The sequence below is a fragment of the Papio anubis genome, chromosome 14, assembly GCF_008728515.1.
Source record: "Papio anubis isolate 15944 chromosome 14, Panubis1.0, whole genome shotgun sequence".
In the NCBI taxonomy this organism is placed as follows: domain Eukaryota; kingdom Metazoa; phylum Chordata; class Mammalia; order Primates; family Cercopithecidae; genus Papio; species Papio anubis.
Genome location: NC_044989.1, coordinates 61478647 through 62055362, shown reverse-complemented (window position 1 = coordinate 62055362; position 576716 = coordinate 61478647). Strand labels below are relative to the sequence as shown.

Below are 576716 nucleotides of genomic sequence, written 5' to 3'. Positions count from 1 at the left end.
ACACCTGGAATCCCAGCACTTTGGGAGGGTAAGGCAGAAGGATCACTTGAGCTCAGGAGTTCAAGACCAGCCTGGGCAACATAACAAGACATTGTCTCTACAAAAAAATAAAAACATTATCTAGGTGTGGTGTGTGTCACTGTGGTTCAGCCCCCATCTCTAGAGGCTGAGGTGAGAGGATCCTTCAGCTCAGGAGGTTGAGACTGCAGTGAGCTGTGATCGTGCCACTGCACTCCAGCCCGAGTGACAGAGCCAGAACCTGTCTCAAAAATAAAATAAAATAAACACAAAAATATTTACTGGGCCCAGCTGGGACCCAAGACGGTGGAGGTGGAATTTTTCCACCCTACACAATTTTAAACAATAAAATAAGCTTGACCATCTGGTTTCCACGTTCGTAGCAGAAGAGAAGAAGAAAACTAGATGTGGGAAGGAGGATACTTCCACCATGGACAAACATACTGACGCTGCTAAAAATTAATAACCAACAACCTAATCATGGCCGAGCAGTGCAAATCTAGAAACAATCCTAAGGCCAAAAAAATGGAACTGTTTTAGGCAAAGTGCTAAAATCCCTATCCTGTATTACTGTTTTTAATTAAATTAATATTAATGTCTTCTTTTTGGAGGTTGTAGGGGGACAAGGTTTTGCTCTGTCACCCAGACTGGAGTGTAGTGGTGTGATCCCAGTTCACTGCAGCCTTGACCTCCCAGGCTCAGATGATCCCCCCATTTCAGCCTCCCAAGCAGCTGAGACCACAGACATGCTACCATGCCTGGCTTTTTTAGTGGTAGAGAATGGGGTCTTGCTATTTTGCCCAGGTTGGTCTCAAACTCCTGGGCTCCAGCAATCCTTGCACCTCAGCCTTCCAAAATGCTGTGAGGTGTGAGCCACCACACTTGGCTTTTTTTTTTTTTTTTTTTTTTTGAGACAGCGTCTCACTCTATCACCAGGCTGGAGTACAGTGGCTTGATCATGACTCACTGCAGCCTCAACCTCCTAGGCTCAAGCAATCCTCCCACCTCAGCTTCCTGAGTAGCTGGGACCACAGGCATGCATCACCATGCCTGGCCAATTTTTGTATTTTTTGTAGAGACAGGGTCCCACTATGTTGCCTAGGCTGATGTTGAACTCCTGACCTCAAGGGATTCTCCTGCCTCAGCCTCCCAAAGTGCTGGGATTACAGGCCTAAGCCACCATGCCCAGCCAAAAGTTTTTAGTGTTTGATGAAGTCTGTTTAGTGATTTGAATAGTGTCCCCATAAGGTTCATGTCCATCCTGAACCTCAGAATAGTGACCTTAGTTGGAAATAGGGCATTTGCAGGTATAATTAAGGTAAGGATTGAAATGAGATAATTGGTCTGGGCACAGTGGCTCATGCCTGTAATCCCAGCACTTTAGGAAGCCAGGGCAGGAGGATTGCTTAAGACCAGGAGTTCAAGACCAGCCTGGGCAACATAGCCAGACTCTGTCTCTACAAAAAATTTAAATAAAAAGAGAGGGGCTGCTCTGCCCATGGAGTAGCCATTCTTTTATTCCTTTACTTTCTTTTTTTTTTTTTTTTTTTTTGAGTGAGTCTTGCTCTGTCACCAGCTGGAGTGCTGTGGCGGATCTCAGCTCTGCAAGCTCCGCCTCACGGGTTCCGCCATTCTCCTGCCTCAGCTCGGGTAGCTGGGACTACAGGCGCCAGCCACCTGCGCCCGGCTAGTTTTTGTATTTTGAAGTAGAGGCGGGTTTCACCCGTGTTCTCCAGGATGGTCGATCTCCTGACCTGCATTGATCCAGCCGGTCTGAGGCCTCCCAAAGTGCTGGGATTACAGGCTTGAGCCACGCCCGGCCTCCTTTACTTTCTTAATAAATTGCTGCTTGGCTTTCGCTCAGAGGCGGGCGAGGTCTTTCTCAGGAAACTGACCCTCAGGCAAGGGAGTGAAGCTCACCAGATCACCACATCCAGATTGTGAGACACCAAACCCCTCACTCATCATAATTGCTTCCTTACCTCTCCCCAGCAACAGTTCCTTTCCACAATTAGCTATATCCATACCCTTCTCTGTAAACCTCCCAATTTTAGTCAGTTGGGAGATGGAGTTGAGACTGATCCCCTATTCTCAGCTGTAGCACCCAAATAAAAGCCTTCTTCCCTGGCAATAACTCATCTCAATGATGGGCTATCTGTGCTTTAAGAAATGAGACATAGACCAAACCCCTGACATTTCAGTAACACTTATGAGAGTCAGAAAAGAACACACAGAAACACAGGGCAAAGGATCATGTGAATGTTGCCAGAAAGGGGTCCTGATCCAGACCCCAAGAGAGGGTTATTGGATCTCATCTGAGAAAGAATTCAGGGCAAGTCCACAGAGTAAAGTGAAAGCAAGTTTATTACAGAAGTAAAGGAACAAAAGAATGCCTACTCCATAGGCAGAGCAGCAGGATGGGCTGCTTGACTGAGTATACTTACAGTTATTTCTTGACTATATGCTAAACAAGGGGTAGATTATTCATGCATTTTCTGGGAAAGGGGTGGGGAGTTTCCAGGACTGAGAGTTTCTCCCTTTTATTAGACCATATAGGGTAACTTCCTGAAGTTGCCATGGCATTTGTAAACTGTCATGGTGCTGGTGGGAGTGTCTTTTAGCACGTTAGTGTATTATAATTAGCATATAATGAGCAGTGAAAATGACCAGAGATCGCTTTCATGGCTATCTTGGTTTTGGTGGGTTTGGCTGGCTTCTTTACTGCATTCCATTTTATCAGTGAGGTCTTTGTGTCCTGTACCTTGCAAAACCAATCCTGATGATTCCTGGCTCACCTATTCAAGATGGACTCACTCTGGTTCTAATGCCTGTAACATGAAGACAGAGGCAGAGATTGCAATTGTGCTGTCACAAGCCAAGGAACACCAGGAGCAACCAGAAGCTGGAAGAAGCAAGGAAAGATTCTGCCCTGGAGCCTTCAAAGGGGATGTGGCCTTGCCCACACCTTGATTTTGGACTTCTGGCCTCTGTAACTCTGAGAGAGCACATATCTGTTGCTTTAAGACACCCTGTGTTTTAGAATAATTTGTTGCAGTAGCCCTAGGAAACTACTACAGTTCAATTTATCTTTTTTCTTTTATAATTCTTGCTTTTTGCATTTTATTTAAGAAACTTTTGCCTTATACAAAGTCACTAGGATGATTTATTTTCTCTTGAAGTTTTGCCGATTTTTTTTTTTTTTTTTTTTTTTTTTAGATACTGTCTCTCTCTGTTGCCCAGGCTGGAGTGCGGTGGAGCAATCATGGCTCACTGCAGGCTCAAACTCCTGGGTTCAAGCAATCCTTCTACCTCAGCCTCCCAAGTAGCTGGGACTACAAGCACATGCCACCACTCCCGTATAATTTTTGTATTTTTTGTAGAGACAGGGCTTCACCATGTTGACCAGGCTAGTCTTGAACTCGCGAACTCAAGTGATCCACCTGCCTTAGCTTCCCAAAGTACTGGGATTACAAGTGTGCACCACCAGCCCTGCCTAAACCAGTAGTTTTTAACTAAGCATAATGTTATGCCTAAGGAGATATTAGGCGATATATGGAGAAATTTTTAGTTTTCACAACTGGGGGTTGCTACTGGCATCTAGTGGGTAGAGGCCACAGATGCTGCTCAACATCCTACAATGCACGGGACAGCCTTTCTCAACAAAGAAAAGAACCATCTATCCCAAAATGTCACTTGTGCTGCTGCTGAGAAATCTTACATTGAATATACAGATCATTTGGAAGAGAAATGATGTCTTAAATATATGAAGCCTTTTGATACATATGTATGGTGAAAATCTCTGTTTAGTTCTTTAATTTCTCTCAGCAGTATTTTGTAGGTTTCAGTATACAAGCCTTGCACATTTTATGTTAAGTATATCCCTGTCAACCATGATCACTATCTAGTCCCAGAACATTTTTTTCATTTTTAATTTGTATTTATTTATTTATTTTTGCTGTACTTCATGCCAAACAGAACATTTTCATTATCCCCAAAGCTGCTGGATGTTGGGAGCTGAAAGCCTGAGGGTCATGACCAACTCAACATTGCACTGGAGGCTATATGATCAAACAGCATACTGTTTATCATGAATGCAGGATGTGGGAAAACTCACACCTGCGCCTGCTGCCAGAAGGTATGCTGAGGGCAATCACTCCCTGGTGCTGTGCTCCTTGAGGTTATCTACTGGAACATCTGGAGCCTACTGTTCAAAGAAAGCAATCATGCAGGCCTGCACTAAATCAAGCAGCTGACCTACATCCACCTCCTCCTCCCTATTTCTTTTACTCAATAAATACGAAGGGCTATAGACGCTCAGGGCCCTTGTTCACTAGAAGCAAGGAGCCCCTGACCATACAACTTTTAGAAACAGATCTTTTTTGGCGGGCTTGGTGGCAAACTGCCATTTCCCAGCACTTTAGGAGGCCGAAGTGAGGTGGATCCGAGGTCAGGAGATCAGAACCATCCTGTAAGTAGAAGCAAGGAGCCCCCTGACCACTTCTTTTAAAACAGATCTTTTTGTCTTTGTCTTTATTCCTGCATTCGTCCTCCTTTGTTCAGTCCACAAGGGTCCATGGCAATGTGGTGCCCAAACAGGGACATGAACCCTGGACCCTCAGATCAAAAGCCTGAGGGTTGTGACCAACTGCCTTCCAAACAAAGTCACTCCTCATACCCATTCCCTCCTCCTTCTGGCAACCAATAATCTGCTTTTTGTTGCTATAGATTTGCCTATTCTGGATATTTTTATTTTTTATTTATTTATGTATTTATTTATTGAGACAAGGTCTCACTTTGTCACCCAAGCTGGACTGCAGTGGTACAATCATGGCTCACTGCAGCCTCGACTTCCTGGGCTCAGGTGATTCTCCCACCGCAGCCTCCCAAGAAGCTGGGACTACAGGTACATGCTACCACAGCTAATCTTTTCTATTTTTTTGTAGAGACAGGGTTTTGCCATGTTGCCCAGGCTGGTCTTGAACTCCTGGGCTCAAGTGATCCTCCTGCCTTGACCTCCCACAGTGCTGGGATTACAGGCACGAGTCACCACACACAGCCTGAGTATTTTATATAAATGGAATCTTATAATATGTGGCCTTCTGTGTCTGGTCGCTTTCATTTAGCATAATGTTTTCAAGGTTTATCCATGTTGTAGTATACATTAGTACTTCATTCCTTTTATGGCTGAATAACATCCCATTGTGTGTGTGTGTGTGTGTCACACACCACATTTTGTTTACCCGTGCATTAGGTACTTTACATTTGGGTTGTTTCCACCTTTTGGCTATTGTGAATGGTGCTGCTATAAATACTCATCTGTAAGTTTTTGTTTGGACAGCTGTTTTCAATTCTTTGGGGTATATACCAGGAGTGGAATTGCTAGGTCATATGGTAATTCTATTTTTAACTTTTTGAGGAACTGGTTGTGCCATTTATTTCTTGTACTTTCATATAAGCAATGTACAAAAGTTCCACCTTTTCCACATCCTCACCAACATTTGCTAATTTTCATTTCATTTTGCTTTGTTTTAAATTATGGTCATCCTATTTGGTATAAAGTGGTACCTTGTTGTTGTGGGTTTTGGTTTGCATTTGCCTAATGACTAATAATGTTGAACATCTTTTCATTGCTTCTTGGCCATTTGTATACTTTTTTTGGAAAAATGTCTATTCAAATCCTTTGCCCATTTTTTTCACCCACAAAAGATATCAAATAACTTTGCCAATTTTTATTAATTTTATCTTATTTTATTTTATTTTTTTTATTTTGAGACAGGGTCTCACTGTGGTGCCCAGGCTGGAGTGCAATGATGTCATCTTAGCTCACTGCAACCTCTGCCTCTTGTATTCAAGCAATTCTCATGCCTCAACCTCCCGAGTAGTTGGGATTACAGGTGTGTGCCACCACACCCAGCTAATTTTTGTATTTTTTGTAGAGAGGTTTCACCATGTTGGCCAGGCTGGTCTCAAACTCCTGGCCTCAAGTGTTCCACCCGCCTCAGCCTCCCAAAATGCTGGGACTACAGGAGTGAGCCACCATGCCTGGCCCCATTTTAAAATTGAGTTGTTTGGCCAGCTGCGGGGGCTCACGTCTATAATCCCAGCACTTTGGGAGGCCAAGGCGGGCAGATCATGAGGTCAGGAGTTTGAGACCAGCCTGGCCAATATGGTGAAGCCCTGTCTCTACTAAAAATACAAAAATTAGCTGGGCATGGTGGTGCACACCTATAGTCCCAGCTACTCGAAAGTTGGTTCTTTGGAGTCCCTTGCAATTCCAGATGATTTTTAGAATTAGCTTTCTATTTTGTAAAAAAGGTCATTGGGGCTGGGTGTGGTGGCTCACGCCTATAATCCCAGCACTTTGGGAGGCTGAGGCAGGCGGATCACAAGGTCAGGAGATGGAGACCATCCTGGCGAACATAGTGAAACCCCGTCTCTACTGAAAATACAAAAAAATTAGCCGGGCGTGGTGGTGGGCGCCTGTAGTCTCCGCTTCTCGGGAGACTGAGGCAGGAGAATGGCGTGGACCCGGGAGGCGACAGACCTTGCAGTAAGCAGAGATCGCGCCACTGCACTCTAGCCTAGGCAACAGAGTGAGACTCCGTCTCAAAAAAAAAGCCATTGAGATTTAATAGGGATTACATAGATTCTGTAGATTTCTTTGGGTAGTATTGTCATGTTAATATTAAGTCTTCCAATCCAAGAATACGAGGTGTCTTTCTATTTGTGTCTACTTTACTTTCTCTAAGCAATGTATTGTAGTTTTCAATGTACAAGTCTTGAACATATATTAAATTTGTAACTAAATAGTTCATGTTTTTATGCTATTGTATGTATTTTTTCCGTTTTAACTTCTTACTGTTTATTGCTAGTATGTAGAAATACAATAGCTTATTGGATTAGCCAGTGTGGTGGCACACACCTGTAATCCCAGCTACTCAGAAGGCTGAGGCAGGAGAATTGCTTGAACCCAGGAGGCGGAGGTTGCAGTGAGCCAAGATTGCACCACTACACTACAGCTGGGTGACAGAGCGAGACTCCATCTAAAAAAAAAAAAAGCTTACTGGTCTTATAACCTGTGAACTTACTAAACCCATTTATTCTAGTATTCAACTACTTCTGGGCTCAAGGAATCCTCCCAAATCGGCCTCCCAAAGTGCTGAGATTACAGGCATGAGCCACCATGCCTGGCTTGTTTCTCCTTAATTTTTTATTTTTTGCCTTACTAGACTGTGTAGTACCTCTAGCACAATATTCAATAGAAATGGTTAGAGTGGGCATTCTTGCATTGTTCTTCATCTTAGGGGAAAAGCATTCACTCTCACACCATTAAGTATGATGTTAGCTGTAGGTTTATCATCTGTGATAAACCTTTATCAGGTTGAGAAGGCTCTCTCCTATTTTTAGCTTAAGTTGATTGGCAAAAATTTGTTTATAATACTATCTTATGATCATTTTAACGTCTACAGAATGTGTGATGATGTCTTCTCTACTTCCTGATATGTTTTCTTACTCTCCATCTCCCTCCCTGTCTCTCCCCTGATGAATTTGACTAGAGGTTTATCAATTTTATTGATCCCCTCAAAGAACCAACTTTTTATTTTACTTTTTTAAATTAATTAATCAATTTATTTATTTTGAGAAGAGTCTCCCTCTGTCACCCAGGCTGGAGAGCAGTGGCATGATCTCTGCTTACTGCAACCTCAGCCTCCTGGGTTCCAGCAATTCTCCTGCCTCAGTCTCCCAAGTAGCTGGGATTACAGGCACACACCACCACGCCTGACTAATTTTTTTATTTTTAGTGGAGACAGGGTTTCACCATGTTGACCAGGCTGATCTTGAACTCCTGACAAGTGATCCACCCATCTTGGCCTCCCAAAGTGCTGGGATTACAGGTGTGAGCCACCGCGCCAGCCAGAACCAACTTTTTAAATTGAAACAGGGTTTTTTCTATGTTGTCCAGGTTGGTGTCGAATTGCTCACCTCAAGTGATGCTCCTGCCTCAGCCAAAAAGTGCTGGGATTTCAGGTGTGAGCCACTGCACTAGCCCAGAAAACACTTTGTATGACTTTCTTACTTTTAAATTTATGGCGACTTAGCCCAGGCACTGTGGCTCATGCCTATAATCCCAGCACTTTGGGAGGCCAAGGAGGGTAGATCATGTGAGGTCAGGAGTTCGAGACCAGCCTGGCCAACATGGTGAAACCCCATCTCTACTAAAAATACAAAAATTAGCATGGTGGCGCATGCCTGTAGTTCCAGCTACTCAGGAGGTTGAGGCAGGAGAATCACTTGAGCCCGGGAAGCAGAGGTTACAGTGAGCTGAGATCACACCACTGCAGTTCAGCCTGGGCGACAGAGTGAGACCCTTTCTCTAAATGAATAAATAAATAAATTTATGTAGACTTGTATTATGGCCCAGAAGATGGCTAGAAATATAATTCACCAGCCAGGCGCGGTGACTCACGCCTGTAATCCCAGCACTTTGGGAGGCTGAGGTGGGTGGATCACTTGAGGTCAGGAGTTCAAGATTAGCCTTGCCAACATGGTGAAACCCCATCTCCACTAAAAATACAAAAATTAGCCAGATATGCTGGCATATGCCTGTAATCCCAGCTACTGGGGAGGCTGAGGCAGGAGAACCACTTGAACCTGGGAGGCAGAGGTTGCAGTGAGCTGAGATCGCGCCATTGCACTCCAGCCTGGGCGAAAAAGCAAGACTCCATCTCAAAAAAAAAAAAGAAAAGAAAAGAAAAGAAATATAATTCATCTACTGAGAGAAAATGCAGTCATTATTATGTTAATACATGGACTCAGGTCTCAGCAACAATGTTTCTCACCATAGATCCATATATTGGAGTTTGGATTTTATACATCAGTCTGATGAGCTGAGTGAATGTGAGTTCCCTCCTGAGAGAACAAGCTGTCTCTTTTATTTGTTTTGAAACGGAGTATCGATCCGTCGCCCAGTCTGGAGTGCAGTGGCACAATCTCGGCTCACTGCAACCTCCGCCTCCCGGGTTCAAGCGATTCTCCTGCCTCAGCCTCCTGAGTAGCTGGGATTACAGGCGCCCGCCACCATGCCCGGCTAATTTTTGTATTTTTAGTAGAGACGGGGTCTCACCACGTTGGCCAGCCTTGTCTTGAACTCCTGACCTCGTGATCCACCCACTTCAGCCTCCCAAAGTGCTGGGATTACAGGCGTGAGCCACTGCGCCCAGCCACAAGCTGTCTCTTCATGTTCTCTACAAACAATGGCAAAGATCTTAATTGGAAATCGAATCTTCTAATCTTCCAGGTATTTTCAAATATCCATATGTTTGTATCTATATATTTGTTTTAGCTTTAGAACATGAATGAAGATCCTAGGTCTCTGAATAAATTGTCCTTTCTTGGTTACTTTGTTTCCTGGGTTACTTTGTTTACCATCTGAAAATTAAAAATTAACTCAAGGAAATGTAACTTACTATTTTATACAGGAATGTATTTTGAGGGGAAGTGTGGTCCATATTGCTCAATATCGTGGAATTTAACAGTTTCAATGGCTGCTTAATGTGTAGAATTTGAGCCTTATTAACCACAAATCTGGAGGCACAAGACTAAATTAACTGTTGCAATTTATAACATTTCAATGATAGTCCAACCCTTCTTATCTTGCGTTTTTCAACTAAACATTCTTGGCATACCATGGTAAGTTTTATTTAAAAAGAGAAAAAGAAGCATTACTAAGTTCGGCCTTATATTTAAAGCAGGGAAATGAAAGAAATATCCTTTGTTTCACCAACAAGTCTATGACAAGGTAGGCAGCCAGTCTACTCAAAAGAAAAAATTTTTGTGGAATTCCTCAAAAGCTTTAAAAATAAAATCTACACACTTGTTAGTAATTCCCTTCACATTCAGTGATGTCACCTTGTAGACATTATTCAAAGAGAAAAGAAGAACTAACATAATAATAAATATAATTTAAGAATTTTTTGGTGAGAGTTAATGAAGTTAGGAAGCAAACTCCCACAAACAGAATACTTCAGAGTTTCTCTGATTTAACTTTTCCCTGCTCCAAGGGAAATAAGAAAGAGATCACCGGCCGGGCGCGGTGGCTCAAGCCTGTAATCCCAGCACTTTGGGAGGCCGAGACGGGTGGATCACGAGGTCAGGAGATCGAGACCATCCTGGCTAACACGGTGAAACCCCGTCTCTACTAAGAAATACAAAAAAATAGCCGGGCGAGGTGGCGGGTGCCTGTAGTCCCAGCTACTCGGGAGGCTGAGGCCGGAGAATGGCGTGAACCCAGGAGGCGGAGCTTGCAGTGAGCTGAGATCCGGCCACTGCACTCTAGCCTGGGCTACAGAGCCAGACTCCGTCTCAAAAAAAAAAAAAAAAAAAAAAAAGAAAGAGATCACCTACATAAGATGTAAGAGAGAAACATAGAGTTAAGAACATTGGATGAAGAGTCAGAAAACATGAATGTTAGTCTGGGCTTTGTTACTAACTTACTGGGTGACGTGGAGTTAAACCCCTTAGCCTTTCTGCTCTGGAATTCCTCATCTTTAAAGTTAGGAGATTTAGCCAGGCACGGTGGCTCACACCTGTAATCCCAGCACTTTGGGAAGCCAGGGTGGACAGATCACTTGAGATCAGGAGTTGGAGATCAGCCTGGGCAACATGGTGAAACTCATCTCTACTAAAAATACAAAACTTAGCCGGGCATGGTGGAGCACGCCTGTAGTCCCAGCTACTCAGGAGGCTGAGGCGTGAGAATCACTTGAATCCAGGAGGCAGAGTTTGCAGTGAGTCAAGATTTGTGCCACTGCACTCCAGCCTGGGCGACAAAGTGAGACTCTGCCTTAATAAAAAATAAAAATAAAATAAAGTTAGGAGATTGCATTAAGAAACTCCAGGCTTCCTGTGGACTTCTCCCATCAGCTTCCTTGTGTCCCAAGGCTGTCTGCTCACTTTGTTCTCTCTCTGGCATCTCTTTTACTGGCAATTCTTCTTCCTATTGTGACATACATGCAGGAGTTTCTCCAGTGAACTGTCTTTGATCCCTTTTCTCACTAATCCTTTACTGAATTTCACTTATACTCTCTGAGGTGGACACTGGGGCATCACCCAGACTCCTGCTTCAGCACTGAAGCTTTCCTCACCTCAGCTGCTGGGAAGGTTGGAGGATGACAGCTCTAAGCTGAGTTCTTTCAGGAAATTGCCCCCTGCAGATACAATCACCTCAGCCACGGCCAGTCACAGCCCCTCCTGGGGACAGCCCACATGCAGCCATCCTTCAGTGTAGGATGACAGGGGCCAGCTCCCTTGCTTCAGGGTGGTGTAGGGGCAAAGGGAATTTCTCCCTCTGGCTCTGAAAGTTTGAGTCTTTTCAAACTTATTTTTATTATTTTTAAAAATCTTTTGTAGCCATGGGTTCTTTGTATGTTGCCAGGCTGGTCTCAAACTCCTGGGCTCAAATGATCCTCCTGCCTTGGCCTCCCAAAGTGCTAAGATTACAAGCATGAGCCACCACACCCAGCCTTTTATCTATCTATTTATTTATTTATTTATTTACTTATTTGAGACAGGGTCTCACTCTGTCACCCAGGCTGGAGTGCAGTGGTGTGGTCTCAGCTCACTGCAGCCTCTGCCTCCTGGCTCAAGTGATCTTCCCACCTCAGCCCCCCAAGCATCTGGGACTCCAGGCCTGTGCCACCACACCCGGCTAAGATTTATATTTTTGATAGAGAAGGGGTTTCACCATGTTGGCCAGGCTGGTCTTGAACTCCTGAGCTCAAGTGATCTACTCGTCTCAACCAAAGTGCTGGGATTACAGGTGTGAGCCACCGTGCCTGGCTATTTTTTAAATTTTTTAGTTTGAGTCTTAAAATCTACTGAAATAAACTGGTAGCAGACAGATTAACAGGAGAAAAGGCATACAAATGTATCATATGCACAGGAGCCACACAAAATGTGAAACTGAAAGAAGGACCAAATGACTGATGTTTTTATACTAGACAGAAAGGACGAGAGGCTTGGAGCTCCTGGTGGGAGGTGGTGACAGGTTTATTGGGGGAAGAAGGGAGGAAACTCATGGGTGAACAAAGGCTGTCTTGTTATATGGATGAATTCTCTCGAGTAGCAGCCCTCAGAGAGAATAGATGTACCTGTGGTAAAGTTTTGCTGTCAGAACTTTAAAAACGCCAGAGATTTAGTCTCCTTTTCCTGTGAGTTAATCTTTCCTAGATCCTGATAAGGGCACCTCAGAGAGAGCCTTTGTTTGCATCTCTTGCTTACTTCACTAATATAGATATCCTCTAGAGGTGCAAATCTCTCCCCCAAAAGGACAACTTTACAGACCTATTCCTGTGTCTGCAGCCCCTCTGAAGAGTCACCTTGAAATATGCCAAAGAAGTATATTTGGGGATGGCATACTTTGATTTCCCACAGTGGGATAACCCTGAAGGGTCACAGCTGCTCCAGAATGACCCTGGTGTTTGCTATGACTGCATTGCCTCCTTCTGCCCAGTTCTACAGGTAGTTGTTTGTTTGTTTGTTTGTTTGTTTTTGAGATGGAGTCTCACTCTGTCGCCCAGGCTGGAGTGCAGTGACGTGATCTCGGCTCACTGCAACCTCTGTATCCCAGGTTCAAGCTATTCTCCTGCCTCAGCCTCCCGAGTAACTGGGACTACAGGTGTGTGCCACCACACCCAGCTAATTTTTCTATTTTCAGTAGAGACAGGGTTACACCATGTTGACCAGGCTGGTCTCGAACTCCTGACCTCAGGTGATCCACCCTCCTCGGTCTCCCAAAGTGAGGTGTTGACTCTAAGAACATTCCTCAATAAACCACCTGCACAAAAACCTTCATCTCAGAGTCTGTTTCCTGGAGAACCCAACCTAAGCCAGGGCCAGGAGTGGTTTGTGGAAACAGACTCTACAGTAGGATTTGGAACTGGATTACCCATCTGCCAGCTGGCAATGAAGACCCCATTGCTGGTGGTAGGAGTCGCACTGCCAGCTCCTGGCATGCAGTGCAGTTGTTAAACTTTCACTAGCGGTGATCTTGGGTGGAATACTCCTGGAAGAGAATGCACCAGCCACTGCAATAGCTAAGGTTTTGAGAAACTGGAAAAAGTGCTAACCATAAAGGACAATGGAACCAGATGGCTCTTTCTGAGGATCCTTGATGCATTTTTAAAAGACATCAAAAGAGGGAAGGTGATGAATCACCAACTGAAGGCCCAGTGTGAAAACAAAGAGAGGCTCCTTGGCAGCTTATCCAGGGACTCTCATCTCCAGAGGGCAGAAAAAGCTTGAGTTGGGGCCCTGAACTTACTTCTAAGGGTGGCAGAACTCCAGAGAAATTTGAATTCTTAGTCTCAGCAAGTCTGTTACATCAAGACTAGGAAGAAGTAAAATCCTGAGACTTGGGACAGAGATATTTGGATTGATACACTTAAAAACCTTGAGACTATAGATCCCTCTAAACCACGTGGGCCTGCAGAAATGGCCCACTGCTCCTGTTAAGGGTGAGTGTTCCCTACTTGCTTAAAATAGTGCAGAAATATATAAGTCCTAGACAAGACATCAAGAGGTGTCAGGCATCCCGGCGAGACGCATTGGCTCAAGCCTGTAATCAGCACTTTGGGAGGCGAGATGGGGCGGATCCGAGGTCAGGAGATGAGACCATCCTGGCTAACACGGTGAAACCCCGTCTCTACTAAAAATACAAAAAACCTTGAGGCGAGGTGGCCCGGGCTGTAGTGTTGGCTGGGAGGCTGAGGCAGAGGCCGGCGTAAACCTGGGAGCAGAGCTTGTAGTAGGCTGAGATCGGCCACTACACTCCAGCCTGGGTGACAGAAGGCGAGACTCTGTCTCAAAAAAAAAAAGGCATCCTGCTTGGTGGCATGAACAGCAAACAGTGTGGTATTAAAAATATCAGTGCTAGCCAGGCATGGTGGTGGCTCACATCTATAATCCCAGCAGGGAGGCGGCGGGGTGGGATACTTGAGGTCAGGAGTTTGGGCCGGCTGGCCCATGGTGAAACCCATCTCTACTAAAAATACAAAAACTAGCCAGCGTGGTGGCGCACCCCTGTAATCCCAGCTACTCAGAAAGCTGAGGCAGGAGAATCGCTTGAACCCCAGGAGGCAGAAGTTGCAGTGAGCCCAGATCGCGCCACTACACTCCAGCCTCCAGCATGGGTGACAGAGTGAGACTCCATCTCAAAAAAAAAAAAAAAAAAAAAAAAAAATCTTGGAAGGATATGCAAAGATTAATGAATTGCTGCCCCAGATAGGACACCTACGGGACAAGGTAGCCGATAAACTAACTTCCTGCTGTATACCTGTTTGAATCTTTGATTTGTATACTATCTGCAAAGGGCTGCCACTGTATAATGCAAAGTGGACTCTTCATATTCTAATCTGCAAATGGCACCCCTGGAGTTGTGCTGTATGTGTCAGGTGCGGCTGTATATTTCAATTCTGGTATGCGTGTTTTACATACTCAAAAAAGTTTAGGAAATTATATATCTACTCTTTGCTCTTCGGTTTGGACAGAATAGCTATTCTCTGAAACCATCTCAGTTAAAATATCTTAGGATTTCAACAAATCTCTGTCTGAATTGTTATTTACATCTCTGTTACCAGCCATTGATTTTACATGAGATTTTTATTATTATTTTAAAAGATTCACCACTTTTTTCAGGAAATTTCTTCAGTGCTGAAATGACCAGCAGCTTTTTCCCCTTAAGAACTCCGCATGGCAATCATTAAAAAGTCAGGAAACAACAGGTGCTGGAGAGGATGTGGAGAAATAGAAACACTTTACACTGTTGGTGGGATTGTAAACTAGTTCAACCATTATGGAAAACAGTATGGCGATTCCTCAAGGATCTAGAACTAGAAGTACCATATGACCCAGCCATCCCATTACTGGGTATATACCCAAAGGATTATAAATCATGCTGCTATACAGACACATACACACGTATGTTCATTGCAGCACTATTCACAATAGCAAAGACTTGGAATCAACCCAAAAGTCCATCAGTGACAGACTGGATTAAGAAAATGTGGCACATATACACCATGGAATACTATGCAGTCATAAAAAAGGATGACTTTGTGTCCTTTGTAGGGACATGGATGCAGCTGGAAACCATCATTCTCAGCAAATTATCGCAAGAACAGAAAACCAAACACCGCATGTTCTCACTCATAGGTGGGAATTGAACAATGAGATCACTTGGACTCTGGAAGGGGAACATCACACCCTGGGGCCTATTATGGGGAGCGGGGAGTGGGGAGTGGGGAGGGATTGCACTGGGAGTTATACCTGATGTAAATGACGAGTTGATGGGTGCTGACAAGTTGATGGGTGCAGCACACCAACATGGCACAAGTATATATACGTAACAAACCTGCACGTTATGCATATGTACCCTAGAACTTAAAGTATAATAATAATAATAAATTAAAAATAAAAAAAATAAAAAATAAAAACTCCGCAGGGAGATTGGAGTAGGGGCAACACTAAAACCAGCCCAAGGGCTTTAACCCCTGCAGTTGACCTTCTCCTGGGCATTGTTATCAGTTATTTGACTGGGCGAGATGGCTCAAGCCTGTAATCCCAGCGCTTTGGGATACCATAGTGAGACCCTGTGTATATTTTATTTATTTAAAATTGTTAAAAAAAAAAAAAAAAAAAAAGGCCTACACAGTGGCTCACACCTGTAATCCCAGCACTTTGGGAGGCCAAGGTGGGTGGATCACCTGAGGTCAGGAGTTTGAGACCAGCCTGGCCAACATTGTGAAATCCCGTCTCTACTAAAAATACAAAAATTAGCCAGGTGTGGTGGCAGGCACCTGTAATCCCAGCTACTCAGGAGGCTGAGGCAGGAGAGTCGCTTCAACCCGGGAGGCGGAGGTTGCAGTGAGCCGAGATTGCACCATTGCTCTCCAGCCTGAGTGACAGAGCGAGACTCCGTCTCAAAAAAATAAATAAATAAAATTAAGTGTTAATGCTGCCTATGTGGAGCTTGTTATGGATTACTTTTATTTCTTCGTGCTTGCCTGCATTTTCCAAAATTACTACAATTAACATGTTTTCTTTTATAATTAAAAAAAAAATAGGCTGGGCGCGGTGGCTCAAGGCTGTAATCCCAGCACTTTGGGAGGCCGAGACGGGTGGATCATGAGGTCAGGAGATCGAGACCATCCTGGCTAACACAGTGAAACCCCGTCTCTACTGAAAAATACAAAAAAAAAAAAAAAAAACGGGGGGGGAGGGGGGGGGCGCCTGTACTCCCAGCTACTCGGGAGGCGGAGGCAGGAGAATGGCGGGGACCCGGGAGGCGGAGCTTGCAGTGAGCTGACCACTGCACCCGACCCTGGGAGACAGAGCGAGACTCCGTCTCAAAAAAAAAAAAAAAAAAAAAAAAATGTTACCGTCACGCAAAATTCAATTTGGAGAGTTCTAGAAGCACATCAATTTGCTCCTCATTAGTCTCCTGTAGTACTTTGAGGATATATATGAATTAAATGGGAAACATCAATCATGGGTTACCTAGAACATTCTTCCAACCTGATTATGTACTAGAAGGAGGCAGGTAGGAATAGAGGGGTGGCAGATGGCAAAGGGGGCACAAAACAGTTGCAATGACTTTGTTACCTTTGTTAATTTTTTCTTGGAGGAAGAGTCATTTAATGATTTTCTAGCTAAATGAGCTATTTTACATTTGTAGAGATGACAAACTTCACTCTTCAGCAGGATCATATACCTTCTTTGATATTCATAAAGGCTTTGAAGTCCAAAATACACACTGTTTAGCAATCTTAGTCTAGACTAGAGAATAATAGCTCTCCCCTAAATAATATATACATATCTTTTAAAATTAGTCTTGGACAGGAGGAAATTTTAAAAATAGATGATATGTGTCAGAATCAAGTTCTGTAACTCAGTTCCTTCCTTATAAAACATGTATGGGTTTCATTGAAGGATTATTCTAGACACGTTTGTGTACAGCATAAATACTAGTTAAATGTAAAAAAAAATTAATAATGAAAAAGTGAGTCCTAAGAAGACCAGCAGATGGTATAAATAATTTATTTAATCAAAACTGCCGATATGTATATTGCAAAAGATACTTTCCCTGAAGTTTCTCCGATGAAATCTTTTGAATATTTAGGCCAAAATTCCCAATTAAAGCATTATTAAAGAAGACTTAACTTAGTTATAAGCACAAAAATTTAAAATGCAGGAGAGATTGATCTCATGGATGACAACTCAAAGCTAGATTGTAAACTGTATGCCTAGAAACCCAAAAGACAAGGTGTAATGAGAGACAGCTAATCTAGACGCTCCACGCAGCACTCGTCCACAAACATCTCTGACACGGGAGGTGATGGACACCGACATCAGAAATTTAGGAACAATGTCTTCAAAACTACGTGGGTGTGTACCTGCTCCAGTAATTTCCTCCTAAGAGCAACATGAAACCGCCTCTCTCTTCAAATATAACTGGAATGTTGGTCTCAACATTTAATCTCTCTTGGACTAAGGCTCTAAGACGCTAAGTCAGCAGTCCCCAACCTTTTTGGCACCAGGGACAGCTTTCACGGAAGACAATTTTTCCTGGATGAGGCGGGAAGTGGTTTCGGTATGAAACTGTTGTCACGCGTTAAATTCTTAAAAGGAACGCACAGAGATCCCTCACGTACACAGTTCACGATAGGGTTAGCGCTCCTGTGAGAATTGAATGCCACGCTGATCTGACAGAAAGAGGAGCTCAGGTGGTGATGCTCACTCACCCAGCACTTGCCCACCTCTCACCTCCTGCTGTGCAGCCGGTTCCTAACAGACTACTCACGGGTACTGGTCTGCAGTGGTGGTTGGGGACCCCTGAACTAAGTGATCAAATACCTGTTGGCTGCCCTGGATCTGAAATAGGATATTTTCCCCCATTCTCCACCATCTGATTAAATGGACAGCAGGAAACGTTTGTCCTCCCTTGCTTTTGTATGGGCTCTTACGAAGACAGCTCCCATCACGACGGGGTGTGGTGCCAAAGAAGGACTAGACTCTGTAGTGGCATGGCCTTGAATTCCACTGCAAGAGACTTTTCTCAAGGGTAGTCATGCAGATTCTTTTATTGTTGTTTTTCCTTTGAGACAGGGTCTCGCTGTGTTGCCCAGGCTGGAATACAGTGGTGTGATTAGAGCTCACTGCAGCCTCAAACTCCTGTGCTCAAGCAACCCTTCCACCTTAGCCTTCCAAGTAGCGAGGACTACAGACACATGCCACCATGTGGGACTAATTTTTTGTAGAGACAGAGTCTCACTATGTTGCCCAGGCTGATCTCCAACTCCTGGACTCAAGTCATCCTCCTACCTCAGCCTCCCAAAGTGCTGGGATTACAGACATGAGCCACCACACCTGGCCTCATGAGGGTTCTTGACTATCAGTAACAAGTAGTGCAGAGGCAGAAGTCTGTGAAGCCAAACCTCTCATCTAATACCTCCAGAGCAGTGGTTCCTAACTTAGGACCCTCCAAAGGAGGGTCAGGGCCACAGACTTATCATCCTGAGTTAGAATCCAGACATGTGCAAGGTCTAGATCAAACTTCACCAAAGTATTAATAATGCTTTTTCCAGAAGGTGAGCTTCTAGGAAATTATCTATTTTATGCTCACTATTACATCTCTAGGGCTTAGTCCAGGGTCTTATAGGTAGTAGGTGCTAAATAAATAGTTGTTGAATGAATGAATACTTTTCTATAATGTTTAACTTTTTTAACTGAACATTATTACTTTTGAAATCATAAAGATCTTCTGGAATTCTCATACTCAAAAAGGTAAAGAATCACTCTTACAGAGAATTTTTTTCCACTGGATGAAAACCTAATTATTTTTTCTTCCACAGTCTTTATTTGAATGAATTTAATTTTTGAGTGCAAGTATTACTCAATATATATAAGTCTGACAAAACCCACCTAACTTAAAGAGTGTGTAAATCAGATAACTGATTCAATTTTATAAATCACCAATGCCTGGACTGGGCATGATGGCTCACACCTGTCATCCCAGCACTTTTTGAGGCCCAGGTGGGAGAATCTCTTGAGCCCAGGTGTTCAAGACCAGCCTGGGAAACATGGAGAAAACCCTGTCTCTACAAAAAAATAGAAAAGTTAGCCAGGCGTGGTGGCGCACGCCTGTAGTTCCAGCTATTCCCGAGACTGAAGCAGGAGGATCGCTTGAGCCTGGGTGGTGGAGGATGCAGTGAATAAGCCATGATCGCGCCACTGCACTCCAGCCTAGGCAACAGAGCAAGACCTTGTCTCAAAAAATATATATTAAAGAAATAAAAAATAAAAAATAAATTACCTGTGACTCATTTCAGAGACTTTCCAGGTGTCTCTGCCACCTGTTTCAGTAAACACACTCCACTAGTAGTGCACTGTTTACTTTCCTGTGGACGCCTTACGTACAGCTCATTTTAAAACATCACCTCGAACGTTCTTGGTCCCTTCCCCCACGTTGTTCAGGAAGCAATAATGAAAGTCAGCAGCTTTTTCTCAAGTAAGATACACACTGTGCTACCTGTGTTCCCTGCAAGCAATCTTTAGCTTGCATACCAGCTAGGCCAAATATTAATTGGAAGACACTTTGGGAGGAGAGATGTAAAACAAATTTTTCTTTAAAATCATGTTATAGGCCAGGCACGGTGGCTCACACCTGTAAATCCCAGCACTTTGGGAGGCTGAGGCGGGCAGATCACGAGGTCAGGAGATGGAGACCATCCCGGGCAACATGGTGAAACCCTGTCTCAACTAAAAATACAAAGATTAGCTGGGTGTGGTGGTGCACACCTGTAATCCCAGCTACTTGGGAGACTGAGGCAGGCGAATGGCATGAACCCGGGAGGCGGAGGTTGCAGTGAGCAGAGATCACACCACTGCACTCCAGCCTGACAACAGAGTGAGACTCTGTCTCAAAAAATATATATATATTTTATAAATATTGGTTGGAGGCTACAGCCACCCCCACAAATTTGGATTCACACATATAGTTTCAACTACTCTAATTTTGGTATATAGATATAGTAGGCATTCAACAGGTATTTGTTAGATGAATGGATATTATGGATATTGATAGTGCTTTTTTTTTTTGAGACAGAGTCTCGCTCGGTTGCCCAGGCTGGAGTACAGTGGCATGACCTTGGCTCACTGCAAGTTCCGCCTTCCGGTTTGACACCATTCTCCTGCCTCAGCCTCCCAAGTAACTGGGACTACAGGTGCCTGCCACCATGCCCACCTAATTTTTTGTATTTTTAATAGAGACAGGGTTTCACCGTGTTAGCCAGGATGGACTAGATCTCCTCACCTCGTGATCCGCCTGCCTTGGCCTCCCAAAGTTATGGGATTAGAGGTGTGAGCCACCTCGGCCCTTTTTCTTTGTTTAGACATAGTCTCACTCTGTCGCCCAGGCTGGAGTGCAGTAATGTGACCTCGGCTCACTGCAAACTCTGCCTCCCAGGTTCAGGTGATTCTCCTGCCTCGGTCTCCTGAGTAGCTGGGATTACAAGTGCACACCACCACACCTGGCTAATTTTTGTATTTTTATAGAGACAGGGTTTTACCATGTTGGCTGGTCTCGAACTCCTGGCCTTAGGTGATTCACCCACCTCAGCCTCCCAAAGTGCTGGGATTACAGGTGTTAGGATAGTGCTTCTTAGCAAGAGGAATTTGTAGACTGAGACCAGTCTCCCTCCCCATCTGACCCAGGAGGCACCTACTCCATTCCTAGCACCTGACAGTTGTTCGTACCTGCAGGTACTCACAAGTTGGGTAGTGGTAACTCAGGAGATGCCTGTACTGGTGTCTTTTTTTTTTGAGACAGACTCTCCCTCTGCTGGCTAGGCTGGAGTGCAGTGGCACGATCTTGGCTCACTACAACCTCCGCCTCCTGGGCTCAAGCAATTATCCTGCCTCAGCCTCCCGAGTAGCTGGGATTATAGGTGTGTGCCACCATGCCCAGTTAATTTTTGTATTTTTAGTAGAAACAGGGTTTCACCATGTTGGCCAAGCTGGTCTTGAACTCCTGACCTCAGGCAATCCACCTGCCTCGGCCTCCCAAAGTGCTGGGATTACAGGTGTGAGCCACCGTGCCTGGCCACCTGTACTGATGTCTTAGACAAAGATCTTCTGGTTGAAAGAACTTCAGGGAACCCTTATTATAAAAGCACCAGCCTGGTGGTGTTCATACCTTCAAGTGGGGCAGTTCTCAGAAAAGGAAGTCGTGGGCTGGAAACATAAACTGTGTCCATTAATATTTGGTGTTTTAGAACTTATAGACCATTTTACTTTAGACTCTTTTGGTTGTAAGGAATTGAGGTTCACTGCAGTTAGCTAACATAAAGAAGTTTTATTATAAGGCATAATAATGAGACTCTCAGATTAATCCAAGAGGAGCTGTCCCTGAGCTTCCTGTGGCTGGAGTAGTGGGTGGTGTTGGGCTAAAAGTTGCCGAGGGACTTTCAACTGCAGGGCGCCTCCTGATGCTCTTCTATTAATACGCCGTGAATACACATCTACATCATTCTCCCCTACTCCTCACCCTGACTCCACTTCAAACTGGTGGAAGCTATTGCACCAGGCACAGGGCAAAGGTCATTGGTTAGCCTGAAGATTGACAACATGCCCTGGTGAGTCAGCTGTGATCTAAAAGGACAGGGTGCTCACCAGAAATGATCATCATTACTGCTCAGCAAAAAGTACCATGGGAGGTTGGGCGCGGTGCCCACGCCTCTGTAATCCCTAACTTTGGCCATGCCAAGGCGGAGTGATCACTTGAGGCCGAGACCAGCCTGCCAACGCAGGAAACCCCCATCTCTACTAAAAATACAAAATTAGCCAGTCAAGGTATGACACTTGTAATGCTAGCTACTCGAGGCTAAGGCAATTCAGAATTTCTTTTTTTTTGAGACGAGTCTCCGGCCTGTCGCCCCAGGCTGGAGTGTGCAGTGGCGCTGATCTCGCTCATTGCAAGCTCCACCTCCCGGCTCACCATTCTCCTCAGCCTCTGCCTCCAGTATGGGACTACAGGCGCCCGCCACTACGCCCGGCTAGTTTTTTGTATTTTTAGTAGAGACGGGGTTTCACCATGTTAGCCAGGATGGTCTCGATCTCCTGACCTCGTGATCCACCCGCCTCGGCCTCCCAAAGTGCTGGGATTACAGGCTTGAGCCACCGCGCCCGGCCAGAATTTCTTGAACCCAGGAGGCAGAGGTTGCAGTAAGCCAAGATGGCACCACTGCACTCTAGCCTGGGCAACAGAGAAAGACTCCATCTCAAAAAAAAAAAGTACTGTGGGAGACTATTAAATATGTTTAGTATATTTTGGCATCTCTTTTAAAAGCTGAGTTCAGGCTGGGTATGGTGGCACGTGCCTATAATCCCAGATACTCATGAAGCTGGGGTGGGAGGATAGCTTGAGCCCAGGATGTCCAGGCTGCAGTGAACTGTGATAGTGTTACTGTTCTCCAGCCTGGGTGACAGAGCAAGACCCTGTCGATAAAAAAGAGAAAGTAGGGGAAAGAGAGCAAGAAAAAGAGAAAGAAAGAAAAAGAAAAGGAAGAAGGGAAGGAAGGACGGAAGAAAAGAAAGAAGGAAGGAAGGAAGGAAGCTGGGTGCTATTGCAGGATACTATGGTTGACCTGAATAAATAATAAGTTTGGGCACAGGGAGGGAGGCAGGGGGTGGAGAAAAAGTGAGGAGGGGCCTCATCTCAGATCATCAACAACTCCCGACCAGAAGGCTGGCTTCTTTGCCCTCTTCATTCAACTAGCTTTGCCACTGGGCACGGTGGCTCATGCCTGTAATCCCAACACATTGAAAGGTCAAAGCAAGAAGATTGCTTGTGGCCGGTCGTGGTGTCTCACACCTGTAATCCCAGCACACTGGGAGGTCGAGGCGGGCAAATGCCCTGAGGTTGGGACTTCGCCACCAGCCTGACCAACACAGAGAAACCCCGTCTCTACTAAAAATACAAAATTAGCCTGACATGGTGGCGCATGTCTGTAATCCCAGCTACTCAGGAGGCTGAGGCAGGAGAATCGCTTGAACCTGGGAGGCAGAGGTTGTGGTGAGCTGAGTCCACACAATTGCACTCCAGCCTGGGCAACAAGAGTGAAGTTCCGTCTAAAAAAAAAAAAAGATTGCTTGAGCCCACGTGTTGGAGACCAGCCTGGGAAACATGGTGAGCTCTCATCTCTACCAAAAAAAAAAAAAAAAATTAGCGGAGTGTGGTGGCATGCACCTGCAGTCCCAGCTACTCAGGAGGCTGAGATGGGAGGACTGCTTGAGCACAGGAGGTCAAGGCTGCAGTGAGCCATGATTGCACCACTACACTTCAGACTGGGCAAGAGTCTACAAAACAAAAACAAAACTAGCCTTCCCTTTTCTGTGAGTCTTTAATTTATTTTTTATTTTTATTTTTTGAGATGAAGTCTCACTCTGTCACCCAGGCTGGAGTGGAGTAGCACAATGTCAATTCACTGCAACCTCCACCTCCCTGGTTCAAGTGATTCTGCTGCCTCAGCCTCCCAAGTAGTGGGGATTACAGGTGTGTGCCACCACACCTGGCTAATTTTTGTATTTTAGTAGAGACAGGATTTCACCACATTGGCCAGACTGGTCTCAAACTCCTGACCTCAGGTGATCCACCCGCCTCAGCTTCCCAAACTGCTGGGATTACAGGTGTGAGCCACTGTGCCACCTGGCCAAAATGACTTTTTTTTTTTTTTTTTTTTTTGAGACGGAGTCTCGCTCTGTTGCTCAGGCTGGAATGCAGTGGCGTGATCTCAGCTCACTGCAACCTCCACCTCACAGGTTCAAGCAATTTTTGTGCCTCTGCCTCCTGAGTAGCTGGGATTACAGGCATGTGCCACCGCGCCTGACTAATTTTTGTATTTTCAGGAGAGACGGGATTTCACCATGTTGGCCAGGCTGGTCTCGAACTCCTGACCTCAACTGATCCAGCCCCCTCGACCTCCCAAAGTGCTGGGATTACAGGCATGAGCCACCACGCTTGGCCAGTCACTGATCTTGAATGACAAGAATTTCATTTCATTGGAGTTAGGGAAGAGAACAAACTGTAGAGGCTCTTAAAGTCTCTTCCAAGGACAATAGAATGCACTTATGATCAGATATTAGCAGGTGTACAAAATTAACATTGGAAGAGCTGGAGAAGCAGGTTCTAGGTGGAGCTTCTAGGAACAATCCTCAACCCCAGAATCCCACAGCTTTTTCTGTGGGGGAACATCATAGCTGCCCTACAGGAAGCTGCTGACCAGGCGCACATTGCCGCCTCTTCTACAATCCATGCCGATAATCAGATGACTCCTCCACCCAATTTTACTCAATTCTGAATTCAAATCTCAAATGGGAGCATCTGCTTGGCAGAATCTACGTTCTATTTTTCATCTAACTGAAAGGAGCTCTGGGAAATGTCTGGTTAGTGTTCCAGTTTTGGCCATAGAGCAAGACATACTAGAAGAAGGTTGCAATGAATATTGACTAAGCCAATCAACAGTGCCTATGGGGAGAACATTTCCAAGGATGCTGATGTGAGAAAAAGAGTATGGCTGCTTCAGTAAGGCTGGAGCATAATAACTTGATGAGAGAAATGGAGGTATCTAGACTCAACATGGATGAACCTTGAAAACCTGATGCTAAGTGAAAGAAGCCATCACAAAGGACCACATAGTGTGTGATTCCTTTCATATGAAATGTTCAGAATAGGCAAATCTATAGTGACAGAAAGTAGATTAATGGTTTCCTAGGGCTGAGGGAATGATGAGTAGGTTGGTGGACAGTGGATAAGGGTTTCTCTTTGGGATAATAAAATGTTATAAAATTGATGGTGGTAATGGATGCATAACTGTAAATATTCTAAAAGCTATTGAATTGTATGCTTTATTTTTTATTCTATTTATTTATTTATCTGAGACAGGGTCCTGCTCTGTCACCCAGGCTGGAGAGCAGTGGTGCAGTCTCAGCTCACTGCAGCCTCAATCTCCCAGACTCAAGGGATCTTCCCACTTCAGCTTCCTGAGTAGCTGGGACTACAGGCACATGCCACCAGGTCTGGCTAATTTTTTTTATTTATTTTTAATAGGGACAAAGTTTCACCATCTCACCCAAGCGGTCTCAAACTCCTGGGCTGTCAAAGTGCTAGAATTACAGGAATGAGCCAGTGCACCTGGCCAAATTGCATACTTTATTATTTTATTTTATTTTATTTTATTTTATTTTACTTTATTTTATTTTATTTTATTACTTTTTGAGACAGAGTCTCACTCTGTCACCCAGGCTGGAATGCAGTGGCATGGTCTTGCAACCTCTACCTCCCAGCTTCAAGGGATTCTCCTGCCTCAGCTTCCTGAGTAACTAGGATTATAGGTGTATGCCACCACGCCCAGCTAATTCTTTTTTTTTTTTTTTTTTTAGATGGAGTTTTACCCTTGTCGCCCAGGCTGGAGTGCAATGGCACGATCTCAGCTCACTGAAATCTCCACCTCCAGGGTTCAAGTGATTCTCCTGCCTCAGCCTCCCAAGTAGCTGGGATTACAGGTGCCTGCCACCATGCCCAGCTAATTTTTGTATTTTTAGTAGAGACGGGATCTCACCATGTTGGCCATGCTGGTTTCAAGCTCCTAACCTCAGGTGATCCACCCGTCTCAGCCTCCCAAAGTGCTGGGATGACAGGCATGAGCCACCGAGCCCCGCCAAATTGCATACTTTAAATGGGTGAACTGTATGGTATGTTAATTATATTTTGGGAGTTTTTAATTTTTATTTTATTTTATTTTATTTTGGTGTGTGTGTGTGTGTGAGAGAGAGAGAGGAAGTCTCACTCTGTCGCACAGGCTGGAGTGCAGTGGCACGATCTCAGCTCACTGCAACCTCTGCCTCCTAGGTTCAAGCAATTCTCCCACCTCAGCCTCCAGAGTAGGTGGGATTACAGGCACGCGCCACCACACTCAGCCAATTTTTATATTTTTTAGTAGAGACAGGGTTTCACCAGGTTGGCCAGATTGGGCTTGAACTCCTGACCTCAAGTGATCTGCCCACCTTGGCCTCCCAAATGCCGAGATTACAGGCGTGAGCCACTGTGCCTGGCCTGTATTTTGTTTTTGTTTTTGTTTTGAGACAAGGTCTCATTCTGTTGCCCAGGTTGGAGTGTAGTGGCATGATCACAGCTCACTGTAGCCTCGACCTCCTGGACTCAATCAGTCCTCATCTTCCTGCATAGCTAAGACTACAGACACATGTCACTACACCTGGTTAATTTTTGTAATTTTTTTGTAAACATCAATTTTCGCCATGTTGCCCAGGCTGGTCTCCAGCTCCTGAGCTCAAGTGATCCACCTGCCTGGGCTGCCCAAAATGCCCACCATACCTGGCCTGAATTATACTTCAAAAAGTTGTTAAAAATAATAAATAAATAAGGACTCTGCTGCTTGGGCAACATAGTGAGACCTCATCTCTACAAAAAATAAGCAAAATTAGCTGGGCATGGTGGCACATACCTCTAGTCCCAGCTACTTGGGAAACTGAAATGGGAGGATCGCTTCAGCCCAGGAGGTCAAGGCTGCAGTGAGCTATAATCACACCACTGCACTCCAGCCTGGGCAACAGAGTGAGACCCTGTCTCAAAAACAAACAAACAAACAAACAAAACAGACTCCGATGTTCCTGAAGGGAACAACCCAGTGATTGAAGGTACAATTTATTGAGATAAGGACTTCTATTTCCAGTAACACAGCAAGCTATGTAACCAACACTGACCCTCTTGTTGAAAACAACTAATTAGTGGTTTAAATATCGAAAGCATCTTTTAAAAAAAGCAGTTTGCAATATAGTAAGGAAAACATCATGCCAAAATCTAAGAGAAGGCATGAACCCTAAGTGGAGTATTGAAGCTACTTTCCAAACTTGGCAAACTTGAACTTCAGTTTTCACGGAAGACAAAGTTCAGGACCCATCCAAGATGGGAGACTATTAGGAGATGCTGCCCTCATAAAGACTGGACCATGGCCGGGCGCGGCAGCTCGCGCCTGTAATCCCAGCACTTTGGGAGGCTGAGGCGGGTGGATCACCTGAGGTCAGGAGTTTGAAACCATCCTGGCATGCCTGGCCAACATGGTGAAATCCCTATCTCTACTAAAAATACAAAAATTAGCTGGGCATGGTGGCAGGCACCTGTAATCCCAGCTATTTGGGAGGCTGAGGCAGGAGAATCACTTAAACCTGGCAGGTGGAGGTTTCAGTGAGCCGAGACCACACCATTGCACTCCCGTTCCAGACTGGGTAGCAAGAGTGAGACTCTGTCTCAAGAAAAAAAAAAAAAAAGACTGAACCCAAAGTAAATCATCCCCACCCCTGCCCACAGTGGACAGTAAGGAAAGTTGCTGAGCTGAGCAGTAGGAGGAACTGTCCCAAAAGTTGTAACTGCAAAACGTTCCTAGTGTAGATTTGCATACCAAATTTAAATTACTTGGGTAATTCTACAGCCCTCAAGCTAGGGATTAAGTTTAAAGCAGAAAGTGGTGAATGATGCTGCGTGCCTTTTTTTTTTTTTTTTTTTTTAGATGAAATCTTCCTCTGTAGCCCAGGCTGGAGTGCAGTGGCGAGATCTTGGCTCACTGCAACCTCAGCCTCCAGAGTTCAAGCAATTCTCCTGCTTCAGCCTCCCAAATAGCCAGGATTACAGGTGCACACCACCACACCAGGCTAATTTTTGTGTTGTATTTTTAGTAGAGATGGGGTTTCACCATGTTGGTCAGGCTGGTCTTGAACTCCTGACCTCAGGTGATACACCTGCCTCGTCCTCCCAAAGTGCTGGGATTACCGGCGTGAGCCACCACGCCTGGCCAGATGCTGTATGACTTCTGGCAATAGGTCAGAAAAGGCCAGGGAGCTTCCAGCTGGTTCTATTGGAAAGCTTACTTTCAGGAGACTCCATCTCAGATCAGCAGCCTTTCTGTGAGAAGCGCAAACCACATGTGGGTGCTCCAGTTACAGACCCAGCTGAGCCTAGTGTCTGAGACAGTCTGGTCCAGGCACTGGATACATAATGGAGAAGTCTCCAGATGACTTCATCCCCCAGCCAAATGACTCATTCTCTGTGTTCGACTCTTCTCCTCTGAGGACTCAAACACTGTGGAGCAGTGACAAACCCTCACTATTGTTCTCTATTCATGTAAGTTAAATAAAATAGGTATTGCTTTATACTACTAATTTTGAGGTGGTTTGTGATGCACCAATCATAATGTTATTACCTGGAAATGGGGCATTGCTGTAAGAAACGCCTAAAACATGTGGCTTTAGCTTTGGGACTAGGTGGCAGGTGGAAGCTGGAAGAACTGTGCTATAAGAAGCCCTCAAGCCACATGGAGAAGCTGTAAGTAGGTTCTCTGGTCAACAGTTCCAGCTGAGGTCAGCCTGTGTGCAGATGAGTCATGAAGCTTTCAGACGATCACAACTCCCAGCCAGTCAAGTCACCTCCAGCATTTGAGTCTTTCCAGCTGAGGCCCCAGACATGACACCATGGAGCGGAGGCAAGGTATCTCCACTGTGCCCTGCACAAATGCCTAACCCACAGGGTTTGAGTATAAAAAGAGAGTTTTTTTTGTTTTGTTTTTTGTTTTGTTTTTTGAGATGGAGTCTCGCTCTGTTGCCCAGGCTGGAGTGCAGTGGCCGGATCTCAGCTCACTGCAAGCTCTGCCTCCCGGGTTTACGCCATTCTCCTGCCTCAGCCTCCCGAGTAGCTGGGACTACAGGCGCCCGCCACCTCGCCCGGCTAGTTTTTTGTATTTTTAGTAGAGACGGGGTTTCACCATGTTAGCCAGGATGGTCTCGATCTCCTGACCTTGTGATCCGCCCGTCTTGGCCTCCCAAAGTGCTGGGACTACAGGCTTGAGCCACCGCGCCCGGCCTGAGAGTTATTTTTTTTACACCACTAAATTTGAAGTCATTTCATATACAGCAATAGAAACCAGAATAGGAATCATGACACATTGAAAGAACCAAAAAAAGTTGGTATGGCAGATAAAAGTATGCTACTACTGTATACTTGAGGTAACAACCATCTCTGTGGTTTTCTACCATCAGAAATCAAAATTAAGATAAAGAAGGAAAAAAACAAGATCATCTGAGACAGGTATGGTTGGGAAAATTATGAAGATAAGGCTTACACCTCTGTATAATCCCTAAACCAAGCAGACTACATAACTGGCTTTCTGTCTTTCGTATGCACTGTAGAGGTCAATACAGAGGTCTCTGGTCCTTCCCAGGTTTGCTTTATGTCAGGCTTCCTTACACAGCAGGGCCCAATCAGGACAACTCTCGCTTCACCTTGAACAACAATCCAGGAGACATTGAGACTGGCCCTCCACGTGTCCTGTTATGCTTTATTTCATTTTATTTTATTTTATTTTATTTTATTTTACTTTATTTTATCTATTTATTTTTTTGAGACAAGGTCTTGCTCTGTCGCCCAGGCTGGAGTGAAGTGGTGCAACCTAGGCTCACTGCAACCTCCGCCTCCCAGGTTCAAGCAATTCTCATCTTCAGCCCCCCGCAGTAACTGGGATTACAGGCACACACCACCACGCCTGGCTAATTTTTGTATTTTTGTAGAGATGGGGTTTCACTATGTTGCCCAGGCTGCTTTTGAACTCCTGGACCCAACCGATCTGCCTGTCCTGGGCCCCCAAAGAGCTGGGATTACAGGCACAAATCATAGCACCTGCCCTGTTATGCTTCTTGTGAAAGCCAGGCAACTGCTGCAAACCCCGGGACCCGCTGTTTCATCCCACCTACAGCAAAACCATCTCTCTTCTAGCGGCCCTAATGGTTTGATCATTGGAAATGAAGAAGTAGGACATTTTATTTAGTTTTATGTTGGCCCAAATGTGATTCCCCTATCTCCTGAGCCTTCTCCCACATGGGCATCAATTTCAAGGACACACTGCCATGGCCCCCTCTGCCCTATGTTATTGCGTAACTATTAATTTGAAATCAGGAGGCATTAGATCTTTAGGTCATTTGCACAGGGTTTTAACTTTGGAATGCACTCCGGGTGCAGGACAAATGCCTGCTGACCCTGTGTTTATTTTTTCAGCTGGTGATTGAAGTTCTGGTCCAGTTATAATAGATGGGAATGCCAATGTCTTGTCCATTTTCAGCTTTAGTGAAAATCTTGCATTGCATAGGGGTCATATTTCTACTCTCAGCATGTAAAATAAAAGTAATTTTCATGTCTGTGTTTCCAAAGTAAATATCATTGTGTTTACCACCCCCACCTCCACCCCATAGAACTATTTAAAAATGAAAAGACATGAATATGGAAAAATAATAGTCCAAGCTTCTTGGGGAATGTTATTTATATTACAGGCATTTTGTAATTATAAAGTCTTTTTTAAAAATATTCTATTTTATAATCTGTCACCACTGTTCCGCCTATAGTATCTAATACTTCCCTTACTGAATAACAGTACTTTTTCTATGTATTTTTTCAATCATTTAATAAATATTGATTGAGTGCCTATTGTCAACCAGATACTGGGGATACAAGAGTGATTGAGATATGCTTGAGCCTGAGAGGTCAAGGCTGCAGTGCATCGTCATCACACCACCGCACTCCAGCCTGGGCAACAGAGCAAGACCCTATCTCAAATTTAAAAAAAAGAATAGTGATCAAGATAAATAAAAAGAGGTTCTTGCTTTCCTTGCACCTATATTAAATTTTTTTTTTTTTTTTTTTTTTTTTGAGACGGAGTCTCGCTCTGTCGCCCAGGCTGGAATGCAGTGGCCGGATCTCAGCTCACTGCAAGCTCCGCCTCCCGGGTTTACGCCATTCTCCTGCCTCAGCCTCCCGGGTAGCTGGGACTACAGGCGCCGCCACCTCGCCCGGCTAGTTTTTTGTATTTTTTAGTAGAGACGGGGTTTCACCGTGTTAGCCAGGATGGTCTCGATCTCCTGACCTCGTGATCCGCCCGTCTCGGCCTCCCAAAGTGCTGGGATTACAGGCTTGAGCCACCGCGCCCGGCCGCACCTATATTAAATTTTAGGGACACAGATAATAAACAAGTAAATAAATTGATACGGAAATGTCACGCTGAGAGAAACGCTTTGAGAAAAATAAGCAGAAGTAATGAGCAACTAAGAGAGGTCACTTCAGGCTGAGTGTTTGATTTGTGCCTAGACATGAATTAATTAATTTTTAGAGACAGGGTCTTGCTACGTTGTCCAGGCTAGAGTGCAGTCACTATTCACAGGAGCAATCATAGCACTCTACAGCCTTGAACTCCTGGGCTCATGCAGTTCTCTTCCTCTACCTTCCAAGTAGCTGGGATTACAAGGTGCATGCCACCATGCCTGACCCAGATCTTTATTTATTTATTAATATTGTGTATGTGTGTGTGTGTAGATGGGGTCTTGCTATGTTGCCCAGGCTGGTCTTGAATTCAGGCATCAAGTGATCCTCCCCTGAGCTTCCCAAAGTGCTGAGACTACAAGTGTAAGCCCCTGTGCTTGGCCCTCATATGTTAATTTATAAAAGTGACTGGTGACAACATGGGGGAGAGGCTAGTGCCACCAAAAGAAGAATTTATTACTAACAGTTCCTGAGAGAAGGGGACATGCCGCCATGCAGAGTCACATGGGGAAGCACTAGGTTTGGTCGGGAGAGAGAAATAGAAAGGAGGGGAGAGCCTTTATCTAATGTTCTAGGGAAAGGCAAGGCAGGGAAGGCTAAACAGCATTGTTTAGTTTGAATAATGTCAATGAGCTCTGAGCTATAGGGATGGTCTCTAGTTGTCTAGAACCTGGCCCTGGGCTGGTTTAGGGAGTGGAAAATATTAGTCTGGTGTGTGAGAGTTAGAGAAAGAAAGTAGCTGGAGATTTGGATTGGTTGAAGGGTTTGTTTGTTAGAGAGAGGGTCTTGCTGTGTCATCCAGGCTGGTCTTGAATCCCTGGTTTCAAGTGATCTCAAGTAATCCTCCTGCCTCAGCCTCCCAAAGTGTTAGTATCACAGGTGTGAGCCCCCACACCTGGCCTGGGTAGAGGGTTTGTTATGTGATTTTTTTTTTTTTTTTTGCATCTGTGAAAGTGGATTACAGAGGAGAAGATGTAAACCACTTTGTTTGGCCCTGCGATTAATGGATGCCAAATAGATAAAAACGCAATCTAAGAAAACACAGAACAGTATTATGGGAAGGCCTTTCTGAGGAGCAACATTTAAGAAAAGACCTAGAAGCTATAAAGAGCCAGCCATGCAAAGAGCCTGGAATAGGAGATACAAGTAGAGGGAACAGCAATTGCAGAAGCCCTAGCACAGAATGGAGCTGGAGTGGTGGGCAAAGGACAGATCACACAGGCCTTATGGGCTTCCCAGCTACAAAGATTTTTGCCAAGGGAGTGACATAATCAGGTTTGTATTTTTCTTCTTCTTCCTTTTTTTTTTTCTTTCAGAGACAGGGTCTTGCTTTGTTACCCAGGTTGGAGTGCGTGGCCCAATCTTGGCTCACTGCAACCTCCACCTCCTGGGCTCAGGTGATCCTCGCACCTCACCCTCCCAAGCAGCTGGGACTACAGGTGTGAGCCACAACACCCGGCTAATTTTTGTATTTTTTGTAGAGAGAAGGTTTCACTATATTGCCCAGGCTGGTCTCAAACTCCTGAACTCCAGCAGTCCACCTGCCAGTCCACCTGCCTCAGCTCCCCCCAAAATGCTGCGATTACAGGCGTGAGCCACCATGCCTAGCCCAGGTTTATATTTCTATTTTTTCTCTTTTTTACCTGAGACTTAATCAGGTATGTATTTTTAAAGTATCATAGCTTACTTTGGCTGAGAGAGTAGATGGAGGTAGGGTTGGAGGGTAAGACTGGAAGCTGGAGAACGGTTAGAAGACTGTTACAGTTCATGAAAAGTAGTTGCTTCTCTTGTGCCATCAGCAAAATGTAGGTTTTGAGTGGTTTTTTTTTCCAGGCAATGGTCACAGACTTGCATTAATTCACATCCATTGTAACATAGTTGGCTAATAGGTAATGAACAATTTTTTTTTTAACAAATGTTATATCCTTCTGTTGACATCTTTGGTTCTGTGTTCCACCAGCTGAATGAAACACCGCCTTCAAACTTTGAAAGCGCAATAAATGCATCAATTCAATGCAACAAATATTTTTGAGCTCCTGACATGTGTAACCTGTGTTAAGATTTGGATATTCGGGCCGGGCACAGTGGCTCACGCCTGTAATCCCAGCACTTTGGGAGGCCGAGGTGAGTGCATCACCTGAGGTCAGAAGTTTGAGACCAGCCTAACCAACATGGCGAAACCCTGTCTCTACTAAAAATACAAAAATTAGCTGGACATGGTGGTGTGTGCCTGTAGTCGCAGCTACTCAGGAGGCTGAGGCAGAATTGCTTGAACACGGGAAGCAGAGGTTGCAGTGAGCTGAGATTGCACCGCTGCCCTCCAGCCTGGGCAACAGAGCGAGACTCTATCTCAAAAAAAAAAAAAAAAGATTTGGATATTCAAAAATAAGTGATACTTGGTTCCAGCTCTCTAGGAAATCACAGTCTGAGAACCAGCAAGCAGCCTGCCAAGGGTGAGCAGATCAGTTCCAAGATGGTCCTTTGCTTTCCCCGTGGACGTGGAATAACCCTGCAGAGCCCTGGGAGTAGAATGGTTCCATAGACCCTACAGGGGCTGCAGAGAGAAGAAAAATCAGAAAGATTCAATGTCAGACATGAAAAGAGAATTTTTATCTTCAACTTCATTTAAGCCCTGCAGCCCTACCCCAGGAGTTAGGGCCCTGGTAACTGATTAGCTAGTGGGATATTTTTTTTACTTCCTGAGAGCTGGAATGGAGAAGTCAGTTTAAAAAAAAAAAAAAAAAGAGGTCCTCTGGCTTCAAGGAGGGTTTAGAGTCAGTTCATTCATTAAAAAATGGCTTCTATACCAGATGCAGTGGCTCACACCTGTAATCCTAGCACTTTGGGAGGCCAAGCCGAAAGAATTGCTTGAGGCCAGGAGATAGAGACTAGCCTAGGCAACATAGCAAGACCCCATCTCTACCAAAAAGCAAAATATTTCCCACAATGGAATACCACTCCCCTTTCCTTGTCAAATGAAAACAACTTCCACAAATCATGACATTTAAAATTACTTTAAATGGCTGGACACAATGTAATGCCTATAATCCCAGCACTTTGGGAGGTTGAAGTGGGAGGATCGCTTGAGCCCAGGAGTTCAAGACCAGTCTGGGCAACATAATGGGGCCCTCTCTGCAAAAATTTTGAAAATTAGCCAAGCGTGGTGGCATGCACCTGCAGTCTCAGCTACTTGGGAGACTAAGGTGGGAGGATTGCTTGAGCCCAGGAGTTACAGGCTGCATTGGGCTAGGATGGTGCCACTGCACTCCAACCTGGGTGATAGAGCCAGACCCTGTTTAAAAAAAAAAAAAAAAAAAAGATTCCATTTAATTGCTCTGAGGGCACTAGTATTTTTTAAAGGTGCTTTCTAGATGATTCTAATGCACAGTCAAGATTGGAAACTACTGGTCTTGCTAGCCCCTTAAAGAGCTGCACTTGGAGCCATGGAGCAAACCATAGAGTCAAAATATAGCAACTTGTTTCCACAGATTAGATAGGGTTTCCTAACCATGCACTCCCATAGTTGCCTTTACTTTTCCTTCATAGAATTTAAAGAGTTTGGCCGGGCACAGTGGCTCACGCCTGTAATCCCAACACTTCGGGAGGCAGAGGCAGGCGGATCACTTGAGGTCAGGAGTTCAAGGCCAGCCTGGCCAACATAGTGAAACCTCATCTTTACTAAAAATATAAAAATTAACCAGGTGTGGTGGCGGGCGCCTGTAGTCCCAGCTACTTGGGAGGCTGAGACAGGAGAATCACTTGAACCCAGGAGGTGAAGGTTGCAGTGAGCCAAGATCATGCAACTGCACTCCAGCCTGAGTAACAGAGCAAGACTCCATCTCAATAAAAAATAAAAATAAAATAAAAAGAGTCCTTGGTGGGGCATGGTGGATCACGCCTGTAATCCCAGCACTTTGGGAGGCCAAGGCAGGAGGATCGCTTGAATCCGGGAGTTTGAGACCAATCTGGGCAACATAGTGAGACTCCATCTCAAAAAGAAAAGTCTGTAATTGTGTGTGTGTGTGTGTGTGTGTGTGTGTGTGTGTAAGGTTGCTTACTAATGTAATTCTCCCCATTCGAGTAGAAGCTTCACAACCACTAGGCACCTGAGTACTAATGCATAGCACTGTGGTTAAGAACACAACTTCTAGGGTCAGTCTGTGTTTGGAATCCCAATTTCATCACTTGCTAGCTGTGAGACCTTGGATAAATTTTGTAACCATTATAGGGAGGGGAACATCACACACCGGGGCCTGTCGGCGGGTGGGGGGCAAGGGGAGGGAGAGCAATAGGAAAAATACCTAATGCATGCAGGGCTTAAAACCTAGATTACAGGTTGATAGATGCAGCAAACCACGATGGCATATGTATACCTATGTAACAAACCTGCACATTCGGCACATGTATCCCAGAACTTAAACTAGAAATAAAAAATAAAAGGTCATAAAAAAATTTGTAACCATCTGTTTCTCAGTTTCCTCAACTGCAAAATGGAGATTGTTGCAAAATTAGAGTGGTTATGAGAATTATATGAGATGTGATGATTCTAAAATATGTCTGCAAATTCCTCAGTGCTGGCCGGGTGCGGTGGCTCATGCCTGTAATCCCAGCACTTTGGGAGGCCAAGGCGGGTGGATCATGAGGTCAGGACATCCAGACTAGCCTGGCCAACATGGTGAAACTCCATCTCTACTAAAAATACAAAAATTAGCCAGGCATAGTGGCAGATGCCTATAGTCCCAGCTACTCAGGAAGCTGAGGCAGGAGAATCGCTTGAACCCAGGAGGCGGAGGTTGCAGTGAGCCAAGATTATGCCACTGCACTCCAGCCTGGGCAATGGAGTGAGACTCCATTAAAAAAAAAAAAAAATTCTTCAGTGCTTTTCCCCCCAAAATATGGACCTGAATATCCCTTGAATATGAGTGGACTTAGTGACTAATAAAGAGAATATTACAGATGTGATCATGTCTTTGAGATTAGGATATAAAAGCCACTGTGGCTTTGGAATACTTGCTGTGGGGAAGTCAGCTGCCCTGCTGTGAAGACAGTCAATCAGCCTATGGAGAGGCTCATGTGGTGAGGAACTGAGGCCTCCTGCCAATAGCCCTTTGAGGGGGGCCCTCTTAGAAGTGTACCCTCCAGGCTGGGTGCAGTGGCTCATGCCTGTAATCCCAGCACTTTGGGAGGCTGAGGCAGGCAGATAACCTGAGGTCGGGAGTTCAAGACCAGCCTGACCAACATGGAGAAATCCTGTCTCTACTAAAAATACAAAATTAGCCAGGTGTGGTGGCACATGCCTGTAATCCCAGCTATTCAGGAGGCTGAGGCAGGAGAACCACTTGAATCTGGGAGGCAGAGGTTTTGGTGAGCCAAGATCGCCCCATTGCACTCTAGCCTAGGCAACAAGAGCAAAACTCCATCTCAAAAAAAAAAAAAGTTGGGGGGACTCTCCAGTCCCAGTCAGGCATTCAGATGACAGCAATCCCTGCTGACATCCTGACAGCAACCTCCTGAGAGACCCTGAACCAGAACCAACCTGCTAAAGCACTCCAGAATTCCTTACACATAGAAGCTTAGGTCATAAATGCTTGTTGTTAAGTCATTACATTTTAGGGTAATTTGTTGCTCAGAAATCGATAACTAATACAAGATGATAATGTAAAAGTACTTAAAACATAAACAGAAAGCACTCAGTAAATGTTGATCAACTGTTGTTACTGCAGTGTTCCACTTTGTATCCTTAGCACCTAATACTTGACACCCAGTAGGAGCCCAATATACAGCATGCAAGAAAGAATAAATGAATATACACACAAAGTAAGAGGGAAGGATTGAGGCAATGGTCCATGGTAGTTGTTTCTGAAGTTATTTGAGCAAGGACATTTTCTTTTTTTTTTTTTTTTGAGACAGAATCTCCCTCTGTTGCCCAGGCTGGAGTGCAGTGGCGTAATCTTGGCTCCCTGCAACCTCCGCCTTCTGGGTTCAAGTGATTCTTCTGCCTCAGCCTCCCGAGTAGCTGGGATTACAGGCATGCGCCACCACACACAGGTGCGTGCCACCACACCTGGCTAATTTTTTATTCTTTAGGAGAGACAGGATTTCACCATATTGGCCAGGCTGGTCTCAAACTCCTGACCTCGTGATCTGCCCGCCTTGGCCTCCCAAAGTGCTGGGATTACAGGCGTGAGCCACCGTGCCCGGCCAAGCAAGGACATTTTCAAACAAAATCTTACCTCTTGTTATTGGCCAGAGTTGACTCAAGAAAAGAAAACTGGGTATTTCAAATGGATAGAATTTAATACTAGGAATTGGTTACATAGACAATGGAAGTCCTAGGAAGCCAAATAGAGAAGTGTGAGGAAATTTAGAGATTAGGGACAAGCACAGTGGCTCACGGCTGTAATCCCAGCACTTTGGGAGGCTGGCGTGGGAAGATTGCCTGAGCCCAGAACCTTGAGACCAACCTGGGCAATACAGTGAGACTCCATCTGTATATAAAAAGAAATTTTTTTGGCCAGGTGTGGTGGCTCACGCCAGTAATCCCAGTACTTTGGGAGGCCGAGGAAGGTGGATCACTTGAGGTCAGGAGTTTAAGACCTGCCTGGCCAACATGGCAAAACCCCGTCTCTACTAAAACTATAAAAATTAGCTGGGCGTGGTGGCACACACCTGTAGTCCCAGCTAATTGGGAGGCTGAGGCATGAGAATCACTTGAACCCGGGAGGCAGAGGTTGCAGTGCGCAGAGATTGCACTGCTGCACTCCAGCCTGGGCAACATGGAGAGATTCTGTCTCGAAAACAAAAGAAAAAAGAAAGAAAGAAAGAAAGAAAAATTAATTAAAAAAAAAAAATATATAGGAGGGCCAGGCGCAGTGGCTCACACCTGTAATCCCAGCATTTTGGGAGGCCAAGGCGAGCAGATCACCTGAGGTCAGAAGTTCAAGACCAGCCTGACCAACATAGAGAAACCCCCATCTCTACTAAAAATACAAAATTAGTCTGGTATGGTGGCACATGCCCGTAATCCTAGCTACTCAAGAGGCTGAGGCAGGAGAATCGCTTGAACCCGGGAGGCGGAGGTTGCAGTGAGCCAAGATCGCACCACTGCACACTAGCCTGGGCAACAAGAGTGACACTTCATCTCAAAAAACAAAAAACAAAAAAAGGAAACCTATAGATTAGCTATAGCAAGATCCTGAATTATTCCTAGAGCAGGAGGGGCAATGAGAAGAGGTTGAACTGCCAGAGTATAGACGCTGGCCAAGCTGGCCCAGAAGAGGGTTGTTGGGCCAGAGCCATGAAAGAGAAGCCATCTGAGGCAGAGACAGAAACATCTTGCCTTCTTCCTTTCTCTTACCTTTCCTTTTCCACCAGTGCATCCCACTGGGCAAAACTCCCTAGAAGCCAGCTAGCAAGGGAGCCTGGGAGATGAGTGAAACATGTGAAATATGAAATAGAGGAGAGCAGGAGAAGGGTGAGGAGTGGGTCTTAGTGGAAAATATATGTACATAATTAATGTATGTAATTAGATACATATGTCCATGTATATGCGTATATGGATATAGAAATATGCAGATAGAGAAAATGATAAAGCAGATGTGGAAAATGACCAGCACACACCAATAACAAAAACAGATAAAAGCATTATTTATTTTATAAGTTTAAATGGAAAGCATTTATACTTTTGGTACATATGACAAGAGCACTTGTCAATATATTAGTAGTCTCCAGCATGAATTTAATATGTTGCATATTTGAATGTGTATATTGTTTTTATTTAGTTTTGGTTTTTTTGTTTGTTTTTGAAACAGAGCCTCACTCTGGCACCCAGGCTGGAGTGCAGTAGCGTGATCTTGGCTCACTGCAACCTTCACCTCCCAGGCCCAAGCAATTCTTGTGCATCAGCCTCCCAAGTAGCTGGGTTTACAGGTGTGCACCACCACCTCCGGCTAATTTTTGTAGTTTTTAGTAAAGATGGGGTTTCACCACATTGGCCAGGCTGGTCTCAAACTCCTGACCTCAAGTGATTTGCCTGCTTCAGCCTTTGTTTTTATTTTTAATTTGTAAATGAAATCTTTCATTTGGGTAACTGTAAATCTATGTGATCAAACAAAACATCTTATTTTATTTCTTTTTTGAGGCTAGTTAAGTGAAGCAGTGGGGATAAACACTTTTACTCTCAAAAGATGTTTTATGGGTTATTTATTTATTTATTTATTTTTTGAGACAAGAGTCTTACTCTACCAGGCTAGAGTGCAGTGGTGTTCTCTCAGGTTACTGCAACTTCCTCCTGCTGGGCTCAAGTGATCCTCCCACATCAGCCTCCCAAGTAGCTGAGAATACAAGTGTGTGCTGCCACACTCAGCTGATTTTTGTATTTTTTGTAGAGACGGGGATCTTATCATGTTGGCCAGGCTGATCTTGAACTCTTGAACTCGAGCCATCTGCCCGCCTAGGCTTCCCAAAGTCCTGGGATTATAGGTGTGAGCCACTGCATCCAATCCAAAAATGTTATTTTTCTTTTGCCATAAATGACTATACTAAGATCCTTGGCTGGGCCCGGTGGCTCACACCTGTAATCCCAGCACTTTGGGAGGCCAAGGTGGGCAGATTGCCTGAGGTCAGGAGTTTGAGACCAGCCTGGCCAACATAGTGAAACCCCATCTCTACTAAAAATATAAAAATTATCCGGGCGTGGTGGCCGGTGCCTGTCGTCTCAGCTACTTGGGAGGCTGAGACAGGAGAATCACTTGAACCTAGGAGGTGGAGGTTGCAGTGGGCCGAGACCACTCCATTACACTCCAGCCTAGGCAACAGGAGCAAAACTCTGTCTCAAAAAAAAAAAAAAAAAAAAAAAAAAAGTCCTTGATGAAATTTTAAGAAACTCTTGATTAAAATAATATTATTGTATACATTTTAAATTTCTGTTTTTTAAAATACTACTGTGATTGTGTAAGAGAACAACCTTGCTTTTTAGGCACTACATACTAAAGTGGTTAGGGGTAAAGGGGCATTATTTACTATACATGTCAAATTGTTCAGAAAAGAATTATATATACATATATGAAGAGAGAGAAAAAAACAATACAGCAAATATGGTCAATATTAATTTTGGGGGAATCTGGGTGAAGAGAATTTTTTTTTTTCTTTTTCTGAGACTGGGTCTCACTCTGTCACCCAGGCTGGAGCATGGTGGCATGATCATGGCTCATTGCAGGCTCAACCTCCCAGGCTCTAGTTACCCTCCCACCTTAGCCTCTCAGGTAGCTGGGACCACAGGTCCATGCTACCATGCTCAGCAAACTTTTTATATTTTATAGAGATAAGAACTCCCTATGTTGTCCAGGCTGGTCTCAAACTCCTGGGTTCAAGCGATCCTCCCACCCCAGCCTCCCAAAGTTCTGGGGTTACAGGTGTGAGCCACCACACCTGGCTGGTGATTATTTATAGTATTCTTGCAACATTGATCAAAGTCTGAAATTCTTTCAAAATTAAAAGTTAGGCCGGACTTGGTAGCTCATACCTTTAATCCCAGCACTTTAGAAGGCTAAAGCAGGTGGATCACTTGAGGTCAGGAGTTCAAGACCAGCCTGGATAACATGGCAAAACCCTCTCTCTTGCAAAAATTAGCTGCACATGGTGGTGTGTCCCTGTAATCCCAGCTACTCGGGAGGCTGATGTGGGAGAATTGCTTCAGGCTACAGTGAAACTCCGTCTCAAAAAAAAAAAAAAAAAAGGATGATGAGGTTTCTCTATGTTGGCAAAGCTGTTGAATTCCTGGCCTCAAGTGATCTGCCCACCTCAGCTTCCCAAAGTGCTGGGATTATAGTTGTGAGTTACCATGCCTGGCCAAATCTAAATTTCTTTCTTTTTTTTTTTTTTTGAGACGGAGTCTTGCTCTGTCACCCAGGCTGGAGTGCAGTGGCGCGATCTCGGCTCACTGCAAGCTCCGCCTCCCAGGTTCGTTATTTTTAGAATAAACTAAAAATTTATCTCTCATCCATGTCTCCAATCACCAATAACTCATCACCAATAACTAGCCTTTATTACTTGTTCTTATGTAACTTTCCAGAGTTTCTTTATGCCTGTGCTTATCAGCAAATACATATTCTTTTTATTTTTTATTTTATTTTTGTTTAGAGATAGGGTCTTGCTCTGTCATCCAGGTTGAAGTGCAATGGGGCAATCATAGCTTACTGAAGCCTTGAACTTCTGGGCTCAAGCAATCCTCCTGCCTTACCCTAGGAGTACAGGCACACACCACCACACCTGGCTAATATTTTGTTTGTTTGTTTGTTTAGAGATGGGGGTCTCCCTATGTCAGGCTTAATTTTATTTCTTTAAATCCCCACATAAGGACATGTTTAAGGTCTGCCTTTTTTTTTTTTTTGGGGGGGGGGATGGAATCTGGCTCTGTCGCCCAGGCTAGAGCGCAGTGGTGCAATCTAGGCTCACTGCAACTTCTGCCTCCCAGGACCAAGTGATTCTCCTGCCTCAGCCTCCCAAGGAGATGGGATTACAGGTGCGTGCCACCACGCCTGGCTAATTTTTGTATTTTTAGTTGAGACAGGGGTTTCACCATGTTGGCCAGGCTGGTCTCAAACTCCTGACCTCAAGTGATCCACCTGCCTCAGCCTCCCAAAGTGCTGGGATTTATAGGCGTGAACCACTAAGCCCAGCCTAATTTTTTTTTTTTTTTTTTTAATAGAGACAGCATCTTACCATGTGGGCCAGGTTGGTCTTGAACTCTTGCCTCAAGCAATCCTCCCACCTCTGCCCCTCAAAGTGCTAGGATTACAGGTGTGAGCCACCTCGTCCAGGCTGCTTCTCTTTTTTCAGGCTAAATAACATTCCATTGCATGCACATACCACATTTTGTTTATCCATTCATCCACAGATGGACATTTGGTTTGCTTCCATTTCTTTCTTGACTATTGTGAATAGGCAAGAACTTGACAACTCTATGAGGTTAGGTAAAAACTAAACCTGAGAGAATTAAAGTAATACTCAAGAGTACACACAGCTGGTCATCATCAGATCTAGGATTAGATTCCAGAAGTTGTGTCTCTTCTTCTCTGCTATATCACCTCCTAGTTAATCACAGGTGCTCTACTTTTCAGTACTATCTACATGAGGGGCCCTCTCTCACATGATGTTAGTAAACAGATAAATAGGTACAGTTGCCATGGAGGGCAATTTGGCAATGTTTGTCAAAATGATATATGTACATCTGCAATTATAGTGCACTTAATACTGAACTGTACATATAAAAATGGTTAAGATAGTAAATTTTGTGATACATGTTTTTTTACCACAATGTAAAACAAATCATTTTTTAAATGACGTATAGACATACCCTTTGACTCAACATTGTAACTAGATATCTATCCTATTAATATATACATGTGTGGAAAACGATGTGTCTTCAAGAATATTAATTGCAATATTTTTGTATTAACAAATGGTTAGACTCACATGTTCATCAGAAGGAGGCCAGTGAAATAAATTATGCTCCACTATACAATGGAATACCGGTCACTCCTTTAAAAGGAAGATATTTACACTGACAGGGAAAATTGCCTTGATATATTGGAAAGTGTAAAAGGCAAGCAATTGTGTAAAATACAAGTGGGAGGTAGTGGGTAGGAGGAGAGGGGAAGAAAAATTATATATATATTTGCTTGTATATTGATAGGCTATCTCTGAAAAGAAACCCAAGAAATTCATAACATTAGGCTGAGCCCAGTGGCTCACACCTTTAATCCCAGCAATAGCTTTGGAAGGCTAAGGCAGGAGGGTTGCTTGGGCCCAGGAATTTGGGGCTGTGCTCTGTGACCATGCCTGTGAATAGCCACTGCATTCCAGCCTGGGCAACACAGTGAAACCCTGTCTCTAAAAAACAAACAAAAAGTTTTACTTGTTTTTTTATTTTATTTTAACCTTCCAAATTCTTGAAGGCGCCCTATTTTAACCTTCCAAATGCTTAAAGTTATTTGTGACCACCACCCGCCCCCATGCCACCCCCACCACCCCGACCCCTGGCTCCCAGCCTTCCCTTTTACCGGCGGAACAGCACCAACCTTTAACCTTCTCTCATATACCACTATAGCACCTGTTCAATCATTCTGACATCTCTGAGCTCTCCAAATCTTTCTTAAAATGTAGATTTACAATTGGTTCATGATATTTTAGTAAGGATTAGACATATCAAATACTGTAGAAGGATTACTGATTGACTACATTTACACGTGTCCTCCCATTAACACTTTCTCATGTTAGCTTTTCCAAGAATACTTTTTTTTTTCTCTCTGAGACAAGGTCTCACTCTGTCACCCAGGATGGAGTGCAGTGGCACAATCTCAGCTCACTGCAACCTCCACCTCCTCAAGCTCAAGTGATCCTCCCACTTCAGCCTCCCAAGTATTTGGGAATACAGGTACACGCCACTACACCCGGCTAATATTTTGTATTTTTATTAGAGACAGGGTTTCACCACATTGCCCGGGCTGATCTTGAACTCCTAGGCTCAAGTCATCTACCCGCCTTGGCCCCACAAAATGATAGGATAAGCCACCATGCCTGGCCAATATCTCTGTTCTGAACCATCTTTATGGGAACGAAATAATGTGGCTGATGTCAATTAAGGTGTGGCCCACATCCCAGAGTTGATATGGCTTGTTTGTTTCTAATTTTTTTCTTTTTAGATGGAGTCTCCCTCTGTTGCCCAGGCTGGAGTGCACTGGTGTGATCCTCTTGCCTCAGCCTCCTGAGTAGCTGGGATTACAGGCACCCACCACCAAGCCTGGCTATTTCTTTTTCTTTTTTTTTTTTTTTTTTTTGTATTTTAAGTAGAGGTAGGGGTTTCACCATGTTGGCCAGGGTAGTCTTGAACTCCTGGCCTCAAGTGATCCACCTGCCTCGGCCTTCCAAAGTGTTAGGATTATAGGCGTGAGCCATCGCGCCCGGCCAGTTGTTTCTAATTGGAAAAATACGGAACGCTTCATGAATTTGCATGTCATCCTTGTGCAGGGGCCATGCTAATCTTCTTTGCATCATTCCAATTTTAGTACATGTGCTGCCAAAGCGAGCACCAGAGCTGATGTTTTTTACGACAAAAAGAGATCCATGGATTGCAGACCCACCCATCTGTGGCATGGGGAATGCTGCCAGGATACCCTCCTTTAACAGAACCCAAAGGTGAAGAGGTGAGAGACGAACAGTGGCCCCACGTCACTGGGGAATGACAGACCAATTTAGTCAATTTGGCAGAATATTCAGTCAATCCATATATCTGATACACTAATGATCTGCAATGCATACTGAACACCATGTCTAAGACCAGAGTTTTCAAACTACAGTACTGCCTAACTAAAAAGGGGTTTTCTCTGCCAGTCTATTAATTTACTGAGTGTTCAAGACTTTAGTTATAAAGATGAGGGATGGAGGCAGCCCCACCCATCAGCAGCCAATCAAGAGACATTTTTCTGAGAACAAAGGTGAAAGAAGGTCAATGGAGGAGCCGGTACCCAGTTCCAGATTCTAGAGGTCACAACCACTTTCAATTGTTTCCTCCCAGAAGCCCTTGTTTTCTGACCCCTGGACGGCCTTGCTGTTTTACCAACAGATAGAAACCTAGGTGGATTGAATTAATTTTGCTAGCATCAATCCATCGATCACAGGCTTGTTAAATATTAATGCATCAGGCCAAAATGACCTCAGGTTCTCCAAGAGGTATCCAGGTAACATAATTCAACTGCATTAGCAACTAGATCTAACCTAAATACAAACACACACACACAGACACATAGACACACACACACACACACACACACACACACACACACACAGAGAGAGAGAGAGAGAGAGAGAGAGCTACATTGCCGGAGGATTAATCGTGTTAGGGTAATAAGATTATTTTATCCTATTTTTCAAAATACTGCTTTTGAATTTTTTTTTTAAATGGGGTTTTAGTAAATATAGATCACCTCTAAGTATTGTGTGATTAATTTGTATCTTAAAACTCCATGAAGAAGAAACAACTATTCTATAAAGGATTTTTTTTTAATTTCAGTGCATCAATGTAACATGTAGCCATTAAGATATCAGTAGACTGGTGAGTGACCCAGAAAATATTCAGGACATATTGTAAAATGAAAAAACAGTGGGTACCATACAATGCCATTAAATATATAATATTTTCTTCTTCTTTTTTTCGAGGTGAAATTTCGCTCTTGTCACCCAGGCTGGAGTGCAATGGCTCACTCTCAGCTCACTGCTACCTTCGCCTCCCAGGTTCAACTTATTCTCCTGCCTCAGCCTCCCTGGTAACTGGGATTACAGGCACTTGCCACCACACCCAGCTAATTTTTGTATGTTTAGTAGAGACGGAGTTTCACCATGTTGGCCAGGCTGGTCTCAAACTCCTGACATCAGGTGATTTACCCACCTCAGCCTCCCAAAGTGCTGGGATTACAGGCATGAACCACCATGCCCAGTCCCATCTCTTCTATTTTAAAGAGCTTGGGCAACATGGTGAAAACCTGTCTCTACCAAAATACAAAAATAGCTGGGTGTGATGGTGTATGCCTGTAGTCCCAGCTACTTGGGGAGGTGAGGCAGGAGGATCGCTTGAGCCCAGGAGGTCAGCACTGCAGTGAGACAAAATCTCGCCACTGCACTCCAGCCTAGGTGACAGAGTGAGAACCTGTGTCAAAAAAAATAAAATAAAAAATTAGCTGGGCATGGTGGCACATGCCTATAGTCCCAGCTACTCGGGAGGCTGAAGTTAGGAGGACTGCTTAAACCCAGGAGGTTGTGGCTGCAGAGAGCCATGATCGTGCCACTGCACTTCAGCCCAGGTAACAGAACAAGATCCTATCTCAAAAAAACAAATAAAAATAAAATGGGGTACTCCTGTTCAAGGTTACTTCTTCAGAACTAAGTCCCCTCCTTATTCACTCACCCCCACGTCCACAACATGCCTTTTTCCTATCTTCCTGTCTGCATCTAAATAAGAATGCCAGATTCAGCAACCCTATATCAATTGCAATATTTGAGACATAAGTATATTGAAATAATTATTTGGTTTTTGTATATTTGTCGTGTTGTTGTTTGAGACAGAGTCTCACTATTTTGCCCAGGCTGGAGTGCAGTAGCATGATCTCAGCTCACTGCAGCTTCTACCTCCCAGGTTCGAGCAATATTTGTGCCTCAGCCTCACAAGTAGCTGGGATTACAGGCGTGCACCACCAAACCCAACTAATTTTTGTATTTTTAGTAGAGACAAGGTTTCACCATGTTGGCCAGGCTGGTCTTAAACTCCTGACCTCAAGTGATCCACCCGTCTCGCCTCCCAAAGTGCTGGGATTACAGGCATGAGCCACTGCACCAGCCTAAAAAATTTATTTGTTATTTACCTGGAATTCAAATATAACCAAGTGTCTTGTATTTTAGGCAACCCTATATATGTAGATTCTCAGCTGTCTTTCATTCTAAGAAAATACCAAAATTCATTTTCATTCCCACCTCCAACTATTCATCACTCAGCCACCCAGAAGATATCTATCATGCCTGCCATACTGTATCTCCTGTTGCCCTTGACAGCCCTGTTCGGGCCTGGAGTGATCTGGCCTCCTTTTCTCCCCACCACCTTCACAGCTGATTGGAGGCTGGCCTAGGGGATTACTAGAACCTCCATCTCAGAACTCAGCGCCTATTCACTAGTCAGCCAAATTCCAGCTGCCCCTGAGTTGCAGCAGCGTCAGTGCACTAGGAGACCCCTGGTCATAGGAGATTCCACACCATCACCCTTGGTTACCCTCCAAAAGTGTCAAATGCAGCCTCTGCCTAACAGTGCCAGCGCTCCTCCCCATAGCCTTGATGCTCACAGCCCCCTGGGAAAGGAACCTAGTCCCGGGCTCACTGCCACTGTCAGTGAGGTGGGGAATGTGTAATATCTCAGGAAGAACTGGGGCATGGTAGATATTCCTGGAACACTGAGGTTCATCTCGATTATATATAACTGTACTATACTTGTTTTCCACATCTGTCTCTCCTAGACTATATATTCCTTGAGAGCAAGAGCTATAACTTCTATGTCCACATGCTGAGAATGAGCACAAAGCCTGGGTAGTTTTACCACGAATGGATGAATGAATGAACCAACAAACAAACGGCCTACAATAAGGGATAACTAAGCAAACTGTGGTGCCTCAGCTATGTGGGACACTACATACCTATCTTTTTAAAGTATATGTAGTATCTTAATACATATAAATTTTGGTCGGGCACCGTAGCTCATGCCTGTAATCCCAACACTTTGGGAGGTAGAGGTGGTGGATCATCTGAGGTCAGGAGTTCGAGACCAGCCTGGCCAACATGGTGAAATCCTGTCTACTAATAATACAAAAATTAGCTGGCCGGGCATGGTGGCTTACGCCTGTAATCCCAGCACTTTGGGAGGCTGAGGCAGGCAGATCAGGAGGTCAGGAGATCGAGACCATCCTGCCCAAAACCCCATCTCTACCAAAAATACAAAAATTAGCTGGGTGTAGTGGTATACCCCTGTAGTCCCAGCTACTCAGGAGGCTGAGGCAGGAGAATCGCTTGAACCCGGGAGGCGGAGGTTGCAGTAAGCCAAGATGGTGCCACTGCACTCCAGCCTGGTGATAGAGTGAGACTCCGTCTCAAAAAAAAAAAAAAAAATTAGCTGGGTGTGGTAACACATGCCTATAATCCCAGCTACTCGGGAGGCTGAGGCAGGAGAATCACTTGAACCTGGGAGGCGGAGGTTGCAGTTAGCCGAGATTGCACCATTGCACTCCAGCCTGGGCAACAAGAGCGAAACTCCATCTCCAAAAAATAAATAAATAAATAACGAGTAGATAAAATAAAATCTGTGGTCAGACCACAATCAAGACTGGCAGAAAATTTGGAGTCGTAAATAATTTAGAGACTACCACTCAGCACAAGATTTTTCTACAAATTTGCTCAATTTCAAAAGATATATTTTTGTGCAGCTAAGAATCCAGAGGGACTTTAGCCTCTGAAGCACTGGAATAAGTAAACCTGCAGGCCTCAGAATTTGAGCTCCTTTTAGAATTGGCTCAGCACAGGTCATCAGAACCTCCTGAGACTATGTCACGGCGCATCCTTAACCTTTAAATTTAAAAAAAAAAAAAAAAAAAATTCCGGGTGCGGTGGCTCACGCCTGTAATCCCAGCACTTTGGGAGGCCGAGGTGGGTGGATCACCTGAGGTCAGGAGTTCGAGACCAGCCTGGCCAACATGGCAAAATCCTGTCTCTACTAAAAATACAAAAATTAGCCAGATGTGGTGGTGCACTCCTGTAGTCCCAGCCACTCAGGAGGCTGAGGCAGGAGAATTGCTTGAACCTGGGAGGTGGCAGTTGTAGTAAGCTGAGATCACACCATTGCACTCCAGCCTGGGTGACAAAGTGAGACTCTGTCTCAAAAAATAAATAAATAAATAAATAAAATAAATAGACTCAAGCTAAAAGATTTTCCTTTTCAGAGGGCACTGTTTGCTGTCATGCTCTTCACACTGTAATGTGACAGAAATCCTATCTATTCAACACAAATCGAGAGGAATATCTAGCCATGACACAGTTTGAGCAATAAAGACCGAAAGTATGTCTTTCATTCCCCCAGATAATCCCTGTTGTCTTTTTGCATTTCATGTTTGAATTCAGACTGTATTTAAGTGCTAGCCTAGTTCACAAAACTGTAACCCCATAGATCTAGGTGAATATCTCCCCAAACTGTTTTCATTGTGATCCTTCCCTAAAACCTTTGTTAGCTCCTGGTTGCCCAATCCAAATTCGTCAACCATCACATTCCCACAGGAGATAATTTCAATCTGCCCTTCCAATCTTTTATTAATCTCTTCTGCTTTAACTGCATTTGCCTCTGGTGTTTTACTCGTGTAAATGCCTAATTCAAGTCCTCCTTCCCTTGCAAACTCCTCAGGTCCTAACAGAAGACTTTGGGAGCTCTCCTTCAAATTTCTCTGAATAGCTTTTACTCTGCACTTTTATTTGGCCCTTACCATTTTTCTGGCTTGTATTGTTAATATCCTTTACATGTGTTCGTCTGGCATTTGGTATTAGCAAGTAGAAAATGTCATTGCTGAAGGTAGAACGAACCAGCTAGCTGATCTTCACAAGACAGGTCAACGTCCCACCCGGCAGGGTCAGAAATTCAATTTGGTACATTCCCATTACCTGAGTGGCATCTTACAATTTCCAGAAATAACACCATGCTCAGACTTAAGGGACTGAATCATGTTAACCAAAACCTCCCAAGGATGATTTACAAACCAGAATATGTTCTTATTTTGCAGTGGGAGTAGCCATTTATATACGCTACTATCCTTCTAATGAAAACCAAATTGCAGGTAAAGACGTTTCTAGTAAGCAGAGACAAGAAGGTAGAAAGGAATTGGCTCCATAACCATGTGCCCGTGATCTATTGCTGCTGTAACAAATTACTATAACCTTAGTGGCTAACAACAAACAAATTTACTTTTTTCTTCTTCTTGTTTTCCTCAGACCTCGCAAGCCTGGATAAATTTACTCTCATATAGTCATGTAGGTTAGAAGTCTGATTTTAGTCTCACTGGACTAAAATCAAGATGTTGGTAGGGCTGTGTTCCTTTCTGGAGGCTCTCAGCTTCTTTCTTTCCCAGCTTCTCAGGCCCTCACACTCCCTAGCTCATGGTCTCTTCCCCTATCTTCAAAGCTAGCCTTGAGTCCTTCTTATTATACATCACATCTCTCCGATCTGCACTGTAACTTAATTCGCCCACTTTTAAAAACCCTTGTTATGGCCAGGTGTGGTGGCTCACACCTGTAATCCCAGTACTGTGGGAGGCGGAGGCGGGTGGATTACTTGAGTTCAGGAGTTCAAGACCAGCCTGGCCAACATGGTGAAACCCAATCTCTACTAAAAATAGAAAAATTTGCTGGGTGTGGTGGCACACACCTGTAGTCCAAGCTACTTGGGAAGCTGAGGCAAGAGAATCACTTGAACCCGAGAGGCGGAGGTTGCAGTGAGCCAAGATCATGCCACTGAACTCCAGCCTGGGCAACAGAACAAGACCCTATCTTAAAACAAACAAACAAAACCCTTGTTATTAAATTATTCTTACTGGAATGATATAGGATAATCCCCTCCCCATCTTGAATTCATATATATATGTGTATATATATAGATATATGTATATATGAATCCGCACATATATGAATCATATACATATGAATCCACAGACACATACTTGCCTTTATTTATTAATTTTAATTTTTTTTGTTTTAGAGATGAGTCTCATTATGTTGCCCAGGTTAGTCTCAAACTCCTGGGCTCAAGGGATCCTCCTGCTTCAGCCTCTCAAGTAGCTGGAACTACAGGCTTAAGCCCACTGCTCTTACTTATTATTTTGCTTTGTTTTTGTTTTTTGAGACAGAGTCTCACCTTGTTACCCAGACTGGAGTGCAATCGTGCAATCTCAGCTCACTGCAACCTCCACCTCCTGGGTTCAAGCGTTTCTTGTGCCTCAGCCTCCAGAGCAGCTGGGATTGCAGGTGCACACACCACCGCGCCCGGCTAATTTTTTTGTATTTTCAGTAGAGACGGGGTTTCCCCAAGTTGGCCAGGCTGGTCTTGAGCTCCTGACCTCAGATGATCCACTCGCCTCTGCCTCCCAAAGTGCTGGGATTACGGGCATAAGCCACCGTGCCCAGCCTTTGTTTATATATATATTTGGCGGGTTGAGGGGGGTTGCGGAAAGGCAGGGTCTGGCTCTGTTGTCTAGACTGGAGTGTAATGGCACCATCATAGTTGACTGCAGCCTCGATTTCCTGGGCTCTCAAGCATTCCTTCCACCTCAACCTTCAGAATAGCTGGGACTACAGGCACACACTCAGCTAATTGTTAAAAATTTTGAGGCCGGGCGCGGTGGCTCAAGCCTGTAATCCCAGCACTTTGGGAGGCCGAGACGGGTGGATCACGAGGTCAGGAGATCGAGACCACCCTGGCTAACACGGTGAAACCCCGTCTCTACTAAAAAATACAAAAAACTAGCCGGGCGAGGTGGCGGGCACCTGTAGTCCCAGCTACAAGGGAGGCTGAGACAGGAGAATGGCGGGAACCCGGGAGGCGGAGCTTGCAGTGAGCTGAGATCCGGCCACAGCACTCCAGCCTGGGCTACAGAGGGAGACTCCGTCTCAAAAAAAAAAAAAAAAAAAAAAAAAAAAAATTTTGGTAGAGACAAGATTTTGCTGTGTTGCCCAGGCTGGTCTTGAACTTCCTGAGCTCAAGTGATCCTCCCCACTCAGCCTCCCAAAGTGCCAGGATGAGCCACCACACCCAGCCGTTAATATTTATTTTTATTGCATGTATTTATGATGTACAACATGATGTTTCGATATACATATACATAATAAAAAAGATTACAGTAGTCAAGCTGATGAACATATTCGTCATCTCACATACCTACCGTTTTGTGTGTGTGTGTGTGTGGTAAGGTCACCTAAAATCTATCGCTTACCAGCCTTCCAGTATACAATATTATTTACTACAGTCTTCATGCTGTATATTAGATCTCTAGATTTATCATCCCATATAACTGCAGCTTTGTACCCTTTGAACCATATCTCCCCATTAAGACCACTAAGGTTCTTAATCCCGTCTGTAAAATCTCTTTACCATTGTTAGATATGAGTTCTAAATATCTCTTCGAAGAATTGATATGTCAGTATTTTCAATTATTTGCTTTCTACTTTTAAACTTAACTTCCTCATAAAGCAACCTTTTTGGATTACCTGCTCCACCTTGACTCATTCTGATTACCTGCTCCGCCCTGACTCATTCTCCACCCTGACTCGTTCCAATTTCCTCTTCTGCCATAACCATTTTTCCCACCAATCCACTTACCCCGTCACTCTCTTTAAATTAGCCAGTCGGAATTAGTTTAGCCTGTGCTGTCTAACCCTAGCCAATAGGGGAACAACACAGCAGCAGGGGCCACCACGTGCATCAGGGATAAGAACCCCTTCCTCTCCCTTGTCCAAGTGTGCGCTCACCATTGCTCCATCTGTAAGGGTGCACCCTTCTGTAGAAGTACATTGCCTTGCTGAGAATTAAAAATAAAATTTTATATTCGAGTGCTATTTCTTTTGTGGCACTGAAACTTTATTTATAATACCATGTAAGGTAGCATATCTACATATTCTAGGAACCTCTTTGGGAGGCCATTATTCTGCCTATTACAATCAAATTTCCAAAAAGGTATTTATAGGAAATGAATATATTGAGTATGAATATTAGCACATATGTAAAATAGAAAATATTACTTTTATTCCCAAATTTGGGCTCCCATCCAACTAAAGTGACAGGAATTTAGTAATCACTGTCGAGGGCACCTTATGTGGTACCTGGGGTACCAGGAGAAGAGCTCACATTTCTAGCTTGTAATGCCCAAAACTCCCAGCCTCAGGCCACGTGGTCCCTACCACTCAATAGTACTCTACTCCGTGGGGTGTAGGCTTTTTTGCCCAAGCAGAACACCATGAGGTCCTAAACACCCCAATCCGCTCTAAAGTCTTTACCCCTCCCTGGGCCCCCAAAATAATAATAAAGTTCATGAGATCCAAGACCCTTCCTTGTCTTCCCCACTCCCACTCCATTCGTCTCCCAGGCAGATACCTCTCTCTTTCTTCCCTCCCTTTCTCCACTGGTTTTACACTTCCGCAAAAGAGCAGAAGAGCACTTGGCTTTAAGCGGCTATTGGCTTTCCCTCTTACAAAATTCCTAGGAAGGGAATTACAAAAGACCTGGACACAAGGGACCCGTGTAGAGTGGGGTAAGTGGGGTTGTGTGGGGGCTGAGAAATACTGTAATGAGCAAAACACACTGCTCCAGTTAATAAATTAACATCACAAAAAACTATCCTGTCACATAAATATAGCCTACAATTTTATCTTTTTCTACCAGGATCTATTTTTGTTTTTTACATTTTTAATAGAGACGAGGTTTCGCCATGTTGGCCAGGATGGTCTCAAACTCCTGGCCTCAAGTCATCCACCTGCCTTAGCCTCCCAAAGTACTGAGATTACAGGTGTGAGCCACCAGACCCAGCCATGATCTATTTCCATTTCAATGACTTCTTTCCTCTTCTGTACAAACAGAACTGGTAAATTCTGACTCTTGCATAGTCTTTTTTTTTTTTTTTTTTTTTTTAAGGTTCTATATAAACCTTGAAACTTCTGTTTACATTTGTCATATACCTGTGGATTTTTTTTTTCTTTTTTGGGGGGTGGGGAATGGCGGATAAGGCAGGCTCTCCGTTTGTTGCCCAGGCTAGAGGGCAGTGGCTCACTGCGGCCTCAGACCTCCTGGGCTTAAGCCATCTGCCTGCCTCAGCCTCCCAAAGTGCTGGGATTACAGATATCAGCCACTGTGCCCAGCCCTTGTGAATGTTTCTAATACTAAGTTTTATCTATACTAGCTAATTTAACCTGGCTGCTCTCTTAAGAGATTTGTGGACACACCTTAATCTATTAGTGAGATATTTACAAAATAATAGATTAGGCTAGGATGGATTCTTTCTGTCTGAAGATAACAAAACCATATTTTTGTATGTGTATGTATGTTTGGTGCACTTATTTTTATTATTACTTTTTATTGTTTTTTGAGGCAGCGTGTCCCTCTGTCGCCCAAGCTGGAGTCAATGGTGTGATCTCTGCTCACTGCAACCTCTGCCTCCCAAGCTCAAGTGATTCTCATGCCTCAACCTCCCAAGTAGCTGGGATCACAGGCATGCACCACCAGGCCTGGCTAATTTTTTGTATTTTTAGCAGAGACAGAGTTTCACCATGTTGGCCAGCCTGGTATTGAGCTCCTGGCCTCAGGTGATCTGCCTGCCTTGGCCTCTAAAAGTGCTGGGATTACAGGTATGAACCACGGTGACCGGCCCTTTGTGCACTTATTTTTAATTATTATTTTTAGTATTATTATTGTGGCAAAATGTACATAAAATAGTTTGCCATTTTAAAGTGTACAACTTAGTGGCTTTAAATACAGTGTTGTCCAACCATCACTATCTAGTTCCAGAAATTTTTTTATCACCCCAACTGGAATCCTGGTACTCATTTTTTTGTTGCTTATTTTTATTTATTTATTCATTTTAAGAGATGAGGTCCTGCTCTGTCAACCAGGCTGGAGTGCAGAGGCACTATCATAGCTCACTGCAGCCTCAAACTCATTGGCTCAAGCAATCCTCCCGCCTCAGCCTCCCAAGTAGCTGGAATTACAGGTGTGCACCACAATGCTCAGCTATTTTTTAAGCAGTCATTCCTTGATGTCCCCCTCAATCTTGTCTTTGTAGAGTTTCTCTATTAATTTTTTCACCCAACATAATACATTCACAATCTAAAATACATAAGGCCAGGCACGATGGCTCACGCCTGTAATCCCAACACTGTGGAAGGCCAAGGAGGGTGGATCACTTGAGGTCAGGAGTTCAAGACAAGTCTGGCCAACATGGTAAAACCCTGCCTCTACAAAAAATACAAACTTTAGGTGGGCGTGGTGCGCATGCCTGTAATCCTAGCTACTGGGGAGGCTGAGGCCTGAGAATTGCTTGAACCTGGGAGGCAGAGGTTGGAGTGAGCCGAGATCATGCCACTGCACTCCCGCCTGGGCAACAGAGCAAGACTCCGTCTCAAAAAATAAAACTAAAACAAAATACACAAATTTCCAACCAGGCCTGTAATCCCCAGCACTTTGGGAGGCCGAGATGTTCAGATTGCTTGAGCTCAGGAGTTTGAGACCAGCCTTGCCAACATGGTAAGACCCTGTGTCTACTAAAATACAAAAATTAGCCCAGACTGGTGGCAGGTGCCTGTAGTCCCAGCTACTCAGGAGGCTGAGGCAGGAGAATTGCTTGAACTCAGGAAGAAGAGGTTGCAGTGAGCCAAGATCGTGCCACTGCACTCCAGCCTGGGTGATAGAGGGTGATTCCATCTGAAAAAAGAAAAAAAAAAAAAGATTTCCCACTATTTCCCACTCTACCTTGTTTCTTTGGAGTGTGCTTCCGCAGTTCCTTTATGCAGATGTAAGCAAAGTTCTCCTCATTTTTACACAGAAAATACCATCTTAAAAACTTTTGAACTTTGCTTCTTTTTTCACTTAAAAATACATCCTTGGCCAGGTACAGTGGCTCAAGCTTGTAATCCCAGCATTTTGGGAAACTGAGACGGGGGGATTGCTTAAACCTGGGAGTTTGAGATCAGCCCATACAACATGGCAAGACCCTGTCTCTACAAAAGCAAGAAAAATTATCCAGGTTTGGTGGTGCACACCTGTAATCCTATTTACTCAGGAGACTGAGGTGGGAGGATCACTTGAGCCTAAGAGGTGGAGGTTGCAGTGAGCTCTGACTGTGCCACTGAACTCCAGTCTGGGTGGCAGAACAAGACCCTATCTCTAAAAAGTATATAAGGTAACCATAAGTCCTGTTTTGTCTGGGAAAGACCCTGTTATGTGTTACCTGCTTTTTAAATGTTTGGATGAGAAATTGTATGATCACTCTTTTTTTTGTTTCTTTGTTTCTTTATTTTACTTTAAGTTCTGGGATACAAGTACAGAATGTACAGGTTTGTTACATAGGTGTACATGTGCCATGGTGGTTTGCTGCACCTGTCAAGCCATCCTCTAGGTTTAAAGCCCTGCATGCATTAGGTATTTGTCTTAATGCTCTCCCTCCCCTTGCTCCCTACCCTCCAACCTGTGTGTGATGTTCCCCTCCCTGTGACCATGTGTTCTCATTGCTCAACTCCCACTTGTTTACTGACTTTTTTTTTTTTTTTTTTTTTTTTTTTGAGACGGAGTCTCGCTCTGTCACCCAGGCTGGAGTGCAGTGGCCGGATCTCAGCTCACTGCAAGCTCCGCCTCCCGGAGTTCCAGCCATTCTCCTGCCTCAGCCTCCCAGTATGGGACTACGAAGCCTGCCACCTCCTTGACTAAGTTTTTGTATTTTTAGTAGAGACGGGGTTTCACTGTGTTAGCCAGGATGGTCTCGATCTCCTGACCTCATGATCCGCCCGTCTCGACCTCCCAAAGTGCTGGGATTACAGGCTTGAGCCACCGCGCCCGGCCTTACTGACTTTTTAATAATCACCATTCTAACTGGCATGAGATGGCATCTCATTGTGGTTTTGATTTGCATTTCTCTAATGACCAGTGATGATGAACTTTTTTTCACATGTTTGTGGCTGCATAAATGTCTTCTTTTGAGAAGTGTCTCTTCATATCCTTCACCTACTTTTTGATAAGGTTGTTTGTTTTTTTCTTGTAAATTTGTTTAAGTTCCTTGTAGAGTCTAGATATTGGACCTTTGTCAGATAGGTAGATTGCAAAAATTTATCCCATTCTATAGGTTGCCTGTTCACTCTGATGATAGTTTCTTTGTTGTGCAGAACCTCTTTAGACTGCTTTGTCAATTTTAGCTTCTGTTGCAATTGCTTTTGATGTTTTAATCATGAAGTCTTTGCCCATGCCTGTGTCCTGAATGGTATTGCCTAGGTTTTCTTCTAGGGTTTTTATGGTTTTGGGTTTTACATTTAAGTCTTTAATCCATCTTGAGTTAATTTTTGTATAAAGTGTAAGGAAGAGGTCCAGTTTCTGTTTTCTGCATATGGCTAGCCAATTTTCACAGCACCATTTCTTAAACAGGGACTCTTTCCCCCATTGCTTGTTTTTGTTAGGTTTGTCAAAGATCAGATGGTTGCAGATATGTGGTGTTATTTCTGAGGTCTGTGTTTTTTTCCATTGGTCTATATATCTGTTTTGGTATCAGTACCATGCTGTTTTGGTTACTGTAGCCTTGTAGTATAGTTTGAAGTCAGGTAACATGATGCCTCCAGCTTTGTTCTTTTTGCTTAGAATTGTCTTGGCTATACAGGTTCTTTTTTGGTTCCATATGAAATTTAAAGTAGTTTTTTCTAATTCTGCAAGGAAAGTCAATGGTAGCTTGATGGGAATAGCATTGAATCTATAAATTACTTTAGGCAGTATGGCTATTTTTTTATCTTTAGTAGAGAAGGAGTTTCACCATCTTGGCCAGGCTGGTCTCAAACTTGTGACCTCATAATACACCCACCTCGGCCTCCCAAAGTACTGGGATTACAGACATGAGCCACTGCACCCAGCCTGAAAATTCTTTTCTTTAGGAATCTTGAATATTGGCCCCCACTCTCTTCTGGCTTGTAGGGTTTCTGCAGAGAGATCTGCTGTTAGTCTGATGGGCTTCCCTTTGTAGGTAACCTGACTTTTCTGGCTGCCCTTAACATTTTTTCCTTCATTTCAACCTTGGAGAATCTGACTATTGCGTGTCTTGGGGTTGCTCTTCTTCAGGAGTATCTTAGTGATGTTTCTGTATTTCCTGAATTTGAATGTTGGCCTGTCTTGCCAGGCTGGGGAAGTTCTCCTGGATAATATCCTGAAGTGTGTTTTCCAACTTGGCTCCATTCTTCCCTTGACTTTCAGGTACCCCAGTCAATCGTATGTTTGGTTTTTTCACATAGTTCCATATTGCTTGGAGGCTTTGTTCATTCCTTTTCATTCTTTTTTCTCTAATCTTGTCTTCACACCTTATTTCAGTAAGGTGAGCTTCAATCTCTGATATCCTTTCTTCCACTTGATCAAGTCGGCTATTGATATTTGTGTATGCTTCATGAAGTTCTCATGCTGTGTCTTCCAGCTCCATAAGGTCATTTATGTTCTTCTCTAAACTGGTTATTCTAGTTAGCAGTTCCTGTAACCTTTTATCAAGGTTCTTAGCTTCCTTGCATTGGGTTAGAATATGCTCCTTTAGCTCAGAGGAGTTTGTTATTACCAACCTTCTGATGCCTACTTCTATCAATTTGTCAATCTCATTCTTGGTCCAGTTTTGTGCCCTTGCTAGAGAGGAGAGGAGTTGCGATCATTTGGAGAAGAGGCATTCTGGTTTTTGGAATTTTCAGCGTTTTGGGGCTGGTTTTTCCTCATCTTCGTGGATTTATCTACCTTTGATCTTTGAGGCTGATGACCTTTGGATGGGGTTTTCGTGTGAGGGTCTTTTTTGTTGATGTTGGTGTTGTGCTTTCTGTTTGTTAGTTTTTCTTCTAATAGTCAGGCCCCTGTTCTGCAGGTCTGCTACAGTTTGCTAGAGGTCCAGTCCAGACCCTGTTCACCTGGGTGTCACCACTGGAGGCTGCAGAACAGCAAAGATTGCTGACTGCACCTTCCTCCAGAAGTATTTTCTTCTGGAGGGGCACTGGCCTGAGGCCAGATGGAGCTTTCCTGTATGAAATGTCTGTCAACCCCTGTTGGGAGGTGTCTCCCAGTCAGGAGGCACTGGGGTCAGGGACCCACTTGAGGAGGCAGTCTGTCCCAGTCTGTCCCTTAGCAGAGCTGGTGCCTTGTGTTTTTTTGTTTTGTTTTGTTTTTGTGACAGAGTCTCACTCTGTCACCCAGGCTACAGTGCAATCAGCACAATCTTAGGCTCACTGCATACCTCTGGGCCGGTCGCTGGTGGTTCAAGCAATTCTCCTAATCTCAGCACTCCTGGGAGGCCTAGACGTGCGGATTACGAGGTCAGGTGATCGCCACCATGCCTGGCTAACTTTTTGAAACTACGTCTCTACTAAAAAAAATAGTAGAGACTAGCCGGTTTTGCGATGTTGGCCAGCGCCTGTAGTCTCTAGCTACTCGGGAGGCTGACCCCAGGTGATCCGCCTGCCTCGGCCTCCCAAAGTAATGGAATTACAGGTGTGCGCCACTGCACCCAGGCAATTATATGATCACTGTATATGGGATCTGTAGTCCACTTTTTTTTTTTTTTTTGAGACAGGGTTACACTCTGTTGCCTGGGCTGGAGTGCAATGGTCTCAAGCGATCCTCCTGCCTTTGTCTCCACATTTTTATTGAATTACAGGCATGAGTTATAGGACAGGTTTTAGAAGTTGTAGTCCACAGTTGACATAGTTACATAAATATTTCAAATGTGATTATTAGAAGCCATCTATGGGTCTCAGGTTACAGTGAAATATGTAATAATGTACAAGTGGTCTCTAGCCTATTGTTAATCTTGAAAATTAACTGGAATGTGTTATCTATCCACCTCACAGAAGTGCTCAGAAATAAATAATAAATTATCAATTATATTTGAAGGTGCTACTTTGTTTTGGAAAACAAGTTGGCTACAACAATTTATTTTTTGTTTTTTTAGAGATAAGGTCTCACATTCACAGGCCAGTGTGCAGGGGCATGTGGAATGAGTATAACTCACTGCAGCCTGGAACTTCTGAGCTCAAACCATTCTCCTGCCTCAGCCTCTGGAGTAGCTGGTACTAGAGCATGCACCATCATGCTCAGCCTCAATTATTTCCATTGGTATGCAAAGGATATAGATTTCATTAAGTTGGACTAAGTGATCTTCCTTGAATGGATTATCCAAGGCATCCACCCAATAAAAAACCATGATTGCTCTTTGTACATAAAATAAACATTTAAAAACTACAACAACAAAAAACATATGTTTCATAAAGGACTGTTATCCAAGCTATACAAAGAACCCTGAAAACTCAACAATCAGAAAATGAACAACTGGATTTTAAAAGTGGGCAAAAACGCCAGCCGGGCGCGGTGGCTCAAGCCTGTAATCCTAGCACTTTGGGAGGTCGAGACGGGCGGATCACGAGGTCAGGAGATCGAGACCATCCTGGCTAACACGGTGAAACCCCGTCTCTACTAAAAATACAAAAAATTAGCCAGGCGAGGTGGCGGGCGCCTGTAGTCCCAGCTACACGGGAGGCTGAGGCAGGAGAATGGCGTAAACCTGGGAGGCGGAGCTTGCAGTGAGCTGAGATCCGGCCACTGCACTCCAGCCTGGGCGACAGAGTGGGACTCCGTCTCAAAAAAAAAAAAAAAAAAGTGGACAAAAAAACCTGAACAAACATCTTACCTAGGAAGAAATACAGATGACAAGTAAGCATATTAAAAGATGTCCAGGCCGGGCGCGGTGGCTCACGCCTGTAATCCCAGCACTTTGGGAGGCCAAAGCAGGTGGATCACGAGGTCAGAAGTTCGAGACCAGCCTGATCAACATGGTGAAACCCTGTCTCTATTAAAAATACAAAAATTAACCAGGCGTGGTGGCAGGCGCCTGTAATCCCAGCTACTCAGGAGGCCGAGGCAGGAGAATCGCGTGAACCCAGGAGGCAGAGGTTGCAGTGAGCAGAGATCGCGCCACTGCCCTCCAGCCTGGGCGACAGAGTGAGACTCCCTCTCAAAAATAAATAAATAAATAAATAAATAAATAAATAAAATAAAGATGTCCAATATCCTAAGTCATTAGGGTATTGCAAATTAAAACAAGATACCTCCACACACCTATTAGCATGGCCAAAATCCAGAACACTGACAGCACCAAATACTACCACGGAAGTGAAACAAAAGCTCTCATTCACTGCTGGTGGGATGCAAAATGGCACAGCCTCTTCGGAAGAGAGTTGGCAGTTTCTCACAAAATGAACATACTCTGTCCTGAGTTACCAGGAGTAAAAATAAATAAATAAATAAATAAATAACTCTAACCATATGATCCACCAATCACACTCCTCTATATTTACCCAAATTAATTGAGAACTTATGTCTATATGAAAACTTGTTTATATTTTTAGCAGCTTTATTCATAATTGCCAAAACTCGGAAGTAATCAAGATGCCCTGAAGTAAATGAATGGATAAATAAACTGTGGTACATCAGACAATGGAACATTATTCAGCACTGAAAGGAAATGAGCTATTGAGCCATGAAAAGCCAGAGAGGAACTTTAAATGCATACTCCCAAGTGAAAGAAGCCAATGCCAAAAGCCTACATACTGTATAATTTCAGGTATATGACATTCTGGAGAATGCAAAACTATGGAGACAGTAAAACGATTAGTGGTTGCAGAAGCCGGGCGCGGTGGCTCATGCCTGTAATACCAGCACTTTGGGAGGCTGGGGCGGGCGGATCACAAGGTCAGGAGATCGAGACCATCTTGGCTAACAAGGCGAAACCCTATCTCTACTAAAAATGCAAAAAAAATCAGGCATGGTGGCAGACACCTGTGGTCCCAGCTACTCCGGAGGCTGAGGCAGGAGAATGGCGTGAACCCGGGAGGCAGAGCTTGCAGTGAGCTGAGATCGCGCCACTGCACTCCAGCCTGGGCGACGGAACGAGACTCCGTCTCAAAAATAAATAAATAAATACATACATAAATAAAAAGGATTAGTGGTTGCCAAGGGCTAAGCGGAAGGAGGGTTGAATAGGCAGAGCACAGGGGATCATTAGGGCAGTGAACTACTCTGAATGATGCTACGATGATGGACAAATGTCGTTTCTTTGTTTTTGGCTTTGGGTTTTTTTTTGAGACAGAGTCTCGCTCTGTTGCCCAGGCTGGAGGGCACTAGTGTGATCTCAGCTCACTGCAACCTCAAGCTTCCAGGTTCAAGCAATTCTCCTGTCTCAGACTCCCAAGTAGCTGGGACTACAGGCATACACCACCACACCTGGCTAATTTTTGTATTTTTAGTAGAGATGGGGTTTCACCATATTGATCTGACTAGTCTCAAACTCCTGACCTCAGGTGATCCACCCACCTTGGCCTCCCAAAGTGCTGGGATTACAGGCGTGAGCCACTGTGCCCGGCCAAATGTGTTTATTATATGTTTGTCCAAACGTATGAATGCACAACACCAAGAGTGAACCCTAATGTAAAGTACAGACTTTGGATGACAATGATATGTCAATGTAAGTTCATCAATTGTAACAAATATACCACTATGCTGGGGGATGTTGATACTGGGGAAGGTTGTGCATGTTTGGGGATAGAGGTTATAATATTAATAGGAACTCTGTACTTTTTGCTGTGAACCAAAAATTGCTCTAAAAAATAAAAGTTTATGGCCGAGTGTGGTGGCTCACACCTGCAATCGCAACACTTTGGGAGGCTGAGAAGGGTGGATCCCTTGAGGACAGGAGTTTGAGACCAGCCTGGCCAACATGGCAAAACCCTGTCTCTACTAAAACCACAAAAATTAGCCAGGCATGGTGGCACATTCCTGCAACCCCAGTTACTTGGGAGGCTGAGGCAGGAGAATCACTTGAACCCAGGAGACAAAGGTTGCAGTGATCTGAGATCGTGCCATTGCACTCCAACCTGGGCAATAGAGACTCTGCTTTTTTTGTTTTGTTTTGTTTAAAAAAAAAAAAAAAGAAGGCCAGACTGGCCAACATGGTGAGAAAACCCCATCTCCACTAAAAATACAAAAATTAGCTGGGCATAGTGGCACACCCCTGTAATCCCAGCTACTCAGGAAGCTGAGGCAGGAGAATCACTTGAATTCAGGAGGGGGAGGTTGCAGTGAACCGAGATTGTGCCACTGCACTCCAGCCCGGGCAACAGAGCAAGACTCTGTATCATAAATAAATAAATAAATAAATAAATAAATAAATAAATGTGTGTTTTATTATTATTTTTTGAGACAGGGTCTTGGTCTGTTGCCCAAGCTGGAGTGCAGTGGCACAATCAGGGCTCACTGCAGCCTCGAACCCCTGGGTTCAAGTGACCCTCCTGCCTCAGCCACCTGAGTATCTGGGACTACAGTTGTGCCACCATGCCTGGCTAGTTTTCAATTTTCTTTTTTTTTGTAGAAACAGGGTATTCCTATGTTAACCAGGCTGGAGAATTAGAACTAAAATTAAAAATTTTATTTTTAAAAAGAGAGAGAGCACGTTGCTAAGAGCCATCCCACCCAAGAGATAATAAATGTTGGGTGAATAAAGGAAACTCAAAACCATGCTTTGTGATTCTACTTTGTAGAATGACAGAGAGAAATAATTGGGTTGTGTAAATATGCTTAGCACATTAATGGAAGGGTATAAAAACACTTCCCAACAGAGGCTTCTTCTGGGGAGTGGGTTAGAGAATCAGCAGTGGGCAACTTTTACTTCCTTTGCTGTATAGATTAAAATTTTAATATGAGCATGTAGTTCTCCCATTTTTTCCATGATTCCTTGCTTTAATTATTTAAGTGATACATTGATATATTTTCTTTGCAAAATATTCTTTTTCCCTTCTTTCCTTTTTCTGAGACAGAGTCTCGCCCTGTTGCCCAGGCTGGAGTGCTGTGGTGCGATCACAGCTCACTGCAGACTTGATCTCCTGGGATCAGGAGGTCCTCATGCCTCAGCCTCCCAAGTAGCTTGGACGACTGCAGGCGTGTGCCACCATGCCTGGCTAAATTTTTAGTTTTGTTTGTTGTACAGATGAGGTCTTGCTATGTTGCCCACGGCAACTCCTGGGCTCAAGTGACCCTCCTGCCGCCGCCTCCCAAAGTGCTGGGATTACAGGCGTGAGCCACCATGCCCGCCTCTGCAAAACATTCTAACAATTCAGATAAGATTAAGTTGTCCTTGACCTCCCTCCACCCAGTCCCACTCCCTTCCCAGGAGATGACCACTGCTGGCCGTTTATTTGTGTCTTTCTTTCATCATTGTTAAAAAGTGTATGTGAATCCCTTTGAGCTGCTTGAATCTGTGTTTATTATTAGTTGTAAAAGTCCCCAGTGACCACAGAAATGCTTCTTATGGGGAAAGGGAAGTTTTAAAATAGGGGAGCAACAATATTTGTCATAAACTTGCCCAGAGGCAGGGAAAACCCCAGGTCTTTTTTAGATCTCAAAGAGTAGGAGAAGGATGGCTTAATGTGACTGTTTAGAGGCTGGGAGTGGACAAAGAAAGGAAGCCCAGAACAATAGGGTCCTTCCATGTCTGCCCTTCTGGAGGTGGGGCTGCGGCAGTAAGTGTGGAATTAGTGTAAATCACTATAATTTAGGGATTAGGAAGTCACCAGAGTTAAACTTTTAAATCTTTACTTTGAACTCTTTTATTTTATTTTTACTTTTTTTTTTCTTTTGAGATGGGGTCTCGCTCTGTCACCCAGGCTGGAGTGCACTGGTGAGATCACAGCTCACTGCAGCCTTGACCTCCTAGGCTCCGGCAGTCCTCTTGCCTCAGCCTCCCAAGTAGCTACAAAGGTGTGTCACCATGCCCTTGCTGCCTGCTGGGCTGGTCTCTAGTTCTGGGCTCAAGGGATCCTCCCGCCTTGGCCTCCCAAAGTGCTAGGATTACAGGCATGAGCTACCATGCCCAGCCTCACCTCTTTACCTCATCCCAATTTTTTGTATTATATATGTATGTATGTATTTATTTATTTATTATTTTTACTTTTTTTTTTTTGAGACAGAGTCTCGCTCTTGTTGCCCAGGCTGGAGTGCAATGGTGTGATCTTGGCTCACTGCAATCCTGGCCTCTGGGTTCAAACAATCCTCCTGCCTCAGCCTCCCAAGTAGCTGGAATTACAGGCATGCACCACCATGCCTAGCTAATTTTTTTTTTTTTTAAAGTAGAGATTTGTTTCATCTTATTGGTCAGGGTTGAGTTTCTAAACCCCATTCCAGGTGTAATCGACCTGCCCTCAGCCACCCAAAGTGTGCTGGGATTACAGGAGCGTGAGCCACCTGTCCAGCCTGGCTTCTTTAATTTTTGCCCATAGGAGGGATACTGTAAGAGTGGGAAAGTCTGAATGTCGATGCTTTTATTTTATTTTATTTTATTTTATTTTTATTTCCTATTTTATTTTTTATTTATTTATTTTTTATTCTTATTTTCTTTGTGACTGAGTCCACTGTGGTCACCAGGCTGGAGTGCAATGGCACAATCTTGGCTCACTACAACCTCTGCTTTCCAGGTTCAAGCGAGCTCCTCCTGCCCCTCAGCTTCCTGAGTAGCTGGACTACAGGCCCCTGCGGCCCCCATGCTGCACTGACCACTTTAGACATTTTCAGTAAAGACTGGGTTTCACCATGCTTCGGCCAGGATGGTCTCGGAGCACTTTTTTTTTTTTTTTTTTTGAGATCTGAGTCCCCGCCTGTCACCCAGGCTGGAGTGCAGTGCCTGATCTCAGCTCACTGCAAGCCCACTTCCCGGCTTTACGCATTCTGCCTCTCCTCCTGAGTAGCTGGGACTATGGCGCCACACCCTCAAGCTAAGGTTTTTTGTATTTTTTAGTGGGAGACGGGTTTCTAAATTTATGTTAGCCAGGATGGTCTCAAGGTTCTTGACCTCAGACTGGGTCTGCCTCGGCCTCCCAAAGTGCTGGGATTACAGGCTTGAGCCACTGCACCTGGCCTATTTATTTATTTATTGAGATAGAATCTTGCTTTGTCACCCAGGCTGGAGTGGAGTGGTGAGATCTTGGCTCACTGCAGCCTCCGACTCCCAGGTTCAAGCAATTCTCCTGCCTCAGCCTCCCAAGTAGCTGGAACTACAGGCGCGCACCACCATTTCTGGCTAATTTTTTTTGTTTTTAATTTTGCATTTTTAGTAGAGACAGGGTTTTGCCATGTTGACCAGGCTGGTCTTGAACTCCTGGCCTCAAGTGATCCACCCCCCCACCCTTGGCCTCCCAACATGCTAGGCTTACAGGCATGAGCTACCACACCTGATCTACCGATACTTTTTTTTTTTTTGAGATGTAGTCTTGCTCTGTTGCCCAGGCTGGAGTGCAATGGCATGATCTCGGCTCACTGCAATCTCTGTCTTCCCGGTTCAAGCGATTCTCCTGCCTCAGCCTCCTGAGTAGCTGGGATTACAGGCGCATGCCACCATGCCCAGCTAATTTTTGTATTTTTAGTAGAAACGGGGTTTCGGCACGTTGGTCAGGCTGGTCTCGAACTCCTGACCTCATGATCCACCTGCTTCGGCCTCCCAAAGTCCTGGGATTACAGGCATGAGCCACCATGCCCGGCCTCAGATGTTTCTTTAGATCCAAACTTTCTAATGTACTGGAGCTAGAAAGGAGCACTGAAGATGGTGGCATTTAAGTTATTTTGCTGCTTAACAATTGCTATAGGGTGAATGTTATAGAATATTTTTTTGTCTGTTCCTTTGTAGAGACAGGGTATCACTATGTTCCTCAGGCTGATCTTGAACACCTAGCCTCAAGTGATCCTCCCACTCCGGGCTCCTCAAGTCCTGGGATTACGAGTGTAAACCACCACACCTGGTCTGTTATAGAATCTTTTCACTAAGAAAGTTGCTTTAGGCCGGGCGCGGTGGCTCAAGCCTGTAATCCCAGCACTTTGGGTGGCTGAGACGGGCGGATCACGAGGTCAGGAGATTGAGACCATCCTGACCAATGTGGTGAAACCCCGTCTCTACTAAAAAAAAAAAAAAAAACAAAAAAACAGCCGGGGGGGGGGGGGGGGCCCCTTTAGCCCCAGCTACTCGGGAGGCTGGGGCAGGAGAATGGCGTAAACCCGGGAGGCGGAGCTTGGGGCGAGCCGAGATCGCGCCACTGCATTCCAGCCTGGGCCACAGAGCTAGACTCCATCTCAAAAAAAAAAAAAAAGAAAAGAAAAGAAAGTTGCTTTATGCCAGGCGCAGTGGCCCATGCCAGTAATCCCAGCACCTCGGGAGGCCAAGGTGGGCAGATTGCTCAAGCCCAGGAGTTCAAGACCAGCCTGGGCAACATAGCAAAACCCTGCCATTGCAAAAAAAATACAAAAATTAGCTGGGTATGGTGTTGCACATCTGTAGTCCAAGCTACTGGGAAGGCTGAGGTGGGAGGATAGCTTGAGCTGAGGAGGCTGAGGCTGCAGGGGACTGTGATGGTGCCACTGCATTCCAGCCTGGGTGACGGCAAGACCCTGTCTCAAAAAAAAAAAAAAAAAAAAAAGCTTCTTTTTATGTCATTTTTAGATTACCAGTCTATTTTTACAAGATATTAATTCATTCCTTTAATTATACAAAAAAAAAGCCGGGCACGGTGGCTCACGCCTGTAATTCCTGCACTTTGGGAGGCCGAGGCGGGCGGATCACGAGGTCAGGAGATCGAGACCATCCTGGCCAACACGGTGAAACCCCGTCTCTACTAAAAATACAAAAAATTAGCCGGGCGAGGTGGCGGGCGCCTGTAGTCCCAGCTACTCGGGAGGCTGAGGCAGGAGAATGGCGTGAACCCGGGAGGCCGAGCTTGCAGCAAGCGCCACTGCGCTCCAGCCTGGGCTACAGTGAGACTCCACCTCAAAAAAAAAAAAAAATAATAATAATAATAATAAATAATACTGAGTTTTACCCACCTCAGGCCAGATATATCTAGAGAATTGGGAAATTCCTAATCCGGGCCTCTGATTAAATGGCAAAAGCCAAAGACTGGGACTCTCATCCCGCCACTGAACGGTGTGTGATTGCTCCCTTAATTGCATGATGCTTCATTTGCCTCATCTGTAAAATGAAATTGTTGGTACAAACAATTTCTAAGGTGCTAAGATTCAAAAATCTATTAGTTGAATCCATCTAGTTAATGTAAGACTGTCAGACTGAATCATACACTCAAAATGAAGTGAAGAGTTGGATCAATTGTATAGATCGTTCTAGAATTAAAAAAAAAATTAATAGACCTCTATTAGATATATTTCAGGCCACATGGTTTCGTCTATTTTATTTTTCTGGGGCTGTAAGACCAGAACACTACCTGACAGATCCAGGTAACTTTCTTGTTCTCAGCTCCATTTCACCTATACAGGCCCCTCAGAGATTCAAGCACTTATACCTAACAATGCCAGGCTCCAAATACACTGAAAAAACTAAGACATTCTTTCAGCCCCAGTCCCAACCAGATCCTACATGTAGTGTCTACCACCGTTTAGCTAACCAGCCCTTTGCAAATTGAAAAGTGCCAATGAGTCACCTGGAGACCTTTTTAAAATGCACATTCTGATTCAGTAGATCTAGGGTGAGGCTCAAGATTCTACATTTCTAACAAGTTCCTGGTGGATGGTCTCTGTTTCACACTTAAAGTGGCAAGGGGGCTAAACAACTAGCAGCTCACTGTCTTCTTTTTCAAATGCACGCTATTTTTGATTTAAAAAAAAAACACTCTTTAACTGATAAAGCTAATGCTGCTTTCAAATAACACTTGTGAAATACAGTCAGAATTAAGGTCCTTCCTAAAATAAATGTGTTGGATGTGGAGGCATTACACTTTGCTAAAGGTTAGGAAACTTAGAAGTGTGTTTCTTTTTCTTTAAATCTGTAGACAGATACCTTATACAGTAGCAAAGACTCATTAACATGTATAAATATCTTGCTCTAAAAAAGGACTCAACACAGTAGAGTGTAAGGATTCATAATATAACCTATGCAAAACCCTTTAGCCCCCATGCCTGTACTTACAAAAGGCTTAAACAAAAGGTATATAACCAAGTAAGGCAAAAGATATAAAGAGGCATTTCATAGAAGAGACTTGAATGGTCAATAAACATATGAAAAAATGCACACAACTTTATTAGTAATCACATAACTGAAAATTTAAACCAAAACAGCACTTTATAACCTTTACATAGTCAGAAAGGAAAAATATATATATAATAACACATGCTGGTAAGGATATGTTATACACTGCTGGTGGGATTTAAGTTGGTGCAATTTATTTATATTTATTTATTTACTATTTTTTCTTTGATAATTTATTATTTTTTATTTTTGACATTTGTTATTTTTAACTTTGTCGTCCAGGCTAAAGTGCAGTGGTGCAATCACAGCTCGCTGCAACCACTACCTCTAGGGCTCAATTGATCCTCCCACCTCAATTTCCTGAGTAGCTGAGACTATAGCATATGCCACAATGCCTGGCTAATTTTTTTTTTGAGACGGAGTTTTGCTCCTATTGCCAGGCTAGAGTGCAATGACACAATCTCAGTTCACCACAACCTCCGCCTCCCAGGTTCAAGCGATTCTCCTGCCTCAGCCTCCTGAGTAGCTGGGATTACAGGCATATGCCACCACACCAGGCTAATTTTGTATTTTTAGTAGAGACGGGGGTTTCTCCATGTTGGTCAGGCTGGTCTTGAACTCCCGACCTCAGGTGATCCGCCTGCCTCGGCCTCCTAAAGTGCTGGGATTACAGGCATGAACCACCGTGCCCGGCCGCCTGGCTAATTTTTGTATCTTTTTGTAGAGATGGGGTTTTGCTATGTTGCCCAGGCTGATCTGGAATTTCTGGCCTCAAGTGATCCACCCCCCTCAGCCTCCCAGATTTAGCCAAGGACTGGGATTTGCAAAGAGCTGGGATTACAGGCATTAGTCACTGCACCCGGCCCATAACTATATTTTGATAGTTACATAATAATCTATTATATCATATCAAGCAGATAATTTACTTAGCTGTATTCATACTATTGACAATTAGATTGTTTCCTCTTTTATTATTCTGCTTTTCCAGTTTTCCTTCTCTTTTGGGTAATTTCCATATGAAAAACTTCTAACAGAATAATTATAAGGTCAAAGGGTTGGAACGTGTATACAAGTCTTCAGACATGCACATAAAATAATTTCTGCAGCCAAAAGTGTATCTCCACTCAGATGTATTTCCATCACTTCAAATTCAGACTTTCTAAAATAGAAGTAGCCACTGCACTCCAGCCTAGGCAACAGAGTGAGACCCTGTGTCAAAAATAAAATAAAATAGAACAGCTCCCTGTTATCACCCTTTCTAAACTGTTTTCCTTCTCCTCTTAATTCTGTTACAGGCAATAGAAATATCTGGAACCCAGGTTGGCCAAATTCCTGCTCCTAATTCCTAGAAATATCCTCCTAGAAGAAAGACTGTCCCAGAGGAGACAGATCTCCCTCGAGGGCCTATATGTTCTGTGAAGTGCTTTTGGAAACTCTACTAATATCTTTAAGCATTTATTCAGCAGGAGATGAACCACTACGCCTAATTTTTGTATTTTTTTGTAGAGACAGGGTCTCACTATGTTGCCCAGGCTGGTCTCAAACTCATGAGCTCAAGTGATCCGTCCACCTTGACCTCCCAAAGTGCTGAGAGTACAGGCATGAGCCACCGCGCCCATCCTTGTCTCTAATTTTTTAAAAAAGGAGGAAAAAATCAACAATCTGGCTGTAAGGAGAGGTTGGATTCGGTGGTTGTTTAGAAGCCCGGCCCTGGGAGGCAAACTACCTGGGCTCAAACCCTAGCTCTGTGGCCCTGGTGCTAGGTGAGTTACTGATCTTCTTTGTGCGTCATCTCCTTATCTGTAAAATAGAGATGATAATTATATACACACACACAGACACGTATGTGTATAAACCTTAGCATTTTTCAAGCCTCTCTAAGCAAGATCTTACTCCTCCATGATTCAATTCCCATATATACCACATGAATTCCAAATCTCTGACTCTATGGCACCCTGTTGAAGTTCAGACCTGTTTGTTTCTTTTCTTTCTTTCTATTTTCACGTTGAAGGCCATGTTAGTTATTATCCTCACCTATCAATTGACATTTCTTTCCTACTGTCCCAAGGTAGGCACTTTGTCATCATTCTTCACTTCAACCTCTGCCCATATCATACCAGTTTTTTGCGTTACCTATCTCAGCTACTGGCACCATTAATCCCATCATCCAAACCAGAATGGGAGCATCACCTTTGATTCCTTATCTTCATCTCTACTACCAAACCCATTTGTAAGTTCTCTCATCGCTCATCCAAACATTTCCCGGATCTCTGCTGTCATCTCCAACCCTGTCACCACTAATATATGTTAGATCCTCAAACCCTGACTATTGGGATCACCTTCCTTTTTTTTCTTTTTCTTTTTGAGACAGGATTTTGCTCTGTCACCCAGGCTAGAGTGGCACAATCACAGCTCACTGCAGCCTTGACCTCCTGGGCTCAATAAATCCTCCCACCTCAGCCTCCAGAGTACCTGGAACCACAGGTGTGCACCACCATCCTTGGGTAATTTTTAAATTTTTTGTAGAGATGGAGTCTCACTTTGTCTCCAGGCTGGTCTCAAACCCCTGGCCTCAAGTGATCCTCCCTCGCAAACTCCTCCTCCCAAAGTGCTGAGACTACAGGTATGAGCCACTGTGCCCAGCCTACCTTTGAATTATTCTTCCCATCTTCAATCTCTCTTTCTCTGTTCTTCCCCCTCTATCCTGTTCTGTAGCCAATAATCTTTCTAGAATGAAATCCAATCATGTTCCTTCCCTAGAAATCCTAAATGGCTCCCTGTTGTTTTCAAGATAAAAAGTATACAGATGAAGGTATTTAACATTTTAATAAACAATACTGGCTGGGCGCAGTGGTTCACCCCTATAATCCCAACATTTTGGGAAGCCGAGGTGGGCAGATCGCCTGAGTTCAAGACCAGCCTGACCAACATGGAGAAATTCGGTTCTCTACTAAAAATACAAAAAAGAAAAAAAGAAAAAATTAGCCGGGCATTTGTGGCGCATACCTGTTATCCCAGCTACTCAGGAGGCTGAGGCAGAAGAGTCGCTTGCACCCGGGAGGCGGAGATTGCAGTGAGCCGAGTTCACACTATTGCACTCCAGCCTAGGCAACAAGAGCGAAACTCCATTTCAAATAAATAAATAAACAAACAAACAATACTAATAACTAAGAATTAGTCAGCACTTACTGTGGGTCAGGCAGCATTCAAGACGCTTTTTTTTTTTTCTTGAGACAGAGTCTCGCTCTGTCACCAGGCTGGAGTGCAATGGCTAGATCTCGGCTCACTGCAACCTCCGCCTCCTGGGTTCAAGCTATTCTCCTGCCTCAGCCTCCCAAGTACCTAGGACTACAGGCACGTACCACCATGCCCTGCTGATTTTTGTTGTTGTTTTTTGTTTGTTTGTTTTGTTTTGTGTTTTTGAGACGGAGTCTCGCTCTGTCGCCCAGGCTGGAGTGCGGTGGCGCCATCTCGGCTCACTTCTAGCTCCGCCTCCCGGGTTCACGTCATTCTCCTGCCTCAGCCTCCTGAGTAGCCGGGACTACAGGCGCCCGCCACCACGCCCAACTAATCTTTTCTATTTTTTAGTAGAGATGGGGTTTCACCATGTTAGCCAGGATGGTCTCCATCTCCTCACCTCGTGATCCGCCCGCCCGGCCTCCCAAAGTGCTGGGATTACAGGCCTGAACCACCGCGCCTGGCCTCAAGATGCTTTTTATTTATTAACTTGTCCTCACAACAACCCTATAAAGTAGCATTATTATCATTATGTGCTTGGCCCATAGTAGATACTCTCAATGAATACTATTAAATGAGTGCATTCCTCTTTTAGAGTTGGGAAATGTGGCCTAGGATATTAAGTTACCCAAGATTTCATAGCTAGTAAATGGTAAAGAAGTTACACAGGACAGTCTGTCTCCAGGGCCTACAAACATTTTCCATGAAACCTCAAGGCTCTTTAAAATCATATCACACCATAACCTACTTTTCTTCTTTCTTTGTTTCTTTCTTTTTTTTTTTTTTTTTTTTTTTTTGTGAGACAGAATCTCACTCTCACCCAGGCTAGAGTGCAGTGGTATCATCACAGCTCACTGCAGCCTTGACCTCAACCTCCTGGTCTCAAGTGATTCTCCTGCCTCAGCCTCCCAAGTAGCTGGGACTACAGGCGCACGCCACTGCTCCTGGCTAATTTTTTTTTCTTTTTTTTTTTTTTTAAGATGGAGTCTTACTCAGTCACCCAGGCTGGAATGCAGTGGTGTGATCTCAACTCACTGCAACCTCCGCCTCCCGGGTTTGAGCGATTCTCCTGCCTCGGCCTCCTGAGTAGCTGGGATTACAGGCATGCACCACCACACCTGGCTAATTTTTGTATTTTTGTAGAGATGGGGTTTCACTATGTTGCCCAGACTGGTCTTGAACTCCTGACCTCAGGTGATCCGCCCGCCTTAGCTTCCCAAAGTGCTGGGGTTACAGGCGTGAGCCCACTCATTTGGCCCTAACCTACTGTTCTGGCCTCATGTCTGGATACTTTTGTCCATTTTCTATCCTAGTGACTGTTCTCTGAATTTACCAGTCTAGTTCATACTTGTTCATCTTTATTCTGGCTCTCAGGCTTGGAATGCCTTTCTCTCCTTCCCTCTTGGTTAGGTAACCTCTTCTCAATCTTCAGTTTACAGGCTGGAGTGCAGTCGCTTGATCTCGGCTTACTACAACCTCTGCCTCTTGGGTTCAAGCAACTCTTCTGCCTCAGCCTCCCAAGTAGCTGGAACTACAGGCGCATGCCACCACACCCAGCTAATTTTTGTATTTTTGTAGAGACGGGGTTTCACCATGTTGGTCAGACTGGTCTCGAGCTCCTGACCGCAAGTGATCTGCACCCCCTCGGCCTCCCAAAATGCTGGGATTACGGGCGAGAGCCACCACGCCCGGCCTGTTTTTATTTTTACTTTTGTTATTTTTTTAAGAAGGAGTCTCGCTCTGTCGCCCAGGCTGGAGTGCAGTGGTACAATCTTGGCTCGCTGCAACCTCCGCCTCCCGGGTTCAAGCGATTATCTTGCCTCAGTCTCCTGAGGAGCTGAGATTACAGGCATGTGCCACCACTCCTGACTAATTTTTGTATATTTAGTAGAGATGGGGTTTCACCATATTGGCCAGGCTGGTCTTGAACTCCCGACCTCAGGTGATCTGCCCACATTGGCCTCCCAAAGTGCTGGGATTACAGGTGTGAGCTACCGTGCCCAGCCTGTTTTATTATTATTATTATTATTATTATTATTATTATTATTATTGTTATTATTATTTTGAGACCCACTTTCACTCTTGTTGCCCAGGCTGAAGTGCAATGGTGCAATCTCGGCTCACTGCAACTCCACCTCCCCGGTTCAAGTGATTCTCTTGCCTCAGCCTCCCGAGTAGCTGGGATTACAGGTGTGCACCACCACACCCAGCTAATTTTTGTATTTTTAGTAGAGATGGGGTTTCACCATATTGGCCAGGCCAGTCTCAAACTCCTGACCTCAAGTGACCCACCCGCCTCGGCCTCCCAAAGTGCTGGGATTACAGGTGTGAGCTACCAGGCTCGGCCATCAACCTTTTTATGAAGCCTATGAGAAGCGTCCTCTACCCTGAGGTAGAACTACTCATTCCCTCTTCTTTGCTCCCATAGCACTTTATTTATGCCTTTAATTACAGACACTCTAACGCTATATCATGATTTATTTAGGTGTCTGCTTCTCACCAGGTTGTGCTCTCCTTCAGGGCAAGAGCTAAGTTTCATTCATGTTTGTATCCCCAGCCTGGCATGTAATCAGGATTCAATAAATATTTGCTAAGTGAACGAATAAATGGATGTCTGTGATGTGACTTTGCAAAAGATAGAGGAAACATTTATTTGAAAGAATTTTTTTTTTTTTTTGAGACGGAGTTTTGCTCTTGTTGCCCAGGTTGGAGTGCAATGGCGAGATCTCGGCTCACTGCAACCTCTGCCTCCCAGGTTCAAGTGATTCTCCTGCCTCAGCCCCCTAGTCACTGGGATTACAGGTGCCCACCATCATGCCCAGCTAATTTTTGTTACTTTTAATAGAGACTTTTAGTAGAGACGGGGTTTTGCCATGTTGGCCGGACTGGTCTCGAACTCCTGACCTCAGGTGATCCACCACCTCCCAAAGTGCTGGAATTATAGGCATGAGCCACCGCGCCCAGCCAAAAGGACATTTTTTATAATCACCTTTGTATAGAAGCTAAGGTCATAAGATTAAATCTTAACTTAGCAAAGGCCTTTGGCAGGAGACTAGTTCAATATCAACAAGGTATCTTGCTTTCCAACATTACTTATTACACAGGTGTCAAGGAATAGTTACAAAGACAAATCTTAAGTGCATTTAAATGGAGGAAACAGTTAGTGAATATGAATAGTTTGCTAATATGAGCAATCTAGGGAATGAAACCTAGGGAACTTAAAGGCCAGAAAGGCCTTAAATATTTTCATTTATCGGCTGGGCACGGTGGCTCATGCCTGTAATTCCAGCACTTTGGGAGTCCAAGGCAGGTGGATCACCTGAGGTGGAATTCAAGACCAGCCTGGCCAACATAGTGAAACCCCATCTCTACTAAAAATACAAAAATTAGCCGGGCATGGTGTCATGCACCTGTAGTCCCAGCTACTCAGAAGGCTGAAGCAGGAGAATCACTTGAACTAGGGAGGCGGAGGTTACAGTGAGCTGAAATCATGCCACTGTCCTCCAGTCTGGGCAACAGAGTGAGAATTCGTCTCAAAAAAAAAAAAAAAATTAATTTATCTTTTAAATTTTGGACAAAGGAGTTGAGAATAGAGGGAAAATATTGAGAATAGAGGGAAAAGATCATCAAGGTCCTCATTGGAGATCATGTATCATCTCTTCTTTGACTATAAGACGTTGATAATTGCAAGTTCAGTTTCTGAGCCCTGTCATATGGTAGGTTCTTTGGATCCTTGGGTCTCTGGAAATTGTTCCTTCTTGCCGATTGGTCTTACTAATTATGAGCTTCGAGAGAGATGCATCTGACTCATCAACAAATCTAGAAAGTGAACCCATCTTCTCCATTGTCATCCTGGCATAATACTTGACAATTATTCCAATATTATTTTCAGTGACTTGATTAAGTCTTTCTACCTTTTCCCTCCACACCTTTCCCTGCATAACCAAAAACATCAGTTGAAAAATTATCAAGAATCTTTTCTTACTTCCATTCCACAAATATGGCCCAAAGCATCAACTCCATGGTGACAAAAAAAAAAAAAAGCTTGCAAAGAACTATATGCTAGAAACTTCTAGCTATTTGTCACTGCTTATTCAGTAAACTTTATCTTCTTGCCAAAGAGGAGCCAGGATAACAAGAAAAACAGCTGGATCTTGAATACAGGAGCATCACAGAAGTGCTTGGGTATAGTATGGGAGCCTTTGTGCTGACCCGATCAAACTGCTAAGTTATAAACTGACCGTTTAAAGACTAGTGAACCAGAGAGGTTCAAGATTCTGAGCAAGAATGATTAATTGCGCAGAGCCCAAGAGGACGGGGGTGGAGAGAGTGTGATCCACAGCATAGGTAGAAAAAATAGCCTTAATAGGTGGAAAGGAAGGGTGTTATTTTGGAGGCAGGAAGTTGGGGGAGTTCCTTTCAAAGACTTCTGTTTTCTGTAAAGTTGGAGGTGAGGTCATTCTTGGAGGGAGGGGTGGGTGGGTCAGAGGTTTGTGCAGATTTGAAATGGCTGTTGTGGATAATGGGAAGCACTGGCTTAGCCTGGGCCCCTTTACAGGTGAAAAGGCAAAGGAATGAGCAAGGTGATAGACCAAGAGCTACAGGATGGAGAAGGAAGAGATAAAGGCAGAAGGGACTTCAAAGGGAGAAAGGAGAAGGGCCCAAACACTCGAGTACAGAGAGCAATTGAGGAAAGGGCTGAGTGGGAGAAAGTTTGGGAAAAGGATGGGATGTCCAAATTCTGCTTGTCATTTTAAGTTCAACAAACAGTATCAGCTTAAAACAAAATTAAATATAATGCAATTTTTTTTGGTTTTGTTTTGTTTTTGGAGACAGGGTCTCCCACTGTTGCCCAGGCTGGAGTACAGTGGCATAATCACTGCTCACTGCAGCCTTGACCTTCCCAGGCTCAGGTGGTCCTCCCACCTCAGCCTCCTAAGTAGCTGGGAATACAGGCCTACCTATGCCACCATGCTCGGCTAATTTTCGTATTTTTCGTTTTCTGTGGGGTTTTTGTTGTTGTTGTTGCTGTTGTTGTTTTTCTGAGACAGAGTCTTGCTCTGTCGCCCAGCCTGGAGTGCAGTGGCACAATCTCGGCTCACTGCAACCTCTGCCTCCCAGGTTCAAGCGATTCTCCTGCCTCAGCCTTCTGAGTAGCTAGGACTGCAGGTGTGTGCCACCATGCCCAGCTAATTTTTGTATTTTTAATAGAGACGGGGTTTCGCCATGTTGGCCAGGCTGGTCTCAAACTCCTGACCTCAAGTGATCTGCCTGCCTCAGCCTCCCAAAGTGTTGGGATTACAGATGTGAGCCACCATGCCTGACCCAGTTTTTGTATTTTTTGTAGAGACAGGGTCTTATTATGTGTATATATGTAAATATATGTGTGTATAATATATGTAAATATATGTATATATAATATACATATATGACATATATAGGCATATACATATATAATATATGTAGGTAAATATAATATATACATATGTATATATTATATATAATATATATACATAAATTAAAATATTTTTACGAGATGGAGTCTTGTTATATTGCCCTCCAACTCCTGGCCTAAAGCAGTCTTCCTGCCTCAGACTCCCAAGTAGGTGGGACACCAACTACTGTAGTATTGTACTCTTAATATAATATAAAAAGATAAGACAGAAAACTTACTTTAGTTCTGGGACTGTACACCACCATACCCAACATTCTTTTTCTTCTTGGACTTCTGAGTTAGGCAACTGCTTAGGTTTCTCTAACCACAAGTTGATATAAAAATTTTTTGTCTGTAACCCTAGCACTTTGTGAGGGTGAGGGGTGAGGAGTGCTTCAGGCTAGGAGTTCAAGACCAGCCTGGGCAACAGACTGAGACCCCATTTCTTTCTTTCTTATTCTTTTTTTTTTTTTTTTTGAGACAGCATCTTGTTTTGACACCCAGACTGGAGTGCAGTGGCACAGTTATGCCTCACTGCAGCCTCGAAGTCTTAGGCTCAGGCGATCCTCTGCTTCAGTCTCCTGAGTAGCTGGGATTACAGGCATGAGCCGCCGTGCTTGGCCTAATTTTCTTTGTTTTGTAGAGATGGAGGTCTTGCTATGTTTCCCAGGCTGGTCTCGAACTCCTGGGCTCAAGCAATCATACCTCGGCCTCCCAAAGTGCTAGGATTACAGGTGTGAGCCTGTACAGTGCTGGGATTACAGGTGTGAGCCACTGCTGACTATCATGCTGCTTTTTAACAACAACAACAACAACAAATATATATATAATATATGTACATATGTATATTATATATTTATATATGTATATATATTTTGATTTATATTTATATATACACATACATATATACACATACATAAGTGTACATACATTATATATGTATATATGCACATACATAAGTGTACATACATTATATATGTATACACATATATGTTACATGTGTATATACACACATAATATGTATGTCTATACATGCATATATGTGTACATATACGTACATATGTATATATTATATATACCTACATATATATTATGTTGTACATATATTATATGTATAATACATATATATGTGTATTTTATGTATAACATATTATATGTGTGTATATATACACACATAACATATGTGTATATATACATATATACATATATAGTGTATATACACACTTATGTATGTGTATATATGTATGTATATATAAATATAAATCAAAATATATATACTATATTAATATATAATATAATATACATATATATATTTGTTGTTGTTGTTGTTGTTGTTGTTAAAAAGCAGCATGATAGTCAGCAGTGGCTCACACCTGTAATCCCAGCACTGTACAGACTCACACCTGTAATCCCAGCACTCTGGGAGACCAAGGCACGAGTGCTTGAGCCCAGGAGTTCGAGACCAGCCTGGGAAACATAGCAAGACCTCCATCTCTACAAAACAAGAAAATTAGGTAAAACGCGACGTATGCCTGTAATCCCAACAGGAGACTGAAGCAGAGAATTAGCCTGAGCCTAAGACTTCGAGGCTGCAGTGAGGCATAACTGTGCCACTGCGCAGTCTGGGTGTCAAAGGCAAGATGCTGTCTCCAAGGCCAAAGAAGTAGGGTCTCGGTCTGTTTGCCCGGGCTGATTAGCGATACTGGCCTGAAGCTCTCACCCTCACCAGGCCCCCAGACAAAAACATATCCTTTGTGTAGAAAAACTAACAGCTAACTCAGAGAATCCAGAAAAATGCTGGTATGTTGTGTGATCCCAAGGCTTCATGAAGACCCTGTCTTATCTTTATATTATTAAATGCCGACCGTTGAGTGTCCTGATGTTACTGTCCAGAAGAATCTCTTTTTTTTTTTGAGGCGGGTCGCTCACGCCCAGGCTGGAGTGCAGTGGCGGATCTCAGCTCACACTGCAAGCTCCGCCTCCCGGGTTCCGCGCCATTCTCCTGCCTCAGCCTCCCGGTAGCTGGGACTACGAAGCCAGCCACTGCGCCCGGCTAGTTTTTGTATTTTTTTTTTTAGTAGAGGCGGGGTTTCACCGTGTTAGCCGAGATGGTCTCGATCTCCTGACCTTGTGATCCGCCCGTCTCGGCCTCCCAAAGTGCTGGGATTACAGGCTTGAGCCACCGCGCCCGGCAACTCCATCTCTTAAAAATAATTTTTTAAGATTTAATTGGGCTGGGCACGGTGGCTCACGCTTGTAATCCCTGCACTTTGGGAGGCTGAGGTGGGCAGATCTCTCGAGGTCAGGAGTTCAAGACCAACCTTCAACATGGTGAAACCCCACCTCTACTAAAAATACAAAAATTAGCTGGGCATAGTGGTATGGTGGTGGGCACCTGTAATCCCAGCTACTCGAGAGGCTGAGTCAAGAGAATTGCTTGAACTTGGGAGGTAGAGGTTGCAGTGAGCCAAGATCACGCCGTTGCACTCCAGCTTGGGCAACAAGAGCAAAACTTCGTCTCAAAAAAAGAAAGAAAGAAAGAAAAAGATTTAATTGGCAGGGCATGGTGGCTCACGCCTGTAATCCCAGCATTCTGGGAGGCCAAGATGGGTGGATCACAAGGTCAGGAGATTGAGACCATCCTGGCCATCATGATGAAACCCCGTCTCTACTAAAAATACAAAAGTTAGCTGGGCATGGTGTCACGTGCCTGTAATCCCAGCTACTTAGGAGTCTGAGACACTTAAACCTGGGAGGCAGAGGTTGCAGTGAGCCGAGATCAAGCCATTGCACTCCAGCCTGGTGACAGAGCGAGACTCCGCCTCAAAAAAAAAAAAAAAAAAGACAAGTAAAGCAAGAGAAGGAGGCAAAGAATATGAACAGAAGAGGAAACATAGCCACAAGAGAGGAAATCCAAGTGATCAGCAAATATATGAAAACAGTAGTCAGGAAAATAAAAATAAAAATAACAACCCATGCTGGAGGGAGAATTATGGAAATGGGTATTTTAATTTTTTTTTCAGAGTTTCGCTCTTGTCACCCAGGCTGGAGTGCAGTGGTGCGATCTCAGCTCACTGCAACCTCCACCTCCTGGGTTCAAGTGATTCTCCTGCCTCAGCCTCCCAAGTAGCTGGAATTACACCTGCTCACCACCACACCCAGCTATTTTTTGTATTTTTTAGTAGAGACGGAGCTTCACCACGTTGGTCAGGCTGGTCTTGAACTCCTGACCTCAGGTAATCCACCTGCCTCAGCCTACCAAAGTGCTGGGATTACAGGCGTGAGCCACCTTGACCAGCCCGGGCACTGTAAAATTTGTTGAGCGTGCGTGTGTGTGCATGCATGTGTGTGCGTGTATGTGTGTATTACTAGAGCCTTCTAAAAGTAATCTAACAATATCTATAAAATAGAAAAGTTAGTAAGATTAAAATAAAAGTACACATATGCTTTGTCTTTTGATGTTGTTTTGAGACAGGGTCTCCTTTGTTGCCCAGGCTGGAGTGCAGTGGTGAGATTATAGCTCTCTATAGCCTCAAACTTTTGGGCTCACACGATCTTCCTGCCTCAGCTTCCCAAGTAGTCAGCATTACAAGTGTGTGGCTCCCACATCTGGCTAATTTTTAAAATTTTTTTGTACAGATGGAGTCTCACTAGTTGCCCAGGCTAGCCGCAAACTCCTGGCCTCAAGCGATCCTCACACCTGCCCCTCCCAAAGCCACCATGCTCCGCATATCTTTTAACCTTTAAAAACTTTTCATCAGGTACGGTGGCTCATGCCTGTAATCCCAGCACTTTGGGAGGCCAAGGCGGGCAGATCTCCTGAGGTCGGGAGTTTGAGACCAGCCTGACCAACATGGTGAAACCCCCTGTCTACTAAAAATACAAAAAAATTAGCCAGACGTGGTGGCACATGCCTGTAATTCCAGCTACTCTGGAGGCTGAGGCAGGAGAATCGCTTGAACCAGGAGGCGGAGGTTGCAGTGAGCCGAGACTGTGCCATTGCACTCCACCCTGGGCTACAAGAGCAAAACTCTGTCTCAAAAAAAAGTTTAAATCTATGGAAAAGTTGCAATAATAATACACTGAATAACCATATACCTTTCACAGATAGTCACCAGTTAACATTGTGTTACATTTACTTTCTCTCTCTATATAGATATATAAACACACACACACATATAATACATAAATATGCCTATATAAAAAGTACTTTTAGGCCGGGCGCGGTGGCTCAAGCCTGTAATCCCAGCACTTTGGGAGGCCGAGACGGGCGGATCACGAGGTCAGGAGATCGAGACCATCCTGGCTAACCCGGTGAAACCCCGTCTCTACTAAAAAATACAAAAAACTAGCCGGGCGAGGTGGCGGTCGCCTGTAGTCCCAGCTACTTGGGAGGCTGAGGCAGGAGAATGGCCGGAACCCGGGAGGCGGAGCTTGCAGTGAGCCGAGATCCGGCCACTGCACTCCAGCCTTGGCGACAGAGCGAGACTCCGTCTCAAAAAAAATAAAATAAAATAAAATAAAAAGTACTTTTAACATACAAACAAGAAAATGTGGCCGGGCGCGGTGGCTCAAGCCTGTAATCCCAGCACTTTGGGAGGCCGAGACGGGCAGATCACGAGGTCAGGAGTTCGAGACCATCCTGGCTAACACGGTGAAACCCCGTCTCTACTAAAAAATACAAAAAACTAGCCGGGCGAGGTGGTGGGCGCCTGTAGTCCCAGCTACTCGGGAGGCTGAGGCAGGAGAATGGCGTAAAAACCCGGGAGGCGGAGCTTGCAATGAACTGAGATCCGGCCACTGCACTCCAGCCTGGGCGACACAGCGAGACTCCGTCTCAAAAAATAAATAAATAAAAAATAAATAAATAAATAAATAAATAAACAAGAAAATGCTTAAACAAAGATATTTTATGATGAGGTCTAGGTCTGTCAGTGTCAACTAAAAAATTAAATGTAATCAAGTTGTATGCTCTGCGCAAAACAAACTATTAAGACAAGTGGTTTTATTTTTGCAGTAGGAATTAGGCAGATGGGATGACATTCTAGTCAGAGGAAGCAGCATTCATTCATTCCAACATTTACAGTGCTTACCATGTACCAGTTAGTGTTCTAGGACCTGGAGATATAACAGTGAACAAGACAGAAAAGTCTGTGCCCTCCTAGGGGAACAGATAACAGATAAGTAAACAGGGAAGCAGGATAAGGGGTGAGAGGAGGTCTGGAGTGGTGTGTGTCATTTTAGATAAGGTGGTCAATGGAAGGACTCTCTGAAGAGACAGCATTTGAGCTTTAGCAGATGTTTGAGTGAAGTAAGGGAGGAACCATGGAAGGAGGAACAGCGAGTGGAAAGGCCCTGAGGTTGGCAGTGGGTCCAGAAATGAGAGAGTGGGAGAGCAATTCATCAGGAGATTAAATCAGAGAGCCATTCAGAAGAGGTCATGGAGAGCCTGGGACTCATCATCATGGGACTCTGATGCAATCAGCGAGGAAATAAGCGTAGAGCTACAAGAGCAGCCTCAGAACCAATATTTAGCAGTCTGGGAAAAGAGAAGGATCCAGAAAAGAAAACCAATGTAGGAGGAAAGCCAGGCATGAATGATGCTCTGGAAGGGAAGTGAGATTTGTGTTTTAAAATAGAGGTTAAGCCTATAATCCCAGGACTTTGGGAGGCTGAGCCAAGAGGAATGATTGAGGCCAGGAGTTTAAGGTCAGCCTTAAACTTTTGTGAGACTCTGTCTCTACAAAAAAAAAATTTTTAAACTTAGCGGGGCATGGTGACCCACACCTGCAGTCCCAGCTACTTGAGAGGCTGATGTGAATGGACTGCTTGAGCCCAGGAGATCGAGGCTATGTGAGCTACGATCATGCCGCTGTACTCCAGCAGGGGTGACCAAGCAGACCTTGTCTCTAAAGACTAAAAAAGGAAAAATTGGGCTGGGCACGGTGACTCACGCCTGTAATCCCAACACTTTGGGAGGCTGAGGTGGGTGGATCACGAGGTCAGGAGTTTGAGACCAGCCTGGCCAACATGGCAAAACCCCGTCTCTACTAAAAATACAAAAATTAGCCAGGCGTGGTGGCACGCGCCTGTAATCCCAGTTACTCAGGAGGCTGAGGCAGGAGAATCGCTTGAACCTGGGAGGCAGAGGTTGCAGTGAGCCGAGATCGTGCCATTGCACTCCAGGCTGGGCGACAAGAGCAAGACTCCATCTCAAAAAAAAAAAAAAGAGAAGAAAAGAAAAGAAAAGAAAAAATTGGCCAGGTGTGGTGGCTCACGCCTGTAATCCCGGCACTTTGGGAGACCAAGGCAGGTGGATCACTCAAGCCCAGGAGTTTGAGACCAGCCTGCCCAACATGCAGAAACCCCATCTCTACTAAAAATACAAAAATTAGCTGGGCGTGGTGGCACGCACCTGTAATCCCAGCTACTCGGGAGGCTGAGACAGGAGAATCGCTTGAACCCGGGAGGCGGAAGTTGCAGTGAGCTGAGACTATGCCACTGTACTCCAGCCTGAGAGCAGAGTGAGACTCCATCTGGGAAAAAAAAAAAAATTAGCCAGGCATGATGGTGCCTGTAGTCCCAGAAGGCTGAGGCAGGAGAATCACTTGAGCCCAGGAGGTGGAGGTTACAGTGAGCCAAGATTATGCCACTGCACTCTAACCTGGGTGACAGAGTGAGACTCTCTCAAAAAAAAAAAAAAAAGAGGAAAAATTAAAACAAAAAAAAATTAAGAGAAATTTCTACCCCACAACTGAATACATGTATGGGGTGTCTTTTTCATTTCAGATTTTAATTTTAATTATAACTACTGTACTGTCCAGACCCAGGCCGGAGGTTTTTTGTTTTTGTTTTTGTTTTTTTATTTTGAGACAGGGTCTCACTGTGTGTCCTAGGTTGGAGGGCACTGGCGCAATCTCAGCTCACTGCAACTTCCACCTCCTGCTCTCAAGCTGTCCTCCCACCTCAGCCTTCCGAGTAGCTGGGATTACAGACCTATGCCACCATGCCCAGATAATTTTTGTATTTATTTTATTTATGTATTCATTTATTTATTTATTTTTGTAGAGACAGGGAAGTAACAGAGTACAGCTTAAAATAAACCATTACATCTGTAGTCTTAACGATTTGTAATTAGAACTACTAGTTACAATTTGTAAAAAGGAAAAAAATAAGAATATAGGAAAAGAATACTATAATGATGCATATTTGTTTTGTCTTTTGTTTTTTCCAGACAGAGTCTTGCTCTGTCACCCAGGCTGGAGTGCAGTGGCATGATCTCAGCTCACTGTAGCCTCTACCTCCCAGGTTCAAGTGATTCTATTCTCCCTGCCTCAGCCTCCTGAGTAGCTGGGGCTACAGGCATGAGCCACTACACCCAGCTAATTTTTTAATTTTTTGTAGAGACAGGGTTTTGCCATGTTGGCCAGGCTAATCTCAAACTCCTGACCTCAACTGATGCACCCGTCTCGGCCTCCCAAAGTGCTGGGATTACAGGCGTGAGCCACTATCTGCTCCCCCATCTCCATTTTTCATCATATTTTCTAATTACTAGTATCAAAATGGTCTTAAAGAGTGTATTATCTTGCATCTTATTGGACCCAGCAATATTTTTCATTTATCTGGAGGTATTTCAATTAATTCTATTAATTTGAATCAATTTTAAACAATCTAGCTATATAATCAGTTTTGAATAATGATATTATTGCCTTCTCCGTTTTACTTTACTTTTTTAAATTTAATTTAATTTTTTCTTTTTTTGGAAAAAGTAGAGGCCAGGCACGGTGGCTCACACCTGTGATCCCAGAACTTTGGGAGGCCAAGGCGGGCGGATCACGAGGTCAGGAGGTCGAGACCATTCTGGCTAACAGGGCGAAACCCCGTCTCTACTAAAAATACAAAAAATTAGCCGGGCCTGATGGCGGGCGCCTTAGTCCCAGCTGCTCGCCTATAGTCCCAGCTACTCGGGAGGCTGAGGCCGGGGAATGGCGTGAACCCGGGAGGCGGAGCTTGCAGTGAGCCGAGATAACAACATTGCACTCCAGCCTGGGTGACAGAGCGAGACTCCGCCTCAAAAAATAAATAAATAAAATAAAATAAAATAATAAAAAAAATAGAGACGGGGTTTCACCACGTTGCCCAGACTGGTCTCTTAACTCCTGAGCTGAAGCGATCTCGCCTCAGCCTCCCAAAGTGTCAGAATGACAGGCGTGAGCCACAGCACCCAGCCTGGGTTGTTTGGTTTTGTTTTGCACCATTGGTTTTGATCGCAACATTGCACCTGGGGGATTAGAGCAACACTTCGTCTCAAAAAAATAAAATAAAGTGAGAATTGAAGATAAACAAAATTACTGTAGCCAAGATTATGAAGAAAGTGTTGCAGGCAGAGGCAACTGCCTACCCAAACAACAGGCTTCCTACCTTTGGAGAGCCACAAGGCCTGCATGGCTGACCCCTAGGAATGAGGGGACTAACATCTGCAGTTTGAAGTCTGACTTGACAAAACTTATTAATGTGGGTGGGCTTGATAAGAACAATGCGTTTCCACTGAAGGGTTTTAGGTAGGATAAATTATTGATTAGATTTGGATTTCTTAAAATCTTTCTGAGCCTGGCGTTTTGACTCGTGCCTGTAATCCCAGCAATTCGGGAGGCTAAGGAGAGAGGATCCCTTGATTTCAAGAGCTTGAAACCATCCTGGGCAATATAGTGAGATCCCATCTCTATAAAAAAAAAAAAAAAAAATTCACCAGGTCTGGTGGCATGTGCCTTGTAGTCCTAGATACTTAGGAGACTGAGGTGGGAGAACCTGGGAGTTTGAGGCTGCAGTTGATCCATGATGGTGCCGTTGCACTCCAGCCTGGGCAATAGAGCAAGACCCTGTCTCAAAAGAAAAGAAGAAAGAAAAGAGGTTTTCTAGTTGCTCTAGAAAGGTTAGGAGACTTTTGTAATAGTTTCAGATAATGATGGTGAATAGATAAACCCCAAACAGTTCATCACCAATTGTCTTCAAGCAGTCTATAATACAAATTTACTTAGTTGGCACATTCCTTTATATTTCCCTGAGACTATATCCTCTTTACTTTAGATCTAGGAATTTTTGCTTTAGATCTAGGAATTCACAGATTTCTTCAGCTACAGATTATTAACTATTTTTAGGATGATTACATCCAGTTACCTGTAGATATCATTATGCTGTAGAGGACAATCCGATCTCAAAGCCCTGGAGAGACTTCTCCATCATACACATGCAGTTAGACCACACAGTCTTCATTCCACCCCTACCCCAACTGCTGCAACATGGCTCACTGCTCAAACATCACATAGTTACTCTACTTAGGAGAAGCATTTAAGAACTTTACCAAAAAATATGCAAGTATGTGATTCTGACAGGGAGCAAAAGCAAATATGGAAACTGGGAAATACCAGAATAAAGTTAGTTTTTATCTTTGTTTTTTATTTATTTATTTTTTATTCCTGGGATGAAGACTAACATAGTTTTTGTTTTGTTTTGTTTTTTGTTTTTAATTTTTTTTGAGACAGAGTCTCACTCTGTCGCCCAGGCTGGAGTGCAGTGGCGCCATCTCGGCTCACTGCAACCTCCACCTCCCAGGTTCAAGCAATTCTCCTGCCTCAGCCTCCCAAGTAGCTGGGATTACAGGCGCCCACCACCATGCCTGGCTAATTTTTGGGTTTCGCCATGTTGGCCAGGCTGGTCTTGAACTCCTGACCTCAAGTGATCTGCCCACCTTGGCCTCCCAAAGTGCCGGCCAAGAAGACTGACATAGTTTTTGTCTTAATTAGTATCATTACAACAGTAACTCCTTGCCTGCTTTAAGCCTCTAGAAATCAATTTGGGTGACAGTTCAGAAAGCGGTGCTCTTGGAATTATCACACCATTAGGGAGTTTCTAGTCCATCAATAGCTATCTAATATAGTTGGCCAAAGTTAAGAGAATTAAAATGATAGGCCAGGCTCGATGGCTCACGCAGGTAATCCTAACGCTTTGGAAGATTGGGGAGGGAGGATTGCTTGAGGCCAGGAGTTTGAGACTATCCTGGGCAACATAGGGAGACCTCATCTCTACAAAAATAAATAAATGAAATGATGTAACAACAGATTTTGTTATCTTACCAAAATAAAAATAACAGTACGAATACACAACTTAAAACTCTGGATTTACTTTTAGTCTGTTCTTCATCTTGTAAAGAATTTAGGCCAGGCGCGGTGGCTTACGCCTGTAATCCCAACACTTTGGGGGGCTGAAGCAGGTGGATCACGAGGTCAGGAGTTTGAGACCAGCCTGGCCAACACGGTGAAACCCCATCTCTACTAAAAATACAAAACTTAGCCAGGCATGGTGGCACATGCCTGTAGTACCAGCTACTGGGGAGGCTGAGGGTAACAAAGTGAGACTCCATCTCAAAAAAAAAAAAAAATAGAATTTAACAGTATTGCTGATACAGGTGCTGAGTAATAAAGTTCTGAATCTCTGATTAGAAGGTTATGACTTTAAAGGAAAAATACTTTTTTTTTCTTCCTGTGACATTCTAAAAAAGGGAAAGAGGCCGGGCGCGGTGGCTCAAGGCTGTAATCCCAGCACTTTGGGAGGCCGAGACGGGCGGATCACGAGGTCAGGAGATCGAGACCATCCTGGCTAACACAGTGAAACCCCGTCTCTACTTAAAAAAATACAAAAAACTAGCTGGGCCAGGTGGCAGGCACCTGTAGTCCCAGCTACTTGGGAGGCTGAGGCAGGAGAATGGCGTAAACCCGGGAGGTGGAGCTTGCAGTGAGCTGAGATCCGACCATTGCACTCCAGCCTGGGCGACAGAGCGAGACTCCGTCTCAGAAAAATAAAAATAAAAAATAAAAAAGGGAAAGAAGCCATTGTTTTATAATATAATTAGTGCTGTAGATATCAAATGTGGTGCTTCAAGCTGTGTAAATCTGAATCAATAAAAATTCTAAAGACAATGATCAAGATTTTAAATGTCTTCTTAAAACACATTTCCTCAACAGAGGGACTGTAAACACCAACTGAAAATGAATCTTAAATACTAGGATCTCCTTTCAGAGTGACTTGTTGAGAATGATAAGCACTCCCAATGACAAAATTATTCTTTGACCTTGAGGGATAGTTATTTGGTAATCTCTTTTTTAATTTTTTTTTTTTTTTTTTTTAGACAGTCTCACTATCACCCAGGCAGGAATGCAGTGGCACAATCATGGCTCACCACAGCCTCAACCTCCTGGACTCAGGAGGTGATCCTCCCACCTCAGCCTCCTGAATAGCTAGGACTACAGGCACCCACCACCATGGGTGTAGTTTTGTATTTTTGTAGAGACAAGGTTTTGCCATGTTGCCCAGGCTGGTCTCGAACTGCTGGGCTCAAGCAATGCACCTGCCTCAGCCTCCCAAAGTGCTGAGATTACAGGCATGAGCCACCTTGCCTCATCTATTTGGTAATTATATAGAACTTCATTTTCTTGTTTTGTTTGTTTGTTTTTTATTTTGCTCCTTTCTTTTACAGGTTCTTAGATTTTTTGTTGTTGTTGTTTTGAACCAAGGAAAACACTGTGCATATTGGTCAAGTGACAAATATAATATTTTGTTAATATCTGAGTAGTTTATCATGGTTATTATTTATCAGTCAAATAAAAGCCAAATCATGAAAGCAGCATGTCTTTGGAATGCCTGAGAGTGCCTGGTACCATGGACATAGACATAGACCACCAAAAAACACTTAGTGACTGATAAATAGTGTTAATAACAGTACTTAATATTGGGTGCTTACTAAGTAGTAGTCAGTTTCATATAAGCAATACCAGTATTACATGTGTTAACTAAGAATCCTCGCAACAGTACTATGGAATAGGTCATGTTGTTATCCTCATTTTACAGATGGGGAGGCTGGGCCAAAAGAGGGTGGATAATTTGCACAAGGTCATAGAGCAAGGAATACAGGAGTTGGGACTCAAAATCACATACTGACCTCCAGAGGTTTTGTTTGTTTGTTTGAGATGGAGTCTTGCTCTGTTGTCCAGGCTGGAGTGCAGTGGTGCAATCTCAGCTCACTGCAACCTCCGCCTCCCGGGTTCAAGCGATTCTCCTGCCTCAGCCTCCCAAGTAGCTGGGATTACCAGCACCTGCCACCACGCCCGGACACTTTTTTGTATTTTTAGTAGAGACAGGGTTTCACCATGTTAGCCAAGATGGTCTCGATCTCCTGACCTCATGATCCGCCCACCTCGGCCTCCCAAAGTGCTGGGATTACAGGCATAAGCCATCTTGCCCGGCCTGATCTCCAGAGTTTTAAATCGCGATGCTGCTGCTGCTTCTTGAAGTGTTATCTTGCCCAACCTGGGTGACACAGGGAGACCCTGTCTCTACAAAAAATAAAAAATAAATTAGCCAGATGTGGCAGCACATGCCTGTGGTCGCAGCTACTCAGGAGGCTGAGGTGGGAGGATAGCTGGAGCCCAGGAGATCAAGGCTGCAGTGAGCTCTGATCCAGCCACTACACTCCAGGCTGAGCAATAGAGAACTACTCTGTCTCCAAAAAAAAAAAAAAAAAAAAAAAAAATGTTATCTCACTATGTTGCTCAGGCTGTTCTCAAATTCCTGGGCTAAAGTGATCCTCCCACCTCAGCCTCCTGAGTACCTGGGAGGATTTTTAATGTTCTCACCACAAAGAAACAATAAGTATTTGAGGTGAGAGATATGCTAATTACCCTGATATTATCATTATACAATGTATATATGTATCAAAACATCACACTGTTCTCCATAAATATGTATAATCATGTGTCAATTAAAAATAAAATAAAATTGGCCGGTCATGGTGGCTCACGCCTGTAATCCCAGCACTTTGGGAGGCTGAGGCTGGTGGATTACCTGAGGTCAGGAGTTCAAGACCAGCCTGGCCAACATGGTGAAATCCCATCTCTACTAAAAATACAAAAATTAGGCATGGTGGCGCACGCCTGTAATCCAGGCTACTCAGGAGACTGAGGCAGGAGAATTGCTTGAACCCGGGAGGCAGAGGTCGCAGTGAGCCAAGATTGCGCCATTGCACTCCAGCCTGAGCAACAGAGTGAGACTCTGTCTCAGGGAAAAAAAAAAAAAATTTAAATTTAAATATCATAGTTTAAAATTGTTTCCGTCTTTGGTTCTTCTTGTAACTTTCAATATTTTCAAGAAAGCACAAGCCAAGAGCAGTGGCTCACACCTGCAATTCAGCACTGTGGGAGGCTGAGGTGGGAGGACTGAGACCAGGAGACTGAGACCAGCCTGGGATACAAAGGGAGACCCCTATGTCTACAAAAATTAAAAATTAGCTGGGTGTGGTGGCTTGTACCTGTGGTCCTAGCTACTTGGGAGGGTGAGGCACGAGGATCCCTTGACACCAGGAGGTCAAGACTGCAGTAAGCCACCATGTTTATGCCACTGCACTCCAACCAGGGCAACAGAGCAAGACTCTGCCTCAAAAAAATAATAACGGCCAGACGTGGTGGTGCATGCATGTAGTTCCAGTTTTTGAGAAGCTGAGGTGGGAGGATCACTTGCTCCCAGGAGCTCAAGGTTATAGTGAATTGTGATTGAGCCACTGCACTCCAGCACAAGACCTTGTCTCTAAACAACAACTAAAATAATAATAATCATAATGATACTCCTTTCCCAGTTTACTACCAAGAGTTATGCAAATGGAAGATGAATTAGTCTTCATGATTTTGTTTCTTTTCTGTGTATATGATTAATCATGACCTTGTTTGAAGATGTTTTGACAGGATATTGAATTTCAAAATTTAAGATTTTGCCATCACTTCTTTGATTGTGGAAATAATTAAGTAAAAGTTGAAGAATGAATCAAAGCATTCATTATGTAGGCTAAATGTGTTTATTATGTTAACTGTTAAGATTATTACTGGTTTTCACTAATGGGTTATTGATTAACTATAAGGACCTCCTCCACCATACCTGGCACATCTTTTTGTGGGTTAGTTAGCCCTATAACTTCAGGAATCACAGTTCAATATTTTATGAGTTACAAGATTTGCAGAGGGAATCTGAAAAGCATACAGAATTTTTCTGTACAGAAAGTACAGAACACTTCTTCTGACATTTCTGACATATCTAAGTGACAAGATTTCTCAAAACATACATACTATATACTTTTATATTGCACGCCAGGCACGTGACTCATGCCTGTAATCCCAGCACTTTGGGAAGTCCCAGGCAGGTGGATCACTTGAGGCCAGGAGATTGAGACCAGCCTGGCCAACATAGTGAAACCCAGTCTCTACTAAAAATAGAAAAAATTTGCCAGGCGTGGTGGTACATGCCTGTAATCCCAGCTACTTGGGAAGCTGAGGCATGAGAATGGCTTGAACCCAGGAGACAGGGGTTGCAGTGAGCCAAGATCGCACCACTGCACTCCAGCCAGAGTGACAGAGTGAGACTCTGTCTCCAAATATATATATATGTATGTATTTTAATATATGTACTTGTAAATATATGTACTTTTCTGTATTTATAATATATAATATATTTTAAAATATATTTTTAAAATATATATACTTTTATATTGAATTGTACAAGGGATCTCTACATAACAGAATTCTAAGTGGCTGGTTGTATAGATTTTTCTCTTTGTACAAATTGTGTGAAATAGGATCCATTTAAGCATTTAGTTTATAATAAAAGTCTTTTTTCCTCCAAAGATGGAGCCTTGCACTATTCCCCAGGCTAGGGTACAGTGACACAATCTTGGCTCACTGTAACCTCCTCCTCCCGGGTTCAAGTGATTCTCCTGCCTCAGCCTCCTGAGTAGCTGGGACTACAGGCACGTGCCACTATGCCCGGCTAATTTTTGTATTTTTAGTAGAGACAGGGTTTCACCATGTTGGCCAGGTTGGTCTTGAACTCCTGACCTCAAGTGATCTGCCTGCCTCGGCCTCCCAAAGTGTTAGGATTACAGGCGTGAGTCACCCTACCTAACCTGGAAAAAATATTTTAAAGTTGTTTTTCTTTTAGAGACAGGGTTTTGCTCTGTTGCCCAGGCTGGAGAGCAATGATGTGATCATAGCTCATTGTAACCTCGAATTCCTAGGCTCAAACGATCCTTCTGCCTCAGCCTCCCAAGTAGCCAGGAGTACAGGTGCACACCACCATGGCTGGCTAATTTTTTTATGTTCGGGTAGAGATGGGGGTCTCACTATGTTGCCAGGCTGGTCTTGAACTCCTGGGTTCAAGTGATCCTCCTTCCTTGGCCTCTGAAAGGGCTGGGATTACAGGCATGAACCACTGCATCCATTTGTTTTATTTATTTATTTATTTATTTATTTATTTATTTATTTATTTATTTATTTTGGAGACAGAGAGTCTTGCTCTGTTGCCCAGGCTGGAGTGCAGTGATTTCTGCTCACTGCAACCTCTGCTTCCTGGGTTCAAGCGATTCTCCTGCCTCAGCCTCCCAAGTAGCTAGGACTACAGGCGTGCACCACCATGCCTGGCTAATTTTTGTATTTTTAGCAAAGACGGGTTTTCCATGTTGGCCAAGCTGGTCTTGAACTCCTGGCCTCAAGTGATCTGCCCACCTCAGCCTCCCAAAGTGCTTGGATTACAGACGTGAGTCATCATACCCGGTCAGTTTTATTTTTAAGAGAAGAATTTATCAGATGTCTTGCATGTAGCCATAAGTTTCATTCATTCAGTAATTCAACAAATATTTATTGAACACCTTATCTATATAGGTAGGCCCTGTAGCTAACTCAGTAGAATACAAAGACATAAATTGCAGAATTTCTGCTCTTCAAAAGTTTATCACTCAACTGGGGAGGGAAGGGCTGGGCTGGGTGGCTCATGCCTGTAATCCCAGCACTTTGGGAGGCCGAGGCAGGTGGATCACAAGATCAGGAGATTGAGACCATCCTGGCTAACACAGTGAAACCCCATCTCTACTAAAAATACAAAAAATTAGCCAGGCAAGGTAGCGGGCGTCTGTAGTCCCTGTTACTTGTGGGGCTGAGGCAGGAGAATCGTTTGAAGCCGGGAGGTGGAGGTTGCAGTGAGCCGATATCGTGCCACTGCACTCCAGCCTGAGCGACAGAGTGAGACTCAATCTAAAAAAAGAAAAAAAACCCAAAAAACTGGGAGGGAAGATGCACAGCCAATGAACCACCAAGTTCTGACAATTCTGATTCCTTAACATTTCTTCAATCTTTCCACTTCCTGCCATCCTCAAGGCTGCTCCATTACTTCAATCCAGCCCCAGCTCTCCCTTGGTTTTCCGTAATAGTCACTATAACATATCTCCTTGTCCTCAGTCTTATTTGCTTCAAATCTGTTCTTCAGAATGTTTTTTTTTTTTTTTCGTTTCCCCCTTAACATGAGACAGGGTGTTGCTCTGTCACCCAGGCTGGAGTGCAGTGGTATGGTTGCAAACTGCACCCTGGACCTCCCAGACTCAAGCAATCTTCCCACCTCAGCCTCCCAATTAGCCAGGACTACAGCTGCACACCACCACACCCGGCCCAGAATGTTCTTTCTAAAATGCTAATCTAAAGCTCTTTAATAAATCACCATTGTCCTCAGGATGAAGTCTAAGTTGTCCAACTGACTGAAAGTATTCTTGCTTCTCCTTTTTGTCGCATCTCTGAATGTCCCCAGCCATTCTGAATTCCTTTTAGAGTCCCCAGTTCACCTTGCTTGCCTTCCCTCATGCTGTTCACCCTGCTTGGAGTGTTATCTGAAGAAATATATTCATTACTTCATTTATTTCCTCAAAACATCTTTTATTAAAGGCATCTTCATGTTAGGTCCTATGCACCACCCTGGAACTTCTCCATGTAGTCAGGAGATGGATGTTTAAGTAGGCCATTGCACTGCAGCAGGCAAGTCCCAGGATGGATGTAGGCACAGTAACAGTGAGGGTCATGGATGAATCAAGTCCAGGTAATCAGCAAAGACACTGGAGGGATGGGGTGAAGAACATTCTGGATTGAGGGAGTTGAATGCATAAAGGCCCAGAGCTGGAGAGCATGTTACTCTGGGAAACAGCAATCAGTGTGGCCTAAGTGGACAGCACGAGCAGGACTGAGGGAGCCAGTGCCCAGTCACCAAGCACCTTGTCTGATTTGTTAGGGAGTTGGGGTTTCTTTTCTTTTAAGGTAATGAGTAGCCACTGAAGGATTTTTTTTATATTTATTTATTTATTTATTTATTTATTTATTTATTTATTTTTTGAGACAGAGTTTCGTTCTGTCTCTACGCTGGAGTGCAGTGGGGTGATCTCGGCTCACTGCAACCTCTGCCTCCCGGTTCAAGTGATTCTCCTGCCTCAGCCTCCCGAATAGCTGGGACTACAGGCACGTGCCACCACACCAGCTAAGTTTTTGTATTTTTAGTAGAGGCCAGGATGGTCTCAATCTCTCGGCCAGGATGGTCTCAATCTCTTGACCTCGTGATCTGCCCGCCTTGGCCTCCTGAAGTGCTGGGATTACAGGCGTGAGCCACCACGCCTGACCGGGATTATTTTTTAAGATGGGGTCTCTGTTGCCCAGGCTGGAGTGCAGTGGCACAATCATAGCTCACTGCAGCCTCCTGGGATTCTGGGGCTCAAGTGATCCTCCTGCCTCAGCCTCTCCAGTAGCTGGCTACAGGCACACCATTACACCCAGCTAATTTTTGTATTTTTTGTAGAAATGGGGGTCTTGCTATGCTGCCCAGGCTGGTCTTGAACTCTTGGCCTCAAGTGATCCATCCACCTCAGCCTCCAAAAGTGCTGGGATTACAGGCATGAGCCACCATGCCTGGAAGAAGGATTTTTTTTTTTTTTTTTTTTTGGCAGGGGGTAGTGGGAGGGAGGGATGAAGAGCTGGGGAAGAGAAGAGAAAATGGCATGGTCACATTCATTTTCTTAAAATGAACACTCTAACAGCAGTGCTAGAAAAAGTGGCGATTTGTCACAAATTGTTTAAATAAAAAAACAGTCTTAAATTATTTTTAAAAATCACTTTTAAAATTTCAGACCCATCTTATGAAGCTTGGGCAATTGACTAGCATGCTACAGAATTTTAATTGCATAAATGCATACTAGTTTAAAATTATCATATTTTAATGGACCCAAAAGTATGAGTTCTTGGAGGGCAGGGGCTCTGCCTGACTTATTTCCTACCCTATCCTCACCACCTACAACAGAGCATGGCACGGAGTGGATTATCAATACGTATTTTTAACCAAGTGATTCTGAACTCTCTTCAAAGACTTCTTTCAAGATTATTCAGTGAAAAAACTCCCTGGTGGCTAGGCATGGTGGCTCATGCCTGTAATCCCAGCACTTTGGGAGGTCAAGGTGGAAGGATCCTTTAAGCTCAGAAGTTGAAGACCAACCTGGGTAATACAATGAGACCTCATCTCTACACATAATTTTTTAAATTAGCCAGGCGTGGTGGTGCACATTTGTGGTCCTAGCTACTTGGGAGGCTGAGGCTGGAAGATGGCTTGAGCCCAGATGGTCAAGGCTGCAGTGTGTCATGATCATACCACTGCACTCCAGCCTGGGAGACCAAGCAAGACCCTGTCCCACTACCCACCACCCAACAACAAAAACAAAAACAAATAACAAAAAACAAAAAAACAAAAAAAACACAACAGGCCAGGTGTGGTGGCTCATGCCTGTAATCCCAGCACTCTGGGAAGCCAAGGTGGGTGGATCAATTGAGGTCAGGAGTTTTGAGACCAGCCTGGCCAAGGCCGATGAATCACTTGAGGTCAGGAGTTCAAGACCAGCCTGGCCAACATGGTGAGACCCTGTCTCTACCAAAAATTAAAACACTTGGCTGGGTGTGGTGGTTCAAACCTGTAATCCCAGCACTTTGGGAGGCCGAGGCAGGTGGATCACCTGAGGTCAGGAGTTCGAGACCAGCCTGTCCAACATGGCGAAACCCCATCTCTACTAAAAATACAAAAATTAGCCAGGTGTGGTGGCATGTGCCTGTAATCCCAGCTACTGAAGAAGCTGAGGCAGGAGAATCGCTGGAACCCTGGGGGCAGAGACTACAGTGAGCCAAGATTGTGCCACTGCATTCCAGCCTGGGCAACAGAGCAAGACTCCATCTCAAAAAAAAAAAAGAAAATTAGCCAGGTGTGGTGGTGAACACCTGCAATCCCAGCTACTTGGGAGGCTGAGGCATGAGAATCCCTTGAACCCAGGAGGCAAAGAATGTGGTGAGCCAAGATCATGCTACTGCACTCCAGCTGGGAGACAGAGTGAGACCTTGTCTCAAAGAATAAATAAATAAATAATAATTCCCAGGTATTTAACAACAAAAAATCCAACAATACAACTAAATGAACCCCCCACTTGTTAAGGATAAAACTTTAAAATTTAAACAATTAAATTTTAACAAATCTAAACATTAAATTTATAAAACAATGTGTGATTACTTTATTATAGATCCAATTATTGGAAAAACATTACTATTGTTCGGTCCTTTTCTGCCTACGGAAATAATCATTGTCTTCCCAGCCCCAGCACAGCACATAAAACATGGTGGGACTCAAAAAAATATTATTTAAGTGAATAATTGACTGAATTAGTATGGAAAATGCTTCCTTAAACTTCCTTAAGCTTCACATTCACAAAATTCCCAGTAGAAAAAAAAGTCTACACTTCTCTTTATATGCTTTCATCTTTAAGAAGAAAAGAATACACAGAAGTTAAGTATTATCATTGAGCCAGAAAAGATCTTAGGAACCTTCTAGTGGTTTGATCATAAAAGGCAAAGAGCTCTAATAAGGGCAGAACTGGGAGGAGAATCCAGATCTTCTGATTCCAAACATTTTTCTCTGTCCCATTTTACTACTACAATTTTTTTTTAATGTGGCAACATTTATAAAAATATTGTTTGGTCCTGTGAAATTCACTTTTTCTGGTACAGCTCAAACCTCTCTCTCCACATTGTGGAGTTATTGCACAGTCATATGTCTCCTGTAGGAGCAGAATTTGAAATATAGATGTGGAATTCATAAATAAAGGTGTTCTTGTCCTCTGAGTAAATCTTGTGTGTTTTTCTGTATGTCAGTTATTTCCACAGTATAAGTTGTTTGGTTGCAGCCTTCAACAACCAATGAAGTTATGTCATGCATAAGACCTTGCGCATTTCATGTTTGCTGGGGCCAATAAAAGCAAATTCTCTCATGCTCTCCTACCGAGAACCTCATTATGATGTCCGGCTGGTTGCCTTTTTAGATCTGCATGTGATTCTACTTCTTTCTCTAGATTCCAGGACAGGCAGAGTTTGTCTTGGAAGCTCCGTTTACTCTGTCCTCCTTACTGGCTCTCTTTTTGACCCTTTAGGTCCTTTAGGGGTCCTCTTTTCCTCCCCTAGCTACCCTTCCCCTAACCCCCACCCTCACCTGGCAATGTATCTTTCTTTTTTTTTTTTTTTTTTTGAGACGGAGTCTCGCTCTGTCCCCCAGGCTGGAGCATAGTGGCTGGATCTCAGCTCACTGCAAGCTCCGCCTCCCGGGTTTACGCCATTCTCCTGGCTCAGCCTCCCGAGTAGCTGGGACTACAGGCGCCCGCCACCTCGCCCGGCTAGTTTTTTGTATTTTTTTTTTAGTAGAGACGGGGTTTCACCGGGTTAGCCAGGATGGTCTCGATCTCCTGACCTCGTGATCCGCCCGTCTCGGCCTCCCAAAGTGCTGGGATTACAGGCTTGAGCCACCGCGCCCGGCCGGCAATGTATCTTTCACTTGCAAATTTTTCAGTCCCACTCAAGCTTAAATGTCTGAAAGCACTCTTCTCACCCACACCATTCATCCGTGAGAAAAACTATAAGGGAGAAAAAACACTGGCTTCATCCTCAGTTTTGCTTCCCTAAAGGAAGAGACCAGAAGATAATTCTTCTAGGAGTTGCCCCTGATGGCCTTAGGGCTGCCTACAGTCCTCTGGGTCCTCTCTGGAGAGAACTGCTTTGGAATGTGAAAAGACCATGGCAGAAAGGAAAGGGAAGGCTTGTTCTTCCTTTCTTGGTTCCAGTCCATGGAAGGGCACTCACATCACTCACAACAAGGATTCAGCCAGAGCGTCCAGATAGCTGTGCTGAGCTCTGTAACAGGATAATAGGAAGGTGGAAGCCCCAACAGGCCACATTCCACATTTTCAATGAGGTGTTAGGAACAAGTAAACTCTTTTGATGGAAAGGTGATGAAGAGTTGTTTAAACGTCCAACGACCCCTTGCTGGTCTTTCCCAGGCTTACTTATTTCAAGGACTACCTTTTGTCTCTTTGTATCTTTCTCTAGCATCAGAGCTGACCCTACTAGAAAATAAGATTGTACACGACTGGGTGAAGAATTCCATTGACCTGCCTCCAGTCTTTTCTAGCCATGGAGTGGAAGCATGAACTTACAAAACAGGCCATTGTGGACCACCCTGGATTTTGAAAATGCTGGAAAGAGTCAGTGGATGGAAGCTCTCTAAACCTTTGGACTAATCTGTGTACAGCATTGATTTCTTGGCCTCCTGGAAATCTGAGAAGTTTGCATGTGATGGGGAGGTTTGTATCCTGGTAAGAGAGGAAGGGAGGAAGACGCTGAAACTGTTTATACTGCTGTCATTCACAAAATCTTCTTACTTCTTCTCCATAGCTTCCTTGAGTTGAGCCCACTGGCCTATCACAACCATGATGCTTCTGCCTGGAGGAATGCAAATACCACCTGGGTAATTAAGTCTGTGATCTTAATTATCTCCCACTTAATTGCCTCTGAAGGACAACCCTGCGCTGTTTTCTATTTCCTCAGCCTGGCATGTCTGCTTGTTTTGACTCAGCCTTCTGGATAGCATATGGCTTCCACTAAGCCTGAGCCGCCCAGCCTGCAATTACACAGCCCCTCCAGCCGCAGAGGTGGCCCAGTTGTTTCAGTGTTGCCATTCTGCCCCAGCCTCAGCTTCATGCACACTTGCCCATCTTACATGCTCATTTTGTGCTCTCGTTTTCTCAAATTCACTGTCAAACTCTTTTTTTTTTTTTTTTTTGAGAAGGAGTCTGTCACCCAGGCTGGAGTATGGTGGTGCAATCTCGGTTCACTGCAACCTCCGCCTCCCTGGTTCAAGTGATTCTCCTGCCTCAGCCTCCCAAGTAGCTGGGACTACAGGCCCGTGCCACCACGCCCGGCTAATTTTTTTTAGTAGAGACAGGGTTTGGGGTTTCACCATGTTAGCCAGGATGGTCTCGATCTCCAGACCTCGTGATCCACCCGCCTGGGCCTCCCAAAGTGCTGGGATTACAGGCATGAGCCACCACGCCCGGCCCACTGTCAAACTCTTGTTGGGGAATTCTGTTCTTACATCATAAAGAGAAAGAAGCGCTGCTTGTCATGGTGTAAACACAATCTGGAAAGAAAAGACTATGTAGGACATTAGCAATTATATTTAGGTTCTATAGAAAACTTATAGTTAAATTATTAGGCAAATTACTTTCTTTTTTTTTTTTTTTTTTTTGGGCAGATCTCGCTGTGTCATAATGAGCTGCAGGTTACTGGCGGGATCTCCAGCTCATTGAAACTCCGCCTCCCGGGTTTTTAAGCCATTCTCCTGCCTCAGCCTCCCGGTAGCTGGGACTACGGCCCTACCTACGCCCGGCTAGTTTTTGTATTTTTTAGTAGAGACAGGGTTTCACCGTGTTAGCCAGGGATGGTCTCGAACTCCTGACCTCGTGATCCGCCCGTCTCGGCCTCCCAAAGTGCTGGGATTACAGGCTTGAGCCACCGCGCCCGGCCTAGGCAAATTACTTTCAATGTGTTCTTTGGTATAATTTGATATACATAGGAAAGACTTATGAAATATTTTCAAATACTTCAGCCTTCAATCTCAGAGTAGGTTTAAAAATAATTAAAATATATTAAAATACTTTTATTAAGGGTCCAATGAACTGGATTTTGGTAGGCAAAGAAAAATGTCATGAGCCCGGGCATGGTGGCTCACACCTGTAATCCCACTACTTTGGGAGGCCGAGGCGGGCAGATTGGTGAGCTCAGGAGTTCGAGACCAGTCTGGACAATATGGTCTCTAACAAGAAGTTGTTTGAGACTAGCCTGGGCAACATAGTGAAACCCCATCTCCACAAGAAATACAAAAATTAGCCGGGCATGGTGATGCATATCTGTAGTCCCAACTACTTGGGAGGCTGAGGTGGGAGGATTACCTGAGCCCAGGGAGGTTGAGGCTGCAGTAAGCCATGTTCGTACCACTGCACTCCAGCCTGAGTGATAATGCGAGACACTGTCTCCAAACAAACAAACAAAAAAACCCAAAAAACAAAAAGGCCGGGCACCAGCGGCTCATGCCTGTAATCCCAGCACTTTGGAGGCCAAGGTGGGCGGAACACCTGAGGTCAAGAGTTCAAAACGAGCCTGGCCAACATGGTGAAACCCTGTCTCCTCCAAAAATACAAAACCTAGCCGGGCATGGCTGGGCGCAGTGGCTCACGCCTGTAATCCCAACACTTTGGGAGGCCGAGGTGGGCAGATCACGAGGTCAGGAGATCGAGACCATCCTAGCTAACACGGTGAAACTCTGTCTCTACTAAAAATACAAAAAAATTAGCCGGGCATGGTGGCAGGTGCCTGTAGTCCCAGCTACTCGGGAGGCTGAGGCAGGAAAATGGTGTGAACCCGGGAGGCGGAGCTTGCAGTGAGCTGAGGTCACTCCACTGCACTCCAGCCTGGGCAACAGAGGGAGATGCCATCTCAAAAATAAATAAATAAATAATAAAAACTAGCCAGGCATGGTGGCGCACGCCTGTAATCCCAGCTACCTGGGAGACTAAGGGCAGGAGAACGGCTTGAACCTGGGAGGCAGAGGTTACAGTGAACCGAGACCATGCCATTGTACTATAGCCTGGGCAACAGAGCAAGTCTCTGCCTCAAAAACAAACAAACAAACAAACAAAAAAGGTGTCATGAAATACTTATCTGGATAAATCAGGAAAATATTTTAGTTTAAATTTATAAAATCATACATTCTCTGGATTCATAGTGTTATGGCATAAGCAAGATTTCACTGTAAACAAGATTTTTAAAATCTCACTTTTAATTTTATTAGACATTCAAACATTTAGAAATTTTAAATGACTTTGGCCCTATTTCTGAGTTATTTATGACTCTCTCTCTCTCTATATATATATATATACACACAAAGCATCTGGCAAGTAGTAGATACTGATAAATGGTAAATTCAGTTGTTTTCTTACAAGCAACAACAACTACTACTTGATATCCAGCAGATTATTGTATTCATCTAGAAAAGAGTAAGTATCCAAGATTCAGAGCCTAGTTTTAAAAAAAGCCCCTTTGACAACCTTCACAATGTTTTTTGGGGAAGTGTTTAGTGAGAAGAGAATTTTCCTTGATTTCTTCAATTCCAAGAGCCCTCCTTTTTTCTTTTTTAATATTACCAAGTGAAAAGAAAGAGGGAAGCTGGGCATGGTGGCTCACACCTGTAATTCCATCACTTTGGGAAGCTGAGGTGAGTGGATCACTTGAGGCCAGAAGTTCTAGACCAGCCTAGGTAACATGGCGAAACCCTGTCTCTACCAAAAATACAAAAATTAGCCAGGCGTGGTGGTGGGTGCTTGTAATCCCAGCTACTCTGGAGGCTAAGGCACGAGAATCAGGACCTTGAACCCAGGAGGCAGAGGTTGTATTGAGCCAAGATCATGCCACTGCACTCCAGCCTGGGTGACAGAATAAGACTCTGTATTTAAAAAAAAAAAAAAGAAGAAGAAGAAGAAAAAAAAAAAGAAGGAGAAAAGAAAAGAAAAAGAAAAAGGAGAAGAGGAATGAATGTATTCATAAACAAAAAATGTTTTACATACCCATGGAATTGAATAAATATTATAAAAAGTGCTGGTAAATAAGGATATTATGATCTTATGCTTATACAAATGCTCCTGGACTTAAATGATGGGTTACATTTCAACTTAGGAGCTGAAAATTTTACTTTTTTGAAACAGAGTTTCACTCTGTTGTCCAGGCTGTAGTGCAGTGGTGCAATCTCGGCTGGCTGCAACCTCCCACTCCCGGATTCAAACGATTCTCCTGCCTCAGCCTCCTGAGTAGCTGGGATTACAGGCATGTGCCACCACGCCTAGCTCATTTTTGTATTTTCAGTAGAGACGGGTTTTTACCATGTTGGCCAGGCTGGTCTTGAACTCCTAACCTTATGATCCACCCACATCAGCCTCCCAAAATGCAGGGATTACAGGTGTGAGCCACCGCACCCGGCCAACTAAGTTGAAAATGTATTTAACACACACAACCAGGCTGGGCGCGGTGGCTCACGTCTATAATCTCAGCACTTTGGGAGGCTGAGGTGGACAGATCACCTGAGTTCAGGAGTTCAAGACAAGCCTGCCCAACACGGTGAAAACCTGTCTCTACTAAAAATACAAAAAATTAGCCGGGCATGGTTGCAGGCGCCTGTAATCCCAGCTACTTGGGAGGCTAAGACAGGAGAATCGCTCGAACCCAGGAGACAGAGGTTACAGTGGGCCAAGACCCCACCATTGCAATCCAGCCTGGGCTACAAGAGCAAAACTCTGTCTCAAAAAAAAAAAAAGAAATACACATAATCTACCAAACATCATAGCTTAGGCTGGCCTACAGTAAAGGCACTCAGAACACTTACAATAGCCTATAGTTGGGCAAGATCATCTAACACAAAGCCTATTTTATAATAAAGTGTTGGATATATCAGCCGGCTGCGGTGGCTCACGCCTGTAATCCCAACACTTTGGGAGGCCGAGGCAGGTGGATCACGAGGTCAGGAGTTCAAGACCAGCATGACTAATATGGTGAAACCCTGTCTCTACTAAACATACAAAAATTAGCCGGGCAGTAGTGGCGCATGCCTGTAATTCCAGCTACTCAGGAGACTGAGGCAGGAGAGTCGCTTGAACCCAGTAGGTGGAGGTTTCAGTGAGCCAAGATCATGCCATTGCACTCCAGCCTGGGTGACAGAGCAAGACTCTGTCTGAAAAAAAAAATAAAAAACAGTGTGGAATATGTCATGTAATTTATCGAATACTGTATGGGGACTCAAAGTACAGTTTCTACTGAATGGAAATTACTTCTATACCCCATCATAGAGGTGAAAAATTGTGTCACACCATGCAAAGTTAGGGTCAGGGATCCTTTTTACATATATATCATTTTACTTTTTTTTTTAGCTAACTGGCATACACTTTCATCTACAGGGGATTCAACTGCTGAAATTACGACTGTAATGGCTCATATATTTATGTAATTTTTTCATTTCACTTTTCATGTTAAAAGTGTTTTAAATATTGAAAATCTTCAGATTCTAGTAATGTTACGAATAAAGAGTTGTACTGCCAAATCATGCTATACCACTCTTAAGAAAATATTTCATGAACTGTGGCAATTTTCAGTGCCTGGGCAAATGTTATACCAGTTATTGAAATAAATTTTTTACTTTTGCATTTCCCTAGGTAAAGATAATAGGATTGAGCACGATGACTCATGCCTGTAATCCCAGCACTTTGGGAGGCCCAAGCAGGTGAACTGCTTGAGCCCAGGAGTTCGAGGCCAGTCTGGGCAACATGGCAAAACCCTGTCTCTACAAAAAATACAAAAATTAGCCGGGTGTAATTGCATGCACCTGTAGTCCCAGCTACTTGGGAGGCTGATGGGGGAGGATTGCTTGAGCATGGGAGGTTGAGGCTGCAGTAAACTGTGGTTGTGTCACAGCACTCCCAGCCTGGTCGATAGAGTGAGAGCCCCATCTCAAAAAAAGAAAAAGAAAAAAAGACAATAGAATAGTTAAATAAATATTAAATAAATAAGTAGTAGTGAACAGAATTTCTTTTACTCAATATTCTGGAATTTATATTTGAATAGAAAGGAAGGGAAGGAAATAAAAACTAAAAGTTTATTCCTTCTAGGAAACTACTTCACATTTCATTCATTCAATTAAGTTATTAATTATTTTCTGGGATATCCTTGAATTCTTTTCATTTTATTTTCAAATACCTTAACTTTCTGTATTTATTTCCTCATCTTAAAATGGCAATAATAATGACTACGTCATTGGACTGTTGTGAAAATTAAATGAATAGATATCATAACATGTTTAGAAAAGTTCCTGGCACAGGACGGGCATGGTGGGTCACACCTGTAATCCCAGCACTTTGGGAGGCCAAGGTGGGTGTACCACGAGGTCAGGAGATCAAGACCATCCTGGCTAACGCGGTGAAATCCTGTCTCTACTAAAAAAATACAAAAAATTAGCCAGGTGTGGTGGCAGGTATCTGTAGTCCCATCTACTCGGGAGGCTGAGGCAGGAGAAAAGCGTGAACCCAGGAGGCAGAACTTGCAGTGAGCCAAGATCGCGCCACTGCACTCCAGCCTGGGTGAGAGAGAGAGATTCCATCTCAAAAAAAAAAAAAAGAAGAAGAAGAAAAGAAAAAAAAGAAAGTTCCTGGCACATAATAAGTGCTCAGTAAATGTTAGCTATTATAATTACCTTCACCTCCTCATCTGTCTGGGCTTATAGTCTATCTGCTGTTTGATCTGACATTCTCAATAAGCACGTAGAAACCAGCTTGAAATGGTTTAAACATAATACCACCTGAAAGCAGGGGAAGTACTGAGAATTTGCTATTAATGCATTTACTATGATGATTTGATCTCTTCAGAGAGGAATTCCTTCAGCTCTAAAAACACATTTTAAAACATCTCCCAGGGCTGGGCACTGGGGCTCATGCCTATAATCCCAGCACTTTGGGAGGCCAAGGCTGGAGGATTGCTTGAACTCAGAAGTTTGAGACCAGCCTCAGCAACACGGTGAGACCCTGTTGCTACAGAAAATAAAACAAATTAGCTGGGTGCAGTGGTGCACACCTGCAGTCTCAGCTACTCAGGAGGCTGAAGCAGGAGGACCACTTGGAGCCAGGGAGGTTGAGGCTTCAGTGAATTGTGATTATGCCACTGTACTCCAGCCTGGGTGACAGAACGAGCCCCTGCCTCAAAAATAAATATATAAAAATAAAAATAAAAGAAGCACTGACCTTGTTGAGGTACAGTGTACTTGCTCATGTACTCGTTTTCTCTCGCTCTCTCTTCTCCCCTTTATTGGGCTAGGATAATTTAAAATATTTATAAATAGATCAGGGTTTCTCAATCTCTGCATATTGACATGTAGGCTTCTCATTCTTTGATATAGGGGGCTATCCTGTGCATTGCAATATGTTTCACAGCACTCCTGGCCTCTGCCACTAGATGTCTATGGCACCCCCTCCCCAACCAGTTGCAAGAACCAAAAGTGTTTCCATGTTAGCTGTTATTATACTTCTGATATACTTCACCTTCTGATCTACCTGTAGTGTGCTCTGATTCTGACATTAGCTGACAGTGTTGTTTTGATAGACAACACTTAATTGCTAAATGTCTTGGGCGGGGGGGAACTGCCCTCACTTTGAGAACTACTGAAATAGATTCACTGACTTTGCTGTAGATTCTTCATTTTTTTCTAGTCAGAGCACCTGATAAGACAGGGTTTTTTCTGATTTTTCTCTTTTTTTCTTTTATTTTTCACATTTTTCCATGACTCCCTATACCATTTTTCTTTTTTTTAAAGACAGTCTTGCTCTGCTGCACAGGCTGGAGTGCAGTGGCTTGATCATAGCTCATCGTAGCCTGACTCCTGAGCTCAGGGGATCCCCCCGCCTCAGCCTCTTGAGTAGCTAAGACACAGGTATGCGTCATCATGCCTGGATTAATTTTTTTAGTTTTGTAGAGCCAAAGTCTTATTTATGTTGCCCAGGCTTGTCTTGAACTCCTGGCCTCAAGTGATTCTCCCATAATAGTCTCCCAAAGCACTGATATTACAGGTGTGTGCCACCACATCTGGCTAATTTTTTTGTATTTTTGTAGAGATGGGATTTCACCATGTTGGCCAGGCTGGTCTCAAACTCCGACCTCAGGTAATCTGCCCACCTCAGCCTCCCAAAGTCCTGGGATCACAGGCCTGAGCCACCTCACCCAGCTCATTTTTTTTTTTTTAATTTATTTTATTATTATTATTTTTTGAGACAGAGTCTCACTCCGTCACCGAGCCGCAGTGCAGCGGCATGATCTCAGCTTACTGCAACCTCTGACTCCCTGGTTCAAGCGATTCTCCTTCCTCAGCGTCCCGAGTAGCTGGGATTACAGGCACGCACCACAACGCCCAGCTAATTTTTGTATTTTTAGTAGAGACAGGGTTTCACCATGTTGGCCAGGATGGTCTTGAACTCCTGACCTCGTGAGCCACCCGCCTTGGCCTCCCAAAGTGCTGGGATTACAGGCCTGAGCCACCACCATGCCTGGCCCATAATGAGATGTTTTTGTGCAAGAAAGAAATGGCGTATCTTTTCAACCCACAGGTACCAACTTTAGTTTACCTACTCTATTTTGCTTCTTATATATTGCAATGGACTGAATGTTTGTGTCCCCTGAAAACTATTATGTTGAAATCCTAAACCCTAATGTGATGGTATTAGGAGATATGGCCTTTGGGAGATCAGTAGATCATGAGGGTGGGGTCCTCATGAATGAGATTAGCGCTCTTTTATAAAAGAGACCCCAGAAAGCTCTCTAGCCATTTTTTTCCCCTTCACAAGAAAGTACAGGAAGAAGTCACCGGTCTGCAACCCTGAAAAGGGCCTTTGCCAGAACCTAAACCATGCTGACACTCTGGCCTCACACTTCCAGCCTCCAGAATTGTGAGAAATCAATGTTGTTTAAGCCACCCAGACTATGGGACTTTGTTACAGCAGCCTAAACTGACAGTTGCAGCAGACATATAACCCCATGTCATTATTTTTATTTTTGGCCTAGAAGTACTTCAAACAAAACAGCTATAGCTTCCTCCGTCCTGTCTGAGAATGGTCCAAGTTAAGTGATATACTTCTCTCATTTCTCCATGAGTAAGAGAATCTTGGGATCCATTGTTGAATGTCACCTCGTAGAATAACTGTACAGATTTCTCAGACTATCAAACTGTATCTCCTAGATTTAGCAGCCTTGTCACATACTTTTTCACTATGTTCTCAAAAGGCAGCAACTCACCTGCAGGCAACTGCTGATTCTGCTCCTGATTGACTTGAGGCTTCACAGACTGTACGTAGATTATTCACTGACAGAATACTCATAATTTTCTATAAACATTCTCCACACTAAATTGAGCTTGATAGAAATAGGGGTGCAACCCAGACTTTATCTTCCCAGGTCAAGTTTTTCTTGAAATGAGTATCCTGTCTGGGCAAGGTGGCTCAGGCCTATAATCCCAGCACTTTGTGAGGCTGAAGCAGGAGGATCGCTTGCCTACAGGAGTTTGAGATCAGCCTGGGTGGCATGGGAAAACCCCTTTTCTACAAAGAAAAAAAAAAAAATACACACACACATATATATACACATAAAACTAGCTAGGCATGTTGGCATGTGTCTATAGTCCCAGCTACTCAGATGGCTGAGTCAGGGAGGATCCTTTCAGCCTGGGAGAGACACAGTGAGACACTTTTTCCAAAAAAAAAAAAAAAAAAAGAGAGATCCGTTCTCTCTCTCACCCTGTTTTAGCATCATACACAATCATACTTTTGCCGGCGTTAGATTGGTAATTTTTTTTTGAGACAGGGTCTCGCTCTGTCACCCAGGCTGGAGTGTACAGTGGCATAATGGCACTCATCACAGCTCACGCAGCCTCAAACTCTCGGGCTCAAGTGATCCTTTCACCTCAGCCTCCTGAGTAGCTGAGATTACAGGCGCATGCCACTATGCCCAGCTAATTAATGTATTTTTGGTAGAGACCACGTTTTGCCATGTTGCCCAGGCTGGTCTTGAACTTCTGGGCTCAAGTGATCCTCCCACCTTGGCCTCCCAAAATGCTGGGATTACAGGCCTATGGTAAAATTGATTTTGTTATATGTCCTTCCAGGGTTTTTTTGTTGTTTGTTTTGAGGAGTCCCATTCTGTTGCCCAGGCTAAACTGCAGTAGCGTGATCTTGGCTCACTGCAGCCTCTGCCTCCCAGGTTCCAGCCATTCTCCTGCCTTAACCTCCCGAGTAGCTGGGATTACAAGTACCCATCACCACGCCAGGTTAATTTTTGTATCTTCAGTAGAGAGGGGTTTCACCATGTTGGCCAGGCTGGTCTCGAACTCCTGACCTCAAGTGACCTGCCGAGCTCCGCCTCCCAAAGTGCTGGGATTACAGGCATGAACCACCATGCTTGGCCTATCCTTGTGTTTAAAGTGGCAGTTTCCAAGATCCTCTCCATGACCATGTTAAGTGAGGATTTACTGTATTTGCATATACTGTATTTGTAAACTTCCCGTTACACTTCAGTCTCTAGATTGCTTATAATAGCTTATATGATGTAAACTTTAAATCATCTCCATTGCTTATAATGCCTTATACAATGTAAATGCTATATAAATATACTGCGTTGCGTTTTATTTTGTATTATTTTTATTGTATTATTTTTAAAATATTTTCCACCCAGGGCTGGTTGAAATTGAGGATGGGGAACCCACGGATAGAGGGCCAACTGTACATCACATATCATACATAGTACTTTATATATGTATGTATATATGTATATAAAATGGCTTGATATTATTCATTTATGTAATGAATAAAAACTTAGGTCTGAAAATCATCCAAAATCATTCTGGTGCATCTAAACATTGAGTTGTTGGGTTTTTCTTTATTGGAGGGGGAGTTAGAATAAGTGGTGCTTTGAAGTTAGTCATAGTCCATCGTGAACGAACATTTGCTAAAGAAAATTGTATTACTTCAATAAACCATTTATCTACCTCTTGGTGGCACAAAGGGCCTAGTAAATTTTGGTGGGCTATTTGCTCTTAAGCAAAGAACAATCTGTAAAGCTGATTTGGAGGACGCTTGGGAACAAACAAGAGACGCAACCACGTGAAAGACAACGTGCATGTGACTTTCACAGAAAATACTATTTGGTGATGATTTAGTACGTGAAGTGCCGCTAGGGTGAAAGGAAAATCTGAGTGTTGCAGATCAAGGGCACCAGGTGGGACGCAGTTGGCATGCAAGCTCACCCAGCCAAAACATGCGCTGTCAAACCAATCACCTGGGATTACAATGTTTTGGTTTTCAGGAAAGGTTGGTTGTCGAAGCGGCCAAATTCCAGCCTGGGGAGGCACAGTTTAAATTTTAAGACTTTCCCAAGAAGTATTTCGATATATTTTCCGAGACCCTGAGAAGATCACGAGGCGCCAAGAATGCACGCCCTGCGCCTCACCCCAACCTCTCTCTCAGCTACCTGGCCCAACCTAGGCCTCTAAAATGGATTAGAGGTCTGGGGCCTACAATTGGCCTCGGAAGTGTTCCTTTCCCTCCTTTCTCCACCCCTCCGAGAGTTCAAAACAACTGGGTGTGCCATCCCTTTTCCGAACGCATCCCCCATCTGAGGGGCGGATCCTAATTCCCGCGGGCTCAGGCCCCCGCAGGTTGGCGGGAGCCGGTGGGGGCGGGCCGGCCGAGTCGGCGGAAAGCAGATCGAACACCGCCGCGCGCCGCGATCAAACTCGCGCCGCCACTAGCTCACGAGCTGCGCCCCACCCTCTCCGTCACCGAAGGCGCCCAGCCAATGAGCGGGCGGGAAAGGCCGGGCCTGCGAACTAGGCACTGGGAGGGTGAGGGCCGCAGGGGGAAGGGAAGTCGAGAGCTCGAGGGCGGGCTGCACTTGATTGACAGCTCGTTCGAACGAATCCTCCACGCGGCTTTCCTTCGCTCTCTTTTCTACTCAGCCCTGCTCTTCGTCCCACCTCCTCCTCCTCCACCCCTCTCCTCTTGCCTTTCGACCCTCCCCACTTCCCCTCCCCCACTCTGCGGGCAAATCGCTGCTGAAAAGAGGCGGGGGCCGAAGCGGCGGGCTCGTGTGGAGCCTTGAGGTGGGATTGACTGGCGCTCAGGCCAATGAGAGATAGGCTCATGGCGCGGCTGTAGCTGGAACTGACCAATAGGAGGGCGGGCTGGGGGCGGAGGCCCAGGTTCCAAACGCTCCGCGGCGCCATGGGCTGAAAACTCAACCGAGATGGAATCTCCCAGTCTGAACCGGTTTCAACCGGTTCCGAGTTTGAGGCACTAGGAGGAGGGGGAGAAGCGGCTGCAGCGGCCGCGGCAGGAGCAGCGGGAGCTACAGCATCAGCAAGAGCAACAGTAGCTACAGCCCCGGCGGCGGTGCCTGTTCCAGTCTTTGCTGCTGCAGTCCGTGCAACCACCCAGAGGGGGAGGGGGGAACCACCAGTCGCTGAGGAGCAAGAGAAGGGGGGAAAGTTTAGGCGAGCCTGGGGGGGGCTCAGCGCCGGAGCCGCGTGAGAGAGGGAGCCGTGTTTTGGTAGGGGGGAGTCGGACTGCAACTGGCAGCAGAGCGTCCCCCCGGCCGTGTGGACTCTACACCCCCTACTCCTGCCGCTTCTGCTGCTGCCTGTGGCTGGAGGGTCCCCCTGGGGCTGAATCTTTGGGACTTGACCCGGTTCCCTCCCCCTTCCCTCACTCCCCAGCCGGGCGGGAGCATTTATTCCCCAGATTAATTCCCCTTCTTTTTGGGGGGCGGGTGGGTGTGTGTGTTGGGGGGAAGCGTCCCTGAAATAGTAAATATTATTGAGCTCTTTTTGCCCTTTTCCTCTCCGTTTTTTAAATTTCCTTTTTTAAGGTGGGAAAACTGTGAAACCCACCTTGGTTCGTCCCCTCTCCCCCTCCCCACCTTCCCTGGCCCTAATCCCCCGACAAGGAAGGAAGGAGCAGTTGGTTCAATCTCTGGGTAAGTCGACTGTGTCTTTGGGGCCGAGGGTCGGGCGGCGGCGCGGCCGGGCGGGAGGAGGCCAGCGTGGGGCGCGGCGGTCGCGGGAAGCGAGCCCAGGAGGCGGCGGGCGGGCCGGGGGCGCGCCGGGCCCACAGCGGAGCCTGCGATTGAATGGAGCCGCTTTTGCCGCTGGGGGATGGAGGCGGGGAGGCGGCCGCGGGAGGGGAGCGCTTGCTGGGTCATTCGCGTGTGCGGGTGGCGGTGGAGGAAGGCGAGGAGCGTGATAGTGAAGCGGGGCCCCGCGCGGGGTGGAAGGGCTTCCCCAGCCCCACGGGCTGGGGAGAAGTTGGGGTGATTTCAGGAACATCTCTGTAAATTATTAGGAGTGGAAGTTTCCAGAAATATTTAGTGCAGCAGCATTGAAACGTCCGCCTGCATCACGTGGCCCCCTCGGTGGAGAGCTTGGGATGGGGGAGGGAGGGGCTGCCGACTCCCTGTTCCTCCAGCAAGGAAACTCGAAAGCTCTCCGGTTTTTTGCAGAGTGGCATGTGAAGTAGGAAAGATGAATTTTTCAGGGGCCTGCACATGGGATTCCGTCTTGTAGTTCCTTTTCAGGGGTTTGAGTGTGATAAGTTGGTTAAACCATTTACTGCTGGCCTCGTACAGTGGAGGATGCCCTGATTCTCCTTCATTCCGATGTCTGAGTTTGGGTTGGGTGGGAGGAAGTGGTGTAGTAGAGGAAGCATTCAGTACTGGCTCAGCCCGGACCTCCTCTGATCACGCCGAGGCCATGCTGCATAGAGAAAGGGGCGTTGAACTTAAGGCGCCTGGTCTAAATGCCTCCTCCGAGTATGGGCGGGGTGAGTGCGTGCTCCCGTGTGCTATAGTTAGAAGGGCTGCAAATCGGTTCGGGTGGGAAGCCAGGGGAGGGCGGGCCCTAGTGAGGTGTGTTTCTCCTGAATGAAGCAGGCGGTTGCCCACACACCTTAGGAGCAGTCAGTCTTTCGCCTTGTAGCGACTTGTTTTTTTTTTTCACCTAGTGTGAAGTTATTAAGCAACGGTTATGATTTCCTGGGTTTTGGATAGGAACTGGCATTGGGGGTCACTTGTAGAGTCACAACATTATCCATTAAGCTGGATAATCCCTAGTGTATGTTATCCAGTGAGTGGATTTTAGGATTGAAGAGCCCAATGGGAATGAGCGTTCGTGGTTACACCTCTCCCTCTTTGACTTGTTTGCTGTCTGATTGTATATCTTAAGTGTGGGACGCTGCTGTTAGTGGAAAGAATGTTTTGGAAGCGGCTTGATTTGGGGGACTAAATGTGCTTGGCATTGACCACAAAGCCGCCATTTCTGTACTATGTACAGTTCAAGAATAGGTAGGTCATTTCGAAGACAGCCGCTAGTTCTAAGGATGGCAAACTACTGTATTTAAATCCTTCTATTCTAAATCTCGTTTTTCACATCAGTCTAGTTCGGAGAATTCTATAAGGACAGTGTATTTGAAAGTGAAACTTGGAAGAGTCATTTTCTTAATCCTTTTTTGTTTTGGCATTAAACTATTGTAGGAGTAAATAGGTGAAAAGTTTGTTCAATAATTAACCGAAATATTTGAAAACTTCTGATACGTAGATCTTGATGCTTTGTGGACATTGCTTTTAAGCCTCAAATAATTAAGATTGTTCTGATCTTTTAAATTTTATAGTAGTTGAAGGTGGAGAGTTTACACATTCATTTGTGGAATATATATTTCCTCTCAGTTTTTAGATCTTAAAGGTTTTTTTGTGGTGTGTAACAAGTATCCTGCTGTTTTAAAAAGTTTGTTTAATGCCTACTACAAAATATTTTGAAGTCTCATCAGTTTTGTCAATAATGGACCAATTCTTGAACTCCTAATTTCTTGAGTTTCACATTATTTTTACATCATGTCAGTCATAGGTGACTCATTTTTTGGAGTTCTAATCTGTTGTAACAGACGTTATATTTAAATAAGACATTTGCATTAAAATTGAAATTGCTGCCATTATTGTTATGGACATTTTTAAGCTGTTATAAAATAGCCAGGAATTAACGCCTTTTTTTCCCAAACCCTGCCAAGCTAGTTTGTCCAAATACAGTGTAAAGAAATTAGCTACTCATTTTCTGGTCCACGAAAGTTCCTAAAATGGGAAGAAGCGGAGATCTGACCTTGTTAGTTCTAAATACACTAAACCGGGGGTGCCATGGATGGCTTTCAGGATGTCCTGAGTCCTCTACAATTGTATACAAAATCATGAGTTTTTAAAAACTAGGTTAGAGCTATTGGTTCCTCAGAGTCTCAGGCATCTTAGACCCCAAAAAAGGTTAAGGACTACTGACTTAACCAGTTAGGTTTGAGTGGCATTGGCTTTGAAGAAAAGCAGAGGAAAGATATTTTTTATAATTCTGGGCAACAAAAAGTTGGATGTGTGCCAGCATCTTAGAGTAGAATCCTCTTAAAAGGATAGCGTTGCATATGAACTAGTAGGTTTTAACCAGTACATATTTTGGCGAAGTAGCTCATTTTTCTCTTAGAATTCTTTTTTATTTGGGAATGGGCAGGCTTTTACAGCTTTTAACTTGCCAGTGAATCTTGTTAGGCATATTGCCCGTAAAGTTTTTTTTCCTAGATTATATATTCAGTAAATATGTTTGTAGATGTAATTTCAATCCCCCAATTCATTGAGGGTTGAAACAATTTGAATGGTTTGAGTGTAGAAACTAAGTTATTTCTGTAGAGGCTAAGGGCATTTATACCAAGATATGTTAGACTTGTGGTTCCTGCTAACCATTGCTGTAGACGATAGGAATTACTGTATATCCACATTTTGATTTTTAACGTCGTTCTTTTTTTGTTTGTTTGTTTTTTGAGATGGAGTCTCAATTCTGTTGCCCAGGCTGGAATGGGGTGACGCATCTTGGCTCACTGCAACCTCCATCTCCTGGGTTCAAGCAGTTCTCCTGCCTCAGCCTCCTGAGTAGCTGGGATTACAGGCGCCTGCCTCCACGCCTGACTAATTTTTCTATTTTTAGTAGAGATGGGGTTTTGCCATTGTTGGCCAGGCTGGTCTGGAACTCTTGACCTCAAGTGATCCGCCCACCTCGGCCTCCCAAAGTGCTGGGATTACAGGTGTGAGCCACTGCGCTCAGCCCATTCTGTCTTTATAGAATTATTTTTATAAAGTTAAGATAATGTGAAGTGAGCTTTTACTGAGTTATCCAGAAGACCCTAGTTGGGAAGAAAAGAAAAACACATTTACTTGAACTTAATCCTACTTGCTTAAGAAGTTTGGACATCAAGATACTGAACTGTATCATGTTTTAGGACCATAAAATCCTAATAGTGGATGCATTTAAATAATAGGTTAGCATACTTTATAAATGTTAGTAGAATAGGAGAGTCTTTCTGGTGTATAAACAAAACACTAGAAAAGTTGAATGGACCATAATAATTTATGTAATTATCAAATAGCTAAGTAATTTCAGCTTATGTTACTTGCTTTTACTCTCTGTTTTTTGTAATTAAAGTCTCTAAAGTATTCATTAAAATATTTGTAATAACATGGTTGAAGTAAAATAACTTGTAGGAAGTTTTTGATAATTCCAAAACTTCATAGGCAGCTTCAATGTTTTTTCTTTATTTTCAGTAATCTATGCCAGCAATTATGACAATGTTAGCAGACCATGCAGCTCGTCAGCTGCTCGATTTCAGCCAAAAACTGGATATCAACTTATTAGATAATGTGGTGAATTGCTTATACCATGGAGAAGGAGCCCAGGTAAAGTAGCCAACGAAAACTTTATAACATTTTGACAGTGTAACAGAGTTGTTGGGTTTAGAATAAAATTTTAAATTATCACCTTTAAAAAAGATATTCCATAGTTTGTGTTAATTTGGAATTCTATATTAACCATAATGAGAATTGGTTTGGAGAAAAAAATTGCATAATGTTTGATATGGTTACATTGGGTTGTTTTGGAATACTATTCTTATACTTATTCTGTCCTTAAGAGCCGAATGTTATTAAATACTTTGTAGGTATTAAAGGTTCTCTGTACTTTTATATATACTTAATATGTTTGGAGCTAATATGATTCTTCTACTTTTAAAACATTTACAGAAGTACTTCACAGACATGTTTGTTTAGTTAAAAACAGGAATACCAAGTATTTTTATGTTAGTTGAATTTCGTACACTTTTCTAAGTGGTACTGTTAATGTAGGGAATTGTGTTGAACATAAACCATGCTTTGATCAGTTTAAGTTTTTTGCTTTTTTGAACCCAACGAAAAGGTGAAACAGAAATGTGTGTAAAATTTTAAATTGTATGTGTCACAAGAAAAAACTTGATTTTTTACCTGTGGGGCCAAACTTTTTTTTTGTTTTTTTTTTTTGAGACAGAGTCTTGCTCTGTGTCCCAGGCAGGAGTGCAGTGGCATGATCTCGGCTCACTGCAACCCCTGCCTCCTGGGTTCAAGTGATTGTCTTGCCTCAGCCTCCCTGGTAGCTGGGATTACAGACGCACGCCACTATGCCTGGCTAATTTTTGTATTTTTAGTAGAGACGGGGTTTCACCATGTTGGCCAGGCTGCTGGTCTTGGAACTCCTGACCTCAGGTGATCCACCTGCCTCGGCCTCCCAAAGTGCTGGGATTACAGGCATGAGCCACCTTACGCCAGCCCAAACATGTTTTTGAATGAGTAAAAAGTTCTGCAGTTGGGTCAGAAATCTTTTTTTTGTTTGTTTGTTTTTTTTTTTAAGATGGAGTCTCGTACTGTCACCAGGCTTGAGTGCAGTGGCACAATCTTGGTTCACTGCAACCTCCGCTTCCCAGATTCAAGCAATTCTCCTGCCTCGGCCTCCCGAGTAGCTGGGACTACCGGCGCACTACCACACCCAGCTAATTTTTTGTATTTTGGTAGAGATAGGTTTCATATTGGCCAGGATGGTCTCCATCTCCTGACCTCGTGATCCGCCTGCCTTGCCCTCCCAAAGTGTGGGGATTACAGGCATGAGCCACCACGCCTGTCCAGAAATCTTTTAAGGTAGTTTTGTTGCCCGAACAGTAGATTTCTGGTTAGATGAATGTTCAGCTAATAGATATGAGGTTACTTATATTGTCAAGATATTTGTATTTGCATAATTAAGAAACTGAGTGCCATTACACTTTTTGAAAACATGTAAGATGCATATAGTACTATCTTTTATAGGTAGTCCAAAAAGCATCATGTATAAATGTTTCCATTCCCTTGTGAAATCTAACAATACTGCTTTCACTATAGTGGAAACTTGAAAAAGGGCTGTGGAAGCTCTAAAAGCAGAAAACATTACTCTGCAGTGATTCTGTAAGCTTGTTAGTCCGGGTTTATACTCTTAGGGCGTTTTGATCAGTACTTTATCTCCAAAAGCATTCTTGAAAAAATTATCCGTCAGTATTTATTATCCTTGTCATTTAGTTGTTACTCATGCTGTACATTCAATATGAAGCTTTAAGCTTCATTTCTTCTAGCATGGATGCATAGAAAACAGCTGCTTTTGGAGGAAGCTATGAAAGTAAGGTTGGGTTCAATTTTGAATATAATATTGGAAGCACAGGTCTGTAGCCATTGGGGAAAAAGGCATTTAATTTTTTCCACATAGATTCAGCTACTAATACTATTTAATCTTTGCACTAAGCTAGTTCACTACATCTAAAGGTATGATAAATAAACCAACAGAGCAGTGTTCTTCATGGCTTATAACAGAATTAGTGGTAATTTTTATAATTGAGAATATATTACAGTAATACTGCTTTTAATAATGTTTCATAGTATTAAGAAATTTAATGGTTTGTTTTAAAATTGACTTCTTAATAAAAAGTAGATTAAGAAAAGTGTTTCTGGCCGGGTGCGGTGGCTCAAGCCTGTAATCCCAGCACTTTGGGAGGCCGAGATGGGCGGATCACAAGGTCAGGAGATCGAGACCATCCTGGCTAACCCGGTGAAACCCCGTCTCTATTAAAAAATACAAAAAACTAGCCGGGCGAGGTGGCAGGCGCCTGTAGTCCCAGCTACTCGGGAGGCTGAGGCAGGAGAATGGCGTAAACCCGGGAGGCGGAGCTTGCAGTGAGCTGAGATCCGGCCACTGCACTCCAGCCTGGGCGACACAGGGAGACTCCGTCTCAAAAAAAAAAAAAGTGTTTCTAAATTTTTTTTTTTGTTTATAAGGACAATAGGTTAGCTTTCCTTTTTTTGTTTATAAGGACAATAGGTTAACTTTCCCAAAGTAAAAGGATTTTGTCTGCAGTAGTTAATAGATCATGTGACAATCAGTTGCGTAAAAATAACTAGCAAACATATTGTATTATAAATGAAGATTTAGAGCTTAAAGCTGGTTAAGGAGTCCTTTTGGTCTCTAAAAGTCCTGTGTTGTTAGTTCAGTCTACTTTTTGTTTACCACCTCCTTGGGGGTCTTATTTCAAAGGAAAAGGAGTAGTAGCAGAGAGCTGCTGTGGTGGAAAACATGTTTTTAGTGTTAGATGTCTTAATTTGTTTCCTGGAAGCTCTCTCTAGTCATTGCTTAAGTCCCATGTACAAATGTGACCTGCCCTACAAGAGATTGGAGGGTTAGTAATGATGAGGTTTATAAAGCACCTATTACAGTGCTTGGTAGGTAGAAGGCACTCTGTTTAAAGGTTACATTTAGCAGTATAATGAAAATGATTTAGCATATGTGATACTCATTGCTTGAAATTAAAAAAAAAAATTTTGCTACTCATAAAATATCATGCACTAATAATGACAAGAAAAATTTATTATACGAATTAAGCTTTTAAAGTCAACTGGGAAGAAAGCTGTAGGTAGCCTTTTTTTTTTTTTTTTTTTAAAGGAATGTGTAACTTGGGGAGGAGAAGAAATTGTTTATAAGGGTGACTTTTAATCTGTAGACAACTTTTGCATACATGATTAGTATAGTAGGCTATTTAGCACTGTTACATTAGGACTACTCTCTGTTGCAAGTATTTTTCTATTTTTAGCCAAGTAGACACCTAGAAAAAAGATACAGAAAGAGTTGGATGTTGTCTCCAATATTGTGTTCTGTTAAAGATCTTGAACTCTATTGCTTAGCAACTAAAACGCTTTCACCACTCAGTAGCACAAGGGAGATGCTAGGTTTTCTCTCTCTTTAGTTTGCTTTTGTGTCTTTTTTTTTAAACCCCTACTGGGGTTTTAAGTTTATAAAGAACATTATGTAAGAATGGTGGGATTAGAATACATTAGAATGCAAATACTAGAAGTAACATCGGAGAGTAAAATTACAACTAACAGGAAAGAACACGATTTATGTAGAGATTGAAGTGAGTGGTGATAGTGTGGGAAGTATTTGATTCTGTGTAGAATGCTTATCACTTCAAAGCATCTGACAAAATGGCAACTTGACCAAGTAACTTTTACTGTGTGAGGATCTTTGATACAACTTTTCCTCTAGTTAGATAAAGTTATCTAGCTAGATATTCTCAGGGAGAAGATCAAAACACTGCTAAAATGTGCTTTGGCCCTAGATAACTCAGATCATTATTCTTTCTGCCTTCTATAATTTCTCATATGACACATTATACCCATCAGTCCTTTAATGAAATCAAATAAAAATGTGTATAATTGTATTTTAAAATATACACATTAACTCTTCTAACCACAGACTCACAATGGAAGCAGGCATCTGATCTTTTCAGGTGACCACAGTGGTTCTGGTGGGTTTCTGGGTAGAGAACAACCATATAAGTTATTGAGTGTGTAGCGGTGTGTTTTGCTGATTGTGTATGGGATAGTCGTGAATGTGGTATTATGTTTACTACCTGAGGAAAAGATCGTGGTTAAAATAAAGCATCAACGCCAGGATAAGCATATGATTTCTCTCTCTCTCTCTTTCTTTTTTTTAATGAGACAGAATCTTACTCTGTAGCCCAGGCTGGAGTGCAGTGGTGTGATCTCAGCTCAGCACAACCTCTGCCTTCTGGGTCCTGGTTCAAGCAGTTCTCCTGCCTAGCCTCCCGAGTAACTGGGATTACAGGCACGCCCCATCATACCCAGCTAATTTTTGAATTTTTAGTAGAGATGGGGTTTCACCGTGTTGGCCAGGCTGGTCTTGAACTCCTGACCTTGTGATCCTCCCACTCGGCTTCCCAAAGTGCTAGGATTACAGGTCTGAGCCATGGTGCCCTACCAAGCATACCATTTTTTTAAAAAGACTAGAATAAAAGTCAGGCTAAAGATTATAAGGTATCTTTGTCGGAAATGGTTGTAAGAGTGCTTCCTACCCTGTTTTTGATGCTTTGTTGTTTATAACCACATAATTAAACCCATGATAAAGTAAAGTATAAGAGAAAGGTAATTGACAGATTTTAAAGTCATCAAACCTTTTTCTTGCTCTGTCATACAGGCTGGAGCACAATGGCATGATCACAGCTCACTGCAGCCTTGACCTCCCAGGCTCAATCTTCCCACCTCAGCCTCCTGAGTAGCTGGGACCATAAGTGCATGTCCCACCACACCTGGCTCATTATTTTTTCTTTGTTTCCCAAGCTGATCTTGAACTCCTGGGATTACAGACATGAGCCACCACACCTGGCCCAAACTTTTTGCTTACAACTTTTAATAGAAATAGGTAATAGGAAGGATCTAATTGAGTTATTAAAAAAACCTTTAAAGATATAAAAATGAAAAGGATTAAGCCATTGCTTTTTGTCAGTAGAATTAAAAGGTGTTTGGTAAAAATACATTAATGTTGTATGAAAAACTTATTGAAATGAAAAAACTATATAAAATGTTGACATGGCTGGATCTTAAAAACTGTCAAATGGAAAAAACTAATTGCAGAAAAGTTTCTTTTGTTTTGTTTTGTTTTGTTTTGGAAAGGGAGTCTCAGTCACCCAGGTTGGAGTGCACTGGGACAATCGTGGCTCACTGCAACCTCCGCTCCCGGGTTCAAGCGATTCTCCTGCCTCAGCCTCCCGAGTAGCTGGGACTATAGGCGCACGCCACCATGCCCAGCTAATTTTTGTGTTTTTAGTAGAGATGGGGTTTCACCATATTGGTCAGGCTGGTCTCGAACTCCTGACCTCGTGATCCGCCCACCTCGGCCTCCCAAAGTGCAGGGATTACAGGCGTGAGCCACTGTGCCCAGCCTGAAAGATTTTTTAAGTATAAACATAAAATTTGGTAGCCATACAACTGTATTCATGAAATTTACACATATGCCATGAAAATGAGGACAGGAAAAGACAGACCAAGTTTATGAAAGCCATTACTTTTTAAAGAAGGAACAAAGGTGTACTCCCAGCAGTTTGGGAGGCTGAGGCGGGCAGATCACGAGGTGAGGAGTTTGAGACCAGCCTGGCCAACAGGGTGAAACCCTGTCTCTACTGAAAATACAAAAATTAGCCAGGCGTGGTGGCACGTGCCTGTAGTCCCAGCTACTCGAGAGGCTGAGGCAGGAGAATTGCTTGAACCCTGGAGGTGGAGGTTGCAGTGAGTTGAGATCCTGCCACTGCACTCCATCCTCGGTGACAGAGTGAGACTTCAAGTAAAAAAAAAAAAAAAAAAGAGATAGTAAAAAGAAGGAGCAAAGGAAGGAAATGGCACTAGGGAAAGGCACAAAGATGACTTTCATAAACTTTAGTTATTTTATGTTCAAAGAAAAACTGATACAAGCACAAGGTGATGGCTACATAGATTAGTATTTCTGGGTTTGCATGTTAAAAATATGAAAATAAAAACGGAAATAGTTTCCAAAACAAATGTTTTATATATGAAATTAGTGAAATTTCAAAATGGAGAAAGGATGGTTACAATAAATTTTAAGAGCCCTTTTTAAAGAGCTCAAAGGGTATGTAAGTATTTGGGATTTGTGGTCTTACTTAGACCTAGTTTTCAGTAGTCTTTCTATGAAATGTATTTTTGTAGTTAGAGAGCTCTTGGTAACTCTTGTAAAGCGGAGTGTCCTGCTACATTACATAACTTACCTAAGTAGATGTGATTTTTTTGTTTTTCTAGAGGCAGAGTCTCTGCTCTGTCACCAGGCTGAAGTGCAGTGGCACCATGATAGCTCAGTGCAGCCTTGATTTCCAGGGCTCAAGTGATCCTCCCACCTCAGCCTCCTGAGTAGCTAGGACTACAGGTGCAAGCCACCATGCGCAGCTTTTTTTTTTTTTTTTTTTTTTTTCATTTTTGGAGAGTCATGGCCTCATTACCTTGCCTGTCTCCTAGGCTGGCCAGCTGGTCTTGAACTCCTGACCTCAAGTGATCCTCCTGCCTCAGTCTCCCAAAGTATTGAGAGTACAGGCATGAACCACTGCAACCGGCCTAGATAAGAATTTTTATGTTGTTTTTGGTTGATTTAAATGCTGATAACTCATTTGCTTCAGAATAGATCTTTGGTTGAAATCCAGTGCAGTTTTGAGACTAAAAAATAAACCAGATTTACTCCCAAAAATGTTACTCTGTTTCAAAAAAGTAAAATATTTGCACCTTTAAAGATTAGGAGTTGGCTGGGCATGGTGGCTCACTCCTGTAATTGCAGCACTTTGGGAGGCCGAGGCAGGCGGATCACCTGAGGTCAGGAGTTCAAGACCAGCCTGGCCAACATGGTGAAACCCCAGCTCTACTAAAAATACAAAAATTAGCTGGCTGTGGTGGCACCCGCCTGTAATCCCAGCTACTCAGGAGGCTGAGGTAGGAGAATCGCTTGAACTCAGGAGGCAGAGGCTGCAGTGAGCTGAGATCGTACCACTGCAGTCCAGCCTGGGCGATAGAGCAAGACCGTCTCAAAAAAAAAAAAAAAAGATTAGGAGTCATATTTAAACAATTTTATTTCTATTTCTGTAAAGTCTAAATTTTGAATATTTCTGAACATTGATGATAGAATCTCTGTCCAATTAGAATTTGTGCCTTGCTCAGTAGTTTTCATTTTAATGAATGCTTCAAAAGAACACATTAGCTTAATTTTTGTTTTATAATATTTTAGCAAAGAATGGCTCAAGAAGTACTGACACATTTAAAGGAGCATCCTGATGCTTGGACAAGAGTCGACACAATTTTGGAATTTTCTCAGAATATGAATACGAAAGTAAGCAAGTGGTGGTTTTAAAATCTGTTATTTCTTTTCTTCCAGTCATAAACTTTGAGGAAGGTATCTCATTTTTAGTATTAGCATTTGTTATCTCAAATCATTTTATATTGTTAATTTGTTTCAAAATTTAGTCTGAAGCATATAATTAATTCTTGCAAATAGTCCTAAGAATTATGAATGAAGTTTTGTAATGGGACTAGTATGCAAGGTGGCTTTTTTGGTTGTCTGATTTTGTTTTTTTCTTTTTAGAATATGTATACAGGTCTAAGTAGCATAAATTCTGAATGTTATTCAGAGATGAAACATAACATTAAGGAATTATTTTGGGCAAGTAATCAATATAATACAGGCCAGGCACTTCTGACACCAAGTTGTGTGGACAGCTTAAAACCCTACTCCATGGCATTGGGCTTCTAATGGGACAGCACTCAGTTTTTATTTACAATGGAAAATGTTATAATTCGGGTCCTTTTTTAAGTTTGAACAGAAGGGTTGATCAAAATGTGTTTTGTCTGTTTTAGGCTTGATGATTCACGCTTCTCTTTAAACTGCCTTAAAGTAATAAAATACTATGGCATTCTGTTTAATACACGAAAGGTTTCCACTTGATATACATTGTGTTAAAACAGAAGATAGCCATATTCACATCTGTTTCTGAAACCAGACTTTGTTAATTAACAGTTTTAAAATATTAATTAGTTTTGACAGCTTGTAAATTTTAGGTCAAAAATACAGTCCAGAACTTCCTCAAAGTGCTAACCTTAAGTAACATAACAGTGTTTGCCTGTTTGCTTGCCTGGTAAATTTTGCTTTTTATACTGACAGACATTACTAATGTTTAAGTTGATTTATCAACAGTATTTTTAAAAACTCAAATTTGTCTTGTGAAAAATGAGATGATTAGAGGAACAGAAAGAAAGCAACAGGTAAAGAATTCTTCAATTTACATAAATTACAAATGATTTGGTGCTAAATTTATGCACTATGACATTTGGCTTTTATGCAATCATTTTTTTTTCTTTAAAGATGTTAACACTACCTGATATTAATCATAATGTTCCATTATGTTGATTGCTTGTAATAGGAAGAAAAAGGGTGTCTTCCTGTGCAACTGACACAGCTAGGCTTTGACGGCAGGCCTCCACAAGGTCTACCCTTTTGATTCCCTTTAACTGAATTCTGTTCATCAATTGTTTTTGTTTCATGGGCGGTGGGAGGGGAAAGGGGAATTCGATGCATAAAATAAGTATTTCTAAGGGCTCAGTAGAAATTTCTACCATAGGGATCATTTCATGCATTTATCTTTTCATTTAGTCTTTGCTGTTATCTGTCCCTCATCTTCATAACTCAGCAGTGGATTTCTCAAGTTCTGAGATGTAATGCAAAAGTATAATTCTTTGGAATGTTTGTATCATAGTGATTGATCATTTGCTTTCAGATTTGACTGTCACTTCAGATTTTGAGCAAAAATACTAAAAAAAAAAAAAGTTATTTGAAGAGACATGACCTCTGTTGCCCAGGCTGGAGTGGAGTGGTGTGATTATAGCTCACCGTAACCTCAAACTCCTGGGCTTAAGTGACATTCTGCCTAGCTTTCTGAGTAGCTAGGGCTACAGGTGCATGCCACCATGCCTCGCTAACTTACCAATTTTTTTTTATAGAGGCGGGGTCTCCCTGTGTTGCTCAGGCTGATCTTGAGCTCCTGGCCCTCCCACCTTGGCCTCCCCAAAGTGTTGGGATTACAGGCGAGGGCCACTTTGCCTGGCGCCAAATAACATTTTTTCAAAGGAATGTAAGTTTTCTTTGTTTCAGTTTCATAGGCCAAGTCTTTATGTCTGGGAGAGATTGGATTTTAGGATATTATGGTAACAGATGTATTCCTCTGACCTAACCTGGGCAAAGCTTTTATTGGGCTCCCTGCTTCAACTTGGCAGAAAGATGAATTGTATCTTCATCAAGCTTATGCTACCTTTATACAGTTGTAGAAAATAACTACAGGTTAGTAAATAGTAACTTTAGGTGACAGTGTCTTTCCAATAAATATGTAAACAAAAAGTTTGGTTAAATAAGATGAAGTTATCTGTAAGATTTTTATTTCTAACTATATGGTGGGTTTTGTTTCTTAGTGTTTTAAAGGCTTTTTAATTGATTTTTGGCAAGAGGATACATTGTAAGCAGTGCGTTACTTTGACTTACTGAGTCTTGACAATCTGATTTTGTGCCTATAAAATTGTTTAGGGTAGTATGTTTTAAAAGCTAATTAAGAACTTCAGGCATTTGGAAAATTCTCTTTTTTGCTTATTTACATATTTCTCAGACCTAGACATAATAAATAGATGTGTTTTTAAAAATGAACAGGTTAGAAAAATCGCTATTTACTGCTGATTATGAAACATTGTAATAGCATCAAATTTGTAATTTTAGAATTTTGCTTTGGCCTTGTTTTGATTTTGAAAGTTTTTAAGGAATGTTTGCAAATGTAGTACTTTAGTTGAAATGGCAAAATTTTCCTGAAAAGTGTGAAATGTTAAAATGAAAGAAAACAGCAAAAACATTCACTGTTTGAGCACAATGTAGTTTGGGACAGTCTATATTGTGCTTTGGATAAAATGAGCATTCACATGATCCCTTTGGTTGAAATACTAATGCTCCTATTTTATTGTGTAATGACTAACCATTTTAAAGATGAACTCTTATTCTCAGCCAAAACTTGCAATCTGAGGTTATATGTCTATATATGAATGAGTTTACCTTTCAGGTATTATAGCTGATTCTTCCCTAATTCTCTCAGTTGAAATGTACCACAACAGTTTTGTCCCTTTTCTTCCTCCTGCCTATCCACACTAATTGGTCATAGTAATTCAGGTAGTAACTCTTGGAGCTTTATAAATTATTATAAATATTGTTGACTATTTAGAGTGAGTAATCAGCAGGAGGGACAAAATGGCTTGAAAGTGGTATCTGTTTTTTAATTTTTTATACTTTAGTTATAACTTTCAGTATTTAGGAAGAAATACCTGAAAGGTAGATACAGATTGCAACATGCATTTGTGATTATTTTGACTGTGCACAAAAGTTTATCTTTAAATTAGTAGAAATAGCAACTATAAGGGTGGGGTTAAAATATAAAATAAACCCATGGGTTGTCTTGCTGCTCCTTAAGTAACACACCAGTGATGCTTGTAAACACTTTTTATAGAAAGTATCTGTGACAATACTTTAATATTTGGCCAAAAGCTTGTAACTCCTAGAGGATGGTAGGAAGCTTGATAGCATCCAAACTGCTAAATTCTTAGGAGCCTGTTCGTGTTAAAGTACGTGAGCCTATGAGCAGTCATTTATGCTGTGAATTCGTATCTGGCTGCTACTTTTCCTTCGACAGATAAGCCTATTTGGCTGCTAAAGGGCTTTTTATTTGGTTCTTCCTCCTGGTGTGAGCATGTATAAACAGCAGGACGTTATATAGAGTAGTAAACAATAAAATGAGGAAAATGCATGAAAACTCAGTATATGGGTGAATAGATACTTGTTTAATATATGTAATTAAACTTGGTAGCATAATGTTTTTGAAACTTTAGATGTAAATGTGTGAATGTCTGTCCATTTGTGAATCCTGAGAGTTGCCAGTCCTATATAGCAATATATTCACATGCTTCTATTCTCCAATTTTCAGTATTATGGACTACAAATTTTGGAAAATGTGATAAAAACAAGGTGGAAGATTCTTCCAAGGAACCAGTGTGAAGGTAGGAAAATATATTAAAGAATTATAAATTCAGAATTTTGTTATTCCTGGCATTTTTATTATAGTTGTTTGAGGGGGCATATAATGAATATTTAGTATATTTTGCTCTAATGGAGCTTATTGCTTTTATCATGAAGCAAAGCAGGTTCTGTTTGTATTGGTGGGTACAGGAAGGCCACTTATAGGTTATCTTTTGGGAGAAAGAGGAGACTGGACTGTTAAATTCTTGACTATAAATATTCTAGTTAAAAATATGGACTATGGCACAATGGCTCACGCCTGTAATCCCAGCACTTCAGGAGGCCGAGGTAAGTGGATCACTTGAGCCCAGGAGTTCCAGACCAGCCTAGGCAGCATAACAAGACCTCGTCTGGACAAAAATTTTAAAAATTTTCTGGGTATGGTGGTACATGCCTGTGGTCCCAGGTATGTAGGAGTGTTGCTTGAGCTCAAAAGGTCGAGACTGCGGTGAGCTGCAGTGGGCCGTGATCCTGCCACTGCACTCCAGCCTGGATGACAAGAGTAAGACCCTGTCTCCAAAAAAACAAACACACAAATATAATATGGGCCGGGCACAGTGGCTGAAGCCTGTAATCCCAGGACTTTGTGAGGCTGAGGTGGGAGGGTCATTTAAGGCCAGAAGTTTGAGACTATCCTGGGTAACATAGTGAGACCCTGTGTTTACGAAAAATTTAAAAATTAGCCAGGTGTTGTGGTGCAGGTGGTGGGGAGCAGGGGTATCGGTGGGGTAAGGTAGGAGGATCCCTTGAGCCAGGAGGTTGAGACTGCAGTGAGCCATCATTGTGCCACTGTACTCTAGCCTGGGCAACGAGCGAAACTCCGTCTCAAAAAAAAAAAATATATATATATATATATATATATGGTTAACCCAGGGATGGAAAAGCCAAGTACTAAAAATCACAAAGCTTTTTTTTTTTTTTACCTTTTTGTGGTTCTGGGAATGCCTTGTTAGAGGTTGGCTTCTGAAAGGAAGAAAGATCAGAAAATGAAGGTGTAGTGATACCTGTTAATTAATTTAACTTTTCTGTCTGTGGTACCTTGAGGAATGTAGTAATATTTTGAGAAACCTGAGGTAAGGTTAGTTTCTTATGATTCTTTGATACAGCTAATTTCAGTTACGATACACTGCATTTTTACCTACTCTTATTTCTTTGTTTATCTCTGAACAATAGAAATTTTTTTTTCTTGGCTTTATTATGGGGCACATGATACTTCTAGTAGCAGCAGTTTCATTTAAAATATGTCTCATTTCTTTGATTACTTGTCTGTAAGTATTTCCTTCACCTGCATTCTCTTATCATTATGGTAGAATAGTGACGTGGATTTACTTATTTAATCTGACTTAAACCTTGACAAAGTTTGAGCACATTTAGAGTTGGATATGATGAAATTTTAATGCCAGTATCTTTTTTTAAGAATATTAAGGATAATCAATGGCAATATCTTTAATACATCATAAATCATAGATTAAGAGTGATAGTGCAGGAGCAAATAGTGTGCCTGCCCTAAAAGAGGTTCTCATTTTTTAAAATGTTTAATTATGGTTTGAAACTATTTTAGATCATGTTCTGTGATGGACTGAGAAATTAATAAGCACAATTTGACTATGTGGTCCAAGTAAGTCCTAAATACTTTATCTCTATTCTTCAGGGATCTTTAGTGTAGTCATTCCTTGTTTCTTTACTACTATTTATTGTTTTACTCATGTGTTACAAGCCCCAGATTTAATTTCGGCCATGGTCTGCCATACCACCAAAAGGTGTTCCACTTCTGTTCCATTTTACTGTTGTATAATTTTAAATCCTCATTTTGTTCTTAACTCTGCATCTCTGTTTTTTATCACATTTGATTGTTCTGGAAGATCTTTTCCAGGTTTGAAATATATATGATTATACTAGTTTATCAACATCATAGTTACATTTGTTATAGAAAAAAGTAATTTAAAAAATTTTTCTTTCTTCCTTTATTTTTTGCTGAGACAGGTTCTAAGTCTTTTCCCCAGGCTGGAGTACATTGGCAGGCACCATCTCTGCAACTTCAAATAGCTGGGGTCAAGCAGTCCTCCCACCTCAGCTTCCCAAGTAGCTGGGAACACAGGCATGCCCTACTAAATTTTTTTTTTTTCCCCCAATGTTTTGTAGGGATGGGGTCTCGCTGTATTGCCCATGCTGCTGGCTGTTAGGCTTGAGCAATCCTCCCACCTTGGCTTGCCAGAGTGCTGGGATTGTAAGCATGAGCCACCACACCTAGTCAACATGATTAGCTTTTTAATTTTAACTGGGAGGCTTCTGTAACCTGAAGATTTATTTCACAAAATACACTATAACTTCTGAACATTAATTTTCCTTCATCTTTAAGTAACTTTGGTATTGGAAATTACATAAATTAGTTTTAAAATATTTTATTTCCTTTGTCCGTAAGTATCCTGTGTTTTAAAGGTGGTATTCTTGCTTGTTAGCTATAGCTATATACCCTTTGTCCAACTACCATAGCATATATATTTGTTTACCTGGGGTACATATTGTGCATTTCCTTTGTACCAATTACTACTAAATATTAAGGTTATAAAAATACTTGTACATCAAAGTGCTGTATGTCATAGTTACAATTAGGAAAGACAAAACACATATAAAAGAGGAATCATAAATCAGCAGTAAATTAGGTGTATATAATGAGTGCTTCACAAGCTAAAGGAACAGAATGACGTCTAAGTCCGGCCTTTTAAGCCAAGTTTCATTCACATGATTGGAAAGAAGTGCCTGGTGTATTTTAAAGGAAGGAAAGGTTTCACTGCATAAGAGTATACAAAAACTAGATTCCTGCGTTTTTTTGTTTGTTTGTTTGTTTTTCTGATCTAGAATTTCTTATATCTGCTTTTAGGTTCTTTTCCACAGCATATGTTAATTTTTATTTATTTGTTTGTTTTTTATTTTTGAGACGGAGTCTCACTCTGTCGCCCAGGCTAGAGTGTAGTGGCACGATCTCAGCTCACTGCAAGCTCTGCCTCCCGGGTTCACGCCATTCTCCTGCCTTGGCCTCCTGAGTAGCTGGGGCTATAGGCGCCTGCCATCACACCCGGCTAATTTTTTTTTTTTTTTTTTTTTTTTAAGTAGTAGTAGAGACGGGGTTTCACCATGTTAGCCAGGGTGGTCTCGATCTCCTGACCTTGTGATCCTCCCGCCTCGGCCTCCCAAAGTGCTGAGATGACAGGCGTGAGCCACCACACCTGGCCAACATGTTCTTTTAAATTAATAGCATTTTCAATTTAGGCCTCTTGTGTAAATACTGTCAGGAAAATCTCATGATTCTTGAGTCGGTTAGGTGTCTCTTGCTGTGTTATACTTTACTGTATCCTGTACCAGTGGGTCACAGGAGAATAAAATTTTAAAGAGCAAAAGATAGGTCTGGCACAGTGGCTAACGCCTGTAATCCCAGCATTTTGGGAGGCCAAGGGAGGCAAATCACGTGGTCAGGAGTTCAAGACCAGCCTTACCAACATGGAGAAACCCCATCTCTACTAAAAATACAAAAATTAGCCGGGCTTAGTGGCGCATGCCTGTAATTCCAGCTGCTCAGGAGGCTGAGGCAGGAGAATTGCTTGAACCTGGGAGGCAGAAGTTGCAGTGAGCTGAGATCACACCTTTGCATTCCAGCCTGGGCAGCAGAGCAAGACTTCGTCTCAAAAAAAAAGAGCAAAAGATAGACATAATTAGAAAGTAAGGATGTTTAAAAGAACATTTAATTTTCCATAAGATATTTTTATAGCAAGAGAAAGGGAGAGATAATAAAACATTTAAATAGGTTGAGATTTGTGTTATGTAAAATTTATTACGTTTCTCTGGATTTTCATTTAGCTTTAGGCCATTAAGTATGTGTCTGTTTGTGTGTGTTTTATGTGTTTTGTCCTTCGCACCCCACATTACACTTGGCTGTTTTAGTCACTTTTTTCCCCATCCTCCGAACTGTAAGCTCCTTGATAGTGGAGCTCAGAGTGTCTTTTTTTCTTTGGTTGGTTGTTTTTGTTTTGTTTTTTGTTTTAGACGGAGTCCGTCGCCCAGGCTGGAGTGCGGTGGCGTGATATTGGCTCACTGCAAGCTCCGCCTCCCGGGTTCATGCCATTCTCCTGCTTCAGCCTCCTGAGTAGCTGGGACTACAGGCGCCCACCACCACACCTGGCTAATTTTTTGTTTTTTGTTTGGTTTTTTTGTTTTTAGTAGTAGAGACGAGCTTTCACCGTGTTAGCTAGGGTGATATCGATCTCCTTACCTTGTGATCCACCCGCGTTGGCCTCCCAAAGTCCTGGGATTACAGGCGTGAGCCACTGTGCCTGGCTTTTTCTTTGTATTTTAAAGATGTAGGGATTCACTCTGTTCCTCAGGCTGCAGTACAGTGGTGCAATCATGGTTCACTGCAGCCTGGGCTCCAGTGATCTTGCCTCAGGCTTTTTTTCTTTTTCTTCTTTTTTTTTTTTTTTTTGAGACGGAGTCTCACTCTGTTACCCAGGCTGGAGTGCAGTGGTGCAGTCTTGGCTCACTTCACCCTCTGCCTCCTGGATTCAAGTGATTCTCCTGCATCAGCTTTCTAAGTAGCTGGGATTACAGGTGCACACCACCATGCATGGCTAATTTTTGTATTTTTTTTAGTAAGGACGGGATTTTGCCATGTTGACCAGGCTGGTGTCAAACTCCCGACTTCAGGTGATCCTCAGCCTCCCAGAGTGCTGGGATTATAGGTGTGAGCCATTGTACCCTGCCCTCTTGCCTCAGCCTTGACTGTGGGTCCACACCACCATGCCCAGCTAATTAAATTTTTTTTTTTTTTTTTTTAAAGAGACAGAGTCTCACTGTGAAGCCCAGGCTGGTTTTTTATTTATTTATTTATTTATTTATTTATTTATTTATTTATCTATTTATTGAGACGGAGCCTCGCTTTGTTGTCCAAGCTGGAGTGCAGTGACACGATCTCGGGTCACTGCAAGCTCCGCTTCCCAGGTTCATGCCATTCTCCTGCCTCTGCCTCCCAAGTAGCTGGGACTACAAGCGCCCGCCACCGCACCCGGCTAATTTTTTTTGTATTTTTAGTAGAGCCGGGGTTTCACCGTGTTAGCCAGGATGGTCTCGATCTCCTGACCCCGTGATCCGCCCGCCTCGGCCTCCCAAAGTGCTGAGATTACAGGCTTGAGCCACTGCACCTGGCCCCAGGCTGGTTTTAAACTCCTGGGCTTAAAGCAGTCTTCCTACTTTGCTGTCCCAAATTGCCACCATGCCTGGCTGGGAAATTTTAATAGGTGAAATGGAAGAATTTCCTAATAAAGAGTGGTTGCTATTTATGGTAGTCTTTTATTTATGCATCTGTTTTGAGACAAGATCTCACTGTGTCACCCATGCTGGAGTACAGTGGCACAATCATAGCACACTGCGGCCTCAAACTCCTGAGCTCAGGCAGTTACCCCTGCCTTAGCCTGCCAAAATAGCTAGGACTACAGGCATGCGCCACCACACCCAGCTAAGTTTTTCTAATTTTTATAGAGACACAGTTTGCCCATGTTGTCCAGGCTGGTCTTGAACTCCTGGCCTCAAGTGATGCTGCAACCTCAGCCTCCCAAAGTGCTGGGGTTACAGTTATATCACCACCCCTAGCCATCACTGAAGTCTTAAAGGTCCTCTAGGACTACCAGTGGTGGTGATTCTCTGTCAGAGTCATGATCCAGATAATTCCCCATTGCTTTTTAAAGGAGGCATTTAGGCTGGGTGTGGTGGCTCACACCTGTAATCCCAGCACTTTGGGAGACTGAGGCAGACAGATCACCTGAGATCAGTAGTTCGAGACAAGCCTGGCCAACGTGGTAAAACTCTGTCTCTACTAAAAATACCAAAATTAGCTGAGTGTGGTAATGGGCGCATTTAATCCCAGCTAATTGGGAGGCTGAGGCATGAGAATTGCTTGAACCTGGGAGGTGGAGGTTGCAGTGAGCCAAGACAGCACCACTGTACTCCAACCTGGGCAACAAGAGTGAAACTCTGAAATAAATAAGTAAATAAATTAATTTAAAATGGCATTTAGATAATTCAAATCATAAAAAAGAGAAAGTCTCCTTTGTCTGTTCTTGGTGGGGGAAAAGATGATGCTATATAAAGGTATTTCTGTACTTTTTATTTAAACCAAGAGATTGTCTTAATCAGTTAATGTGTGTGGCTTATAGATCATTTCATTGATTGATAAAAACTTGCTTACAGGCGGGGCGTGGTGGCTCATGCCTGTAAACCCAGCACTTTGGGAGGCCGAGGCAGGTAGATCACCTGAGGTCCGGAGTTCAAGACCAGCCTGACCAACATGGAGAAACCCTGTCTCCAAATACAAAATTAGCCAGGTGTGGTGGCGCATGCCTGTAATCCCAGCTATTGGGGAAGCTGAGGCAGGAGAATTGCTTGAACCTGGAAGACGGAGGTCGCAATGAGCTGAGATTGTACCATTGCACTATGGCCTGGGCACCAAGAGCGAAACTCCGTCTCAAAAAAAAAACCCCACACTTGCACACATTGAATAGAGAAGAAGCGAATTTATGGAAAAAATAGTCCAAAGTGGAAAGATCATAATTACAAGGTTTGATTTTGTTTTGCTTCGTTTTGGTTTTTTCAAGGCGGAGTTTCGCTCTTGTTGCCCAGGCTGGAGTGCAGTGGCTCAATCTCCACTCACTGTAACCTCCGCCTCCTGGGTTCAAGTGATTCTCCTGCTTCGCCTCCCAAGTAGCTGGAATTACAGGCACGCGCCACCCCGCAAGTTTGGATTTTTGTTGTTTTTGTTTTAATTTATTTTGAGACAGAGTCTCGCTCTGTCGCCCAGGCTGGAGTGCAGTGTCATGATCTTGGCTCATTGCAACCTCTGGCTCTAGGGTTCAAGCGATTCTTGTGCCTCAGCCTCTTGAGTAGCTGGGGTTACAAGCATGCACCACCACACCAGCATAATTTTTGTTTTTGCAATAGAGATGGAGTTTCATCATGTTGGCCTGGCTGGTCTCAAACTCCGACCTCAGGTGATCCGCCCACTTCAGCCTCCCACAGTGCCGAGACTGTAGTTCGAGACCAGCCTGGTCAACAGGATGAAACCCCATCTCTACTAAAGATACAAAAATTAGCCAAGTATGGTGGTGAATTGCTTAAACTGGGGAGGCAGAGACTGCAGTAAGCCTAGATCACACCACTGCCCTCCAGCCTGGCTGACAGAGCGAGACCCTATCTCAAACAAAAAAAGATGTTCTGTAAGTTTTCTTACAGAACCTTTATAGTTTTAGCGCTTGCATTAAGATCTGTGATTTGGCTGGCACAGTAGCTCACAATTGTAATCCCAACACTGGGAGGCCAAGGCAGGCGGAAACAATACAAGCAAATTAGCCAGGTGTGGTGGCATGTACCTGTAGTCCTGACTGCTGGGAAGCTGAGGTGGGAGGAATGCTTGAGTTCAGGAGGTGGAGGTTGCAGTGAGCCGAGATCATGCCACTGCATCCAGCCTGGGCGACAGAGACCCTGTCTGAAAAAAGCATCCTGTGATTCATTTTACTCAATTTTTGTATATGAGGTGAGGTAAGGGTCAAGGTTTGTTTGTTTGTTTGTTTATTTGCGACAATCATGCTCTGTCGCCCGGCCAGAGTGCAGTGGCGCGATCTTGGCTCACTGCAAATTCCACCTCCTGGATTACAGGCACACACTACCACACCCAGCTAAGTTTTGCATTTTTAGTAGAGATGGGGTTTCCCCGTGTTGGCCAGGCTGGTCTTGAACTCGTGACTTCAAGTGATCCGCCCGTCTCAGCCTCCCAAAGTGCTGGGATTACGTGAGCTACCACACCCAGCTCCCCAACTTTGTTTCCAAAAGTTTTGACTATTGTTGGTTCTTTGCTGTTCCATAATAATTTTAGAGTGAAATCTGGCAGATTTCAACAAAAACTGTCCTGAAATTTTCATTGAGATTGCTATGAATCTATGGATGCATTTGGAGAGAATGAACATCTTTAATGTCAATTCCTGATTATTTCTTGTTAACATAGGGAACTGTCATTGTTCACTTATCTCTGGAACATGTAATTTAATCCAGCTAATGAAAGCCCAGTTTAAACTCACTTTCCCTTCCTGTTGTGAGAAAACACCTCAATTCTGCAAAAGCTCTTGGAATTTAATATTTCTGCTGCTTTTCCCTATGCATGTGGTGTTTAGTCGTTTCATAGTTCCTTGACTATGGGATTCAGAGCAGAAACCCTATTTCCTAATTTTCTTGAGAAATTTTCAGAACTAGGTGATAATGTAAGTTTCTAGTAAGTTGATAGTGTTGCTCAGAGGTGATTGTTTCATTTGTGATTTTGAAAAGAAAACGTAAATTTTTAGACTTAAGCCCTTGCATCTAAAACAAATTCATGAGAAATCCCACAGAATACAATGTTAGAGACGAGCAAAAATAATCAGTCTAATCTCAGAGAGTTGACAGGCATTCCAGATCATTTTTGTCAGTATTCAACCATGGTAGGATAATGTAAGAAATATACTTAAGGCCAGGTGCGGTGTCTCACGCCTGTAATCCCAGCACTTTGGGAGGCCTAGGCGGGCAATTGTCTGAGGTCAGGAGTTCGAGACCAGTCTGGCCAACATGGTGAAACCTCATCTCTACTAAAAGTACAGAAAAATTAGCTGGGCGTGGTGGTGCATTCTTGTAATCCCAGCTACTCTGAAGGCTGAGGCAGGAGAATTGCTTGAACCTGGGAGGTGGAGGTTGCAGTGAGCCGAGATTGCGCCATTGCACTCCAGCCTGGGCAACAGGAGCAAAACTCTGTCTCAGAAAAGAAAAGAAAGCAGTATTTCCAGGTACATTGTATATGATTGACAGGAATAATATTTCCATTTCTGATTAATGTAACAATTTGCCCCATCCCAAGTATTTTTGATTACAGGCCTCCATAAAAGGCCTATACTTGATACCTAACAGTGTTTAATCCCTAGCTTACATCCATGTAACTTTTTTTTTTTTTAGATAGGGTCTCACTCTGTCGCCCAAGCTAGAGTGCAGTGGCGGGATCCTGGCTTACTCTAGCTTCAGCTTCCAGGGCTCAAGCAGTCCTCCTGTGTCAGTCTCCTGCATAACTGGGAGTACGTGCGCATGAATCATACCCGGCTCACTGTTTCTATTTTTTGTAGAGATGGGATCTCACTATGTTGCCTTGGCTGGTCCTGAGCTCCTGGGGTCAAGCGATCCTTCTGCCTCAGCCTCCCAAAGTGTTTAGATTACAGTCAAGAACTGCTGTACCCGACCTGCTTTCACTTTTTGGCTCTCATGAGTGATGCTCCTGTAAATTTTAATAAAATTTTAATCTTTTAGATTTTTTGCTCACTATGTTTGAGGTCATAAACATCCATTTAAGAATGGTGGATGTTCATATAGATCCATTTCTCTTAACATTATCAAAGCAGGTTAAATTCTAGATTATCTGTGGGAACCCTAAGAACTCCTGCTTTAGAATTATTGTTAGCTGTTTGTCTTCCATCTGGCATTGTTCTCAACTATTAATATTTCATTGAGAGAACAGTAGTAACAATATCCTGTATACTCTTGTATAAGTAAAGAGAGCAGATCACTATCTTATTGAACATCTTTCCAAAGATCGATTTTGTGGTTTTTGTTTGTTTTTGAGATTGAAATCGGTTGAAGGGATTCTTGTGCCTCAACCTCCCAAGTAGCTGGTAGTATAGATGCGCACCACCCACCATGCCTGGCTATTTTTTTGTGTTTTAGTAGAGACAGGTTTCACCATGTTGGCCAGGCTGGTCTCAAACTCCTGGCCTCAAGCGATCCACCCACCTCGGCCTCCCACAGTGCTAGGATTACAGGTGTGAGCCACCACATCCAGCCAATTTTGATGTTTTCATGGAGTGATACTTGTAATAAACATTTCAATTACATATAGCATTGATGTAGAAATGTATCAAATTTACGTTTTTTTAGCTTATGGAATAAACAAATGTTTAAACTGAAATTGATTCGAAACTGGATTGAACTTTTTCTTTTTCCTGTTTGTAATTTACATTTTTAATAGTGTGTTGAAAGCCTTAAACTATTTTCTGTGGTGCAGGTTGACTGCCTGTTATTGGAAATGCTTGGTATGAGAAGTGTTCCAGTCTTCAGGCTTTTTCAGATTTTGGAATATTTGCATTATGCCTACTAGTTAAGCATCCCAAATCTGAAATACCCTAATGAGCATTTGATTATGGTTTTTTTTTTTTTTTTTTTTTTTTTTGAGATGGAGTTTCGCTCTTGTTGCCCAGGCTGGAGTGCGATGGCATAATCTCAACTCACTGCAACTGCTGCCTCCTGGGTTGAAGCTCCCAAGTAGTTGGGATTACAGGCATGTGGCACCACACCTGGCTAATTTGGTAGTTTTAGTAGAGACAGGGTTTCTTCATGTTGGTCAGGCTGGTCTCAAACTCCAGACCTTAGGTGATCCACCCACCTTGTGTTGAGATTACAGGCGAGAGCCACCTCACTCGACTTGAGCATTTCCTTTTAGTGCCATGTTGGTGCTTTAAAACTTGCAGGTTTGCGGTCGGGCGTGGTGGCTCACACCTATAATCCCAGCACTTTGGGAGGCCGAGGTGGGTGGGTTGCCTGAGGTCAGGAGTTGGAGAACAACCTGGACAACATAGTGAAACCTTGTCTTCAAAACAAAACAAAAATTAGCTGGGTGTGGTGGCGGGCACCTGTAATCCCAGGTACTCTGGGAGGCTGAGCCAGGAGAATCGCTTAAACTCGGGAGGTGGAGATTGCAGTGAGCTGAGATTGCACCATTGCACTCCAGCCTGGCCCACAAGAGTGAAACTCCATCTCAGTCAGTCAATCAAAAGAGTTTTTCTAGGAATGCATCTTTGTCTTAGTAAGTCAGATCCTTATTTGGTTGAAAATGTTTACTGCATGACTATCACTGACTATGTAAGATGCTGATGTACAACTGTATGACTTGAAGGTTGAGTTTTGCTTCTATGGGAATATGACACCATTTGAATTGTTTTCAATATTTTAAAGAGTTTTAGTGAATTCTGTTCATATAAAAATCAGGTTCAATAATGCGTGCTTTTTACACTATCATTGAGTATCCAGTGTTTACAAGGTGTTTTTGAGGGATAAGATTATTATTGCTGTGTAAATTAGATGGTGTGTACCTTCTAAGTTAGCATGAGATTTATTTAAATCTCATCTTTTTAGCTTGCTGAAGTTGATACTATGCAGTTGCAAGTTTATATTGACCATTTAATATTGCTCTGTTTTTTTTGAAATGGGACTGTTAAACACATTTTTCTTTATATTGAGACAATAGAGCTGGAATATTAAAGATGTATGCATTAACCCTTGCATTTGGAACATTTACATGTCATAAGCTGCCTTTCAGTGAGTGGTTAGGCATTTCTACAGGTGTGTATTATATTTTGAATAAATTTTATATGGCTTTCCAAGAAACAATTAGAGCATTTGACCCACCAACTTTGTTTTTTATTTTTATTTTTTTGAGACAGAGCCTCCCACAGTAGAGACGGGGTTTCACTATGTTGGCCAGGCTGGTCTTAAATTCCACCTCAGGTGATCCACCTGCCTTGGCCTCCCGCAGTGCTGGAATTACAGGTGTGAGCCACTATGCCCAACCTGTCCTACCAGCTTTGGATGTGAATTTTTTTCATTTATATTGAGAAGAATAGGGTCTTGGGGCACTATGATTGTACGAGTGCTAAGTCAGTGTTTGAATCCATTGAAGATCCTGACGGCAACATCAGGACTTATCAAAGACACACAACTTCAATGAGAACCTTTCTTTGAAATTAATTAATTAATGATATGGAGTCTTGATCTGTCACTCAGGCTGGAGTGCAGTGGCACAATTTCAGCTTACTAGGAATGCATCTTTCTCTTCTCTTTCTCCATCCCCCAGGTTTAAGCACTTCTCCTGCCTCAGCCTCCCGAGTAGCTGGGACTGCAGGCGTGAGCCACCATGCCGAGCTAATTTTTGTATTTTTAGCAGAGACGAGGTTTTGCCATGTTGGCCAGGCTGGTCTCGAACTCCTGGCCTTGTGATCTGCCCACCTCAGCCTCCCAAAGTGCTGGGATTACAGGCTTGAGCCACTGTGCCCGCCTGCCTTTTTTGATTTTTTTAAAGAGACAGAGACCCCCTCTGTTGCCCAGGCTGAAGTGCAGTGGCACAATCATAGCTCATTGTAACTTCAGTCTCCTGGATGATGGGTAGAATTCTGCCACAGCCCAACTAGCTAGGAGTATAGGACGAACCACTGTGCCCAGCTAGTTGTTTTATTTTTTTGTGGAAATGGGGCCTTGCCGTGTTGCCCAAGCTGCTCTCAAACTCGTTTCCTCAAACCCTCCTCCCATGCCATCCTTCCAGAGCTCTGGGATTACAGGTGTGAGCCATCATGCGTGACTTGATTTTGATTTTTAGATCATTTTCTTCCTTGTTTTTTTTTTTTTTTTTTTTTTAAATGGAGTCTTCCTCTGTCACCCAAGCTAGAGTGCAGTGGCGCGATCTTGGCTCACTGCAACCTTTGCCTCTTGGGTTCAAGCGATTCTCCTGCCTCAGTCTCCCCAAGTAGATGGGACTACAGGCACGTGCCACCACGCCCAGCTAATTTTTTTTTTTGTTTTTATTTTTTGTATTTCTAGTAGAGACGAGGTTTCACCATGTTGGCCAGGCTGGTCTCAAACTCTTGACCTCAGGTGATCTGCCCGTTTCAGTCTCCCACAGTGCTGGGATTACAGGTGTGAGCCACCACGCCCAGCCTTCTTCACCTTTTATATCAAACTTTTTAAGGAAGAGCTTAGAAAGCCAATTTAAAGAAATTGAAATGTGTTATGTAAATGTCTATTTTGCAACTGAGACACACCAATTTATTTAGCACAAAAAGTCAGAGACCAGTAATGGGTCATTTTCTGTCAAATCTCAAGCTGAGCTGTTTAAGTGCAGTTTACAATTGGATTGATTGATTGGTTGGTTGGGTGTTTTTTGTTTTTTTTTGAGATGGAGTCTTGCTCTGTCGCCCAGACTGGAGTGCAGTGACACGATCTTGGCTCAGTGTAACCTCTAGCTCCCGGGTTCAAGCGTTTGTCCTGCCTCAGCTTCCCAAGTAGCAGGGATTACAGGCGTGAGCCACTGTTCCTGGCCTACAATTGGAATTTTTTGTTGTTTTTGAGACGGAGTCTCGCTCTGTCATCCAGGCTTGATTGCAGTGGTGCGATCTCAGCTCACTGCATTGTCCACTTCCTGGGTTCAAACGATTCTCATACCTCAGCTTCCTGAGTAGCTGGGATTACAGGCGCATGCCACCATGGCTGGCCAATTTTGTTGTATTTTTATTAGAGACAGGGTTTCACCATGTTGGCCAGGCTGGTCTAGAACTCCTGACCTCAAGTGATCTGCCTCCCTTGGCCTTCCAGAGTGTTGGGATTACAGGCGTGAGCTACTGCGCCCGGCTGGAATGCTATTCTTAATTGAGCTGCTTTTATTTATTTATTTATTTATTTATTTATTTATTTATTTGGCAAGCCTTGAGGAAGGGATTTGGGGAATGAACAATGGTACTTGATCAAATAATCCTTGCACTAGGCAATCAGAGCTTCTAGGACCACTGTACCTGGCCATGGGGGTTTTATTGATGATAATCTGTAAGGAACAAAAGGGTAGGTACTATCGAAATTATTGATTAGATGTAGGGAGCATTAAGGACATATGGAAAGTAGTTTGAAGTGAAATATTACTATAAGAGAATTGGCCAGGCGCAGTGGCTCATACCTGTAATCCCAGCACTTCGGGGTGCCGAGGTGGGCGGATCACCTGAAGTCAGGAGTTCGAGACAGCCTGGCCAAAATGGTGAAACCCCATCTCTACTGAAAATACCCAAAAAAGCCAGGTGCAGTGGCTCACGCTTGTAATCCTAGCACTTTGGGATACTGAGGCAGGATAATCGCTTAAACCCGGAAGGCAGAGGTTGCAGTGAGCTGAGGTCGCGCCACTGCATTCCAGTCTGGGGGACAGAGTGAGGCTCTGACTCCAAAAAAACAAATACAAAAAAAGTAGCTGGATGTAGTGGCACACACCTGTAGTCCAGGCTACTCAGGAGGCTGAGGCAGGAGAATCGCTTGAACCCAGAAGGCAGCCGTGTCAGTGAGCTGAGATCATGCCACTGCACTCCAGCCTGGATGACAGACGGAGACTCCGTCTCAAAAAAAAAAAAGTGAGAATGTTGCATAGATTACCCAAGTTAATTCTTATAATTTAGTGTTCATTTAAAAGGAAAATTGATTTCCTACTTTTTGTTTTTAAAAGTAGTATTAGGCCAGGTATGGTGAGTCAGGCCTGTAATCCTAACATAAAATGTGGCCAAGGTAGGAGGATTGCTTGAGGTGTGGAGTTCAAGGCCAGCCCCAGCAACAGTGAGACCAGGAAGAATTAGCCAGGCGCATGGTGCTAAGCACCTGTGGTCCCAGCTACTCAGCTATTTGAGGCAGGAGGATCGCTTGAGCCCAGGAGTTCAAGGCTGCAGTGAGCTGTGATGGCACCACTGCATTCTAGTGTGGGCAACAGAGCAAGGCCCTGTCTCTAAAACAAAATGTAAAAAATGTATTTTCCATTTCCCTATTCATTTTATGTATTTGTAGCATAAATGTTACTGCGCCTATTGACACTTGACAGCATTAGATTTCTATTACATGTGTTATGTTGCTTTACTGTATTAGTAATATTTTTTCGTAATTAGGAAAATCTTTCCATAATTACTTTTAACAGAATTTTTTTATTTGGGGTATTGTGGGAAATGGCTAGTTTTGTCATCGTTAATAAAAATTATGTAATTAAGTGCCAGTGAAGAACCATAGTTTGAAAGTGAATTTAATACATTAACTCATAGTTATGCAATCTCACAAGCATTTTGCTGCCTTCAAGTTGTCTGTTTCCAGCTAATTCTAATGACTAAATTTTGTATTTTCCTTCTCAACAAAAATTTCACTGAGTTCTATATATATGTTAGATGAGACTTGGAACATACAGCTCTACAACCTTAAACTGCTTTTCCAAAAATCTGAAAGCTATGAAAACAAAAAATCTTCATAATTTAACTGATTTGGTGACAAAGCCTAAATTGAACAGATGTGGGAGTATTTATAATTGTTAATTTTACATAGGTGTACCACACTACTTTTCCTTTAAAAATGTTCTAAGAATTTAATATTCTGCAACACTCTTGAACCCTGTGATTTTGGAGAATGGAACCTATAGTAGATGCTCAGCAAATTCTACATGATGAAAATTAAAATCAAGGATATGAGTATGAGTATCATGTCTTAACTGTTTAAAGAGTAGGTTTTAGTATGGAGAGATCCATAAGAGCATTTGAAATGAAAGCTTTTTCCTAAACTTCCCTCTTTTTTAAAAAAAAATTGTATGTGTGAAGTTAATGTTGTATTTCTAATATGAGCTTAATGTTGCAATTAATGTGTAGTGGAAAATAATAACACTTACATTGATTTTTGAGACAAGAGCTTGCTCTGTTGCCCAGGCTGGAGTGCAGTGGCACAATCTCAGCTCGTTGCAGCCTCCACCTCTAGGCCTCAAGCGATCCACCCACTTCATCCTCCCAAAGTGCTAGGATTATAAGAGTAAGCCACTGTGCCCAAGCCATCAATAAATTTTTATGGGTTAGAAGTGTGGTGGCTCATACCTGTAATCCCAGCAGTCTGGGAGGCTGAAGCAGGCAGATACTTGAGGTCAGGAGTTTCAGATCAGCCTGGCCAACATGGTGAAAACATGTCTTTACAAAAATACAAAAAGTAGCTGGGTGTGCCAGGCGCGGTGGCTCACGCCTGTAATCCCAGCACTTCAGGAGGCCGAGGCGGGGTGATCACGAGGTCAGGAGATCGAGACCATCCTGGCTAACACGGTGAAACCCCATCTCTACTAAAAATACAAAAAATTAGCCAGGCGTGATGGCAGGCACCTGTAGTCCCAGCTACTCGGGAGGCTGAGGCAGGAGAGTGGCGTGAACCCGGGAGGCAGAGCTTTCAGTGAGCCGAGATCTTGCCACTGCACTCCAGCCTGGGCGACAGAGCGAGACAGTCTCAAAAAAAAAAAAAAAAAGGTAGCTGGGTGTGGTGATGCATGCCTATAATCCCAGCTGCTCAGGATGCTGAGACAGGACAATCGCTTGAACCTAGGAGGTGGAGGTGGAGGCGGAGGTTGCAGTGAGCCAGGAACATGCCTCTGTAATCCAGCCTGGGCAACAGAGCAAGACTGTCTCCAAAAAAAGAAAGAAAGGGCCGGGTGCAGTAGCTCATGCCTGTAATCCCAGCAATTTGGGAGGCTGAGGAGGGCGGATCACTTGAGGTCAGGAGTTCAAGATCAGCTTGGCCAACATGGTGAAACCCTGTCTCTTATTAAGAATACAAAAATTGCCGGGCGCGGTGGCTCAAGCCTGTAATCCCAGCACTTTGGGAGGCCGAGATGGGCGGATCACGAGGTCAGGAGATCGAGACCATCCTGGCTAACACGGTGAAACCCCGTCTCTACTAAAAATACAAAAAACTAGCCGGGCGAGGTGGCAGGCGCCTGTAGTCCCAGCTACTCGGGAGGCTGAGGCAGGAGAATGGCGTGAACCCGGGAGGCGGAGCTTGCAGTGAGCTGAGATCCGGCCACTGTACTCCAGCCTGGGCGGCAGAGCAAGACTCCGTCTCAAAAAAAAAAAAAAAAAAGAATACAAAAATTAGTCAGGTGTGGTGGCGGATGCCTGTACTTGGGAGCCTGAGGCAGGAGAATCACTTGAACCTGGGAGGCGGAGGTTGCAGTGAGCCAAGATTGTGCCACTGCACTCCAGCGTGGGTGACATAGCAGGACTCCATCTCGAAAAAAAGACACGTGAAACCAAATGATGATGAGAGAAACTGAAATAACAGTTTGTTACAGGCTGGGCGTGTTGGCTTGCTCCTGTAATTTCAGCACAGAGGGAGGCCCAGGCAGGAGGATCACGAGCCTACGAGTTTAAAACCAACCTGGGCAACAATGCCAGATCCCATCTTTAAAAGTATGAATAGCACATTGAATTCATTGGATTTTTTTTTTTTTTTCTACGAGTCTCACTCTTTTGCCCAGGTTGGAGTGCAATGACGTGATCTCTGCTCATTGCAACCTCTGCCTCCTGGATTCAAGCGATTCTCCTGCCTCAGCCTCCTGAGTAGCTGGGGTTATACAGGTGCCCGCAACCACGCCCAGTTAATTTTTGTATTTTTAGTAGAGACAGGGTTTCACCATGTTGGTCAGGCTGGCCCTAAACTCCTGACCTCAAGTGGTTCACCCACCTCAGCCTCCCAAAGAATTGCTGGGATTACAAGCGTGAGCCACTACACCTGGCCAGAATTTTTTTGTAATGCCAATACTGGTGATGGGATTAGAGTATATTAACTGATTTTACTTAGTCCCTCCATTCCCACATTAATTAGTTCTCAAAATTTATTTGCATGCTACAAAAGAGCTCAACAATTTTCTTATTATGTGCAATTTTTTTAATAGGAATAAAAAAATACGTTGTTGGCCTCATTATCAAGACGTCATCTGACCCAACTTGTGTAGAGGTAAGAGTTTATTTTGGAGATTATTGGGAGAGCATAAAATCATTTAGATATTGAGTCTTTGACTACAACCTAATTCTGTCAAGACACATAGTCACACACGCACAGTCAGTCATTTGCAGTAGACTGTAATCATTTGTTTCTTAGGAGGATTGTCTATGGTTATATTCTTATTTATTATACTTAGGCTCTCACTGAATCTTTTATTTTTCCTTAGAAAGAAAAGGTGTATATCGGAAAATTAAATATGATCCTTGTTCAGGTAAGCTTTAACTTAACTGTTTTCCTCAGAAGAATTATGCTTACTATTTGAACAAAATGTTTGACCTACTTAGAAAATAAAGTATACTAATATTTGCAGAAGTAGTTATGGTATTCTTACAGTATTAGGTGACCTACTGTCTAGTATTTGAATGTTAAAATTTGCTGTGGCAGGGATCATCAAATAACGTTAAAGCCATCATTTATGTGGCTGCGGTGTGGACTGGACTTTATGTTGAATTCTTTTCTTTTTATTTTCTTTTTTTATTTTTTATTTTTTTTTGGAGACTGTCTCACTCTGTTGCCCAGGCTGGAGTGCAGTGGTACTATCTCAGTTCACTGCTGTCTCCGCCTCCTGAATGGCTGGAATTACAGGTGCCTACCGCCATGTTTGGCTAATTTTTTGTATTTTTAGTAGAGACAGGGTTTCACCGTGTTGTCCAGGCTGGTCTCAAACTCTTGACCTCAGGTGATCCACCCACCTCGACCTCCCAAAGTGCTGGGATTATAGGTGTGAGCCAGCACCTAGTCGGATTGTTTTTTAATTTTGTGATATGCCTGTGCATGTTCCTTTGCACGTTATCTCTCTCAGTCCTTTGATTTCCTTGTCCTTCTAATTGATTTCCATGCTTAGTCCTTAAACTATCTATGTAGACTACATTTATAATTTTTGTATTTATCTGTTTTCTGTAGTAATATAATTTTTTTTTCAGAGAACTCTGGTATGTGTTGGAGGAAAAAACAGTAATTTCTATTTAAATAAGATTTAGAAACATCCAAGTTTCCAAAAATTTTAGTGTATTCAGTAATTAACTCCAGCTTTTATTATACTTTAGAGCTTTCTGTCAGCCCGTCTCTGATTGGGGAGAGGGAGGAGAGAATATAAAGAAGGTTAACATGTATTTTTATAATCTGAGAAATCCCTTGTGTGTGATATAAAGAGTCCAGACTTGCATACAAATATAATGCAGTTGATGAGGCTTTTGGTTAAAAGTTTTTTCAGGCCTGGATTGCAGTGCCTCCTTTCTTCTAAATTCATATATCCAAACCCTACTACATTTCAAGGCTCAAATTTCATCCAATAATAAACTGTGTTAACCTGTCACTTTTTACCACCAGTCGTTAGTTAGATCCTTGAATCTCCTAGGATAATTTCTTTTTTTCTTTTTTGAAATGGAGTGTCATTCTGTCGCCCATGCTGGAGTGCAGTGGCGCCATCTTGGTTCCCTGCAACCTCTGCCTCCCAGGTTCAAGCAATTCTCCTGCCTTGGCCTCCTGAGTAGCTGAGACTACAGACCTGCGCCACCACCCCCGGCTAATTTTTGTACTTTTAGTAGAGTCAGGGTTTCACCATGTTGGCCAGGCTGTTCTTTTCTTTCTTTCTTTTCTTTTTCTTTTTTTTTTTTTTTGAGACGGAATCTCGCCCTGTTGCCCGGGCTGGAGTGCAGTGGCCTGATCTTGGCTCACTGCAACCTCCGCCTGCCTCAGTCTCCTGAGTAGCTGGGATTACAGGCGCCCGTCACCATGCCTCACTAATTTTTGTATTTTTAGTAGAGACAGGGTTTCACCGTGTTGTCCAGGCTGGTCTCGAACTCCTGACCTCGTGATCCTCCCACCTCAGCCTCCCAAAGTGCTGGGATTACAGACATGAGCCACTACGCCCTGCCTGACCAGGCTGTTCTCAAACTCCTGGCCTCAAGTGATCTGCCCACCTTGGCTCCCCACAAAGTACTGGGATTACAGGCGTGAGCAACCGCGCCCGGCCTCCTAGAATAATTTCTACGTATCTCTCAGGCAGATACCGAGACAGACCCATTAGACAGATTGGAGCTTTCATTAGCATAATTGAAAAGGGTCCTACGGTGATTAAGATAAAAGACTTTATCTGTGTTTTGTTTTCTACCCAGTGTGGGGAAGAGGGTGGCACATTTCTTCCTTTAATAAAGGAGGAGAAAATGAAAAGTGGTTTATCCTTACTCCTGCTTTTATCCATTACATAGTTTCTTTGAAGGTTGTTTTATTTGCCTTTGAGAAATGAAGTGCTGTTAACATTTCGTGTCTTATTTTAGATACTGAAACAAGAATGGCCCAAACATTGGCCAACTTTTATCAGTGATATTGTTGGAGCAAGTAGGACCAGCGAAAGTCTCTGTCAAAATAATATGGTGATTCTTAAACTCTTGAGCGAAGAAGTATTTGATTTCTCTAGTGGACAGATAACCCAAGTCAAATCTAAGCATTTAAAAGACAGGCAAGTAATAATTATGTTTTAGAAGTTTAAAGTAATTTCTCAAACAATTTCAAGCAATTTGGACGTAAATTGTAGATATTTTAAGGAACTGGGATCAGTAATACGTTAAATTGCTTGTAGTGGTTTTCAACTACAAATTAAAAAATAGTCCTAGACAGGGCCTAATAATTTGCCTCTGGAGGTTGAAAAGTGAATTGTTCAAGATACACTTTAGGAATTGTTTTGTATGGTAACTAGTTAATAGGTTCTAAGCAAATGATTTGTGCCCAAACATACATATTAGTTATTTTATTTTGTTTTGAGACAAATCTTGCTCTGTTGCCTGGGGTGTAGTGCAGCGGTGCAATCTTGGCTCACTGCAAACCCCGCCTCCTGGGTTGAGGTGATTTTCTTGCCTCAGTCTCCCAAATAGCTGCAACTGCAGGTGGGTGCCACAGCGCCTGGCCTCAAATCAGTTATTATCTCTGCTTCTTGTCATTTCCCCAATTATTATCAATAGTGTTCTTTTTAAAACAAAATAAAACAAAAAACTAGACTTGCCTCTAATAGTAAGCAACCAGTATGAACTATAGGTACACTTCCATTAAGTTTTAAACATTTGTTGTAGTCATTAGGAACACGGGAACATTTTTCTCCCAGTTTGGTGTATAAGCTCATTTAGGATTTCCGCTGTATGTAATGCCATTTGTCTTATTTTGGAGAGTTTTCAGTATCTTATTTAAAGATACTAGCTTGATTGTATCTATCACCATTAAATCTACAGTCACCATTTAATCTACATTAAATCACTAGAGTGAATGTAGATTTAATACCTGGGTAACTTTTAATGAAGTTATTGGTATTTTAAATGTGTTTAAATAAACGATACAATTTTGCTGAGGGAGAGCATATAAATCGAACATAGTCACATCTTTAATTACCAGATTGCTGAAGTTTGGATCTTTTTTTTCCCCTTGGGTTGCCCAGGCTGGTCTCAAACTCTTGAGCTCAAGCAATCCTTCCGTCATGGCATCCCAAAGTTCTGCGATTACAGACCTGAGCCACTGTACTGGACCTAAATCATTTTTATTATTATAAATAACTGATATTTATTTCTGTGTCCTCTAAACCTGATATTTTTGTGGGTTTTGTTTTTTTTTAGCATGTGCAATGAATTCTCACAGATATTTCAACTGTGTCAGTTTGTAATGGTAAGTGCTTTAAATTTCATGTTTAAAAATAACAATAATAGGAAAGCAATTATTTACAAGTGTGTTTTATTTTAGGAAAATTCTCAAAATGCTCCACTTGTACATGCAACCTTGGAAACGTTGCTCAGATTTCTGAACTGGATTCCCCTGGGATATATTTTTGAGACCAAGTTAATCAGCACATTAATTTATAAGGTACAGTGAATACATTTCAGTTATTTGTCACTGTATAGCTGCATATGTTCTTTTCACATGTAAAGCTCTCATCTCTGCATTCTAAACCATTTTCAACCTTGTTTCTAACATGAGGAAACTGCTCAGAAGAAATTTCCCATGTTTACACCTACTAAATTATTTAAAGTGAGTCTCAAGTCTGATTCTGCCACTTATACCATGTAATTTTATGAATTCATTTTGAACAATATTTGATTATATTGCCATCTTTTAGTTGAGTATATAAGTTACAGTGAGGTAAGTCAAGTGCTATTTCTGAAAAATGAAAAGTTCATCTTTTAACTGATAATTTAAAATTATACCATGTTATGTCGTCTTTAAGTTCTACAATGGTTTAGCCTGGGCAACATGGTGAACCCCCGTCTCTACTGAAAATACAAAACTTAGCCAGGCGTGGTGTGGTGCATGCCTGTAGTCCCAAACATTGGCCCAACCTACTTGGGAGGCTGTGGCAGGAGAATCTCAAACCCAGGAGGCAGAAGGTGCAGTGAGCCAAGATCATGCCACTGCACTCAAGCCTGGGCAACAGAGCAAGACCCTGTCTCAAAATAAATAAATAGTCGGGCGTGGTGACTCACACCTGTAATTCCAGCATTTTGGGAGGTCGAGACGGGTGGATCACGAGGTCAGGAGATCGAGAGCATCCTGGCTAACACGGTGAAATCCCGTCTCTACTAAAAAAAAAAAAAAAAATACAAAACATTAGACGGGCATGGTGGCGGACGCCTATATTCCCAGCTACTCGGGAGGACGAGGCAGGAGAACGTGAACCCGGGAGGCAGAGCTGGCAGTGAGGTGACAGAGCGAGACTCCGTCTCAAAAAAAAAAAAAAAGTGTATATATACACATATATAATAAATAAAGTTCTACAGTGGTTTATCCAGAGATAATCACTGTTAACGGTTGTATTATATTTTCAGTTGTTTTCTTGACTGATGTAATGAATAAATTAAGTATCTAATTGGAACATTATAACTTAACCTCTTCAACTTCGTAGAGTTTGGTAACATAATAATGGATTTATGGTATTTGAATGATGAGTTTATTGCTTAAGTTATGTAAAAACCTTTCTATTGTCAACAGTCCTATAGAGAACATTCTCAGACATAAGATATTATGCAATTGTTGAAACATTTACTTTCTTTAAATATTTTAATGTTTAATTAACAGATTATTAAGGTTTTAATGCCCCCTGAATTCCCAACCCCAGACGATAGCTGTTTATCTTCTCAACAATAGAATATGTAAGCCAATTTTCCCATATTCTTATTACTCTTAGATATATTGACCATTTCCCAAAATCCTAAGCAATCACAAGTTTTAGGTCCTGTGTAATTACACAGAAAGTATAACATTCCTAAAAGTCATATCACAGATTCTAGGAAAGTTGTTATGGAGCCTTGTTATTTTAGATGTCTAAGGACACATCAAAAGAAAACAGTTTAGGCCAGGCGTGGGTGGCTCATGCCTGTAATCCCAGCACTTTGGGAGGCCGAGGTGAGTAGATCACGAGGTCAGGAGATCAAGACCAGCCTGGCCCAACATGGCGAAACCCTATCTCTATTAAAAATACAAAAATTAGCCGGGTATGGTGGCATGCGCCTGTAGTCCTGGCTACTCGGGAGGCTGAAGCAGGAGAATCACTTGAACCCAGGAGGTGGAGATTGCAGTGAGCCGAGATCAAGCCCCTGCATTCCAGCCTGGGCGACAGAGCGAGACTCTGTCTCAAAAAAAAAAGTAATTTGCTCCTAAAGCATTTACTGTATATTGGGTAGGCAATAAAATTTCCTCTCAGTATATCTGCAAGATAAAATATGTTCATTCACTTGGCTGTTTTTGACATCTACGCCTATACTTAATTGTTAAAGCTTTTTCCTTTTAATTGTGAATTTTAAGTAAAGTGTGTGTCAGGCCAATTAATTTTATGGTTCCCTCCCCCCTTTTAAATAGTTCCTGAATGTTCCAATGTTTCGAAATGTCTCTCTGAAGTGCCTCACTGAGATTGCTGGTGTGAGTGTAAGCCAATATGAAGAACAATTTGTAACGCTATTTACTCTGACAATGATGCAACTAAAGCAGGTAATACAATACTATCTTGAAAATTGACTGGATAATTTTAGTGCTTTAGAAAATACTGAATTCCAAATGAGTTATTTTAGAACAACGTATCATAGATCAGCCATAATCTTATCTTATATTTATTACATAAAATTTGTAGTAAGCTACAAATTGTTAATGATGTTTCCAAAAATTTCTTAAAACTCAGGTTTGGGGTGTGTTGTGGTAATTTATTTTTGCACAGTTTTGGAGCTCGGTCTTTTGGGAGATATCTGACCAGACAATGGGAAACCTGGGAGTTGTTCCTAACATTGTGTCTGAAGGAATTCTTTTCAGCCCTAGTTTGATTGGTTATCTATTAAATGATCTAGAAAGTTATTTATAATACTGTGTTCATGGCCAGGTGTGGTGATTAACACTGTAATCCCAGAACTTTGGGAGGCCAGAGTGGGAGGACCAGTTGATGCCAGGAGTTCGAGACCAGCCTGGATAACATAACCAGACCATCTCTACAAAAGATTTAAAAAATAGCTAGCTGTGGTGTTGCATACCTGTAGTTCCAGCTACTCTGGAGGCTGAGGCAATAGAATCGCTTGAGCCCATGAGTTCAAAGTTAAAATGAGCTATGGTCACACTACTGCACTCCAGCCTGGATGACAGGACAAGTCCCTGTCTCTTAGAAAACAAGGAAAGATAGATTACTGTGTGTGTTTGTGATCTGAATGAATTAATTCATTATTTTTACATTTTCAGTGTCAGTGAGAAAGGGATTAAGTCCAATACTAGAAAAAATGTAAAGGCTGTGATAGCCTTACTAGTTGCAATGTAATTTATTTGAGAAGAGTCAAAATCTAGGTCTTAGAGATCTAAGAATAGGTATACCGGACCTAGGAGTTCTATATGTGCTTTAATATTAGCAAAAGGGTGTTGGGATCTTAGGGCTTAAAAATAATAGTGTTGGCTGGGTGCAGTAGCTTACACTTTTAATCCCAGCACTTTGGGAGGCTAAGTTGGAAGGATTGCTTGAGCCAGGAGTTCAAGACCAGCCTGGACAACATAACAAGATACGGTCTCTACAAAAACTTTTTAAAAAATTAGCTGGGTGTGATGGCACATGCCTGTGGTTCCAGCTATTTGGGAGGTGCTGAGACTGATTGAGCCTAGGAGGTGGAGGCTGCAATATGCTGTGATCATACTACTGCACTCTAGCGTGGACAGAGTGAGACCTTGTCTCAAAAATAATAATAATAAAATATAAATGTCTTTTGTTGTTTTATGAAATGCAAACTGATCATCCCTTTTTAAATTTGCAGATGCTTCCTTTAAATACCAATATTCGACTTGCGTACTCAAATGGAAAAGATGATGAACAGAACTTCATTCAAAATCTCAGTTTGTTTCTCTGCACCTTTCTTAAGGAACATGATCAACTTATAGAAAAAAGATTAAATCTCAGGGAAACTCTTATGGAGGTAAGCTGTGTGGAGCCTTTGCTTCTAAAATTCTGCTCTACCTACTAATAACTCTTAAAAGTGCCTTTTTTCTAAAATGTATGTACCTTTTGAGATTTCTTATTACTTAATACTTGACCTGTGCATGATACATATTCTTAATTCTGAATTACAGTCATAAGCCCAGTTTTCTGATTTTATGTTCTCCATAAAGCCTAGGACTAAACATTTATAATCAAAATTAAATTACTAATTATTATATCATTTCTAAGGTTAAAATTCCAAAGACTTTATTTTAAAATTTCACTTTTAATTCAAATAACATACATTTGTTCATTTAAAGATACACAATTCAGCGTGTAATCCCAGCACTTTGGGAGGCAGAGGCAGGTGGATCACTTGAGGCAGGAGTTCGAGACCAGCCTGGCCTACATGGTGAAACTCCCATCTCTATTAAAAATACAAAAAAATTAGCTGGGCGTGGTGTCACGTGCCTGTAATCCCAGCTACTCAGGAGGCTGAGGCACGAGAATTCCTTGAGCCCAGGAGACTGAGGTTGCAGTGAGCCAAGATCACAGTACTGCACTCCAGCGTGGGTGACAGAGCAAGATTCTGTCTGAGGGAAGAAAATACATACATATATATATATATAACATAAATATACACACACACTCTTCAGTGGTGTATTAGTATATATACAATGTTATACCACCATTAATACCTAGATCCAAAACATTTTCATCACTCAAAGATGACCCTTTACCTATAAAACAGTCACTTTCTCCTTTGTTCTCTCCCCAACTTCTGGCAACCATTATTTTGGTTTCTGTCTCTGTAGATGTATCTATTCTGATTATACCATATAAAGGGAATCATACATGTGACCTTTTTGTGTCTGGTTTCTTTTATTTGGCATTGTGTTTTCAATGTTCTTCCATGTTGTAACCTGTATCAATACCTCACTTTTTATCATGGCTGAGTAATATTTTCATTGTAAGAATATTCCGTATTTTGTTTGTTCTCTCCTCTGTAATGGTACATTTGTGTTGTTGATACCACTTGCCTATTGGCACTCAAGGCCTTTTAAATAAATGTCATTCCGTTAGGAGACATGATAAAAATACGTATTGATCAACAACTATGTGAGAGATTTTTGATGTGCTTTAGGGCATGTCAGAAGAAGCAGAGTTACTCCAGAGTTTACTGTCTGTTTGATAAGTATTGAAATCTGAGTTGTGATGAATAAAACATGAATTTTTATTTTCCCTTAAGGTGTAACAAGTGAAAAGCAATTTGAAGTTGGTAATGTTTAAGAATTATTTAAATAGTTTTGGTCTTCTCTGTAGGCCCTTCATTATATGTTGTTGGTATCTGAAGTAGAAGAAACTGAAATCTTTAAAATTTGTCTTGAATACTGGAATCATTTGGCTGCTGAACTCTATAGAGAGAGTCCATTCTCTACATCTGCCTCTCCGTTGCTATCTGGAAGTCAACATTTTGATGTTCCTCCCAGGAGACAGCTATATTTGCCCATGTTATTCAAGGTAACAGAGTGGTTGGTTGAGTGTTCTTCCTGTTGCTTGCTGTGGTTTTGAGGTCTGAATGCAAATACTTCTAATCTATCTAAATAAATTAGCTACGAAAAGAGAGCCCAACAACTTCTCCATGAGTGTGGAAAACTAGAACATGAAAGGAATTGAGTCTAGAACCTTGGTTCTCAAGAGTGTGATCCTTCTCTCAGTATCAACGTCGCTTGTGATTTTGTTAGGCAAAATTCATTGGCCACCTGCCAATCTACTGAACCAGAGTCTAGAAGTAAGACACAGGAAACTCCTGTAACAAAAGTTGGCTTTAAAAAAAGTCACATTAAAACACATTTAAATAATTGTAAAGCCATTTTTGTAGAATTACAGTGAAAAATTTTCTTCTTTTGGAGACAGGGTCTTGCTCTGTGGCTCAGGTTGGAGTGCAGTGGCATGGTCATAGCTCACTACAATCTTGAAATCCTAGGCTGAAGCAATTCTCTTGCATCAGCATCCCAAGTAACTGGTTGCAGGCACGCGCCACCATCCCCAGCTAATTTTAAATTTTTTAGTTTTACTTTATTTATATTTACATAGTTTTTTCTGTTGTGCTTTAAGCCCCGTATTTTTATTGTTTTAGAGATTGGGTGTCGCTGTGTTGCTCAGGCTCCTCTCAAATTCCTGGCCACAACAGGTCTAGAAAGAACTGCCTCCGAAATAGTTAGAATTATAGGCATGAATCCCTACACATGGCTGGCCTGTGGGTTTTTTTGGTTTTGTTTTTAACTAAGCTTCTACACTAATGATTTCAGTGATCTAATGATTTTTTTCTTGATTGATTTATTGTTGAATATAGGTCCGTTTATTAATGGTTAGTCGAATGGCTAAACCAGAGGAAGTATTGGTTGTAGAGAATGATCAAGGAGAAGTTGTGAGAGAATTCATGAAGGATACAGATTCCATAAATTTGTATAAGAATATGAGGGAAACATTAGGTAAGTTAATAAATACTGTTAATCTTTACCTTTATAAATTTATTCTGGGGTAGAAATATATTTTAGAAAATGTACTGTAGTTTCTAAATATTTTCTAAACATGTTATTCATTGGTAAAACTCTTTGCTCATTATTTGCATTTGAAACAATTTTTTTTTTGTAGTTTATCTTACTCATCTGGATTATGTAGATACAGAAAGAATAATGACAGAGAAGCTTCACAATCAAGTGAATGGTACAGAGTGGTCGTGGAAAAATTTGAATACATTGTGTTGGGCAATAGGCTCCATTAGTGGAGCAATGCATGAAGAGGATGAAAAACGATTTCTTGTTACTGTTATAAAGGTATGCAAGGGATAGGTATGAATTAGAATTGCTAAATAAGTATTATGTTGTTACAATAAATGATATAAATCTGTCTTATTTACAGGATCTATTAGGATTATGTGAACAGAAAAGAGGCAAAGATAATAAAGCTATTATTGCATCAAATATCATGTACATAGTAGGTCAATATCCACGATTTTTGAGAGCTCACTGGAAATTTTTGAAGACTGTAGTTAACAAGCTGTTCGAATTCATGCATGGTAAATCTCTTTCTTTACTATATTTTGTTTTTATTTTTATTGAACAAAATAAATGAATGTTTTTGTCTTGTTAGAGACCCATGATGGAGTCCAGGACATGGCTTGTGATACTTTCATTAAAATAGCCCAAAAATGCCGCAGGCATTTTGTTCAGGTTCAGGTTGGAGAAGTGATGCCATTTATTGATGAAATTTTGAACAACATTAACACTATTATTTGTGATCTTCAGCCTCAACAGGTATGTTAAGCACTGCGCATATGTTATTTTTAGAAAGTAACACCTGTATCAATCTGTATGTATCAGTGGAAATAGGAAGGCAACTGTTGGATCCAATAGAAGTGTTTCTGATTAAACTTTCTTTTTTTCTTGAGAACAGGGTATTACTCTGTTGCCCAGGCTCAAGTGCAATGGCATGATTACGACTCACTGCAGCCTTGAACTCCCAGGCTCAGGTGATCCTCCCACCTCAGCCTCGTGGGTAGCTGGGACTACAGGCGTGCACCGCCTTCACACCCAGCTGGCCTTTTTCTCCCCCCTTGGTAGAGATGGGGTTTTGCCAAGTTGCCCAGGCTTGTCTTGAACTCCTAGCTTCAAGTGATACGCTAGCCTCAGCCTCCCAAAATTATTTTATATGTGTGAGCCACGATGCCCGGCCTCATTAAATTTTCATAGTGAGACAGATTCTTGTTTTTGTTTTTGGGGTGTGTGTGACGGAGTCTCCCTCTATCATAGAGTCCAGGCTGGAGTGCAGTGGCACAATCTCTGCTCACTGCAGCCTCCTGGGGTTAAGTGATTCTCCTCCTCAGTGGCTGGGATTAACAGGTGCGTGCCACCACGCCCAGTTGACTTTTGCCTTTTTAGTAGAGACGGGGTTTCTCCATGTTGGTCAGGCTAGTCTCAAATTCCTGACCTTGTGATCCGCCCGCCTCGGCCTCCCAAAGTATTGGGATTACAGGCATGAGCCACCACCATGCCTGGTTTGGGTTTTGTTTGTTTGTTTGTTTGTTTTGTTTTGAGATGGAGTCTACCTCTGTCACCCAGGTTGGAGTGCTGTGGTATAATCTCGGCTCACTGCAACCTCTGCCTCCCAGGTTCAAGCAATTCAAGCCTCCCAAGTAACTGGAATTATAGGCACTTGCCACCATGCCTGGCTAATTTCTTTGTATTTGTAGAAGAGATGGTGTTTCATCACGTTGGTCAGGCTGGTCTGCAACTCCTGAACTCAAGTGATTGGCCTGCCTCAGCTTCTCAAAGTACTGGGATTACAGGAGTGATCCACCGCACCTGGGCCAAAATCAGTTTCAAGATATTTGAGTTGCTTGTGTGTGAATTGCTTGTGTGTGGTTTTCCTTATTAGGATGTATAAGAACATAAAAGTTAAAATGTCTGCTTTTTAAAATAGGTTCATACGTTTTATGAAGCTGTGGGGTACATGATTGGTGCACAAACAGATCAAACAGTACAAGAACACTTGATAGAAAAGTACATGTTACTCCCTAATCAAGTGTGGGATAGTATAATCCAGCAGGCAACCAAAGTAAGTATTCTACTTTTTCTTAAAGTTTTCATGGGATTTAAGAAGACTGTGTTCCTTACAAATATATTGAATTCAAGCCTTTAAACATGTATGTGTGATCCGTAAGTGCTTTTATGTGTGGCTTTGTACATTTTATTATCTGGGCCAGGCGTGGTGGCTCATGCCTGTAATCCTAGCGCTTTGGGAGGCTGAGGCGGGCGGATCACCTGAGGCCAGAAGTTCGAGATCAGCCTAGCCAGCATGGCGAAACCCCATCTCTACTAAAAATACAGAAATTAGCCGGGCTTGGTGGCACATGCCTGTAATCCCAGCTACTCAGGAGGCTGAGGCAGGAGAATCACTTGAACCCAAGAGGTAGAGGTTGCAGTGAGCCGAGATCGAGCCACTGTACTCTAGCCTAGTCGACAGAGCAAGACTCCATCTCAAAAAAAAACAGAAAATCTGGGCCGGGTGCGGTGGCTCACGCCTGTAATCCCAGCACTTTGGGAGGCCGAGTCAGGCAGATCACAAGGTCAGGAGCTCCAGACCATCCTGGCTAACACAGTGAAACTCCGTCTCTACTAAAAGTACAAAAATTAGCTGGGCGTGGCACCGGGCACCTGTAAGTCCCAGCTGTGCTCAGGAGGCTGAGACAGAATGGCGTGAACCCAGGAGGCAGAGCTTGCAGTGAGTCAAGATCACGCCACTGCACTCCAGCCTGGGCGAATAAACGAGACTCCGTCTCAAAAAATATTTTACTTCATTCTTAGGTAGATATGGACAAAAAGGCCTTTGTGTTCGTTTTTACCATTTGGGATTATAAATATGATTTAGGGTAAGGGAAGTGTAATGGCTTTTGTTTCAGTAATTATGTGGATAATTTTTTTTTTTTTGAGATGGAGTTTCACTCTTGGTGCCCAGGCTGTAGTGCAATGGCATGATCTCGGCTCACTGCAGCCTCTGCCTCCCAGGCTCAAGCAATTCTCCTGCCTCAGCCTTCCAAGTAGCTGGGATTACAAACAAGCGCCACCATGCCTGGCTGATTTTGTATTTTTAGTAGAGAGAGGGTTTCTCCATGTTGGTCAGGCTGGTCTTGAACTCCCGACCTCAGGGTGATGTGCCTGACTCAGCCTCCCAAAGTGCTGGGATTATAGGTGTGAGCCACCTCACCTGGCCATTATGTGGATAATTCTTACATGATAAATGGAATTTGCTTTTTTTCCTCCAAGAATGTGGATATACTGAAAGATCCTGAAACAGTCAAGCAGCTTGGTAGCATTTTGAAGACAAATGTGAGAGCCTGCAAAGCTGTTGGACACCCCTTTGTAATTCAGCTTGGAAGAATTTATTTAGATATGCTTAATGTATACAAGTGCCTCAGTGAAAATATTTCTGCAGCTATCCAAGCTAATGGTAGGTGATTCTGATTTCTTATACGATGCAGTATAAACACTTCTCTTCTACTGCCTCAAGTCAAACATTTGATATTTTTCACAGATTTAAATCAGACCTCCCATTTCCCAGATGACCCTAGACATATTTAAAATAGTTATGTGTACCTTTCCCTTTTAAAATTAGTCTTAAAGCTTATTTTCCCAATAAATCTTGTGTAGTTTTGGCTTTAAACTTTTTAATGGTAAAATGGAATTGCATCTAATGTACACCTGACTACCGCTGTATAATTTTAGTGGTAAAATTAGATTCCATTTGATTCTATTTTGTAGGTGAAATGGTTACAAAGCAACCATTGATTAGAAGTATGCGAACTGTAAAAAGGGAAACTTTAAAGTTAATATCTGGTTGGGTGAGCCGATCGAATGATCCACAAATGGTAAGTGAGAGATGCTTTGCTTTTGGTTTTTAGTGTTGATGCTGTGTTTTATGGAGTGTGCTATACTCTATTATGTGCATTTTGCTAATTTAAAGCATATCAACTTTGTAGTTATTTTATGGCATTTTATTTATTGTAGTCCTTAATGTTAATATACTGTATTCCATCTTCAAAAGAAACTGCTGTTAATCAATAGCGAAGGGTGGTGATATGTAACAAGATAGCTAAGAAAATTGGGTCATTTTATGTTTCCATAGATAGGTCAGGAGGATTTAGTTAATGGAGTATGGGTGCAGTTTTTGCATTCCTCTTGATTTTTGGAACAATTACTAGAGCTACAAAGTTGTCATTACTTTACCTCTTTGGCAAAGTGATTGCTTCCCAGATTAAAGGCTTGAAAGTCTTTTTTACACTCTTTTTCTTAAATGATTTGCAGAAAAGGAAATCATTTTCAGTAATAAAAACCAGCTGCATATGCCTCAACTTGTAAAATTGTGAATTACTTTTAGGTGTTAACTGTATGGTTTCATTCTTTTTATTCACTTGAGCCTTGGGAGATTCCAAAAAATTCTATTCTTGAGACTACTACTAGTTGGAATAGTGGTTTTTTTTGTTTTTCTTTAACAAGTGTGCTAGTTATTTTAATAATTTTGGAATTTCAGTATTGTTTCTTGTTAAGGAAATACTTTTCAGTAAACTTGTTCTGAATATAATTCTCATGGAATACTTAAGTTGGCTAACTGAAATATCGAAAGGTTCTGAACATGTGTATTATGTGATCAGAACTGTATTTAAAATGTGAAAGCAGAATGTAAGATGTATTGAAGGAATTGTGATGCTTGTAGTTTACAAGAAGCTTGGGCACATGTCAGGAGCACAGTGGGAATAATACAAACGGGTATCATATTTTATAAGTAACATTAATGATAAAGTTTGGGATATTTGTTCACATGAAACATTACATTTATTTTTCTTGTCTTGGCTTGTCACGGTGACTCATGCCTGTAATCCCAGCATTTTGGGAGGCCGAGGTCGGTGGATCCCTTGAGGTCAGGAGGCTGAGGCAGGAGAATCGCTTGAACCCAGGAAGGTGGTGGCAGTGAGCCTAGATCGCACCATTGCACTCCAGTCTGGGCAACAAGTGCGAAACCTTCATCTCAAAAAAAAAAAAAAAAAAAAAGAACAAGAAGTTCCTCATTAAGTATAACTGAGTTTACTTAGAACCATGAAAATCCTACTGGGCATCGTAGCATGCACCTGTAATCCCAACCACTAGGGAGGCTGAGGCAAGAGAATCGCCCCAGCTCTTCAAGTCCAGTTTAGGCAACACGGCAATATTCAGTTTCAAAAAAATAATAGAAATCCATAGTCTTTCTTATTTTCTGAGAGTAATTGATTGATGTTATTTCTGCTTGTGAAAATACAGTTAGCATTCATTAGATTAAAACATTATTCTGAGTTGGGCAGATCATGAGGTCAGGAGATGGAGACCACTCTGGCTAACCTCGTGAAACACCCTGTCTCCCCTAAAAATACAAAAAAATTAGCTGGGCATGGTGGCAGGTGCCTGTAGTCCCAGCTACTCGATAGGCTGAGGCAGGAAAATGGCATGAACCTGGGAGGTGGAGCTTGCAGTGAGCTGAGATGGCACCACTGCACTCCAGCCTGGGCGACAGAGCGAGACTCCCTCTTAAAAAAAAAAAAAAAAAAAAGACATTATTGAGGGCTCGCTTGCTGCCGTCTTACATATACAGTATACATTGAATCCTGATTGTGCCACACTAACTTGGAGCCACCAATTGAATTTTGAGCCTCACTTTCCTTATTATAAGAGTTTTGTAGCTGGGCATGATGCTATACCTGTAGTCCCAGCTACTCAGGAGACTGAGGCACAAGAATTGCTTAAACCTGGGAGGTGGAGGTTGCAGTGAGCAGAGATTTGCCACTGCACTCTGGTCTGAGTGACAGTGAGACTGTCTCAAAAAAAAAAAAAGTTTTGAATGACACTGTTTCCATGAGACTTCCCAACCCCTTGTGATTTCCTGCTTTCTTTTGCTAAAAACTGTTTTAACGTAGGAAAACCTAATAGAAACACAAGATTTTCCTATTTTCAGTAGATAATCATGCTACATCTTACAGACACGAATAACCTTGTTGTTTAAAATAGTCACCATGTACCTAGATTAAAACATAACTTTTTTTTTCCCTCCTCAACAGGTAGCTGAAAATTTTGTTCCCCCTCTGTTGGATGCAGTTCTCATTGATTATCAGAGAAATGTCCCAGCTGCTAGAGAACCAGAAGTGCTTAGTACTATGGCCATAATTGTCAACAAGTTAGGGGGACATATAACAGCTGAAATACCTCAAATATTTGATGCTGTTTTTGAATGCACATTGAATATGATAAATAAGGTGTGTAATATTTCAGTTATGTACGGGGAAAATTCTAGCAGATAGCCTTAATTCTTGAAAGCTAAAGTATATCTATGGATATAACATAATTTTAATGCCATGGAGCTTAAATATTTATACTTGTATATTAGGGAAATACTTTTTTGGTTTTCAAGAACTTCCCAGGAGTTTGAAACCAACCTGGGCAATATAGTGAGACTTCATCTCTACAAAAAGTTAAAAAATTAACCAGTCATGGTGGCATGTGCCTGTAGTCCCAGCTACTGAAGTGGCTGAGCGACAGTGAGACTGAAGTGGGAGGATTACTTGAGCCTGGGAATTGCGCTGAGATCATGCTACTGCACTCTAACATGGGCAACAGAGTGAGACCATTTCTTAAAAAAGAAGAATTTACTACACAGAATCTTGATTGGTAAAAAGTAAATGTGGAAAATAGATTTTAACATTCACATGGTATGTAGCATTTATTGAAACCTCATAGCAGGTCGGGGCATCCTTTTATGAACGTAGTTTGTTTGAATACATGAGAAAGTCTGCATGATTCAATTATAAAAGTGTAGTATATGCTTATAAGAAACCGAAAAATGTATTAATCAACAAGAGAAAATAGGCTGGGCATGGTGGCTCACACCTGTCATCCCAGCACTTCAGAAGGCCAAGGCAGGCAGATGATGTGAGGTCAGAAGTTCAAGACCAGTCTGGCCAACATGGCATTAAAAATACAAGGCCGGGCGCGGTGGCTCAAGCCTGTAATCCCAGCACTTTGGGAGGCCGAGACGGGCGACGCCAGGTCAGGAGATCGAGACCATCCTGGCTAAATACAGTGAAACCGGCTCTACTAAAAAATACAAAAAAACTAGCCGGGCGGCGGCGAGCCTGTAGTCCCAGAAGCAATCTCGGGAGGCTGAGGCAGGAGAATGGCGCGGAACCTCGGGAGGTGGAGCTTGCAGTGAGCCGAGATCGCCCACTGCACTCCAGCCTGGGCCAGTGGCAGCACCACCCAAAAAAAAAAATACAAAATGGCTGGTGGCGCGGTGGCCCATGCCTGTAATCCCAACAGTTGGGAGGCCGAGGCCGGTGGATTGCCTGAGATCAGGAGTTCAAGACCGCCCTGATCAACATGGTGAAACCCCGTCTCTACTAAAAAACAAAAATTAGCTACTCGGGAGGCTGAGGCAGGAGAATCGCTTGAACCCAGGAGGCGGAAGTTGCGGTGAGCCGAAATTGCACCACTGCACTCCAGCCTGGGTGACAGAGCAAGACTCTGTCTCCAAAAAAAAAAAAAGAGATAAAAGAAATGGTTAAGTGGACACATTCACACGGTAACTTAAGTTTTTTCGTAATCTGTAGTGGTGGTTTCAAATTAAAAACAAAAGTGATAGTAGTAGTGTTACGGTAATAATGGTTTTGATGAGTTCTCTATTAATAAGGATAGCTTTCTCTTTCAATTTGATAACTCATGTGCGTAACAGGGAACAGTTTCATTTTCCATGGGAGGTGGATTGTATTTTGTTTGGGTTTACCTTTCAGGAGGCATTGTACCTTCTATGGTTTATTGAAAACTCCAAACATTTTTACTGGATTAAGCCTTGCTTTTCCCCTCCTGCTAGCACAGCGAAGACACTGAAACATTATTTTGTTTCCACCACTTATTTTTAGGACTTTGAAGAATATCCTGAACACAGAACGAACTTTTTCTTACTACTTCAGGCTGTCAATTCTCATTGTTTCCCAGCATTCCTTGCTATTCCACCTACACAGTTTAAACTTGTTTTGGATTCTATCATTTGGGCCTTCAAACATACTATGAGGAATGTCGCAGATACGGGTAAATAAATTTAAAAGATGTTCTTTTATTCATTTGCCTGTCAATCCAAAAATACAAATATAGATAGTTATATACTTGTACGTATTACTTGTTCAGAGTTTTGAATGCATGAATTACATATATGAACATCTGAGAAAATCCTATAAGCAGTTTAATCAACTGTTCCACTGCACTCCAGGTGAGTCCATAGGCAGAATTGAGTTATGGGAGAGGGGCCTAGTAATAATTGGTTTATGTAATACCAACTTCTACTGAGTAGTGATGTTGTAGAAGTTCACACAGAATCAGCTAAGCTTTCAGAAATGGTGAAAGGGTGGTAATGGTCGTAACTTAGATTATAATTTTTCTCCATAGGCTTTTTTTTTTAATATTCACAAATTTTTTTTTTTTTTATTTCAATAGTTTTGGGGCAACAGGTGATTACATGAATAAATTCTTTAATGGTGATTTCTGAGATTTTGGTGCACCCATCAGCCGAGCAGTATGAACTCTACCTTATGTGTAGTCTTATCCCTCACCCCCTCCCACCCTTCCCCACAAGTCCCCAAAGTCCATTATATGATCTTTATGCCTTTACATCTTCATAGTTTAGCTCTCACATAACTTAGATTATAATTTATAAGTAAGCCAGCATTGGATATAGTTGTACTCCATTATCAATTTAAGAAACCTTAGGCAAGTAATTATTAGTCATCATCCCCCAAAAAAGGGAGAATAGGATTAGATTCAGAATACTTTGATAAGAGCTAAATACTATCATGAGTGCTGTCAGTTTGTAGTAACTTTCCATTGGTATTCTATGTCTTTTAGGCTTACAGATACTTTTTACACTCTTACAAAATGTTGCACAAGAAGAAGCTGCAGCTCAGAGTTTTTATCAAACTTATTTTTGTGATATTCTCCAGCATATCTTTTCTGTTGTGACAGACACTTCACATACTGCTGGTAAGAATTTAATACGTTTAAGATTTAAATGTTAAGTGCCGGCCGGGCACGATGGCGCATGCCTGTAATGTCAGCACTTTGGGAGGTCGAGGCGGGGAGATCATGAGGTCAGGAGTTCGAGAACAGCCTGGCCACCATGGTGAAACCATCTATAAAAAAAATTAGCCGGGCATGGTGGCGTGCGATTGCAATCCCACCTACTCGGGAGGCTGAGGCAGGAGAATGGCTTGGATCCGGGAGGCAGAGGTTGCAGTGAACTAAGATTGCACCACTGCACTCCAGCCTGGGTGACAGAGCGAGACTCTGCTCAAAAAAAAAAAAAACACTAAGATCTATGGTTATATTACATTTTGGAGTTAATAATTTTCTTCTTATCAACAGGTTTAACAATGCATGCATCAATTCTTGCATATATGTTTAATTTGGTTGAAGAAGGAAAAATAAGTACATCATTAAATCCTGGAAATCCAGTTAACAACCAAATCTTTCTTCAGGAATATGTGGCTAATCTCCTTAAGTCGGCCTTCCCTCACCTACAAGAGTAAATATGCCTTTTAATAAACGTAGAATGTTCCTGGTCGGGCACAGTGGCTCACACCTATAATCCCAGCACTCTGGGAAGCCTACGGTGGGAGGATTGCTTGGGCCCAAGAGTTGGAGACCAATCTAGACAACAAAACAAGATCCCGTCTCTACAAATAATGAGTCAGATGTGGTGGTGTGCATCTGTAGGGCCAGCTACTTGAGAGGCTGAGGCGAGAGGGTTGTTTGCATCCTGGAGTTTAAGACTACAGTGAGCTGTGACCACGCCACTGCACACCAGCCCGGGTGACAGAGCGAGACCGTGCCTCTTTAAAAAAGCAAAAAAAAAAAAAAAAAAAAAGGCCACGCACAGTGGCTCATGCCTGTGGTCCCAGCACTTTGGGAGGCTGAGGTGGGTGAATCACAAGGTCAGGAGTTCAAGACCAGCCTGGCCAAGATGGTGAAACCCGTCTCTACTAAAAATACAAAAAAATTAGTCGGGCATGGTGGCGGGTGCCTGTAATCCCAGCTACTTGGGAGGCTGAGGGAGAGAATTGCTTGAACCCAGGAGGCAGAGGTTGCAGTGAGCTGAGAGCGCACCACTGCACCCCAGTGTGGGCAACAGAGCAAGACTTTGTCTCAAAAAAAAAAAAGTAAAAATAGGCCAGGCGCGGTGGCTCCCGCCTGTAATCCCAGCACTTTGGGAGGCCGAAATGGGCGGATCACGAGGTCAGAATATCGAGACCATCCTGGCTAACACAGTGAAACCCCATCTCTACTAAAAATACAAAAAAATTAGCCAGGCATAGTGGCGGGTTCCTGTAGTCCCAGCTACTCAGGAAGCTGAGGCAGGAGAATGGCGCGAACCTGGGAGGCGGAGCTTGCAGTGAGCTGAGATCCTGCCACTGCACTCCAACCTGGGCGACTGAGCAAGACTCCGTCTCCAAAAATAAAATAAAATAAAAATAAAAAGGCTAGGCACGGTATCTCACACCTGTAATCCAGGCACTTTGGGAGGCCTAGGTGGGCAGATCACCTGAGGTCAGGAGTTCAGGATTAGCCTGACCAATATGGAGAAACCCTGTCTCTATGAAAAATACAATTTAGCTGGGCATGGTGGTGCATGCCTGTAATCCCAGCTACTCGGGAGGCTGAGGCAGGAGAATAGCTTCAACCTGGGAGGCAGAGGTTACGGTGAGCCACGATTGTGGCATTGTACTCCAACCTGATAAATGAGCAAAACTCTGTCTCAAAAATAAAAATAAAAATAAATTCTTGATTTAAAAATCCATTATTGGGAGGCTGAGGCAGGAGAATGGCTTGAACCCAGGAGGCAGAGATTACAGTGAGCCGAGATCGCGCCACTGTACTCCAGCCTGGTGACAGAGCAAGACTGTCTCAGAAAAAAAAAAAAGTTATTTAATAATTGTGTTTTGATTTGCAGTGCTCAAGTAAAGCTCTTTGTGACAGGGCTTTTCAGCTTAAATCAAGATATTCCTGCTTTCAAGGAACATTTAAGAGATTTCCTAGTTCAAATAAAGGTATGTATTTATTTGCTCTTGCAGAAATATTAGGGGTAAATGTGACCACTTAATTGTTACATTGTAGAATTTTTATCACTTGATTTGACATGCCAAATGAATGAGGTTTCAAGAGAATACCTTTATACAGTCTCTCTAATCAAAAAACCTGAGACTGGTAATAGAGTGAAAAACTAAAGTCCAATAAGGATAGATGGGTTTGAGATGTTATTTGGATAAACTTGTTACTAATGTAATTAATTTTAGGTTACTAATGTAATTAATTCTTAAATATATAATGGAATATTGGGTAAGAAAAACAATGGTAGTTCTTTTTATAATTTTATACCAATTTTGTTAGTTGAGAGAACCATGAAAGTTACTAGATAGAATGTCTTCTGTTATACAGTGCTTTATTCATACTTTTGGGAAGGGTTTTTCTTTGAACATCTTGCTTTAAAGAAATGTGGAAGTACTGTGAAATCCTAAGTAGCTGATGAATAGTTTATCCATGATTGTTGAATAAGAATTAGTCTCGTAAGCTCTTAAATATTTTCTCCAAAATACAAAGGTTTTATTTTCTTTAACTGTAAAAATATTTTTTTAAAAACTAATGAAAATTGGCCGGGCGCGGTGGCTCAAGCCTGTAATCCCAGCACTTTGGGAGGCCGAGGCGGGTGGATCGCGAGGTCAGGAGATCGAGACTATCCTGGCTAACATGGTGAAACCCCGTCTCTACTAAAAATACAAAAAACTAGCCGGGCGAGGTGGCGGGCGCCTGTAGTCTCAGCTACTTGGGAGGCTGAGGCAGGAGAATGGCGTGAACCCGGGAGGCGGAGCTTGCAGTGAGCCGAGATCACGCCACTGCACTCCAGCCTGGGAGCACAGCGAGACTCCGTCTCAAAAAAAAAAAAATGAAAATTACCTAGGCTTGGCGCAGTTGCTCATGCGTGTAATCCCAGCACTTTGGGAGGCCAAGGTGGGTGGATCACCTGAGATCAGGAGTTTGAGACTAGTGTGGCTGACAAGGTGAAACCCCTGTCTCTACTAATTATACAAAAATTAGCTGGGCATGGTGGTGCACAGCTGTAATCGCAGCTACTTGAGAGGCTGAGGCAAGAGAATTGCTTGAACCCAGGAGGCAAAGGTTGCAGTGAGCCGAGATTGCATCATTGTACTCCAACCTGGGTGACAAGAGTGAAACTCCATCTCAAAAAAAAAAAAAGACCAGGCCCAGTGGCTCACGCCTGTAATCCCAGCACTTTGGGAGGCCGAGGCGGACGGATCATGAGGTCAGGAGATCGAGACCATCCTGGCTAACACAGTGAAATCTCTACTAAAAATACAAAAAATTAGCTAGGTGTGGTGGTGGGCACCTGTAGTCCCAGGTACTCGGGAGGCTGAGGCAGGAGAATGGTGTGAACCCGGGAGGTGGAGGTTGCAGTGAGCTGAGATCACGCCACTGAACTCCAGCTTGGGCGACAGAGCGAGACTCCATCTCAGAAAAAAAAAAAAAAGTTACCTGATAGCTACGAAGACAATAATAATATAACTAAACTTGATTTAATGACAGTCATTAGCCTTAGGAGAAACATCTTTCTTGATATCTTGGCATATGAAGAATTTTTAGCTGGGCGCGATGGCTCACACCTGTAATCCCAGCACTGTGGGAGGCCGAGGCAGATGGATCAATTGAGGTCAGGAGTTGAAGATCAGCCCAGCCAACATGGTGAAACCTCATCTCTACTAAAAACACAAAAATTAGCCAGGTCTGGTGGCGGGCACCTGTAATCCCAGCTACTCAGGAGGCTGAGGTTTCAGTGAGCTGAGATCGTAACACTGCACTCCAGCCTGGGCAACAAGACTGCCTCTCAAAAGAGAAAAAAAGTGTCTGGGTGCAGTGGCTCATGCCTTCTAATCCCAGCACTTTGGGATTGCCTGAGTTCAGGAGTTTGAGATCAACCTGGGCAACATGGTGAAACCCTGTCTCTACTAAAAATGCAAAAGATGAGCCAGATGTGGTGGCACACACCTGTAATCCCAGCTACTGGGGAGGCTGAGGCAGGAGAATCGCTTGTGCCTTGGAGGCAGAGGTTGAGATAATGTGCTGGGGGGCTATAAAACAAGACTTACCACAAAAAGAACAAAAATTTGTGTGAATACATAGTAGGTGTATATACTTAGGGGATGGGACGCATGAGATTCTTTGGTAGAAGCATACAACACATAATCACATTGAAGAATATTTACTGTATGGTATCACAGTATGAATTTTTTTTTTCTTTATTTTTGAGACAGTCTCGCTCTTATCACCCAGGCTGGAGAGCAGTGGCGTGATCTTGGCTTACTGTAACCTCCGCCACACAGGTTCAAGCGATTCTCCTGCCTCAGCCTCCCAAGTAGCTGGGATTACAGGCGCCTGCCACCACGCCTGCCTAATTTTAGTAATGACAGGGTTTCACCATGTTGGCCAGGGTGGTCTCGAACTCCTGACTTCAAGTGATCTTCCTGTCTCTGCCTCCCAGAGTGTTGGGATTACAGGTGCCTGAGCCACCATGCCTGGGGCCCATGATTCTTTTGTAACCTTTTTCCCCCCAGCTAACAGGTTTGGTTCATTCAGCTATGTACTATACTGTATCACTATCCTATAATTTAAAACCCAGCCAGTTTATGGATAATTATATTCCTTCTCTAAAAAGAAAATTACTCATCTGTGATTTCTGTCTTTGCAAGTTGAAGTTTATTGTGTTGACATTTCAACTATCTGTCTTCACAGGAATTTGCAGGTGAAGACACTTCTGATTTGTTTTTGGAAGAAAGAGAAATAGCCCTACGACAGGCTGATGAAGAGAAACATAAACGTCAAATGTCTGTCCCTGGCATCTTTAATCCACATGAGATTCCAGAAGAAATGTGTGATTAAAATCCAAATTCATGCTGTTTTTTTTCTCCGCAACTCTTGTTGGCAGAGGAAAACAGCATGTGGGTATTTGTCGACCAAAATGATGCCAATTTGTAAATTAAAATGTCACCTAGTGGCCCTTTTTCTTATGTGTTTTTTTGTATAAGAAATTTTCTGTGAAATATCCTTCCATTGTTTAAGCTTTTGTTTTGGTCATCTTTATTTAGTTTGCATGAAGTTGAAAATTAAGGCATTTTTAAAAATTTTACTTCATGCCCATTTTTGTGGCTGGGCTGGGGGGAGGAGGCAAATTCGATTTGAACATATACTTGTAATTCTAATGCAAAATTATACAATTTTTCCTGTAAACAATACCAATTTTTAATTAGGGAGCATTTTCTTTCTAGTCTATTTCAGTCTAGAAGAAAAGATAATGAGTAAAACAAATTGCGTTGTTTAAAGGATTATAGTGCTGCATTGTCTGAAGTTAGCACCTCTTGGACTGAATTGTTTGTCTAGACTACATGTATTACAAAGTCTCTTTGGCAAGATTGCAGCAAGATCATGTGCATATCATCCCATTGTAAAGCGACTTCAAAAATATGGGAACACAGTTAGTTATTTTTACACAGTTCTTTTTGTTTTTGTGTGTGTGTGCTGTCGCTTGTCGACAACAGCTTTTTGTTTTCCTCAATGAGGAGTGTTGCTCATTTGTGAGCCTTCATTAACTCGAAGTGAAATGGTTAAAAATATTTATCCTGTTAGAATAGGCTGCATCTTTTTAACAACTCATTAAAAAACAAAACAAAACAACTCTGGCTTTTGAGATGACTTATACTAATTTACATTGTTTACCAAGCTGTAGTGCTTTAAGAACACTACTTAAAAAGCAAAATAAACTTGGTTTACATTTATTTTTCCTTTATTGACTCAGATTTATTCCTATATTAATGATAGTGGGTATTTGTGTTTAAGCATCAAGTAACATTTTAAATGAAGTTGGACCCCTTGATTTACAAATAAGATTTCTAAGGTTATTGTTACTAGTAACTGCAGCAGGTGTGTAAAATGAACATGTTCCTAAGACACCTTTTGTTCCCAAGAAACAAATTCCTCCGGTGGCATTTTGACTCATTTTATCTTTATTTGAGATTAGAGGGTACTTCTTGTCTAAACTCTAGTTAGCCTCTAAGTGTAACAAAGAATAAAACATTAGCCTTAGAATGAGAACATAGATGTAACCTGGTACAAATATCAGTTGTATTCTTATAAATGTAAGTAAGTAAGCTAAGTAGCCATAAGCCTTCTAAAAAGGGTGAGTAGAACTAGGTTTGGTAGCTCACACCTAGTAATCCCAACCCTTTGGGAGGCCAAGGTGGGTGGGTCACGTGAGACCAAGAGTTCCAGACCAGCCTGGCCAACATGGTGAAACCCTGTCTCTACTCCCGGTAGGAGCCCAATGTACAGCATGCAAGAAAGAATAAATGAATGTACACACAAAGTAAGAGGGAAGGATTGAGGCAATGGTCCATGGTAGTTGTTTCTGAAGTTACTTGAGCAAGGACATTTTCTTTTTCTTTTCTTTTTTTTTTTTTGAGACGGAATCTCCCTCTGTCACCCAGGCTGGAGTGCAGTGGCATAATCTCGGCTCACTGCAACCTCTGCCTTCTGGGTTCAAGTGATTCTTCTGCCTCAGCCTCCCAAGTAGCTGGGATTACAGGCATGTGCCACCACACACAGGTGTGTGCCACCACGCCCGGCTAATTTTTATTCTTCAGTAGAGACAGGATTTCACCATATTGGCCAGGCTGGTCTCAAACTCCTGACCTCATGATCCGCCCGCCTCAGCCTCCCAAAGTGCTGGGATTACAGGCGTAAGCCACCGTGCCTGGCCTTCCCTATACATTTTATATAATGTGTGTGTAAATGGACAACTAAGGATTATCAGACATCTGAGGGCAGTCTCAATACGGATTTTAAAATGGAAATAGAAAAAAAGGCAAGTTGGAAACAGACAACACAGGCAAAAGTGAACAAGCAAAAACAAAAAACTATCACCAATACCCTTAAAAAAGTTGAGAGGTTTTTGCAAGCAAGAAAAACAATACCACAGTAAACGTACATCAAGAGAACAAAATTTTGGAAATTAGAGAACAGCAGAAATAAAGAGTTGGAGAGGCCAGGCACAGTGGCTCACGCCTGTGATCCCAGCACTTTGGGAGGCCAAGGTGGGCAGATCATGAGGTCAGGAGATCGAGACTATCCTGGCTGACACGGTGAAACCCTGTCTCCACTAAAAATACAAGAAAGTTAGTGGGCATGGTGGCGGGCACCTGTAGTCCCAGCTACTTGGGAGGCTGAGGCAGGAGAATGAGGCATGAACCCAGGAGGCGGAGCTTGCAGTGAGCCGAGATTGTGCCACTGCACTCCAGCCTGGGCGACAGAGCGAGACTCCGTCTCAAAAAAAGAAAAAGAAAAAAATTGAAATCTGCCAAAAATAGAGGGAAAAGAGACAAAGATGCAAAATGCAAACTTTTAAAAATTTGAGGACCACTTCATAAGCCAACATGAGTTCCAAATAGAAGAAAATGGAGTGTATGGAAAAAAGGATTCAAGAGAATTTCCCCAAACAAGGATATCAATTTGCTCATAACAAATCACCAAATATCCATCTCATAAGACACAAATAGACCCCCCAGCTGTCCAGATGTGGTGACACACACTTGTCCTCCCAGCTACCCAGGAGGCTGAGGCAGAAGGATCCCTTGAGTCAGGGAAGTGGTGGAACACACATGTAGTCCCAGCTACTTGGGAGGCTGAGGCAGGAGGATCACCTCAAAGCATACCATTCAAAGCATGCTGAGCCTATGTATTATCACTGCACTGCAGCCTGGGCAACACAGTGAGACCTCTGTGGGGTGCAGTGGCTCACAAGTGTAATCCTAGCACTTGGGGAGGTGGGAGGATTGCTGGAGCTCAGGAGTTCAAGACCAGTCTGGGCAACATAGGAAGACCCTGTCTTTTTTTTAAATTTAGGCCAAGCCTGGTGGCTGAGACCTGTAATCCCATCACTTTGGGAGGCTGAGGTGGGTGGATCACTTGAGACCAAGAGTTCAAGACCAGCCTCGGCAACATAGTAAGACCCCTGTCTCTACTAAAAATGTAAATATTAGCCCAATGTGATGGCACACATCTGTAGTCCCAGCTACTTGGGAGGCTGAGGCAGAATTGCTTGAACCCAGGATACAGGAGATTGCAGTGAGCTGAGGTCACACCACTACACTCCAGCCTGGGAGACAGAGCAAGGCTCTGTCTCAAAAACACATTTTTTTTTTTTTTTTTTTTTTTGAGATGGAATCTTGCCCTGTCGCCCAGGCTGGAGTGCAGTGGCGCGATCTCGGCTCACTGCAATCTTCGCCTCCCAGGTTCACACCATTCTCCTGCCTCAGCCTCCCAAGTAGCTAGGACTACAGGTGCCCACCACCATGCCCAGATAATTTTTTAAATTTTTAGTAGAAACGGTTTCACCGTATTAGCCAGGATAGTCTCGATAGCCTGACCTCGTGATCTGCCCACCTTGGCCTCCCAAAGTGCTGGGATTACAGGTGTGAGCCACCATGTCCGGCTTCTTTTTTGAGATGGAGTCTCTCACTGTTGCCCAGGCCGGAGTGCAGTGGTGCGATCTTGGCTCATTGCAACCTCCACCTCCAAGCAATTCTCCTGTCTCAGCCTCCCGAGTAGCTGAGATTACAGGCGCCCACTACCACACCCAGCCAATTTTTTTTTGTATTTTTACCTAGAGATGGGCTTTCACTATGTTGGTCAGGCTGGTCTCGAACTCCTGACCTTATGATCCGCCCACCTCGGCCTCCCAAAGTGCTGGGGTTACAGGTGTGAGCCATGGTGCCTGGCCATAAATAATTCTTGTGAATGCAGTAGCTTGAAGAAATTTGTACCAAACTTGTATCAGAATCAGAGGGAGAAATAAAAGGTGGAAGCTGAAGAAACCTTATGCTCACATGAAGGAAACATTTAGGCTTTGACTAAGAAAAATATGCAGAGAAAGAGCAAAAGACATAGAATGAGACTGTGAAGCATAAAAGTGAAATTAAGATGGGCCGGGCGCGGTGGCTCAAGCCTGTAATCCCAGCACTTTGGGAGGCCGAGACGGGCGGATCACGAGGTCAGGAGATCGAGACCATCCTGGCTAACACGGTGAAACCCCGTCTCTACTAAAAAATACAAAAAAACTAGCCGGGCGAGGTGGCGGGCACCTGTAATCCCAGCTACTTGGGAGGCTGAGGCAGGAGAATCGTTTGAACCCAAGAGGTGGAGGTTGCAGTGAGCGGAGATTGTACCACTGCACTCCAGCCTGGGTGACAGTATGACACTCTGTCTCAAAATAAATAAATACATAAATAAATAAAAAGATGAAAGGCACAGGAATGGAGAGATGGAAGGAGACAAAATAGGCTGACTGTATGGTACATTCCAGGGTGAATGTTATTTTGTGATAAAGTGCCTCCTGTTCATTTGAGTTGTGGCAAATAATTTAACTGTCGTAACTGGTCCTCAAAATGTTGATCAACAGTTATACACACTTACTAAACTTTCCGTTGTTTCATACCCATAATGAATGCTTCCTTATTTTTATCTTGCAGTGGCTGGTGCCAGGGCAAGATCGCCTAAGGAGGCCAGGTGAAATAAAACTGAAATCTTGTTCCATGAGTCAAAGAGGAAATTTGACATATATCAGTCTGTCTTCAGCATCAACCAGAGTAATTTTCAGAACCTAGTCTTCCAGAATGAATTCAGGGTCAGAATTGTTGCTAGGCACTCCAACTTGATATAAAATAGTAAAATTTTATTTCATATTCTACCTTATTCTCAAGTTACCAGATAGCTCTAAAGTCAATGAATTTATGGAAAATAGGTAAAATGAATTGATTAGTTCAGAATATTGCTACTGGATAATTCTTCATATTTAATCATAGACATTAAAGAAAGCACGTAGGAGGGCATCTAACCCCACCTTCCTTCTGAGACATTCCAGCTAACTGGACCATCATGTATGTGTAGCTAATACATTCATCATTTGGCACTGCGTAACACAGGGACAAGGAGTGATCTGGCTCACTGGAGTACTTCAAATTGATGAGGTTTCTGGGACAAACTTTTCTTTTTTCTTTTTTTGAGACAGGCTTTTGCTCTGTGGCCCAGACTGGAGTGAAGTAGCATGATCACTCAGCCTCAAACTTTGGGGCTCAAGTGATCCTCCCACCTCAGTCCCCCAAGTAGCTGGGACTACAGGTGTGTGCCACCATGCCCAGTTATTTTTTGTAGTTTTTTTGGTCTTGCCATATTGTTCAGGCTGGTCTTGAACTCCTTGGCTCAAGTGATCCGCTTGCCTTGGCCTCCCAAAATGCTGAGATTACAGGTGCGAGTCACTGTGTTCAGCCTAAAACTGTATAATTTCAATTTTGTTTTTGGCCAGGTGTGGTGACTCACGCCTGTAATCCCAACACTTTGGGAGGCCGAGGCGAATGGATCAGGAGTGGTCAGGAGTTCAAGATCAGCCTGGCCAAGATGGTGAAACCCCATCTCTAGTAAAAATACGAAAAAAAATTAGCCAGGCGTGGTGGTGGGTTCCTGTAATCCCAGTTACCTGGGAGGCTGAGGCAGAGAATCGCTTGAACCCGGGAGGCGGAGCTTGCAGTGAGCCGAGATCGTGCCACTGCACTCTAGCCTGGGCAATAGAGCGAGACTTCGTCTCAAAAATAATAATAATAATAATTTCAATTTTTATTATGCTACCATCACATAATCAAGAGTATTTGAAAAGAAAGTACAAGGATAATAGTTTGGATGAGAGGCTCTGCATTAAAAAAAAAAAAAGGCTAGGCAAGGTGGCTCACATCTGTAATCCCAGCATTTTGGGAGGCCCAGGCAGGCGGATCACCTGAGGTCAGGAGTACGAGACCAGCCTGACCAACATGGTGAAACCCTGTCTCTACTATAAATACAAAAATTAGCCAGGCGTGGGGATGGGTGCCTGTAATCCCGGCTACCAGGGAGGCTGAGGCAGGAGAATCGTTTGAATCCGGGAGGCAGAAGTTGCAAGGAGCCAAGATCCAGCTGCTGCACCCTAGCCTGGGCAACAAGAACAAAACTCCATCTCGGAAAAAAAAAAAAAAGAAAAATTGTTGTTCAACATTGAAATCCAGAAAAAAAAAGGCCAAGCACAATGGCTCACACCTGTAATCCCAGCACTTTGGGAGGTCAACGCAGGCAGATCACTTGAGGTCAGGAGTTTGAGAGCAGCCTGGCCAACATGGTGAAACCCTGTCTCAACTAAAAATACCAAAAAATTAGCTGGGTGTAGTGGTGCGCACCTGTAACCCCAGTTACTCAGCCGAGATCTTGCCACTGCACTCCAGCTTGGGTGACAGAGCAAGACTCCATCTCAAAAAAAAAAAAAGTAAGACAATTTTCCATACAGGATGAATAAGATGAAATTCCACAAAAATCAAATTAGTAAATATTAAAATATATCCAGTACAGCCAAGATATAAGAAAATGGGAACTCTGCTGATAGTATAAAATGATACAAAATTAATGCATTTATTAACTGGTAAATATTTAATGACTGAATACCTTGTGCTCAGGATATAATGAAGAATGAAACAAAGGTCCAGCTCCCATGGAGATTACATTGTAGTGGAAGAGGAAGACAGATAACAAACAAATATGTTCATAATAGGTATGGAGATTGACTACGGGGGTGATATTTTACACAGGGTGGCCAAGGAAGGCTTCTCTGTAAGGTAACATTTGAGCGGGAAGTTGGGAAGCAAGCCATATAATTATCTAGGAAAAGTGCATTCAGGTAGAGGGATCAGTGAGTGCAAAGTTCCTAAGATGGAACATACTTGGTGCATTAGAGCAGGATTTCTCAACCTCAGCACAAATGGCATTTTGGGCAGGTTAATATTTTTTTTCTTTTTTGAGATAGAATCTCCCTCTGTCCCCCAAGCTGGAGTGCAATGGCACAATCTTGGCTCACTCTAATATCCACCTTCCAAGTTCAAGCAATTCTCCTGCCTCAGCCTCCCAAGTGGCTGGGACTACAGGCATACACCACCAGGTCTGGCTAATTTTTGTATTTTTAGTAGAAACCGGGTTTCACCATATTGCTCAGGCTGGTCTCAAAGTCCTGACCTCAGGTAATCCACCCGCCTCGGCCTCCAATAGTGCTAGGATTACAGATGTAAGTCACTGCACCCAATTTTTTCCTTTTTTCTTATAGACAGGGTCTCCCTCTGTTGCCCAGGCTGAGGTGCTGTAGTGCAATCATGGCTCACTGCAGCCTGAAACTCCTGGGCTCAAGCCATCTTCCTGCCTCAGCCTCTTGAGTAGCTGGGATTGCTGGCACAAGCTACTGTGCTTGGCTCTGGGCAGGATAATTCTTTGTTGTGGGGGCTGTCCTGTGCATTGTAAGATGTTTAGCAGCATCCCTGGACTCTCTCCACTGGATGCCAGTAGCACCTCCTTTCTCTTGTTGTGACAACCAAAAATGTCTCCAGATATTGACTAATGTCTCCCAAGGAGAAAATGCTTCTCACTCAAAATCACTGTTTAGAGGAACAGCAAGAGGGTTAGCAGGGCCACAGTGGTATGTGAAGAGGAAACAGTGGAAAACACAGATCAGAGAGGCAATAGAGGCAGGGCCCAGTTGCTTACCCCTGTAATCCCAGAACTTTGGGAGGCTGAGGCAGGAAGATTACTTGAGCCTGGAGACTGAGGCTGCAGTAAGTAAGCTATGATTGCACCACTGCACTGCAATCTGGGTAACAGAGAGAAACCCTATCTCAAAAAAAAAAAAAAAAGAAAAGAAAAGAAAAGAAAAGAAAAGAGGTAATAGAAAGTCAAATCACATAGGGATTTAAAGGTCATAGCAAGGACTATGCATTTTATTCTGAATAAAAGGAGAAGCATGGCTGGGTGTGGTGGCTCATGCCTGTGATCACAGCACTTTGGGAGGCTGAGGTGGGTGAATCACCTGAAGTCACGAGTTTAAGACCAGCCTGGTCAACATGGCAAAAAATACATAAATTAGCTGGTGGCACACACCTGTAGTCCCAGCTACTAGGGAAGGTGAGGCAGAAGAATCGCTTGAACCCAGGAGGCAGAGGTTGCAGTAAGCCGAGATCGTGCCACTGCACTCCAGCCTGGGCGACAGAGCAAGATTCCATCTCAGAGACAGAGAGAAAAAAAGAGAAGCTACTGAAGTTTTGACCAGAGAAATGACATTATTCAATGTGTAATCCGGGTATGAAGTGATTGTGGCTTGCACTGGGTGAAAGTGGTCAGATTCTTGATATAGTCTGAAAGCTGAGCCAACAGGATTTGCATTGTTAATGGAATGTGAGGAAAAGATTTCTGACCCAAGCAACTGGTTAAAGCTGCCCTTTACTGAAAAGGGGTAGGTTGGGAAAGGAGCAGATTTGGCAGAGATAATCAAAAGTTCAAATATGGACCTGTTAAGTTTGAAGTAGTCATTAGATAAGTGAACAGTTCAAGTCAACATTTAGATCCAGTGGAGAAGCTGGGTTGGAGAAATGAGTTTATTAGCCAGACAGTATTTCAAACTATGGAACTTGATGTGATCATCTAGGAAGTTAATGAGACTCAGTTGGGCACGGGGCCCTGGGCACCTCAGTGCTTAGAAGTCAGTAAGATGAAAAGAAGCCAACAAAGAAGAGAGAGAACAAATATCCAAGACACAAAGGATCCATGTGAAGACCGTCATTCTAACAATTCCTTTTTTTTTTTTTTTTTGAGACTGAGTCTTTCTCTGTCGTCCAGCCTGAAGTGCAGTGGCTCGATCTCAGCTCACTGCAACCTCCGCCTACCAGGTTCAAGCGATTCTCCTGCCTCAGCCTCCCAAGTAGCTGGGACTACAGGCACGCGACACCATGCCTGCCTAATTTTTGCATATTTAGTAGAGACGGGGTTTCACCATATTGGCCAGACTGGTTTCGAACTCTTGATCTCATGATCTGCTCACCTCCTCGGCCTCCCAAAGTGATGGGATTTCAGGCGTGAGCCACAGCACCTGGCCAGTTTTAAAAACTGTTTCTAAGACAGTAAATAAAACAGTACACAGAGATGTCTGTTTTAGAAAGTTTATTGTTGGTGTTGCTTAAGAGGGGAAACTTGAAACAATTTAAGGTCTCAACTGAGTCCAATTTAAAGAAATTATTGTGAAACTGGGTGAGGTGACTCACACCTGTAATCCCAGCACGTTGGGAGGCTGAGGCAGGTGGATCACCTGAGGTCAGGAGTTCAAGACCAGTCTGGCCAACATGGTGAATCTCATCTCTACTAAAAATAAAAAAACTAGCCAGTTGTGGTAGCATGCTCCTGTAATCCCAGCTACTCGGGAAGCTGAGAAGGAGAATCACTTGAGCAGAGGTTGCAGTGAGCCAAGATCGAGTCACTGCACTCCAGCCTGGGTGATAGAGGAAAAAAAAAAAGAGAGAGGCCGGGCCCGGTGGCTCACACCTGTAATCCCAGCACTTTGAGAGGTCAAGGCGGGCAGATCATGAGGTCAGGAGTTCGAGACCATACTGGGCAACATGGTGAAACCCTGTCTCTATTAAAAATACAAAAATTAGCAGGGCGTGGTGGCACGTGCCTGTAATTCCAGCTCTTGCGAGGCTGAGGCAGGAGAATCGCTTGAACCCGAGGGGCAGAGATTACAGCAAGCTGAGTTCAAGCCATTGCACTCCATCCTGGGCAACAGAGTGAGACTCCGTCTCAAAAAAAAAAAAAGACATGAATTAAGATGTTAACTGTGCCTATGATTGGGAATGAGATAATGGTCAGTATTTAGTTTCTTCATATTTTTCTATAGTTTTTACTATAAGCATGTTTTACTTTTATAAGGAGAAAAGTGGTTACAATAATAAACAACTGCAAAATACTGCAGGTATGTTAAAGGAACAATTGTACAAATATAGGGAAAGATTTGGCTTTCCAGCAAAACATGTGAAAAATACCTAAATATTTTAATTAACTATAGTTTAGAATGGCTAAATATTATGATGTGGCTACATTAAAGTGTGTTGCCCAGAGAGATAATATGCTACTCTGTGCTGTCAGACCATACTTTGAGATATTATATTTTAATTAAATATTGCTTATTCTCTAGACAAGACTTAATTTCTCAGTCAGGATCACATACAGACCTGAAGCTATTTTACATGAGGAAGAAGTAAAAGAACTCTGGATGTTCTGAGCCAAAGAAAAATCTCAAGGGAAATCGGACTTCTGCTTTCAAACATAGGAAGAAATTACTTGAGGAAATAGGATTAAACTTGACTATTGTGTTTCTCCTGGGTCAGACAAGGACCATTTGCATTAGAATTACCTAGAGCACTTATTAAAATAGTTTATTTGCACCAGGCCTACATAGTCACAATATTTGGGAAACAGGCAAAGAATAAGCTTTTTTTATGAGACATAGTCTCCCTCTGTTGCTAAGGCTGAAGTGCAGTGGTGCGATCTCAGCTCACTGCAACTGTCGCCTCCCAGGTTCAAGCAATTCTCGTGCTTCAGCCTCCGAGTAGTTGAGGCTACAGGATGCACACCACCGTTTTTTTTTTTTTTAAAACGGAGTCTCTCTCTGTCACCCAGGCTGGAGTGCAGTGGCACAATCTTGGCTCACTGCAACCTCCACCTCCAGGGTTCAAACAACTATCCTGCCTCAGCCTCCTAAGTAGCTGGGATTACAGGTATGTGCCACCATACCCGGCTAGTTTTTGTATTTTTTGTAGAGATAGGGTTTCGCCATGTTGGCCAGGCTGGTCTTGAACGCCTGACCTCAAGTGATTTGCTCACCTCGGCCTCCCAAACTGGTGGGATTACAGGTGTGAGCCACTGCACCCAGCCTAGAATATGTTCTTGTTTTCTTTTTTAAAAACACACAAGGCCCTCCAAGGTATTATCATGACAATCAAAGTTTCAGAAAACAGAAATTCCAAGGAGGCAATTTTTTAAATCTCCAAATAGTAGCTTACATGCTTACATTAAATTATTTGCTTATTATGAGTCAAACACTGTTCTACACACTTCATCTATATTAACCCATTTAATCCTCACAACAATCCTGACGTAAGTACTATCATTAATCTCCATTTTATAGTTGAGGAAACTGAGGCACATAAAGATTAAGTAACTTGCTTAAGGTCATTTAGTGGTAGTTACAGAAAAAGATCCTTCAGATGCAATGAATCTCCCCTAGTCTGTAAGTCCCTGTCTCTACTAAAAATACAAAAATTAGCCCGGCATGGTGGTGGGTGCCTATAATCCCAGTTACTTGGGAGGCTGAGGCAGGAGAATTGCTTGAACCTGGGAGGCGGAGGTTACAGTGAGCCGAGATTACATCACTTCACTCCAGCTCGGGCGACGGAGTGAAACTCCATCTCGAAAAAAAAAAAAAAGACAGTTTTGCTACGTTGGCTACCCTGATCTCAAACACCTAGCCTCAAGTGAGCCTCCTACCTGGGTCTCCCAAAGTTCTGGGATTACAGGTGTGTGCCTGGCCAACCAAGCACATTCTATGATACAGCACCTTCTCTTCCTTTAGTCAAATTTTATTTTATTTTATTTATTTATTTTTGGTAATTTATTTTTTTTTTTTTTTCTTTTTTGGAGCCCAGGTCTTGCTCTATCGCCCAGGCTGGAGTGCAGTGGCGGATCTCAGCTCACTGCAAGCTCCGCCTCGGGATTTCACGCCTTCCTGCTCGCTCCCAATGCTGGACCTGGCGCCCACCACCACCTCCTGGCTAGTTTTTGTAATTTTTAGTAAACAGAGAGTCACCGTGTTACCCAGGATGGTCTTGATCTCCTGACCTGGGCAGAATCCATGTCTCGGCCTCCCAAAGTGCTGGGATTACAGGCTTGAGCCACCGCGCCCGGCCTCAAATTTTAGATATTAAGAGTCCCTAATAGCCGGGTGTGGTGTGGCAGGATGCAGTCTGAGTGGTTCAAAAAAGGCATGGTGGTAGCACATGGATATAATCCCACCATTTTGGGAGGTCGGCCTAGGCAACACAGTCCTCATATTTACAAAAAACGGTGCACATCTGTAGTCCAGGCAGAGGTAAGAGGTGGTCAAGAAGGCTGTAGTGAGCTGTGATGGTACCACCGCACTCCAGCCTGGGTGACAGAGACCCTGGTTCACAAAGACTCCTTCAAAGCTGTCTTTGGTCCTTTTCTTTTCACTGTATTTGCTCTCCTTGTATGATCTTACAGCTTTGTTTACCACTTTTGGCATGTACTGTAGATAAACTCAGTTAACACCCACTGCCAGCTTCCTTTACCATACAGGCTAAAAAGCAGAATATGAATTTTCAAGCATTCCTTGAGGCTAAGGATAGCTTTGTGATAAGAATTTGGGTGGCCAGGCATGGTGAAGCTGATGGCGCCGGGGAAGGCCAAAGCCCGGGGCGGATCACAAGGTCAGAGATGAGACCTTCTGGCCCCAACACGTGAAACCCCGTCTCCACTAAAAATGCAAAAAAATTAGCCAAGCGTGAGTGGCTGAGCCTGTAGTCCTAGCTACTGGGAGGCTGAGGCAGGGGAAGGAATGCAAGTGAACCTGGGAGGCCCGGGCTTTGCAGTGAGCTGAGATTGTGCCACTGCACTCCAGCCTGGAGTGAGCAGAGCAAGACTCCCTCTCAAAAAAAAAAAAAAAAAAAAAAACAAATAAGGAATTTGGGTAAATGAGGCTAGGAGTGGTGGCTGCACTGTAATCTCAGCACTTTGGGAGGCTGGCGGCTGGCAGATCCGCGAGGTCCAGGAGTTGAACCAGCCCTGGCCAGCATGGTGAAACCCGTCTCTACTAAAATACAAAAATTAGCCGGGCGTGGTGGTGGAGTCCTATAATCCCAGCTACTCGGGAAGGCTGAGGCAGAGGCAAGCAAACCAGGAGGCATAGGTTGCAGTAGGCTGAGGGTGTGTCACTGTACTCAGCCTAGAAGCACGACAGTGAGACTCCGTCTCAAAAAATATAATAATAATGTAATAACAATAATAATTTTGGGTAAATGAGACCCAAGTAGGCCAGCTGTAGGGATTTCTGGAAGCTTTTGCTTTCCTGATAGAGGATAGTTGAGGGACTGTGGCTCTCTCCTTTTCCTTCATATCGGAACTTCTAGAAGTAATTAACTACAAAAGGTGTAGCAGTTATCTTTCCCCATAAAAAGAAAGACAAGGCCCGGTAGCTTGGTGGCTCAGCCTGTAATCCCAGCACTTTGGGAGGCAGAGGCAGAGTAGGATCAGGTCAGGAGAATTAGAGACCATCCTGGCGGCCAGTGAAACCCCGTCTCTACTAAAATACAACTGGCGGAGTGGCTGGCCTGTAGTCCCAGCTACTTTCGGAGGCTAGAGGCAGGAAGAATGGCATAGACCCAGGGAGGCCCAGGCTTGCAGTGAGCCAAGATCCAAGCCACTGCACTCCAGCCTGAAGCAGAAACAAAGACTGTCTCAAAAAAAAAAAAGAAAGAAAAAGACAGTGGCTGGGCTGGTGGCTCCTTCAGCATAATCCCAGCACTTGGGGAGGCAAAGCGGGAGGCTGATCACGAGGTCAGGAGTTCAGAGACCAGCCCTGTATGGTAAAGCCCCATGCATCTCTACTAAAAATACAAAAAATTAACTGGTCAGCGTTAGGCCTGTAGTCAGCTACTGGGAGGCTGAGGCAGGAGAATCCTTGAACCTGGGAGGCAGAGAGGAGTTGCAGTGAAACCAAGATCATGCCACAGCACTCCAGCCTGGAGCAGAGGCTAGAGAGCCGAGCAGCATGCTGGCTCACGCCTGTAATCAGCACTTGGGAAGAGGCCAGGCCGGGTGGATCCACTTGAGGTCAGGAGATTGAGACCATGGTGAAACCTGTCCTGTACCAAAATACAAAACAGCAGTGATGGCCGGACGCATGTAAAATCCCAGCTACCGGGAGGCTGAGAGCAGGAATGAACCCGGGAGGGAGCTTGCAGTGAGGCGTGAGGTCGCCCACCGCTTGCCTCAGCCTGAGGCGACAGAAGCTGAGACTCTGTCTCCAAAAAAAAGAAAAAGAAAGAGACCCAGTACACAAGTATACTAGGACTGTTTTCATTTATCTTTCCAGTCCAGATCTTTTCTGGACCTTTTTTTTGGAGACAATTTCTCTCTATGCGCCCAGGCAATCTTGACGGCTCACTATCCACCTCTACCTCAACTCCTAATTAGCTAAGGACTACAAGCGCCAGCCACTAAAGCCAACTAATTTTGCATTTTAATAGAGGCGAGGTTTTCACCGTGTGCATTTACTAGGATGGTCGTCTCCTGGCCTCATGAACCACCATACGTCGATCTCCCAAAGTGCTGGGATTACTGGCGACCACACCAGCGCCAGCCTTTTAACTTTTTTGAGGGCTGGGGTGCGGCACATTTGCGCCAAGGCTGGAGTGCAATGGCGCGATCTGGACTCATTGCAAACTCCGCCTCAGGTTCAAGTGATTCCCCTGCCTCAGCCTCCTGAATAGCTGGGATTACAGGTGCACGTCATCACACCCGGCTAATTCTTGTATTTTCGTATTTTTAGTAGAGACGGTGTTTCACCATGTTGGTCAGGCTTGTCCCAACTGCTGACCTCGTGATCCACCCACCTTGGCCCTTGGCCTACCAAAATGATGGGATTACAGGTGTGGGCCACCGCGCCCGACCTTCTCTGACCTTTAAATTCAAAAACAGCTGCCTACTCAACAATTCCTTTTAGTAATCTCACAGGTACTTCAAATTGAACACTTTCAAGATAATGCTTCTCATCTTAACTTCATCTCCCTTTGGTGCTCCTTCAAGTGATCTCTATCTTTGCTAAAGGCACTAGTTTATGGGCACTTAGTCAATGGGCATATTAACTCACCTGTGCAAATCACAAATCTGGAGACAGCCCTGATACCGTTTTTTGCCTCTCTTCATACTCATCAACCATGTCTTTTTCCTTTCTCCCCTAAAACATCCTTAGAGTTGACTCTCTTTTCTCCATTTCTTTCCTATTATCCTAGTCCAAGCTATCGTTATCTTTTTGGATTAATATTCTTCGCCCTCCAGTTTTCTACTTTTTTTTTTTTTCAGACGGAGTCTTGCTCTGTCGCCCAGGCTGGAGGGCAGTGGCGCAATCTCGGCTCACTGCAAGCTCCGCCTCCTGGGTTCAGGCTATTCTCCTGCCTCAGCCTCCCCAGTAGGTGGGACTTCAGGTGCCAGCCACCACACCCGGCTTATTTTTTGTATTTTTAGTGGAGACGGGGTTTCACCTTGTTAGCCAGGATGGTCTCGATCTCCTGACCTCATGATCCACCCACCCAGGCCTCCCAAAGTGCTGGGATTACAGGCATGAGCCACTGCGCTGGGCCCAGTTTTCTACTTTCAAGTCATGCTCTACAGATTGGTCACAATATTTTAAAATACAAAGCTGGCTGGGCACAGTGGCTCATGCCTGTAATCCCAGCACTTTGGGAGGCTGAGGCGGATGCATCACCTGAGGTCAGGAGTTCAAAACCAGTCTGGTCAACATGGTGAAACCCCATCTATACCAAAAATACACAAAAAATTAGCCAGGCATGATGGTGTGTGCCTGCAATCCCAGCTACTCGCGAGGCTGAGGCTGAGGCAGGAGAATCGCTTCAATCTGGGAGCAAAGGTTGCAGTAAGCTGAGCTTGTGCCACTGCATTCCAGCCTGGAGGACAGAGCGAAACTCAGTCTCAATAATAATAACAACATACAAAATAAAATACAAATCTGATTTTGCTGCTTCCAGACTTCAAAGTTTCCCATTGCTTGTATGATGTAGGCAAAAATCTTGGCAAGATTTTTGTGCTCTGCAACATCTGGCTCAGGTCTTTTCCATCAACCACATTGTAGTCATGATGGCTGTTCCAAGCGTGACAGGCTGGGGCTGGTGTCATGGGCAGGAATTTACCAAGATGGTCATAGGTAAAGGAGGGCAGATGTATTAGTGAAAGTATGAAGATACACTGCAAGGGTGCAACGGTCAGCACAGCAAAGAAGGGGCTGTCTGCAAAGAGGCAGGGGCTGAAGGGAAGTTTTATAAGGTCTTGCTGGAGGGTGCTATATGCGGAATGAGGTTATGCCACTGGGGCTATGTGTGGAGCAAGGTAGTTGTGCTAGTGGGTTGTTTGGGATTAGTAGTCTCTGAGACAAATTGTTCTCCCAGACCTGGCCCCAGTCCCCTTCCTCATTGTTGCTTATTTACCAGGACTCCACAACCCACCCCAAGAACAGTGACAAATCTTTGGCACTGGGGTGGAGATCTCATCTTCCAATTACTTTCTGCTGACCCTGGGCATAGGACTGGCCCTACCTATTATTGTTGGTCTGTTAGGAGACCCTGTGAATCACTGTTCCTGATTGTGGGACTTAGGATATTGCATTTTGCCGGAGGGAGTCATCAGAGAAGGAGAGCATGTCAAAGTGAAACTGGCATTCAGTTGAATCCAGGGGAGATTTGGAAAGGTAGCAGGCATCACTGGGGAGAGACTAATATCCCATTTGCAGCATCACTTGAAGGTAAAACTGTTGTTGAATTCCAGAAGATAGTTTTGTTTCTTAAGCCAGTTACCGAAAAGGCAAAGAAAAATTTTTTGCAGTGTGACTGTTTTACCTTACTGGAAGCCCATTTAGATAACCTGGAAATTAAACTCAATGAAAAAGTGTTTGAATTTAATTAGACACAGCATAGGGAACCAATTTTAGAGTTGTTTTTTTTTTTTTTTTTTTGAGATGGAGTCTTACACTGTCACCAGGCTGGAGTGTAGTGAATCTCAGCTCATGTAGCCCTCACCTCTGGATTCAAGTGACTTTCCTGCCTCAGTCTCCCAAGTAGCTGGAATTACAGGCAAGGGTGCAACGGTCAGCACAGCAAATTTTTGTATTTTTAGTAGAGATGGGGTTTCACCATGTTGGCCAGGATGGTCTCGATTTCTTGACCTCGTGATCTGCCCGCCTTGGCCTCCCAAAGTGCTGGGATTACAGGCATGAGCCACCACGCCCGGTGATTATTATGCCTTAATTACATACAACATCCCTTTTATAAATTTCCTTTCATGAATTTTCTCATGACTTAGATAATCTACAACATTCTTGGACTTTTACTTGTCCTAAACATCCTTCTTTTAAAACAACGAGTCATTTCACTTTAGAACAAGAATTTACCATATGAGATCCTTTCTCATATAAAATCTCTTTTAAATAACCTTCCTTACCAAAAATACCTCTTTACCTTTACAACCTTTCTTTGGTAGGAGGGATGGAGTCTTGCTCTGTCTCCCAGGCTGGAGTGCAGTGGCGCGATCTCGGCTCACTGCAACCTCCGCTTCCCAGATTAAAGCGATTCTCCTGCCTCAGCCTCCTGAGTAGCTGGGATTACAAGTACGCACCACCACACCCGGCTAACTTTTTGTATTTTTAGTAGAGAGGGTTTCACCATGTTAGCCAGGATGGTCTCTATCTCCTGCCCTTGTGATCCACCTGCCTTGGCTTCCCAAAGTGCTAGGATTATAGATGTGAGCTACTGCACCCAGCCACCTTTACAACCTTTATAGTGTAGAAGTTCCCCCTTCTTAAAAAATTGCTTGGTTAGATTTCTTGCCACGGCTTGTTTGAATAAATGTGGGCTTGTTTGAATAAGTATTTTAAACCCCTGAGTTAGGGCTATCGAGGTTGAAGTTATTGGTTAAAGATTTAGGTGGCTTTCCTGGGATAAATAGGGCTGTTAGAGGGAAAGATGAATTCAGAGCATGGGTAAATATTAAACAGGCACCCATCTTTGCCCCAGAGGGATGTGGGGTATTTAGACATTACCAGGGACTGGTGGGAGAATGGTAACTGATCCCTTAAGTAATGTAAAGGGGTGTGAATTTGTTTTTTGGAGGGAGGGGTGCCATCTGCCCCAAACCCAACAGGATTTGGAGGAGAGTTGCTCAGAGCAGATAAGTACAGAGTAGGCAGTTCTTGAACCCAAAGGGAAATTTATAACTTTACTTGCTATTTTCAGAGTTGCCCTTGGCTTTGTCCTGCTGATGATGATGTCTGATTTGCAAGCCAGCTGGAGCAGAGCCTCTTCAGCTCAATGCCATTGAGGGTTGGGATTCTGTCCTGGGGGCCCTTTGGCTCTCAGGGAAGTCCCATTTTCAGTGGCTGAGCTTGTGCACATGGGGCTTTTTCCCATTTATTCCATTGGGGCAGTTTGGCTTCCTTCCAGTGGCCTGTCTTCCTGCACCAATGGCAATTACCTAGAGGAGTGTCTTTAAGGCACCCTGGAGGGGGTCAGGGAGTTCTAGAGCAGCTAACAGTTGAGCCTGCCTCTTGTCCCTGTGGGGTTTTTTTTTTTTTTTTTTTTTTTGAGACGAAGTCTTGCTCTGCTGCCAGGATGCAATGCAGTGGCACCATCTCAGCTCACTACAACCTCAGACTCCCTGATTCCAACGATTCTCCTGCCTCAGCCTCCTGAGTAGCTGGGATTAGAGGCACGCACCACCACGCCCAGCTAATTTTTGTATTTTTAGTAGATACGGGGTTTCACCATGTTGGCCAGGATGGTCTCCATCTCCTGACCTCGTGATCCGCCTGCCTCGGCCTCCCAAAGTGCTGGGATTACAGGCGTGAGCCACTGTGCCAGGCTTTCTTTTTTTTGAGACGGAGTTTCACTCTGTCGCCAGACAAGTGCAATGGCACAATATAGGTTCACTGCAACCTCTGCCTCCCAGACTCAGGTGATCCTCCCACTTCGGCCTCCCCTGTAGCTGGGAAACCACCACCACACTCAGCTAATTTTTGTACTTTTTTTTTTTTAAAATTTGAGATGGAGTTTCACTTTGTCACTCCAGGCTGGAGTGTAATAGTGCTGACCCCAGCTCACTGCACTCCGCCTCCTGTCTGCTTATTCTCCTGTCTCAGTTTTCCCAGTGGCTGGGATTACAGGCACCTGCCACCATGCCCAGCTAATTTTTGTATTTTTTTTTTTTTGAGACGGAGTCTCGGCCTGTCGCCCAGGCTGGAGTGCAGTGGCCGGATCTCAGCTCACTGCAAGCTCCGCCTCCCAGATTTACGCCATTCTCCTGCCTCAGCCTCCTGAGTAGCTGGGACTACAGGAGCCTGCCACCTCGCCCGGCTAGTTTTTTGTATTTTTTTTAGTAGAGACAGGGTTTCACCGTGTTAGCCAGGATGGTCTCGATCTCCTGACCTTGTGATCCACCCGTCTCGGCCTCCCAAAGTGCTGGGATTACAGGCTTGAGCCACCGCGCCCGGCCTTTTTTTTTTGTTTGTCTTTGAGAGAGACTCTCACTCTGTCACCCAGGCTGAAGTGGAGTGGCGTGATCTTGGCTCACTGCAACCTCCAGCTCCTGGGTTCAAGCGATTCTCCTGCCTCAGCCTCCTGAGTAGCTGAGATTACAGGCACCCACCACAACATCTGGCTAATTTTTGTATTTTTAGTAGAGGTTTTACCGTGTTGGCTAGGCTGGTCTAGAACTCCTGACCTCAGGTGACCCACCCGCCTTGGCCACCCAAACTGCTGGGATTACAGGTGTGAGCCACCGTGCCCAGCCTAATTTTTGTATTTTTAGTAGAGGCAGGGTTTCACCATGTTGGCCAGGCTGGTCTTGAACTCCTGGAGTCAAGCAATCCACCTACCTTGGCCTCCCAAAGTGCTGGGATCACAGGCACAAACCACTGTGTCCAGGCTGTCCCTGTGCTTTTCTTTCTCCTTAGCCTTGTCCTCCTTATTCTGCTCTCATTTATATAAGAATGAGGAGCCAATTTGAGGATTTCTTGCATAGGGGCTATGCTGTATTACCACCACCACCAATAAAAAAAATTTCTTTTTCAGAGGATGAATGTCAAATTTATCCCGCCTTTTTTTTTTGAGACAGAGTTTCGCTCTCATCACCCAGGCTGGAGTGCAATGGTGCAATCTTGGCTCACTCCAACTTCCATTTCCCAGGTTCAGTCGATTTATCTTGGCTCACGCCAACTTCCACCTCCCAGGTTCAATTGATTTTCCTGCCTCAGCCTCCTAAGTAGCTGAGATTACAGGCGCCCATCACCATGCCCAGCTAATTTTTGTATTTGTAGTAGAGACGGGGTTTCATCATGTTGGCTAGACTGGTCTCGAACTCCTAACCTAAAGTGATCCACCTGCCTCAGTCTCCCAAAGTGCTGGGATGACAGGCATGAGCCACCATGCCTGGCTAGCCAATATTTTATTTATTTATTTAGAGACAGAGTCTCACTCTGTCTTTGCACAGGTTGTAGTGCAGTGGCGCAATCTCAGCTCACTGCAACCTCCGCCTCCCAGGTTCAGGTGATTCTTCTGTCTTAGCCTCTCGAGTAGCTGGGACTACAGGTGAGCACCACCACGTCCTGCTAATTTACGTATTTTTAGTAGAGACGGGGTTTTACCATGTTGGCCAGGCTGGTCTCGCACTCCTGACCTCAGGCGATCTGCCCATCTGGGCCTCCCAAAGTTCTGGGATTATAGGTGTGAGCCACTGAGGCTGACCTAGAGATGCACTTTTTTTTTTTTTCTTTTTGAGATGGAGTCTCGCTCTGTCGCCCAGGCTGGAGTGCAGTGGCCGGATCTCAGCTCACTGCAAGCTCCACCTCCCGGGTTTACGCCATTCTCCTGCCTCAGCCTCCCGAGTAGCTGGGACTACAGGCACCCGCCACCTCGCCCGGCTAGTTTTTTGTATTTTTTAGTAGAGACGGGGTTTCACCGTGTTAGCCAGGATGGTCTGGATCTCCTGACCTCGTGATCTGCCCGTCTCGGCCTCCCAAAGTGCTGGGATTACAGGCGTGAGCCACTGTCCCTGGCCAGAGATGCACTTTTCAAAGGGGTGTTCCACCTATTGGAAAGGATCTCCTGGTGCTAGGGCCTCACACTGGATGAACACTGGGTGAGTGGTCCCAGGTTAGTCCAGGTATGAATTATGCTATGTGCTTAATCTAGGTATGAGGGGAAAAGGTTGAGGGACGACTCACAATCCTGGTGCTGTTTGGGATCACCTGGCTTAAGACATCCGGAACAGGATGGCTGGCTGTCTTCACGGGAGAACTAGGGGGTGAGATCCCCAAAATGTGTATAGGCTTGCCCTGGTTGAGGTTCCGCTGCCAATTGAGCTACCAGCAGTGATTGGGGACTTTTGACCAGAAAAGATGAGAGCCTTCTTCCCTTCTGGGCAAGGCAGGCAACCTTGTTCAAACCCTGGCCTTCAGGCTACAACAGGGAGTGGCCCTAGCCAGTTGCCATCAATTGCCAGAGAGATACTGGAGTTCGTCCACCGGAAGCAAACTCTGAACCTCTCACCTGATTGGGCCGTGGTGGTCAGATGTCTTTCCACCGGGATCTTCTGATCTGCTGGGGAGTGGCTCTGGCCGGGGACCTTCAATTGTCCCTCATGGATTCTGTCCACCAAGAAGCTGGAATTGGAGGAATAGGAGAGAAGGGAGTAGTCCCCAATCACTCCCCATATGGCCACCAAAATGTCACGAGTGCGACTGGCTAGGGCTGGTGTCATGGGCAGGAAAATAATGTACCAAGACAGTCGTAAATGTATTAGAGAAAGTATAAAGAAGCCGGGTGCAGTGGCCCACACCTGTAATTCCAGTACTTTGGGAGGCTGAGGTGGGCGGATTACGAGATCAGGAGATTGAGACCATCCTGGCCAACATGGTGAAACCCAGCCTTTACTAAAATATAAAAAATTAGCTGTGCGTGGTGGCGGGCACCTGTAGTCCCAGTTACTCAGGAGGCTGAGGCAGGGGAATCGCTTGAACCCAGGAGGTGGAGCTTGCAGTGAGCCGAGATTGCGCCACTGCACTCCAGCCTGGTGAGAGAGCAACACTCCGTCTCCAAAAAAAAAAAAAAAAAAAGATATGTTGCAAGGGTGCAAGGGGCATCACAGCAGAGAAAGGTCTGCAAAGAGGCAAGGGCTGGAGGCAAGTTTTAGAGGGTTGTGCTGGACGGGGCTACATGTGGAGTGAGGTTATGCTGCTGCGGCTATGTGTGGAGCAAGGTAGCTGTGCCAGTGGGTTGTCTGTGGTTAGTGGTCTCTCAGAACAATTGTTTTCCCCCACCTGGGTCCCCTTCCTTCTTGTTGGTTATCATGACTACATACTTGCTTAGTTTTGTTCCTAGAAACAGCCAAGTTATTTTATGTCTCAGAGGTTTTGCATATGCTGTTCCCTATTTTTGCATGCTACCTGTATTAATTTTTTTTTTTCTGTTTTTGAGATGGAGTTTCGTTCTTGTTGCCCAGGGTGGTACAATGGCGCAATCTCGGCTCACTGCAACCTCTGCCTCCCGGGTTCAAGCGATTCTGCTGTCTCAGCCTCCTGAATAGCTGGGATTACAGGCATGTGCCACCATGCCCAGCTAATTTTGTATTTTTAGTAGAGACGGGGTTTCTCCGTGTTGGTCAGGCTGGTCTCGAACTCCCGACCTCAGGTGATCCGCCTGCCTCGGCCTCCCAAAGTGCTGGGATTACAGCGTGAGCCACTATGCCTGGTGTTACCTCTATTAATTTTCTATTGCTGTTAAATTACCGTAACTCTAGAGGCTTAGGACAACCCACTTACAGGTGGGTTTTTTTTTTTTTTGAGATGGAGTTTTCCTCTCGTTGCCCAGGCTGGAGTGCAATGGTGCGATCTCAGTTCACTGCAACCTCCGCCTCTCGGGTTCAAGCGATTCTCCTGCCTCAGCCTCCCGAGTAGCTGGAATTACAGGCATGCGCCACCACGCCCGGCTAATTTTTGTATTTTTAGTAGAGATGGGGTTTCTCTATGTTAGTCAGGCTAGTCTCGAACTCCTGACCTCAGGTGATCCACCCGCCTCGGCCTCCCAAAGCGCTGGGATTATAAGCTTGAGCCCCTGCGTCCGGGCGAACAACCCACTTATAGTTCTGTAAGCAAGCAGTACAATGAGTCTCAGCGGGCTAAAAATAAGATGTCAGCAGTGCTGTGTTCCTTTCTGGAGGTTAAAGGGGAGAATCTATTTTCTTGTCTTTTCCAGCTTCTGGAGACCCACCCACATTTCTTGAGTCCTAGTCCCCCTTCCTCCACCTTCAAAGCCAGCAACATTGCATCTTTGGTGTTGTGTAGTCATAGCTCGTCCGAAAAAAGCTGGAAAAGGTACTCTGTTTTCAGGGCTCCGTGTAATTAATTGGCCTCACCTGAAAAATCCAGGCTACTCTTCCCCATCTCAAGGTTCTTATTGTATTTACACTGGCAAAGTCCCTTTGGCTATGTGAGGTACCCAGATTCTGGGGATTTGGACATGGACATGTGGTGCGCGGAGGAGGAGTTATTATGCTTACCACACTACTCTAATGACTGCATTGGGCTGCAAAAATCCAACCTTGGCTTTTGGGTTTTATTTTTGTTAGATAGTCAAAAGCTTTACACAGCAATAAGAAGGCAGTTGATAGCACTGGTAAGCCGATTAACAATGCCAACAGGGACCCAGGACTTTTCTTACCATTTTGCCATCTTCAATGCCTTGACATTTGCTACTCCAGACAGCACACGTATTCAAGGCAGACAGAAGAGGGAAGGGGGGCTGGGCACAGTAGCTCATGCCTGTTATCCCAGCAATTTGGGAAGGCATGGCAGACGGATCACCTGAGGTCAGAAGTTCGAGACCAGCCTGACCAACATGGAGAAACCCCATCTCTACCAAAAATACAAAATTAGCCAGGCATAGTGGCGCATGCCTGTGGTCCTGGCTACTTGGGAGGCTGAGGGAGGAGAATCGCTTGGACCCAGGAGGCAGAGGTTGCAGTGAGCCAAGATTGCACCACCGCACTCCAGCCTGGGCAACAGAGCGACATACCATCTCAGAAAAAAGAGTAGAAAGGTAAGTTGGAGAAGACTCAAGTAGTTTATTCTAGATGCAACAGGAAATTATTGAAGAGTTTTAATCAGCAAAGTGATGTAATCCAATTTGTTTAAATATAATAATTCTAGCAATAACTAGACAGCAATTTGCTAAGCTTATGTACAAACTGCTGTACAAACGACGCACTTGACTGGGTGCTGTGGAAAGTATACAATAGCATACCTGCCTTCTAATAATGGCCCTAAGTTGTACAAAATAGTACCTGGAGTGTGGATGTGAGGGAGAAGAGTATACTCCACAGTAATTCTGGTCTTTTTCCCCAAACGTCAGATACAATAAAGACACAAAGGTTAAAGGCCTATGTTCAGGCCGGGCGTGGTGGCTCACACGTGTAATCCCAGCACTTTGGGAGGCCGAGGCAGGCAGATCACTTGAAGGCAGGAGTTCGAGACCAGCCTGACCAACACGATGAAACCTCGCCTCTACTAAAAATACAAAAACTAGCCAGATGTGGTAGCGGGCACCTGTAATCCCAGCTACTGGGGAGGCTGAGACAGGAGAATCACTTGAGCCCAGGAGGTGGAGGTTGCATTGAGTGGAGATCATCAGGCTGGGCAACAGAGCTAGACTTTGTCTTTAAAAAAAAAAAAAGCCTATGTTCAATAATAGCAACCAGTACACTAAGAATGACAAATCATTTCCATGGAAATAGTAATTTTCCAAAGTTGTTTATGTGGGGCTGGTTTTCAGACAAGTTCTTAGGAACATACTACAAATTGTAGAATTAGAAATTTCATATAGTACATTATTTTTATTCAGAGGTTAGTTCTACCACTAGATGATGACATATAAACAAAATACTGAAAACAGTCAACTTTAAGCTATCAAAGATAGTATGATTATTGCTGATTATGGTTTTGAAAATTCAAATTTACAAGAAATGATGGGATATTTATAAAATGTAAGACATTCTGCTTCATTGTTCTTTTAGAATGCACACTCTTCAAGAACATTAAAAGGTCCCTGTTGATACATATACTAAGTCAGCATGGCAGAGTGAAGAGTCGAGAGTTAGGAGGCAGTAAAAACCTTGTTTCTACTGGCTTCTGTGCCTTATCTTTTTTTTTTTTTTTTGAGATGGAGTATCGCTGTTGCCCAGGCTGGAGTGCAGTGGTACATCTCGGCTCACCACAACCTCCGCCTCCCAGGTTTAAGCAATTCTCTTGCCTCAGCCTCCTGAGCTGGGACTACAGGCGCACACCACCATGCCTGGCTAATTTTTGTATTTTTAGTAGAAATGGGGTTTCACTATGTTGGCCAGGCTGCTTGTGAACTCCTGACCTCATGATCTGCCTGCCACAACCTCCCAAAGTGCTGGTATTACAGGCATGAACCACCACCTCTGTCTTATCTGTTAATCAATTGAAGTAGATACGGGGTTGGTAAATTGCAGCCCAAAGGCTACTTCTGGTCTACTATATGTTTTGTGTGGCTTGTGGGCTAAGAATGGTTTTAACATTTTAAATGGTTGAAAAAAATTAAAGAAAAATATTATTTTATGACACATGAAAATTATACAAATTTCAAAGTCCATAAATAAGGTTTTATTGAAACATAGCCATTTATTCCCCTATTATCTACATCTGCTTTTGTGCTAACAGAGTAGTTGTGATAAGAGACCCATATTATCTACGAAGTATAAAATCTTTACTATTTGCACTTTATACAAAAAGTCTGTTGAGGCTGAGCATGGTGGCTCAACCCTGTAATCCCAGCACTTTGGAAGGCCAAGGCAGGCAGATCACCTGAGCTCCAGAGTTCGAGGCCAGTCAGGGAAACATGGTGAAAACCAATTTCTACAAAAAATACAAAAATTACATGGGTGTGGTGGCGTGCTGAAGCAGAAGTGTTTGAGCCCAAGAGGTGGAGGTTACAGTGAGCCAAGATCATGCCACTGCACTCCAGACTTGGCAACAGAGCGAGACTTTGCCTCAAAAAAAAAAAAAAAAAAAAGTTTATTCAGCTCTGATGTAGATGATTGAAGAGCAATGACCATTTATGACAACAATTCTCTAAATTCTCAAAGCATGTTAAGCATCATGTATGTTTTTAAAGAAACAAAACCGGCCAGGCGTGGTGGCTCACGCCTGTAATCCCAGTACTTTGGGAGGCCGAGGTGGGCGGATCACGAGGTCAGGAGATCGAGACCATCCTGGCTAACACGGTGAAACCCCGTCTCTACTAAAAATACAAAAAATTAGCCGGGTGTGGTGGTGGGCGCCTGTAGTACTAACTACTTGGGAGGCTGAGGCAGGAGAATGGCGTGAAACCGGGAGACAGAGCTTGCAGCGAGCAGAGATTGCGGCACTGCACTCCGGCCTGGGGGACAGAGCAAGACTCCGTCTCAAAAAAAAAAGAAAGAAACAAAACCTAAGAAGCAAGAGATTTTTTTTTTTTTTTTGAGAGTCTTGCTCTGTCCCCCATGCTGGAGTGCAGTGGCACAATCTAGACTCACTGTAAACTCCGCCTCCTGGGTTCACGCCATTCTCCTGCCTCTGCCTCCCAAGTAGCTGGGACTACAGGTGTCCACCCCCACACCCGGCTAATTTTTTGTATTTTTAGTAGACACAGGGTTTCACCGTGTTAGCTAGGATGGTCTCGATCTCCTGACCTCGTGATCCGCCCACCTTGGCCTCCCAAAGTGCTGGGATTACAGGCATGAGTCACAGCGCCCAGCCGCAAGAGATTCTTAAAAAAAAATTCTGTAAGGATCAGAGTGTGTCTTTAACACCTCATATTACTATGCATCTACAATAGTTGTTCTGCATGTTCTTTTTTTTTTTTTTGAGACGGAGTCTCGCTCTGTCGCCCAGGTTGGAGTGCAGTGGCTGGATCTCAGCTCACTGCAAGCTCCACCTCCCGGGTTTTATGCCATTCTCCTGCCTCATCCTCCCAAGTAGCTGGGACCACAGGCGCCCACCACCTCGCCCGGCTAGTTTTTTGTATTTTTCAGTAGAGACAGGGTTTCACCGTATTAGCCAGGATGGTCTCGATCTCCTGACCTAGTGATCCGCCCGTCTCAGCCTCCCAAAGTGCTGGGATTACAGGCTTGAGCCACCGTGCCCGGCCTCAAGTTCTCCATGTTCTTTTGAGACAGGGTCTCACTCTATCTCCCAGGCTGGAGTGCAGTGGCCCAATCATGGCTCACCCCAGCCTCAACCTCCTGGGCTCAGGTGATCCTCCCACCTCGGCATCTTAAGTATTTAATGGCGAAAACTGCAACTACTGGCTCAGCGCTGTGGTTCATGCCTGTAATCCCAAGCACTTCGGGATGCCGAGGCGGGTGGATCACGAGGTCAGGAGATCGAGACCAACCTGGCTAACACGGCGAAACCCTGTCGCTACTAAAAATACAAAAAATTAGCTGGGCGTGGTAGCGCACACTTGTAATCCCAGCTACTCAGGAGGGTAAGGCAGGGTAATTGCTTGAGCCCAGGAGGTGGAGGTTGCAGTGAGCCAACATCATGCTACTGCACTCCAGCCCGGGCAACAGAGCAAGACTCTATCTCAAAAACAAAAAATTAAAAAAAAAAACTGCAATTACTTTTGCACCAATTTAAACAGCTGGGACTACAGGTGTGTACCACCATGCGTGGCTAATTTGTAAAATTTTTTTGTAGAGACCAGGTTTCACCATGTTGCCCAGGTTTTCTCAAACCCTTGGGCTCAAGCAATCCTCTAGCCTCAGCCTCCCGAAGTGCTAGGATTACAGGCCTGAGCCACCGTGCCTCGCCTGTCCTGTATGTTTTTTTTTTTTTTTGAGACAGAATTTTGCTCTTGTTGCCCGGGCTGGAGTGCAACGGCACGATCTCGGGTTACCACAACCTCCGCCTCCCGGGTTCAAGCGATTCCCCTGCCTCAGCCTCCCGAGCAGCTGGGATTACAGTCATGTGCCACCACGCCCAGCTAATTTTGTATTTTTAGTAGAGACGGGGTTTCTCCATATTGGTCAGGCTTGTCTTAAACTTCTGACCTCAGGTGATCGGCCCGCCTCGACCTCCCGAAGGGCTGGGATTACAGGCATGAGCCACTTCGCCCTGTAGTCCCAGCTACTCGGGAGGCTGAGGCAGAAGAATCGCTTGAACCTGGGAGGTAGAGGTTGCGGTGAGCTGAGACCACGCCACTGCACTCCAGCCTGGGTGACAGAGTGAGATTTCGTCAAAAAAAAAAAAAAAAAGAAAAAAAAAAGAAAAATCTCTATCAAGCCAGGTGCAGCGGCTCTTGCCTGTAATCCCAGCACTTTTGGAGGCCAAGACGGGTAGATCACTTGAAGCCAGGAGTTCAAGACCCGCCTGGCTAACACGGTGAAACCCCGTCTCTACTAAAAATACAAAAAATTAGCCGAGCATGGTGGCCGGCACCTGTAGTCCCAGCTACTCGGGAGAATGAGGCAGGAGAATGGCGTGAACCCAGGAGGCAGAGGTTGCAGTGAGCTGAGATCGTGCCACTGCACTCTAGCTTGGGTGACAGAGGGAGACTCCGTCTTAAAGAAAAAAAAAAAAAAAGAAAAAAAGAGTATCTGTATCAGTTAGAAATGTGTTTTGTTACAAGTAACGAAAATCTGAAAAATGGCTTAAAGAAAAAGAACTTTTTTGACGAGTCTTGCTCTGTCATCCAGGCTGGAGTGCAATGGCAACCGCAGCTCACTGCAACCTCCGTCTCCCGGGTTCCAGCGATTCTCCTGCCTCAGCCTCCCAAGTGGTTGGGATTACACGCGCCCTCTACCACGTCCGGCTAATTTTTTTTTTTTTTTTTGAGACGGAGTCTCGCTCTGTCCCCCAGGCTGGAGTGCAGTGGTGTGATCCTGGCTCACCGCAACCTCTGCCTCCCAGGTTCAAGTGATTCTCCTGTCTCAGCCTCCTGAGTAGCTGGGACTATAGGCGTGCGCCACCAAGCCCAGCTAATTTTTGTAGTTTTAGTAGAGACAAGGTTTCACTATGTTGGCCAGGCTGGTCTTGAACTCCTGACCTTGTGATCTGCCCACCTCGGCCTCCCAAAGTGCTGGGATTATAGGTGTGAGCCACTATGCCCAGCCTAATTTTTGTATTTTTAGTAGAAACAGGTTTCATTAAGTTGGCCAGGCCAGTCTCTAACTCCTGACCTCAAGTGATCTGCCCTCCTTGACCTCTCAAAGTTCTGGGAATACAGGTGTGAACCACCACACTCAGCCAAGAAAAATAAGTTTTATTTTTCTCACATAAGCAGTCTGGGCATAGACTGCTGTTCAGATGCATCAGGGATCCACACGTTATGATTCTGTTTTATCATTTTTTTTTTTTCTTTTTTTTGAGATGGATTTTTTTTTGCTCGTTGCCCAGGCTGGAATGCAATGGCAGAATCTCGGCTCACTGCAAAAAAACACAAACAAACAAACAAACAAAAACCCTCCACTCCCTGGGTTCAAGTAATTCTGTAGCCTCAGCCTCCCGAGTAGCTGGGATTACAGGCGCCCATCACCACACCTGGATAATTTTTTGCATTTTTAGTACAGATAGGGTTTCACCATGTTGGTCAGGCTGGTCTTGAACTCCTGACCTCAGGTGATCCACCTGCCTCAGCCTCCCAAAGTGCTGGGATTACAGGCGTGAGCCACTGTGCCTGGCCTGTTTAATCAAATTTTTTAAACAATGAAACTGCAAATGGGATAAAATTGTTAAAAAAATTACAAGATGGCGCCGGGCGCGGTGGCTCACGCCTGTAATCCCAGCACTTTGGGAGGCCGAGGCGGGCGGATCACAAGGTCAGGAGATCGAGACCACAGTGAAACCCCGTCTCTACTAAAAATACAAAAAATTAGCCGGGCGCGGTGGTGGGCGCCTGTAGTCCCAGCTACTCAGGAGGCTGAGGCAGGAGAATGGCGTGAACCCGGGAGGCGGAGCTTGCAGTGAGCCGAGATCGCGCCACTGCACTCCAGCCTGGGCGACAGCGTGAGACTCCGTCTCAAAAAAAAAAAAAAAAAAAAAATTACAAGATGGGTATTACTTTGTGTATCGAGACCACGTTTCAGGCAGAAATAAGGTTTAAACGGTATGTTAGCTGAATTTGTCCCTTATTGTATCAGGAAAGGGGAATTCTTCCCAAAGAACCCATCCTGCAGATTTCTGCTTACATTTCTTTTTTTTCCAGAGAGGGTCTCACTGTTACCCAGGCTAGACTGCAGTGGTATGATCACAGCTCACTGCAGTCTCAATCTCCTAGGCTCTAGTGATCCTCCCACCACAGCCTCCCCAGTAGCTGGGATTACAGGTGTGCACCACGCTAATATTCTTATTTATTGGAGATGGAGTTTTACCATGCTGCCCAGGCTGATGTAGAACTCCTGGGCTCAAGCAATCCATCTGCCTTGGATTCCCAAAGTGTTGTGATTGTAGTCGTGAGCCACCACTACCAGATAAAAACATTTTTTTTTTTTTTTTGAGACGGAGTTTCACTCTTGTTGCTCAGGCTGGAGTGCAATGGCGCGATCTTGGCTCACTGCAACCTCTGACTCCTGGGTTCAAGCGATTCTCCTGCCTCAGCCTCCTGAGTAGCTGGGATTACAGGCATGTGCCACTACGCCTGGCTAATTTTGTATTTTTAGTAGAGATGAGCTTTCTCCATGTCGGTCAGGCGGGTCTCGAACCCCCGACCTCAGGTGATTGGCTCACCTTGGCTTCCAAAAGTGCTGGAATTACAGGCGTGAGCCAACGCACCCGGCTAATTTTTAAATTTTTGTAGACAGAGGGCTCCCATTGTTGCTCAGGATTGTTGCTTACCTTTCATCAGGAAGAGCTCAAATAATGTATGGCCAGCCCTAGAGAAGTCAGATCACCATGATGGTTGGTTTCAACCGCTACCTGAAAAAATGGGAGACCAGCAAGTTGGCTCACATCTGTAATCCCAACATTTTGGACCGGAGGATCAATTGAGGCCAGGAGTTTGAGACCAGCCTGGACAACAGAGCAAGACCCTATCCCTACTAAAAATAAAAAAACAATTAGCTACGTGTGGTGGAGAGCGCCCGTAGTCCCAGCTACTAGGGAGGTGGGAGGATCCCTTGAGCCCAGAAAATGGAGGCTGTAGTGAACTATGATCGCAACACTGCACTCTAACCTGGGCAACAGAGTGAGACTCTGTCTCAAAAAAAAAAAAAAAAAAAAAACCCAAATAAATAAAAATATTTGGGGTTGTGTTGGGAGGGAAAAAAAGGATAGGTGGGAATGTATGTTGAGTGGACAATGAATGTCAACCTCAGGATCCAAATTAAGTCTGCAAAGACCCAACTCTGTGAGAAAGACAAGGAAGACGGAAGATGATGGCAGAATAGATCTACAATCCTAAGGATCACCTGCTAGTAAGAAACAACTTAAAACAGGTTGGGCAGAATGTTTACAGTATCAACTTCAAGCAGCTGAAAGGTAAAGCATTTGGAACCAGGTGGTTCTGGCATGGAGAGATGGGCGCGCCATAACCTCCACAACAGCTATCAACAGAATTACTACGGGGCCTTGATAGACACCTGGTTATCATTCAGAGATTATGCACACAATCTTACGGACTTTGCAGTCAGATGTCTATGTAAACACGTTGGACACAAAAATTAGCAAGCAAGGTGTAATTGCGGGCGGGAGGAAAATTCCCTTACAAACTTCAGTTGACTGACCCCTTCACCTGTTCTTTATCTTAATATCCTCGTTATTCGCTCTCAGCTGAGAAGCATTACTTGCTATTTCAGGTGGAGCTGATGGGCACATCGTGAGGGGCCCTCTTCCGTAAAAATGAGGCGATGTCGGGCAAACACTCTTTACTCCGCCATTTCTAGTTACGTCAAGGATCTTACTGCTCCAGGACGGAGGACCTCCAAGGTAATCAGGGTAGCGATAATCACCGATACAGTTAAGTGGGGCCCTGGGATGATGCACTCTCAGACCCCGTGGGGAGTGGCCCTTGCGCCCAAAAGAGAGCAACGGAGTAGCCCCGGCCCGGCACTCCAGTTGACTCCCTGCTTCCCCCACCCCAAAAGCCTGAGCGCGGAAGAGGGGGGACACCAAAGAAACCCGCACCAATTCCCTGACCCGGCCCTGGGGAAAAATGGCGAAGCCCAGGGGCGGGGGACAGGACGGCACGAGTGACCCGGCGCTCGCCGGGCCTCGGAGCCCGTGGAGTGTGTCGCGGTGGGCGACGCCGCGCAACTGCTACCCGTTCGTTGCCTCCGCCATCTTCTCTTACTCACCCGGACTCCCCCCGCGGCCGCGCTGGCTTCGCGTTTCCCTTCCGGCCGCTGACAGAGATCCGGGCTGGGCGGGGTGGGCGAGCGCGCGGAGGGGGTGGACCGAGGGCGGGGAGGCCGGACGGAAGAGGAAAGGGAGGGCGGCGAGCCAGTCACGGCGGGGTGTGGAGCGTGCGGCGTGTATGCGGAGGGAGAGGTGGGGGGCGGAGGAGAGGCGAGGGAGGGAGGGAGGGAGGCGGAGGAATGAGAGCGCGCGGCGCCTCTCGGCCGCTCCTAAGCCCGGGCGGAAAGAGCCGAGCGCAGCCCGAGCGCTCTGTTAAAATGGCGGCGGCGTCGGCGGTGGCCGCGGCGTCTGGTCGGTGAAGTGACTCTGCTGCTTCTCTCCCCACCCGCCCCCTCCCTCCCTCTCCCCTTCCCCCGTCCTTCCCCTCCTTCCCCGCCGCCGGCGCCTCCGCGCCCCTCCGGCCTGCGCACCTCCCCTCGCTCCCCTCCTTTCCCCCGCCCGCTGCGGGGACCGCCGGCCCCCTCCCCCATTCTCTTGCTCCCCGCCCCGTCCCCGCCGCCGCCCGCCCTCGTCGCCTCCCCGCCCCGCCGGCCGGCCAGCCCCCTCCTCCGCCTCTCTCCCCTCCCCCCCGCCGGTCGGGATCAGTCAGTGTGATCCGAAGCGGGGGAGGGGGGGGGCGGCGGCCGAACGATGTGCGAGAACTGCGCAGACCTGGTGGAGGTGTTAAATGAAAGTAAGTAGCCGCGGTAGCGGCCTGTCGGGGTGCACGGTTTGGGGTCCTCGCGCAGCTCTCTGGCTTCCCCGGGCTGCCGCGGCCTGCGGGAGGCGACGGCCGGGCTGGGCGGCGTGCGGGCCTAGCGCCCTGGGAAGGTGCGCGGTGGCGCGGCCGCCGCGGCGCCTCGGGCCCAACCCGGCCGGGTTACCTGGGCGCCCGAGAGGCGGCCGCCGCGGAGCTCCGGCCCGGCCGGGCCCGGGTGCTCTGGGCTCTCGGAAAGTTTCCTCATTACAGGTGTCAATTAATGAAGGCAGTAATGAGACCCTTGCCGTCTTCACCCCTTTCGCCCCCTTCGCCCTGCCAGGAAGGTGCGGGGAGGTGGGGTCGGAGGACGAGGCTTTCCTCCGCAGTCCAAGCCCTCCGGCGGCCCTCTTTGATTTCCAGCGTGCTGCCAAGGCCTCTCTTACCTGTTAATTTTCATTAAGCTCCCCGGGAGCAGGGTGGTGGTTTTTCCCTCCCTTGCGGGTGTGTGGGTGTCTTAAACACTTCAGCCAGACCTTAAATAGCTGAAAACGAACTGTGATAGTGATGACTGGAACCTTCATACCTATTTTAAAAATAAATTTGTTAATGATGCTTCTTAGTGTAGCATTCACCGCTTTAATGGTAAATTCTGTTAGGCAGAGCACTGTGCTACACATACCATCCCGGGATAGTTATGGCCTGTCTCTCCTGGAAGGAAAGGCCTTTTACCTGATACTTTACTTTCTATTAAAGAGGGTACGTTGATCTTTTCTGGCCTTTTTATTTTATTTTCGACCCTTGCAAGATGGTATTTCAGCTTATAGAAGATATATGGCAAATCACCTACTTCTGGGCCTAAAGGCCTGGTTGGCAAAGGTGAATTAGATGGATCAATTTACAAAAAGTTGGTTGTTGAAAAATGCTCACTTATGAACAGTTTATGTGGGTTTTGGATTTGTATTCTGTTTGTGATATTTCCACAGATAGACTTTCAGACTATCTAATTTTGTAATACAATTCACTCAATTGATTTATAAAATATACCATGGTGTTTGTGTTTGAATTTTACTTTGTGTTTGAATGTCACTTGAATGACCAAAGACAACAATAAAAGTGGAAGGGTTCTAACTTAATTTCAACTCCGTATTTACTTCCTGATAGATGGAATAGGCTTTTGCACATATTCCAACTATTGGTTCTGGTATTTGTGTCACCCTAAATTATCCTAGAATTTTAAGATTATTTGTGTGTATTTTGAGATGTTTTTATTTCTGGTGCAGGTGGTTTACGATATGATAAACTTAAATCTTCAATACTTACTGTATTTTATATATCAGATACAAGTTGTGTGATTGTTTGTTATGCTGAACTTGGAAAGTTAATAGCTTTGCAGTGTAATATGAGGAACAAGTACTTAATTTCGTTGGTGATTTTAAATATATATATATTTTTCCCCCGAGACAGAGTTTTGCTCTTGTTGCCCAGGCTGGAGGGCAATGGCAGGATCTTGGCTCACTGCAACCTCTGCCTCCCAGGTTGAGGCGATTCTCCTGCCTAAGCCTCCCGTGTAGCTGGGAATACAGGTTCCCCCCACCATGCCCGGCTGATTTTCATATTTTTAGTAGAGATGGGATTTCACCATGTTGGTCAGGCTGGTCTCGAACTCCTGACCTTGTTATCTGCCTGCCTCGGCCTCCCAAAGTGCTAGGAATACCGGCGTGAGCCACTGAGCCTGGCTGATTTTAAAATATCTTAAACTTGGAAAATTTTAAACAAAACATCTGAAGAAAGTAAAGTTTATTTTTTGAAAACAGGTGGCATCTTGATCATAATGAAAGCTCTTATTTAAGATTATCTGGGAAACCCCTAGAACTTTGGTTAGAAGCACTGAAAAATGCAATGCATTTATGGAGAGTTAGCAATGTGGAGAATTGAGACAGAATTTAGCTTTTATTACCTTTAAGCAAATACAGTTAGTTCAACCAGGTTCACAAAATCTGGTCATGTGCACCCTCTAAGAAACCTGTTTTAATGAATAAGTAAGGATTTTCTATTTGTGTGTAAGCCAGTGCACTCTAAAAATACATAATTTCTTAATATTGCCTTTGAGGCTCAATATAAAAATTTAACTCTTAATAATCTCACAGTGATGCTTCCTTTTTAAAAAAATTTACAGCCGGGGGCAGTGGCTCTTGCCTGTAATCCCAGCAATTTTCGAGGCCGAGATTGGCGGATCACCTGAGGTTGGGAGTCAAGACCAGCCTACTAACATGGAGAAACTCCGTCTCTACTAAAAATATAGAATTAGCCTGGCATAGTGGCACATGCCTGTAATCCCAGCTACTCGGGAGGCTGAGGCAGGAGAATCGGTTGAACCCGGGAGGCAGAGTTCGCGCCATTGCACTCCAGCCTGGGCAACAAGAGCGAAACTCTCTCAAAAAAAATTTTTTCTACTTCAACAATTTTATGTGTAGTTTATACCACACTATTACAAGTTGTTTTTTTCCCTGTAGTTCTTTACTTATCCATGGCTATGATGGAGCATGATAATGAACATGAGTGGTTGGAGCTTGATAAAACTTGTTGAAGTAGATTATATGTGTTTCTTGTGATCTCATTTGCAGTAATTACCTATAAAGTCTGCCCTTTTCCCCCCTGTAACTTGTACAAAGATGAACATCAGTTCAACCTTGATCTAGAAATTCAGAGTTGGCCAGGTGACTCTGAATACAGCTCACGCCTGTATTCCCAACACTTTGGGAGACCGAGGTGGGCGGATCACAAGGTCAGGAGCTTGAGACCAGCCTGGCCAATATGGTGAAACCCCATCTCTACTAAAAATGCACAAATTAGCTGGGTATGGTGGTAGGCGCAGGTAGTCCCAGTTGCTTGGGAGGCTGAGGCTGGAGAATTGCTTGAATCCCAGTAGGCAGAGGTTGCAGTGAGCCGCGATCGTGCCACTGCACTCCAGCCTGGGCGACAGAGCAAGACTCCATCTCAAAAAAAAAAAACAAATTCACAGTTACAGTCCTCCCAAAATGTGCTCAGAATTTATCTTTAAATATAACACCCTGTAACAGTTTAGCCAGCTAAGAGAAGCAATAAAATTGTGCATATTTTTGGGTGGTGTGTTTCCAGGTTATGTTGAAAAATATGTAATTAGTGTTAAACCAACCTCACAAAACAGATGTGGTGATGCGCCCCTGTAATCCCACTAGGCAGGAGGCTGAGGCAGGAGGATTGTTTGAGGCTGGGAGTTTGAGACCAGCCTAGACAACATAGTAAGACTGCTTTTTTTTTTTTTTTTTTTTTTTTTTTGAGACAGAATCTTGTTCTGTCACCCAGTCTGGAGTGCAGTGGCATGGTTTCGGCTCACTAGAACCTCTGTCTCCCTGGGTTCAGCAGTTCTCCTGCCTCGGCCTCCCAAGTGGCTGGGATTACAGGCACAAGTCACCATGCCCAGCTAATTTTTGTATTTAGTAGAAATGGGGTTTCACCATATTGGCCAGGCTGGTCTTGAACTCCTGACCTTGTGATCCACCCGTGTTGGCCTCCCAAAGTGCTAGGATTAACAGGCATGAGCCGCCGCGCCCGGTGAAGACAGCTTTCCTTAATAAACAAACCAAAAGCCCTATTTCTTGTGAAATTTACACTGATCACCCTTAGAGAAGGCTACCTGGACAAGCAAGAGTGTAATAATTTTTTTTTTTTTTTGACATGGAGTCTAGCTCTCACCCAGGCTGGAGTGCAGTGTCGGCTCGCTGCAACCTCCACCTCCCGGGTTCAAGTGATTCTTCTGCCTCAGCCTCCTGAGTAACTGAGACTACAGGCACCCGCCACCTCGCCCAGCTGAGTTTTGTATTTTTAGTAGAGATGGGATTTTGCCATGTTGGCCAGGCTTGTCTCGAACTCCTGACCTCAGGCGATCTGCCTGCCTGGGCCTCCCAAAGTGCTGCAATTACAGGAGTGAGCCAACGTGCCTGGCCTAAAAATTTTGTTTAAAAAAGTTTTAGTTGATAAGTAATTTTTACATATTCATGGGGTACATAGTGATGTTTCAGTACATAAAAAGTATAGTGATCAGTTGAAGACAATTGGTATATCCATCATCTCAAACATTTAGCATTTGCATTAGGAACATTGAATGTTCTCCTAGCTATTTTCAGCTGTATCATATATTACTGTTTTTTTCAGACAGGGTTTCTCTCCCGTTGCCCAGGCTGAAGGGCAGTGGTATGCTCTTGGGTCACTACAGCCTCCGCTTCCTGGGCTTAAGCAGTCCTCCTGCCACATCCTCCCAAGTAGCTGGGGCTACAGGTGTGTGCCACCAAGCCCAGCTGATTTTCGTGTTTTTAGTAGAGATGAGGTTTCACCATGTTGGCCAGGCTGCTGTTGAACTCCTGAACTCAAGTGATCTGCCCGCCTTGGCTTCCCAAAGTGGATTAGAGGCATGAGCCACCATGCCCGGCTTGTGTAATATATTATTGTTAACCGTAGTCATTCTGTAGTGGTATAGAACACTAGAACTTAATCCTCCTATCTCATTGTAATTTTGTATCCTTTAACAAATCTCTCCCTATCTCTCCCCTCCCTCTACCATTCCCAGCAAATTTTGTGTGTGTTTTTGTTTATTAATAGAGACAGGGTCTCGCATTGTTGCCCAGGCTGGTCTCAAACTCCTGGCCTTAAGCCGTTCTCCTGCCTAAGCCTCCCAAAGTACTGGGATTACAGGCATGAGCCACCATGCCTGGCTAGATAATTGTGTTTCAAATGAAAGGGTAGACATAGTGTGGGTAGTACAGCTTTATATCAGATATGCAGTCTTTTTGATAAGAGTAACGACTTCATGTGGAATGTTTAAAGTTTGGCAGAATGCAATATCGTTAAAATAAAAATTAGTAACAAAGATTGTGAACAGTTCCTTTTGTCATCAGTTTTTGGTGAGAGTATTAGTATTATTAGTTATACCTCTAGTCCTGAGAATCTGAAGCTGTAAAGTTTCACTATGGAAACATGCAGAGGCATACAGATACAGAATTGTGCTTACAGGTTGAGGACCCATTGAAGTGTGTTCCTGGAAGCAGACTAAGGATCCTATCATAAGTACCGTGCTCCCCCCCTCCCCCCCTCCCCCGCTGCACCCACCCTTTTAAAATATAATCTTGACCCATATCATAAAAGTTGAAACTACATTTCAAAATCATGTTTGACTTTAGTGTTAGAATGACCAGTCCCAACGATACTAAAATATTGGACTTGCCATTTTCTTTTAATGCTTCATTTTTAAAACATTAAAAAAGCTTGGATGTATTGAGTAAATTTTGCTGTTATCATTTTGTGGGCTTGCATTCTGTTTAGGATAAATTTTAAATTTCTATTCCTCTGCTTCTGCTTGTTCTGTTGAGTTTGTATGATAACTGCTTTTGTAGTTACTTTTGTGAATCAGTTTACAAAGGCCAAAGCATTTCTAGATCTTGGTGAGGAGTTGGAGGCCTAAAGTTACATACTTTAAGCCATCACCATAGCAAACTCACTAGTAAATTGAGGTTATTTACCTCATAAGGTAAATTTCTCTGAAAGCAGAGTGAAAATTATATCGTACATCTTTTTTTTTTTTTTTTTTTTTTTTTTTGAGATGGAGTCTCACTCTGTCGCCCAGGCTGGAGTGCTGTGGCACGATGAGCCACCGTACCTGGTGTATGTCATTGTTTTAAACCATTTATATGTTGTAGATTTTACTCTCTATATTCGTTTAGTGGGTTATAGTTTACCAAATTGTCCAAAATGGATAATTCATGTGAGATAGGCAAGAGCAGTATTGTATCCCAATACCAATTGGTGAAAAAGTTGAACTTCACAAAGGATAAGTAGTTTGCCAAGATCACTTGTCAACCTGCATAGTCAAATTTGAGATGGAACTCAGCTACTCTATCTGTATTTGCAGAATAATTCTGTTGTGTTTATTTTGTTGTTGGTGGTGGTTTTGAGACGGAGTCTTACTCTGTTGCCCAGGCTGCAGTGCAGTGGCTCCACCTCAGCTCATTGCAACTTCCGCCTCCTTGGTTCAGCTACTCTGCCTCAGCCTCTCGAGTAGCTGGGATTAGAGGCGCCTGCCACCACGCCCAGCTAATGTTTGTATTTTTAGTAGAGATGGGTTTTCACCAGTTTGGCCAGGCTGGTCTCGAACTCAGACCTCAGGTGATCCACCCGCCTCAGCCTTTCAGTATGTTTTATTATTAAAGCAGATTATTTTATTGAGGAGTTTGTGTTGGGTACTTAAGTACTTTGCATGCTGCTGATTTAATCAGTTCTTTGAGGGAGGTACTCTATCCTTTTCAGATGAGAGAACCAAGATTTATAGAGTTTATGTGACTTGCTTAGGGTCACATGTGACTGTGTTTGGTGGAACCACAGGACTTAATCCCAGATTAGGCTAACAGTTCTTTTTTTTTTTTTTTTGAAAAGGCGTTTCACTCTTGTTGCCCATGCTGGAGTGCAATGGCATAATCTAGGCTCGCTGTAACCTCCACCTCCTGGGTTCAAGCGATTCTCCTGCCTCAGCCTCCTGAGTAGCTGGGATTACAGGCATGCACCACCATGCCTGGCTAATTTTTGTAATTTTAGTCGATGTGGGGTTTCACCATGTTGGCCAGGCTGGTCTTGAATTCCTAACCCCAGGTGATCCTCCTCCCTTGGCCTCCGAAAGTGTTGGGTTTACAGGCGTGAGCCATCCTGCATGGCCTAAAAGTTCTTGCTAGTTACATTGTATAAATTTTATGATGATCTGTCTGAATCATCACTGTTCAGTTGGCAAAGTAAAAATATCATGTTTTATGTATCTTCAAAAATTCAGACAGACAAATTTCTGTGGTAATTGTAGTAGGAATTCAAAAGTGGTAATAAATACAGCTGAATAAGAATCTTTTTCATTGAAAAAAAATTTTAATTTTTTGATTTTTAATTTTTTAAGAGATAGCGTATCACCCGTGCTGGGGTGCAGTGGCTCAATTATAGCTCACTGCAGCCTTAAGCTTTTGGGCTCAAGTGATCCTCCTGCCTCGGCCTCCCAAGGTATTGGAGTACACTGTATCCGACTGAGAATCTTTCTTAATACTGTTATTCTGCAGTGAGCCGTTGAATAAAACTACATGTTTCCAGGACTTTTTAGATACTCTAAGTATATGGGTACTAAAGCAATTAATAACATACCTTTTTCAGTAGACATTTAATCTAAAGTTAGAATTTTTTTTCCCCCCTGTTTAGAGATGGGGTCTTACTCTGTCATCCAGGCTGGAGTGCAGTGATGTGATTCTTGTACACTGTAACCTCGACCTCCTGGGCTCAAGCAAGTTTCCTGCCTCACCCTCCTGAGTAGTCGGGAACTATAGGTATATGCCAGCACACGTGGCTGCCTTTTTTTTTTTTTTTGAGACAGAGTTTCCCTCTGTCTCCCAGGCTGGAGTGCAGTGGTACAGTCTCGGCTCACTGCAACCTCTGCCTTGGGGACTCAAGCAGTTCTTGTGCCTCAGCCTCCCAAGTAGCTGGGATTATAGGCATGTGTCATCATGCCGGGGTAATTTTTCTATGTTTAGTAGAGATGGGGTTTTGCCATGTTGGTCAGGCTGGTCTCAAAACTGCTGGCCTCAAGTGATCCGCCTGCCTCAGCCTCCCAGAGTGCTGGGATTACAGGTGTGAGCCACTCTGTCCAGTCCTCCTGAATTGATATATTTTTTTTTTTGAGTCTCACTCTGTGGCCCAGGCTGGAGTGCAGTAGCATGATCTTGGCTCACTCAACCTCCACTTCCTGGGTTCGAGTGATTCTCCTGCCTCAGCCTCCTGAGTAGCTGGGATTACAGGTGTGTACCACCATGCCCAGCTAATATTTGTGGTTTTTGTAGAAATGGGGTTTCACTATGTTACCTAGGCTGTTCTCAAACTCCTAGCCTCAAGTGATTCACCCACCTTGGCCTCCCAAAGAGCTGGCATTACAGGCATGAGCCATCACACCTGGCTGATTTTTTTTTTTCTTTTCTTTTTTTTTCCTGAGCTGGAGTCTTGCTCTGTCACCCCAGGCTGGAGTGCAGTGGCGCGATCTTGGCTCACTGCAACCTCCACCTCCTAGGTTCAAGTGATTTTCCTGCCTCAACCTCCCGGGTAGCTGGGATTACAGGCACCCACCACCACGCCTAGCCAATTTTTGTTGTGTTTAGTAGAGACGAGGTTTCACCATGTTGGCCAGGCTGGTCTTGAACTCCTGACCTTGTGATCTACCCTCCTTGGCCCCCCAAAATGCTGGGACTACAGGTGTGAGCCACTGCATCTGGCTGAAAACATGTTTTTATATAAGATTTCATTTTGTATGAAATTTAATGTATCTGTTTCCAGTTCTCCCATATTATGAATAATGCTGAAAATGTACATCTTTCTACTTAAATCTTTTAACTACATCCGTGGTTCTTTTAGATACCTAGAAGTGACTTTACTATGTCAAAAAATATAAACATTTTTCATTATTTGCATACTCTTTGCTTGCGAGAAAGGATATATTGATCTTTTAGTCATGCCTGTATAAGGACACTTTCACCTGTGTTGAATATTATCCTTTAGAAAGTGTTATTTTAGCAGGGCATGGTGATGTGTGCCTCTAGTATTCCCAGCTACTCAGGAGGTTGACGTGGGAGGATCACTTGAGCCCTGGAATTCAAGGCCAGCCTGGGCAACATAGCAAGACTTCATCTCTTAAAAAGAAAGTTATTTTGGCAGAAAATGTAATAAGCAATTACTAGTAAATTTAACCATTCGTATTTTTATTTAATGAATTGTATGTGTTCTTTTTCTGTGTTTCAGATTTCAGTGTTTTGGGTTTTTATTTTTATTTTTTTGAGACGGAATTTCGCTCTTGTTCCCTAGGCTGGAGTGCAATGGTTTGATCTTAGCTGGCTGCAACCTCTGCCTCCCAGGTTCAAGTGATTCTCCTGCCTCAGACTCCCGAGTAGCTGGGATTACAGATGCCTGCCACCACATCTGGCTAATTCTTTTGTATTTTTAGTAGAGACCGGGTTTCATTCTGTTGGCCAGGCAGATCTTGAACTTCTGAGCTCAAGTGATCCACCTGACTCAGCCTCCCGAAATGCTGGGATTACAGGTGTGAGCTGCCGTGCCCGGCCCCTCTTACCTTCTTTCAAAATTCAAAGCTCACTTTTTTTATAACTTGTAAGTTTTCTTGATAAGAATGAAACAACAAAAAGCTCACCTTTACCAGTTTTTTTTTTTTTTTGAGATAGAGTCTTGTCCTGTTGCCAGGCTGGAGTGCAGTGGCGCAATCTTTGCTCACTGCAACCTCCGCCTCCTAAGTTCAAGCGATTATCCTGCCTCAGTCTCCAGAGTAGCTGGGACTGCAGGCGTGCGTCACCACGCCCAGCTAATTTTTATATTTTTAGTAGAGATGAAGTTTCTCCATGTTGGCCAGGATGGTCTCCATCTGACCTCGTGATCCACCTGTCTCGGCCTCCTGAAGTGGTGGGATTACAGGCATGAGCCACCACGCCTGGCCTACTACCTGTTTTATAAATCGGAATTCTATGTAAGATTTCTTTTGAGGAGAAAAGGGTATACTGTAGTCCCCCCTTATCCAAGTGGGATGTGTTCTGAGACCTGCCGTGGATACCTGAAACCACAGATGGTGCTGTATCCTATATACTGTTTTTTTCCCTCATTATTTTGAGAACTTTAACCTTTTCACTTCAAATAAGCTTTTCTTTGGCATATCTGAATTACTAGTATCGCTGCTCTTGCACTCTAGGGCCATTATTGGGTAAAGTAAGGGGTACTTGAATACAATCATTGTGTACTACCACAGTGGATCTGATAACCAGATGATTCACGTCCTAGATGGGACAGCACAGGATTTCATCATGCCAGTCGGAATGGCAGACAATTTAAAACTTATAAATTGTTTATTTCTGGAATTTTCCATTTATTCTTGGACCATGGTTGATTGTGGGTAACTATGGAAAGCAAAGCCAAAGATAAGAGGGGGACTGTTGTAGTTTCTTAATAAGCTTGAAAACTGTTAGTAATACTATGTGGGTGCTCAAAAAAAGCCAACATAACATAAAACTGTTTTCAAGTATCTTTGTTTTTTTGAGGTGGAGTCTCACTCTGCCGCTCAGCTTGGAGTGCAGTGGTGCGATCTCGGCTCACTGCAAGCTCTGCTTCCCAGGTTCACACCATTCTCCTAACTCAGCCTCCCGAGTAGCTGGAACTATAGGTGTCTGCCACCACACCTATCTAATTTTTTTGTATTTTTAGTGGAGACAGGGTTTCACTGTGTTAGCCAGGATGGTTTCGATCTCCTGGCCTCGTGATCTGCCCGCCTTGGCCTCCCAAAGTGCTGGGATTACAGGCGTGAGCACGCCCGGCTTTTTTTTTTGAGACGAGAGTCTTGCTCTGTCGCTCAGGCTGGAGTACAGTGGCTTAATCTCAGCTCACTGAAGCCTTCACCTCCTGGGTTCAAGCGATTCTCCTGCCTCAGCCTCCTGAGTAGCTGGGATTACAGATGCCTGCCACCACGCTCGGCCAGTTCTTTTGTATTTTTAGTAGAGATAGGGTTTCACCGTGTTGGCCAGGCTGGTTTCGAACTCTTGACCTCAAGTGATCCATCCGTCTTGGCCTCCCTAAGTGCTAGGATTATGGGTGTGAGCTACTGTGCCCGGCCTGTTTTCAAGTATCTTAAGAATTGTGCCCAAATTTTAGGAGGTGGTGTCATGCTTATGAAGTTGGAATACTGTGATGAATTACATTTAGTACAGTGATGATCATACACTTCTGTAGCTATTTGAACACTGAAATTTCTTAGTGTTTTCCTTGAAGGTACTTCCTTTGTAAGAGTCATGAGAAATAGAATGATTTATCTAAGGTCACACAGCTAAGAAGTAGCAGGGGTAGGACTAGAATTTAGTTGTTCTTTCTTTTTCTCAGTGTACTTTTCATTAACCAAGCTATCTTTATTTTTATTTTTAAATTTTTATTTATTTATTTATTATTTATTTTTTTGAGACGGAGTCTCGCTCTGTCGCCCAGGCTGGAGTGCAGTGGCGCAATCTCGGCTCACTGCAAGCTCCGCCTCCCGGGTTCACGCCATTCTCCTGCCTCAGCCTCCTGAGTAGCTGCGACTACAGGCGCCCGCCACCGCGCCCGGCTAATTTTTTCTATTTTTAGTAGAGACGGGGTTTCACCGAAGTCTCGATCTCCTGACCTTGTGATCCGCCCGTCTCGGCCTCCCAAAGTGCTGGGATTACAGGCGTGAACCACCGTGCCTGGCCTGTATATACCTTCTTATGCTTTCAAGTTTTGACTTAAATGATTCTTTTTCAGAGAAGTCTTTCCCGAACACCCTGTCTGAAGTAGCTCTGGTTCTTTTTGTTCATAGGATTTACCACAATTTAGAATTATGTATTTATGTAACTAATTTTTTTATTCTATGAGACTATCAGTTCTGTGATTGCGACTGTTATTACTGTTTTACAGTGCCTGCATGTGGTAGGATCAATGTTTATTTAAGGTATCTGAAAAATCTTAAGATCACTGTGGGTTGATAATAGAAGGGAAAACAAGAGTAGGCTAGATGTGGTGGTTTTTTTTTTTCAGTTTTCTTGGATATATCAAGTACTGTCAGTCCATTTTTTTTTTTTTTTTTTGAGACGGAGTCTTGCTCTGTCCCCCAGGTTGGAGTGCAGTGACCGGATCTCAGCTCACTGCAAGCTCCGCCTCCCGGGTTTACGCCATTCTCCTGCCTCAGCCTCCTGAGTAGCTGGGACTATAGGCGCCTGCCACCTGGCCTGGCTAGTTTTTTGTATTTTTTAGTAGAGACGGGGTTTCACCATGTAGACCAGGATGGTCTTGATCTCCTGACCTAGTGATCCGCCTGTCTTGACCTCCCAAAGTGCTGGGATTACAGGCTTGAGCCACCACGCCCGGCCTACTGTCAGTCCTTGATTTTGTGATGTCTTGTTTGCCACCTCCTTCATAAAATGGTACTTTTTGTTGCTGCTGCTCTTTGTTTTTGGAGACAGGGTCTCAGTCTGTTGCTCAGGCTGGAGTGCAGTGGCGTGATCCTAGCTCACTGCAGCCTTGACCTCCTGGGCTCAAGAGAGCCTCCTAAGTAGCTGGCACTACGAGTGCTCATGATGACACCTGCCTTGCTTGCTTATTTATTTGAGAATGGGTTTTACTATATTTCCCAGGCAGGTCTCGAACTTCTGGTCTCAAGTGATTCTCCCACCTCAGCCTCCCAAAGTGCTGGGATTGCAGGCATGAGGCGCCACACACACTGCTTTATTAGTTTGTGTTTTTAGCACCTGTGGGTTAAATTTAAGGTTGAGAATTATTATTCTTTTTGAATTAGTTGGGATTCTGTCTCAAGGACCAGAAAAAACAGCTTCTTTGGCAGAAACAGAAAGGGTTTTTTTTTTTTTTTTTTTAAAGATGGAGTTGTGCTCTTGTTGCCCAGGCTGGAGTGCAGTGGCCGGACCTTGGCTCACTGCAAGCTCCGCCTCCCGGGTTCACGCCATTCTCCTGCCTCAGCCTCTGAGTAGCTGGGACTACAGGCGCCTGCCACCTTGCCCGGCTAGTTTTTTTGTATTTTTTAGTAGAGGCGGGGTTTCACTGTGTTCGCCAGGATGGTCTCGATCTCCTGACCTTGTGATCCGCCCGTCTCGGCCTCCCAAAGTGCTGGGATTACAGGCTTGAGCCACCGCGCCCAGCCTTGTATTTTCAATAGAGACGGGGTTTCTCCATGTTGGTCAGGCTAGTCTCAAACTCCCAACCTCAGGTGATCTGCCCACCTCAGCCTCCCAAAGTGCTGGGATTACAGGCTGAGTCACCGCGCCCAGCCGAGAAAGGGTTTTTCTTTAAAAGCTGTAAGTAGGCAGTCTAGGTGTATATTCAGGTGTGCTTTACTTTTAATCATTGGGTTTATAACATCATCAGGACTTTATTTCTCTGTGTGGCTTGCTGTGCTTCCTTGGTTTTGACCTCAGTTTGGCCCTTCCTATGGTAACAGAAATGTCTACTGCACCCTATTTATTTATTTGACAGGGTCTTGCTCTGTTGCCCAGTCTGGAGTGCAGTGGCATGATCATGGCTCACTGTAGTGTTGACCTCGCAAGCTCAAGAGATCGTCCCACCTCAGCCACCTGAGTAGTTGGAACTACAAGCCTGCGCCATCAGACCTGGCTAATTTTTGTAGAGACAGGGTTTCACCATGTTACCCAGGCTGGCCTTGAACTCCTGGGCTCAAGTTATCCTTCTGCTCCAGCCTCCTAAAGTGCTGGGGTTACAGGTGTGAGCAGTCACCCTTGCTCTGTTTATTTTTTTCAGACAGGGTCTTCCTCTGTTTCCCAGGCTGGAGTGCACTGGCTCAGTCATGGCTCACTGCAGCCTCAACCTCCCGGGCAGGCCCAAGCTATCCTCCTGCCTCAGCTTCCATAGTAGCTGGGACTGCGTGCCTGTGCCACCACACCCAGATAATTTTCGTTTTGGTGTTTATTTTTATTATTATTTTTTACTGTGTTAATAAATTGAGATGGGATCCCACTGTGTTGCCCACGCTGGTCGTGAACTCCTGGGCTCAAACTATCTTCCTGCCTCAGCCACCCAAAATGTTGGGATTATAGGCGTGAACTACCATGCCTAGTCATTTTTTTGTATTTTTAGTAGACATGGGATTTCACCATGTTTCCCAGGCTGGTCTCCAACTCCTGGGCTCAAGTGATCTCCCTACTTTGGCTTCCTAAAGTGCTGGGATTGTAGGTGTGAGCCACTGTGCCCAGCACTGCTGTGCCATTTTTATGCCACATCTTCATACCACAGTGTTTGGACATCACATACTTAAACTATGCAGAGAAAAAGAATGAATCTTTTCTGGAACTTACTGTACAAGAACAAGAAAGCTTCTTTTTCCAAAATCTCCCCGACAAATGTCATTTCATATATTATTGGCTCTATTCCTGAAATAGAGTTCAAAGAGGATGGACTTTGATTGGTTTAAACTAATCAGGACCTATTCTTGAAGCTGATCTCACCCAAATCTCGTAATTAAGAGTGTGCTTCTGGAAAAGAAATCTGGCACATTGTTACCATGAAAGAGGTGAAATTGGCCAGGCGCGGTGGCTCAAGCCTGTAATCCCAGCACTTTGGGAGGCCGAGACGGGCGGATCACGAGGTCAGGAGATCGAGACCATCCTGGCTAACACGGTGAAACCCCGTCTCTACTAAAAAAATACAAAAAACTAGCCGGGCGAAGTGGCGGGCGCCTGTGGTCCCAGCTACTCGGGAGGCTGAGGCAGGAGAATGGCGTGAACCCGGGAGGCGGAGCTTGCAGTGAGCTGAGATCCGGCCACCGCACTCCAGCCTGGGCGACAGAGCCAGACTCAGTCTCCAAAAAAAAAAAAAGAAAGAGGTGAAATTGCTTCTGGGCAGTAAGCCCACAGATGTCTAATACACTGAAAACCATTTCTTAATATTGTATTTACGGAATTGTCTCACCTTAACTCTGTTTAAATATTTGTTTTTTTAAAAAACATATAACACTTGTGTAAAACATTCTGCTGCATGCTGGTAACTATAGAAATACATTTAGCTGTGTATTTTCCCTTAAGGAAGGTTCCAGAGTACAGATGAGGCAGTAGAATGGTACTTGAGTGAGTGATCTTTGGAACTTAGTAGGCCTGAGTTCAAATCCTGCTTCTGTCATTTATTCAGTCTCCGACTTTGGCTGAGTTCCCTTACCTCTTAGTGCCTTGTTTCTTATTTGGAAATGAGGATGTTACTAGTACATATCTCATAAGGATTTTGTGAGGAGTGAATAAGGTAATGCGTATCAACATTTAACACAGTGCTAACATAAGAAACATGCAAAACAACAGTATGTAAAAATGGTGAATTTTATGAAATAGCTATAGTTGAAGTGCAGTGGGAAGAGTTTAGTTTTGGGAAGATTGGATAAAACTTTGTGGACTTCATATAATTTAAGTTGCTCTAAGTGGTAAATAAGCATATAATTTTTCGAGATAGGGGTCTTGGTATGTTGCCTGGGCTGGTCTTGAACTTCCAGGCTCAAATGATCCTCCTCACTCAGATTCACGTTAGCTGGGATTACAGGCACACACCACTGCACCTGGCCATCTTTGAGTGATTAAAAAACAAAAACAAAAAAATCCTGTAATCCCAGCACTTTGGGAGGCTGAGGCTGGTGGCTTGCCTGAGCTCAGGAGTTCAAGACCAGCCTGGGCAACATGGTGAAATTCCGTCTCTATTAAAATTATAAAAACTAGTTGGGCATGGTAGTGCACACCTGTAATCCCAGCTACCCAGGAGGCTGAGGCATGAGAATTGCTTGAACCGGGGGGAGGAGGAGGTTGCAGTGAGCTGAGATTGTACCACTGCACTCCAGGTTGGGTGACAGAGGGAGACTGTCTCAAAAACAAAAGGCTGGGGTGTGGTGGCTCACGCCTGTAATCCCAGCATTTTGGGAGGCTGAGGCAGGCATATCACCAGAGGTCAGGAGTTCAATACCAGACTAGCCAACATGGTGAAACCCTGTCTCTACTAAAAATACAAAAATTAGCCTAGCATTGTGGTGTGTGCCTATAATCCCAGCTGCTTGTGAGGCTGAGGGGGAGAATCGCTTGAACTCAAGAGGTAGAGGTTGCAGTGAGCTGAGATGGCACCATCACACTCCATCCAGTCTGGGCGACTGATGACACTCCAATTTAAATAAACAACAACAACAAAACCCACTGTATTTGCTGGGTGTGGTGGCTATGCGTGTAATCCCAGCACTTTGGGAGGCCTAGGTGGGCGGATCACCTGAGGCCAGGAGTTCGAGACCAGCCTGGCCAACTTGGTGAAACTCCATGTCTACTAAAAATACGAAAATTAGGCTAGGCTCGGTGGCTCATGCCTGTAATCCCAGCACTTTGGGAAGCTGAAGTGGGTGGATCACGAGGTCAGGAGATCAAGACTATCCTGGCTAACACAGTGAAATCTGTGTTAGCTCTACTAAAAAATACAAAAAATTAGCTGGGTGTGGTGGCAGGCTGCCTGTAGTCCCAGCTACTCAGGAGGCTGAGGCAGGAGAATGACGTGAACCCGGGAAGCGGAGCTTGCAGTGAGCCGAGATTGCGCCACTGCACTCCAGCGTGGGCGACAGAGCGAGACTCAGTCTCAAAATAAGTAAATAAATAAATACAAAAATTAGGTGGATGTGGTGGTGGGCCCCTGTAATCTTGGCTACTCGAGGAGGCTGAGGCAGGAGAATCACCCGAACTTGGGAGGCTTAGGTTGAAGTGAGCAGAGGTTGTGTCACTGCACTCTAGTCTGGGCGACAGAGGGAGACTCCATCTGAAAACAAAACACTATATTGACGCAGTCACCAGTGACCTGTTGTTTATGAAAGTAAATGGAGAGGTTTTCTCTCTAACTCCATGGATCCAGTGCTTTCCCTTTAAAAAACAAACAAACAAAAAACAACTGGCCGGGCTCAGTGGCTCATGCCTGTAATCCCAGCACTTTGGAAGGCCAAGGTGGGTGAATCACTTGCGGTCAGGAGTTCAATACCAGCCTGGCCAACATGGCGAAACCCTGTCTCTACTAAAAACAAAAACTATCTGGGCATGGTGGCACACACCTGTAATCCCAGCTACTCGGGAAGCTGAGGCAGGAGAGTCACCTGAACCTGGGAGGCGGAGGTTTCAGGGAGCCGAGATCACACCCCTGCACTCCAGCTTGGATGACAGAGGGAGACTCCTTCTCGAAAAACCCCAAACCCTTTCTTTTCCTGCCTATAATTTAATCACCGTAGAAAGCTGTAGAAAATACTGAAGAAATACAAACCTTGTAATTTTATTGTTAAAATTTTGGTTTATGTAAATCCAGCTATTTTCTGTAAATATGTATAAACTGAGTTTATACTTATCTACTCTTTTTTATGAGCATTTTCTCATACCTTTAAGTATCTGAACAGAATTTAATGGCAACCTACTTTTAGTCTTCTAAATGTGACACATATTTAACTAGTGTTTTCCTGTTTAAAAAAATATGAAAATATTTTTAAGCACAGAAATCTGGGTCATGTCCCAGGTCGAGATGTAAATTTGGTGTTTTTTCTTCCTTTTTTTTTCCCCCCGGAGATGGAGTGTCACTCTGTTGCTTGGGCTGGAGTGCAGTGGTGTGGTGCGATCTCGTCTCAGTGCAACCTCCGCCTCCTTGGTTCAAGTGATTCTCCTGCCTCAGCCTCCTGAGTAGCTGGGATTAGAGGCACGCACCACCAGGCCTGGCTAATTTGTGTATTTTTAGTAGAGATGGGGTTTCACCATATTGGCCAGGCTGGTCTTGAACTCCTGACCTCAAGTGATTCACCCACCTGTGCTTCCCAAAGTGCTAGGATTACAGGCACGAGTCACGGCACCTGGCCTGTTTTCTTTTTTTGAGACAGGATCTTACTCTGTCATCTATGCTGGGGTACAGTGGTGCGATCATGGCTCACTGCAACCTCTACCTTCCAGACTTAAGTGGTCCTCCCATCTCAGCCTCCTGAGCAGCTGGGATTATAGGCACGGACCACCACACTTGGCTAATGTTTTTGGTATTTTTAGTATAGATGGGGTTTCACCGTGTTGCCTAGGCTGGTCTCAAACTCATGGGCTCTAGCGATCCACCTGCTTCGGCCTCTCTAAGTGCTGGGATTATAGGCATGAGCCACAGCGCCCAGCCTAGATGTGATTATTTTTTTTTTTTTTTTTTTTTGAGACGGAGTCTCACTGTGTCTCCCAGGCTGGAGTGCAGTGGCGCGATCTCGGCTCACTGCAAGCTCCGCCCCCCGGGTTCACGCCATTCTCCCGCCTCAGCCTCCCAAGTAGCTGGGACTACAGGCGCCCGCTACCACGCCCGGCTAGTTTTTTGTATTTTTAGTAGAGACGGGGTTTCACCATGTTAGCCAGGATAGTCTCGATCTCCTGACCTCGTGATCCACCCGCCTCGGCCTCCCAAAGTGCTGGGATTACAGGCTCTAGATGTGATTATTTAAGGGTTTTGATTATCAGTTGCCCTCTAGAAAGGTTGTATTTATTGTCTAAAAGCTTTATTATGATAGTGCCTTTTTTTTAAATATTAGTTACTCTATTTTTAAGAATCTATGTGATAGGGTGTCCTAACACGATAGGATATCTTAAACTACTGTGTTTGTTCCTGCAAGGTTGTGGGTGTTTTTTTTGGAGGGGGGAGGGTGTAGGTGGTGGGACACAGTGTCTTGGTGTGTCTCTAAGGGCTGGAGTGTAGTGGCATGATCAAAACTGACTGTAGCCTTGACCTCTGAGGCTCAAGTGATCCTCCTATGTCAGCCTCCTGACTGCAGGTCTGTGCTGCCAAGTCCTGCTAATTCTTTTCTTTTCTCTTTTTGGGTGGAGACAGGGCCTCATTGTGTTTCCCAGGCTGGTCTTGAACTCCTGGGTTCAAGTAATCCTCCTGTCTCGGCCTTCCAAAGTGCTGGGGATTACAGGCCAGTGCAGTGGCTGACGCCTATAATCCCAGCACTTTGGCGGGTGGATCACCTGAGGTCAGGAGTTCGAGACCAGCCTGACCAACATGGTGAAACCCTGTATCTACCCAAAATACAAAAATTAGCAGGGTGTGGTGATGCATGCCTGTAATCCCAGCTACTCGGGAGGCTGAGGCATGAGAATCTCTTGAACCCAGGAGGTCGAGGTTGCAATGAGCTGAGATTGTGCCACTACACTCCAGCCTGGGTGACCGAGTGAGATTGTGTCTCGGGGGGGAAAAAAAAAGTGCTGGGAATTACAGGCATGAGCCACTTCACTTGGCATAGTTCTTGAGTTTGTTTGTTTTTTGTTTTGAGACAGTCTTGCTCTGTCACCCAGGCTGGAGTGCAGTGGAGCGATCTGCAAGCTTCGCCTCCCGGATTCATGCCATTCTCCTGCCTCAGCCTCCCGAGTAGCTGGGACTACAGGTGCCCGCTACCACGCCTGGCTAATTTTTTGTATTTTTAGTAGAGACGGGGTTTCACCGTGTTAGCCAGGATGGTCTCGATCTCCTGACCTTGTGATCCTCCCACCTCAGCCTCCCAAAGTGCTGGGATTACAGGTGTGAGCTACCATGCCAGGGTGGTTCTTGAGTTTTAATGGCAAGTAGTCTTTTGTTATTTAGAAAGGTCGTTCCCACTTAAGATTAGATACTCAGTTAAGTCTTTTTCTAGCTTTTATGGATTTGTTTAATTTTTTATTCATTTGGAATTTATTTTGGTGTAAAGTATGACGTAGGATCTAACATTAATTTTTCTCAACTATGACTTAGTGATTTTAGCAAATTTGAATAATTTCTCTTTTCCATTGATTTGAAATGCCATGTCTGTCTTTTTTTAGTTTTTATTTTTTATTTATTTTGAGACGGAGTTTCGCTCTTGTTGCCCAGGCTGGAGTGCAATGGCATGATCTCGGCTCACCACAGCCTCCACCTCCCGGGTTCATGCGATTCTCCTGCCTCAGCCTCCCGAGTAGCTGGGATTACAGGCATGTGCCACCATGCCCAGCTAATTTTGTATTTTTAGTAGAGATAGGGTTTCTCTATGTTGGTCAGTCTGGTCGCGAACTCCTAGCCTTAGGCCCACCTCGGCCTCCGAAAGTGCTGGGATTATAGGCGTGAGCCACCGCGCCTAGTGCCATGTCTGTCTTGTACAGAATTTATGAGTATATTCTTGGAGGCCTATTTTTAAGCTCTTTATTATTTCATCATCTGGTTTTAATTTAGTCACCTTATAATTTATCTTTGTACCTGGTACTGTTAAACCAAATAGGTTGTGAAAAGTTGGTCATTTCTTTTTTTTTTTTTTTTTTTTTTTTTTAGGTGGAGCCTTGTACTGTCACCTGGGCTGGAGTGCAGTGGCATGATCTTGGCTCACTGCAACCTCCATCTCCCAGATTCAAGTGATTCTCCTGTCTCAGCCTCTTGAGTAGCTGGGATTACAGGTGCCCACCACCACGTGCAGTCAAGTTTTTTACATTTTAATAGAGATGGTGTTTCACCATGTTGACCAGGCTGGTCTTGAACTCCTGACCTTGTGATCTACCTGTCTTCGCCTCCCAAAGTGCTGGGATTACAGGTGTGAGCCACTGTGACTGGCCAAGTTATTCATTTCTCAGGATGAAACTTTAGAATCCTTTTTTTTTTTTTTTTGCATCTCCTCCATTTCTATTGGAATTTTTATTGAAATTGGATGTTTATAAGTGGGGTAAGAGTTGACATCTTACGGTGTCTTTCCCAAAAGGAAAAGGAAATAGTGTATCTTCCCATTTTTACATAATTTTTGTTTCTTCTTGACGTTTTGTATTTTTCCCCTTTATGTAGGTTCTGCTTTTTTCTTTTTACATGTATCCTGGATATTTTTGTTGTTCCCAATTAAAATGGGATTTTGCATATCTTTATCATTTATTTTACTTTATTATTTATTTGTTTGGTATTTTTAGTAGAGACGGGGTTTCACCACGTTGGCTTGGCTGGTCTAGAACTCCTGCCCTCAAATGATCCACCCACCTCGGCCTCCCATACTTTATTATTATTATTTTTAAGCTATAGTGAACTGTTGGGTTGGTGCGAAAGTAATTGGGGTTTTGCCACTTTTAAAGCGCAATTACTTTTGTACCAATCTAGTAAATTCACATACTTTACTGTCACCCGACCCCGATTCAGAGTTGTGCAGCCATCACCACAAACAAGTCTAGAACACTTGATCACCTCAAAAGGATTCCTCCACCTTTGAGCAATCGGTCACCCTAAGCTCCTTCCCATTTCTGTAGCACGAAGCAACAACCAATATGCATTCTTAATATATTTGCCTATTCTGAACCTTTCGTGTATATGGAATACTAATATATGTTTTTTGTGACTGTCTTCTTTAACTTAGCATAATGCTTTCCACGTTTGTCCATGTTGTAGCATCTGCCGGTACTTTAATCCTTTTTTTAAAGAATTTTTAAATTTAAATTTTAATTTAATTTAATTTTTTTATTTTTTATTTTTTGAGACGGAGTCTTGCTTTGTCGCCCAGGCTGGAGTGCAGTGGCGTGAACTCGGCTCACCGCAACCTCTGCCTCCCGGGTTCAAGTGATTCTTCTGTCTCAGCCTTCTGAGTGACTGGGACTACAGATGCCCACCAACATGCCCAGCTAATTTTTGTATTTTTAGTAGAGATGAGGTTTCATCATATTGGCCAGGCTGGTCTCAAAACTCCTGACCTCATGCTCCACCCGCCTCAGCCTCCCAAAGTGCTGGGATAATAGATGTGAGCCACTGCGCCTGGCCAATACACTTGATTCTTTTGCATGAGGCTGTTCGGTTGTCCCAGCTTCATTTTTGGCAAAATCTATCCTTTGTTGCATGGTCTTGGCATCCTTGTTTGAAAATCATTTGCCTGTACATATATAGGTTTTTTTTCTGTACTCTGTATTCTGTGTCATTGATCTGTGTGTCTATTCTTATGTCAGTACTACACTGTCTTGATTACTGTAGCTTTGTAGTAAGATTGGAAATCAGAAAGTGTAAACCTTTTTTTTTGTTTGTTTGAGAGGGAGTCTCGCTCTGTCGCTCAGGCTGGAGTGCAGTGGCTGGATCTTGGCTCACTCCAAGCTCTGCCTCCCGGGTTTACGCCATTCTCCTGCCTCAGCCTCCCGAGTAGCTGGGACTACAGGCGCCCGCCACCTCGCCCAGCTAGTTTTTTTTTTTTTTTTTTGTATTTTTTTGTTGAGACGGGGGTTTACCGTGTTTACTAAGATGGTCCTTTTTTCCCTGACCTCGTGATCCACCCATCTTGGCCTCCCAAAGTGCTGGGATTACAGGCTTGAGCCACTGCGCCCAGCCAACCTTTTTTTTTTTTTCCAAAATTATGTTGGCTTTTCAGGGTCTCTTGAGTTTCCTTATGAATTTTAGGATCAACTTGTCAACTTCTACAAGGGATGCCAGCTGGAATTCTGGTAGACATTGTAGTGAATCTGTGTATCAAATTGAGGATTATTACTATCTTGACAATATTAGGTCTCCTGATCCATGAACGTGGGATATCTTTCTATTTATTTAAGTTGTCTATAATGCTTTAAACAACGTTTTGTAGTTTCCCACTTTTTTTTTTAGAGGGAGTCTCACTGTCATCCAGGCTAGAGTAGAGTGGCATGACTTCAGTTCACTGCAACTTCTGCCTTCCAGGCTTGAGCACTCCTCTCATCTCAGCCTCCCGAGTAGCTGGGACTGTGGCATGTGCCACCACACATGTATCTTTTGTAGAGATACGCTTTCACCATGTTGCTCAGTGTGGTCTTGAACTCCTGGGTTCAAGCAATCCTCCTCCTTCAGCCTCCCAAGTAGCTGGGATTATAGATACATGCTACCACACTCAGCTAATTTTCATATTTTTTGTAGAGTTGGGCTTTCAGCATGTTGCCCAGGCTAGTTTTGAACTCCAAGAATTAAGCAGTGTACCTGCCTTGGCCTTCCAAAGTGCTGGGATTACAGGCATGAACCCCTGCACCTGGTCTGCACTTTTTCTTTTTTTTCTTTCTTTTTTGAGATGGAGTTTTGCTCTTGTTGCCCAGGCTGGAGTGCAGTGGCACGATCTTGGCTCACCACAACCTCCACCTCCCAGGTTCAAGCGATTCTCCTGCCTCAGCCTCCAGAGTAGCTGGGATGATAACAGGCATGCGCCACCACACCTGGCTAATTTTTATATTTTTAGTAGAGACGGGTTTCTCCGTGTTGGCCAGGCTGGTCTCGAACTTCCAACCTCAGGTGATCCGCCCGCCTCGACCTCCCAAAGTGCTGAGATTACAGGCATGAGCCATTGTGCCTGGCCTCTGGCCTGAACTTTTTATTATTCAATACATTTTGGGCAAAGAAGAAGAATCTTATTCTTTCTGATGCTATTGTCAAATTGTTTTTCTACATTTCACATCTGGATTATTCATTGCTAATGTATAGAAATATGGTTGATTTGGTACATTGATCTTGTATCTTGCAACCTTGTTGAACTCATTTATAAATTGTTTAGTGGATCTCTTAGGACTTTTTTATATAATATGTCATCTCTGGATGGAAACAGTTTATTCTTTCCATTTGGGATGACTTTTACTTCATATACTTATTATAAAAAATATATCTTCATTTGGCTCTATCAATGGTTATCAAAGTATGATCTGTGAGCCATGGAGATCCCAGAGAGCCTGTCAAAGAGTCGTCAAGATAAGACATTATTTGCATTTTTTCCCCCCTCCTTGAGACAGGGCCTCACTCACTCTGCCAGAGTGCAGTGCTATTATCAGCTCACTACAGACTTGAACCCCTCGGCTCAGGTGATCCTCCTGGGACTGCAGGCATGTGCCACCACACCAGGCTAAATTTTTTTATTTCTGTAGAGACATCTCACTGCATTGCCCAACCTGGTGTTGAACTCCTGGCCTGAAGCAGTCCTCCCGCCTTGGCTTCCCACAGTACTGGGATTATAGACATGGGCCTTCATGCCTGGCCAGTTTGTGTTTTTCATTGTGTTGACATTTGTATTGATAGTTCAAAAGTGTCATGGATAAAACTGCTGGCCACTTTGTATGAAGAAAGACAGTGGCATTAAGTAGATATTGTATTCTTCACTCCCAAACATTTGTTATTTAAAATAAATTTTGACTTGATGTTTGATAAAGCAGCAAAATTATTTTAAATTTCACAGATCTTGGCTTTTGCCTGTAATCCCAGTACTTTGGGAGGCCAAGGCAGGCGGATCACCTGAGGTCAGGGGTTCGAGAACAGCCTGGCCAACATGGTGAAATCTTGTCTCTACTAAAAATACAAAAATTAGCTGGTTGTGGTGGCGTGCGCCTGTAATCCCAGCTACTCGGGAGACTGAGGCAGGAGAATGGCTTGATTCCGGTAGGCGGCGGTTGCAGCGAGCTGATATCGCACCACTGCCCTCCAGCCTAGGCAACAGAGAGAGACTGTGTCTCAAAAACCAAAACTAAAAAAATAAATTTCACAGATCTTGTATTCATGTCTTTTTATATTCTGTGATGAAATGAGTTCATATACAGCATTTCTTTCCTTACCGTAGTAAGATGATTCCTTTGAGAAAATGGGCAAGTGGTTTGAGTTGTGAGCTGAGCTGGCTGCTTTTTTCCATGAAATATCCACTTGAAAGAGTGATGGACTCATCATGCAAGGCTATCCAGATTTTTTATATTTAACAAGTATTTTCTTGAAAAAAAAACCAAGCATGTCACTTCAAGGAAGACTGATAATATTAATTGCCAATGATAAAATTTGAGCTTTGATAGAAAAATTGAAGTTTCAGAAAACTTGAACCTGACACCATGAACTTGAAAGGTGCCCAATACTTAACAGATTTTTCTGATGAGATCAATGGGACTACGTATGTTTTCTTTTTCTTTTCTTTCTTTCTTTTTTTTTTTTTTTTGGAGACAGTCTCACTCTGTTGCCCAGGCTGGAGCGCAGTGGTGCGATCTCCGCTCACTGCAACCTCTGCCTTCTGGCTTCAAATGATTCGGGTGCCTCAGACTCCCGAGTAGCTGGGACTACAGGTGCATGCCACGATGCCTGGCTGATTTTTGTATTTTTGGCAGAGACAGGATTTCACCATGTTGGCTAGGCTAGTCTCGAACTCCTGACCTCAGGTGATCTGCTTGCCTTGGCCTCCCAAAATGCTGGGATTACAGGCGTGAGCCACCACGCCCGGCCTGATGTTATTTTCTGATACTATGTAATGAAATGTGTCAACATTGGAAAGATGATCAGCATAACTTAGTGGACCAGTATTTTCCAGATCACTAATATATTATGTTATAAAATTATGCACCGGCAAAGTATCTACTCAGAGGATAAAGCAGATTGGTGGAATTTTTTTTTTTTTTTTTTTTGAGATGGAGTCTTGCTCTGTTGCCCAGGCTGCAGGGCAGTTTCACGATCTCGGCTCATTGCAACCTCTGCATCTTGGGTTCTAGGGCTTCTCTCACCTCAGCCTCCTGAGTAGCTGAGATTACAGACATATACTACCACACCTGGCTAATTTTTGTATTTTTTGTAGAGATGGGACTTCACCATGTTGGCCAGGCTGGTCTTGAGCTCCTGACTTTAAGTAATCCACCCGTCTTAGCTTCCCAAAAGGCTGGAATTACAGGAGTGAGCTACCACACCCGACCTTCATCACTGGATTTTAATGTAACAGACAGTACTTATGTGATTTCAGTTTTCATATTACAACTCATTCTAAGAAATTACCGTTTATTGAGTTTTGGTGTAATATTGAAGAAGAAAATACTTAGACAAAGCTATGAAAATATTCCTACTTTCAACTTTAGATCATTTCAGGATGGATTTTCTTCATATACTTCAATCAGGACAATATATGTCTGACGGAGTACAGAGCACTTAGAAGGATACAGCCATCTTCTATTCAGCTACACCCTAGATTTTAAAAAATGTATAACAGTTCCACTTGTCTCACTGGTGTTTTTTGGTGGAAAATATTTATGTGATGAAGTTATTTATTTATTTATTTATTTATTTATTTATTTTTTTTTTGAGATGGAGTCTCGCTCTGTCACCCAGGCTGGAGTGCAGTGGCCGGATCTCAGCTCACTGCAAGCTCCTCCTCTCGGGTTCACGCCATTCTCCTGCCTCAGCCTCCCGAGTAGCTGGGACTACAGGCAACCGCCACTTCGCCCGGCTAGTTTTTTGTATTTTTTAGTAGAGACGGGGTTTCACCGTGTTAGCCAGGATGGTCTTGATCTCCTGACCTTGTGATCTGCCCGTCTCGGCCTCCCACAGTGCTGGGATTACAGGCTTGAGCCACCGCGCCCGGCCGTGATGAAGTTATTTATAAATGAATGAATAAATATGTAGACATTTCTAAGTTTTAGTTTTAGTTTTTTTTTTTTTTTTTTTTTTTTTTTAATTTGAGACGGAGTCTCACTCTGTCACCCAGACTGGAGTGCAGTGGTGCGATCCTGGCTTACTGCAATCTCTGCCTTCCTGGGTTCAGGTGATTCTCCTGCCTCAGCCTCCCGAGTGGCTGGGATTACAGGCGCCCACCAAATTAGAGGCTAATTTTTTTTTTTCCCCCAAGAAGGAGTCTCCCTGTGTCGCCCAGGCTGGAGTGCAGTGGCACAATCTCGGCTCACTGCAACCTCCACCTCTCAGGTTCAAGCGATGCTCCTGCCACAGGCTCCTGAGTAGCTGGGATTACAGGTGCACACCACCACTCTGGGCTAATTTTTTGTATTTTTTAAAATAGAGACGGAGTTTCACCATGTTGGTCAGGCTGGTCCTGAACTCCTGACCTCGTGATCCACCTGTCTTGGCCTCCCAAAGTGCTGGGATTACAGGCGTGAGTCATTGTGCCTGGCCTGTAAGACATTATTATTATTATTATTATTATTATTATTTTTTTTTTTTTTTTTTTGAGACGGAGTCCCGCTGTGTCGCCCAGGGTGGAGTGCAGTGGCCGGATCTCAGCTCACTGCAAGCTCCGCCTCCCGGGTTTTTACGCCATTCTCCTGCCTCAGCCTCCCGAGTAGCCGGGACTACAGGCGCCCGCCACCTCGCCCGGCTAGTTTTTTTTTTTTGTATTTTTTAGTAGAGACGGGGTTTCACCGTGTTAGCCAGGATGGTCTCGAACTCCTGACCTCGTGATCCGCCCGTCTCGGCCTCCCAAAGTGCTGGGATTACAGGCTTGAGCCACCGCGCCCGGCCAAGACATTATTATTTTATACAGTTTATGTTAATTTAGATTTACCCACATTTACTCTTTCTGTTGCTCTTCTTTTTTGTGTCTCTTGACTTTCATCTGGGATCATTTTTCTCTTAGCATTTTTTTTTTTTTTGAGACGGAGTCTTGCTCCGTCGCCCAGGTTGGAGTGCAGTGGCATGATCTCCGCTCACTGCAAGCTCCGCCTCCCAGGTGCACACCATTCTCCTGCCTCAGCCTCCCGAGTAACTGGGACTACAGGCGCCCACCACCATGCCTGGCTAATTTTTTTGTATTTTTAGTAGAGACAGGGTTTCACCTTGTTAGCCAGGATGGTCTCGATCTCCTGACCTTGTGATCCACCTGCCTCAGCCTCCCAAAGGATTACAGGCATGAGCCACTGTGCCTGGGCAACATTTTTTTTTTTTTTAAATGTGGTTCTGTTGACATTATTTTCTCTTAGCCTTTTTTTTTTTTTTTAAAGTGGTTCTGCTGTTGACAATTTGTTTTCAATGTTTGCTTGTTTTCTAAAGTTCATTTTTAGACTAACACTGAAGTAGGATAATGAATTACAAGTTGGCAGTTACTATTGCTTCTTCAAACCAATCATTCTATTGTTCCCTGGCTTTCATTGTTTATACGGAGAAGTCAGCCATCAGTTTTACTGTTACTTCTTTGAAGATAAGTTTTCTTCTCATCTGCTCAATTTTTTTTTTTTTTTTTTTTTTTAGTTTTAAGGAGCAGAGTTTAATAGGCAAGAAAGGAAAGATAAGGCAGAAGGAAGAGGCTCCCCTGTACAGAGACAGAGGGAGGGGGTGCTCCAAAGCCAAAAGAGGAGGTCTCTAAGTGTGGTGGACACCAGCCAGGTATATATGCAGAGGCTGGAGGAGGCGATGTCTGATTTGCATAGGGCTCAGGGGATTTATTTGACTAGGCGTGTCATTCACGTAGCCAGAGAGAAAGCTGGCCCTCCCACCCTAGCCTTTTAATATGCATCATTTGCTCAGTTTTAAGATTTTCTTTGTTTTTTGTCTTCGGTAGTTAACTATGACAAGTCTGCATCTGATTTTGTATTTATTGGGATTCATAGTGCTTCTTGACTGTGAGTTTTTTCAAAATTTATTTTAGAAGTACTTAGCCATTATTTTTTCTAGTGTAGTCCCTGTCTCTGTCTTTCATCACCTTTTGATCTTCCTTCTCTCTTTTGCTGTCTTCTATATTTTTCATCCTTTTGGCTTTTGTGTCTTCATACTTCAGTCTGGATATTTTCTTTGACCCATCTTCCTTTGTTGATTCCTCAGTCATGTTTAATCTGGTATTAAAGCCAGCTATCAATTTTAATTTCTGTTGCTGTATATTTTAATTCTTAGGCTTTTGAATTTTTTTCTTTTTAATAGACTTTATTTTTGAGACAAGGTTTTGCCCTGTCACCCAGGCTGGAGTGCAGTGGCAGAATCTTGTTGCCTTGACCTTCTGGGCCCAAGTAATCCTCCCACCTCAGCCTCCTGAGTAGCTGGGACTACAGACATGCACCACCATACCTACAATTTTATTTATATTTTTAGCAATTAAGTCTCCGTGTGTTGCCCAGGCTCAAGCAGTCCTGCTTTTGCCTCCCAGAGTGCTAGGATTAGAGGCATGAGCCACCTTGCCTGGTCAGCATTATTTTTTTAGAGCAGTTTTTAGTTCACACCAAACTTGAACAGAAGGTGCAGATATTTACTGTATGCCACCTGACTCCCCACACATGAAGCCTCCTCCATTATCAGTATCTGATACCAGAGTGGTACATTTGTTACAATTGGTGAATCTACATTAACATATCATTATGACTCAAAGTCCACAGTCCACTTTAGGGTTCACTGTTGGGTTTAGACAAATGTGTAATAATATATCCACCAGTACAGTGTCGTGCAAAGTAGTTTCACTACCCTGAAATCCTGTGTGCTCTGCCTGTTCATTCCTTCCTCCCCACTAACCACTGGCAACTGCTGATCTTTTTACTGTCTCTATAGTTCTGCCTTTCCTAGTACATCATATAGTTGGAATCATACAGTATGTTGCCATTTAACATTGATTTCTTTCACTTAGTAATAGGAATTTAAATTTTCTTTATGTGTTTTCATGGCTTGATAGTTTTTTTTTTTTTTTTTTGGAGACAATCTCGCTGTGTTGCCCAGGCCAGAATGCACTGGCATTCCCAGGTTCATGCCATTCTCCTGCCTCAGCCTCCCGAGTAGCTGGGACTATAGGCGCCCGTTACCACGCCCGGCTAATTTTTTGTATTTTTAGTAGAGATGGGGTTTCACCGTGTTAGCCAGGATGGTCTTGATCTCCTGGACCTCAGGATCTCCCAGCTCGGCCTCCTCCCAGCAAGTTGATTACAGGCGTGATCGGCCAGCCTGGCCTTAGCTTTTTAAACACTTATTGGCAGGAAGATAGCTTTTTCTTCTTTTTTGAGACAGAGTCTCGCCATTTGTTGCCCAGGGCTGGAGGCAGTGCTGATCTCAGCTCACTGTAAGTCTACCGAAGCCTACACCCATTCTCCTGCCTCAGCCTCCCGAGTAGCTGGGACTACAGGAGTCCTCACCTCGGCCCCGCTAGTTTTTTGTATTTTTTAGTAGAGACGGGGTTTCACGGTGTTAGCCAGGATGGTCTTGATCTCCTGACCTCATGATCCGCCCACCTCGGCCTCCCAAAGTGCTGGGATTACAGGCTTGAGCCACCGCGCCCGGCGAAGATAGCTTTTTAAAAAGACATTTATTTTAATTGACATATAATAATTGTACATGTTTATGGGATATGTAGTGATTTTTTTATGCAAGATTTTATCATATAGTGATATATTGATACATAGTGATCAGATCAGGGTAATTAGTGTATTCATCTCAAACATTTATCCTTTTTTGCATTGGGAACCTTCTGTGTCCTTTTTGTAGCTATTTGAATCTGTATAATGTATTATTGTTAACTGTAGTCATTCCATAGTTATATAGAACACTGGAACTTATTCCTTCTATCTAGCTGTAATTTTGTATCCTTTCACAAATCTCTCCCTATCCCTCCCTTTCCCGTGTCCTTTCAACCTTCTTGTATCCTGTTATACTTTTTACTTACATGAGATGAACCTTTTTTTAGCTTCCACTTATGAGTAGGAACCTGTGGTGGTTAACTTTCTGCTTCTGGCTTATTTCACATAAGATAATGTCCTCTAGTTCGATGTATGTTGCTGCAAATGACAGGATTTCATTATTTTTTTATGGCTGTATAATATTCCTGTGTGTGTGTGTGTGTGTGTGTGTATACACACACATTTTGTTCATCTATTGTTGAACACCTAGGTTGATTCTGTATCTTGGCTGCTGTGAATAGTGCTGCAGTATTCGTGGGAATGCAGACGTCTCTGATACAATATTTTCCTTTCCTTTGGATAAATGCCCATCAGTGGGATTGTTCGATCGTATGGTAGTTGTGTTTGTAGTTTTTTGAGGAGCCTTGATACTGTTCTCCATAGTGGCTCTGCTAGTTTACGTTTCCACTAACAGTGTATAAGAGTTCCCTTTGCATTTGCTATGCAATTTTCTATGCAATTTGCTATGCATTTTCTATGCAATTGCTAGCATTGGTTATTTTTTGTGTTTTTGATAATAGCTATCCTAACTGGGGTAAGATACTTCATTGTGGTTTTGATTTGCATTTCCCTGATGGTTAGTGATGTTGAACTTTTTTTTCCTATATTTGTTGGACATTTGTATATAATCTTTGAGAAATGTCTATTCAGATTGCGTTTGCATTTTTAATTGGATTTTTTTTTTTTTTTTTGCTGTTGAGGTGTTTGATTTCCTTGTAAATTCTTGATGTTAATCCTCTCAGATGAGTGATTTACATACATTTCTCCCATTCTGTAGGTTGTCTTTTTACTGTTTTGTTGCCTTTGCTATACAGAAGCTTTGTAGTTTGACATAATTCCATTGTTTGTTGGCTGTGCTTTTGAAGTCTTTATTCATAAAATCTTTTCCCAGACTGATATCCTGAAGCATTTCCCGTTTTGTTCCAGTAGTTTTATAGTTTTGTTAGTTCTTTGAGCCATTTTGAGTTGATTTTTTATGTAGAGGAGTGAGGGTATAGTTTCATTGTTCTGCATATGGATGTCCAGTTTTCCTAGCACCATTCATTGGAGAGACTGTCCTTTCCCCAGTGAGCATTCTTGGCACCTTTGTCAAAAATCAGTTGACTGTAGATATGTGTATTAATTTCTGGGCACTCTATTCTGTTCCATTGGTTTATGTATCTGTTTTTATGTCAGTACCATGCTGTTTTGGTTACTATAGCTTTCAGTATATTTTGAGGTCTTTTTTTTTTTCTTCCTTTTCTTTTTTTTTTTTTTTTTTTTTTGAGACGGAGTCTCGCTCTGTCGCCCAGGCTGGAGTGCGGTGGCCGGATCTCAGCTCACTGCAAGCTCCACCTCCCGGGTTCACGCCATTCTCCTGCCTCAGCCTCCCGAGTAGCTGGGACTACAGGCGCCTGCCACCTCGCCCGGCTAGTTTTTTGTATTTTTTAGTAGAGACGGGGTTTCACCGTGTTAGCCAGGATGGTCTCGATCTCCTGACCTCGTGATCCACCCGTCTCGGCCTCCCGAAGTGCTGGGATTACAGGCTTGAGCCACCGCGCCCGGCCTTTCTTTTTTTTTTAATGCAGTCTCTCTCTGTTGCCCAGGCTGTAGTTCAGTGGTACCATCACAGCTCACTGCTGCCTTGACTTCCTGAGCACAGTTGATTCTCCCACCTCACCCTCTCAAGTAGCTGGGACTATAGGCATGCATCAAGATGCCTGGTTAATTTTTCTTTTCTTTTCTTTTTTTTTTTTGCACTTACACATTTCTGTGCCTGTCGAGTGGTGGAAGGAGCAGCCCTAGTCTGGGCAGCTGGGTGGCCGAGCAGAAGTCACAGGGACATAGGGGGCACCTCTAGCCCCAGAGAGGGAGACTGGGGCTTTGGTTACTGTGTGGCCCTTGGCTCCAGAGGAGGCCTCTTGACATGTCTTCCCCCAACCAGCTCTAGTCTCTCTGCATCCACCTTTTCAGGAAGGGCAGGAACTCCAGAAAGCTCCAAAACTTACTGTCTTTCTCATTACAGGGGCTGGGAGGTGGGGGGCAGAAGGTGTAAGAGGTTTAACGTACCTGGGTGACTTTAATTCCAAAGGGCAGAGCCTCGGTGTGGTGGACCCACCTGTGGTCCCAGTGCTTTGGGAGGCTGAGGCAGGAGGATCACTTGAGCCTAGGAGTTTGAGGCTACAGTGAGCGATGATCGCAAGTACACTCTAGCCTGGGCCACTGAGTGAGACTCCGCCTCAAAAAAAAAAGAATTTTTTTTTTTTTGAGTCAGAGTCTCACTCTGTGGCCCAGGCTGGAGTGCGGTGTTGTGATCTTAGCTCACTGCAAGCTCTGCCTCCCAGATTCACGCCATTCTCCTGCCTCAGCCTCCCGAGTAGCTGGGACTGCAGGCACCTGCCACCACGCCTGGCTAATTTTTTGTATTTTTAGTAGAGACAGGATTTCACCATGTTAGCCAGGATGGTCTCGATTTCCTGACCTCGTGATCCGCCCGTCTCAGCCTCCCATAGTGCTGGGATTACAGGTGTGAGCCACTGCACCCGAAAAAAAATTTTTTTAAGTTAAAAAAGTAGGCCGCGTGTGGTGGCTCACACCTGTAATCCCAGCACTTTGGGAGGCCAAAGCAGGCGGATGGCGAAACTCCGTCTCTACTAAAATACAAAAATTAGCTGGACATGGTGGCGGGCGCCTTTAATCCCAGCTACTTGGGAGGCTGAGGCAGGAGAATGGCTTGAACCCAGGAGGAAGAGGAGGTTGCAGTGAGCAGAGATTGCGCCACTGTACTCCAGCCTGGACAAGAGCAAAACTCCATCTCAGGAAAAAAAAAAAAAAGGAAAAAAATTAAAGGGAACTTTTTCAAGAAAAATGGAGGGGAAAGGGCTTGAAGAGGAATCCCCTCTGCAGCAGAGCAAGTTCCTTCCATGGAGGAACAAGAAGCTGCAATCACTATTTGCAGCTGGGCACAGCTGCCGTGACATTTCAAACAGCAGCCATTGACCTGCTTCCTCCTGATGTCCTGTCTAGGCACATCCTCCAGCAGGGCCACCAGGGAGGCAGGGATGGCAGCCCTTGCAACTTCGCTTTGACCTCAAGGAATTTGAGAAATTGAGGTGTGGGATGGCAGAGTGGTGGTGTTTGGAGGCCAGGAGGGAGAGGCTGATGCCTGCAACCCTGCAAGACTCAAGGAGCCCACCCTGATGCCCTAGATGAGTGCTGGGGAGGGACGGCCATGCTGCTGGCTTCCTGTGCAGCACTCAGGTGCCTCAGTGAGCCCTCAGAACCCGGGAGGAGGAGGTTGCAAAGCAACAGCCTGATGCCCAGGGCCTTGCAGCTTGTCTTGGGGAGCCCATACTGTCCCTCCTGGGGTCCCTGCACTAGGCTAGAATGCCCCTGTCCTCCCACAGCCTCTGCTCCCTGTACCCTGTTGGCCCAGCATCAGTCACTGTCCTAATGGCACAGGGCAGCAATCCACAGAATCCACGCCCAGACACCTCTCTGGGCCACGCATCATGAGGTCTTCACCCAGTTGTGTATGACCCTCATAGTGACAGGGTATGGCTGAGCAGGTCTCCAGGCCCACCCTCTGCCCGTAGCCTCCAGCGTCCGTGCGGTGAGACACACATGCAAGGGTCACAGGTCAGCAAGTCTGTTCTTTCAGACTCAGAAACATGCCAAGGTCAGGTGTGGGCCACTTGTGCTCCATGGGGGCTGCCATGCTGCCTTCTTGGAGCACCCAGGTGTCCCCCTCAGATACTGTAACCTGAGTACCCAGAGCTGCTTGTGGTGAAGGCTGACTGCGGGTGCTCACTGACCACCTGCTCAGCACATGGCTGGATGGTGCTGGGCACTGGGCCTTCCAAGAAACAGAAACGGCCCCTTCCCTCCCAGTGCTCACATACAGCAGGGGAGACAGGATGGCTGGACAGGATGGTGCCACGTGTGAGTGCTGCAGGCAGATCTCCATGGAGGGAGCCAGGGACCGGCTGGAAGGGTGACATCAGAGCTGTGCACATACCTGAGCATTCTTGCTAGCACAAGGCATGAGGGTCAAGTAGCTCTACACAGCTGAGGCACAGCAGGAGGAGGGGGCACATAACCTAGCTAATTTTTTGTAGAGACATGGTTTTACCATGTTACCCAGGCTGGTTTCGAACTCCTGGGCTCAAGTAATCATCCCAGCTCAGCCTCCCAAATTGTTGGGATTACTGTTTTTAGGTCTTTCACTGCCTTTGTTAAATTTATTCCTATTTGACTTTTTTCCTAGCTATTGTAAATGAAATTGCCTTCTTGATTTCTTTTCAGATAGTGTATTGTTTGTATATGGAAACATCACTGATTTTTTAAAAATAGTAATTTTGTATCCTACAACTTTACTGAATTTATTAGCTCGCAGGTGTTTGTTTTTAGTGGAGCATAGGTTTTACTATATATAAGGTCATGTCATCTGCAACTGTAAACACAGGGACAGTTTGACTTCTTCATTTCCAGTTTGGATGCCCAGAACTACTTTGTCTTGCTCTGGCTGGGACTTCCAGTAGTATGTTGGGTAAGAGTGGTAGGGGTACGCATCCTTGTCTAGGTTCAGTTACTGGAGGAAAAGCTTTTATCTTTCTCTCATTGAGTAAGATGATAGCTGTGGTTTTGTCATATATGGCCTTTATTATGTTGGTATACTTTCCTTTTATACCTAATTTATTGAGAGTTTTTTTTTTTGGTTGTTGTTTTTTGTTTTTTTGGAGATGGAGTCTCACTCTTGTCGCCCAGGCTGGAGTGCAGTGGTGTGATCTTGGCTCACTGCAACCTCTGCCTCCCAGGTTCAAGCAGTTCTTCTGCTTCAACCTCCTGAGTAGCTAGGATTACAGCGCCCGGCTAATTTTTATAGTTTAGGTAGAGATGGGATTTTACCATGTTGGCCAGGCTGGTCTCGAACTCCTGACCTTGTGATCTGCCTGCCTCAACCTGCCAAAGTGCTGGGATTACAGGTGTGAGCCGCTGCGCCCGGCAGGTAATTTCTTGTCGGTTCAATCTTAGTAGATTGTATGTGTTCAGGAATTTGTTCCTTTCCTCTAGGTTTTTAAATTTATTGCTGTGTAGTTGGTCAGCAGTCTCTAATGATCCTTTGTACTTCTGTGGTATCCGTAATGATGTTTCCTTTTTTGTTTCTGATTTCTTTTATTTGGGTCTTGTCTCTTTTTTTCCTTATTCTAGCTAAAGGTTTGTTGATTTTGTTTATCTTTTTAGATGACCTGCTTTTTTTCTGATCTTTGATCTTCTGTCATTTGTTTTAGTCTCAATTTTTATTTCAACTCTGATCTTGTCTTTCCTTCTACTAATTTTGGATTTGTTCTTTTTGGTTCCTTGAAATGCATCATTGGTTGGTTGAAATGTTTCCAGGTTCTTGGCATAGGCATTTATTGCTATAAACTTCCCTCTTAGCAATGCACTGCTTTTGCTGTATCCCACAGGCTTTGGTGTGTTGTGTTTCCGTTTTCATTTGTTTCAAGACATTATTTTATTTCCATCTTAATTTCTTCATTGACCCAGTGGTCATTCAGGAGCATGTTGTTTAATTCCATGTATTTGTATAGTTTCCAGCGTTTCTCTTGTATTGATTTCTATTTTTATTCCATTGTGGTCTAAGAAGATAGTTGACATGATTTTTTTCAGTTATTTTAAAATTTGGTTGAGACTTGTTTTATGTCCTAAAATATGGTCAGTTCTGAAGAATGTTTCATTTGCTGCTATAAGAGTGTGTATTCTGCTGCTATTAGGTGAAATGTTCTCTAAATACCTGTTGGTCTCATTTAGTCTATGATGCAGTTGAAAACTGTTTCTTTGTTTATATTCTGTCTAGATGATCTGTCCAATGCTGTTGAAGTCCCCAACTATTGGGGTCTGTCTCTCTCTCGTTAGATCTAATAATTATGTTGTATATCTGGGTCCTCTGGTGTTGGTTGCGTATGCATTTACAATTCTTATATCCCCTTACTGAATTGATCCCTTTATTATAGTGTCCTTCTTTGTCTCATTTTACAACTTTTGACTTGAAGTCTGTTTTGTCTGATACATGTAAAGCTACTCCAGCTCACTTTTGGTTTCTGTTTACATGGAATGTCTTTTTCTGTCCTTTAACTTTTAGTCTGTGTGTGACTTTATTTTGTTGGGACAGAGTTTTGTTCTGTTGCACGGGCTGGCCCACTCTTGACTCACTGCAACCTCTTCCTCCCAGGTTCAAGCAATTCTCGTACCTCCCAAGGTACGAGTAGCTGAATTAGCTACTCAGATTCCCAAGTAGCTGAGATTACAGGCATGAGTCACTGCGCCCAGCCAATTTTTTTGTATTTTTAGTACAGACGGGGTTTTGTCATGTTGGCCAGGCTCTGTGGGTGACTTTAAAGATGATGTTAGTATCTTGTTGACAGCATATTGTTGAATTTTTTGTTGTTGTTATTCTGTCTATAACTTCTATTTTTTATTTTTTTGAGATGGAGTCTCACTTTGTCACCCAACCTGGAGTGCAGTAGAGTGATCTTGGTTTACTGCAACCTCCGCCTCCCAGGTTCAAGCGATTCTCCTGCCTCAGCCTCCCTAGTGGCTGGGATTACAGGTGCATGCCACCGTGTCTGGCTAATTTTTGTATTTTAGTAGAGACGAGATTTTATATATTGGCCAGGCTGGTCTCGAACTCCTGACCTCAAGTGATCTGCCCGTTGTGGACTCCCAAAGTGCTGGGATTACAGGCATGAGGCACCGCGCATGGCCAATGTATAACTTTTAAATGGAGAAATTTAAATCATTTATGCTCAAGGGTATTATTTATAGGTGAGGACTTACTCCTGCCGTTTTATTGTTTTCTAGTTATTACATTATGTATCCTTTGTTCCTTGCTTGTTCTTCCAGATGTGAAATTCTTGAGCATTTCTTATAAGGCAATCTACTGATGACGTATTGCCTCAGTTTTTCCTTGTTGGTGAAGGTTTATTTCTCTTGCGTTTCTGCAGGACAGCTTTGCTGGGTATGATCTTGATTTGCTGGGGTTTTTTTGTTTTTCTTTTAGTACTTTGAATCTGTTAGTCCCATTCATTCCTTGCCTGAAAGGATTATACTGAAGAATCTGTTAGTCTAAGGGAGATACTTTTACGTGAGACTTGATGCTTTTCTTTTGCTGCTTTTAGAGTTCTTTTTTTTTGTTGTTTGCTTTTTTGAAACAAAGTCTCAGTCTGTTGCCCAGGCTAGGTAGAGTACAGTGGCACAATTAAAGCTCATTGCGGCCTTGACTTCCTGGGCTCAGGTGATTCGCCCACCTCAGCCTCCTGAGTAGCTGGGACTATAAGCATGCACCACCAAGCCCCGCTAATTTTTATATTTTTTGTAGAGATGGGGTCTCACCACATTGCCCAGGCTGGTTTTGAACTCCTGGCTTTAAGCAATCCTTCTGCCTTGGCCTCCCAAAGTGCTGAGATTATACGTGTGAGATGCTGTGCCTGGCCTCTCTGTTGAATTTCTCGTTAAACTCATGAATTATTTTCCTTATTTAATTAAAGTTCTTACCTGTATTCTCTTGTACCTCCTGAGTTTCCTTAAGATTGTTATTTTGAGTTCTTTTTCTGTCATTTTGTATATTTCTTTATGATTGGTGTCTATTACTGGAAAATTACTGTTTTCCTTCGAAGATGTCATGTTTCTTTTTTCTCTGTTGATTTCTACATTGTTTCTACACATTGTTGGAAACGTCCTCCCTTCCAATTTTATGGAGTAAATGTTATAGGGAAAGACTTAATTTATATTAGTGGATCTTGGATCAGTGAAGTGTGTTGACCTTGGTTCTATGTGGACACAGTAATGTAGTCTCCATGTAATTTCTTCATCTATAATCTGTACTACTGACATTTGAGAGTTTCTTAGCAGCCTAGGATGAGGGAGTGTGTGGTGACTGTAGTGCAGCTTTGCCAGGGGGGTTGGCTCATTGGGCTGTTCTCAAATCAGGGACACATGTATGCATATGGTGAGTTGGCCAACTTGGGGTCTGGCTTGCTGGGGTTGAGGCCACAGGACTGTTACTCTGGCCAGGAGCACAGGCATGTGGTTGCTCAGTTGGCTTGATGTTGTGCCTGCCAGGAGTGGCCCATGGTATGGTTTCTCAGGTCTGGGACACAGGTGCACAACTGCTCAGCCAGCCTGAGTGTAACTGCCAGGGGTTGCCCATTGGGCTGTTTCTTTGGACTGGGATGTGGACTCTTTGCTGCCTGGTTAGCCTGGGGGGATGCCCATCGGGGCGACCTGCGGTAATGTGTCTGAGGCTGTTATTGGGGGCACAGGGTCATTGGGGAGGCCAGAGGGATGTCTACATGGGGCAGAGGTGCTAGGAGCCTTTTTCTTAGGCACTGAGTAAGGGTGCATGGCTGCTTCACTAACATTGGGGTGTATCACATGCTCTTTGGCTTGGGGGCCTCCCCTACTTTGGAGAGAGCTTATAGTGTCTTGGTTGGCTTATGGGCAGGTTTGTCCTGGATGGGACTGTCAGACTGTTCCTTTGGCTTGAAGTGTGGTCTGGTTGTGGGAGTTGGTTTTCCCTGCTGTGTGGGACCAAAGTTGCAGCTATAGTTGTGGCATTCATTCACATGTGTGGCCTTGGTGTAATGAAGATGGAGCTGAAGTGCTGCAGAGGTACAGTGGCTACTGGCCCCCAGAAAGGGTGCACTCCAGGTATGGCTCTGGTTTCAAGATGGTGTCACACTGCCACAGCTTGTTTCACTGGGGGTAGGTGGGGGTCAGGGAGCGCATTCCTTGTGCTCCTGATTTGGGCAGTGCAGCTGTGTGGATTTCTAGCAGTTTTTTAAATTAGGCCCAGGGTTTGCAAGGACTGTGGGATTCTACTTTTTATTTTATTTATTTTTTTTGAGATGGAGTCTCACTCTGTTGCCCAGGCTGGAGTGCAGTGGTGCGATCTTGGCTCAGTGCAACCTCTGCCTCCTGGGTTCACACGATTCTCCTGCCTCAGCCTCCTGAGTAGCTGAGATTACAGGCACCAACGACCACGCCTGGCTAATTTTTATATTTTTAGTAGAGATGGGGTTTTACCTTCTTGGCCAGGGTGGTCTTGAACTCATGACCTCAAGTGATCATCAGACTGCCTTGGCTTCTCGAAGTGCTGGGATTACAGGCATGAGCCACTGCACCTGGCCAGATTCGCCTCTTTTAAGGATTGCAGGTGTTTGTGGTGGTAATGGGAGTGCTGGTGAGGGATCTTCTGCTTGCCTTTTCCCTGCATCAGGAAGTTCCTGCTGACTGCAAGCAGATCCCATCTGGGCAAGGGGAGATGGGACTGCAGAGGCTGGATGCTTCCATACTGCCTTCCTGGACTTGGTCACCAACTGGTGTGTCTCCATTCCCCAACTGCACTCAGATGGTCTCTCTGACACGCCTGTCAGATCTTAGCTGTTTATTTGTTAACCTTTGTCCTTTCTTGTGTGTAGGATGAATGCCAGGTGTCTCTAGTCAGTCTCCCTGATTATTTTTTAATATTCTTCATAACTTTGCTGAAATTCTTCAGCTTATCATCTAATATCTTGAATATATTACCTATTATAACTAATACCTTAATCTTCTGTTTTAGTGTCTTATTTTCACCCTTGTTTCTGGCTATGTGGTGTGTGGTCTTGTTTTTCAGTTCTCTGGTCATTGTAGAAAATTTTAGATATCTAGAGTCATGTGCAGAAGTGGGAAAGTTTATGGGCAGTGAACACTTATGTACCCATCACCCAGTCAACATTTACCAACTCATGGGTAGTTTTTTTTTCACCTGTGCCTTACCGCTTTTCTCTCTCCCACCCACTGGATTAGTTTGAAGTAAATCCAGGTGTTATATATTTTCTGTATATATTTAAATATATTAAAATAACCATTTAACATTTTTAAATTTTATTTTTGAAGATGGGGTCTTGCTGTGTTGCCCAGGCTGGCCTAGAACTCTTGAGCTCAAACAATCCTCTCACCTAAGCCTCCTGAATAGTTGGAACTAGAGACACACACACGCACACACACACACACACACACCACTGTGCCCAGCTTTGTTTATGTATTTACGAGACAAGGTCTCACTCTGTCGCCTAGGCTGGAGTGCAGTGGCGTGATCTTGGCTCATTGCAGCCTTGACTTCCTGGGGCTCAAGCTGTCTGCCCACCTCAGCATCCCTATAGGTACGGGATACTACGCCCAGCTAATTTTTGTCTTTTTCTTTTTTTTGTAGAGATGGGGCTTTGTCATGTTGTCCAGGCTAGTCTTGAACGCCTGAATTCAAGCCATCTGCCCACCTTGGCAGCTCAAAGTGCTAGGATTACAAGAAAATGTCACCACATTCCATGTCTTTTTTTTTTAATTGAAAAACGGTGGGGTCTTGCTACGTTGCCCAGGCTAGTCTCAAACACCTGGGCCCAAGCATATCCTGCGTTGGCCTCCCAAAGTGCTGTGATTACAGGCGTGAGCTGCTGCCCCTGGCCATGGCCTGTTTTTTGTTATTTTAAATTGACATGTAATTCTTATACATATTTATAGGGTACAGCATGCTATTTCAGTACCTTTATATGGTGTGTGATGATCAAACTGGGGTAATTACTGTTATCTCAAACATTTATCATTCTTTGTGTTGGGAACATTCAAAATTCTCTGCTATTTATTTATCTATTTTTTTTTGAGATGGAGTCTTGCTCTTGGTGCCCAGGCTGGAGTGCAATGGTGCGATTTCAGCTCACTGCAACCTCCGCCTCCCAGGTTCCAGTGAGTCTCCTGCCTCAGTCTCCTAAGTAGCTGGGATTACAGGCGCCCACCACCATGCCTGGCTAAGGTTTTGCATTTTTAGTAGAGATGAAGTTTCACCATGTTGGCCAGACTGGTCTCGAACTTCTAACCTCAGGTGTTCCACCTGCCTTGGCCTCCCAGAGTGCTGGGATTACAGGTGTGAGCCACCACGCCTGGCCTCTGCTAGCTATTTAAAAATATCAAATAAGTTATTAACTATAGTAATCCTAAAGCCAGGGTTAGTGACTCGTATATAATCCCGGTGCTTTGGGTGGCTGAGGCAGAAGGACCACTTGAGGCCAGAAGTTAAAGACCAGTGTGGGCAGCACAGCAAGACTCTGTCTCTAAAAAAGTTTAATAATTAGTTGGATGTGGTGCAATGCGCCTGTAGTCTCAGCTACTTGGGAGGCTGAGGCAAGGGGATTGTTAGAGCCCAGGAGGTCCAGGCTGCAGTGACCTGATCTGTGATTGTGCCACTGCACTCCAGCCTGAGTGACAGCTAAATCTCTTCTCTAAACAAACAAAAACCTGATAAAGCTCCGAAGAACAACAACAACCAAAAGTCATCCTGCAGTACTATAAAACAGTACAGTGTATTCCTCCTGGCTAGGTATAATTCTCTGTTGATTAACCAGTCTTTCCCTACATTCCTCTTCTCTACCCTTTCTAGTATCTAGTTGTGTAAATTAGTTTTCTTTTTGTTTTGTTTCATTTCTTTTCTATTTTTCTTTTTTTAAAGAGTAAGGGTCTTGTTGCCCAGGCTTCAGTGTAGGGGCGCACGATCATAGCTCACTATGAGCCTCAAACTCCTGGGCTCAAGTCATCCTCTCTTCTCAGCCTCCCAAGTAGCTGAGATTACAGGCTTGCACTACCATGCCCAGTTAATTATTTTATTTTTTGTAGTGAAGGGGTTGCCCAGGGTGGTCTTGAACTCCTGGCCTCAAGGGATCTCTTGCCTCGGTCTCCCAAAGAGTAATTTCTTAATATGAAATAGTTGGCATTCAAGTTCCCTTATATTCTCAGTTTTAAAAAATTCTAACTTTTCCTTCACAATTTGAATCAAGATTCACATGAGACCTATTAGAATTGCTGATTTTAAAAAATTAAATCAGCTAAATTGTTATCTAATTTATATACAATAAGGTTAGTCTATTGTAAGGGTATGTTTTTATTCATTTTGACAAATGTATAGACTCATGTAAGAACCACCACAATTGAACGTTTCCATCACCCAATTATTCCTCATGCCTCTTTGTAATCAGCCCCACCACCAAGTCTGCATTGTCGTAACTGCTGATGTGCTTTGTCACATGAGCTTTATTTTTAAATTTATTTTATTATTACTGTTTTTTGAGGCAGTCTTCCTCTGCCACCCAGACTGGAGTGCAATGGCACGATCCTGGCTCATTGCAACCTCTACCTCCTGGGTTCAAGTGATTCTCCTGCCTCAGCCTCCCGAGTAGCTGGGATTACAGGCATGTGCTAACGTGCCTGGCTAATTTTTGTATTTTTTTTGATGGAGTCTTGCTCTATCGCCCAGGCTGGAGTGCAGTGGCACGATCTTGGCTCACTGCAAGCTCCGCCTCCCGGGTTCATGCCATTCTCCTGCCTCAGCCTCCAGAGTAGCTGGGAATACAGGCGCTCGCCACCATGCCCAGCTAATATTTTGTATTTTTAGTAGAGATGGGGTTCACCATGTTAGCCAGGATGGTCTTGATCTCCTGACCTCGTAATCTACCCGCCTCAGCCCCCCAAATTGCTGGGATTACAGGCGTGAGCCACCGCGCCCAGCCTAATTTTTGTATTTTTACAAATACAAAATTTTAGTGGAGATGGGGTTTTACCATGTTGGCCAAACTGGTCTTGAACTCCTGACCTCAGGTGATCTGCCTGCCTCGGCCTCCCAAAGTGCTGGGATTACAGGCATGAGCCACTGTGCCCAGCTGGAAATAAACGTTATGTACTACTTACATCTGGTTGATACTCTTTTTACTTAGCATACGGTTAGATGTCATCCATGTTGCTTATTGGTGCATGAGTAGTCGGTTTCTTTTTATTGTTGAATAGAATTCCATATGTTGGCATATATACGATAACTTTTTTTGAGGTAGTCTTGCTCTGTTACCTGTCATATGTGGTGCCATTACGGCTCACTGCAGTCTTGACTGCTTGCTCTTAAGCAACCCATTCACCTCAGCCTCCTGGATAGCTGGGACTACAGGCGCATGCTACCACACCCAGCTAATTTTAAAATTTGCTTTGTAGAGATAGTGTCTTATACCATTGCCCAGGCTGGTCTAGAACTCCTAGCCTTAAGCAGTCCTCCTGCCTTGGCCTCCCAAAGTGCATCCTTTTTATTTATTTATTTATTTTTAAACTCAATCCACTCTAATGGAAATTTGGTTTGTTTCTAGTGTGAGTAAAATTATTATTTTGTTTTGCTCTTTGTGTTTTGTTTGTTGGCTACCTGTCTGAACTAATTCTGTGAATTCTGGCTGCCCTGTAGTTCGTAGCCACTGATGTCTCTGTTGGTTATTATTACTGTTTTAATACATAATTCTTTTCTCTCTTTATTTTCAAGCCTCACTTCCTAGGAGTTACCTCTGAATTGGCATAGCATATTTTTTTCCTAAGTCTGTTTTAATTTCTAGGTTCCCCTCTTTCTGCCTTTTTATTTGTTACAGAAGCTGCTCATTCCATGGCTTATTTAGTGCATAAGACTTCCCATCTGGATTTTGCAGATTTTATCCTTGTGCAATTATTTAATATGCTTTGTCATTTCTATTTCCATACTTTTATTATTAGATCTAGAGGCTTGATCAGATTCAGGTTAAATTTCTTGGCAAGACTGTTTCATAGGTTGTGTTGTGTTCTTCCATGGGGTTGGAGTGTCACTTAATGTCATAGTTATGCTTGTTTTGTAATTCAAGCAGCCATTGCCTAGGGCTTTTATTACATTAACAGTTACAAAACTAATCCTGTCACTTTTTTCTTTGATTAGGTGGACTATCTGTATCAGGAGAAACTTGCTTTTATTACCTGTTTCATTACTTTCATTTACTATGAGTCAGGATAAATGGCTGATTTTTCCCTTTGTTAACCAGTTTTCAGTGAGTGATTTAATATTTGCATTTTTTTTTTTTGAGAATCATTAGGAAATCATGTACTCAAATAACATTTTTGCCTTTATTCATTTAATATTTGGGAGGGTTTTTTCTTTTTTCTTTTGAGACAAAGTTTTGCTCTTGTTGCTCAGGCTGGAGTGCAGTGGCGTGATCACGGCTCACTGCAACCTCTGCTTCCTGGGTTCAAGCGATTCTTCTGCCTCAGCCTCCCAAGTAGCTGGGACTACAGGCACAGCATGTGCCGCCATGCCTGGCCAGTTTCTTTTGTATTCTTAGTAGAGACGGGGTTACACTATGTTGGCCAGGCTGGTCTCAAACTCGTGACCTCAGATGAGCCACTTGCCTCAGTCTCCCAAAGTGCTGGGATTACAGGCATCAGTCACTATGCCTGGCCACCAAAAACTCTTTAGATTTGCCCTTTTGAGTATTTTCTAGATCCCGTAGGCATACTTCATTTTTAGAAATTCCTTTTTCTTTTGTCTCCTCTGACTTGTGTGTTTTCAAATAGCCTGTGTTTGAACTCAGTAATTCTTACTTCTCTGTCATCAATTCTGCTGCAAAAGACTGATGCATTCTTTAGTATGCCAATTGCATTTTTCAGCTCCAGAATTTCTGCTGGAGTCTTTTTACATGTTTTAATCTTCATTAAAGTTATCTGCTAGCATTCTGTGTTCCTTCTGTGTTATCTTGAATTTCTTTGAGTTTCCTCAACACGGCTGTTTTGAATTCCCTGTCTGAAAGGTCACATATCTGTTTCTCCAGGATTGGTCCCTGAAGCCTTATTTAGTTTATTTGGTGAGGTTATGTTTTCCTGGATGGTGTTGATGCTAGTAGATGTTCTTGAGTATCTGGGTGTTGAAGAGTTAGGTATTTTTTGTAGGCTTCACTGTCTGGCCTTATTTGAAGCTGTTCTTGGGAAGGCTTTCTAGATATTTGAAAGAACTTGGGTATTGTGATCTAAGCTGTATCTGCTTTAGGGGTACCCCAAGCCCAGTAATTCTGTGGTTCTTGCAGACTCATACAGGTACCACCTTGATGGTCTTGGACAAGATCTGGGTAATTCTGTGGATTACCGGGCTGAGACTCTTGTTCTCTTCCCTTACTTTCTCCCAAACACACAGTCTCTCTGTTATGAGCCACGTAAAGCTGGGGTTGGAGTGAGTGACACAAGCACCCCTGTGACCACCGTGACTGTGCTGGGTCAGTCTTGAAATTAGGATTGTGCTGGGTCTTACCCAAGGCCTGCTGTAACTGCACTCTGGCTACCTCCCTTGTTTGCTCAAGGCCCTGGTGCTGTGCAGTCAGCAGTTGGCAAAGCCAGCCAGACCTGCATTCTTCCTTCAGGGCAGCAAGGTGTCTAGACCCCAGGTGGGTCCAGAGGTTTGTTGTCTGGGAGTTAAGGGACTAGAGCAATATTCTTGTATTGTGGCTGAGCTGGCATTCATACCACAAGACGAGGTACTTCACACTCTTCCTTCCTTTTTCTAAAAGCAGAGGAACTTCACCTCATAGCCACTGCCACCCCCAGGCCACAAGGAGTACTGCCAGGCTATCACCGATGTTCCCCTAAGGCCCAGTGTCTCTGAAGTCAGCTTGTCGTGAATGCTCTGTCACCTGGGACTCACCCTTCAGGGCAGTGGGCTCCCCTGTGGCCCAGGGCAGGTCCAGAAATACCATTTGAGTCAGGTCTTAGAATTAGGGATACCCAAGAATCCACTGGTGCTCTACCCCGCTGTGTTTGTGCTAGTACCTAAGCTGTAAGACAAAATCCCCTTTACTCTTTCCCTCTGCTTTTCTCAAGTAGAAGGAGTTTTGCCCCATAGCCACCACTGCTGGTAATGTGCTGAATCTCACTGAGGGCATCAAGTCTCAGAGGCTTACCTGAGGCCCTCAGTGTAGTACTTGGATATCGCTACTGGTTATTCAGGGCCCAAGGGCTCTTCAGTTAGGTGATGAATGCTGTTAGGTCCTGTCTTCTGGCCCAGGGTGTGTGTAGAAATGTCTGGGAGCTAGGGCCCTGAATGGGGACCTCATGACTCTGAGCGGTGCCCTGTCTTGCTGTGGCTGAGCTGATATCCAAGGTGCAAGGCAGAGGGAAGGCATCTTTCTTGGAGCCCTGAGCTGTGCAGCCTGTCTAGGAGAAGGGGTGATGGCCAGCACTCCATTGGCAGCCCCACCTGGTGTCTCAGTATGTCTCATTCCCTGCTTCCCATCCCCCTTCCCACCACCTCTACTGTTTTGGGGCCCAGTTGATTCATTACTGGGAATCGGATAAGAGTTGTAGTCCTTACGGCTTAGACTGCCGAAAAGTTTACTTGGAAACATGGAGTGCTGTAGCCCTCCGTGGTGAGGCTGATGGGAACTCAAGTTGGGACCCCTGGGATCGGCAATTGCCCTCTGCCTTAGGGTTGGTTTAAATGCTCCCTCCCTGGGTTCGTGTCACCTGAGTTTGGTCTGGTTTTCCTTTCTGCTTTAACAGGACAGCACTGAGTTCAATGGCTTGCAATTGCTGTGTTCTCCCTCCCCCAGCACTGAGAGGCTCTAGGCACTAGGCCTTTGCTACTGGATGGGGGAACAGGAAGTGTGTGTAGTTGCTAATTGAGGTCTGTTGTTTCTCTCTGCGTTGCCTCTTTCAGTGATATGCAGTTAAAACCAAGTACTGTGAATACTCACCTGATTTTTGTTTTTTATGAAGGTATTTTTTCTGTGTAGATCTTAATTTGATATCTTTGTTGGTGGGGGCATGGGCATGATCAGTGGAGCTATTCTTGCTCTGCCTCCCACCTGTTTTCAGTCTAAAAAATCAGTGGCAGCCAGGCGCAGTGGCTCACACCTGTAATCCCAGGAGGCTGAGGCGGGTGGATCACGAGGTCAGGGGTTTGAGACCAGCTTGGCCAACATGGTGAAACCCCGTCTCTACTAAAAATACAAAAATTAGCCTGGCATGGTGGTATGCACCTGTAATCCCAGCTACTCAGCAGGAGAATCACTTGAACCTGGGACGTAGAGGTTGCAGTGAGTCTAGATCGCACCATTGCACTCTACCCTGGGGGATAGAGTGAGACTCCCTCTCAAAATAAATTCAGTGGCTTCCATTAAACTGCAGTTTGGATTTCCCTAACTCCTTTAAAGAATAATTGCAAAAATTTTTAATTGTGGTAAAAAAGTATAGAACATAAAATTTAGGGTTTTTTTTTCCCCCCCCAATAGAGAAGGGGTCTTGCCATGTTCAGGCTGATGTTGAATTTTTGGGCTCAAGCGATCCTCTTGCCTTGGCCTGCCAAAGTGTTGGGATTACAGACATGAACCTAAAATGTCTTTTCTTAATCATTTTTATGTATATCGTTGAGTAGTGTTAGAAATGTTAACATTCTTGGGCAACAAATCTCTATAACTTTTTCATGTGACAAAACTGAAATCCATTTCTGGGCAACCACCCTTCTCCTTTGTTTCTGTGAATTTGGCTACTTTAAATACCTCATACCACTTGAATTGTACAAGTACAGTCATGCACCCAGTAATGATGTTTTGGTCAATGATGGACCTAGTGTAGGACAGTGGTCCTAAGGTTATAATACTGTATTTTTACTCTACATTTTCTATGCTTAAATGTGTTTAGATAAACAAATACTTACCATCGTGTTATAGTGGCCTAGAGTATTCATTCTAGTTACATGCCATACAGGTTTGTAGCCTAGGAGCAATGGGATATTTGTACACCATATAGTAGAGGCATGTAGCGTAGTAGCCTATGTCATCTAGGTTTGTGTAAGTATAATCTGTGATGTTTGTGCAACTATGCAGTCACATGTTTTTCAGAATGTATCATTGTCTTTAATCATCAAGCAGTGCATAACTGTTTATATCTTTTCATGCTGACTTGTTTCACTTCGTTTAATGTCCTTAAGGTTCATCTGTATTGTACTGTATAACAGGATTTTCTTTTTAAGGATGAATGGTACTTCATTGTATGTACATACCACTTTTTGTTTATCCATTCATCCGTTGGTAGACGTTGGGGTTGCTTTGAACTCTTTGCTGTTGTAGATAATGCTGCTATGAACATAAGGGTGCAAAGATCTCTTGGAGATGATGCTTTCAATTCATTTCAGTATATATGCTCACCAGTGGGGTTGCTGGATCATATGGTAATTGTTTCTAATTTTTCAAGGAACTGTCCTACTGTTTTCCACAGCAGCTGCAACATTTTATATTCCCAGCAAGAGTACACAATGGTTCCAGTTCCACATAACTTGTGAACACTTATTTATTTTTGTTGTTTTTTAAGAGACAGTATTTTGCCCTGTCGCTCATGCTGGAGTGCAGTGGCATGATCATATCTCATTATAGTGTTGAACTCCTGGGCTTAAGCCATTCTCCCACCTTATCCTTAGTGTCCTGAGTAGCTAGAACTATAGGCGTGTGCCACCATGCCTGGCTAATTTTTTTAAAAATATATATTTTTTTAGAGATGGTGCCTTGCTGTGTTGCCCGGCCTGGTCTTGAATTCCTGGCCTCAAGCAGTCTTCCTGCGTCGACCTACCAAAGCACTAGGATCGGAGGTGTGAGCTGCTGGGCCTCACTGGGGATTTTGATAGGGATTGCTTTTAATTCATAAATCAATTTAGGTAGTGTCGATATTTAACAATATGATGTCTTCCAACCCATGAATGTGGGATTTCTTTCCATTTATTTGCATCTTCTTTAATTCCTTTTAGCAACATTTTGTAGTTTTCAGTGTTAACAAGTCTTTTGCCTCCTTGTTCTTTTTTTTCTTTTTGATGCTGACTCAAATGTAATTTTAAAAATACTTCCTTTTTAAATTGTTCATTGTTAGTGTATTAGAAATGCATCTGACTTGTAATCCCAGCACTTTGGGAGACTGAGGTGGGTGGATTACTTATGATCAGGAGTTTGAAATCGGCCTGGCCATCATGGTGAAACCCCGTCTCTACAAAATACAAAAACTAGCCAGGCATGGTGGGGTGCCTGTAATCCCAGCTACTCAGGAGGCTGAGGCAGGTGAATCGCTTGAACCAGGGAGGCAGCGGTTGCAGTGAGCCAAGATTGTGTCACTGCACTCCAGCCTGGGCAAAAGAGTGAGACTGTCTCAAAAAACCAAAAATTTAAAAAGACAAAAGTGTATCTGCTTTTTGTGTTTTGAATTTGTATCCTGTAACTTTGTTGAATTCATTTATTAGTTTTTTGTTTGTCTTTGAGAGGAGGTCTCACTCTGTTACCCAGGTTGGAATGCTGAAATCCAAACTGCAGTTTAATGGGAGCCACTGATTTTTTTCGGCTCGCTGCAGCCTTAACCTTCCAGGTTCAAGTAATCCTTCCGCCTCAGCCTCCTGAGTAGCTGGGACCAGAGGTGTGCATCACCGTGCCTTGTTAATTGTTTATATTTTTGGTAGAGATGGGGTTTCACTATGCTGCTCAGGCTAGTCTTGACCTCCTAAGCTCAAACAATCTGCCCGCCTTGGCCTTCTAAAGTGCTAGGATTACAGGCTGTTAGTTCTAACAGTTCTTTTTGTGTAATCCTTAGGGTTTTCTGTTGGTTCGTGTTATCTGCGGACAGAGGTGACTTGAATTCTTTCCATTTTTTTTCCTCACTGAATTGCTCTGACTAGAATTTCCAATACTGTGTTGAATAGAAGTTATGAAAGTGGCCACCTTATCTTGGTCCTGATCTTAGAGGAAGAGCTTTCGGGCTTTCACCATTGAGTATGATGATAGCTGTGTGTTTGGAGAACTCTAGTCTGATGAAATGTCCTTCCCTTGCCTTTCTGGTTCTGGGTTGGATGGAATGAGATGGAAAGTTTTTGTTGTTTAGCAGTTAGGCTGCCAGGCGGGCCTCTGGTGAGGGTGGTTTTCTGACCACACAAACTTTTTTCAGAATGTGTGCCCTGTGTGTTTTTTGTTAGAGAGGGATATGATGGTTGTAGCCACTCTTCCCTGTGTTTTTAAGCACTGTTAAGGCTGGGGAAGGAAAACTGACAGAGCGTACTGTGATCCCTTCTTCACCTTGCTGAAATCATACGATGCCAGAGGTTGTTTTTAGTGGTTGCTTCATCTTAGGCCCCCACTTTATCTTATTCTGTCCTAGTTGCTAGGCTTTGTTGCCTGAGTTGTCTTCTCTCTGATGGTAAGTAGTGTCTACGGCTTCCAGGGCTTCAGATGTGATCTAGGTCCCAAAAGCCTGGTCTTGGGTGTAGGTGTTACTACCTTGTGACTGTTCCACATATATTTTGGCCTGACGCCTTTTCCTTTTCTCCTTGGCCGAGGTAATTTTTTTTAAACCCCTTCTTGGTTAATCAGTATTACCAGAGAGGAATCTTCCAACCTCCTAGTTCAGCTTACCAGCATTTTTGGAGCTGAGTTGAGGAAGTGTGCTGTAAGTCTTAACATTGTGTATGTAGTCTGATTAAGTAGAAGGGGTGTGTGTGTGTTTTAAATGTAAACTAACCTCATATGTATTTGGTACAGGAAAGATATTAGTATAGTGGGACATCTTACTGCTTCATAGGGGATTTCTCCTCCTTACATTAATGTGATGCAGAAATCCAGGCAAGATTTCTGGGGATTAAAGAGAAGACACTAGCAACATATAAAGAAACAGTGAAAAAGCTGATAAGCCTCAAAAATGCTTTCTTGTACATACATAATAATTGCTTTAGTGGCTTCAAAGACCCTTATGTTTTCTACTTTGTAAAGCTGTGTGGACCAGCCGAAGAAGGTAAAAGGCATTAAAATGATGGAATTATGAGAATGATTATGTTCAATTTTTATTATTTTGGGAAATGGTCTTTTAATGAGAACTGAATGCTCTCAAGCTTCCTTATATCAAAAGAGAGGAAGGCTGTGTGAAGGAAGCTATGACTTCAAGGAAGGTATGCTCTGTGGCTACTGCTGATACACCTGAGAGGAGTGCCATGAGACTGGTTCTTGGAATACTAAGCTGGAGGCTAGAATCAGTGCTACTGCTTTCAGATACAGCAAGCTGACAAGTCCTTGGTCTCTCCTCCTGCCTTCTTCTAGTACCCTATAGGCACTGGAGGAACAAGATCTTAACAGGAAGACAGCTGGAAATGAAAAATGTAGCTTGCATGGTCCCAGCCTCAGCATCACAACAGAAGGGTGGTTTTGGAGATGAGAGATAATCCCAGAATAAGTGGCGAAGTCTCACCGCCCCCCTCACCCCTTACATCTGTCAAAAATCTGTTCTTAAGCTCAGATGAGTTATTAATTAAAAGTAGACTTATTTTCTTTGGAAGCAAAAGAATGATTATCTGAAATGTTTACATTTGTAACTCTTGACTTTATTTTGAACTATTGGCTTTAATACTGGTTTAGCATTATTCATAATTTTAAAATTTCTTTTTTATTTCAGTATCAGATGTAGAAGGTGGTGATGGACTGCAGCTCAGAAAGGAACATACTCTCAAAATATTTACTTATATCAATTCCTGGACACAGAGGTATGCATCTTTAGGTATTTTGAAGACTAATTTTTGTGAGTTGTGTTATAAGTTGCCATTTTTATTGTCACATTTTCTTTTTAGGATGTTGGGTTAGATACCATTAGTTACTAAATGACAGTTTATCAGTATTTATTAAATCTTTACTCATGAGGTCGATCATGATTCTGTTTTTAAAACATGGGCATAAATAAGTTTCTTTCTTTGACCCTTCCTTATTTAGGGATATGAGAGTGACAGAAATTCTGAAAAATAACTGTTTTGAGAGATTAAATAATTTTTATGGTATAGCTAAAGGCTTGTAACAATCTTAATCCTTAGAAAAGTCATTGTGATAGGGGATACTTTTAAGCCACTTGCTGTTTCTTTTCTGTAATTATGTATATCAGACCAGTTTCTAAATAATACATTTATTGAGACTATAGGAAATAAAATTTTAGGAAAACAAATGTTAATATAATCGAAGTTTATAACAAGGATTCCTGTTCCTCAGTGTGATTTTAACTAGTCTTTGCTAATAATTTTTCCCCTTGAATAAACAAATGAAAATAAACATTATTTTAACTTCTGTGCCTACCTAGTTTAAACTTAGTCCTTCTAAAACATTTTAATGGATAAGAATATTTGAAGCATTGTGTGCCAGTGAACATGTTAAATGCAGTGATACATAAATGAATGTTCTGAGGTATACAGTCTAGCTAAACATAGAGTTTAGCTGAATAGTTTAGCTTCAAATAACATTTGCTCTACGGTAATATCCTTTTGCTTCTTTCAGTAAAGTTGGCAGATACCCTTGTTGCAAAAGAGTTTGTGGATTTTATGTAAACATTCTGTACCATCATTATTGGCATTTCTTTTTCAGTCTCACTGAATTTCAGTAAATTTAGCAGTGGTTACTGTTGCATTATGGATGGAATGGATGAATATTACATAATACTAATATGTTTATGATTGAAGGTGAACTTTAATAGTCCACAGTGATTTGCTGAGAAATGTTGCATCTGAGTCATAATCTTGAGTTTTAATTATTGTAACTACAGCTAGGGTGGCAACATGTTATACTAGGAAAAAAAATCTACACTTCTGATTTCAGGATCTTTAAGTTTGCCACTGAATAAAATGAAATCCAGAAAAACAAAATCATTTTCCTAAAATCTCATCACCAGTTATTGGTGGAGATGGGGTGGGAGTTATATTTTCTCATTCCTAATAGACTTGTATTCTAGCTTATTTTTAATCCCTGTATTATGAAATTTTAACCAAGAGTCTGTGGATGGCAATGAAATTATAAAGGAGGTTTTCATATGTGCAGTTTTAGGCAGTAATTCTCAGATCTTATTAGAATATCAAAGTGTTTGCCTCCAAACCATAGAGAGCCTGTGGTTTATCTCGTGTTGCCCTAGAATGTAGTGATTAAGAAAAGTGTGGCCTGGCAGGTTGTGGCGGCCCATGCCTCTCTCTTTGAGAGGCTGTGAGGCGGAGGATCACTTGAGCCTAGGAGTTCGAGACCTGCCTGGGCTACAGGGCGAGACCCCATCTCGGTTTAAAAAAAAAAAAAAAAAAAGTGGCCTTGGCTCTAGATAGACAAGGATTCTAGTCCTGCTTCATCACCTGTGAACGAGTGATTATGACAAATTAGTTAAGTTGTATAAACTCTCACTTCCTCATTGGTGGAAATAGAATAATAATAATAAAGCTACTACTGTCTTAATGACATTGTAAGGAAACAAAGTGCTTAGCTCTGTATTTGCTAAAAGGACTTAATAAACACCGATTTTAATTAAATTTGTTAAAATTTGTTCTGGAAAATGAAATACAAATTAAAAGATGTAAAGCTAAGCTGGAGAACATTGAATAATTTGTAATTTTGTTCACTTGTCAATAAGTATGAATAGTTGTTAGCTCGTAGTAACAAAAGTGGAATGTTATACTCTTAATTGTTCGTGCTGATAGAAGGGAGAACAGGTAAAAATAAATGTTAGATCACAGTGCTTTGTAGTGAAAATTTTTGTCTATTCTCATCTCCCTCTCTTCCTCCCCTAAATTATTTTCTTGAGCTTCAGAAAATATTGTTGCCTAGATTAAGATTGTGGTTCTCATTAGGGGATAAACAGGTACTAATAAAGCATGTATAATCTCCAAAAGGCATTATTAACTTGGGGGCCGTGGACCAGGTGAGTCCATAAGTGAACCTTAGCGTGCTGATAAACCCATGATATTTCATACAACATGTTATTTATAAGTTTCCTGAAGAAAAAAAGCTTTCATAAGATTATCAGTGGTCATAAATTGTTTTTGTAGTGTATTAACTACAATATAGATAATGGAGAACGTTCACTTCAAAAATAGTATGGTAGGCCAGGTGTGGTTGCTTCTGTGTGTAATCCCAGCACTTTGAGAGGCCAACATGAGTGGATCACCTGAGGTCAGGAGTTCAAGACCAGCCTGACCAACATGGTGAAACCCCATCTCTAATAAAAATACAAAATTAGTCAGGGGTGGTGGTGTGTACCAGTAATCCCAGCTACTCGGGAGGCTGAGGCATCAGAATCATTTGAACCCAGAGACGGAGGTTGCAGTGAGCCGAGATTTGTGCCACTGCATTCCAGCCGGGGCAGTAGAGTGAGACTCCATCTCAAAAAAAAAAAAAAAAAAAGTATGTTAACAATAATTTAATATTTACAAGCATTATAAAGATTTTTGGCCCAGGGTAATGGCTCATGCCTGTAATCCCAGCACTTAGGGAGGCCCAGGGAGGTGGATCACTTGAGTTCAGGAGTTCAAGACCAGCCTGATCAACATAATGAAACCCCGTCTCTACTGAAAATACAAAAATTAGCCAGGTGTGGTGGTGCTCATGTGTAACCCCAGCTACTCGGGAGCCTGAGGCAGGAGAATCATTTGAACTTGGGAGGCAGAGGTTGCAGTGAGCTGAGATCACGCCACTGTACTCCAGCCTGGGGGATAGAGCAAGACTGTGTCGCAAAAAAGATTTTAGTATTTTATACTATTTTTTCTCTTATTTAAATGATACAGTCATTGTAGGGAAAGAAAAGAAACTTTGATAAACTAGAGAATCAAAGTTAAATACAAAAACATGCCACGATTCAGAGTAACAACTTGTAACTTTTTGTGTATATCCATGGTGTGAGAGATTGCGAACAGTACAGTTTTAAATTTTACAAAAATGTGGTTTTACTATATGTATACTTTATGGTCTGATATTTCAGGTACAGTTAACCGTGGTCAGTCTCTGTGATCAAGTGTTATCTGTGTCATCATTTTTAAGTGCTGTTTAACAGTCATATAGCTGTCTCTACTTTGGCTATAACATGACGGAGGTCCTGCAGCCAATTAAGCCAACTGAGTTCCCTTCCTATCCTGCCCCAGTGTGCAGTCGCTGCAAACAGCAGCTTCCTTAGTAGTGTATGCAGCCTGTTTGTTGTATGGGTTGCTCTAAGGGACCTTGGAGACAGGCCTTTCAGATGTATGTTCATGTTTCTGGCCTTGCGCTATCCCAATGTAGGCTCCAAACAGGCATGCGAGGTGCCTTTGGAAAGCCCCAGGGCACTGTGTCCAGGGTTCACGCTGGCCAAGTTATGTCCACCTGCACTAAGCTGCAGAACAAGGAGCATGTGATTGAGGCCCTGCGCAGGGCCAAGTTCAGGTTCCCCAGCTGGAAAATCAACATCTCAAAGAAGTGGGGCTTCACCAAGTTCAATGCCGATGAATTTGAAGACATGGTGGCTGAGAAGCTGCTCATCCTAGATGGCTGTGGGTTCAAGTACATCCCCAGTCATGGCCCTCTGGACAAGTGGCTGGCCCTGCACTCATGAGGGCTTCCACTGTGCTGCGGCCTCTTAATACTCACCAATACATTCTACTTGCTGTCCCCCCCCCCCCAAAAAAAAAAGATTAGGGAGGTTAATAACACATGTTTGTTTACCAGATTATCATCATTTTGTTAATTTAATGATTGGGAATGGAATAGGAGGAAAACTAACTCAGAAAATGGGAAGAGAAAGGAATAGGAGAATAAATTGAAGACTAAATTAGGGAAAGGGCATATACACATCTGCAAAGGAATATCATGTATGACAGAAGCTCCGCTACCACAGAGCATAATTCCTCATGTTGTAAGTGTTTTTTTTTTTTGTTTGTTTGTTTTTTTGCTTGTTTTAAGCTTACTACAAAATGGAGTTAGGTTTATATCTTGGAAATTCCATATTCCTTAGCAGGTATTTAAAGCTCTTTATTATCTCCTACCTATCAACTCTTTAACTTTATTTCAGGAATTTCTTCTGTATAAGAACTCTGGATGCCATCCAGGGTGAAGTTCTCTGTCAGGTTTCCAGGCTAAAAGTAGTACATTTTATACTTGTCATTTGTGCTTAGTCTTTGAAGCTTTTATTTTTATGTTTTCATTGTTTTAATAAATTTTATTTTTTAGAATAGTTTTAGAAGCCATTGCTTTTAAATAGGTTAAATGTATGTGGTTCACTCTTTTTGTTTTTTTTTTTTTGACACGGAGTCTCGCTGTTGCCCAGGCTGGAGTACAGTGGTGTGATCTCGGCTCAGTGCAAGCTCTCGGCCTCCCAAAGTGCTGGGATTACAGGCATGAGCCACCACGCCTGGCCAGCGTACGCATATGTGGTTCACTCTTTAAGGCTCTGCCTTTTATTTTGGCATCAAGAAATTTGTTTGACCAATGGACTATTGATACCACTGTTTAAAGTAGTGCTTTTCATAAATTAGCTGATACATAAAACAGTTTTTGGTGAGGTTGAATACTGTAGAGTAATAGTCCTTTCATGCTTTCAGCAGAATCCTTTCATGCTTTCAGCAGAACTAGGCTAGGGAAATGATATTAGACCCATTGGAATATTTGTTGCTAGATGGAATTCTAAAACCTAACCTGCAAAGAATTTTATTTTGACATGTAGATTCCTCATGAATGTTGACTTAGTATTAATTTTAAAATTAAAGCTACATATTTTATATGAGGCATTTAGAAATTTTTATCATTGCATTTCAAAAACATAAGCGCATTTTATTTAGGTGGGCAGCATATAATTCTACTTAGATACTTTTAGCAGGCAGGAATGAGACTGAGAAGAAAATAAGATAAGCTCAGATGGTGGAAGGATATGTATGATATTGGTGTACCAACATAAGTAATACAGAGTTAAAAAAAAAATTAGTTGGCAGGGAAATGCCTATAATAAAAAAATCCCTGTGTCCCCTGACTCCTCACCCTCCTTTCTGTCTTCACCTTTTTCAGATGTTGGTGGTTTTTTTTGAGACAATCTCGCTCTGTCCCCCAGGTTGGAGTGCAGTGGCATGATCTCAGCTCACTGCAAGCTCCGCCTCCCGGGTTCACACCATTCTCCTGCCTCAGCCTCCTAAGTAGCTGGGACTACAGGTGCCTGCCACCACGCCCACTTAATTTTTTGTATTTTTAGTAGAGACGGGGTTTCACCGTGTTAGCCAGGACGGTCTTGATCTCCTGACCTTGGGATCTGGCCGCCTTGGCCTCCCAAAGTGCTGGGATTACAGGCGTGAGCCACCACACCAGGCTGGTTTTGATATTAACCTCTATACAGTATTCTGAAATACTCTTCTTATATTGCTGTTGCTACATCAATTTTAGGTGTAACCTATTAACTTCCATTTATGATATATAAGGATTTCATTCTTTTACCCTCTCCAATTCTCTCAGTATAGTTACATCTGTTCTTAGAGTAGTTCTAAAAATAAAAATGTTGCTCAGCAATGAGCCAAAAAAGTTCCCTAGTTCATTTTATATCTTGCATGTTCTCTCTTTCTTGGTTTACTTTTTTCATTCAGTTAATTTTCTGTGTGTGGATCACTTTATTCTTCTCAAACGCTCGTAAACTATGCATCATTAGGTGATCTATTATCCCCCTACCCCTGGTCATAGCCCTAGAGTATTGATTACTTTCTAGAATTACTAAACTACCTTCCCTTCACATCTCATCCTTATAATTCATTTTGCTTGTCTCTGAGGGAGGAGAACTTTAGGGTCTGGAGGCAGGGAATCTGAGGCCAATTCACGCTGACTTCCTAGAATTAAATGAAAAGGAAAACCCTAAGATTCCATGCGTGAGTAGCAAAAGGACCAGAGGCTACCCGCTTTGCAACCCCCCCACACTTTTCTGTGTGGCAGGTGAAAAATTGAAATTACCATTGATTGGTCCCCTCCTGCAACTAATTACGCTGGTGGCAGGCCAAGTCTTCATCTGCATAGGAGTATAGCTTTGTAACTTCAGCCTCTGACTGGTGTTTGGCATAGGGTGTAACTTTGTAACTTCAGACTGATCATGGGCCACTACTTCATTTAGGTAGGGTGTACACCAGGTAAGCAATAGGAAACCTCTAGAGGGTGTTTAAACCCCAGAAAATTCTGTAACTGGGTCCTTGACTCCCTTGCTCTGACTGTTCCTACCCTGTGGAGTATACTGTCATTTTCAGTAAATCTCTGCTTTTGTTGCTTTATTCTTTGCTCACTTTGTTTGTGCTTTTGTCCTATTCTTTGCTCAAAGCGCCAAGAACCTGGGTACCCTCCTCTGGTAACATCTCCTTTCTTGGATCTCCAAGTTTCCTGGATTCCATTTTGTCATCTTTTTAGTTTACTTCCTTGTTGTGGAGGACATCTTTTCTGAGAGAGGATACATGGGGAGACAAATGTTTATTAGACCTTCCAGACCTGAAATGTCTCTCCTACCCTTATACTTACTGATAGGTCTTATTGGATACAGAATTATAGGTAGAAAATTGCTTGCAGAATTTCGGTAATATTGATCCATTGTATTCTAGGTTCCAGTATTGCTTTGGAGAAGCAGTAGCCCTTTTTATTTCTGTGCTTTTCCTTGATACTCTTTTGTTTTTTAAAATTATTTATTTATTTTTGTAGAGATGGAGTCTCACTCTGTAGCCCAGGCTGGAGTGCTGGAGTGCAGTGACGTGATCTTGGCTCACTGCAGCCTCCGCCTCCTGGGTCCAAGCAGTTCTCCTGCCTTAGCCTCCCCAATAGCTGGGACTACAGGCGCACGCTGCCACGCCTGGCTAATTTCTTTTGTATTTTAGTAGAGACGGGATTTCACCATGTTGTCTGGGCTGGTCTCGAACTCTTGAGCTCAGGCAGTCCACCCACCTTGGCCTCCCAAAGTGCTAGGATTACAGGCGTGAGCCACTGCACTTGGCCTCTTTTATTTTTTTTATTTTTTTACTTTTTAAATTTTTTTGAGACAGAGTCTCGCTCTGTTGCCAGGCTGGAGTGCAATGGCGTGATCTTGGCTCGCTGCAACTTCTGCCTTCCAGGTTCAAGCAATTCTCCTGCCTCAGCCTCCTGAGTATCTTGAACTACAGGCACGTACCACCACACCCAGCTAACTTTTGTATTTTTAGTAGAGTCGGGGTTTCACCATGGATGGTCTCTATCTCCTGACCTGGTGATCCGCCTGCCTCAGCCTCCCAAAGTGCTGGGTTTACAGGCATGAGCCACCACGCCCGGCCTCCTTCATACTCTTCATCACCCTCCCTGAAAGCTTTTAGGATCTGTATCCCTCCTCAGCTTCAGCAATGTTCTGTCTGTTTTGGTGGGGCTTTTGGTTGTGAAAATTTTATTTCATAATTTCCTTAATTCTGTATTTATTGCTCTCACTTCCTGGAACTATATTAGTGAGATATTGTACCCTTCTTGATTACTTCCTTTTCATATTCACCCTTTTTTTTTTTTTTTTTGAGATGGGATTGCTGTGTTGCTAAGGTTGGAGTGCAGTAGCGTGATTATGGCTCACTGTGGCCTCAACTTCCTGGGCTCAAGTGATTTTCTCACCTCAGCCTCCCAAGTAGCTGGGACCACAGGCATATGCCATTATACTCAGCTAATATATTTTTTTACTGTAGAGAGGTGGTCTCGTGATGTTGCCCAGGTTGGTCTTGAACTCCTGGGTTCAAGCAGTCATCCCACCTTAGCCTCCTAAAGTGCTGGGATTATAGGTGTGAGCCACTGCACCAAGTCTTTTCTCTCCATTATTCATATTTTTTTTCTATTTTGTGGGAGATTTCATTTTTGCCTTTTGCGGACCTTTTGTTGAATTTTACAAATTGCTATAATTTTAATCGGTTTTTAAATTGTAAATGATGTATATGCAAAAAGGTATATGACATGTATTTGTGTACATTACAGTGCTCTGAATTTTGTTATTATTTTGGCTCACTGGCCAAAAAAATGCTCTGTTTTGTAATCTGAATTTATATTTTCATAACATTTCATTCTTATTTCAGTAATGTAATATCTTATATCTCTCAGGATATAAATTACAGCTAAAGTCTTTTTTTTCTTTTTGTGTTTTATCTATTTCCGCTAAATTTCTTTTCCTTTCTTTTTTCTTTTCTTTTTTTTTCCTTTTTTTTTGAGACAGTTTCACTCTTGTTGCCTAGGCTGGAGTGCAATAGCGTGATCTTGGCTCACTGCAACCTCTGCCTCCTGGGTTCAGGTGGTTCTCCTGCCTCAGCCTCCCTAGTAGCTGGGATTACAGGCATGTACCACCATGCCCAGCAGATTTTGTATTTTTAGTAGAGACAGGGTTTCTCCATGTTGGTCAGGCTGGTCTCAAGCTTCTGACCTCAGGTGATCTGCCCACCTCGTCTCCCAAAGTGTTGAGATTACAGGCATGAGCCACCGCGTCACCCTTACTGTTTGTTTTTATCTGCCTTTGGTGATCCAAAGGCAGATAAAATTTTTCTTGCAAATCTTATTATTGTTATTCTTTCTTGGTTATGAGAGGAGTACTAAACAGTGAATTTGAAGGTCTCTGTGGTCAGGGCATCTCAGATGTTGGCCACCACTGTATGATGGTTAAATGGTGAGTAGGCTTTCTTGTTGGGGCTAAATGGGCTTTTTCTATTCCAAACCCTACCACAAATACACTAAACTAAGAACACTCTAGGACAGAAAGCATGGGACGAAAGATGACAACTATCAGCGTAGTTTGGATGACAGAAAAGGGACAAATAGTAACTCAGAGTGAAAGAAATAAACTTGGAAAGAGCTACAAAAAGACATTTAAAAGAAGTATCTTTCAATCTTTGGCTTTGCGATATGTTAGTCTGGTGGTTGGGGTACCAGATAGGAAAGGTACTTGAGGAGGTTTACCATTTAAGTCATATATTTCACTTATCTTGCTTTCAGTTTTTTTCCCTTTCTTTTCTTTTTTTTTTTTTTTTTCCAGACAGCGTCTCGATCTGTCACTGGGCTGGAGTGCAGTGGCATAGTCTAGCTCACTGCAGCCTTGACCTGTGGGGCTGATTTTTCTTTTTCTTTGTAAATCTCTTTCATAGCTAGTTAGAAGTTTATTCCTTTCGAGTGGCAGGAGCCGAAGCAGCAGTGCAGGTTGTCCCCGTTTCCCCTCCCCCTTCCCTTCTCTAGTTGCCTTCCCCGGCCCCCTACACTCCAGTCCCGGTCCCGCCATGTCCCAGAAAGAAGAAGAGAACCCTGCGGAGGAGATCGGCAAGGAGAAGCGGGACATGCAGGAGAAAGAAGGTATTCTCCCTGAGAGAGCTGAAGAGGCAAAGCTAAAGGCCAAATACCCAAGCCTAGGACAAAAGCCTGGAGGCTCCGACTTCCTCATGAAGAGACTCCAGAAAGGGCAAAAGTAATTTGACTCAGGAGGCTACAACATGGCCAAAGCCGAGATGAAGAATAAGCAGCTGCCCCGTACAGGACCAGATAAGAACCTGGTGACTGGTGACCACATCCCCACCCCACAGGATCTGCCCCAGAGAAAGTCCTCGCTCATCACCAGCAAGCTTGCGGGTGGCCAAGTTGAACGATGCTGCCTGGGGCTCCGGCAGATCCTGAGACGCTGCCCCCCTCCCCACCCGCCCCACACCTGAGTCCTGTGCTGGCTCCTGCCCCTTCTTGCTTTTGCAGCCAGGGGTCAGGAGGTGGCTCGGGTGCAGGCTGGAGAGGCAGCAGCCCTTGCACGTTGGTGTCCCTGGCACGTGGAGCCCCTTGGGCTGAGCACCAAGACCTTGAACCTTTTTTGTTTTACCTTTTTTCCAAATAACAATTGGGAGAAATCTCAATGAAATTCTGGGGGTGGGGGTGGGAGATACGGAGGAATATGAATTAGGGCTTGGAGTTAGTAAAAAACACATTCCAGACTATCCTTCTTAACCACGTGGCTGGTGTGGGGTAGGTGTGAGGGGAAGGAAGTGGAGTGGACTAATGAAGAGGAGTTCTAGTTGAGCTCTGTAGATAAATGTCTTGTTTCAGTGTGGTTAGAGACCTGGTGTCAGATGAAAGAAACTCCATCTGTACAGACAGATGCAAACAGCTCCTCTGGTTCTGCAGAGCTAGTTGAGAACTCAACGTTAATCATTTTAAAAAGTACTGTCCTTGAAATAGATTTGCTGTGGGGAGCGGTGAGTGTGGGAGAAAGGAGCCATAAGCATGGGGAACCCCACAGAGCCCAAAGGACTTTTTCAGTATTTGAAATAAACAAAACAAAAACCCATGAAAACACCCCCCCAAAAAAAGAACTTTATTTCTTTCACTCTGAATTACTTACTATTTTTCCCTTTTCTGTCACTCAAAGTGTGTTAGCTGTCATCTTCTGTTTCATTATTTCTATTTTTGTAGAGTGTTCTTTAGTATATTTGTAGTAGGATTTGGAATAGAGAACAAGTAAGTTTATGTGTAAAATCAAGCTGGTTTTCGTGAAGCTTGTAGCTAAAAAAAATTCAAGCTGGTTTTGACTGAAAGTGATGTTTTTATTTAAAACACCTTTCTGCCTTGCATTTTGGATACAATGTACAGCAAGGGTCCCCAGCCCCTGGGCCACACACTGGTACCCAATTAGGAACCAGGCCACACAGCAGGAGGTGAAGGGCAGATGAGTGAGTGAAGCTTCATCTGTATTTACAGCCATTCTCCATTGCTCACATTACCACCTGAACTCCACCTCCTGTCAGATCAGTGGCAGCATCAGATTCTCACAGGAGCGTGAATCCTGTTGTGAACTGTGCATGTGAGGGATCTAGGTTGCACACTCCTCATGAGAATATAATGCTTGATGATCTATCGCTGTTTCCTATCACCCCCAGATGGTACCATCTAGTTGTAGGAAAACAAGCTCAGGGCTCCCACTAATGCTACATTATGGTGAGTTGTATAATTATTTCATTATATATTACAGTGTGATACTATAACATGCACAATAAATGTAATGTGCTTGAATCATCCCAAAGTCCTCTGGGTCCTGGGAGAAATTATCTTCCACAAAACGGGTCCCTGGTGCCAAAAAGGTTGGAAACCATTGATATACAGAGGGAAATGCTGTATTGAGAATTCACATGCCTAGACTTCTCAGAATTGAGTGTAATAGAATGAAAAATATTATTTGCGTAATATACAGTTTTTTAAAAAATACATACATTTGTGTACGTGTGTGTTCCCTCATGAGACTCACAACTCCTTTTGAACTTGTTTATTTTGGGTCTGGAAGGACCCAGACCCAGTTTCTTTTGTTACTTTGTTGACGTAATTTTTGTCTTTGAAGATCATCAGGTTTAGGTCCATTACCAAGCAGTTTAATGCTCATTGTCTAACATTTTTATTTTATTTTTATTTTTGTTTTGTTTTTATTTTATTTTATTTTTTAATTTAATTTAATTTTTTAAATTTTATTTATTTTAGAGATGGAGTCTCGCTCTGTTGCCCAGGCTGGAGTGCAGTGGCAGTCTTGGCTCACTGCAACCTCCGCTTCCTGGGTTCAAGCAATTCTCCTGTCTCTGCCTCCCAAGTAGCTGGAATTGCACCCGCCACCACACCTGGCTAATTTTTGTATTTTTAGTAGAGACGGGGTTTCACGATGTTGGCCAGGCTGGTATCAAACTCCTGACCTCAAGTGATCCACCTGCCTTGGCCTCCCAAAGTGCTGGCATTACAGACAAGAGCCACTGCACCTGGCCCTAACACTTATTTTAAAAGTAAATTTGGCTGAATCTTTGGCTTTCTCCATCCAAATCTGACTTCAAGATCGTTTTCTGGGATTTCAGATTCCATTTTTAGTAAATGATCTGCCTGCCTCAGCCTCCCAAAGTGCTTACAGGCGTGAGCCACCACACCTGGCCTGACCTCTTTGAACCTGATTTTTCTAAGTTTTTTATGTTTTTTCAGACAGTCTGCCTCTATCACCCAGGCTGGAGTACAGTGGTGCAATCTTGGCTCACTGCAACTTCCGCCTCCCAGGTTCAGACAATTCTTGTGCCTCAGCCTCCTGAGTAGGTGGGATTACAGGTGTTTGTCACCACGCCCAGCTAATTTTCGTATTTTTAGTAGAGACGAGGTTTTGCTATATTGGCCAGGCTGGTCTCGAACTCCTGGCCTCTAGTGATATGCCCACTTTGGCTTCCCAAAGTGCTGGGATTACAGGCTGAGACAGTGCACCTGCCTGACACTCAAGTTTATATGACCTCTCACTTTGGTTTTGTATGTGTTTTGAGAGAGAGAGTCTCACTCTGTCGCCCGGGCTGGAGTGCAGGGGTGCTATCTCGGCTCGCTGCAACCTCCGCCCCCCAAGTTCAAGTGACTTTCCTGCCTCAGCCTCCTTAGTATCTAGGATTACAGGTAGACTACCATGCCCATCTAATTTTTTATTTTTAGTAGAGATGAGATTTCACCGTGTTGGCCAGGCTGGTCTCAAACTCCTGACCTTAAGTGATCTGTCTGCCTCAGCCTCCCAAAGTGCTGGGATTACAGGCGTGAGCCACCACACCCAGCCTGACCTCTTACTTTAAACCTGATTTTTCCTAAACATCGGAGGAAGAAGCTGTTAATCAGAAGAATTGGAGGAGAAACGTGTTTATTTTTCTTCTTGTGGGAGTTGTGATATTATAGAATTGTAAAGCTGGAGAGGTCTTAGAGGTAAAAATAAAAACCCTTTCATTTTGCCGCAGATAAAAAAGATGTGATGCATTATTTATATATATTTATATAATTATATATTTCTGTGTGACAGAAATGCTCCAAAAGTAGTACTGTATCTTAAAACAGCAGTAAACATTTATTATCCTCAAAGTTTCAATGGGACAGGAATTTGGGACTCTTTGAGCTGTTCGGTTCTGGGTTGAGTTTCTCATAATGTTTTAGTCAGGATGTTGGCCCGGTGATAGTCATGTAAAGGCTCATGCGGGGCTGGAGGATATACTTCCAAGTTGGCTTGCTTTAGTTAGTGATCAGGTTAGTGCTGTTTTTTTTTTTTTTATTTTTTGAGACAGAATCTTGCTTTGTCACCCAGACTGGAGTGCAGTGGCACGATCTCTTGCCTCAGCATCCCGAGTAGCTGGGATTACAGGTGCCCACCACCACGCCTGGCTAATTTTTATATTTTTAGTAGAGATGGGGTTTCACCATGTTGGCCAGGCTGATCTCAAACTCCTGACTTCAGGTGTTCCACCCACCTCGGCCTCCCAAAGTGCTGGGATTACAGGCGTGAACCACCTCACCCGGCCTCAGTGCTGGTTGTTAATGGGGAGGTCTTGGTACTTCCTCTTGTGAACTCCTAAAGGGCTGCTTGAGTGTTTTTCCATGATAGGTGGCTTTCCCTAGAGTAAGTGATCCAAAAGAGAGCAAGGCAGAAGTGACAGTGTCTTTTATGACCTAGTCTCAGATGTCACACATTGTCACTTCTACCACATTCTATTCACTAGAAGTGAGTTCCATCTACACAGAAGAGTATCAAGTAATTTGTGGCTGTACTTCAAATTCACGCTTGGAGAAATAAAATTATTTCCACTTGATCATACAGGGCATTGGTGATCTATTCAGACTACAATATAGATGTTTTGATGCTATTACTAGGTGCAGATTATAGATTATAGTTGCTTAGCTGTCATCTGTCATTGGATACAAGTATTAGAACCAGGTACTTGTGTGTGTATAAATTACCTATTGATTCACCAGACCATTCCCTGCCTTTTTTTGATACATGATTTCGCTCTGTCACTCAGGCATGATCAGGGCTCACTGCTGTCTCAGCCGCCTGGGCTCAAGCGTCTCGAATAGCTGGGACTGCAGGCACAAGCCACGATGCCTAGCTAATTCTTTTATTTTTTGTAGAGATAGGCCTCATTATGTTGCCCTGGCTTGTCTTGAGCTCCTGGACTTAAGTGATTCTCCCACCTTGGTCTCCCAGAGTGTTGGGATTACAGGTGTGAGCCACCCCACCTGGCTGAGATCCTTTTAATTATCTACATATGCCAGGCATTGTGCTACTAACTGAACATGTCTAAGGAGAACTGGATTTGTTTGTAATACTTTTTTTTTTGAGACTGTGTTTTGGTCTTGTTGCCCAGGCTGGAGTGCAGTGGTGTAATCTTGGCTCACTACAACCTCCGCCTCCTGGGTTCAAGTGATTCTCCTACCTAAGCCTCCCAAGTAACTGGGATTACAGGTGCCCACAACCATACCCGGCTAATTTTTTTTTTTTTTTTTTTAGTAGAGACAGGGTTTCATCATGTTGATCAGGCTGGTTTCGAACTCCTGACCTCAAATGATCCACCTGCCTGGACCTTCCAAAGTGCTGGGATTACAGGCGTGAGCCACCGCGCCTGGCCGATCCTGTTTTTTATATATATGTATATTTTACAGGAGCTGGGGAGAGAAAGAGAGTGTGTGTGTGTGTTTTGTGCCTAAACACTTTTGATTTACCAGATAGTGTCAGAGCACCCCTCCCAAATAGCCTTCAAGGACATTAACTTAAAAATGTGGCTGTTTTATTAGTTGACAACAAAATTCCTTATATTAAATAGCTGGCTTTATTAGTAAGATATTTTGTTATAGCCAGTTTCCTAATAACTTGCTCAACATATATTGAGTGCTTGATACTGGAGAAACAAAATGCCACAATTCTTGTTTTTAAATAGTTCCTTGTGTAGAAGGACAGACAAATCCATACATAAAACTGAAGATAATAGCTGTAAACCTAACATATGATGACTTTATACTAAGATACCAGTTGTTGTTGCGATGCTATCTTTATGTTATTAAGGTGTACCACAGCAGGAAGGAAAAAATAAAAGCAAGTCTAGAAATAACTTAGTATTTCCTTACTTATTATTTTTTATTAAAAAATATAACTGCTGCTCTACTACTAATTTATTCATTTTTTTTTTCTCTTATAGGCAATGTCTATGCTGCTTCAAGGAATATAAGCATTTGGAGATTTTTAATCAAGTAGTGTGTGCACTTATTAACTTAGTGATTGCCCAAGTTCAAGTGCTCCGGGACCAGCTTTGTAAACATTGTACTACTATTAACATAGACTCCACGTGGCAAGATGAGAGTAATCAAGCAGAGGAACCACTGAATATAGATAGAGAGTGTAATGAAGGAAGTTCAGAAAGACAAAAATCAATAGAAAAAAAATCAAACTCTACAAGAATTTGTAATCTGACTGAGGAGGAATCTTCAAAGAGTTCTGATCCTTTTAGTTTATGGAGTACAGATGAGAAGGAAAAACTCTTACTATGTGTGGCAAAAATTTTTCAAATTCAGTTTCCCTTATATACCGCTTACAAGCATAATACTCACCCTACTATTGAGGTATGTAAAAATAGCTGTTGTGAATTTTAAGTAATACCAAGACTTAACTTGGCAGTCTGTTTCTCATTGATAAGTACGAAGACAGTTTTTGCTGGCAGAAAATCATTATTGTCACCAGAATTATTTAATGTTTCTCCAGAACATTTTTTTTTAGCAATTTGTGCTGTAAATTTGCTCAATATAGTTCATCCTGTCAAGGAAAGATGTATACATTGAACTCAGAAAGTAAACTGGTAGTGATCTAAACATTTTACTGGTATAGATCTATGCTTATTTTATGACTCTTAATAAAAGTTGGCCGGGTGCGGTGGCTCAAGCCTGTAATCTCAGCACTCTGGGAGGCCGAGACGGGCGGATCGCGAGGTCGAGATCGAGACCATCCTGGCTAACCTGGTGAAACCCCGTCTCTACTGAAAAATACAAAAAACTAGCCGGGCGAGGTGGCAGGTGCCTGTAGTCCCAGCTCCTCGGGAGGCTGAGGCAGGAGAATGGCGTAAAGCCGAGAGGCGGAGCTTGCAGTGAACTGAGATCCAGCCACTGCACTCCAGCCTGGGCGACAGAGCAAGACTCCACCTCAAAAAATAAATAAATAAAAATAAAAATAAATAAATAATAGTTGAGGGAAAGGAAACACGTGGAATTTTAAATTTCATTCTTAGAAACAGTCTACAGACCAGAATTTGCTTTCATCAAGAGAAAAGCTTAGCAAATTATCTGTAATTAGTAGTTTCAAATAATAGTATTTTCTTTTGTAAGTTAAGATGCAGCCTTTGAGATGTCACAGTATAATTCTGCCATATTCTATTGTGCTGCTTTCTGTTACTTGAAGCAGTTCACAAGGGCATCCCAGATTTAAAGGGGTATTGAAGTAGACTCCATTTCTGGGGGGAGGAGAGGTGTAAAATTTCATTTTATATCTTATACATTCTGTTTCCTGTGCATCCTGGGAAATGAAGAGTTATGGCCATTAGAGAATCTACTATATTTTTTTGTTGTTGGTTTTAATCTGCCTCTTTTCTCTAGCTTACTTGTTCTGTAACCTTTATACTTTTCTTTCTTTGTGTGGAAAGTAGTAGTCTTTTACTGGGATATTTTCAGGTCGAATGGAGACTTGCTTGAAAACATAGCCTGAGGGCAGATATTTTCCCTGTTAGAATTCTTTGTAAGAATATTTTAAATCAGGCATGCTTGGTTTCTCAAGTCACCCACTTGGCCTTCTTCCAAGTTATAGTTTCGGTCCTTCTTTCTTTCCTTTCTTCCCTTACTGTTCTAAAAAGTTGTTTTTTTTTTGTTGTTGTTTTTGTTTTTGAGATAGTCTTGCTCTGTAGCCCAGGCTGGAGTGCAGTGGCGCGATCTCTGCTCACAGCAAGCTCCACCTCCTCGGTTCACACCATTCTCCTGCCTCAGCCTCCTGAGTAGCTGGGACTACAGGCGCCTGCCACCATGCCTGGCTAATTTTTTTCTTTGTATTTTTTAGTAGAGATGGGGTTTCACCCTTTTAGCCAGGATGGTCTCGATCTCCTGGCCTCATGATCCGCCCACCTCGGCCTCCCAAAGTGCTGGGATTACAGGCGTGAGTCACTGCGCCCGGCCTCTAAAGCTTTTTGATAAACTTTCATTCACTCCTGCTCTAGGTGGGGGGAAAAAAAGAGTATTTAAAATCAGATTGTGCTCTGTCTTCTAAAAATCTTAGCCTGTGATCATCCAGTATAGAAACTGTTAATCTCTTACATGATATAAAATATATTAAATATTCTGAAAAAGTCATCTCAGTCTTTTTTCAACAAAAGAGAGTCCCATCAGGCAAACTTGAAACATTTAATCTACATAAACACCGTCTACATGGTGCTTTAGTATCTTAACTTAGTAATTGAAAGATGCTGAAAATAGTTTTCGTTAGGGACTTAGATATGTGAAATTCACAGAGACTTTTTCCAACTAAATATCTTAATGATATAGAACTATAAGCAATACTGAATCTGCTGCTTCTAAAATAAACTTGCTTATCAGTGTTCTTTCTTATTTTCAAAAATGGTAATCTCTAAATGTAGGCATAATTACACTCCTGTACTTTGTTTTAAAGTGCTTTGTTATTACTCTTGAGTATTTTATGTTACTCCTGGGTTGAAAGCAATGGTTTTGTGAGGTCTTTGAGGAAAATTCTAACCAAAAATACCCATAGATATAGTAAAAGAGTAACCTCCTTATACCAAATTCTATAATTTATTAGATATGTGCTTTTAAAATTTTCTTTTCGTAATAGTTGTTTCCCAGGTTTCTGTTATGTTAATAATGATCTGTTACCAGTGCTCTAAAATTTCTAGTTTCTGTCCTAATGACGATTTAATTAAATGTGGTAAGTTGGGTCAACTGTTTCAGATGGTCCTAGATCAAACACTTGGTAGCATACATGTTATAAAATTATATATATGTATAAATTTGTGTGTATATACACACAATTATTTTAAAGCAAATTATTATATTTTTTATTTTTTTATTTTTATTTTTTGAGACGGAGTCTCGCTCTGTCACCCAGGCTGGAGTGCAGTGGCGCCATCTCAGCTCACTGCAAGCTCCGCCTCCTGGGTTCACGCCATTCTCCTGCCTCAGCCTCCCGAGTAGCTGGGACTACAGGCGCCCGCCACCTCGCCCGGCTAGTTTTTTGTATTTTTCAGTAGAGACGGGGATTCACCGTGTTAGCCAGGATGGTCTCGATCTCCTGACCTCGTGATCCGCCCGTCTCGGCCTCCCAAAGTGCTGGGATTACAGGCTTGAGCCACCGCGCCCGGCTAAAGCAAATTATTATAAAATGTAATAAAGCTTACTAGAGGTTTTTATCCCACTTTTCTTTGAGGAAATAGTCCATCCAGTCTTTTTTTTTACTGCTGTGCTGTCCTTTCTGAAGCCTTTGATTTTGATTTTTAGTTAATATTTTTTAAAGAGGCACAACTTGACCAAAATTCTTAGAAGGACAAGATTCAAAACTCATGTGTTAGTATTTTGATAGCTGTGTCTTTAGAAACCTACTCAACGCTTTTATTTTATAGAAGAAGCAACTGGCCTACAGAGGCTAAAAGATTTGATTGGGCATATTGCTGAGAAGAGTCCTAGAATCCGGGTCTTACTCTACTGCACTACTTCTAAATCATTTTGAACGAATTACTGTATTCTAAGTAATACGGAAATTTGGAGACCCTCCTTCTGTCTCTTCCTTCCTCTCTTTCCTATTGTCCCTATCAAAGCTGATAATATTGTGAAAGGTTCGGTAATTGGACATAAGTAATATTAATTCAGAATAAAAAGGGGGAACGGCCTAGTTTTTTTTTTTCCCCCTTAAAAGACAGGGTCTTGCTCTGTCTCCCAGGCTGGAGTGCGGTGGTGTGATCACAGGTCACTGTAACCTTGAATTCCTGGGCTCAAACGATCCACCCACCTCAGCCTCCTGAGTAACTTGGACACTAGGCACTCACCACAGTGCCTGGCTAAGTTTATTTTTATTTTATTATTATTACTTTAAGAGATGGAGTTTATCTGTGTTTATAGGGTTTATCGAGACCAGGCTGGTCTCGAACTCTTGGCCTCAGGTGATCCTCCTGCCTTGGCCTCCAAAGTGCTGGGATTACAGACTTGAGCCACGGTGCCTTGCCATGCTAGTTGCATTCTTTATCCTGAATAATTATGTGTAATTCTGTGAAATGAGATATTGCCCTAGTGTTGTAAGTTTTTTCTAAGTATAGGGAAAAAGATTATGAAAATGATAGAAAGGGCCAGGTACAGTGGCTCACACCTGTAATCCCAGCATTTTTGGAAGCCAAGGCAAGAGGACCACTTGAAGCCGGAAGTTCAAGTCTAGGCTGCGCAACATAGCAAGAGCTCATCTCTACAAAAGAAAAGAAAAAAAATTAACTGGGCATAGTGGTACATGCCTGTATTCCCAGCTACTTGGGAGGCTGAGGCAAAAGGATCACTTGAGCCAGGAGTTCAAGGCTGCAGTGAGCTATGATCATGCCTCTACATGACAGAGTGGGACCCTATCTTTAAAAAAGTAGAAAGGAGAGAAACCACTGCATTTATGTTAAATATACATATGGTATAATCAGACAGGTTATATACTTGAGGCGTTTATTTTTTAATTTTTTTTTTTTTTGAGATGGAGTCTCGCTCGGTCGCCAGGCTAGAGTGCAATGGCGCAATCTCAGCTCACTGCAACCTCTGCCTCCTGGGTTCAAGCGATACTCCTGCCTTACCCTCCCAAGTAGCTGGGACTACAGGCGCGCACCACAACGCCCAGCTAATTTTTGTATTTTTAGTAGAGGTGAGGTTTCACCATGTTGGCCAGGATGGTCTCGATCTCTTGACCTTGTGACTCGCCAGCCTTGGCCTCCCAAAGTGCTGGAATTACAGCCATGAGCTACCGCACCTGGCCTTATTTTTAAATTTTTGAATCAGGGTCTTCCTCTGTCACCCAGGCTGGAGGAGTATACTGGCACAATTATGATTCACTGTAGCCTTGAATTCCCGGGCTTAAGTAATCCTTCAGCTTCAGTATCCTAAGTAGCTGGGAGTACAGGTGCATGCCTCTATGCCTAGCTAGTTTTTTTTTTTGTTTGTTTGTTTGTTTTTTTTTGAGACGGAGTCTCGCTCTGTCGCCCAGGCTGGAGTGCAGTGGCCGGATCTCAGCTCACTGCAAGCTCCGCCTCCCGGGTTTACGCCATTCTCCTGCCTCAGCCTCCCGAGTAGCTGGGACTACAGGCGCCCGCCACCTCGCCCGGCTAGTTTTTTGTATTTTTTAGTAGAGACGGGGTTTCACGATGTTAGCCAGGATGGTCTCGATCTCCTGACCTCATGATCCGCCCGTCTCGGCCTCCCAAAGTGCTGGGATTACAGGCTTGAGCCACCGCGCCCGGCCCCTAGCTAGTTTTTTAATTTTTTTGAGGAGACAGGGTCTCACTCTGTTGCCTGGGCTGGTTTCGAACTCCTGGCTTTGGGCAGTCCTCCTGCCTCAGCCTCCCAAAGTGCTGGGATTATGAGCATGAGCCACCCACGACCAGCCAGTTTAGTATCTTTTAGAATAATTCCAATGTTGTACAGTTATCACTACTAATTCCAACATCACTGACTGCCTTTTAAGTGAAAATTTTATTTGAGACATTGAGTTCTTCTTGGTTTGATCATGGAGCAACATTTGCTGAATTTACATAGAATTGCCTTTCCTTTATAGTTACTCTTTTATTTCTCTCTGTTTTCTCTTTTAAAATAACCAAATAGGCCAGGCACGATGGCTCAAGCCTGTAATCCCAGCACTTTGGGAGGCTGAGGTGGGCGGATCACGAGGTCAGGAGATCGAGACCATCCTGGCTAACATGGTGAAACCCCGTCTCTACTAAAAATACAAAAAACTAGCCAGGCGTGGTGGCGGGTGCCTATAGTCCCAGCTACTCGGGAGGCTGAGGCAGGAGAATGTAAACCCGGGAGGCGGAGCTTGCAGTGAGCTGAGATCCGGCCACTGCACTCCAGCCTGGGCGACAGAGAGACTCCGCCTCAAAAATAAATAAAAATAAAGTAAAATAACCAAATTTCTCTGCTATAAATAGGATGAGATCAACTCATGTAGTAAATGGAGGTGTTTGAGGAAAAAAACCCAAGACTTTAAAAATCATTGATAAGTTTATTAAGGCCTTTCTCAGGGATTACCTAAAATAAGAACTTTTGAAAAATACTGCCTTTTTTTTTTTTTTTTTTTGGGAGACAGAGTCTTGCACTGTCGCTGAGGCTGGAGCGCAGTGGCGTGATCTCAGCTCACTGCAACCTCCGCCTCCCAGGTACAAGCAATTCACCTGCCTCAGCCTCCCAAGTAGCTGGGATTACAGGTGCTCGCCACCCGCCTGGCTAGTTTTTTTGTATTTTTAGTAGAGACGGGGTTTCACTATGTTGGGCAGGGTGATCTCCACCTCCTGACCTCGTGATCCACCTGCCTCAGCCTTCCAAAGTCCTGGGATTACAGTTGTGAGCCACTGCGTCCAGGGCCGTTAATTCATTTTTTAATGAGACTTTCTAGTGGTGTTAGTGTTTTTTTAACCTATAGATCTGTGTTAATTTTTTATATACTACTAAAAAATGCGATTATAACTATTTTAGGATGCTAGCTTTATGTATTCAGATTAGAAATAGAGTGGTAAAACAGTTCCCCTGAATCACCAAAATAGATGTAATCAAACCTGAGTAACACGCTGCATATCAGGACAGAACTCTGTTAGATTTTTTTTTTTTTGAAACAGAGTTTTGATCCTGTTGCCCAGACTGGAGTGTGGTGGCATGATATCAGCTCACTGCAACCTCCACCTCCCAGGATTCAAGTGATTCTCCTGCTTCAGCCTCCTGAGTAGCTGGGATTACAGGCGCACGCCGCCACACCCTGCTAATTTTTGTAGTTTTAGTAGAGACCATGTTAGGCTGGTCTTGAACTCCTGACCTCGTGATCCACCTGCCTAGGCCTCTAAAAGTGCTGGGATTACAAGCATGAGCCACTGCGCCGACCGCTAGATTTTTTAACTGTGTCCATTATAGGCACTAGAAATCTTGACTCTTAAAATTATAGCATGGTTCACCTGGTCCATGATTCTGTATTTAACAGTACCACAGGAGGTCGTAAATTCTGGACTTTTTGAAGACCATGAAAAAGTTTGTTGAGACTAACATAAAACTTCGCTTCTGGCCCCGGTTGTCATAGCTAGGAGTGGATTTAGGAAGTTTAGTACACTTACTTTGAGAATTGATTTCTCTAAGGGCATTTTTTGTTTATTTTGAAATGTTCTGAGTTCTGTATGATTGCTTTCAGTCAGTGGTTTTCAGACTTCATTTCAGCAGTGTAACTTAAATATCTAAAATAGGTGATGGCAATGAATGGGTTTCTTTGGTAGCTTTTTTCCAATGAAAGTTTCTAACTAGCTTTCTGATCATAAAAGCAGTATTTTCTCTCTCCCTCCCCTTTCTCCCTCCCCTTTCTCCCTCCCCTTTCTCCCTCCTTCTCCCACTGTCCCCTCCTTCCCCCACTGTCCCCTCCTTCCCCCACTTTCCCCTCCTTCCCCCACCTTTCCCCCCTTTCTCCCCCCTTTTCCCCCCTTTTCCCCCCTTCTCTCCCTCTCCTCCCTCTCTTTGTTCTCCCCCACCTCTCTCCTCTGTGGCATGAACATGGCTCATTGCAGCCTAGACCTCCCAAGTTCATGCAATCCTCTCACCTCAGCCTCCTGAGTATCTGGGAGGACAGATACGCACCACCATGCCTGGCTAATATTTTAAAATTTTTAATAGAGATTGAGTCTCGCCCATGTGTACCAGGCTAGTCTTGAACTCCTGGGTTCAAGCAGTCCTCCCGCCTCAGCCTCCCAAAGTGCTGGGATTACAGGTGCGAGCCACCGTGCCCAACCTAAAAGCAATCTTTTTGAGATGGAGTCTCACTCTGTCGCTCAAGCTAGAGTGCAGTGGTGCGATCTCAGCTCACTGCAGCCCCGTCTCCTGGGTTCAAGTGATTCTTGTGCCTCAGCCTCCTGAACAGCTGGGATTACAGGTGTGCGCCACCACCCCTGGTTAGTTTTTCTTTCTTTTTTTTTTTTTTTTTTGAGACGGAGGCTTGCTCGGTCGTCCAGGCTGGAGTTCAGTGGTGCGATCTCAGCTTACTTCATTCTCCGCCTCCCGTGTTCAAGCAGTTCCACTGCCTCAGCCTCCTGAGGAGCTGGGACTACTGGTGTGTGCCACCACACCCAGCTAATTTTTGTAATTTTAATAGAGATGGGGTTTTACCATGTTGGCCAGGATGGTCTCAATCTCCTGACCTCGTGATCCGCCCACCTTGGCCTCCCAAAGTGCTGGGATTACAGGTGTGAACCATTGCACACTTTAGTAGAGATGCGGTTTTACCATGTTGGCCAGGCTGGTCTTGAACTCCTGACCTCAAGTGATTCGCTGGCTTCAGCCTCCCAAAGTGTTGGGATTCTAAATGTGAGCCATTGAGCCTGGTCAAAAGCAGTCTTTTCAGTGTGATGTTGGCTATGCTTGTCTTGATCTGCTGACCTCATGTTATTCGCTGACTCTAGAGTGCGGTGGCGCAATCTCGGCTCACTGCAAGCTCCACCTCCTGGGTTCACGCCATTCTCCTGTCTTAGCCTCCCGAGTAGCTGGGACTACAGGTGCCCACCACCACGCCCAGCTAATTTTTTGTATTTTTAGCAGAGACAGGGTTTCACCGTGTTAGCCAGGATGGTCTCGATCTCCTGACCTCGTGATCCGCCCGCTTCGGCCTCCCAGAGTGCTGAGATTACAGGCTTGAGCCACTGCGCCTGGCCTTTTTTTTTTTTGGAGATGGAGCCTCATTTTGTCTCCCAGACTGGAGTGCAGTGGTGTGACTGCGGCTCACTGCAACCTCTGCCTCCTGGGTTCAAGCAATTCTCCTTCCTCAGCCTCCCAAGTAGCTGGGATTACACGTGTCTACCACCACACCTGGCTAATTTTTGTATTTTTAGTAGAGACAGGGTTTCAGTATGTTTGCCAGTTCTGGTCTAGAACTCCTGATCTCGAGTGATCTGCCCACCTCGGCCTCCCAAAGTGCTGGGATTACATGCGTGAGCCGCCATGCCTGGCCTCTGTGTGAAAAATTAAATACAGAATATACAAAATACAGACTCTGAAAGGCCTTTGAACTTGTCTTTTTTCTTTTCTCTTCTCTAAAAAACACATAAGTTCAGATATTTCCAAATCTAAAAATTATGAAGATCAGATCATCATAAATTTTCTTCTTTCAGAAATGTAACATAGGTGTTTTGTCTGTACATAAGATTTTGCCTTATTTTCAGACAGCCTTTTAAAGGTATAACCATAAAAATCACTTGATTATATAGTTTATTTTCAGTAGATTTACAGAGTTGTGCAACTATCATCACATTCTAATTTGAGAGTATTTCCATCATCCCCCAAAGATCACTCATGCCTGTTTCACCTTATTGTAAAGAGTTAGGGCTAGGTGAGGTGTCTCATGCCTGTAATCCCAGCACTTTGGGAGGCCAAGGCGGGCGGATCACGAACAAGGTCAGGAGATCGAGACCATCCTGGCTAACATGGTGAAACCCCCATCGCTACCAAAAATACAAAAAATTAGCGGGGCATGGTGGTGGGCGCCTGTAGTCCCACCTATTCTGGAGGCTGAGGCAGGAGAATGGCGTGAACTTGGGAGGCGGAGCTTGCAGTGATCTGAGATCTCAGTACTGCACTTGAGCCTGGGCGACAGTGCGAGACTCTGTCTCAAAAAAAAAAAAAAAAAGTAGCTGGAATGGTTATGCTACCATCAAATTGATGGATGTCAGTTGTTACTAATTATGGGTTAATGAGCATTGTTATGCATTTATTTTCCAGTACTACTATGATTAGTTCCTTAGGACAAAAAGCTAGAATTGCTGGGTTAAAGGAATGTATATTTTAAATATTGATGAATATTGCCAAATTGCCTTCCAAAAAGTTCATATGAACTTATACTCACCAACAATGGATAACTTTGCTTTTAGGCAGTTTAAATCTTATGCATGGAAAGCACATTGTATAACTCTTCAGTGTACCTCTAGGGAATTCCAGAGCACAGTTTCAAAAACTATGAAAAAATTTGTTGAGAAACTTTCCAAAACTCAGAAACCACTTAACTGTAATGTATTTTTATCAGAAGTACCTTGAGTTTTATTTTAAACTTTTTTTTTTGGTTTGTTTTGGAGACAGTTTTGCTCTGTCACCCAGGCTGGAGTGCAATGGCGTGATTTCGGCTCACTGCAACCTCTGCCTCCCAGGTTCAAGCCCTTCTTGTGCCCTCAGTCTCCTGAGTATTATAGGTGCCTGCCACCACACTGGTAATTTTTTTATTTTTAGTAGAGACGGTTTTACCATGTTGGTCGGGCTGATCTCGAATTCCTGACCTCAGGTGATCCACCCACCTCAGCCTCCAAAAGTGCTGAGATTTTAAACATTTATGTTTTTAAGGTAAGATTACTTAATGTTTAATAAGGCAAAATAGTGTGTAGTATGTACTGTGGAAAGGTTTCTATTTAAAGGAGGACTAAAATATACCTTAGAGCTGAATAATATTAGCTTCAGTTAGGAGTATCACTGTTTATCAGGAGTAATTGCAGAATAATCTGTTTATTCAGTTTTTATAAAATCAATCTTATAGAATTGTGTTTTTTAAAGATTAGTAGTTGTAACCTAATTTTATTTGCTTTTTTTTTAAAATTAGGATATATCAACTCAAGAAAGTAACATATTAGGGGCATTCTGTGATATGAATGTAAGTGTTTACCTTTTTTATTCTTTTATGGAAAATATTATTTTTCTTTTTTTAACAAAGCCTCATCCTTATGTTTTATTATTTATGTATGTCTTTTGAGTTTCTCATCAGTATCTTTCCAGTATTGCTAATAAGATAATAATTATTCGTGTGTTTTCAAATAATGACATATTTTATTTTCCCAGGATGTAGAAGTACCATTGCATTTGCTTCGTTATGTATGTTTGTTTTGTGGGAAAAATGGCCTTTCTCTCATGAAGGATTGCTTTGAATATGGAACTCCTGAAACTTTGCCATTTCTTATAGCACATGCGTTTATTACAGTTGTGTCTAATGTAAGTATTGTTTTGAATTGATCTTAATTTGGGAGCAATGTCTAGCATATCAGTAACATGAATTTTATGCTCTGAAAAGGTTTTGAATGATTTGCATGTATAATTTTTTTTTTTTGGTTTTGACAAAATGAGTACAGAAACATTTTAACAGTCTTTATTATTAAGATTAGAGTTTGAATAAAATTTAAAGTTACTGTTTTAAAGCTAAAAGGAGTCATGGCTATAACTATCTATTTAATCTAAAATAGATAGGTGACGGTGCAGAAAACTTTTGCTTTTTTATGTTTTAACTTTTTGTTTTGTTTTGTTTTGAGACAGGGTCTCACTCTGTTGCCTAGGCTGCAGCTTCTACCTCCTGGGCTCAGGTGACCCTCCCACCTCACCCTCCTGAGTAGCTGGGACTAGAGGTGTGCACCACCATGCCTGGCTGAATTTTTGTACTTTTTTTTAGAGAGGGTTTCACCATGTTGCCCAGGCCATTTTAAACTTGCTCTGCCTGGGATTCAGTCCTGGGAAATATTTGACTTTTTAGTTTATTGCTTACTTTAAATTATGCTTGCCTAGGTTACTATTGTAGTATGCCTGAATTCTCTCTATATTACACATGAAGATGTAACATTTCTTCTTGCCTTTGAAAATAGGGTAATTCTTCTGCATCCTGTGAATGTCAGTTTACTGTGAAGCACAGTGGATATGGAAAGAAAGATACTTTTATTTTTTTTTCAGACAGAGTCTCGCTCTGTCCCCCAGGCTGGAGTGCAGTGGTGCACTCTCAGCTCACTGCACCCTCTGCCTCCTGGGTTCAAGCGATTCTTCTGCCTCAGCCTCCCGAGTAGCTGGGACTATAGGCGTGAGGTACCATGCCTGGCTAATTTTTGTATTTTTAGTACATGTTGGCCAGGCTGGTCTCAAACTCCTGACCTCATGATCCACCCACCTTGGCCTCCCAAAGTGCTGGGATTACAGGCATGAGCCACCACGCCCGGCCTGGAAAGAAAGATATTTAAATACTCATATATTAAAATTCATCCTTTAATAACCTATTCTGGTCATCATTTAAAAAATTGGTAAAGCAAAAGTTCAGTGTACCTTTACCAAACCCTGAAATCTTGTGTAATGGAATTACCTTAATTAATAGCTAATATCAGCTGTTTAAATTATCTATAAAATAAAAATATTGAGTGAAAAGGTACTCAACCAAACATTTTGTTGCATTGCTTCCAATGCTATGTGCTTTGCAGTGATGTCGTACATTGGAAACAACACTGACATTACTAAAATTGGTAATAAATGATTATTGTGAAGGTCATTTTTAGTTAAAAAATTCCATGCATTCTGATAGGTTGAAAATATTACATACAGTAGTAGTATATAGCATGTAGGTTAATAATGTAGCTTTTTTTTTGAGACGGAGTCTTGCTCTGTTGCCCAGGCTGGAGTGCAGTCGCATGATCTTGGCCCACTGTAAGCTCCGCTTCCCGGGTTCATGCCATTCTTCTGCCTCAGCCTCCCGAGTAGCTGGGACTACAGGCGGCCACCACTGCACCTGGCTAATTTTTTGTATTTATTTTTTTAGTAGAGACAAGGTTTCACTGTATTAGCCAGGATGGTCTTGATCTGCTGACATTGTGATCTGCCCACCTCGGCCTCCCAAAGTGCTGGGATTACAGGCGTGAGCCCCTGCGCCCTACCTTTTTTTAGACAGAGTCTGGCTCTGTTGCCCAGGCTGGAGTGCAGTGGCATGATCTGGCTCACTGCAACCTCCGTCTCCCGGATTTAAGCGATTCTCCTGCTTCAGCCTCCCGAATAGCTGGGACTACAGGTGCATGCCACTATGCCTGGTTAATTTTTATATTTTTAATAGAGATGGGGTTTCACCATGTCGTCTAGGCTGGTCTCAAACTCCTAACCTCAGGTGATCCTCCTACCTCAGCCTCCCAAAGTGCTGGGATTACATGCGTGAGCCACTGTGTGTGATCTAAGCCTTAATTTTTTTCATTTGCAAAATGGCAATGATGATGGTATCCATCTACCTTAGAGGATTGTTGTGAGGTTTAAAATGAGAAAGAAAGATTTTAAGCTCATAATGTAGCACTTGACATATAAAGTATGTAGTAACTGGTAGCTTTTACTAACTTCGGCTGTTATTAAATACTTAAGTGATCCTGTTATTCTGATTGAACTTACTTGTTTGATAGGAAGTTTTATGTACTTTGGCATTCTCTGAGAGAAAATATCTCAATTTAGTTAAGTGAAATGCTGTGATAACATTTTTAGTTTACACTGGTAATTTTGGAGAGGGCATATAATTTTGAAACACCAAATTATCAAAGGGTTTACTTAATCAGGAATATTACATAAACCTGAATTAAACTGTTTCTTGAATTTATTTGTACTAATTTTTGGTTAACAGTCTAGTATGGAAGGCTTGTTAAAGAGTTTATTACTGTATGTTTATAAGTTATTGTTTACAGGATTTTTTTTTTCCATTATCTGTTTTTTTGAGACAGAGTCTCACTCTGTCACCCAGGCTAGAGTTCAGTGTCACGATCTTGGCTCACTGCAGCGTCCACCTCCCGAGTTCAAGCGATTGTCCTGCCTCAGTCTCCCTAGTGGCTGGGATAACTAGTGCATGATACCACACCCGGCTAATTTTTGTGTTTTTGGTAGACACAGGGTTTCGCCATGTTGTCCAGGCTGGTCTCAAAATCCTGTCCTTCCATGATCTGCCCACCTCGGCCTCCCAAAGTGCTGGGATTACAGGCTTGAGCCACTGCACCTGGCCTTTGTTTTGGTTTTGTTTTTGTTTTGAGAGAGAGGTCTGCTGTGCGGTAGCATAATAGCAGCTCACTGCAGCGTTAACCTCCCAGGCTCAAGCAAACCTCCTGTGTCAGCCTCCCAAGTACCTGCAACTAAAGGTGCATGCCACCATGCCTGGCTAAATTAAAAATTGTTTTTGTAGAGATGGAGTTATACTGTTGCCCAACCTGTATAGTTACCCTTTACTAAATAGCAAGGTTTAGGCTTAGATTCTGTTTTGTCTTTCTCTTCAGCTCTTTTATGACTGCTAATTAGTGGGCTGTTGACAATTTGCATAGTTTTCTTTATCTTGCAACTCAACTGAGGCCATCAAAGCAAAGTTGTACTATTTAAATTAATAATGTATTTTTTGAACACCATAATACTATAATACTATATAATCTGTGTTTGTTAATTTTCTGAGAATAATAACTCAATGGAGTTAAGCTTTAATTGGCATCTTTTCCTTATAAAAAAATAGATTGGCTCTCTGCAAGTTAATTTTTCATATAGTTAATATTTTAGTGTACATTAACAGTTTAGAGTTCTTTTTGTAATCAAGCTTACTACAGAAGTTGTGCTTTATTTATTTATTTCATAGTAATTTCCTCTAGTGGGTCATTGTATAAACCCTAATCATTTTTATATGTTCATTCCTTTTCTTGCGAAGTGGGCAACTTGTTTAGCCATGGTGTTTTGGCTTCAATAGGGTGAGGTCTCTATTTGGGAATCTCTGAATTTCACAGGAAGGAGTAGAACTATATTTAGCAATGAAAAAAAATAGTATTAGATTTTAGGGCAATCCTTTGTAAAGAAAAGAAAATAACTCATAAATAACTTATGGCAAGACAGATAAGGGCTGACATTACTGAATAACTCTTTTTCTCAGTTTATTATAGTAAATTACACATTCAGAAGAGAACATGTTTATAGCATTTCCTGGGATTCAGGAAATGATCCCATTCTGTTTATTTTCTAGGATGATTTCCTCCTCACTTAAAGAAAAAAAAAATCTGTATATTTATTTTGAGACTGGCTAATTTTTGTGTTTTTGGTAGAGACAGTGTTTCACCATGTTCCCCAGGCTGGTCTTGAACTCCTGGGCTCAAACGATCTGCCTGCCTCGGCCTCCTAAAGTGCTGGGATTACAGGTGTGTGCCGCTGCACCTGGCTGATTTCCTCACTCTTACTGAGGAAAAGTAACTTTGTCAGATGGTGTTTTTTTTTTTGTTTTTTTTGAAACGGAGTCTCACTCTGTTGCCAGGCTGGATTGCAGTGGCATGATCTCTGCTTACCGCAGCCTCCGCCTCCTGGGTTCAAGCAATTCTCCTGCCTCAGCTTCCTGAGTAGCTGGAACTACAGGCATGCACCACCACGTCCAGCTAATTTTTGTATTTTTAGTAGAGATGGGGTTTCGCCATGTTGGCCAGGATGGTCTCGATCTCTTGACCTTGTGATGCCTCCACCTCAGCCTCCCAGAGTGCTGGGATTACAGGTGTGAGCCACCGCGTCTGACTTGTGAGTTATTTTTTAAAACCTGAATCTAGAATCCTGAAATTGCATCTCAGGAAAACTCACTCTGCTCTGGGTTTGAATTATCAACAAAGAAAGGAAATTCTTACCTTATCAGATTAAGGTTCAAATCTGATAATAACATCAAGCCCAAACATTTATTTCAATCTCAAAAACTTTAACAGATTCTTAACTACAACTTCAGCAATTTTTTTTTTTTTTTTTTTTTGAGACGGAGTCTCGCTGTGTTTCCAGGTTGAGAGTGCAGTGGCCTGGATCTCAGCTCATTGCAAGCCCGGCCCCGGTTTTACTTACTCCTCCTGCCTCAGCCTCCCCGAAAGCTGGGACTACAGGCTTCACCACACCCCGCTAGTTGTATTTTTAGTAGAGACGGGTTTCACCGTGTTAGGCCAGGGATGGTCTCCCAACTCGACTCGGATCCGCCCGCCCTGCCTCCCAAAGTGCTGGGATTACAGGTTTGAGCCATCACAAACAAAGTTTTTTTTTGAGATGGAGTCTCGCCTGTTGCCCAGGCTGGAGTGCAGTGGCCCGATTCGTGCCTCTACTGTAGCTCCTCGGCCTGGTTCACGCTTATCTGCCTCAGCCTCCCGAGTAGCTGGGACTACAGGCTTCCCGCCATGTCTTCTGGCTAGTTTTTTGTATTTCTTAATAGAGACGGGGTTTCACCGTGTTAGCCAGGATGGTCTCATCTCCCGGACCTCGTGATCCCGCCCCATCTCGCCTCCCAGTGTTGGGATTACAGGCTTGAGCCAATCACCTGCCTTTTACTCAGCAATTCTTAACTAGCTCTGAGTTTTAGGAGATATCTCAGTTTGCACAAATATTATTCCACCTATTATATGGATCGTTCTTTAATAACAGCTGCACCCACAAGAAAACAATGAAGATCTTTATATAGTTTTCTTACTTTGCAAATGCAGTTTACTAACATTTAACACAGCTTGGAGAAATAGAACACAGAGACACACAAGTTTCTCCACTGAGACCCACATGAAAGTTAATTCTGCTTTTGTTGAGTTACATTTGGTTTTAGCTTACAGTATCGTTCCTCAGTCCTCAGCTCTTTGCCTGAGTTTGTCATCTCATAGATTACACCTTTTATTTATAAAGAATCCAATAGAGACAAGGGATTTATTTTGTTATGGAGGAGAAATAAGTGCAAATGAGGCTTAACAAAAGAACGTCACACAAAATATGCTTTAGACAAATTATTAAGTAGGAGATGTGGGTCAAAGGTACAAGCTTGTAGGGCTTAAGTAACATAGAGGGGGACACAATAACAATTTCTGAATGCTCAGTGTCCTAAGACTGCTTTTTAGAAATATATTAGCAAAGACTGTTTAATATCAGAAGCTAGGGTAGGATTACATATTTTTTTATATCTGTCTACTAGATAGGAGAATAGGAAATTAAGTTTTCATGATGCCACTTTGTCAGAACTAGGTTTGATGCAGAATGCTGTTTTTCTGCAGTTAGAGGGAGCAAGGAACTTTTTTTTTCTTTTTTTTCCCTATTTGAGAGTTTTAACCTAGAGGTTAGGAGGGCTGCTAGAATTCCGTTAGCACTAAGCAGGGATTGGGGAGATGCAAACCTGAAAAGCTCAAAACTTACAGTAAAATATGATAAAGGACACACTGTAGGATTAATGGCATATGGAATTTGGTTTTTATGATGGGATCTATAGTAGTGTTAAAGAATGCTGATTTTTATAACGATATAATCCTAGATTTGAATTGTACCTCTGTTGCATAGTATGTAATTTTGTTTTCATTAGTTTTATAAGCCTTACTTTTCTCATTTATCACAATGGGAATATTAAGGACTTAGTAAATGGTAGCTCTTTTTTGTATTAAAATTTTTTCTTGTATTTACATTTTTTTCATTTGGTATTTTTTATTGAAATTTTTACTCACTTGTGTCTGTGTATTCTAAAATAAAAGATATACCTATGTCCTCTGATGTATCTTGTATAAAATAGGATTTTTTAACCTTTTGTTAAAATTTGAAAAATAACATTCATACAGAAACGTACACAAAGTGATAACATGTGGCTCAGTGATTTATCAAAGCAAATACTTGTTTAACCATCACTCAAACCAAGAAACAGAACATTGTCAACTCCCCAGAAGCCTACCTTATGAGTCCTTCTGGCCATTAACTATTCCATCTCTTCTTCTTTAAAAATAAACACAATTCATACTTTAATGCTGATCATTCTCCTGCTGTTTTTTTTTTTAAGTTTTATCACCTAATCTTACATCCCTGAACACTATAATTTGGTTTTGTCTGTTTTCACCATGCAGTCAGAATCACATACTGTGCATTCTTTCATGCCTGGTTACTTTTTTTTAATGCTGAAATTTATATTGCATGTGTTTCTAGTATGTTCATTTTTATTGTTGAATAATCTTTTAAAATATACCAGTTTATTTTACTGGTGATGGACATTTAGGTTATTACAGTTCATATGGGTGTCAGCATTCTTTCATGTGTGTTTTGGTGCACATGTGTGTGCATTTAATTTGGATATATATTTAGTGGAATTTATCAGTAGGGTGTGTGTGTGTATGTATATAATAGATACAATTTTTGTTGTGTTTTTGAGATGGACTGTCGCTCTGTTGCCCAGTAGTGCAGTGGCATGATCTTGGCTCCCTGCAGTCTCTACCTCCTGGGTTCAAGCCATTCTCTTGCCTCAGCTTCCCAAGTAGCTGGGATTACAGGGACCTGCCACCAAGCCTGGCTAAATTTTTTGTACTTTTAGTAGAGAAGGGGTTTCACTATGTTGGCCAGCTTGGTCTCGAACTCCTGACCTCAGAGTGATCCGACTGCTTCAGCCTCCAAAGTGCTGGGATTATAGGTGTGAGCCACTGCACCTGACCTGTTATATATTTGTAATGACTAATGAGAATGAGCATGTTTTCATAGGCATATTAGTTATTTGGATTTTTTTTTTTTTTTTTGCGAAGTACCTGTTTAAATCTTTTCCCATTTGCAAAGTTGGATTGTCTTTTTCTTGCTGATGTTTAGGAGTTCCTTATGTGTTTTAGATAGAAGTCTTTTTAGGTAGAAGTCTTTTGTTTGATATATGTATTGCCAATATCTTCCACTCTCATGTTGCTTTTCACTGTTGTGTTTAAGAAATATTATGCATCAAGCTTCATATTGTATAATTTGTCAGTGTTTTTCTTTATGGTTAAGGTTTTCATTTTTGATTGAAAAAGTCATTTTTTACTCTAAGGCCGTGAAGATACTTACAAAGTTTTTTTTGCTCACTGCAACCTCCGCCTTTTGGGTTCAAGTGATTCTCCTGCCTCAGCCTCCTAAGTAGCTGAGACTACAGACATTTGCCACCACGCCCAGCTAATTTTTTGTATTTTTAGTATATGTGGGGTTTCACCATGTTGGCCAGGATGGTATCGATATCCTGACCTTGTGATCCGCCTGCCTCGGCCCCTCAAAGTGCTGGGATTACAGGTGTGAGCCACCATGCCTGGCCAAAGTTTTTGTTTCTTTGAAAAGTTCTTTTATTTTTTCTTGCTTCCTTGATCAGGAAACAAGTATCATTGCTTTACTTTTCATATTTTGATCTATTCAACTGCAGTACGTTTATATTTATAGTTTCGGGAAGGGATTAAGATTCATTTTCCTTTTCATAGAGATATCCAGTGTTCCTAACAGTGTCACAAAGACAGTCATTTCTTTGTTCTGTAGTACTACTTTTGTTGCACAGGTTAGTCTTGAACTCCTGGCCTGAAGTGATCCTTCCATCTCGGCCTCCAAAAGTATTGGTTACGGGTGACTCATGCCTCATCACTACACTGAGCCAAATCAGATGTCTTTATGTGCATGGGTTTGGGCTCTCTGGCACAGTACACTATTTTGTTTCCTTAATTTTGTGCTGTTTTGCCCATTGCCTTAATTATTGAAACTTTACAAGAAGTCTTGCTCTCTGGGAAAGCAAGTGCTACTTCCCTGTCGTATTTCTCTCCCCTCCGCTCCCCTCCCCTCCGCTCCCCTCTGTTCCCCTCTCCTCTCCTCTGTTTTTGAGACAGTCTTACTTTGTCACCTAGGCTGGAGTGCAGTGGGACGATCTTGGCTCACTGCAACCTCCGTCTCCTGGGGTTCAAGTGATTCTCCTGTCTCAGCATCCCAAGTAGCTGGGATCACACGTGTGCGTCACCACTCCCAGCTCATTTTTTTTTTTTTTTGTATTTTCGGTAGAGACAGAGTTTCACCATGCTGGCCAAACTGGTCTTGAACTCCTGACCTCAGGTGGTCTGCCCACCTCGGCCTCCTAGAGTGCTGGGATTACAGGCGTGAGCCACTGCACCCAACCTCTCCTTGTTGTGTTTCTTAGAGAGTTTTGGCTCTTCTTGGACTTTGTGCTTTAAATGAGTTTTGTAAGTTCTGCACATAAACCTTTTTGGATTGCACTGAATCTATAGATGAATTTCGGGAGAACTATTATCTTCACGACAAATATGGCATATGTCTCCTTATTTACATGTTCTTTAATTGTTTTCCAGCTTTTTCTGTAGAGGTCTCATATCTGGTTAGATTATTTCTGGACACATGATATTTTTGATACTGTTGTTAAGGGAATCTTTTTGAAAACTGTGTTATTTGTTGCTGGTGTGTAAGAAAAAAGCATAGGGTGTTGCATGTGTGTATATATAGGTGTGTACATACTCGTTTATATTAACCTAAGCAGCAGTTTTGCTCAACTCTTCAGTTTCAGTGTTTGATAATTATTTTGAGTTTTCCAGTTATATTATCTCAGAGTATTATTTTAAATTCTTCCTTTCTAGTCCTTTGCCTTTTATTTAGTTTCTTACCTTATTACACTGTCTAGGGCCTTCAGTTCAAGTGGAATTAGGGCTTCCTTGTCTTGTTCCTAGTCTCAGAAGGCAGAGTTTTTAACTTTTCACCATTAATGTAGTATTTACTACAGGATTTTTTTTTTTTTTTTTTTGAGACGGAGTCTCACTGTGTCTCCCAGGCTGGAGTGCAGTGGCGCGATCTCGGCTCACTGCAAGCTCCGCCCCCCGGGTTCACGCCATTCTCCCGCCTCAGCCTCCCAAGTAGCTGGGACTACAGGCGCCCGCTACCGCGCCCGGCTAGTTTTTTGTATTTTTAGTAGAGACGGGGTTTCACCATGTTAGCCAGGATAGTCTCGATCTCCTGACCTTGTGATCCACCCGCCTCGGCCTCCCAAAGTGCTGGGATTACAGGCTTGAGCCACCGCGCCCGGCCTACTACAGGATTTTTATAGACGTCTTTTATTTGATTACAGTGAATCCCTACATTCTGTATTCCCAAATTCATTAAAAAAAAATTTTTTTTTTGTTTCGAGACAAGGTCTCGCTCGGTCGTCCATGGTGGAGTACAGTGATGCGATCTTGGCTCACTCAGACTTCCACCTCCTGGGTTCAAGTGAATCTCGCACCTCAACCTCCCAGAGTGTTGAAACTACAGATATGTGACACCATGCCTGGCTTATTTTTGTATTTTTTTGGTAGAGACGGGGTTTCAGCCGTGTTGGCCAGGCTGGTCTTGAACTCCTGACCTCAAGTGATACACCTGCAGTGGTCTCCCACCAGAGTGCTGGGATTATAGGCATTAGCCACCGCGCCTGTCCAGATTTGTATTTAATTTGTATCTCCTGCCTGTGTCAAGACTAAGTATCAGAGTTTTTTGTTTGATGGTTGGGTTAGGATTTTTATTCTTACTATTTTTGAAAATAAAACTATTATAATGTATTCACATTTGATTTATAAATGTTAAAATATAGTGCAGAAAAAATAAGGAAATATATTTATTATAACTTTTATTATAATTTCGTTAAGTTGTAAGTTACTTATAGTAAGAGCTTATTTCAGTAAGTACTTGATACTGTAATCAGTGTGTGACTGTAAAATATATTTGTTTCAGATGGATATTGAAGTGACTAGAAAGTATGGGTAATTTGAAATTTTTTAGGAAGGAATGAGATGATTAGTTAAAAACTAATATGATTTATTAAAAAACCAATGCAGTGTCTTGTATTGGGGATGCTACCATACAAAGAGGTATAGATAATTATTTGGTAAGAAAATATTACTTTGAGAGATGGTTTTTTTCTTTTCAGCAAGAAGCTAAGATTAATTTTTTAGATAAGACTTTATGTAAAATAAGATATAGGTAAAATTTCCTGATACATGTGTAATTCTGTTTTGTACTATACTCTTTTCATAATTGATAATATATGTAATTTTGGAGGCATCAAAATATTAAATGATCCTGGTTTTTGTTCTATTTTGTTATTTGAGACGGAGTCTTGCTCCGTTGCCCAGGCTGGAGTGCAGTGGTGCAATCTAGGCTCACCACATCCTCTTCCCCACCAGGGTTCAAGCGATTCCCTTGCCTCAGCCTCTCAGTTAGCTGGGACTACAGGTGTGTGCCACCATGCTCAGCTAATTTTTGTGTTTTTAGTAGAGACGGGATTTTACTGTGTTGGCCAGACTAGTCTCAAACTCCTGACTTCGTGATCTGCCCGCCTCAGCCTCCCAAAGTGCTGGGATTACAGGCGTGAGCCACTGCGCCTGGCCAGTGCTCTTGTTTTTCATTAGTGAAAGACATATGTATTTCACGTATTTGTTAGGCATTAATGTTGTTTTTATGTTTCTTATATAGATTAGAATATGGCTACATATTCCTGCTGTCATGCAGCACATTATACCTTTTAGGACCTATGTTATTAGGTAAGTTTATAAAGTCTCTTTCCCCTGATTATCAATGTAATATATTTAAACAATTTATAATACAGAATTATATTGTTTGAAAGTCCCCTATAGTCATATCCTCTAGAGAAAATTTCAAGTAACAGTTTGGAATATAGTGTTTTTTATGCACATATATGGGTTTATATTTAATGTTTACTTTTTAGCAAATTATGTTGGACTTGTTTTTACATGAGTATGTAAAAATAAATAAATTAATAATGGTTATTCCACTGTATTTAGTCAGTCAACAAATACACAGTAAGTGTCTGTTACATTCTAGGCACTGAGGATATAGCAGAGAAGAAAACAAATTGCAAAAATCTCTGCTTTTGTGCAGTCTGTTTACAAAAGAAGTAGATGATAATACTACATCAGAAAGTGATAAGTATGATAAGATAAATAGCAAATGTGGATTGAGAGTTCTAGAGGGTGGGTTACAGTTTAAATATGGGGACAGGGAAGGTCTCATCGAACGGGAGGTGACATTTGAATTTTATAAGTCTCAACCTAAAAAGGAAGCCTAAGAAGATGGAGAAAGGGTTGTACTGATTAGAATTAAAGTATGAGCTGTCAGGATTCTGCATATTTTATTGATAACATTTATGGGAGTATTGTACTTTTTTTCTCATTTGCAAAGGTTTGAGTGTCTCCCTTTTTCACAGTACTACTCAACTTTTGGGAGACAATATCAGGCAAAGAATCAGATAGTGATGAATGCTATGAAAGTAAGTTAGTGTGATACAGAGGGAGTATAGGGCCTTTCTGAAAGGTGATATCTTAAGGACACGAGTCAGCTATTCAAGTGATTATCAGAAAGATGTATTGTAGAAGGAACATGTGAGTATAGGCTTTGAAGTTAGCATAACTTCAAAGTTATGAAGAAGAAACTAGAAGCAGATTGGTGTGGAGAATAATGTGTAAGGGGATATAATTATGAGGGTGGAGGGATAAGCAGGGGCAGGTGATTCAGGACCTTGTAGGCCACTGTAAAGAGTATGGATTTAATTTTTTCAATGGGAATCTATTGAAGGGTTTTTAGCAGATGTTTCAGGATTTTTAAGAAGTTTTCTTTGGCTTTTTAGTGGATCATAAATATAGGGTGGCTGGAATAGAAGCTAGAGGGAGACCAATTGAAAGGTTTATGTATTAGTCCTGGAAGGAAAATGATGATTACTTGTAGTAGGATTGTTAATGATGATTTTGAAAATTGGATGAATGTAAGTGAAAATAAAATCAATAAGACTGGTCATTATAGGGTATAAAGAAAAGGGTAGTATTGTACATGTGGATGACATTCAGCACCCCCCTCCTCAATTTTTTATTTGTAGTGTGGATATCATTACTGAGATGTGAAAATCTAGGAGAACTTAAATGTCCCACAGGCCTCTCAAAGTCTTCTTGTCTTTAAGTGGCACTGGCAAATTGGGAATATGAACTTGTAGTTCAGAGTAGTTTCATTAATTTAAGAGTTGTGAGTGTAAAGATGGTATTTAAAAACCACAGGAGTCACCTGAGGAGAGCATACAGGGAAAGAATAGAAGTGAGTCTAAGATAGAACTCTGTATCAGTTGGTTTTGCTGTGTAAGGAAACATTTCTCAAAATTTAGTGGCTTAAAACAATAGCCACCCAGGCATGGTGGCTCATGCCTGTAATCCCAGCACTTTGGGAGGCCGAGGCGGGAGGATCACCTGAGCCCAGGAGTTCGAGACCAGCCTGGGCAACATAGCGAGACTCGATCTCTGCGCAGGGGAAAAAAATTAACTGGTGGTGGTGGCACGCTCCTATAGTCCCAGCTACCAGAGAGACTGAGGTAGGAGGATCACTTGAGCCCAGGAGGTCGAGGCTGCAGTGAGCTCTGATTGAGCAGTTGTACTCCAGCGTGAGTGACAAAGCAAGACTTTGTTTCATAAAAAAAGAAAATATAAAACAACAGCCATTTATTATTTCTCACAGTTCTCTGGTTAGCTGGGCAGTTTTGTTGATCTGTATTGACTTGGCTGAAACTGGATGGTCTAGGTTAGCCTTGTTCCCACATTGTGTGATTGCCATGCTGATTGGTCTTGTGGGGTGAGGGGGAATCTCATATATGTCTTGCAGTTGGCTTCATGTCAGTTGGAGCATCAGATACTTCTCTTTCATCCAGCAGGCTAACCTTGGTTCCTTGTTTTGGTGGTGATTAGAGTTCCCAGCAAGAGAAGGCAAGCTCAAAGGCTTTTCTAGCTTCCCCTTATGTCATGTCTATTAATATTTCACTGGCCAAAGCAGGTCATATGGCAAGGCCCAGATTTAAGGGTGTAGAAACAGATTACACCTTTTGATGAGAGGAATAGCTAAGTCACATTGCAAAGTCTTGTACATATAATGATGGGAGGAATTTGTGGCCATTTTGTAATCCATTACAGGCCTTCAGGAACACTAATGTTGAAAGGTTGGACAGCACAGAAGGAATCTGCCAAAGAGATTAGGCAGGGCCTGAGAGGAAAACCAGAGGTTTGTGGGTTTTGGACACAAAAAAACGTTAATGCTTACAATGTACATTTTAAGTTATTGAGTGGTCTTTTAAAATGCTTTATGAGTTTTTATGTATTTTCTATTTCTGAATCATTTCAGGTATTTATGCAAGCTCTCTGATCAGGAGTTACGACAGAGTGCAGCTCGTAACATGGCTGACTTAATGTGGAGCACAGTGAAAGAACCATTGGATACAACATTATGCTTTGATAAAGAAAGCCTAGATCTTGCATTTAAGTACTTTATGTCACCTACTTTGACTATGAGGTTGGCTGGATTGAGTCAGATAACAGTAAGCTGTGTTTGCTTTATTTTTGGTCATTGTTTATTTGCTTTCTGGTCTATCATACTACTACCCACTATTTATGGAGCCCTTCATACTAGGCATTGTGCTAAGTATTTTACATGGATTACTTTGTATGGCCTTCACAAATAATTTCTGTGTTTCTCTTATTTTAAAGATGAAAAAGTCTGAAGCTTAGATTTATATGGATTTATACTGTGGGTCCATTTGATTTCCGGGTCCAACTCTTTCATCATTTTGTTTTTGTCTTTTTAAACTATTCAGGTTTTTATGTTTATAGATGTTTTGTGAAAGAGGAATAATTGGAGGGCTTTATAAGCAGTTAATTAATTTTCCAGGCAGAAACCATAGATTATTGGGCCGTAGGCCAAATTTTACTAAATGTTTGTTTTGAATAGTCTTAAATACTGTTTTTAAGTAGGACAAAATAACATAAAAATCTGTATTCTTGGCTTCTTTTGGTGAGGGGGTTGGAAGAAGGCCTGGTATCCTTGGGTCTGTATTCTTGCATAACGACAGTCTGTTAGAACTAAGTAATTAACTTTATCCTTCAGAATGAACATGCTTTCTCCGGTTTGTTACAGTCCCCATTTGCTTTACTCCTTTACATTTCTGGGTTTTTTTTTTTTTTTTCTTTCCTTGGAGATGGAGTCCCATTCCGTTGCACAGTGGCGTGATCTCGGCTCACTGCAACCTCCACCTCTCGGGTTTAAGTGATTCTCTTGCCTCAGCCTCCTGAGTAGCTGGGACTACAGGTGTGAGCCACAACGCTTGGCTAATTTTTTGTATTTTTAGTAGAGATGGGGTTTCACTGTGTTGGCCAGGCTGGTCTGGAATTCCTGACCTCAGGTGATCCAACCGCCTCGTCCTCCCAAAATGTTGTGATTACAGGCATGAGCCATCCCACGCAGCCACATTACTGTTTTTTGTTTGTTTGTTTGTGTTTTTGTTTTGTTTTGTTTTGGTAGTGTAGTCACACTGAAAATCTGAAGTAGCTAGCGTTTACTTGTGTACCGGGCTTCATAAGATACTTGTTGACATTGTCCCAGATAAATTAAATCTTGAGTGGATTTATCTAGGAAGCCTTTCCTGAAAGTTTGTCTGTAATGACATTACTTGCTCTCTTGCATTAGATTGTTGTTTTTTTACTTACTCAGCTTTGTTTTCTCTAGTGTGCTTAGTGTAATAAAGAATACTATTTGCGGAATGAATTTAATTTTTTTTTCCCCTTTTTTTGAGATGGACTCTTACTCTGTCGCCCAGGCTGGAGTGCAGCGGCGCGATCTTGGCTCAGTGCAACCTCTGCCTCCTGGGTTCAAGTGATTCTTGTGCCTCAGCCTCCTGAGTAGCTGGTATTATAGGCGCGTGCCACCATACCCAGCTAATTTTGTATTTTTAATAGAAATGGAGATTTACTATGTTGGCAAGGCTGGTCTCGGAACTCCTGACCTCAGGTGATCCACCTGCCTCGGCCTCCTAAAGTGCTGGGATTACAGGTGTGAGCCCCTGCACCTGGCCCTTACTTAGTATTTTAATGTAACAGAAGTAGTTTTACTAATTGAGAAGCGTATGTCTCTGATTATGTCTTAGATTTTGTAATGTTAATCTAGTTATCGTGATCTACATATGTCAATCAGTTTACCATGTTTCTTAGTACTTGCTGACATATGCAAGAATAATTTTGGAAATAAAAACCCTTAATTTCTTTTCTTTAATCATAGAATCAACTCCATACCTTCAATGATGTGTGCAATAATGAATCATTAGTATCAGACACAGAAACGTAAGTAGGAGCATTAATTTATATATAAGTATACCATTTTAATGTACAGTTGTTTATATGGTAAATTCTAATTTTAGATTTAAAATTTTTACTAGAAATTCTTTGCCCTGTGACAACTTGTGCAGTCTTCATCAAGCTTTCAGAACATTATGCTGTCTGTAACGTAACTCCCTCTCCCTCTTTTTTTTGAGACAGGGTCTTGCTCTGTTGCCCAGGGTGGAGTACAGTGGTGGGACCATGGCTCACTACGGCCTCAACTTCCCAGGGTCAGGCGATCCTCCCACCTTAGCCTCCTGGGTAGCTGGGACTACAGGCACATGCCAGCATGCCTGGCTAATTTTTGTAGAGTCAGAGTTTTGCCATGTTGCTCAATCTGGTCTTGCAGACTCAAGCCATCCACTTGCCTCAGCCTCCCAAAGTGCTCAGTCTGGTCTTGTAGACTCAAGCCATTCACTTGCCTCAGCCTCCCAAAGTGTTGGGATTACAGGTGTGAGCCACTGCGTCTGGCCACATTTCTCTCTTTTAAAAGCATATACCAACATATAGTACTATTTATCACGGTATGAAAGCATACTGTTTATACTAGAGAATTTAATCTTGAAGAATATGGTACTGATAGTTTTCAGAAAGTACACTGTCTTAGTCCAGGCTGCTGCAACAAAGTACCACAGATTGGACGACTTAAAAACAACAGAAATTTATTTCCCATAGTTCTGGAGGCTGGAAGTCCAAGATCAGGTTGTTGCCAGCATCGTCAAGTTCTGGTTAACAACAGAAATTTATTTCCCATAGTTCTGGGGGCTGGAAGTCCAAGATCAGGTTGTTGCCAGCATCATCAAGTTCTGGTGGGGCCTTCTTCTGGACTGTAGACTGCCATTTTCTTTTTTTATTTTTGCATGGTGGAAAGAAGCAGAGAGGTCTCTGGAGTCCCTTTTATTAGGCCACTAATCTCATTCATGAAGGTTCCACCCTCATGACCTAATTATCTCCCAAAGGCTCCATTTCCAATAACATCACATTGGGAGTTAAAAAAGTAGTTTTTATAGCTTAGACTTCTTGGGTTCTGAGAAATATATATATTCCATTTAATTGTTCATCTAGTAGAGAAATCAGTTTTTAAAATCTAAACAGTAGGGTAGAATATCTTCTGGAACAGAGTTGTATTGCTTTGTTAGAAAATTCGTAATTATACGTGTGAGTCATTCTTTAGTGTAACTTGATCTTACTACTGCTCTAAGGTGCTAATCTCAGTTGAACTTAGGTCTTGAATTTGGAAACCAGAGACTGTCTCTTGACTCTTTTTTCCCTTTAGACTAAAGAATTCTTATTCTCCCAGTTGTTCTTTATATGGTATGGTTTTTGAATTTATCACTATATGAGTCATTCATCTCTGGCAATATTCTTTGTCAGTAGTCCCCTTAAAATGTGTTGCCTAGAATTTTTCATTGCTTTATACATTCTGGATCATATTAGAAGTGTTATTTCACACTGTCAAGACATTATGTAGACCATATCCAAAGTATTTATAAAGCTACGGCTCTGCGCCAGGCACAGTGGCTCACACCTGTATCCCAGCACTTGGGGAGGCTGAGGTGGGCAGATCACTTGAGGCCAGGAGTTTCAAGACCAGCCTGGCCAACATGGCGAAATTCCATCTCTACTATAAATAACAAAAATTAGGTGTGGTGGCGCATGCCTATGATTCCAGCTATTTGGGTAGCTGAGGCACAAGAATCATTTAAACCCGGAGACAGAGATTGCAGTGAGCCGACATAGTGCCATTTTCACTTCAACCTGGGTGACAGAGCAAGATTCTGTCTCGGAAAAAAACCAAAACAAACAAAAGAAACCTACAGCTCTGGATTTTCCTTTTCATCCTCTGTGTCCCCTCACCCTTCTACCTCTGCAAGACCGCTTAAAGAGAACCTTATATAATTGCTAATGTGATACTCATACTCCTCTCATCCCCTGTGAAAAGGATTAAAAATTTGGAATGTTCACTGCAGTAATAACACATTCAGGCTAGGTGTTGTGTGAAAACAGTGAATAGGGGAATAAGAAGGAATTCCAGTAACAAATGCAAGGAATATACATCCTAAAGACATGTTTAAGAGAATAGAGAGGAGAGTAAAAGTATTGAGGACTGGTGGTAAAGAGTTCAAAATGGGAAGGGAGAGTGTGTATACAGTGTGAGAAAATTGGAGTAAAGAGAAAAAGTATGTGATAAATACTGTGGCGGCTGTGAACTGGGTGTTTTTAAGCAGTTTTATTAACATATACATATAAAATTCACTTGTTTTATATATACAAGTCAGTGCAGTGAATTTTATAATAGTAAAGTTTTAGAGTTGTGCAACTGTCACCACAGTCCAATTCTAGAACATTTCCATCACTTAAAAAAGATGTCTTTTGCCCATTTGTAGCCAGTACCTATTATTTCCAGCCTCACTAATCTACTTTCTATCTCTGTAGATTTACCCATTTTGGGATATTTCATTTAAAAAGAATCAAATGATAGTGATCTTTTTCATCTGGCTTCTTTTCACTTAGTATACTCTTGTTTGAGGTTCATTGAGATTGTAGTTTGTCTCTGTACTTTATTCCTTTTTATTGCTTAATAGTATTACACTGTATGGATATACCACACTTGATCAATTGCCAGTTGATGGATATTTGGTTTGTTTCTACATTTTTTTTTTTTTTTTTTTTTGAGACAGGAGTCTCCCTCTGACCCCCAGGCTGGAGTGCAGTGGCACGATCTCGTCTCACTGCAAGCTCCTTCTCCCGGGTTCACGCCATTCTCCTGCCTCAGCCTCCAGAGTAGCCGAGACTACAGGCGCCCGCCACCACGCCCGGCTAATTTGTTTTTGTATTTTTTGTAGAGACAGGGGTTTCACCGTGTTAGCCAGGATGGTCTCGATCTCCTGACCTCGTGATCCGCCTGCCTCGGCCTCCCAAAGTGCTGGGATTACAGGTGTGAACCACCGCGCCCGGCTACATTTTTTGTTTGTTTGTTTGTTTGAGACGGGGGTCTCGCTCTGACCCCCAGGCTGGAGTGCAGTGGCGCGATCTCAGCTCACTGCAAGCTCCACTTGCCGGGTTCACGCCATTCTTCCGCCTCAGCCTCCCGAGTAGCCGGGACTACAGGCGCCCGCCACCACACCTGGCTAATCTTTCGTAGTTTTAGTAGAGACGGGGTTTGACGGTGTTAGCCAGGATGAACTCGATCTCCTGACCTCGTGATCCGCCTGCTTGGCCTTCCAAAGTACTGGAATTACAGGCGTGAGCCACCGCGCCCAGCGTGTTTCTACTTTTTGATTAGTATAAATAATGCCATTATAAACATTTATGTAAAGTCCTTTTGTGATCGTATGTTTTCATTTTTTGTAGTAGATACTTAGGATTAGAATTGTTGCTTATATGATTAGTTTACCTTTAACTTTTATAGGAGCTATCAAACTGTTTTCCAGTATACCTGCATTATTTTACATGCCCACTAGCATTGTAGGAGGTTTCCAGTTTCTCCCCATTCTTGCCAGCAGTTATTATTATCTAGATTTATTATTGCCATTTGGGGGATATAAAGTAGCATTTCATCATGGTTTTAATTTGCATTTCCCTAATTGTTGACATAGAACATCTTTTTATGTGGTTATTTACCATAATGTTTCTTCGTTCACAACATTGCCCAGTTTTTAATTGGATTCTTGGTTTTGTTTTATGGCTTAATGTGGTCTGTACTACAGACTGTTCGGTGTGTGCTTAAGAAGACTGTACATTCTGCTGTTGTCGAATGGGGTGTTCTATAGATGTCTGTTAGGTCAAATTGGTTTGTAGCATTGTTGTCTGTCTCTTATATTCTTGTTGCATTTTCTGCCTCATTCTCTCTATTATTGAAAGTAGGAGATCGAGTGCAGTGGCTCATGCCTGTAATCCCAGCACTTTGGGAGGCCAAGGCTGGTGGATCACCTGAAGTCGGGAGTTCAAGACCAGCCTGGGCAACATGGCGAAACCCCGTCTCTACTAAAAATAAAAAAATTAGCTGGGCCTGGTGGTGTGGTGGTGCGTGCCTGTAGTCCAGCTACTTGGGAGGCTGAGGCAGGAGAATCACTTGAACCTGAGAGGTGGAGGTTGCAGTGAGCCGAGGTCACACCACTGTACTCCGGCCTGGGCAACAGAGCAAGAGTCTGTCCAAAAAAAAAGAAGAAAAAAAAAAAAAAGGATACTGAAGTCTCCAAATACATTTGATCCTGAGTGTTTGCAGATTTAGTCGTCTCTGTATGAGCTCTGAAGCAAGATGACAGAGTGCCACCTTGTTTGACTTTAGTTAGGAATGTGCATATTGGAAAATTCTAATCTTTCACTGCTATGTGCATGTCTGTGAGTGCCTATGAAAATGCCACAAATACTGATTTTGGAGCTACAAATAAATTGCAGCAAATGGATGAATTCACAAATATAGAAACCATGGAAGAGAAGAAAAAATATTTTTCTTTCTTCACAAATACGGAATATGGAGATGGAGGTGCTGAGGGGCAGTGTGGTGGAGTATAAGAAGTCCTGGCGCCACTTGGATGGGGTTTGAATCCCAACCCTAGCACTTGTTTAGACATAGGAGATGGCCTCAGGCAAGGCATCTAAACGCTTCTGAACCTCATTTTCTCTCTCTTTCTTTTTTTTTTTTTTTTTTTTTTCCTGAGATGGAGTCTTGCTCTGTTTGTTGCCCAGGCTGGAGTGCAACGGCACGATCTCAGCTCACTGCAACCTCTGCCTCCTGACTTCAAGCTATTGTGCTGCCTCAGTCTCCTGAGTAACTGGGATTACAGGCACTTGCCACCACACCCGGCTAATTTTTGTATTTTTGGTTAGAGACAGGGTTTCGCCGTGTTGGTCAGGCTGGTCTTAAGCTCCTGGCCTCGAGCAGTCCACCTGCCTTGGCCTCCCAAAGTGCTGAGATTACAGGTGTGAGCCGGCCATGCTGTTTTCTCTTTTGTAAAATAGAGAAAATAGAATCAACCAGTATGAGAGGTTTTTCACATTAAAAATCTGTGTATGATATCTATATTATGTACATATTTCCTGTAGGACCAAGGGTTCAGCATTAGGTAATTCAGTGTTTGCAGTGACTCTGTAGAATATAACTAATGCGAGTAACAAGAATTAGCTGTATTGCTGAATTGTCTGTTTCTCCTTTTAATTCTGTCATCAGTTTTTGCTTCATGTATTTCAGGAATTCTTTTGTTAGGTCCATATGTATTCCTGATAACTTGATCCTTTTTTTCATTTTAAATGTCCTTCTTTGTCTCTTTCAGACATTTTTTTGGCTTAGTCTATTTTATTTGATATTGGTGTAACCCCTGAACCTTTCTTAAGCTTATTTTTGGCATGACTTATCTTTTTCCATTCTTTTATTTTCAGTCTGCTTGTTTTGAACCTAAAGTATGTCTTAGGGGTAGCATATGGTTGGATCTTTAAAAAAATATATATAATCGTATAATCTCTGCCTTGATGACAGTTCTTAATTCCCTAATAATTTTGTATAGCTTGTTTTACATCTGTCATTTTGCTGTTGGTTTTCTGTGTATCTCATATCTTGTTTCTCTGTTTCTCCTTCACTGTCTATTTTTATAGTGTATACGTAGATTCTAGTGTGCCATTTTAATTCCATTGATTTAAAAAATACCTCAATTTTCTTAGTGTTTTTATGGGTTAAATATGCATTTAATTTCTTGACATACTGATTTAACTCTAATAAAATAAGATAAAAAACATTGCTCCTATGTAGCTCTATTACTGTTTGGGATAAGAAGTTAGCTATTAATCTTATTCTGGTTCCCTTGTATATGCTTAGTTGTTTTTTTCTCACTGCTTTGAATCATTTGACTACAGTATGTATAGATGTGGATTTCTTTGTGTTTATCCTCCTGGGGTTTGTTCTACTTCTTGCTTGGATGTGTAGATGAATGTGTTTCATCAACTTTGGGAAGTTTGAGGTATTCAGATACTTTTTCTGGCACCTCTTCCCACTTACTTTGACCCCCATTGCATGTATGTTTTCAGACCTCCGAATAGTGGTTGTTAATGATACTGTCCAATTTTATAGTTGCATCGTTATTATGAAAGTCCCTGGTCTCCCATTTAAATTTTTGAGACAGTGTCTTGCTCTGTTGCCCAAGCTGGAGTGTAGCAGCACAATTAACGCCTTACTACAGCTCTGACCTGGGCTCAAATGATCTTCCCACCTCAACTCCTTAGTAGCTGAGACCACAGGCATGAGCCACCATGCCTGGCTGATGTTATTTTATTTTTTGTAGAAACAGGCTTTTATTATGTTAGCCAGCCTGGCCTGGAACTCCTAGGCTCAAGCAGTCCGCCCCCGGCCCGACCTCAGTCTCCCAAAGTGCTAGGATTACAGGCGTGAACCACAGCAGCAGCCTGGGTCTTCTAGTGTTCTTTAGTGGGCCCACTTCATGGTGGGATTTTTGAGACAGAGTCTGGCTCTGCGCCCAGGCGCTGGGTCACAGTGGCGGGATCTCAGCTCACTTTCTGGCTTCCGTCTCCCCAGGTTCCGCCACATTCTCCCTGCCTCCCACAGCCTCCCGAGTAGCTGGGACTACAGGCGCCAGCCACCTAAGCCCGGCTAATTTTTGTTTTTTTTGAAGTGAGTCGGCGCTGCCTATTGAGCTGGAGTGCAGTGGCCTTGATCTCGGCTCACTGCAGCTCCGCCTCCCGAGGGTTCCGCATGTTCTCCTGCCTCAGCCTCCTGGTAGCTGGGACTACGAAGAGCCCACCACACACGGCAGCCAGCTAATTTTGTATTTTTAGTAGAGCCGGGGGTTTCACTGTGGGTCAGAATGCGACCTTGTGATCCGCCGCCCTCGGCCTCCCAAAGTGCTGGGATTACAGAGGCGTGAGCCACGCCCCGGCTTTTTTGGGGCGGAGTCTCCTCTGCCCAGGCTGGGTGCAGTGATGGCGGGATCTCTCAAGCTCACTGCAAGCTCCATGCCCGGGTTCCGCGCCCATTCTCCTGCCTCAGCCTCCTGAGTAGCTGGGACTGGTAGCCGCCACCCTCGCCCGGCTAGTTTTTTGTATTTTTTTTTAGCGAGGTAGAGGCGGGGTTTCACAGGATTAGCCAGGATGAGTGCAGTCTCACAGTGACCTTGTGATCCAGCCCGTCTCGACTCCCCAAAAGTGCTGGGATTACAGGCTTGGGCACGCCCGGCACAAAGCATTGTTGTATTTTTTAGTAGAGACGGGGTTTCACCGTGTCAGCCAGGATGGTCTCGATCTCCTGACCTCGTGATCCGCCCGTCTCGGCCTCCCAAAGTGCTGGGATTACAGGCTTGAGCCACTGCGCCCGGCCCATAGTGGGATTTTTTTAAAAATTAATTTTGTTTCTTGAACTATTATGTAAATCAGAGAGTTGAATCTTATGGATCATAACTTCAGTAGGGCTACTCAGAAATAGGTAAAATATACCTAGTTTTATTTTTAATGTTTTACCCTTTGAGGCCCGTGTGTCTAATTCCTAGTGTTTTTTTTTAAATAAATAAAAATTGTTAGCATAAAATTCTGTTATAGAATGTAAATTCTTTGTTGGATATGCAATAAGAAAGTAAATTACTTAATCCTTCTAGTTTATCTGTATATAATATAGCTGAAAAAATTGGGGACCTTTTATTGTACAATTTATTTTGAAGCTTATTTTCTTCCACCCATTTTATAATGTAGTCATATGGTACTTAATGACAGGGATACTTTCTGAGAAATGCATCATGAGGTGATTTCGTTGTGCAAAGTTATACAAACCTAGGTGGTATAACCTGTTGCTCCTAGGCTTCAAGCCTGTACAGCATGTTACTGTCCTTAATTCTGTGGGCATTTGTAATGCTCTGTATTTGTGTATCTAAACATATCTAACTGTAGAAAAAATAATGTTAAAAATCCGCAAAAAAGATAAAATAGGCTATTGCCTGTATAGGACGCTTACCAAGAATGGAGTTTGCAGGACTGGAAGTTGCTCTGGGTGAGTTGGTGAGTGAGCGCTGAGCGGATGTGAAGGCCTAGGATGTGACTTTACACTACTGTAGACTTTGTAAGCACTGTACACTTAGGCTACACAAATTGTTTAAAAGTTTTTTCTTCACTATTAAATTAACCTAGCTTACTCTTTTTATTTAATTTTATAAACTTAAAAAATTTTTAACGTTTTGACTCTTATAATAACATTTAAAATAAAAACACGTTATATGGCTATACAGAAGTGTTTTTTCTTTATATCTTTATTCTTTATATCCTAAGAAGAAAAAAAAGAAGCTATTTTCTTTTTTTTGTTTTACTTTTTAATAATACACATGGAGCTGTCATCTCCCATGCTGACAATGCCTTTCTTTTTTTAAAAACTAGAAAGAGTATCCTTTAAAGATAAAACGTATAGTAAATACATAAACTGGCAACAGTCATTTATTAAGTTTTATATACTGTATGTACATGCTGTACTTTTGTATTACTGGCAGTGCAGTAGATTTGTTTACATCAGCATCACCACAAACGTGTGAGTAATGCATTGCTCTATGACGTGGTGGCCACAGTGACATTAGGTGATAGGAATTGTTCACGTCAGTTTTAATCTTATGGGACCACTGTTGTATATTTGGTCCATCCTTTGGTCTGTCATTGACCAAATCATTATTATGCAGTACATGACTGTCGGTTACTTTACTTTTCATCTGTTAGTAGAATCTTCAATAGTATCAGCAAGGAGACTTACAGTTTGGCTTGGGGGTAATTCTTTGTTGTTCATCCTTTTGGTAATCTGCTTTCCTGATATTATGTCATTATAAAGGGCATACTGGGAAACCTTTCCTGAGTGCTTCAGTACATACTATGGAAATTAAAAAGTGGGAAGGCAAAGACCTCGAATAGGATAATACATCACTAATTCAGTGTTACACCTGTGTACCTGGTGTTACTCGTTAGTGTTTCAGTTATTTGTTGCTTGTTTATAAACTCAAGGAATTTGAATTTATAAATTCAGTATCATACTTCATTCTGGTTATGCTTTGTAGTATTCTGTAAAACTGATTGTATCTAATTCTTTGTAATTCCTATGGGAACAAATTTAGGTTTTCAATTGAGTCTACCTTTTAGACATGATGAAAGATGACACTATTTTTTTAATGTACTATTTTTTATTACTTTAGGTCCATTGCAAAAGAACTTGCAGACTGGCTTATTAGCAACAATGTGGTGGAGCATATATTTGGACCAAATTTACACATTGAGGTTTGTGGATAATTACATGACTTCTCTGTTCTGTTGATAGAGAAGAATATTTTAAAAAATTGATATTAAGTTTTTCTTTTCCAGATTATCAAACAATGCCAAGTGATTTTGAATTTTTTGGCAGCAGAAGGGCGACTGAGTACTCAACATATTGACTGCATTTGGGCTGCAGCACAGGTAATACTAACAGCTCACGTTTATTGAGTGCTTTGCTTATCATATGTTGTAAGTGCTTCTCTATGAGGTAAATTCTGTTATCCTGTTTTATAGCTAAGGAGACCAAGACATGGACAAGCTGGGAGTGAAATCTGGCTTCCGAGTCCATGTCTTATTTATGTTACTGGTAGAATGGAAGGAAATCAGAGTCAGTCAGTTGGAGCTTCTTCATGAAACCATCCTGGTTTAATAAAGAGACATTTTCCTGTTATTCTCATTTATACAGTCTACCCTTCTATCTTGAATTATTTTATTGATATGTTTCTTGTCTATTATACTTTTTTTTTAAATTTTTTAAAATAGGCATATGTCCACATGATTCAAAATTCCGAAAGTAAATATAAAAGATATATTACATGTTTTTCCTTTTTGCCCCGTCTCTCAGGCATATAGTTCTTATCCTCTCAGGTATATCAGAGGTTTTTTTTGTATAAATAGTGAACTATATACATTTTTCTTTTTCTTTTTCACAAATGTAGCATACCAACCAGACTTGGCTTTGGTTTTTTTTTTTCTTTTTTTTCTTTGTTCTGGAGATTACTCATCAATATATGAAGTGCTTTTCATCTTCTTGGAAGACTGTATAGTGTTTAATTAAAAGTATGCACCATAATTAATTTAACCAGTTCCCATTTATGGGCAGTATTTTTTCCCCAGCCTTTTTTTTTTTTTTTTTTTTGAGACGGAGTCTTGCTTTGTCGCCCAGGCTGGAGTGCCATGGCGCAATCTTGGCTTACTGCAACCTCCGCCTCCCCAGTTCAAGTGATTCTCCTGCCTCAGCCTCCTGAGTAGCTGGGAAACTACAGGTATGTGCCACCATGCCCAGCTAATTTTTGTATTTTTAGTGGACATGGGGTTTCACCATGTTGGTCAGGCTGGTCTCAGGCTCCTGACCTCATGATCCACCCGCTTTGGCCTCCCAATGTGCTGGGATTACAGGCATGAGCCACAACTCCTGGCCCCCCGAGTCTTTTCTGTTACAAACAATGCTGTAATAAGTAACTTCTAACATGTTTATTTCATCCTTGTGTAAAACTTTTGTGTAGCTATGGTAAATTCCTACTTACAAGTAGAATTAGAATTACTAGGTTAAAGTATACGTGTGGTTTGCTTGTGGTAGATACTGGTATTGCAGTTTCACTTTCCCCTTAATTTCATCAGCACATTGAATTTCATGATCTTTGCCAACCTGATGGGTGAGAAGTGATATCATTGGTATTTTAAATTTGTGTTTCTTTTATTATGAGTGAGTTTGCAAATCTTGTGTTTAAGAGCCATTTTGTTGCTTTTTCTGGAATTGTTCATGTTTTTTTGCCATTTATCAATTGTTTTTTTATTTTTTAATTTGTAGGAGCTCTTTATGTGTCGCTGAAATTGATCTTTTGTTTGCGATTACAACTTATGACTGTATCCTGGTTTGATGCCTTTTGCTTTGCTTAAGGTGGCTTTTACTGTTCAGTTTCATATTTGTGGTTGTAGTTATTAATGGTCTGCGGATTTTGTATCTTGGTCTGAAATGCCTTCTCCATTGACAACATTATAAAAGAATTCTCCTTTAGTTTCTTCCTGTATATTTTCTATTGCAATTATATATCTTAATCTTTGATCCAGCTGGGATTTATGTTGGCTTAAAGTGTTGTGTATGTGTCCAACTTTCCTCCCTTTTTTGTTGTAGAATTTTTCCAATTCTATTTGTTTACTAACTCTTCTTTCTGACTTGAGATGCCAGTTTTGTCTTGACTGGGTCATTTTTTGAACTTTCTAGACTGACCTATTTGTATGTATAATTATGATCTGTACCAGGGATTGGTAAATTTATAGTCTGTGGGCCAACTATGTGTTTTTGGAAATTTTTGCTACATAGACATGCCAATTCTTCTTCTTCTTTTTTTTTTTTTTCCTGAGATGGAGTCTTGCTATGTCGCCCAGGCTGGAGTTCTGTGGCATCATCTTGGCTCACCGCAACGTCCGCCTCTCCGGTTCAAGGAATTCTCCTGCCTCAGCCTCCCAAGTAGCTGGGATTACAGGCACACACGACTGCCCAGCTAATTTTTGTATTTTTAGTAGAGACGAGGTTTCACCATGTTGGCCAGGATGGTCTCAATCTCTTAACCTCATAATCCTTCTGCCTTGGCCTCCCAAAGTACTGGCATTACAGGCGTGAGCCAGTGCGCCTGCCCTGACGTGCCCGTTTTTTTACGTATTGTCCATGGTGGCTTCCACAGCACGATAGCAGAGTTTAGTAATCATAACAGAGACCCTGTCACCCATAATCCTAAAATATTTACTTTCTGGTCCTTTAAGAACATGTTCGTTGAGTTTATACTATTTTTTTTTCTTTATTTTTACTTGTATCTTTGTAATATTTTAAAATGCCTGAGACGACTAGTCCCTCCTCATTATTGTCATAACTTTTCTGTCTTATTTATGTCTTCATGTGAATTTTAGTATATACGTAAAATGTTTTCATTGTGTTAATGATGATTAATTTGAGAACCTAAGTTCTGTCTTCCTGTCCAAAGTATGATACTCCTTTTCTTTTTTCTTTTGCATTATTCACAGTCTCAAAGTTATTTGTATATAGATTTTTATTTCATGCTCTGCTTAATCTTAGGAATTTGTTTTTTTATTGCTATTATAAATTGTGATTTCTTCAACTATATTTAATTTTTTCCATTATGTTGCTATTTCTTTTATTTAGTGATGGAGATATAGAGTTATATATAATTAAAATATTTTTCATTACTAATGATTGTTTGCCTTGAGCCTTCACTGAATTCTTAGCTTTTTCGCGGTAGGTTTTATTTTATTTTATTTTATTTTATTTTTTTTGAGACGGAGTCTCGCTGTGTCGCCCAGGTTGGAGTGCCGTGGCCGGATCTCAGCTCACTGCAAGCTCTGCCTCCCGGGTTCACGCCATTCTCCTGCCTCAGCCTCCTGAGTAGCTGGGACTACAGGCGCCCGCCACCTCACGCCTGGCTAGTTTTGTGTTTTTAGTAGAGGCGGGGTTTTCACCGTGTGTTAGCCAGGATGGTCTCGATCTCTGACCTGCGTGATCCACCCATCTCGGCCTCCCCAAAGTGCTGGGATTACAGGCTTGAGCCACGGCCCGGCCTATTTTTATTTTTTAATTTTTTTAATTTTTTTTTTTGAGACAGAGTCTTGCTCTGTTGCCCAGGCTGGAGTACAGTGGCGGATCTCAGCTCACTGCAAGCTCCAGCCTCCCAGGTTCAGGCCATTCTCCTGCCTGCCTCAGCCTCGAGTAGCTGGGACTACAGGCGCCAGCACCTCGCCTGGCTACTTTTTTGTATTTTTTAGTAGAGGCGGGTTTCACCATGTTAGCCAGGATGGTCTTGATCTCCCGACCTCATGATCTGCCGATCTACGGCCTCCCAAAGAGATGCTGGGATTACAGGCTTGAGCCACAGCGCCCGGCCACGCAGTAGATTTTCAATGTATTTTCTTTGGCTTCCCGTCTAATATTGTACTTGTTTGAGATGGAGTCTCCAGCTCTCACCTAGGCTGGAGCGCAGTGGTGTAATTAGCTCGTTGCAGCCTTGAACTTCTGGGCTCAAGTGAACTTTTCAAGTAACTGAAACTACAGACACGAGCCACCACCTGGCTAATTGTGTGTGTGTGTGTGTGTGTGTGCGCGCGCGCATTTCTAAACTTGTTTTATTATTGCTTTGTAAGACATTGTTGCATACTGCTAGCTTGTGAAGTTATAACTATACTTGAGTTATAGTCTGGCCACTGCAATAGCTGTTTCTATATTAAGTTTCATAATTTGAATCTTATTCCTTCTTGCCCTTTCAGGAACTGTTACTAGGAGGGATTATTTCTTCCTCTATTACATATTCATATCTCTTGTCTGTACTGGATTTTTAATGTTGTGGGTCTCTTCATATGCCTTTGCTGTTTGTTCTGTTGCCAAGGCTAGAGTACGGTGGTGCAGTCTTGACTTGCTGCAGCTTCTGCCTCCTGAGCTGAAATTACTGTCCCACCTCAGCCTCCTGAGTAGCTGGGACTACAGATGCACACCACTGTGCCTGGCTAATTTTTGTGTTTTTTGCAGAGACGAGACTTCGCCTTGTTGCCCAGACTGGTCTCGAACTCCTGAGCTCAAGCGATTCTCCCACCTTGTGCTCCCAAAGTGCAGGGATTGTAGGTGTGAGCCACCACACCTGGCCACATTCATATTTCTACAAGACAACTAGATATATGTTGTATATACTTTGGAGTTTCATAAAATACTTTTCTAATAGTGCTGTCTCTCAAATGGAACTCTTGTCTGGCAACTTCTCGGGGAATAGTATTGGAGGCGTAACTACTTGTACTTTTCTCGTTTGTCTCATCAAGCTTTCATTTCAGGTTGTAGGACTCTAAATGAGAGAATGTGCAGCGGTACCAGTATCTATATTTACTTGCAATTACTTTATATAGTTTTCTCCCCCAGGGAAGATCTCTGGTGGATGGGTTACCTATATGTTGGCTGCTCATGTTTTTCTGACTGATGGATGGCTGACAGAATCATTCTTTATAGAGAACTTCATTTAAGTCCCGTCTCCATCTCTATGTTTCTTCATTCTGTCCATCATATCTGTTACTCTGAGCCCAGAATCTTTCTCAGTTATATTGGGAAGATTGTCTCACCTACCTCCTCTATAGCTTTCTTACAGCTTACTCTGAGCTACAACTTTCTTTACCTATTACATTTTAAAAAGGTATTCTCAGGCTGGGCATGGTGGCTCACGCCTGTAATCCCAGCACTTTAGGAGGCCAACATGAGCAGATCATGAGGTCAGCAGTTCAAGACCAGCCTAACCAACATGATGAAACCCCATCTCTACTAAAACTACAAAAATTAGCCAGGCATGGAGATGCATGCCTGTAATCCCAGCTACTCAGGAGACTGAGGCAGGAGAATTGCTTGAACCCGGGAGGCAGAGGTTACAGTGAGCCAAGATCACGCCATTATACCCCAGCCTGGGCAACAAAGTGAGACTATGTCTCAAGCAGACAAACAAATAAATAAATAAAAAGATATTCCCAGTCATTTTAATCTTTCAGAAATTTGTAAGTTTCGTGTCTGATGGGAACTTTAATTTTCTTTGAGCCTCCTGAGCTCAAACAATACTTGTACCTCAGCCTCCTGAGTAACTGGGATTACAGATGTGCACCACCACATCAGCTAATTTTTGTGATTTTAATAGAGACAGGGTTTCATCATGTCAACCAGGCTGTTCTCAAACTCCTGACCTCAAGTGATCTACCTGCCTCAACCTCCCTAAGTGCTGGGATAATAGGCATGAGCCACCGCACCTGGCCTTGGTCGAAGGCTTTTAATATATATGTTCTTTTTCTTGTATTTTCCTTTTATTTTATATTGTGGTAAAATATGCATAACATAAAATTTACCATTTTCACCATTTGTAAGTTTACAAGTCAGTGGGATTAAAAATATTCATAATGTTATGTAACTATCACCACTTTCTGTATGCAAAAACATTTTCATCACCAGTAACAAGTTGGTACCTATAAAACAACAACTCTTAATTTCCTTCCTTTCAGCCCCTGGTTTCTTCTATTTTACATTGGTTTTTTGGAGACAGCGTCTTGCTGTATCACTTGTGCTGGATACAGCAGCGCAATCACAGCTCACTGCTGCAGCCTCAAAACTCTTGGGCTCAAGTGACCCTCCAGCCTCAGGCTCCAGAGTAGCTGGGACTAAAGCATGCCTACCTAATTTTTGTATTTTATGTAGAGATGGGGTCTTGTTGTATTGCACAGGCTGGTCTCCAGTGTTTGGGCTCAAGCCATTCACCTGCCTTGGTCTCCCAAAGTGCAGGGATTATAGGTGTGAGCCACCACGCTCAGCTGTTTTACATTCTGTTGTCTTCTGTCTCCATGAGTTTGCTTATTCTAGGTACCTCATATAAGTGGAATCAGAATATTTGTCTTCCTCTGTGTGGCTTACTTTACTAACATAATGTTTCCAAAGTCAGTCTATGTCATAGCATACATTACAACTTCATTCCTTTTATGACTAATATTCCACTATATGTATATACAGCATTTTATTCATCCATCAGTGGACATTTGGGTTGTTTCCACCTTTTGGATATTATGAGCAATGCTGCTGTGAACATGGGTTTACAAATATGTGTTCAGTTTCCTGCTTTCAGTTATTTTGTATATACAGTCATGCATTGTATAAGCATGTTTCAGTCAACAGAGCACATACATATACAACTGTGGTCCCATAAGATTATAATGGAGCTTATTATAATTCCTGTCACCTGGTGATTTTGTGATAGCTGTCCTAGTGTAGTGCAACAAATTACTTTTTCTGTGTTTACATACACAAAAACTTACCATTGAGTTACAGTTGCCTACAGTATTCAGTACAGTAACATGCTGTACAGGAGCAATAAACTATAGCATGTAGCCTAAGTGTGTTGTAGACTTTACCATCTTTTGTGTAAGTATACTCTTATGTTCACAAGAGGGCATTTCTCAGAACGTATCCCTATCCTTAAGCCATACAGAACCGTATACCTAGGAGTAGCATGTCTGGATCACATGGTAATTCTGTGTTTAACTTTTTGAGAAGCCACCAAATTGTTTTGCACAGCAGCTGCACCATTTTACATTCTCACCAGTGACACCAGAGGGTTCTGGTTTCTCCACATCCTTGCCAATACTTGTTACTTCCCTTTTGAAAAAAAAATTCAGATATCCTAGTAGGTGTGAATTTGTATCTCATTGTGTTTTTTATTTGCATTTTCCTGATGATTGATTATATTGAACATGCTTTCCTGTGCTCGTTGGCTATTTGCATATTTGCTTTGGAAAAATGTCTGTTCATGTCTTTTGCCCATTTTTGATTGGGTTTTGTTTGGTTTTCTTTTGAGTTTTACAAAAAATATTCTGGATATTAGTATTTTAAATCAGGTATATAATTTGCATATAATTTCTCTGTTTTTCTCTTTAAATTGAGATATAGGCAAATATTGAAATACTATATAAATATAAAAATTATGTATTCAGGATGTACAACTTGATGTTTTAATGTGCATAGTTGAAATAATCACTACAATCAAGCTAATTCACATATATTACCTCACATAGTTACCATTTTCTTTCAAGTATGCGATACAGTATTGTTAACTATAGTCACATTGCTGTATGTGAGATCTCCAGAATTTACTCATTTTGGAGAACTTAAATTTTATACCCTTTTACCGATGTCAACTTATTTCTCTGTCCTTCTGTATTCTCTGCTGCTTTGACTACTTTAAATTGATCATGTGAGACTGTGCAGTATTTCTCTCTGTCTGCTTTATTTCACCTAGCATAGTGTTTTCTAGGGTCAGTCATGTTGTCAAAAATGGAAGGATTTCCTCCTCTTTAAAAGCTGAATAATATCCCTGTGTGTGTATGTATATGTACACCACATTTTGTTTTTTCATCTTTGGAAAGATAATTTAGTTTTTTTCCGTATCTTGGCTCTTGGGAATAATGCTGCAGTGAATGTGAGAGTGAAGATATCTCTGAGATAGTGATTTCATTTCCTTTGGATATATATCCAAAGTGGGATTGTGGATCATAACATAAGATAGTTCTGTTTAATTTTTTGAGGAACATCCATATTGCTTTCAAAAATGACCGTACCAGTTTTCATTCCCACCAACAGTGTATAAGGATTCCCATTTCTCCACATTCTTGCTAACATTTATCTTTTGTCCTTTTGATAATAGCTGTTACAACGTAGGTGTGAGATAATATCTCATGCTTTTGATTTGTGTTTCTCTCATGATTAGTAATATTGAGCAGCTTTTATACCTGTTGGCTATTTGTATGTCTTTTTTTTGAGAAATGTCTATTCTCTTTGCGCTACATAGGGTTATTTTTTTATTTTTTATTTTTATTTTTATTTTTTTGCTATTAAGTTGTACGAGTTTCTTAAATATTCTGAATATTAACCCCTAATCAAATACATGGTTTGTAAATATTTTCTTTCATTCTGTAGGTTGCCTTTTCACTCTGATTGTTTCCTTTGCTGTGCAGAAGCTTGTTGGTTTTGATAAAATCTCAATTGTATATTTTGGCTTATGTTGCCTATGCTAATAGTTCCTGTCAAAAAAATTATTTCCTAGACCATTGTCAAGAAGCTTTTTACCTATGTCACCTTCTAGTAGTTTTACAATTTCAGGTCTTAAATGTACTTTGAAGTTTTTAATTCATTTTGAGTTCATTTTTGTATGTGGTATAAGATAAGGATCCAATTTCATTCTGTATGTGGATATCAGGTTTTTCCATCACCTTTTGTTAAAGGGACTGTCCTTTCCCTATCACATGTTCTTGGCATCCTTCTGGAAGATCAGTTGATTGTAGATGCATGGATTTATTTCTGGGGTTTTTATTCGTTCTGTGGGTTCATATGTCTATTTTTATGCCAGTACCATATATAATATATATTTTTAATGTACAGGGTCTTGCTCTGTTGTCCAGGTTGGAGTGCAGTGATTCAGTCATAGCTCATTACAGCCTCAACTTCCTGCACTGAGGTGATCTTCCTGCCTCAGCTTCTCAAAATAGCTAGGACTACAAGAGCATGCCACCATGCCCAGCTAATTTTTAATTTTTGTAAGTTGTTTTATAGAGACTGGGTCTTGCTCTGTTGACCAGGCAGGTCTCAAACTTCTGGCCTCAAGCAATCCTCCTGCCTCAGCCTCCCAGAATGTTGAGATTACATGTGTGAGCCACTGCACCTGGCTCATATTGTTTTGATTACTGTAGTCATGTAGTGCATTTTGGAATTAAAAAGTGTGATACCTCCAGCTGTATTCTTACTCAAGATTGTTTTTTGCTATTTGGGGCCTTTTGTGGTTCTGTATGAATTTCAGGATTGTTTTTTCTATTTTTGTAAGGGATGCCTTTGAGGCCGGGTGTGGTAGCGCACGCCTATTAATCCCAGCATTTTGGGCAGGCCAAGGAGGGTGGATAGCTTGAGCTCAGAAGTTCGCGTCTAGCCTGGGCAGCATGCTGAAACCCTGTCTCTACCAAAAATACTAAAAACTAGTTGGACATGGTGGTACGTCCCTGTAGTCCCAGCTACTCGGGAGGCCGAGGTGGAGGATTGCTTGGGCCCAGGACGTTGAGGCTGCAATGAGCCAAGATCGTGCCACTGTACTCCAGCCTGGCTGACAAAGTGAGACCCTGTCTTGAAACAAAAGACTGCCATTGAGATTTTGATAGGGATTGTGTCGACTCTATAGATCACTTTGGGTAGTATGGACTTTTAATGGTATTTTTCTTTCAGTGCATGAATGTTGGAATGTCTTTTTATTTATCTGTGTCTTCCTTAATTTTCTTCAGTGTTTTATAATTTTCAGTGTACAACTCTTTTACTTATTTGGCTAAGTTTATTTCTAAATATTATAAAATGCTTTTGTTGCTGTGGTAAATGGGACTGTTTTCTTAATTGCCTTTTCAGATAGCCTGTTTGTGCTTAGAAATGCCACTGGTTTTTGTATGTTAATTTGGATCCAGCAACCCTACTGTATTCACTATTAGTTCTAACAGTTTTTTGTTGTTGTGGAGTCGTAACGTTTTTCTACATATATATGATCATTTGTAAAAAGATAATTTTTCTTCCTGTTTTCTTTGTGGAGTCCTTTTATTCCTTAAGTCCTCTCTTGGAATTTCAGTATTAAATTGAATAGGAGTGGTGATACTGGGGGTCCTTGCCTATCCCAGATCTTAGAGGAAAAGCTTTCAGTTTTTCCCTATTGATTATGCTATTGTTTATGTGCTTTATATATCAAAGAAAAGCTGGTAGGCATGCTGGCTAACACCTGTTATCCCAGCATTTTGGGAATCCGAGGCAGGTGGATCACGAGGTCAGGAGTTCGGGACCAGCCTGGCCAACATAGTGAAACCCCATATCTACTAAAAATACAAAAATTAGCCGGGTGTGGTGGTGGGCGCCTGTAGTCCCAGCTACTTGGGAGGCTACTTGGGAGGAGAATTGCTTCAACCTGGGAGGCAGAGGTTGCAGTGAGCCAAGATCGCACCATTGCACTTTAGGCTGTGTGACAGAGTGAGACTCTGGCCCCCCAAAAAAACAAAAAAAACGAAAACAAAACTGTAGGCTTTTCATATATGGCCTCCCTTATGTTGAGGTAAGTTCCTTCTATGCCTATTCTTTTCAGCCTTTTTATTATGAATGAATGTTGAATTTTGTCAGATGCTTCTTTATTTTTTGCCGTGTGATCTATGGTTTATTTTCATTCTTTTAGTGTCCTTTGATACACAAAAGTTTTTAATTTTGATGAAGTCTAACGTATCTTTGTTGTTATTGTTGACTATTTTTGGTGTCATACCCATGAAATAATTTTAAAATCCAAAGTCATGAAGATTACAATCCTTACCTTTTTCTTCTAAGGGTTTTTTAAAAGATTTTTCTTTTAAGTTTAAGTATTTGATGTGCTTTGAGTTGTTATATATGGTGTAAAGTAAAGATTAAACTTTATTCTTTTTACATGTAAATAATCAGTTTTCGTAACACCGTTTGTTGAAAAAACTGTCCTTTCCCCCATTAAATGGTCTTGGCAACCTTGGTTGAAAGTCAGTTGACCTTTTTCATGTGAATGTTTATTTTTGGGATCTTCATTCTACTCCATTGGCCTACATGTGTGTCCTTACGTCAGTACCATACTGTTTAATTACTACTGTTGCTTTTTGTTATTTCTTTTTTTCCTTTTTGCAGGTTTCAAAGTCATCTTTTTCAGACTGTTGGCTATTTAGAGTCCCTTGCAATTCTGTATGAATTTGAGGACCAGTTTTTCCGGTTTTGTAAAAAAGAATAGGTATTGCATTGACTCTGTGGATCACTTTGGAGACAATATTAATATCTTAACAATATAAGTCTTCCTATCCATTAACATGAATGTCTTTCTCTTTAGGTTTTTAATTTATTTTAGCAGTGTTTTGTAGTCTTCAGTATACAAAACTTTACCTTCTTTGGTTAGATTTGTTCCTAAGTATTCTTTTAGATGCTATTGAAAATTCTGTTACTTTCTTAATTTTCTTTTCAGATTGTTCATTTCTAGTGTATAGAAATATAGCTGATTTTTGCATTTTGACCTTGTTCCTTGCAACTTTTTGAATTTGCTTCTCAGGTTAGTAGTTCTTCTGTATATTCTTTAGGATTTTCTATATATATGAGTATGTCATTTGCAGTCAGAGATAGTTTTAGATCTTCCTTTCTCATTTGAATGCCTTTCATTCTTTTGTCTAATAGCTCTGGCTAGAACTTCAGTACAGTGTTAAGTAGCGGTAGTAAATATGGGCATCCTTGTCTTGTTCTGATCTTAGGGGGAAATACGTCATTCATCATAAGTATGATATTGCCTGTGGGTTTTTTGTAAGTACCCCTTGTCATGTTGAGGATTTTTTTTCTTCTAGTTTTCTGAGAGTTTTTGTCATGAAAGGAGTCTCACAGGTTGTCTAATTTTCTGGTGTACAATTAGTTATAATATCTCATAATTTTTTTAGAACTGTAAGTTTAGTATGAATGCCCTCATTTTCGTTGCAGCTTTTAGTTCTTTGTGTTTTTTTCCCCCCATAATCTAACTAAAGGGTTGTCGTTGATAAAGTCCTTTAACAAACCCTCCTTTGGTTTTATTAGTTTTCTCTATTAACTGACTTTTTTTCTTTTTTGATACGGAATAGCTGTCTGTCTTGCCCAGGCTGGAGTGCCGTGGTGTGATCTTGGTTCACTGCAGCCTCCGCCTCCCAGGTTCAAGTGATTCTCCTGTCTCAGCCTCCTCAGTAGCTGGGACTACAGTCATGTGCACCACACTCACCAAATTTTTTGTATTTTTAGTAGACACAGGATTTCGCCATTTTAGCCAGGCAGGTCTCAAACTCACAACCTCATGTGATCCACCTGCCTTGGCCTCCCAAAGTACTGGGATTACAGATGTGAGCCACTGTGCCTGGCCCATTCTTACTGTTTTTTAAAGAGAGAATTTCTTGCTCTGTTGCCCAAGCTGGAGTGCAGTGCTGTAATCTTAACCTCCTGGGCTCAGGCAGTCCTTCTGCCTTAGCCTCTCAAGGAGCTAGGACTACAGGCTTGTGCCATCACTCCTGGCTAATTTTTAAATATTTTTTGTAGAGAAAGGATTTCACTGTGTTGCTCAGGTTGGTCTTGAACTTCTGGTGTAAAACAGTCTTCCCTCCTTGGCCTCTCAAATTGAGAGTATTACAACAGGCATGAACTGCATCTGACCAGCTTTCTCTACTATTTTCATATTCTTTATTTTATTTATCTCTGATCATTGTCTTCCTTCTACTAGCTTTAGGTTTAATTATTTCTCTTGTAGTTCCTTCCCTAAGTTGTGAAGTTTGGTTATTGAATTGAGATTTTTTTTAAATTCACATTTACATTTGTAAATATAAGTTTTCATGTATAAATTTTCTTCTGAACATTGTTCTTTCTGCATTCTATTTTCTGTTGTATTTTATCTGTAAATATTTTCTAATTTCCCTTGTGATTCCTTTTTTGATCCTTTGGCTGTTTGAATGTGTTAATTTCTACAAATTTGTGAGCTTTCCAGTTTTTCTTCTGATACTGATTTTTAGCTTCTTCCTGCTGTGGGTAGAGAAACATTTTAGTATGATTATCTGTATTTTAATATCTGTTGAGACTTGTGGTCTAGCATCCAGTCTATCTTGGAACATGTCCCACACATTTGAAAAAAATGTGTTTTCTGCTGCTGTTGTATGAAGTGCTCTGTATATGCCTCCTAGGTCTATTTGGCTTATTGTGTTATTCAGATTCTCTATGTCCTTGTTTATGGTTATTCTCTTTATTGAAAATTGGATATTGAAGTCTCCAACTATTATTGTGAAACTTTTTATTTCTCTATTTCTTCCAGTCTTCATAATGTTTATGATCATATCTTCTTGGTATTTTGAATATTTTATTACTAAAGTTTTTCTTTATCTTTGGTAAACTTCTGAAAGATAAACTGTGGTTTGAAAAAAATACAGTTTATCCCCTTTGATCATTTTTAAGTGTGTAGTTCACTAGTGTTAAGTCTATTCACATTGTGTAATAGATCTGTAGAACTTACATTGCAAAACTGAAACTCTATACCCATTGAACAACAACTCCTCATTTCCCCCTCTCATCAGCCTTGGGTAACCTCTATCCTACTTTGTGTTTCCATGATTTTGAGTACCCTAGGTTTCTGATATAAGTGGAATCATTAAATATTTGTCCTTTTGTGACTGGCTTTTTCACTCAGCCTAATCTCTTCAACATTCATCTGTGTTGTGGCATGTGTCAGCATTTTCTTCCTTTTTAAGGATGAATACTGGATTGTGCGCGTACACACACACACACACACACACACACACATATACACACACACACACACTTTTCTTGGAGACACGGTCTTGTTCTTTCACCCAGGCTGGAGTGCTGTGGCACAATTATGGCTCACTGCAACCTTGACGTTCCAGGCTTAAGCCATCCTCCCACTTCAGCCTCTGAAGTAGATGGGACTATGGGCACATGCCCACCATGCCTGGCTAAGTTTTGTATTTTTTTAGTAGAGACAGGGTTTTGCCACGTTGACCCGGCTAGTTTTCAGCTCCTGGGCTCAAGTGATCCACCTGTCTTGGCCTCCCAAAGTGCTGGGATTACAGGCATGAGCCACCATGCCTGGCCTGTAGCACTTTTTTTTTTTTTTTTTTTTTTTTTTTGTTCTTTCATCTGTTGATGGACATTTGGCTGCTTTTACATCCTGGCTGTTAGGAATAACGCTGTAGTGATCATGGGAATACAGATACCTCTCTGATATCTTGCTTTGAATTCTTTTAGACATATACCTGGGAATCAGATTACTGGATTAAATGATAATTCCATTTGTTTTTTCTGGTAACCTTTTTACAATTTAAATTGTATCTTATTTGATATTAGTATAGCCAGCCCAGCTTGCTTTTGCTTGCTGTTTGCATGGAATATCTTTTTCTGTCCTTTCACATTCAACCTTTTTGTGTCTTTGGATATAAAGCAAACCTCTTAAAGACAATTGGATCAAGTTTTTGAAAAATATCAATTCTGTCTTTTTCTTTTGATTGGAGAGTTAAACCATTTGCATTTAAAATACTCATGAAGAGGGACAAACTTGTGTTATTTTGCCTTTTCTTTTCTCTATGTCTTATCGTGGTTTTCTCCCTCCTTTCTTCCATTACTGCCTTTTTTGTATGTTTAGTTGTTTTGGTGGTGGTGTTTTTGTTGTTGTTTTTTTTGTTTGTTTTTTGTAGTGAAACAGTTTGATTTCCTTTTAATTTTCTTTTGTATTTAATATGGAGATTACATTTAACATCCTAAAGGTATAACAGTCTAATTTCAATTTATACCAGCTTAACTTCAATGCCATGTAAAAACTCTGCTCCTAATAACTCCATCCCTCCATTTTTATTACTGCTGTCACAAATTGCAGCTTGGTATGTTGTGTGCCCAGTAAGGCAGGTTAATAATAATTCTTTGTATTTGTTTTTTAAATCATGTGAAAAATAAAAAGTAGAGTTATAAACTAAAATTTCAATACTGTCTGTAATAATTGCCTATGTATTTATCAGATATCTTATTTCAACTGGAAGGACTCTTGTTAGCATTTGTCTCGTTTTTTTTCTCTTTGCAAGACAATTCATATTTATTCATCTTGTACCCTACTCAAAGACCAAATTAAATCATTCCGTTATTCCCCAGAACTTTTGAGCACATGAAAAGGGTTCTTTCCAACAATTACTAGTGCCTGTTTGTGCTGGTTTCATGCTGGTCAGAGAACGCAGAGATAGTTCATTGCTGCTGTCCCTCTCCTCGGGGAGTGCCTGTCCTGCAGGAGACAGACAGGTGCCCCATGGGGGATACAGCAACAATAGAGGGCTGTGGGGCTCTTGAGATTGGGCTGGTCCCAGCAAGCTTATATAGTATGGGGCATGGTACAGTGCTCCATGAGAGCACCAAGTACCCAGGAGTTGGAGGTGAGCTTGGGGCCAAGGTCCTTGAAGCACTCTGGCAACTAGCTGATCACCCAAGGGTCTGCCTCAATGTGAGCATGTCTGAGCCCCAGCCTCACATTTCCTCAATTCCTGGGCCCAGGCTCCAGGCTTTCAGTTCCTCCACATGTTGCCCAACCCAACATAGTGAGCACTTTTTCCTCAAGCATTCTAGGTTTTGTGAGTCATTTGGCCGGCTGTGAAAAAAGAGCCACCCTTTCAACTCAGGCTAGCTCAGCCAAGTCATTTCAGCTCTGGCTGCCCCAGTGCTAACCAGGTCATTGAGCAGCGGTGGGAGGCTGGAGCTAGAGTTTGTGGCTGCTACCATCTTGTGTCCTCTTCTCCCATTTAGTGGCTGGAAGCACACTGGGAAACTGCCTTTTAGCAATTTTTATGGGGCAGGTATAAGTGTCACAAACTCCTTTAGCTTTTTTCTGTGAATGTCTTAATTTCAGCCCTAATTTTTGAAGGACAGTTTTGCTGAATTTAAAATTCTTATTGCAAGATTTTTATTTTAGCCTTTTGAATATATCAACTCATTGCTTCTGGCCTCTAAGTTTTTGGAAGAGCAATTCGCTGATAATCTTACTGAGGATCTCTTGTATGCAACAAGTTACTTGTGGTTTTTGAGATTTTCGTCTTTGGCTTCCTGTATTCTGATTGCATTGTGTATCGATAGAGGTCTTTTTGAGTGTATCCTTGGAGTTTGTTGAACATCTTGGATTTGTAGATTCATATCTTTCATCAGATTGGGTTGTATTTAGTTATTTAAGTATTCTGTCTTTCCATTTTTCTTTGCATTCTAGGATTTCCAAAATGAATGTGTTGCTCTGCTTCATGGTATCCCACAGGTCCTTTAGGCTATTCATTTTTCTTCTTTTCCTCAGACTTGATAATTTCAGTTGTCCTACTTTCAGGTATGCTGATTCTTTTTCCTGCTTGCTCAGAGCTGCCTTTGAATCCTTGTGTAGTGAACTGCATTGTTCCTTTCTGTTCTTGCGCTTTTCATTTCCATAATTTCTTTTTGGTTCCTTTTTATAATTTCTGTTCCTTTGCTGATATTCTCATTTTGTTCATGCAGTGTTTTCCTGTCTTTACTCTTTTATTATCTTGGAGATAAAGTTATTTAAAATCTTTGTCTAGTGGCTGGGCTTGGTGGCTCACACCTGTAATTGTAGCACTTTGGGAGGCCGAGGCAGGTGGATCACTTGAGGTCAGAAGTTCAAGACCAGCCTGGCCAACATGGCGAAACGCTGTCTTCACTAAAAATACAAAAACAAAACAAAAAACCCCACAGAATTAGCCAGGTGTGGTGGCGCACGCCTATGGTCCAGCTGCTCGGGAGGCTGAGGCAGCAGAATCACTTGAACCTGGGAGGTGCTGGTTGCAGTGAGCTGAGATCGCACCACCGCACTCCAGCCTGGGTAACAGAGCAAGACTGTCTCAAAAAAAAAATTCATCTAGGAAGTGCAACAGGTGGACTTCAGGTGTATTTTCTGTGGACTTTTTGTTGTTTCCTTTTTGGTTTTGTTCCCCAAAAAACAAGTACAACTCTAAGACGTCTAGTAATCATTTCAGGTGATTTGTGTTGAAACAATGGCAGCCAGCCTCAGTGCCTGCACTTTATCAGTCAGAATTAGCAATCAGCTAGCTGTCAGAATAGAGAATCTTAATGTTGGGGGACGTGGTTCTTACTGCCCACCTGTGTCCAGAAACTGTACCAGAAACCTGTATTGCCGTCTCCATAGCTGCCTGTCATTGCATGGGTGGGTTGGGAGTATGTGTGTCAGAAATGGGTAGCAGTAGCAGCTATGGCATTGGAGGCTGAAATTGGTAAGTATAGAAATTCAGATTGACTCTGGAGTTCCAGGATACTTACATCTGATTTGGCTAGTACAGTTTTTTGTCTTGGTATAGAAATAGATTCCTGGCGTTTTCTATTCTCCCATCTTCCCTGATATCCTTTTCTGTTTCATCTTCATTGTCTTTGTTTTCGTCTTTCTTCTTTGTCTTCTTCATCATCCTTTGTTTCTTCATCTTCCTTATCCTCCTCCTCTTTGTCCTCTTCCTCCTCCTCCTCTGCTGCTGCCACCACCACGCATTCTTAATACTTTTTCTGTATTTTGGAATTAAATAATGTACACATTTGAAAGAGTGTTTTTTTTTTTTTTTTTTTTTACCTCAGTTACAGGATTTTATGATTTTTTTTTTTCTCAAGGATCTTGTTACTTAGAAATGAGCTCAGTGCCTCATTCCTATAATTTCAACACTTGGGGAGGCTGAGGCAAGAGGATCACTTGAGCTTAGGCGTTTTAAAATTAGACTGGGCAATATCATGAGACTTCATCTCTCTATATAAAACAAAACAAAATAACCAAGTGGCAGATTAATCCCTCAAAACCCCAACAAGATATTTGATTATCAAAATTAAGTATATTATGGAAATTTCATTATATTAATGGTTAAATTGGCAGAAAATCAAAAGTTTATTATACATTACGTGTAGTATATATGGTTTATATACATATATATATAAAAACATGTATATATGTGTGTTTATCATGTTTTAAGTAGAAAAACTATATATGAGTTACTTGTTGGCAAAAAGTAGAGAAAACTGTTAGTACAGATCGAGAATTCCTAATCCAAAACTCTAAAATTTGAACTGCTACGAAGTTTGAGATCTGAGTGCCAACATGGTGCTCAAAGGAAGTACTCATTGGAACATTTCAGATTTTGGAGTTTTGAATTAGAGATCTTCAACTGGTAAGTATATAATGCAGATAATCCAAAGTGTGGAAAAATCCAAAATCTGAAACACTTCTGCTTCCAAGCATTTCAGATAGGGGATACTTAACCTGTATATTTTAATCTGTAATGTTATTTAATACCATATTTAAATGAACATTCTTAGTCAAGACCTATAAAAGTGTTAAACTTATTGGTATTCACTTCTCCTTAAAATCAAATACTGTTTGTAGTATTGAAGTACTACCATTGTTTTTTAAATGAATATCTAATGATGTTAAAGTAAATAGTAGTAGAAGCACGTAGTGTAGTTTATAAGAAACCTCACCAAGATAGAATTCCTCCAGTATTAGGTTTTCTTACATGTATTTCACCTTATATTTCAGTATTAGGTTATGCATATTTACCCTGAAAGAGAAGCAGCAGAAGAGAATTCATGTGTATGCCTACAAAATATAAAAATCAGTGTTTTTGAATAAAATCTATATTTTAATAGACTTTTTATGTATTAAAAGTAGGAAACTTTACACTTGACAGCCCTCAAATTGGGAATTACTTGTCTAATCTTCTGTTTATTACCTTATCTTGATTTAGTAGTTAGCAACTTGATGGCTGTAAAATGCTTTTATTTTACATGATGTAATATTTAGTTTTTATATCTTCATAAATATTGTATTGTCCATGAATTTACATGTTTGTGTTTATTATAACAAAGAAGTCTTTGTATCTCATGGTTTATTATTTCGTAGATCTTTGTCAGGGTTTCTGTTGTGTACTCTAGTGAAATAAAAGCATTATATAAATACTTTATAAAGATTTAATAAGAGAAATCTGGCATAGTTGTGATAATTTACTTTTTTCTCCTAAATGTAATTTGTTGTCTTATTTGTATTTTAATTTACTATTTATTTTTGTATTATGACATGTAAATTAATTCCTTTGGTATCAAGAGATCTTCCACCATAGCCGCCTATGTAGCTGGGACCACAGGTGTGCACCTCAGCACCCAGCTAATTTTAAAATGTATTTTTTATAGAGGTGAGGTCTCGCTATGTTGCCCAGGCTGATCTGAGACTCCTGGGCTCAAGCTGTCCTGCCAGCTCAACCTCCCAAAGTATTGGAATTACAGACATCAGCCACCACACCCAGCCTTCCCTCTTGTAATTAGGCAATTCAGCTTGTCGTTTGTTTGGTTAAGTTTAATTTCTGTTCAGGTGAATTTATTTTTGCTCTTTTATGCACTGCCGTTCCTCATCTTGGATAATTAGCATTTTACCATTATATTAAAAAATATTAGTGTACTGGCCAAATTTTTGACTTTCAAGCTGTCTTTATATCAGGTAATCTACATGTATTGGGCAATTATTTTTGACCATTCTCTCTAACTTGATTTTCTAGTTGAAACATTGTAGTCGGTATATACATGACTTATTTCCTTCACTCATCAAGAATTTGGATCCGGTACCACTTAGACATCTACTTAATCTGGTCTCAGCTCTTGAGCCAAGTGTTCATACTGAACAGGTAATACATTCAAAACATAATGATAGTTTTTTTTTTTTTTCTCGTAAAGTGAAAATTTCTTTGTGATTCAGATAATTTAACTTTCATTTTATTGGCTTGGCATTTCAGTGTGACAAAAAGGATATTAAATTTGTTAGTGTTGCCTGGAATTCTCCAACTTTAATCTCTCCCTCTCTTTTTTTAGACGTTGTACTTGGCATCCATGTTAATTAAAGCACTGTGGAATAATGCACTAGCAGCTAAGGCTCAGTTATCTAAACAGAGTTCTTTTGCATCTTTATTAAATACTAATATTCCCATTGGAAATAAGAAAGGTTAGTAGTGTCATGTATTTTGAAGGAAATTGTTGAGAGCTTCTCATTCCGATTTGAAGTATTTTCTGCTTATACATTCAGTTCAATCTTTATTTTAAAATAAGTGTGGGATGGGTGGAAGAGTACATATAAAAGGATTAATACTGTGATTAGTTCGTGTTTTGGTTTACCTTTTAAGTGAAGGATAGTGATGAAGTCTTTGTAGTTACTGGATTTTCTCAGCTTTGGTTATCTTTTTTTTAAACAAAAGCTTTGGGGATTTCGTTTTGTAAACAAGTTTTGTTTTAAAAATTTAAGAGTAGAACATAATGATTCAGTTATCTTTCTGTGTTTTCTGCTTTAAAGTTTTCTGCCATGTCAGGTGCTTTGTGGGTTTTTTTTGGTTTTGTTTTGTTTTTTTGATTTTGTTTTGTTTTGTTTTTGAGATGGAGCCTTGCTCTGTTGCCCAGGCTGGAGTGCAGTGGCGTGATCTTGGCTCAGTGCAAGCTCTGCCTCCTGGGTTCAGGTCATTCTCCTGCCTCAGCCTCCCTTGTAGCTGGGACTAGAGGCGCCCGCCACCACGCCTGGCTAATTTTTTTGTATTTTTAGTAGAGACGGGGTTTCACCATGTTAGCCAGGATGGTCTCGATCTCCTGACCTCGTGATTCGCCTGCCTTGGCCTCCCAAAGTGCTGGGGTTACAGGCATGAGCCACTGCGCCCGGCCAGTGGGTATTTTTTTTTTTTTTTTTTACATATATAGCTTTTAAGGGCTTTCTGAAACGTTACTTGAACTCAGTTTTTGTCTCCTGGCAACATATACTACCCTTCTCTTAGGCTTTTCTGTGCAGGCACCCCCAACAACTACTGCAGGTGGCGGAGACTTGACCTTATTGCAAGTTTCTCTGCCTGTATCTTGTTGATTAAACAATATAAACAACTGATACACTGTCTCAAAGAAGCTCAGTCACTTAGAATGTTTTTCTCTTGTTTTTTCCTTTTCCTTCAGAGGAAGAAGAGCTCAGAAGAACAGCTCCATCACCTTGTAAGTTGAGCGTTAGAAATTCATGGCAACATGACTTAGTTTTGTTTTAGTGATTTTCTAGAGTTCATTGATTTTATATAATGATATATTTGTATCAGTCATAAAGTTCATTTTGAGGAGATGTAAACCTTTAACATATTCGTGTTACCCATTTTTCTTTTCTTTTTTTTTTTTCTTTTCTTTTTTGAGACGGAGTCTCGCTTGCTGCCCGGGCTGGAGTGCAGTGGCAGGATCTCGGCTCACTGCAAGCTCCGCCTCCCGGGTTCACGCCACTCTCCTGCCTCAGCCTCAGGAGTAGCTGGGGCTACAGGCGTCCGCCACCTCGCCCGGCTAGTTTTTTGTATTTTTTTTAGTAGAGACGGGGTTTCACCGTGTTTGCCAGGATGGTCTCGATCTCCTGACCTCGTGATCCGCCCGCCTCGGCCTCCCAAAGTGCTGGGATTACAGGCTTGAGCCACCGTGCCCGGCCACCCATTTTTCTTAAAACTATAAACATCTTGACTTTTAATTGAAATCTATTACATTTTTAGAAATCATGAGCAAATGTTAACATATTTAGAGATTTTATTTTTGGCTACTTAGTGTAAAACTTTGGTAACTAGGTCAAGGAGTCAGATGATAATGTCATTTTGTTAAGTCCATGTTAATATAAATTAGAAGTAAAAATAAAAAATGTATTTTATATAGGGTCACCTGCAGCTAGTCCTCAAAGCAGTGATAATAGCGATACACATCAAAGTGGAGGTAGTGACATTGAAATGGATGAGCAGCTTATTAATAGAACCAAACATGTGCAACAACGACTTTCAGACACAGAGGTATGAAAATAGGTTTTTCTTCTTTTAAAGGCTTTTTTGGCTTTCTGGCATGTTTATCATTTGAATTGGGTATATATACATAATTCATGTTCCGGCTTGTCCTCTCCTTTACATAATATTTTTGATGTCCGTTGAGTTTTTAATTCCATTTTGTATTGTTCAAAGGGGTATAACAAGACTGACAGCGTTTTTAAAAAGTACAGTTTATTAATGTTGGTTACCTTTTTTCTTATTGGTTTAAATAATTATTTAAATCTGTTTGTTTCAAAATAAAGGAATCCATGCAGGGAAGTTCTGATGAAACTGCCAACAGTGGTGAAGATGGAAGCAGTGGTCCTGGTAGCAGTAGTGGGCATAGTGATGGATCTAGCAATGAGGTCAATTCTAGCCATGCAAGCCATTCAGCTGGGAGCCCTGGCAGTGAGGTACAGTCAGAAGACATTGCAGATATTGAAGCCCTCAAAGAAGAAGATGAAGATGACGATCATGGTCATAATCCTCCCAAAAGCAGTTGTGGTGCAGATCTTCGGAATAGAAAGTTAGAGAGTCAAGCAGGCATTTGCCTGGGGGACTCCCAAGGCACGTCAGAAAGAAATGGGACGAGCAGCGGAACAGGAAAGGACCTGGTTTTTAACACCGAATCATTGCCGTCAGTAGATAATCGAATGCGAATGCTGGATGCTTGTTCACACTCTGAAGACCCAGAACACGATATTTCAGGGGAAATGAATGCTACTCATATAGCACAAGGGTCTCAGGAGTCTTGTATCACGCGAACTGGGGACTTTCTTGGGGAGACTATTGGGAATGAATTATTTAATTGTCGACAATTTATTGGTCCACAGCATCACCACCACCACCACCACCATCACCACCACCACGATGGGTAAGCCTACTTCAAAATAAATATTCAGTTCGTATTTCCTTTAGGGAAGTAGTATATCCTATGTTTATTCAATTGCAGTTTATTCTGTATTAGTGCTATTCATTAGTAGTATAGTGCAAAGTATTAATGTAAAGCTACAAATAGATAATTTCAAGTTTTCTATTGGGCACATTTAAAAACACAAAATGAAGCAGGTTGTTGGCCAGGCGCGGTGGCTCACACCTGTAATCCCAGCACTTTAGGAGGCCAGGCAGGTGGATCACTTGAGGTCAGGAGTTTGAGACCAGCCTTAACAACATGGTGAAACCCCATCTCTACTAAAAATAGTCAAATTCGCCAGGCATGGTGGTGCACGCCTGTAATCCCAGCTACTTGGGAGGCTGAGGCAGGAGAATTGCTTGAACCTGGGAGGTGGAGGTTGCAGTGAGCCGAGATCGTGCCGCTGCACTCCAGCCTGGGCAACAGAGTGAGACTCAAAAACAAAACAACAACAACAATAAACCAGGTTGCTAATTTTAATCATGTTAAACCAATAATATCTGCAATGCCATTTCCACGTGTAATAAGTATAAAAATTAGTAACGTATTTCCTTCCTTTTTTTCTTACCAAGTCTTCAATATTAAGTGCGTGTTTTATACTTATAGCACTTCTCAATTTAGACCGGCCACCTTTTAATTCTTTAAAATGTTTATTTAGTTTCTTCTTCTTCTTTTCTTTGAGACAGAGTCTCGCTCTGATACCCAGGCTGGAGTGCAGTGGCACGATCTAGGCTCACTGCAACCTCCACTTCCCAGGCTCAAGCAATTCTTGTGCCTCAGCCTACTGAGTAGCTGGAATTACAGGCACCCATCACTGTGCCTGGCTAATTTTTTTGTATTTTTAATAGAGATGGGGTTTAACCATGTTGACCAAGCTGATCTTGAACTCCTGACCTCAGGTGATCCGCCCGCCTTGGCCTTCCAAAGTGCTGGGATCACAGGTGTACACCATGCCCGGCCTTTTTTTTTTTTTTGAGATGGAGTCTTGCTCTGTCGTCCAGGCTGGAGTGCAGTGGCACGATCTCAGCTCACTGCAACCTCCGTCTCCCAGGTTCAAGCAATTCTTCTGCCTTAGCCTCCCGAGTAGCTGGGACTACAGGTACCCCCCGTACCATGCCTGGCTAATTTTTGTATTTTTAGTAGAGATGGGGTTTTACCATATTGGCCAGGCTGGTCTCGAACTCCTGACCTTGTGATTTGGCTTACCAAAGTGCTGGGATTACAGGTGTGAGCCACTGCGCCTGGCTTTTTTTTTTTTTTTTAATTAAGAGACAGGGTCTCACTCTTGTCACCTAGGCTGTGGTGCAGTGATGTGATTATAGCTCACCATAGTCTTAAACTCTTGGGCTCAAGCAATCCTCCTGTCTCAGCTTTCTGAGTGCTTGAGACTTAAGGTGTGCGTTGCCACTCCTAGCTAATTCTTAATTTTTTTTTTTATACAGACAGGGTATTGCTATGTTGCCCAGGCTGGTCTTGAACCCAAGACCTCAGATGGTCCTTCCACCTCAGCCCAAAGCTCTGGGATTACAGGTGTGAGCCACTTATACCCAGCCTATTCCTGGCATGTTTTATGTGTGTAATGGTCACATATGGCTAGTCAGTATTATATTGGATAGCACAGGATTAGATTTTGAACTTCTTGTAGTAAATGCCTAAAAAAGATATGAGTACTTATGGAAACATGCCTAAATTGTGATGAAGAAAGGGAAATTTTACACATCTTCTAATTTTAGGGTATTTAAAAGGATAAGCTCTATCATAAAACTTTTTGGTTATCTGTGAAATATGCCAAATATGTGATTCTGTCACTTACTGATGGTATTATGATGGGCAAAATAATTAATTTTTCATTTTTTTCTTCTATAAAATGAGAACAATAATCCCAGTGCTTTGGAGGCTAAGGCAGGAGGATTGTTTGAGGCCAGGAGTTTGAGATCAGCCTGGGCAATGTAGTGGGGGCCCGTCTCTACAAAAATATTTTAAAAAACCTGCCAGGCATGGTAGCACACACCTGTAGTTCTAGATAATTGGGAGGCTGAGGTGGAAGGATCGCTTGAGTCCAGGAGATCAAGACTGCAGTGAGCTATGATTGCACCACTACACTCCAGCCTGGGCAATAGAATGAGACTCTGTCTCTAAAAATAAAATAGGCACAGTAATATCTATCTTATGGTTTTATTGTGAGGATTTCTTGGGCTAACTAATGTGATTGGTACACAGTAAGTGCTCATTAAGTGTTAGCTGCATATTTATTATTGTCATTACAAGTGATAGTATGTGAGTTTATGGTGAATCATGGATATGCCCTTTATCAGATTGAGTTTTGCTATACTCAACAATTTGTCAGATCTTCCAGAATTCAGTTAAGTTGTTAAGGTGAACTACATATCTATACGTATTACTTCTTTATTTCCTTTGCTTTTTAATTCTTACCACTGATGCATCTGAGTTTAAGGAAGTGTTTTTTAAAGATTGGCATTTTGGGCCAGATAATTTTTTTTTTTTTTTTTGAAACAGCGTTACAGTCTGTTGTTGAGGCTGGAGTGCAGTGGCACGATCTTGGCTCACTGCAACCTCCACCTCCTGGGTTCAAGTGATTCTCCTGCCTCAGCCTCCCGAGTAGCTGGGATTATAGGCATTTGCCACCATGCCCCAGCTAATTTTTGTATTTTTAGTAGAGACGGGGTTTCACCATGTTGGCCAGGCTGGTCTTGAGCTGCTCACCTCAAGTGATCCGCCTGCCTCGGCCTCCCAAAGTGCTGGAATTACAGGTGTGAGCCACCATGCCCAGCCTTGGGCCAGAACATTTTTTTTGGTTTGAATTTAGCAATGTTAATGTTGTCCTGTGCATTGCAGAATGTTTGCCAGTATCCTGAGCCTTATCTCTAGATTCCACTAGCATCTCCTCAGTTTTGACATCCAAAAATATCTCTAGATATTTCTAGATTTCCCCCAGGGGCCTAAATTCACCCCTAATTGAGAACCACTGGCTCACTATCTGGCATTATAGATAGAAACATTCACAGTTGTCCCCAGCACAGCTTATGATGAAGACAAAGAATTAGTTTGTTACAAAACTGAGGTGCAGTATATTCAGTTTGGTACACTGAAGATCTTAATTTTGACACATGTACCCATTCCATACCTCACAAGACGTAATGATTTAATTTTTCATTTTAGCTTTTCTCATATTCTGTGTATTAATAGTACTACTTTTGAGTCTCTAAATCAACCCTGAACTTCATGTTATTTTTTGATTTTTTAAAATCATTTTGTCTTTATGTCCAATAACAGTGTGTTTTAGAAATGAATACTTACTTTGGGTTTGTTGAGTTAGAAGTTCCCTATTTAATATTAAGTCCATCAAGACTGCAGCCTTAAATTGAAATTTTTTTTGGTTTGATTCAGTTGTATAAAACCACATATTTTATGGTTTCACATTTTATAGACTTTGTATAATATGCAAATAGTGAGTATTAGTGATCTTGTTAAAATTGTTCTTTGAATTTGTTCTGATGAGGTGTGTTAGTAGGCCTGGTAATACGAGTGTGTATTGTAAAATTATTAAATAATACTGACGGTGTGAAGTTTTCAGTTTCGTAAAGCTCTCAACATTCCATATTGTTAATAAGCAGATGTAGCTTTGTTTCTGAGTGTATTTGTAAGTTTAAGAGAGGTGTTTTTTGTGGTTCCCAAATTAGATTTACATTTGTAATTACTAACTTTGTGCTTTTCTCTGTTTTGTAGGCATATGGTTGATGATATGCTAAGTGCAGATGATGTCAGTTGTAGTAGCTCCCAGGTCAGTGCAAAATCAGAAAAAAATATGGCTGATTTTGATGGTGAAGAATCTGGATGTGAAGAGGAGCTAGTTCAGATTAATTCACATGCAGAACTGACGTCTCACCTCCAACAACATCTTCCCAATTTAGCTTCCATTTACCATGAACATCTTAGTCAAGGTAAGACTCTACAGTAAGTGAAATATATTACCTTCTTCACAACAGGAATAATTTATCTTACATTGTTGAAAGGAATCAACAAGTTAAGGTTTGGTACTTAAATGTTTTTGTCAAAACAGTTTCCATATGGTAGTTTTTTTCCCCCAAGGGAATTATTATAAATACTCCATCATGAATATAAATAAGGCCTTGCAGTTCTATCGAGATACTCAATGGGAAAAGAAAATATATAGCAATAATATGTAATAATTAAAGCTCTGTATTTTAGAAAATATATGGTTTTATTATAATTTATATTTAGAAATCATAGGACCTAAAAGTAATAGGAAATCACAAAAGATAAAATTATATGATTCCGTTTATATGATATGTCTAGAATAGGCAAATCTGCAGGCAGAAGGAAGGTTAGTGGTTGCTTGGGGTTAGGGAAGGGTAGGAGGGAATAAAGAGGAGTGAGTTTGAGAAATCATTGTTCAAGTCTAAATCAATCTTAAAGTAATAGGACTTGACCAGACTTGAAAGAATGGAAGATGGAGGAAGGTAAAGAGTACTAGGGAATTAATGAGTAAAGCAAGAAAAAAATACGAAAGTAAAAACAGTTTTAGAATTGGCAGTTTAAAGGCCTTTAACCTCTTGTTTGGTTGGTATCATCAATGTATACTGGCCTAGTAAATGGGTTTTGGGATGACAGTACATTAAAAGTAAACCTGATGGATTAGGTTTAGGCTGAGGCCATGAACGCACTTGGAAACACAACTTGTGGATCTTGGATCAGTTTACTGATTTGTACATCTTTTTTGTACGTGATCTGTCTAGGTTAAGTTATTGACTTATTGTTGTGCTGTTGTGGTTGTTGAGAAGGCAATAGGTTAGATTGAGGTCATCTGACTGAATGTGATGCCATATTTGTAAATTGTTACCATTCTTATCTCAAATTTTCCTTTAATCAGTATTTTACCTACTTTTTACTGCATAGAGTTAGAAATTGAACAAAATGGTTATTTTCTTTTCGCAACCTTTTGTAGACAGAATAAAATGATAGTACATGTTAATGCTTTCCAAGTCTACCTTGTATTACAATGTTTTTAGTACTAGAAGACGTCCTCCAACACAGTAAGACAATCACTTTAAAAATGGGCAAAAGTGTCAAACAGATACTGCATAAAAGATGATATATAGAAATGGTCAATAAGGGCTGGGTATGGTGGCTTACACCTATAATCCTAGCACTTTGGAAGGCTGAGGTGGGCAGATCCCTTGAGGTCAGGAGTTCGAGACTAGCCTAGCCAACATGGTGATACTCCATCCCTACTAAAAATGCAAAAAAAAAAAAAAAAAAAAAAATTAGCTGGGCATGGTGGTGCTCGCCTGTAGTGCCAGCTACTTGGGAGGCTGAGGGAGGAAAATCGCTTGAACCTGGGCAATGGAGGTTGCAGTGAGCCGAGATCATGCCACTGCACTCCAGCCTGGGTGACAGTGTGATACTCCGTTTAAAAAAAAAAAAGAAATGGGCAATAAGTACATTCACAGTATTTCTTGTCATCTGGTAAATGTAAGTTAAAACCACAGTGAGGTACTACTACATACCTATTGAAATGAGTAAAATTAAGGACTGATACTATCAAGGATTAACATTAGAATGTGGAGCTGGAACTGTCATATCTTGCTGTGGAACATAAAATATAATCACTTGGGAGAACTGTGTGTTAGTCCATTATTGTGTTGCTGTAAACAAATGGCCTGGTGCAGTGGCTCACGCCTGTAATCCCAGCACTTTGGGAGGCCGAGACAGGTGGATCACTTGAGGTCAGCAGCTCGAGGCCAGCCTGGCCAACATGGTGAAACCCTGTTGGTATTAAAAATACAAAAATTAGCTGGATGTGGTGGCGGGCACCTGTCGTCCCAGCTACTTGGGAGGCTGAAGCACGAGAATCACTTGAACCTGAGAGGTGGGGGTTGCAGTGAGCCAAGATCACACCACTCCACTCCATGCTGGGCAACAGAGTGAGACTGCATCTCAAAAAAAAAAAAAAGAAAAAAAGAAATACCTGAGGCTGGGTAGTTTATGAACAGAAATGGTTTATTTTGGCTCACAGTTCTGCAGGTTGTGCAAGAAGCATAGTGCCAGCATCTGCTTCTGATGAGGGCCACAGGGAGCTTACAATCATGGCAGAATGTGAAGGGGGAACAGAGGTCTCATGGTGAAAGTGGAAACGGGGGATTTGAGGGGTGCCACTCTTTTCTAAACAACCAGGTCTCATCTGAAGTCAATATGAGAACTCACACTATGATGAGGACAGCATGAAAACATTCATGAGGGATCTGCTGCCATGACCCAAACGCCTCCTACTAGGCTCACCTCCAGCATTGGAGGTCACATTTCAACATGAGATTTAGAGGGGACAAAACATTCAAACTGTATCAAATTGCTTTATCACACAAGTTAAATATTTACCTACCATATGACCCAGAAGTTTTTTTGCCCTCAGTTTTGTTTTTTGTTTTTTTTGAGACGGAGTCTCGCTCTGCCGCCCAGGCTGGAGTACAGTGGCCAGATCTCAGCTCACTGCAAGCTCTGCCTCCCGGGTTTACGCCATTCTCCTGCCTCAGCCTCCCGAGTAGCTGGGACTACAGGCGCCCGCCGCTTCGCCCGGCTAGTTTTTTGTATTTTTAGTAGAGACAGGGTTTCACCGTGTTAGCCGGGATGGTCTCGATCTCCTGACCTCGTGATCCGCCCATCTCGGCCTCCCAAAGTGCTGGGATTACAGGCTTGAGCCACCGCGCCCGGCCTGCCCTCAGTTTTTACCCAAGAGAAATGAAAACATGTCTGCCAAAAGATTTATTCATGTGTGTGCCTTTATTCAGAAGCCCTTCCAACTGGAATTAACTGGTATATTCACATAGTGGAATTTTGCTGATCAGTAGAAAGGAAAGAACTACATAGACACATCCAAAATCATGGATGAATATTGAGAAACATCATTCTGAGCAAAAGAAGCTAGAAATAAAAGAAAGTACATACTATGTATTACTTACGTGCGGTTCTAGAACGGTCAAAAGTAATTTGTAAGGACAGAAAGCTCCTCAATCATTGCCTAGGGCTTGAGGGTGGGGATTGATTGTAAAGGATCACAAGGGAACTTTCTGAGGAGATAGAAATGTTCTCCATCTTGATTATATATGTATTTTAATAAAATTTTAAAAGGTAAATACCAAAACAATCCCCCCACCCATCCCAAAAAAAAAAAAAAAGCCACAGACTAGAAGAAATATTTGAAAATTATATATGTAAGAAATTGATTGTATTTGGAATATAAAATAATTTCATAACTCAATAGTCAGACAGCCCAATTAAAGAGTGGCAAGTTATTTCACCAAAAAGGTATACACATAGCTACTAAGCACATGAAAAGATTCACAACATCATTAGTCATTAGAGAAATGGAAATTAAAAACCTTAATGAGATTACACCACATACCTGTTAGAATGGCTGAAATTAAAGAGTGACAGTGCTACGGTATTAGGGAGGATATGGAAGAAAGGGACTAACTATTGCTGTCATACACTGCTGATGGGAATGTAAAATGGCACAACCACTTTGGAAATCTTTTCAGCAGTTTTCTGTTAAACATACATAATACCTTATGACTCAGCGATGTCAATCCTCGGTATTTACCCAAGAGAAAGGAAAGGAAATTACAGAAAATTTGTTACACGGATGTTTATGGTAGTTTTTAAATAATAGTGTAAAACTAGAAACTATCCAAATATTTCTAGTTTGGATAGTTACAGGACTGTAACTGGTGAATGTCTAAACAAAATGTAGTATTTCTATAATAGTCTTTTAATTTGAATGTTTTGGGTAAATTATCTCCAATAAAAATAGTGTTTTTTAAAAAAACATAGGAATTATAAAAGATTATATAGGTCATTTAGAGGAATGTCTGTTGGGAAAATAATTATTTCAAATACGTTGTCTTATTCACACTTAGTTTCAAGTATTTATGTACAGTTCTCTTGACGTGAAAATATTAATTATAAATAGCAAAGAGATTATAGCAAGGAAATGATTTCACTTTAGCCTTATCAAATCTAAATGGCACTATTCTTTTCATAAGTATTGTGCCATGCTGGGTGCAGTGACTTACACCTGTAATCCCAACACTTTGGGAGGCTGAGGAAGGAGATTATTGGAGGCCACAAGTTTGAGACCAGCCTGGCTAACAAAGTGAGACTCAGTCTCTTTAAAAAGAAACAAAAACAAAACAAAACAACAACAAAAAAATTGTGCTAATGTGTTTTTATTTTATGATCTGAGAAAAATATCCTATACTTTTGTTTGGATTTGCTAACCATACGAATGCTATAATCAGTCAGCTGCGTTTCTCTATAGTATGCTGTTTTTTTTTTTCCCGTTTTCAGGACCTGTAGTTCATAAACATCAATTCAACAGTAATGCTGTTACAGACATTAATTTGGATAATGTTTGCAAGAAAGGAAACACTTTGTTGTGGGATATAGTCCAGGATGAAGATGCAGTAAGTTATTTAAATTAAGAGCCAGAAGACTAAGAAATTTCAGCAAGATGCAATTAGGATAAATAATAATTTTATGTACATTTTTTATAGGTTAATCTTTCTGAAGGATTAATAAATGAAGCAGAGAAACTTCTTTGTTCGTTAGTATGTTGGTTTACAGATAGACAGATTCGAATGAGATTCATTGAAGGTTGCCTTGAAAACTTGGGAAACAACAGGTAAAGAGGAATTTAAAAATTTTTAATGCAGTAGTCAAAGTATTTGGGTGTTGTTGACTAGGTGTGATGTTTTTATACTGTTTCATATACCTGTATTAATCTGTTCCTTAGTAATTGTAGTTTTCATATTAAATTTAGAGGCTTTTTCCTCACATGGTTCATATTTTAAGCACTCAGTGTTGCTCTTTTCAGCACCTTTCACCATTCTTTGTTAGATCCACCCAACAGAAACAACAAAAAAAAGATACTGTCTTTTTGATTCTGGAAACACCTTGGTGATTACTGTGTTTTCAAATTGCAGTTAAATGTTCTTGAACTGTCTCATAAAGGATGCTAAATAAGTTAAGTGAAATTTTATTTAAGCTACAATATAAACACTTTGATAACAGCATTGTTCTTCCATTTAGGTGTGTCTTTTAATGTCTCAGCATTTGTAGTACATAAAATACTAGGTTAGTAACTCATCAAGTTGTATATATTAGATATGTACAGTTCTTTGTCATACCTCAAAGTGTGTTTTTGTTTTTTGTTTTTTGTTTTTTTTTAGCAGGTTAGTGTTTTTTCTCGTTTGAATTCTGCCTCATAGTTATGTACTTCTCATTGGGACTCAGTTGATTACACATTTCTTGATTTTCAGTGTTCTTCCGTGGATATAGTTTCATGTTTCCTTGACCTATACTGCTCTGATAGTGTTCTATTCTCTAATATAGTGAAAATATGATTCTGATGTGTATGTTGTCAGTTCAGTTATTAATATATTGTTTTCCGCTCACATCTGTGTAGGCCTGCTATGATTGTTTAATTTTATCGAATATCTGAGTGCTTGAAAATATTTTTTCCCCAATTGAATTTTAAAAGTACATGCTATATTTTCTTTTCTTTTTTTTTTTTTGGTTCTTTAAAGGGCAATACATTGAACAGTTACAGTAGAAAAATTCCTCGTTCATGCACATATAAGAAACCACTAATAGAACTCTGTAAATGGATCAGTTGCCTCCTTTGGTATACATTCTTTGTTTTTTTTTGACATGGAGTCTTGCTCCATTGTCCAGGCTGGAATGCAATGGTGTGATCTTGGCTCACTGCAACCTCTGCCTCTCGCATTCAAGCAGTTCTCCCACCTCAGCCTCCTGAGTAGCTGGGATTACAGGCTCCTGCCATCATGGCTGGCTAATTTTTGTATTTTTGTAGAGAGGGGGTTTCACCATGTTGTCCAGGCTGGTCTTCAACTCCTCACCTCAGGTGATCCTCCTGCCTTGGCTTCCCAAAGTGCTGGGATTACACACTGTGCCTGGCCGGTATATATTCTTTGAAAAGAATTCCTTTAATGGCTGGATGATATGTCATCATTTACATAGGCTTTATAACAGTTAATTGTAAAATGTTAATTTTCTTTTAAAAGTCTTTGTGAAAACACAAATTTTAATAAGTGGTTCAATAATTTGTACTCCTCATATGTGCGTCTGCCTACCCTGTGACCCAGTAATTCCTCTTCTAAGTATATGCCTCACAAAATACACCCTGGTGATCACCCAAAGGCAGAGTCAAGAATGCTAACAGCAGCCCTATTGAAAATAACTGGGCCAGGTGTGGTAGCTCATGGCTATAATCCCAGCACTTTGGGAGGCCAAGATAGGTGGATTGCATGAGCCGAGGACTGAGACCAGCATGGGCAGTGTGGTAAAACCTCACCTCTACAAAAAATACAATAAAAGTATCCAGGTGTGGTGGTGCGTGCCTGTAGTCCCAGCTACTTGGGAGGCTGAGGTAGGAGGATTGCTTGTGCCTGGGGAGGTTCAGGCTGCAATGAGTCATGATCATGTCACTGCACTCCAGCTCTGAGCAACAGAGTGAGACCCTGTCTCAAAATAAATAACATAACTACATATTCTTTGCATAGCTATTCAAATGCGAAAAAAAAAAAGTAGAAAGGATAATTGTGTACTACTCATAGAAATACTATGTAGCAATAACATTGAATGAACAGTAAAACAACTACATGGAACAACTTGGATGAATATCACAAACACAGTGTTGCAAGAAAGAAGCCAGACACAAAAACAATATATATCTCTATTATTTTATTTATATCATATAAAAACAGGTGAGTTCTTGTATTTAGTAGACTGGATAATAGCTACCCTGAGGGGTGACTAGTGGTTGGAAGGGGACACAGTAGAGGCTCTTGGAATGCTGATATTGATATGTTTCTTGATTTGATTGCTGGTTGCATAGATGTGTTTACCTCAGAATTTTGAACTGTGCCCTCTTTTTGTATGTATGTTTATTATACTTCAACAAGAAGAGAAAGCTGTATGAAAGATTAGATATCATGCAGCCATGAAGGGTTCTGTTTTCAAAGATTATATAATGATTGAGGCAAATAATTACAGGCCTAACTGTTAAAAAGAAAAGATTGTAAGAAATAAGTCAGAATGTAATCTCTACAATAGTTATTTTTGGAAGGATTGAGGTTTGCTTTTTTGTTTTGTTTTTTGGAGATGGAATCTCGCTCAGTTGCTCAGGCTGTAGTGCAGTGACATGATCTTGGCTCACTGCAACCTCTGCTTCCCAGGTTCAAGTGATTCTCCTTACTCAGCCTCTGAAGTAACTGGGAATATAGGTGTACACCACCTTGCCCAGCTAACTTTTATATTTTTAGTAGAGATGGAGTTTTGCCATGTTGGCCAGACTGGTCTCGAACTCCCGACCTCAAGTGATCTGCTCGCCTTGACCTGTCAAAGTGTTGGGATTACAGGCACGAGCCACCGCACCCAGTTTGAATTTTTTTTTTTCTTCGTGCCTTTTTGTTACTCAGTCTTCCTAAAATGAGTACATATTTCTTTTATAGGTAGGAAAATTTAAAAGATCCAAAAGGGACCAGGTACAGTGTCTCATGACTGTAATTCCAACACTTTGAGAGGCTGAGACGGGGGATCTATTGAGCCCAGTAGTTTGAGACGAGCCTTAGCAACATAGGAAGACCCCATCTCTACAGAAAAACTTTAAAATTAGCTGGGCGTGGTGGCACATACCTGTAGTTACAGCTACTTGGGAGGCTGAGGTGGGAAGTCAAGGCTGCAGCGAGCCAAGATTGCACCACTGCACTCCAACTTGGGCAACACAGTGAGACCCTGTCTCAAAAAAACAAACAAACAAAAAATGTGCAGACACACACAATTTGTTTTCCTTCCCTAGAGACTATATTATATATGGCATTTCATGTCAACTTTTGATATATACTGTAGTTTTAAATGACTGTTTTGTAGAATATACTTCTTTAAAATACGGAATCCTAGATTAGACAAAATCATCCATATGTAACTTCAGCTGTGAAGACCAACAGTGAATATCTCTGTTCTAAGATAACAAAAAACTGCGTTAGTAATTCTTATGGGACTACCACATTGTTGCATAGTCATAAGCTTTTGGTTACAATGCAAACTCTTGAAATAAACCAAACAGCTAGTGCAATTCAGTATGATAGGATTATTCTTGAGTCTAAAATTAGTGTATTACTACTCCAGATCATTGAACCTTTTTCTTCTCTGTGAGACAGTCTCACTCTGTTGCCCAGGCCCAAGTGCAGTGGTGTGATCTCAGCTCCCTGCAGTCTCCGCCTCCCAGGCTCAGGCAAGTCTCCCACCTCAGCCTCCTGAGGAGGTGGGACTACAGGCACGTGCCATCATGGCTGGCTAATCTTTTGTATTTTTTGCAGAGACTGGGTCTCACTGTGTTGTCCTGGCTGGTCTCAAACTCCTGGGCTCAATCTGTTCACCTCGACTTCCCAAAGTGTTGGGATTACAGGCATGAACCATTATGCATTGGCCATTGAGCTTTTGTGGTTGGCCATTGAACCTTTTTATCCTAACCACATTGTTGCCTAAAATTATGTGTTTTGGTATTTGCAGTTTTCACTCTTGAAAGAATCTGTGAAATATAAGTTTGACTATAACACTTCCCTTTGATGCTTTTGTTAGTTTTGTAAGCATATCAGTAGTCAGAACTACTTGGGCAAAGAATTTGGTAGTATAACATCTCATAGTCATTATACGAGAAATTCTACAATTTAATCATCATTGGAATGAGTTGTATATTTGATTTTGTAAAGTTTCCTTTTTCATTGAAACATAAATTATTATCACCAAGCCAATAAATTATCTTTCCCATTCTGTGTTTCATTAATTTTTAGTCTAAAAGCTGTACTTTCTATCATTTAAAAACAAATTTCTCAGTTTTAATAATGTTTAGTGCTTTAGGATGACTTTGAATCTGTCCTTGGTCATTATAGCACTTAAAATGTGTGTCTTTGTTCTTTGGAATTTAATTCTTTTAAATGGGAGAAAAGTTGGAATTTTTTAGATAATCTTAGGAAAAACTCTTTAAAATTTTTTAGTCATGTACAATGTAATTATTCCTCAATAATTCTGGAGAACAGCATTCCTTTAGGGTAGGAGTAGAAGGAAAATGAGTCTTATTTCTACATTCCTATTTCTGGTTTTTCTCTCATGAACCACACCAGTATTCACTGAGCTCAATAACCACTTAATGCCTGGCATCCTGTTTCTCTTAACGTCAAACATCATATACTTGCTTCCACATTGCATTTTATAAATGAAAACATGTTTATTGAAGAAATTTTATTTACTGCCTAAATTCATGAAAAATTTTTTCATGAAGCAATATTGGCTTCTAAGATTAAAATAAGTTTAGTTCTTCATTAGAATTTGTTTTGCCTCTCTTAAGGCTCATGCAACCAACCTCCTTTCCTACTTCCAGAATTTCTATGTCAGTATCTGTCCTATACCTGTTCCTTTCAGAGGACAGGCAGACTCAAATCTACTTGAAGTTTTAAAAGTAACTTCCTTTCCCCTTTCTGCTCCTTATACTTTTGAGGTATGTGGCATGCTTCCATTAGTGACATGGTTCATAAGGCCGTGATTCTCAATTTGAATGCAAATCATGTTGAGAATTTAGAAGAAAGTGGTAGTGATGACTTGTGAAGAAATAGTTTAAGAAAGATCTTTAAATGCTCTTCACTTGCTTTTATACCCAGATATTTATAGTATGTTTTACCTTAAAGGTCTTGGATTGGAATTTTTAAACTTGGACTTCTTGCCCTAATATATATAAAGTGTAAAATGAATTTATACTTTTGAGAAAAAAATTTAATGTTTGTGTAAATAATATATCTCGATATAAAATTCATTAAAACTTTTAACATTTAAAATTTTAAATAGCCGAATTTCTATAAAAATAATTACTAAAATTACTTTATTCTGTGAATGTTTCTTCTGTTTCAGATCAGTAGTAATTTCACTTCGTCTTCTTCCAAAACTATTTGGCACTTTTCAGCAGTTTGGGAGCAGTTACGATACACACTGGATAACAATGTAAGTAAATAAAATAAAGTATTTATTTTAAAGATGTTTTTCAAATTATAGTTATCTAAAGGTTTTGACTAACCTACAAGCTTTTTTTTTTTTTTTTTTCTTTTTTTGAGACGAAGTCACACTCTTTCGCCCAGGCCTGACTGCAGTGGCGCTGTCTCGGCTCACTGCAAGCTCTGCCTCTTGGGTTCGTGCCATTCTCCTGCCTTAGCCTCCTGAGTAGCTGGGACTACAGGCGCCTGCCACCGTGCCCAGCTAATTTTTTGTATTTTTAGTAGAGACAGGGTTTCACTGTGTTAGCCAGGATGGTCTTGATCTCCTGACCTCATGATCCACCCGCCTTGGCCTCCCAAAATGCTGGGATTACAAGTGTGAGCCACCACGCCTGGACAGCCTACAAGCTTTTACTCTGTACCAGGAAAATTTGAGTTTCATGTGATTTGTTTTCTTAGATTTCTCTGCCACTTAGCCCTGTGGAGATTATATCTTGATGAGTAGGAAAATCTGTGTTTTATTTTCTTTGTAGTTTGAGAACAGTACTTTAGCAATTAATACTCTAATTTTAGAGAGATGTTTAGTGTATGCAGCTACAGCAGAGTACTTCTGAAGAAGAGCCACACTAAAGTAAACTCTAGCGTGCCTTTAATTTTTCCCGTTTCTAGGAATTGGCTGTAGACCTACAGTCGTGTTTGGGGCAATCTTGACACTACCCTATTACAGGTTGAGTATGCCTAATCTGAAAAATCTAAAATCTGAAATGCTCCATAATCCAACATTTTTAGAGCACCAGTATGACGCTCAAAGAAAATGTTCATTGGAGCATTTTGGAATTTGGATTTTTGGATTAGCTGTGTTCAACTGCTATGCATTCTGCAAATATTCCAGAATCTGAAAAAATCTGAAACACTTCTGGTCCCTGGCATTTTGGATAAGGGATATTCAACTTGTACTGCTTTACATTTATGGAGAACTTATGATTAATGAATATTAAAATAATTCTTCCAAAGGCAGAACTTTTATGTGAAATGACCCCATGTTTTGGTAATAAGTCTAGAGAAAGTTGTCTACCACGCACAATACACTAGGAAGATGTGTTGTGTACTTTAAATAAGCTTTTGGAGAGATTGCAGAGACATTTGAATTTTAGGGAATATGCGACTTGTTGAAGGATTCATTTGTGAGGTCAAATTCTCAATTCTAAGCTTAGGTGGTAAGAACACTTGTTTGCTTTCACAATGGTGTATCGCTTTTATAGTTCTTGGAAGTCTGCAGTGTAATTCCAGATTGGGTGAAGTTAGTTTTTCTGAGTCATATACCTTGCTGCTTATTGTTCTTTTAAAGGGAATATGTTTAATCTGAACCTTTATTATTTAGAAGTATATTAGTCTCTTTGGTTAATACTACAGTAAGAATCCAGTGAAAGTTCTATTTTTGCAAGGACGGTCCTTAAGTTTCCAAAAGGAAGGGTAGGGGAAAGCATTTAACATCACTGAAGAACAAGAATAGTGTGAGCCCTTTTTCATTGCCTCTTTCTGTAGTTTTTAAGTGGCTGAATTTCAAAATTCTAATGCAGTAAAGGTATTTATTTGGTGCTAACACAGGTGAGCAGGTGTCATTTTAATCAGTGGAGGTGCTTCATATTAAGGAGCAACTTTCTTGTATAGAAGGGGCAGTCTCTGAATATTCAGTTACTTAATCAAGTACTTGAACCTAAGTATTACTGAGTTGAAACCCTTTTAGCTTGTCCCTTAAATTAAATGTAAATAAACTTAATTAAGGAAAATTCACAGGGTTTCCATTACCACAAGAGATTGGTATCCTAAATTTCATAAAGTACATCACTTAAAAGAACTCTAAGCTCCTGTGGTTATTTGACATCAGTAACAACAAAAACTATCATTTATTGTGAATCTAGTATGTGTAGCAGCACTCAATATTTAGTACATATTCTCTCTTAAACTCACTCTAATGGCCCATAGTTTAAAATTGGAAACTTATCCTTGACTCTTTTAATAAACCTTCAAGCAAACAGACTTCCAGAGGTCAGCTTACTTCCCTGAAGCCGTGTTATAGCAAGTATATTGGAGCTGGTTTCAAACCCAAAGTCTTTCTTCTTTCTACCACTTGACCTTTAGTGATTAGCAAGGTGAAAGTAACTTCTGTTTAAAATATGGCTATAACAGAAACATGATGTAAATTATATTGGAACTTACAGAATTTTAGTACTTCTACATCTGTACATTTTAGCAGATAAATTGCTAATAGGTGTTATATGAAATACATTATGTTAGTTATGGAAGTTATGGACCCTGGGATCTCTGAATGTATATGCCACTATTTGTGTTTTCATTGTAGTATTTCTACATTATTTTGGAACTCAGTGCTGGGTATTTCTTTGATTTTTTTTTTTTTAATTTGTTCAAAAATAAGCAAATTAATGACAAAAGATATATGCAGTAAGTTTATTGTATGCCTTCCATATGCCAGATATTCTGCTAAGCAATGACCAAAGCACATAGTATATCCTTATATGAAATGGTATCATATTACTTTTAATATTAACTCAAATTAGTCATTGATAATAGCACTTTCACAGGCATTATTTTGAGATTAAAAACTTATAAAGGTACTTTAAATTCATAAAAATGAAGGAACATTGCTTTATATCTTTTCACCATTCAAATATAAAACGTGTATATTTTTGGTAACTGTAAAATTTTACATTTGAAGATTTTTTAAGATTTGCATATTTACTGTCATAGCATAGATTTATTCTCTTACCCTGCCCACTTTAAAATTATTTTTTCTTTTATTTGGGCCAGGTGGGCAGAAAAAGAACTGAACATGATGAAGCTTTTCTTTGATAATTTGGTATACTACATTCAAACTGTGAGAGAAGGAAGACAAAAACATGCACTGTAAGTACCTCTCAACTGAGTTAAATACATTTGTGTGGATTGTCTTTCCTTTGAAAGATAATTTCCCAGTGTTTTAACTTTTTTCCATTTAGTAAATAATTGTAACAGAAAACTTCATTTGTATAAAATTATGAAAAGGCTGCTAGAACTTTTTAAGCTGAAAGATTCTTAGGTGTTACTCTTAAATTCTTAGGTAAATGTAACTGACTCACTTTTGGGGGTTGGTTAACCTTCACTATTGAGATTTGTTCAGACATACTGTTTTTAGGAATCAAAAGTAAATATATTTTTCAGAAACCATGGATATGCTTGTCTTAACATATTAGAGCATTGATTCTAAAATTTGTAAATATTTACTTAAAAAATACTATATTTAACATAGTTAAGTTAAAACATTTTATTATAATTGCATACTAGTAGAAAGTTTAGGACGTGGAAGGTTTTAAAACTGGTGGTATATCATTAATGTTTTCTTATGTATCAAAATATTCTCTGGATATATTCAAGTGATTTAGGACAAGAATTGGTAGAAATGGATTGGTGGTGGTATAGCTGTATTTGAGGGGAGATGGCATAGGAGATTCAGAAGATTTCTGCGGGTGAACTGATTGTTGTGGACTGATGTCCATGTTGAGGAAACCAGTTCAGTGCCACTACTGGCGTGTTAGTGGAGAAGAGGAGGAATCACGCTGTGATTGAAAAAAATCACATAGAAAACTTCCACAAAGGTGGAAACTAAGCAGACTGTGGAAGTGTTGGGAAAAGTCATAGATATTTAAGGCATACATACTTCTAAAAATAAATTTATTTCCCTGCACAAATCAGTTCTCTGGATGTTATTTTTACTGTGTCCTTTAGGGTGCAGCTATCTTCCCACTTGCCTAAAACTTGAGACTTGAGGCATTTTTGTACGCTTATTTCCAAACATGAGTAATGATGATGATGATGATAACCAAAAAGCCAGTGCTTATTGATATATACCAATGTGTCAGATACCAACTACTTTAAGATATGCAACAACCCGTTTGAGACAGTCTTACTTTACAAATGAGTATACTGAAGCTATGATATGACAACTTCTCCAACGTCACACATAAAAATAGAGCGAGCTTTTTTACCGCCACAGTCTGTTTCTGTTATAGAATTTGTATTTGTAAATGTGACATTATGCTGCCATTATTCTCTACCTTTTTGTTAAAATATACCGCATGTCTTTTCACAAATTGACATTTCCCCAAGCACTACTTTTGTCCTTATAACTACCTCTAGGTAGTCTCCTTGCCTCAGTCTTCCCATATGCTGGTTCAGTCCTTCTGTCAAATTAGGAAAGCAGTATGGTACTGGTGGGAAGCCCATGGGCTTGAGAATCATACAGACGTAGATCCAGGTTATTAATCTATTATTTTAACCTTATTTCAATTATTTACCCCTCTAATTCCAATTATTTACTTTATAAGTGTTTGTAAGAATTTAATGAAATGATATAGTGAATTGCACTTGGCACATAGATTATCTACAAATTGTAGTTACCTGGTTAAAACAAAGAATGTAGCATAAGAAAGATACAAGAATTCTGTCTCTTGACCCCATCCAGAGATTCTTCATGGCATAAAAAATAAAATACCAGTCTCTTCAGCTTAATATTCTGGGCTGCCTATGATCTAAACTCAACCTTTCCAGTTTTATTGTTGAATTTTTTTTTTTTTAAGATAGCTTATTCTACAAGCTTATCAAATTATTTCTGGAATATTTCTATTTACTGTATCCCATAGCTTTGCTTGCAAAGTTAGCTTTAAACAGAATGTATTATTTTAAAATTAAAGTTCTAACTGTTCTTCCAAGTCAGTATCCTCCTTTATTCCTGTTGAAGCAGAGTTTGAGGATAATGTTGGCCTCTTGAATCCGAACATTCTGTTTATGCTCTATAAAAATCATAGGATTGCCAGGCATGGTGGCTCATGGCTGTAATCCCAACACCTTGGGAGGCCGAGGCGGGCGGATCACCTGAGGTTGGGAGTTCAGGACCAGCCTGACCAACATGGAAAAACCTCGTCTCTACTAAAAATACAAAAAAAATTAGCCAGGTGTGGTGGCGCATACCTGTAATCACAGCTACTCAGAAGGCTGAGGCAGGAGAACCACTTGAACCCAGGAGGTGGAGGTTGCAGTGAGCCAAGATTGCACCACTGTACTCCAGCCTGGGCAACAAGAGCGAAACTCCGTCTCAAAAACAAAACAAACAGAAATCACAGGATCAACAAAGAGCAGAAATAAAAACCACACATAACCCACGTTTTTATTAGGAGATGGGGAGTTAATTACTTGTCAGCAAAGAAATAAACACTAGGTTATAAAAGAGCTCCCACCAAGAGCAGGACTTGAGAGGCATAGTGAAAGGGGAATGGAAGTCATAAAATGAATCATCCTCATAAAGAGAAAATTCAACATTAAGTATCAAAAAGGAACATATGTCTGAGACTTAGTTGTTCACTGCTTTGAAAACAGTGGAGTTACTCATTTTGTTAGTGGAATCAGAGGTGAGCAAAACATTGCTTCTGCATTGAAAAATGAGTAGGGCTCCTTGGATATGTGTTTTATGTTTTTTTTTTTAGAGTATACTAGAATAATCTTTCCAACCTTTCAATCTGCCTTGTTGGCTGCCGTCCTAGGAGACTAAAACTCTTAGAGAGATGTTGTCTGGACTATTTTGGTATAATTTCCCTATTCCTTTGGGGTGTAAAACAGTTGTACATTTGCTACTTTTTGTTCAAGCATACTTATTTCAGTATTTTTTTTTCAGTGCAGATTAATAAAAATCGAAAGCTGTGGGAACAGCCACTTTTTTGAGATCTGAGTCCTCGCTGGCCAGGCCACCCAGGCTGAGGCAGTGGCGCCGATCTCGCTCACTGCAAGTCCGGGCCTCCCAGGTTCACTTTATCTCTCCTGCCTCAGCCTCCCAGTAGCTTGGGATTAGGCTCTCACCACCTCGGGCTGAAGTGCATTGCAGAGACGGGTTTCACCCATGTTAGCCAGGATGTCTCTGGATCTCCTGACCCTGGATTCACCGGCCGGCCTCCCTGGGTGCTGGGATTACAGGCTTGAGCCACCGCGCCCGGCCAATGTTTCACTTTTCAGGGGAAAAAAGATTCTTGTAGCATGAAAGATAATTTTATTTTTTTATTTTGTAATTTTTGTTTTTTGCTTTTATATTTTTATTTTATTTTTATTTTATTTTATTTTTTGATGGAGTTTTTGCTCTTTTGTCCAGACTGGAGCGCAGTGGTGTGATCGATCTCAGCTCACTGCAACCTCCACCTCCTTTCAAGTGATTCTCCTGCCTCAGCCTCCCGAGTAGCTGGGATTACAGGTGCCTGTCACTGCACCTGGCTAATTTTTGTGTTTGTAGTAGAAAAGGTTTCACCATGTTGGCCATGCTGGTCTCGAACTCTTGACCTCAGGCGATCCATCCGCCTCTGCCTCCCAAAGTGCTAGGATTACAGGCATGAGCCACCGCGCCAGTAGTATATTCGTAAAAGGACACATTAATGTGTTTCTTGAATCCAGGGGCCTCTAGAGAAAATCTTGTCTGCAGAGGCTACAAAGAGATTTTCTTTTAAGGCAGTAATCTGTTACTAAAGTTTCATATCTTTGGGGAGACTATTTTTGTCCTGCATTTCTTGTGATGTCAGAAGCCGTGGACAAGCCGGTGAGAATTTGTCAATATTGGTACCATCTTTGTCTGATATCCCAAGAAATTTTTCTCACTGGTGGTTTCAACAGCCCATAGGAACCTGAGGGAGCAGGGTCTTTGAAGTGCAGCGTCAGGGGCTATACTATGGGAGTACAAAGGGACTAGACCCATGCCTTCAGGGTTATGAGTCCCTTATTCCGAGATGCAAGTATAGGGGGAGAATTATTTCACATGTAAAGGCACTTAGTAAAGGATGAGGCTTTATTCTCCCTTTACGTTTGATTGATGTCCCCTAGACAAGGCAAGAGGAATATAGTAACGTAAAACTGCAGAACTGATGGGTCATACAACTCATTTTTGAATTTGTACTCAAGGCCTCTGCTACAAAATCTCTTGTTCTTTAACTTAAAAAGCCTTGAAGCCCTTAAGAGCTAGCTGTTCTTGAATGTTATCTAGGTTGCCTTGTAGTCTGAGAGGTGCTTATCAGATTTCCTCTCCCCTACATCTCATCATATGTATTTTCACCTTCACAAAGGTCAGTGCAGCATTAATGAAAAAGTTAATCTTTTCTTTGCCAGCGTTAATAAGAGACCCTAAAGAGCAGCAAAGGCATGTCCAGTGAACTCAATCTTCAGAAAACTTAAGCTTTAAAACTTCGATAATGAATTTAGTGCAATTTTGGGAAGCTAATTTTGGGATGCTGTTAAAATTTTGTTCTTACTTGGGGATTACAGAACATCGAATTAAGATGCCCAGGCTGTGCACAGTGGCTCATGCCTGTAATCCCAGCACTTTGGGAGGCCAAGGTGGGCAGGTCACCTGAGGTCAGGAGTTTGAGACCAGCCTGGCCAACATGGTGACACCATATTTCTACTAAAGATACAAAAAAATTAGCCAGGCACCTGTAATTCCAGCTCCTCTGAAGGCTGAGGCAGGAGAATTGCTTGAACCCAGGAGGCGGAGGTTGCAGCGAGCCGAGATCATGCCACTGCACTCCAACCTGGGCGAGTGTGAGACTCCATTTCCAAAAAAAAAAAAAAAAAAAAAAAGCCCTTTGACCCTCTCCATGCTAGGTTATAGATCAGAGCATAGACCAGCCACTGTTGCATGTTGGCAAAGCAGTTTGGGCAGTCGATCCACAATCTGCCTTTTGATCTGTAAAACAGAGATAATAGCTTGTTATTGACTTAGTTTCATTGAGTGCTCAAGTACTTGGACTAGAATGTGATATTATAGACACAGTTAAATATGCAGTTCACTGGGGTTGCTAAAGGAGAGGAATCCTTTTAAAATGCAAAACTGGGCCAGGCATGCTGACACCTGTTGTAATCCCAGCACTTTGGGAAGCCAAGGCAGGCAGATCACTTGAGGTCAGGAGTTTGAGACAGCCTGGCCAACATGGTGAAACCCCGTCTCTACTATAATGAAAATAACAAAAATTAGCTGGGTGTGGTGGCGCACGCCTGTAATCCCAGCTACTCCGGAGGCTAAGGCACGAGAATCACTTGAACTTGGAAGGCAGAGGTTGCAGTGAGTGGTGATTCTGCCACTGCACTCCAGCTTAGACAACAGAGTGAGACTCTGCCCCCGACTCCGCCAACACGCACACACACACACACAAAGTTTTAAAAAAGCAAACCTGATGATTACCTCCACCCCAAACATGGTCCCCTCACCCCCAACTCTCCAACACTCTTCCTTGACTTCCTTTTCCATCTCTTCTTTCTGACATTAGGGCTGACCACAGTCTCTCATTTATCTAGTCAGACTCATCTCCTACCCTACCTCACTAAAAGTCGCTTCTTTAAAAGTTTCAAAAGCAACTTTTTTTTATTAAGCATCAAATTTTATGCATGTGAATTATAATTATTTAGATTTGAAATAACATTCAAAAATGCCAAGTTTGTGTCAGCTCTATTTTTCATGAACTAGATTTATGGAAATATTATTTTATTAGTGTTTCTTGGGTACAGAATATATTATCACTATAGGGACCATGATATGAAGCATGTACTTTTTAGATAGAGATGGTGTTTTTTACTTGTTGCCTATTCTAATTTATGTGTGTATTGCATACTTTTAAAATGACATACTTCCTCTGCTTCACTAGTTGAATTTTTGTGTGCTTTCTTACATAATTTGAAAATAAACTGTTATAGTTTCAAGATTTGTATAATTTATTAGTTTAAATTTGTGTTTTGTTTTGTCTTTATGAACTTTTTTATGTAACCAAAGATACATAGTTAAAATAATTAATTACAGATTATTAAAACAATTTTTGGTATAAGTTATGCATAGGACCACTAAAGTTTTAGAAGTAATTAAGAAATAGGGTGTTTAATTATTTTAATGACTTTTAAATTATAGGTACAGCCATAGTGCTGAAGTTCAAGTTCGACTTCAATTCTTGACTTGTGTATTTTCAACTCTGGGATCACCTGATCATTTCAGTAAGTTTTTAAATCAGTACTTTTTTCAAATCTGTTTTGACTATTGGAAGAACTGAATTTACTCGCTCTTTGGATTTCTGCAGTGATTTTTTTTTTTAAATTTAATTTAATTTTAGAGTAAGTGGGTACATGTATGTTTGTTACAGGGGTATATTGCATACTGGTGGGGATTGGGCTTCTTGTGTACCCATTACTCAAATAGTGAACACTGTACCCGATAGATTATTTTTCAACCCTTGTCCTGCTCCTGCCATATCCCTGTTTGGAGACCCTGGTGTCTAGTAGTTTCATTTATATGTCCATGTGTACCCATTGTTTAGCTCCTGCTTACAAGCAAGAATGTACGGTACTTGGTTTTCTGTTGCTGAGTTAGTTCACTTAGAATAATAGCCTCCAGTTCCATTTATGTTGCTGCAAAGGACACGATTTCATTTGTTTTTATGGCTGCTGCAGATTATTCTTAATACATTTATAAATTATACCAACATTCAGATAATTTATTCAAATAATTGAGATTGTTTGCATTTTAAATAAATATAAAAAATTTTTTTAGTTCTATAAGACTTTTTCTTTTTTCTTTTTTGAGACAGGGTCTCATACTGTCTCCCAGGCTGGAGTACAGTGGTGCGATTACAGCTCATTGCAGCTGTGGACCTCCCCGGCTCAAGCAGTCATCCCATCTTAGCCTCCTGAGTAACTGGGACTATGCACCACCATAGCCAGCTATTTTTTTTTTAATTTGCATAGAGGTAGGGTTTCACTGTGTTGCCCAGGCTGGTCTCAAACTCATGGGCCCAAACAGTCCTCCTGCCTTGGCCTCCCAAAGTGCTGGGATTACCAGCATGAGTCACTGCACCGGGCTGACTGCATCTTTTATTATTTTTGCTTATAGAATCTTGCTTTCCCTTTGGTTGGAGATAGGTATTAATTATGCATTATTATCGGGGCTAATCTTTTGAAAATTACTTGGCTTGATGGGTGATGGAGACACTTGGAGGCCCCAGTTTTATTTAGTTTCACTTTAAACTGAGTTTCATTAACAGTTAATTTTTTTTTTTTATTCAAGTTGTAGGGTACATGTGCACAACGTGCAGGTTTGTTATGTATGTATACGTGTGCCATGTTGGTGTGCTGCACCCATTAACTCGTCATTTACATTATGTATATCTCCTAATGCTATCCCTCCCCCCTCCCCCAACAGTTAATTTTTTTAAAGTAGAGCTTGGTCTGTTCACCATATCCAAATCCATGTGGTTGCAAACGAGCTTGATTTCTGTTAGCCAAAGCTCCTTTTTCCTTCATATACTGACTGTCATCTTTTACTCTACATCCGTCTTTTTCTGTGTGTCAATATCAAGCCTTATTTTTTTAGAAAGATATTGTCTCTTTAACTGTGATTACTATATTGTCAGCCTGATGGGTGTCTTGCTAGCAGTTGTCATGACTTTTTTCAAGGCTATACCTATGCTTGAGATATACTGTATTTATGTTATTATTTAAGTCTCTTATTTCTTTTTTTTGTTCAAACTATTTATAACGAATGCCACCAACACTGTGATAACGGATTTCAAAAATAAGCTACCTGATTTTGGTAGGAAATTTCTCTTTTGTGTTACTAGGTTATTTATTGACCCATTATGACTGATAAAATTCAAGAAATAAGTAAACTAAAATACGGCAAAACCAATCTATAGGGAGAAGTCAAACTAAAACACATATAGTCAACATAGATACTATGAATATTTAAGTTTCATATTTATTATACACAGTATAGATTCTCTGTGAATTTCCAACAGACACTAGCTACTGTCCAGATAGTATCAAATCTAAAACTTCACTTCTCCCACATCATGGCTCTTCTCCTGCCCACTTCACCTGCCCTCAAAGTGATCTTCCCATGTCAATCTCCAGAGTAGCTGGGACCACAAGTGCATATCACCATACCTGGCTAATTTTTAAATTGTTTGTACAGAGTCTCATTATGTTGCCCAGCCTGGTCTGAAACTCCTGGGCTCAAGCGATACTCCGGCTGCCTTAACTTCCCAAAGTGCTAGGGTTACAGGCCTCAGCCCACTGTGCATGGCTGGTTGTACTTCTCTTACTGGCACAGTTCCTGTTATCCATAACGAAGTTACTCCAAAGTTACGTGTAATTACATCCAATATTTTAATTCTGATTTTCAATATGACAATAACTATAGTCTTAAAAAAAATAATGAAAGTGTATAAGTTGCATGTTGAATGTGGACTGGTGATTCAGCCAATTATGGATATACTTCTGTTTTATTATTTAGTTGACTATAATTAACCTGGATACTCTTTATCTTGTTCTCCTTAATTACTTAATGTGTTTAAGTTCTGATATATACTAGAGTTGTTTGGGGTTTATTTATATTTGCCCCTATGGGCACAAGTTCTCAGAACAAATAATGTACACATTAACTGTTTCAGTGAGAAACAGATAGGATAACTTTTTTTCTGATAAAACTCTTTAGACTGATACTGCTACTAGGGTGAATATGTCTGGGGGATTTTTCTTTATTTTGTCATTTCACCTACTTTTCCCAAGAAAAAGAAATTTCTTTTAATGGTACCATACCATCATGTCCCTTCTGGTTCTAGGGCACCACCCCAGGGTTTGGAACCTCTTAAAATGTGCTTCAGAAATCCCTGGAATGCTTTTGTTCTAACCTTTTGGACTGTCTAATTTTTTTCATGTTCATACTTGTGATTGCCTATAATGCCTTCCCTTTTGTTCTGAATAATTCATCTGTCTTCTGCCACATTCGGGAATCCTTTAATACTTGGGTCAAAGTACAATACAAATTTTTTCTCATTAGTCTGACTCCCTAGCTGATTATGTCCTCTGATAGGTTGCTGTTGTCTGTTTTACGCACTTTCCTTTTGCTTTGTTCATCATAAGGGTCCTTTTTTCTTTGTTTTGTTTTGTTTTGAGATGAAGTCTCGCTCTTGTCGCCCAGGCTGGAGCGATCTTGACTCACCACAACCTTCACCTCCTGTGTTGAAGTGGTTCTCCTGCCTCAGCCTCCTGAGTAACTGGTATTACAGGAATGTGCCACCATGCCTGGCTAATTTTTTGTATTTTTAGTAGAGACGGGATTTCTCCATGTTGGTCAGTCTGGTCTCGAACTCCCGACCTCAGGTGATCCGCCCAACTTAGCCTCCCAAAGTGCTGGGATTACAGGCATGAGCCACTGCGCCCGGCCTCCTTTTTTCATATTTTACAAAAATAATATTTATCTCCTATATAGAGAGTGACCTTTGAACATGGTATATGCTCTATTTATAATACTCAAACCTTACCACTGACTCCTGAATTTTTAGGATTACCTCCCCCAGTCATTATTACTATTATACAGATGTGCTCCTATTTTAGGGAGAAGAATTTTCTTCCTAAATGAATTCTTTGAGAATACTTCATAAGTTGTGTATTTTTAGGTGATTTACATATGGGTTATCTTAAAGTACATTTTAAAAATATAAATTATGTGAAAATTCGTATTAAATACTTGTAAAAGGCTCTACGATACCTCCTTTGTGTTTCTGGCTATATTGGTGTTTCTGGTACGTTCATTTAGGACCAAAATGTTGTATGAATATGATTTTAAATTTTACAAATGGGATGACATAAGAAATAGTTATTGAGATTTATTTATTTTTTTTTTGAGATGGAGTCTCACTCTGTCACCAGGCTGGAGAGCAGTGGCACAATCTCAGCTCACTGCAACTTCCGCCTCCTGGGTTCAAGCAGTTCTCTTGCTTCAGCCTCCCGAGCAGCTGGGACTACAGGGGTGTGTGCCACCACACCTAGCTAATTTTTGTATTTTTAATAAAGACGAAGTTTCACCATGTTGGCCAGGTGGTCTTGATCTCCTGACCTTGTGATCTGCCCACCTCAGCCTCCCAAGGTGCTAGGATTACAGGCGTGAGCCACCGCACCCAGCTGTTTTTTGTTTGTTTTTTTTTTAGACAGTCTCGCTGTGTCATCCAGGCTGAAGTGCAGTGGCATGATCATAGTTCACTGCAGCCTTTAACTCCTGGGCTTGAGGAGTCTTCCCACCTCAGCCTCCCGAGTAGCTAGGACTAAAGGTGCGTGTCACCCTGCCCAGCTACTTTTTTGTTTATTTTTGACGTGGAGTCTTGCTCTTTTTGCCCAGTCTGGAGTACAGTGGCGAGGCCTCGCCTCACTGCAGCCTCCGCCTCCCGGGTTCCAGCAATTCTCGTGCCTCGTCCTCCCAAGTAGCTGGGATTACAGGCACCCACTACTACACCTGGCTAATTTTTGTATTTTTAGTAGAGACGGGATTTCACCATGTTGGCTAGACTGGTCCTGAACTGCTGACCTCAGGTGATCCATCCACCTCATCTTCCCAAAGGGCTGGGATTACAGGCGTGAGCCCCCACGCCCGGCCTACAGATTTTTGTTTTTTAATTTTTTGTTAAGACAGGGTCTTCCTATATTGCCCAGGCTGGTCTCAAACTCATGGCCACAAGTGATTCTCCCACCTCGGCTTCCCAAAGTACTGGGGTTACATGTGTAAGCCACTGCGCCTGGATGAGATAATAAATATTTTATACACTTCTATATAAATAAACTACAGGAGGTTGTCAAAGAATGTTTTAACATTATTGAGGAAAAAAACTTGATTCCCGGCCAGGGCCACTGCCTGTGCAGAATTTGCACATTCTCCCCATGTCGGCATGGATTTTCTCTGGGTACCCTGGTTTCCTCCCACATCCCAAAGACATGCACTGTAGATTCATTGGCACGTCTAAATGATCTCAATCATGTGTATGAGTGCAGTCTGCAATGGAATGGCATCCTGGTCAAGGTTAGTTAGTGCTTTGTCCTTGAGATGCTAGTCCCTAAGATGCTGGGATACGATTTGGCCAGCGACAGCCCTGAGCTCTGGAATAAGCGAGTTGGAAAATGAGCAAATGAATGAATACAAATTGTAACATAGAAATTTGTAAGCTCTATGATATTCATACAAATGCATAGTCATAAATGATGTGGTACAAAAGCGAGCCCACTAAATTTGTTACTGTTTGTGTTTGAACTGCCTGGTGATAGGAAGTGTTCCTTATAGTGTTTAATTTGTAACCATTTAGTCCTTGATTTTATTTACCACCACCACTGATTTGCCAAAAATTGGGTAACTAACTATCTGAGTGGGTTGTATTAATCTTTCTTAAATGTATATATAGCTCACACTTATTCCAGTGTTTAATATTCAGAATGTTAACTTTTAAATAAGGAAGTTTAGCGATTTTTTGTTTGTTTTTTTTGTTATTTTTTGAGGTGGAGTCTTGCTCTGTTGCCCAGGCTGGAGTGCAGTGGCACGATCTCAGCTCACCACAATCTCCACCTCCCGGGTTCAGGCAATTCTCCTGTCTCAGCCTCCTGAGTAACGGGGATTACAGACGCATGCCACCATGCCCAGCTAATTTTTTGTATTTTTGTAGAGGCGGCGTTTCACCGTGTGGCGAGGCTGGTCTCGATCTCCCGAGCTCGGGCAATCCACCTCCCTTGGCCTCCCGAAGTGCTAGGATTACAGACGTAAGCCACTACACCTGGCTGCTGTGATTTTTTTTTAAAAAAAAATCATAAATATGCTGTAGGAACATAACTCTTCTTCATATCAATTAACTTATGGTAAAATTCGTTTCATTATGCATCATTTCAATTAAAATTGCAATTTCCAAGAACCTATCCATGTTAAGTGAGGAGTTACTATATGTACACATGCCTAAAAGAAGTATAATTTTTTTATGTGTAGTTAATAAAGTATAAAATTTATAATTTTTATCTAGGGTTAAGTTTAGAGCAAGTTGACATCTTATGGCATTGTTTGGTAGAGGATTCTGAATGTTATGATGACGCACTCCATTGGTTTTTAAATCAAGTTCGAAGTAAAGATCAACATGCTATGGGTATGGAAACCTACAAACATCTTTTCCTGGAGAAGGTAATTACATTTCTCACAGTTTGTTACTGTTTTTCCATGTTCTCTTTTTCATCTCTTGAAATACGAATTCTGTAATGCTTTTTTTTTGACAGTTTTTTTAAGTAGCCAAATGTAATGATTTTTAGTAGTCCTAGTATAATTTTTGGTCAGATTGTGCTCAGATTTTGTTGTTTATACTGTTTACATCTAAATTAATTGTTTATATTTATAAAAATATTCTATTAGCTACAATAATTAAACTAACAATCAGAATAACTTTTGAAGGCAGCACTAATTAGAAATGTGGAGGGTTTTTCTTAGTGTTTGTTTTTTAAAATCATCAGTAATATTGTAGTCCAATTTTCAGGGGTGGTGCCCACACCCACAAGTGTGAGAGCTGTTTTCTGTGACTCTTTCTTATTTAAATGACTGACTGCATTGCAGTCAGTCTTTTGGGCAAAGATAAGCCATTCTCCAGTATGTGTAGATTCTGGGAAGGCATATTAGGAAGTGCTGTCATTATCGTAAAGATGTTCCAATTTTTGTTCTTCTTTACCACATGCCACAGTTACTTCAGGTGACATTATTCTGAATGAGCTATTCCCAATTGAATTTTGAAACTCAGTGAAAATAATGCAAAGACTTTTTTATGCTTATTTTTGAGATTATGAAGGCTGTCCGCAAAGTGTGACATTATCTCTGTGTTAGAACTGAGTATATATATGAATGAGTTTTCGTGTGTATAAACTAAATCACTTAACAGACCCAAGACAGAGCTACAAATACAACTTTTGCCATCTTAAATTTCAACTGCTGACTTTAACAAAAACTGTACTTGCAGCTGTACCTCCCATAAGTTTGTATGATATAGATATACAATGCATGGTAGATGTTTTTATTTATGTCCTCTGATTTGGGTCTATGCACATCTTCAGAATTGAAACCTGTATCAGACAGGTTTCAGTTATTACCTGAATAAAATGTTCATTAAATCACATACATATGTATTTTCATTTTTCGTTTCATTTTTTTTTTTTTGAGATAGGCTTGCTCTGTCTCTAAGACTGGAGTGCAGTAGTGCGATCACGTCTCACTGTAGCCTTGACCTCCCGGGCTCAAGCAATTCTCCCACTACAGCCTCCTGAGTAGTTGGGACTACAGCCACATACCACCATGCCTGGCTGATTTTTGTATTTTTCATAGAGATGAGGTTTCGCCGTGTTCCCCAGGCTGGTCTCAAACTTCTGAGCTCAAGCAGTCTCCCTGCCTTGGCTTCCCAAAGTACTGAGCCACCGTGTCCAGCCAAATTATTATATATTTTTATTTTTTTAAATTATCACTAAAAATTCAAGCTGATCTGTTTCCTTCCACAATGTTTTCAGTAACGTTTATTTAAATTTAATAAAATCTGTGAATTATCACACTAAATTAGCTTTGTGTTTCCCCCTACCCTCCCAAAGATGCCCCAGCTAAAACCTGAAACAATTAGCATGACTGGCTTAAACCTGTTTCAGCATCTCTGTAACTTGGCTCGATTGGCTACCAGTGCCTACGATGGTGGTTCAAATTCTGAGGTAAGGATTTAGACTTACTTAATTAGGCAACTTTATTCCTCAAATTAGATTATCAAATTTGGTTACCAAATTATTTTTCTACAAAGCATAGAATTTACTACTTGTGCAATGCAATTGGGTTGGTTGGTTTGTTTTGAAATGGAGTCTAGCTCTGTCGCCCAGGCTAGAGTGCAGTGGTGCGATTTCAGCTCACTGCAGCCTCCACCTCCCGGATTCAAGCGATTCTCCAGCCTCAGCCCCCCAAGTAGCTGGGATTACAGACATTTGCCACCATGCCTCGCTAATTTTTGTATTTTTGGTAGAGGCGGGGTTTTACTGTGTTACTCAGGCTAGTCTTGCACTCCTGACCTTAAGTGATCTGCCTGCCTTGGCCTCCCAAAGTGCTGGAATTACAGGCATGAGCCAACATGCTCAGCCTAATTCTGTTCTCTGGTTTCAAAAGTTTTATAAAGCAAATTTATTTTTCAGTACCAAAGATAACATTGGGTGTGCTTAATGAAAACCTGTTACATGTTTCTTGATTTATAAAGTGGTCATGTGAGTATTCTTTGATTCTCCTAGACATTCCTAGATAATACAGCCAAATATTTTACTTCAAATAAAAGATTGATTTGTCTCAAATACGATTGTTATGCCATTTGGTTCAGCCTGGGCAACAGAGCAAGACTCCATCTGAAAAAACAAAAAAAAGAATAATTTTATCTGTTAGCAAATTTGGGGAAATTTTTTAAGAAAGGAAAAAGAATAAATTTTAAAAAATTTTTATTGTTGGTATTTTTTGAGATGGAGTCTGGCTCTGTCACCTAGGCAGGAGTGCAGTGGTGTGATCTCAGCTCACTGCGACCTCCACCTCCTGGGTTCTAGCAATTATCTTGCCCCAGTTTCCTGTAGTAGCTGGGAATACAGGGGTGTGCCACCATGCCTGGCTAATTTTTGTATTTTTAGTATAGACGGGGCTGGTTTTGAACTCCTGACCTCCGGTGATCCCACCCGCCTTGGCCTCCTGAAGTGCTGGGATTACAGGCATGAGCCACTGCACCAGGCCATTATGATTAGTTTTTTTGAGACGGCGTCTTGCTCTGTCAGCCAGGTTGGAGTATAGTGCCACAGTCTCGGCTCACTGTAGGCTCCGCCTCCCGGGTTCATGCCATTCTCCTGTCTCAGCCTCCTGAGTAGTTGGGACAACAGGTGTGTGCCACCACGCCCAGCTAATTTTTGTATTTTTTTTTTTTTTTTTTTTGAGACGGAGTCTTGCTATGTCACCCAGGTTGGAGTGCAGTGGGACAATCTCGGCTCACTGCAAGCTCTGCCTCCTGGGTTCACGCCATTCTCCTGCCTCAGCCTCCTGAGTAGCTGGACCTACAGGCGCCCGCCACCACACCCGGCTAGTTTTTTGTGTTTTTTAGTAGAGACGGGGTTTCACCGGGTTAGCCAGGATGATCTCGATCTCCTGACCTCATGATCTACCCACCTCGGCCTCCCAAATTGCTGGGATTACAGGCTTGAGCCACCGCGCCTGGCCTAATTTTTGTATTTTTAGTAGAGTTGGGTTTTCACCATATTGGCCAGACTAGTCTCGAACTCCTGACCTCAAGTTTCCCACCTGCCTTGGCCTCCCAAACTGCTAGGATTATAGGTATGAGCCACTATGCCTGGCCAGAATAATTTTAATTGTATCTAAAATGCTTTTATTTTATTTTCCTACCGCCTTCTTTTCTCGTCTCAGTAGGTTTTTCAGTGTTTTTTAGTCCTAACTCTTGCTTCAGTATCACTTTGATAACTTCTTTTTTTTTTTTTTTTTTTTTTGGAGATGGAGTCTTGCTCTGTCATCCAGGCTGGAGTCCAGTGGCACAATCTCAGCTCACTGCAACCTCTGCCTCCCAGGTTCAACCAATTCTCCTGCCTCAACCTCCAGAGTAGCTGGGATGACAGGAACATGCCTCCACGCCTGGCTTTTTTTTTTTTTAAAGTAGAGACGGGGTTTCACTGTGCTGGCCAGGCTCAAACTCCAGGCTCAGGCAATCTGCCTGCCTCAGCCTCCCAAAGTGCTGGGATTAGAGGTGTGAGCCACTGTGCCCGGCCCACTATGATGATTTTCAATTTGGTAATTTCAGACAACTAAACGTATTTGATTTACCTAAGAAGTAGTCATGCTCTATTATGAAATAATACTACCTTTTTAAAGAAGGTGACATTAACACTAAAGTTGTTCAGCTGCCAACATAGAAGGACATCTTTCTTTGCCCAACTTTTGAAAGTTCCACTCCCTACTTTTTCTGTAGTTTTTAGTGAAACCTTTTTTTTTTTTTTTTTTGGTCATCTCATGGTTAGCATCATAAATTTGAGTGAGGCTGGACGCAGTGGCCCCACGCCTGTAATTCCACCTTTTTGGGAGGCCGAGGCGAGCGAATCAGCTGAGGTAGGGAGTTCGAGACCAGCCTGGCCAACATGGTGAAACCCTGTCTCTACTAAAATACAGAAAAATTAGCCAGACGTTGTGGCACATGCCTGTAATCCCAGCTACTTGGGAGGCTAAGGCATGAGAATCCCTGGAATCCTGGGAGGCAGACATTGTAGTGAGCCAAGATTGTGCCACTGCACTCCAGTCTGGGCAAGTGAGTGAGACTCTGTTCTCAAAAAAAAAAAAAAAAAGAGAACTTGAGTTAGCATATCTTGTTAATATTCTGTGAATACCAGAAGGCAGTGGTTTTATCAGTGTAAGTTGGATGGATTCATTGAAGCATTGTGCTCATTATTGTATTTGTTTTTTATTCCTTTGTGGTATGTTTTTCAGGACTAGAATTTTCCTACTATGTAGTCACAACTTGTGAGTTAAATATTATGCATATATTGTTAGCTGCTGTGTAAATAGTTTTTAGAATTAGTACAGGTGTATTTCATCAATTGAGGAAATTCTTAAATCATTTATTTTTGTTATTTAATAGCTGAATAATAGGAGTTGCCTATGATTTTTACTTTTGATACTTCAGTCTTATGATGAGTTACATAGTTTGACAGACAAAATTTAGAGGTATCATATTTTTCTTTCTTAGCTGTGTGGTATGGACCAATTTTGGGGCATTGCTTTAAGAGCACAATCTGGTGATGTCAGTCGAGCAGCTATCCAGTATATTAACTCCTATTATATTAATGGTAAGTGATTTGAAATATTGTCTAATAGGTAATTTTTTTTGAGGGTGTTTCGTTAAGCTAAAATTTTTCTTTGATACAGCTAAACAAGAATGTAAGGCTAATACATGTGTCTAAACATTGTCTTTCAGGTAAAACAGGTTTGGAGAAGGAGCAAGAATTTATTAGTAAGTGCATGGAGAGTCTTATGATAGCTTCTAGCAGTCTTGAGCAGGAATCACACTCAAGTCTCATGGTTATAGAAAGAGGACTCCTTATGCTGAAGACACATCTGGAAGCGTTTAGGAGAAGGTAATTTTTTAAATATCACACTGTTAGAATGAATTTCATTTTTATTCCTGACATATCCAGAAATATTTTTAAAGTGAATCTAAAGTTTTTGTTGGGGTCAGGTAGAAAGCATAATTTACCAAAATGAAGGGTCAGTAATAGAAGTAATTTTTATTAAGAGTATATACCATGTTGCCTTGGAATAGGCAATACAGGTTCCTGATAAATATTGCAGAGCTTTAATAATAATTAGAGTTTGAGCAGATATGCATGAATAAGAATCGTTAGAATTCCATCTCTAAGAAAGTATTGACTTTGATTAAAAAGGCAGAACACCACTACTAAAAAAAAGTTTCTCTCAAACTCTTACCAAGAACATCAAATAATCTCATAGTTGAATCAAGTTGAGTCATATGTTTCATTTGCTGTTTTTTTTTTCTTCCTGGACTAGGAGACAGTATTTTAATTTTGAATTTCCATTTACCATGGAAACATGACCAAAAAATTCTGTTAATGAATATCTGTATAATTAATTTAGACATAACCTGTGTAATACAGAAATAAAGCAAATTAATATTTATGAATATATCGACTGAAATGAAAGGTGAGTAGATAGTTTTAAGAAATTCTATTTGTTAAAAATCATTATGAGCAAATGTAAAAGTACTAAGAACTGTGTTGAAAAAAATTGTTAAAATTAGTAACTTTTTTCAACTTCAGATCTTAGTTTGATATTGAAAAGTGATACAATTGATATTTATTGACATTTTTAAAGTATCAAGAAATATTGCATAGTAAAGATATTTTATACATTCCCTATAAATAACATGCTTCCATGATTTGAAACATTTGGACATTATGAAATTCTTTATTTTGATTAAGATTGCAATTCATGGAAATTCCGCTTAAAGAATTCCTTGTGTTTTTTATGAATGTGGAAGGGAACTCGTTTTTTTGCACAGAAACTTTATACTGCCTTATAACTTAAACCACTTAAAAAGATAGTGTTAAAAAGAGCAAATGTGGTGGTGTATCGTATTCAAATTAATACATATTATAAAATGCAGATATTACACTGTGATGTAGAAAATGAAAGTCTGCTATAATTGCTGTCTTCCTCGTGGAGATACTGTTAATGATACCCATACTTCCAGAATTTTTTCTATGCTATAGGATCTACAGACAACAAACCAATAAGGGCCTGTTGATTCACACCCTTAGTCCTTTCACAATATTACCAGTGTCTAAAATAAGTACTTACTTTAAGTCTTTAAAAATTACTCGTTTTTTGAGTGTTCAGTGGTGGTTTTGTAAATTTAATGAATTTGAGTCCAAAAATTCCTTCTCAGATGTACAGATTTTTTTCTAACTCAGTTGTGAAAAAAAAATTATGTTCTTGATATCTTTTTATTTGTTCATGTTTTTGCTGAAAGTTAATGTTGATGTTAAATAGTTTATATAAAAATGTTTTGTTACTAGTAGAATAACTAGGATATGGATAAAATTGAACAGTCACAAAACTAAGCAGTAGTTAAAAAAAATTTACCTAGGTATTTTTCATGCAAAATTTTGTTCTTGATGTGCTTAGTGCTATTATTAATTGAAGATTGTCTAACATCTGTAGATTGAAAAATAGAATTGTTTTTTGTGTTCTGTATATTAAGGGAATAAATAATAATGTCTTAAATTGTTTTCTTTTTAAAAAGAGATAAAGTTATAATCTTAAATAGTGGTTCCAGCCAGAAATGTTTTTGTTTCCCAAAATGTAGTATATAATCCCTGGAGACACTTCTGATTATCACAGCAAGGGAGCATGTTGTTGGTATCTGGTGAGATGCTGTTGAATATGAGAGCATGAGATATAGCCTCCTTCATCCCTATTCATCTCTGCCTTCTGATAACAACAAATTATTAATTGGGCTTAAAATGTCAGTAGTGCCACTGTGGAGAAACTCTGGTCTTCAATATGTAGCAGGAAACATTGTTTTAAGATTACTCTTTTGCTCATACATCAGATCATGTGGAAATTAGACAAGTTCATTCATTCCCTCAGTTTTTATCCTTCTATTCCGAATTTGCTGATTAGTTTTAGACTTTTTTTTTTTTTTTTTTTAAACTAAATTCAGGTACCTGAATTTAGTTAAAAAAAAAAAGGTATGTCTGAAAATTAGTTAGAAAATTGTTTAGTGATTATCATGCTAGGTGCCTGTTTCCTTTAAAATACAAGTCTTTGTAATTCACTTTATAATTTTAACAGCCATGAATTGACTCTCAAATTCTATTAGGCTGGTTAGTATATATTACTAGAATGTTTCTGTCCCTGAAAAATTTTTCTTAATATGTTTTTTCCTTCTGAATGTAGGAATCACAGCTTGCTATTTCATTTACTGGATTAGTTTTTTTTTTTTTTTTTTTAAATTTCCCCTGACTCTCCTACTAATATTTCTGTTCTCTCTATTAAAAAAAAAAAACAACAAAAACTGGCCTTAAGGAGATTTTGTTTTTTTCCTCAGTAATTTCTCTTGGTGACTATTTTGTTAGGAGCTCTTAGCTGTTATTATGCATTTAGCTTTGATTCAGTGTGATGAATCTGAACTTAAATTTGTTGCTGTAGAATAAATTGGAATGAACTTAGAACTTCTTTTGGACTTTTCTAGTCTGTAAGATGATAAAAGCTTGCATAACATTAAAATGGTTTAAAATGGCATAAAATGGTATCCTTTCTATTTGTTGTTTTTGTCATGTTTTAGGTTTGCATATCATCTGAGACAGTGGCAAATTGAAGGCACTGGTATTAGTAGTCATTTGAAAGCACTGAGTGACAAACAGTCTCTGCCGCTAAGAGTTGTATGCCAGCCAGCTGGACTTCCTGACAAGGTACTTACATAGTTTTAATTTCGAAGTTGATAACATTTCCCAGGTCAAATATATGTTCTTTTTGTATTTTTAAATTGGTTGCATCTCATATTTCAGATGACTATTGAAATGTATCCTAGTGACCAGGTAGCAGATCTTAGGGCTGAAGTAACTCATTGGTATGAAAATTTGCAGAAAGAACAAATAAACCAACAAGCTCAGCTTCAGGAGTTTGGTCAAAGCAACCGAAAAGGAGAGTTTCCTGGTAAGCCCTTCAATTCAAATTTTCTCTTTCTCTTTCTCTCTTTCTTTCTTTCTCCCTTTTTTTCTTTTTTTTCTTTCTTTTTTCTCTCTTCTCTTGTTTCTTTTCTTGGTTGTATCATATAGCAACTGCCTTGGTTTGTCTTGTGTTGCTATGACAATACTACAAACTAGGTAAAGAACAGAATTTGGGAAGTCCAAGATCAAGGTACCAGCATCTGGTGAGGGCTCCTCTCTGCTTTCAAAGTGGCAGCTTGAATGCTGCCTCCTCACAGGCAGAGGGTGAAAGGGTGAAAAAGGAACAGACTCCCTCCATCAGACCCTTTTATAATGTCATTAATTCATTCATGGCCTCTCCAAAGGCCCCACCTCTAAAACCTGTTGCATTGGAGACGAATGTTCAATATGAGTTTTCAGAGAGAACAAAAAAATTCAAACCAAAGTAGCAACTTTGAAGTTTTACTTTGAAGGTCCACCGTCCATGTTCATGGCTCCCCTCACCCTCCCCTCCCTTTAGTACCATTCATTCTTAGATAAGAAGCTGTTGAGAGTTGCTTCAGATGCTATTTGCAAAAAATTCTTTTGTTTCTCAAAAAATTCTATTTTAGACTTTTGATGTGATCATAAAATAATTCTTGAAATTTATTTCATAAGCAATTTGGGAATTTTTGGTAAATTTAATTTCCATGTACTACTCATCCACTTTAACCCAACAGTTTTTTTCATATATTTCATTTTCATTTTTTCTGAGTATATAAAAATAACACACCTTCATGTCCCACCTGTGCATCTCTCCTTGCCTACCAAAAGTATCTTAAGAAATTTTTCACGTAGGCCTTAAATATATATATATATATATATTTTTTCTCATATCTAATATATATGTTTCTGATCTCTTTCCAGAGATACCAAGATATAATGTAAGAATATATATATACACACACACACACACACACACACACGTATATGTAAAACACAAATGGTGGAATTCCATCTTTACTGTTCTGTTTGCTTGTAGGGCATATCATTATCTTAGAAAACACTTCATGTTAGTTCATGTAGAAAGTTACCTCATTCTTTTTGAGATCTGCATAGTTCACTATATAGTAATAACTTGATTCATTTTCCCTGTTCTCTACGAATGGACATTTAGATTGTTTTCATTATTTTGCTGTTACAAACAATGTGACAGAGAATATCTTTGTCTCTACATTATTTCATGTATGTTGGATAAATACCTCATTATGGAATTTCTGAATCCAAATGTATCTACTTTCATTAGGTTGAAATGTAGTGTGTGTAAAGTGTATGAAAATAATAAAGTGAAAATCCATGTACCTACCATCCAGGTTAAGAACGTTAGTAGAAGCTACTGTTGTGTCCCTACCCAGTAACATAATTTCCACTTCTCCTTAACACTGTCTTGATTTTTGAATTTGTTTTTTTAGTGTTGTTTATAGCCTTACCTCCATGTATGTGTTTTTATTTAGTTTTGTGAAACAGTTTAGCAACCACAAACCTAGTGGATAAAGAAAAAGGGACATATGGCTACTATTAGATACAGGATTGCAGAAGATGACAAGTTATAAACCTTCCCTACAGATATGTATAGCCTAATTTGGGGATATCAGTGGGAAAGTTCTCAAGTATATGTCTCAGCACAGTTAAGACATATCCTATTGCTATAATGTTGATAAAAATACTGGAATATCCAACAGAAATGTTTTCATAGAATTTGTATTTTCTTTTTCTAAGCTCTTCATGATCTACAGTAACTCTCAGGAGTAGGTCAAAGCAGAATTTCTTCTGTAGGATGAAATGAATGTCCTCTGCTGATTCAAGCAGTAGTACATGGAGGTGAGAGCAGGAACCTCCGTAGCACTTGGTAAAGACGGTCCACATACAGATAAGAATCTGGACCAGGTTCATTGTCCATTCTTTTGTAACATAGAGAAGATAGTACAGTGGCAGCAGGGGTCTTGGTCATGATAACCCTCAATGCGTTTCTCCAAAGTCACACTGATCTTACTAATTGTCCTCCAAATTTGGTGCACAGCAGTCATTGTGTGATATCTTTCATCATCCTTCTGGTGATTCTCTTCTCTCCTATGTTGGGTATTCTGTTTCCATTATCCATACCTTTCTCGTTATTGGTTGACTGTGTGTGTGTGTGTTTCTGGAATACAAGAGAGTGTTCTATTCAGTGGTTTCTTGTGATAAGATTGTCGGGGTAATGTTTTTTATTCCTTGCATGATTAATAATATGTATCTCATGTTTTCATACCCAAATGATAAATTAGCTGGGTATAGAATTTTAAGTTGGAAATAATTTTGTTGCAGAATTTTAGAGGTGCTTCTCCATTGTTTCTTGCTTTCATTGTTGCTGTTGAATTCTGAAGCCATTCTGATTTCTGATATTTTTTACATACAGTATGTCTTTTTTTTTTTTTTTTTGAGATAGTCTCCCTCTGTCACCCAGGCTGGAGTGCAGTGGCATGATTATGGCTTACTGCAACCTTCATGTTCAAGTGATTCTCCCACCTCAGCCCCCTGAGTAGCTGGGGCTGCAGGCAGGTGCTACCATTCCCGGCTAATTTTTTGTATGTTTAGTAGAGACAGGTTTTCACCATGTTGCCTAGGCTGGTCTCAAACTCCTGAGCTCAAACTTTCTGCCCACTTAGGCCTCCCGAAGTGCTGGGATTACAGGCATGAGCCACCACGCCCAGCTAACATGCAGTATTTTTTCTTGTAGACATTAATCAGTCTTCACTTTTTTCTTAGTGTTCTGGACCTGAGTATAGGTCTTTTTTCAGTGATTGTGATGGGTTTTCCTCAGTATTTACGTATTTAGGTATTTAGCGTTGGGCCCTTTCAGTTTGGCAGATTATAATTTTCAGTTTGGAGAAATTTTCTTGAAATGGTTCATAGATTTCTTGTCTTCTGTTTTATCATTTTCTCTCTTTATGGAGCATATCCATTATCTAGATGTTTTGTCTCTAAGATCTCCCTAATTTCTATGTTTCTTTTTATAAGTTTTAACTCAAGTTCCTGAGAGATGTTCTCAATATTATTTTGCAGTCTTTCTACTGAATTTTTCATTTCTACTGTCATACTTTCAATATCTAAGAGCTCTTTTTTCTCTGAAAAAATATGCCTATTTTTAAAGTTGAAATACCTTTTTGAGATTAACATTTTGCTTAATTGTTGAATTTTGCTTTTTTTGGTTCATTCTGTTGGTGTCTACATTTTAGTGTTTAGATTATTTACATTCAATGTAAATATTTTCTGTTTGTCCCATCTCTTCAGTTTCTTTTTTAGCACATAGTTAGCACTTCTGACACTTTGCATTCCTGTGCATAGATCTAAGTTTCTCTTTGGTTTCTTTTCCACCTTTCTTTCTGTTATTTTATTTTATTTATTTATTTTTTTGAAACAGGGTCTCACTCTGTCACCTGGGCTGGAGTGAAGTGGCATAATCATAGTTCACCACAGCCTTAACCTCCCGTTCTCAGGTGATCCTCCCACCTCAGTCTCCTGAGTAGCTGGGACTACAGGTGCCAGCCATCATGCCCAGCTGATTTTTGTATTTTTTGTAGAGACAGGGTTTTGCCATATTGCCCAGGCTGGTCTTGAACTCCTGGGCTCAAGCGATTCTCTCACCTTGCCGCCCAAAGTCCTAGGATTACAGGGGTGACCCACTGCGCCGGACCTCTTCCCCTTCTTTCTAATAAACTTCCGTTAAAGCTTTGTACGCTAGGTGTTCTGGTGACAAATTTTCTCAAGCTTTTGTTTGTCTACAAAAAAGTTTATTTAAAAATGTTTATTTTGCCTTCATTGTTGATGGGTAGTTTCACTGGACATCGAATTCTAGGTTATGAGGTTTTTTTATCCTCTTTCAGAACTTTAAAATTGTTGTTCTGTTATTATTTGGCTTGCAAAGTTTGTGACCTGAGTCGGTGGCTTTCCTTATCTTTTGTCCTTTAAAGCCGATGATGGAGGAAAGAAAAAGGATATAAAGCTTTTTCTTTAACATTGATTTTCAGCATTTTGATTACGAGTGTGCCTTTGTGTTTGAGATCTGGGTTTAGTTTACCTTCTCAGATCTGTGAGTTTGTAACTTTTATCAAACTTAGAAAAGGTTAGCAATTATATAGTGCTTCATTTTTTTCTCTTTTTCTTCTCTCCTTACCCTTTTGATTTCTGAGCCTATAATGTTTCTAGGCTGTTGGTTAAGGTGTTGCATATTTCTGAGGTACTGTTCCTTTTCTTTCTTCCTTTTGTTTTTTGTGTGTGAGGGTTAGATGTTAATCTTACTCTTACGCTAAATCATTTTGTGATGTATCTTTTTTTGGGGCTTACTGTTCATCACGAGTTTATTTCATGGTCACCTTGCAAACTTTATTGGTACGATCTCCTTTTTTTCTCCTTGTCAGTTTATGTCTGTAAATTTTTTTTTTCCTTGAGTCTCGCACTGTTGCCCAGGCTGGAGTGCCGTGGCGCGATATCAGCTCACTGCAAACTCTGCCTTCGGGTTCAAGCGATTTTCCTGCCTCAGCCTCCCAAGTAGCCGCAACTACAGGTGCATGCCACCACACCCTGCTAAGTTTTGTATTTTTGGTAGAGACAGGGTTTCGTCATACAGGCCAGGCTGGTCTCGAACTCCTGACCTCATGATCGACCTACCTCGGCCTCCCAAAGTGCTGGGATTACAGGCGTGAGCCACCACACCCGTCCTATCTCTGTAAAATTTTTAAAATTTATTTTATTGGAGTTGTAAAGGGGAAAAATTACATGTGTGTTTTCAGTATTCAATTAGAAATGAGTTTTTAAGATTTCATTTTGTCTTGAAACATTAATTTTTTAAAAAAGGTAAAAATTCTGTTTAGAACTGATAAGGAATAAGTAGCTCTTATGTTAAAAAGATCTTCTCAAAAGTAATAAAAGATAGAAAGCAGCTCAATGTATTATAAAATCCAATTCAGCCATAATAGTCAACATTAATGTGTTGTCATTGTCCATCCAGTGTGCTATATAAAAATACCATAAACGGGGTAGCTTATAAACAAAAGAAATTTATTTCTCATGGTCTGGAACCTGGGAATTCCAAGATCAAGGTGCCAGCAGATTCAATGTCTAGTGACAGCTTTCTCATAGATGGTGCTTTATTGCTGTGTCTTCATGTGGTAAAAGGCTGAAGCAAGCTCCTTTGGACCTCTTTTGTAGAGACACCACTCCCATTGATGGAGGACTCTGCCTAATACCTAATAACCTCTGAAAGATCCCACTTCCAAAATATCATCACCTTGATAATTAGGATTCGACATACGAATTTGGGGAACACATTTGTTCAGACCATAACACTTGTCATTAACACACAGAATATTGGCCTATGTCACATCAAATACAGGCCATTATGCTAAATAAAATGCTAGTGATTGCATAACTTTTGGAACAAAGTTATGCATGCTTAATTAGAGTAGCAATTAATCATGACTAAGAGTGTTTTAATATTGCAAATATTAATAATTACATTTAATTGTCTCACCAAGTTAGACATTTAATAAAAATCTACCAAAGCTTTGCTAGGCACAGTAGCTCATGCCTGTAATCCCAAGGCTTTAAGGCTGAGGCAGGTGGATCATTTGTGGTCAGGAGTTCAAGACCAGCCTGGCCAACATGGCAAAACCCTGTCTCTGCTAAAAATATAAAAATTAGCTGGGCCTGGTGGTGTGCTCCTGTAATCCCAGCTACTTGGGAGGCTGAGGCATGAGAATCACTTAAGCCCGGGAGGTGGAGGTTGCAGTGAGCCGAGATCATGCCACTGCACTCCAGCCTGGGTGACAGAGCGAGACTCTGTCTTTTGAAAAAGAAAAAAAAAAAAAAAACTACCAAAGTATTAATGGCTCACGCCAGTAATCCCAACACTTTGGGAGGCCGAGGTGGGCAGATTATGAGGTCAGAAGATCGAAACCAACCATCCTGGCTAACACGGTGAAACCCCATCTCTACTAAAAAATACAAAAAATTAGCCGGGCGTGGTGGCGAGCGCCTGTAGTCCCAGCTACTTGGGAGGCTGAGGCAGGAGAATGGTGTGAACTCGGGAGGCGGAGCTTGCAGTGAGCCGAGATAGTGCCAGTGCACTCCAGCCTAGGTGACAGAGCGAGACTCCCATCTCAAAAAAAAAAAAAAAGTTTAATACAGAATTTCTGTCTATTCAGTAGCCAAAGCTTTTCTTAATGAACACGCTGCTTTATAAGCATTTACTTTTCTTTTAGTTTTGTATGATACAAAATGATACAAATTTATAACATAAATAATAAATAATAAATTTATAAAAATCAATAAATCAATAAAATAAATAAAAATAAAAAATGAATAAAATATACTGTAAAAAAGTATAGCTATTATTCAGTTATAATTTGTGAGCAACATGATGAATCGGGCACTAAGAAATCAAGTATACAATAGCAATTTTTAAATGTTATGATATTCTGGCTGGGCGTGGTGGCTCATGCCTGTAATCCCAGCACTTTGGGTGACCGAGGCAGGCAGATCACTTGAGGTCAAGAGTTCGAGACCAGCCTGGCCAACATGGTCAAACCCGTCTCTACTAAAAACACAGAAATTAGTTAGGTGTGATGGTGCACGCCTGTAGTCGCAGGTATTCAGGAGGCCAAGACTGGAGAATTGCTTGAACCCAGGAGGCAGAGGTTGCACTGAGCTGAGGTTGAGCCACTGCACTCCAGCCTGGGTGACAGAGTGTCTCAAAAAAAAAAAAAAAAAAAAAAAAGAAAAAGAAAATTGTGATATTATGAGGTCTTTGTAAAATGTGAGAATAAAACTTTTTGAGGTAATTGAACTGCTGAGTAAATTGAAATAGCATGCCTCTGTACAGAATATTGTAAAGATGTTAGGTAAATTTATTTTTTAACATGTTCTATCAAAAATTCCAATGTAATTTTTGTTTAAAATTTGATGAAATTATAGTGAAGTTATCTATATAAATAAACTAAGCAATATTAGAAGTTCTGGGAGGTCAGTAAATTGGTACTTTACAAAAAAAGGAAAAAGAACAAAAAAGTTCTGGGAGAAAAACTCAAGGATAATAGAAAGTTGAACTTCTGTACTAGCTATATAAACATTTAAACCGTAATATGATTTTGGTGTGGGAATTGTTAGTTAAATGATACAGAATGGATACCGAAAATCAGTCATATGACTTGTTCAGTTTGGGGAAAGAAAAACCCCTTCTAATATTTAGGATATGTTTAAAATGTCATATCTGCATTAACAAATGGTAGGAAAATTTAGAAGAAAATAGGATTGTTTGTCAAACCATTTCGAGGGCCAAGATTGAGGGCTAGAAATAATGAGAAAGGGAAAGAATCATAGATTTAGCTACACAATGATTAGCAATTTAGTTATAAAAAAATTGTGCTTAAGGCAAATTGCCAATATGACTCCTCTTGGGAGAAAAACATATTCCTTCTCTGTGTTTGAAATATTTTTTCCACAGACCTTTTTTATGTGAAGGGAAAGGTAATTTTAAAATGTTATATGTCATTATGAAAAGCAATAACCTTACCACACTCATTTTTCTTGAAAGTAATTGGTGTCCAGTGGAGTTTTTCTATATTGAATGAAATTTAGCAATAGTTTTAAAGTTTAAATTATTCATCAGACATTTAATTTTGCTTACTTTTCGTGCTGTAATCATTTTTTTCCCCCCAAAAAACTTGTACATTATACATTACTTAATTTGAATGTGTTCTCCATTTTAGTGCTGGGAATGCATGTGTGAATAAAACAACCTCTGCCCTTGTGGAACTGGGAATTTGTCATTCTTCCTTTCCTTTTTTTTTTCTTTCTGTTTTTATTTCCCTTTTTCCTTTGCTTCTGTCTTTTTTTCTCCTTCCCTTCTCGGATAACAAATACGAGGTGTTAACAAGTGCTTTAAAGAAAGATACAGCAGAATAAAGGGTTAATGGTGAAGTGAAGCTTTTAGATTGGGTGGTAAAGCGAAAGCTCCCATTAGATGAGAGAATTGAAAGAGGTGAGAAAATAAGTATCTTGAATTCCTGGAGAGGAATCTTAGTCCTTGAGGTCGTAATATACTTGGTATTTTCAAGAAAAGGCAAGGAGGCCAGTTGACTGAACATAGTGTGAGGTAGGGAAGCTGGTGGCAAATGAAGTTGAAGGTGTAGGCAGCAAAAAGGACTTAGTGCATTCTAGAAATGTCTGTGCTTAATCTATTGAGTTTTCTCTCTTTACCTTGGATCTGGAGGGTTGGAATTACGTTTAAGCTTTACGTGTAGTGTGATTAATTGCTACAACTACATATTCTTATCAGTAAATAAGTTAATTCTTAAAAACAAATTCATTTCCATGTTCTGCTGCTTTTAAGGAGGCCTCATGGGACCTGTCAGGATGATTTCATCTGGACACGAGTTAACAACAGATTATGATGAAAAAGCACTTCATGAGCTTGGTTTTAAGGATATGCAGGTACATATATAAAACGTGGTTTGAGTTTTAATGATCTGTTTATAATCATCAGTTGAATAGTCACATGTAGTTTAAAAACAGCTCTTATTACTTTGTTATATTAAAATTTTAAGTGATTTTATACTTCAGATTCATTGTTTTATTAAACCAAAAGCTTGATCTGCATAAATTTTTTTTCCTGTTTTTTATAGATGGTATTTGTATCTTTGGGTGCACCAAGGAGAGAGAGGAAAGGGGAAGGTGTTCAGCTGCCAGCGTCTTGCCTCCCACCCCCTCAGAAGGACAACATTCCAATGCTTTTGCTTTTACAAGAACCTCATTTAACTACTCTTTTTGATTTATTAGAGATGCTTGCATCATTTAAACCACCCTCAGGAAAAGTAGCAGTGGATGATAGTGAGGTGACTATGTTTCATTTTCACAAATCTTGTTTTGTCTCTCTTCTGAGAGGATATAGTAACTTTAATACAACTATAGATTATAAAATGTTATAAAACACAATTTTCTCACTTTTCTTTTATTTTTTTTGAGACGGTGTCTCACTCTGTTAACCAGGCTGGAGTACAGTGGCATGATCTCAGCTCACTGCAAGCTCCGCCTTCCGGGTTCACGCCATTCTCCTGCCTCAGCCTCCTTTGTAGCTGGGATTACAGGTGCGTGCCACCACAGGCAGCTAATTTTTGTATTTCTAGTAGAGATGGGGTTTCACCATGCTGGTCAGGCTGGTCTTGAACTCCTGACCTTGTGATCCACCCACCTTGGCCTCCCAAATTGCTGGGATTACAGGCATGAGCCACTGTGCCTGGCCCTCAGTAATCTTTTAAGAGTAGTAAAATTGGGCTGGGTGCAGTGGCTCACGCCTGTAATCCTAGCACTTTGGGAGGCTGAGATGGGCAGATCACAAGGTCAGGAATTCAAGACCAGCCTGACCAACATGGTGAAACCCCGTCTCTACTGAAAATACAAAAATTAGCTGGGCCTGGTGGCAGGCGCCTGTAATCCCAGCTACTCCAGAGGCTGAGGCAGGATAGTCGCTTGAATCCAGGAGGCAGAGGTTGCAGTGAGCCGAGATTGTGCCACTATACTCCAGCCTGGACAACAGAGCAAGACACCACCTCAAAACAAAAACAAAAAAAAAGGTAAAATTAAGAACCCGTTTATTTGTTCGTTAACTATTTAAGTACCTAACGTGATGCAGGCATACTGTTTTAATCAAATTATTGTTTATAATACTTTGGTCTAGAAAGGGCTCTCTGAGGGAGACTATATATAATCTGAGCTAGAAGGATGAAAAGCCAGTTAGAAAGATGAGATATGGTCTGGATAAAGTAATCTGGAGAAAGGGTTTCTGGGGAAATGCTTGATAAAAGGAGTTAGGCAGGTTTAGGAATTGTTAAAGCTAGAAAGGAGAATATGGAAGAGGATGGGAGAGTAGAATGAGAGGAAAGAAATTGGAAAGGTAGGCAGAGCAAAATAATGTAAACCTTTTGTATCATTGTGAGTCATTTCCATTTTACTCAAAGTGGACATCATTAAAAGATTTTAAGCAGAGGATAAAAACATGTTCTGATTTTTGTTTTACACCTGATACCTAATATACCTAGTAAGTTTCTTTGGCAAAAATAAAGTCAGTAAAGCATTTGATGTGCAAGTCCAGGAAGGAGTTGCCCTGGAATAGGATGGCAGCAGTGGAAATAAATGGACAACAGGTCAAAGCATCACTTGGTGGTGTTTTGGGTTTTAGGAGTAGGGAATGAAGAGGAGAAGGAAGACAGAAATGGCATTGGGTTTCTGGTCTGTGCAACGGGGCGGGGGGATTCCATTTGAACTGAAGGATAGTTGGATTCCTGAGGGACATCAAGTAGAGATGTCAGGTAATCACTTGGATATGTAAGTATGGAGCTCAGAGAAAAGGTACAGTCTAGAAAAATGGTTTGTGGGTTATCACTATAAAGGTCCTATTTATTTTATTTTATTTTATTTTTTTGTGAGACACAGTCTTGGTGTGTCACCCAGGCTGCAGTGCAGTGGTATGATCATAGCTCAATATAGCCTTGATCTCTCAGGTTGAAGCGATTGCTGCCTCAGCCTCCTGCATAGGTGGAACTCCAGGTGCGTGCCAATGTGCCTGGCTAAATTTTTAATTGTTTTGTAGACATGGTCTCTCTATGTTGCCCAGGTCGGTTTCAAACCTTGGTCTCGAGCGATTCTCCCACCTCAGCCTCCCAAAGTGCTGGGATCATAGGCATAAGCTGCTGTGCCCAGCCTGAAGATGGCATTCAGAGGCAAGAATGTGTATGACATCACCTAAAGGAGCCATATTCAATCCACTGACTTTTAAAACAATGCCTTTAAACGGGCTTCTTCTAAGATATTTTCATGTATTCTCATGTAGCTTATGCAGTAAATTACAATTTTGAGATTTAGAGGCAGGTAAAATGGTGGTATTCTGATGGTTTTCTCTGTGTTAGGCTAGTATTCTTTTCTTTCTTCCCCAAGATTGTTAAGTGACTTCTTCCCATTTCCATGATGTGTTTGATCATGGATGCAGTGGGCTGCCATTGAGCCCTCTGTTTCTTATACCTCAGTTTCTCACATGATGGTACATTCTTAAATTCCCTAGAAATCTCCATTGTTTTTTCAAGCAAAATAATCATTAATAGGTGCCCATGAAACCTCTGTTTTCTCACCTAGTGCTGGTGTTCTGTTCCTGTATTAGGGGAATAATGAGAGGGGCGGACAAAAATTTTGCAGAAGGTTTTTTCAAAAGAGGAGTTGTTCAAATTGGGTCCAGCTACTGATAAGAGTGAAGAGAAAAGCATTACAGATTTTCTTCATTAAGAAAGCAAATGACATGTTTGAGAAACTGGGAATATGAGCATAGTGTAATTTAAGTATTAGGACAGAAAGGTTGACTGTAACCTATATCACAAAAGGACCTTAAATGATTTTTTTTTTTTAAATCCATCATTATGGCTGGCTTTAAGCAGCAAAATGTGCTCTTTTCTGGGCTTTTAGAAACAATTTAGATGTTTGTGTGGAGGGTATAGTAGAGAAAACCAGGACCAGTGATAAGAGATCCTGGGCTATTATGTTAATAGGCTATTACGTTATTCTGAGTAGTGAGGCTTAAACCAAAGGGAAAGCATTTCATTGTTTTAGCAGATTTTTTTTTTTAGACGGCTGGAGTGTGGTGATGTGATACCGGCTCACTGCAACCTCCACCTCCCAGGTTCAAGCGATTCTCCTGCCTCAGCCTCCTGAGTAGCTGGGACTACAGGTGCACACCACCATGCCCAGCTACTTTTGTTTGTATTTTTAGTAGAGACAGGGTTTCACTGTGTTAGCCAGGATGGTCTCGATCTCTGACCTCGTGATCCTCCTGCCTCGGCCTCCTAAAGTGCTGGGATTACAGGTGGGAGACACTGCGCCCGGCCGCAGATACTGTATTGAATCTTATTTATGACAGGTTGATACAGGGATTCTTTGATTCTTTGTTTGGCCCTAATGAGAGTTACACAAAAAAGAAAAAATAAAGTATCTTTACTGTGTATGTCTCATGAGACTTTCAGTCATAGAAGAACATAGTTATGCACACTTGGAAGATATTTTTCCTTCAAATCCTTTTTTGCATAGAGTTCAATATTTCTCTCTTTTTAATGGTTATTTACAAAGGAATGATGAGTCATTTTATTGAAGAACTGAGGGCCGTTTCCTCAAGTAAAGCGCCAGTGTTATTCAAGGGTTGCTTCTCTTTGTTCATCAAGCTTGTGAAAGACCAAATTTACCTTGAAACTTTCTAAGATTTCCTTGACATTGGAGAATCACTTGAACCTGGGAGGCAGAGGTTGCAGTGAGTTGAGATTGCATCATTACACTCCAGCCTGGGCAACAAGAGCGAAACTCTGTCTCAAAAAAAAAAAAAAAAAAAAAAAAAAAAAGATTTCCTTGCCATCAAAGTATACCATCTTTCTGCCATTATACCAAAAGAACTACGTTTCTTTTTATAGGCTTATAGAATATCCCTAGACCATATTATACCAAAGAATCACTATGATAGTAGCAGTAGTAATAAATTTATACTCCGTGGAAAATACCAAAACTGTCAATTTAGTTTTTACTCTTTTTACCTCTCAGGGTGGTACTTTTAATTTTTTTTAATTGCCTATTTCCTAAATGGTTTTTGAGACATTATTTAACTTATTCTTGCCTTAGCAAGTTTCTGAACTCAGATTTAACAAATGGTAATGGAAGAAAATAGGTCTCTAAAATCGTTTGCCTTCTTCTTAATGTCTGCCTATCTGAGACTGAAAAATGAAGTTTAGATTAGCAAAATAAGAGAAACAGATAGGCTCTTTTCCTAAATGGAAGTTCAAGGATTTAATTCATCAAGTCTTTGTTGTGCTTAGAATAGTGACCTGCAAAATGGAAATAGATGATAGTCATATTGAAATTTGTTAGAATGGCCTTTAGACAGATGTTTTCACTTTTATTTCAAAAGTTTCCTGAGGAACATCATCAGTCTTAGAGGAAAGCTTTTCTAGAAAAATGTTCAGTAAGAAGTTGAAAAAACACTGCTTGACTATTAATTTTCTCAAATATTATGTATCATATAAGAAATGTTTCATTTCTCACTTTTCAGAAAGACTAAAAATATTAGCAAATTTGATAATATTTTTACACAAAAATTTGAACTTAAAACTTTTTTCTGATCTGTTTTGATAAAGCAGTTGTTCTTATTTGTGTAGAGCTTACGATGTGAAGAACTTCATCTTCATGCAGAAAATCTGTCTAGGCGGGTCTGGGAGCTACTGATGCTTCTTCCTACATGTCCTAATATGTTGATGGCATTCCAGAATATCTCAGATGAGCAGGTGAGGCCACAAAATCTGTTTACTCTCCTAGAGGCTGTTGCCAGTTTATATTCCTATTGATTGTGTAGAAGGTTGCCTGTTGACGTACCCTTAGTAAATCTGAATATAGTTTTTAACCCATATAATAGGTAAAAAGTGCCACTTCATTTTAATGTTCATTTGTTTATTTAGTGAGGGTGAATAACATAGGCTGAATGCAAGATGAAGATGTTTTCTAAAATTGTTGACATTTTATATTAGTGTTTTATATTACAGTATGCTTTTAATACTGTTTTTTGCTCTTAGTAACAAAAGTAATGTTTAGAGAAAATACACCAAGGTGAAATGACGTGCATCAATGTTTGTTTTGTATGCTTATACAAATTAACTAACGGAATTGGAGAAAATGAGGCAAATAAATTTATGTGTGTGGTAATTTTTTTTCCATATGGATACCACCTCACATGTGTTGGGTATCTTTGTAAAGTCTTTAACATTAAAGACTGTTTGTATTTATTTATTTATTTATTTATTTATTTATTTATTTATTTATTTATTTTTGAGATACGGTCTCACTCTGTTACCCATCCTGGAGTACAGTGGCGTGGTCTCAGCTCACTGCAGCCACAGCCACCAGGGCTCAAGTGATCCTTCCTCCCCCAACCTTCCCCAGTAGCTGAGACCATAGGCGTGCGCCACCATGCCTAGCTCATTTTTGTATTTTTAGTAAAGACAGGGTTTCACTGTTTTGGCCAAGTTGATCTCTAACTCCTGACCTCAAATGATCTGCCCACCTCAGCCTCCCAAAGTACTGGGATTGTAGGCATGAGCCACTGCTCCTGGCTTAAAGACTGTTTTTAAAATTTATGTAATAAGTAGTTTATTTGAGGAGATCTCCAAAAGAACTCCTGTAGGATGAATGAAAAAGCAAATGTCCTAATGTTATGCAAATTCTAGGATTTGGAACATTATCATGTGATTTTGGGAGATCCAGTATCTCACATGACTTGGAAGTCAAGAAGATGGGCTCTTGAAAATACCAAATGATGACTTACAGTAGCACTAGTAATAGCATTTCAAAGATGCACATTAAGTGTGAATTACATTATTTCATGAATTGATAGTAGAAAACAGCAATGTTCCTGAGTTCATATATTTGTATGACTTTTAAATATGTAGTTGTAACTATTAAGTACAGACGTTTAATTCATCACCATCTTCAGAAGTTTACCCACTCAACTAGACTACAATGTTGTTTCTTTTAATTGGGAAGATTAACAGTTCATTATTTTCCCATGCTGCTGTTTGTATATTAATTTTGTTAGTTTTATTTTCAGAAAATTTAATGAATAATTGATGTTTTAAGCATACCATTTGTACCAGTTATATAACTAGTCTTCATATGTTTTAATATGTTTCAAAGTATATATAATATTTTAAGTTTTTATGTAGTGTCAGTTTGTTTAAAGTTTTTCTTTTTTGTGTTCCCTGAGTAAGTTGGCTTGAGAAACATGTTTTTCTAATTTAAGAGTAATGATGGATTTAATTGGAAAGAACTTCTCAAAATTAAGAGCGCCCACAAGCTATTGTATGCTCTGGAAATTATTGAAGCACTGGGAAAACCTAATAGAAGAATAAGGAGAGAGTCAACGGTAATTGCATTTCCGTTATTATCATTAAATGTTTGTATTTTCTGTGGAGCAAAATTCTGTAATGTCTTTTCCATTCTAGAATAATTTTTTCTTCCGCCATTCTGCCTTTCTTTTTTTTTTTTTTGCCTTTCTCATAGGGAAGTTACAGTGATCTTTATCCAGATTCAGATGATTCAAGTGAGGATCAAGTGGAAAATAGTAAAAATTCCTGGAGTTGCAAGGTTTGATCATATGTGTTTTTCAATGTATTGATAAAAATAATTTATCTCCGGTTTTTCAAAAGTGCATACTGTAATTCTTCATTGTTTTTAAACTAATAATACTATTAAAACAAAGCATAGTTTAAAAATTATGTATTAATTTAAGTTGCAATAATGTAAACTGAGATTATTTAATGCCTTGGTGCTCCTATTTTTAGTTCTGATTTTCCCTATGTCGAAATACTGTGAGAGGCCTGGCATGGTGGCTCACGCCTGTGATCCAGTACTTTTGGAGGCTGAGACGGATGGATCACTTGAGGTCAGGAGTTTGAGACCAACATGGCCAACATGGTAAAACCCATCTCCACTAAAAATGCAAAAATGAGCTGGGTGTGGTAGCACGTCGCCCATAATCCCAGATACCCAGGTGGCTGAGGCAGGAGAATCACTTGAATCCAGGAGGTGGAGGTTGCAGTAAGCCGAGATCGCCCCATGGCACTCCAGCCTGGGCAGCAAAAAAAGATACTGTGAGGACATCCCAGTGTCTAGAACTAAATGGCTAATGGAATACAAAGGCATTTATAGCCTTTTTCAAGTGTATGTGTGTGTCCGTGTGTGTGTGTGTATATATTTATTTATATTTATATATATATATATGTATATATATATATTTTTTGAGACAGAGTCTCGCTCTGTCACCCAGGCTGGAGTGCGGTGGCGCGATCTGTGCTCACTGCAAGCTCCACTTTCCAGTTTCATGCCATTTTCCTGCCTCAGCCTCCGAAGTAGCTGGTACTACAGACGCCCACCACCACACCCGGCTAATTCTTTGTGTTTTTAGTAGAGACGGGGTTTCACCGTGTTAGCCAGGATGGTCTCGATCTCCTGACCTCGTGATCCGCCCGCCTCAGCCTCCCAAAGTGCTGGGATTATAGGCGTGAGCCACTGCGCCCGGCCTCAAGTGTATCTTTTTAAAAATTCTTGTTTGTTTTATTTTGTTTTGTTTGAGACAGGGTCTCACCTTGTCACACAGGCTGGATTGCAGTGGTATGATCATGGCTCACTGCAGCCTTGACCTCTTGGGTTCAAGTGATCCTCCTACCTCAGCCTCCCTAGTAGCTGAAACTGTAGGCACCAGCCACCATACCTGGCCAATTTTTTTACTTTCTGTAGCGATGAGATCTTCCTAAGTTGCCTAGGCTGGTCTCAAAGTCCTAGCCTCAAGCCATCCTCTGGCTTTGGCCTCCCAAAGTGCTAGAATTGCAGGCATGAGCCATTGCACCCACCCTTAAATTCTTGAAAGTAGTCTCTATCTTATTGTTTTGTATAGAAATTATTTTGGTAATTTAAATGAAGGAATATAGTGTAAATAAAAGATGTGTAATATTTTACATATCCAGTTACTGAATCAACAAGCATTATTGCATTCTGTATCTGCTTTTCTCTTACTATTACTTTCACAATTGCCTACAGTTTGTTGCTGCTGGAGGGCTTCAACAGTTACTAGAAATTTTTAATTCTGGAATTCTAGAGCCTAAAGAGCAGGAATCATGGACGGTGGTAAGTGCAAATTTACTGTTTCAACTAGTTACAGTAGTTACCGCATTTGATACACTTCCATTTCATCAGCAAGTATAGCTTTTGCCATATAGTTAATTATAATAAAGTATGGAATATAGCAGAAATGAATTTAAAAATAGAGTTTGATTAATTATGGAGTAAGCATTTTTCATGTTAACTGTATTAAAAATTCTTATGATAAAATTAATTACTCTAAACTCTGGCCAGTTCATAAACATGTTTCCTTTAGGTTGGTAAATTATATATTAATATTTATATAAAGTTTGGTTGCTTTTTAAAAATTTGGTTTACATCTTAGTTTTTTTTAAAAACTGTTTTTTTGTTTTATTTTGTTTTGATCATTTCTTCCTTTACAGTAGTAATACTAAAAAATGTGTTTCCAGACCATGTTGACTGGCTTACATTAAGATGGATACAGAAATTGAGAGTAAACCTCTAGAAATTTTTATAGCAGTTAGACGTTGTTTCTGTATTTTTATAATACTTTATAAAAGTATTGGTCCTCAACAAAGTGGAATTTTTTTTTCTGTGAACTTGCATGAAAAAATGGAAATTTAAAAAAATGTTTCTCTACCACTGTGATTTGAAGAAGTACTATATGAAAATAAAATTGCTTGTAGAATATTTAAATCTGCATAATGATATACAAAACTGCACAGGTCAGTTTCAAACTCAATGTGAAGGACATTCCATTTTCTTCCATCCCAAAACAGTTTAGCATTATCAAACATTGAATTCAAGTATTTTCTTAGTTCCTGTGTTTGTTTTGTTTTGTTTTGAATTGCCTTCGAACCTAGGAGTCAAGTGTAATGATTTGACATCAGGTACTCTTACGTCTAAATGTTTTAGCTCATCAACTATCATCAGTGTTAGTGTATTTCACATGTGGGCCAAGACAGTTGTTCTTCCAATGTGGCCCTGGGAAGCCAAAAGATTGGACACCCCTGCACTAAAGGTTTTCTCTGTTTTTCTTGAAATTATGAATACTTTCCTGAAGTAGTATTAATAACATTTTATTGCCAATATGTGGCTTTTGTAGCTTTGTAATGCCCAAGATGCAAAGCGTGTCTAGGAAACAAATTGCTTCCAGGTCAACTGGTATTTCCTGTTTATAATGCATGTCTCTTAATATTATGAAATACTTCTAAGTTCAGGATTGTTCTTATTTCTTTTTTTTTTTTATTTTCCCTTTTCAAATGAGTTCAGTTGAAGTATATCTTTAAGTTTTTTTTTGAGATGTAGTGAACATGCAATCAATGTACTTCTCCAAAATATAATGTTTTTACTATAGTCACAAAGTTGTGTGACCATGACCAGCATCTAATTCCAGAACAATTGTATCACCTCAAAAGAAACCTCCCCCCAAACGCTTTAGCCCTGGGCAAACACCATTATAGTCTGCTTTCTGTTTCTGTGGATTTGCCCATTCTGGACATTTCCTATAAATGGAACCATACAATGTATCGTCCATTGTGACTGGTTTCTTTCACTTAGTCTATTTTCAAGATTCATCCTTGGAAGTAGCAAGTGTCAGTAATTCATTTTTTTATAGTTATATTACATGTTTATCCATTCACCAATTGAGAGGCATTTGGGTTATTTCTACACTTTGACTATTATGAGCATTTGTTTATGAATTTATTATGCATGGATAATGCATTTTCACCTCTTTTTGGCATATGCTTAGGAGTGGTATACCTTGCCAATACTTAAGTAGTATTTTATTGTGATTTCTAACGTTTACATTTTCCCCGTGCTAAGGATCTTGAGCAGCTTTTCATGTGTCTGTTGACCATTCATAAGCATGTATGCATGTATGTGTGTGTACATATACACACACATTCATTCATACATCTTTGGCGAAATGTTTGGTCCGTCACAGCTGAATCCAGGGAGTGGAAGATTGATCAGTTGGTGAACATTTGCATTGTTTCCAGTTTGGGGCTATTATCAATAATGTTGTTATAAACAGTGGTGCCTTGGGTATAGAGTGCAATTTCTGGGTCCTGTGGTAACTTCTGACTTTTTGAGGAATTTCCAAACAGTTTACCAGAGCTGCAACATTTCACATTTCTGCCAGCAATGTGTGAGGATTCCAGTTTCTCCACATCCTTTTCAAGATTGTTAGTGTCTTTTTAATTTTAGTTATCCTAATGTGTAAAGTGGTACCTAGTTGTGGTTTTGATTTGCATTTCCTTGGTGACTAATGAGGTTGAACATCTTTTCATGTGCTTATTGGCCACTTGTTTTTCTTTCGAGTAATGTCAATTCACATTCATTACCCACTTTTAATTGGGTTGTCTTTTTGTTGATTTGTTAGAATTCCTTATGTATTTCACATACTGATTCCTTACAGTGCATGTGATTTGCAAATGTTTTCTCCGATTATATGGGTTGCCTTTTTCCCTTTCTAGAGGCTATCCTGTGATTTACAAACATTTCTAATTTTGATGAAGTCTAGTGTCTGTTTTCCTTTGTGCTTGTCCTTTTGGTGTTGTATCTACAAAACTGTTACCTAATCCCCTTATGCAGAGATGGATGACTCTGTTTTCTGTTAAGAGGTTTATGGTTTTAACTCTTACTTTTTTAAGTCTTTGGTCCATTTTAAGTTAATTTTTGCATATGATGTGAGGTTGCAGTATACTTTTCATGTAATAAATAATGCACTCATTTTAAAGAGTGAGTTTTGAAAAATGTTTAATGCTCTAACATCCAAATAAAGAATATTTCTATTAAAAAGTTCTGTCCTGCAGTTTTGCTATTAATTTTTCTTTCTCTGCTTTCTGTTACAATAGGTGAGATTTTCATTTTATAGAATTTCATGTAATTGGATCAGTGCAATATGTACCCTTTGGATCTGGCTTCTTTTATTCAGAATGCTTTTTGAGGTTGTTAAATGTGTATTAGTAGTTGGTTCGTTTTCATTGCTGAGTAGTGTATTCGTTGTATAGGTATACCACAATTCATTTATCTGCTTACCTATTGACATTTGAGTGGTTTGTAGTTTTGGGTTATTACAAATAAAGCTTCTGTAAACATTCACATACAGGTCATTTGGTATATGTATGTTTTTATCTCTCAGATTAATGCCAAGTAATGAAATTACTTGCTAAATAATATGGTGAGTGGAAGATTAACCTTGTAAGAAGCTGCCAAACTGTTTTCCAAAACAGTTGTACTATGCAACATATGAGAATTTCATTTACTTCACATCCTTGCCAGAAGTTGATATGGCCAGGGTTTTAAAATTGGAGCTATTCTAGTGGATATAGTAGTGTTATCTCACGGTGGCTTCACTTGTCCTTCCCTCATTACTAATGATGTTTAGCATTATGTTGTGTGTTTGATTATGTATTTATCTTCTTTTGTGAAACATCTTAGTATATAGTTGTGAGATGGTCTTTTCCCTTAAACATTATGGAGAAGTCTTTCTCTGATGTATGTATGGGGACAAGCCCCACACACATGCTATGGCTTACTTTTTCGTTGTACTGACAGTATCTTTTAGGGGAGAGGTTTTAATTTTAATGAAATTTGTATCCGGTCTACAAATATTTGTTCTATGGTCACAAAGACTTTTCTCCTCTGCTTTCTGTAAGTTTTATAGTCTTCTTTTACATTTAGTTCTATAATGATACATTTTGCATTTTGTGTGTGCAGTATTGAATTTTTTTCCTTCTTCATACGGCTGTTTGGTTTTTGTAGCACCAATTTGTTGAAAAGACTTTTTTTCTGTCTGAATTATCTTGCTATCTTTCTTTTAGTTCAGTAATATGGTATTGCTATTATTGCAGGAAGAAAGTACTGTTTCCTGGTATATTTGTATAGGAATATATTTGGCAGTGGAATCAGGAAAGCAGGAGGTTAAGAGCTATTGAAGAAAAAGCTGTGAAACTCTCATCTTGTACATAAGTGATATTCTAATTAAAGAAAGTACACTAAGTTATTAAAATTGAGTTTCCAGTCAGCTGTAAATATTATTTTTTATACTTACTAAACAATATTTAAAACAAATTTTAAAATGTTTGTTTTTAATGTGGTCGTGGAAAGTGCAAGATTTTCGTTTGAATTATTTTCTAGAATTACTAAGAATTGCTTTGGTCCCTAAATTTTAAGAGTCTGTGCCACTTTTGTGGAGAAACAGCATAGAATACTTTGTTTCTCAGTTAATTTTACTGATAAGTAATATCCTTGACATCATTTTAATTAAAAAAAAAATTCTAAATTATGAGCAGTATTTTTTTCAAAAATCTCATAGCTCTCTATTATATACATTTTTATGATGCCTTCATTAAAGAAATGAAAGTGTCATTTCCATTTCATTAAATACATCTTGTACACCCTCTTTATTTCTAGATAATTTTTCTTCATTTTTATAAGATTGAATTATTACTGACCATAATATTTGAGCAGCAAAATTTTTATAGTATGTGATTAAGTACTAGCTATAATTTTTTATTTTCTGGTCTTTTAATCTCAGGATTGTATAATGGCCATTCTAAATTAATGGAAATAGGGAAATGACCATTTCTTTTCATTTACAGTGGCAGCTAGACTGTCTTGCTTGCTTGCTGAAGTTAATATGCCAGTTTGCAGTAGATACATCCGATTTGGATTTAGCTTATCATGATGTCTTCGCCTGGTCTGGTATAGCGGAAAGCCATAGGAAAAGAACCTGGCCAGGCAAATCAAGGAAGGCTGCTGGTGATCATGCTAAGGGTCTTCATATACCACGATTAACAGAGGTAAAGTGCAGAAGTTAATGTTTAATTGTAGTGATGAATTTCATTTATTTTTATAAACTGAAGAAATATGCTAATGCTTAAGAAATGTATTCTAGATTACTGTGACTTAACCTGACAGCCAAACTGATGGCATTGTTTTAAAGCAGCAGTGATTATGAAGCAGTAATGCTTTTCATTTCATCATCCAGAATGCAGAAATGAATCATGTGCCATTTTAATATCTGTGAGACAGAATTTATTATTTGGACTCAGTAATTTATATACGTTGAGGGTGCATTTATGAAAACAGAAGCCATAGTTGGTATTTCAACATAGGAAATTTAAAATAGGGAATCGGTTTTACGTGTATATGTTACAAGGCTTTAAAAGCAAAAGGGAATGGTGAGGTAATCCAGATAAGGAGCCATTTACCACCGCTAGATCTTGTGGAACATTAGGGAAGTGGTTGGGTCATCAGGAACTTAGAAGCTTGCAGGAGGGATCCCTTTAAACTGGGGTTTAGGCCTCTGAGAAATCAGTTACGCTCTTATGCTCATCTGCTAAGATTCTCAGAGGGGACCTGATAAAGCTGGTGCTAGGAGTGCCTAAAAAAGCCAAAGGCTGCAACCACCTGTCTCTTCTAGGTAAATACTTTCAGATAAATGCTGACAGAAAAAAGAAAGGAGTCTCTCTAGTATCCTAGACTGGCACAACCTAATAGGAAGCCAACTGGTGAAGGAAGAATTTGGTTTTTGATATATTAGCGCTAGCGTAATAGAACAAGTGTATAAGAGGGTAGATTTCGAGATGAAAGAAAATACAGTTGGCCCTTGAAAAATAGAGGAGTTAAGGATGCTGATCCTCCATACAGTCAAAAATCTGTGTATAACTTTTGACTCCCCCAGAACTTAACTACTAATAGCCTACTATTAACCAGAAGCCTTACCAATAACATAAACAGTTGGTTAATGCATATTTTGTATGTTAATACTATTATATACTGTATTATTAAAGTAAGCTAGAGAAAAGAAAGTATTAAGAAAATCATAAGGAAGAGAAAATATATTTTCTGTTCTTCAAGTGGAAGTGAGTCATCATAAAGGTCTTCATCCTCATGGTCTTCACAGTGATTAGGCAGTAGAAGAGAAGGAGGAAGGTGAGGGGTTGGTCTTGCTGTCTTAGGAGTGCCATAGTTGGAAAAAAACCCAGATATAAGCGGATCTGTGCAGTTCAGACCTGTGTTGTTCAAGGGTCAACTGTATTAACCAGGACATCCAGCAATAAAAATAGAATCTTTTTGATTGTGGATTCTGTAATCACATATTTGCCTTTCCAACATCTCCATCAGTGAGCTGGGAAGTAGGGAGTGATCAAGATGAGATTTTAGGGAGATCTCATTCTGTAACCTTTTGAGAACCTCACCTCATATCTACCCAAGAAACATCAAAGTAATGAATTGTTACTGATAGATTGTGACGAACATAAGGTTAAAAAGTACTGGTATAAATGAAAACCTGAAGCAGATTTCCTTTTTAGAATTTTGGGGGTTAAATGGGAAAAGTGATCTCTGCCAGTATTCCAAATAATTTACATCTAATAAAATTAAATATATGCAGAGTACAATATAATCTGAATGTATTCTACAGTGTTGTGTTGTGAACTACTACTTTAGTAACCTTACTATAATGTTTTGGTCATGTTTTTTTCAGAATAAAGTTTCAGGTTATAGTAATTGTGATCCTTTCCATCAACTCACTAAATAATTTCAATGTTTATTGACCTTTATTAGCTATTTCCTTTTGAGATTTAAATAATACAAATATACATAAGTGTATGTGTAAAATACATGTGCACATTTATGGAGTTTTATAGGTTATTGGTTTGTGTTTAAAATAATATGCAACTACAAGCTTATTACAGGCACATGCCACTGTGTCTGGCTAATTTTTGTATTTTTAGTAGAGATGGGGTTTTGCCATCTTGGCCAGGCTGATCTCAAACTCCTGACCTCAAGTGATCTGCCTGCCTCGGCCTCCCAAAGTGCTGGGATTATAGGTGTGAGCCACCGCTCCTGGCCAATGTTATTTTTTTTTAGTTTAGAAAAGGTGTATATTATATAGTTTTGCATGAGTGTATTTCCCAAAATAATTACAGCTTAGTATGTATATCTAAGATCTATGGAAATAAAAATTTTTGTTGCGTTAATACTGAAGACAGTCATCTAATGTTGATATACTGTAGGTAGTAAGGAAGAACACTAACTTATTTGAGTTTACCATCATTTTTCTATGTGATCTTGTTCATAGCATTTTAGAAAGTTACTTGCAAAATTTAGCCTAAACATCAACTTTTCTGGAAGCTTTCTCACTTCTGCCAGGGACAGGTTTAGTTGCTGCTCCCTTCTTTTGCTTATTTGCACATTGTATATACTTGTGTTACCATGTTTTCTGTAGCTGCCTGCCCCAGTGCAGAAACGGTACCTTATGAAGTATGCACAGAATGCCTTCCAACCTGCAGAAGGAATTTAATAATTGAATAAGTTAGTGAATTATTTTCTCCCATTATATGGAGGAAGAACTAGAACTGAGAAATTCCATATATATTAGGATCATGTAACCTGAAGCTGAATGTTGAGCCTCAGGATTTTGAATCTAGAATTCATGCTCTGTACCCGTGGTATATTATATGGCTTTTTAATTTTTATTTCAGGATAGTTGAGGAATCTATTACTACTTGATTTTTTTTATTTTCTTCCAAAGTAAAAACATGTTTAATTCTTCACCAGCCCCTTCCCAAGAAACCACTGACATATATATATTTCTTTCCCCCAATTCAGTGGTATGCAGAGAATCTATGAATCGAATATAAAGACTATTTTTGCCCCTATTTCTAAATTCTTAGTAATTTCTTTTTTTTTTCTTTTTATTTTTTTTGAGACATTCTCATTTTGTTGTTCAGGCTGGAGTGCAGTGGCACAATCTCGGCTCACTGTAGCCACTGCTTCCAAGACTCAGGTGTTTCTCCTTTCTCAGCCTTCAAAATGGATGAGACTATAGACATGCATCACACACCCAGCTAATTTTTGTATTTTAGTGGAAACAGAGTTTCACCACGTTGGCCAGGCTAATGTCAGATTTCTGGGCTCAAGCAGTCCACCCACCTGAGCCTCCCTAATTGCTGGGATTACAGCATTTACAGTGAGCCACCATACCCAGCCTACAGTTGCTGCTCTTAAGTGTGATTATAAAATTCTGGTTTTCTGATTCTTGGCATTTTTACAGTATTTTCAAAGAATTCTTAAGACATTATTGTGTTACAGATAAATGTGAGTAATTTTGAATTTTGGGTTAAAATTTTGTAATACACATCTCTTTAGTAACTAAGTAATGGGTGCTTTTTGAGGGTTTTCCTTTTGCTGTATTTAAATATCTTTTAAAATGTTTTTGTTTTAAAGGTATTTCTTGTTCTTGTCCAAGGAACCAGTTTGATTCAGCGACTTATGTCTGTTGCTTATACGTATGATAATCTGGCTCCTAGGTATGCATTTTAAAATATATTTTGTGTGTTCATGTATAGCAGGAATATAATGTTTTAAAACTTTATTTTGAAAAATTTTAAACTTACTAGAAAAATTTGGGGAATATTATGAAATCTCTCATACCTTTCATCCAAATTTACATGTTATTAACCTCTTGCTAAAATGTGTCTTGTATTTATGAGTTACATATTTTCTGTGTTTACATGTTTTCCTGAATCTTGTGAGACTGAATTGCAGATATCATGACTGTTTACCAGTACTTTGTTGTATATCTCCTAAGACCAAGGACATTTTCTTAATAGAGTAAAATTTTTAAATTTATAAAATTTAACATTGACATATTATCCTAACATATAGTTGGTATTAAAATAATCCTATTGGTATTCTGTATAACAATATTTTTCTTGCTTCAGGATCAACTAAATGTATTGCATTTAGTTGTCAGTTCTTCTATTCATCAGAGATAACATTCTCAGCCTTTCTCTCATGATACATTTTCAAGTAATACAGGCCAATTATTTTATAGAGTACTTTTCAGTTTGGACTTTCATGATTAGCCTTCATGATTAGATTCAGTTATTTTTTAAAAGACTCTTAAGTTTAGACTCTAAATCATTATAACCTATGTGTTTGTCATACACATCTCTTTAGTAACTAAATCATGAGCACTTCTTGAGGGTTTACTTATTTCAGTCAATGTTTTATTCATTCAAATTTTGTTTATTAAATCTGAAGTCATTTGGTATTTGCTGTAGTAAGATTTTACCAGTGATTCTTTTGTTTTTTTTATTTTGAAACATACAATATATTTTTATTGACTAGACACCCTGCTGTGTGATAGATCTTAAAACTTCCTGCTCTATCTGGAACTTCATACCCTTTGACTTAGACCCTCTGCCCCACCCCACCCTAGCCTACCCCACCTTCCAGCCTCTGGTAATCATTATTCTACTCTCTTCTTTAATGAGTTTGACTCTTCTTTAGTGAGTCTTTAAATAAATGATAAAAAATATAGAACAAATAAATAATGGAGCTCTCTTAAAATATAGTCTCTTTTGCAAAAATTAGCTGGGTGTGGTGGCACGTACCTGTAGTCCCAGCTATTGGGAGGCTGAGGTGGGAGGATTGCTTGAACCTGGGAGGTCAAGCCTGCAGTGAGCCATGATCATGCCACTGCACTCTGGCCTGGGCAACAGAGTGAGACCCTGTCTTCTGTCTTTTAAAACACGTAAACACACATTCTCTCTCTCTCTCTCTCGTTCACTCAGTCTCTCACTCTGTCACTCTCACCCACTGCTTCCCTTTTTTGGGAGTAAGTGATAACCTTATAGGATATATGTTAATACATTGAATTATTTTTAATTCATTGCTGAATTTAATTGGTGGTGGTGTGTTTTTACTTTACAGAGTTTTAAAAGCTCAGTCTGATCACAGGTCTAGACATGAAGGTAAGGGTTCCAAAAAGTTAACTTTTAGTGAATAAAAACTTGAATAATATATTGATATATTTTACCTTTAATAATGAACATTGTGTTTTCATTTTAGCACAGATCTTTATAGTGAACTGTTTTCTAATTTTTCTTTAGTTTCACATTATTCAATGTGGCTCTTGGTGAGTTGGGCTCATTGCTGTTCTTTAGTGAAATCTAGCCTTGCTGATAGTGATCATTTACAAGATTGGCTAAAGAAATTGACTCTCCTTATTCCTGAGGTAAGATAAAGGTTGAAGGTTAGTACTATTACTTTTATATGTTTTCATGTTATTAGCATTGATAATAAATAAAAGAGCTAATGGAAACAAATGTGCATGAGTCCATAAATATATCACATTATCTACTTAATCCTTTAAGGTCTGGAGTGTTTTCAACTATGTATAATGTTTAAGAACTTTTGACTATTATATATTATGTAGCATTTATATTTTTCTGAAATGTTTATAGAATGATTATTTTGCTTTGGATTAATAAAATTTTTTTTGCAGGTAGTAGGAAGGGCTTGAGAATTTATTTTGGTAATTTATGTTTTAGAAAAGTTCTGTGGCCGTTTTTTTTTTCTTTAAGACAGAATCTCCATGTTCCCTGTATCACCCAGGCTAGAGTACAGTGGTGCCATCATGGCTCCCTGCAGCCTCAACCTCCTGGGAACAAGCAATCCTCTGACCTCAGCCTCCCAAGTAGCTGAGACCATAGGTGCACATCACCATGCTCAGCTAGTTTTAAACGTTTTTGTAGAGACGGGATCTTGCTGTGTTGTCTAGGCTGGTCTTGAACTCCTGGTGTCATGTAATACTCCTGCCTCGGCCTTCCAAACTGCTTGGGATTATAGGCATGAGCCACTGCACCCAGCCTGCGTTTTCTATTTAAGTAGAAAAATAGAGGCTAGAGAGACTGCAAATAAAAGAAATATATTTTGCTTCCCATGTTCACACTGAGACCAGTATAATTTTTATTAGCCATATCTTGGCATTACCTCATATTCCTACGTGAAATAATAGAAACACACTTACTAATACATTTAGCTCCAAAGTCACTTATTTTTTAAATCAGCATTGTCTAAGGGGCTGGGCACTGTGGCTCACACCTCTAATCCCAGCACTTGGGGAGGCCAAAGCGGGTGGATCACATGAGGTCAGGAGTGCAAGACTAGCCTGGCCAATATGGTGAAACCCCGTCTCTACTAGAAATACAAAAAATTGGCTGGGCGTGGTGGCAGGCGCCTGTAATCCCAGTTACTTGGGAGGCTGAGGCAGGAGAATCGCTTGAACCCAGGAGGCAGAGGTTGCAGTAAGCCAAGATCATGCCGCTGCACTCCAGCCTGGACAACAGAGTAAGACTATGTCTCACAAAGAAAAAAAAAAAAAATTAGCTCTGGATTTAATGCCATATGTGTTCTTGTCCTGTCTCAGGTAACCATTTTGACATTTGGACGGTTTCCTTCCTATCTGTAGAATATTCTGATTGAAGTTGCTTCTGTGTTGCTTCTAGTTCTGAAAATATTTTATCCTCTGTCTTGTAAATAACTTAAATGATTCTAAATGTCCTTACTCAGTTATTCCTTGTATTTACTTGTTGTTCTTATTTTGTTTTTTTTCTGTTTTTATGACCACGCTTTAGGATTTCTAGCAGATCACGAGGTCAGGAGATCGAGACCATCCTGGCTAACCTGGTGAAACCCCGTCTCTACTAAAAAATACAAAAAACTAGCCGGGCGAGTTGGCGGGCGCCTGTAGTCCCAGCTACTCGGGAGGCTGAGACAGGAGAATGGCGTGAACCCGGGAGGCGGAGTTTGCAGTGAGCCGAGATCGCGCCACTGCACTCCAGCCTGGGCGACAGAGCGAGACTCCGTCTCAAAAAAAAAAAAAAAAAAAAAATACTGTATATATTATGGTATACCTTGAGGTACTTTATTTGATCACGTGTGATTTACATGTATATATGTATGGGTTTAGAACATTATATTTATTAATTATTTTTATGAGACATAATCTTGTTCTGCCACCCAGTCTGGAGAGCAGTGGCATACCAGCTCACTGCAGGCTCTACCTTCCTGGTTCAAGCAATTCTTGTGCCTGTCTCCAGAGTAGCTGGGACTACAGATGCAAGCTACCACATCTGGTTAATTTTTGGATTTTTTGTAGTGATGGGGTTTTGCCATGTTGGCCAGGCTGGTCTCTAGACTTCTGGCCTCAGGTTATCCCCCTGCCTGGGCCTCCCAAAGTGCTGGGATTACAGGCTTGCCCAGCAGAACATTGTATTTAAAATCACCTAAAATTGTTTCTGCTCACATATTATTAACTTTTTTTTTTTTTTTTTTTTTTTTTGAGACAGAGTCTCGCTCTGCCGCCCAGGCTGGAGTGCAGTGGCCAGATCTCAGCTCACTGCAGGCTCCGCCTCCCGGGTTTACGCCATTCTCCTGCCTCAGCCTCCCAAGTAGCTGGGACTACAGGCACCCGCCACCACGCCCGGCTAGTTTTTTGTATTTTTTAGTAGAGACGGGGTTTCACCGTGTTAGCCAGGATGGTCTCAATCTCCTGACCTCGTGATCTGCCCGTCTCGGCCTCTCAAAGTGCTGGGATTACAGGCTTGAGCCACCGCACCCGGCCCCATATTATTAACTTTCTAATACTCACTCAGACTGTCTTTGGAACTTTCTTTTTCATCTAGACTGCAGTTCGTCATGAATCATGCAATGGTCTTTATAAGTTATCCCTGTCAGGGCTGGATGGAGGAGACTCAATCAATCGTTCTTTTCTGCTCTTGGCTGCCTCAACATTATTGAAATTTCTTCCTGATGCTCAAGCACTCAAACCTATTAGGGTAAGATTTTACTGTGTTTAGAAGCAGTTTCTATTTTTGAAATCTCCTTTGCCTCAAGTTTACCATTGTAATATAACCTTAAAATTTTGATCATTTGACTACTGTATGTGATTTTTTACCAAGAGGATAGTAGTTATATACTTCTTAAGGTGACAGCATTGTGACACATTATGTCCATGTTACTACTAGGAAGAGACTGATTTCAGCTCTGTGGTCTTTCTCGTGGATACTCTATTTTAGATATGGCATTTATTCTCACTTGGTTCTGGGCCTTGTGTTAATAAGTTGACTGATAAAAAAATCATAAATGGAGCTCTCTTCTCTAGTAAGTCAGTTTTTTTATCTTTATGATATTCGGAATTTTAAATTTTATTTCCTACCTTAGTGCATATACTAGTCTTGTAAAAGGCTTCTACTACATAATAAATTTAGAGCCCACTTTTTACTAATCCCGGAAATTCAATGTGTTGTTGGATTCACATTATTTTCCTCCTTATTCATATGTTTTTCAAATGTTAGTAATTTGAGACTAATATTTTCTTGAAAGTTCTTATGTTAGTCATTTTTGTGCCTGGTTATTCTGATTTTATAGAAACTAAGTGTGAACTCTCCATTTTTAAAAAGATTTTGAATACTGTTTAGTTGATACAGGAATTTATTTCATAAAGCCTCTAGTTTCTTAAATGTATTATAATTTTATTTTTAAAATGTTTTCACACAGTATAAAATTTTTTTAATAGATAGATGATTATGAGGAAGAACCAGTGTTAAAACCAGGATGTAAAGAGTATTTTTGGTTGTTATGCAAATTAGTTGACAACATACATATAAAGGACGCTAGTCAGGTATGTTCAGAAAATTATATACTATTCTATATATTCTATTCTTGTTAATAGATACAAATTATGACATACATGTTCATGACTTTATCGGTTCTTATTAAGTGTACTTTATTAATCTATAACTTGTTGGTAGTGTCATATTTCTATTATATTTGTGCTTTTCCACCTTATTCTAATTCCTTTAGTGTTTTTACTCTGACCTTAGTTGAAACGTCTTCATCTGGTATCTATCCTTAATTTCCTGTCTCTTCTCAATAAGATATGTGGATGTAACATCTTATTTGGAAAGGGAAATGTAGATTTTAAATTTAAAAATACAGCTTTCTATAATAGCATGTAGTTTGGAGTACCGAATATGTAAAATAAAATTGCAGTTCAAATAGAAGTTACTTTAAAGAAACAGTCAGTTTTTGCAGATCTAATTTTCTTAGACTAAAATGACATTTCCATTCAAACAAAGTAATGTTTAAAACAAGTAAATTTCAGGCCCGGTGCAGTGGCTCATGCCTGTAATCCCAGCACTTTGGGAGGCCGAGGCGGGCGGATCACGAGGTCAAAAGATGGAGACCATCCTGGCCAACATGGTGAAACTCCATCTCTACTAAAGATACAAAAATTAGCCAGGCATGGTCACAGACACCTGTAGTTCCAGCTACTCAGGAGGGCTGAGGCAGAATCGCTTGAACCTGGCAGGCGGGGAGGTTGCAATCAGTGAGCTGAGATCACGCTACTGCACTGTAGCCTGGCGACAGAGTGAAACTCCGTCTCAAAAAAAAAAAAGTAAATTTCAAAGCAAATCTTGCCACATAAACACTTGCGTTTTTTCCAGTGTACATAAATTTACTAAATTAAAATGTGTCTAAGTTGTCAGTTCAGAAGAAAATGAGAAACACATAAAGAAGATCCTTTGAAATATTTAGGACACGTTTTTCTTAAACTTTTAAATGTATGTAAATGAAAGTTCAATGTGTTCACTTTAAAAGTTCTATGGTGTTTATACTTTTTGCTTTTTAGTTAACATCTGAATTCTTAAAATCTTTTCATTTGAGAAATAATTACAAAACTTAGTATTGAGCAAGTTTTAATATACTTATTGTTAATTAAAATATTGATGCCAAATAAACATTGTACTTTAAAAAAGAAAAAAAGAAAAAAAAACCTGGGCTTTCCCCTTTAAGCTAAAATAGGAATCTGATCTTGCTTGCTTGTAAAGTAATTTTCCTTTTCAGAGATTTGGGTTTCTTTGAGGGGACTCAAGTTACATTTTGTGAAGTCTGTTTTAATATTGTTGCTCAGTTATAATGAGAAGTAAAGTTTTTTTTTGGAATGAACTGTAGAATTTAATATATTGTTAAAAGTCTAATTTAAGGGTATTGTTAAAAACAAACCTTGGTGAATTGTATGTGAATTACATCTCAATAAAGTCATTTAAAAAAAACTTTAGTGTCTTCTCAATAGATTACTGTGACTTTCTTAATTTATTATCAACATTCCATTGATTCTTTTTTGTAGAATGATTAGTGATGTGTTTAAGACTAATTTGATTAATTGACATAATATATAAGTGAAGAGTTAGGTGTATTATGTTTATAACTTAATTGAATTTGGGAGAACTAAATTATTGTTGCCTGTAAGGAAATGATTCTGTTTTAATTTATGTTTGGTAAAACATAAAAATTTATATTTGAATTTTTATTTTCTTTTTGTATTAAGACAACGCTCCTCGACTTAGATGCCTTGGCAAGACATTTGGCTGACTGTATTAGAAGGTAAAATTTGATGTGAAATTGAAATTCATATTGTTAAGAAAAGAAGACATAATTATGTGAACTATCTTGTTTGTGTGTATTTTTTTTCTTTTTTGTAGTAGGGAGATCCTTGATCATCAGGATGGTAATGTAGAAGATGATGGGCTTACAGGACTCCTAAGGCTTGCAACAAGTGTAATTAAACACAAACCACCCTTTAAATTTTCAAGGGAAGGACAGGTAAGTATTAAGGTATTCAATGTTTCTATGAAATGTGATTGAAACCTTTTGTTGTTACATTGTGTATTAGTCTGTTTTTTACACTGCTGATAAAGACATACCCCAGACTGGGCAGTTTACAGAAGAAAAGGGTTTAGTTCGACTCAGAGTTCCACGTGGCTGGGGAGGCCTCACAATCATGCCGGTAGGCAAGTCGGAGCAAGTCGCATCTTACATGGATGAGGACAGGCAAAAAAAGAATGAGAACCAAGTGAAAGGAGTTTCTCCTTATAAACCCATCATATCTCTTGAGACTTATTCACTTACCACAATATGGGCGAAACTGCCATCATGATTCAGTCATCTCGCACCAGGTCCCTCCCACAACAATAGGAGTTACAGGTGATATAATTCAAGATGAGATTTGAGTGGAGACACTGCCAAACTATATCACAATGTATATGGATATGTTAAAATTTTTAAACATATAGACATAAAAATTGCTAGAACTTAATTACTGGCAAGAAAAGCAAATTTTAAATAAATTGAATTCTGGAAATATAAAACATGGGCTTGTTTTTAGAATGCAAAATCCGATGTTAATTCCTGTGATTGACTGTATATAGAAAGGTCACCTAAGGATGGGCATGGTGACTCATGCCTATAATCCTAGCACTTTGGGTGGCTGAGGTAGGTGGATTGCTTGAAATCAGGAGTTCCGAGACCAGCCAAGGCAACATGGTGAAACCTCATCCCTACAGAAAATACAAAAATTTGCTAGGTGTGGTGGCGCACACCTGTAGTCTCAGCTACTCAGGAGGCTGGGGTGGGAGGATTGCTTGAGCCCAAGAGGTCGAGGCTTCAGTGAGCCATGATCACACCACTGCACTGTAGCCTAGGTGACAGAAGGAGACCCTGTCTCAAAAAAAAAAAAAAAAAAGATAACCTATATTTTATTAGTGTGCTTTCTATAGAATTGTGTATTTTGAATTACTGTCCTAAACTGTGAATCATATCCTAATACAGTGGAATTAATAAGTATTCATTATTGGGTACTTGTTTCATATTTTAAAGACCTATGTGACATAAAATCTATCTCTGAATATTGGAAACACTTCATGCCTCTGTACCAACAAATGTCTCATTTTGATTGTCTCTTGATTAAGTAGTTTATCTTATCTTACCATTGGTACATTTGTCCTGGTCATTGAAGGAATTTGTTATGGTCTGGAGAGCTGTTATCTTAAAGTTACTGAATGTGTTAGGAAACAGCAACCAAAGGGATAGAAGATTGTCCTCATAGGCATAGACTAAAGGATTCTTGAGAGCAACTTAAGATTACAGTCTTATCTGTTTGAAATCTTTGCTACTTCCCCTAATGCACAAAACTTCTTGTGCTATTTCTTACAGGGATTTTGCCTTTTCCATTACACTCACTGGAAATGATTTGGTTGATTTACAGCTTTGTTGGTTGAAGTCTTCTCTTATATATAAACTAGTGTATAACTTTTATCCCCAAATATAAATATATTAATTGCTTTTTCTGATAACGTTGTAAAGCAAAAGTCATTGTTAAGAAAAAGTAATTTTAGATAGTATAAAAAAAGAATATTTCCATTTGGTTTGATTTCCTCTGATGCTGTGGTGATGGCCTTCCAGGACTTTTCATGGATACAGTAAATATGCATGTATAAAATTCATATTTATAGAAATTTTACAGTTTATAAATAGTATTCTGTGATCGGTTTTCACTAAAAAATGAGTACATTAAAAAAGAATGTATTTTTTAAAATTGACTAAGAGGCAATAATTTAAATCTTTGAATTTATGATGTTATAGAAAAAACTGTAAAGGCAGCATCTTTGCATACTTGTCCCATTATTTACTAATGAACTCTTTAAAGTAAAATAGGTTGATTTTAATCCATAGTTTATATCAGGATACAAAAGGATACATAAGTTTACACTTGTAGCCAAACTGTATGAGAATGCCTTTATCAAGCATCTGCAGATTCTTATGTCACTGAGATCTTTGCCAATTTTGATGTTGCTTTAGTTTTATTTCTTTGTTAATTGGTGAGTGAGTTTCTTTCCATTTATTTTTGTACTTGATATTTATTTGTTCAGTTGCTATATGGTTTCTCATTTATTTGTAAAAGTTACTTATTTTGAATATGTCAACCCTTTCTGTCCTATTTGCTGAATGTATTTTTTCCAAAGTCTTATTTCTCTTTATTATATTTTTACTTGTCTTCTGTTTATTGATTTATACAAGTTGTTATCCTAGGACAAATTTTTAAGGCTTTAAAAGGTGGATATTATTAGACTCAATTTTGACAGATGATGCAACTGAGGCATAGACAGGTTAAGCGAGTTGTACGTGACTGAGTCACTTACTCTTCACTTGGCTAAGCTTTTAACCATTATGCAATACTGTCTACACGTGATAACATATTAAACACACTGTTCTATACTTTGCTGTTTTTGAGCTGTCTTACGGATTTTCAAATTCAGTATATAACAGTTCATTTTTTTCAAAAAAGAAAAAAAAGTAGAGGGGAGGACAGGGTCTCTGTATTGAAGCTGGAGTGCAGTGGCACAATCATAGCTTATTGCAGCCTTGAACTACTGGGTCAAGTGATTCACCTGCCCCAACCTCCCAGGTAGCTAGGACCATAGGCATACGCCACCATGCCCAGCTAATTTATTTATTTATTTTTGTAGAGATGGGGTTTTACTGTGTTGCCCAGGCTGTTCTCAAACTCCTGCCCCTAAGTGATCCTCCTGTCTTGGCCTCCCAACTGTTGGGATTACTGATGTGAACCAATGCACACCGCCATACTTGGCTTATTCATTTTGTAAAAGTAACTTCAAAATAATATTGTTATTATTGTTATTATCTTTGAGACAAGGGTCTGGCTCTGTCACCCAGGCTGGACTGCAGTGGCATGATCTCAGCTCACTGCAGCCTCCACCTCCCAGGCTCAAGCAGTCCTCCCACCTCAGCCTCCCGAGCAGCTGGGACTATAGGCGGACACCACCATACCCAGCTAATTTTTAAAAATCTTTTGTAGAGACGGGATTTCGCCATGTTTCCCTGGCTGGCCTCAAACTCCTGGGCTCAAGCAGTCCTTCTGCCTCGGCCTCCTAACGTGCCAGGATTATAGGCATGAGCCACCATGCCTGGCCCAGAATGTTATTTTATCTGCATATATGTGGCATATATGTAATATATTTAACTAGCTTCCTGATGATCAGCTTTGTCTTAAACTATTTCTAGTGATATTACAGAGATCTTTATTCATTTAACACATAGATTTAGGAAATGGAGGAAGACATTCTAAAAGTTAGAACTGCTAGTTCATGGAGTATACATTTAATAAGTTTTGGTTATATTAAAAACCAAAACCAAGTTAACTGTCTGTGGAGGCTGAGCCAATTGATAATTGTACCTACAACCCAAGATTAAGTTGCAATTTTCCAACACATCTACCAACATACTATACATTTAGATAATTTCTACCAGTCTGATAGAAGCGAAGAAATTCTCTTGGTTTTATTTTCTATTACTTTTATTAGTTAGGCCGACTTCCCTTCATGTGTTTGAAAGCCATTTGTGTTATCTTTTCTCTGACTACTCAGATACTTTTCCTTTATCCCTATTATGTATGTTATGGTCCTTAACTAATTTGTAGAATATTTTATATTAAGGAAAGTATCTCATTGTAATGTGAATTGCAATATTTTTGTTTTCTGTCTTGACTTCATGGTTTTTATTATGCTTGTTTCTTATTTATTTATTTATTTGAGACAGAGTCTTGCTCTATCACCTAGGCTGGAATGCAGTGGCATGATCTCAGCTCACCTCAACCTTCACCTCCCAGGTGCAAGCAATTCTCCTGCTTCAGCCTCCCTACTAGCTGGGATTACAGGCGTGCACCACCATGTCTGGCTAGCTTTTATATTTTTAGTGGAGACTGGATTTCACCATTTTGGCCAGTCTGGTCTTGAACTCCTGACCTCAGGTGACCTGCCCGCCTTGGCCTCCCAAAGTGCTGGCATTGCAGGTGTGAATCGCCTCACCCGGCCTGCTTATTTTCTAAGCAGAGTTTTTTTTTCATGTAGTCAGGTGTATTGATCTTTTACAGCTACTAGATGTGTTACACTTTAAAAACTCCCTGTTTTTTCATGCTTTCATAACTTAATATTTTACATTTAAGTTTTTCTATCAGGAAATTGTTTAGGTGAAAGGAATGAAATGGATAACTTTTTTTTCAGATACATACCCAGTTATCCTAATAACTAACTGATTTATTTTTTTATCTACTGATTACAAATGCTTCCTTTATCAAGTAAACTGCCATATGTATTTCTGGACTTTCTGTTTCATCTTATTGATGTGTTTGTTCATTCACCAATATCATATTTTAATTATGTAGATTTAAAGTTAATACCCTGTAGAGATGGTCCCTTTGTTTTTTGAGACAGTGTCTCACTCTGTCACCCAGGCTGGAGTGCAGTGATGCAGTGGCTCACTGTAATCTCTGCCTTCCAGGTTCAAGTGATTCTCCTGCCTCAGCCTCCTGAGTAGCTGGGACTACAGGCACCCTGCCACCACGCCCAACTAACTTTTGTATCTTTGATAGAGAAGGGTTTCACCATGTTGGTCAAGCTGGTCTTAAACTCTTGACCTCAGGTGATCTGCCTGCCTCAGCCTCCCAAAGTGCTGGGATTACAAGCGTGAGCCACTGAGGTACTGAGCCACTGAGGTACTACCTGACTGAGGTAGTCCATTTTCATTATTATTTCTTTTCAGCATTTTCCTGGCTGTTTGTTTTTCCACATAAACTTTAGAATCAGTTCATCTAGTTCTTTTAAAAAATAAAATTGTGTTACTTTTTTCGTTGAGATTGTATTATATTTCCAGATTGATGCATAATTAACTTTATGATACTGAATTTGCCTATAGAAGAGTAGGATTTGTTGTATTTATACAAAACCAATCATTTTGTTTTTTATTTTAAAGATTTTTTTCCTACAAAATTCAGGTTTTAAGCGTTTCTTAGTAAGTTTATTCCTAGGAGTTTTGTCCTTTTTGTTGATACATTGATATGGAATCATTGCTTATGTTTTTTAACTTGTCATTTATGTATAGTAAGAATTTGTGTATACATTTGTTGCAGGCTATCTGAATTTGACTTATTGTTGGTAGACTGTTTTCAGTTATATTTAGCTGTTAGTGTTGTCTTTGGTTATTCATTTGTTTTTGGTTTATTATGTGCAAGTAATTCTTGTGTTTCTATTATTTTCCCCAAGCAGACTCATGTCACAATCATCTGCAAGTAATTCTATTACTTCCTCTTTTACAAGTTTAACTCTTTCCATTTCTTCACCAAATTTTTTTCTCAAACATTCAGAATAATGTCAAGTTAGTTGTTTTTAGCATTCTTTATTGAGAAGGTCTTCATGTACATGTAGTCAGATTATAATTTCCCCTTGGTTTCAGTGTTAAGGGAAAACTTTAGAAGCTTTCATACAGGAGAGATGTGATCTGAATTAACATTTTAAAGGGTTTACTCGTACTGCAGTTGAAAAATTCATCTATGGGCAAACTCAAAGGGCAAATGTATGAGTCAAGGGATCCAGTTAGGAAGTTTTTCAGTGGTTCCACAGAGGGACAGTGGTGAAAAGTGCTTTGACTTGGAATATTTATTGAAGGTAGAGCTCACAGGTCACAGATTTGGATAGATTTGTTGGGTTTGAGAAAAGTTAATAAAGAATGACTCCTAAATTTTAAGCCTGAGAAGCTAAGGGAATGATAATGCCAATTATTAAGAAAAGGAAAACTCAGAAATGGGAGAGGATAATGGCCGGTAAAATCAAGAGTTCTGTTTTGGAAATGTTAAATATGAAATGTCAATTAGATATCTGAGTGGATATTTGATTTTGTTGTAGTATTAAGGAAAACATGCCTTAACTCCAAGGTATTTAAAATCTCTCTTACTTTAATGATTTTTACTTTTTTCCTTAAGTATTTTTAAAAATTATTTCTAGAATTTACTTTCATGCAGGATTTGGTAAACTTTTTTTTTATAAAGAGCCTTATGATAAATATTTTACACTTTGCAGCTGTATAATAATCTGTCATCAGCAACACTACCACTATCACTACTACTGCTTCCTCCTCCTCCCCCTTTTTCCCCTCCTTTCTCCTCTTTCTTCTTTCTTTTACCTTTCCAGTGGTGCTAATCTTTATTTTCCGTTTTTTTCTCCTCCTTCCTTCCTTTTTCTTCTTTTTCCTCTTTTTCCATTCCTCCTTTCTTTTCCTTTTAAAGTATGAGTATCATTCTTATCTCTAATGCCTTGCATAGTGTCTAAAAACTATGTTGAGCAAATGGATGATTGCAACTCAGACCTGATTCTTAGAACTGACAGTCAAACTACATTTGTCTTATGCAAAATTTGCATGTATCCTTACAAATTATGGCTGCTCATGATATACTTCATGGAAATAAATAATAGTTATTAAAAAGAGATATCATCAGAGATTTAGAAGATCAGATTGCATTGACATGATTAGGAAAGGCTTTGAAGAAGATACAGCTTTGCCCAGGTTGGAATGCAGTGGTGTGATCTCTGTCCACTGCAACCTCTGCCTCCCAGGTTTAAGCGATTCTCCTGCCTCAGCCTCCCGAGTAGCTGGGATTACAAGTGTTTGTCACCACACCCAGCTAATTTTTTTTTTCTTTTTCTTTTTTCCTTCCTTCCTTCCTTCCTTCCTTCCTTCCTTCCTTCCTTCCTCCCTCCCTCCCTTCCTTCCTTCCTCCCTTCCTCCCTTCCTCCCTTCCTCCCTCCCTCCCTCCCTCCCTTCCTTTCCTTCCTTTCCTTCCTTTCCTTCCTTTCCTTCCTTCCTTTCCTTCCTTTCCTTCCTTTCCTTCCTTTCCTTCCTTTCCTTCCCTTCCTTTCCTTCCTTTCCTTTCTTTCCTTTCTTTCTTGTAGAGGCGGGTTTTCACCATGTTGGCTATACTGGTCCCGAATTCCTGACCTCAGGTGATCCCCCCCTGCCTTGGCCTCCCAGTGTACTGAGATTACAGGCATGAGCCACCGCGCCTGGCTAGATACAGCTTTTTTAATGGGTATCTTTTGTAGAAAAGTAAGGGAAACATTTAAGTCATAGGAAAGAATATGAGTAAAAATTAAGTCATAGGAAAGCACTGGTTTCATGCAGAAAATTGGTTGGTTCAGTTTAGCCTGTGTTTTAGGAAGTATAGAAACTAGGTGGCCATCTATTGTGGGCACAGGAAATTATTTTTATGTATAAAACAAAAGCATTGTCTTAGTCTGTTCAGGCTGCTGTGATAAAATACTGTAAACTGGGCCAGGCGCAGTGGCTCACGTCTGTAATCCTAGCACTTTGGGAGGCCAAGGCAGCTGGATTGCTTGAGCTCAGGAGTTTGAGACCAGCCTGGCCAATGTGGTGAAACCCCGTCTCTATTAAAAATACAAAAATTAGCTGGGCATGGTGGTGCATACCTGTAATCACAGCTACTCGGGAGGCCGAGGCACGAGAATCCCTTGAACCAGGGAGGTGGAGGCTGCAGTGAGCCAAGATTGTGCCACTGCACTCCAGACTGGCAACAGAGCAAGACTATCTCAAAAATAAATAAAATAAAATATTGTATACTGGGCAGCTTATAATGACAGAAGTTTACTTTTCACAATTCTGGAGGCTGGGAGTAGTACAAGATCAAAACTCTGGCAGCTTCACGGTATCTTGTGAAGGCCTACATTTTGATTCATAGATGGCAACTTCTCGTGGAGCCCTTAGATGATGGGAGGGGTAGGAGGTCTCTCTAGTGCTTCTTTCATAAGGACAGAGTCCTCATGACTTAATAACCTTCCAAAGGTCCCGCCTTCTAATACCATCACATTGGTGGTTAGGTTTCAACATACAGATTTCAGAGTGACAAAAACGTTTAGACCATGGCAATTACTTTTGTAATTTTTGGCTGGGAAGGGATGGGATGAAGAGAGATTTGCTAATGAATATAAACATACACTTGGAGTAATAAATTCTAGTGCTCAGTAGCACAGTAGGATGACTATTGTTAAAAATTTTTTGTGTGTATTTCAAAATAGCTAAAAGGGAGGATTTGAAATGTTCCCAATAAAAGAAATGATAAATGCTTGAAATGATGGGTATTCCAAATACCCTGATTTGGTCATTACACATTGTATTTATGTGTCAAAATATCATGTATTCCATTAATATATATAATTATTTTGTATCAATAGATAAATGTAAAAACAGGAGCCTTTGAAGGGTTTGATCAAATGTTAAGGATGTGCATTAACAAAATAAATATGGTAATGGATTGAGAGCCAGCAGAGTGTACAAGTCTTTAAACTTTTGTTGTTTACATATTTCTTAAAGAATGTTGGAAAACCTAGGTGTCTCCTAGGCAGATTTTTTAAATTTGTAAATTTTTGAGTTTTAAGTATTTGTAAACAAAATATATTCGGGAAATTATTGAAATTGATGTTTTTAAAGACAAAATTATGGTCGTCTTTTAGATTAATGAAATGTAAGTGCTGTAGCAACTTTTATTCATCTCTCTTAAAATGTATAAACTCTCAGTCATAATCTCAGCACTTCGTGAGGTTGAGGCAAGAGGATTGCTTGAGCCCAGGAGTTGGAGACCAGCCTGGGCAACCTGGTGAAACCCCATCTCTATAAAATAAATAAATAAATAAGCAAGCCAGGTGTGGTGAGCGTCTGTAGTTCAAGCTACTCAGGAGGCTGAGTTGGGAGGATTGACTGAGCCTGGGAGATGGAGGCTGCAGTGAACCATGATCCCACCACTGTATTCTATCTAGCCTGGGTGATGGAGTGAGACCCTGTCTCCAAACTCCTTTCTGAAATTTTACTTAGCTGAATTTTTTCCTAATTCCTCCACACAGTATTTCCACTTGACTCCCCCACAGAATGTAATTGTAATGTATTTATTAGTGTATTTGAACATCTTTTATTATTTGCATATCATACTTCTCTACAACAAAATAATATGTTAATAAAAATTTTTCCTGTGTACATGATATTGTCTTAAATTTCTTCTATAGTTATTACATTTATTAGGACATGGCAATCAAAGGAGCATAAATATACTTTGTTTTGCCAAACTAGTATGAAATATTAAAAAATGAAATTTTACTGAAAATATGCATTAGTGAGAAGAACGGGCCTTATTTATATAGTTGTAGGTGAATATTAAGCTAGAATGATAGTGGTCATTAGTTCTTCCTACTTTCTATTTTTATATATGTGAATTCTGAAAAACCTTACATAATATTTTTAGTGCACATGGAAGTTTTGGATAACTTTTTAAATTGAATTTCTTCTGAATTATAAGTCAGAAATTACACTATGATCTATTGCTGTATTAGTCCATTTTGTGGTGTTTTAAGGGAATACCTGATGCTGGGTATAAAAAAAGAGGTTTATTTGTTGAGGCCTCAGGGGTCTTTGACTCATAGTAGAAGGCCTTGAGAGAACAGCTGTGTCACATGGTGAGAAAGGGAGGTGGGAGGTGCCACACTTTTTTTTTCTTTTTTAACAAGAGCTCTTGCATGAACTCAGAGAGTGAGATCTCTCCCATTCCTGTGTGGTAGGAACCAAGTTCTTTAGGGATACGCCCTGATGATCCAAATACTTCTCACTACACCTCACCTCCAACATTGGGGAGCACATTTCACCATTAGATGTGGTGAAATGGGATTACAGATGTGAGCCACTGCACCCAGCCCAGTTTGCAATATTTTATTACAGCAGCCTAAACAGACTAAGACAATAATTCTTTTTTTTTTTTTTTTTGAGACGGAGTCTCGCTGTGTCGCCCAGGCTGGAGTGCAGTGGCCGGATCTCAGCTCACTGCAAGCTCCGCCTCCCGGGTTCACACCATTCTCCTGCCTCAGCTTCCTGAGCAGCTGGGACTACAGGCCCCCGCCACCTCGCCCGGCTAGTTTTTTTGTATTTTTTAGTAGAGATGGGGTTTCACCAGGTTAGCCAGGATGGTCTCGATCTCCTGACCTCGTGATCCGGCCATCTCAGCCTCCCAAAGTGCTGGGATTACAGGCTTGAGCCACCGTGCCTGGCGACAATAATTCTTTTATTGGACAAATACCCAAACCATATCAGTCACCAAAAACTACTTTTAGTATTCTCTCAGGTCATAGTTTGAGTAGGTTCTTATTTCTGTGAAGTATAAAGTCTTACAAAAATAAGCCCTTTGCCAGGCGCAGTGACTCACACCTGTAATCCCAGCACTTTGGGAGGCCGAGGCGGGCGAATTACGAGGTCAGGAGTTCAAGACCAGCCTGGCTAATATGGTGAAACCCCAACTCTACTAAAAATACAAAAAATTGGCCAGGCGTCGTGGCTCATGCCTGTGGGAGGCCGAGGCAGGCAGATCACGAGGTCAGGAGGTCAGGTCTTGGCTAACACGGCGAAACCAGGTGTCTACTAAAAATACAAAAAATTAGCTGGCCGTGGTAGCAGTCACTTGTAGTCCCATCTACTCAGGAGGCTGAGGCAGAATGGTGTAAACCTGGGAGGCGGAGCTTGCAGTGAGCCGAGATGGCACCACTGCACTCCAGCCTGGGCAACAGAGCGAGACTCCGTCTCAACAAAACAAAAAATTAGCTGGGTGTAGGTTCAGATGCCTGTAATCCCAGCTACTCAGGGGGCTGAGGCAGGAGAATTGCTCGAACCCAGGAGGCGGAGGTTGCAATGAGCTGAGATTGTGCTACTGCACTCCAGCCTAGGTGACAGAGTGAGAGTTTGTCTTTTTTTGTTTGTTTGTTTTTGTTTTAAAAAAAGCTCCTAACCACTTTCCATATTTCCTAGCTAACCTTACTTGTCTTTGCTAAGAACTATGAATTACACATTCTTTAACAATAGTGAGTTGAATGAGGTGAGGTCATTATGGAAAAATATTTCAAAAATTTCTTTTTTTGATACGTCTTTCAAGAGTTTCCCTGACCCACCCCCAGGTTTGTTGATTCACTGACTCACAGGACTCAGCATATAGTCATATTCATGGCTAAGATTTATTACAGCAAAATGATAAAAAGCAAAATCATGAAAAGAAAAAGGTGTCAAAGTCTGGAGGAACCCAGTTGCAACTTTCTAAGAGTTGTCTTCCATTGGAGTTCCACAAGATGTGCTCAGTGAGCATGACGACGCTTGTGAATTATTGTCTACCAAGAAAGTTCTCTTGAGCCTAGGAGTCCTTGGTTTTATCACAGGGTGGGTCATGTAGTCACATAGTGCCTGTGAAACTGACCAGAGTTGCCCAAATTCCAGACTCCTGAAAGGAAAACAGGTCTTTAGCATAAACCTGTTAGGCACAGTGAGCCACTGTTCTCACTTAGAGAGTTTTATATCAAGGTAGGGAGCTGTTTACCTACCAGTGATGTTTGCAGACTGTAGGCAAAGGCCTGCCTTTCTGTGGGTAGCAAGAGTCTCAGTCTTACTGTGTTATCTCTTTTCTGCATAGTACCCTGGGAGGTTTTATACTCCAGAACAATGTGTCATCGTACTATTTGGGATGTGTGAGGGTGATCACTTGGTAAAATAGCAAAGGACCAATTAGAAAAGAACAAGTGGAAAAGATAACCCAGCACCCACTTTCTCAGACTACATTTTGGAAAAAGTACAACAGTACTACCGTACTACCTTTCAACAGTATGAGTAAATTGTTGATTTTGCCACTGTTACTGTTGCTGTTATTTATTAGTAGAGTGAAGTAAGGGAAAAGTCAATGCAGAAGCGCCAGTCAGACTGGTCAAGGGAGTAATGAGGCCTTAACAAAAACTTTACATCGCTTAATGGAGAAAATAACAACATTGTATGTGAAAAGTCTAAGAATGAGCTGATTAGGTATCAAAAAGGAGAGAAGAGTAAAGATGTTCGCCACCTTCGTTTTTTCTAAGAAATGAACATAGGGAGGACTTTCAGATGATGGTATATCATGCTGCTATATGTTTTTGAGTAGCTTAATTGTAGCTTGTCATCCTGTTTATATGTTAACTATATTTGGAATGTAATTATTATCTCAGTTTAGATAACTTATGTTTCCCTTTACTCCCCAGGAATTTTTGAGAGATATCTTCAATCTCCTGTTTTTGTTGCCAAGTCTAAAGGACCGACAACAGCCAAAGTGCAAATCACATTCTTCAAGAGCTGCTGCTTACGATTTGTTAGTAGAGATGGTAAAGGGGTCTGTTGAGAACTACAGGCTAATACACAACTGGGTTATGGCACAACACATGCAGTGTAAGCATTCTTCTTTTCCTTTAAGCTTTATACAGTTTGAATTGAGAAATAAGATTTTGAGGGCACTGTTAAACAAAGGAATCTGCTCTTCACACACTTTAACATTATAAATGATTATTGGTAGGGTGTTATTAAAGTTAAAAAGTAAACATTGATGTGAAGGACCTTTTTATATGCATTTTAAATACTTTGGCTTTTTTTGTAAAAGTAATTTGATGCCAAGTAAAATCAAGTTTTAAAAGTCTTGAATTTTTAGAGAATAAATTAGTTTTCACGTGTTTTTTATTTAAAAAGATACATATAATCTATATATATATTAACGAGGTAACTAATGGAGGTAGAGGCTGTTAATGTAAGCAAAATACATTATGTTTCATAGTTTGTTTGGGGGGGATCTTTTCCTCCCTCTTTCTTCAGCAGCCCATGCACCTTATAAATGGGATTACTGGCCTCATGAAGATGTCCGTGCTGAATGTAGATTTGTTGGCCTTACTAACCTTGGAGCTACTTGTTACTTGGCTTCTACTATTCAGCAACTTTATATGATACCTGAGGCAAGACAGGCTGTCTTCACTGCCAAGGTAGAATTTTCCTCACTTTAAAAATCAAAATTAAACCAGATTTTAATATTTTGTTGATAATTTTTATTTCAGTGTAGTAAATGTTTGAAAAAATAATTTGTGAATAAATAAGAGTAAATTTGATTACAGTAACTAGCTAATGTGTATTTTACATAGTTTTACATTTTAGTAGATTGCTGGGCACGGTGGCTCATGCCTGTAATCCCAGCACTTTGGGAGGCCGAGGCGGGCGGATCATGAGGTCAGGAGATCGAGACCATCCTGGCTAACACGGTGAAACCCCGTCTCTACTAAAAATACAAAAAATTAGCCGGGCTTGGTGGTGCGTGCCTGTAGTCCCAGCTACTCGGAGGCTGAGGCAGGAGAATGGCGCGAACCCAGGAGGCGGAGCTTGCAGTGAGCCGAGATGGTGCCACTGCACTCCATCCTGGGTGACAAAGCGAGACTCCATCTCAAAAAAAAAACAAAAACATTTTAGTAGATTACTCATAATGCTGTAGTACAATTTAGTTCTCAAAGGAAAACACAGCTATGGAAGATACGTACTCTGTATACAGTGAATATCATGTTGTCAGTAAAAACACATTCACTGGGAGAACATACGAGAATAAAAAACAAAAATAAATAAATACATATTTTTTATTACAGAGAAAATAAGGAAACCCTGAATCCAAGTAGAGAAATATTACCAGAATCACTGAGCTTGTTTCTTTTATATTTATCTCAAAGTGAATCAGATTGTGGACTTAATTTGTTTGTGTAAGCTTTGCTTCATGTTATTTTTATTCACTTTCTAGTTTTCATTCTTTTTTCCCTTGGGCTATTTTTGTTTGTTTTTTAAAATAATAGAGATGGGGTCTCTCTGTGTTGACCAGGGTGATCTCCAACTCCTGGCCTCAAGCGATCCTCCCATTTCAACTTCCCAAAGTGCTGGGATTACAGGTGTGAGCCACCATGCCCGGCCAACCGTGGGATATTCTTTAGTTTGCCTTTTGTGCTGCTTTTAGGGTTTTTTGATGAACTTCCTTTATACTTGCTCTCGGATTTTTTTATTTTTATTTTTCTGAGGCAAGCCTCAGTGTCACCCTGACTGGAGTGCAGTGGCGTGAACATAGCTTACTGCAGTGTTGACATCCTGAGCTCAAGTGATCCTCCCACCTCAGCCTCCTGAGTAACTGGGACTATAGGCATATGCCACTATGCCTGGCTAATTTTTTTACTTTTACTTTTTGTAGATACAGGGTCTCACTGTGTTGCCCAGGCTAGTCTCAAATCCTGGGCTTACTAGTTGCTGGGATTATTGGTGTAAAGCTACCAAGCCTGGCCTCATCATGTTATCTTTTGTCTTGGTTTCTTTTTCCCTGTTAAGTATTGCAGTGCTTTATATACTTTCTCTGAATTCTTTGTTATGTTTAAGTTACTCTTTAAAGTCTCCAGTTTATAGTTTACTCAAGTGGTTCTGGATGTTTTGGCTTTAGTTATTGATTATTTTAAAATCTATTCTGTACATTATGACTAAAAGTAGTTGAATGATTAGTTCATTTAGCTTATGGAAATATTTCTGAATAAATTTGGTATACCCACCTGCATAGTCTTATAAAAGCAGTTGTTATTAAGCGTGTTTTGAGTGGTTTTCTTTCTAGCTGGCAACTTGGTCATGCTTCTTGGTTTTTCTTCTTCATATTAATAACCACCTTTAAAGCTATTAACACTTTTAGGAATTAGTAGAAACAGAAGGAACACTCAGACGTGCTGATTATGAGTAGGTCTCATAAATGGTATTTTTAGTTAAAAACTAAATTTACAAGCAAAAACAACCCCATTAAAAAGTGGACAAAGCAGCTTGGCCAGTATGGTGAAACCGTATCTCTACCAAATATACAAAAGTTAGCTGTGCGTGGGGTGCGGTGGCTCACGCCTGTTATCCCAGCACTTTGGGAGGCAGAGGTGGGCGGATCACGAAGTTAGGAGATCAAGACCATCCTGGCCAACATGGTGAAACCCCATCTCTACTAAAAATACAAAAAATATAGCTGGGCGTGGTGGTGGGTGCCTCTAATCCCAGCTATTTGGGAGGCTGAGGCAGGAGAATCGCTTGAATCCAGGAGGTGGAGGTTGCAGTGGGCCAAGATGGCGCCAATGCATTGCAACCTGGGCGACAGAGTGAGACTTTGTCTCAAAAAAAAAAAAAAAGAAAGGCCTTTGGCCAGGCACACATCTGTAATCCCAGCCCCTTGAAAGGCCGAGGCAGGCAGATCACCTGAGGTCAGGAGTTTGAGACCAGCCTGGCCAACATACAAAAATTAGCCAGGCATGATGGCAGGTGACTCAATCCCACCTACTTGGGAGGCAGAGGCAGAAGAATTGTTTGAACTGGGGAGGCAGAGGTTGCAGTGAGCTGAGATGGAGCCACTGCACTCAAACTTGGGGGACAAGAGGAAGACTTCTCTCAGGGGGAAAAAAAAAAAGGCGGCTATGTGTGGTGGCACGTGCCTATAGTCCCAGCTACTCGGGAGGTTGGGCCAGGAGAATCGCTTGATCCCAGGAGGCAGAGGTTGCAGTGAGCCGAGATTGTGCCACTGCATTCCAACCTAGGTCACAGAGCAAGACTATCTATAAGAAGAAAAAAAAGGAAGTAGACAAAGGACACGAACAGACACTTTTCAAAAGAAGACATACATGCGGCCAATAAGCATATGAGAAAATGCTCAATATTACTAATCATTAGAGAAATACAAAACTAAACTGCAGTGAGATACTATCTCAAACCAGTCAGAATAGCTGTTAATAAAAAGTCAAAAAATAACATGCTGGCAATGTTGCAAAGAAAAGGGAATGCATATACACTGCTGGTGGAAATGTAAATTAGTTTAGCCATTGTTGGAAGCACCTTGGCAATTTCTGAAATAACTTAAAACAGAATTACTACTCGGCTCAGCTATCCCATTGGGTATATACCCAAAGAAATATAAAACATCCTACCGTAAAGACACATCCACGTGCATGTTTACCACAGCACTGTTCACAATAGCAAAAATGTGGAATCAACCTACATGCCCATCAACAGTGGACTAGGTAACGAAAATGTAGTACATATACAGCACAGAATACGATGCAGCTGTTTAAAAGAATAAGACCATGTCTTTTGCAACAACATGTATGGAACTGGAGGCCATTATCCTAAGTGAACTAACACAGCAACAGGGAACCAAATACCATATGTTCTCGTTTATAAGTGGGAGCTAAGTGTTGAGTACATATGGACACACGGGAACAATGGACATTGTGTCCTCTTGAGGGTGGAGTATGAGAAGAGGATCAGGATTAAAAAACTACCTATTGGTACTATTATTACCTGGGTGATAGAACAATCTATATACCAAACTCCCGTTACACACGGTTTACCTGTATAACAAACCTGCATATGTACCCCTGAATCTAAAATAAGAGTAAACAGTTAAAAAAAAAATGTAGAGCTATGTACATAGAAAAAAAAATTTTTTTGAGACAAAGTCTTACTTTGTTGCCCAAGCTAGAGTGCAGTGGCGTGATCTCAGCTCACTGCAACCTCCACCTCCCGAGTTAAGGCAGTTCTCCTGCCTCAGCCTCCCGAGTAGCTGAGATTACAGGTGCCTGGCTAATTTTTGTATTTTTAGCAGAGACAGGGTTTCACCATCTTGGCCAGGCTGATATCAAACTCCTGACCTCGTGATCCACCCGCCTTGGCCTCTGAAAGTACTGGGATTACAGGTTTTAGCCACCGTGCCCAGTCAAAAATTCTTAACAGAATTTGATATGATTCTGGCAAGTACTCTAGTCAAGTGGGCACTTTATTCTTAAGATGAACGCTTCAGTTATTTCTATTGTTCCCTTTTCTGATGCTCACAGAAAATTTAAAGAAAGCTACATATATTCTAATTGTGGTGAAATACATACAACATAAAATTCATCATTTGAACCATTTATACATATATACAGTTTGTAGGATTAAATACATTCACATTATTTTGCAGCCATCACCACCATTCCATCTTGAACTTTTTCACCTTCCCCACAGAAACTTGTTAAACACTTAACTCTCCATTCTCCCTCTGAACCCCCCTTGCAACCACTATTCTACTTTCCATCTCTGTGAATTTACCTGTTTCAGGTACCTCATATAAGTGGAGTCATATAGTATCAGCCCTTTTGTGACTGTGACTGGCTGTGAGTGGCTTATTTCACTTAAGGTATCTTCAAGGGTTATCCATGCTGTTGTATGTATCAGACGTTCTTTCCTTTTAAGGCTGAATTATAATTTATTGTATTTATGTACCACATTTTGTGTATTCTTTCACTTGTCAGTGGATACTTGGATTGCTTTCACCTTTTGGCTGTTCTGAATAATGCTATTATGGACATGGGTGTACAAACATGTTTGAGTTCCTGCTTTTACTAGTTTTCGGTGTATACCAGAAGTGGAATTGTTGGATCATATGGGAATTCTGTGTTTAATTTTTTGAAGAATAGTCTTACCTTTTCCACAGGGCTTACACCATTTTACATCGTAAGGGTTTAATTTCTCCACATCCTTGCTAACACTTGTCATTTTCTGTTTTAATAATAGCCATCCTCATGGATGTGAACACACTTTTTTAGGTAGTTAATACATATAGATGCAGGCTATGTATTTATTTTAAAATTGCACATTAAGTAAAATTCCCTCGTTGTTGCTTGACTTCAATAAATTTAGGCAGCTCTTTCCTTGAGCCAACTCATACTTTATTCTCGAATAATAAAAATATAAATCCAGGTCTTTATTCCTGACCTTTTTTGTATTCTGAATCAATGCTTTGATACATTGGAAAATTTAATTTTGTGTGACTTTTTTCATAATATGGAATATTAAGCCTCTCATATAACAGGAGTACACTGGAGTTATTTTGCCAATTTTATTGATTCCCTTTATTGAATTCCTGTTGCATTTAATATATAATTTTATAGTAATTACATGCTGAGCAGATCTCTGTTTTAGTCCATATCTTGACCTCAATTTGATTATAAGCTGCTAAACAGCAGAGCCATATTACTTGCAGTCTTACTTCCATAAAGTCGGCAAAAATAACTATACTCTTGACATGTGGACACCTATTACTCCACAAGACTTCCAAAGTTATGAGAGGTAATAATTTGTAATAAGGATAATACCTACTTTATAGATTTATTTTAATACTTGAATGAGGTAGGATATGTCTAGTAAGTACCTTGCATGAATATGGATCTTTCTGATAAGGCTTGGTGTTCAATACTAAGTCTCTAATGTGTGAGTCTAGCCAGATTCCTGAATTTGAGTTATTGATAGTTGAATGTTTAGACAGTTTTCAAACATCCTGGCTGATATTCGTCTTCATTGTGAAGAATATACTGTTCCAGAAAGAGTAACGATATGAATAAATGATGATGGGATGTCATTGGTTAATATTTCAAATGTATTTTTTTTTTAATGTGTAGGTTTACTTGTGGAAGACAACTTTGATTGCACCTGAAGTGTTTTTCATTCTTGCATTCTTGGAAATCATCAGCATTGTACAAAATAAGTGTTAACCTAGAAAGTGATTTTTAAAAATCTCTCTTCAGTTTCCTTTTATGATTGATAATGATGACTGTATTTATGTAACAAAGTATTACAATTTTTAATGCTATAATTACTAAAGAATTGAATGTGTCAGTGTTTTTCTTTTATATAGCCAAAAGAATGAAAACAGATACAGTGCACAATTGCAAGACTTTCTTTGCTAGAATGCCTAATTTACTACTATCATGTCTGTGTTTTTAATGGTGTTTTCTCATGATTTTCAGTATTCAGAGGATATGAAGCACAAGACTACTCTTCTGGAGCTTCAGAAAATGTTTACATATTTAATGGTATGTTTAAGAATCATGGAGGCTAGGCCAGGCACTGTGGCTCATGCCTGTAATTATAGCATTTGTTGAGGCCAAGGTGGCTTGAGTTCAAGAGCTTGAGATGAGCCTGGGCAACATGGTGAAACCCCATCTCTACTAAAAAAAATTACAAAAAATTAGCCAGGTGTGCTGGTGCATGCCTGTAGTTCCAGCGGCTTTGGAGGCTGAAATGGGAGGATCGCTTGAGCCCAGGAGGCAGAGGTTGCAGCAAGCTGAGATCTCACTACTGCACTCGAGTCTAGGTGACAGAATGAGACTCTGTTTCAAAAAAAAAAAAGCAGAGAGGGAAACGAATTAGGTATACCCTGTAACAGAACCTAAAAACGTTAAATGGAGCTCGTTTGAACTGGCTTTGTCATAACTATGTACCTTCCTTTTTCTTACTTTTTTTTCATTTATTTATTTATTTATTTATTTATTTTTGAGTCAGAGTCTTGCTCTGTCAACTAGGCTAGAGTGCAGTGGCGTGATCTCAATTCACTGCAACCCTCCACCTCCCAGGTTCAAGTGATTGTCCTGCCTCAGCCTCCCAAGTAGCTGGGAATACAGGCACACACCACCATGCCCGGCTAAATTTTGTATTTTTAGTAGAGATAGGTTTCACTGTGTTGGCCAGGCTGGTCTTGAACTCCTGATCTCAAGTGATCTGCGCCTTGGCCTCCAAAGTGTTGGGATTACAGACGTGAGCCACCATACCCGGGGCTGTATGTCAGTTATGTTATTTGTCATAATAACTTTTAAAAGTTATCTCAGTTGTCTATTCTCTTAATTTGTCCTTTGAAGAATCTGTTGTGTCTCATCCTTTTTCTGTCACAAGGTCTTCCCCTTTTATGCTTGCAGCTTTCTAGCTGATTTATGTTTTTATCCCTTAATTACAATGCCTAAAACTATAAAAGTGATCAGTCTTTTAAAAAGATAGTAGATCTTACAATATCATTCCCCTGCTTAAAACTCTTGAGTGCTGCTTCATTATGAACAGAATGGTATTCAAGCTCATCACCATGGCACATACCCCCTGCGTTTTTTGCCCCTACCCTTCTTTCAACCTCCTATCTTATCCCTCTCCATTTGGAGCCCATCACCCTGCTGTTTCATTACTTGTGGGTTTATTTTTGCTGTTGTTTCTTACCTGCATCACTCTTCTCCATTTTCTTCTGATGTTCATTTTTCAAGAGTCAGCTTGGTTTTTACCTCTGTAAGAGACCATCTATTCCACAGATTAACCGGAGGATTCCAAGTCACCATTCCTCTTTGTTGTTTCTACCTCGTATATATGTTACTTTTCTCACCTGTTACATCTTGAGGACAGGGATTGTGTCATACTTTTTTCTGTATTTTTTACTGTGTTTATCTTTTGAGGTAGGGTCTCACTCTGTCACCCAGACTAGAGTTCAGTGGTGCCATCTCATCTCATGGCAACCTCGACACTTCCCCACCGCCTGGGACCATAGGCATGTACCCCCATGCCTGGCTATCTTTTTTATTTTTTGTAGAGACATGGTCTCACTATGTTCCCCAAGCTGGTGTTGAACTCCTGGCCTCAAGCAATCCGCTCGCCTCACCCTCCCAAAGTACTGGGATTACAGGCATGAGCCACCACCCCTGGCCTTTAGTCTCCTTTTAACAGAGCTAGAAATGCCATTCGAATTGACAAATAGAAAATTGCTGGTTTAAATGACTATTTTAAAAGCTATTAAAGTTCAATCTCTGGGAAAGTTTATTCAGCCTGTGAAGATTTTATATTTTATGCTTTGCAATATAGATGTGAGTGGTTTTTTTCTGTTTGTTTGAGATGGAGCCTTGCTCTGTTGCCAGGCTGGAGTGCAGTGGTATGATCTCGGCTCACTGCAACCTCTGCCTCCTGCGTAACTGGGACTACAAGCATGCGTAACCATACCCAGCTAATTTTTGTATGTTCAATAGAGACGAGGTTTGACCATGTTGGCCAGGATGGTCTCAATCTCTTGGCCTCATAATCTGCCTGCTTCAGTCTCCTAAAGTGCTAGGGTTATAGGCATGAGCCACTGCTCCCGGCTATGAGTCATATGAATCTCAGATTTCTTCCTATAAATTCCTTGACTTAAAAATACATATATCCTAGGTAATTTAAGAATCTTCTAGCACCAAGACCATTAAACTAAAAATGCTATGAAAATTAGAAAGAAATAGACCATTTTAAAACTAACTTCATAGATTTACTACCTGTTCTTTTGTTTTTGTTATGCGTTCATTGAAGAACCTGTAATTTTCTTATTTTTATCTGACACTTAGAATGTTCCCCTTTCTTTTTCTTTGCAGGAGAGTGAATGCAAAGCATATAATCCTAGACCTTTCTGTAAAACATACACCATGGATAAGCAGCCTCTGAATACTGGGGAACAGAAAGATATGACAGAGTTTTTTACTGATCTGATTACCAAAATCGAAGAAATGTCTCCAGAACTGGTTAGTATCAGAATACTGAAAAGTGTCTTTGAAATTTGAACAAGTTTGCCTGTGTTTTAACTAGTTTCATATTTTTTGTTTGTTTTATGTTAAAGAAAAATACTGTCAAAAGTTTATTTGGAGGTGTAATTACAAACAATGTTGTATCCTTGGTAAGTATTATACCTGGGTTTTGCTTTTTGGGGCTCTTAGTATATTTTCATTTATATTATAATTTGCTAATTTTTACTAATTTTTTTATGTCTGTTGATTAGGATTGTGAACATGTTAGTCAAACTGCTGAAGAGTTTTATACTGTGAGGTGCCAAGTGGCTGATATGAAGAACATTTATGTGAGTAATAATGCACATAATTTTTTTACTTTATACTTTTAACTATTTGTGTATAGTGGGTTTATGTTTGTCATCTTGATATTTTTAAACTTTTTTCATGTTTTTATGTATTTTCTTCTTACTGTACTATTCAAATAAGAATTAAGGATCAACCATAAAGTTCTTTTTTGCCCTATCAAAATTTAAATTTTTAATTAACCCTTCAAAAAAGTTCCTAAGATTCGTAGAATATCTTAATATGAGGAAAAACAGTTTACTAAAATTTAAGAATTTACTTTAAAAAAAAATTTTTTTTGCTGAGCATTCTGCCAAAATTGTAATTGCCACCTTTTGTATATTTGCATGGTATAAACAATCATGTGAAGCTTTTAAATGTGGTCTTATACACAGGAATCTCTTGATGAAGTTACTATAAAAGACACTTTGGAAGGTGATAACATGTATACTTGTTCTCATTGTGGGAAGAAAGTACGAGCCGAAAAAAGGTATGCTTTTTCAAATGATTTTTATTGTTTTCACCATAGATGTGGAACACAAACTAAGGGTAAACTAAGATTAAATTTTTGTGGAAATTATATGATTAGGGTAAAATCAGCTGCATGGAGCTCAGTCTCGTGGAGCAACTTTTCATCTAGTTGTTCAGTGAATCACCATTTATTTTGACATATACTGAGCTGTATGAAAGTGGTAATCAGTCAACTTGAAACAGTGTAGATTTTGGGGAGCAGATACATGGACAATAAGTACATTGATCATTTTCATCATTATCTGTATCGAGTCTCCGATGTCTAGCTTTTGTGGCATTTTCTTAGGTAATACAGTGGACCCCCTTATCCTCGGGAAATTTTGCAAGACCCCACAATAGACGTCTGAAACCTCAATTGTACTGAACCCTATATGTACTGCTTTTTGCTGTACATAACATACCTATCATAAAGTTTAAATTACAAATGAAGCTCAGTATTCTTGCCCTTTGGGGCCATTATTAACTCAAATAAGGGTTACTTGAACACAAGCATTGCAATACTATGACAGTCCATGTAATAATTAAGGGAGCTACTAAGTGACCAGTAAGTGGGTAGTGTCTGCAGCATAGATAAGCTGGACAAAGGGATGATTCACATCCTAAGCAGGATGGTACAAGATTTTATCGTGATACTCAGAACACCACACCACTTATGAACTGTTTATTTTTGGAATTTTCCAAATTAGCTAACTAGGGACTTTTGTACTAGCTAGCCTTTCCAAAGTATTTTTTGTTTAGCAAGCACTGTTCTGAGAACTTTAATCCAGTTAATCCTCACAACATTTCTTTGCAATAGATGCTGTTATTATCCCCATTTTACATGTGAAGACATGGAGTCACAGAATAAAGAAACTTTCCCAATGCTGATTCCTAAGATACAAATAAGCAAATTTTAGGGAGATAATCAAGTTGAATTTGAGTTCTCATTGGGGCATCCAGGTAGAAAGGTCCTGCAGGCAGTTGGCTGTTATGGTTAGAGCTTGATGAGAGGTCTAGAGTAGGGGTAGATTTGAGAGTTAATAACTGTTGAGTTAGAGTGTTAAATAAGTGTTTATACTATAATACATTCAAGCTGGTTCTTCTTTCCTTTCCAGTGTATTGTTGTTATTTTTGGATACATGTATTTTTGGTATATTGATCAAAAATAGTCTTCCTCAGCTTTCGTTTTTAGTAGAATTTCTTGTAAAATAACAATTTAGTGGTCTTCAAATAAAAATTTGAAGCCTTACACATACAGTGGCTCCCATCTGTAATCCCAGCACTCTGGGAGTTCAAGGATGTTCACTTGAGCCCAGGAGGGCAACATAGGGAAACACTGTTGCTACAAAAAATTTTAGAAATTAGCCAGGTGTGGTGACATGCACTTACAGTCTCAGCTACTTGGCAGGCTGAATCGGGAGGATCACTTGAGCCTGGGAGGTAGCTTGCGGTGAACCATGATCGTGCCTTTGCACTGCAGCCTTGGCGATAAATTGAGAACCTGTCTCAAAAAAATAAAAATAAAAATAAAAATTGCTGTACTTGTTTGACTAATGCATGCCAAACATGCATTAGTTTTCTTTATTAATTATTATTTCATGCTTCACGTGTTCCCCAGGCTGGTCTTGATCTCTTGGACTCAAACAATCTGCCCACCTCAGCCTCCAAAAATGCTGGGATTACAGGCATGAAGCCACCGCACCTGGCCAAAAGGCTCTTAAGAGCCATAAAATGGCAAGTTTAGGACAGAGTAGTTGAGTAAACATTTTAATGTTATATTGAAAGACAAATAGAAATTGAATTGAAAAGAGCGTCTTATGCAGTTAGTTTCTAGGAGCAAATGCTGAGAAATAGAAATGTCCTTGAATGTGCTTAAAATCTAGGATTAGGTCAGCCTGCATTTTTAAGTACTGTATTCACATGGAACAGTAGTGGAAAATAAGATTGGTAACACGATGGCATCAAATTATTGCCATCCCAGTTTTAGGTTTATCTGTGTGATTGAATAGTCATTTAAACCAGCAATTTCTTCTGATGTTCATTTTTCAAGAGTCAGCTTGGTTTTTACCTCTGTAAGAGACCATCTATTCCACAGATTAACCGGAGGATTCCAAGTCACCATTCCTCTTTATTGTTTCTACCTCGTATATATGTTACTTTTCTCACCTGTTACATCTTGAGGACAGGGATTGTGTCATACTTTTTTCTGTATTTTTTACTGTGTTTATCTTTTGAGGTAGGGTCTCACTCTGTCACCCAGACTAGAGTTCAGTGGTGCCATCTCATCTCATGGCAACCTCGACACTTCCCCACCGCCTGGGACCATAGGCATGTACCCCCATGCCTGGCTATCTTTTTTATTTTTTGTAGAGACATGGTCTCACTATGTTCCCCAAGCTGGTGTTGAACTCCTGGCCTCAAGCAATCCGCTCGCCTCACCCTCCCAAAGTACTGGGATTACAGGCATGAGCCACCACCCCTGGCCTTTAGTCTCCTTTTAACAGAGCTAGAAATGCCATTCGAATTGACAAATAGAAAATTGCTGGTTTAAATGACTATTTTAAAAGCTATTAAAGTTCAATCTCTGGGAAAGTTTATTCAGCCTGTGAAGATTTTATATTTTATGCTTTGCAATATAGATGTGAGTGGTTTTTTTCTGTTTGTTTGTTTGAGATGGAGCCTTGCTCTGTTGCCAGGCTGGAGTGCAGTGGTATGATCTCGGCTCACTGCAACCTCTGCCTCCTGCGTAACTGGGACTACAAGCATGCGTAACCATACCCAGCTAATTTTTGTATGTTTAATAGAGACGAGGTTTGACCATGTTGGCCAGGATGGTCTCAATCTCTTGGCCTCATAATCTGCCTGCTTCAGTCTCCTAAAGTGCTAGGGTTATAGGCATGAGCCACTGCTCCCGGCTATGAGTCATATGAATCTCAGATTTCTTCCTATAAATTCCTTGACTTAAAAATACATATATCCTAGGTAATTTAAGAATCTTCTAGCACCAAGACCATTAAACTAAAAATGCTATGAAAATTAGAAAGAAATAGACCATTTTAAAACTAACTTCATAGATTTACTACCTGTTCTTTTGTTTTTGTTATGCGTTCATTGAAGAACCTGTAATTTTCTTATTTTTATCTGACACTTAGAATGTTCCCCTTTCTTTTTCTTTGCAGGAGAGTGAATGCAAAGCATATAATCCTAGACCTTTCTGTAAAACATACACCATGGATAAGCAGCCTCTGAATACTGGGGAACAGAAAGATATGACAGAGTTTTTTACTGATCTGATTACCAAAATCGAAGAAATGTCTCCAGAACTGGTTAGTATCAGAATACTGAAAAGTGTCTTTGAAATTTGAACAAGTTTGCCTGTGTTTTAACTAGTTTCATATTTTTTGTTTGTTTTATGTTAAAGAAAAATACTGTCAAAAGTTTATTTGGAGGTGTAATTACAAACAATGTTGTATCCTTGGTAAGTATTATACCTGGTTTTTGCTTTTTGGGGCTCTTAGTATATTTTCATTTATATTATAATTTGCTAATTTTTACTAATTTTTTTATGTCTGTTGATTAGGATTGTGAACATGTTAGTCAAACTGCTGAAGAGTTTTATACTGTGAGGTGCCAAGTGGCTGATATGAAGAACATTTATGTGAGTAATAATGCACATAATTTTTTTACTTTATACTTTTAACTATTTGTGTATAGTGGGTTTATGTTTGTCATCTTGATATTTTTAAACTTTTTTCATGTTTTTATGTATTTTCTTCTTACTGTACTATTCAAATAAGAATTAAGGATCAACCATAAAGTTCTTTTTTGCCCTATCAAAATTTAAATTTTTAATTAACCCTTCAAAAAAGTTCCTAAGATTCGTAGAATATCTTAATATGAGGAAAAACAGTTTACTAAAATTTAAGAATTTACTTTAAAAAAAAATTTTTTTTGCTGAGCATTCTGCCAAAATTGTAATTGCCACCTTTTGTATATTTGCATGGTATAAACAATCATGTGAAGCTTTTAAATGTGGTCTTATACACAGGAATCTCTTGATGAAGTTACTATAAAAGACACTTTGGAAGGTGATAACATGTATACTTGTTCTCATTGTGGGAAGAAAGTACGAGCCGAAAAAAGGTATGCTTTTTCAAATGATTTTTATTGTTTTCACCATAGATGTGGAACACAAACTAAGGGTAAACTAAGATTAAATTTTTGTGGAAATTATATGATTAGGGTAAAATCAGCTGCATGGAGCTCAGTCTCGTGGAGCAACTTTTCATCTAGTTGTTCAGTGAATCACCATTTATTTTGACATATACTGAGCTGTATGAAAGTGGTAATCAGTCAACTTGAAACAGTGTAGATTTTGGGGAGCAGATACATGGACAATAAGTACATTGATCATTTTCATCATTATCTGTATCGAGTCTCCGATGTCTAGCTTTTGTGGCATTTTCTTAGGTAATACAGTGGACCCCCTTATCCTCGGGAAATTTTGCAAGACCCCACAATAGACGTCTGAAACCTCAGTTGTACTGAACCCTATATGTACTGCTTTTTGCTGTACATAACATACCTATCATAAAGTTTAAATTACAAATGAAGCTCAGTATTCTTGCCCTTTGGGGCCATTATTAACTCAAATAAGGGTTACTTGAACACAAGCATTGCAATACTATGACAGTCCATGTAATAATTAAGGGAGCTACTAAGTGACCAGTAAGTGGGTAGTGTCTGCAGCATAGATAAGCTGGACAAAGGGATGATTCACATCCTAAGCAGGATGGTACAAGATTTTATCGTGATACTCAGAACACCACACCACTTATGAACTGTTTATTTTTGGAATTTTCCAAATTAGCTAACTAGGGACTTTTGTACTAGCTAGCCTTTCCAAAGTATTTTTTGTTTAGCAAGCACTGTTCTGAGAACTTTAATCCAGTTAATCCTCACAACATTTCTTTGCAATAGATGCTGTTATTATCCCCATTTTACATGTGAAGACATGGAGTCACAGAATAAAGAAACTTTCCCAATGCTGATTCCTAAGATACAAATAAGCAAATTTTAGGGAGATAATCAAGTTGAATTTGAGTTCTCATTGGGGCATCCAGGTAGAAAGGTCCTGCAGGCAGTTGGCTGTTATGGTTAGAGCTTGATGAGTAAACATTTTAATGTTATATTGAAAGACAAATAGAAATTGAATTGAAAAGAGCGTCTTATGCAGTTAGTTTCTAGGAGCAAATGCTGAGAAATAGAAATGTCCTTGAATGTGCTTAAAATCTAGGATTAGGTCAGCCTGCATTTTTAAGTACTGTATTCACATGGAACAGTAGTGGAAAATAAGATTGGTAACACGATGGCATCAAATTATTGCCATCCCAGTTTTAGGTTTATCTGTGTGATTGAATCCATCAGAATATCTGCCTGAGAAATAATGTAGTTGTTGGAAAAGACTTAACAGCTAAGCCAACCTAAAAGTACAGAAGACAAAGTGACAGATGAAAGACAAGGAAAGAAAGAAAATCAGGATAAAATGGTAACCCGAAAACTGGGAAGAGAATCTCAGGAAGAAAATAATCAATTAACGTAATTCACAGAGATGAAAGAAAATGACAGCTAAATAAAAGTATTGGGTTTTTCCAGAAGGTAGTTTAGTGATGTGTTTTGTCAGATTATAGGAATACAAGCAACATTGTCGGGACACATGGAATCAAGCATAAATGATTCATTTTTAAAGTTTGGCAACAGGCCGGGCACGGTGGCTCATGCCTGTAATCCCAGCACTTTGGGAGCCCAAGGCAGGTGGATTGCCTGAGGTCAGGAGTTCAAGACCAGCCTGGCCAACATGGTGAAACCCTGTCTCTACTAAAAATACAAAAATTAGCTGGTTGTGGTGGCTCACACCTGTAGTCCCAGCTACTTGGGAGGCTGGGGCAGGAAAATCGCTTGAACCTGGGAGGTGGAGGTTGCAGTGAGCCAAGATCATGCCACTGCACTCCAGTCTGGGTGACAGAGCAAGACTACGTCTTTTTTAAAAAAAAAAAAAAAAAGGCAATAAAAACAGCAAGACAGCAAGGAAGATAGTAGCTAGAAAGAGTCTTGGGGCTCAAAGGATTTTTCTAGATGAAAGATACCTGAGCATGTTTGAAGGCAGAGAATAAAAAGTCATTATACAATAAGACACTGAAGTTGCTTAAGAGGAGGTTTTCCAGGTCAGTATTTATTTGAAAGGGATGGTATTCATTTTTCCAATTTCAAGAGGTGTAGTTGGAGAAGTTGTTAGGTGGACATAGTCAAATGAAAGCATAGCTATGCAGGTTGTTACACCAAGAAGACAAACTCATCTGATGAGAGTTTGGTTAGGATAAGAGTTAGGGACAGATATATAATGGAGTCAGTCAAAAGTTAACTGTTGTAGAGCAATATAATAAATGAGTTGCTAAAAGATCATCAAGGGTCTGAGTCAAGTTCTTTGGAGAATCTCTTTCTAATTGGAATAAATGTATTGAATACATCTAGCATTCTTGATAACCTCCTCCTTTTGACTGATAAGATTCTGCTGTTTTTCTGAAATACCTGTCACATCTCTCCCAGGTAGTCAGTCATTTTTGTTCTTACCATACTTTTGTATCTCTGTACTAACATAATATTCAACAGAAATGGGCCAATTGAGGAAGTGAACAAAGCGCTTATTATCCTCAATAGGATCATATTCTGCTCTACAGACCTCTGGTTTTCTCAGTCTATTCATTTTACCTGAGTAATTTATCAATCACCATAATACCAATTTTTTACTGATACGCTACTGACAAAGCATCCTAAACTAAGAAAATGACAGTTGAATAAAAGCGTTGGGTTTTTCCAGAAGGTAGTTTAGTGATATGTTTTATTTTTGTCATCTTGGTTTAGAATGCTTTTCTGTGCTTATCACTTGTCCTCCAGTCTTTCCGGATCTTCTCATCTCTTTTATTGACACAATGCATGCTTTCACCCCATGCCACAAGCTCATTAGTTATTCTTCAGAATTGTTAGGAAGAAGTTCATACTCTGTCATTACATACATTTGACTCTGTTATACTTCATTTACCAGTCTCCCAAATAATCTAAAATAGTGAAGTTTTGAACGTTTTATTCCCTCTGCCTGTAACATCTGTCATTCCTTGTTTCCCTAAATTCATACTTTTTTTATTTTTGACTGTGCTCTTGGTTTAAATTCTCTTTTGATTTTTGTATGCAGTGAAAAATTACTCCCTAAAATTCATTTTTTTGTATATCAAAGTTTGTATATTTTTGTTTGTTTAAATTGAACATATTGCTAATTATGATACAGGATTTAGATGATCAGTTGATTTTCTGCTGTTGCTGCTGCTGCTGTTGTTGTTGTAGTAGCAGCAGCAGTTGACACTTAACTAAATGCTGTTTGCCAGGCCATGTTTCAGTCTCCATTTTACAACCCAGCAATTAAGCTCAGAGAGGTTAAGTAACTTATATAGGGTCATTCATCTAATAAGGGATTACAGCCAGACTTTGCAATTCTGGTTCACAAGAATAAGTATTTTTATTCCTTTTATTTAGGGAAGAAAACTCTGAACCAAAGATCTCCTTGACCCCAGAGTGTGATGGGACTCATTTTCATGCTTCCATAGTACCCTTTTGTGTCTTTATCATGGTGTTTACCATAGTTTACCATAACATTTTATTTTTCTTATCTTGACATAGGAAAATCTTTTCAGAATGGAAAAAGTCGTGAATGTGTTTGCTGTCTTTTTTAAATTAAAATGTTTGATTTATTTTAACAACCAAATTAAGTATGAAAAGATGAAACAAATGCACAGTCACGTATATACAGTATATCAAGGGGGCAGCCTTTCTAACAAGAATGCTGTAGAAAGAAAAAAATGTCCAAATGGGGAACAGTCCTGGTTTCATCAAGAAGCTTTTATGACATTTGATGTTAAACCTTATGTAAATACAGTAATCTGATGGATTCGGCAAAGATTTTTTTCATTTCCAGTCTTTTAAAGTAGACACAGATTTGCTTAGAATAAAGCTGATTTTTAAGAGCACACAAAAGTTGAGAACAAACGATAGGAATAAATTCACAAATGCAGAGTGATGAAGAGTAAAAAGATACTGAGCAGCTGACTCATCATCCAGGGTGATTACCTAATAATCAGAGGCTGAAGACTTTATACTGCAAAAGCAAGGATAGGTTAGTATATAAACGATACAGCTGAGTTTGTAGTTATATCTTGGCTTCTGTTTATTAAGAAAAATTAGCATAGTTATGTATAATCTTTAGTAAACAACCTGCATTCATTTAAATTAAATAATTTTTTTTTTTTTTTTTTTTTTTTTTTGAGACGGAGTCTCGCTCTGTCGCCCAGGCTGGAGTGCAGTGGCCAGATCTCAGCTCACTGCAAGCTCCGCCTCCCGGGTTCACACCATTCTCCTGCCTCAGCCTCCTGAGTAGCTGGGACTACAGGCACCTGCCACCTCGCCCGGCTAGTTTTTTATATTTTTTAGTAGAGGCAGGGTTTCACCAGGTTAGCCAGGATGGTCTCGATCTCCTGACCTTGTGATCCGCCCATCTCGGCCTCCCAAAGTGCTGGGATTACAGGCTTCAGCCACCGCGCCCGGCCAAATTAAATAATATTTTCTATAATAGTGGAATATAAGGCCACAGTATTTATTTTGGACAAACTCCTTAAAGTAGTGATTTTAATATCAGTGTTACTCATTGTTTACTATTCAAAACTAGTAAAACAGTGTTACTATTCAAAACTCAATGAAATATAGTTTTTTAACTGAATTAAGGTTATAATTTTTAAAATACTACATACATCAGGGCTAGTAAAATAATTTATATTCAGGTATTTATATCTAATATCCAGTGAAAATGTACTACCAAGTTTTTACAGTAGATATTAATCAGTCTGACTTGCCTATTGATCCCATAAGTATAATTATACATCAGCCTGATTTTAGTGTCTATTCTTTGATTTTATTAAATTAGGAATGCAGCAGTTATAGAGCAAATAAACACAAGTGATGCAGCCATACAAGGTTCATAACAGCTCTTCAGTTAACTATGTGCAAGCTCAAATACAGTCCCATTAATGAACAGCCAGATTCCAATTCTTCATGAAAAGGTGCTGGGTGGAGGTTGTCAGCCACCTTTTGATAGACATCCCCAATCCAGTGGCCAGTAAATGAGAGAACAGCCAGGACAGAAGAAAAATCTTCAGAAATTTTGCAGAGAATATGCCCCCCTTTCTTCATGATGCTTGTGTTTCTCTTTTTTTTTTTTTTTTTGAGACGGAGTCTCGCTCTGTCACCCAGGCTGGAGTGCAGTGGCCGGATCTCAGCTCACTGCAAGCTCCGCCTCCCGGGTTCACGCCATTCTCCTGCCTCAGCCTTCCGAGTAGCTGGGACTACAGGCGCCTGCCACCTCGCCCGGCTAAGTTTTTGTATTTTTAGTAGAGACGGGGTTTCACTGTGTTAGCCAGGATGGTCTCGATCTCCTGACCTCGTGATCCGCCCGTCTCGGCCTCCCAAAGTGCTGGGATTACAGGCTTGAGCCACCGCGCTCGGCCTGTTGCTTGTGTTTCTCATGCTGAGAGTGGCCATGCACGTGGGGTGTTTATAAACAGGGGAGGGTAACAGTACCTTCCTTATAGGATTGTTGTAAAACTTATATGCGTTAATGTATAGCAAGCCCTTAGGAGAGGAACTCCTTGGGGGACGGGGGGGATTTTTTTCTGGTAAACTCAACCAATCCTACGTGCAGTCTGAGGTGTTTTTTGAAGATGCTTTCAACTTCTTTCCTTCTTTCAACGTAACTTTCCTCAGACTGAGAGCTGTTTTTCTTTTTTCTTTTTTGAGTCTTGCTCTGTTGTCCAGGCTGGAATGCTGTGGTGTGATCTTTGCTTCCTGCAGCCTGAGCCTCCCAAGTGGGTGGGATTATAGGCGTGCACACTCCCACACTTGGCTAATTTTTATATTTCTTATAGAGACATGGTTTCGCCATGTTGGCCAGAATGGTCTCGAACTCCTGGCCTCAAGCAATCTGCCCACCTTAGCCTTCCAAAGTGCTGGTATTACAGGCGTGAGCCGCCACGCCCAGCCTTAGAGCTGTTTTTCTCTCCAATGCTATGGCTGTCTGTTTCAGCAGCTCTGTTGATATATTCTGATGTCTGTGAGCGAGGTATCCTGTCACAGTGAGAACTCTTGGAGCTATTCTGTCTAGACTCATGCTGGGCATCCAGCAGTACTTTTTCCATGTCACCAGTAGAAGTAGAAACTAAGGCTGGAACACTGCTCCCATTCCTATTATTGCTAAAGTGTAATTCTACCCAGGAGCCTTGCAGGCTCTAATCCTGCATCGTGGGGGCTGTGCTCTGTGACATGGTGCTAGAGGGCGGCTGCCAGGCATCGGGCTGCCCTTCAGTGGTGGGCGGTGGGGAAAGGGTGAGCACGAGTGCTGCTGCCTAGTGCTCAGGGACTGACTGTATAGTTTTAATAAGAATGTTATTTAGAATACCTCTGTAGTTTCCCTTCTGTGTGGTTTCGTTTTTTGTAGTTTGTTTACCTGCAGACAAGGAAGGTCTGAAAATATTACATAGAAAATTTCAAAAATAATTCTTAAGTTTTAAATTGCCCACTGGACTGAGTAGCATGATAAAATCTGGCACAGTCCCCACTTGGGATGTAAACCATCCTTTTGTTCTATTATGTCCATGGTGCATACACTACTTGTTCATTAGTCTGTTAGTAGCCCTTTTGGTTACCTTTGCAGTATTGCACTGCTTGTATTCAAGAAACCTTTATTTTACTTAATGGCACCAAAGTGTAAGAGTAGTGATCATAACAGTTGGGCTTTGCCAAAGAGAAGCTGTAAAATGCCTTAAAGTTCTCAACTTAATATGAAAAGAAAAAAGAATCATACGATGAGGTTGCTAAAATCTGTGAAATTGTGAACAGTATATTGTTATAATTGTTCTATTTTATTAATACTTGTTATTAATCTCTTGCTGTGCCTAATTTATAAATTAACTTTATTATAGGTATGTCTGTTTAAGAGAAATCATAGTGTATATAGAGTTCAGTACTGTCCACAGTTTCAGGCAGACACGGGGAGTCTCAGATGGTATCCCCTGCGGATAAGGGGGATTACTATACTTCTTTTTTTTTTTTTTTTTGAGACGGAGTCTCGCTCTGTCGCCCAGGCTGGAGTGCAGTGGCCGGATCTCAGCTCACTGCAAGCTCCGCCTCCCGGGTTCACGCCATTCTCCAGCCTCAGCCTCCCGAGTAGCTGGGACTACAGGCGCCCGCCACCTCGCCCGGCTAGTTTTTTGTATTTCTTAATAGAGACGGGGTTTCACCCTGTTAGCCAGGATGGTCTCGATCTCCTGACCTCGTGATCCGCCCGTCTCGGCCTCCCAAAGTGCTGGGATTACAGGCTTGAGCCACCGCGCCCGGCCTACTATACTTCTTAACTCTGAGTTGAAAATTAAAATGGATATAGCATAACAGAAATCAAACCAACTGAAGTATTTGTGAAAAGTAATCTTTATTAATTTTTTTCTTGTCTCTCAGGGCATGTTTTAAGAAATTGCCTCGCATTTTGAGTTTCAATACTATGAGATACACATTTAATATGGTCACGATGATGAAAGAGAAAGTGAATACACACTTTTCCTTCCCATTACGTTTGGACATGACGCCCTATACAGAAGATTTTCTTATGGGAAAGAGTGAGAGGAAAGAAGGTGATTTTTCCATTTATTTCTCTTGTTTGTGATTATTGTCAATCTCCATAACAAGGTAGTCATGATTACAAAGTTTTCATCAACTACATAGTTAACACAAATTGAATCTTAGAAGGGAGAATGTTTGTTAAGACAATGACGTGCGTTCAGTCAGTTAATCAGTAAATATTTAGTATCTACTAGGACTATGTTCCTAGACATTCTTCTATATACTGGAGTCACAGTGGTGAACAGGATAAGCATGGTTGTCGCTCTTGTGGAGCTTAAATCTCGTGGGGTGAGTCTTTTTATGTTGTTTTGTGTATGTGTGTGTGTGTGTTGTTTTTTTTTCCCCCGAGACACAATCTTGCTCTGTCCCACAGGCTGGAATGCAGTGGCACGATCTTGGCTCACTCCACCTCCCAGGTTCAGGTAATTCTTGTGCCTTAGCCTCCCAAGAAGCTGGAACCATAGGCACGCACCACCAGGCCCAGCTAATTTTTGTATTTTTAGTAGAGACAGGGTTTCGCCATGTTTGGCAGTCTGGTCTCGAAATCCTGATCTCAGGCGATCCACCTGCCTCGGCCTCCTCAAGTGCTTGGATTACAGGTGTGAGCCACTACGCCTGGCCTCTTGCTCATTTTTCCTTCTTTAGGAATAAGTTCTGTTTTGTCTAAACTAGGGTCCTGGCAACGTTTATTTGTATAAAGAGTTCTGATTAAAATTTTAAAGGTTTGGAGAAGCCACTTACACTGTACGCTAAGCTTCAGGAAAGAGAACCATGTTATAATCTTTAACTCCAGTGCCTAGCACTTAATGAGTATCCAATAAATGTTTTACCCTCACTCAATGGGAGATGAGAGGTGTAAGCAATGAATGCACACTATTTTTTCAGGAGACATACACTTTCCTTGAAGAGAGTAGAGAAGATGGTAACTATAGCTGTAAAGAAATACAGAGTTAAGAGAGGGAATTATTACTGTTAGGCTTTGGGTATATTTATACCTTGTAGAAGGCAGGGCACAGTGGCTCATGCTTGTAATCCCAGCACTTTGGCAGGCCAAGGCAGGCGGTCACCTTAGATCAGAAGTTCGAGACCAGGCTGGCCAACATGGTGAAACCCCGTCTCTACTAAAAATACGAAAAAATTAGCTAGATGTGGTAACACATGCCTGTAATCCCAGCTACTCAGGAGGCTGAGGCAGGAGAATTACTTGAACCCAGGGAGGCAGAGGGTACAGTGAGCTGAGATCGTGCCACTGCACTGCAGCCTGGGTGACAGAGCGAGACTCTGTCTCAAAAAAATAAAAATAAGTTGTAAGGCATGGCCCAATAGAGATGACAGGCAAAGTTAAGAAGTGGGCATTGTATGTATACATCCTACTTTTTTTTTTGGGGGGGGGGGGGGTCATGTCATTCTCCTGCCTCAGCCTCCCAAGTAGCTGGGACTACAGGCGCCAACCATCACACCCGGCTAATTATTTTGTATTTTTAGTAGAGACGGGGTTTTACTGTGTTAGCCAGGATGATCTTGATCTGACCTCGCGATCCGCCCGCCTCGGCCTCCCAAAGTGCTGGGATTACAGGCGTGAGCCACCGTGCCTGGCACATCCTACTTTTTAGACCTATTATTAAACCATTTAAAAAATTAGCCAGGTGCAGTGACACATGCCTGTAGTCACAGCTATTGGGAGGCTGAGATGGGAGGATCACTTGAGCCCAGGAGTCCAGGGCTGCGGTAAGCTATGATTATACCACTACATTCCAGCCTGGATGGTAGAGCAAGACTCCATCTATTTGAAAAAAAAATTTTTTTTTTCTGGAAAAGTATAGCAGAACCTCCTCACAGCTGTGCTTCATTGTATTTCTTGTGATGTTTCCACTTGTGGAGATAGCAGAATTTATGCCACGATAAAGGAATTTGTTAGGCCACAAGTGATGCAGTCAGATCCTGGCACTGCCTCTGTAAGCATATCTAGACTCCTCAGCCACTGCCTTGACACCTTGAGTCATATGCTTCTCTTACTGACCTAATTATCTCTTCATGTTCCAGTTCAGACTGTACCCTCAAGTCAGCCAAGTCTCGTCATTTCCTTATTCCATATTCTACTTTTTCCTTTCTGTGTGGTAGTGGGAATACAGATCATAAATCATACATCGTCTTTAAACTTGCTAGACTATTCTATATTTTTTTTCCTCAGTATCTTTTATTACCTTTAGATTTTAAATCTTTGGGGATAGGAAGTGTACCTTTGTCTTTATTTTGTTTCTGTCTACACAAATCTCCTAATACATAGTGTTTTTTATTAACTGATATGTATTTGGAAGCTGCCAGTACAATGCTTCGTTTTCCTTTTTTTGGCCAACTGTTCAAACCATGTTTAAACCACTTTTCTTAACATGAGAATAAAAGAAGTATGCCAGTTCCTTTTTAGGTCCTTTGTTTGCCTGCTCCTAGTAAAGATTAAATAGAATGGAGCATTTTATACTACCTATTTCAAAAGACTAGTCAGATTAAACAAAAATATTTTATATTTATACTTTATATTGAAGTTGTCCATAATTATGTACTAACACGTAGTTGTTTTACTAGTGGTTTGTATAATAGGTCCTTTATGGTACTAAGCTAAAGATGGTGAATGACTAGCAAATAGTTGTTTTGTACATATTTAACATACAAACTATTTGTGCCTATTTCTGTAAAGTTTATTATAAAAAGTGATTCTACGTAACTGTTGTGACATTGGGAAAATTATTTTTATTAAAATGGTGTTAATAAAATAAAATATTGTAATAAAGTTTATTATAAAAAGGGCTTCTAAGTAACTGTTGTGAAGTTTGGAAATTTATTTCCATTCTATGTAAATCATTTCAGGTTTTAAAGAAGTCAATGATCATTCAAAAGACTCAGAGAGCTATGAATATGACTTGATAGGAGTGACTGTTCACACAGGAACGGCAGATGGTGGACACTATTATAGCTTTATCAGAGATATAGTAAATCCCCATGCTTATAAAAACAATAAATGGTGAGTTTTAAATATTTCAAAACTTTTTTCCTTTAAGAACTTATGGTATTTTTCTGAAATGTTTTCAGTGCTTAGTTTTCTAAAAACTTTCTACAAAAGTTGGAAATGAGGCAGACAAAATTTTTAAATGAAGATAACTTTCAACAGACAGTATAAATCAGTTCTTAAACATACAGATCTTTTAACTCTTGAGAATTTGTATCCTTTCCTCAGAGAAATGAATACACAGTTTTGCAGACAACTTTAGGAGCTTTATAGACAACATTTCAACTCTTACCTTCTCTATTAATTTAAGAGCTGTTTATTGAATATCTTCTACAGGGTAGCCTTATATGTGCCATTAGAAGTTACCTGCATGCTCTGCTTGCTTCACCTCCTATTGGGAGGACCACACACACTTTCTTTTTATCCTTTTATCAAGTTAATGGTTGGAAGTCATTAAACAGTCCCTAGTACCTGTTTTTTGGTCTTCAGATATTGTTAGGTAGGGTCTAGCCTATAGGTACTATATGTGTGCTAGTCACTGTTCTAAGTGCTGGGGATATTGCTTTGAAGAAAATGTACAATTGTTAATTGATTTTCAGTTAGCAGAATAGTTTCATTCAGTTATTTTTCACTTCTTCACCCATCGTGTCCATGGTGCCTTTTCCTTTTTTTATCCATTTGAATGTTTCCATAAGTATATTTTGAATCTTTTTGAACATAAATTTTGAAATGGTATCTGTCTTTGAAAGTTCTCACATCTCTTAATTTTTCCTAATAGCATTACATGTTACATTTAAGCAAACTTTTTTATTTCTTTTATGAATTCTTCTGTTAATCCTAGGTAATAAATGGATCTATCTGATTATAAGGTGGTTAAGAGTATGTTATAAAATTATATTTCCAATTTCTAGTAGATCAGAATTGTAAAAATAAGAACTTAGAATTTATCTCATGAAATAATAGACACTTGTTAGATTGGTTATTCAAAAAATAGTAGACATAATATGAAGATATTCAGTATATGCATACTGGATTAATACTATATGCTCTATTTTAGGTATCTTTTTAACGATGCTGAGGTAAAACCTTTTGATTCTGCTCAGCTTGCATCTGAATGTTTTGGTGGAGAGATGACGGTAAGTTTTATTCAGAAATTATAAATGGTTTGTGCCTTGTCATATCCAAAATCCAGTAGCAGAGTTGCTTAACTTTCTTTTAATTGCTATGATTAAATTAAAGATGTATTCAATTGATATTTATTAGAAGTTTAGTATGTTTACAGAAATATTTTTAAAGTGCTGTTTCTACTTTCCACAACAGCCTGATTAAGAAGGTAAGACAAATAAAAAGCTTAGTAGTATGGGAGTTGAATTACAGTGCCATGAGAATAAGGATTGAATAAATTGTTTACTCAGTGAATTCTGTGGGATTAGAGCAAAAAGAAATTACTGTTTACTGACTTAATCTGAAAAATCTTTGACAAGGGAGTCTCTCTTAGCTTAGTGTGGCTCAAGAGGCTACCTGATTCAGAATAGGAAAAAAAGAAATTAAAAAAATGTTTGGCAAGGAAGTTGGCTTGAGCTAAGTTTTAAAGGATTGTTCTTTCAGTGCTTTTTATAACACCAGCAGCAACCTGGATAACACTAGTTACTGGATAGAAAAAGGACATCTTCTCTGTGACATAATTGACAAAAGACTTTTTTGTTTTTTGCCCCCAAGTCGGAATCTTGCTGTGTCGCCCAGACTGGAGTGCAATGGCATGATCTTGGCTCACTGCAACCTCCACCTCCTGGGTTCCAGCTGTTCTCAAGCCTCAGCCTCGGGAGTAGCTGGGATTACAGGTGCCTGCCACCATCCCCAGCCAATTTTTGTATTTTTAATAGAGATGGGGTTTCACCATGTTGGCCAGGCTGGTCTCAAACTCCTGAACCCAAGTGATCCACCTACCTCAGCCTCCCAAGTGCTGGGATTACAGACATGAGCCACGGCACCTAGCCGACAATAGATGTTTAAAAAGACATTTAGGTTGGAGTAGTATTGTAATAATTTCACTTCTCTATAGACAGTTTATCCTAGAATCAATTTTCTGAGAACTGTGTTAAAATATTCTCTTGATTCTCCACAAGACAAATATTAGTCATTTCTGTTTCATAGTTTCGCCCAAATAAAGTTGTTGTTTGACTTAATAACCATATTTGTTATGAATTAGCCATTTACATTCTGGATTTTATAGTTGATTTTAGCCAAAAGTTGAGAAATAATACACATTCCAGATTTTAATGAAGCGTTTCCTTATTGCTTCTCAGTGTTCTTGTCTACTCTGCTGAATGGAAAAAGAAAAGCAGGCCACTTGCTAACAACTTGGAAATGGGTAGAATAGGGAAGTAAATATTTAGTTACAACTAAAGCCACCACTAAATGAATTACATCTGTAGATGTTATTCCTAGAATGTTTCCTTTTTTTTTTTTTTTTTTGTTTTTGTTTTTGTTTTTGTTTTGAGACAGAGTCTCACCATGTCGCCAGGCTGGGGTACAGTGGCATGATCTCGGCTCACTGCAACCTCCAACTCCCTGGTTAAACCGTTTCTCCTGCCTCGGCCTCCCAAATAGTTGGGATCAGAGGCACACGCCACCCTGCCCAGCCAATTTTTGTGTTTTTAGTAGAGACGGGGTTTCACTATGTTGGCCAGTATGGTCTCGATCACCTGACCTTGTGATTGCCCACCTCGGGCTCCCAAAGTGCAGGGATTACAGTCATGAGCCACTGTACCTGGCTGAATGTTTCCTTTTTTTAAAAAAAAAAAATGAAGAGCAAGGCTCTTTCTCTTAAAAAGTAGTTTTTCAAATTGCAGGTCCACTTTTTTTTTTCTTTTATTTATTTTATCGTAAAGTATCTTTAAAAAATGTTTTGAGACCGGGTGTGGTGGCTCATGCCTGTAATCCCAGCACATTGGGAGGCTGAAGTGGGTGGATCACCTGAGGTCAGGAGTTCAACACCAGCATGGCCAATGTGGGGAAACCCCACCTCCACTAAAAATATAAAAATCAGCCAGGCATAGTGGCAGGCGCCTGTAGTCCCAGCTGCTCGGGAGGCTGAGGCAGGAGAATCGCTTGAACCCGGAAAGTGGAGGTTGCAGTGAGCTGAGATCGTGCCATTGAACTCCAGCCTGGGTAACAAGAGCAAAACTCCACCTCAAGAAAAAAAAAAAAAGAAAGAAATAGGCTGGGCGTGATGTCTCAGGCCTGTAATCTCAGCACTTTGGGCGGCCAAGGCTAGTGGATTGCTTGAGGTCAGGAGTTCAAGACCATCCTGGCCAACATGATGAAACCCTGTCTCTACTAAAAACACACAAAAAATTAGCCGGGTGTGATAGCAGGCACCTGTAATCCCAGCTACTCGGGAGACTGAGGCAGGAGAATCGCTTGAATCAGGCAGAGGTTGCAGTGAGCCGAGATCATGCCATTTCGCTCCAGCCTGGGAGACAAAAGCAAAACTCCGTCTCCAAAAAAAAAAGTTTTGAATCTTTGTGTTTTAAAATGTCTGCCTCTGTCCCTTCTGATTTCATTGCCCATAATGCTGCTTGTCTGCTTCCCTTGGCTTTTTAAATTTTTTCTGTCACAACACACCTGAAGTTCTCCAGAATTACCAGTAGAATCCTCATGTCCTTACTCATTAGGAAACAGCCTTTAAGTTCTCAGAAGCCCCACCACTAAATTCCTCGTAATATTCCACAAGTTCACTTAGCTGTCTGTGATCCTTTGTTCAGCCTCCTTTTGTCCTATGATCTTTCTTTCTTATTCAAATCTAGATCTTTACTGATTGCCTCTCATTACTTCGTGGTCCGTTTTCTTTCCTTTGCATCTTGTGTGTGTGCATGCGTGTGTGCGCGCGCGTGTGTGTGTGTGTGTGTATTATCTTTGGTTGACTCTTTTTCTGAGGCTTCTTTTGCTGTCTCCCATCAGGCACTGCTTAAAGTGTGTACTGACCAATCCATTTCATCTGCATAAAGTTACTTACAACTCTGAGGTTCAAAATTATGTTTGTGAAGGATTGGTGGAGGTCGATGTTTTGAGGTGTCAGAATAAGCTACAGCTTCATGCCAATGAGATATTTTAATAATATGCTTTTCTCATTTACAATGTTGCTGAGTAATAACTATTTAAATTCAGTTTTTATTTCTACTTACTGCATTTACCAAAATTAGGACAAGGCCAACTATTTCCTTTTCTCACTGTCTTCATTTGTTTTCTTTTTTTACAGTAAAATTTTCTCAGTCTCAACTTTATAGTGTTGTCTAAAAATAATAAAAATAATAAAAACTGAAAAAAAGATATTAGGATATATTGGCCAAATTGTGAAGTACATAGAATTTTTATGAACGCGGTGTTGTTTGAAAACTACTTACAAAGGTGCTGTTAAGTATAAAATAGCTGTTTATGAAATAACATATATAAATATAGCTGAGTATACCCATTTTTTCAAAGAAGTAAAACTTTTGTATTTTTAAACAGACCAAGACCTATGATTCTGTTACAGATAAATTTATGGATTTCTCTTTTGAAAAGGTAACCATTTTTTTATGTATAGTTTTATATTGTTTTTTTCTTCTGCATTGTCTATTTTTAGAGTGATGCTTTGTCAAAATGAAAATATATCTTTTCTTGCTTCTTAAAGACACACAGTGCATATATGCTGTTTTACAAACGCATGGAACCAGAGGAAGAAAATGGCAGAGAATACAAATTTGATGTTTCGTCAGAGTTACTAGAGGTATAAGTTAATTTCACTTGAGCAACATTTTAAAAATATGTTAAGTGTTTATGCAAGGAATACTGTAGTGTAAGAACAGGCTCTACAGGTTGATACCTGTAATTCTGAGTAGATCTTAAGAGTATTTACAAATAGTCTTGGTAATACTGACGTAAGACTGGTAAATGAAAATGAATGAGATTAAATGGAGTAGAAAGTATCACTAAAAGAGAGTAGGGGGCCGGGTGCGGTGGCTCATGCCTGTAATCTCAGCATGTTGGGAGGCCAAGGCGGGTGGATCACGAGGTCACGGGTTCATGACCAGCCTGGCCAAATGGTGAAACACCCTGTCTCTACTAAAAATACAAAAATTAGCTGAGTGTGGTGGTGGGCGCCTGTAATCCCAGCTACTTGGGAGGCTGAGGCAGAGATAATTGCTTGAACCCGGGAGTCGGAGGTTGCAGTGAATGGAGATCGCACCACTGCACTTCATTCAGCCTAGGTGACAGTGAGACTCCATCTCAGAAACAACAACAAAAAGTAGGCAGAAAGGTTGAGGGAATCAGAGTGACTTAACAATTTGTGAGGTTAGGTAATGTTCTGCTTCTTAGATTGGATGATGGGTTTGTAAGTGTTCCTTCTGTTGTGCCTCATGATATAGACATGCCCTCAAGCATGCATTGTAATTGAAAGGCCGTTAAAATGTATTTTAGACCCGGGGGCAATGGTTTACACCTACAATCCCAGCATTTTGGGAGGCTCAGACGGGTGGGGTGGATCACCTGAGGTCAGGAGTTCGAGACCAACCTGGCCAACATGGCAAAACCGCAGCTCTACTAAAAATAGAAAGACTAGCTGGGCATGTTGGTGGGTGCCTGTAATCCCAGCCACTCAGGAGTCCTAGGGGAGAGAATCCCTTGAACCCGAGAGGTGGAGGTTACAGTGAGCCGAGATAACACCACTGCATTTCAGCCTGGGCAACAGAGCAAAACTCTTTTGTCTCAAAAAAAAAAAAGGGCGGGGCGCGGTAACTCACGCCTGTAATCCCAGCACTTTGGGAGACTGAGGTGGGTGGATCACAAGGTCAGGAGAGCGAGACCATCCTGGCTAACATGGTAAAACCCTGTCTCTACTAAAAATACAAAAAATTCGCTGGGTGTGCTGGCGGGCGCCTGTAGTCCCAGATACTCTGGAGGCTGAGGCAGGAGAATGATGTGAACCCCAGAGGTGGAGCTTGAAGTGAGCCGAGATCGTGCCACTGCACTCCAGCCTGGGCGACAGAATGAGACTGTCTCAAAAAAAGTATTTTACATATGAAGGAATAAAAACATGTTCATTTGTAGTTATGAGGCTTTCTTCATTTCATAATATAGTAGGTAGTAATAGTACATTATTGAGTACATAGCTCAGTGTGTATTGTGTTGGTGTTAGGAATTCAGTCAGCCAAAAACACAAAAAAGTAAATCTTCTCCAGAAATGCATGCCTGATTAAATTGTATGCATTCATCTAGACAATTCAGCTTTTACTGTCTGAAAAAAAAAATTTTTTTTTGTATTATTGCAATCAAGTCTTAAAACTGGGTATTCTGAAATGCTTTTGACTAGTATCTTGCCTGCACATGTGTTAATGGTAAAAAGCCAGGAATATTGTCTTTTTTAAATTCCTTGAATTGGATTTAGTAGCTGAATTAGATGGTATTCATGATAAATGGCTTCATTAGATTTGAAGCTACTAAACTTACCTATTTGTATAAAAATTTATCTCAACCGTCATTATAACCACAATTAATTTTAATCATTTTTTGTGCAAAGCTTTTTGCCCTAAAGATATTTAGACAAATCTAGACCTTGCTTTATATAAGTACCCGACAGTATTTAATGACAGTTACGCCACTTGTGAAGTAAAATGAAATTTTAAATAAAACCTTTACAATGATGATGTATTTTGTTTGTTTACATCGGTGGTTCTCAAACTTCTGTGTGTATGTGTGAGTGACAGGGTCCTCATTTAAAGTGAGGAAGCTTAATCATTTCTGGCTTTTGATTTAAGGTGAAAGATGTGTGACTCCTCATTTTACTTGATACAGAGAGATCATTGTAGGGTTGTTAATTGACCTAATTCCAGTATTATCTCAGGGAATGTGGAGGCCTGAGGAGAGGGAGAAAGTGAACAGCTAGTTGGTGGAGCAGTCAGAACACATACAACTTGTATTAAGTGTGCCGTATTATATCGGTGTAGTTCGTGGTACCCTGAAACAATCACAATAGTAACCTCAAAAAATCACACTGATGGTAGATCACCATAATAATATAATATGTAATATGATATAATACATAATATAATAATATATAATGACGAAAATGTTTGAAATATTTCAGGAATTACCAGAATGTGACAGACACAAAGTGAGGACATGCTAGTAAAAAAATGGTGCCAATAGACTTGCTTGATTGCAAGGCTGCCACAGCCCTTCAGTTTGTTGAAAAATACAGCATCTGCAAAGTGCAGTGAAGTGAAGCACAATAAAATGAGATATGCCTGTACATTAGAAAATTCCTCATTGCAGACCTAAGCCAACAATTTTTTCTGTAATTGTTCCAGCTTACTATTGTTAAATAAGTGTGCCTACATGTTTTCTTAAAATTAAATTTAAAATGTAAAATACTGTGTACATGAACATTAATATGGTTTTAGATATAAACCAGAATGTGGTTCTTTAGATTTGTACATTTAAAGCATAGCCATTAATCCCAAAAGATAACATAAAACATTTTAGAAGCATAAAAGAGATAAAGCAAACTAGTTATAAATTGTAATGATTCTTACAGATAATATAAGGTAAGAGTTCTCAGAAAGTGTAGTTGATAGAGTTTGCTAGAAAAGGGTCAGGAAATACTTCGGGAAGTTAACCTTAAACTGAAACTTGAAAGTTAGAGAAGAGGTAATCATGTGAAGAATGCTCGGGGCCAGGCAAAGAAAACATTATGTACAAATTGCCTAGGAAGGACAGAGCTTATTGGCATGTTTCAGAAGCCAAAAGATGACCTATATGGCTGTGATGGTAGTTCAAGGAAAAGTGGCCCAAGATGAGGATGGACAGTTACGTAGAAAATAGCTAGGGTAAGGCTGGGCGCAGTGGCTCCCACCTGTAATCCCAGCACTTTGGGAGGCTGAGGCAGTTGGTTCACCTGAGGTCAGGAGTTTGAGACCAGCCTGGCCACCATGATGAAACCCCCTCTCTACTAAAAACACAAAAATTCACTGGGCGTGGTGGCGGGCACCTGTAATCCCAGCTACTTGGGAGGCTGAAGCAAGAGAATCGCTCGAACCTGGAGGTGGAGATTGCAGTGAGCCGAGATCGCACCATTGCACTCCAGCCTGGGCAACAAGAATGAAACTCTGTCTCAAAAAAAGAAAAAGAAAAGAAAAAAGAAAACAGGGTGGCTGGGCAGAGTGGGCAGGATGAGATTACCCCTGTAATCTCAGCACTTTGAGAGGTAGGCGGATTGCTTGACCCCAGGAGTTCAAGACCAGCCTGGGCAACATGGTAAAACCCCATCTCTACCAAAAAAAAATGTATATATATATTAGCTGGGCATGGTGGCACACACCTGTAGTCCCAGCTACTCAGGAAGCTGAGGTGGGAGGATCACTTGAGGCCAGGGAAGTCAAGGCTGCAGTAAGCTATCATGCTGCTGCACTCCAGCCCAGGTGACAGAGTGAGACCCTGTCTCCAAAATAAATAAATAAATCCACGAAAAATAGCTATACACATACATAGATACAATATAAAAAGAACTATGAAGCAGATGAATGTTTCTGTAAAACAAAAATAGAGCAGAACCAAAAACACTTACATGGTAGAAACCACAGTATTACCTGCCTTTAGGTTCAGGAGATCATGCTGACCAGTAGTTAGGCCCTAATGGGATAGAGGGGACAAAAATTGTGACACAGAATCTACAACTGAGCTTATGGCTGGAATCCAGAGTTTAGAATGGGGCTCCCTTGTTATAAAAAGTACTGAATGAGATGGGTAGAATGCTATCAGAGTCCGCGTGATACAGAGTCTGATACAGGGGCTACAGCCTAATAGAATGTTTTTGTACCTGGAAATGCTCAAGAACTCTGAAGCAGGCTATTCACTGATTAGACTGTGATTTCCCAAATATCACTGTAGAGCAGGAACCCTATTAGGTTCTAAATTAGTGTAGTGGACTGGGGAGGCAAAGAGATATTTGAAAATCTTCAATGGAAGATTAAAGATAAGGTTGGGACTTTCAGCTCAAAATGAACCTATCGACCAAAATTCCAAAATAAAATCAGAAGTTTAGCCCTACAAAAGACAGCTAGTAATACCAGTAGTCAGAACATCTAGGTAAAAATAGTTTTATGGAACTGACAAAAACATAAGGCCTATTTAAGGTATTCAGAGGGATGAAGACAAAAACAGCAGAGTGATCCTACAGTGCTAATTTTTCATGATTTTTATAAACAAATCACGTCTGATTTGGGTCTGCCAACCAGAATTAAGTATTGTACCAACTTTTAAATGTAAACCTTTCTTTTATAACCTTATCAGAATGTAACATGACTTATATTTTACTCATTTATATACTTGCTCTTCAGATAGGATTTCAGAATTCTTGCAGCATTTTAATAAATACAATAAAAACCTCACAGTTGCTTGAGGTAGCCAGATAAGTATTAATAATTACAAAATATTAGTAGCAACCATTTATATGAGTATACTTGGGGAAAAAATCAAAATGAACTTTAAGTGCATGTATTTTATTTTGCGGTTTTTTAGAGGAGACTTTTTGTCTAATAAAAATATTAGTAAAATGTAATGAAGTAAACTGCTTTATCATATATCTAATGTTAACATTTTTGTTTTCAGTGGATTTGGCATGATAACATGCAGTTTCTTCAAGACAAAAACATTTTTGAACATACATATTTTGGGTAAGTTTGGTAAATTTCATAGATATTTTACACATTTAAAAAAAAATCTTATGTGTGAATTTTAAATGATTATTTTTAAATTCTAGATTTATGTGGCAATTGTGTAGTTGTATTCCCAGTACATTACCAGATCCTAAAGCTGTGTCCCTAATGACAGCAAAGGTAATAAATATATGAACTTTAAATAATTCTGTCAAAATTTACTACTTTAAAATGATTGAAGCTTTTTTTGCTGTATTTTTTCTTACAGTTAAGCACTTCCTTTGTCCTTGAGACATTTATTCATTCTAAAGAAAAGGTATGTGTTTTATACTATGGATTTTTTTTTGTCATTTATGTTTTTATCAGGTATCTTTTGGTTTTTGTTATTGTTGGCTCAGAAGTTCATAAACTTTGACTGTCTTCTTTTTCTTTTCTAGCCCACAATGCTTCAGTGGATTGAACTGTTGACCAAACAGTTTAATAATAGTCAGGCAGCTTGTGAGGTAAGGTGATAATTCAACAACTAATGCATAGCTTAAGATTCTTTTTTTTTCCCCTCTTATCTAAGATGCTATAGCAAAGTTGTTTTATCTATCACAGGGAGCCAAATGTAAGTCATTCCTAAAATCATTTAGCTGAGAAAGTTATAATTTAATATATCACATCCATTACACTGATTAAATAATTGATTATTAAGTCACTTAAAAATTCGTGTTTTGGCCAGGTGTGGTGGCTCATGCCTGTAACCCCAGCACCTTGGAAGGCTGAGGCGGGCAGAGTACGAGATCAAGAGATCGAGACCATCTTGGCCAACATGGTGAAACCCTGTCTGTACTAAAAATACAAAAAATAGCAGGGTAGGGTAACGCATGCCTGTCGTCCCAGTGCCTGGGGAGGCAGAGGCAGGAGAATCACTTGAACCTGGGAGGCGGAGGTTGCAGTGAGCTGAGGTTGTGCCACTGCACTCCAGCCTGATGACGTAGCGAGACTCTGTCTCAAAAAAAAATTTTTTTCCCCCTTCATCTAACAGAAGGAAAAACTATGTATAGAATATTCAAGACTCTTCCAAATACTTCTTAACTACTTTTGTTTTTACAGCCTTATTAAGGTATAAATGACAAAAATTTTATATATTCAAGGTATACAAAATGATTTGATGTATGTATACCTTGTGAAGTGATTACCACATTCAAATTAATTAACACATTTATCACCACGTAGTTATGTGTATGTGTGAGTGGTGAGGACATACACCTCCCTTAGCAAATTTCAAGTAAACTATGCAAAAAATTTTTAATCTTTTTTTAGTCAGTTTTGTCTCAAAACAATACAATATTGTAACTAGTGTCATGATGCTGTACGTAAGATCCCCAGAATTTAAAATGGAAACTTGGGCTCGGGAACGGTGGCTCACGCCTGGAATCCCAGTACTTTGGGAGGCCAAGGTGGGCGGATCACTTGAGGTCAGGAGTTTGAGACCAGCCCAGGTCACATGCGAAACCACGTCTCTACTAAAAATAAAAAAAAGTAACTGGTCATGGTGGTGTGCACTTGTAATTCCAACTACTTGGGAGCCTGAGGCAGGAGAATCGCTTGAACCCTGGAGGCGAAGGTGCCGTGAGCTGAGATCACGCCACTGCATTCCAGCCTGAGTGACAGAGTGAGACTGTCTCAATTTAACAAAATAAAAATAAAAAACCTGAAACTTTGTACTCTTTGGCCAACCTCATCTTCCTATTTCTTCCATCCCTCTCTTAACTACTTTTGTATGTTGTTAGGAAATGCTTAACATCATCTGTCACTTCCTCTTTCCCCACTCTCTCCGCCAAAAAAAAAATTCACCTATCCACCTATCTCAATAGATTAGTTTATGCCTGGTTTTAGCTCCCCATCCCCCATTTTAAGAGATGCATCCCTAAGGATAACCTGCTCACAGGTAATGACAACTTAATCATATTGCCATCTTAATTTTTAGATTAGCAACCAAAGAGTTGTAAAATCCATAGGAATGCAAGTGTTACAAATTAACAGAAGTGGGAAATAGCAGTCTAGTATATAATAGATGAATTATATTTAAAGGTTTTTTTGCGTATTTAGAAGTTCATCTAATTATACCTTATAGAAATAGAGTAAGGGAATCTATTCCTCAGAAATTTCAAACACAAAAGTGTAACTTCTTGAAACTTTGTAATGAGAATTTGGAAATATGGACAGAAGTAGAAAGGGACCGTAAGCTGTCACATACCTGTTCCTCAGCTTCAATAAATAATAATATTCTTTCATTCTTGTTTCATCTACCCCCTTTTTTTTCCCCCATAATGGAAGAATTTTAAAGGAGATGTAAATAAATTATGCATCTATAAACACCCAGTATATATTTCTAACATAAGAAAACTTTAAAAACATATGCAACCAGTAATATTATAAGTGATTTCTCATCTTTATAACTTTTTTTTACCCCCAGAGAGAGTGGTGTTCTGTCACCGAGGCTGTTGAATGCAGTGGTGCACAATCATAGCTCACTGCAACCTCAAAATCCTGGACTTGAGCAATCCTCCTCCCTCAGCCTCCCGAGCAGCTGGGACCACAGGCACTCACCAACACACTCAGCTAATGTTTTTCTTTTTTTATAGAGACGGAGTCTCTTTGTTGCGCAGCTGGTCTCAAACTCCAAGCTTCAAGCTATCCTCCTGCCTCTGCCTCCCAAATTGCTGAGATTACAGGCATGAGCCATTACGCCTGGCCGGAAGTGATTTATTCTTGTCATCTAATACCCATCCTATGTTCAGTTTTCTTTATCTCAAAAAAAATTTTCAGTCGATTGGTTTAAAAGAGTGGTTCAAACAAGTTCCACATTTTGCATTCATCTGTCTCTTAAGTCTTCCTTAATCTGTAAAAGTTACTTTTTTTTTCTCCATGCCATTTTTTGTCATTTGTGCTTTAGGATTTCCCTCATGCTTTCTTTGACTACTTGCATTTTCCTGATGGTGGTTAACATGTTCCTCTGTTTCCTTCTCCTCTCATGGCTGTTTGATAGATCCAGAGTTTCTCCAGTGCTAATTAGATCATAATTTGTTTTTAAACAAAGAAAATGAATCATGCTAATATCATATATTATTAATAGGAGGCCGGGTGTGGTGGCTCACGCCTATAATACCAGCACTTTGGGAGGCCAAGGCGGCTGGATCACCTGAGGTCAGGAGTTCGAGACCAGCCTGGCCAACATAGTGAAACCCCGTTTCTACTAAAAATACAAAAATAAGCCGGGCATGGTGGTGTGTGCCTGTAATCTCAGCTACTCGGGAGGAGAATCACTTGAACCTGGGAGGCAGAGGTTTTAGTGAGCCAAGATCGTGCCACTGCACTCCAGCCTGGGCAATGGAGCAAGATCTGTCTCTGTCTCTCTCTCTCTCTCTCTCTCTCTATATATATATATCTTTATTTATTTTAATTAAGGAGAGGCCGGGCGCGGTGGCTCAAGCCTGTAATCCCAGCACTTTGGGAGGCCGAGACGGGCGGATCACGAGGTCAGGAGATCGAGACCATCCTGGCTAACACGGTGAAACCCCGTCTCTACTAAAAAATACAAAAAACTAGCCGGGCGAGGTGGCAGGCGCCTGTAGTCCCAGATACTCGGGAGGCTGAGGCAGGAGAATGGCATAAACCCGGGAGGCGGAGCTTGCAGTGAGCTGAGATCCGGCCACTGTACTCCAGCCTGGGCGACAGAGCAAGACTCCGTCTCAAAAAAAAAAAAAAAAAAATTAAGGAGTAAAGATTCTATAGTGTTATGAGGGCTAAGAGAATGATACTTCGTTTTATTATGATAAAGGACCACAGGTTGTCGTCATGCACAATGTGTACTGTAATATAAATGGCATTCCATGGAGTTGTGTAATGATGTAACCCTTATTATGATTTTTAGAGTTTGGACTTTTATAACAATTAGAGAAACTTTTCTGGTAAGAACTTAAAAGAATTAAAACATTGACTAGAAATAAAATCCTTATGTGACTGTTAGCCCATGTAACAAATATTTATTGAATGTTAAAGTCATACTGTGTTATTTTTACAGTGGTTTTTAGATCGCATGGCTGATGATGACTGGTGGCCAATGCAGATACTAATTAAGTGCCCTAATCAGATTGTGAGACAGGTAAGAAAAAATGTGTTTGAAAAAAATTATTTGGAAAAGAAGTTACTTTCAATTTAATTATTCTAAATTTGCTTATTAGTGTGTCTTAATATTGATAATCGTATGAAAAGATCTACCTCCTATCATAAAAGTCATTTTGTTGTTGGTTTCACCAGGCTCTTTTAACATCAGCTCTCTAATAAGGTGATTAAAATTATGCACATTTCCTGGATATAGGAAGATTGACTGTAACTTCCTATTCTTTTATTATTAGTTCCTGCTCTTTATTATTAGATGCTTTATGAGTTGTACTGATTCTTTTAAAATCCTTAGACATTCTAACCATGGTGTAGGGTACTATAGTGACCTCGAAAGCTGATGAGAAGACTGTAACTTACTTCTGTGATTGGGTCTGAACTGTCATACGAAACAGTTTGTTTTCTTTAAATTGTTGGGTACAATAGACAATGAAATGTAAATATTACTTTATAGTCACTTTTGACAAAATCAAAAACTTAATCTATGCCACTTTCCAGTTACTATTGAGATAGATATGCGTGTGTGTATATATAAAATATACATTATATATAACATATGTATACATGTGTTATAATGTATATTATATATAATGTGTGTTGTATATAATGTATATTATATATAATGTGTGTTATATATAAAATGTATATTTTATGTGTGTATATATATAGAATTTGTTTCTTTAGAGGATTTTGCTCTGTTTCAAGCAGTCCTCTTGCCTCAGCAGCTAGGACTACAGGCACATACCACCACACCTGGCTAATTTTGTTTTGTTTTGTTTTTAGACAGGCTCTTGCTCTGTCGCCCTGGCTGTAGTGCAGTGGTGCTACATGACTCACTGCAGCTTCCACCTCCTGGGCTCAAGCAGTTCTCCCACCTCAGCCTCCTGAGTAGCTGGAACTACAGGCACACACTACCACACCTAGCTAATTTTTATATTTTTTGTGGAGAGAATGTGTGTCTCCCCTCATGCCTAGGCTGGTCTCAAATTCCTGGGCTGAGGCAATCTTCCCACCTTAGCCTCCCAGAGTTCTGGGATTATACTGTGAGCCACTGAGCCGGCTTAAGATACAATTCTTACACCATAAAATTTACCCAAACCTTTCAAAATGTAAAATGTAGTGGTTTTTAGTATAGTCACAAAGTTGTGCAACCATCACTACTACCTAATTTTGGAACATTTGTCACCCCCACCCCCCACCAAAAAAAAAACCCCTATACCCATTAGCAATCAGTTCCTATTTTATGCTGTCCTTTCTCCTCAATCCCTAACAACTACTAGTCTACTTTCTATCTTTATAGATTTGCCTATTTTGACCATTTCATATTAATGGAATCATACAGTATTAGTCTTTTGTGACTTACTGCTTGGGTTTAACAATCTTTTAGGATTTATTCATGTTATAGCATGTATCCATATTACATTTTCTTTTTTTGCCCAATATTTTGTCAAATGTATATACCCCACATTTTGTATATCTGTTTATCAGCGGAACATTTGAGATGTTTCTACTTTTTGGCTATTTTTAATAATGCTATTAGGAACTTTTAGTACAAGTTTTTGTTTGGACATATATTGTCACTTATTTGTATACATTTTTAAAACTGGTAAACTTTTTTGTTTTTGTGTTTTGTGTTTCTTTTTGAGACGGAGTTTCACTCTTGTGGCCCAGGCTGGAGTGCAATGCCGTGGTCTCAGCTCACTGCAACTTCTGCCTCCAGGGTTCAAGCGATTCTCCTGCCTCAGCTTTCCAAGTAGCTGGGATTACAGGCGTGCACCACCGTGCCCAGCTAATTTTTTGTATTTTTAGTAAACAGGATTTCACCTTTTTGGCCAGGCTGGCCTCAAACTCCTGACCTTAGGTGATCTGCCTGCCTTGGCCTCCCAAAGTGCTGTTATTACAGCCACCGCACCAGCGGTAAACTGGTGTTTTTTGGTTAGTTGGTTGGTTGTTGTTGGTTTTGAGATGGAGTCTTGCTCTGTCACCCAGGTTGGAGTGCAATGGCGTGATCGTGTCTCACTGCAACCTCTACCTCCCGAATTCACACAGTTCTCCCTGCCTCAGCCTCCTGAGTAGCTGAGATTACAGGTGCCCACTGCCACACCCAGCTAATTTTTGTATTTTTAGTACAAACGGGGTTTCACCATGTTGGCTGGGCTGGTCTCGAACTCCTGACCTCAGGTGGTCCACCCACCACAGCCTCCCAAAGTGCTGGGATTATAGGCTTCAGCCACCGTGCCCGGCTGGTAAACTTTTTTTTTTTTTATAGTGACTGCAGTGTTTGATGTTCTTGCCAGTGATATATGAGAGTTCCAATTTCACCATAATCTTTAGCAGGTAACACTGTTTTTTTTATTTTAGCCATCCTAGAAGGTATGAAGTGGTATCTTATTGTGGTTTTGGTATGCATTTTCCTAAAAATTGTTACGCATTTTTTCATGTGATTCTGGTTCACTTGTGTATCTTTAAAGAATCCTCACATTTCCTTCTCCTAGCTGCTGACCCCATGATGAGCAGCTGCCCTTCCCCATTCCACTCTTCTTAAGGAATTGGATACTAGATTTTCCTTTCTCTGTATCCCCACTAGCTAAAAGGATTTTTTGAAACTTTGTTTTTGATCATCTGTATTACTGAAACATGCAGTTTGTTGAGTTTTTTTTCTCTTTATCATAAAACTGATTTTTTTATGCTAACTTTGCCGTATTTCCTTAGTCCATTGTTGAGACTCTAGAAAAGCTCCAGAATACCAAGATAATCTTGTGCAAAGTATAAATGGGTGGCAGAGAATTTTGAATCAAGTTAATTTTTCAAATCTTTGTTACCTGATAAGTTGGCTCTTGTTTTATCTTTATCTTCACAGATGTTTCAGCGTTTGTGTATCCATGTGATTCAGAGGCTGAGACCTGTGCATGCTCATCTCTATTTGCAGCCAGGAATGGAAGATGGGTAAGAAGTACTTTTTGAACGTGTGTGTGTGTGTGTGTGTGTTATTTTTTGTTGTTGTTGTTGTTGTTGTTGTTTTTAAAGAGATAGGGTTTCTTCATGTTGCCCAGGCTGGTCTCAAACTGGTAGGTTCAAATGATCTGCCCGCCTCATCCTCCCAGATTGCTAGGATTACAGGCGTGAGCCACCTTGGTTGGCCCTAATTTTTAAGTTTCTTGACGACTTGCCTACAAAGTATTTTTTTAAAATCCACACTGAAATATTTGTTCTGTTTAAAAATAATCTGTAATAATACATTCAAGAAGGTAAAACTATTTTTGTTTTGTTTAAATTTTGCATCTGCAAAATCCTTTACAAACTACATTATGGCTTAGTCTTTTTGTTTGCATTGATTTAGCCAGTCACAGTAATTAGAGTCTAGCTACTTATATTATTGCAGTTGATATTCATTATCTCAAAGATAGAGAAATTCAGAGTTTAAAAAATACTTTTCTCTTGAACAGTATTTCCAGGCCTCATACATTCTCTAAGATCTATTTAATTGTCTTTTAGGTCAGATGATATGGATGCCTCGGTTGAAGATATTGGCGGTCGTTCATGTGTCACTCGCTTTGTGAGAACTCTGTTATTAATTATGGAACATGGTGTAAAACCTCACAGTAAACATCTTACAGAGTATTTTGCCTTCCTTTACGAATTTGCAAAAATGGGTGAAGAAGAGGTAAGGCTATATCTTGTCTATTTTTTGGATTATCTATCTTTTTTCAGTATTTGCAACTTAATTGCTTTTATTTTACATTTTTAAATTTTGTTTGTTTGTTTAGAGCCAATTTTTGCTTTCATTGCAAGCTATATCTACAATGGTACATTTTTACATGGGAACAAAAGGACCTGAAAATGTAAGTACAATTCTATTATACATCAGGAATTAGGGGCCATGGTTTTCATAGTTTGCATCGTGCGAAGTCCTGAGATGTTAGAACCCTTTTTAAAATCCCTTCTGGAACCTGATGTTAGATAATGTGAAGGGTCTAAGATTGGTTGATGTTTTTAATGTAACTTGAATGGATATAGCAAGAAAGAAACAACTAGGTCGTTCATTGGTCATGTCTGGAACAAAGCAAATAAACTGAGGCAAAGTGGTCACCTAGTTTGGGGTCTTATTAACAGTGAATTGTTTTTGTGAACATTTTGGTGGTCACATTTTTAAGTTCTTTGCTATTAAGTTTATGAGAGTCTTTCCAAAATTTAAGTAGCTGGTCTATTAATAATATTAAAGTATTACATCAGTTTTGTGTTGTTCATAACAAATGCGTTGGGTTGTATGATCTACTTGCACTCTTATTTAGTCCTTTTCTTAACCATAAGAGATAAGTACCCTTTATAACTCCATTTAACAGATGAGACAGTTGAGACTTAGTAGAAGTTAATTTGTAATGCTTCACAGAATATACACTAGTAGATCATAAAATCTTTTGACTCTCTGCCTTTAAAAGTCCAAGTGAATGTCTCTTTGAAATACCTACTATTTGGATTATCAGGAAACTATAAATAAGAATTTCTTATTTTGTGTAACTGGCATTTTTATTAAATAGGAAATATTGTTTTATCATACTTGTAATTTTTATCCTGATTTGTCTTCCAATGAGCTTGCTTATAAGAAAAAAGTTATTCAAGGATTTATAGGTAAGGTAAGTAGTCAGTGTTGAGAATTTTTTTTTTTTTTTTTGAGATGGAGTCTCACTCTCACCGAGGCTGGAGTGCAGTGGTACTATCTCGGCTCATTGCAACCTCTGCCTCCTGTGTTCAGGCGATTCTCCTGCCTCAGCCTCCTGAGTAGCTGGGATTCTAAGCGTGTGCCACCACTGCTGGCTAATTTTTGTATTTTTAGTAGAAACGGAATTTCAGCATGTCGGCCAGGCTGGTGTCGAACTCCCGACCTCAAATGATCCACCCGCCGCAGCCTCCCGAAGTGCTGGGATTACATGAGCCACCGTGCATGGCAGAAAATTGTTATTCTTCACTGTTCTGGCAATTTAATCTAAGATTGTCCTGAATGTGGTTTAGAGTCTTTTACATTAGATTTAGGTCTTTGTGCAGTTGTTTTTCATGTTACAAGCTCCTGCCACCATCTACACTGTTAAATAAAACATGTCATTTGTTCTCAAAATGATATTAAAACTACTACCATATTAAAATTGAATTTTATTCCAACTTAGCCTCAAGTGGAAGTGTTATCAGAGGAAGAAGGGGAAGAAGAAGAGGAGGAAGAAGATATCCTCTCTCTGGCAGAAGAAAAATACAGGCCAGCTGCCCTTGAAAAGATGATAGCTTTAGTTGCTCTTTTGGTTGAACAGTCTCGATCAGAAAGGTGAAATGTTTCGAATTTAAAATGTTTAAAGCATGTTTGGTTTTATTATTTTTACATATTGTTTACCACTAGCTTTTCCACTAGCTTTTTATTATATATGTTTAATTATGTAATTGTTACGCACTAGCTTTTATTATATAATTCCTTTTAAATAATACTACTATTCATCAACTCTTGTGGCATAAGAATTTCAGTTTTTTTCTACCAAACTTTTGCTTTATCTTTGAGTCATGTTAGAAATAGTCATTGAAAAAATACACAGTAAAATATCTAGCAAAATAGAGCGTGCATTCGTTCTTTAACCTAGCAACTTCATTTCTAGGAATCTGTGTCCAAAATACAGAAAGATGTATATGCAAATCTGTTTATTGAAACCATGCTTCTGATAGTAAAAGACTAGAATCAGCTGAATGTACATCAAAAGGAAACTAGTTGAAAAAACAGCATCTATTCAAAAGAGTACTCTATAGCTGAAAAGGAAGTATGGAATTTATCTGTACTACCACAAAGAAATCTTTAGGATCTATTACTAGTAAAAAAAAAGCAAAGGTGGGAAAACGTGTATATGGTATCGTATTTTTTCAGGGAATGCTATGATGACAGAGGGAGAGAGGGGGAGAGTGTGTGTGTGTGTGTGTGTGTGTGTGTGTGTGTACAACCAAACCTCATTATTTGTGGATTTCCTATTTGCAAATTCACTCATTTGCTAAAATGCATTTGTAATGCCAAAATTGGCACTCGGGGAGCTTTTGCAGTCATTCACAGATGTGTGCATATGCAGAGTGGCAAAAAACTTGAGTTGCCTGACATGCCTTTCTAGGTAAGGTCAAACAAGGCAACAATTTGCCTTTTTGTTTCAGTTTCCATATTGTAAACAAATGTACTTTTCATGGTGTATGCTGTGAAAATTTTTCGTATATTTATATTTTTTGTTCATGATTTTACTCTTTAAAAGGGCCGTCAACCAGGTGTGGTGGCACGCACCTGTAGTCCCAACTACTTGGGAGGATGAGGTGGATTTTGAGGCTGCAGTACGCTACTTTGGAACCTGTGAATAGCCATTACAGTCCAGTTTGGGCAATATAGGAAGATCCATCTGTATAAATAAATAAATAAATAAATAAATAAATAAATAAATAAATAAAATGGCCCTCAAGTGTAGTGCTGAAGTGCTCTCTAGTGTTCTTAAGCTCAAGAAGGCTGTGATATGACTTACAGGGAAAATATATATGTTAGATATGTTTCATTCATATGAGTTTTAATACTACTGGCAGTGAGTTAAACATTAACGAATCAACAATATATACTAAATAAGGTATCTTTAAACAGAAACACTCATAAAACAAGGTAATTGTATTGATTGGTTGATAAAAATATTGCCAGAGGCTAACAGAAATTTGTGTATTTTCCCTAGTAGCGATAATTTGGTATTTGCTAATTCAGTATTTGCCACACTTTACAGAACACAACTACCTCAAATACAAGAATTGACTATAAATCAAAAACTTTTTTTTAAAATGGTTTCCAGTGGATAGAGGAAGAAAAACAGGGTGGAGGGGGCGGGAATGGATTCTCGACAGATTTAACTTTGGAATCATATAAATGTATAATTGTAAATAAGTGAATAAGAAGTAATCTCTAAAAATCAAAAGCGCAGTGAAATAAATGAACTTAACTATATATTAAATAGGTAAATTTCTAGTGGGATGTATAGGAAGGACAAAGAGAATTGCAAAATTTTCCTAAACTGTAATAGTAATTACATTGTTTGTAATAAAAGTATTATTCTGAAAATATTAATGTATATTACAGGATGAAGCAAATAAGTAACTGTTAATGTCATTGGAAACCAAGATTTTCAGCAAAAGAAAGATAAAAATATAGGGTTTTGCATAACTTATTTAAAACTAAGTTTGAATTGGAAATATCAGTAGCAGTTTATGGTGTATTTGCAAACAGAAAATCTATTACAGAAAATGTTTTATCTACCACTGTTTTCTGAAAAGACCTGGAAACTCTGTACAACCCAGAATCAGTGAGTACCCTTGGCATCTAGGGTATAGTCTCTAGGTTTCACTTCCCACTGAAAGAACTGGGGTTCCTTGGAAAAACGACCAGTTCCAGTTCTTGGGAAAGAAATGAATGAGAAGCTTGGAATGTCTTGTCATTTTGGAAAGCAAGGAGGCAGTCTAAGACTACTGAGGTCATGGTAAAGAAACTCAAGAGCCAACTTACGGAGGTTTCTACTGGTCATAGATTGGACAGCTTTGAGCATCGGTAATAACTGCAGTGGACTGTGAATCAAATCAAAGATATTTAAATCCATGAGTTCATAATAATACCTAAAAAGAAATTTTTTTTAGTTTACTGGCAACTTTTGGAGTATACTAGGAAATCAAATCATTATTTTTGAAACTGATAAATAATGGAAACAGTATCAAGCATTTATTCTACTTGCAAGTATACTTCATGGCAGCCAAATGGTGATTGAGGGGAAGTTTGTGTTCTTATATGTATTCAAGCTAATTAATGAGCAAGGACAATTGGAATTAGAATATCACTGTTTTGGAATCCCAGATGAAATAATGGATCTAGGCAGTTATCGTCATTGACAGAAAACCTTGCAGAAAGACTAACTCTTCCTTGTGTGCCTTCTACAAGATACTATTAATTAAAAAGTCAAACTTAGATCTCATGAAGTCTGGATCTGACTACCAGTTTATAGAAAATGCAGGGACAGAGTAACATGTTAAGACAGCACCATAAGGATACAATCAGCAAAGTATAAATGTGAGAGAAACTACAGGACAAATGACCTTCAACAGATAAATTGCAAACACAAAGCTGGTGGGGAAACCAATAGATTGAAATATTTAAGAGACATTTCAACTAATTATGGCAAAAGACTTTATTTGAATCCTGATTCAAACAAGTTAATTTTTAAAATGTTTTTAGAAACTTCAGGAAATGTGTACACTGGATATTGTATGATAGTGCGGAATTATTCATTTAGGCATGAATAATGGTACTGTGGTTATGTTTTTGAAACCTATCTGTTAAAGATACTATGATTTATGGATTAAATGATAAAACACCTGGAGTTTGCTTCAGAATAATTCATATTGAGTGGATGGGGGTTCAAATGAAACAAGACTGGCTATGATTTTGGTAAATTTGAAGCTGATGGAATACTTGTGCTATTCTATTTTTTAATATAGCTGAAATTTTTACAAGTTATAAAAGAAATACGCAATCTAGGTGTAGTGGCTTGTGTCTGAATCCTGGTTACGTAGGAAGATCCCCTGAGCCTAGTAATTCGAGGCTGCAGTGAGCTGCGATCACATCACTGCACTCCTGCCTGGGCAACAGAAGTAGACTCCGTCTCTAAAAAGAAGGAAAGGAAAAAAGGAAGAAATATACAGTAATTTTAAACTGGGAGATGAAATGCTAATTTCTAGAAGTCCATTTGGTTTTGAAGGGTCTCATGTCCAAAAAAAAAAAAAAAAAAAAAAAAGTAAGTAAAATAAGACCCATCCTACTGTTTTATATACTAAAATAATAAGTTAATTAAATGAAAATGAAGTACATTTGGGCTTTCATTTACCAATCCTAGAATGTTGAAAAATTGCCTAAAAGACATTTAGCAAGCAAGTGTAGCTAGCAAAAAATCATTTTATGATGGCAGGTTAGTACAGTTACAGTTGAATCAACAATTTTTGATACATGTTGTAAATCACTGTAAAGTAATACAGAAGGAAGAAAAACTTATTTCCACTAATATTTTCTTTCAGGCATTTGACATTATCACAGACTGACATGGCAGCATTAACAGGAGGAAAGGTAGTACATTCTCTAATATTAGACAATTTGATCATCACAAAAATAATAACAGTTCTTAAATGAACAACTTTTGCTTTTGACAGGGATTTCCCTTCTTGTTTCAACATATTCGTGATGGCATCAATATAAGACAAACTTGTAATCTGATTTTCAGCCTGTGTCGATACAATAATCGACTTGCAGAACATGTAAGTGCTAAGGAACAGTCTTAAAGATTTTTGGAAAATTTTAAAAAGATTACCCTGAAATCTGGCCGGGTGCGGTGGCTCATGCCTGTAATCCCAGCACTTTGGGAGGCCAAGGCGGGAGGATCGCTTGAGCCTAGGAGTTTGAGACCAGCCTAGGCAACATAGTGAGAACCCGTCTCTACACAAAATAGAAAAAGCTAGCCGGGTGTAGTGGCACATGCCTGTAGTCCCAGCTATTCGGAGGCTGAGGCAGGAGGATCGCTTGAGCCTGAGAAGTCAAGGCTGCAGTGAGCTGTGATCTTGCCACTGCATCCCAGCCTGGGCAACAGAGCGAAACCCTGTCTCAAAAACAAAACAAAACAAGAATATCCTGAAATCCTCCTCTTTCTGTTTTAGATTGTATCTATGCTTTTCACATCAATAGCAAAGTTGACTCCTGAGGTATGTAAACATTTGTTAATTTATGTTTTTAAAACAATTTTCAGCACTGCTAATGCTTTCAAATGAGCCTAACTGTTCTTGAGAACAAATTTATCAGGGTTTCTCCCATAACAACTTATTTTTAAGTGTATAATGTTAATAAAATGAACTACTAATCACGTCTTATTACGAATATAATTTTCCCAACTAAATGTAAATATGTATGTAGACTCATTGTATCAGAGTGCCACCTGGATGCCAGGCTTTAAAGTTTGATTTGGAGCATATATCGTAATTGTGCCCAAAGAAAAAGTAGAGCAACCAGGACTCAGCATATGTGTAAACGTATGTAGAAAATAGAATACAGTGTTATATAAAAGTATTTTCGTAAAATGGAAATGTTATAACTATTTTAACAATCGATGTCAAACGTTACCATAAATTACCCCTAAGGTTGTTATAGGAAGCGTTTAATCTAAATTTTTCAGTAGAACACAGTTGTCTCATTAACAATTTATTTTTGGGGTTGGGGACATGTTGCTTAAAGGATACATGTTTTCATGAATAAGTTCCAGAGATCTGTTGTGCAGTGTGGTGACAATAGTTAATTATACTTGAAAATCATTGAGTAGATTTTAAGTGTTCTGACAAAAAATAAGAGTGTGAGGTAATGCATAGGTGATTAGCTTGATTTTGCCATTCTACAATGTGTACATATTCCAAAATGTTGTACATCATAAATATTTACAGTGTTTGTCAATTTAGAGAATATTTTTATAATTATCTTTTCCAAAATACACTTGACATCCAGAAAAAGCTATTGGACGTGGTTCCCAGTTGACTTTGTATCCCCTTGCTGATTCTGCTGCTTTATGGTAGTTCAGTTTCACATGTAGAAGTACTGGCTGAGCTCTTCTCCCCTAACACAGATTTAAACGTAGTGTGTAGTAGAATATATGTTTCTTTTCTACTGAAAGAGATGGGTTCAGATTGATCTAAATACACAGTCATATATGTGTTTTACAGGCAGCCAATCCTTTCTTTAAGTTGTTGACTATGCTAATGGAGTTTGCTGGTGGACCTCCAGGGATGCCTCCCTTTGCATCTTATATTCTGCAGAGGATATGGGAGGTAAGTCTTGCAGCAGGTGTTTTCAATGTTTATTTCCCTGAGGCTTGTATTATTATAATATAGTCACTACCATTTTAAGTACCAGTTTCTTATTACCCCAAGATGGTTTTAGTAAGTCACAGGTTTGGGGATGAAAAGAGTTCTTAGCTAGTCTCCTATTGTATTAAAGACATTCTTGTAGCGTTATAAACAGCTTAGCCTATTTGAAGTTTTCATTCCCCTACCCTCCAAAGTTCCATAAAGCAACTAGAAGTCCTAGAAATACAAACCAAGTGTTTTCAAGAATTGACAGAAATGGTAGAGGAAGCACCAACCACCCTTTTTCTTCGAGTTATGGCTGAGGTCACAAAATTTCTCCTTGTTTGAATATTGGAAAAGCTCAAGACCAGGGGACAGCAAATCTTTTCCTGAAAGGGTCAGAGAGCAAATATTTTAGACTTTGTGTGCCATACAGTGTCTGTTGAAACTACTCAACTTTGCTGTGGTAGCATATAAGCAATCATGGACAAGAAATGAGTGGGTATGGCTGTGTTTCAATAAAACAACAACAATTGGCAGCCACAGAATTTGACCTACTGGCCATAGTTTACCATCCCCTACTCTAGATTCCTAGGATTCCCCTTTCTCATGAAAAAACTCTCCACAGCAGTACAGCAAGCTTCTTGTATTCTCAGTTAGTACCAGGTTGGGCATGTAATCAGAAAAGTAAAGATGAGAAACCTTAGAGAAATAAAAATACTTTTAAATAAATTTCCAAATTTAGCAAGACCTAGAAGTCTGGAGTTCTCATATTTGTCTTATGGTTCTTGGTTATTTTAAATTTATTTTGTAAACCAGTGACACATTTTTCTGAACATTTCTGTTGACAAAAGTAGTTTTTAAAATGGGAAAAAAATAGGGTGAAACCTTTTTAATCTCTAATTGTCAAAAAAATACTTTAGCTTTAAGTGTTTAATAGTATATACAAAAAGTAAGTAAAAGAAGTAATTGCTCATTCAGTTGGCCTTATATTCTGTTCTTGTCATGTTATTTGTAGGTGATTGAATACAATCCTTCTCAGTGTCTAGATTGGTTGGCAGTGCAGACACCCCGAAATAAACTGGCACACAGCTGGGTCCTACAGAATATGGAAAACTGGGTCGAGCGGTTTCTTTTGGCTCACAATTATCCTAGAGTGAGGACTTGTAAGTCAAATATTCAGAATTTCATAAGCCATTTATTTATTGTTCAAAGTTATGTTTTGTTTTGTTTTTAGACAACTACATGCCCATTGTTGTATAATACAGAATTTTTGGAGGTATTATTTCCTTGTTTTTTGTGTTTTTTTAAGGATAAGAAACCATGTTATATCTTGGGTAATATCGTCACTACTATCATTTTTGTTTCCTTGCTTGATAAGAGTGATAAGGCATGATCAGCATTAATGAAGGGAGTAAAAGCTTAGAAAATTCTATCTCAAAAATAACTTTTGAGAAGGTTAAGGATAAAATGGTAATAAAGACATAAGCTGAGAAAAACTATTGGCTGAAATTATGAGAGTTATATAAACACTTTAAGTTGTACACAAGCCAGTAAAAAAGATCTTAGGTAGACAAATATCAAAAACAATTCACAAAATAGAAAGTTGCTTGGAAATAAACATAGAAAATGTTATTTTGATAGTTCAAAAAATGAAAATCTAATTTTTAAATTTCTTATAATTATTATAAACTTTTCTATTTGCTGAGAAGGCCCTACAGTCAGTGATACTTAAGTAGCAATAAACACATCTGGAATCCAGATGTTGGATTCTTTTTTTTTTTTTTTTTGAGACAGTTTCACTCTATTGCTCAGGCTGGAGTACAGTGGTTCAGTCTCAGCACACTGCAACCTCTGCCTGTTGGGTTCAACTGATTCGTGTTAGCCTCCTGAGTAGCTGAGATAACAGGTGCACCCCACCACACTCAGCTAATTTTTGTATTTTTAGTAGAGACAGGGTTTCACCATGTTGGCCAGGCTGGTCTGGAACTCCTGACCTCAAGTGATCCTCCTGCCTCTGCCTCCCAAAGTGTTGGGATCACAGGTGTGAGCCACCGCACCTGCCCCAGATGTTGGATTCTGAACACCATTCTCCAGTAAAAGAATTCACAGCTCCTAGGAGAAATCACTGATTTTAGGGCTAGGGCAGGGAATATACAAGATGAATGTGGAATATCCTATATAGTGCCAGAAAGTGAAAGTACTCAAAAATCAAAATGGTGGGGGTATGTCAAAGAAACACAGAGCTAACCTGAAAAGAACTCCCAATGGCCAAAGCTGAAACAATTTGAGTAACAAAATAAATTATGTAGCACTGGATTATAACCCCAAGGATAAAATAAATATTCATGAGTCCATACTTAGTAGAAATAAATGATTGAATAAATAAATGTAGAAGCAGCAAATCTCCCATACAACAGAATTCCATATAATTTATGTACACATCTCCCCAGGAGGTGGAGCTTAATTCCTCACTCCTTGAGTATAAGCTTAGTGACTTGCGTCCAAGGAGTGGGGTGTGGGGGAAGTAACCTTACAGTGAAGAAACTTTACAGATACAACTCAGCCAGGTGATAAAGGTTAACATCATTGTTGATCGATGAGGTTGATAGTATGTACCCTTGATATGGCGTGATGGCAAAGGGCACTTCATCTCTTGTGGTCTTCCTTCCAAAAACCCATAACCTGAATCTAACCGTGACACACATCAGACAAACTCAGATTGAGGGACATTCTATGAAATACCTGACCAGTATTCCTTGAAACTGTAAAGGTCATTAGAAACAAGGAAAATCTAAGAAACTGTCACAGCCAAGAGGCAGTTAAGGAGACATAATGACTAGCTGTAATGTATACTAGATGGGATCCTGGAACAAAAAAAGGACATTAGGGCAAAACAAGTGAAATCTAAAGTTGAAAGTTTGATTAGTAGTAATGTACTTGTGTTAGTTCCTTAGTCACAATAAATCTACCATCATAAAATGTTAACTATGGGGAAAACTAGGTGAGGGGGGTGTATCGAAATGGTTCTGCTTATTTTAAAATAGAAGATTCATTTGAGAGAAGCACCTTTCAGTGGTGTGAACACATATGGATTGGCATGGGCACTCTGCTCATGGGCCTTTTTTTTTCCTGCAAGTTTAGTTAACCCCGCCATAATAGGATCCTTGTAAGAGCACATAGCCAAGAGCTATGTGAGAGCTGTGCGCTCTTACAAAGAGGTGTGTGCTGGTTGGCATTCATGTCTTGACCACTGACCATAAAACCAAAAAAAAAAACCTACTACCTTGAACCCCCAAAAAGGTTTTTCAGAAAGCTACTATGCCTAATACTGATGACAGTGCTGAGGAAATGGCATTCTTGTACACTGCAGTGGCATTGTTTAATATTACCCTTATGAAAGACAATTCAACAGATCTTTACCAAGATTCTTAAAAATTGTATGCCCTTTTATTTATTTATTTTTATTTTCTTACTCTTTTTTTTTTTTTTTTTTTTCCGGGATGGAGTCTTGCTCTGTGACCCAGGCTGGAGTGTAGTGGCGCAATCTCGGCTCACTGCAACCTCTGCCTCCCAGGTTCAAGTGATTCTCCTGCCTCAGCCTCCTGAGTACCTGGGATTACAGGCACCCACCACCATGCCTGGCTAATTTTTTTGTATTTTTAGTAGAGTCGGGGTTTCATCATATTGGTCAGGCTGGTCACAAAATCCTGACCTCGTGATCTGCCCACCTTGGCCTCCCAAAGTGCTGGATTATAGGCGTGAGCCACTGTGCCCAGCCAGTATGCCCTTTTAATCTCAGTAATACTATTTTAGGGATTCTAGTGTAAGTATATGGATGCCCAACAGCATGATTTATAGTAGTGAAAAATTTTAAACTGTTCAGTTGGGAAACATTGTTATAATGCATCATTTTAAAATTATGATATGTGAAGACTAGTAATATGAAAAAGTGCTTGTGCTGTAACTTGATAAGAGTCCAAATATTTGAATAGAATTAGTATAACTTTGAATTAAAATAACGTGTATAAAAGCTTCATAGAAATATTTCTAAATACAACAAAATAAGTGAGAACTTTTAATATAGAGAAAAGAAGAAAAATTGAGACGTCAGTGTCTTAGAGTTGCCATATATACATGGAAGTAGACTTAACGTTTTTTGTAACGTACAGCTAGATCCAGGGACTCTTAAGTTAGAGGAAGGCAGTTAACCAAATGGCAAGATGGCCTTTTCTTCCAAATTAACCCTCCTATCTGTTCTTAAAGAAGAACATAATTTTAAAGTTGTATTTTTTCTGTAGCAGAATTTCCCTTTTATTTAAAATCGAGTAGCTTTTATAGGAAAAGAAGAGGTGGTTAGGTATATGATAAAGCAAAGTAAAATGTTAATTGTAGAATCTCAGTGGTAGGTCTTGGTCTTAGTAGAGTTCTTTCCAACCTTATAATGTGTCCAAAAAATTGTCCCAATGAAATGTTGAAGTGAAAGTATATAACTCACACCAAGCAAATGACTTTTTTTTTTGTTGTTGTTGTTGTTGTTGTTGTTTTTTTGAGATGGAGTCTTGTCCCATCGCCCAGGCTGGGATGTAGTGCTGCAATCTCAGCTCACTGCAGCCTCCACCTCCAGAGTTCAAGTGATTAATGTGCCTCAGCCTCCTGATTAGCTGGGATTACAGGCGCCCACCACCACGCCCAGCTAATTTTTGTATTCTTAGTAGAGATCAGGTTTCACCATGTTGGCCAGGCTGGTCTTGAACTCCTGACCTCAGATGATCTGCCCGCCCCAGCCTCCCAAAGTGCCGGGATTACGGGCATGAGACACCGCACCCAGCCAAATGACTTTTTTAAATCATAAATTACTTTTCTCAATTGCAATTTGATGCAAAAATTGATCAGGATGATACCTACATGCCAGGTTTTTATATTTGAAACAGATAAAAAACTGAGCCTTAAAAATTCTGACTAAGAAGACTAGTATATAGGTAAAGAAATATCTAGAAAGTAATGCACAAAGTTTAATTTGGAAAGAAATTTGTAAGATAAACTAAAATTAATTTTAGAAACCCTAACTTCGTTTGCTTTGACAGTACAATGGAAATTAACAAATTATCATTAGAATAGGGGAAGACAAGTAATGGCTGTACTGAAAAGAACTCAAACTCGGCCGGGCGCGGTGGCTCAAGCCTGTAATCCCAGCACTTTGGGAGGCCGAGACGGGCGGATCACGAGGTCAGGAGATCGAGACCATCCTGGCTAGCACGGTGAAACCCTGTCTCTACTAAAAAATACAAAAAAAACTAGCCGGGCGACGTGGCGGGCGCCTGTAGTCCCAGCTACTCGGGAGGCTGAGGCAGGAGAATGGCGTAAACCTGGGAGGCGGAGCGAGCTGAGATCTGGCCACCGCACTCCAGCCTGGGCGACAGAGCGAGACTCCGTCTCAAAAAAAAAAAAAAGAACTCAAACTCAGACATTAGAGAATCTTGAGGAGGTTCCGTAGTGAATGTTAGGAGCATTAACCTGTGAATCTGATAGGCTGGATTTGAATCCCAGCTCTGCCACTAGCTGTGTAAGCTGAGATAGCCCCATCGTTGTAAGCCTGAGTAAAAGTGGGGATAATAAACACAATGCCTAACACATAAAGTTATGATGTCCAATAGTATACATTCAGTAAAGGTTCACAGTTCTTATTATAGTTATTACTATTATTGTTTTACCGTTATCATTATCATCATCATTATTTCTCAAGGCAAAATCTAGGCTCCACCTCTTTATCTCTGTGACCTTGGTCTTTGCTTCTCTGAGATTCAGATTTTCCAGAGCACTGTTAACTCCATTCAGGGTGATTGTGAGGATTAAATGAGAAGTTTATACAGCACCTATGTCAATGCTTTGTTGATAGTAACTGCTTTTACAGGTTAACGCAACTAATAAGTCATTAACCCCTCACCATTATAACATAGGCTTAGTAAGTTTAACACCCAATTCTTTCCTTGGGTGTAAGTTTAGCCTTAAAAGACTTTTAAAGATTTTCCAAAGTTAATGTTCTATAATTAGCATATATGTAATCAAATAGGACTTTTATGTGTATCTCATTCTTTCTTTATTTCTTTATAACTTAAGTGTATATTACCTGGTTACAGTTTAACACCCAATTCTTTCCTTTGGTGTAAGGTTAGCCTTAGAAGACTTTTAAAGATTTTCCATAGTGTTCTATAATGAGCATATATGTAATCTTATATATGAACTTTTATGTATATCTATTTCTGTCTTTATAACTTAAGTACATTTTACCATAACTGTAAGTTATTACAAAGTAATTTATCACTGTTTTTCAATTAAGAAGAAAACTAAGACTGTAGAACATTAAATGGTTTGACCTTCTCAGGCACCTTTTGGTAGATTTTCTGACTGCAGATGCTGGGTTCCCTCTGTTAAATCATACTACTTCCTGAGAAGAAATAAAAGATAAAGTGGGAAAATTCTGCATCTTAGGCAAGCTAAAGAAAAGTGGTTTAAAAATTATTGCCACTTCAAAAATAACAGTGACAGAATAGAAGGTATCTATTTTTATCACCCCTTGGGATCTTTTTGTGGGGCCAAGAGGAAAGCAGAAAGATATTAAAAGAGATGTTCATGTCCCTTTTTATTCATTTGAATTATTAAAGGGAACAGTGGCTTTGTGATTAATGACTGCTGTTCAGTCTATTTTATATCTTACAAGGATCTGACAGTTTTGTTTTACATTTTATAGCTGCAGCTTATCTTCTGGTGTCCCTTATACCAAGCAATTCATTCCGTCAGATGTTCCGGTCAACAAGGTCTTTGCACATCCCAACCCGTGACCTTCCACTCAGTCCAGACACAACAGTAGTCCTACATCAGGTCTACAACGTGCTCCTTGGTTTGCTCTCAAGAGCCAAACTTTATGTTGATGCTGCTGTTCATGGCACTACAAAACTAGTGCCCTATTTTAGCTTTATGACTTACTGTTTAATTTCCAAAACTGAGAAGCTGATGTTTTCCACATATTTCATGGATTTATGGAACCTTTTCCAGCCTAAACTTTCTGAGCCAGCAATAGCTACAAATCACAATAAACAGGCTTTGCTTTCATTTTGGTACAATGTCTGTGCTGACTGTCCAGAGAATATCCGCCTTATTGTTCAGAACCCAGTGGTAACCAAGAACATTGCCTTCAATTACATCCTTGCTGACCATGATGATCAGGATGTGGTGCTTTTTAACCGTGGGATGCTGCCTGCCTACTATGGCATTCTGAGGCTCTGCTGTGAGCAGTCTCCTGCATTCACACGACAACTGGCTTCTCACCAGAACATCCAGTGGGCCTTTAAGAATCTTACACCACATGCCAGCCAATACCCTGGAGTGAGTAAAATTGATACTCTTTTATCTGTATCCTCAAATAGATTGGAAATACCTGTTTTTTCCCTTGTGGGAAGTGGTGGCAGAATATAGAATTGTCTCACCATTCTTTCTGAAGAACTTAATGTATATTTGTTTTTTTAAATACATATATAAAATACTATGTTGTTATAAAATTGATAACTGTGAGGATAACTTTTCTTAGGGTGAAGTTAAAGTTTCATATCTAGTAAAACTTACCTGTTTTCTAAAATTTGTGGTTTTGTAAATGTATTCTTCATGTGTGCCTAATGAAAAAAGTCAGCTTTGTGGTACAGTTTTAAGGAATTGAGTACTTTGCTATTTAAAAATCAGATATTTGTATCAAGATCTACATGCTGTGCCTAAACTGTGAGCTAGACAATTTTATATCTAAAGCTAGTAGTATTCCCCAGTATTTATTCTCAAGCTGCATCCAAACAAATGAAATGCTTAAGAGATCAATCAAGATACATGTATATGCAGTCTAAATTGGGTCCCTTTTTCTCTGTAGACTATTTGTAGGTTTTATGTTAAGTTTCCTCCCCTCAGTGTAAAACTGTCAAACCTGGATAATACTTTTCACTGTTGCCTCTTATTCTCTGTTGTAAACTGTACTTGAAAGATAGACCGTCCTTTATAGATCAGATTGTTTTTTGTAGATGATGTAATGAGTTGTATAGAATCTCACACCTGGGAGAATAACCTAATTTCTAGTCAGAGAAAATTAGAATCCCAGGCTGGCACGGTGGCTCACACCTCTAATTTCAGCACTTTGGGAGGCCAAGGCATGCGGATCCCTTGAGCCCAGGAGTTCAAGACCAGCCTGGGCAACATGCTGAAATTCCATCTCTACAAAAAATACAAAATTAGCCGGGTGTAGTGGTGTGCACCTATAGTCCCAGCTACTTGGGAGGCTGAGGTGGGAGAATTGCTTGAGCCCAGGAGATTGAGGCTTCATTGAGCCATTGTACTACAGCCTGGGCAACAAAGCAAGACCCTGTCTCAAAAGAAAAAATCAGAATCCCTACAATGCAGGAAAGAAAGTGAGTGTACAAGTACCAAGAAATTCAAAACTAATGCCATAAGAATGTCAGTCTTTCTGACTTAAAAGGGGTCAGGATAAGATTTACTAAGTTTCAATGAATTTGTCTGTATCATATTCACGTAAATAATATTTGATCTAGTTACTAGATGTGATGTCCAGAATTAAATATACTTTTGACAAGTACTAGTTGAGTTAGAATGTATCCCTCCATGTAATTTCTTGCCCTTGACATCAGTGAAATGTAATGTCTTTTATTGTTGAATGTCCTTATCTATTAGAAATTTTCATGAAAATGGTACTTAGTTTTTTGCTTTGAAAAATAAGCTGGGGTTTCAGTTCATTGACAAGTATGTGTTAGAAGAGCAGTCCTCTTCTGACATGTGCATATGAGTCTATAAAATCACAGCTAGTGATTTTACTAAAATGTTTGTTTTTACTTTTTATTCATCAGGAACTTGGACTAAGCATCATTCTAGAAAAGCATTTTAAATGTTGGAACAAAGGATTACCTCATATGCACTATTAATTGAAGGATTATTTAGGCATTTAAAATCTTTGTGACAAAGTAATTATTTCTCATTAAAAAGTGGGTAGGAGATGGTGTGACATGCCTCTGGGTTTACATTTGAAGTTACAAAAGTAGTGCTTTAAGCAGTAGTAAGACTAAAAATGAATTGTATTCACTTACAGTTTTTACTGTTTCTAAACTTGTATTTTAAGATTTGTTGAGTTCTTTTAGTGTTTTTTATTATTATTATTATTATTATTTGTATTTTAATAGAGACAGGGTTTCATCATGTTGCCCTGGCTGGTCTCGGAACTCCTGAGCTCAGGCAGTCTGCCCGCCTCGGCCTCCCAAAGTGCTAGGCGTGAGCCACCGCGCCTGGCCAAATTTGTTTAAATAGAATTTGTTACTAATTTTATAACTATCTCTGAATGGTAGTATAATCTAACTTATTTGTATAGTTTTAAGGGTTGGTTAATGAACATAGAAATGAGAAACTGACCCTCTAAAATGCTACAGGGTTAAAAGATCATATGGCTTATTTGGCTTTTTTAGGCAGTAGAAGAACTATTTAACCTGATGCAGCTGTTTATAGCTCAGAGGCCAGATATGAGAGAAGAAGAATTAGAAGATATTAAACAGTTCAAGAAAACAACCATAAGTTGTTACTTACGTTGCTTAGATGGCCGCTCCTGCTGGACTACTTTAATAAGGTAAAAAGATGTTTTTAGTTTTGTCTTGTTTTTTCAAGTGAGATGAGGACCACCATCCTTTTGATGTTATTTACATTGGGGAAGCATTTGTGCATGTAGCCACTTTGGAAGAACTTACATTTTGAAGGTTCATGAACTACTTTTAAACAGTGTTTGGTCTGGCTTTGGTTTGTATTTCTGATATGTTTTATCATTTTAGGGTTGAAAGGAACCTTAATGTACAGCCTTCTACCCAAAGCTTGAATTGTCTTGTTTATGGCAATTTATCCTTAGACTTGATAGTTCTGTTCTAGAGGCCTCCAGAAAGTTTTCTGCACCTTTGGATGAGTCTTTTAATGTTTTGCATTCTGTTTAGCCCAAATATATCTATCTGGCCTTCCTATACGACTTGGCCAAAATTATAAAACATAATCTTTATAATTAATTTTTCAGAACTACAGAAGTTATTGAATGGTTACGGGAACTACTACAAATTACCCTTAATTCCCCTTACCTATAGAAATAAAATTCAGGCTAATTTCTTAAAATTCTATGTATTACATCTAAGATTTGGAAATGTTTTTTATTAGGCGCTTTTTAAAAAAATGGTACTTTACTGAAGACTTCACTGTAATATCTTAAGCTACTCAATCTAAGATGAGGTTATTTCAGATTGTCTTCTTTGGAAAGCTTTCAAATGTGAGTCTTCATTAGTAAACAATGAAATTAACTATGCCGTTGCCGAGGTTTCTTTAAGAAATGGTTTTTAAATTTCGGATTAATTTTGAATACAATTGTTTTCCTAGGGTTTACTACTTAAAGCTTTATTTCAAAAAAGATTTAGAGCAGCCTGGGCAATATAGTAAAACCCCATCTCTATAAAAATAAATAAATTAGCAAATACATTAGTGTGCGATGGCGTGCATCTGTAGTCCCAGCTCCTCGCAGGACTGAGGTGGGAAGATCCTGGAGCCCAAAAGGTGGAAGCTGCAGTGAGCCATGATTGTGCCATTGCACTCCAGCCTGGGTGACAGAGCAAGTCTCAAAAAAAGAAAAAAAATGATTTGGAGATTTCTTAACTCTTCTTGAAAAAGGAAAGGAATAAAGTAGAAGGATTTCCAGTTGTAATCTATAACAACATTTTTCTGGTATCTAATGAAATAAGACCTGTTAACAGTAATATATAACTATGTGAGTAATTACAGTCATATATTGCATAACAACAGGGTTATATTGTGAGAAATGCATTTTTAGGCTATTTCATCATTGTGCAAACATCAGAGTGGCTACTCATACACAACTGGATAGTAGCGCCTGCTGCACACCTAGGATATATGGTATAGCCAACTGCTCCTAGGCTGTAAATCTGTATAACCTGTTACTACACTGAATATTGTAGGCAATTTTAACACAAAGGTAACTATTTGTGTATCTAAACATATTTAAACATAGAAAAGTTACAGTAAAAATACGGAATAAAAGACAGAAAATGGTACACCTGTATAAGGTACTTACTGTGAATGGTGCTTGCAAGACTGGAAGTTGCCCTGGGTGAGCCTGTGAATGAGTGGTGAGGGAATGTGAAGGCCTGGGACATAACTGTACCCTACTGTAGACTTCACATTGTACACTAAAGCTACACTAAATTTATTTTAAAATATTTTTTCTTCAATATTAATGTACTGAACTTTTTTTACTTTATACATTTTTAAAATTTCTTGATTCTTTTATCGTAACTCTTAAAACACACATTTTATAGCTGAACAAAAGTATTTTCTTTATATCTTTATAAGATTTTCATATTTAAAATTTTTTTTCTTTTTAAATGTTTTTGTTAAAAACTAAGACATAAACACACACAATTGGGCTAGGCCTATGCAGGGTCGGGATCATGAGTATCTCTGTCTCCCACCTCCACATCTTGTCCCACTTGGGAGGTCTTCAGAGGCAGTAACTAGCTTAGAGCTGTCATCTCCTCTGACAATGATGCCTTCTTCTGGAGTCCCTCCTGTAGGGCCTAAGGCTGTTTTACATTTAACTTTTTTTAAAATAAGTAATAATGATACTATAGTAAATACATAAACCAGTAACAGTCATTTATTAACATTATCAAGTATTATGTACTGTACATAGTTGTGGTATACTTACAAGACTGGCCAGTACAACAGGTTTGTTTATACCAGCATCATCAGAGACATGTGGGTAAGGCATTGTGAATGTTACCATGGCTGTGAAGTCACTAGGCTAATAGGAATTTATCAGCTCCATTGTAATCTTATGGGACCACCATTGTGTTTGTGATCCATCATTTACCAAAATTTCATTTTGTGGCACGTGACTGTATTATATAAACTATTTTCGAGGCTGACACATTTTTAGTATTTTTTTCTTCATGTTACTCTTTCTTAATAACCAGCTGATGAGTGTTTAGATAATATGGGTGAATTTTATTATTATCCAGAATTTAACCATCAGAAGATGAGCCCATTATAAAAACCAACATTGTTTATGTGGAAACTTTAAAAATATTCCTATATCTTCTGCCATTGTAGATAATTAAGGGTGGTAGATATTAATATACATAATTTTTTTTAGAGTTTCTTATTTAATATTATTTCCTTATACTACATTTCCAGGAAACAGATGTAGCAGTCTCTTTTCTGTAGGTAGGAAAGCAGAGAGCTTAAATGACGATTTTATTTTTGTTTATTTTTTCATCACCTAAGTGTTGTGTTTTTATTCAGAGTTCTCAAACTGAACTTTGTTTTCTTCTAGTGCCTTCAGAATACTATTAGAATCTGATGAAGACAGACTTCTTGTTGTATTTAATCGAGGGTTGATTCTAATGACAGAGGTAAATATTTTATTGCATTTTACTGTGTGGCTATATCTCATTTTAATGTTCTCACCAAGACTTCTTATTTCATAGACATTTAGAGTTTATGGTAAACTGTTTTACAGGTGGCAAGGTTTTAATTATATAGATCAGTAAGCCTGAATTTATATTCCAAGAATAATTAGGTAATAATTTTTAGGGTGCTGTTTCTTTTTCCATAGTAATTCCATACTTTTCCCATCATTTTGTATTTAGAACAGCCAAGTGAAATAGACTAGTTTTATTCATTTTTAGGGACAAAAATGAAATACGTGTGATTTAATTAAGGGCACACATAATTTCCCAAAAGCCTACTCATTTGGCAGAGTATAGAAACTGAGGTTACCATTGTGAACCCAGAAAATCTGAGACAGGTCTCAGTTAATTTAGAAAGTTTATTTTGCCAAGGTTGAGGATGCACCCTTGACACAGCCTCAGGAAGTCCTGATGACATGTGCCCAAGGTGGTCAGGACACAGCTTGATTTTATACGTTTTAGGGAGATATGAGACATCAGTCTGTATGTAAGAAGTACATTAGCTCCATCCAGAAAGGCGGAGACAACCCAAAGCAAGGCCCCTCCCTCCTCTGGGGCCTTCTCGATCATAGGTACATGAGAGACAGATGGTTGCATTCTTTTGAGTCTCCCATAAGTCTTTCCAAAAGAGTCAGTCCGAATATGCATCTATCTCATTGAGTAGAGGGATGACTTTGAATAGTATGGGAGGCTGATTTGCCCTGAGCGGTTCCCAGCTTCAAGGGACCCAAGATATTTTCCTTTCACACCATCCTCAGAGGAAACCAGAAGGATTATTACAGGGTTAAAATCAGCCGTTTATGCTTCCTATAATTCTTGAACATCCACAAGTATGAGATGGCTACAAAGTCACCAGAAGTACATTGAGCCCTTTAGCCTAATAAACATGCCAAGAGTACCGTAAGAATTCAAAGGTAGGATGTTTTTTCAGTTGATGATAATAAAAAATAAGAGAACAGGTTTGCACTTTGAAGAATGTGGATTTGCAAAGGTAAGGGGGAAAACATTTAGATAAATGACAATAAGCACTGAGGCAAAGAAATATTGGTTATGTTTGAGGAAGGCTAAGTATTTTAAAAAGGTATGTGAAGAGGAGTAGTAAGCATTTCATTCTTTAAGATGCAACAGATGTTTATGCTGCTTTAGTTGTGTTTTTAGAAAAAAATTTTTTTTTAATGCAACAGATGTTTAAATGACTACCTCTGTGCCAAGCACTGTGCTAGGTACTAGGGACACAGCAGTGAACAAGACATACCTGGTTCCTGTCCTCACAGCTTACAGGTTAAATACTTTACAAGTACATTGTTCATATTAGGTACTGCCGCAGGTTCTGGGCTAAGAATTTTAACCTTTGAACTGTGGGTGTTATAGATAGTGTGTAAGCTGTAGTGAACTGGTTGAAGAGGGTTCAAAGAAGGGTGCTGTATAGTAAAACAGGGAAAAAACTAAGGGCTTAATTAAGCTAATACAGTTAAAGGAATTAAAAGATTTAACAAGCCAATATAAAGGAAATGAATTCCTACCTTTTGCAGCTGTATTTTACCTCTTTCAGGCCTACTGTTTTGAGTATGGCTGGCAGTCACTTTACCATTGTCTTTGGACAGAGGCCCTGGAAAGTTAGTTAAGCTTTTGCCTATTCTCCCTAATCTTTTGTGACCTACTGCTTTGTAATTTCGAAGACTTATAATCTTAGAGCAAGTACTTTTTTTAAAAAAAAAGTAATTAAACTATTTCTTCAGACTAGAATATACACACAAAATAGCAGAACTCCGAAGGTGAGGAATGTTTAAAAGAGCTTAATGAGAGAATTTAACTTCAGGATAGAAAGCGAATACATTTGCTTTGCACACATGTGCACACACAGTCTGAGTCTGAAAACATCTATCATAGAGGACGAGTACTACCATTTTGTGGCTCAGTAAGTAAAAATGAAATTAAGTTTTCAATTTTTTCAAATCATTTGTAGTCTTTCAACACTTTGCACATGATGTATCACGAAGCTACAGCTTGCCATGTGACTGGAGATTTAGTAGAACTTCTGTCAATATTTCTTTCGGTTTTGAAGTCTACACGCCCTTATCTTCAGAGAAAAGGTTTGGTCATTCCTACTTCTTATTTTTTGTTAGTGCTACTATTAGAGAGAAGGTTTTAAAATCATGTGCCCCAGAGAAATTGTTTTTATCCTAGTTTATGCACAGAAGATGAGGCTGAAGCTAGCTAACCATCAGGAAATGTTTGTCATGAACTCCTGATGTAAAGCTGGAAGGCTCTTCTATATTTTTGTACCTGTCTGAAAAATGTGCAAGCAGGTATCAAGATTTCAGAGATTGGAAAACATTTCCAAACACAATAACAAGTTGGGCACTTTGTAAAGATTCTCCAGCTGGAAACTTACTTGGCTTAGATTAGATCATTTGCAGTTTCAAGCGAGGTAACTATAAAGCATACCTCTCTTATGTCCCTATAAGATAGTGTGAACTCTGAACTTTTTCATATACATTCCTAGAAAGTGGGGCATATTATCAATGAAATATGTTCTTTAAGAAATCTAGCAGGTTTAACATTAGCAGTAATCATCTCATGAAAATGATTTAGCTTTCACCAAAGATGTTTTTGTAATTAATCTGAATTTCTACCATTAGCGTTCTATAGTTTACAGTAGAAAACATTTGTGAGGAAGTTTGATCTCAGGTGGCATATTTATTTGTGCTTTTATGTTTGCAGATGTGAAACAAGCATTAATCCAGTGGCAGGAGCGAATTGAATTTGCCCATAAACTATTAACTCTTCTTAATTCCTATAGTCCTCCAGAACTTAGAAATGCCTGTATAGGTAAGTTACTTGAAAAGTTCACCTGTGTAAAAACCTAGTGGAAGAAGATTGTTGTGAGTTTTTCCGTGATGTTAAGCCTGTATTGTTTGAAAGATATTTGTGCTTTTTATGTGTAACTCACACTAGCTAGCAGGTCCTAAGAAAAAGAAAATTTCTTAACTGGCTCATAATTACCCACATGATAATGGGCAGATTACTTAATATATATATATATACGGTCTCCCCAACCTTAGTTCATCTCTAGCTTCTTACAGCTCTAAAATCTTGTGATCCTATGTAAGCAAAGTTGAATCATATAAATGTTTACAAGTTAGAACTGACATTCTAAAAGGTAAGAGTACTGATTTCACTGTGAGTTCTTTTGCCTAAAGATACTTCTCAGTATCTGTTCTTAGGCTCTGAGTATTGCATCTTTTTATTGATTGCATATTTATAATAAAATGCTAATTTGTGGCTTTTAAAAGACACCCATTTTAAGTTTATAGTGTTTTTTGTTTTGTTTTGTTTTGACTACCTTAGAAACTTCTTGAGAGCCATAACTGTTTTACACTTTCTCAAAATAGCGTGGATAACTAACTGGTTATCATGTATAAGCAGTCCGTCTTGACGTTCTGTGTAATTGCTTCTCTAGCAAGAGGGGAAGGGCACATAAGCAGTAACCTGTGATCACCAGAAACTGCCTATAGTCTGTCATCATGAACTTTATTCCTTCCTGTGTGATTGGAGAGTGAGAATCAGTCCAGCCAGCATCGTAAAACATTAAAAGTAGATTAAGGGTTATCCCTTAGAGCAAAAGAATTTTGAACCTTAGGTTTCTTTCTAAGCTGTTGTGGTTGATTTTATGAGACACATAATCAATGTACATTAAATAATCTGGGCTGACTCATGCCTGTAATCCATGCAGTTCTGGAGGTCTAGGCAGGAGAGGATTGCTTGAGACCAGCAGTTCAAAACATAGCGAGACCTCATCTCTACGAAAACAAAAAATAGCCGGGTGTGGTGGTGCATGCCTGTAGTTTCAGCTACTTGGGAGGCTGAGGCAGGAGGATCACTTGTGCCCAGGAGCTCAAGGCTGTAGTGAGCTGATTGCACCATTGCCCTCCAGCCTGGGAGACAGAGGAAAAAAAAAAAAAAGTCCCTCACTGTACTTTGCCAGAAAGTATCTCATACTTAAACAAGATACCAATAAATAGTGTTTTAATCTTTTGTTTCCACATGATGCCCTATTGTAGTTAATAACTCTGCTGATCTGGTCTTGGTTGAGCATGAGACAGAATTTCTACTCATGTCAGGAGCTTAGTTTTAGACTCATTAAACTGGTTGCAGTGAGGCAATCATAGGATTTGTAAGATTGAAAGTAGCAGGCAGATATAACCCTAATTTTTTGCTACCCAAACTTTGTTTTTATTTTCAGATGTCCTCAAGGAACTTGTACTTTTGAGTCCCCATGATTTTCTTCATACTCTGGTTCCCTTTCTACAACACAACCATTGTACTTACCATCACAGTAATATACCAAGTACGTATTTATCTAGCACAGTACTTCAATATGGTTCGCATTTAATCGTTCTGCACACTGAAGCATGGAGATTTATTTTTTCCATTTATTCTTATTGTACACTTTTAATATCTTAGTGTCTCTTGGACCTTATTTCCCTTGTCGAGAAAATATCAAGCTAATAGGAGGGAAAAGCAATATTCGGCCTCCGCGCCCTGAACTCAATATGTGCCTCTTGCCCACAATGGTGGAAACCAGTAAGGTATGTTGGGATGCCAGGAAAATCCATGTTGCTATAGTACAAAGTAATTTGAAATTTTTCCCCTGGCAGTTATGAGTAGGTTAGACTTAAGTGACCAATTTTGTGGATCCTAAGAAGATTAGATTCATTTGGACTTTTTCCTTTTAGTGCTCTGAAATGTTGGTTGAACATTTGCAAAATCAACAATAAGCACAAGTAGTAAGTTTTTTTTCCCCCTCAAAAATTACCTTAATAGTCTTAATATTTGTCACTAGGCTAAATTATAACTGGGTCATATATCTAAATTTGAAAAGTCATTAGGTACTAACTGTTTTTTTTTTTTTTAATTTGACCATATAATCAATGACTTCTTCTACTTCCCTTAAATTATATTCCTTTGACTTAAGCATAATATCATTGATTGATAGATTTGTCATCATTTTTAGTCTGGTTCCTTTCTTCTAACTCGTATTCTAAAATAATGCCAATTCTAAATTATAGAGACAAGGTACATTGATAGAGGATAATTTATCTTAGTTTCAGCTTTTTTAAAAACAATTTTTCCCTTTATCTTTCTTTACCCACACTTCATTCACACTCTCCCTTGCTTGCCATCTTTGGATCTTCAGTATACTTGAGAAGTTCTTACAAGATAAAATATTTAAAATAATTAACATTATAGGAATAACTTGGAATCTATTTCAAAAGTCAAACTTAATTCATTTTTCTTGATTTGTCTGTAGAGCTAAAGTGTCAAATTTTAAAATCCTACAGTAATTTTACTTTATTAAAGTATATAGAAATAATGGGTAATTTTAATTGATAGCATTTGCACACTGAAAATAAACTTATGACAAGATCATAACATTACTAGAAATTTGGATTTTAAAACTAGGTTCTTACAGAATATAAATATTGAATCAGCTTTTTAGTTAAACTTATTACATTTGCACAAAATATGCTCTTTATTATACAATTTAAGTGCAACCATTTTATCATCTTTAACCTTCAGGGCAAAGATGACGTTTATGATCGTATGCTGCTAGACTACTTCTTTTCTTATCATCAATTCATCCATCTATTATGCCGAGTTGCAATCAACTGTGAAAAATTTACTGAAACATTAGTTAAGCTGAGTAAGTATAAAAGATGAGCAGTAAATTCCACTGAATTATTTTAAGCCCCTAGGCATTCAGGAAGGGGAGAAAAAATATGAGACAATCCTTTTTTTCTTTTTAAAGTGAATGTTTAAAAATATTAATATTCTTGGGAACATTTTAATTTTCATTAAGAAAACACCAACTTACTGGTTTCCATTGACTAGTTCTGCCCAGAGTTTCAGCTGGCCTATAAAGGAGTGTGGAGTAGGGCTGCACTTCTGTACATAGAAGCCCACATTCTCCACCATCTGCCCAGCAGATTTTGAAAACAAAAAACAAAACTGCTCTGCTTAGGGAGGCAGGCTTAGAGGTGGACTTCCCCAGCCCTGATCTTGAGGGTAAGATGAGATCTATAGTGCCAGCTGTGCTTTGGAGCTGGCAATGGCAAGAGCAAACAGTGGGCTTGCCAGTGTGAAGCAGAGGTGCATATATGAGTAATTAGGAGGTAAGTCTCATAAAATAGATGAGTGAGAAGAAGAGAAACTTGAAAACGGAGACGATGAGAAATAGAAAACAAAACCAGCAGTGAATTATGTAGGTGGGGGAAAACTCAAATATCTTTAGTAATATTGTCTCTGCAGTGATGTGCCTAAGAGCTGTTAGAGAACTGCTCCCTTCGGGTAACACTCCTATACCTGATAAGTTTTTCGGAGGCATGCAGCTCTCCTTCAGAGGTCCTCTATCTCAGGACTTCCAGAGTTCTAGGCCTCTGTGTCCTCTCTCTTGACTTCATTAGGGATCGGTCAGGATCCTCTCCAATGTTCTGTAGTTTTGAGGGTGGGAAGTGACATACTTGTGGAAATACTACCTAGACCAAGAAATAAAATATTGCCATACCCTGCAAGTCTCCTTTGTGCCCCTCGTCAGTCACAGCATTCTCCTTCCTATGGAAAAGGTTTTGATCCATTCCAGGTAGGGCAGAAGATGTGACCCTACCTTAGATTTCATTATCCACAAAGAAGGAGGTGGTAACAGCTGTCAGGGATAATTCCACTTCAGCAAAACTATCTTATTGGCAAGTGATTTAGAGCATTTTTAGATTTGAAAGCTGGTTCCTGGTAACCTGGTATTGTTAGCTGGTTTTATATATGGGTGGCTGGAATGCCAAGATGTAGGGGGATGAGAATATATTCAAATTGGCCATTTCAGGATTATGCACCTGGGTCATGGTACTTGGTAAAAGGCCAAAACCCATCAGTGGCAGTAATCAGGTATAAGACAATATTCAGGAATTCTAGTAGTACAGCCTTGCTCCCATATAAAGAAGGGGAATTATAAAAACACTGACCTTTTAAAAAGTTTTTGGTAATTGTGTTCATATAATTTATACTAAAAGTTACGTAAGAAACTATTCTAGCTACTTGGACAACTTTAACCAAATACTGAATGTTCTACCCTGTTTTGGGTTGTCTTGTCAACCCAAGTGCACACTTTCAGGGAAATTAAACATGGTGGAGAAGTGGAAGAAGGGAAAGAATACTTGCCGTCACATCAGCTGAATCAACTTTTATGATATTTTATAGTCATCACTTTCATAACCATGAAGCACTATCACTGCTGCCTCATAGGGCTTAGTTCTCTATATTAGCACGATTTTATAGAACTTTCTGTTAAGGGCTGGGCGCGGTGGCTCACACCTGTAATCCCAGCACTTTGGGAGGCCAAGGCGGGCGGATCACGAGGTCAAGAGATCAAGACCATCCTGGCCAACATGGTGAAACCCTGTCTCTACTAAAAATACAAAAATTAGCCAGGCGTGGTGGTGCACACCTGTAGTTCCAGCTACTCGGGAGGCTGAGGCAGGAGAATCGCTGGAACCTGGGAGGCGGAGGTTGCAGTGAGCCAAGATCCCGCCACTACACTCCCGCCTGGTGACAGAGTGTGAGACTCAGTCTCAAAAGAGGAAAAAAAAAAAACACTTTATATAAGGATGGAAATTTCTTTGACTGTACCATAGTCAGTAGCCCGTCATTTGTGAGTATTGAGAACTTGAAATGTGACTAAGGAACTGAATTTTTACTTTCTTTAATTTTAACCAAAATAAATTTAAATAGCCAAATGTGACTGGTGGCACGGCACTAAATATAAATCAAAATCTTCACAAATTGAGCAAGAAAAAGAAATTTTTCTTGGTTAATACAGAAAATTGGAAATTGTCTTAGATACAAAGTTCTTAGATCTTTGTCTAAGACCTAAAAACAATCTTATTGTTACGTCCTCTCTGAATGGAGAGAGTTGTGTCCCATAGTTTGAGCTGACAGAATTACTTTTTCCAAGGAGAGGCCCAGGAAAGAGCTTGAGAAAAGAAAGTCCACATTAATGACCACGCAGAGTAGGTAGAGAATTTTAATTTGTATAATTTCTTTAAGAAATTATATTTGGAAACAAGAAATGAAAAGGGTAAGTTTAAATTGGTTATATCTTTAATCATTTGAACGTTGAGGTTTCATGTCCAAGGGCCGCAATATTAAAATATTGTGACCATAGGTGAGAACATCTCAAGACCTACATTGGATTGTAAGTCATTTTCAGTTGTGAGGAAAAATCTTTTGTGGTAATTTTTACATGGGCAACTGAGCAGATCTTAAGATTGGTTAGAGGATAAAGAGAAATATATAATAATTACAGATTTGAATTGCAGAGAACAGTACAGTTGCAGGTACTAAATAAGCGAGAGGGTTGGAGTGTTTTTGAAGTGAGGATGGTGAGGGATGGGGTTGGCGGAAACAGAAAGAAAGGGAAAGAGAATTCAGGAAGGGTGAACAAAGCTGCCAACTGCCGTCTGAAAACACAGTATCGGCAACCACAGTATTTTGATACTTAAAAATAACAGAAGCCTGGGCAACATGGGGAGACCCCTTCTCTACAAAAAAAAATTTTTTTAATTAGCCACACATGGTGTCACACACCTGTGGTCCCAGCTACTCGGGAAGCTGAGGTGGAAGGATCACTTTAGCCCAGGAAGTCAAAGCTGCAGTGAGCTGTGATCACACCACTATATTCCAGCCAGGGCAACAGAGCAAGACCCTCTCTCTCTGCCCCCAACCACACCCACACACACACACCAGGGTTTAGCCAAAAAAAACCGCTGAAAAAGCGATGGTAAGAGGGACTGGCACTGCTGATTTGTAAAATAGTTATTAAAGTTATGATAGTTTTTATTTTTTAGAATTTAATACATAGTCCACAGTTCAAAATATCAGAAAGATAAATATGAAGATATCACAGACCTGTCCCCACCATATTTAATTTTTGTCCTTTTTTCAAATTTAGATTTTTTTTTTTCCTTTCTTTCACAATAGTAAGCTATAATGATTAAAACCATGTAGTATAGGTTCAGAAATACATAGGCAAAACAGTGGGTAAACAGCCTCAACAAACATAAAGATACACGAGGATTTGGTAGATGATAAAGATGACATCTCAATTTGGTGAGATAGAGGTGGTACTGACATAACTGGCTAGCTCTCTATGCGGCAAGTCTTTAATACGTTACTCTTTAGACCAAAATTAATAGAAGGATTAAAGACTTAATTGTGGGCAGGGCATGGTGGCTCGCGCCTATAATCCCAGCACTTTGGGAGGCCGACGTGGGTGGATCACCTGAAGTCAGGAGTTCTGCCTAGGAGACCAGCCTAGCCTACATGGTGAAACTCTGTCTCTACTAAAAATAAAAAAAGTTAGCTGGGTGTGGTGACGAGCACTTGCGATCCCAGCTACTCGGGAGGCTGAGGCAGGAGAATCGCTTGAACCCAGGAGGTGGAGGTTGCAGTGAGCCAAGATCAACACCATTGCACTCCAGTTTGGGCGACAAGAGTGAAACTCCATCTCAAAAAAAAAAAGTCCGACTTAATTGTGAAAAAAATCATTGAAATATTAAAGGAAAACGTAACATAACATGAATACCACCATGAGATTTGAAAGACCATGCTACATAGGACACAAAACCTAGAAACAATAAAATAAGAAACTGAAAGTTTTGACTACATAAAAATTGAAAATACTACATGGTGAAAATGCCATAAACGGAATTAAAACACAAACAGCTAATTGGGAAAATGTTTGCATACTTAATAGATAAACAGCCAATACTGCCAATATATAAAGAATTTTTAGGATTTGCTAAGATAGTGAAGAATGTTAAGTAAAATCAGCAAAGGACATGAATAGGCTGTTTACACACAAAAAAGTGTTTGGTAACCACATGAGCAGTTGCCCAGACTTACTAATAAAGCCAACGATTTGAGACAGTGTCACTCTGTCGCCCAGGCTGAAGTGCAGTGGCATGACCTCGGCTCACGGCAACCTCCACCTCCCAGGTTCAAGCAATTCTCCTGCCTCAGCCTCCCAATTAGCTGGGACTACAGGTGCCTGCCACCACGCCTGGCTAATTTTTGTATTTTTATTAGAGATGGGGTTTCACCATATTAGCCAGGCTGGTCTTGAACTCCTGACCTTGTGATCCACCTGCCTCTGCCTCCCAAAGTGCTGGGATTATAGGCATGAGCCACCGCACCCAGCCTATTTATTTCTCTTTTAAAAAAAAAAAATATATGAGATAAGGTGAAGCTCAGATGATACCCGTATGGTTTGAGAAAAGAAGAGATCTTACAATGGAGTGCTAGTCAAGAGTCCATTTGGGAGGCAATTTGGCCTGATTAATTAAAATTTAGAATGTTCATGTTTGACCCAGCAATACCATGTCCAGGAATCTACCATATTCTACTCATAAAAGTGTACAGCAATATACAGAGGATATTTATTTTCACTTTGGTTGTAATGAGTAAAACTGGAAACAACCCAAATGTCTATCAGTAGGAGCTTGGTTAAGTAAACCGTAGTTCACCTATATTGAGACACGAAAACAAGATAGGAGTGTTCACTGAATTACATAAAAAAGTAAAAACAATATACAGAATATAAACATTTTTATAAACAAGGGGAAAATCGCTTAGTACATGTACAGAAAAAGAGGAATTTTACTCTCTAAGGATGAAATTATAGAATGCCTTCATTTTCCAGGTTAAATATATCTGTAAGGTTTTAAATTAATTGTGATGATTATGCATTGGTTTTGTAATTTTAATAAGTTATTTTAATATTATGGAAAACTGGTACTGCCGGCCGGGCACGGTGGCTCACGCCTGTAATCCAAGCACTTTGGGAGGCTGAGGCAGGCGGATCACGAGGTCAAGAGATTGAGACCATCCTGGCCAACATGGTGAAACCCTGTCTCTACTAAAAATACAAAAATCTAGCTGGGCGTGGTGATGTGCACCACCTGTAGTCCCAGCTACTTGGGAGGCTGAGGCAGGAGAATCACTTGAACCTGGGAGGCAGAGGTTGCAGTGAGCTGAGATGGCGCCACTGCACTGCAGCCTGAGCAACAGAGTGAGACTCCATTTCCCCTAGCCCCCAAAAAAAGGAATAAAAAGAAAACTGGTACTGCAAATTCTGGAATGATACCATTTTTTTAGGTACCATAGTTCACATGTGAAATCAACAATGGACTATAAATCCCTAGTGTTCATCACTCTTTAAATAATTTTAATGACAAAACAAGGATCTCTTTGTCACCTTTAGTTAACATTTTTAAAAATTTTCTTGATGCATTAGTAAGTGAAAGTAAGCAAATTGATGTGCAAGTAACATTATTATATACCTAGAAAATCCAAAAATTTCCAAATCTGTGGAATTAAAATGTATAATTACAAAAAGTAAACATATAAAAATTCCAAGTATGGAACTCACAACTGATACACACTTCATTTCTTTGTGATATCATGATGGTGTTGACTGGGGAAGTGCCTGGTTAGCTGTTTCCCAAAAGCCTTCCTAGGGTAAATATACTTCAGACCAGACCAGTGCCAGGCATCCAGTGCAGATCAGAAGCCAACTTTTTACCAGCTCACCAAGAGTAAATCTGTTTATGCCAGGCTAATACACAGTAATTACATTCAAGAGACATATTTATAATCCCAAAGTTGGTTACCAGTTTATAGAAAGGAAGAACTGGCACAGGATTTATATATTTCATCATAGGGCCATCAGTCTTTTTCAGTAACCTCCGTGGGAAGCCAGACAGGTAACAGTAGGTTGATTAGTGGGTGTGAAGTCAGAACAAGGAGAACTGGACAAATCAGTTGTCTCATATCCTTACAGTATCTTAATCACTCACAGTAGAGCATTAGTCATGGGCTTTCATCCAGTGGCTAAAGCCACCACTTCCCCTGGATAATGCTTGGATGGGATTAAACACTCCTATAGAAAACTAGACAGAGAATCATGACACAATTCAGATTATGTTTTTTTATATATATATATGAGATACATACGAAATATTTCATCCTTACAGCAATCATAGAAGTACAAATAATTCAAAATACCATTTTACCTACAAAAGCAGTTTTTGTTTATTTGTTTTGAGACAGGATCTCACTGTCTTGCCCTGGCTGGAGTGCAGTGGCATAATCTCTGCTTACTGTGACCTCTGCCTCCCGGGCTCAAGTGATTCTCCCATCTCAGCCTTCCAAGTAGCTGGGATTATAGGCACATGCCACCATGCTCAGCTAATTTTTGTATTTTTTAGTAGAGAGGGAGTTTTGCCATGTTGGCCAGGCTGGTCTGGAACTCCTGACCTCAGGTGATCCGCCCATGTCAGCCTCCCAAAGTGCTGGGATTACAGGTGTGAGCCACCGTACCCGGCTAGTTTTTAAAATATATATTTTTTAGTGACACATCCAGTAGCTTCTACAGTATACGCTGTTACTAATGAGGAAAGGGTACACTTGAAACAGTTTTTTGTTTTGTATATTCCTTCACACGTGGGGATGGGACAGGTTACAGACCTTGTTGAGGATACCTGAAGTCACAGGGTGAAGAAAGTGGTACAGAAGCCAAGATATTTTAGATGTGCCCATCCTGTTTACAGAGGCAAAGCTTAGATGTGTGCCTGAGAACTTTGGTGATTGCATCTTCCTGTGCTTTGCATCCCATTAGTGAGACACTCCATAAGGTATTGGAGGAGGCATGCATGGAATAGGAGGGCATTGGCCTTTAACTTGAGCCACTGAACCAAGGGGCTCCTTACCCCCAGTGCTTTGCGAAGATGCTAGAAAGAAACTGAAACTCAGTTGCTGAAGGGGTGGACTTCCAAAGGTGTTGCAGTTTTGAGAGGAAACAGGTAGGACTCTGAGAAAGGTGTCTTTAGCTCACCATGGGTGGTGGTATAGCGTTTTCCTGACTGAACTGTTCAAGAGAGTGTAGGAGAAATAATTTTTATATTAGTAAGTACATATGGTTCTTACTGTGTTACAAACTAGTACATCAAATTGACGATTTCCCAGATGTTATATTGCCTAAAATAAGGCTTAGGTAGTATTAGCCTCTGTAAGTGAATATAAAGAAAAGCATTAAGTAGACAGGTGTGATGATTCAGTCCTGTAATCTTAACACTTTGGGAGGCCAAGGCCAGAGGACTGCTTGAGCCAGGGATTGGAGACCAGACCGGGCAACAGCAGTTGCTACAAAAAAAAAAAAAAAAAGGCAGGCTTGGTGGCATGCACCTGTAGTCGTAGCTACTCAGGAGGCTGAGGCAGGAGGATTACTTGAGCCCAGGAGTTCAAGGTTACAATGAGCTATGATTGGACCACTGAACTACAGTCTGGGCAACAAAGCAAAATCCTGTCTCAAAAGAGAGAAAGTATTAACTAAATAGTATAGGTGATGGCAGATGTGAAGAAAATCATGAAAATGCTAACAAATGGACTGAAGTTGCGGAAAACGTTGAAAAGCTTATGGGCTTTAGAATCAGATAAATCTGGGGTAGACTACAGTCTGAACTATATCAATACTGACTTTGGAATGAATTTGAGAGGATTATATAATCTCTGAGCCTGCCTAATTTCTTCATCCAAAAGAAGTGCAAAATTAGGATTAAAAAAAGGCTCTCAAAATTGATGAGAAAATTTAATGTAATGATCTGACATACCTAGAAAATGTTTATTTCCTTCCTTAATTGTTGTTGTTGTTTTGAGACAAAGTCTCGCTCTGTCCCCCAGGCTGGAGTACAGTGGCACGATCTCGGCTCACTGCAACCTCTGCCTCCAGGGTTCAAGTGATTTCTCCTGCCTCCGCCTCCTGAGTAGCTGGGATTACATGCCCAACTAATTTTTTTTTTTTTTTTTTTTTTTTTTTAATAGAGTCGGGGTTTCACTATGTTGGCCAGGCTGGTCTCGAATTCCTAACTTCAAGTGATCTGCCAACCTTGGCCTCCCAAAGCCCGGGGATTATAGGCGTGAGCCACCATGCCTGGCCTATTTCCATCTTTACTTGTAAAACAGAGATACTTATAACAGAATGCCACTTCAAAGTGATTAGAGATCGTAAAAGGCCTCCATGGTATTTTTTGTTTGTCGTGGTAGTGCTGGCTTTTTGGTAGTTGTGGAAAATAGGTATAGAGATTGCTTTTATATTTAGCTGCATGTGATGACTCACACCTGTAATCCCAGCACTCTGTAAAACTGAGGCAGCCGGATCACTTGAGCCTAGGAGTTCAAGAGCAGACTGGGCAACATGGCAGAACCCTGTCTCTACAAAAAATAGAAAAATAAGCTGGGCGTTGGAGGCACACACCAGTAGTCCCAGCTACTCGAGAGGCTGAGGTGGGAGAATCAGCTGAGCCTGGGAAGGTCGAGGCTGCAGTGAGCCAAGATGATGCCACTGCAACATGCCTTGGGCAACAGAGTGAGACTGCCTTAAAAAAAAAGAAAAATTGTTTAGGACTGGGTGCAGTGGCTCATACCCACAATCCCAGCACTTTGGGAGGCCAAGGCAGGCGGATCACTTGAGCTCATGAATTGAAGATCAGCCTGGGCAACATGGTGAAACCTCATGTCTACAAAAAATACAAAAATTAACCATGTATGGTGGTGCACACCTGTAGTCCCAGCTACTCAGGAGGCTGAGCTGGGAGGATGGCTTGAGCCCAGGAGGCAAGGTTGCGGTGAGCCAAGATCGTGCCAGTTGTCTTCCAGCCTGGGTGATAAAAGCCAGATCTTGTCTCAAAAAAAGAAAAAAAAAATTGAAGATTATTTTACTTTGGGGGGATAATAGGGGAGAAATGACTAGAGAAATTACAGTATACAGTCTGCTTGCTCATAAGAGGGTTAATGTCAAAGCAGTCTCTAGTTCAGAGGTTAGCAGGTTAGCAGACTCTTTGCAAAGAGTAGACACTAAATATTTTAGACTTCCACAGGCCACAAGGTCTCTGTCACATACTATTTTTTGTTTGGCTAATTTTTGTTTTGTTTGAGACACAGTCTTGCTCTGTTGCTCAGGCTGGAGTGCAATGGCACAATCTCGTCTCACTGCAACTTCTGTCTCCCAGGTTCAAGTGATTTTCCTGCCTCAGCCTCGTGAATAGCTGGGATTATAGGCACATGCCACCACGCCTGGCTAATTTTGTATTTTTAGTAGAGACAGGGTTTCACCATGTTGGTCAGGCTGGTCTCGAACTCCTGACCTCATGATTCACCTGTCTTGGCCTCCCAAAGTGCTGGGATTACAGGTGTGAGCCACTGTGCCCAACCTGGCTGATTTTTTTTTTTAACCTTTAAAAATATAAAAGCCAGCCGGACATGATGGCCCACAGCTGTACTCCCAGCACTTTCTTTTTTTTTTTTTTTGAGACGGAGTCTCGCTCTGTTACGCAGGCTGGAGTGCAGTGGCCGGATCTCAGCTCACTGCAAGCTCTGCCTCCCGGGTTTACGCCATTCTCCTGCCTCAGCCTCCCAAGTAACTGGGACTACAGGCGCCCGCCACCACGCCCAGCTAGTTTTTTGTATTTTTTTTTTTTCAGTAGAGACGGGGTTTCACCATGTTAGCCAGGATGGTCTCGATCTCCTGACGTCATGATCCGCCTGTCCCGGCCTCCCAAAGTGCTAGGATTACAGGCTTGAGCCACCATGCCCGGCCTCTCCCAGCACTTTCAAAGTCCAGTACAAGAGGATCAGTTATGCCAGGAGTTTGAGACTGGCCTGGGCAACATGGCAAGACCCCATTTCTGTAAAACTTTTTGAGAGAGTTTGCTCTGTCACCCAGGCTGGAGTGCAGTTGCGCGATCTCGGCTCACTGCAACCTCTGCCTTCTGGGTTCAAGCAATTCTTCTGCCTCAGCCTCCTGAATAGCTGGGATTACAGGTGTGTGCCACCATACCCAGCGAATTTTTGTATTTTTAGTAGAGACAGGGTTTCATTATTCTCCTGGCTTGGCCTCCCAAAGTGCCGGGATTACCAGTGTGAGTCACCATGCCTGGCCCAAAAGTTTTTTGTTTTTTTTTGTTTTTGAGACAGAGTTTCACTCTTTTTGCCCAGGGTGGAGTGCAATGGCATGATCTTGGCTCACCACAACCTCCAACCTCCAAGGTTCAAGCAGTTCTCCTGCCTCAGCCTCCCGAGTAGCTGGGATTACTGGGATGCGCCACCATGCCCTGCTAATTTTGTATTTTTAGTAGAGACAGGGTTTCTCCATGTTGGTCAGGCTGGTCACGAACTCCTGACCTCAGGTGATCCACCCACCTCGGCCTCCCAAAGTGCTGGGATTACAGGCGTGAGCCACCGTGCCTGACCCCAAAACATTTTTTTTAGAAAATTGTGCGGGCCTGTAGTCTTAGCTATTACGGAGGCTAAGGTGTGAGGATCACTTGAGCACAGGAGTTCGAGGCTGCACCTGATCTGTGATCACGCCACTGCACTCCAACCTGGGCAAAAGAGTGAAGACACTGTCTCAAAGAAAAAGCCATTCTTAGCTCACAAGTCCATATAAAAACAGGGTATGGGTCAGATTTGGCCTGAGGGCCATAGTTTGCTAACCCCTCCTCTACTTTGATGAGTAATTAGGATACAGGAACATGGGAAGGTAGGAACTCTCTTCCCTGTAGCCACAGATGTGATGACATGTCCTTGTTTACTTATGTGTATTGTGATACTGTGGTGGGTATATGCTGCCAAACACCAACCAGATTAGGTTAGGATAAAGGGGAAGTAGCATTTCCTTGCGTCTTGCATCCAAAGGGACTGATCTTGACAGGAAAATAAATTGGCTTACCTGTGGAAGGGATCTTAGGCATCCTTGGTAAGGCTGAGTGAGTGACCTGACTTACCTGTGTAAGATGTTCTCAAGTCCTTGGTCTAACCCAGGGTTTGGCAAATTACAACCCACGTGCTGCCTGTTTTTGTATAACCATGGCTACCTGCTAGCTAAGAATAGTTTTCGTATTTTTAAATTTTTTAAAAATACAGAATTATATTTTCTGATATATGAAAATTATGATTCCAATTTCAGTGTTTGTAAAGTTTTACTGAAAGACAGCCACACCCATTTCCTTACTCTTATCTAAGGCTGCCTTCACACTGCCTTAGCAGGGTTGAGCTGTGGTAACAGAGCATGGCCACAAAGCCTCACATACTATTTGGCCCTTCCCAGAACAAGTTTGCTGACTCCTGGTCTAACTTATAGTCTTAACTGGAGGAGGATGGTCTGTGTTATATTTCTTCTTTTCCATGATTATACTTGCCCTGGGGACCCTGGGGGATGTGGAAGATGAGAAATTCATTTAAGACTGTGGTAATGAAGCTTCTATACTTTGAGAGATAGGATGACAGAGGATAGGGGCACACATCTCTTAGTGACATATTTTACATCTGGAATAGTCAAGAAGTGGAGAGGTAAATTCATAGAGGTTCCAAATAGCACTCTCTGACATAGTGCCAGATGCGGTCCACTGAGAAGATCCTGGGAACAAGCCAAGAAACTGGTGCTCAGGGCAGCGTTGACTTAAATGTACCACAAAGGTCATTCTATCTTTGAAGAAAAGAAGGTAAAAGAGGAAAGATATGTTATTCTCCACATCTTTTTTTTTTTTTTCTTCACCTCCCCCCTCCTCCCTCCTGAAGTCTAGCCATTCTATGAAAATTTTCTAATAGGCAGAGTGGTACCTTAATCCAAGAAAGATTTGGAGCCACTTCAGTAACTTTTTTTTTTTCCCAGATAAAGTTCTAATACTCAAAAAGAAGAGTTGATTTAAGTCCCATATCCTTCAGGAATGAGGTATAAGATATAAACAAATTCAAGTACCACATTCTAAGATATTTCACTAAACATTGGAATGAATTTTTCCCCTTTACATACTTTCTTTAAAATGTAGAAAATATGCAAAGTTATGACTAGAAATAGCTGTAATATTGTACCTGCAGAGTATCTCAGTAGTATAATTTATAACCTATTCTGATTTCTTTTCAAATATTAGGTGTCCTAGTTGCCTATGAAGGTTTGCCACTTCATCTTGCACTGTTCCCCAAACTTTGGACTGAGCTATGCCAGACTCAGGTAAAGAAAATGAGTTTTAGATGACTGGTCTTTAATCTCATCTGACCAAGTGGTCAGTAATTTTAGGAACAATGGATTGAAGACTTGCTGAAAAGTGGGGATGTTTTAGAATCTTGATAGGTAAAATATGAATGAATGAAAATACTATTACATATTGGGCATCTAGGTTCTGTTTGATTTTTTTTTAACTTGTATTTGTATCATAGAGGATATTTTAAATAAGCTGGTTATAATTGAATTTCTCATTTATAGATGTATATCAACAGTTGTGGGGGGAAATCCAAAACAGGGAGACAGTGGGGGAAAAAGGCACATGCCACTTCTTCTCCTTCACCTCCCTGTCTCTTCCTCTTTCCCACCATTCCAAAACCTCTAGCGGAAACCCTATCAGCAGTCTGTCCTTTAGCTTTTCATGATCTGTAGTTTTTCAAGGGTCTGATGCGCTTGTTTTCTTAAAACAATCTCCTTGAAAACAAGAAAGATTACCGTTCCTACCTTAAGTGTCTAAGAGCCAACTCCTTAAAATTAAGTGGCTGCATAAGTAAAGCTTGTTAAGTTACAAAGGGAGAATTGGGAAGAGGAGAAAGAACCTGATAATAATAAATAATGCTTAAGTTATAAAGGGAAAATTGGGAAGAGGAGGAGGTACTAAGGTTTGGCTCATTCCCTGGATCAGGCATAAAGGATACCCACTCCCTTCAGTCAGTCCCTGAAAAAACTGGTGATTGTCCTGCCTGGTTGCATCTGCTCTACCCCATTGGAAGAGATGAATTTATTCACCTTCCTTAGGTCCAACTTTGACCCACATCATGCTTTCTGAAGTATTTTGAGTCTGGTTCAGCCTCCTACCAGGCTGTAGTGTGCTCTGTATTCTCCTACATGTTTGTCATCCTGTACCATATTGGTTGTTTCTCTACTTTTCCCAAACAGAGCTCAAGTGTAGAGACCTTATCAGAGTCATCTCCATTCCCTGAAGAAATGCCACTTTGTTCTCTACAGTAGAAATCTTTCAGAGGCTAGTATACATTGATCTTAGCTCCCTTGACTTAGCATATAGTAGGCATTCAGAAAATGAGTTTATCAGTTGATTTTTGAGCTGACTGTTCTGTTCAGTCAGTTGGAGATCTCATTTTCCCTTTCCACTGCTACTGCTGCTCTTTTTCATTCTTCCTGATTTGGGTAGTGTCTTGGTTTCTGTACTCCCACTACCTATTGCTCCCTATTGCCTTCTCTACTTCTGCACCGCAGGACTCCCTTCACTTGACTTCTTTCACAGACAGAACTCCCTGTGCCACCGAATTTCCCTTAAAACAAAGCTGAACCATATAAGGCCTCCAAAGCTTCCAGTCTTACAGAAGCAGCCCTCCTGAGCAAGAAACATAGGCAGAGGCTGTGACTGGTAGACCAAGGCGGATTTTTCTTAGTGTTAAGGATCTCAAGACCTGGGTCTTGGTCCTACTTGAATCCTAATTTCTTGACTGACCTTGAGTAATTTACTTACGACAGCTGCTTACTCTAATAAAATATACACATATGCATATATACATATTATCTAAATTTTGTCCTATTTAAAAAAAATTGCTTTTTTCCATATAAATAATCTATTATTAAAATACACATTTAAATCTACGGAGTATATCTGCTTAAAGACATACTACTTGTGTTTAAGAGCCATGACTATTTGAAAACAGGAAAACCAAATTTTAGTAAAATTTCCATATATTGGGACCACTGATTCTGTGTGAGATAATTAGGAAAGAAGGCTTATTGTTTATCTTTGTAGTGTTTATGGGGGGAAAAGGTATTTACAAAATTACTGTTGCTAATGAGAATATACAGTAAAGTTTAAAACATTTTGGAGAATTGATTTTGATTCTTAAAATGTGTCTTTTCACAACATATGGTCTGGTTACCTATAAATACATTAATTTGGCCCTTGAAAACATTCACATCCTATTCTTTGTTAGGTTTATTTTTCCAGTCCTTGTTAACTCTCTCAGTGCTGGATAATAAACCTGCATTTCTTTTACAACATTTGTTCAGTTTTGGCATCAGTGTCTTTCCCCCAGCACTCCCATAGTCCAAATTGGTAACATTTTACTGTATGAAAAATAGTTGCTGTTAACTAAAAATTCAATAGGCAAGTTAGACATGGCTTTTCAAGTAGGATTTTCAATGGCTTCAGATTCCGTCATACACAAGTGTTTAAGCCCCAGTTATTTCCGTGCTCAACCATTAAGTGCTTCTTCTCCCCACTTTAGTCTGCTATGTCAAAAAATTGCATCAAGCTTTTGTGTGAAGATCCTGTTTTCGCAGAATATATTAAATGTATCCTAATGGATGAAAGAACTTTTTTAAACAACAACATTGTCTACACGTTCATGACACATTTCCTTCTAAAGGTATGTAGTACTCTGGAAACTCAGTGTGTCATTTCCAATTAGTTAAGCTTGTGTTTTCATTATGCTGGTCTTTTGGAGATTTTTTTAAATCTTCTTTTTCAGGTTCAAAGTCAAGTGTTTTCTGAAGCAAACTGTGCCAATTTGATCAGCACTCTTATTACAAACTTGATAAGTCAGTATCAGAACCTACAGTCTGATTTCTCCAACCGAGTTGAAATTTCCAAAGCAAGTGCTTCTTTAAATGGGGTAAGAACTATGCAGAGGAGGCGGCGGCACACACTTCTAAACTGCCCTTCAGTTAACTATGTGGCCTTCGTATTTTGCTCTCATAACTTTAACTTACTGATTCGAACTCTAAGCCACGTACGACAAAAAACAAATTTTAATTACGCGTTCACGATGCCTTGTATGTACACAGCACACTCCATCACCTTGGAAGCTACAAGCTGGTATCATTAAATGCTAAGGGTAATAAAGGGAACGTCTTAGTGGTCTTCTCTCTACTTGAGTATATTTTTGGAAACATTACTTGTGATGTTTCTGTTACTGCCTATGGCTCCGAAGTAACTGAAACAATGATCTACTGATTTAAAAAGGCAGTTAAATCTAGAGCATTAGTTGCCTTGTGCAGACTCCCATGACAGCCATGTCCTAGAATAATGGAACACCCTGGAAATAGGCTAGAATGTTGAGCAGCAGCCTCCCGAATCACAATAGCATAAAAGCCAGAACAGATGACAGAGCTCAGTAAGGAAGACCTTACTATTTGTGACATCAGAATTTGAGAAACTATGATTTCAAGGTTTGTTTTTGAAATTCTTATATTTCCTTTTCCATTTTCAGAAAACACGATTTGTCTTTGGTCTGACTTACTTGTTTGTGGGCATAAAATAATGCTATTAGTGACTTTAAGAACTAATGAGGCCGGGCAGTGGCTCATGCCTGCAATCCCAGCATTTTGGGAGGCCAAGGCCAGTAGATAAGGAGGTCAGAAGATTGAGACCATCCTGGCCAACATGGTGAAACCCTGTCTCCACTAAAATACAAAAAATTAAGCCAGGCGTGGTGGCGGGCACCTGTAGTCCCAGCTACTCAGGAGACTGAGGGAGGGGAATCGCTTGAACCCGGAGGTGGAGGTTGCAGCGAGCTGAGATTACACCACTGCACTCCAGCCTTGCCATAGAACAAGAACACTACCTCAAAACAACAACAACAAAAAACTAATGAAATGCTGTAGTATCCTAACACTGGCTTTCTGGTTTTATCATTCTTCTAAGAATCCCAGAAAAACCAGAGTATTCTTAGGAAAGAATGGATTCCTGAGAAAATAAACATCTGCAATTAACTATAAACAACTGCATCAAAGTATTGGCTTTAGAATTTGAAATGTTCCTATCTGGGTTTTTGTAGGACCTGAGGGCACTTGCTTTGCTCCTGTCAGTACACACTCCCAAACAGTTAAACCCAGCTCTGATTCCAACTCTGCAAGAGCTTTTAAGCAAATGCAGGACTTGTCTGCAACAGAGAAACTCACTCCAAGAGCAAGAAGCCAAAGAAAGAAAAACTAAAGGTTAGCTTTATGGACTACTATCATTATTACTTTTAGGGTGGGAGGAGGGAGTAATACACTTGGTGTAGCTGGTTTAATAGTTGTATGTTCAGCTGAACCTCCTAAATATAAATGCTAGAAACAAAATTAACTTCCCACATCCCCCGTGTGATCTTAATGACTTTCAGAGAAGTTTCCGTTTTGGCGTATGTTTTCACAGATGATGAAGGAGCAACTCCCGTTAAAAGAAGGCGTGTTAGCAGTGATGAGGAGCACACTGTAGACAGCTGCATCAGTGACATGAAAACAGAAACCAGGGAGGTCCTGACCCCAACGAGCACTTCTGACAATGAGACCAGAGACTCCTCAATTATTGATCCAGGAACTGAGCAAGATCTTCCTTCCCCCGAAAATAGTTCTGTTAAAGAATATCGAATGGAAGTTCCATCTTCGTTTTCAGAAGACATGTCAAATATCAGGTCACAGCACACAGAAGAACAGTCCAGCAATGGTAGATATGACGATTGTAAAGAATTTAAAGACCTCCACTGTTCCAAGGATTCTACCCTAGCTGAGGAAGAATCTGAGTTCCCTTCTACTTCTATCTCTGCAGTTCTGTCTGACTTAGCTGACTTGAGAAGCTGTGATGGCCAACCTTTGCCCTCCCAGGACCCCGAGGTTGCTTTGTCTCTCAGTTGTGGCCATTCCAGAGGACTCTTTAGTCATATGCAGCAACATGACATTTTAGATACCCTGTGTAGGACCATTGAATCTACAATCCATGTGGTCACAAGGATATCTGGCAAAGGAAACCAAGCTGCTTCTTGACATTAGGTGTAGCATGTCTACTTTTAAGTCCCTCACCCCCATGCTGTTTGTATAAGTTTTGCTTATTTGTTTTTGTGCTTCAGTTTGTCTAGTGCTCTCTGCTTGAATGGCAAGATAGATTTATAGGCTTAATTCTTGGTCAGGCAGAACTCCAGATGAAAAAAACTTGCATCTTCAGTATACTTCCTAAAGGGCAATCAGATAATGGATATGTTTTATGTAATTAAGAGTTCACTGTAGTGGCTTTCATTTAATATGGCTGTCTGGGAAGAACAGGGTTCCCTAGCCCTGTACAATGTAATTTAAACTTAAAGCATTTTTACTGTGTATAATATGGTGTCCTCTGTGCCAGTTTTGTACCTTATAGAGGCAGATTGCCTCCGATCGCTGTGGTTCTTATTATCAAAATTAAGTTTACTTGTATACGGAACAACCACAAGAAATTTGATTCTGTAAAGAATCCTCTTTAGCTGTGGCCTGGCAGTATATAAATGGTGCTTTATTTAACAGAATACCTGTGGAGGAAATAAAGCACACTTGATGTAAAAATAATTGTTTTATTTTTATTGACATGACTGATTGCTATTCTGTGCACTTAATTAAACTGATTGTGATGACTTTTCATTTGTTTACATACGTTGCTTCAGTCTTCTCAGGTGAAAGTAGTGAAAAACCGTGAACGAGGGGAAACACTTATCCATTATATGCTGTTTCACTGGAAGTGTTACCAGCAGTCTACCAAATTAATGTGTCCCCACAGACTTCTCAATCCTCTCCACCCCAAAGTGCAAAACCACAGCAGGAAGAAGTGGAGCAAAACACAGCCAATTTGCCCATCAATATGCTTTTGAATGCAATATACCACTGTTTTACTACCTTAAGATATACACACCTTAAAAACCCTAAGTAAAATAAAGGAACAGTGTCAACCTGCCATTTATTTTTTGTCATCTTGAACTAAAAGTACAGCTGCAAGCAAGCTTGCTGTAGGACAAGCTTCAGTTTGGGAAACCAACTCTCTACACTCGGGACTTAGCTATTTCTAGAGTATCTATGGAAGGTCAGGTTAATGCCTAATTTCAGGTTGTTTGCTACTTTTAACTCAGTGCAGTGTCTAGTTATAATAAAGAGTCAATGCTTTAAATTGTGTATACGTTCACAGATTTCATCCAATATAAAATAAAGATGGTCCTTTTTTAAAAAAAAATAGTATATAGCGAAGAGGTCAATGTGACACTTCTGCGTACAAAAAGTAATGCCTTATAAAATTTTAATTCAACCATTTAGGGGGGTCAGCTGCAGTAAACCTTTTATTTCTTCAAAATGCTGCTTCTGCCAACAGAATTTCATGTTCTCTTCTTTACAGACAGGAACTCCTTTACAGTCCAATTGTAATTCCGTTTGCCCTAGAGTAGGCACAAAATTCAGTGCAACCGTGGCATAGTGTTCTAAGAAAAAAAATAGGAACCTTATTACTGCATTATGAAAAGGAAAATGTATCCATATGAAAAACCCAGCCTTAAGTGTTCTGGGGCCTTTAACATAAAGGGCACTAATTCGTAACATACCTTCTGGCCAGTTCTTACATCTCCATTTCATGACGATCTTCTTATTTGTTAACTGAAAAGAAAGGGGAAACTCCACTGAAAATCTTTTAAAACTCCCCACAATACAACACAGAAAAACAAATCCTTTCACTGAAACTCCTAAATACTAGAAGAATCAATGAACAATATACGGTCCCTCTTCCAGTTACATCAGCACCACTGATAATTGTCTTTAGTGTCAAAATGTCTCAAAACAGCAGTGACATCAAGAACAGTAGGAATATATAATATTGTTTTAAGTACAGTAACAGTAACCAGAACAGAGGGCTGCTATTAAGGGTGAGGCAACAGAGACCCTAGTGATTTTGGTGCTAAAAACAGCACGTATAAAAAGTGATATTGAGTTAATCCCATCTTACTTCTTTAACCTTGAGTCTACTTACCAATTCTAGATATTCACCAGTGATGTTTCCATCAAACATCTGGAATTTCCCTCCCTTTTCAGCTTCTAATACAGCAGTAGATTTAGAAAACTTTTGCACCAACTAACCAAATAAAACAGATGTTATTCCAGCATACACTATCACATATTTTAATGTAATTATGAGATACAAAATATAACAATTACTATGGTTTAAAAATCCTAAACATGTAAGCTTTTACTTAGGGAAAATAAAATACAAACTTTCTCTTCCTAGAAGAGAAAACTCAATGTAATATGGACATAGTCCCAAAGAATGCCCATCTCCCCTCCAATTATTCAGAAACTATGCTTAGACTTCCTGTCACCACCATCCCACATCCCTTCAATCAAAAACACAAGGAAAACCAAAAACCAGCTCCTGTTCTTTGTGATGTATTTTCTCCCAATGTCAGCATTTAACATGCTAGCTTAGGGAGTTACTCACATCCTTCACAGTGAAGATGCTATACAGCTGCTCTACAGTTGTGTCAAACAGTTCCATCATGTGAAGAGCCACAGTGGGAATCCTTACACCCAGTGCCACTGGAGATGAGGCCTGAACCTGGAGAAGGGAAGAAGTTCCAGGGAATGTTTAGCATAACAAGAGATAAAGTTGCTTGGATGGAAATAAGTCTTCTCAAGAAAACAGCAAATGTCCCAAATTCCATACTGCCTATTCCAGACACACACAAAAGCAGCATGAAAAGCCTTTTTAGCACCAGCAGTCTTGGTCTTTACTTTGGAACCAGAGTTCACTGTTCCTACAGCTCTTCAGCTCCGTTCCCAGGTTATGACTGAATACCCCTAATCCTAGCTGGACTTCCAGATACAGCCGGGAGCAGATGAAAGACAACTGCACCTAAAGCTAAAGGGTGTCAATTACACATAAAACACCCATTCCAAGAACCGATCTAAAAATCTCCCAAAAGTCAGCAAAGAAGGTTCTTTCATTGTGCTATGTGTATCTTGAAAGTCATCTGGTTTTGTAATCTGTGGCCTACCAAAGAACACTGCCTTTAGGAGAGTCTTGAGTCAAATATCCCATAGAAAGCTGTGTCTGTAACAATCCATCAAGAATCAAAGTCTCATTTTATCATTTGCACAACAAAATGGGAGATCTTAGAGGACTCACGGGAGACCCAAAGGTGGAAAAGGCCCTCACTGTCCTCATTTCTCCAACAACACAAGGTTATTCAGGGCCCTAACTCAAATACTTCCTTTACCCCTTCCCCACATTTTGGCCAACAGAGCTCATACCTGCAGGGTATTCTCACTCGGTTTTCTTTTGACAGTCAGTTCCTGGGTTGCCATAGCTTTCGCTGGTAAAATCATTCCTGTTGTAAATTCTATAAAGAAACAAGGGAAGTGGTTTTAATAAAGACCTTTCTCCTTTTAAGCACAAAGAGTAAGGTAGAAAACCCAAAACAGCGTGTAAGAAAATAAAACATATTTATAAAAATAATTCCTATAACATTTTGAGAATTTCAAGACCATTCCATGTTTTTACATATAAAACTGATGATTAACAACGTGAGTTCCACAGCAACAAAAGCCTTTTCTTTTTTCAAACGCCTCACTTTTATCAAGTTTTTGCTAAAACTGCAAAATTTTCCAAAGTTCTTTTGCACACAGCTAAGTTTTATGAGATTAACTACTAATAGCTTTGGGGCTCTAACCCACTGTGAAAACAGACAATTTCTCATGTGAGGGTGGCCACTGCCTCACAAAGCCTGTCTTCACAGTAGTCAAGCCTGTGAGCCAGCTACACGTGCACTCCCATGGGAAAAGTGACAACCCCAAACCCATCCATGCCAACACCCAGATACTTAAGTAGCAGGGTCCAAGAATGAGGTACAGAGATACAGGCACTGCTGGCCATCTTGCCTGGCTCACTTCTCTAATTTGGGGAAGAAGACAATAACCACATTTCCATGCAATGTTGATATTATCTAGGTATTTCTCAACTACACCTGTAATACCTGCAGTCACTTTCATCGATTCATTCATTCATCCAACAAAGATGTATTAAGCACCTACTATGTGCCAGGCATTGTGCTAGATGCTGGAGATACAGCAGTGAACAAGACAGACACCTTCCATGCCCTCATGGAGCTTATAGTCTAGCAAGGAAGACAGACATTAAACAAGTAATTACACAAACAACTGATTTTCATTCCAGAAAACTACAATTAACAGTTCTGTAGGCAAAATGGTTCATGCTGTGTACAATAGTGATGATCACTAATTATGGTCTTAACCATGACTAGCTCTCAACTTCCAGACTACAATTTATTCTGAAGTATAAACTTGCTTCTGGAGCCTCTGACCACAGTGCAGAGTATAACGGGTAAATAGAAAAGGGACCCTCTGTTTCACAAGGGATGCCTTCTTTACCCGTCTTAAGTGCCTTCAGGTAATCTCCAAGGGCCTGCCTGACCTTGGCGGTGCCTGCAGTTTTCATAAGATCCTTCAGTATATCCCCATCTCCTTTCTTTTTACTCACGTTCACCTACAAATCAGAAAAATACAAACCAAAGATCTGGTTTGATGTATTCTTACAACATTGGGCTGTATGGATGAGAGAACTATGGCAGTGGAGGAAGGAAAGAAGTGGATGTAAGAGATGTGCAGGGCAGGATTTTAAGGGTTTTTAATCCAGGGTCCATGACAGGGTTGGGGGCCAATCTTGCATAGACTTCATAGAATGTAAACCCCTTAATTTGCATACAAAATTGTGCATGTGTATGTACATAAATTCTATTGCTGATGTGATCCGTGGCTTTCATGGCGTCTAGAAATGCATTGTCCGGTATGGTAGCCACTAGTCACATGTGGCTACTGAGAACCTGAAATGTGGCTGGCCTGAATCAAGAAGTGCTGTGTGAAATAATACGTGCCAGACTCCAAAGACTTAGTACCAAAAAAGAATGTAAAATACCTCATATTTTTTATATTAATTACATGCTAAAATCTTTTTTATATACTGGGTTAAATAAAATATATTAAAATTAATTTCACCTGTTTATCTTTTTTTTTAAGAGCTTGTATCTCGTTATGTTGCCAAGGCTAGACCCAAACTCCTGGGCTCAAACGATCTTTCCCTCGACCTCCCAAGCAGCTGGGATTACAGGCATCTGCCACTACACCTGGGCTCTAATTTTTTTTTTAAGAAACAGGGTCTCCCTGTTGCCTAGACTGGAGTTCAGTAGCATGACCATGGCTCATTGCAGCCTCGAACTCCTGGGCTCAAGTGAGCCTCGTACCTTGGCCTCCCAAAGTGCTGGGATCACAAGTGTGAGTCACCATGCCCAGCCATAGCTTTAACTTTTTAAGTACAGCTACTAGTAAAACTTAAATTGCACATGTGGCTTGCATTATATTTACATGGAACAGTGCTGGTATAGAACCCAAAGCCACTGTAATTAGGGAAATCAAGTTCCCATATAACACAGCCTTGGACTATATACTTTTTTGACAAAGAACAAAATTGGGAAAGGGAGAAGAGTAGAAGACAGGCAGAGGGAAGGAAGAAGAGAGGGGAGGAGGGGGAGACCGAGGGATAAGGAAGCAACAGAGGGCTTTGGGGATATCTCTAGTATTCCCAGAAGAAAAAGAGGTGTTGATTTGAAAAAATTTAGCGTCTCGATGCTTCAGCTGAGGTGGGCCTGATCTTGGGCCCCAGTTTGAATCTATAGAGTTTGTTCTGTAATGCCACTGAGGGATTAAATCTTAAAAACCAGTTAAACATTCTGTTGAAAAACTTCTCAGCTGATGGATCTGAATATAACAAAGTGGAATCTCAAGCCCTGAGCGGAGGAACCACATAACTGAAGACAGGTCTGGGACAGCCCTGGCCTGTGGCACTGTATAACCTTCGGGCCAGAAGACATGCTGCTGGGCAGGAGTCAGCCTATCATGGAAAGCCCTCACGTTAAATACATTCACAAATCAAAAAAGATCCTCTGTCAGACTATCTTGGTGTGAAAAATATAGCAGCTGTAAAAATGGTCTCACCCCCAAAACCCAGCTTTCAGCCAGAAGAGGGCACTAACTGGAAGCCAAGCGTGGGAGTTACACACGACTCTGCCTCCCAGGAGAGCCACAAAAGCAACGCCTACTAACTGGGTAGTTCACAAAAAGCCGTGAGGCATAACCAAGGGATAGCTCGCAGCTAAAAGCTGAGACTTCTCACCGTTAAAGGGAAACAGCAAAGGTGCAGGAGAGAGAGAAAGTCACGTTCATCAAGCCATGCAAGCTGCCTGAGCAGTTCACAGTGCACACACTGTCACATGTAACCTGACAACACCCCTGGAAGAGAACCCCTTTTCACAGATGAGGAGGCTAAGAAGGGTGCAGTCAGCTGCCCAGGCCCCTTGCCTGGTCCTTGGGGGAGCTCAGGGCTTCCTGGGGCTTACTCTCTTTCCTGTACCACTCCAGCTCCACACAACATGCTGCCCCCACAGTATGGCAATCCTTCTCAGCAAACAGGCCCTCCACAAGGCAACCGAACTACCACACAGGAACCACAGTCTGATCAACACTATTTGAAATGCCCAATGTCTGTAGCAGAAGCTTGACTGAAAAAAGAACAAAATAGAAACTTGATCACATACCTCAGTGTCTTCTACTTCATTTTCCTCAGAAAGATTGGGTATTTCAATCAATCCCTTGTGCTTCACTCCAGATTCTTTAACGATGCCTAAAATGAGCAAAATGGGTTCTTCAATTATAATAAAAAGTAACAACTGGGCCAGGCACTGTGGCACACGCCTATAATCTCAGCACTTTGAGAGGCTGAGGTGGGAGGATGGATTGAGCCCAAGAGTTTAAAAGACCATCCTGGGCAACACAGGGAGACACCGTCTCTACAAAATAAAATTATCTGGGCATGGTGCCGCACACCTGTGGTCTCAGTTACTTGGAAGGCTGAGGTGGAAGGATTACTGGGCGGTCAAGGCTGCAGTGAGCCTTGTCTCGAAAAGAAAAAAAAAACAAAACTGCTTTTATGAAAAACTGTCCTGCCTCACTGAATAGCCCAGCGGCCCTCACAGAGTTCCACCACTCCAGGGCCCCCTGAGCAGCCACGGAAGAAAGGTCAGGCAGACCATGACCAAGGAGAGGGCATGAAGAGTCAGCGGCCTGCCGTCCTGAGGGGAGTGTGGGGCAACTGTACCCATATTTCTCTTTTTGTCCCAGGGTATTCTTTGCCTGGGCAAAGCAGGATAAAGGAGTACCCTGAAAGGGAGAAGCAGTCACAAAAGCGATGGAAGGACAGAAAGGGACAGTGTGTTCTAACCACGGAGCGGAGGGAAGCTCTGGCTTGGGGACATTGTGTGGGGATGCCAGGCAGGTGGAATTCTCGCAGGACTAGAGTGTTGCCTCCTCCCCAGTGGGTCCCAGCTGCCACCCTAGACTCACTGCTAGAGGAGAGCAGCTGGAGGCGTTACAACAAGCCCTCACAGCCTGTCCTCTGGCTGCTGCCTGGCAATGGCTGTGTCTCATCCTTGCAAAGAAGCCAAGGGAGATGGAAAAGACACAAGGCCCACAAGGTTCCTCGGGCCCTAGGGCCCGGTGCTGGGGGAGCAGGCAGGGAGCCAGACTGCTATGATCCAGCCAGCAGCAGACACCGGAGGGTTGCAAGAGAGGCAAACTCCCAGCCAGAGGGTCCTGTTCTGAGGCGGTGGGGAGGGGCTGAACACCCTCGTCTGCTAGAAAGGCAGCCAGCAGGGCAGAGGCTCGAGGCCAACTCACTGGACTACTCTGGGACACAAACTCCAGATAGGAGCTGACTTCCGGACTGAGGCTCAAACCCTAACTCCTCCTCTTCCTTTCCCTGCATCTCTACAGCCTTGGCTCCCTCAGCAAGGACTGAGTGCACACACGCTGTCTGTCCAGCCAGGATCGAGGCACCACTGAAGAACTGAACCCACAGACCCCAAAAGTGGACACACCCGAAATGCCCAGTAACTGATAAATGGAGAAACAGAATGCGGTATACGCACCCATGGAATATTCATCATCTATAAAAAAGAATAAAGTGCTGCTACCTGCCACAATACAGATGACCCTTGAACACATTATGAAGCAAAAGAAGGCAGACACCAAAAAACACATCCTGCATGATTCATCTATGTGAAATGTCCAGAGGCCAATCCAGAGAAAATGGGGGAGCGGATGCCAGGGGCTGGGGAAGAGGAGGGCAACAACAGTGACTGCTCATGGGTCCAGGGTTTTGTTTTGGGGTGGTTAAATGTTCCCAAATTGATTGTAGTGATGGCTGCACAACTCTGTGACTATACTGAAAACCAATGAATTATACACACTACATGAGTGAATTATGTCTCAATAAAGCCGTTTAAAAAAAAATGACAGGAAGATGGAGCAGGACAGAAAGCAAACTATTTTTGTAAAGCAAGTTTCAGTGCCTTGGGGAAAAATAAAGTAGGGAAGAAAGATGGCACAAGGCAGGGGTCTCCAAGGATGCAGAGAGATGGCTTCACTCAGGACAAAGACCTGAAGGAGGCAGGCAGCTACCTGGAGGAAGAGTGCTCCAGGCAGCAACGCCCAGAGACTCCTGTTCACAAGTGCCTGGTAGAAGGGGGCCCAGCTGATAGCAATGAACTCTAAGCAGCTGCAAGTGCTCCGAGAAGGGAAACCCCCACCCTTCTTGGACCATGGAACTCAAGTGTGGCCAGAATGTCAAGAACTACTAATGCTGATTCAGGAGCCAGTCAGTGCCAGGCCCATAGCAGGAGCTGTAAAAACATTCACTGAATGATGAACACACTTTGTTCCCACCCCCCCTAGTACCCTGAGGTCCCCGTTACCTTTCCAGCCCAGTTTGATGTACCACTCATAGAAGAAAATCAGCTTTCCTTTGCGACTACTGCACGAAGCCTCCCCTTCCACCTGCTTCAACTCGCTGATCTCGCCGCGGCCAGTGTCATTCTCCACAACGATGCCCACCAGGAGCTCCTGGAACTTCCCTTTGGACCAGCTGGTGGCATCCCGCTCTGTCCTGCCAGGGACCAGAAAGTCGTGAATGGAAGCCCCAGCTAGGATCCACCTGCCTGGGTGCCAGCGTCACGTCCAAGCCCAGCCCAGATCAGCCCAAGTCCTCTCAAGCAGCCTCGAGACCTGCCAACCTCCAACGTGCTCCTCAAACCTGCTTTCTACCAAATTATTTTCATTCTGCTCAGTTCTTTAAGATATTATTCTCCACTACGAAAGTAGTATTCTGTCTTAAAAACACTGGCTTATTTAGGGGAGAAGGGTCTAGCTAGCTCGCCCACTGGAAACAGACAAAGCCTGGGCCACATGGAAAGTAGCAGTAGTGAAATAATCAGAATCATGACAATACCAGCTATCAAGTTTCTTCACATACACATCGTCTAATGTAATCTTCCCAAGTAATAGTCTCCCTTTACGGGACAGAAACCAGCTGAGAGGACTGACGTGTCCATCGGGCCAAGGCCAGGACACTAGAAAGTCAGTTCTTGGCCGGCCGCCGTAGCTCACGCCTGTAATCCCAGCACTTTGAGAGGCCAAGGCGGGCGGATCACGAGGTCTGGAGTTCGAGACCAGCCTGACCAACATGGTGAAACCCCGTCTCTACTAAAAATACAAACATCAGACTGGCGTGGTGGTTCACGCCTGTAGTCCCAGCTACTCATGAGGCTGAGGCAGGAGACTCGCTTGACCCGGGAAGCGGAGATTGCGTGAGCCAAGATTGCCCATGCCCTCAGGGCTCCTCCGGACCAGCCAAGTCATGCTCCCCTGGGGACCGGCCTTAGCATCCCCTTGACGGCCTGGAGGGACCACAGCCCCGGCCAGGGGCGGAGGGCAGAGGACACCCCTTTCGGAGGTTCTGCAGCAGAGGGCGGCCGACCTCGCCCCACGCGCCAGGTGAGGCGCGCAAAGTAAGGGGAGCTTGTCTCACTCACAGTAGGCCCGGCTGGCGGGGGACGCCTGCGGGGTGGGCGCGAACTGAGATCCAAATTTCTGCTCTTTCCACTACGTTCCATGCCCCTGCCCCCGCCCCTAACACACTCTCTCAATCCAGCTCCCTTCTAACTCCCCGAAACATCCAGAGGAGTGGGGCGGGAGGAGAAGGGAAGGCCCTAAGACCACAGACGGTGGGAGTGGAAAGGTCTGTCGGAAGTCACTCGTGGGGTCCAACCCAACTTTCAAAAAGAGGCAGCTGCAACCCGCCCTCGCCGGTCTCCGTACCCAAGGACGCTCCAGAGCCGAGGCGGAGGCCGAAACCTGCGTCCAGCAGCAGAGGAGGGGCGTGGCCCCCTAGTCCCCTCACCCCCGCGACCCTGCGGCCCCGCACAGACCCCAGCGCAGTCCCAGCTCCCGCGGGCCGGCCCTCCCCAGATCCCGGAAGGAGGCCGCCGCCGGCCGCGCCACCCCGCCGGCCGCACCAATGCCAGTTGTTCACGTTGGTCCCGTCCTCCCGCTCCTCCACGATCCAGCGCGGGTCCCCCTGGCCCCACTTGGCCATGGCGGCGCGGGCGGCGCAGACTGGACGGAAAACACGGAGAGGCCAAGGCGCTGCGGCTCCGAAGCCGGCGTTTCCGGCCGCCGAGCCCTGGAGCGGCGCGTTCGCAGCGCCCAGAAACTGCCAGAAGGCCCGGCCCCGCCCCGCCGCGGCCTGCCCGGGAGCCCCGGCCGGGATCTGAGAGGCGGGTCGTACGGGGATGCGGAGGCGGGGAGGGGCTAGGACCGCCGGGGTTCCGCTGCGCGTCTCCTAACGCTGGGGCGAGACGGGGCTGCCTGGGCCGCCTGCGAAGGGCGGAGGCCGCTGCAGGACCCGCGGTGCTGGCTGGCTCGTGGTTCCCGGGGCCGGATAACAGGGCTCTGAGTAGCGGGTGCCTGAGAGCCCAACCGGCGGTGCAGACGCGACATGGCCGTGCGGTGGCCTCGGCAGGCTCCCTGGCCCTCGAGGACACGACCTTGAACGCCCAGGTCGCTGTGAGACCGGCCTTTGGGGCCACAACGCGCTCCCGTCACACCGTTTGCGGTTTTCGCCTGAGAGCGAGTTCGCGCGCAGTAGCTGCGCTGCGGCTTTCTCCGCGACGCGGTCTCTCTCCCTCCCGCATTTCCAGCACCTTTCCAACTAGTCCCATGTTACTGCAGGAGTATTTCCGTTTTATTCACGTAACAGCCCTTTAGAGAGAACCAAAGAATGTGATTGCAAACGCATATTACTGCAAACTGATGCACTTTATCTTGGAGTATTGATTCCTTTCACGAATTTTCGGCTTCTAGCAAAAACTTTGCCCGAACTATTTGGACAATGTTATTGGGGTGTTCTCTGCTAACTACATGGGTAGTTAGCCCAGAAATGGGTAGGACAGTGAAAGGGTGGAAGCAGCTGGCTGTTCTCTTCCCCTGTGCCGACCTGTCCTTTGCCTGCGGTAGTCCACGAAATAACGCTCACGAGTGCAGACATTTTCTCTATTTGACTACCGGAGCTACCACGTTCCAACCACGTTCCAACATTATCTTCCAGAAAGCTACAACAGTCATGTAAACACACTGCTTCAAGGCGTTTTGACCTCAAAACAAAAAGACGTTTTGATTTCACCTTTCACACTTCACTAAAGCAGCTATAAGAGTCACATGAAGGAGCAGCGGGGTGGGGTTGCCTGATCATAAGAAGCCTCGTTTCCCCTGCTAAGGAGCTTGCACTTGGTCGTACAGGCAATGGGCAACCACTGAGGCAACCTAAATGGAGAAATGACACGGTCAAATATGTTCTAGAAAAATCAGTCTTGGCCGGGCGCGGTGGCTCACGCCTGTAATCCCAGCACTTTGGAAGGCCAAGGCGAGCGGATCACGAGGTCAGGAGATGGAGACTATCATGTCTAACACCGTGAAACTCCGTCTCTACTAAAAATACAAAAAAATTAGCCGGGCCTGGTGGTGGGCGCCTGTAGTCCCACCTACTCGGGAGGCTGAGACAGGAGAATGGCGTGAACCCGGGAGCCGAGATCGCGCCACTGCGCTCCAGCCTGGGAAACAGAGCGAGACTCCGTCACCAAAAAAAAAAAAAAATCGTTCTTACGGACTTTTGGACAATGGATGGGGTAAGATGGAAACTGGAAGGAGGGGGACTTGTCAGGGAAGGGGTGACAAATATTCAGGGATGAGAGGTGTTCAGAAGTGGAATCTGAGTGCGTCAGACACTGGGGTGCAGCAGAGAAAAACGTTTTGTTTAGCGACTGGGACTTGCAGCTTGGTTAGTAGCCACACCCTCAGAGACTAGAATGGAAAGAGGCTGGAATGAGGCTTGGGCTATAACTCTGGAAAAAATCAGCAGGTAAGAGGTAGGCAGGGAAGAGGGGGCCTGCAAAGAGCGACTAAGGAGGAGGAAGGCAATCACAGAAGCATTTAATCAGGGACCCAGGGTGCACGGATTGACTTTTTCTGTGTGACCGAGTCTCGCTCTGTTGCCCAGGCTGGAGTGCAGTGGCATGATCTCGGCTCACTGCAGCCTCCGCCTCCCAGGTTCAAGCAATTCCTTCCTCAGCTTCCCAAGTAGCTGGAATTACAGGCGCGTGCCACCACGCCCAGCTAATTTTTGTATTTTTAGTAGAGACAGGGTTTCACCATATCGGCGAGGCTGGTCTTGAACTCCTGACCTCAGGTGATCCGCCCACCTTGGCCTCCCAAAGTGCTGGGATTATAGGCATGAGCTACCACACCCAGCCCAGGATCGACTCTTATTAGCAATGCACTAGTGAATCAGGAGTTGGATGCCAGTTTCACATCACAGTAGACCCATGAGCTGCTAAGGGTCTGCTTTTGAGGAAGTCACTATTCCATTTTCTTTTTATAATTTTGGTGCCTATCCCTTAGTTTAATTCTCTTAATATTTGTTGACCTACCAGCATGCACATGTGTCCCAAGCACACTACCACCATAGCACATAGCACTGTGTGTGTAGCCTTTGCTCTCAAGCTCTGTTATCTTCATTGGCCTGCTCACTTTGAGGGCAAACACTCTTCCTCCTTTTTATCCCGATGCCAGAGCTGTGCCCAGCACATAGTGGGCACCAAGGACATCTTTGTTTAGATGATTGGGTGAAGGATGGAATGAATATTTCTCAAACTTGTGTGTTCCAGCTCATTAATAGGCTCTTAATTGGCTATAAAATTAATTTTAGTGGAGGTAAAATTTTACAGAAGGTATCAACCATCATTTTTATCTTAATGAAATAGAATTGAGTTTAAATGATCAGAATGACTACATATAGTAAAGGTAAATATTGTTTCTTAAATCATTGGGGTGTGTGTGTGTGTGTGTGTGTGTGGTGATGTATTATGGTTAGACTATGTTTGTTTTTTAAGTTTGAAAGCCACTGCTGTAGCAAACCCAAAGATAAGTACAATAGCTTACAACTAACTTCATCTGTTTTACACATTGTAGAATCCCTTGTGCCCAGCACACAGCAGATCTCAATAAATATTTGTGAAATACATCAGTTCATAAGAGTGGATGAAGTCATTTGTTGGAGGAATATGAAAGAAGATGGGCCTTGATGGATGAATGGAATTTCAACAGGTAGAGAGATGGGAGAGTTCCTTCCAGACCAAAGAAGAATCACATCAGCAAAGATGTGCAGGTTAGGAATGAGTGGAAAGTAGGATGGGCACAAAGCAGAATGGGTGAGAAGACAAAAGTGAGGACATTTTGGCAGGGGAGTGAAAGCCGCCATGAAGTCTTTTTATACCATCAGTGAAGCAAATGTGTGCTGAGTTGTGTCTTCTCTAGCAGCAGTGGCCCACACCGGCCGCCCACACTGGCCAGCTCTGAAGCCCTGTGCTTGGATCCAAGTCTTGGCTCTGCCACTTACCGGATGAGTGACCTCAGGCAAGTTCCTTAATCTCTGTGTACTTCATTGTTTGTAAAATGGAAATAGTGTTACCATCTGTCTGCATTAGGATTAGATTCCACTGCTAGTAACAGTGGGAGACCAAAATTTGAAGGATTGTTGAGCTGAAGACAGTTAAGAAGCCAGCCAGGCACAGATGGATCTTTGCTTGGATCTTTGCAAGGTCTTCCTAATGGTCTCTCTGTCCCTGTTAGTCTCTTTCTCCTCCAGTCCAGCCTCCACTGCCTCCATGCGATCTCTCTAAAACCAGGGGCACCTTCACTTGGCAGTGTCTTAAAACTGCTCTTCACCTCTGCTGAAGTCAAGTACTTCCCAAGAGAACTGATGTTTGCTTTCCCCATCATCTAGGGCAGTACCAACCTGAGTCTCTGTGGCAGGCAGCCTCTGAGATGACCCTCACCTATCCCTCCCTCTTGGTATTTGTGCCCTTCTGTAATCCCCTCCCCTTGAGTGTGGGCTGGACCCGGTGACTTGCTTCTGATGGACAGAATACAGCAAAAGTGATGAGATGTTCCCTACAGGATTAGGTTACCAAAAGACTGCCCTTTTTTTTTTTTTTTTTTGGAGACAGTCACGCTCTGTTGCCAGGCTGGAGTGCAGTGGTACGATCTCAGCTCACTGCAACCTCTGCCTCTCGGGTTCAAGCCATTCTCCTGCCTCAGTCTCCCGAGTAGCTGGGATTACAGGCACATGCCACTATGCCCGGCTAATTTTTGTATTTTTAGTAGAGATGGAGTTTCACCATCTTGGCCAGGATGGTCTCGATCTCCTGACCTTGCGATCTGCCCACCTGGACCTCCCAAAGTGCTAGGATTACAGGTGTGAGCCACCGCGCCGGGCCTTTTTTGTTTTTTTTAATTGAGACAGAGTCTTGCTCTGTCGACCAGGCTGGAGTGCAGTGGTGCAATCTCAGCTCACTGCAACCTCCGCCTCCTGGGTTCAAGTGATTCTCCTGCCTCAGCCTCCTAAGTAGCTGGGATTACAGGTGCCTGCCACCATGCCAAGCTGATTTTTATATTTTTAGTAGAGACGGGTTTCACCACCTTGGCCAGGCTGGTCTCAAATTACTGACCTCAGGTGATCCACCCACCTCAGCATCCCAAAGTGCTGGGATTACAGTCATAAGCAACCGTGCCCAGCCAAAACTCCCCATTTTCTTGCTGGTGGGTTGCCTACCTCTCTCTCTCCCTCTTTCCCTCTTCCTCTTTCTCTTTTCCTGCGCCTCACTTGGAGGAAACAAGCAAGTTTATGCATGAGTAAAGTTTTGCAAGTTTATCACAGGGCACATTCTAGCTAGTGGCATGCAGAATAGAAAGGTGCATATATTTTCAATTTTGACAGAAACTGCCCAGTTATCCTCCAGAAAGATTTATCAACTTACACAGTTGACCCCTATACAACATGGGGGGTTTAGGGGGACTGACTCCCCCACACAGTCAGAAATTTGTGTATAACTTTTGGCTTCCCCAAAACTTAACTATTACTAGCCTACTGTTGGCTGGAAGCCTTATCTAGAAGAGTTGATTAACATATATTTTGTATATTATATTTACCATATTCTTACAATAAAGTAAGCTAGAGGGAAAAAAGTTTTATTAAGAAAATCATAAGGAAGCCCAGGCACTGTGGCTCATGGCTGTAATGCTAGCACTTTGGAAGGCCAAGGCAGGCAGATCACCTGAGGTCAGGAATTCAAGCCCACCCTGGCCAACATGATGAAACCCCGCCTCTACAAAAATACAAAAATTAGCCGGGCATGATAGGGGGTGCCTGTAATCCCAGCTACTTGGGAGGCTGAGGCAGGAGAATCGCTTGAACCCGGGAGGCAGAGGTTGCAGTGAGTCAGAATCATGCCACTGCACTCCAGCCTGGGCGACAGAGTAAGACTCTGTCTCAAAAAAAAAAAAAAAAAAAAAAAAAAGTAAGGAAGAGAAAATATATTTACTGTTCATTAAGTGGAAGTAGATCACCATAAAGGTCTTCATCCTTATCGTCTTCATGCTGAGTAGGCTAAGGAGGAGGAAGAGGAGGGCTTGGTCTTGCTGTCTCAGGGCTGGCAGAGGCAGAAGAGGTGGAGGAGGTAGAAGGGGAGGCAGGAGAGGCAGGCACACACTCAGTAACTTTTACTGAAAAAAATCTGCATATAAGTGGGCCCATGTTGTTCACGGGTCAGTTACTTTTGTCTAATGAGAATTCTTTTCCTCCTCTTCTTTAACCCTTCACCAGTATCAGCCATCTTTCTAATATTTGACAGTATGATAGATTAAAAATCAATATAATTTTTTTATGAATAAATATTTATTGTTTTACTTTAGTTTTTTTTTTGAAGTCAGGTGAGCATCTAAATTTTTTTGGCCATTTATTTTTCTGCCTATACATATTATCTTTGCCAATTTAAAACTAGGTGATTCATATTTTCTTATTCCTATGGGTGAAATAATTTCTTATGTATCTGAATGTTCTTAATCATTTCTTTATAAGGAAATCAACTTTTAGTCATAAATTTAAAAAAAAAACATTTCCCAGCATAACAATCACCAGAGTCAATAATGCTGGAGCTGAGGATACTTGACCCTGTGTTTGGTGGAATCATGATAAACAGGGGATTGAGCAATAAGTAAGTAAATTGAGCATAATGGAAGCCAGACTTCTTGTTATTAGAGAAGGGGTTTACAAATATGGAGTGAGTAAAGCTATAATACACCCTATTGGACTGGAATTGGAGGTGCTGGTGTGAGCCCGTGGTCATGTATAAGGATAGATAGCTACAGAAATGGATACTCTGGTCCACAACTTTTTTGAAACTTTCCCCTTCAAAAGGTATAATCTCCTTGCCCTTGAACATGGGCTGGACTTAGTGACTTGCTTCTCACCAACCAGAACATGATGGAAGGGATGTATCTATATACATGTTCTTCTATACATATATATTTAATATATATATTAAATTGGGACACTGGCAAATTTTGAATGGGGGCTGCAGATAGATAGTGGTAATAGTGAATCAATCTTAATTGATGGTTGACCTGCAGTTATCTGGGAGAATGTTGCAGATTTTCAGAAATATGTGTTGAAGTACCAAGGGCAAATGATACATAATGTTTGCATCTTACTCTCAAATGCTGTAAAAATGTGAATATGTATGTATGGAGAGAGAAAATGGTAAGACTATTGTAGTAAACTGTTAACTGAGGAATCTGAGTGAAGTTCTTTCTACTACTCTTGCAGCCTTTTTATAAATCTGAAATTATTTCAGTATAAAAGTTGTTTTAGGCCGGGTGTGGTGGCTCACGCCTGTAATCCCAGCACTTTGGGAGGCTGAGGCAGGCCGATCACGAGGTCAGGAGATCGAGACCATCCTGGCTAACATGGTGAAACCCCATCTCTACTAAAAATGCAAAAATTAGTCGGGCGTGGTGGCGGGTGCCTGTAGTCACAGCTACTCTGGAGGCTGAGGCAGGAGAATGGCGTGAACCCGGGAGGCGAAGCTTGCAGTGAGCCGAGATCGCACCACTGCACTCCAGCCTGGGTGACGGAGCGAGACTCCTTCTCAAAAAAAAGTTGTTTTAAAAATAGGCCTTCCTGGGCCGGGCGCGGTGGCTCAAGCCTGTAATCCCAGCACTTTGGGAGGCCGAGACGGGCGGATCACGAGGTCAGGAGATCGAGACCATCCTGGCTGACACGGTGAAACCCCGTCTCTACTAAAAATACAAAAAACTAGCCGGGCGAGGCGGCGGGCGCCTGTAGTCCCAGCTACTCGGGAGGCTGAGGCAGGAGAATGGCGTGAACCTGGGAGGCGGAGCTTGCAGTGAGCTGAGATCCGGCCACTGCACTCCAGCCTGGGCGACAGAGTGAGACTCCGTCTCAAAAAAAAAAAAAAAAAAAAAAAAATAGGCCTTCCTAGTTTGTTGTTGGAGTTTTGACTTTATATATTTTTTTTGTTTTATTTTTTTGCTAAACAAACAAACAAAAATTTTAAGTAGTCCAAGCTTTATCAAACTTTTCCCTTTTGGCTTTTGGGTGATGTGTCCTGTTTGAGGCAGTCATTTGAAGAAAGTCCCTGGACCAACAGCTAATTAAAGAGGTAAAGTGGCAAGTTTGATCCCACTTTTGCAAGAGAAACACCAACAGGCATTGAGAAAAAACTGCTCAACTTTTCTCTGGAGCCATAGCTTAGGAGATAGACACATGGAGCCCTACAGCTTCACTGTCCATGGAGCATCTTCAGTTGAATCTGTAGTCAGTACTTCAAATTTAACAGAGGTAAAACCTGCCTATCTTTTTGCCCTAACTAGTTACTTCTCTGGACTCTCCTATTCCTGTCTCGCAGGTATCCAAACTCAGGAGCCATCTTTGCGCCCTCCTCTCGCTCCTCCCACATCTAACCAGGAAGTGATGTGCCTTAATCTTTCATCTTCTCATTACATTCTGCCACCTCCTATTCCAGGTCCACATCCTTCAAATCTGAATTGTCACTGGAGCCATCTCCATTTACCACCTCCGAGTTGCTAATCCTCAATAACTTACTCCTGGAGGAAAGCTCTAATGGACTTCTTCCCTTATTACCTAAGATTATTTATATTATAGTGTCACTTAAAAATATGTAGAAATGCAAAGATGGATATCAACTCCCTAACCTAAGAGCTTTCATCCAACTTTAAAAGATATTTACAAATCAAATACAACAAAAGCACAGAACCAATAAAAGTCAAATGGACATTTAGTGCCAGATGCTCTTTGTTGACTGTTCTGCTGTTCACGTTATAGTCATGATCTGGATGGCTTTCTGGAATTCCATGTGCCTATATGGTTATAGGTATTGATGGCCAATTTTCCCATCATGTTCCTCTATTGGAACTTCTACAAAACTGTGGTGACAGTTGCACTGCAATGTGAATGTACTTAAAACACTATTGAACTGTGCACTTAAAAGTGGCTAAGATGAAGCCAGGCATGGTGGCTCACACCTGTAATCCCAGCACTTTGGGAGGCCAAGGTGGGTGGATTGCTTGAGCTCAGCAGTTTGAGACTAGCCCGGGCAACATGATGAAATCCTAGCTCAACAAAAAATACTAAAGTTAGCTGGGCATGGTGGCATGTGCCTGTAGTCCCAGTTCCTCTGGTGGCTGAGGTGGGAGGATTGCTTAAGCCCCAGAGGTCAAGGCTGCAATGAGCCCTGATCACACCACTGCACTCCAGCCTGGGCAACAGAGTGAGACACTGTCTCAAAAAATAAAATTAAAATTAAAATTAAATAAAATGTTAAGATGGCAAGTTTTATGTTATATATCTTTTACCAAAATGAAAAAAATTTTAAATTTAGTATTATCATCAGGCGAAAGACAAAAAATGTAAAGAGACTCTGAATATATGCGCAGGCAACATCCCCCAGCAGTCCACACAGCTTGGATCCCTTTCCCACTTTATACCCTTAGCCTGGGATCCTAAGTGGACCTCACTTTGACTTCTCACCACACTTCACTGTTGCCCCTCAACTCTCCTCTACATCCACCTTCAGCGCCAGCCAACTGGCGTGAATCAAACCCAATATACATCCTCACCTCTTTGCCTTGGCTCATGTTCTTCCCCAGCTGCTTGTCTTATCTATCTAATCCTTCCATTTGTCTAAGTCCCTTTTCCTCCTCACAGTGGGATGGTCCCAGCCCACAGCGACATGCCTCCCAGCAGAGGGTGTCAATACACCCCATTTGGCAATAGTTCCACATTCTAAAATATTTATCACTTATACTCCCAACCATTCCACAGACATTTATGGAACATCCACATGACAATGGGCTAAGCCCCTGAATTACACGAATCTGCTTTTTCTGTCTCTCAGAGCCCCTTAGACATTTCACAAATGTATACTGCAGGTGTGTGGATGATGTCGTACCAGTCTGTACTGTCATATTTCACACATGGACAGCAAGATTTAAACCACTGAAATCAAGAATAGTATAATCTCAGGACTTGCCTAAAATAATAGGATGTTTTGTTGTTGGTAGTAGTTTGTGTTTTTGTTTTATTTTTTGAGATGGAGTCTCCCTCTGTCACCCAGGCTGGTGTGCAGTGGCACAATCTCAGCTCATTGCAATCTCTGCCTCCCAGGTTCAAGCAATTCCCCTGCCTCAGTCTCCTGAGTAGCTGGGATTACAGGAGTGCGCTACCACGCCCTACTAGTTTTTTTGTATTTTTAGTAGAGATGGGGTTTTACATGTTGGCCAGGCTGGGTCTCAAACTCCTGGCCTCAGGTGATCTGCCCACCTCAGCCTCCCAAAGTGCTGGGATTAAAGGTGTGAGCCACCATGTCTGGCCTGTTTCTCCCTAGTAGCTGGGACCAAAGGCATGCACCACCATGCCAGGCTTATTTTATTTTATTTTTATTTTTTGTCAAGACAGAGTTTCCCTATATTGCCCAGGCTGGTGTAGTTTGTTTTCTGTACCAATTTTTTTTTTTTTTTTTTTTTTTTTTGAGACGGGGTCTTTCTCTTTTGCCCAGGCTGAAGTGCAGTGGCACAATCTCGGCACCCTGGTTCAAGCAATTCTCCCACCTCAGCCTCCAGAGTAGCTGGGATTACAGGCACACACTACCGCGCCTGGCTAATTTTTGTATTTTTAGTAGAGATGGGGTTTCACCATGTTGGCCAGGCTGGTCTCAAACTCCTGACCTCAGGTGACCCACCCACCTCGGCCTCCCAGAGTGCTGGGATTACAGGCAGGAGCCACCGCGCCCAGCCTGTACCAATTTTTAAAAAGCAGTGGTCAGTACAAGAAACATTTCAGGACTGAGTTCAATGGGGATTATGTAGTAGAAGACGACAGTTATGGAAGCTTCCGTGATGACAGCTGTAATGTTATTTGGTCATGAATGCCTATGATCAGAGGATGCAGAACATGTATTATTTCAAAAAATCCCCCTTGAATAATGATGTACATAATAGGCATATGTACAAACAAAAATCACTTTATTCACATGCCAGAATGGTGTTTGAGTAGACAGTTTTAAGGGCAATAAAATCAATTTCTTGAACTCAGATTTGAATTTTTAAAAAACTATATTCAAGCTCTAAGTATTTTACTTACAGATTTTTGCATATGGCCCACTTCTTTCTGCACAAAGGTAAAATACTATCTTTATTTGCTTAATTCCCCATTGTTTTGTTGTTTCAACATTATTTTGTACCCTCAGTCATTTCAATGTTAGTCAAAGGTTACATTTTCTTTCACTCTTACCCTTTTTTGAGCTTCATTTTCTCTCTTTATGTTCTCGAGTATAGCTTCGAGGTGTAGGGTATTCATTTCCAAGATCCACAACAATTACCTCCCTAGAAAATGTCACTCCTTTTAAAGGTCTTTTTTGGCTTTCAACAGCTGATGGAGTTCTAGTGACAGATATGTGTATTTTCTGCAAACCATCACCCTGCAAGAGAATGGGACAAACAATATAAACAAATAATCAATTTATGACATGCCCTGCTTTTAAAATTACAGGTTATATGTACACTGTTAACGATAAACAGAAAAAGCATTTCTAAATGATACAGGAAAGCAGCAATAATCTATCACATTTTCACATTTTTATGGTTATAAAAGCATACACTGACATATTCAAATAACATTTGGTGACATGTAATTCTCTCCACGAAGCGGTCAAACCCAAGAGCCATCAGGACCATCATTCTGTCGTGGACTGGGCATGGCCATGCGGTGGGAGGGCATGTGAGTTGTTCTTATTAGGGAGTCCCAGACACGGAGCTCAAGAAGGCCCCAGCCATGCTGTGTGCTGTTGTAGGACCCTAGAGCTAGGACAGGGGGCCACAGTGTGGGCCTAAGCTTGGCCACAGTGGAGAGGTAAACAATTCATCTCATTTTCTCATTGGAAACAGGAGAGGGTTGGATCACTAGATAATCTCTTAACAGCTCTAAGATTCTAGGATTTTGAGAAAAACAAACTGAAGGGGAATTATTAAGAAAAACACAAATATAAGAATGAAGACTAAGCAAGTTTCTAGACTTGGCATATGTAATGGTTTAGTAACATGAACTGATAAGCAACTAGAATGGCTTAAATGACTGTGGGCATTGGACTCATTCTACCTACAAACCTAAGTTACAGGCAACTCCATCTCCTATTATTATTATTATTATTTTACTTTTATTTTTTGAGACGGAGTCTCGCTCTGTCGCCAGGCTGGAGTGCAGTGGTGATCTTGGCTCACTGCAACCTCCGACTCCCGGGTTCAAGTGATTCTCCTGCCTCAGTCTCCCAAGTAGCTGGGATTATGGGCGTGTGCCACCACGCCCGGCTAATTTTTGTATTTTTAGTAGAGACAGAGGTTTCACCGTGTCGACCAGGCTGGTCTCGATCTCCTGACCTCATGATCCGCCCTCCTTGGCCTCCCAAAGTGCTGGGATTACAGGCGTGAGCCACCGCACCTGGCCCTCCATCTCCTATTATTATACCTAGCTGAGGAATGTACCTTCTTTTCAATCAAACAAATTCTAAACTGCTCCTTGAGAGTAGAAAAACATATCACCTCTTCTTGACCAGTTTCTCCAGCATTCTTAGGCTCTTGCTTCTCATTTATTTGGTTCTCCTCTTCTGCCTCCATGTCCCTTCTGTTTTCTAAGGTTGTGGCCAACACTTCCTTACTCTGTCTCTGGACAAGAATGCCAGGCCTCATCGGCACATCCAAATTCATGACTTGCATTAATACCCTAGAAAATTAATCGGTAGAGTTTTAAACAGTCATTCATCCTCATCCCCACTATCACGCACAAAATGGCCTCTGACATATCCTGCGCCACACTCACCTTTCATGGTCCCCTGGATTGCTTGTCACCACTTCAGCAGCTGCACAGTCTACACCTCCGTTTGCATCTGTACAAGGCACTTTCTTTATCTCTTTACCTTTCCTGCCTTGGAAACTGAAAACAAACAAGCCACAAATTCAGAAAAGGAAGAATGGCCCTGATTTTAAGGTGTGGCATAGAAACTTCACTTTTAAACAGCATATCAGCATTTCTAAAATGCTGAAATGAAAAAAGTAGATAATGATGGTATCATTACTTGTTCTATTTTAAATTGTTTACATTATTTCTAGATACATTTGCTAATGTGACTTGAAATCTGATCCCAATTATCAGCATGGATTTATACCATTTATATAAAAAAACCACCAATAAAAGGAGGATGCAAATGAAGCAAATTAGAAGGATGATGAAGAAAGTGATTGCTGTGATTTCAAAGCTCATAGGTTTAGCTAGAAGACTCATCCACTCTCACAATCACAGATTGTCCAAATATTCTTTTCCAACTCTATTTGAATGTAGTTCTCTTGTTCTTTAAGTTTTCTAGAAACAGAGGAACAAAAAGCTGTTTTCATTGTTGTTCTTTTGGTCAGTTCAGCTTCATGAAAGATGCTCTGCTTGTTGCGCAGTTGACTCACACTGGCTAGTTTCTCTCCATAACTGTGGTGGGGGCTGAGGTGGCCAGAGGGGAGACTGAGCTGGGACACGTGTGATCACGCAGCTCACCTCCCTCACCCCAAAAACTATCAGGATCCAGAGGAGAGAGGAATCGGAACAGCTGGAGCTGAGCCCAGCTCCCCATTCTTCTCTCTTCAGTGACATCACAGAATCATGGAGCCCTTGAGTTAGAGACACCAGAGAGCCAGTCCAACCCCAGCCCATCACCTGGAGGCTGGAGAACCACGAGGCTGTGGCCTGTTCATCCCCTCCTCTGAGAGGTCCAGGTTAGAGGCCATATGAAACTGCCTTGACCATTCTTTGGGCAAGGATTTTCTCCCTACTCTCCAAACACCACCTTTCCTTTCCTAACCTGAGCCTGTTTCTTTTATTGCTTCTTTCACAGACCATGAACAATTGGTCTGCTTCCTTCTTATGAAATCCCTCTCTATAGCCCTGAGCTCAAGGCTTCACTGTGGAATTCTACCAAACATTTAACGAAGAACTAACATCAATCTTTCTCAAACCTTTCAAAAAATGGAAGAGGGAACACTTACTAGTCATTCTATGAAGCTAGCATTACCCTGATACCAAAGCCACTACAAAAAAAGAAAGCTACAGACCAATATCCTTTATGAATATTGATGCACAAGTCTTCAACAAAGTACTAGGATACCAAATTCAGCAACATATTCAAAGGATTACACACCGTGACCAAGTGGGACTTATTCCTGGAATGCAAAGATGGTTTAGTACACAAAAATCAACCAATGTAATATATCACATTAACAGAATGAAAGTGAAAAATAAACACATTATCATCTCAACTGATGCAGAAAAAGCACTTGACAAAATTTAACACACTTTCATGATAAAACCACTCAACAAATGAGAAATAGAACTACCTCAACATAATAAAAGCCATATGTGAAAATCCAACAACATAATATTCAATGGTGAGAACATATTTGTAAATCACATAGTCTATTAATGGACTGATATCCAGAATATATAAAGAACTCTTACAACTCAACAACAACAAACCCAATTTTGAAACAGGCAAAGAATTTCAAGACATTTCTCCAAAGAAGATACACAAATGATCAATAAGCACACACAAAAAAAGATCAACATCACTAATCATTAGGGAAGTGCAAATCAAAACCACAATGTGTTACTACCTCATACCCAATAGGGGGGTTATTACTTTAGAAAGAAAAAAAAAGTGTTGGTGAGGATATGGAGAAATTGGAACCCTTGTGCATTGCTGGTGGGAATGTAAAATGGTACAGTCACTGTAGAAAACAGTGTGGCAGTTCCTCAAAAAATTAAGTAAAGAATTACTATATGATGCAGTAATTCCATTTCTGGGTGCATACACTAAGAATTGCAAGCAGGGACTCAAACAGATATTTGTAAACCCTTGCTCATAGCAGAATTATTCAAAATAGCCAAAAGGTGGAAAAACCCAAAATGTCCATCGAAGGATGGATAGATAAAATGTGGTGGCCGGGCATGGTGGCTCATGCCTGTAATCCCAGCTCTTTGGGAGGCTGAGGCGGGTGGATCACCTGGGGTCAGGAGTTCAAGACCAGCCTGGTCAACGTGGTGAAACCCTGTTTCTACTAAAAATACAAAAATTAGCTGGGCATGGTAGCAGGTGCCTGTAATCCCAGCTACTCGGGAGGCTGAGGCAGAAGAATTGCTTGAACCTGGGAGGCAGAGGTTGCAGTCAGTGGAGATCATGCCATTGCACTCCAGCCTGGGTGACACAGTGGGACTCCATCTAAAAAACAAAACAAAACAATGTGGTGTATACACACAATGGAATACTATTCAGCCTTAAAAGGAATGAAATTCTGGGCTGGGCACGGTGGCTCACGCCTGTAATCCCGGCACTTTGGGAGGCCGAGGCGGGTGGATCACCTGAGGAGGGGAGTTCTAGACCAGCCTGGCCAACATGGTGAAACCCCATCTCTACTAAAAATACAAAAATTAGCCAGGCCTGGTGGCAGGTGCCTGTAATCCCAGTTACTCAGGGAGCCAAGAAAGGAGAATTGCTTGAACCTGGGAGGCGGAGGTTGCAGTAAGCCAAGATTGTGCCATCGCACTCCAGCCTGGGGAACAAGAGTGAGATTTCATCTCAAAAAAAAAAAAGGAATGACATTCTGATACATGCTACAACATGGATGAATTTTGTAGGCATTATGCTAAGTAAAGTAAGCCAGACACGATAGGTCACATGTTGTATGATTCCACTTATATGAAGTACCTGAAATAGTCAAATTTATAGACACAGAAAGAAGAATCATGGCTAGCAGGTGCTGCAGAGAGGAAGAAATGGGAAATCAGTGTTTAATGGCTGTAGAGTTTCAATTTAGAATTAGGAAAAAGTTCTAGAGGTGGACACGTGATGGTAGCACAATAATGTGAATATACTTAATACCACCAAACTGCACACTTAAAAATGGTTAAAATGGTAAATTTTATGTTATGTATATTTTATCACAATTTTTAAAATTATTTATGGAACAAAGAAAAGGGAATTTGTCTGTAAAGTGGCCAGGTATACAGCAGGCATTGCAAAAATAAAAATACCAGCACATACAGATTTTATTTCAATCTCCACTCATTCGTTCAATTTGTTTCCCCACTGTGAATGTCCTACCCCTACCTCAGCCCTTTACCTGTCCCACCTCTCAATCCTTTAAGACTTGGTTCTTGGCCGGGTGTGGTGGCTCACGCCTGTAATCCCAGCACTTTGGGAGATCAAGGTGGGAGGATCATTTGAGGACAGGAGTTTGAGACCAGCCTGGTATGGGAAACCCTGTCTCAACTAAAAATACAAAAATTAGCCAGCATGGTGGTGTGCGCCTGTAATCCCAGCTACCTGGGAGGCTGAGGCAGGAGAAATGCTTGAACCGGGAAGGCAGAAGTAGCAGTGAGCTGAGATCGTGTCACTGCACTCCAGCCTAGGTGACAGAGACTTCATCTTGAAAAAAAAAAAAAAGGCCAGGTGCAGTGGCTCAAGCCTGTAATCCTAGCACTTTGGGAGGCTGAGGCAGGAGGATCACGAGGTCAGGACATTGAGGTCATCCTGGCTAACATGGTGAAACCCCATCTCTACTAAAAATACAAAAAATTAGCTCTGTGTGTTGGCACGCCTCTGTAGTCCCAGCTACTTTGGAGGCTGAGGCAGGAGAATTGCTTGAACCCAGGAGGTGGAGGTTGCGGTGAGCTCAGATCACACCACTGCACTCCATCCTGGCAACAGAGTGAGACCCCATCTCAAAAAAAAAAAAAAAAAAAAAAGGACTTGGTTCTTGGATTCCCTTCCATTATGCAATCACCATCCATTGGGCTTCCTTTTGAAATCAGCCCAATTGTCCCATAAAGCTAATAAGCTAATATTTATAGTTTGTTGAATAAACATAGAAATGGACTCTCCCTGGTCTTAAAACTTGAAACAGATTCATCTCATCAGAGTTTCTTCCTCAGGAAACTGACCCTCAGGCAAGGAACTAAAACCCATCAGATCACTACCTCCAGACAATGAGACACCGGACTCCACATCCTGACTGCTTCTTTACCTCTCCCTAATTCCTGTTTTTCCGCCTTCCCCACTATGTAAATCCCTCAATTTTAATCGATTGGGGAGACAGATTTGAGACTTTATCTCCTGTTCACCTCAGCTGCACCACCAGATTAAAGCCTAAGCCTTCTTCCCTGGCAATACTCGTTGTCTCAGTGATTGGCTTTCTGAGCGGCCGACAGCAAGACCTAGACAGAACCCCTGGCATTTCAGTGACACTTCCAATCGTGCTTTCTCCGAGTTCTCGCTTGATATAGAAAACACCTTGTCACTTACCTATATCCCAACTCCTTGTCCTGTCCAGCTCCGGTCCCAAGCATGCTGGGAAGTGACAGGGTCTTTCAGTCTTTGCAATTTCTCACCTCCTACTCCCAAGGTCTTTCATAGTCTTTGTAATTTCTCATCTCCTACCCTACACTGATTTTTATTCCCTCTTGTTAACAAAACCTGTTTTCTAACTCTTCACAACAAGAATGCTTGATAGTAACTCTCATGGATATCTATACCTTAACGTGGGCCTAAGGTTAAAGTAAGACGGTCATGGTAGAATTTCAGGCACTAACCAGAAGATGGGGGAGCAAGGGTTCTCTTCGGAGCAAGGGGGGCTTTTCTCGTGCTCCTGGCATCTGTCATGTTGGGGTCAGATATTGCCTCTTCCATACAGAATAAGCAGTCCTGCCCTACTGCCTACCTCCTGCCTGCAGACTTCTTTGCTATGGTGGCCAGAGGGTGTGCACTCCTGGTGACAGGGTCTGCAGCCCTTGGGCTCCAGATGGTCCAGGGCATATGTGAATCCCCAACCACCTCCCTAAGGCCTTGACCATGTGATCTGTTGAAATCCTAGGACAAAAACGTGATCCAGGAATTACAGGATGAGTGAGGACACTCAAAGGACTCTTGAATTCAGCTGCCTGAATTTAGAAACCAGGGGCAGTGGACACAGGACCCAGGCCTGGCTGATCAGGATAGTCCACAGTTGAAGGGTCAACATGTGATCTAAATCAGCTTAATTAACCTCAGTGTTAAGATATTTGCAGGAACTTCCAGCATGGAAGAAAGCAGGGCTGAGAGTATGGAGAGAGACAAATTAAAAAGGGCTCTGCTTGATCTAGCTATGCCTGAAGTCTTGACTTACAGTGTGGACTGAAAGCTGGCCTTTCAGCTGTATGAGTCAATGCCTTTTCTTTTTGGCTTAAGCTGGTTTAATTGGGGTTCATGGGCATTGCACCCCAAGATTCCTGACCAACACAGCGTTGCAACGAGCATCACACTGCCTCCTTTTCTGAGCCCTGATACAAGAGTCATAGCACCCATCTGCCATTTCCCGATCTGACTTGTTGAGCATTAAATAGGTTCTCTCCAGGCCAGGCACAGTGGCTCACACCTGTTAATCCCAGCTCTTTGGGAGGCTGAGGCAGGTGGATCACTTGAGTCCAGGACTTCGAGACCAGCCTGGCCAAGATGGTAAAACCGGTCTCTACTAAAAATGCAAAAATTAGCCAGGTGTGGTGGTGTGGGCCTGTAAACCCAGCTACTCAGGAGGCTGAGGCAGGAGAATGACTTGAACCGGGGAGGCAGATGGGAGGTTGCAGTGAGCCGAGATCACGCCACTGCACTCCAGCCTACGTGACAGAGTGAGACTTCATCTCAAATCAATCAATCAATCAAATATTTGAGGGATTTGGTCACTATTACTACTCTAAGTAGATCTATAGACTGGTGTAGTCCCTAAATTGTCATTGGTCTGCAACAAAACACAGAAATGGAGACTAAATACCTAGAATCTTTTTGTTGTGGTGGTGGTTTTTGAGAGGGTCTCACTGTCACCCAGGATGGAGTGTAGTGGCACGATCTTGGTTCATTGCAGCCTCCACCTCCTGGGCTCAAGCGATCCTCCTGCCTTAGCTCCCCAAGTAGTTGGAATTACAGGTGCATGCCACCATGCCCACTAACTTTTTGTATTTTTTTAGAGACGAGGACTCACCATGTTGCCCATGCTGGTCTCAAACCCCTTAGCTCAAGCAATCTGCCCACCTTGGCCTCTGAAAGTGTTAGGATTACAGGCGTGAGCCACCATGCCCAGCCAATTACTTTCTTATTGTTGGACAACTTACTGCTTTTATTAATAGCATTGATGGACATATTTGTACATATATATGTGAGCACAACTCTGATATTAAAATATTAATGTTTTATTTTCAAAATTTATTGGCCTCTGGCTCTTCATCTTTTATTCTAAATCTCATCCATTTTGTTTCATTGTTTTTTGGCTCCAAATATCTTATGTTTTGATTTTTGTTTTCTTTTTTAAAAGAGACAGAGTTTTGCCATGTTGCCCAGGCTGGTCTTGAACTCCGGGGCTTAAGTGATCCGCCTTCCTCAGCCTCCCAAAGTGCCAGGATTATAGGCATGAGCCACAGAACCCAGCCGATTATTTTAACTTCTATTAATTCCCTTTTCTTCAATATGTTTTTACTTAATTTCTTTTTTTGGGACTGGGTCTTGCTCTGTTGTGCAGACTAGAGTGCAGTAGTGCAATCATAGCTCACTGCAGCCTTAACCTACCAGGGTCAAGTGATCCTCCCACCTCAGCCTCCCGAGTAGCTGGAACTACAGGCACATGCCATCATGCCTGGCTAATTTTTTCTTTTTTTTTTTGTAGAGACAAGGTCTGGTTATGTTGCCCTGGCTGGTCTCGAACTCCTAGGCTCAAGCAATCCTCCCACTTGACCTCCTAAAGTGCTGGGATTACAGGCATGAACCACCACGCCCGGCCTTATTTCTAATTCTCGAGATTCAGTCTCCTCTTAACCTTTGTTAAGAAAAAAGCAATGTTCTGCTTTAGGTTTAAAAACTGTTAGGCCGGGCGCGGTGGCTCAAGCCTGTAATCCCAGCACTTTGGGAGGCCGAGACGGGCGAATCATGAGGTCAGGAGATCAAGACCATCCTGGCTAACACGGTGAAACCCCGTCTCTACTAAAAAATACAAAAAACTAGCCGGACGAGGTGGCGGGCGCCTGTAGTCCCAGCTACTCGGGAGGCTGAGGCAGGAGAATGGCGTAAACCCGGGAGGCGGAGCTTGCAGTGAGCTGAGATCCGGCCACCGCACTCCAGCCTGGGCGGCATAGCGAGACTTCGTCTCAAAAAAAAAAAAAAAAAAAAACTGTTAAAAAAAACAAAAAAACCAAACCAACCAACCTTGATTTCTTTATAATCTATCTCATTAGCTTGCAAAAGGGAGATAATAAATCACATTCATTTGAATAGCCAAACAACTATTCTGGCTTTTTGGGGGGATGTAGAGGCGAGGATGAAAAAAATCAAAAGAGGAAAAAAAATTCATTGGTGATGAGACTGAAATTGTTAAAATAGTAGAAACATTTCATAAACAATTAATGGGAAATAAAACATATTTTCTGACTCAAAGCAATTTTCTCAAGCCTAGAAATTAGTTTCTCTTGTAGATGTCAAAGTCTTTCTTAACCACAGGAGTCTTTATTTCTCTTTGTTGAATTAAAAGAAACCCCTGAATCACAAATTTGTCATGTGAGCAACTTAATTGTATTGGGAACTTGCTTAAATATGATTAGTCAAACACTTTAAACTTTTCTGTTTCTTTTTTTTTTTTTTTTTGAGACAGAGTCTCACTCTGTTGCCCAGGCTGGAGTGCAGTGGCTTGATCTCAGCTCACTGCAACCTCTACCTCCTGGGTTCAAGCCATTCTCCGGTCTCAGCCTCCTGAGTAGCTGGGATTACAGGCATGCACCACCACACCTGACTAATTTTTGTATTTTTTTTTAGTAGAGACGGGGTTTCACCATGTTGGCCAGGCTGGTCTCGAACTCCTGACCTCAAGCGATCCGCCTACCTTGGCCTCCCAAAGTACTGGGATTATAGGTGTGAGCCACGCAGCCTGGCCTTTTCTGTTTCTTTTTAAGCACACACTAAAAATATTCACGGCTCATGATTGGTAACCTAGTGCTCAAAGGGATGTTTTCCTCTCTGTAAAGATTTTAGTAACTGTTGGGCAAAAACAGACTTAAAACAATTTTTTTGGATGTTTTTGGATTTAGAGAAAAGTTGAGAAGACAGTACAGGGGGTTCTCATATACCTCACCCCCATTTTCCCCTATTATTAATATCGTAAATCAGTGTGATCTATTCGTTATGATTTATGAACCAATACTGATAAATTATTATTAACTAAAGCCCATGGTTAATTCACATTCTCTTAGTTTTCACCTAATGTCTTTTTTGGGTCCAGGACCCCATTCGGGACACTATATTACAATGAAATCATGTCTCCTTAGGCTCCTCTTGGCTGTAACAATTTCTCAAACTTTCCTTGTTTTTGATGACCTTGACAGCTTTGTAAAGCACTGATCAAGTATACTGTAGGATGACCCACTATTGGAACTTGAACTTTTGAATTCTAATTTTTTCTTTTTTTGGCGGGGGGACAGAATTTCGCTCTTATTGCCCAGGCTGGAGTGCAACGGCATGATCTCAGCTCACTGCAACCTCTGCCTCCCAGGTTCAAGAGATTCTCCTGCCTCAGCCTCCTGAGTAGCTGGGATTGGATTACACATCTGCAGCACCACGCCTAGCTAATTTTTATATTTTTAGTGGAGATGGGGTTTCACCATGTTGGCCTGGCTGGTCTTGAACTCTTGACCTCAGGTGATCTGCCAGCCTCAGCTTCCCAAAGTGCTGGGATTACAGGCGTGAGCCACCGCACCCAGTTTATACATTTTAAATTTCACATCTTTATCCTTCTACTACTGATTTACTGAAACATTTTAAATTGTCTTCCTCCTGTCTGTCCTCACTTCTATTTTCCCTTCATTTATAATGATGCTTGGTAATGTTTAGTAAACAGCACAGTCAGGCTACCAGGTAGCTTTAAGGAGAGAGTCCACTCCACAAACCGATGTTGGCAGGATCCCTGTCCTGCATTTCCTAACACACTCTTTGTTCTACCCCCAGCCTTTAAAGCATGGCCTTCTGAAAACCTGACCCTGGGAGACCTGGGAGCCTCAACTTTGTGCAGACTCCAAATGAGACTCGCCTTGATGCGTCAGAAATCTCACATCTCTAATCCACAAAAGGGAGAAGCTTCATGGTTTAAATACCATTGTCTCCAAGAGACTGAAATCACTGGATCTGCGGCAAACCAGGGCAGTGTGGCCTTTGCCACAATGCACCTGGGCTGAATTTGTGGAGATCAATTTGGTGTTGGACTTTGTGATGGTTTTAATTATTTAATATTCCTCCCTTCCCTTGAGTGTGGACTGGATTTATAGTAGTAAATCTCTTCTAATGACTAAAATGAAGCAAAAGGGAGGGCCTGTGAGTTCTGAGAGTGGGTCATAAAATGCACTGTGGCTTCCTCCTTGCCTTTTCTCTCAGGTCACCTGCTCTGTGAGAAGCCGGTTGCCGTGTTGTGGGGACACTCAAGCAGCCCATGGAATGACCCACATGTTGAAGAACTGAGCCCCACCTCCTTCCAACAGCCAGGAACTAGGGCTTCTTGCCAATAACCATGTGAAGAAGCTTGGAAATGGATTCTCCCCCAAATGAGTCTTCAGATTACTACAGACTAACATCTTGACTGCAACCTCTAGAAAGACCCTGAGCCAGGATCACCAAGCACACAGAAGCTAACAGTTCATAAATGTTTGCATTAAGCTGCTACGTTTTGGAGTCACTTGTTATGTAGCAATACGTATCTAGTACAGCCTGTATTTATATATTTTGATCTTCTGTATATTATGATGTATTGTATATATGTATACAATGTATGTATGTATGATCTTCTGTATATTATGATGTTTTGACATCTTTTTTTTTTTTTTTTTTTTTTTTTTTTTGAGACGTAGTCTTGCTCCGTCACCCAGGCTAGAGTGCAGTGGTGCAATCTCGGCTCACTGCAACCTCCACCTCCCGGGTTCCAGCGATTCTCCTGCCTCAGCCTCTCAAGTAGCTGGGATTACAGGCATCTGCCATCACACCTGGCTAATTTTTGTATTTTTAGTAGAGACGGGGTTTCACCATCTTGGCCAGGCTGGTCTTGAGCTCCTGACCTTGTGATCCTTCCGCCTCGGCCTCCCAAAGTGCTGGGATTACAGGCGCGAGCCACTGCACCCAGCCTGTTTTGACATCTTAAAAACCTTTCTAGCTGAGGCTGCCCCTCCTGGGACTAGCCAATTCTTAGTGAAAGCAAAGGGTGCGGCCTGTGGCATCCCTCTGATATGAAACCAACCAATCCAGAGCCAAGTCTCCTCCATCTGGCCAGCACACCCCAGGAGACAATATTCCTCTGCCTTCAGCATCCCTGGGGCCAAGCAGAGCCCTGAAACTATTCAAACTAGCCAATCTTGAGAAACTGAGTTTCCTCAGAAACTCCAACAAAAACCATGACCTATTCTCTCCTCTAGTTCTTGCCCCCTCTACCTCCTGCTCCATGCTGCGAGGCTTTCCCACTGGCCCTATGTGGTGTGCAGGGCCTCCTGTTTTTAGGGCCTATGAGGACAGTCAGCTTTGTTTTCCTGATCTTCTCATGTCTCCTCTTGTAGCTGCATCTGACTGACTATATGTAGGCATAAAGGAACACAGAACACAGCCTCTGTGATGGAACATGTGGAGGGAGGACCAATGTGGATCTTACAGCAGGCCCCAATGTGTCTCAGTGTTTCTGTCCAGGAGGCCCATTTTCCCTCTCAACATCACAGGATGATCCTCTTAGTGCAGGACTCACTGTAGCTCTCACTCCTTATAAAGATCAAGAAGGTACCTTCAAGAGGTAGGCTTCCCATCAAGGGGAGTTGATACAGTAACACCAGCTATACTCTTGCTGGAGGTGCTCTTAATGTTAGGAGGAATCCTGGATAGTCAAGACCTCACTAGAATCTAAAAGAAAACGGAAGGCCAGGTGCACCTCCATCCCAGGAATCCTAGATCTCTGGGGCACAGAACTTGGATCAGAGGAACGTGGCTGAGTTTTAGTTTATTGACTCTAGGCCTAAGGGAGAACCGAGATCTAACCCCAAAGGACAACTTCACCAACCCTCAGCACCTGGCCCTACAGAGAATATCCATGACTTGCCATAATATTTTTCCATTAACCATTATGGGATCTTTGCAGATCCAGTATTATGCAACATGACCATAACAGCTACCTAGTCCCAGGAAAGGCCATCTCCAACACAGGGACAAGAAGAACTAGACTAAGCCACTTCGTCTGTTGACTCAAATCTGCCTTCATGAAAATTATCCTTGAGATGCCTCTTTTGGGCTCCCCCATCAAGAAGTCCGACATCATCTGGGCACAGTGCCTCATGCCTGTAATCCCAGCACTTTGGGAGGCCAAGGCGGGTGAATTGCCTGAGGTCAGAAGTTCGAGACCAGCCTGACCAACATGGAGAAACCCCGTCTTTACTAAAAAAATACAAAATTAGCCAGGCGTGGTGGTGCATGCCTGTAATCCCAGCTACTCGTGAGGCTGAGGCAGGGGAATCACTTGAACCCAGGAGGTGGAAGTTGCAGTGAGCCAAGATTGCGCCACTGCACTCCAGCCTGGGCAACAGAGCGAGACTCCATCTAAAAAAAAAAATTAAAAAAAAGGCACCCAACATCTAGACAGGGAAGTTGGCCCAGAAAGTCCACAGCATCCCTATTTTCAGTTGGACCAGGACAGCCTCGCAAGTGCTGAGGTACATCGAAGGGCCAAAAGTTTTTCTGCCTTTAGCTCTGGAATAAACCTTGGCGTTGCACTTTTATAAACACCCTAGGCAGCTGTGAAATAGAACTAAGGTCTGCAGGAGGCCTTATTACAGCATCCAGGACTATGAAGCTATAAAAGGACACACCTAAGGCCCTGAAACACCCTTCCTGCTACATATTGGTTAACTCCCACTCTGGAGAAAACCACACTCACTCTCCCGACTCTAATCCCCTGCAAAAACGTTATTCTTGTTGAATACAGATACACAGGCCATGCTTGAAGTCAGAGGGGAGATATTTTTTGGTCTCCATGGTTAGGCTTCATATCTGAAGCAATGTTTGTGAGTATCACCTTGCCCTTGAAGCTCATCTGCACTCACGTTTGTACCAGGAGGTTAGACAGATTGTGCAGGACTTCTTGTTTGTTTTGAAGACCTTATTTCTCTAGAGCAGTTTTAGGTTCATAGCAAAATTTAGCAGAAGATACAGAGTTTTCCCAAAGACCTCCTGCCCTAACACAGGCATAGCCTGCCAATTATCAACATCTCTGTCTCTACTGAAAATACAAAAATTAGCGGGATGTGGTGGTGTGCACCTATAATCCCAGCTACTCGGGAGGCTGAGGCAGGAGAATCGCTTAAACCCAGGAGACGGAGGTTGAAGTGAGCTGAGATTGTGCCCACTGCACTTTAGCCTGGGTGACAGGGCAAGACTCCATCTCAAAAAAAAAAAAAAAAGAAAAAGAAAAGAAAAGACAAGCCAAAGACTATGTACAAAGGACATGTATTCAGAATATATAAAGAATTCTTGTAAATCAATAAAACAATAGAAAATGGGCAAAAGACTTGAACAGGCACTTCACACAAGAGGATATCCAAATGAGTAATAAACATTAGGGTCAGATTTAAAATTAGTTAAAAAAAAAACCTCTATTTCCAAAACAAGTAAAACAATAAAAATAATTTTATTAAAATATTCCTTTCCAGGTCAGGTATAGTGGCTGATGCCTGGAATCCCAGCACTTTGGGAGGCCGAGGCAAGTGGATCACCTGAAGTCAGGATTTTGAGACCAGCCTGGCCAACATGGTGAAACCTCATCTCTACTAAAAATATAAAAATCTGCTGGGAGTGGAGGCAGGCACCTGTAATCCCAGCTAATCAGGAGGCTGAGGCAGGAGAATTGCTTGAAGCTATGGGGTAGAGGTTGCAGTAAGCCGAGATGGCACCACTGCACTCCAGCCTGGGCAACAGAGTGAGACTCAGTCTCAAGACAAACAAAAACCAAACAAACAAAAAGGCAACCCACAGACTGGTAGAAAATATTTGCCACACAAATAATCTTTAAGAATCAACATATAGAATACATTTTTTAAAACTCCTATGAAAAAGGGAAAGGCAAAACAGAACAAAGGTACTTCTCAAAAGACAAAGCATAAATGGGCAATAAATATAAGAGGCTCACCTCACTAATAATCACAGAAGTGCAAAGTGAAAACAAAATCAGGTAATATTTTATACCACAAGATTGACAAAAAAAGTAGTCTGTCGGCTGGGCGCAGTGGCTCAAGCCTGTAATCCCAGCACTTTGGGAGGCCGAGACAGGCGGATCACAAGGTCAGGAGATCGAGACCATCCTGGCTAACACGGTGAAACCCCATCTCTACTAAAAAATAGAAAAAACTAGCCGGACGAGGTGGTGGGCGCCTGTAGTCCCAGCTACTCGGGAGGCTGAGGCAGGAGAATGGTGGGAACCCGGGAGGCAGAGCTTGCAGTGAGCCGAGATCGCGCCACTGCACTCCAGCCTGGGCGACAGAGTGAGACTCCGTCTCAAAAAAAAAAAAAAAAAAAGTAGTCTGTCAATTCTAAGAATTGGTGAGGACATGCAGCAAGGGGAAGGTTTTCTATATTGCAGATGGAAATGTAAATTGGCAAAACACTTTGGATGAACTCTTGTTATTCCAAGAAAACTCGTGTGTGTTAAAAACATATAAAATAATATTCTTTTCTGGGAACAGTGGCTCACCCTGTAATCCCAACACTTTGGGAGGCTGAGGCCGGCAGATCGCTTGAGCCTGGGCAGTGAGTTGTGATCACGCCGCTGCACTCCAGTCTGGGCAACAGAGGAAATCCTATCAAAAAAAAAAAAAAAAAAAAGGAAAGGAAAAATCTCCCATAATTTCACCTTTTTTCTTTCTTTCTCTTTTTTTGAGAGTCTCCCTCTGTCACCCAGGCTGCAGTGCAGTGGCGGGATCTCAGCTCACTGTAACCTCTGCCTCCTGGGCTCAACCGGCCCTCCCACCTCAATCTCCCTGGTAGTTGGGACTACAGGTGCTCGCCACCACACTCCTATCTAATTTTGTTTTGTTGTTGTTGTTGTTGATGTTCTTTTTGTAGACACGGGTTTTCACCATGTTGCCCAGGTTGGTCTCAAACTCCTGTGCTCAAGCAATCCTCCTGTCTCAGTCTTCCAAAGTGGTGGGATTACAGGTGTGAGCCACACACCCAGCCTCCAGTTTTTTGTTTTTGTTTTTTTTTTGAGACGAAGTCTTGCTCTGTAACCAGGCTGAAGTGCAGTGGCACCATCTCGGCTCACTGCAACCTCTGACTACCTGGTTCAAGCGATTCGATTCTCCTGCCTTAGCCTCCAGAGTAGCTAGGACTACAGGCATGCGCCATCACGCCTGTCTAATTTTTGTATTTTTAGTAGAGACGGGGTTTCACCATGTTGCCCACGATGGTCTCCATCTCCTGACCTCGTGATCTGCCCTTCTCAGCCTCCCAAAGTGCTGTGATTACAAGCAGGAGCCACTGCACCTGGCCCCTTTTTTTTAATATTATACGTGTCTAGCTTTTTAAAAAAAAGTTACTGTAGTCTTATTTTTGTTTTCAATGAACAGCATTCAGATAATTCAAAAAACAATATGTTATAATGAGGTACACATTAAGAAGTCTCTCACCCTATTTCAGTCCTATCCTCCATCTCATATGAAACCATGATTATTAGTTTCTTGAGTATATTACCAGAATTTATGTGGAAATAAGGATCATATACTCTCATTTATCTTTTTCTACACAAAAGCATAATTTATACACTGTTTGGCACCTGGGCTTTTTTCACTTAGTAAGATATGCTAGAGATGGTTCCACATTAGTATATTGGGAACTGATTCCTCACTCTTTTTCATAGCTGCACAACACTCCATTGTGCATATGTACTATAGTTTATAATATCAGTCCTCTGATGGATACTTGCGTAGTTTACAATCTTTTGCTATTACAATCAATAACCTCCTACACATATTACTTTATATGTAAGCAAGTGTATTTGGAGGCAAAATTCCCCAAAGTGGGATTGTTGGGTCAAAATGCAAATGTTATTCAGTGTGGTTTTGATAACCACAAAGGATTGCTGCATTCTGCTCCTACTAGCACTGTAACTCGGCACCTGTTTCCCTTACATCCTCCTATATTGAGTATATTACCAAACGTTTCAATGTTTACCAATCATGATGATTTGCATTCTTATTAAAACTGATGCTGGCTTGTAATCCTAGCACTTGGTGAAACTAAGGTGGGAGGATTACTTGGGCCTGGGAAGTGGAGGCTGCAGTGAGCTGTGATCGTGTCACCTGTCTCAGAAAAACAAAACAAAACAAACAAAACAAAATAAACAAAACAGGCCAGGCGTGGTGGCTCACACCTGTAATCTCAGCACTTTGGGAGGCTGAGGCGGGTGGATCACCTGAGGTCAGGAGTTTGAGACCAGCCTGGCTAACATCGTGAACCTCATTTCTACTAAAAATACAAACATTAGCCTGGCGTGGTGGCACCTGCCTGTAGTCCCAGCTACTCAGGAGGCTGAGGTGGGAGAATCGCTTGAACCTGGGAAGCGGAGGTTGCAGTGAGCCGAGATTGCATTACTGCACTCCAGCGTGGGCAACACAGTGAGACTCCATCTCAAATAAATAAATAAATTAAATTAAATTAAATTTTTTAAAAAACACAAAAACATGCAGCTAAGCATCTTTTCACATATTTAAAGTTTATTTTGAACTATTATTTTTCTGTGAACTTTGTACCCCAGTCCTTTGCCTATTTGTCTAATGCACTGCTGCCTGTTAATTCTCAGATATTTTAAAATGAATATTTAATATATTTATATTTGGAAAAACTTATCCAAGGAAAAAAGACGACGCTAAAACTCCTGTTATAAAACGAACATACCATGCCTTTCCCCCTCGAGTGTGGAATCCGGCCAGAGCAGGTTTTTAACAGACTCTCGGACGACGTCAACATGTCCTCGGACCTGACCGCTCACGTTCCAAATAGCGCGCCCAAACCTTAACATCTGTGTGCGCATGCTCGCTTGATTCCTAGCGGAAAGTTTGTGTGCGCATGCTCCAAGGAGCCGCCCCCCGATCGGCTTCCCTAACAGAAAATCCGCGGCGCTGCTGACAAACCTGCTTTCTTAGGCGACTTGAAGGCTGCTTCCGCTAACCCGGGCTGGCGCTGCTAACCTCACCCAGGGACCCTGCTGTCGGAAGATGTCCAGAGGCACCATCCCTCCTATGAAGAGGGAATACCAGTACAACACCCACAAGGCGTCTTCCTGTGGCTCTCAAACAAAAATACACCGCATTACATCAGCAGGTATTCAGCACCCGGCCCTCTCCAAACGGTGTCTAAATCGAGTTTTAAAAATTAATGTTGGCTGGGCGCGGTGGCTCACGTCTGTAATCCCAGCACTTTGGGAGGCCAAGGTGGGCGGATCACGAGGCCAGGAGATCGAGACCATCCTGGCTAACACGGTGAAACCCCGTCTCTACTAAAAATACAAAATAGCCAGGCGGGGTGGCGGGCGCCTGTAGCCCCAGCTACTCGGGCTGAGGCAGGAGAACGGCGTGAACCCGGTAGGCGGAGCTTGCAGTGAGCCGAGATCGCGCCACTGCCCTGCAGCCTGGGCGACAGAGCAAGACTCCGTCTCAAAAAAAAAAAAAAATTAATGTTAGGAGCAGGACAGCGAGGGTGGAAAAAAATTAAAAATTACATTAATTTTTTTCTCTTTTTTAGAAACGGAGTCTCACCCTGTCCCCAGGCTGGAGTGCAGTGGCGCGATCGGCTCACTGGGATTACAGGCGAGCCACCACTCCTGGCTAATTTTTATTTTAGTAGAGACGGAGTTTCGCCGTGTTGCCCAGGCTGGTCTCTAACTCCTGAGCTCAGGCAATCCACCCGCCTCGGCCTCCCAACGTGCTAGAATTACAGGCGTGAGTCACCCCGCCCGGCCAAATTGCATTAATATTTTATACTGAGGAGGAAGTTGGTTATAAAGGACTTTCAAGCGTGTCAGGGGTTAATAATCTACATATTTTAAAATATTCCAGGTTGGGCGCAGTGGCTCAAGCCTGTAATCCCAGCACTATGGGAGGCCGAGACATGCGGATCATGAGATCAGGAGATCGAGACCATCCTGGCTAAGGCGGTGAAACCCCGTCTCTACTGAAAATACAAAAAATTAGCTGGCGTGGTGGCGGGCGCCTGTAGTCCCAGCTACTCGGGCGGCTGCGGCAGGAGAATGGCGTGAAACCAGGAGGCAGAGCTTGCCGTGAGCCGAGATCACACCACTGCCCTCTAGCCTGGGCGACAGAGCGAGACTCCGTCTCAAAAAAAAAAAAAAAATGTATTTCATAGACTGCATTGGAGAGAAAGGTGCCAGGACAGAAAAGCCTGAGAGAAACCACCTGTCATTCTTGGAGAAAAGGATGCTCCGGCTTTCCCGATTTGGTTGATGGGATGGAAATTCAACCCTTACCGAAAGACATCACCAATTCCGGAAAGGATGCTGCGCCAGTCAGGTTTCTACATTTGTGAGAGGTTGAAATCTCCAGAAGTTGCCCAAGGTTTTCAAGCTGAACACGGGAGAAATGACTGTGGATCCTTGAGGACTGTTTTCCTCAATAAGGAGCTGCAATCTTGGCTCCACGACCCTCCCTCCAAAACATCTCGGGTGTCTGGTATCTGGTTATATTGTGGCCTGAGAGAGAAGTTTCTTTAGGGGCCAGTGAATTAAAAAAAAAAAAAAACAAAAATAAAACAAAACAAACAGGTCCTACCAACACATTAATACTTTAAATTTCCCTCTTTATAATAGGTTGAAATGTCAGTATCTCTTAAGAACAATGGCTGAACCAAATGTTTCCTCAAATCTCACAGTCTTTCCCACCATTTCAGAAGGTACCTCAGGACTAAGCTCTGATTTTTTTTTTTTTTTTTTTTTTTAATCTTGCCCAAATTCCTATGTAAGGGGCCTGGGGAGTCATGCCCTACAAACCATAAATTCTCATCAGATGAGTTTTATTTAACCCTATATATGGTGACTTGATTTCCAGTCTGACTTTGGCATGATATTATGTGACAAAGAAGAAAGTCAAAATATTTTACCCCAAAACATGTTTCTTTGCCATATTTTGAAATGGTCCTGCAAAGCTGTGCTTTGTGGGGGAAAATATGCATCTGTAAAGAATCTCTATTAACGTAGCTAGATCTTTTTCTTCCAGACCCTCCCAAACCTGAAGAGACTGAAAGTCTAGCATCTTTTTAAAGGTCTGAATAGGAAACATTTGTCATCTGTCATCTCTAAGGGCAGCCATTATAAGACTTCAAAAGAACCTTTTGTGACTTTGGCCTGTGACAGCCCTCAGGGGGTCCTGAGAACATGTGCCCAAGGTGGTTGGGGCACAGCTTGGTTTTATACATTTTAGGGAGGCATGAGACATCAATGAAATACATTTAAGAAATACATTGGTTTGGTTCAGAAAGGCGGGACAACTCAAAGCAGGGACTTCCAGGCTATAGGTAAACGTAAACATTTTCTTTTTCTTTTTCTTTTTTGGGATGGAGTGTCACTTTGTCGCCCAAGCTGGAGTGCAGTGGCACCATCTCTGCTTACTGCAACCTCCGCCATGCCAGGTTCAAGCAATTCTGCCTCAGCTTCCTGAGTAGCTGGGTCTACAGGTGCATGCCTTTTGAACCTTTGAAGAACCTTTTGAAGTCTTATAATCTTTTATCTTAACCTGAACATGTCCTTCCTATTGATCCCAGGTCTTCAGACAATTGTCAACTCAACCAATTGTCAATTAGAAAATATTTAAATTGGCCGGGCGCAGTGTCTCATGCCTCTAATCCCAGCACTTTAAAAGGCCAACGCGGGCAGATTGCTGACCTCAGGAGTTCAAGACCAGCCTGGGCAACATGGTGAAACCCCATCTCTACTAAAATACAAAAAATTAGCCGGGCGTAGTGGCATGCACCTGTAGTCCCAGCTACTCAGGAAGCTGAGGCAGGAGAATTGCTTGAACCCAGGGGATGGAGGTTGCAGTAAGCAGAGATTGTGCCACTGCACTCCAGCTTGGGCGACAAAGTGAGACTCCATCCCAAAAAAGAAAATGTTTACATTTACCTATAGCCTGAAAGTCCCTGCTTTGAGTTGCCCCGCCTTTCTGAACCAAACCAATGTATTTCATTGATGTCTCATGCATCCCTAAAATGTATAAAACCAAGCTGTGCCCCAACCACCTTGGGCACATGTTCTCAGGACCTCCTGAGGGCTGTGTCATGGGCCATGGTCACTCATATTTGGCTCAGAATAAATCTCTTCAAACATTTTACAGAGTCGACTCTTCATCAACATGCCCATAACTGATGAGAAGCTTCATCAAAATTCTAGTGGACTGTCTAGTTCAGAAAATGGACCAGCCAGGTTTGCTTAAATGCACCCCTCTACAACTATGTCACTCCTACTTGGGGCTGGCTAGGTCAGGAGACCTGTCCCTAAACTAATGTACTCCATGTCTTAAGCCTTTTTTTTTTTTTTTTTTTTTTTTTTTGAGACACAGTCTCAGTCTGTCACCCAGGCTGGAGTGCAGTGGCGCGATCTTGGCTCGCTGCAACCTCCGCCTCCCAGGTTCAAGTGATTCTCCTGTCTTGGCCTCCCAAGTAGCTGGGACTACAGGTGTGCACCACCATGCCCTGCTAATTTTTGTATTTTAAGTAGAGATGGGTTTTCACCATGTTGGCCAGGCTGGTCTCGAACTCCTGACCTCAGGTGATCCACCCACCTCGACCTCCCAAAGTGCTGGGATTACAGGTGTGAGCCACCACGCCTGGCCCATGTGTCTTCGTCTTTTTTACTAATATTGATTATAAAATGGGTGAAACTTTGGATAAAATTTCTGCATTAGAATTTCTTTTTATATGTCCTGAAGCTTGTAACTACTTGCTCATGATTTTTTGTGTATGTTTAGCAATGTGCATGTCATTGATGGCCTTTGTAAAAGTATGTTCGACATAGTTGTGGAGACAGAGGCGCAATTAGAGTAGGTTGTAAGAATTAAAAGGAGTAGGCAAAAAGGCATGTGTATACCAGTGGCCTTCAAAGCGTACACAGACTTTCTTCTTAAGGGATCAATTCCCAGATCTTCAGTTTCATATAAACTCTTCCCTAAAATTGACTTGCCTAAAAGCATGTTAAGTGTTGTAGGCACAGCTTCTCTTTTCTTATTTCTGCTTTTACAGTCATCCTTTTTCCAAAAGGAAGGTATATATGTCCTCCTCCTTGTCTAACAATGGCACATTGCCCCAGGGTGTAAAAAAGGTCAAGGGTGACAAGCAGAGACACAATTCAAAGCATTCGTATTAAGAGAGCAGTAACTCCAATGCCTTATTTTGCAAGTCACATTTTTTTGTTTTTGTTTGTTTTGAGACAAGGTCTCTGTTGCCCAGCCTGGAGTGCAGTGGTATGATCTCTGCTCATTGCAGCCTCGACCTCCCTGTTTGAAGGGATCCTCCCGCCTCAGCCCCCCAAGTAGCTGAGACTACAGGCACACAACACGCCTGGCTAATTTTTGTATTTTTTGTAGAGACAGAATTTTGCCATGTTGCCTAGTCTGGTCTTGAACTCCTGAGTTCAAGCTATCTGCCCACCTCGGCATCTCAAGGTGCTGGGATTACAGGCATGAGCCACCACACCTGGTTTGAATCTATAATTTCAAAGTTAAAAATTTTTTAAGTCAGAACTATGTAAAAAGTTATGCTTAGAAAAGTCTAGCTTCCTCAGCTCTATCCCTTCCACCTATTCCTTCCTCTGTCCCCCAGAGATAACCTATTTCACTATTTTTGGTACATCTCTGTTTCTTTCTTTTTTTTTTTTTTAGATGCAGTCTCACTCTGTCGCCTGGGCTGCAGTGCAGTGGCGTGATCTCAGCTCACTGCAACCTCCGCCTCCCAGGTTCAAGCGATTCTCCTGCCTCAACCTCCTGAGTAGTTGGGATTACAGTCGCCCACCACTACACCTAGCTAATTTTTTGTATTGTTAGTAGAGATGGGGTTTCACCACATTGGCCAGACTGGTCTCGAACTCCTGACCTTGTGATTCGCCCGCCTCAGACTCCCAAAAATGCTGGGATTACAGGCGTGAACCATCATGCCCAGCCACATCTCTGTTTCTTTTTGCAAAAATAAATACATATATTTGTTTTTGGACTAATGTGGACATATTGTTAATTAAAATAGTAAATAAACTGTACTGTTAAAGAGAATCTATTAGATTCTTGTTTGTATTTCTTGAACGAAAGTATCTTGCTCTATATAGTTTTCTTTCCATTTCAATTCACAGAAATCGTCACTGTCCTTTTTTTTTTTTTTTTTTTTGAGACAGGGTCTCATTTTGTCACCAAGGTTGAGTGGCATGATCTTATCTCACTACAGTCTCGACCTCCTGGGCTCAAGCAGTCCTCCCACTTCAGCCTCCCGAGTAGCTGGGACCATAAGGCTTGCCACCATACCCGGGTAATTTTATTTTTTGTAGAGATGACGTCTCACTATGTTGCCTAGGCTGGTCTTAAACTCCTGGACTCAAGCTGTCCTCCCACCTCAGTCTCCCAAAGCGCTGGGATGACAGGAGTGAGCCACTGTGCAAAGCCTGTCCTTGTTTTTTTCAATAGCTGTGCAATACTCCAGTGTGCTGATGTCCTATTATTCAACCCAGTCTCTTGCTAATGGACATTTGAGTTGTTTCCACATTATTGCTATTGTGTATAAATAATTCTACAATGAGTAATCTTATGCTCCTATTGTTCTATATTCGTCAAGTTGTATCTTCATAGTAAATTCCTAGAAGTGGCATTACTGGACCAAAAGATAAATATATATGAGCATTTGCTAGATATTGCCAAATTCCTCTCCTTGGAGTAGTACCATTTTGTACTTTTACATTTTTGCCAACATGATAGATAGGAATTAGTATTTCAGCATATTTTAAATTTGCATTTCCCTCATAATGAACATGTTGAGCATTTCATTTAAGGGCCATTCATATGTCTTTTTCTGTGGACAGTCTGTTCATATCTTTTTTTTTTTTCATAATAGGTTTGTATCTTTTTGTCTTTTTCATCCTGATTTTTTTTTTTTTTTTTTTAGACAGAGTCTCAGTCTGTCACCCAGGCTGGAGTGCAGTGGTGCAATCTTGGCTCACTGCAACCTCCGCCTCCCGGGTTCAAGTGATTCTCCTGCCTCAGCCTCCTGAGTAGCTGGGATTACAGGTGCATGCCACCACACCCAGCTAATTTTTGTGTTCTTTAGTAGAGACGAGGTTTCACCATATTGGTCATGCTGGTCTTGAACTCCTGACCTCGTGATCCACCGGCCTCGGCCTCCCAAAGTGCTGGGATTACAGGTGTGAGCCACCACACCCAGCCTTTTCATCCTGATTTTTAAAGAACTTGTATATTAGCCTTGCAGTATTTTCTCCCAGTTTGTCATCTTTTCTGACTTTTTTTTTTGCCATGAAGTTTTCTTTTTTAAGTAGTTAAGATTATCAATCTTTCCTCTTATTTCTTTCTCCTACTCCTTGCTTATAAAGTAACTCATCCATATTTTCTTCTATTACTTACATGAATTAATTCTTTACATATAGCTCTCATTTGGATTTTATCCTTGTATATGGTGCCAGGTATAATCCAAATCTGTATTTTTCAAAATATTCAGTTGTCCCAGTGATATTTATTAAAAAGCTATCTAGTGATTTGAGATGCCGCTTTTGCTATATATTAAACTTCTTTATTTTCTTGAGCCTATTTCTAGACTTTCTATTATGTTACAGTGATTTGCCAACACACTCAGTTTTTACTGCAGAGGCTTTATAGTATACTCTTGTATCTTGTAGGACTAGTCTGTCTCTCTGAACTAAATTGAATTTTCTTTTACAAGATTTTCCTAGCTCTTCTTTCATATTTATTTTTTTCCTATGAACTTTATAATCAACTGATCTAGTTCCAGAATAAAAGCAGTAGGTTTCGCAACGGGTGGCTCACGCCTGTAATCCCAGCACTTTGGGATGAGCGGTGGATCACTCCAGGTCCGAGACTGAGACCATCCTGGCTAACACGGTGAAACCCCGTCTCTACTAAAAATACAAAAAATTAGCCGGGCGTGGTGTCGGGTGCCTGTAGTCCCAGCCACTCTATAGGCTGAAGCAGGAGAATGGCAGGAACCCGGGAGGCGGAGCTTGCAGGAGCCGAGATCTCGCCACTGCACTCCAGCCTGGGCCACAGAGGGAGAGTTCACTCCAAAAAAAAATTGTCTCCTCCAGGCTGGCACGGTGGCTCACGCCTGTAATCCCAGCACTTTGGGAGGCCGAGGCGAGCTGGTCTGGCAGAAACCCGGGCTCTACTAAAATACAAAAATTAGCCGGCGTGGGTGTCGGTGCCTGTAGTCCAGCTACCGGGTAGGCTGAGGCAGGAGAATGGCGTGAACCCGGGAGGCGAGCTTGCAGTGAGCCGACATCGCACCACGGCACTCCAGCCTGGGCAACAGAGCGAGACTCCGTCTCAAAAACAAACAAACAAAAAGAACAAACAAACAAAAAAAACTGCCCTGTGGACTCAATTTAAGGAAGTGCCATGAGCTAGTAATGAGAAAAATATGTTTTTTTTTTTTTTGAAATGGAGCCTCGTGCAGTGGCGCGATCTTGGCTCACTGCAAGCTCCGCCTCCCGGGTTCCTGCCATTCTCCTGCCTCAGCCTCTGGAGTAGCTGGGACTACAGGCACGCGCCACCACGCCTGGCTAATTTTCCATATTTTTAGTAGAGACAGGGTTTCACCGTGTTAGCCAGGATGGCCTCGATCTCCTCACCTCATGATCCGCCCGCCTTCCAAGTCCTGGGATTGCAGCCACCGCGCCCGGCCTTTTTTTTTTTTTTTTTTTTGAGATAGAGTTTCGCCATTGTTGCCCAGGTTGGAGTGCAATGGCATGATCTTGGCTCACTGCAACCTATGCCTCCCGGTTCAAATGATTCTCTTGCCTCAGTCTCCAGAGTAGCTAGGATTATAGGCACCCACCACCACACCCAGCTAATTTTTGTATTTTTAGTAGAGATGGGGTTTCACCATGTTATCCGAGCTGGTCTTGAACTCCTGACCTCAGGTGATCCACCCACCTCAGCCTCCCAAAGTGCTGAGGTTACAGGTGTGAGCCACCACGCCTGGCCTTAATGGGACTTTTTTAAAAAGTTGGTTTTTTGAAAAACCTTAAAATATATCAGCCTTGGACAAGATTGATTAATGAAAAGAAAAAACAATACGGAATACTAATTAGAAATTAAAAGCCTCCTTGGTTGGGTGCAGTGACTCATGCCTGTAATCCCAGCACTTTGGGAGGCTGAGGTGGGTGGATTGCTGGAGCTCAGGAATTCGAGACCAGCCTCGGCAACATGGCAAAACCCCATCTCTACAAAAAATGCAAAAATTAGCAGGGTGTGGTAGCACATGCCTGTGGACCCAGCTACTGGGGAGGCTGAGGTGGTAGGACTGCTTTTGAGCCTAAGAGGCAGAGGTTGTAGTAAGCCTAGATCACCCCACTGTACTTCAGCCTGGGTAACACAGTGAGACTCTCTGTCTCAAAAAATAAAGAAAATAAAGAAAAGGTTCCTTAATGGAGAAATAGTAGATAGGTGTGGCCACGTGAGTGAATTCAGGCAACTGAATGTGAGCAAAAATGATATATGCCACTACCAGCCTGTCCCACAAAAGTGCCTCACAAGCAATACCCTGCTCTCTCTCTCTCTGTCCTCTGACTTGAGACAAAACACCACCACACCATGGAAGCCATGTTTTAAAGAGACTGGAACCAGAACATGAGAAGAGCCTTGAATTACCAATCGAGAAAGCTGCCTGCCAATCAGGAACACATATTTGCATTTTATTCAAATGCGAAATAAACTTCTATTGTGTTGGAACCATTTTTTGCAGTTAGCATTACCTTAAACCAGAATTTAGTATGTAATAAATGCAGTATTTCAAACTAGTAGAAGAAAAAATTGTATTCAATAAGCGTGTTTATGGACACTGGAAATTGCACAGCCATCAGAAAGAAAAAAAAAGTTGGATGCCTATATCACACATTATACCATGTGAAAACTTTCAAGTGGATCAGATATTTACATGGGAAAATAAAACCATGCAAGTTTTAGAAGAAAATACGAATTTCTTTATAGGCTTTAAGTGTGAAAGGTCTTTCTAAATGTGACTCAAATGTAAAGTCGTGAAAGATTAGATTGGTAAATTTGAGTAGCTAAAAAATTTTAAAAACCTTTCAGAATGGCCAAAAGACATAATTCACCAAGGAAAAAAATGCAAATGAAAAACAGGAAATTGGTCGGGCGCTGTGGCTCACGCCTGTAATCCCAGCACTTTGGGAGGCCGAGACGGGCGGATCACAAGGTCAGGAGATCTAGACTATCCTGGCTAGCATGGTGAAACCCCGTCTCTACTAAAAATACAAAAAAAATTAGCCGGGCGTGGTAGCGGGCGCCTGTAGTCCCAGCTATTCGGGAAGCTGAGGCAGGAGAATGGCGTGAACCCAGGAGGTGGAGCTTGCAGTGAGCCGAGATTGCGCCACTGTACTCCAGCCTGGGTGACAGAGCAAGACTCTGTCTCAAAAAAAAAAAGAAAAACAGGAAATTATTTGTTATTCGTATCAGGCAAAAAGCTAGTACCCCTACTAAATAAAGAACCCTTAGAAATTGATGAGAAAACACTAAAAATCCAACATAAAAATGGGCAAAAGGGGTAGCCATGGTGGTTCACACCTGTAATCCCAATACTTTGAGTGACTGAGGTGAGCTGATCACTTGAGCCCATGCATTTGAGACCAGCCTGGACAACATTGCAAAACCTTGTCTCTACAAAAAAAAATATATATATATATACAAAAATCAGCTGAATGTGGTGGTGTGCATCTGTAGTCCCAGCTATTTGGGAGGCTGAGGTGGGAGGATCACCTGAGCCAGGGAAGATCAAGGCTGCAGTGAGCCATGATCACATTACTGTACTCCAGCCTGGGTGACAGAGTAAGACTCTGTCAAAAACGAAAGAAAAAGAAAAGGAAAGGGAAAGGAAAAAGGAAAGGAAAGGGAAAGGAAGGAAAAGGAAAGGGAAAGAGAGAGGAAAGAAGAAAAGGAAGGAAGGAAGGGAAAGAAAGAAAGAGAAAGAAAGGAAGGAAGGAAGGAAAAGAAAAGAAAAGAGAAAGAAAAGAAAGAAAAAAGAAAGGAAGGAAGGAAGGAAAAGAAAAGAAAAGAGAAAGAAAAGAAAGAAAAAAGAAAGGAAGGAAGGAGGGAAGAAAGGAAAAAGAAAAGAAAAGAAAAGGGCTCCATGCAGCATTTACCTAGCTTGCCTTTCCACCTTTTGCCCTGTGAGGACACACAAGAAGGCCCTCACCAGACCAAATGCCAGTTACTTGAGCTTAGACTTCCCAGCCTCCAGAGCTGTGAGAAATACATTTCTGTTCTTTATAAGTTATCCACTCTGGGGTATTCTGTTATAGCAGCATAAATGGACTAAGACCATGGGCAAAGGATATAAACAGGTAATTTTCAAAAGAGAAAACATAAGTGACCAACAAACTTACGAATGTATGTTCAACCTCATTAATAATCAGGATATATAAATAAAAATAAAGAGACTATTTCATACTCACTGCACTAGAAAAAGTATAGTTTATCAGTACCTGCAGTCATCATTCACAGACATTCAGATCCTAAAGGTAGGAGTGGGAACTCTTTGAAGTTAGATGTGGTCACAAGACTTGCTAAAACAAGTGTTAGCCAATTAATTGTCAGCAGAATTGATATGGTCACTTGTGTGCAGAAATTGGGAAGAGCCAAATTTGAGCCCTTTAGTCAGTTTTTTCCCCCTACTTCATAGAAGCAAGTGTCAGGATGGAAGTTCTGTCAACCCCGGTCCCTGAGTGACTATGATAACAGAACTTCATGAAGAAGAAATAGACCGTTGAATTAAGACACTGAGATTTCTGTGATTGTGTTACTACAGCATAATTTAGTTATTCTGACTGATATAACCCCAACTGTTGCCGAGGAAACAACAACTGGGGCTTTCATATGCTGCTTGCGAGCCTAAGCTGGTACAACTCTGGAGAAAACTTTTTGCAAATGTTTAGTCAAGTTGACAATGTGCATACGAATGTAGGCACAAGAAAAATGAGCGAAAGTTTTGCTACAACATTAAAGAAAAAACTGAAAATAACCTCAATGTCCGTAGACATGAAATATATTTTAGTAGATTAATAGAATAGATTACTATTGAGTAGCTAAAATAAACTTAAGCTACCTGAATCAAAATATATAATTCTCAAACAAATAGAGTCTAAAAAATTGCATAAGGATATGAATAGTATGAGGTTATTATATAAAGTGTACATAACATATTATGCTGTAGCTACATAAAATATGTAGTAAAAGTATAACAACATGCATAGGCATAATAAGCATCAAATTCAGAGACATGTTCACTTCTGGGAAAAGAAGAGGAGGATGCAGGATCCTCGGTGATAGGGTATTTGTAATGTTTTATGTCTCATTTCAAAACATCAAATGCTATCATGTAAAAATGATGGGTGGTGGGTACCTGGATATTTGTTGTATTATCCTTTGTACTTTTCTGTCTACTTGAAATACTGAATAATAATTAAAAAGAAAATATGAGCAAGCAAAAAGAAAAAGAAAAAGCATCTATAAGTCTTCCTCTCCTGCTCCATCTCTGAAATCACCTAATTAATATATTGATGTAAATCTGTCCAATGTTCTTCCATATCTCTGTGTCTCTGCCTCACCTGGATAGGACGAAAAAAGTTATTCAGATAACTTATTCAGATAACTACGGTAAAAGTGTACAGTTTAGCAGGCTATGTACTCTACACCTTAATTTACATGTTTAGAAGATGTCGTTTTGCCAAGTTAAAAATATTTACTAAAAGGAGAAACATTTCATTATAATAATTATTATTATTATTATTCAGACAGGGTCTCGTTCTGTTGTCCAGACTGGAGACTGGCGTACAGTGGCATGATTATCGCTCACTACAGCCTTGACCTCTTGGGCTTAAGTGAGCCTCCCACCTCAGCCTCCTGAGTAGCTGGGACTACAGGCATGCACCATCATGCCTCACTAATTTTTTTTTTTTTTTTTGTAGAAATGGGGTCTCACTATGTTTCCTAGGCTTGTCTCACATTCTCAAGCAATCTTCCTACCTTGGTCTCCCAAAGTGCTGGGATTACAGGTGTGAGCCTCATTATTATTATTGTTGTTGTTGTTGTTACTATTTTTGAGACAGTCTCATTCTATTGCACAGGCTGGAGTGCAGTGACGCGATCTTGGCTCACTGCAACCTCTGCCTCCCGAGTTCAAGCAATTCTCTGCCTCAGCCTCCCGAGTAGCTGGGATTACAGGCACCTGCCACCACGCCTGGCTAATTTTTTTGTATTTTTAGTAGGGATGGGGTTTCACCATCTCGGCCAGGCTGGTCTTGAACTCCTGATCTCATGATCCACCCACCTTGGCCTCCCAAAGTGCTGGGATTACAGGTATGAGCCCCCACGCCTGGCCTAGCCTCATTATTCTTTAAGAGGTTGAATCAATTTGCTTGCTATCACCTTTTTTTTTTTTGAGACATAGTCTCGCTCTGTCGCCCAGGCTGGAGTGCAGTGGCGCCATCTCAGCTCACTGCAACCTCTGCCTACAGTGATTCTCCCGCTTCAGCCTCCTGAGTAGCTGGGATTACAGGTGCATCCCACCATGCCCAGTTAATTTTTGTATTTTTAGTAGAGACAGGGTTTCACCATGTTAGTCAGGCTAGTCTTGAATCCCTGACTTGTGGTACACCCACCTCGGCCTCCCAAAGTGCTGGGATTATAGGTGTGAGCCACTGTGCCTGGCCGCCATCCACTTATATTGATTTGTTTAGATTCTTTTTTTTTTTTTTTTCCAGATGCAGTCTTGCTCTGTTGCCCAGGCTAGAGTGCAGTGGTGCGATCTTGGTTCACTGCAACCTCTACCTCCCAGGTTCAAGTGATTCTCCTGCCTTAGTCTCCCGAGTAGCTGGGACTACAGGCATGCACCACCGTGCCCAGTGAATATTTGTAGTTTAGGTAGAGATGTGGTTTCACCATGTTGGCCAGGCTGGTCTCAAACTCCTGACCTCAGGTGATTACAGGTGTGTGCCACCACATCTAGCTAATTTTTGTATTTTTAGTAGAGACGGAGTTTCACTATGTTGGCCAGGCTGGTCTTGAACTCCTGACCTCAGGTGATCTGCCCACCTCCTCGGCCTCCCAAAGTGCTGGGATTACAGGCATGAGCCACCACTCCCAGCCAAAAAAATATTTATTTTTGAGTCTCACTCTGTTGCCAGGCTGGAGTGCAGTGGCGCGATTTTGGCTCACTGCAGCCTCCACCTCCTGGGTTGAAGCTATTCTCCTGCCTCAGCCTCCCAAGTAGCTGGGACTACAGGCATGTGCCACCACGCCACCAGCTAATTTTTGTATTTTTAGTAGAGATAGGGGTTTCACCATGTTGGCCAGGATGGTCTCAATCCCCTGACCTCCTGATCTGCCCACCTTGGCCTCGCAGTGCTGGGACTACAGGCGTGAGCCACTGCACCCGGCCAACAAAATATTTCTAATAGAGCAGAAGAGCTGGTCACAGAGTCAAGACCAATAACAAGAAGACAATGAGAACATTAGACTGCTAGAGTGTGTCAATGTTGTGAGCACAATACCACACAGAAAGAAGAGGTCAGCAGCTTCATGAAGGAGGTGAGATTTGAGCAGGGCCTTGAACAAGGGAACAATTTCAATAGGCAGCAAACAAAAGACAACCTTCTAGGTGGGGGAATAACGTGAGCCAAGCCAAAAATGGGAATAAGCACAATACAGCTATTTCTAAAAGTCCTTCATGTGGTCTACTAGTAATAGCTAACATTTTTGAGCACTTACTATATGTCAGGCAGTATTCCAAGTCCTTTCATGTATTAATTCGTTTAACACAGCAACACTGTCATCAAGAGCGCACTGCTCAAACCACTTTTTCTGTTGCTCTTAGACACAGTGCCATCTCTGGGTCTCAGTTTGTCTGTCTGTAAAAAAGCAGATAATAACACTGCCCTGTGCATGATGGATATACACACATGGGCAAACACAAGAAGAGATTAAACAAAATGATGTAACTGTTAGGATAAATTGGTGAGATTATGGGTTATATTTCTATTACCCAAATGCAATTTAATGCAATATTGGCTTTTTTGAAACAGTTTTCTGGCAATATAATCCACATATCATACAATTCACCCATTTAAATGGTACAATCCAGTGGTTTTAAGTATACTCTCAGTTATGCAACCATTACCACAATCAGTTTTGAACATTTTCATCACCTCAAAGAGAAACTCTATAACCTTTAGCTATCATCCCAAGTGCCCATATCATTCTTCTCTTTCCCTGAGCAACCACTAATCTTGACTGTCTCTATATATTTCCCCATTCTGGACATTTTATAAAAGTGGAATCATATGTGACGTTTTGTGGTTGTCTTCTTTCACATAGCATGTTTTCAAGGTTTATCCATGTTGTAGCACAAACCTACTTCATTCCTTTTTAAAATTTTTATTAATTTTTTTGTAGAGATAGGGTCTCGCTATGTTGCCCAGGCTGGTCTTGAACTCCTGGGCTCAAGCAATCCTCCTTCCTCGGCTTCCCAAAGTGTTGGGATTACAGGCGTGAGCCACCATGCCCAGCCTTTATTTTTTATTGAAAGTGAAATTCACATAAGAAAATTAACAAAAGTGTACAATTTAATGACATTTAGTGCATCCACAATGTTGTGCAACCACCACCTTCATCAAGCTCCAAAACATTTTCATTACCCCAAACAAAAACCACACATCCATTACGCACACATCCATTATGCAGTCACATTTTCTTCTCTCCAGTCCCTAATAATTTTTTTTTTGAGAGTCTCACTGTGTTGCCCAGACTGGAGCACAGTGCAGTAACATGTTCTCAGCCCACTGCAACCTCCACCTCCCAGGTTCAAGCAATTCTTGTGCCTCAGCCTCCCAAGTAGCTGGGATTACAGGAATGCACCATCATGCCCAGCTAATTTTTGTACTTTTAGTAGAGACAGGGTTACACCATGTTGACCAGGCTGGTCTCGAGCTCCCGACCTCAAGTGATCCACCCGCCTTGGCCTCCCAAAGTGCTGGGATTACAGGCGTGAGCCACTGCGCCTGGCCAGTCCCTAACAATTTATAATTTGCTTTCTGTTGCTATGGATTTACCCATTCTGGATATTGTATACAAATAGAGTCATGCAGCGTGTGATCTTTTGTGTCTGGCTTCTTTTGCACAGCAAAACATTTACAAGGTTCATGCTTTTTGTGACTGATTAATATTCCATTGTACAGGTATACGACATTTTCTTTCTCTGTTTATCAGTCAATAGATATTTGGTTTTTTTCCCACATTTTGGCTATTGTGAATAGTGTTGCTATGAGCATTTGCGTACAAGTATTGGTTTGAGTACCTGTTTTCAATTATTTTGCGTATATATCTGGGTCATATGGTAACTCTATATGTTTAACTTTTTGAAGAACTGACAGGTGGCTTTCCAAAGTGGCTGCATTATTTTACATTCCCATCAGCAGTGTAGAGGGTTCCAGTTTCTCCACATCCTTGGCAACATTTGTTGTTATGTAGCTTTTTGCTTATAGCCATTCTACTGAGTGTTAAAGTGATATCTCACTGTGGTTTTGATTTGCATTTCCCTTATGGCCAATGATGTTGAGCAACTTTTCATGCGCTTATTGACCGTTTGTATATCTTCTTTGGAAAAATGTCTATTCAAGTCTTTCACCATTTTAAAAATTGGGTTATTTTTCTTTTAAATGTTGAGTTGTAGGCATTATTTATATATTCTGGATACACATTCCCTTATCAGATACATACTTTGTAAACATTTTCTCATATTCTGTAAGCTATCTTTTCACTTTCTTGATGTTCCTTGAAGCACAAAAGTTTTTAATTTTGGTGTCCAATTTATTTTTTTGCTTGTTGCTTGTGCTTTTAGTGTCTAAGAATCCATTGCCAAATCCAAGGTCACAAAGATTTACCCCTATGCTTTCTTGTAAGAGTTTTACAGTTTTGACTCTTATGTTCAGGTCCTTTGATCCATTTTGGGTCAATTTTTACATATGGTGTGATGTAAGGATCCAACTTCATTATTTTGCATTAGCCTGTCTAGCTATCCTAGTGCCATTTGTAGAAAAGACTATTCTTTTTCACCCTTGATGAAAATCGGTTGACCATGGAAATGTGGGTTTATTTCTGGACTCCCAATTCTGTTCCATTGATCTGTATGTCTATCCTTATGCCAGTACTGCACTGTCTTGATTATTGTAGCTTTGTAGTAAGATTGGAAATGGGAAAGTGTAAATCTTCTTTGTTGTTTTCCAAAATTGTTTTGGCTGTTTTGAGTCCCTTGAGTTTTCACATAAATTTTAGAATCAGCTTGTTAATTTCTACAAGGAAGAGAGTCTCTTACAAGTCTCTCTGCTAGAGACTGTGGTGAATCTGTAGATTAAGTTGAGGAATATTCCCATCTTAACAACATTAAGTCTTATGATCCATGAACATAGGATGTCTTTCCATTTATTTAGGCCTTTAATTTCTTTCAACAATATTTTATTTGAATATGTTTTCAGAATGTTTTCTATTTGTTAAATTTATCCTTAAGCTCTTAATTTTTTGATGTTATAAGTTGTTTTCTTAATTTCAATTTTAGATTTTTCATTGCTACTGTATAGAAATAAGTTGATTTTGTCATATTGATCCTATATCCTGAAGTGCTGCTGAGCTCAATTATCTGTTCTAATTTTTTTTAGTGATTTCATAGAATTTCCTGCATACAGGATCAGGTCATCTCTGAATAGATAGTTTTACTTCTTTTCCAGTTTAGATGCATTTTATGTCATTTTTTTGGCCCGACTGCTCTGGCTAGATCCTCCAGTACAATATTGAATAGAAATGTTGAGAATGGGATTGTCTTGTTCCTGATCTTAGTGGGAAAGTATCCATTTCTTCACCATTACGTGTAACATTAACTGTGGGTGTTTTGTAGATGTCCTTTATCAAGTTAAGGAAGTTCCCTTCTATGTTGCTGTTTTTTTTAATCATGAAAAAATATTGGGCTTGTCGATTGCTTTTTATGCATCTATTGAGATGATTGTGAAACTTTTTTTTTTTTTTTTTTTGAGACAGAGTCTTGCTCTGTCACCCAGACTGGAGTGTAGTGGTGTGATCTTGGCTCACTGCAACCTCCGCTTCCCAAGTTCAAGCCAATTCTCCTGCCTCAGCCCCCCGAATAGCAGGGATTACAGGCATATGCCACCATGCCTAATTTTTGTATTTTTAGTAGAGACGGGGTTTCACCATGTTGTCCAGGCTGGTCTAGAACTCCCAAACCTTGTGATCTGCCCGCCTCGGCCTCCCAAAGTGCTGGGATTACAGGTATGAGCCATCGCACCCAGCCAATTGTGAAACTTAAAAAAAAATTATATTGATACAGTGTATTACATTAATTGATTTTCAAATATTAAGTCAACTTTCCATTCTTGGAATAAATTTCCCTTGGAGTATAATTATTTTTGTATGTTGCTGGATTGCACTAGCGTATGTTGAAGATTTTTGCATCTATATTCATAGGAGATATTGGTCTGTAGTTTTCTTTTTCTTGTGATATCTTTGTCTAGTGATGTCTGGGCTTTTCTTTGTAGGCAGTGTTGGACAATTCAATGTCTTTAGTTGTTATAGAGCTATTCATATTTTCTCTCCTTTTGAGTCAGTTTCAGTAGTTTGTGTCTTTCTAATAATTTGCTCATTTAATCTAAAGGCACACAATTGTTCATAGTACTCCTTTATAAGCCTTTTTGTTTATCTTCTTTTTTTTTTTTTTTGAGACAGAGTCTTGCTCTGTCGCCCAGGCTGGAGTGCTGTGGTGCAATCTCGGCTCACTGCAAGCTCTGGTTCCCGGGTTCACACCATTCTCCCGCTCAGCCTCCCAAGAAGCTGGAACTACAGGCGCCCGCCACCACGCCCAGCTAATTTTTTGTATTTTTTAGTAGAGACGGGATTTCACCACGTTAGCCAGGATGGTCTCGATCTCCTGACCTCGTGATCCACCCACCTCGGCCTCCCAAAGTGCTGGGATTACAGGCGTGAGCCACCATGCCCAGCCTTGTTTATCTTCTTTATATCTCTTCTTTCATTTCTGATTTTAGTAATTTGAGTCTCCCTTAGTTTAACTAAAAGGTTTGCCAATTTAAAAAATCTTTTCAAAACCTAGCTTTTGGTTTTGTTTTTCTCTATCGCATTTCTCTTCTCTAGTTCATTTGCTTCCATCTTTATTATTTTCTTTTAGTGTGCTTTTAATTGCTATTCTTTTTCCAGTGTCTTAAGGTGGAAGGTTAAGTGCTTGATTTGAAATCTTTCTTCATGGCTGGGCGTGGTGGCTCATGCCTGTAATCTTAGCACTTATGGAGGCAAAGGCAGGCAGATCACTTGAGGCCAGGAGTTCAAGACCAGCCTGGGTAACATGGTGAAGCCTCAACTATACTAAAAATACAAAAATTAGCCAAGCATGGTGGCACATGCCTATAATCCCAGCTACTTGGGAGGCTGAGGCATGAGAATTGCTTGTGCCCGGGAGGTAGAGGTTGCAGTGAGCTGAGATCACGCCACTGCACTCCAGCCTAGGCAACAGAATGAGACTCTGTCTCAAAAACAAACAAACAAAAAACAAACCAAAAAACTTTCTTATTTTTTATTGTGTATATTTAAGGTATACATGATATAACATACACATATACAGTAAAATGGTTACTATAGTGGAACAAATGAACATATATATCCATCATCCTTACATAGTTATACATTTTCCTCTCTGTGGGCAGGAACAGCTATAAGCTACTCATTTAGCAAAAATCCCTAATAAAATACTCTATTACTAACTATAGTCTTCATGTTGTATATTAGATCTTTTTTTTTTTTTTGCATAAAGGAATATAAAACTATTTATTAACCACTGGTTCACCAGTATTTACAATCAAGTAAACAATATACAGTTGGATAACACTCTGATTACTACAAAGTTGTTCTTCCTGGCTTTTGTTGAACTAGTAAAGCAAATAACTGAAGATTGAGCCTACATGTAAGGAATCAGTTGGGGTAAAGAAAAAACATGCAGGTCAATAGGTCAGCTTACAAAAGGTTGTTCACACATTTATGGCAGCAGGTCCTCAACTGCCAACATCTCTAACCATCTGATTAGGTTTATATAAGCCAAGTCTTACATATTCCATTCATCATTACCTTTTAGTCAATGTAGCAACAGGGATTTCAACATTTTGTTAAGGAATGGCTCACTAGGGAAATTTTTAAATTTTCATTTAACTTAGTTTTGTTCAGCTAGTTAAAACACACTAGCATTTGTCTAGTTTCCTCATCTGGATGAGAAAACCTGCTGCGATGGCAGTGATAAAATCTTTCCTTTTAGGAAATTTGCAAATAAACCACTGCAATTATAGATACTTTAAAATTATCCAATTTAAATTGTCCTATTTAGAATTACTTATTTCCCTTGAAATGTATGGCTTCAGGAAAATTTTCAATTTAACTTGAAGTGATTATTTCTTATTTTGCTCGGAATAATGGCATCTCAGAAACATGGGTTTACGTGTGATTTTTTGTTTGGGTGAATGCTTAAAAACAAAGAAAAATTTACATATGCATTTTATGGATACACACACACACAAAAAAAGACATGTTAAAAACCTAAAATGGTCCTTAGGCTTCTAAGAATACAAGTTTTGATTGAGTAATGACTACGGACATTTCCCCCAACATTTAGAAAAGCTGTTCTTTAATGAAGAGGAAATAATATACCATGGTATCAAATGTTCTTTTCTGATAAAAGAAGCAACTACAGAAAGCTTTTATTTATTTGTTCAAAGTAACCAGTGCTATGGATGCAAAAAACCCCCCAACAACTCTTCCAATGCTACTTTCAAAACAAACATATCAAACTTGATTTTCATTAGGATGCAGTTATTTCATCACACTAGTAAATCAAAATCCAAGACCCAAATTTTATTTTTATATATATATATATAAATATATAAATATATATATATATAAATATATATAAAAAAACAATGTGAACAATTGTTGAGCTTCATCTTCTGGACAAGAATGCCAAGTTAGTCTCTCTTCATAAAAAGCAATTACAATATGAAGACACTTCATATTTGCCTCTTTCGCCAGCACCAAGTCTGCCTCATCTGAATCTTTCCATTTCATAAGAAACATCAATTCTCCACTGCTGTCTGTGGCACCAATTATTCTTTCAGGATCAAGACCTCTGGCAAATCCTCTTGGTTTGTCAGCAGCATCTCTTTTCTTCTTTGATTTGCTGTCATCAGATTCACTATCAGATAAAGATTTTCTTTTTGTACCATCTTTTTCTTTGCCACCTTTCTGAGAGTTAACAAATGCTTCAATCAACTCTGGACAATCTAAATTTTCTTCAGGTTCCCAAGTATTGTCAGCATCTGTAAATCCCTTCCACTTCAGGAAATACTCCACTTTCCCATTCACTACACATCGATCTAGTACTTTTTCCACCACAAATTCTTCAGGCTCTGCCTCTTCAACTTTTTTACTCTTCCTATTGTTTTTTCCTATTTTTTGAAATGTAGTTTTATTGGAGGCCATTTTTTATTGCAGACATGAAGAGCTATTATTCACCACCTCCGAGCTGCTCCAGGTCGTGGGTCTGCAGCGTCTCCGGCCCTGCATGCCTACAGCTCGAGCCTGTATATTAGATCTTTAAACCTCTTTATCCTACATTATTTCTTCCTGTTTATTTAAGCATTTACAGTTACAAATTTCTCTCTAGGCACTGCTTTAGCTACATCCCATATGTTTTGGTATGTTGTCTTTCTTTTCATTTATCTCAAAGTATTTCCTAATTTCCCTTGTGATTTCTTCCTTCACCCATTAGTTACTCAGTAGTATGTTAACTTCCACATATCTGTGGATTTCTCAGATTTCCTTGTTCTTTCTCTTTCTTTTTTTGAGACAGGGTCTTGCTCTCTTGCCCACGTTAGAGTGCAGTGGTTTGAACATGGCTTACTGCAGCCTTGATCTCCTAAGTCAAGCAATTCTCCCACCTAAACCTCGCGAGTAGCTGGGACTACAGGCATGTGCCACTGTACCCGGCTAATTAAAAATAAATTTTTGTAGAGATGGGGGTCACATCATGTTGCCCACGCTGGTCCCAAACTGCTGGGCTCAAGTGATTCTCCAGACTTGGCCTCTCAGTGCTGCAATTACTGATGTGTGCCACCACACCAGCCTCTAATTTCTATTGTGGTTATCGTATATTATTTTTAATTCCTTTGTGGTTAGAGAACATACTTTGTATTATTTCTTTCCTTTAAAATGTATTGGGTCTTGTATTATGGCTTAGCACATGGTCTATCCAGGAGAATGTTCCATATGCACTGGAGAAACATGTATATTCTGCTGTTGTTGAGTGGAGTGTCTATAGATGTCTGTTGGTTTCGTTGGTTTATAGTGTTGTTCAAGTCATCTGTTTCCTTGTCAATCTTCTGCCTTATTGGTCTATCCATTATTGAAAGCCCATTCTTGTTGAATTGTGTTATTTCCCCTTTCAGTTCTGGCAGTTTATACTTTATGAATTTTGGTGCTTTTTGGTTCACATATGGTTATAATTGTTGTATCTTCCTGATGCAGTGACCCTTTTATTATAAAATGTCCCTCTTTATTTCTAATAATTTTTTGAAGCCTATTTTGTATAACCACTCCTGCTTATGGTTGCTGTTTGCATGTTATATAATTTTTTATCCTTTTACTTTTAATCCATCTGTGTCCTTGAATTTAAAGTCTGTCTCCCATATACTGCGTTTAGTTGGGATTTTGTTTTCTTATCTAGTCTGATGTTCTCTGCCTTTTGATGGATAACATATTCACATTTAATGCTATTATTTATATAGCTGGATTTACTTTTGCTGGTTTACTTTTTGCTTTCTCCATGCCTCCTATGTTTTCTGTTTCTTTATTCCTCTTTTCCTTTCTTTTGCATTAAGTAAATATTTTCTGATGTAACATTAATTTTTAAATGATTTTTTACTATATATTTTTTGAATTGTTTCCTCAGTTGTTGCTCCAGGGCTTACCATACATACATCTTAACATCAGAATCTGCTTCACATTTACAATTCCAAAGAGATATAGAAACATTATTCATATATAGCTCCATTCCCTGTTTCCTCTTGTGGTATTGTTATACATCTCTATATATGTTACAAACCCAGTAATATATTGCTATAATTATTACTTTACTTTTATACCTTTTTAAAAAGCTGAGGGAAGAAAATGGAGAAAAAAATATACTTACAGCTTTTGTTGCATTGGCCTATAAATATATATTTATAGCTTTTATTGTATCAAATTTATTTCTCATTTCTGGTTCTCTTCATTTGTTCCTGTATTACCACTGGGAGTCATTTCCTTAGTCCAATATAGCTTTGCTCCCATCCACCTCTTTTGTGCTGTTATTGGCAAATACATCACATTTCTTTGGTATAGTCCCAACAATAAAATTATATACATATTCAATTGCTTTTTAAAATTAGTTAAGAAAATAAATATGCATGCCATCTTTACTAATGCTTTTGTGTATTAGTATCTAGAGTCACTTGTTTCAGCCTCAATAACTTTTTTTTTTTTTTTTTGAGGTGGAGTTTCACTGTTGTTGCCCAGGCTGGAGTGCAATGCCACGATCTCGGTTCACTGCAACCTCTGCCTCCCAGGTTCAAGTGATTCTCTTGCCTCAGCCTCCCGAGTAGCTGGGATTACAGGTGCCTGCCACCACACCCAGCTAATTTTTGTATTTTTAGTAGAGATGCAGTTTCACCATGTTGGCCAGGCTGGTCTCAAACTCCTGACCTCAGGTGATCCACCTGCCTCGGCTTCCCAAAGTGCTGGGATTATACGTGTGAGTCACTGTGCCTGGCCGCCTAAATAACTTTCTTTTAGTATTTTTTGTACAGTGGGTCTGATAGCAATGAATTATCTCAATTTTTGTTTATCTAGGAATCTCTTCATTTTGTCTTCATATTTGAAAGACAATTTTTGCTGAATGTAGGATTTTTGGTTGACAGATTTTCTTTGAGCACTTTGAATGTTATCCCACTGCCTTCTCCTTCTCCTTCATTTTAGGACAGGATCTCCCTCTGTCTCCCATGCTGGAGTACAGTGGTGTGATCATAGCTCACTGCAGCCTCCAACTCCTGGGCTCAAGTGATCCTCCCACCTAAGCCTCCCAAGTAGCTGGAATTACAGGTGTGTGCCACTATGTCTGGCTATTTAAAAAATTCATTTGTAAGGCCGGGTGCGGTGGCTCAGACCTGTAATCCCAGCACTTTGGGAGGCCAAGGCGGATGGATCACCTGAGGTCAGGAGTTCGAGACCAGCCTGACCAACATGGCGAAACTCCATCTCTACTAGAAATACAAAATATTAGTTGGGTGTGGTGGCCTGTAATCCCAGTTACTTGGAAGGCTGAGGCAGGAGAATCACTTGAACCTGGGAGGTGGAGGTTGCAGTGAGCTGAAATTACACCACTGTACTCCAGCCTGGGTGAAAAGAGCAAAATTCCATCTCAAAAAAAACCAAAAACAAAAACAAACAAAAAAACCCCAAACAATTATTTGTAGAGGTCTCCCTGTGTTGGTCAGGCTGGTCTTGAACTCTTAGCTTCAGGCAATCCTCCCTTCTTGGCCTGAGCCACTGTGCCTGGGCTGTTATCCACTGCATTCTGTTCTCCACTGCCTCTGATAAGAAGTCAGCTGTTGATCTTATTGGGGTTCTCTTGTAAGGAAGGATTTTTCTTTTTTTTCCTTTGAGACAGAGTCTCGCTGTGTCACCCAGGCTGGGGTGCAGTGGTGTGATCTTGGCTCACTGCAACCTCCACCTCCTGGGTTCAAGCAATTCTCCTGCCTAAACCTCCCGAGTAGCTGGGACTACAGGCGCATGCCACCATGTCCGGCTAATTTTTTGTAGTTTTAGTAGAGATGGGGTTTCACCATGTTAGCTAGGATGGTTTCAATCTCCTGACCTCGTGATCTGCCCGCCTCGGCCTCCCAAAGTGCTGGGATTACAGGTGTGAGCCACTGTGCCCAACCATAAGTAAGGATTTTTCTCTTGCTTCTTCAAGCTTTTCTCTTTGTCCTTGACCATTTTTTACTATAATGTGTGTTTGTGGATATCTTTGCATTTAACCTCTTAGAGTTTGTTGAGCTTCTTGTATGTGTAAAGTTTTCCATCAGATTTGGAAAGTTTTCAGCCCCTATTTATTTAAATATTTTTTTTCTCTTCTTTTCTCTCGCTCCTCTCCTTTTGGAACTTCCATTAGATGTATGTTAGCAAGCTTAATGATGTCTCATATTTCTCTGAGGCTCTGTTCATTTTTCTTCATTCTTTTTTTCCATTTATAATTTTATTTTTAGACAAAGGAAAAAGTGGGAAAAGGTGGGAAAATATAAGGATGGAAAACAATTACCTAATCACTTTGGTGAGCTTATGAGATGCTCATAATTCCATAGCATCTTCACCATAAAATGCTGCAGTGGTTACTTATTATCCAAGTGTTCATGTTTAATATACTGTTGAGATAAAAGGGTGGCCATCAGGTCAGCTTACTTAACTTTCTATTCTGCTCAGAACTTGAAGCTGCCCAGATTTCAGCAGAATTCACCTGGACTCATGTCTACATCAAACTAATCTAGTATAACTTTCTATAGGTGACAGACTGATCTTGAGAACCCATGACAAGGTATTTGTGACAAGGCCTCTATCTGCTGCAACTCCAACAGATACAGATTACGATGATGCCAGGCTGAGGACAGTCCAGATCCTGGAGATACCACCCAAAAACATGAACTCCAGAGGAAAGGTTTTTGGTGCCAGCTGCTCCAATCACTGTTCTAGGCACTGGGGACATAGCAGTAGTCAAGAAGACCAGGTCTCTGTTCTGGTGTTCACATTTTATCATGGGATACAGATTGCAAAACCAACAAATAAAGGAAGGAAAGTATCAGACTAATAATGTCAGGTATGCACAGAAATAAACTATGAGGTGATGAGAGTGACTTGGATGGATATTTTATACTAAGCACATAGGAAATACCTCCTGTGAGGAAGTAACATCTAAACTAAAACCTGAATTATAACAGCCTTCTAGACAGCGGGAATGGCTAATGTCAAGGAATGGAAAGGTGGGAATGACTTACTACATTCCAACATAGTAATTAAGAGGGAAAATGAAGTCTGAGAGGCAGCCAGGGGCTAGGCCATGTAGGACTAGTGTAGGTTGGGATGGTTTTTTTTTTTTTTTTTTCTTGAGACAGTGGCACGATCTCAGGTCACGGCAACCTCCACCTCCCAGGTTCAAGTAATTCTCCTGCTGCAGCCTCCTGAGTAGTTGGGATTGCAAGCACTCACCACCATTTCCAGCTAATTTTTCTATTTTTTAGTAGAGATGGGGTTTTGCATGTTGGTCAGGCTGGTCTCAAACTCCTGACCTCAAGTGATCTGCCCATCTTGGCCTCCCAAAGTGCTGGGATTATAGGTGTGAGCAGCTGCGTCCAGCCTGAAGGTTGGATTTTATTCTAGGTTTGATGGGATGCTATTAGTGTTAAGCAGGGGAGTGATGTGATCTGAGTCACACTGAAAAATCACGAAAGTTGTTTTGTGCACAACAAGTTATACAGAGGTTGAAATGGAAGCTGGGGAATTACTTACGAGGCATTTGTAGCACTTCATGCAAAAGATGTTAATAACTGGGGGTGGTGATAGTGGAGATAGAGAGAAGCAAATGGATGTGCAGTATGTATGGGACTAGCTGATAAATTGAATGTCAGGTGTGAAGAAAAGAGAAGAGTAAGGAATACTTTCTAGATATTTGCCTTGTGCACTTTGGTAGGCAGTAATGCCATTTACTGAACTGGAAAAGAATGGGTTTGAATAAGCAGGGAGTTTGGGGGCAGGAATGGGAAGGGATATCACAAGTTCTGTTTTGATTATGTTAATTAAGTTGGAGATACCTACTGGTACTCCAAGTACAAATGTTAAGCAGACAGTTGAATAAATTAGTCTAGAACTACAGAAAGCATGCTGCAGTTACCTGCTTTCAGTCTGAAGAAGCTGCCAGTGAGGCAGGAGGCCTCTAAGAGAAAATTTTCAGGCAACCCAAGGGAAAACTATTTCAAGAAGGTGTTGGAATGTATCGATAAGCCCAGGTTCCAACCCCAGTATGTAGTTTACTTTGCCTCGCTGAACGTTCTTTTCCACCTGTAAAATGGGATAATGCTCAATTTTTTTGGGGGGGTGTTGTGAGGTTAAAGAAGATAAAGAATATATCAGGAGCATGATCTTCAGTATATCCAAAGCATTCAACAAATAGCAACTACTAGGACCATCACCTTCAGTTTGCTAAGTATTGGCTGTGTTCATAAACAAATAGTAAGAACCAAACTGGCTATATTTTCTCAAGGAAAGATACATCTTAGAAAGAGAGCTGCTATTAGACTTCGCTATGGCCTTCACTTACTGTACTTCAGTTGAAGCCTCTTTGAAAACAGCATAGCTCCCTACCACATACCTCCCTACCACGTATCAGGAAACAGTATTCTTTACCTAGCTCTTTCTACGAATGCCACTTACTTTGCCTAAATAAGACAAGACATTTAATACGATTTTCTTTTAAATCTCAAATGATGCCATAGAAACCATGAAAGTATTAGGTGCCTCCCTTCTTGCACTAAATACATACACGCACACACATACACAGTCTTAGCAACTCAAGTTACAGGAAAGGGGATATGAAACTCTCAAAGAATTTAGGGTACCTTCCACATATTAACATAACAATGCAACAATAATAGCAAACCTTTATGGAGGGCTTACTATAGGCCAGAAAGTACTGTGCTAGTTGTTTTAGATCTATTAACTCATTTAATTGCCCCAAAATCTTAAAAGGGTGGAATAATATTATTCTTGTACCATCTTCCCCAATAGATCAGCTTTAAATAAGAGACAGAGAGTTAGCCTATTAGAATTAAACTGGATAGGTATCCCAGTCCTGGGAGGTGTGACATAGTTGCTCAGTGAATAGCTGAAAGTTGGCTGCAGAATTAATTCCAGGAATTAAAGACAAAATCCATTTTTTTGGTTTGTTTTTATATTATAACGTGCCTTTAGTAGATGAGCTTGACAGAGTTTCAGCCTCAGCTTCCAAAGCAATAAGCACATCTCACTGTAGCTGGCTGAGTATTGTGAAGAAGGAAAGTAACAAATAAATGCAATTGTGTACAATCAGCATTGTTATCAGATCATCTTTTCTGAAGTATTTTATCTCTTAAATGTTTGGTAAATCTTTACCAGCATAACCTCATTTAAAATAATCTTTTTTTTTTTTTTTAAGACAGGGTCTTGCTCTGCTGCAAAGGTTGGAGTGCAGTGGCACAATCATGGCTCACTGAAGCCTTGAACTCCCAGGTTCAAGCATTTCTTCCACCTCAGCCTCCCTAATACCTGGGACCACAGGTGCATGCCACCATGCCAGGTTAATTTTTTTAATTTTTATTTTTGTAGAGACGAGGTCTCACTATGTTACCCAGGCCAATCTTGAACTCCTGGGCTCAAGCAATCCTCCTGCCTTGGCCTCCAAAAGTGCTGGGATTGCAGAGGTGAGTCACTGTGCCTGGCCTAAAATAATCTTAAAACTTAAAAATTTCACCTTGTAGCAGAGATAACTTTCCATGAAAACTTGTGGAATCTAGAGCCACTCTGGACTTTTTTTCTGAGAAGATGGAATAATTCAGATAAATAGACTTTCCAAACAACTTTTGTCATTAACATTTATTTCGATTAAAGAAATGTGAATCCAGGATTAATGTAATATTGAAATATTGAAGTATCTGGCAAAAGAAATGCTATTAAGAGTTTAAGTAAAATGTTTGTGGTACCTGTGCTATGTATAACAGACAAACATTAACAAAATAAAAAACACATTTTTTTTTTTAATTGAAGTGGAGTCTCACTCTGTCACCCAGGCTAGGAGAGCAGCGGCATGATCTCGGCTCACTACAACCTCTGCCGCCCGGGTTCAAACAATTCTTGTGCCTCAGCCTCCTGAGTAGCTGGGACTATAGGTGTGTGCCACCACGCCCTGCTAATCTTTTTGTATTTTTAGTAGAGATGGGGTTTCGCCATGTTGGCCAGGCTGGTCTCAAAGTCCTGACCTCAGGTGATCCGCCCGCCTCGGCCTCCCAAAGTGCTGGGATTACTGGCATGAGCCACTGCACCTGGCCAAAAGCATTCTGAAGAGAATCAAATTCTGATAAACTCTGGTTTGTAAAATCAATTCAGTGGTACAGTCCCCTCAGGGGAGAAGCAGTTTGCCTTTTTACCATCAGTTAAAAATTGAAAGAGCATATGTATTTTTTCCTTATCTAGTGACCATTACAGCACTGTTTACATGTACAAACCCAAATCCTTTTAACAGAAAACACAGTAAGCTACAAAAAAACTCTGGTGTTTAACAGAGTACTTACATATAATATGTACTACAAGACATTTTCTTTAGAAAATAAAAGTCTATTTCCACAGTATCAAACAATCAAAACAAATATAAACTGGAACAAAATTTCCAAGCAGCAGTTCAAAAACCTTGGCAAAGCCAAGATTATCAAATAACATCTAGCTTCATTTATCAACTAAAAGACTCACTAAAAAGAATGATTTCTGTACGTGTAAACTGAGTGTAACACTTCAACATTTCAATGGAAATTGCTCTTTTGTCACACATTAAAGTCTGTTCTCTGAATAATTTGAAGAAATGTCAATTATAAGGCAAATTAAGACTTAAAAAAATAGAAACAGTGCATCTTAAAGCTTTTCAGAGACCTACATATAATTTACAAACACATAATTTATTATATGATTATAGTTTGGAACAAATTTTCCCTGAGCACTCTTTCTGCCTGGTTAGAAAAATTTAAACATGATTTATAAAATAGAATTTGATTTTGATTTTTCTTGAATATATGCAATTTTTCACCCATCTATTGTATTTGGAAAATTTTAGACATCTCGAACTAGCAAGTATAACTGTTTTAAGTAGTTATTGAATGGTTATAGAAATATGGTTGGGTTTTAGAGCCCTGAGAACTGTATAGTGGGTGTCTCATACAACAGAAATGATTTACTATCCTAAAACTATCAATGGTTATTTTACCAAATTCAGAATGCCACTAGTTTCACAGAGGACAGAGGTAATAATCAGTAATTCCAGCTCAGATGATCAATAGAAAAGCATTAAAAACTGAAAGAAAAAAAAAGTTGGATTAACATTGTACTTTCCATGATATAATGCTGAAAAAAATTAACCCTTCTGCCCAACACAGTACTGAAATACCTTACCCTGAAACTTTATCTAATGCAGTCTTGAGACCTGTCACTCCTTAACATTCATGCAGACTTAAAATTAGCATCATTGGGAATTTCATCACACAAACTGCAGTTCTCAATGCTATCTCAAGATTTACAGCTCCAAAGACATACTACAATCAGCACACATGCATGGTAACACTACCAGTTGTGTTCCCCTAACTTTTAAGGTCTTAAAAAAACTTAGCTACCTGACAGTTTAGGCCTCTTCTTTTTCAAATAAATAAAGGAAAACACTGGGCATCTCAACTATGCAGATTTGTAAATAATTGCTCTCTACATAGCCTAGAATCATACTAAAAGAAAATCAGATTTAAAAAGTTTCATATTTACAATTAGATTTTCATAAAACCTAACTATATGTTTCTTTTAGCATTATGATTTATGTGGATTAAAATAATAATAACATAAAACAGTTGGAAGTCATTGTTCTGAAGATCTTCAAGAAGTGAGCAATTTCAGATGTCCAGGAGTGTGCCTTCTCTCTTTTTACTTATATTTTAAGGTGCTTTATGCAGGACGCCCTTGACCAAAACGACTTTTAGACCTAGATTTTTTAAACAGAAAAGGAGGTCAGAGTTGCTTCTAAAACAATAGGAAGTTGGTGCTCCTTTAGATTATGCTGACTTAGCAACATCAAGGTTTAATAAATCTTCTTGCAGCTCTGTAATCCACTTTCTAAAACTCTTAAAGGGAGATGTATTTTTGGAATTCAGATTTGTTCTTTCTCAGAGATAATATGTTATGTACGTTGTATATAATGGATCTGGAGCAGTGCCCCATAATCAAATGTAAGTGGGATGAATAAAAAATAGAAATGGTATCACAGCAGCTCAGTGCAAGTTTGAATTGCTACAAATGTATGAAAACAACTTTTAGCTTTTTGAACTTTCTGCATTTCAGAATTATAGATAAGGAATTAGAATCTGTAATATTAATGTTCAAATCTCAGTAACTGTTCATCTCTAACAGAAAACTTGTGATGTAAAATGACACAAGACCCACCAGTTAGATTTTATTACGAGAAATAAAATATAAAGCAAGGAATGGTAAAGATTACAGTGATTTATACAAAGTATTAATATGTGATCTACAAACAGTACAAAAATTCTGCTACTTCACAGAAGCACTCTAGCTTACATTTTTGTCAGGAGTTGGTTCAGAATGAAGCTAGTCCAACAAGCAGAAAACTTTAAAAATTCCACAAAGCTATACTTTCATTAGATTTTATCTTTTAAGTTAAAATCTGATTCTAATTAGTGCCTTGATAATATAATCACTGAAACAAAACATAAAACCAAACTCAAATTATATGTTTCTAGTGTTCATATGATTTATCTTAAAAAAAAAAATTCACTTCAAAGCCAGTGACACTCCAGTTTAGTTTATGCTGATTTACCTTGTGTTTTTCTCCGAGCTGCTTTGGCGTGCACTGACTGGCACCGAGGCCTTGATTTGTGCTTCCAACCTGGAATAAATACCTCCCGCAAACTGCAGAATAAAGAAGCAATACTGTTATCTTCACAGAATCAATAGAAGCTCTGCTTTATTAAAATGGGATTACTTTTTAATTTAGAAGTAATTTTATTTTGATTTTTTAAATCCAGTCTTTTTGAGGTTCAATTTACATAAAGAAAAATGTACCATTTTAGTGTACAGGTGTGGGTTTTGACAAATGCATACAGTTTTATAACTACTGTCACAATGAAGACATAGAAAATAGTCCCATCACCCCAAAGAAAATTCCCTTGTTCCCCTGTCAAGTCAATCTACCTACCACTACCAATTTCTGGCAACCATTTGTCTGTTTTCTATCCTTATAGTTTTGCATTTTCCAGAACATTATATAAGTAGAATCATATAGCATGCAGCCATTTGAACCTAGCTTCTTTCACGTATAGGAGATTCATCCATATTGATGTGTACATCAGAAATTTGTTCCTTTTTTTTTGGAGACAGCATCTCACTCTGTCAGCCAGGCTGGAGTGCAGTGGTGCGATCAAGGTTTACTGCAGCCCTGACCTCCTGGGTGATCCTCCTACCTCAGCCACCAGAGGAGCTGGGACCACAGGTGTGCACCACCATGCCCAACTAATTTCTTATTTTTTGTAGAAACAGGGTCTCCCTATTTTTCCCAGGCTGGTCTTGAATTCCTGGGCTCAATGTTCTTTTTTTTTTTTTTTTTTTGAGATGCAGTCTCACTCTGTTGTCCACGTTAGAGTGCAGTGCACGATCTTGGCTCACTGCAACCTCCGCCTCCCTGGTTCAAGTGATTCTCTTCCCTCAGCCTCCTGAGTAGCTGGGATTACAGGCCTGCGCTACCACGCCCAGCTAATTTTTGTATTTTTAGTAGAGACGAGGTTTCACCATGTTGGCCAGGATGGTCTCAATCTCTTGACCTTGTGATCTGCCCACCTTGGCCTCCCAAAATGCTGGGATAACAGGTCTGAGTCACTGCACCCAGTCCAATGTTCTTTTTATATGCACAGTTTGTTTTCCCATTTGCCAGGTAAAGGACATCATTTATAGTATTTCTAGTTTTTAGCAATTATGAATAAAACTATTATAAAAATGTGTGAATTGACCATTCCTTTTTGCATTTCTACTAGCTATATATGAGAGTTCCAGTTGCTCCACATCCTCATCAGCACTTGGTATGGGATTTTTCCTTTGGAGACAGGGTCTCGTTCTGTTGCCCAGGCAGGAGTGTAGTGGCGTGCTCTTGGCTCATTGCAACTTCTGCCTCCCAGGCTCAAGTGATCCTCCTACTTCAGCCTCGCAAGTAGCTGGGACTACAGGCATCCACCACCACACCCGGCTAATTTTTGTATTTTTTTGTAGAGATAGGGTTTCATCATGTTGCCCAGGCTGGTCTCAAACTCCTGGGTTCAAGTGATCCTTCTACCTTAGCCTCCCAAAGTGCTGGGATTACAGGTGTGAGCCACTGTATCTGGCCTCATTTAGGTTTTAATTTACATTTTCCTAAGGACTAATGATGTTGTATCTCAGCACATCTAATGATATATGCTTATTTGGCATGGAAATCCTTTTTTTCATAGTGTCTGTTTACTCTTTTGCCCATTTATTTTTATTAGGTTTTTAAATTTTATTATTGAGTTTTGAGAGTTCTTTATAGATTCTGGATACACATCCCTTATCAGGTGTTTTACACATATTTTCTCATAGTTTATGGCTTGTCTTTTCATTGTTTAAATAGTATCTTTTGAAAGGTAGAAATTTTAAATGCTGATGAAGTCCAATTTTTCATTTATGGATCATGCTTTTGGTATTGTAGGCCAAGAAATATTTTCCTAAGGTCACGAAGATTTTCTCCTATGTTTCCTTTTAGAAGTTTTATAGGGAAATAAATTTTTAAATACAAGAATTAGGGCAAGAGTATGGTACTTACATAATACCAATACTAATGATAATACATAATGTCATGATTAAAATGTAATTCTAGCAAGAATATAGGTGTTTCTTGTCACCATTTTCAGCAAGATAACATCTTATTTTAGAGATGACATCTAAGCACCACATGCAGAGTTTATGAAAATTGGTACTTTCAGACAGTTGCCCTCAGGAGTTAGCATTTGGTCAACAACGCATAGTTAACCTACTCTTAGTGTGATGACACATTTTCAGCAATGATGTATTTTATTAAATGTGTTATAGATGACCTGTGGACCATGGATAATAAGACATGGTGGGAAACCTTTACGTGAATAAGCAGGCTAACTGGTACAGAATATTAAAAAATACATAATTGTGGCCAGGCATGATGGCTCACGCCTGTAATCCCAGCACTTTAGGAGGCTGAGGTGGGTGGATCATGAAGTCAAAAGCTCAAGACCAGCCTGGCCAACATGGTGAGACCCCGTCTCTACTAAAAATGAAAAAATTATCTGGGCATGGTGGTGCACGCCTGTAGTCCCAGCTACTTGGGAGGCTGAGGCAGGAGAATCACTTGAACCTGGGAGGTAGAGGTTGCAGTGAGCCCAGATGGTGCCACTGCAAGTCTCAGTGAGCGAGACTCCGTCTCAAACAAACAAACAAACAAACAAACAAAAACACATATATTTGGCCACATGCGGTGGCTCATGCCTGTAATCCCAGCACTTTGGGAGGCCAAAGCGGGTGGATCCCCTGAGGTCAGGAGTTTGAGACCAGCCTGACCAACACGGTGAAACCCCATCTCTACTAAATACAAAAAAATCAGCTGGGCATGGTAGCGCACGCCTGCTGTAACCCAGCTATTTGGGAGGTTGAGGGAGGAGAATCGCTTGAACCCGGGAGGCGAAGGTTGCAGTGAGCCAAGATTGCACCACTGCATTCCAGCCTGGGCAACAAGACTGAAACTCCATCTCAAAGGAAAAACAAAAACAAAAACACATAAATTACTCTTTTAAAATTCTGCCTAAAACATCTTTATAATCCTAAGCTGAAAATAAAAGTAGGAAGGCATATTTTACACAAGTACAACACACTAGTACACAATTCTTACTTCTTTTGCTTCCTTTGACTTGACTCGGTCCAGATCCCCCAATCTCATTTTTATTAGATGCCCTGTAATTTCAGACATTCGCCGCTGATCTGAAGGGAAAAAAACAGTAAACTTTACTTTTTGTAAGGATGATATATAACTTTTTATTTCTCAAAAAAGACTGTAATCACCAAGGGTTTATGAAAATATCTTTTGATACTATTTTACAGACACATACATCTATTTGTGAAGAATTTAAGTTAGCAAGTGGCAAATGACTCATTTGTGGATAATTGTGCTGCTTTTTAGATTACCATAAAACAGCCTAAAACATATTCAGTCATCTTTATGGTGAACGTAATGGGCAAAAGTCAATGTGAGTGATCTCAAAACCACAGATGCATAAAATAATACATTATTTGGTGGGGTTGTGTAGTAATGAAATTCTGGTTGTTGCCTAAGGGAATATGTAAATTTTGGGTCTTACTTTAGTTAGAACCTCTAGAGCTATTCCGCATACTTTATAAACTGAAAGACACACAAATCATTGCTATTTACATCCAATTTGTACATTACCCAAATAATAAAATTTACCATCTTCTCTCTGTGCATCCTGGTTGAATCTCAAGGATCTTGTGGCATCCCACTTATTCTTCTGCATACTCACACTATTGAAAAAATTGAACAAAAATCAGCATTGATGCTTCTTTAAGAGTGGATATCCGATTGGATTAAGGAGCAATACTCACACGAAAGGAGACACATCTCTAGAAGCTGACTAAAAAAAAGTAGACAACATTAAGGCCCAATTAGAACATGTTTACTGATTAGCGCTATAGTTAGTAATAAAAAGAGTTCACTCTTATTGAGTGTGAAGACACTGTACCAAGAGCATTACAAGTGCTATTTCATTTAAACCTTGCACCAACCACATGAGACAGGCACTGTTAATATCTTCATAATAAAAGAGGTTCAGGGAAGTTAAGAAACTTCTCCAAAGAGATACAGACCTAGAATTTGAATCCAGCTTCATTTGTTAACCTTGGAATCCCAGCTTATGCAATTTCTTTTTTTTGGAGACAGGGTCTCACTCTGTTGCCCAGGCTGGAGTGCAGTGGCATGATTATAGCTCACTGCAGCCTCGACTTCCTGGTCTCAAGTGATCCTCCCCCTCAGCCTCCTGAGTAGTTGGGACTACAGGTATGCGCCACCATGCTTTGCTAATTTTTGTATTTTTTTTTTTTGTAGAAATGGGGTTTTGCCCAGGCTGGTCTCAAACTCTTGGGCTCAAGCAATCCACCTACCTTGACCTCCCAAAGTGCTAGGATTACAGGCATGAGCCATCATGCCCAGCCAGCTGATACAATTTTTTTAGAATTAACTCACTCATATGCCTGTGACACTTAACACAAAGATGAATGTACAATGTGTCCAATGTAACTCTGTGGATCTTAACCCAACCTTAACCTATCACACATTTTTGAAATTCACAGTTTTTCTTTTAGCCAATTGTGGTTATTACTATTCTCTTATTCCTGTCTGGCTTTTTTACCCCTTCTTTCAAAGGCATGGAGAAATAAGAATTATTTTTAAATGTCATAAAATATAATTTATTTTTAATTTAACAGCCTATTTTAAATTTTTTGAATAAGTAATATTGGTTTAAACTTCAAAAGGTATAAATAGCACATACAATAAAAGACTCTCACTTCTGTCCCTTATACATTCAGTTCCCTTCCTAAGAGGCAACCAATTTTATCAAGTTCTTATGTAGCCTTCCAGAGACATTTTATGCATATACAAGGAAGTTCATTTATATTTTTCCCCCATCTACTTTACACAAATGGTAGCATACTATACCACTATACATTTCTGTACCTTCCTTTTCTCATTTGTCAATATATCTTAGAGATCTTTAATCTCAGTCTACAAAAAACTTCATTTTTACATTGCTAGCATTCCATGTGTCTTCATTACTCTTAACTTTTTATTTTTTGCTGGCTATAGTCACTTGTTTATTTTTCCACATGAACTTTAAAATAACAACAGATAATTCAGAATTACCTTCTCCAATGCCTTTTCTTTCCTCTGAGCACAGGGTGAAGATACCTGCTTTTTTGGTTGTCTAGTGAACTTCTTTGGCTTCTCCTTTTTCCCTGATAATGAGAGGTCAATGTTATAAGCTTAGGCCCCATATACCTTTCCAGTCTACTTGTTACTTCTAAACAATAAGACCATTAAGAAAAACATTGTTTTAAGAAAACTAACAAATTAACTTCTGGGTAAAAAGCAAATACACCATGAAGCAAAGCTGAAATTGCTTTACAGTGGTTCATTTTCATTTTCTTTTTTTTTTTTTTTTGAGACAGAGTCTTGCTCTGTCACTCATGCTGGAGCACAGTGGCATGATCTCGGTTCACTGCAATCTCTGCTTTGCAGGTTTAAGCGATTCTTATGCCTTGGCCTCCCAAGTAGCTGTAAGAAAAAAGTATTGAAATCTCTAGCTATAAGTGGTAATCTGTGTATTTTTCCTTACAGATTTGTCAGTTTTTGCTTTGTATATTTTAGGGCTTTATAATTAGGCACATTTACATTTATACTGAAAGTACAAAAATTAGCCAAGTATGGTGGTGTGTGCCTGTAATCCCAGCTACTCGGGAGACTAAGGCACAAGAATCGCTTGAACCCAGGAGGTAGAAGTTGCAGTGAGCCGAGATTGTGCCATTTCAGCCTGGTGATAGAGAGAGATTCTGTCTCAAAAAAAAAAAAAAAAAAGACTATGAGTGACTTTATGCCAATAAATCTGACAAATTGGATAAAATTCCTTGAAAGACAGAAATTATCAAAACAAATTGAAGAGGCAATAGAAAACTTGAATAGCATCTATTAACTAATGAAATTGAATTCATAATTTAAAGCCTTCCTATAACAAAAGCTCCAGGCCCATATGGCTTCACTGCTGAATTTTATTATTCTTTTAAGGGAGAAACAACACAAGTCCTATACAAACTCTTCCAGAAAAGAGGGGTGATGTCACTCATTTTCTAATGTCATTATGACTCTAGTACACCAGAATACTGGTGTAACATGTGAAAAATCAATTAATGTACCTAATTGATACAATAAAGGAGAACATCTATATGATCTTCTCAATAGATGGAGAAAAAGCATTTGACAAAAGGCAACACCTATTCGCTATAAAAACTCAGCAAAAGAGAAACAGAAAGGAACTTTCTCAACTGAGAAAGGACATTTATGGGAAGCCGAAAACTAACATTACATACTTAATGGTTAAAGACTGGCTGTTTTCCCCATAAGACAAGGTAAGGATGTCTGTCTCTTTTCACCACTTCTATTCAATATCAGGTCCTAACCAGCACAAAAGGCAAGACATGTAAATAAAAGGTATACAGGTTGGAATGAAATCTAATAAATGAAGAACAAATAACTGAATTTAGCAAGGTCATAGCACACAGTCAATATACAAACATCAATTATATTTTGACCATCATTAGTATTACAATCAATGAGCAACCAGAAAAACAATTCCATTTATAATAGCATAAAAATAGGGAGGAATAAATTTAACAAAAGATGTTCAACACCTGTACACTGAAACTACAAACATTGTTGAGTTACATTAAAAAAGTCCTAAATAAATGGAGAGATATTCCATGTTCATGGATGGGAAAAACTGCCATTGGAAAAAAAAGGAATTCACCCCAAATTGGATATGGGTTCAACATAATCCCAACAAAAGTCCCAAAAAGATATTTGTAGAAATATCCACACAGACTCTAAAATTTGTAGAAAATGCAAAGCACCTTGAAAGGCCAAAATAATTTAAAATTAAAGAACAATTTTGGAGGACTCCCACCACCAGGTTTCAAGACTCACTAAAATCTACAAAAATTAATAGTGTGGTATTGATATGCTGATGTAAAGAAAGACATAAGAATCAATGGAAGAAAACAGAGAGTTTGGAAATGTAAACAGTCAACTGATTTTTAACAGAGATGCCAAGGTATTCCAATATATTAGAAAAGAATAGTCTTTTCAATAAACGGTGCTGGAACAACCAGCTATGCCTATGGAAAAAAAGGAAGCTTGACCCTTAACTCATACAATAAACAAAAATTGACCTGAATGGGATCATAATCTTAAATAAAAAGCTAAAATCATACAACTTCTAGAAGAAAGCAGCAGAAAATCTTTGTGACTTTGGGGTAGGCAAATACTTCTTAGCTATTAAATAATGGAACATAAAAAGGAAAAACTAAAATACTAGAATTCACAAAATTTAAAAGTTAAGCTCTTCAAAAGACATCATTAAGAAAATTAGGTCTGGTGCAGTGGCTCATGCCTGTAATCCTAGCACTTGGGAGGCCGAGACAGGCAGATCCTCTGAGGTCAGGAGCTCGAGACCAGCTTGGCCAACATGGCAAAACCCCATCTCTACTAAAAATACAAAAAGTAGTCCAGTGTGGTGGTGCACACCAGTAATCCCAGCTACTCAGGTGGCTGAGGCAGAAGAATCGCTGGAACCCAGGAGGCAGAGGTTGCAGTGAGAGATCGTACCTCTACACTCCAGTCTGGATGACAGAACAAGACTCTATCTCAAAAAAAAAAAAAAAAAAATTAAAAGGCACAGCATAGACTAGGGGAAATATTGAGAAACATATGACTGACAAAAAAGATTTAGATCTAAAGCATATATAAAGAAATCTTACAACTCAATAATAAGGCAAAGGATTCAATAAAAATGGGCCAAAGATTTAAACAAACACTTCATTAAAAAGATATATAAATGGTCAATAAAAACATGAAAAGATGCTTATTACTATCTACCCATTAGAATGGCCAAAATTAAAAAGACCAGTAATACCAAGTATTAATGTGAATGTGCAGCAACTAGAACTCTCAGACACTGCTGGTGGGAACGCACAGTGGTGGGAATGCTCCACTGCTCGTGGAGATGCAAAACGGTCACTTTGCAAAACAATTTGGCAGTTTCTTATAAAGCGAAACATACACTTACCATATGATCTAGTAATTTTACTCCTAAGTACCTACCCAAGAAAAATGAAAACACATGTCCATACAGACTTGTATGCAAATGTTCATAGCAGCATTATTCACAACAGCCAACAAGAGGGAACAACCCATATGTCCATGAAATTGCGAATGGATAAACAAAGTATGGTATATCCATATAATGGAATATTACTCTGCAATAAAACAGACTAAACTACTGACACATGCAATAACATGGATGAATCTCAAAAACCTCATACTAAGCGAAAGAAGCCAGAGACAAAAAATTACTCATGATTCCATTCATATGAAACTCTTAAAAAGGTAAATTATTTTGACAAAGCAGATTCATGGTTGCCTAAGGGCAGAACTGGAGAAAGGGAACTGAGTACAAAGGGGGATGAAGGAACTTTTTGAAATGATGTTCCAGATTTTGATTTTGGTGGTGGTTACACATCTGTGTGCCAAAACTCATCTACATGTACACTTAAAATGGGTGATTTTTGCAACATATAACTTATACCTCAAACTGTTGAAGAAAAAACCTAGTAGAACTTTCTCCTTTACTAATTAAAATTGACACAAAATTGCTAAAGAACCAGCTTTTTCATTGGAGGATTCAACATGTAAAGAAAAATTATGTAAAACTTGGAGAGAAGATAAAGGGAAGGCAGCATGTGTTTTCAATGTCATATTGGAGGGCTGTTTAACATGCCTACTCAAGAATCATTTAATTCTCTAAGAGAATGTACCACGTCTGACTACCATCTACTGATGGCATCTGAAAGTTGCATGTTAACTTTCAGGTTTTTGTGTCTAATAAAAATGCAAACGATTTCTAAAAAGATAACCTAAGAGTTATGGGTTCACTAAGTTGTATGACACTGATCAATTTTGTATCTAACTTACAATCTTCTTTTAAATTTTTTTTTTTCAGATGGAATTTCGCTCCGGTTGCCCAGGCTGGAGTGCAATGGGATGGTCTCGGCTCACTGCAACCTCCCCTTCCTGGGTTCAAGTGATTCTCCTGCCTCAGCCTCCTGAGTAGCTGGGATTACAGGCACCTGCCACCACATCCAGCTAATTTTTGTATTTTTTTTTTTTTTTTTGAGAGAGAGTCTTGCTGTGTCGCCCAGGCTGGAGTGCAATGGCATGATCTCGGCTCACTGCAACCTCCACCTTGCGGGTTCAAGCAATTCTCCCACCTTAACCTCCCCATTAGCTGGGATTACAGGCACCTGTCATTATGCTCAGCTAATTTTTGTATTTTTGTAGAGATGAGGTTTCACCATGTTGGAGAGGCTGGTCTTGAGCTCCTAACCTCAGGTGATCTGCCTGCCTCAGCCTTCCAAAGTGCTGAGATTACAGGCATGAGTCACCACGCCCAGTCTAATTTTTACATTTTTAGTAGCGATGGGGTTTCACCATGTTGGCCAGGCTGGTCTTGAACTCCTGACCTTAGGTGATCTGCCTGCCTCAGCCTCCCAAAGTGCTGGGATAACAGGTATGAGCCACCGTGCCCAGACCAACATTCTTTTTTCAAAAGTAGTATAATGGAATACTACACTGCAATAAAAAGGAATAAACAATATGAATGAATCTCAAAAACCTTATACTAAGTGAAAGAAGCCAGAGACATGAAAGAAGCCAGAGACAAGATTACTCATGATTCCACTCATATGAAATCCTAAAAGAGGTAAATTATTGTAACAAAATGGATTCATAATTGCCTATAAATACTTGAGTCTTCAAAGGCTCTTTGAACCAATTTTCCTTGCTGTTTCTTGGAACTAATGAGTTGAGAAATTTTGACACAAGTTAATTTTATAGTTGTATAATAATCCTGCTTTCGGCCAGGCACAGTGGCTCACGCCTGTAATCCCAGCACTCTGGGAGGCCGAGGCGGGTGGATCATCTGAGGTCAGGAGTTCAAGACCAGCCTGACCAACATTGTGAAACCCTGTCTCTATTAAAAATGCAAAAAAATTAGCCGGGTGTGGTGGCATGCGTCTGTAGTCCCAGCTACTCAGGAGACTGAGGCAGGAGAATTGCCTGAACCCAGGAAGTAGAGATTGCAGTGAGCCAAGATTGTGCCACTGTGACAGAGTGAGACTCCATCTCAAAAAAAAAAACACAAACAAAAAACAAAACATGCTTTCCACTAAAATAATCATACATTTATGAATGTTATTTAATGATTCATTTGAGTATCACTCCAAATCATCTCAGGTACACATCTCAGATCACATTTCATCTGACATGAGTCACACATTTAGTTGCACCTGAAGTGAAAACCTGGAGAGTTCTTTCTCAGTGTACTGCCCTTTCTTTATAGCTTTGAGTATTCTGTGTTCATGCCCAGGTTAGGAAATCTTGATGGTGTCTCCTTTCTAATTTTTTTTTTCCTATGTTGCAACCTACTATATATATAAAACTAATTCCCTGTCCCTTGCATTAAAGGCTTCAGAATGTAACCCCTTCATAAACAGTGAGATTTGATTTTAACTTATAAACCAATACTTTGTTTTTTGGATACTTCTTCTTCATCTCCAACTTCATCTTCAGTGACCTCAGATCCAGTGGTATATTCTTCTTCTTCTGAAAACAGTGACTGTTGTTTCTAAGTTAAAAAAAAATCTATTATAAATGTAATATTATGATATTTTTAATGAATTCTTTCAAACACATTTACCTAAATTTCTTTTGAATGAATAAGTCAATCAAGAGCTGATAAAATAACCTCTGGCTAGCACAATATCCAGGAAATGGACATAAGAATTTTTACATTTGCAGCAGGCTTACATTACATCATATATTTTTTAATTCCTTCACAGAATCTAGAACAGTAGTAGGCACATAAGTACTCAGTATTTGTTGAATTGTACCTCTATCACTCTACTAAATGTATATTCCTTGATATTAAGGTTAAATTATAATATAGTAACCACCACTATTAAAGTAGCCTTTTTTTTTTTTTTTTTTTTTTTTTTTTGAGACGGAGTCTCACTCTGTTGCCCAGGCTGGAGTGCAGTGGTGCGATCTCAGCTCACTGCAAGCTCTGCCTCCCAGGTTCACGCCATTCTCCTGCCTCAGCCTCCTGAGTAGCTGGGACTACAGGCACCCACCACTGCGCCCGGCTGATTTTTTTGTATTTTTTTTAGTAGAGACGGGGTTTCACTGTGTTAGCCAGGATGGTCTTGATCTCCTGACCTTGTGATGCGCCCGCCTCGGCCTCCGAAAGTGCTGGGATTACAGGCGTGAGCCACTGCGCCCGGCCTAAAGTAGTCATAAACAAGCACATATGCACATTCTCCGGGTGAATGTGGCCCCGGATTATTCAACCATATCTGCATTACCTTCCTGCATCTCTGTGCCCTACTGTCTGTTATCACTAATCCAAATTCCTATTCCATTCTTATGAATATTGATGGCAGACAGCATTTTTTTAAAAAAGTCAACCAATCACTCAAACAATCAAATAATTGGAACTCAACAGATTTGTTGCTTTGTTCAATGTCCTAAATATGATGTAAGATTGACTTTAAAAAGTCTTTTAACTAGATCTATGGATTATGCAGCCAGATATGGAATATGTGTCTGCCTTAAATAATTTAACAGCATTTTTAGTTAAGTGAAAATAGGAGAATCTGAAAAGGAAGATGTATATTTAACTAAAATTTGTAAAATAAGATACTAATATTAAACTAAACTTTAATTTAGGAAGAAAGAGATCCAGGAATGCTAACTATAATTGCTCACTTACCAGTTGTAGAGTCCAGTTTTTCAATGACAAGAACTATAAGACAGGAATAAGAGATTAATAAATCTGCATTTACCCAGATTGTAGCTCCTTATTTTCATATAGATATTGTAGAAGAGTTGAAAGAAGTTACAAATATAGTTCCCTTCCAGGCTGAAACATAATTTAAAACTCAGGCTGAAAGTGATATGTTACAGTCTTTAATATTCTCTGCCAGAGGAGGATGTGGATGCTTTCTAAAAAGAAAGACACTTTCCCAGTATTATTTCCAAAGGACAAGTCAATCACGTGCAAGTAAATAACTAAAATAATTTGTTATTTTTAGAACTATTTCAATCACTTTTTAATGTATATATTTTAATATAAATTAAGGAAGCAGACTACATATGGACATTCTGGATGTTCAATTAATCTAGTTTGTTGTTTGACATATAATTGATAAATAAATGCTAATGTGTGTTTTTTTTTTTTTTTTTTTTTTTTTTTTTGAGACAGAGTCTCACTCTGTCGCCCAGGCTGGAGTGCAGTGGCACAATCTCCACTCACCACAACCTCCACCTTCTGGGTTTAAGGGATTCTCCTGCCTCAGCCTCCCGAGTAGCTGGGATTACAGGGGCATGCCACTGCACCCAGCTAAATTTTGTATTTTTAGTAGAGACAGGGTTTCACCATGTTGACCAGGCTGGTCTTGAACTCCTAATCTCAGTTTCCCAAAGTGCAGGGATTACAGGCATGAACCACCATGCCTGGCATGAGTGAATATTTGTATAGCTGTCTGAAGTTCATAAAGCACTTCACAGGGCATATTTCACTTTATCAAGTAAATGCCATCTTAACCAACACAAAGACAGAACATTCATAGGCAAATATATTTCCTGGTCTTTAGTAACAAAGGCAATGGAATAAAAAGGAGTCAAAGGAATCAAGTTTTCTGGTCACTTTAAAAATATTTCAGTTTTGAAACTTTTATGTGTTTGTTTTTTGAGACAGGGTCTCACTCTGTCACCTAGACTCCAGACTGGAACTTTTGAAGAATCTAAATATATTCCTAATTACAATAAAAGGATAATTTTAAGCCAAAAAAAAAGTTACAGAACGAGGAGGAAACAAAATATCCATCATGCTATCTTCATTCTTCAAATCATAATTTGTCCATAATAAAAACCTTAAACAGCATGTTATGTTTTTGGTTTTTCTTTTTTTTTGAGACAGAGTCTCCCTCTGTCACCAAGGCTGGAGTGCAGTAGTGCGATCTCGGCTCACTGCAACCTCTGCCTCCTGGGCTTAAGCAATCTTCCCACCTCAGCCTCCCAGCGAAACTTCGACTACAGGCATAAGGCACTCCATTTGGCTAAGTTTTCAACCTTTTTTGTAGAGATGAGGTCTCACTGTATTGCCCAGGCTGGTCTCAAACTCCTGGGCTCAAGCCATCTTCCTGCCTCAGCCTCCCGAAGTGCTGGGATTACAGGTGTGAGTTACCATGCCTGGCCCCATGTTGTTTTTTCCCCCAAATTTAAATGTATTCATTATTAATTCTTTGAGGGCAAGAAATGTGTCCTATTACCCTTAGAGTCCTATTAGTAGGCATAATACCTTCTTATGATTAGGTAGTCAGTTCAATTTCAACTTAAATTGATCAGGTTCCTGTCAAAAATTAAATGTCATTATTTATGTAAATAAAGAATAAGTGAAACAAGCTACTCACAGCATTGAGCTCCCCAGTTTTGGGACCCCATGGTGTATTTGGCTCCAGTAAAACATCACATTCTATACCCTTTTCATCATAGGGGCCAACCCCAACATCACTTGAAAGAAAAAGACATTTTTATGGAGAAGAGTTTACTTTCTTAAAAATTTAAATGTGAATATCTTTTTATTGCAAATGTTTCATAAATTGCTCTTTAAAAATACAGTTCCTGAGTATAAGGATATCACTTCAACAAGGACATTTCCTTTTTTTTCTTTGTTTTTTTGAGATGGAGTCTCGCTCTGTCACCCAGGCTGGAGAGTAATGGCATGATCTTGGCTCACTGCAACCTCTGCCTCCCAGGTACAAGCGATTCTCCCGCCTCAGCCTCCCGAGTAGCTGGGATTACAGGCACCTGCCACCACGCCTGGCTAATTTTGTATTTTCACCATGTTGGCCAGGCTGGTCGTGAACTCTTGCCCTCAGGTGATCCATCCACCTTGGCTCCTAAAATGCTGGGATTACAGGTGTGAGCCACCATGCCCGGTCAACAATGACATTTCTTAATTCGT

The 576716-nt window shown here is 41.2% G+C and overlaps 5 protein-coding genes, 2 long non-coding RNA genes, 2 other non-coding genes and 2 pseudogenes across 23 annotated transcripts in view; 5 read left to right on the top strand and 6 right to left on the bottom strand.

Annotated features, from left to right (window-relative positions):
* Positions 1-44209: 44209 nt before the first annotated feature.
* Positions 44210-44316, bottom strand: LOC116270481. Its single transcript, XR_004178508.1, has one exon. It is a non-coding gene; the product is annotated as a U6 spliceosomal RNA (small nuclear RNA).
* Positions 44317-110387: 66071 nt separating this feature from the next.
* Positions 110388-168624, top strand: XPO1 (exportin 1). 3 transcript variants are annotated; one of them, XM_003908703.5, is made up of 25 exons: positions 110388-111162; positions 114811-114942; positions 122165-122266; positions 125943-126015; positions 143625-143686; positions 143901-143945; positions 146014-146195; positions 147337-147385; positions 147461-147580; positions 149570-149698; positions 150991-151149; positions 152475-152672; positions 153508-153646; positions 153810-153991; positions 154077-154233; positions 154308-154471; positions 155637-155771; positions 156980-157163; positions 157475-157581; positions 159799-159993; positions 161653-161821; positions 162632-162766; positions 163148-163307; positions 164733-164829; positions 167585-168624. In XM_003908703.5, the coding sequence occupies exons 2-25, from the start codon at positions 114817-114819 to the stop codon at positions 167729-167731; spliced, it is 3216 nt and encodes a 1071-aa protein (XP_003908752.1). In that variant the 5' UTR covers positions 110388-111162; positions 114811-114816; the 3' UTR covers positions 167732-168624. The 3 variants fall into 3 exon arrangements, with proteins under 3 accessions (XP_003908752.1, XP_017803056.1, XP_009182543.1); XM_017947567.3 differs by lacking the exon at positions 155637-155771 and having other exon boundaries at positions 111025-111162; XM_009184279.3 differs by lacking the exons at positions 110388-111162; positions 114811-114942 and adding an exon at positions 123354-123417 and having other exon boundaries at positions 122163-122266; positions 167585-168523.
* Positions 168625-196891: 28267 nt separating this feature from the next.
* Positions 196892-198678, bottom strand: LOC103876987. The gene is made up of 2 exons (XR_636479.4): positions 198480-198678; positions 196892-197072 (listed from the first exon to the last, which is right to left on the bottom strand). It is a non-coding gene; the product is annotated as an uncharacterized LOC103876987 (long non-coding RNA).
* A 1844-nt stretch (positions 198679-200522) lies between these two features.
* Positions 200523-493113, top strand: USP34 (ubiquitin specific peptidase 34). Its single transcript, XM_031655230.1, has 80 exons — positions 200523-200670; positions 251913-252000; positions 267214-267634; positions 277905-277955; positions 278141-278290; positions 289298-289365; positions 291998-292190; positions 293924-293985; positions 303189-303270; positions 303355-303447; positions 322714-322839; positions 323024-323153; positions 324140-324175; positions 324863-324993; positions 325269-325879; positions 329666-329880; positions 334304-334419; positions 334510-334637; positions 339941-340030; positions 342850-342945; positions 349004-349086; positions 354921-355075; positions 356515-356628; positions 359682-359781; positions 359910-360069; positions 362799-362925; positions 363022-363169; positions 371570-371670; positions 371862-372071; positions 376419-376544; positions 378053-378175; positions 378313-378396; positions 379849-379935; positions 384501-384701; positions 388135-388217; positions 389626-389666; positions 389805-389929; positions 392382-392534; positions 393275-393379; positions 395090-395145; positions 395244-395364; positions 407493-407676; positions 408097-408257; positions 414096-414161; positions 416499-416645; positions 416741-416797; positions 416900-416977; positions 417368-417462; positions 429093-429265; positions 432120-432273; positions 433316-433394; positions 436771-436824; positions 436934-437029; positions 441910-441974; positions 442061-442136; positions 442225-442272; positions 442394-442459; positions 446029-446109; positions 448987-449072; positions 449622-449790; positions 449894-449968; positions 451289-451440; positions 455232-455280; positions 455364-455468; positions 455865-455909; positions 456915-457019; positions 458056-458203; positions 463789-464423; positions 466547-466704; positions 469459-469537; positions 471561-471687; positions 472319-472426; positions 473841-473945; positions 474062-474186; positions 475178-475301; positions 487633-487712; positions 489974-490114; positions 490217-490360; positions 491525-491684; positions 491884-493113. Exons 1-80 carry the CDS (start codon positions 200628-200630, stop codon positions 492489-492491), a joined length of 10641 nt encoding a protein of 3546 aa, XP_031511090.1. The 5' UTR covers positions 200523-200627; the 3' UTR covers positions 492492-493113.
* Positions 255345-255478, top strand: LOC116270417. The gene has a single exon (XR_004178455.1). It is a non-coding gene; the product is annotated as a small nucleolar RNA SNORA70 (small nucleolar RNA).
* On the top strand, positions 260703-262037 carry LOC103876986 (annotated as a pseudogene).
* Positions 493114-493747: 634 nt separating the features above from the next.
* Positions 493748-503141, bottom strand: AHSA2P. 3 transcript variants are annotated; one of them, XM_009184267.4, is made up of 9 exons: positions 502731-503141; positions 501329-501519; positions 499115-499200; positions 496896-497010; positions 495759-495847; positions 494947-495063; positions 494482-494583; positions 494060-494111; positions 493748-493939 (listed from the first exon to the last, which is right to left on the bottom strand). In XM_009184267.4, the coding sequence occupies exons 4-9, from the start codon at positions 496960-496962 to the stop codon at positions 493767-493769; spliced, it is 600 nt and encodes a 199-aa protein (XP_009182531.1). In that variant the 5' UTR covers positions 496963-497010; positions 499115-499200; positions 501329-501519; positions 502731-503141; the 3' UTR covers positions 493748-493766. The 3 variants fall into 3 exon arrangements, with proteins under 3 accessions (XP_009182531.1, XP_031511089.1, XP_009182532.2); XM_031655229.1 differs by having other exon boundaries at positions 502841-503123; XM_009184268.4 differs by having other exon boundaries at positions 502928-503121.
* Positions 503142-513351: 10210 nt separating this feature from the next.
* Positions 513352-531536, bottom strand: C14H2orf74 (chromosome 14 C2orf74 homolog). 5 transcript variants are annotated; one of them, XM_003908693.5, is made up of 5 exons: positions 515853-515980; positions 515564-515757; positions 515218-515331; positions 514941-515121; positions 513352-513823 (listed from the first exon to the last, which is right to left on the bottom strand). In XM_003908693.5, the coding sequence occupies exons 2-5, from the start codon at positions 515677-515679 to the stop codon at positions 513650-513652; spliced, it is 585 nt and encodes a 194-aa protein (XP_003908742.1). In that variant the 5' UTR covers positions 515680-515757; positions 515853-515980; the 3' UTR covers positions 513352-513649. The 5 variants fall into 5 exon arrangements, with proteins under 5 accessions (XP_003908742.1, XP_009182520.1, XP_003908741.1 ...); XM_009184256.4 differs by having other exon boundaries at positions 515690-515757; positions 515853-515951; XM_003908692.3 differs by lacking the exons at positions 515564-515757; positions 515853-515980 and adding an exon at positions 531410-531536.
* Positions 516053-525157, top strand: LOC103876983. Its single transcript, XR_636477.3, has 2 exons — positions 516053-516158; positions 524450-525157. It is a non-coding gene; the product is annotated as an uncharacterized LOC103876983 (long non-coding RNA).
* A 10286-nt stretch (positions 531537-541822) lies between the features above and the next one.
* KIAA1841 (KIAA1841 ortholog) overlaps positions 541823-576716 on the bottom strand; it is a 64479-nt gene continuing 29585 nt past the window's right edge. Inside the window, exons 9-18 of one of the 6 annotated variants that reach the window (XR_004178273.1) lie at positions 576163-576262; positions 574461-574493; positions 573218-573317; positions 567728-567819; positions 566413-566441; positions 566258-566331; positions 565685-565773; positions 562580-562671; positions 557855-558021; positions 545611-545669 (exon numbers count right to left, since the gene is read on the bottom strand). Coding sequence is in view for 4 of the 6 variants with exons in the window: in XM_031655224.1 (XP_031511084.1) it covers positions 561691-561727; positions 562580-562671; positions 565685-565773; positions 566258-566331; positions 566413-566441; positions 567728-567819; positions 573218-573317; positions 574461-574493; positions 576163-576262 (646 nt within the window). In the remaining 2 variants the exon portion in view is untranslated. Of the gene's footprint in view, positions 543369-545529; positions 545670-557232; positions 558022-559575; positions 561728-562579; positions 562672-565684; positions 565774-566257; positions 566332-566412; positions 566442-567727; positions 567820-573217; positions 573318-574460; positions 574494-576162; positions 576263-576716 lie in introns of those variants that run through there. The other 5 variants (XM_031655228.1, XM_031655226.1, XM_031655225.1 and 2 more) reach the window with 5 other exon arrangements.
* On the bottom strand, positions 550624-552746 carry LOC101008322 (annotated as a pseudogene). Its single transcript, XR_004178275.1, has one exon. The product of XR_004178275.1 is annotated as a chromobox protein homolog 3 pseudogene (transcript).

Bases quoted from the DNA above. Each gene is read 5' to 3' on its own strand.
- XPO1 (XM_003908703.5), top strand. From the start codon at position 114,817: ATGCCAGCAATTATGACAATGTTAGCAGACCATGCAGCTCGTCAGCTG. The intron at 114,943-122,164 runs GTAAAGTAGCCA...ATAATATTTTAG, and splicing joins ACCATGGAGAAGGAGCCCAG to CAAAGAATGGCTCAAGAAGT. The intron at 152,673-153,507 runs GTAACAGAGTGG...TGTTGAATATAG, and splicing joins ATTTGCCCATGTTATTCAAG to GTCCGTTTATTAATGGTTAG.
- USP34 (XM_031655230.1), top strand. From the start codon at position 200,628: ATGTGCGAGAACTGCGCAGACCTGGTGGAGGTGTTAAATGAAA. The intron at 334,638-339,940 runs GTAAAGAGGAAT...CTTCTGTTTCAG, and splicing joins GAAAACTTGGGAAACAACAG to ATCAGTAGTAATTTCACTTC. The intron at 455,910-456,914 runs GTATGTAAACAT...TGTGTTTTACAG, and splicing joins TAGCAAAGTTGACTCCTGAG to GCAGCCAATCCTTTCTTTAA.
- AHSA2P (XM_031655229.1), bottom strand. From the start codon at position 503,007: ATGGCCAAGTGGGGCCAGGGGGACCCGCGCTGGATCGTGGAGGAGCGG. The intron at 494,584-494,946 runs GTGAGTAACTCC...TTATTTGGTTAG, and splicing joins GCATCTTCACTGTGAAGGAT to TTGGTGCAAAAGTTTTCTAA. The intron at 494,112-494,481 runs GTAAGTAGACTC...CTTTCTTTTCAG, and splicing joins CTGGTGAATATCTAGAATTG to TTAACAAATAAGAAGATCGT.
- C14H2orf74 (XM_003908693.5), bottom strand. From the start codon at position 515,679: ATGAGTCTTCTAGCTAAACCTATGAGCTTTGAAATCACAGCAATCACT. The intron at 515,332-515,563 runs GTATAAATCCAT...GTTTGTTTTCAG, and splicing joins GTGGTTTTTTTATATAAATG to TTTCCAAGGCAGGAAAGGTA. The intron at 515,122-515,217 runs GTGAGTGTGGCG...TTAATTTTCTAG, and splicing joins AATCCAGGGGACCATGAAAG to GGTATTAATGCAAGTCATGA.